The sequence below is a fragment of the Myotis nattereri genome (genome assembly GCF_964212035.1).
Source record: "Myotis nattereri genome assembly, chromosome: 2".
Lineage (NCBI taxonomy): Eukaryota > Metazoa > Chordata > Mammalia > Chiroptera > Vespertilionidae > Myotis > Myotis nattereri.
This window is the reverse complement of record NC_138076.1, coordinates 62,334,543-62,911,258: the sequence shown is the minus strand read 5'-3', so window position 1 is coordinate 62,911,258 and position 576,716 is coordinate 62,334,543. Positions and strand designations below refer to the sequence as shown.

The following is a 576,716-nucleotide window of genomic DNA, read 5'->3' as shown; positions in this document are numbered from 1 at the left end:
TATATTAGCTTTTGGAATAGAGCAGCTACAAGAAGAAAAATGCAGTGAAGATAAAATCTTTTAAGATTCAATTTGTCTATCCTGCCATATATGGCCTACTTGCTGGAGACTTAGAATTATGACTTTTAGTCTACAACTAAGAAAAGCAGCAGATACCATTGTGATTATAAGTTTTCCAGTAAAATCATTGAGAAAATATTCTAATTTTCAAGTATTACTAATAATGTAAGTATTGTGGCAATAATGTACATATTAAATTAATAATAAAAATCCATACGTACATGGATTTTTTTATTTTGCCTTCATGCAATTTCTTTCTTAAAGGTGAAGACATGGTGAAAAAAAATAAGTAAACTATTAGAACCTAAGGGATGTTTTAAGACTGAATTATTTTTCACCCTTACAGTCAGTCTTTCTTCCTACCAACATTATATATATATATATATATATATATATATATATATATATATATATATATACACCTTTTTCACACAAATAAATCAGAACTCCAAGCACTGTCTCCCTTGAAGGAGAATGCCTCCTGCTTCTAATAGTTCTGACTTCTTAATCAAATATTTCTCTGTATAAAAGCTTCTTTTTTTTGATGCTAATATATTGCAGCACTGAAAATTTTTCTTAGCTTTTTGAAAATTAAAGAATTCATGCTTCTTCATTGCCAGTGATAAAAATATTTCTGTTAATTTCTTTTAGGCAACAGGCCTTATCAACAAGTCACATTACATAACTCACCACTTACCTGTGGAAAGAAGTGTAATCATTCTAACTGAGCCATATGTAGAACCGAAAGCAGCTCAGTTGTCCTATTGTGTTCTATGTATTTATCTCATAAATAACTTATCCCTATAAGAAGGGATGATGTGCCTAAAAGATACAATGCATATTTTAAATATACCTATTTATGCATATACTAAACGCTGAAGAATATTAAATGTTGTTGAAGTAGCATTGCTTTAACAAACAATATCTCCTAGGCCACAATTTTATCTTTTTTTTTTAAGTAGCCCAAATACCTTTCCTCAGACATCAGGAGACAAGGGAAGTTCGGAGCTGAATCTAAATCCCAGCTAGATGGTAACTCCTTGAAGGCAGGCACTCTGCATGCAAGGGGCCCTGCACTCTGCTTGTTGAGTGGATGGATGAAGGACAGAACTTTCCCCAGTTATAACCACTGTGTGCAACCACTTCCCTAAGGATAACCACTTAATTTAAAAAAAAAAAAAAAAAAAAAGAGCTGCTTCTGGATAGCAGTGTTAAACAGTGAGCACTCATTAAGACCCTAGTCCGAGCAACAAGAGGCTTTGGACTTTTGGAATAGCTTCTGTTTACATGAGCTAGGATAGGATGTTAAACTCCTTGAATCAGGTTCTTTGTAAAGCCCACCAGGCCTGCTCCAGAGCTTTGTGCATAGTACATACTTGCTCAATAAACTGAATAGGATTGACTCAGTAACAGCCATGCACTGTTGATAAAAATAAATGCATTAATACACTACTCTAAATTTTACTTAGAGTCATACTGTTTTAAACTCTCCTTTCAGTTTTAAATTTTTTTTTATTAGCTCATGAGTGCAGATGGTGCACAATTCAAAAGGTATAAACGGGCACACACATAGTGAAGAGTAGGTCTCCACTACTCTGACTCCCAGGTACTCAGAACTCATTGTAGAGGGAAAATCTGACCGCTTACCTTTCATAAAAGGAAGTGTTTTGTTGTTTTGAAGTACCCTGACAACTAATGTGTGTGTGTTTTTTTCTTTAGCATTTTAATCCTCATCTTTTTTGAGTCTTTTTAGATATGGAAAATAACTTTGACTGTAAGATAAAGAAAGCTCAGTACACCAACGGAGATCTACAAACTAAGTCTGGCAGGAGCACATCTAAAAGACATCACCTGAGACCAAAGGGCCCTACTGTGCCTTCTCTGCTATCAACAAGAATCACTTTGTCAACAGCACCATCAAAGGGCAGTTCTTACCTCTAACAACCATGGTCCCTATACTAACCATCTGGGATAGAAGTTTGCATTGAAAGTTTCTTGTATTTCTGAGGTTATTCCTCAAAGATATTCAGTCAAACAGTACTTTAAGAAAGCAGTGAGTAGTCTGCTGCTTTTTTGAATCCAGTGGATAAAGATAAACCACTCAGAATAAGAATAAAGATTAAGGATTAAGATCAACAGACCAGAGCATATAACTGCAGCGCTTCCTGATGTTTCAAATCTCCTGCTCTTGTATTTTGTTTTGTTTTGTTTTGCCTTTTTAGATTACATGGGCTTTGCACCTGCATGGTATAGCCACGCAGAAACTTCACTAAAGCACAAAAGAAAACATATGTTTTTGTGTGCTAAGTAAACACAGACACACAAAAATGCATTCCGACCCTAACATTATTTAGACCATTTATGATTTTGCATTATGTTTTAGTAACTTGAGAGAAATTCTCTAGATTTCTTTATATGCTTAGCAACATTTACTCTAAAATAATTTTAAGGAAAGAAAACAAAAAGAGAAAGAGTTAACCTAAAAAATATATACATTTTGGAGACAATGACAAAGGCATCCTAGGAAGAATAATGAAACATTTCATAGTATGCCAGCCTCTTTCACACCATCCGATAACACTGGCCTGGACCAGAGATAACTATTTTCTAGGCATTAGATAAGCATTAAATTGTCTTTGGATAGTTTTTAAGCACCTGCTATTTCAAAGGTACTACTTCATGCTAAATTAAATAAGAGAATACTACAAGCAAATTGTCTTGGGCATTACAAGTTTGCAAATCAATTCCACAATGAGGGTGCTATTTTGTTCTCAGAGCAGTTGGTGTAAAGTGGTACATAATTTGAACAATCACCTACTAAAACTAGCAGGCACATGCCTAATGCTGATTTTTCCAAAATATGTGAAAATGTACACTGCATATTAGGAGGTAAGATAGAGCTCTTAACATTCCCTAGGGATGTGTCTGTCTTTTTCTTCAACAGCAATGGTCTTTGCTTCAGTTTCTCGAGCCTAAAAATGTTGTATGAATTATCTCAACTTTGAGAGAGTGAATCAGATTTAATCCGAAAAGGGAGATAGTGGCATTTACAGATTTCTGGAAGCTGGCAGCAAGATAAATCCAATGTGACAAATCTCTGCGGGCTACTAAGTGGGTTTTGCTATGGAAAGTACACATAGCCATGCCTAATGACGATGTAGGGTGCTGGTTTTGAGAAATGGGCTACTATTTTGAATACTAGGTGGCATCCAAAAGAAATACACTTAAGGATTTAAACACAGATCCCTCCAGGGCTTGGACTTTGTTCTAAGCATTACTCAACTCAGAAAACATGGTAGGTGATCCTTCAGATAACCACACATTTTATAGGGCAATCCATAAGTCTTTCAAGCCTCTGGGCTTTTCATTTTATGAAGCAAGATTCCAATCTGGAATTGCCACGGAGAAAACCTGTGTCAAGTAGAAAGAAGTAGGAGTCAGAATTTCTAGAGTCAAATCCTGCTCCAGACTCCAGTTTCTTTATCTATAAAATAGTATGATAACACCTGCCCTGCCCACTCCACCATGTCCTTGTGAAGTTCAGTGGGATAATGAATGCACTGGAAAGACATTTTGAAGTGCGAGTGCCTTAATACCTGGGAAATCATTGTGACCACTTAGGACTCCCTCTGTCAAAATTGCCTCATGGCCAGAATGTGGCCAAGCAAGCTCCTCCACCAGCGCCGATGAACTAGCCAATCCAATTTCATTGCTAAAAAGAACACAAGAACAGAACTTCCAGGAGTCATTCCCATTAATTTAGGAACTTTAATCTTTCCACCAGATGGTGTGAGACATGTAGGCCCAGATCTTGCTTTGTTCATCTCTGTGTCCCCTGCATCCAGCAAATGATTGAGAATGAAATAAAATGTGTGAGATGTTTGCTATGGGCAAAGGACTATGTTAGGCATTTTGAGAGGTATTAGAGTGAAAGTTCAAACAGAAGCAGAGCCACTAAGAAGTAGATACATACTAAGGAATTTATTATAGGAATTGATCTATTTGGTTCTTAATTGTGGCAACTGGTTGAACTGTACACAGAGGCTGTTGTTTTGGGGTTTCATGCTGAAGTCTAAAGTCAGCAGGGCAAGCAGCTGGGAAGAAAAGACAGCCGTGAAGAAGGGATGCAAGGATGAGATGCAACCTGCAAGGATGAGGGAAATCTGCAAGGAGGGACCAGATCCCATATCAGCATCTCACTGGCTCCAGGACTCCAGTTTTGAGGATGAAGGTGTCCTGCAGGTAAACCTCATGCTCTTCCTCAGAGAGCTAAGCACACACCTGGCCCAGAAGTGAGAGAACCTGAAAGAGGAGATCCAGGGGACCCAAACACTGTCCAACACCAACCAGGTGAGCTAGCAGGTTAAATGAGAGCATGCATGAGTTGCTACAGCACCTCAGGCCCTGTACAGATCTTCCAACCCAAAAGAAAATGGTGGCAGTTTCACTTCCATCTTCCAGATGTCTCTTGTGGTCCATAAACGATGGAGAGAATGGAATTCTGGGAAACAAGTGTTAAGCTTCTGCTAGTTGCCTGGCACTTTGATTACTTAGTGGAATCCTACAGCTCTGTAAACTGATTGTTTGTTTCTGTTTCATAGATGAAATCTCTAAAATCCCTTACATAACCTCCATGGGGCTTTGAATGCACCCACCTCCAGGCCTGCAGTCCTTGCCCTTTTCCTACACTTCTTCCTACAGAGCAGCTGGCGCTCTAACACAGGTTCTCATCCTGGCTTTGAGTATTCCTCGGGGGAACTCTAAGAAAAAATGACAGCACCTAAAAAGAACTTCTTTAATTTCCCCATTCTCAGCAGCAACCTGGATACAGAGCTGATGATGGGCACTCTTCCACATTGTCCCTTCAGCATCACATAAAGAAGTCCAGGAAGGAAGGAATTAAGAACTCAGAAAGCACCTTGGAGAGTGGGAAGAGGTGAAAAAAGCTGATGGAGCCATCCAAGTCTGCACCCTTAAAGCCTGGTTTAGGTTTCTTACTGCAAATGTTTCCATGTGCCCTCAACAAATATATCATGAGGATCCTACAGGTGCCTGGATGGCCTGGCTGTGTTTATACCTCAGGCTTCAGCACCTTCACAGAGTGAGCACCAAACTATCTTTACATCACAACAACCAGAAGACCCTTGTTTCCTAAGGTCTCCAGAAAACCAGCTAACATTTCTAAATAGCCTAGTCCAGTGGTCGGCAGACTCGTTAGTCAACAGAGCCAAATATCAACAGTACAACGATTGAAATTTCTTTTGAGAGCCAAATTTTTTAAACAAACTATATAGGTAGGTACATTGTTATTAGCTTAATTAGGGTACTCCTAAGGCTTAGGAAGAGCCACTCTCAAGGGGCCAAAGAGCCGCAGTTTGCCGACCACTGGCCTAGTCAGTCATGTGGGTACAGTTTACAATCCCTAGTTTCTTAAAAGACCAACTTCTCATACATCTATTTCTAGTAGTTGTGACTCTCTCAGGCACACTCCTCCAGCATCTCCTCAGGCTAGAAGTTCTCCTGGAAGTCACATTTTATTTTATCACAGAGTATTTTTATAGTTTTAGAATGAGGCAGAGAAGTCACCAGTGAGTCTGTAAATTTGAGGTTCATTACTTTTTCAAGAAAAAAATTTATATTTTTTAAATCTGTTTTATAGATTTATGGACAAATGTTATAAAGAGTGTGACGTTTGAAGTCTTTCAAATATTTAAATATAACCACTAAGAAAATCAACTAAAATGTAAGTCGTATTTTTAATGTCTCTTTTTGCTATTAATTGTGTGCATAAGTTGAGTGAGGGACAGATCAGTTCTGTTTCATTTTGGAATTAGCATGTCTTTCTTCCACCTAAGGCAGGCCTTAGGCAAATTGGGAAGTTGAATATTTCAGAGCCCTCCAAAGCTGCCTCCTGCCAGAAGGCATTGTAGAGTCCATAAGCCAGAGACTTCCAAACACAAAATTAATTTCTCTTCCCCCCATTTTCTCTGAGTCCATCTATTATATCAAAAAATTGGATTAATACATTTGTATTCCAGGGTTAACAATGATTAGAGCTGTTAGCACAATTTCTTTATACAAAGATCCTGAGCTTTAAGAAGTGACTGATAGAGGGTTTTTGTTTTTGTTTTTTCCTAAAGGGCTAATGAGATAGATGTTTTATTAAAGTGGTCAAAGAAAGTCAGCCACAGACAAAAAAAAAAACAACAACAAATTTGCATTTTTAATTATAGAAAGATGGAAATTATACAGAAAAATATTGTGATCATAAAGTAAATAAAATGCGACTCACGGCAATTTGCACTTTTATGTCATTCTCCTTTAGGGAATAAGTTATTTCCAAGCAGTAATATATTTTTAGGAGGATAGAAAGCACCTTTTCCATCTCTCTTCCTATTTTACATTAGAGTTTTTTCCCAAGGTCATTAAAATGAAAGAATGACAGTAGACTTTCTTATCAACAGCTTGTTCCAACAGATACAATACATGGATTGGGGATCAAAAAGATCATGAGAAGCATTTCTGCCAACATTGTAGAAAATATTGAACATCTGCTATATCTGGGATCCTGGGAGTTGTAATTATAATTTTTTGAAATCTGTACACAAGAGTTATAAATATTAGAACTGTAGCCTGTGAAAGCCATGAAATATTTAACTTGTTTGGCAGGCTTAAGCAAAACTCATAAACTTAATTTAAGCAAGCCAAACACTATAGTTTTACCAATTTTATATCTTTCATGTCATTAGTTAGATAAATTAAAGCAAGCTATAAAACAGCCTAGAGATTGCCAACTGGAAGTCCTGGGGAGTATACCAAAAAAAAGTGCATTTTGAAAATTAACTCATTTTACTCATTAACTCATTGTTGGTTTACCTTTCACCTTTCCCAGTTAGCTACACTTATCAAAGATTCTTTGGTTTGGGAATGGAGGTTGGGATTTGCTATTAAGAAATGACCTCAGGGTAAAGAGAAAAGCAGGCTCGAGCATCTTAAGCAGGTCCACAACAGCCACAATAAGAACCGGTGAATTCCACAGACATTGGTTTAATTTATCAAAAACCCATACGCCACCCTGGTGAAAACCTTTCACATTTGAAAACAACGGCTCGGTAAGCAGCTCTGTTCTGCTGCAGGAGGTAAACCGGGAGACTGAGAGAAACCAAGTTCCCATTTTGTTAGCTCTGTGGCCCAGCTTCATCACTGAGACTTACTGTTAGAAAGATATATGGGCTGGAATATATTTGGCTATGTCCATCGTACATGTGCCTTTTAGAATTAACCCGGGAGAGTAATAACCAAGCCAGCTGTATTGCCTATTTTTAAGATAAAAATACTATACATATCTTCATTGCTTCCACGTATCTTCGTTGACATGCTCTCCACGTCCCCTACCACTATCCCAGATCCAGGATGGTCTTCAGTAAGAAACTTAGGATGAGGATATTCACAGTATAGATTCTGAATGAGGAAAATAATTGATGATGCTACCATTTATTTCACAGCACTTTATGTACTAGTATATGAGACTCTCTGCGATTGAACCTCAAAGCAACCCTTTTTAATACTATGTGTGACTTTTACAGATTAAAAACAATAAATAGCCACAGAGAAGTTACAAGGTATACCCACTACCACACAGCTGATGGTCCCCAGCCTGGCCCTGAGGTCTTCTGAGACTTGGTGGAGCACTCCAGTCACGGGGAGTCAACAGAACATCTGGTCGACAGGAGACTGAAACAAGAACAAGTCAACAGATTCCAACCCCAGAGTTTTGCTGGTGGTGTTTCCAGGACTCAGGGTTTCCCTCCTCCTGGCCCTTTTCTACACCCTGGTGCTTTTCCGATTCAGTATCTCACTGAAAACTTCCTACTCCTCATTCCCTGCCTTGTCTCTCTCTCTTAACCCCTACAAAGGACTGAAACTGGCTGTCAGCTCGGGGGCTTGCCACAGTCATAGCAGCCTTTGTTAACAAGTTAAGAATCTACAGGAATCCCCTCTTTGCTGTCTTTACACTCTGTACATGAGAGCAGTCAAATGGATCAGCTGGGAACCCCTGGCTGCGAATGCATAAAAGAGCAAATGAATAGAAAAGTTCAAATGAGATATTTCACTGAAATATCCTGCTGATCCCGTTTCATTCTGCTTTTAGGAAAAGAATACCCGTGCCCAAACAGCCTCTGTCTCCCTGGAGCAGAGGATGGATATCACACAGACTGTTTACACAGGGGAACCAATTCAAGGCAGAACTGAAAGTTCCAATTCAATTCAGTCAGCCCATGTCATGTGTCTGGGGCCAGGCCAGCAGGGCTTAGGATGTGATCTGAAAGAAGCAATGTTAGTTGCTGGTGGCCCACACAGTCAGGAACCGATACTTCAGGTTTACTTGGATGGGCACTGAGCATGGAGGTTTTCTGAGTGTCTCCTGCGTGCCAGGCACTGTGCAAGGCTTTGTATCCATGTTTCTTAGTTCAACCTCACGATAAGGTTGTAGGATAGAGTTAGTACCAGTATGTGTCCCCCTTTCCAATAGGCATTAAGTCATTTCCTTAAGATTAAAAAGCCAGTAAGTAGAAGATATAAATATTGCATGTGAATCTTCAGCAAATGGAAAATTTAGGAAGACTACATTTGACTCACTCTTGAGAACTGTTTATTTCTGGGCTGGCCTTGACCTGGGACACAGAGCCAATATGGAAGGGAATAAGCTAATCAGGCTGTCCTGGTCCTTCCCACTTGGGACAGCTGTGGAGGTATTAAAAAACAATCCAGGTCCGTTCTAGGGGTGTCCCTATGCAGGGAGGTGAGCCTGCCTTCCCTCTCCAGCTCTTTCCTCCAGTCCCCCCCAAAATGGCCATGGTCCCTGCAGGGCATGTGGTCCCACCTCCTAGCGACCAAGGGGTGAGGAACAGGACAAACATGGCTGGAGAAGCAAGGGCCCTTGTCTTTCCTCCTGTCTTCCTTTTCCTTTTGATTTTCATCAGAGGTAAAGTAAAAACATAATAAAAAGACCAGGATCAAGACTTGAAGATTTTCCAACATGGAAACTAAAACACACAAATGCCATGATTTGGCATTACTTCTCCTTTTTGCAAAGAACAATAAACTGGACATTTCAACATCTTTGCAGTGGCATTCAACTCAGTTCCCATTTGTAGTTGAAAACTGTATTCCTGCTGCCCTGGCACTGAGTCTTCTCACCTTCAGGAGGGCATCCCCTCTGGTGACATGGGCAGACTGGAGGTCCTCGGGTCAGGCCCACCGAGTGATGCCAGGAGAAAACAAAGCCAGAGTTTTGGGTGAGACCCACAGCGTGTGAGCCACCAGGCTCCTGGGTGCAGACACCTGGCCACTCGTGCTCCGGCTGCACACAGGCAGTGCGTGCTCAGGGAACCTGTCCAGGACAGTTGTGCGAAAGGGGAAACTTACTCCTCCAAGACCGAGGAGTGACAGAGGCCACTCCGCTTGGATTTCCTCCTCAAGCCGCCACTGGTGGGAACCTCATCTTCCGTTAACATTGCTGGGCTTGTTTACATGTGTGCTATTATGAGCTACAGTAATCTGTCCACAAGAGACAGAAATCCTGGTATATCAATCCTTAAAGCCTGTTGACATTTGTCCACTTGGCAGATCATAAAAGCCCCTTGAAAATCACAGGAGTAAATGTGTAAACCGCTTACCAAAGTATATGATGTAAACGCCAAGAGAAGGCATTCTGCAGGATAAGATCGCTGAATCGTGACTGCCTTCTGAATGTAACTTCAGCTGGGTCTTGGGTTACATGTGAGGTGTTGCCAAGAACAACGGAAAGAGAGACAAAGACATATGAATTCAGCCCAAAAGCTGACTTTTAAGTTCTCTGTCTTCAAAAAAGGCTGGAGATTCTTTATGAGATGTAGTTTTACATAAACAATCTGTGCTAACAAGAGTTTTCCCCAAATATCAGTTAAGTTTTAACTAGTTCCCTGTAAACATTATATGAGTGCCAGAAATAATCTCAGAGTTTTTGGGGGGAAAAAAACTAGAACTAGAGAAACTTCATGGCATAAACACACAGATAAAATACACACTGAAATGGCTGGTAGCAGTCAGACTGCAAAGAGGCTAAGAGTTCAAGATCACTGACAGCATTTTCCCAAGAAGATCTCTGAAGAGATTCCTCAGGCGACTGAGGGGAATGTAATAGAACAATTATGCATGAAGCAATGATAAGCACTGTCTCATACAGTGCAGGTAAATCTCCACCAGAAGCTGTTATGCCTGACTTGAGGCTTAGGCCAGGCTCTTTGAGAAATCAGGTCCAAAGTCTAAAACCCTCTTTCTATAGCAGAGTAATCTCCATAGATTCCATTTTAAATCCCTTGCCTCAGTTTCTTAACAATTAATTGCTTATATTTGAATCTTCTGTAGAGACAGTACATTCGTTGTATTAACATCTCTGCACTGTTTTACACATCATACTAGGTATTCAGCTAGAAGTGAGAGATGAGACTCAAAGAGGAAAGAGAGGGAGAGAAGGGAGAGAGGCAGGGGAAAGGAGAGGGAGTGAAATGGGAATGAATGCTACTGTGAATACCTAGGTAAGGATTTCCCTTAACAGTCATGCTTCTCTTGCAAGAACGGTAAAGCTGATGATAAGTAGTAGTTTCCAGGTCTCCCAGGTGACAGGAATCCCTTCAAGTGTGGAGAGCTCCTATAGACAGGAGGGGTGGGACTTCCTCCTGTGAGAGGAGCCTGAGCAGGGTTTCTGGCACTATCCAGGGACCCCACTTGTTTACCAGGATGAGGGTTATAACTCTCTTTGCTGGCACCTAGGAAGGTTTCGCTAAGGGTTTGTCAGACCTGTGACTATTCTTCTTCAACCCATGGACTTCAGGTACGTATCACACCAGGGAATCTTACAATCCTAAGGGACCTTACAGGGCAGCCAGTTCAGCATCCTACTGAACGCACACATCCCCTCTCCAGTGTCTTCACTCATGTCTCATCTAGTGTGCACAGACAGAGACAGGGGCTGAATGCACTGTCCCCAAGGCTCAAACTCTCCAAAACCAATTTTTCTGAAATAACCAGTGCATTTTCTACCCATTGGCATTAGTTCTATTCCCTCAGGACCCTAAAGAACAAATGCAATTCCTCTTCTTCCTGAAATGTGAAGCAGAATTCAGGGCAGTCATTTGTATCATTGGCAGCCTTTTCCTCTCTGTTCTCCTCTGTTTAGGAAAAGAAGAGAGAGAGTCTAGGATGCAGGCAGCTGCCCTTGCCTGGGGCCCTTGGTTTGGGGACTCTGTGGCAATCTTGGTAGTACCATATTCCTGTGGGTCTTTATGAAAAACATCTCTTTGCCTATTTCTAGCATGTCAACTGTGCTACCTGTACTGATGGAAAAAAAATTTTAACTTAATCCAAGTGACAAACTCCACATAGCCTCGATTCACTGCACATACATTGGGTGGATGACAGTTTTGTGCCAGTTCTAGGTTTCATATTAAGTTCAGGGAAATGTATTGATAATTGAGACAAAATCTTTGCAAATCTAGACAAGTAAGCAGGCAGGTCTGCTACATCATGGTTAGGATCACAAGAGCTCAGAGAAAAGGCTCTAATCCAATCATTGATGGTCCTAGAGGAACTGGTGTCTGAGAGAAGCAAGCACTACTTGAGAGAACAGTGTGGAGTAGGAGACTTCTATTTTTGGTTTCAAAATAGAGCGAACCATAGACAAGTAAAAGGAACAATGACAGAATGCCTCCCGAAGGGAATAAGCAGGCCGGGAAAAGAGCACGATATATTCCTGGAACTTCATAGCATGTGAGGAGGGTGGGAACAAGTGCTTTTCAATATCCTGCGACTATATCCCTGCATGGAAGATGTGTGAATGATGCTGTGGTCTACACCAAAGATTTTACGTATTGAACTGTGTGCTTGTGATTGCATTACATTTGAACTTTAAGGATTAAAATAAAATTCAGACATCTAAGCACTGAGATACAAAGAAAATACCAGTAACACCTTGTTCTTGGCTTTGTGGAGCTCATAGTCTGGTGGAGGTACCATTTTTTGAACTTGCATGCTGTCCAAAACAACATTTTCAAATAGCAGCACTAGTTATTTAGTTTGGTGAAAAGTTTTTAAATTGTTTTGAGTATTTGAGTTAAGTCTTCTGAGACAGAAACCCAAAATGGAAGTCTTCTACTCCACACTGTTCTCTCTCCTCTTAATCAAAAATAGTGATAGTCATCGCAAATAGTAATTCCTATCCGTTAGTGTTAATTGAAAATCAAAATGCATTTTGGTCAGCGATTAGCTCAACCACTGTTCCTTCTATTGACCTTTGAGACTCTAAAGAGCTAACATGATAAAGAGCTAAATAGAGCTGGAGGGGAGACAGATGTGTAGAGTGTAGACATGGCAAGGAGTGGGCTGTAGGAAGAAGCTCCCTGTGAGAAAATTCTAAAACAAATGAAAACCATCACTGGCAGTTAAATAGTTACCAAGAAGAAAAGACTAGTGGACTAAGGAAGACGAATTTAACTAAAGAAAACTGTTCTGATTTCTACTTAAAACCTCTCCTTATCCCATTCAAGGAAAGTTTTCTTGAAATATTCCCATTCTAAGTGGAGGTTTCTCAACTATTGACATTTGGGGCTGGATAATTCTTTGCTGTGGGGGGCTGTCCTAGACATCGTAGGCCATTTAGCAGCATCCCTGGCCTCTGTCCACTGCATGCCAGTAGCACCTCCAAACACACATCAGTTGTGACAGACAAAAATGTCTCCAAATATTGCCTCATATCTCATGAGGAACAAAACTGACTCCCTCCAGAACCACTGATTTAAGCTCACAGGGACAAAGAGGCAGAATGATTTGGTGAGATCTTGAAAGGGACATTTATGCCAGAAATTATTCTCATTTCACTATTGTAGATTATAAATGTTCTCCAAAATTCTTAACCTGAATAATCTTTAGAGTTTGTTTGACACACATGCACATACCCGAATGCACACACACAATTGAAGTGGATTTTTCCTAACCATTTTTATATTGTGTTAGTACGCAAATAAGTTGTGCCTAATATAAAAACTAAATGGGTTTCCAATGCAGCTTCCTGGGGTTTCAGAATAATTTTATGTGACTGTATCAGTGTTGGGGAAAAATGTACATCATCAAAACTATTCCAGAAGCACCTCATTTTGATAGCAAAGTACTTTGTGATGATTACCTAATAGGCAGCATTTGTTGAAATGCTTTTAATAGACCTTTTTTATCACATGGAAAAGAATTTCAATGCTGGTTCAGTCTCCTGTTTCATTCTGTCATGAATCAATTTGTAGAGACATTTAGAAGTCAATAATCCACTGCAGCTTTGATGACAGGTGATTAATTTCTACATTTTAGAGACATAATAAGATTTAGCAATAAAAAGGCCTTGAAGTAACCTACCAAACAGCTTTAATCTCAGCCTTGGGACTGTTGCTAAATATGAATGCTTGTACACAAATGTGAATGATTTAAGTTAGTAGGTTTTATTGCAGACTCCTTGTGTTTTCATATTAATCTTGCTTTACAATCAGCCTATCTATACAATCAATTTATGGTGGATATTTTTTTCCAACACAATGCTTGGAGAGAGGAGGGGGCTAACAAATTATTTACACACAAAGGATTTGTTCTACAAAAGAAGTCATTTCACATGCTTATTGCTGAGGGGATGACTGATTTTATTGGCATAGTCAGGGAAGAAAAAAAAAGAAGTGAAGGTGGCCTTCAAAAGATTCAGACAGGGGACAGGTTCAAGAAATGGATGGTGATGAATGCTGAACAATAGCTAACATGTCCTTCCAAATAATCAGCTGCTCTTGTCTTCATCGAGCCTTTCTTTCCATCATTTTTATTTTTAAGATTAATAGAGGCCTCAGAATACTTTCTAACACTTATCAAAAGATATCTGTAAATCCAAGTGCTAATAAAAAAAAGATGAAATTAACTTAGCCTAAGAATTTGTCTTCTACTACAGAGAAATGATAAAGACCCAACTGTGGGTATTTGTTTAAAAATAAATATATAAATAAAGATCAATACATTTGCTGCTCTACATAATTTATCATTTCTGACCAACAAATGGTATGTTCTTAGAAACACTAAGTATTCCTAAGGTAGATGTTCCCAGTTCGGTCAAGTCATACATGCTTGTTAAATCTTGGTTGCTGGAAGTTCTGCTTTGTTCTGACATGTTTTTGATGTGAATGGAGGATCATTCCTGAGAGTCTTTATGGAAGAAATGTTCTTTTGCTTTGTTTTTTTCTTTCAAAAGGAAATGACTAAAAGAGAGGTGGCTGCTTGACACAAATACAAACAAAAACAGGAGACAGCATGCTTCTGGGGGAGATCCAAGAACAGGACATACTGACAAAAATAAAAGACTCTCAAGGGACCACCCAACCAACCCAAACTCACACTCACCTCCCTTCACTGTGCTCTTTCTTTTCCCCAAACACCACAATCAAGATTTTGTTTTCCTCATTATTCTTCTTGTTTTAAAGATTAGACATCTGTTATCTTCCACTTTTTCTTTTTTATCCAAACTTTGGCATGACTCCTATTAAAGTGTTTCTTAAAATAACTCCTTTATTCTCTGATTTAGGGCATCAAGCCCTTTTGACTGGGTTATTCCATACCCTCAGGAGGGCTCCACTGCCTCCAGCCTTATCCTGACCACCCCCTGCACCTCCCCAATGCTTCAGCAAGACTAACCTTCCCACAGGACTCCTTGCAAGTCCGTCTGCCTTTCTTATGTTCATTCACACATTCAAGGAGCAAGTCTGAGCAGTGAACACTTGCAGGGGAACTCTGGTAGGCACTAGGTATTTAAAGATGAAGAAGACACGGTGTCTTTATTTAAATTCCAAATCTATCCAGAGAGACAGACACATAAATAATTAGCAAAGTGCTAAGTTCTGTACTAGATCTGTGTGTATGTATTCACAAAAAGTGCTATAGGTACTCAGGTGAAATTAATACCTCCTAAGGAGAAGACATCAGGGGATGGACCCTGCCAAATCTTACCAGGAAGAGAAAGGCTATTCATACAGAGCAAGTAATAAACACACAGACTCAACCTTCCTTAAGATAGAAACATAGGTAGATGATGATGATGATGATGATGATGAAGATCGATAGATGATAGAATCTTCTCTGCCTTTCTCTCACTTTCTCTCTCTCTCTCCCTTCTCCCATCTCTTCTCATTTCTTGCAAATTTCTTGAAATACTAGTCTATGTTTGCTGCCTTCTCACTTTTTTCTCAGCCTACCACTCCACTGGCATGCTTCCCCTCACTTAAAAGATAAGTGACTTCTTAGATGCCAAATCAAATGCATGTTTTACCATCCTCATTTTACTGCACCACTCTTGCATTTTTGTGTATCCTTTTATTTGAAAACTTTATTTCCTTGGCTTTGACACACATGCAAATTTCCTTGTATCTTCCTTGTTTTCTCCTATCTCTAAGACTTTTTTATGGGCTGTGCTTATTTATCTACCTTTAAATGTTGAGTTCCTGAAAGATTTATTTTTACTATACACACCTTCATTTGGGGCAAGTCATTATTTTCATGGTTTTAGCTAGCACCTATCACCATTCCCCATCAGTCTTCAGCCCAGACCTCCCTCCTGAAGTCAGAACCATTATATCTGACTGCTAAGGTTGGCTCTAACTACCTATAGAACATCTGTCAATGGGCCACAACATGTTGCTGTTTAAGAAGAAGGGAGGAAAGACAGAAAAAAGTGAAAAAATATGCTTCATCTAGATAAACCAGAACCATTAGTCAGAGAGGTAGTCTGTAAAACAAGGCACTCATGCAGGAGTTATACCAGATGATCCAATTAGGATGAAAGGAGATCATACACTCACACATGAATCTAATAAATAGGTGGGCGGGGGGAGGGGGAGAAGGGAGAGCATCCGTGTGTGTGTGTGTGTGTGTGTGTGTGTGTGTGTGTGTGTGTGTGGTGTGTGTTTGTGTATGTGTTATACAGGCATAAGTTATAATTTTATTGATTAGGATGCATGATCCAAAAGATTTGGAGATCACTGAAATAAAGTAGAGTTCCTATCAAGACTGCTGTGAGTTCAGTCCTGTTGGGAACAATTGATTTACTCTCTAAATAATGATATCTCTGTTACTGTGAGTCTTTTCCCTTTGTTCAATAAACCAAAAATATAAATTTAAAACCTAAATAAAACAGTTATCCTATCCACATAAACTTAGTTTACATTTCATGATACCTTTTGAGTTCCAGGAACTAAATTATAGTGATGCCACCAAAATAACAATACCATGAATATTTGGTACTAAGACAAGAAGTTTGGGATGACTGTTCACTGGTCTTTCAACACTTTCCATTGGCCAAATAGAGAGCGCTAAACACATAGATACCCACAATGCATGTGCACATATGGGTTCATCTCTCTTTTGTTTAAATAGAAATATCTAGCATTTACTAAAGTTCCTGTGACAGGCTTTAAGTATTCTATATGCATTAATTTATTTAAGCTTTAGAAAAACCTGATGAGGTACATATTATTATCATATCAATTTTACAGATTTGAAAAGAAAATAAGTAATTTTCAAATTTGATAGAAGTATATACTAGTAAATTATCAAGAACTCTAAAATGTAAAATTCTTAATTTGATATGAAAAGAAAAAAATTTACTTCAACTTCTTTTTTTAATATATTTTTATTCATTTCAGAGAGGAAGGGAGAGGGAGAGAGAGATAAAACATCAATGATGAAAGAGAATCATTGATCGGCTATCTCCTGCATGCCCCCTACTGGGGATTGAGCCCACAACCTGGGCATGTGCCTTGACAGGGAATCCAATTATGACCTCCTGGTTCATAGGTCGACGCTCAACTGCTGAGCTACAACATCCAGGCTACTTCAACTTCTTACTTTTAACATCAATTATTTACCTTCATTGATTTACCATGTATAGTTGCAACATAGTGAGAGGGCAAAAAATATTATTAAAAACCATAACTAGCCTTATTATTCACTCTTTTGTAATTTTTCCTGATTTATTTTTTGTGGTCTTTGGTACCAAAAACATATATCAAAATGGAAACACTGCTAAGACAAAAGGACAATTGTTTGCTGTGTTAACCTCAGAGACCTATCGTGGTGCAGTAACATCTGTAATAAAACAGCAGCTGCCTGTTTTTTCACCAATGTCAAATCCTTATAAAATACCGAGGAGAAGGAGGAATCAAATCTTGCAGTCCTCGAAATCTGATATGAGGTCTATCACCAACCCTGTTAGAGGCAGGTAGCTTTTACAAGAGGACAAACACACTGTAAAGGAATGAATCAAAGCAAAGGATTAGATAATTGAGAAGGTGACAACACATCAGATTGCAGGTGGCAGAGTGAGGTATGGAACAGGAGTTGCCTGCCCAGTAACATACAAGAAGAGTTATGACATTTATGCATTTTCATTTCTACTGGTGGGAACCTCAAATCATTCCACAGACTAGCCTCTGAGTACCTCTAATCCAAGTCTGCCAAGGCTCAGTTGATATACTTCTGTATCGTCAAAGATGGACCCAACATATTTTCAACAATATTTTTTTGGTCCTAACAAGACACATTTTAAGTCTAAATAACCTGTAAATTCAAACCTTATTTTCTGTGTTTAAGAAATATGCCCTTATAGGTTCTATTGTACATGGCCATAGATTCAGGAAATATTATTTGACCACCTACTCTGTGCCAGGCTTGTGCAAGACCATTTTCTTATAACCACCCATTCAATCTTAATAGCCATGCTCTGTTGTGTGTGTTATTATCTTCCTTTAGTAGATAACAGAATAAGGATTAGAGTAGTAAAGTGACTTTTGAAAGATAATATATTTTAGAAGAATGCTTTCTCCCCCTGACATGGTAGGTCTGGTTGCAGCTGGAATGTTGAAGGATGGCAGGATGAGAAAGTACTTGCTTTCTACCTGAGCTCACCCTAAAGTTCAGGTTGTTTTCTCTCTCTTCTCAGGACTTCGAGTAAGAATCTCACATCCAGGAATTTATCAATCAAGCTGTTAGCTTGTGGCAACAAGTTTTCCGTTTTATTTCAAACAAATCTGTCTTTTATTAAGATAACATAAAATTGGATTGCTTTTTATTTTACTATTTGCTATATTTTACAATTTTTCAAGATTTGCTTCTCTTAGTCTTTAGCAAATGAAACAACATATGGCTAAAAGGCCTAAGGATAAGCCAGCATTCCAACAAAGGATAATTAGCCCTCAAAATAGATTCCAACCCCTCCTAACAGATCTTCATTCCAATTTTAAATTATCCTCTTGACCTTAAAGACAAGGCTCTGTGGGAGTGAAACACCTAAAACCACTGTTCTTCATAATTCAGTCGAGTCATGGATTTAAAGTTTCCCCCAAAATAGCAATAAATCCGGATCCAAAGACAGCTTAGGAAAGCTGTAGGAAAAGTGTTGCTCTCTCACCTCAAGGTCTTTTCAGTCCGTACATAATTTAATTGTTTAAAATGTAGGGTCTTGAATTTATAGGACTTTCTGAAATTAGTCCGATGTCTCAAAAAGTCTGCATTGTAACCTTAGAAGACATTAAAGAAAAGTCAGACCTGGAGACCGCTCTAGTGTGATCTTGCTGCAGATTTTATCTTGAAAACAAATTTTCTAAACTTTTGATGGGATTCTATGTAGGCAGTCATGTTGAATGAGAAGCACATACTGAAGTGAATAGGATAAAGTTAATAGTCATTCTGGCTTCAACCCTACCAATGATTCAATCTAAAACCCCGCACTCAGAGCTCTGAGCATTTTGTGGCCTCACCTGAAAAATGCAGGATCTTTGACTAAGTTATTTGGAAAGTTCATCTTACAATTTCCCATCAGGAAAAAAAAAAACACATAGTTATATATACCCATCTTGGCTTCAGAATGGAGTTATCTAATATTCAGTTCTCAACTCATTACATTCTCAAAGCCAAGTAGAAGTTGGTTGGAGTTATAAGTCCACCAAGGAAGGCCTTTAGGGTGAAGTTTGTCATACCTTCATTAGGAAAACATTTCTTTCAATAGGACAAATTTCAGAATTTTATTTAACAACCAGAACATGACTGAAATTCCAAGGTCCCTCTGGGGGAAAATAAAGGCACTATAGTGATTATATGATAAGTCAGCAATTTTCAACCAGTGTGCCCCAAGAATTTTTATAACGTACAATACCTGACTATTTAGTCAGGAGCACTGACCGCTTGTCCCTTAGATTGTCAAACAAAAAAATGACAACAGCTAATCCAATAAACATCCAGTGTGAATACCATGTCTTGAACTATAAATATATAGATCACATTAATAGGGTTGCATCTTATTGGTCATGTGGCATAATAAGGTTGTGTTTGATTGCTTAATTCTTGATACCAGAAATCCTTATATACAATTATAAGCATCTGATTTTTTTAAAAGTCACTTGGAGCAAAAAAAGGGTAGGTAATTACTAGTATTGAGATGGGGTTTTTTATATTGTAAATCAAATTACACCTATTTTTTGACAAATCAGCAAAAAATATAATATGTACTTTGGTATGCCACAAAATTTTAGTAATTATCTTATATGTACCATGAGATTTTTTTAAAAGGCTAAAACTCACTGTGATAAGTCATAATATTTTTCTATCATGTACTGGATGTGAGTGGGTGATAATAGCCAGAATGACTATTCCCTCAAAATGCTATTGGGTAGACTTGTGGTACACTGAGAAATGGGCCAGTTTTGAAGCCAGGTAGTCAATATATATCATATGCAAATTAACCAAATAGCAGAACAACTGTCCAGACGACCACACTATGACACGCACTGGCGCCAGGCCAACCAAGGCAAGTGAGATGCGATTGGTCGGGGGGGCCCCACCATCGCCCCATGATCGCCCCACACAGGAAGGCCCAGGCTACCCAGTTGGCAGTGCTGCAGTGGGTGGGCAGGGCCTCCCTCTGTGGGGCGATCGATCTGGGGGCCCCACCATTGATCACCCGACAGAGGGAGACCCAGGCCAACCAAGCAATCGCACCTCATGCCTGTTGCCAACAGAGGGAGATGACCAGTGGCCAGGGAGAGGGGGCAGCACAACACAGATGGAAAGCAGTGGCAGGGGCAGGGCCAGCTGCTGGCAGCTGGGGGAAGGAAAGCCCCGATTGGCCCTGATTGCTGGCCAGGCCTAGAGACCCTACCAGAGGGGTCCTGGATTGCAAGAGGGCCTCAGCCAGGGCTCCCCCACATCCCTCATGCACGAATTTTGTGCTCCGGGCCTCTAGTATTTGATAAATGACTAACTAAATGAACAAATGAGTGAACCTGTTTCAACCTCTTCATTTTACAAATAAGACCCAAAAACAGTTAAGGAATTTATTTTGAACTACTAGAAAATAGAAACTAAGACCCAGATTCTCTAGATTTTCCTCTGTGACTTTCCCTGTTTATAATCTGTCTGTTTGGTTTTCAAGGTTTGGAAAATTTAAGCCTGTATTGAGCAAGATATAAGTCAATTGAGGTACTGACTTCCCTCAAAATGCCATAGTACAGAGCTTCCCTAATGTGCCTAGTTATAGAAATCACCTGGTGTATTTATTAAAAATAAAGGTTCCCAGCATATCTCACCAGGCAAGTCCAGGAAACATTGGCCTAGCCAGGTCGCTGGAAAAGAAAGAGAGATCCCTTTGCTCTCCACAAGAACACCGAGTTCAAACTAAAAAGGAGACACTGTTCTGTCCATTTGGGCGGCAATAATACAGGATGCCTCCTTCATTGCTGGTAAAGCAAAGGGCACTGATGAGAGCAGTGAGGGAGGTGATTCTGAGGGCAAGCAAACACCTGAGAGAGACAGCACTCGCCTTTGATTCATTAATTAAATTTGTAGAAAGGCAGCTACCCAAGAGGTCCTGCAGCTGCACATGTTTCACTCCACCTTTTTTATGAGAAAGAAACAAATGACCTAAAGGCAGACCAATGTAGGTTTTTTTTCTTTTTTCCAGAAACTAAGTTTTAGCAACAGTGCTAAAATCAGTACTCAGCCATTTCTATGTTGCATATCACTTACTTACTAGGGCATTTTCACCATCGCTACCATTGAGCAGAAATGGTTAATATATAAATATTTGCTGAATGAATGAATGAATGATTTCCTCTTCAACCACTATCACTGGCATATGACACTTTATCTTAATAGTCCTTTTCTAGAATCAATGTAATTTCCTTTCAGGGACATCTATATATATAAAAGCCTAAGCAACAGTTACGATGGAATGACTGGAATGACTGGTCACTATGATGCACACTGACCACCAGGGGGCAGACGCTCAATGCATGAGCTACCCCCAGCCCACAGGCCCCAATCACTGATGGGAACCATTGGCCAACCTCCCAGTCCCTCCCCCGAAGCTGGCAAGCCCTGATCACCCCATAAAAGCCGGCCCCTGGGCTGGGATGGGAAACCAGGAATGGGTAGCAGCAGATACAGCCCCTTTCCCAGGGGGGCCAAAGGCCAGCTCCCTCCTCAGGGCCAGTGGCCAACCTCCCGATTTCTCCCCCCAGCTGGCAGGCCCTGGTCACCCAATCGGGGCCGGGCCCTAGCTGGGATGGAGAACCGAGGGTGGGTGGCAGTGGATGCAGGCAACGAGGGAAGGAGGAGCGGGGAGGCAGGGAGGTGGGGAACCTGATTGGCCCTTATCACCAGCCAAGCCTAAGGACCCCACCCATGCATGAATTTCGTGCACTGGGCCTCTAATGTATACTATAAAGAACATTACTATGGACTAGAGGCCCAGTGCACAAAATTCATGCACTCAGGGGGTCCCTCAGCCTGGCCTGCACCCTCTCGTAGTCCAGGGGCCCTCGGGGGATGTCCGACTGTCAGCTTAGGCCCGCTCCAGGCCTAAGCCGGCAGTTGGACATCCTTAGCACTGCGGCAGAGGTGGGAGAGGCTCCCTCACCACCACTGTGCTCGCCAGCTGTGAGCCTGGCTTCTGGTTGAGCGAGACTCCCCTATGGGAGCACACTGACCACCAGGGGGCAGCTCCTGTGTTGAGCATCTTCCCCCTGGTGGTCAATGCGTGTCATAACAACCGGTCATTCCATCATTTGGTCGATTTGCATATTAGCCTTTTATTATATAGGATATTAAAAAAGAAAATGAAGAAAGAGTCAATGACAGATTCATAGCAAATAGAGGATTTAGCAAACATGCATGCTAAAAGCCTTAAGGAAAATAAAACATGATGAGTAAACTCAAGCATTACAATTGCAGTCTGGTTGCTGTGAAGAGGAGGGCATGTAGATGTACTTAAGAAGGATTCGTGTCTTTTTGTTTGCAGTTTTAAATAGCTAAGCTAATGTAATCTTGGCAAATTTCATGAACACTGTATGTAATTGCTGCAATGTAAGTTTCACAGGGATAAAGTCAATGTCTGCTTTACCTAATATATATATATTCCTCAGAGCCTGGCACATGGTAAACAATAAATATTGAATGGATGGATGGGTAAATGGATAAATAGGTGGATTAAAGATGGATAGTTGAAGGGTGGCCATATACTAGTACATACCTAAGCCCTTTTTATTTTCAGGAGTCAAACTGTAAGGAAAAATCCATTTTGTACCTCTCACATCTTCTGGTAGTTTACTAGCAATATTTGGCATTCCTTGACTTATAGATGCATCACCCCAATCTCTATCTAAATGTTCATTTGGAATTCTGTGTGTGTGTGTGTGTGTGTGTGTGTGTGTGTGTGTGTGTCTGTCTGTCTTCACATTTCTCATTTTTATGATGCTGGACATATTGAATTAGGGCCCACCTTAATTATCTCATTTTTAGCTTGATTACCTCTGTAAAAATCCTACCTGAATTTGGGGGAGGAGGGTAAAAAATTCAACCCATAACAACCAGTTATGGAAATCAGTGGTGCCACCTAGGATGTATATTATCTGCAACAAAATAAAATTAATTGTTGTTTAAGTTCTTATTTAAGGGGAGAGGATATCCCAAAAACAAAGATATAGTAAGTAAAAATTAGTACAAACTACCCATTATTACTTAGCATTTCTAAAATGTCATTGATATTCTCCTCATTTAATTGCTATTTAATTGCTCTGTACTAGTTTAATAAGCATATTCACTTATTGTTTAAACACACAGTTATTGTGTAAAAATATTTATAAGAGAGCCTTAATAGATTTAGTTCCAATATCAATTCTCTCTCATACTCTTTTACATTTAATGGTTAAATTCCTCCAACACAGTGTTTTTAAGGAACATTTCCACCACCATTAGAAAATATCATATATAGTATTACATATCTTTTGAAAATATGTTGATCTAAAATAAATTTCAAATTCTGGCCCTTGAAAAGATAATGTCCTCAGAAAATTTGCTTACCCAAATAGCTCATTTCCTGACATTGATGAATAACTGAGATTGTGCTATTTATAGAAGTAATTTGACTGGATATATACAAATGATAAAATTCAGCTCATTTTATGTAGAACAAGTATCTTTATGATGAAGGAAAAAAGATATTTTAAAAATGTCCAACCAAAACATTAAAAGCTTAGCTATGTTGTATAAATCACATCCATTGGGAGTTTGAAAAACATTGAGAGGAAAAGATCAAATTCACTGTTATAGTAACAATCATGGTATTTGGCATTTTTGCTCTATGAAAGAGGCATCAAACATTTCCTCTGAGTATGCTAGACTCAAAAAAGAGAAAATTAAGAGGGCTAAATGTTAAGTCCCACATTCAGAAAGTTCATGAAAAATATATTTACACAGTTGTGGATTTTAACTGAGAAAATAAACTGAGTGAAGAAACTCTAAAAAATAAAACATATTTCACTATCTACCAATTATAATTAAGCTTGAAGAGGGAGAATTTTTTTTTAAATCAACAAGGCTTTGATATAACATCAAGGACCCATTGTATTTGAACTAATAATAGAGTGCTACAAAATAAGCCAGTAAAGGAAGATACCTAAAGACAGTATATTTCCACCCTGGCCAGTGCTGCCAAGTGGTAGATAATCCTCCCATGAACCAAAGGACCTCTGGTTCAATTCCCAGTCAAGAGCACATACCTGGGTTTCAGGTTCAACCCCCAGACCAGTTGGGGTGTGTGTGGGAAGCAACCAATCAACGTGTGTCTCTCTCATATCAATGTCTCTCTCGCTCTCTCATTTTCCCTCCCTCTCTTTCTCCCTTCTACTTTCTCTAAAAATTAATAGAAAAAATATCCTTAGCTGAGGATTAACACTAAATAGCACTATTCAGTTAGAAATATGAAATTTTTAAATTACAACTGCATCAAAATGTATAAAGTATTTAGGAACAAATTAAGCATCTATGTAAATAAAAATATGTAGATCTATATGCAGAAAAATGGAAAAGCATAGCTAGTTGTTGAGATGGTTTAATACTGCATAAATGTCAATTTTCTTAATCTACAAATTTAAGATTTTTCCATTGAAAACTTTAATAGAATTTTTTTTGACAAAATGAATGTAAACTTCACCTGAAAAACTAATGTGCCAGTATAACCAAGAACATTTTTAGAAAGAAAAATTTCACATGAGTTTCCCTGGCTGATATTAAATGTATTTTTATAAAGCTATTGTAAAGTTACAGTAATTATATGAGTTCAACAGACTACCTAATGATACAGCCTAATATATGGCTGGAAAAATATATAAGCTCCTATAAATTTATAAACTTAGACTTCAGTTTCCAGAGTAGGGAAAGCATTGGCAAACTAAAATGTATCTGAAGAAGGCAATGCTGCAAAGTGGATTACTCAATGGTAGAAATTTGGCCTAGAGGGCATTTCTGGTGTTCCTTCCCAATTTCACTCTATGAAAATGAAGTAGAATGTATGCAGATGACTGTGACTCCAATTCTTTTTTAAAAAAACATTTTTATCAGAGCCCTCATATTTTATCAGAGTGCTCTAGGGGTGCCTGTGGCAGCTTAGGTGGGAGAAGAAATGGGTGCGTTCAAGTTTGCATATCATGAAGACCACTTGGAAGCACTGTGATGGATTAGCAGGGGTGGGCAAACTTTTTGACTCAAGGGCCACAATGGGTTCTTAAACTGGACTGGAGGGCCGGAACAAAAGCATGGATGGAGTGTTTGTGTGAACTAATATAAATTCAAAGTAAACATCATTACATAAAAGGGTATGGTCTTTTTTTTTTAGTTTTATTAATTTCAAATGGGCCAGATCTGGCCCACGGGCAGTAGTTTACCCACAGCTGGATTAGAGAGTGAAGGACAGACAGCAGGAAGACCAACTTGATAGTTATTATAATACGAGGAGCCCAGTACACGAATTCATGCACCTTGAAAGGAACTGTGGGCCGTGAGGCTGCGGTTGGCACAGGGGCGGGTCTTGGCCCATCCTTCACAACCCCTGCCTGGCCCCTCCTGCCACGGCCCCTGGTCCCCTATCTGCCAGCAGTCCTGCTCCCACTGCTGCTGCTCCCACACACTCACAGCACCAGCCCCACTCACACCCGCTGACAGCGTGGAGCAATTGGGGCCAACACCAGCAGCAGGTGTGAGATGCGCCGGTGCCCTCAGGGGCGATCAGGGCCGGCAGCCACCACTAGCACCCACTGACGGCACTGAGCTATTGGGGCCGGTGCTGGGTGCTAGCAGTGGGTGCGAGCAGCAGCTCTGGCACCAGCAGCAGGTGCAAGCACTGGACAAGACCATGACGCGCAGGAGCAAAGAATTTTTAGTAACCACCAGAGGCTCGCCCTGATGACAGCGACCAGTGCCCTGCCTTGGTCTGGTGCCTCTGCTCACCTGCTCCACCATCCACCCACTGCTGATGCCCGCTATGTTCCATGTGCGGCCCCTGGTGGTCAGCACACATCATAGCAACCAGTTGTTCCACCATTCGGTCTATTTGCATATTAGGGTTTTATATATATATAGATAATAGTTCAAGCAAGAAGGTTGATGAAGCAGGGTAGCAGTGGAGGTAGAGAATGGCGGAAAAAGAACCAAGAGTTATTCCTAAAGTAAAATTATCTTGGTGATCAATAGTACATTATAGTAGGTATAAACAAAAGTCAAAGATAATTCACAAGTATTACGTCTTAAGCAACTAGGTAATAAGGAATAAAAAAAAGGTTGGTTTAGAGGGGAAGACAATGAGCTCAATTGCTAAGATTTTATTTTTAAGAAGGAATTGGCATTTTTACATGTTTTGTATATCTGATATATTTATTTTACATATTGGGCTCAACACATAACTTTACTTGTAAAATGATTCCATTGGTGTTTTATTTTTAAAAGATTGAAAACTGAATTCGAATGAGAGCCTTTGAATAGTTATGCCAATTCATAGTTTTAAAAGAAAAAACTAGGTATTTATAAAGTTACATGATTTCCATCCTTATACCTTATCAATGTCAAAAATTTCAGCTCTAAAACTTGTGATGCAGCCTGTGTTCAGATCACTAGACCACATGTGGTACAGAACCTCATGAACATTGAACTTCTGACCTGATAAGGACCCTAAAGTTCTCCTTTGATTGTTCAAGAATCTGAATCCCAGATGTTTGTCCTGGTTCAAACAGTGAATGTTAGAATTAGATTAGAATCCAACAGAGTAAACCCTAATTGAGCATGTGATCCATTGCCACATCCTGCCTCACCACTGGATGATAAATCAGGCAGAATTAATATCATTTGATGACATTTTGAATAAATTGTATTTTGTTAACAAAATAGGTTAAATATATTATCTTATTTAATCTTCACAACTCCATGAATTAAGAATAAGATATCTGCTGTACATATAAGGAAAAAGTTTGTAGAAAAAAATATCTTGTTCAAAGTCATGTAGCTAGTAAATGTTAAACTTGATCTCAGAGGTTGGAACTACAAGCTCATTACAAGAGAAATGAAATTAAACACAGGGGAAAGTACTATTAATTTCACACAAGTCTGTTGCAAGATGGTGACAAATAAAATATACAAAGTTTGTGTATCCTAACAAAATCAGAATCTAAAAAAAAAAACCCAAACTGCTTACCAATACATTTTACCCTGACATCATAGATTACCTTTAATACTACCGTTGCCCTGATATATTTGACCTTTATTTATAGAAAATGAAACACAGCTGGAAGGATTGATTTTTAGATCTCTTTATTCTAAGTAAAAGACGAGCCAAAATCAAATTTCAGTATGTCTAGTATTTATGTATGCAAAGGCAGTCTAGCAAGTGTCAACACTGAGTGTATATTAGCATTATGGAAGATCAGCAGGTATTGGGTGAAAAAGCCATCATCAATAGGAAAGTCTCATATAACAATAAACACAGTTTCAGAGTATTGTTTTAAAAATACACACAGCCCCTCATGTAGATTGTAGTTATTTTTAATAGTATTCCTTAAGTTTATTTTTCTAAAATGTATAAAACTAATTATTAATGCCAGATACCAGAGAACTTTCTTTCTGAACAAAAATTGAAATAATTGGTCAATATGCTAAAAAGAAAACAAGATGGAAACCAAGAGCTCTGGATTCTCGTTCTGGGCAACGTGGCAAAGTGATTAAGGGTGAAGACAACCAGCTATCTGCATTCCAATCCTGACTCTACCATGTGCTGGCTAGGTGGCAGTGGCTCTGTGCTCAACTTTATAGTGCCTCAGTTTGCTCACCTGTTACATGGGGATTATAATAATTATACCTACCTCACAGAGTTATCATCAGGATTAAATTAATACAAAGCACATAAAACAATGTCTGGGACAAAGTAAATGTTGGATAAATTTTTGCCAATGAAACAAAGTCACTAGGTGGATTTGGACAAGTCACTTAACTTGCCTGATCCTTCGCTAGCTTCTCTATAATATGAAGTGATTGCACAACCTCTAAACTCTTCTTCAGTCACCTCTTTTGGGGATAATTAGAAGAAACTACGTAATAAAATAAGAAAGATAAAGCAGAAGGAAAAATAAACATTGGACATTAAATCTTGGGAGACTGCTAGTAGGCTCATGGTACTTGGTGTTTGAATTTTGTAAGCAATTTGACCTTGGTCAAATCCTAGCTTCTCCTGAATCTGTGTGACAACTGACAGAATCCTTAGCTTGTCAGAGCCTCAAAATCCCCTTAATAGCAATCTTGACTTCATAATTAGTTGGTAATGAGAGTAAGCATACCGGGCATTAGGTTTGGCACACCGTAAGACAGTAATAACCAGTGATAAGAAGGATGATAATCATGATGTCTATAAGGAAATGTAGCAATTTTATAACTAACACTTCTATCAATTCATAAAATCATTGTAAGCTATAAAAATCATATTAAATGTGGTGTGAGGCTTAGTTCAATTTAATTCCTCCTTTTAGTTGTCAGGCCTATCACACTTAAATTATAAAAACACTAGAGGCCCAATGCACGAAATTCATGCAATAGGCTTTCCTTCCCCCCGCTGCCCGCACCGGCTTCCCTCTGGCACCTGGGACTCAGGCTTCCCTCGCAGCCCTGGCTTCATCTGGAAGGTCGTCCAGAAGGACATCTGGTCTAATTAGCATTTTACATTTTTATTATTATAGAAAATATAAAAGTAGAAAAATAATTTGCCATCACAACTTACCTCTTTCACTTAGAAGTGCTTTATTTAAGTTCTCATAACTTTAAAGTTTTCACATGGAATTTTTTAAATGATCAATTAACTATGAGATGATTTAGTTTTAAGTTTCAGGGAAGCAGAGCATTATTAATAACTCAAGCATTGATGTGTGATTGCAAAGCAGTCCTTCCGATGTGAAGATGTTTCTGTCAGTGTCATTATCAGAGTAATTGGTGAAGCTTAAGTAAACAGAATTACTAACAATTTTATAGGCTGAATAGATTTCAGTAGACCAAATAATATTTTAGACTATATTCAAAACTTCCCATAAAACATCTATATCAAATCCATAAGAATGTCTTTGGAAGAAAAAATGATGCTAAGCACTAATTTTAAGTGTTTTTTTTTTAATCCTTATAAAATTTCTAATGTTTTCTGTTTGTATTTTACTGCATTACTGTTTTGATAAAATATGGTAAATGCCATTGAAAAATTAAATAATGTACAAAAGAAGATAAAAATCATCCAAAAACTTGCCATTAAGGAATAATCTCTGTTAATACTTTGAAAAATATTATTTTTGACCTCTCTTCAAACATATATACACATATGAATTATGTACATATGGTGTTACATTAATTATATCATGCCAAATGGTATTCCTTAATATGTTTTTCTTTCAACAATATGCTGTGGTCATCCTTTTTATCTCAGTAAATGTGGATCTATATCATTACTTTCATTGCCATATTGTACTCACTAATACATATTAGCAAAATTCACTTAGTCCTTCATTGTTAAACACTTAAAACATTCTTTTGTAATTATTTTGTGGAATGTGATTATCTTCTCCCTCTGCTAATCCTTGTATCTAAATAAAAATATTATTTTAAAAAATATTTTTTAAAAATGAGATTCCCTTTTATAATCAATTTAAATATTTAGGATGTTATATATTAATATAATATATATTTAATATGTTTTTATTTACAAATATATATAAAGAAATAGATAGGTCATATAATAAGAAAACTATAAAATTACCCGAGGCCCAGTGCACAAAATTCGTGCACTTGGGAGGGTCCCTCAGCCCAGCCTGCACCCTCTCTCAGTCTAGGAGCTCACAGGAGATGTCCGACTGCCTGGGAGGCAGGAGAGGCTCCTTCCACCGCTGCTGCACTCTCCAGTCGTGAGCCTGACTCAGGGCTTCTGGGTGAGTGGTGCTCCCCATATGGGAGCACACTGACCACCAGGAGGCAGCTCCTGCATTGAGTGTCTGCCCCTGGCGGTCAGTGCACATCATAGCAACCGGTCATTCCACCATCCAATCAATTTGCATATTAGCTCTTTATTATTAGGATACTAAAGAACAAAGACAAAACTTAAATAATAGAAAGATAAACCTTGTGATAGATGTGAAGATTCAATGTTAATAAAGCTAATCTTTTCTAAATGATTGCATAAATTTAGTGCAATCTCATTTAAAAACCTTAGAGAATTTTTTAATGATTTTAAATGTTATCTAAATAATAAGTGTGCAAGAATATTAAGACTACTCAAGACACTGTTTTAAAAGGAGAATCAAGAGAACAAGAGCAAGGAGGAAGAGAAAGGTGCAGTAAAAGATGGAGTGTATTATATAGTTATCATGTTAAAACAATGCAGTACTGGCATGGGAATATGTAATGAGAACAATGAAACAATACACATTCTAGGAATACATAGGAGGTGCATAGTGATCATATGATAATGGCATCATTTCAAATCAAATCCAAACTATTCAATAAATAACACTGGGGCAAATTATCATTGTTTGTAAAAAAAAAAAAATTAAGGTCGATAACAACCTCAGTCTTTACATAGTAACAAATTCGAGATAAATAAAATATTTGAATTTCTAGAATAAGCCTATAAGCTATTAGAAGAAAACTATAATGAGCTGTAATGTAATTTTTTAAAAAGAGACATCTTTAAATATCTCACAACAAATCTTATAAAATAATCTTATATAATAAAAGGCTAATATGCAAATTGTCCCCTCAACCAGGAGTTCGACCAGGAGTTAAGCCGGGAGTTTGACCAGGGTGCAAGGCTGGCCTGCCAACCACCCATGGCCCCTCCCCCTAGCTGGCCCAGCCTGATCAGCCCTGATCAGGGCATGCCAGCTGGACCCCACCCATGCACAAATTTGTGCACCGGGCCTTTACTAGAAATCATAATGGTAATGGATGTATCTATTTGACCATATAAAATTTATATTTTCTGTAAGATTTTTTTTAAAGAAACAACATACCTAACGTTGAAAGTTAGACCACAAGCTGGTATCATTTGTATACCATTTTTTCATTTGAAACAACACTTTTAACTTAATACTATTTCCTAAAAAATGGTTTCATAATGCCTCAGAAATCCCAGACAGGCTGAATCCTATCCCCACATAGACTACTGTATATTAAAAACTGCTCGGTTCCCTCAGTTCTTTCAAATAAGCATCCACCTGATGCTTAGCAATTATTTTCTTTTTTTTTTTTGCTTTAACAATTACATCACAAGATAAACCTATTCAATTATTTAGTCTTATTTTATCATACCAGTAATTCTCACATTTGTCACTGATGTTTCAAAAAGGTATTTCTCAGCCTCTGAAGAAAAGTTGGGAAAGGGTTTCTTTCCTACCTGAGATACGCTTCTCCAAGGACAAGGGTCCCTGTGGCAGTTTAGCACTAACTGATGTGCATTTTCAACACAATGCACTTTGTGAACTGCCTCCACGCTAATGTAGGATGCACAATAGAATCATCATATTTTAGTCTAAACTAATTATTTTGTATATTTGTTCCACTGTTGCTGCCAGAAAGATAGTATATCAATAAGTTAGATGAATATATGTCTTTATAGATTGAGGATTAAATGTAAATCATTTGAAACAGTATCTTAGCACACTGTATGTGGCCAATAAATGTGAGTTATTAATAATATTATTTATAAGGATTATTTACTCCAAATTTAGTCAGAAACACCTTTGAGGCAGGAGACCATTGCCTATGCATCCCAGTGAATAAACAGAACATATATACTTATCTGATCTTGGAAGTGAAGTGAGAAACAGATAGGGGCTTTGAGTTTCAGGTAACACATCAGTAATGTCATGACGAGGGAGGGTCATGGAAGAGCAAAGTGGGAAAAGAGGGTGGGAGGACAAGGGGAGAGATAGTCCATTGGTTTAGCAAAGTGGATTAAATTGCTCCTCCCACACAAGTCATTGCCAGTCATGACAGAGGAAGAACCCAAGGAGGAGCACAAAGACACTCGAGTTGCCGAGAGGGTATGGCAGGCAGCATCACATCAGCCCAGGAACTGATCAGTCAGGCAGCTTCGACTTTTAGGGTAACTGAAAAAGATGCTGTTTTAAAGGAAAGTTTGTGTAAGTGAAACAGAAGCTGGTGCCCTGGGCAGATAGTATGAGGCAAGAGCTGTATTGAGCTCTCGGAAGGGACGCGGGGCTGGACCACAAGTGAGACTAATCCCCTTGCCATGCCAGCTATACTTGTTTTTAAAAATAGAGGGACTGACTGCTCTGTTTCCCACCTGGGCTGGTTCATCCCTCCTTACACGACCTGGTGGCCCCAGCTCCCGGGAGGTCACCGTATTAATACCAAAGTTAGTGTGGACATCGGATTACCATGGTGCACTACAGAATTGTACATCTAAAACCTATATAATTTTTATTAACTAATGTTGCCCCAATGAATTCACTTAAAAAGAAAAATATTAACAAACAAGAAATAAATTTAACAAAGTAGAGGGACTGAAAAGTGATATCAGAACCCATATTGTATATTCAGTAAAACACATGTTCTATTTTTCAGACCAGGAATTCAGTCAGTCTGAACAAATCAATAAACCCTATGATCTTTTCCAAAAATTCCTGGATTAAAGGATATATAAAGATCAAAACTCTAGTACCCAGAATGGACAAAAACAAGCATAAGAACATAGTTTCAAATAGCGTATCCACGAACAGTGCAACCTGGGTATGCTACACAGAGGACAAGGATCTCTTAAAAGTGTAAAATACCTGGAAATTCCCAGAGACTTAACAGATTTGTCTGTTCTGGGTCATACAACATTTGCTTCAAACGAGTCTTCTACACCACAGAAAGAGGAAGTTTCCAGCCACAATATTTAATTAGTACCTAATTAAGAGCATCAACAGGATAAGTGATGCAGGTTCTGGCCCCAGTATTTGTACCTGGATCTGGGCAAACAGTTTCTGGTGAGTCTTGGCCGTCTGACAGCTCTGAGCTGTCATTGGCACTACAGAGCCCAGGGAAGGTGCTGCCACTCCTTGGCAAGTGTACGCGAATAAGCATTCAAAGCAATTGGAGAAATCCAATCACGCCAGGTAACTACTGAAAAGAAAATATGGAAGTCTGTAGATAGTAACATACTCATGTGTGTGTGCTTCATATCGAGCCCAAGTTATTACTCCAGTCACCTCAAAGAGTTTATCATCTTCTACACTTATCTGAAGAACCAGCTATTTCAAGGATAACCTCAAGAACGTTGTTCACCCAGGGAGAGTCAGTACAACTGCCAAAAGCCAAATAGTCATTTGATGCAAGTGAAATCCTTGATGAACTTCAATTACTCAATTGACCTGCCTCTGGAAAGCAGCCTGTCTCATGCCAAGCCACTGAGGAAATAACATCACTATGAACCTGGAAATATCTGGGATTATGCATCTTTTTTGCCACTAAGCAACTCTTTTATAAAGGGAAATTTGGTGACTGAGCCCCTTGTACTTTGTTACACAGGAGCCAGTTATATGACCTTAGTCTAGCCATTGAACTTTCCTGGGCCTCCGTTCCTTCACCTATAAAATGAGGGGATTGGCTTGAGCGCTTTCTCTGAGCGCTTCAGTTCTAAAACGATATGACTTGGTGCTGCGTATTTATATAGCGTATTCCTTCTGCACATTTCACAATCTCTCAAGAGACTCTCATTAGTATTCTCAATATCACTGTGAGGCAGGCAAGTGGCAAGGTTTATTATCCCCCATTTTTTTAAAAAAAGAGACAATGAGACAGTTTGCTGACACAGCACTCTTGACCAAGTAGAGACTGGAAGTTAGGTGTCCTGATACTAATCAAGAACTCTGTTAAACCACTTTGCTACTAAACTAAACGGAAGGTCTCTGATGAATAAAATATTCTGTGCTCATGGGAGGAAAAATATAGTTTGATCATCTTGCAGAGATGTAATGGTTGAAAACGCTGATTTCCAAATTATAGCACATGCAATATTCCAGGTGGTGTCCTCAGTTCTCAATGACATATACATATGCATATTTTCTCTTCTCTGATACAAATATCAAAATGTGAATCCACTAAAGTAGGAGAATGCTAAATCATGCATACAGAAAAAAGGAAACGAGAGTCTGGTAGAAATAATTAAACTTGAAATGGAAATTTTTCAGAGAATAAACTATATAATCTATATTCATATAAGAAATTATATCTAAATTCTATTATACATATCAGTGAAATGAGATTACCCTCCAAGGAATAATCCAAACAGCTTTCAGTAGTATGTATGTATTAAAAATAAAGGGCCTAACTTGCTGGTGTGGCTCAGTGGGTTGGGTGTTGTCCTGTGCACCCAAGGGTTGCTGGTTTGATTCCCAGTGGGAGGTGTGCAGGAGGCATCTGATAGATGTTTCACTCTCACATCAGTGTTTCTCTCTCTCCCTCTTCCTTTCTCTCTTTCTGAAAGTTGATAAAAAAAATCTTTAAAAAGAATAAAAAAGAATGAAGGGCTTAGTATTGTACCCTTTGGTAAATTAACAAGTTAGCCTACGGTAGTTTCATGGGTGCTGGCAGAAGATACAATACTCCTAGCATAGAGAATAGAATGTCATTACTGCCAGTAACAGCAGTAGCCAGAGTATCATTACTTGCTTTGGTTTCCCAAGCCCCAGTTCCCATAGGGTGATGAAAAGAGACATTATCTGCATCTGCAGTAGGTTGCATTAAAGGAGACAAACCATGATCTTAGGGATCCTGAATCGTTTATTGTAATAACGATATAGTAAGCATTCTCAAAGGTTGTTCACTATATAAATTCTTCCTGAAAGATAGTCCAGAACAATAACAGTCAGAAACTCTGCCTGTAGAAACATATAAGACCCATGGAGAAAATCTCTCAACTATATTTTCTGATTTTATTTGATAACTTAGAGAATTGTTTTTTAACTGTATTTGTTTTATTTTATTTGACTATGTTTATCTAGTGTCCTGAGAATTCTTAAATGCTCAAAGCAAATAATGTAATAATGTTAATGAAGAATGGGACATTTTCCCCACCTTGAACCTCTACCGGATGTCTCCTTGTTTTTGTCACCATTCCAGTAGTTCAACAAATCCAAACCAGAAAAATGACTTGTTTGGTCCACACTTCCCCGCCTTACTCTCACTCCCTTATACTTATTAAAGTAGGCTAATGTCCTTTCACGGTAATAAAAAACATGAAAACCACCCTGAAATCCTTAAAATTTCACATGACCATAAAATTGGAATTCAAAATTTCTTGTCTTATTTCCAGGCACCCAGCAAATTCATAAATTTCCTTTCTTATTTCACAATCACTTGAAAATCCCTCTGTTTCTCTTCCACTCTGAACTGCAAGTCCTAGTTAAACACCAATGATGGTCAGATATCTAGAAGACAAACCAAGTCCCTGGGTATCCCCAGTCATAGATACAAGCTGACCAGCAAACATTTGTTCCTGAGTGAAAGTGCTCAGCATTCCCACAAAGTTTCTAGCAGCACTTGAGAAACCACACATGGGGTGGGTGAGCATGTCAACTGGAGAGTCAGGTGGTGGAAGTGCTCCTCACTAGCTACGGGACCTTGGTTTGGTGATTACAGTTCTCTGGGTCTCAGCTTCCCATTTGTAAGATGAAATTGACTACATTTAGCTCTTAGGGTTTGGGAGAAGATTAAATAAATCCATAGTTATATAAAACACTGTCAGGCACATGGGTGTTTGATGAAGATTTGCTGATGAGTGAACTTTTCTACCTAATGGGGGTCCATCATACCAAAGGCCACTGTTACCAGCATTATTGCTAAAATACTGACATTAACAGAAATATGTAGATAATGAATAGCACATTCCTTGTAATCTGCATATCATTCCTAGTTTGTTCTTAAAGACTGGGGTGGGCGGGGTAAAGAGATGTTAATCTATTCACCCATTAATATAGAAAATGATTGCAAGAAATTTGCTGTATTAGATATATCACATTGACTATTAAACAAGCGTTTTCTGCTGTGCTCAAGATTTAACATCAAACTGCTATTTTGTTTCCTAAAAAATTATGTATGAAATTATGACCGGTGAGCTAGGGCCTTCCACTCTGTACAGAGAAAGTTTGGTTTCATGTAAATATAAATTGTTATTGTAAGTGGAAATGCGAAGGTCTTAAAAGTGGTACAATCAAGTTTTATTTCATACAAACAAATATAGAACAAAAAGAGGTAAATAAGTGGCAATGACATTTTAGAATATTTCAAGAGACCACAAGAACAATAAGTGCATTTTGTGTGCAACTGTCTTTGAAGTTCTAATCTCAGTTCATGCCACTAAATCATCAAGGAAAGTTATTTTTAACTTGTTATGTAAAGGCTTTAGAAAAAAATCAAGGAACTCTCTCTGAATATGAAACGTCAAAGAGGAGGGTTTTGTAATTCTTAGTGTACTAAGGTGATCTATGTATGGATCAGAGAGAATTCATTTGCCCCAAATTGTCCCAAATAGCATGAAAAGATTGACAGAATGGAAATGATGTATTTTCCTAAATATCTTCTTTGAGATACTTTGTAAGTGGAACATTTGTGTGTGGCTAAACCTCAGTACAGATTTAACTAATTAACAAAATACTGTCCCTGGAAACTAGATGTGAACCTGATTATGAGGTCCCTCTTGGAGGAACACTAGCATCCTTGTAAGTCCAGAGAAGAGCTTTAATACCAGATGAAGGAAGGACTCTTCCCTGTAGGGAAAGTCCAATCAACCCGCTCCCTATGCAAGTCTTTTCCCTCCCTCTGTTCCCTTCTCTCCTCACTTTTCTCTCGTTCTCCTCCTGTCATCTCTCTCAAGTACACGTGTAGATCAATATGTTCTTACCTTTCTTAATCTAGTCTATCTCTTTATCAAAAATTAAAATTTCCATGGTGTCTTCCTTCACCTGAAATAAATGGCAATATGTATGATATGTAATGTTTTCTCAGCTAGTGAATTTTGGCAACACTGTGATTATAAACATGCTTACTTTTGTCAGCATGAGAACCCCAGGGCCACCTTGCCTGCAAGAGAGTGAATTTGCTCTTTTGGTACACTGTCCACCTTCCTTTAATGCTGTCTTGAAATTTTTATTTTGAAAATGGGAAACATAAACGGAGCCATCTCTGCAGTTGAGGAAAGAATGGAAAGATCCAAATTTCTCTCACACTTTAATGTGGATGAGCCTTGATCTACTTGTTAAAATTCTTGGATTGCTAATAAAAGTCATAATATACCGAATGGTGGTAATTTGGATGAAACAAGCATATCAATCACTGAAGAATGGGCTCATGGCTCTTTATCTGGGCAGAATCATTAAGTAGAATTTATGATATATAATGTATACTATTAAGCAGCTTCCATTAAACTTGCCTGCCAAACTCATTCTATATAGAGGGACGTTTCTAAAAGCAAGATGTATGCAAGAGCACCACCTATAGTAAAACTTCCACATTTATTTTACAATACTAAAAGACCATAAAGTTATCAGGTTTGGAAGCAGAGAATTTAGAGGGAAAAATATATCAAGGAAATAAGATATTTTGTTTAATTTATAAGTCTAAACCACCTTGAAAATAAATTATATAAAATGTATTCAAATAAAAATAAAAATATGCTAAGACAACTTTTTCTAATTAAGGAAAAGGTACTCTGATTTTACAGATAATTTAAACCACGGGGATAGCTTTTGTTCTAATTTAAATGAATAATAATTCAAACAAAATCGTTGCACTCTTTGCTATTCTTTAAACATTCCTCTATTGTTGTTTTCTGTTAATTGTACGTTTAATAATTGGCATTTTAGAGATCTGGAAACAACAGCTATTTAAAGTACAAGTAAATCAACTTCTTTCTGATGTTTAATTTTTTTAGGAAACACACTGCCCAAATACTTCAGCATTAATATAAGACAAATGAAGAATGCTAAGGAAACGGTGACTGGTTGTGAAATATCCTTGAGGAGTTGGTATCCACAGAAATTTCATCTTAAATACTTGTTACTTTGACCTAGAAGCTAATTAGGAAGGAGTTGAGCCAAAAAGTGAGATGAATAAAAGAGGTTTCACCGGTCCTACAGAGAAAGTTGCCAGAAACAGCTTACAAATTATGAATCTGGGCAGAGATGAAAAGTGGAGTCTAAATTATTATTTGACTGTGTCCTTAAATCAATGAAGAGCAAACAATGATTACAGTGGACCTTTAATTTTCAGCCATAAAAAGTCAACGTGGTGGCTTGTTCAACAGGGTTTTACTGCAGGCGTTAAGGGAATCTTTTGCTTTTGCTTTTCCAAAGAGAGTATGCTTTAAAAAAACAAACAAACAAAAACAAAAAAACCTGTAGAAGTGCAATCAATCATTGCTGCAGATCACATAGCTCCCTGACCAAAGAGTGGTTGAGCAGGAAACAAACCAGGAAAGGAGGATGCCCCGAGGTACCCCTCATTATCTTACACTGGGGCCCTTTTGCTTTCCGTGGGCCCATTGTTCATTTAAGTAGATTCAGCACTCATCAAGCAAGGTGCCAAACAGAGAGCACTACAAACTGATGTCCTGTGTTTGCAGAGCAAGAGGAGCTGGGACAGCAGCCGCCTGCCCACAGTGCCCTGCTACGGTGCCTCATCTCGGCCCTGGGAGGCCCACTTCCCAGGATGAGAGGATAATTCACTCGCGATAGCCCATTCAGTCTTCAGCCTCTCAGCTGACGCTGCCAACAGAAGTGCCAATTAATGCCAATTACAATGGTGACTTTTCTGATATGGGCACCTACTCTTATAGGCCATCAAACAGCCATCATATATTAATGACTGTCAGTCATTACCAATATGGGCGAAGTTTGAACTAGTGACCTAGAGGAGAACTGCTCTTTATGCTACTTCCAACTCCCTGGACCGTCCAATTCCCCTCCCCCTTTTCTTGGCCAATGTTCTTAATTATAGTTTTGTACCTGCATAATGAGTGCGCTACATTTTGACAGTGACAATTGCTGGAACCGTGACAGCCGAAGTGCAGCTACTGCCTGCCATTTAGCAGTCCCTGTCACAGCCTTCAGGCCAGGGAGCCCGGTGCAGACCTTCAGGGGGCACTACTGTTTCCCTTGTCATTCAGTCGGCTATTTTTTTATTTGTCTTTACCACTGCTTAGAAAGAAGAACATTTCTATGCAGATAAATGTGTCACGGACTTCTATGCAGATGCTGCCATTAGGCCTTTCTTATCTGCTCATTATTTTTCTATCGCCTTATGAGACAGAAACTCCCCATACAATTAAATATGCTGCAAATTAATCTGGAAATGCACCTTTCGGGCTCAAAAACAGAAAGCAAGTTAAACACAATAAACATTCTAAATGATAGAAAAGTCTCAGGTTCCTTTTATAAAACACCCATCTTAACCTTCCTTTCCTTACTGTCAGTAAATCCAATTTGGGGTGCAACTCCTAAATGGCCACCAGCTGTCTGCTGTCTGACTACAGAGCTATGGTGTTTTCAAAGACCCTGAGACTCACCTGACTTAACTCTCAAAATGCACTCAGTCAGCAGTAGTCGGGAATATCTGCTTCAAGTTTGTATTAGTCCTAGATTTGGGAGGGCAGGAGGACTTGAAGAGAAAGAAATTGTTACTAAGTCTCTTCACTCTACCTTTCAAGGAGCCTGAATGAAAACCCAGCAATTGCCCCACATTCCTCACCCATCAAAAGAACAAAAGAAACCAAATGGTAGGATAATGTATCAGGCTTCCAACTCCATACTCATTCTCTGAAAGTGGCACCAAAAGACAACGTGTGAAAAATATTCTGGAATTTCATTTAACTCCTCTACATACACAGTATGTCCCACCCCCACCCCCCGCAACATGGTAATTTCTGATAAACATAATTGCAACACATCAATTTAGAGATCAAGGTCAATCTGTCCTATGCACCTAATGAGGTGGTAGCAAAATTAAAGTTAAAACTCAAGCCCAAGGCTTTTTCTTCACTCTTTGTTGAGGTCATTTATGTTTGAAATCCTAGCAACCTCCTCTGGGTCCTCCATATACACATTTCTAGGCAGTTCAAAACCTGGACCGGATTTCCCGAATTCACCCCATTTTGCTGGTAAGGAAAGGGAAACTCTGGGAGGACAAGGCAAACTCCCCAAGACACCGCAGCATGTAAGTGGCAGAACCAGGATTGAAACCCAAATACTGTGGGCTCCAATGACCAATAAGGAGATTTATTCAGGTAGGTCTGGGTTCCTTAGGCCAATTCATTCTGCTTTGCAAAATCCTCAGGCAGTCTTTCCATTTTTGAGATTGCAAGTCATTCCAGGTTACCAGATTAAACCAGGCCAGCCAGCATTCTATGCTGAATAAAGGTGGCAGAAAACAGTCTGGTTTCCATTCTAGCTCCGCGATGCTAATACCATAAGGAAAAGAGACTGAGAGGCAAGAAATGCAGGATGTGTTTTTTTCATAAACACTCCAAGAATGTGAATCCCAATGGGCACCATCTAATAAGATTTTAAATAAAACACAATGATTGTATTACTATTATTAGTGATCATTCATTGAAGTCTACATTGCACAGTATTTAATCTTCACAACAGGTATTATTATCCAACTAGAGGCCCAGTGCACGAAATTCATGCACTGGGAAGGGGGGGGGTCCCTCAGTCCAGGCTGCATCCTCTCGCAGTCCAGACCCCTCGCTCCTTACCACCCACCTGCTTGCTGCTCCTTAGCACTTCCTCAAAGGTGGGAGGGGACTCCTGCCACCACTGCTGTGCTTGCCAGCTGTGAGCCTGGCTTCTGGCTGAGCAGCACTGACCACCAGGAGGCAGCTCCTACTTTGAGCATCTGCCCCCTGGTGGTCAGTGCGCATCATAGCAACCAGTCATTCTGATTGTTCCACCGTAATGGCCACTTAGGTTTTTATTATACAGATTTAACAGATGAATAAACTGAGGCTCAACCAAATTCAGCAAATTGCCCAAATGTACCAAATTCAAGCTGGGATCTGAACACAGGACTCTCAAATGCCAAAGCCAGAGGCTCTTTACCATGCGCCTCTCCTTAGTCAGATCTTTGGTCTCATAGCTTTCTGTGTTTATTTGTTTTGGGGCAGAAGAGTCCCAGAAAGGTATTCCTAAATAGGGTAATCTAAATAACTAAGACTGTCCATGCTTCAAGGGGGTAATAGGAGGAAGAGCATGTGGGAAAATTTTTTTAAAGGAATAGTTTATTGATTCTTTTTAGAGAGAGAGGGAGAGAGAGAAACATTGGTGAGAGAGTGCAACATTCATCGGCTGCCTCCTGCATGCTTCCCCACCATGGATCGAGCTGCAACCTGATCATGTGCTCTGACTGGGAATTGAACTAGCAACCTTTCAGTGCATGGTATGACACCCAAACAACTGAGCCACACCAGCCAGAGCTGGAAAAAAAAAAAACAGTTTTCTTTTTTGTTGTTGTTGTTGTTAATCCTCGCCCGAGGACATTTTTCCCCATTGATTTTTAGAGAGAGTGGAATAGAGGGAGGAAGGGAGAGGAGAGAGAGAGAGAAAGAGGGAGAGAGAGGGAGAGAGAGGAGAGAAAAGGAGAGAGAGAGAGGGGGAGAAAGATCCATGTGAGAAACACATCTGCTGATTGCCTCACACACCCCAAGGTACTGCCCTTTACCGGGAATTGAACCTAAGACCCTTCTGTGTATGGACCAGCACTCTAAACACTGGGCAACACTGACCATGGCTGGGAAATCTTTTTTTAAGCATCAACCTCAGGAAAAAATATCCTAAGATGCCCCTTTACCTCGATAGCATATTTAAAATGACAGAGATTTTTACAACTTACAAGATTGGGGGAAAAATTAGACCAGTGTACACAGTAAACAGACTATACAAGTCTAATAAAATACAACTAATAATAATAAAGGCAATCTTGCTCTCTAGCTTCACCCTGCCTTTCCAGATACTCACTACATGAGCTTGCCTACAATATGAAGAAAATGTCTCAGAAACACAAGTCACTGGCTTTTGGAAAACACATGTGGAGCCACCCTCCTACCATGCTGGATAGGCTCAGATATGGTATTTTCCTCCCATGAAATAGATTGGCTCAAGAAGCCCTCCGAGTGTTATGTAAAAATTATGTAAAATATTATAAATAATTCTGAGGATTAATTTTTCCCTAAAATTAAAATTCTAACCCCTGATGTGACAAATCTTCAAAGGGCAGCAGCACCATAGCCATATGAGGCCATTCTGGACCAAATACAAGGAAATTAGCCTGGATGATAACCAATTTTAAGGTCACAGTAAGAAAACATCTAGGATCCAGGGATAATAAATATTATGGGGGTTGAAATGCAAAGTCATGAAAGATTAAAGGAAATAATAAAATGTTTGTGACTTCAGGAAATCTGACCTTGAGGAAATGTGTCACACCCTGGGGAATTCACCAATAGAAAATCCACTACTGAAAAGTAGGCATTATTTGTTGGTGCAGCTGAAATCAAATAGCTTCTGATTCTGTGGAAAACTTACATGGGATGCTATGTCAAGAATTTCTGACAAGTTTTCTGGAGAAAAAACTGAAGATATCTTTTACAAGGACAAAAATTTTAATGTTCCACTCTTGAGGCCAAACAGAAAAATAAATATATGAAACAAGGAAAAAATAAGGATGGGAATATTTTATTTAAAAGTGTCATGAAGAAATGGGAACATCAAGAATAAAAAAAACAAAGATGAACTAAGGCACTAAATAAACTAGATAAAATTTAAGACAATGATGAAAAGGTAAAGATTGAGGTGTGTGCACGAGCCTTCTCCTTGTTCCCACTCGCAGGATCTAGCAATTTCTCATCTTTTAAGACCTTAAAGCTTTTCTCTGACTTCCAAGTCTTAGCTGACAGCATTTGTCTCCTTTACCTACATTTTTCTTTTTAAATTTAATTATAGTTTTCTTTCTCTGGCTACATTTGGAATGCCGCGATGTCAATTTTCAAACAGTTTGCATGCAAGATGTTGTTTTATGTAAAGAAGGGGTAAGATTGACAAATCGAAACCAAACAGGGAGGAATTATAAATATTTTGCTTCACTATTGCAGCTTTCTCCATATGCCTCAAATAAAACATTTTCAATCAAGCTCCACTTCTGCAGAAAGCTTACCAACAAAGTAGTCTTTATTAGTATGTAACATGTGTAAATGTAATTAGCGTTCTAAAAAGAAACAATTGAAATATGATGTTTATAGGAAGAAACTAGGTGTGTGTGTGTGTGTGTGTGTGTGTGCACGCGTGCATGCACGCAAATGAAATCAGAAACTGCAGAAGCTATTGACAGACTGATGACTGGGTCAGTTGCCAGACGGCTGGGTAGGGAAGTCAGTATGAAGGTCACTAATTTCATTCTGTCTTATTTCAACAGGACCTTGAAACAAAGAACAGAGCCTTAAATACATGGTGAGGAGGGATGGGTGATTGAACTAGGGCTTTACTAACAGGTCTGTGTGATTTTTAAAAATAGGAAGATAGCATTTAATCAAAATATATCTTCTACATTTTATCTTAAAATGACCTAGAAGAGGGTAAGGAAATTATATTCATAGCAGTGACAGATTTTTAATTTTTCCAATGCTCTTTGCATTTTTCTTTCTGTTTTCCAAAACTGCTATAATTTGAAGCATATCAGTTCAGGCTTTTTTTTTTTTTTTTTTAAGTGAATTGTCTGAGGTGTGTGGAGGGTATTCTTTGGGCAATTTCTGGACTTCCTTTATTTATTAATAGTTGTTATGCAGAACTCAGATGCAGTCTTTTGTCAACTTCATTTTTCTCATTAACAATGGAATATCTATCTATAATAATAAAGGTATAATATGCTAATTAGACCGGACGACCTTCCAGAGGAAGCCAGGGCTGTGAGGGAAGCCCGGGTCTCGGTTGCCAGAGGGAAGTCGGTGCTGGCAGCCTGGGGAAGGAAGGTCTACCCTTGCATGAATTTCATGCATTGGGCCTCTATTCTTGTTATAACAGCCACTGGTAAATTATTGTTATTTTTATTTTATTATTGATTTTAGAGAAAGAGGAAAGTTGAGGGAAAGAGAGTGAAACATCGATGAGAAAGAGTAACATCTATCAGCTGACTCCCACTGGAGATTGGGCCTGCAACCCAGGCATGTGCCCTGACCAGGAATCGAACCAGTAACCTCTCAGTGTAGGGATGATGCTCAACCACCTGAGCCATACTGGCCAGGACAAATTATTATTTTAATATAACTTGTTTAGAGAAGAGGAATAGTATCATACTTGATATAACAGCTGAACATACTTGTTTTATTTGTTTTTCATTAAAGAAATAACTCCAGGTAAACACATACATGGCCTAAACTGTGTGGTATGAATGAACTTATTATGCACACTAGAATTATTGTTTGAAGAAGTTGCCTTAAAATCTAAACACAAAACCTTACATAGTAGTCCTCATTTTTTAAAATTTGCTTTTTTTAAAACTGGGAATTTTTTTGAAATATACATTATGCTGTCTATACACATGCACACACACACACACACACACACACACAGGACTAAGGGCATACATCTAATAAATAGCATGAGAGGAAATTAACTGAAAAAATTAACTAGTCAAAAAAAAGCAGAAGACATTTTAAAATATTTTACTGGATAGACACAAATTCAACAAATAAACCAAGAATGAGGCAAAAATATCAAACAGGGCCCTCAAAGCCCTATTTGTCTCAGTTGACATGGGTTTTCTGTTGAGTCAGCACCAGATCTGAGCAGTATCAAGACACACCCTCCCTGCAAAGGTATGAGGTCAGGCCTAACCTTTTAGAGACAGTATGGCCAAGTCAGGCTCTAGAAATATGGTCCACTGAGTGTCTGTCTGCCCCAGGATAGAAAAGAGAGTGTATATGTTTCCCTTTGGCTACAGAAATTCTTCTCCATTCAGTAACTCCTCCCAAAACCACCAGTCAGAGGACAACACTGCCTGGTGCTATGAACTGAATGTCTGTGTCCTCTCAGAATTCATATGCTGTATCCCTAACCCCCATTGTAATAGTTTTGGAGAAGAAGTCTTTGGAAAGTAACCGGGTCACGAGAGTGGAGCCCTCATGATGTGATTAGTGGTCCTGTAAGAAGAGACAGAGAATTTATTCTCTCTGCCATGTGAGGACACAGCAAGAAGGTGGCTGTATGCAAGCCAGGAAGAGAGACCTCACCAGAAGTAGATCATGCTGGCACCCTGATCTCAGACTTCCAGCCTTCAGATCTGTGAGAAATAAATGTCTGTTATTTAAGCCACCCAATCTATGGCATTCTTGTTTCAGCCTCTCTGACAAAGATGCCTGATTTGATACACCAGTGATGGGCTGATTTCTTCTGTAGCTACAGTACCCACTTTACCAACATTTATTTCAACTCCTAGTTGACACTTTGCTCCTCACGGCTGCCAGTCCTGTGAGGTTTCTGGTGTTCATGGGCTGAAGGCTGAGTATCACAGTTTGCCCTTCACCTCACTAGGCTCAAGGCTCGGCTTGCTCCAAGTTGTCCCAAGTCTACAGCTCCATAGGGTGGCACCTTGCAGCAATTCCTCTGAAATAACACCACCTTCCTGCTGTGTAGCTAGCAGACATGAGGGCTCCTGGCATGACCCTTGCCACATAATAAGGGTAGATACATCTCTGTTGTGTTCATTTTTATGCTGATTCCAGTGAAATCTCATTTTCTTAACAACCTCTTTGTTCCCTGTTATTCCGATTTGCTTAAGAAGCCAGAATCCTTACTAGCCCGACCTTCTTTATGCCCATCGATGGGGTTCACCACAAGACCTGCATGGCCAAATTTCACCCTCTTACTTCTGGCTCTTAAATCTTCAGATATGGGATTTGTCAACCCACTTTAAATGACAAGACCTTCCCTGGACTATTTGTGGAGTGCCAGCTCCCTTAGGCTTTCTCCACAAGATCCCTAACTTTTCCTCACTTCTGAAGTACATTTTTGTATGATCCCCATAGTGCTCAGTCACCAACTCCCCTGATCATCTAACACGAGGTGGACAGACATACATTATAGATCTCATAGACTTCATAGTTTTGGGGTACACAAAATAATTTTGCTACTTGTTTCCTTCCAGTACTAAGTTATAACATTGCATTTTTACATAGGAACTTTAAACAGTTAATTATCCACATTGTTCTTACTTATAAAATGTCCCTACAGTGGGGGAAAATATTCATTAAAATGTTTTAAAGAAACCTAGTCTCTAGAAGTTATAACCTATTTAAAAACTTACATACACACACATGAACAGTAACTATACTAATGACTAGAATTTATAAATCGGTGTTGATAAACTCTTAAAATGTTTTATTTGAGGCATATTGACTTCACAAAATAATATTACAGTGGAACTGCTGCTTCATGAACTTCACATATGAGACATTAGTTTACTAGTATATACCTTGCTTTTCTGAATTAAAGCTTAAATGTTTTCATCTAAATGAAAAATACTACGTACTGTGGTATCTGGCCTAAAGTGTCCCTGAAGCTTCAGTTGCAACAATCACAATAAAGAATGTTCTTGTTTAATCTACAAAATAAGTACATTTGATTTTAATTACGTGGGTAATGACTAAGCAAGTTCATCAGGCACATCCCTTCCAAGAGATAATGAAAGACACAGAGGAGCAAACAATATTCCTGCGAACAGACCATCACATTCTGACTCTGAGGATGGCTCCACTAATGAAAATCTGTCTTTGCAAATGACTCATCTTCTGAAGACTGATCTGAAGATGTTGGAAATCAGAATGATGCATGTGGAAATGAAATTAATCAATATGAAGATGGGGAACAGCAGTCTATCACAGAGGGGCTGTTTGATAATAATGAAATTGAGGAAACAGTCAGTGGTAGAGAAACAAATTCAAGTACAAGAAATGTCAATGATAATAATGAATAAGTAACTAATTCTTGAAATTCAGAGGAAAATTAGCACACAAAGACAAATTATCATCCAGAAAGAAATGACAAAGACATGCACCTACAATTACTTTAAGTTTACTCCAAATTTATGAAAACACTAATATGGCAATAAATTTAACAGAAAGGCAGGGGGAGGAGAGTGAAATTTTCAGAACTTTACATCAATGGTAAAACTATAAGTTTTATGGCCCAGTTTGACTGGGACAATCAAGCATAAATAGCAGTGGGAGATAAGACAAGAAAATTCTACTGGAGTTCCAGAGAACATTTGAAAATGTCAGTATAAATCTTCTTTAATTGACTTGCCTGTTTTTTAATCACATTGTTCCAAGTCCACAATCCTAACCTAGTCCAGTTTGTCTGTCACAACAGGACAGCTCTCAGTCTCCCTGTCTTCAACTGCTCTAGGTTCAGTCTTTAAGGTGTAGATGTTTTAGGCCTCAATTTCATTCTGTTTATTAACTCCACTTCCCTTATAAATGTTGTTGCTTGTAGTACTAATGGCGAATTCACACATCAATGAAATGGCACCTGGATGGATTGTAGTTCCCCTGTGCATCGAGTGGCCAAATGCCTTTGGCTCTGTTTTGCATGCTGTCTAGGAGACTCTTTGCTATTGTCCAAATAAGCTCTTCTCCATACAAGAAATATTCCTTTTCTTCACTACCAAACTTCCCACTCCAAAAGAATCATTTGAAACCAAGATTGAGCTTATCCAAATAAGGTATTATTTACTTCTGTCAAGTCCTCTAAATATTAGGTACACTTGCAAATAGTTCATATCTGTTCATCTTTTGCTGATTTCACATAAACCTTAGGTTTCTCTTTGTATATTTGATTTGAACTTTTTTTTTACAAACTCAACACATTACTTTGGATGTTATTTCTTTTTATTTTATAACCAGTAGGCAATGTTTTTTTCAGCCTAGACTTTACTGAAGTTATCGTGGTATTTAGGTTTTTTAAATATATTTTATTGATTTTTTACAGAGAGAAAGGGAGAGGGATAGAGAGTTAGAAACATCGATGAGAGAGAAACATTGATCAGCTGCCTCCTGCACAACCCCTACTGGGGATATGCCCGCAACCAAGGTACATGCCCTTGACTGGAATCAAACCTGGGACCCTTCAGTCTGTAGGCCGATGCTCTATCCACTGAGCCGAACCGGTTAGGGCCATATACTGGTATTTAATAAGCATTATTAAAGTTAAGAAAATTACGTTGAATGGCAATCCTGAAATCTACATACAAATTGCATGTATAATTTTTTAAAAAAGGTTTTGCTCTATCTCTATATAATTCAACAAAATGTTTAATGAATGAACACCAAATATTTCTTAAATGTGTTATTTTTTTAAATTTCTTAAATATGAACATGTATTTGCATTTAAAATAGTTGTGAAGAGGAAGAAATATGATTAGAAAGTAGCATTGTCTTTTGCCTCTACTATATGCCTGATCCCCTGCCTTGCAAACATTGCAATGCCAGGTTTGCATGATCAGTTTAAAATGTCATCCTGCCCAAAAAGAAGCCGAGAGAGCCGGGTCCTCTGAAGGTTCCTCATCGTACAGACGTTTAGGGTTGCTATCTGTTACACATAGCTCAGGAACATGATTACTTAACTCTCAAAAAGTAAGACTCACTGGCCAATCAGAAGACATGGGTAAATGGTGGGAGGAAGCTCAGAGAAACAGTAAGACAGCTTTAGACTTCACAGGACACTAATTAATCATTTTGGCTAGAAAGTCCCTCTCCCCATGGAGCTTAATGGCTTCCAAGGAATGTTTGGATGAAACATTTCAGCAGATGGATCCAGTACCTACATTAAGATTCTGCCACCCACAGCCTTATGTATTCATTTATTTCTCCATAAAATATTTGATGGTGGGTTGAGGTAATAGTCTGTACTAAGAATGGACTAAAGAAAATGTATGACAACTTACCTCAATTTTTCATAGCTGACTGTAAACCGAAATGGAGATTTATAATTAATATTATGTCATCAAAAACTTAACATTTCAATTTCATACTTTTTGACTTAAGAACCAGGGTAGCAGGACAGTGGCATGCAAGGAATCCCTTATGTTTAGAGAAATAAAATGAACTGCATGGCCAAAAAAAAAACTTTATAGAACATGTTTCCTTTAGATATTATATATAAATTGCAGGTTACATAACAAGTGTCATTTTTTAAACACCTACAAGATAGATGTCATTACTCCATTGCCCAGATAAGGAAAGTGAGGCTAAAAGAAGCAAAGTCACCCAAAGTTATTTGACTTCTAATGAGCAGAGCCAGCGTTTAGACTTAGGTCTTCTATGTCCAAAGCCCTGGCTCCTTCCAGAATTTCACTTCATTATACAGCACAACACTTTATCAGTTTTTGTTAAAAGGTTATATACACATATCTTCTATATACATAAAAGCCTAAGTGACCGAACGACCGAACAACCAGTTGACGGGTCGCTATGGTGTGCACTGACCACCAGGGGCAGACATTTAATACAGGAGCTGCCCCCTGGTGGTCAGTGCACTCCCAAGGTGGGAATGCCACTCAGTTGACCAACGGGCACCAGACGCCTGGCTCACGGTTGGCGAGCGCAGCTGTAGCAGCACGAGCCTTGCCCACCTCAATGGCAGTGCCACCAAGCAGCAGTGGTGGCAGGCACAGCAGGGCCGGATTGAGCAGGAGTAGCACGGTACTCGGCCTGGGTTCACGCTCCTCCCTGGCTGCCTGCTGCTTTGCACACTACTACATCCCTGGGGGATATCAGACTGCTGGTTTTGGTCCAATCCCTGCAGGCTGAAACTGGCAGCCTGACATCCCCCGAGGGGTCCCGGATTGTGAGAGGGTGCAGGCCAGGCTGAGGGACCCCACCAGTGCATGAATCCATGCTCCGGGCCTCTAGTACATATATAAAAAACAGGTTGGACTTGTAAAGAAGACACACATAGGGAAAAAAAGATTTTAAGAACTCAACCTTCTGCCAAGAACAGGCTCTGATAAAAGAACTCAGGCACAAAATATTGGTTTTGTTTCTACCAAAAATTAATAATGATCAACTTTATTTGCAAGGCTTATTGGCAGAGGTTAAAATAAATGTTGATAAATTAAGACTATTAACACAGACTGGTAATAGTCTAAACAGCAATTTAGGACATTGCCATCTTACACTTTAATGAAATGAAAATTTGAATTGATTGTATAAGGAAAGAATCTCTTGTTTACTCTAATCTTAATATTATGGTTGATAATTTCACCAGCAGTCTTGATGAAAATCTACCTGATATAACAGCACCACAGGAAACTAATGATCATAATGAATCTACTTGTCGCTGAAGTACAAAGATAGAGCCTCATAAATCTTTTAAAAATTACTACAAGCAAGCAAGTGATCAGAACAAATTATTATTTTATCATTGTTTATATGCTCTCTACTTTACAGTTATTGTCTTATTTCCTGGGCAAAGTGGTCAAAATACCTTTTTAAATATTTAAACCTTTACTATCTTTACTCCACAGAAACCCCTGAGGATTGGATTTCAGCAACCTTTGTTTAATTTTCATTATGAGATGGCTATTCAATCTTCCCTTTGCTTCTTCATCAAAAGATAATCAGAAGTTAACTGATAAACAATATTAGTATTCAGCTCTTAATAAAACATTTTGCCTATTTTTAGGAATTTGCCACTTGATTGCAAATAATTATTCAAATTCACAGTATGCATAGATAGCCATGATTTTTTTAATCTTTTCTTCCAAAAATGTGTTTAAAAATCACAAGGTATGTTTTATTGCTTACTTTATTACTTTAAGTAAGTGAAATGAAAAGTTCAATAAATTACAAAAAAGTTCCATTATTCACATCATGTCTGAAGAAAACAAACTTAAAAATAAAACAAAAATTACCAAAGATAGTTACAATCATTTAGTTAACTGTTTCCACTGTAAACTTTCTATTTTTACTAATGGATAGTCCAGATATGACCAATATATCCTATCTAATAAAAGAAAAACATGGTAATTAACCGTAACTTCACTACCCTTCCCATTGGCTAATCAGCGAGATACGCAATTAACTGCCAACCAAGATGGCAGCCGGCAGCCAGGAAGCTGAAGCAAATAGGAGGCTTGCTTGCTCCAGTTACAGAGGAAACCAAGGTTCCCCGCCTGCCACTGCTGGGCTCTGAGCTGCAGTCTAAGAAACAATGTTGCAATTATAGAACCTAAATAAACCCCAGAAACCTGCTTTCAGCCGGCCGGCCTCAGAGCTGGAGCTGAAACAGTGTTTCAATTATAGAATCCAAACAAACCCAGATCAGCAGCCGAGGTCTCAGAGCTGGAGCCGAGCCTCAGAGCTAAAGCCAGCTCCCAGTTCCAGTGACAGCCATAAAAGGTAAATAAATCCCAGAATAAAAAAAAAGGAGAGGTTGGGAGCTTCAGTCACCCGCCAGCCTGAAAAAGGCCCTCAGCACCTCACCCAGACTGGCCAGGAACCCAGGTGGGGATCCCCATCCTGAAGAGGGTGTGACCAGCTGCAAACAGCCATCATCCCCTCATCCAGGCTGGCCAGGCACCCCAGGGGGGACCCCCACCCTGATCTAGGACACCCTTCAGGGCAAACCAGCCAGCCCCCACCCATGCACCAGGCCTCTATCCTATATAGTAAAAGGCTAATATGCCTCCCAGCGCCGGGATCAGTGGAGCCGCGAGGCCTCCCAGCACCAGGATCAGCAAAGCAGCGAGGCCTTCTAGCACAGGGATCAGCTGAGCAGTCTGGCCTATCTGCCCCGGTGTCAAGCGGAGCCACAAGGCCTCCCAGCACTGGGATCAGCGGAAGCGCGAGCCCTCCTGGCCCCTGGAGCAGCATGACAAGGGGCAGCGCCCAAACCCCCTGATCGCCCTGCGGCTCTGTGTGTGACGGGAGCGAGGCCACAACCTCCCTATCCACCCTGCTCTGTTCATGACAGGGGAAGGGGCCCCAACCCCCTGATCAGCCCTGCTCTGTGCCTGATATGGGGGAGCTCCCCAATCCCCTGATCGGCCCTGCTCTGTGTGTGACAGGGTCCGGCGCACCAACCACCTCCATGGGCCCTGCTCTGTTGTGATTGGGGGGAGTGCCCAAAACCCCTGATCTGCCCTGCTCTGTGTGTGACAGGGGGCGGTGCCCCAACTCCCCTATCGGCCCTACTCTGTGCGTGACAGGGGGGAGCTCCCCAACCCCCTGATGGGCCCTGCTCTGTGCATGACAGGGGGGAGTTCCTCAACCCCCCTGATGGGCCCTGCTCTGTGTATGACAGGGGGGAGTTCCCCAACCCCCCTGATGGGCCCTGCTCTGTGCATGACAGGGGGGAGTTCCCCAACCTCCCTGATGGGCCCTGCTCTGTGCGTGACAGGGGGCAGCTCCCCAACCCCCTGATCGGTCCTGCTCTGTGTGTGACAGGGTGGCGCCGCAACCTCCCCATCGACCCTGACTTGAGTGTGACAGGGGGCGGTGCCCCAACCCCCAATCGGCCCTACCCTGACCGTGACTGAGGGTGGCATCACAACCTCCCGATCCGCCCTGCTCTGTGCATGACAGGGGGTGGTGTTTCAACTCCCCAATCGGCCCTGCTCTGAGGCCGACCAGGGGCTGTACCGAGGGATTGGGCCTGCCCTCTGCCACCCAGGAGAGGGCCTAAGCCAACAGGTCGTTATCTCCCGAGGGGTCCGAGACTGTGAGAGGGCACAAGTGGGGCTGAGGGACACCCCCCGCCCCCCCGCCCCGCTGCCAGTGCACAAATTTTTGTTCACCGGGCCTCTAGTCCTATCTAATAAAAGAGAAACATGGTAATTAGCGTACGACCACTACCCTTCCCATTGGCTAATCAGGGCAATATGCAAATTAACTGCCAGCCAAGATGGCGGCCGGCAGCCAGGCAGCTTGAAACTAACATGAGGCTTGCTTGCTTCAGTGACGGAGGACTCCAACATTCTCCGCTTGCCGCTGCCGGCCTCTGAGCTGCAACTCTAAGCAACTATGTTACAAATATAGAAGCTAAACAAAACCCCAGACACCTGCTTTAGTCGCCAGGCTTCAGCCAGCAGGATCGCAACATTGTTTCAAATACAGAAGGTAGACAAAGGCCAGAAATCTGCTTTCAGGAGCGGAGGCCTAAGAGCTGGAGCCTCAGAGCTAAAGCTGGCCCAGAATGAAAAAAAAGAAAAAAAGGAGCGGTTGGGAGCTTCAGTCACCCGCCAGCCTGAAAACAGCCCTCAGCCCCTCACCCAGACTGGCCAGGCACCCCAGTGGGGACCCCCGCCCTGAAGGGTGTGTGACCAACTGCAAACAGTCATCATCCCCTCATCCAGGCTGGCCAGGCACCCCAGTGGAGACCCCCACCCTGATCCAGGACACCCTTCAGGGCAAACCAGCCGGCCCCCACCCGTGCACCAGGCCTCTATCTATATAGTAAAAGGGTAATATGCCTCCCAGCACCGGGATCAGTGTGACAGGGGGCAGCGCCCAAACCCTCTGATCGCCCTGTGGCTCTGTGTGTGACAGGGGGTGGGGCTACAACCTCCCTATCTGCTCTGCTCTGTTCCTGACAGGGGAAGGTGCCCCAACCCCCTGATCAGCCCTGCTCTGTGCCTGATAGGGGGGAGCTCCCCAACCCCCTGATCGCCCTGTGGCTCTGTGTGTAACAGGTTGCGGTGCCCCAACACACCCCCCCCGGGCCCTGCTCTGTGTGTGACGGGGTAGAGCCATAACCTCCCCATCGGCCCTGCCCTGAGTGTGACAGTGGCGGCGCCCCAACCCCCTGATCAGCCCTGCTCTGTGTGTGACAGGGGGCGGTGCCCCAACTCCCCTATCTGCCCTACTCTGTGAGTGACAGGGGGGAGTTCCTCAACCCCCTGATCGACCTTGCTCTGTGCATGACAGGGTACGGAACCCCAACCCCCCTGATGGGCCCTGATCTGTGAGTGACAGAGGGTGGCGCTGCAACCTCCCCATCAACCCTGACTTGAGTGTGACAGGGGACGGTGCCCCAACCCCTCAATCAGCCCTACCCTGAGCGTGACTGAGGGTGGCATCGCAACCTCCCAATCCATCCTGCTCTGTGCATGACAGGGGCGGCGCCCCAACTCCCCAATCAGCCCTGCTCTGAGCCCGACCAGGGGCTGCACCTAGGGATTGGGCCTGCCCTCTGCCTCCTGGGAGCAGGCCTAAGCCAGCAGGTCGTTATCTCCGGAGGTGTCCCAGACTGCGAGAGGGCACAGGCCGGGCTGTGCCCACCCCCCATTCCCCCCGAGTGCACAAATTTTTGTGCACCGGGCCTCCAGTATATATATAAAAGCCTAAGCAACTATTACTACTGAACAATCAGAACGACCAGTCAACTAGTAGCTATGATGCACACTGACCACCAGGGGGCAGACGCTCAATGCAGGAGCTTCCCCCTGGTGGCTAGTGTGCGCTCACAGGGGGAGCACCACTCAGCCAGAAGCTGGGCTCACGGCTGGCGAGCACAGCTGTGGCGGCAGGAGCCTCTCCCAACTCCACAGCAGCACTACTACGTGGGGAGCGGTGGCAGCAGGTGCCATGGGCCAGGATAAGCATGAGTGGTGAGGCGCCTGGCCCGGTTCGGGCTCCTCCCTGGCTGCCTGCCACTTGGTGCACTGCTATATCCCCTGAGGGGTCTCGGATTGCAGTCATAGCTTATATACTGCTACATCCCACACACAGTTAAACAAGGAAGGTGGCTTCTGCAGTATTTGAAAAAGAGACCTGTGCCTGCTTAATCCTAATTCATCAGAAGAATCTCCAAACTGTCCACATCCTGTTTATTCTAAGTGGGAGTGAACATGCATTCCTATGTATTGGGAACAGTCTCTTAGATTTAAAAATTAAAACCTGGCAAGGCTCCTCTAACACTGAAAAAACAGGATGATGCAGAGATGACATGCATGGACTATGGTTTGCACATTTTGTAGTCAGCCCTGATTCTGACATTTATAATGTGTGACAAAGCCAATTACTTAACTTTTTCTGCTTTAGCTTTTCCACCCTTAAGATGGGGAAAATGGTACTACTGCCTCAGAAGGATCATGTTATGTATTACTTTTTATAATCAGGGCAAAAAAATGTAGCTGCCCTTACAACAGCAAGATGCCTTTCACCTGTATGAAAAGTATGGTCACTGGTGCATGCAGCGTCCCAGATTGTGGTCTAACCAGCAGTCAGACATCCCCCAAGGGGTCCTGGATTGCAAGAGGGTGCAGGCCAGGCTGAGGGACACCCCCCCCCCCAATGCATTAATTTTGTGCACCGGGCCTTTAGTTTATCATAAACAGAAACTAGATCCATGCAAGTTAAGTTCAAATAGGAGGAAAGATTATCAATCTACTTTTGAATGAAAATCAGAATATTTTTATTATCTGATTACAATATTTAATTTAACATTTCTGAAATCTTAGAATGATGGTGTCATGTTTATAATCATTACTTATATGATAAAGAACATTGAAATATGCTAAGAATCCTCTCTAACTAGTCTAGTCTTGATCTAGAATGAAGTAGATTTCTTGGATAGTGTTGTAAAACAACATGACAGCAGTTCTGAGCACAGATTTGAGTGGTGGATATATATACCTTGACTAACATAAAATAACAGTTTACAGTTTGAATACTGGTATCAAATCAACTTAGGTTTGAATTCCAGCAATGGCAGTTACTAACTACATGACACAGATTAAATTCCTTAACCTCTTTGTGCCTCAGCTTCCTGGTTTGTACAATAAGAATAATTAGAATAGCAGCCTCAGACGTATGTTGTGAAGACTTAAAGAAGTTAATGCATGTAATTGAGTAGTTAGTGCAGGGACTGGTACATATGAACCAGCCAGTACAAATTGATGCTGTTGTCCTTCTTCCTAAACACACTGTGCACACTGGGGATTCCAAAGGAATTGAAGTCCATGCACATTTCCTTAATCTTAGTCATTCCCACCTGAGTCCATCAACTGAACTATTTTCACGTTCTTCTGACTGGGTCTCCAGCCCCCACTCTTGTCCAGCTCTGGTCTATTCCGCATTGACACTTAAGAGTTCATGACCTGGAGCCTCACTTTTCTCCCCTCAGAAATGGATTATAAATTTAGTCCCTCACAAGGTTATTGGAAAGATGCAATAAGTTTATTATGAAAGAACCTTAAAATATAAAATTCTGCAAATAGTACTGTTCAGAGGAATTCTGATCTTAGCCAGAAGTGACTTATTTATTTAAAAAAAACAACAACATATTGATGCTTATTAGACATGTGCAAAGTAGTATGTAAAGTGCTAGTGACAAAATATCAATGAAACATGGTCTCTAGCCTATAAGGAGCACAGAATCGATGTATTGAAACCCTTCAAAGTGTCTGTCCAGTCTTGGTAGTGGCTTTCCCTTCCCTTCCCAGAGACCGAACTGATTCACAGGGTGGATTTGTACAGACACAGATTATGTGACTATACTCTCCTGGAAATAGTGGATTGGACAGGGCTAGACAAATAAAATAAGATCAAACTACCAGGTGCACTAACTGCCTCTGCCTGCCTGATCGCCCCTAACTGCCCTTCCCTGCCGGCCAATTTGGTTCTGATTGGTCAAATACTATGCCAGTCAGCATCAAAAGCTCTGCCTCCCAGGCAGCCATTGGCTCCTCACAGTTCACCCAGATTTGATTCTGACTGGTCTATTTCTATGCCAGTCAGCATCTCCGGGCCTATCTCCAGGCCTGATCAGAGAGGTGGGGCTGATCAGCAGCCCCTGGGAAGGCCTGGAGAGAAACAGAGGCCAGGCTGCTGGTGAAGCCCAGAGAGAAAGAGAGAGGCAACAGCTGATCAATAGCTGCCAAGGAGGCTACGGATCAGACCCTGCCTCTCTCCCAACCTCTCTCCAGGCCTGATCCGAAGCCCCCTTGGCAGTCAATGCTGGGTCACCTCAGCAACCCAGCACTGACTGCAGGACTGACTTCCGGTGTTTGGTCGAGCCTTTGGTCAGTCGTTACAGACCCTGGGTTTTTATATATTAGCATAGGCGATGACATTTGGGTTTGTAAGCTATTTCCACAGCTTCTAGATTACCTGTCTTCCTGACAAAGGAGCCTTTCTCCAGCACCCTTGCTCTGCTTATGTCCCACTCTAGTTCTAGCAATCCAGTCTGAGCATGCTCTGTCACACTCTGTTTAACTGGCCCATGCTGGCTTGAACTCCAACATGCAACACTGTTGTTTTAAGAGGGAAATAAGTTCTGTTTTTCAGTTACCCGCCCAAGTTCATACAAACTTTAAGAGGTTTCAAACAATATTATGATTCAAAATCCTATGCTTTTCCCATAGTTTTGGGATGGTGCAAAGGTCCTGTGGCTAAGGGGACACAAATTGAGAAACTTTGCAGAGCCCTATTACCTATAGGCTCAAGTTCAAACAGTTTGGCATGGCATTCAAAACTCTCCACAATCTGGTTCCAGTCAGTCATTTCTACATATCTCCATATCAGACTCTAAACCAGCCCCAAACACACCACCCACTTTCATGCTTCTCATGTTGTTCTCTGGCAAGTATGGCTTTCACCCCATTTCTATCATCCACCAAGCCTTCTCATTCTATGGACGGACAGACTTTATCACCCCCTACTCTGCCTGACTTAGCACTTCAGTCATCCCTCTAAAATAGTAGCTAGACAAAAGTTCTCATTCCTCATTAGACTGTGTATGTTTGCCGAATTAGCATTTCTATAGAATAGCTACCCAGAGCCTGGTAAGAGCAGAGACAGGCTTAGAGAGAAAGTAGATATGATCAGAGGTGTGCCTAAAGACCATGCCAGCAGCAAAATTTTTCCCACCCAAGTATTACTGTGGTAGTACTTGAAGTCACTCTATTAGAAACCTATTTCTTTGGGTCTAGCATTACTTGGTCTTCTGTTAATATGAAAACGTTTAAATAACCTAGATGTAAATTAATTTGGAATACAATTCCTCGGTGACAAGAGGAAATAAGCCAGGAAAGAAGCGGGTGCGTATGAAGTGAGGTATAGAAAGAAAGGGAAGGTCAGAGCAAGGGGACATCCAGATAGAAAAATAAAAACTTGGCAGGCCTTAAAGAATCATGCATTTAATTGATTAGAAAAGGAGCAATTGACATCACTAGCACTGATACCACCAGGATTTTTGTTTCATTCTCTCAAAGAATCTGCTGCAACCGATGGTTGAAATGTTATTTCCATTGATTTTTAACACATGGCAACTTGAATTTCCTCTTGCCATCTTGCTGTTGCAATTGAGAAGCCACTTGCTAAAGCACTGGTAGATGAGAAAGTCGAGTGCATCCATTTTGTAAAAATGATTGGATAATGTAGTAGCAGTCCATTCAGATGTTGGCCAGTTGGCACAGGAGATGCTAAATACCCATGGAGTTCCCATTGGTACAAACTGCCTGGTGTTCTTTTACACAGCAGGACATGAAAAGTGGTGAGGCCTGCAGGGTGAAGGGGAGAAAGGAGCTCGACTCCATTTTTGTTGTCACTGAACCTGGAATGTAATATCAATCACAGTGTATCACCTGCATGCGGAGTTCTCCATCTGTAAAATTAGGATAATAACGCTGCTCCTCCTCAAACAGCAGAAATTGAGAAAGAGCTATTTCAGTGCATTAAACATAGGAATTGGTCGATTTTATGATAAACAAGGTAAATAAAATATGTCATTCATCACAAAATGGCCACATGATATTATTTTATAAACACGTATGTTTAATCATCTGTAATTTTCTAAACATTTAAGAGGGCATATTGAAAACAGTTTTAAAAGCAAAGACACTTTATAGCTCAGATATTTTTAAAAGGTTTGTTTTTATTTTACCCTTTTGTCTGGAATCTATGCTGTAGTCTATGGGCTTAACAGTTACAATTAATAGTCTAGTACTAGTAAATTACTTTTATGAATGTAAAGAAATCATCTCGGGCCCTGGCTGGGTATTCAGTTGGTTAGAGCATCATCCTGATAAGCCAAAATTATCCGTCAGGGCACATACAAGAATCAATCAATGAATGTATAAATAAGTGAAACTATAAATCAATGTTTCTCTCTCCCTCCACCCTTCCTCTCTCTTCTCTCTCTCTCTCTCTCTCTCTCTCTCTCTCTCTCTCTCTCTCTCTCAGAGGTGCCTAAGCCATGAGGGTGGAGTCCTCACTGATTGGATTAGTGCCTTACAAAAGAGGCTCCAGTGAGATCCTTAGCCCCTTCCACCTTGTGAGGGCACAGCAAGAAGGTACCAGCTATGAACCAGGAAAAGCACCTTCCCAAGAATGTGACCAAGCTGGTGCCTTGATCTTGGATTTCCAACCTCCAGAACTGTGAGAAATAAATTTCTGTTGTTATAAAACACCCAGTCTGTGTATCCTGTTATAGCAGTCTAAATAGACCAGTACACATCCCAGCCAACTGCATAGAGCAAGTTCTAAGAAGCAGGCACCCAGGTACAGCACATCATATCCACACCTGTCTGCATTGCACCTGTGTTCTGTTTAGTCACCTATAAGCACTGTACTGGTAGTTCTTCGATTTCAGACCCTGTTCTTTTGGTATATTTTAGGAATATAAAAGGATAATGTCTGCTGGCTGTGTGTAAATTGGACTTGGACAAGATTATAGTCATGAATATCAAATAGAATTCCATGTAAAATACACTTTAAAGTGAAAATATGCATATATTAACCATCTGTACAGAATTACAGCCCTCTTGTCTTTTACTATGTTGGCTATTATAATTGACCAGCTACATTTCAACAGTATTTAAATACTGTAACATTCTAAGAATAATCCCCTTTTCCTATTAGGTCCCTCTAATTTTTTGTTTCTGCCAGCATACTCTATGTCGGTTAACAACTATACTCTTAACATAATTCTAAAATATTGAGCTGTATGCTAAATAAGCAAAATATTTTAAGATAATGTCCTGAGGGAATAGTATTTCATATTATAACTCAATATGCCCTAAGGTAATTATTCAGATATCAATATGCAAAAGAGCAGTATGTTGTAGTACCCTATATTTCTTTTTATTTTGCTTCTTTGTAGCAAGCAATAAATTTCAAGGTGCAAAGAAAAAATATTAAAGGAAAAGTCTGCAGTTGATTTTTTTTTCCAACAAGATTGTTTGCCTAGAGAGAGAGGAATTTCACTTGGTCCTTTTCTAATTATTCATGTAAATTAAATTCTACAAGAGAAGGAAAATTCATAAAAGTCACACTTACTCATCTGAGAGGGAGATATGGCATATGAATGGTGCCCATAACCTCGGAAGGTGAAATGTAGAAAATATCACAAGCAACTCCCACATTAAGTTAAGTGAACCAAAAAAAAGGGAGATTCTTGGTGTGAAGGAGACTTCAAGGATATCCTCCCTAATCGCCTCTTAATAGTCTTGAATCTCTGACACAGGAAACAAATCAAGAATTCAGAGAACATGGAATTATTAATCAATTATATTTGATACCAAATGTAAGCACTACTAGACACATTTTAAATTTTAAGAACCTTTTAAATATAACACTTTAAAAAGCACAGAATGTGATTTACATTTTAAGACATTAATATGTGGCACATCCTAAGGAAAGTTAATTGTATATTTTTTGTATTTTTCTGAAGTCCACATTCTTTTTTCCTCTTAAACCTAATATACATTAAAATGAAATTTAACAATGAACGACTACAGACTTGTATGCCGACTGACAGTCAGTAGTCAAAGTGAACGCAAACAATTCAGCAAATATGTACTGAGTGCTGCTTGTGTGCAAGGCATTGTGCTCACAACACAGCAGCAAGTCTCATTTGATATAAACAGTTTAATCAATCCTTTCACAAAGGCTTAATCACTGAATAGGAAGTATGTCCACCAATCATTGGCATGTCTTAGTTTGAATCTCCTTAGAATAAAGTTAAAAACAGTGAAGGAAGGATAAACCAGAACTGGTGAGTGGTTGAATATGGAGAATGAAGATGGAGAAAACAAAAATAAAACCAAAGATAAAGGGAAGATAAAAACCAAGACAGTGACAGAAATTGGGAGAGATTTATTAAGACGAGGATGACAATTTAAGTAACATATGTTGAGCTAGAAGTAAGTCAGATACCCAAGAACAGATATGTATTAGAGGCAGCTGAAGGTATTTGACCAGCACCTGAGTGCTCTAAAGGATTATTTTAAAACATACAGTGAGAAAGAAAGTACCAGGAGTGGGCCATCGAACCCTGAGTTGTGTTCACTCACATCTAGTAAAGAAAAAAAACACAGGCAAAGGAGGACAAAAAGTATTTGTTGAGGAGGTTGTGATAACCTGCAGGATCAAAGCATTGACAGATGAAACTGAGCTAACGAAAAATTATTGATGCACAAATAATAGCATCAAGAAGGCTAGGAGCTGAGAAGATCACTGACAGGGCTAGTGACTTTAATAAAAGACCATCCCAAAAGATATACAAACTAGAGGCCCTGTACACGAAATTCATACACAGGAGGAGGGTCCCTCAGCCCGACCTGCACCCTCTCTCAATCCAGGACCCCTCGGGGGATGTCCAACTGGCATTTTAGGCCTCAAGTTGCAGGATCAGGCCTAAACTGGCAGTCGGACATCCCTCTCACAATCCAGGACCACTGGCTCCTAACCATTCCCCTGCCTGCCTGCCTGATTGCCCCAACCACTCTACCTGCCTGCCTGATTGCTCCTAACTGCTCACCTGCCTGCCTGATCACCCCTAACCACCTCTGCCTTAGCCCCCGCCATAACGGCTTCGTCCAGAATGTCATCCAAAAGGATGTCCAGAATGACATCCAGAAGGTCGTTCAGCTGTCCAGTCTAATTAGCATATTACACTTTTATTGTTATAGATGGTCAATAAGCATAAGAAAAGATGCTCACCTGAGTAATCATTAGGGAAATGCAAATCAAACCACAATGAAATACCACTTCATACCCATTAGAATGGCTATTATTTAAAAAAAAAAAAGGAAAAAGGTAGAGAAAAGGTGGAAGGAAGGAAGGAAGGAAGGAAGGAAGGAAGGAAGGAAGGAAGGAAGGAAAGGAGGGAGGGGGGAAAGGAGAAAGGGAGGGAGGGAGGGAGGGAAGGAGGGAGAAAGAAAGAAAGAAAGAAAGAAAGAAAGAAAGAAAGAAAGAAAGAAAGGAAGAAGGAAAGAAAGAAAGAAAGATTGGAAAGGATGTGGAGAAATCTTAACCCTTGTACATTGCTGGTAGGTATGTAAAATGGTGCAGTCACTGTGGAAAACAGTGAAGCAACTCTTCAACAAGTTAAACATATAATTGTCATATGCTCTAATAAATCCACTATCAGGTGTATACCCAAAAGAACTGAAATCAAGGATTTAAACAAGTATTTGTACACCAAGGTTCATATCAACACTATTAAAGATAGCCAGAAGGTGGAAACAACACAAACACCCACCAACAGATAAATCAGATAAATCAAGAAATAAATTGTCATATATGCATATAATGGGATATTATTCAGCCTTAGAAATAAATAAAATTCTGACACATGCTACCACATAAATGAATACTAAAGACATTATACTAACTGAAGTAAGTCAAACACATTTGTCCTCTGGACAAATGTTGCATAATTCCACTTATGTGAGATACTTAGAATAGGTAAATTCATAGAGACAGGAAGTAGAATAGAGGTTTCCAGGGCCAGGAATGTGAGTGAAGAATAAGGAATTTTGATAGGGATAGATCTCTGTTTGGAAAAAAGTTATCATGATAGATGGTGTTAATGGTAGTACAACATGGTGAATGTATTTAATGTCATAAGGTACACTGAATTGTATAATTTCCAATGTTTAAAATGATAAGTTTATGTTAAATATATTTCACAACATTTAGAAAGGTGAGGGAGAAAACAGGTCAGCAGAGCTGTGAGAGGAGAAACCAGACTACGGCATTGTGGAGCAAGTGTCCAGGCATGAAATGGAGTTTACACGTGACCCTCGTTTGAGAGGTTGGTATACCCACCAAACATCATGGTGAACGTACAAACACTGTCCTCAGACAGAGCAAATGGTAAATAATATTCTTCATAAGTAGGAAAGGAGATAATTCCTACCAGCTAAATCATTCCTTTTCAACTCTTGTAGAGTGCCAGGCTCTGGAGATACAGACAATAATTTGTGGTCTCTACATTTAAAGGTTAACTATCTGTTGGAGAATCCTGAACTGAAATCAATTTTATTTATTGATCGAATCAATTGGCATTCATTGAGCACCTACTGTATACACCAAACCCAGAGCTAGTCACTAAAATCACTGGAGGTTACGTAGAAAAGCAGGCAGCTATCAGCAAGGTGAGGCTTCAGGACAAAAAACCTCTCTCTCCTTACCCAACCCTCATGAAAGGGTACTCAACACAGCTCCAAGGCCATTAAGACTTTTATCCCAACAATCATAATAAAAATTTTAAATTTACATTTGACTCAGAAAAGTAGGACACTAACTCAAATTCCTCCTTAGTTACAAAAGTCAAGGAGAAAAAAAAGCTCATGGAAGATTCTATTTTTCACCTTTACCTAAGACTGGTAAAATGATTCAACAATGTATTTAAAAAATCTAAATTTAAATTGCTGTCAGATTAACTGAGCTAAATACTTCCTTCCTAATACCTTCTCTCATCCCTACAACAATCCTATGAAGTAGATTATGTCAAATTTTTAAAATGTTAAATCCAACAATATAATAAATAGCAATAAAGAGTAAAACTCCTCAACAAGTTAAGAGGTTTTTTTAAGAGTCTTCAGCAATTCATGGATCAGAAGAGAACAACGATCTCAGCTCTATAGTGTTAGTATGCCAATGTACTCTACTAATTACTTGTTTTCAAAAACTAATTGATCTATATTTTTAAAAATATTTCTTATAGGTGAAAATGTAGAAAAAATATACTTTTTAATTCTTTTTCTTTGCATCCTATGTTTCTTTGCATCTTATGATTTTAGTGGTAGACACTGCCTTCTAAAAAATCTTATATTCATTGACTAACTTGTTTCTGAACCATTATTATTTATGTACTCATTTCTTGAGCATCTACTATACTAAGCACTGTACTTGGTGCTTGGTAAGATTTTTAGGGGGGGGGGGTAAAAAATGGAAACAAAAAAATAAAAAACTCAGTGATTCCCTCCCCCCTCTAGTAACACCCAGTCTAGTAGAAGATATAGGCATATACAACTATTTATAATATCCTATATAATAAAAGCCTAATATGCTAAGTGTCCAACCATTAGACCAGTCGCTATGACATGCACTGTCCACCAGGGGGAGTTAGCTTGCTGCTGGGGTCTGGTCCATCGGGACTGGGCGAGATGGGCCGGACAGGCCCTGGAGCCCTCCTGTGCTCCCTCCCCAACTGACCAACCTCTCTCATCCCTCCCCGGCCCCAATAATGCACCAGTGGGGTCCTTTCGCCTGGCCTGTGCCCTCTTGCAATCCAGGACCCCTCAGGGGATGTTAATGAGCCAGTTTCATCCCGATCCCCACAGTCCAGGCCGAGGGACTGAGCCTATAGTTTATAATATAATGTGTGATAAACTGTCATATAGATTATGCAAGGGACTCTAGGAGCCCAGGGAGAAAGTAACTAATCGTCTCTCTGAGTAAGGCATCCTACTAGGTCTGAGGCTTCCAGAATATAAAAGAATTTGTCCCTGCCTTCCAATAGCTTATAATTCTAATGAAATTAAATATATACACAAAGAACTACACACCAAAGTGGTAATTATAAGCACCACTACAGTGATACAAAAATATAAGTTCCTAAAATTTCCCTCACATCTGGCTAGGACTGATAATAATACTGCCCTTTATGAAATATTTTCCAAGACTCAGGCACAGTGTAGAAGTCTTTGTATACATAATTTTCAAACTTATGGGTTGAGAGTTGTAGCAGACACATTCTAACATGGCCCTCAATGTCCCTGCCATCTGGTACTCACACTCTTCTATGATTCTCTTCCCCTTGACTGTGAACAGAGTGTGTAAAGAACAGAAGACTATGAATAGTGCATGTGTGCATAAAGAAAGATAGGTAGAGATGTAGATGTAGATACAGATATAGGTATAGATAGAAAGTATCGCTAAAGAGATAGAGATAGATATACATATAGGCATACACATGAAAAGGAAACAGAGAACACTAGGATGATGTAAGAGCAAAAGATATAAGATCAGATAGCTTTACTGGACATTATGGTTGACTCCTCAATGCTCTTTCTCTCTCAGATGATTAACCTGGAGATCACCTAAACTAATGAATTCCCCCTGGGAAGTAATATTAGTGCAGGAAATACACATTTCCCATCTTGGCCCAATCATATTAAAGGGGAGAATTTATATTCCTATATAGGGTGAGGTTTCCAAATATGTCCAAACTACCATGTAACAACATTTACCATTAGCAGCCATCATACAACCATCAGTGAAGCCAGTATGAGAACAAAGCCAACTCACGCAGGTGGGAGAGGATAAGAGTTCAAAAGAAAGTAAAGTCGATGAGAAACTAAGATGGCGGCATAGATAAACACTGGGAAATAGTCGCCTCCCACAACAATTGAGAAATATCCCAAAGGACGGAGCAAACACCGCCCAGAACAACAGGAAGGCTGGCTGAGTGTAATTTCTACAACTAGAAGAAAAGAAAAGCACGCTGAGAGCCAGAGGAGCTGCGGAGGCTGAGTGCAGAGGTACGCGCGCGCGGAAAGGGGGTGGCACCTGAGGATGCGGCTGTCTTTTTGAATCACAAGCTCCCGACTGCTCTGAACTCCGGTTCCGGGAAGTCTCTGGGGACCCAGGTCTCATACGGGGAGAGGCTGGTCTGTCAGGCGGCAGCGGGCGAACTTGGGGGCAGATTTCCCTCGGAGGTGCTTGCAGCCATTGCCGGGACACTGAGACGCGCGACTCCGGTCGCGGAGAATCAGCCATAGCTTCTTTCTCCGCCCTTTTGACTCCCTGAGACCCCGCCCCACCCAGGCTGCGGCAGAGGCTTTTGCATATGAATGTACCTAACTACAGCCCAGCCAAGCAGACCCGGAACTTCCAAGAGAAGGCCCAAGGCCCCGCAGCGGCTTGCATTGCTTCACAGCTGAGCCTCTTCGTGGCGGCTCCGGCTGTGTGGCCTCAGGCAGGGGCTGAATTAGCACCTCCTTAGATCCAGGAGCCACTATACCCTGTGGTCAGAGGGGGACCATTCTCCCACTTCAGACACAGCTGCTTCCCACAGCCAATTGGCCTGGAGGTCAATTCCTCCCAGTGATCCTACAACAACCAAGGCACCAAGAGTGCACCAAGAGTGTCCACCCCAGGTAACTGGGGAGGCTGAGCCACTGGGCCCTACAGGACACCTGGCGCGCAGGGCCACTCTATCAACACAGGGAAGCAGCCAAAATGCGGAGACAAAGAAACAGGTCACAATTGGCAGAAACGGAGGAGGGCAGACGACTGGATATAGAGTTCAAGGCCACGTTTATAAGGTTTGTCAAGAATTTTATGGAAACCGCCGATAAATTTAATGAATCCCTCAAGGAGTATAGTGAGACCATGGAGGACATGAAAAAGGACCAACTAGAAATTAAGCATACACTGACTGAAATAAAGAATAATTTACAGAGATCCAACAGCAGACAAGAGGATCCCAGGAATCAAGTCAAAGATTTGAAATACAAAGAAACAAAAAATACCCAACCGAAAAAGAAAAAAGAAAAGAGATTCAAAAAATATGAAGATAGTGTAAGGAACCTCTGGGACAACTTCAAGCGTACCAACATCAGAATTATAGGGGTACCAGAAGAAGAGAGAGGGCAAGATATTGAAAACCTTTTTGAAGAAATAATGACAGAAAACTTCCCCCACCTGGTGAAAGAAATGGACTTACAAGTCCAGGAAGCGCAGAGAACCCCAAACAAAAGGAATCCAAAGAGGACCACACCAAGACACATCATCATTAAAATGCCAAGAGCAAAAGATAAAGAGAGAATCTTAAAAGCAGCAAGAGAAAGACAGTCAGTTACCTACAAGGGAGTACCCATCCGACTGTCAGCTGATTTCTCAACAGAAACCATGCAGGCCAGAAGAGAGTGGCAAGAAATATTCAAAGAGATGAATAGCAAGAACCTGCAACCAAGATTACTTTATCCAGCAAACCTATCATTCAGAATGGAAGGTCAGATAAAGAGCTTCACGGATAAGAAAAAGCTAAAGGAGTTCATCACCACCAAACCAGCATTATATGAAATGCTGAAAGGTATTCTTTAAGAAGAGGAAGAAGAAAAAGGAACTCTTACCATTTGCCACAGCATCGATGGAACTGGAGAGCGGATAAATACCACAAGATCTCACTTATTTGTGGAATATAATGAACAACATAAACTGATGAACAAGGACTGATCCAGAGACGGAGAGGCTTTGATTGGACTGTCGGGCCTTGGAGGGAAGGTAGGGGAGGGTGGGGGCAAGGGGGAAGGATCAACCAAAGGACTTATATGCAAGCATATAGGCCTAACCAATGGACACGGACAACGGGGGGGTGAGGGGATGAGCGGGGGGGCGGGGGGGGTTAGAGGGTACACATATGTAATATCTTAATCAATAAAAAAATATTAAAAAAAAAAAGAAAGTAAAGTCACAGCCCTGACATGCTCTATCTAGATTTCACTCTCCTCTGAGCCTCTTAATACATAAAACGATATATTTTCTTGGTGTTTAAAACCATTCCTGAAGACAAAATCTTTCTGACCAATACAATTGTGTAATTAAGATAATTCGAATATTGTAGGCAAGGCAAATATGAAAAAAATAAAATGAGCTTTACTAGATGGGTAGACTTTGTAATTATTTACTCCCACCTCACATTACCTGAATGAGGATTACATATCCCTGTCCCTTGGCCTGTGACTTGCTCAGACCTCCTGTGACAGGAGTTATATATTCTCCCTTCGTGTGAGTGGGCAATGGACTATTAGTGTATATAGCCTCTGTTACATCTGAGCAGATACTTTGAGAGGAATCAAAGAATTTAAAAAGTTAAATAATACAATGATAGCACTGTAAATGGGGAGTTCATAGCATACTGCTTGTGCGCATTCTAATGTGTGTGAACTTTATAAATTTTGAGTCCAAACAGTGCAAAGAAAACGCAGTTTTTATCCAAACCTATGAAAACAATTGGTCAGCTGCTGAGTCCAAGGAGAGTCTAAAGTTTTCTACCATTTATAAGCAGTCTCCTGCCTTAAATATAAAATCATTGGCTTTACACAGTGAATCATTATAAATCTCTCACAAGCTTTTAAACCAATCAGTCAAGCTTAGAATGCAGTGATTTGGAGAATCATAGCTCTGAGGCTTCCGGGCCTCACTGTGCAAGGGTAATAAATGTAAATGATTTTGTAACTTGTAGAAACATAGGTTAGTTTGCTCTTTACCTCCCAAGGAGCAACTGGCTTTGACTAAGGAGGTTTACCTTGATTTTGAGGGGGTGGGGGGGAAGGGGAGATATCTGTTATGTCGTTTTCTTTCCTGAGTCCGAGGAGAAAGAATAACAACAACAAAAGCAGTTAATCTGTTAAGCATACAAAACATAGAAAACTGCCCCTTAGAAACCTGATTCCTTCTGTAACCTGTAGCACACTCAGTGAGAAAGAAGCTTTGCTAAGGCAATCTTCTCTAAGTGGTTTCATTTACCTAGTTTTCCCTGCGCCAAGCAAAGAAGCTTAATGACAACAATCAGAGAATATTCATTGAGTGTCACTGTCATTCTAAAAAAAAATTTATTTTGTAGTCTTACAAAATCCAAATTTGGAAATGAATCCCATGCAGAGTTCAGATGATTTTTTTTTTTCATTTCAAACTGTTTCATAGAGAAAGCAAAAGGATTTACTAAGAATAGTAACAACATTTAGAAATGAGAATATATACATATTAGCATAGTTAATTAAACCTTAATTATATACAACAAAACTATAAATGATATAAAGTGAGGTTTTGATCATACTTATAATTTATCCTCACTAGAAACCTGCTAGCATCTCTTAACCCAAACGGATTATGAAATAGTCCTGCTTTAAGTCTGATCTGGCTGTGTCATCTTGTGCTGTTCTAGTTCTATTAATGGTCTTTGTGCCCATGATATTTTTGTCCTGCTAGTGGCATCGGTAAGGTCTTGTGTCATAGTGTCAGAACATTAATTATTTAGTCTTTGTTTCCTTTCTCAATGTTCAGGTTTAAAATAAACAAATTCCTCAAACTGCTTTGCCAAATTCTTTCTACTCATCAACTTTGCTCTCTGGAGCCTAGCGTCCCCTTCCATGCCTTTTACGTTCTTCACCTTAATGTAATGCTGAAGCAAAGAAAGCAGTTTTGATATCCTTGCAGTAGGATTCTTAATTAAACTCCGACCTGGGGGAAAAAAATCTGGCTACTCCACAATGAAGAGAAATGCAGACAGCATGAAACATTCTAATATAAAATATCTTCCCACCAGCCCTTCTCAGACCCTACTATAGATATTTGAAGTGTGCTTCTATTTAACTATTTTGTGCTCAATATGATATAAGCTAAACTTATAAATACTAAAGGCTAACAACTATAGATTGATTGATTTAAGCAATGATATCTATTTTAACACTCTATTTTGAAGAACATTTTCCCTTTTTTATAAACATATTTTCTTAGAATTTTAGATTATGATATTAAACAGATATAGCATCATCATTCATGCACATCTATGAATCAAAGATACTTTTTACTTTTTCTTTATTGAGGACTCTTTCTGCACCCCTGCTTTGACTTTTATTAATCCCCTTGTCTGTATTGTATTTTACACTTTATGCTGCTTCTATTCAAATATTTGTATATCCAGCTAGCACATCACTTCCTTCATGTAATCATATATAACTAGAGGCCCAGTGCACAAAATTTGTGCATGAGGGGGGGGTGGCCCTCAGCCCAGCCTGCACCCTCTCCAATCCAGGATCCCTCTCACAACCCGGGACCACTGGCTCCTAACTGCTCACCTGCCTGTCTGATCGCCCCTAACTGACCCTCCTGCTGGCCTGGTCACCCCCAACTCCCCCCCGCTGGCCTGGTCGCCCCTAACTGCCGCTCCCCCTGCCAGCCTGGTCACCCCATGCAGCCTGCTGTTCGGTTGTCCATTCAGTTGTTTCAGTCATGTTTCGGTTGTCCATTCAGTCATGTTTCAGTTGTTTATATATTAGGATTATTTTTGTCTATACATCTCATCTTTCCTATTTAAAACACTATAGCAAACACACAATTAACACATAGGAAAAATATTGCTTATTTGTTGGTTTTGTACATATGTTATTCTAATCACTCCCAAAGACTGTATCTCTCTTACATTTGTGTATATACCACAATATTGTGGTGAATAAATAAAGATGGATTGGTTGACAAGTGGATTAAAGAGAAATAAAAAATGTATTGAACAGCCCAGCTGACATGGCTCAGTGCTTGAACATCGACCTATGACCAGGAGGTCATGGTTTGATTCCAGGTCAGGGTATATGCCTGGGTTTCAGGCTCAATCCCCATTGGGGGGCATGCAGGAGGCAGTCAATCAATGATTCTCTCAACATTGATGTTTCTATCTCTCTCCCTCTTCCTTTCTCTCTGAAGTCAATATATATATTGACTTCAATATATATATTGACTTCAATATATATTGACTTCAATATATATATATATATACATATATATATATATTCAATATATATATATATAGATCATTATGAAGGAAAGGGAAAATGCATTATGAAATGCTGATTAAAAAAATTGAAATATTTTAGACATACCTAATCAGTGGAGTTGTGATCCAAATTTATTTTTTAAATTATTAGGATGCTAAAATGAGAGAGCTCAAAGCTTGGAAAGGTACATTTAATACAAATAGAAGTAAGTTCTCACAGCAGGCACTGAACGATGAAATCCTACATTAAGAGGTGAAACAAAATGAAAACAAATGAGGTTCATGAGGAGTTTGGATCACTTAGTTCATGCAAGAAGCATAAATAGCTAATGTTTACACAATTCTTATCACAAGCCAGACTCTGAGTCTAGCATACTTATTATGCTATTTGATCCTCACAAAAAGTTAGACCTTTTATCACCCCTATTCTATAGATGAGGAACTTGATGTACAAAAGAGGTTAAAGAACTCATTCAAGGTAACCCAAAATCTATTGAATTCTTATTTTCTGCAAAGGCACTAGGCTGCAGAAACAGAAAACACAAGAGTGTGATCAGTGCAATATGAGAAGTGACCTGGGACCACCCACTCACTCAGACTGGGGAATCAAGGGCGACTTCCAAGCAAAACCGATAGCTTTTAAAAGTTGACAGTGTGTTAACCAGGCAAAAAAGGCAAGAGAAGGGCATTCTAAGAGAAATATAAGCATGAACAAAGTTAAGGCATTCCAAGAAGGCATAACATGGTATGGTAACTGCCAGTAGCTGATGGGACTACTAGAACCTCAAGTAACAGGAAATAATGCTCAAGTAGACCAGAATCCCATAATGGTGTGCGCATAATGTACTTACATATACAAAGGAGTATTTTATCATGAAGTAAAGGTCTTGGAAATGTTTTTGCTCAGCGATGTTTATATTGGTTTGGAAGGAAAAATAAATCAAATAACCAGAGAACAAAAACTGAGGTATAATCATATATCGCAAATGATGGAGAGAAAAAAATCAAGGGAGTGGTAAGAGTGGAATATGACTAGAGCAGAAGGAGACTTTTGGGAGAGGTAGGTCCTGAATTAGCTGAAAGGGGCCATTTAGGACAGTGTGTACATGAAATTTAAAAAGAGACATGCATGGTTGAGGTGCATGAATATATTTCTCTCCAATAAATAAGTTTTTCTTGATTTGCTGTTAAAACTCTAACAGAAGTTAGCATATTCAAGGCACAGAATCTAGGATGTCATACAGTAAATCTTCATTTCTGTAGAAGACACAATACCACCTATACTAAAACAGACTATTTCTTTGAAAACTTGTAATAATGGTTGCTTAACAGTGATTTTGAACAGAATACAATTAATTAAAAACAAGCAGAAATTGACTGAAAATTCATTCAAAAACAATTTAGTAGAAGCAAAAAAATTAAGATTAAGGTAAAAGATTATTTTAATCCTCATCAGATGATTTATTATTATTATTATTATTGATTTTAGAGAGAGCGGAAGGGGGAGAGAGAGAGAGAGAAAGAGAGAGAAACATCAATTGGACGATGCTCCAACCAACTGAGCCACACCAGCCATGCCAGGTAAAACATTTTTAATGGTTCTACTAATTTCACTTTATTTCCCTTTTTTTCTACAACATGAACTACAAATAAAAAATAGTTTGTATATTGGTAAAAAGTATTTATTGGTGTGTGAATAGTTGTGAATTTTATTGTTTATTGAAATCTATACTTTGAAACACATTTCTTAAATTATATAAATTATTTACATAAGTATTGCAATAATAGTAAAATGAATAACATCAGATACTGAAAAGTCTATCAACTCTGTTTCCTCAAATACATATAAAGGGAAGTGGGTTCAAATAAGATCTGATGAGAGGTTCTTGTTGAATATAAGCAAAAATGTTGGCACTGTGGTAAAATAATATGATGAGCTTATAAGGAGTTATGGAATGACTTTTTCTGAAAATCTTCTGCCAACATTATTTTTAAATTGAATAATTACTTTTCTAAACGTAAAAGTCATGATGAAATGATTGTCCAACATCCATCAGAAGTGATTCTAGTATTATCTTCTCCGTGTGTGTGTGTGTGTGTGTGTGTGTGTGTGTAAATAGACCAAATGAATTCCAGTATTTTTTAATACTGTATTTATATAATTGGTAAAAGCTATTTGTTGCTAAATATTCCACTAAAGTTTTCTTTCTGTGAATTGAGTTTTAAATCTTTTGGTCAAGTTTCAAAACATGATTATGCACAATGATCCAATTACATCGTTTATGAGATAATTTATTAACATTAATTATTGTTTATGTAAAGGTAGAAAATGGGATCTTGAAAAAACTAAGTTTAAATATAATATCACAGAGCCCAATATTTCAGCAGTAACATGAATCAGGTAATAAATAGCTCCCTTTGATCATTGTTTTAAAATCTCTTGAACCATGCTTTGATTAGTTCTATTTAATATTTAACATCTGGTTAGTCAATTTCAATCTGCAGGAAACACTGCTGGAAAAATTCTATGCTGACTAAATACATTTATAATACTACAAAGCTGACATGTAATTGATTTTAGTTCCCATAAAAGGATTATGTTAACTTTCCTAATCTATATATTTGTATTTTGTACAGTCTAGTGAATTTACACCAGAGATGCTAAGTTTTTATTTCTTATCAATATTTTATATAAAATTGATAGGATTATATTTTAGTCTAAGTACCACTTTCCAATTTTTCCTTTGAAAAGAAAATAACATACTAAAAAATATTACTGCACAGCTGTGGCACTAATACAGCAGAGGCTGACTGGCTGGCTACCGCACTTCTAGTCATTGAAAGGCATAAGGTAGTGAAACATTTTTTATAGGTTATCAGGCTCCAAAGAGAGTCTTAGATTTTTTTTAAGGATGTAGCTCTGGGTTTGCTCTTTTATTTCTAAGTATTGTCTAATTTAGGAAATTGAGAATTTTATCATCACTAAATAAAATGTGGCAATGTTTGCAAAGATTTGTTAGAGCTCATATTTTGGTTATTAGTCATTTAACATTATTTCATATTATTGTATATTAAAATACAGAAGTGTGCCATATTTATAATCAATATCCACTTCCAAGAAGGTTATGAATTTTATAAGAGAGAAATTTTGGTTTTATCTTTATAACAGTCTCAATCAACAGAGAAGTTAATTTTTTAGATAAGTAAAAATTACCTTTTCTATTTGATTTTAAACACCCATTATATTGAAAATTGGTAGGTTTTCTTTTAATTTTGAGATTCAGATTATTCTTTGTATTTGGGTTGGGGGTGGGGAGTACAGTCATAATGTGATATAAAAATTGGGAAGACAATGTCCTAATTTTCTCTACATATGGCCTGCCATTATAATTGTAATAAGTTAGAAAGGCACTACATTATGAAAAGATGCCGGAAGCTGGTCCATCCTTGCTGCTTGACACAGTCACCGCAGGAAAGAAACATCTGCACAGCATATGTTTCAAGGGACCTGGCGTATATGGCATACTGTTCTTAATATGTTTGCTCCCCTTAGGGCTATGTGTTTTAACCAAGGTCACCTCTCTGAGAAAGGTTGTTTCCCCAGGTAGGGATTTTTCCCTGAAGTTAGGGAGGGGATAAAACCCCTTAACTAAATGCCAGGCGGGTAGTTAATCACTTTAACTACGAACAATCACCCTTAAGCTACATAATCTTTACTCCCTGGAATGGAGATAAGAAACGCCCTAACTTTTGTAATAGAAATTGACAGGATTAAAATCAACTGGTATAAATACAGATGTAACAAGACAATAAAAAAACAGAACCTGGCTGGAGAACCTGGCTACAGAACCTGGCTGGAGAACCTAGCGAGAGAACATGGCAAGAGAATCTAGACAGAACTTGGCTGGAGAAACTGGCTACAGAACCTGGCTGGAGATCCTGGATAGAACCAGGCAAGAGAACCCAACCATGCTGGTCAACTGAACGCTGCCTCCGTGTCCTTCCTTCTTCGCCGACTCCATCCACACCTTTGGGAACCCCTGGACCTGCTGGGGCTGGATCCCAACAAAAAGAAGAAATATATAAAGCAAACTAGAAGAGTAATGAAACTTTTTTCTTTCTAAAGAAGAAGTCACCAAAAATTGCAACCTGCCAGTGAATATGGTAAAGAAAATAAAGATTTGTTTGCAATTGTAATGATTGGCTATCACAACTCTACCCAAGTTTTCCATAAATCTTCAATAAACCATGTCATAGGTATTCCTAGTGCTTGGACCAGTATTAAGCACATTCTTGATAAATAAATACTAATTAATTAATATTATGCTTGACAAATATATATTAACAAATAGAGTGCAATGATAGCGTGTATATAGGAAGTAATTCTTTTTTCAAATGCACATAGTACAGGCTAATTTAAAGAGGGTTAACAGGTATCAGTTGTTTAAATTCAGCACTTGCATTCTTCTAATACAATTATACAATGACCCTAATGTATAAAGAGCCAGGGTCTGTCACCACCTAAATGTCCAGACAGATGATCAAACACCAGGCTAGGGGCCTGACCAGAGCGGCAGAAGTCAGTCCTGGGTCCTGGCCGTCCCAGTGCAGTGGCAGGAGGGAGCTGTGGGCCCTGGCCACCCACTGCTCAGAGGCAGAAGGGAGCTGTGGGAACGAAGCCATGCTGCCATTGGACTGGCGTCTGGGTCCCTTTCCTCCACCTGTAGGCTCCAGGGAACCAGAGCCATGCTGTCATCGGACTGGCCTCTTGGTCCCTACCCCCAGCCCGCAGGCCCGGGGAACCAGAGCCATGCTGCGATGGGACTGGACCCTCCCCAAGGGGTCCCAGATGGTGAGAGCATGCAGGCTGGGCTGAGAGCGCGCCCCCCCCCCCCCCCAGTGCACAAATTTTCATGCATTGGGCCTCTAGTGCTAAAATAAAACTGATGATGTTGCTGAAATAAAACTGGTTTTTGCTGTAATAACTTTGGCTTTTACTCTGGATGAAATGGGAAACATTGGAGAGGTTTGAGCCACGTAATGGCATAATCTGGTGAAGCTTGAGAATACATTAATGGAAGCAAAGATGGAAGTAAAAAGACCAGTTAGGAGACTAATGCAAAAATCTGGGCATAAAGTGAGGATGAATTGGACCAGAGATCAACTGAAGGAATTAAAAAGTGATTAGATTCTGCACACATATTTTGAAGGTAGCAAAGAGAAGATATAATCCAAAACAGAGAAAGGGGTTGTAGATGACTCCAAGGACTTTGATCTGAGCACATAGGAAGGTTGGGTTTGAGATGCTTATTGGACATCGAGTAGAGATTGTCCTCAGGACATAGAGGTCTGGAGGAGAGGGAGTCACCAGCAACTGTGAAGATTATTGGACATGAAAGGTCTTCAAAGTCTCACTCTTATCACAATTTTACCTCCATGCCTGGGGAAAAGGTCATTCAAAATGGCCAAAAACCTTACAATTGGTTAAAACTTAGAGATGCAGGAGGATACTATATTCACCTTAGACCAGCGGTTCTCAACCTGTGGGTGGCGACCCCTTTGGTGGTCGAACGACCCTTTCAGAGGGGTCACCTAAGACCATCCTGCATATCAGATATTTACATTACGATTCATAACAGTAGCAACATTACAGTTATGAAGTAGCAACAAAAATAATTTTATGGTTGGGTCACAACATGAACTGTATTTAAAGGACCAGAAGGTTGAGAACCACTGCCTTAGACTCTAATGGCTATGAAACCTCAAGAGAGGACAGCAAAAGAAAGCAGGCATTTTTGTACAGTTCACTCTTCCTGACATCTTGTGGGATTTCTGGAAGTGTATAAAATGGCAAATACATTTGTTGTAATTCCATTTCATTTTAACAGTATTTATTGAGCGTTTGTGATGGGATGGTTACCAAGGGACTTACAAATTAAATAGAAATCCCATAAATTTTGAAAAATATAAAATATTATGGCTCTCAAGATACCCATAGTCTAAAGGGGAAATATACACAAAATAGGAGATATGATTTGACGGCAGTGGTTCTTAAACCTTAACGTGCTTAAAAATCTCTGCACTCAACCCCAGGGATTCTTCTGGTAAATCTGGAGAGGGGCCAAGTATATTAACAAAATTCCATGTTGTTCTATTTAGTCTGTAGCTCTAAATAATGATACTTTTAAATATACACAATGAATATTATGCTTATTTATTTATATGTTATAGGTCTAACCCAGAAGTACGGTGGGGTCCACATGTCCCTTCAGATCTAGATAAAATCTAGCCCTATGAAAGTCCGAGACCCAAAGATTCCTGTGTATTCTGAGGAAGTAAATTTTCAGTCTTAATTTCAATTGTGCTTCTCCAGTACTTGCTTTTATACCTACTGTTTCTTCTCCTCACAGTTTTCAGAGATGTGAAGCTTCCTTCCCTAGCATACCATTCTAGAGGGGCATAGGAGATAGGGAGGAGAGAGAGAGAGAGAGAGAGAGAGAGAGAGAGAGAGAGAGAGAGAGAGAGAGAGAGAATATGCTAAAGTTTTGAGGGGAAGAATTGAAACAGAAAAGACACTGTAAAATAGCATTAATGTCAAATTCAGCAGTAGGCATCCTGTGCCCCACTCTCATTAACAAGTCAGAAATTTTACTGACTCTAAGCTTTGCTAGAATTATATGATGCAATATATTTAAAACAGAAATGAATGATACTTAAAATTAGTACTTTGTGGAGACATTGAAATATCAGATCATTCTCTAGAGCTACTCCTTATGAAGTCAGTAGAAACAGGAACTAATGTGACTTCTTGGCCTTGAAAAATAGATGATATTTTAGAAACTTTTTATCCCTGAGCCTCTATAATTTTGTGAGTAGTTATTGCTGTTTGCATAGAACTTTTCTCTAAGGCTCCCTAAAACAATGTATTTACATATGATATCCGCTCAGCTCAAAACTTGCAGTAGTAAGCAGTTCATTTAAAATTTTGGGACCTAAGAGACTAAACAGGAAGTCAGAGGCACCGTATGCTATGGAACTGCTAAATCAACAAAGGATAATTTCAGAAGCTTGTCAGAGAAGTCTGTGCGTACAATGCCCATTTCAGCCTAATTTAGAGTACCCATGACAAGGGAGAAAAGGTCTCCAGGCTCCCCTCTTTGGTATGGATAATGCTTCACCCTGATTCAAAAAGCAACATAAAGTCATATTGCACATAAAAATATAAACACACCAACTACATAATCAAATTCAGTTATACATTAGTGAACTACACAATGTGCTGATGTGTTGTTATTCTTGAAGTGATTAGGCAGATCAGAAGGAAGAAATTGTTGGAAAGGGGTCCACAGAGAAACAGATTTGAAGCAGGAGAGGATGGGCATATATTTTTAAAGAGAAACGGAGAAATGAAGAGTGGAAGCTGGTGAAAATGACAGGAATATTTACTTGATGGAAGCAGCGTTCCCACCTGTGTGCTATTGACAATGAGGTTAGGTGGTTTGGATGGATACAAGTGTCTCATAAGGAATGTTAGAGGTTTCAAGTCAACCTCATGATTAGGAACCAGAAGATGATTATTTGGGGGCTTGGGGATAACTTAGAGGAAAAGGAATAACTTTAAAAGGAAGTTAAATTGTGTTGTAAATGCAGACTATCAGAAGATGCAAGGTCCCTGGTAAGTCTGATGAATAATGAATGGATATAAGATTATTGTAGTTGTCCATATAAAAAAATAGCTAAAGTTTATTGAGCTCTTACTATGTGCCAGGAACAATTATGAGGAACTGTACATGTATTATTTCTCTCTAAAACCTTTTTAGGTAGATATCACTATTGTACCCATTTTACAGATAAGAAAATTGAGGCCGGGGCAGTTAAGTAATATGCCAAAATTTGCATCTATACTAATAAAAGGGAAATATGCTAATTAGACCAGACATCTTCCAGATGACCTTCCCGACATCCTTCCAGACAAAGCCATGGTGGCGGGGACAAGGCAGAGGGAGTTAGGGGTGTTGTGATCAAGCTGGCAGGGGAGAGCAGTTAGGGGAATCAGGCCACAAGGGAGAGCAGTTAGGGGATCAGGCTGGCAGGGAAGAGCAGTTAGGGGGATCAGGCCAGCAGGGGCGAAGAGCTAGGGGAATCAGGCTGGCAGGGGAGAGCAGTTAAGGCAATCAGGCCAGCAGACAGGTGAGCGGTTAGGAGCCAGCAGTCCCGGATTGCGAGAGGGATGTCTGACTGCCTAAACTGGCAGTCAGACATCCCCCAAGGGGTCCTGGATTGGAGAGGGTGCAGGCCAGGCTGAGGGACCACCCCACCCATGCATGAATTTTATGCACCAGACTTCTAATATAATATAAAAAAACTAAGATTTGAGCCCAAGCACTGTGGCTCCTACATCTGATTTCTTAACTACTATAACTCATTGTAGAGATTTTATATATATACTAGAGGCCCGGTGCACAAAAATCTGTGCATTCGGGGGGAGGGGGGTCCTCAGCCCGGCCTGTGCCCTCTCACAGTCTGGGACCCCTCAGGGGATGACCACCTGCTGGCTTAGGCCTGCTCCCCGGGGGATTGGGCCTAAGATGGCAATCAGACATCCCTCTGGCAGCCCGGCAGCCCTCGGGGGATGTCCACTTGCCAGCGGGGAGCAGGCCTAAACTGCAGTCGGACATCCTTAGCGCTGCTGAGGAGGCAGGAGAGGCTCCCACCACCATCGCTGTACTGGCAGCCATCAGCCTGGCTTGTGGCTGAGCAGAGCTCCTCCCATGTGAGAGTGCCCTGACCACCAAAGGGCAGCTCCTGCATTGAGCGTCTGCCCCCTGGTGGTCAGTGTGTGTCATAGTGACCAGTCATCCCAGTCCTTCTGCTGTTAGGGTCAGTTTGCATATTACCCTTTTACTATATAGGATAGAAGCCTGGTGCATGGGTGGGGGTTGGCTGGTTTGCCCTGAAGGGTGTCCCGGATCAGGGTGGGGCTCCTGCTTGGGTGCCTGGCCAGCCTGGATGAAGGGATGATGGCTGTTTGCAGCTGGTCACACTCCCTTCAGGGTGGGGGTCCCCACTGGGGTGCCTGGCCAGTCTGGGTGAGGGGCTGAGGGCCATTTTCAGACTGGCAGGTGACTGAAGCTCCCAGCCTCTCCTTTTTTTCTTTTTTCTTTTTTTCTTTTTTTAAAAATATATTTTATTGATTTTTTACAGAGAGGAAGGGAGAGGGATAGAGAGTCAGAAACATCGATGAGAGAGAAACATCGACCAGCTGCCTCATGCACACCCCCCACTGGGGATGTGCCTGCAACCAAGGTACATGCCTTTGACCAGAATCGAACCTGGGACCTTTCAGTCCGCAGGCTGACGCTCTATCCACTGAGCCAAACTGGTTACAGCTCCTTTTTTTTTTTATTCTGGGATTTATTTACCTTCTATGGCTGTCACTGGAACTGAGAGCCAGCTTTAGCTCTGAGGCTCAGCTCCAGCTCTGAGGCCTCGGCTGCTGAAAACAGGTATCTGGGTTTGTTTGGGTTCTATAATCGAAACTCTGTTGCAGCTCCAGCTCTGAGGCCCAGATGGCTGAAAGCAGGTTTCTGGGGTTTGTTTAGCTTCTATAATTGCAACAATGTTTCTTAGAGTGCAGCTCAGAGGCCGGCAGTGGCAGGTGGGGAACCTTGACTTCCTCCATCACTGAAGCAAGCAAGCCTCCTATTCGCTTCAGCTGCCTGGCTGCCGGCCGCCATCTTGGTTGGCAGTTAATTTGCATATCACCCTGATTAGCCGATGGGAAGCGTGTCAGAGGTACGGTTAATTACCATGTTTGTCTATTATTAGATAGGAGAGAGAGAGAGAGAGAGAGAGAGAGAGAGAGAGAGAGAGAGAGAGAGAACAAATATTACCAAGAAAGAGCTGTAATAATTTAGGTGTCAAAAGAGAGAAAGAAACTGAAGGTGTCTCCAAAGTTTCCAGTGTAAGGAGCAGGAAGAATTGATAGTGTGTTTTAAGTTTTAAAAGTATATTAGTGACACAGTAATACAGAGACATGATGATGTATTTGCCAATCAATACATGAACATCATTTCTTTTAATGTAAGGAATTTTCCACATTGAGAAAAAATAGATTAGGAGTTCATTGTGCCTCTTAGCAGCTATACTTAAAGTATTGTAGCTATTTTTCATGCGAGATAATACTCTGTATTTATGTAGCACCTTTCTTCTAAGGAGCTTAAAGCATTTTACCACAACACATTACCTTATTCATCCTCATAACATCCCCTTTTAAGAAAGGAAGTGTGAAGTATAATGACCACAATTTTACAGATGGGAACACTAAGACAAATGGAGCTAGTGACTTGCCAAGATCATAGAAAACCCTGTAGCAAAACTAGGTGTAGAACTTATGCTTCTTTAAAATTTAAAATCCTTTCCAATCTCATATTGATGGTGTCTCAGATTTGTCTTAACTTTTGGCATTACTTTATCAATAAATTACCATGTTTAGAATCATGTTATAATCTAGTATTACCTGAGAAGTGAGCATTATGAATTTGGTAATTTATAATTGGATAAATCTATAAAATAGTAAAAAATCAGTGCTTATTCTTTTAAAGAAATAAACATTCTTTTCCTCAATATGGCATTTAGTATGCCTAGTTTTAGCCCTAAAGAAAATGTGTGTTTATTTTTATTTGGAGAAACTTTAGTAAATGGAATCCGCAAATTATTAACAAATGATAAAGAAAAATAAACACAATACACACACACACACACACACACTAAGGTGGTGGTAATATAGCAACAAACCAAGTGGTGTCTTTAAAGGAAATTGTTTTTTCTTTCCCCATTAAGAAAAAACAAACAATACCAACCTTAAATCTTGGGAAATATTTTAAAACTCAAAAATTACGTTACTACTCACTTCTATATTGAGAATTTCTAATTTTTATTTCATTTCATTACAAATGCAATGCAAAATTAATTGACAATCATATACTTTGACATGTAGGTCTTAAAAAGAGAGAGAGAAGGCCAGAAAAAAAGTGTTGACTTAATTTTTTTAAAGAAAGAGCTAATAGAATATATTCACTGTTAGAGTCCTTTAATAAAATCCTTATGTATAGTAGTGGGTGGTAAACACCATATATAGTACAAGTTGCACTTTATTCAGCAAACCAATCTAAGATCAAAGGCTCCATCATTGGCTTACACAATTTAGGGCAGGTATGCATTTTACTTTTCCTCCTTAAGTTACACATGATCTGCTCTTAAAATGTGTAAGGCCTCTTAGAAATTCTACCATGAGTTGGCAGGATATTCCAGTTCAAAAGGGACTGGAATAGCTTTTTCAATAACAATCTATGAAAAGAACAAAGATGAAAAACAAATAATATACAGCAATGTGCCAAAAATTACACAAATTAGATTCATAATTATCCCCAAAATCAAAGAACTATTTGGGGAGCTAAGTTGTATTTTATGTTTATACCATTTTCTATAATAAATAGAAGGTTTTAAAGATAAATATTAGAAGACAACCAAGATGGCGGCATAGGTAAACATCGGAGTTAGCTGCCTCGAACAACCACTTCAAAAATACAACTAAAAGATGGAACGGACATCGCCCAGAACCACAGGAAGACTGGCTGAGGGGAAATTCTTCAACTAGAAGGAAAGAGAACAGCATATGAGACTCAGAGGAGGCGCAGTGCGGAAAATACAAAGGTGTGAAGGTGCGCGGAGCGGGCTGGTGGCTGAGGGCGCAGTTGTCGTTTTCAATCGGGAGGGAGTCTCAAATTCTGAGCTCCAGTTCTGGGCGAGTCTCTAGGGACCCAGACTCAAACGGGAGAAGCGGGACTGTCTGGCATCGGTCGGAACGCAAGGGCAGCTTTCTCTCCGAGGTTTGCAGTGGTTGCTGGGACTCTGAGAGGCAGAACCTCTGGGGAAGGGACTGAGAGCAGCCATAACTGCTCCCTCCACCGGCTCTGTTGATCCCATGTGACCCGCCCCGCCCAAGCCCTGCACAGAGCCATTTGCCGGATAGCCTCAGGCAAAGGCTAGATTAGCACCTCCCTAGAGGACAGAAGTTTTCCCACTGCAGACACAGCTGATTCTCACAGCCAGTTGGCCTGGAGGTCAAATCCCCCTAGTATTAACTACAACAATCAAGGCTTAACTACAACAAGACTGCGCACAAAGACCACTAGGGGGTGTACCAAGAAAGCATAAAAAATGCGGAGACAAAGAAACAGGACAAAACTGTCAATGGAGGATATTGAGTTCAGAACCACACTTTTAAGGTCTCACAAGAACTGTCTAGAAGCCACCGATAAAGTTATTAAGTTCTACAAGAAATCTAATGAGACCCTTGATGTTATTTATGATAAAGAACCAACTAGAAATTAAGCATACACGGACTGAAATAACAAATACGATACAGACTCCCAACAGCAGACCAGAGGAGCGCAAGAATCAAGGCAAAGATGTGAAATGCGAAGAAGCAAAAAACACCCAACCAGAAAAGCAAAATGAAAAAAGAATCCGAAAATACGAAGATAGTGTAAAGAGCCTCTGGGACAGCTTCAAGCATACCAACATCCGAATTATAGGGGTTCCAGAAGATGAGAGAGAGCAAGATATTGAAAACCTATTTGAAGAAATAATGACAGAAAACTTCCCCCACCTGGTGAAAGAAATAGACTTACAAGTCCAGGAAGCGCAGAGAACCCCAAACAAAAGGAATCCAAAGAGGACCACACCAAGATACATTATAATTAAAATGCCAAGAGCAAAAGACAAAGAGAGAATCTTAAAAGCAGCAAGAGAAAGACAGTCAGTTACCTACAAGGGAGTACCCATACGACTGTCAGCTGATTTCTCAACAGAAACTTTGCAGGCCAGAAGGGAGTGGCAAGAAATATTCAAAGTGATGAATGCCAAGAACCTACAACCAAGATTACTTTATCCAACAAAGCTATCATTCAGAATTGAAGGTCAGATAAAGAGCTTCACAGATAAGGAAAATCTAAAGGAGTTCATCACCACCAAACCAGTATTATATGAAATGCTGAAAGGTATCCTTTAAGAAGAGGAAGAGGAAGAAAAAGGTAAAGATACTAATTATGAACAACAAATATGCATCTATCAACAAGTGAATCTAAGAATCAAGTGAATAAATAATCTGATGAACAGAATGAACTGGTGATTATAATAGAATCAGGGACATAGAAAGGGAATGGACTGACTATTCTTGGGGGGGAAAGGGGTGTGGTTGATGCGGGAAGAGACTGGACATAAATTGTGCACCTATGGATGAGGACAGTGGGGGGGTAAGGGCAGAGGGTGGGGTGGGAACTGGGTGGAGGGGAGCTATGGGGGGGAAAAAAGAGGAACAAATGTAATAATCTGAACAATAAAGATTTAATAAAATAAAAAATAAAAAAAGATAAATATTAAATATTTTCTGTGCTACAAGATTACCATTACTAATAACTACTATTAGCATTCATGGACAATGGTCAACCACTTCCTAAATAAAAATAAAAATTTTGTATAATTCAGTTTTCTGAAGGATTAAAATTATTATTACATTTTTAAAATGCCAAATTTAATTGCCTCAAAAATGACACTAACAAAAATTTACTTCTTTTAATGACACAATATAAGTTCTCTTATTTATTCAACAAATATTTGTTGAACAGTTGCTATGTGTCAAGCATTGTTGAGAGTAATGGGAATAAAACAATAGAAAAAAAAACAAAGCACTGCTTTCATGGTGCTCACACTCCATAAGGAGAAGATAGAATATAATTCATAATTAATTAAATAATTAAAATATGTAATATGTCTGGTGGCAATAACAGCTGAAAAGAAAAGTGCTGAAGAGTAGAGGATGAAATATGTAATAGCATTACATCTTCGTGTTGCTTAAATTAAGTCAAATTTGGAAAGTACCTAACAAAACCTAAAAAAAAGTAAAGTTGTATGTTATACCTTGCCCTATTAGAGAATTCAGAAAAATCCAATATAGTTGAAAAAACACATCTGGTTTGCTATATTGTTCATTTCTGAGATTTCTTCCACATGAAGATGATGAACATTCTATCATTTGATTCATTTCATAAAAATTTATTGAGGACCTACTATTTACAAGGCCATATGTTCAAGAGAGTGGGTGGTGAGTAAGATCCAGATTTTGTCCTCAAATAAATGAATTGTTGTAGGGAAAGGAGGCAAAAAGCTAATTTAAGCTATATAGATGACATAAATGATACAAAACTGCAAATAAAACAAATAATTAATCTCATACAATGCTTCAAGGGAAGCCTCATAGAGAAAATGGCATCTGAGTGGAACCATGGAGATTGAGAGAAGGATTTAGGCAAAGAGGAGGGGAGTGTAAGAAAGACTGTGTAGTCTCTGGGACCTAATGCACAGGAATTAGCTGGAGATGGGCTTGAAAAATAAGGTGAGGATAGATCCTGAAGGATTTGAATGAATAGGTTTAATCTTTATCCTGTAGGTAATTGTGATCCACTGAGCCAACTAAGGGCAGCATCAGATTTTGATCAGACTCCAGCAGCAAGGTAGAGGAGCAGAATACAGAAAAGTGTGGAGTTATTAGAAAGGAGTGTTAGCCTTTGTATTAGTCTCATGGGAAATAAAAAGGTTCTAACTAAGCAGAAATAGGAACTGAAAAGATGGGATGGCTGAGATGGTCCTTTTTATGGCAAACCAATTGGTGGCGCATGGAGTAGTGGAAAGTGTTTTTATACATGTCCACAAACCTTCCAAATCAGACGTGAGACAAGTAAGCACTACAAATATTTTATGAAATCAATGAAAATATAAACACCCTGCTTGCAAAGTAAAACCTTCTACTTAATAAAGTATATGTTCAGGTCATACTGAGTGTCTAACAATACTTAGTTACTGTGTGAAATAAAAATATAAAACTTTAAGACACCTCCTCCCCCCTGCCAATAAGTGATAATAAACTGCTGAAGTCAGTATATAATACAGAGTTTAATTACATTAGTACAATCTTAGACTATTACTGGGTCACAAGCAATTAACATGAGCTCTTGAGTAATTGTTAGACACTATATTAATGAATCTTAGATTTAATATCTTTGACTTTTTTGTTCATGGAAAAGGATGGAGAGTCAGATGACTTGATCAGTTTTTCCACTTGCCTGAAAACAACTATTCACCATAAAGAATCATTTCCTGTGTATTTTCAAATCTTCAGAGAGAATAATACTTTTAACTTCCTATTAGAAGAGTTTTCTAAAAACTGATGATTTTCAATGTCAAAGAGTTCTTCTACCTTAATTACTCCTGGAAAGTTACTCTTTTATATGATTTTAAATAATTCTACTCCCACCTTTTTAACTTTCAAATATTTGTAGAATCTTATAATATACCCTGTAGTCATTACTTGCCTAGTTATATATATTTGTCTACTTAAATCTTTTCTTATAAATTAATCCCTTCCTTCTCTTAATCATTACAATTGTTTTCTCTGGCCTAGCTCCAATTTTTCTTCAAATTACTGCTTCCAAAGCATCTAAAATCTAACACAGTATTCTAGGCTTTAGTTATATCTGCATATCTCTTCTTTATTTGTCATACTGCCCATGTGTGTATGATTTCCGTATATCATTGCCCCATAAACATTTGGCCAGGCAGAAATACACTTTGTACTTGAAAGGTAATCATAAGTCTCCCAAATTTTATAAAGAAAGATGTTCATTTTCATATATCACTTGTCTACTATCATAACTTTAAAGTAATCCACATCAGCATTAGTAAAGTAAGTTAGTTGAATCTATTTTTGTTTTTGATTTTTTACCTTCAATGTTTATTTTAGCATTATATGTTTCTTTCTTGGTCTTTGTAAAAATTGATTAAATTGGTATATTTTATTTCTCAGAAAATGAATCACCTATTAGAAATGCATATATTGCCATAGCCTGTTTGGCTCAGTAGATAGAGTGTCATCCCATAGACTGAAGGGTCTCTGGTTCGATCCCATCAAAAGAACGTGCCTCGGTTGCAGGCTCATACCTGAGTTGCGGGCTCAATCCCCGGCCAGAAGGCAACCAATCAATGTGTCTCACATCGATGTTTTTCTCTCTCTGTGTCTCTCCCTCTCCCTTCCACTCTTTCTAAAAATCAATGGAAAAATACCCTCAGGTGAGGATTAAATAAACAAACAAACAAATAAATAAATAGGAATGCATGTATTCTCAAATTTAGTTTCTGCATTTCTCCTTTTCTATTATAGTCCATCTAAATTAATACATGGACTAAGGAAATTTAATTAGAAGAAAGTATTGTATTAGTCTCAAATATAAAAGGGAATTGTAAAATTTTATTTAAAAATTTACATTCAAGGCTAGCCAGGTGGCTCAGTTGGCTGGAATATCCTACCATATACCAAAAGATTGAAGGTTCTATTCCTGGTCAGGGCACACGCATTGATGTCAGAACCATCGATCTGTTGCTTCCAGTACGTACCCAGACCAGGAACCGAACCCACAGCCTGGACATGTGCCCTGGCCAGGAATCTAACTGACAAACTTTCAGCGCACTGAACGACACTCAACCAACTGAGCCACACCAGCCAGAGTGACAATAGTCGTTATTTGACTGGTATTATTTTGTCCTTTATAAAGTTTTTCACATGCCGCATTATCTCACTGAATCATACTCAGGGCTTTCCCCCCCTTTTTTTCTCTAAAAATGGAAACAAACTCAGAGAGTGTCTGCATTGAAGCATCACAATGGATACCAAAGACTTCCAACTTGAAGCACAGAGTTATTTGCTCTACAGACCATTCTACTTCTTTATAATTAAAACGTACTCAAATCAATTCTTAAAAGACATTTTAAGAATTTTGTGTCATTATGGATCATTGTTTAAAAAAAATTGTTCAAATAAATGAATTTAGCCTTGTTTCTCCACACTGATAAGCATCAGACCCATCAAAACCTATCTATTCTGCTCCAGGCCAATGTACTCAGTGGTTGAGCATCGACTTCAAACAAGGAGGTCACGGTTAGATTCCTGGTCAGGGCACATGCCCAGGTTGCAGGCTTGATCCCCAGTGGGGGGTGTGCAGGCAGCAGCTGATCAATGATTCTCTCTCATCGTTGGTGTTTCTGTCTCTCTTTCCCTCTCCCTTCCTCTCTCTGAAATCAGTAAAAACATTTTTTTTAAAAAAAACACCTGTCTATCCTATCAATGCTGTATTGGACCCATCTGCTCTCCCCTGATCTCCCCTCACACTCATTTGTTGATGGCAGTGGGAACAGTACCAGCTGTTAGACTGGTGGGGTCAGACCAAACTGTGATTCAGCAACCTCAGTTCTTGAGTTCTTGAGTAGTAGTAGAAGTGGGTTTAAGAAAGAAGTTACAGGGGCAAAAGAAGGACCCTTGGAGCTTGGGAGTGAGGAAGGCAATGGTAACATGCCTGAGGGGAGGGGAGGAGGCAGAGGAAGGGAAAGGTCTGGGCTGCTCCCAGGAGGGAGAGCACTCTGCGTCCTCCATCCTAAGGATTTAAAGGGTGGAGATTTTAGGGGCGCTCCCAGAGAAAGAGCTCAATAGAACAGTCAGCAGCTTTCCAGGTGTGTCCTTTCAGGGTTGGGGTCTCTATCTCCTCTGATTGATTGGTCAGCACCTGGGCAGGGGGTCATTATCCAATGCAGCTGTTCCCCAGGACAGGCTTGGCATCTTTATCTGTTTTTCTTCTTTTCTGGGCCTGGAGCCAAAATACAACTGAAGCCTAGCAGTTATCTCTAGGGGGGAAAGGTCAGGGGGTCTAAACTGCATGACCAGCAATTTAAAGGGAGGGTCCAAACCACATGACCAGGGTTATGTTAGGGGAGAAAAGGTCACCCTGGAGGCAAAGTCCCACCCTACAAATGTCTGGGCTTCTCACCCAGAGCTTTCCACTCTGGTGCCCTTTTGTTTCTGGCCCATCTCCCCTCCTCTGCTAACGTCTGTCTAACTGTCTATCACACATCCATAGGCCCCTCCTGATCACTGCGTTATGTACAGGGATCATAAATATGTGAGGATAAAAAATATACTCAGATTCTTCATAAAATAGGATCAAAAGGAATTTGTGGGGAAATAAAATGAAAAACAGTCATTTCTCTCTATCTACAGGTTCCATAACCAAGGATTCAACCAACCATAGATCAAAAATATGTTGGACCTACTAAGGGACTTGAACATTTTCAAATTTTATATCACTGGTGATCCTGGAACCCACAGATATTGAGAAATGACTATATATTACATTGATGGTATGGACAGTTCTGATTTTTTAAAAAAATATTTTTTTACTTATTTCAGAGAGGAAGGGAGAGGGAGCAAGAGAGAAACATCAATGATGAGAGAGAATCATTCATTGGCTGCCTCCTGCACACCCCCTACTGGGGATTGAGCCCACAACCAGGCACATGCCCTTGACTAGAATCAAACCTGGGACCCTTCAGTCCACAGGCCAACACTCTATCCATGAGCCAAACTGGCGAGGGCAACACTTCTGATTTCTTATTGGCCCTAAGCGTATCTGATGGTACCCAAGTGCCTTGGAGAAATTGGGGCTGTTTTAAAGGTGATTTTTCCAGGCCACTCATACCCTTTAATTAACTATGAACTCTGGTGGCCTGAAAAGATAACTACAACTCCATACATGTCTCTCTAAGATTAATTTCCAGGGGTAGGGAATGTCTGGCCCTGAGGCCATATAAGGCCCATGAAATCATTTGGTCTGGCCCTGCCAAGACATTAAGGATGAATTAATTAAATGTTAGACCAAATATAGCAGGCTAAATTTTTTTTAAAATATATTTCATTGACCTTCCACAGAGAGGAAGAGAGAGGGATAGAGAGTTAGAAACATCGATCAGCTGCCTCCTATACACCCGCTACTGGGGATGTGCCCTCAACCAAAGTCCATGCCCTTGACGGGAATCAAACCTGAGACCCCTCAGTCTGCAGGTCGACACTCCATCCATTGAGCCAAACCGGTCAAAGTATAGCAGGCTAATTTTTAAGTTGATAATTTTGTATGGCCCACAAATGATGTTATAAATATCCAAATAGCCCTTGGCAGAAAAAAGGTTCCCCAACCCTGATTTATACCCTAGAAGATTAGGAATGAATATGTCTTTTACTCATACTTACTGATTTCCATATGCCATTCTTTAGTTTCAAAAAATATTTTCATCTCTTTCATTCAAAACTCTTCCTTGAATATTTTTTAATATATTTTATTGATTTTTTTACAAAGAGGAAGGGAGAGAGATAGAGAGTTAGAAACATCGATGAGAGAGAAACACCAATCAGCTGCCTCCTGCACACTCACTACTGGGGATGTGCCTGCAACCAAGGTACATACCCTTGACCAGAATCGAACCTGGGACCCTTCAGTCTGCAGGCCAACGCTCTGTCCACTGAGCCAAACCAGTTAGGGCTCTTCCTTGAATATTTTAACTACTACCAAATCATCCTGATACCATTGTAATTAATGTAGTTGTTATTAAACAGGAAAATAGCAAATAGAAGGAATATCAAATATTATAGGCATGTTATTTGGGCAGCTTTGCCAGAAAGCTACAACTTTACACATCCCAGGGGACTGGGCAAAGGAAGATAGATGCATGCCCAGTAAAGTTGGAGGGACTAGCAAAGATGCTTGCTTACTGACAGTCACTCCTGGAAACAGGTTCTTGGCCAGAATAGACATGACAACTGCAAGGGCATGAAATGTGGGGTATTTAATTCCCTAAACAGAGAAACTTGCACTCTCAGCCGCTTTCGGTTGCTCTTGGTTGCTCTTGGCTGCCCTTGGGACTCTTGTTGCAGACAGTGTACTCTCTTGTCTCCCTGCATTCACTCACATGGCCCATGGTCATGTGGACCCACTCACAATGGACTGTAGCTAGCCTGATACTGAACTGGAGCCAACATGAAATGGAAACTCTGGACACTGACTCTGATTTTAACTTTACTGAATCCCTAGCTATACTTCTTCTATAACTGGAGTAAGAGAAATGGGGCTTTGGAAACCCAGGGATGTAATTCAATGCAAATAAAAATCACTCATCCTCTGAGCAAGTCTCAGAAAATTTTTTTTCTCAAGATATCATAAGGACTCCACCCCTCCAGCCCTCACCCCCTACCCCCCCACCCCCCCCTCCCACACACACACACACACACTCAGTGGGGAAAGAGATACCTAAATTCCCCAATAACAATCCCAAATATTTTCTTTACTTTTGGCTCAATGCACACTAATTTCAGTAACCACAGCTATTTCAGGATGGTGCACACTTTGAAGGCAGAATTTTAAAAATGGTCTAAATGGAGTAGATTTCATTATGAAGAAAACAATTTTTTCCTCATTTTGAAGCTACTTACCAGCTAAATAGTTAAAGCTCTTTTTTTTTCTCTCCCTGAAAATGTTGACCCTGAACTGACAACAAAACCCTAGGTGGGATATTTAAATCTTAAGTGAGTGGTCAGTTAAGTGCCTGTAGAGGTAAAAGGACAGATAGCATATTTGGTATGCTAATGGACCTATTTACTTCAAGGAAAGTGACAAAAACATCAATCAAATCAGAAGAGGCTATTAAGGATTGTTAACTCCCTTTCAGATGAGCAATGATTTCCACTGGGATTTAAATAAATATTCATGAAAAGGACCAATGACAGAAATTTCACCAAAAAATCACACCAGGGTTAGGTTTCTACATAGCTAAAGAAAAAAATTTGACTATCTGGAGCAGACTCCCCTTTTAAAATATCAACAAAGATTGTCTTTGTTTTTCCCCACTTAAAACCCAAAATATATTTATTTTAAATTATTCCCTTGGGGTATCTCTAACTCTCAAAAGATTGTATGTCTTCCCCAGCCATAAAAATCACACAATTGCTGATACATTGTTGTTAATCAGAATGTACTTCAGTTAAAAAAAAAAAAAACTGGAGATGTTTAAAAAACATTTAAGGGAGCAGTATCAAATCATAATTTAAAATCATATGCAAATTATGTAAAAAGCACTTTATTTTAATTGAACAAGTGAGGCATTAGGCTGTTTTTCCATGTTTGCTACCACCTGGTAACAGCTCTGTGCAAGTTTACTACAGACATCGCAAAATAAAACCCTTCAGTAAAGTTTAGTTCAATTCAATTCAATTCAGTAAATATCTCTTGAGCTACTACTATATTTTTGGTATTGGCCTTTAGTCCATGTTAGAAACTCAAAAGTAAAGTATAGTATAAGGATTCTATCTTAAAGATGCTTACAGCTAAGATGGAAAAGCAAACAAGTCAAAAAAAGCAATTCTTATGACAATTATCAAAAAGACAAAAGACAGGTGCTGATGAAAATGTGAAGAAAAAGGAACCTTTATAAACTGTTGGTGGGAATATTGTAAAAAATAATATAAACAAAGCCACTTAAAATGAAGTCTGAGCTGAGAAACTGCCTAGCAAGCCTTACTCCTCAAATATTTGTAATGTTAAAACTAGGGAAAATAACCTTTGGACTGGGCCTAAAGCAGCACTGTATTCTAAACAACTGTTTGTTATGAATACAGGACTGTTGGGGAGCACAGGAGACTTGCTTGAAAAGTTTATAAGGAAGACATTCTGAGAAAAGGGAAGTGTGCTGAAAGTGGCCCGCTGTTTATCAGAATTCCGACTTAGGGGAGTACCGAAGTTGGCACCCCTAATTATTTCTTGACTTTCCAAACAAGTCTGTATGCGTGCGGACCCCCCCCGCCCATGGTGTTTACTGGAATCCTGATGCTTAATCTTTGGGAGTCCTTGCTTAAAGGACACTACAAACACATGTGTCCTCCCAGGATTACTTACCCTACTGATTGTATCTTAAAGATAAACTTTATCTCAAACTGCTGTTACAATAAAAGCCTAATGAGGCAGGTGCTCGAGGCTGCCTGGTTCCTTTAGCCAGGAAGTCCCTTGGCCCTCTCTTTCACAGGAAATGTGTCAGAGTAATCCATTCATCCGTCACTCAGGTTCTGCTGGTCAGCCCCAGCACAGGACTAAAATTAAAGACATTCTTTAAAATTAGCATTACTATGCTAGCTTATTTGCACCTATAGAAATGCCTTCCTCCTAGTCATGTAATTTACCCCCTTCCCCTAGTCTTTCCCTCCTAATTGGAACTGTTTGGTAGTTCTAATCTGGTAGTTCCAAACTACTGGTCTGAATCAATTCTTCCAAAATACTAGTAGCTATTTTTTTTTATCTCTAATAAACACTTCTTGCCTCTCACTTTGGCCTTTGATTTTTAGGTTAACAATGTGAATTTGTGCAGCCATTATGAAAACCAGAATAGAGGTTTCTAATAAATGATAAATAGAGGTTACTATGCTTATGGTCTAGCAATCCCACTTCTAGGTGGATGTCCAACAGAAGTGAACTCAGTATCTCAAAGAAGTGGCTGCAGTCTCATGTTTATTGCAGCATTATTAACAATAACCAAGACATGAAACAACCTAAATGTCCATTGACAGATGAGTAGATAAAGATGTGATTTACACACACACACACACACACACACACACACACACACACAATGGAATATTATTTAGCCTTAAAAAGAATGGAAATCCTGCCATTTGTGACAACATGGATGTGATACCATTGTAATTTAACCCAGATATGAATAACTGGAAAGGAGCACAGGGATGGCCAAATATTATAGGCATTCATTTGTGCAGCTTTCCCAGGAAGCTGCAGTTTTGACGTGTTGTATAGGAAATCAGTGAGTGAGATATAAGACGCCTTAATGAGCCAATTAATTAGGAGTCATTTATTGCACGTGGCCCAGAGGGAGGTGTTTCTTCCAAATCTGAGTGAAGTCACGCAGGAAGTTTCCCGTATTTATACCCTTTGAGCTTCTTTGTCTGCAGATTTTACAAAGAGTTCTGTGTGAGTTATTGTTACAGACAGTTTGTAATCTTGGATACGTAAAGAACAAACAGCTCTAACTGGTTTGGCTCAGTGGATAGAGCGTCAGCCTGTGGACTGAAAGGTCCCAGGTTCGATTCCGGTCTTGGTTGTGGGCACATTCCCCGTGGGAGGTGTGTAGGAGGCAGCTGATCGATGTTTCTAACTTTCTATCCCTCTCCCTTCCTCTCTGTAAAAAATCAATAAAATATAGTTTTAAAAAAAGAGCAAACATTTGCCATAAGAATATGGGAATTATTTTCAGCATTAGTCCATTACGTTAGATGACTAGCTTGCAAGGTCAGGCAGTTAAGTTTTTATCTTTTTCTATTATTCAAACTAAAACTGTTACTTTATAGAATGAGAGACTGTCTAAAAATGACAGAGTTTACAGAACAAGGGACTATCTAACAATAGCAGAGAATTTCAAACAGCAGTTTTTATACAGGATGGAGGTTACTATGCTTCAGACGCATGCCCAGTAAAGTCTGGATAAAATAGGGAAGGTACTTTCCTGTCAGTCACACCTGGGAAGAGGTCATAGGCCAGAATAGGCATGGCCACTGCAAGCATGGGAAAATTTAAGATATTTAATCTCCTAGCAGCAGTTCTCAACCTGTGGGTCGAGACCCCTTTGGTGGTCGAACGACCCTTTCACAGGGGTCGCCTAATGCCATCCTGCATATCAGATATTTACATTATGATTCATAACAGTAGCAACATTACAGTTATGAAGTAGCAACGAAAATAATTTTATGGTTGAGTCACAACATGAGGAACTGTATTTAAAGGGCCAGAAGGTTGAGAACCACTGTCAGGAGGTCTCTTCTGGCAACTAGCACTCTTGGGACACTTGTTGCAGGGGCATGCTCCTTTGGCTCCCCTGCATTCTCCCACGTGGCCCACAGTCATGTGGACCCCACACACAATGGACTAATGGACTGCAACTAGCCTAACGCTGTACCAGACCCAATTCCACCATGGAACGGAAGCTCTGGATTTGGGCTTTGCTTCTAGTTCTCCTGAATCACAGCTGCACATCTTCCAGGACTGGATTAAGTGAAATGGGACTTTGGAAACCCAAGGATGTAATTCCACAAAAATAAAAAAATAACTCATCCTCCCCTGAGAAAATTCTTTTTCTTGTGGTATTGTAAGTACTCCCCCCTCAGCACCCAGTAGGAAAGGGGATCTCACACTTTCACCAATAATAGATGAAATAGGAGGACATTAGGCTAGGCAAAATAAGCCAGACACAAAAAGACAAATACTGTATGATCTCAGGTAAGAGAGTAAAATGGTAGTTGCCAGGGGCTGGAGAGAGGAGAAAATGGGGAGATCTTGGTCAAAGGTACACACTTTTAGTTATGCAAAATGAGTAAATGCTGAAGATTACTGTAACTATACTTAACAATACTGTATTATATACTTGAAATTTATTAAAAGAAATAGATCTTAAGTGTTCTCATCACAAAAATAAAAATATGATAATTCAGTGAGGTGATAAAAATGTTAATTAGGTTGGTTGTGGTGATAATTACACAATGCATACATATATCAAAACATCAAGTTATATACCTTAACTTCATATGATATTTATTTGTCAATTAATAAAGCTGGAGGGAAAAAAGAAGCAATTCTTAAACAATATAGAAGGGTGTTAAATAAACACTGAACACAAAACAAAAAGAAAAAAATTAAATATAGGCCTGGATTTTCAAGCTTTTAGATGAATTTAGACTTGAAAACATGCTTAGAAAAATTGGGAGAGGCTACATTAAAAAGGAAATTGGAAATCGAGAGGATGTTAGACTTGGTGCATGAAGTATTGGGAAGCCTGGAAACTTCTTTCTTTCTTTTTTAATTCTTTATTGTTTAAAGTATTACATACTGATGTGAGAGAGAAACATTGATTGGTTGCCTCCCATACACACTCCAACCAGGGATCAAACCCACAACCTGGGTATGTGCCCGACAGGGAATCACACCTGTAACCTTTTGGTGTATGGTACAGTGCTCCAACCAAATGAGTCACACTGGCCAGAGCAAGCCTTGAAATTTCTTAATCATAGGTTTAACATACTAAAAGCAATATTTGAAGAAGACTATTCAAAGTAGAGTTTCTAGGCCTAGCCAGTTTGGCTCAATGGATAGATCATCAGCCTCTGGACCAAAGAGTCCATGGTTCCATTCCAGTCATGGGCATGTACCTTAGTTGCACGCTCCTTCCCCACCAGGGCCTGTTCAGGGCTCGTGCAGAAGGCAATCAATTGATGTGTTTTTGTTTTTCTCACATTGATATTTCTCTCTGTCTTTTCCTCTCTTTTCCACTCTCCCTAAAAATCAATGGGGAAAAAAAAATATCCTATGGTGAGGATTAACAACAACAAAACAAAACAAAACAAAACAAAAAGTAAGGTTTCTAATGCAGACAAAATCAAAGAGATTACTACATTTCAGAGGTCGTACCCTCCTATGAGTTGACAAAAACCTAGGTAGATAAATAGCAGTAGAAAGGGAGAGGAAATAACCAAAATAGACTATTTCAAGAGAAAATTGAAAGAATTCAGTGACTGATATTAGAAAGGACAAGAGGAGTCATAACTTTAAGCCTAGTTGACACCATTAGCAGAAAGGAGTAAGAGAAAAATTGTATATGGGAGCAACAGAAGTTACATTTTGGAGATGATGGTTTTCAGATGATGGTGAGGTATGTAGGTAGAAATTCCAAACTGAAATCCTGAGGTTCACTTTTCAGAAATTAGTTATCAGCTAATGATGGCATTATATAGTACTTCTCCATTTTTAGTTCTCTACCACAGAGCAAACTTTACCTCAAAGAAATCCTCCTGAAAAATTAATCTTGATAAGATTCATATTCAACTAATTGAGTCCCTTCTAAATGCCAGTCAATGCAGTAGGCACTTTCACATACATTATCACATTTAATTCTCACAGCAACTGCGTGAAGTTGTTTATCTAGAAATTCTAATTAATTATATTGTAATGAAAATGCAACTGCCAAATATTAATCAAGTATTCATTGAATTAATTAGATATATATTGTTTGATTTCTAATCCTATACTGCTCCAGTGCCCAGATTCCAATTTTCTTTTAATAGACATTAATAGCAGAAAGTAAGAAAAAGAGTAGTTCAATGTCAAGTAATGCACATGAATAAAATGCCTTAGTAAAAACAGAAACACAGTGGGAGATAGGAGATGCAAGTTATAATCTAAGCTCAACCTTAGGCAAATCACTAAGTTTTCTTGATGCCTAGTTACTTCATCCATCATATGAAAATATTGACTTTCATTCAGTCTATGTTTTGGGGTTGTGTATAGGTAAAACAAGGGATTAGTGAAAAAGCCCTTTACTAAACAAATCAAATATTTAGAAGAGGGTCAGAGGATACTTTTTTCTGGGTTCCTCTTCTTTCCTTTTCTACGTCTTTTCTTCATCTCAGTTTCTCACCCATGTCCAACATCCATCCCTTTTTCTTCTGGGTGCCTAAGTGTATGCCCTAATACACCCCTGCAACTAAGACTGTAAACTTGTTATTAATAATTGTTTATACAGTTTCACTCAATCACTGTCTTAACTCCTGACTTTAGCCTCTGATCACTAACATCCATTAATAAATTGAAAAGTACTTTGAAGAGACAGAAGGGCATAGATTGAGCGTATACCTGGATATTAATTGCAAATGTGGGTTGAGTTTATCTATAGAGTACACTTGTTGCAAAACAGAACTTGAAGAGAACACCTATAAAGTCATTTAGAACAAAAACCCACAATGAGTTTACCTAACAGTTAATTTTAAGTGTCTATATAATTACAAGCTAACTCAAGCACCACTGCAATGTGGGTTTGATGTTAGTGACCAATCCTTCATTCCTGGGGAACTAGTGAAGCACTAGCCAGCAGACACTCAGGTTGTATCTATGTCCCGGACCCGGGCCTCTTTCCCAAGTCCTGCCCTCACTTCCTTGTCTGGCACACTTCCCTTCTTCATCTCATGCTGGACAGCTCACTTCCATCTTGGGAGTGAGATGTTAACAACAAAGAGGTCTCAGTCTTTCTGTCTGCAAATGCTCATTATTTAAGCATAATTTTTTCTCTGAACCATTGAGTTACTAACTGTATTTCCTTTACTCCTTCTATGTTAATTTGAACTAATGAATCTGTGCACCTCCCTCATTCCTTCAACATAAATGCACATGAATAATCCCTAAAATAACTTTGACCCTGATATTGTTGGAGTGAGAAAATTGTAGAGAACTCTATAGCTTTAAGGAGAGTGAGGAGTATCTCATTAGAGGCTCTCAACTACCATTCAAGGTTTACATCCAAGACTGCATGTGTCTTCTCTCTTTTATAAGGATCCCCTACTCCCTCCAATTTGCTAAGAGCTACTTACCAATGAATGTTGCCTTAGTCTGGCCTAAAGCCAGGGTGAACTGTCCTACTTAACTTTGATTAAACTATATAGAGGATTTGTGTATTGGAACTGAAAAGTACACTTCTTATTTTCCTAAATTTTATTTAACCCTCATCACTATCACTATAACAAATACCATTTACCATTTATGGAGTCACCACTGGTGGCACTGTGATTAGACCTTACTAATATTAGATTGAGCCACAAATGTTATTAACTCATCCATAAATAACAATAGTACACTCTTCTTCCCCTCTAGCAAAGAGAAAACAGAAAGAAAAGGATATGGGTAATGTCAAGAAATCAACTTGAAAATAAAGAAAAATATCCTAGAAATTTAATTTTTAAATATTGAAATAACTTACTCATAAAATCAGTTGAATCGTACTTTTTTCCCCTTTAAAATGGATAATATCAAGAAACCTAAATAAAAATAAATAGCTAATGATCAAAAAAATAATAAGCAGGCTTTCAAGTATAGCTCTTAAATTTGGATAGCAGGATGGGAAAATGCAGAGAGCCAGAACCTGGTGGCATTGTTGGGGTGCCATTTTGATCCTGAGTTGCCTATCCCCAACTTCCCATAACTGAGTAGTGCAACCATGAAACAAGGGTAGAGAAGAGATTGGATAATTTAATTTTGCTATGGGAGAAAATAGAAATCAAAGTGAGGGATCTCGAGGTTAGAAAATGTGAAGAATTAGTATCTAGTAAGATTGAATAAAAGTGTAACATCTTGGTAACGTATAAAAATCAGTGAAATGCAGGGCCCGTCTTCAGTAAAAGAAAAACTGGAACATTTGACCCAGGCACCATGCTATGAAGGACACAGGAATCTCTCTCCACGCTACTACTGATACAAGGCAATTGTCATGATGTCAAGACAAACCATACACACACAGTCCTTTCTAATGCAATTAACTTTCATTCATTCACTGACCTTTCTCTTTTCTTGAAAACCATGTAGACAAAGATATTATTAGAGGGATAAGTATCCATAAACATTCTAATTTGAATTAGAATAACTATTTTCATATTTTGAATGTACCTTCTGGACTTTCTATAGCTGTGACCACTATGAACATAAATTTGTATTCTACATTTTTCTCCCTATTATTATACCATAAGTATGTTTCCATGTTGATAATTATCACTTGAAATGCTGGCATCTGCAGGGCATTCAACCAGAAATTAGGATGTATCTGAATATTCAACTGCACAATTAAAAGCAATCTTTTTAAAAAATATATATTTTTATTGATGTCAGAAAGGAAAGGAGAGGGAGAAAGATAGAAACATCAATGATGAGAGAGAATCATTGATCAGCTACTTCCTGCACATCCCCTCCTGCGGTCAAGCCCGCAACCTGGGCATGTGACATGACCAGGAATCAAACAGTGACCTCCTATTTCATAGGTAGATGCTTAACCACTGAAACACACTGGCCAGGCCATTTTTCCCCCTTTTTTAAGCTCCAAATTCTAATAAAGAGATAGGCATCTGTTGTTTTTCCCTGTCTAGCATTCATTCTCCCTTCTGCAGAGGGCTGTGGTTTAAAAAAATCTTTTCTTTTGGGAATACCATCCTGTCCCTACAGGAGTGGGATAGCAACTGGACTGAACAATCAATATATCCCATCTCATTGGACAACTAATTGGGTGAAAAATGTAAGTACAGTGAGACACAATTATGAAAGAAAAGTTCTATATCTGCCAGATTTGAAGCTGGTAGAGTAAATGATTGGATTTACCTAGGTGTCCGAAAAGCAAGAGCTGGTCTAGGACCTTAATCAACCTTAATCAGAGAAGAGAGAAATTTGGACAAGGGGTACAGTGGAGAACAAAGGGAAAAGACCAAGTCCTACTGAGCTTTTTGAGTTCCTGAATGTAGCTAAGCCTGACTTTTCAAATATTTTAACTAATAAATCCTTTTTTAGGTATAAGTCAGTTTGGCTTAGACCTCTATTACTTGGAACCAAAATAGTCTTGAGTGAATCTAAATCTAAGAAACTAAGCATTTGCAACAAAAAGAAAGAGCATATCTACTTAGGGCCTCGGATATGGAGAATTTGTAACAACTTTCTCTGTTAATAGATATATTTCATCTGGAAATAAACTAGATATGAAAAACTTTAAATTTATAAAATGCAGGGTTGTGTTATTGCAAAGTGAACCAAGTGACTGGGATGTGCCTACAGAGCTAGCACGTTGTTCCAGGGTTTGGCTGCACAATTCAGACCCAACCTCATTGGAACTGCCTTTGGCTGCTGTCTGGGAGAAGCTGTGCATTCTGCCTTACACCCTGATTCCATTCCATGTGCTCTGGCTGTTGGGAACTCCCAGGACAGGGTGCCTGTGAGTGATTCAAGGGCTCTGCTGCTTAGTTTGAAATTGGTTTTGTTGATATGATTCAAGGTGGTTGGGCTAAGAATACTGGGGATCCAGGGACCAACCCTCCCAGAACCCTTCCTGAGAACTCTTCTACCACGCCCATCCCCACTCAGCTCCACTCTCTCCCACAGAAAAAATAATTTTAGTTGAGAATAGGGGCCGGACACAGGAATATATCCAATTAGCTCTATTGCAGGGTTTTACTATTATTGAGTTTGTGAGCTCTTACTCCATTTACTCCATGACAGACACCATGTAAAACATGATAGATGATAGATAGATAGATAGATAGATAGATAGATGATAGATAGATAGATAGATAGATAATAGATAGATACACAGATAGATATGAATATGGATATAAATATATAGACAGATATAGGTAGAGATATAGATATAGATATAATCTAACTTAACCCTCAGTTTATATTCTATAAGGCAAGCATATTAGTGTGGCCATTTCATAGGTGAGGAAATGATATAATGTGCAATGGAAATGACCCTGATATATCAGTTTGAGCCCCTCATTTTACATATGAGGACTATGAGTGCTCATGGCTGGCCCCATGGCAAATCAACAAGGTCAGGGCTTGAGCTCAGCTCCCCTCTTGTTCACCTTTCTCTCCCTTAGGCTCACTTTGTTCTTTGGCTTTCTGCCCCATAGCGCTTAAGAACAAATACAGAAATTGGGCAAAACTACTTTTGACACCCACAAGTAGAGATAAAATGCCGAGCTTAAAAACCAATGAAGAGAAAATTGATAAAGTTTAGGGAACAGGCCATTTTGGCATCGGGCAAAGGGCAGAAGGGAGAATATGTAGATAACGCCTCCGAGGAGGAGGAAAAGAAGTGAACAGAAGAAACCGTTCACATTCTTATGTTTAATGGTCATACTTACAGTCTCCCCTTCCACGTATAAAAATAACCGTGATGAGTAAAATATCCATGAGAAGAAGAAAAAATCAAAAACAAAGAAATGATGAGAATAAAACAACATCCAGTAAAGCAGACGAGAGTGTGTTACTGTAAACAGTGGATAAATGAGTGGGTAGCAATCAGGCATTGTGAGATAATTCAGAAAATCAAAATAATAGAAATAGTGGGTAATTTATTCACCTAATTAAGGCCAGTTTAAAAAATCAAGTCAGTGAAGTTGGTACTTGAAACGATGTTTATGGTGAGTGGCTGGGGTCATTTCATGGGCTCTCCTAGTCCATCCCATCCTAAGGAAAAGCATTAAAAGGAAGAAAGGCCAGTTTCTCACCTTTCTTAATGTATCCCAAGGATCAGATTCAAGCACAAATCTCCCTTAAACAGCTTGGATAAACACCACAGGGTGCCAAGGAAACCTGCACAAAGAACCCCAAGGTGGCTTATTTCACTAGCTAATTGTTAACTGCTGGGAGGCGGGTGACGGCAGGGAGTGGGAATGGGCCCGCCTTCTGCATGAATGAATTCAGCACATGGAATTCATGTTCATATTTACATTTATAACTTACAGAGCTTCTATGTCATTGACCCCAAGCTGATAAACAAAATTACAAAGTTCATTTTAATTTCACAGACTTGGCCAATCTCATCAGTCTCCCCATTAGGTTTTCATATTTAAAGAATGAGGGGAGGAAAAAAAGAAAAGGCATATGTTTATAGCCAAGAATAAATATAACAATAATAAAGGAAATAAAAAAAGGAAAACTGATCTTGGCACAGTTACTTGAATTTTTCCACCTTTCTCATATGGAAAGTTTCCAAGTTCTACCATTTCAAAGAAAACACCTCATCGAAGAGCACGTAATTGCATGTTGTTTCCAGTCTTTAAATGTGGGAAATGAAGCCTTTTCACATGCACATCATCAGCTGTGCCCCAGGAAACCTTCCATTCTTTCCAAATTAGTTTTTGTATCATTAAACCAATCAGCATTAGGTGCTTACGATTATTTTCGGGAATAAACCCTGAATCATTACCTATATCATGTATGTAATAAAGGCAAATAATGACATCATTATATAGCACATGAGCACTGACCCTAACTGACCAGGACCTAGAGGAAATCAGGGCAGTCCTAATAAGAATCAGGCAGGATGCCTAATGAAAATCAAACAGCAGGCCTAATAAGAAACAATGGATTTTGCCTCTCCTTCAAACTCGCTTTTGATTTGCTTTTCCTGGGAATCCGTGTTTGAAGTGGAGCTCCCGCAGGCTGGATTTCTCAGAGCTAACTCTGAAATGAGTGATTCGCAGGTGGTTCTCTGGGCCATTTGATCTGAGACAAGAACCTCTCGCTCATGCAGCAAGTATTTGTTGGGCATTTACCATAACCATAGTCTTCAATTTGGCTGGTTTTTATTCAATAATCGTTAGTGAGTGCCTAGTATAAACATGGATGATGCTAGACTCAGAAATGGAAACAATAAATCAGAAACATCATAGACACCACTTAGAGTGTGTTTATTACAGGCCAGGCACAAATACACATGTATTAGTTATTAATAATTTAATATCCCCAGCAGTCCTCTGAGGAAATGTATGTTTTGACCCATTTTACAAGTGCAGAAAGTAAGGCTCACCCAGATGAAGAGACTTGCCCAAGGCCATGCTACTGGAGGGAAGGAAGCAAAGGTGTGGGGAAAATTCAATGTCTCCAGCTTGTTGGAAATTGCTGCTATTGGACCATTTTTTGACCTATAAAATGACAAACAGGTTTTCCCCAAGAAGAGCTCGGGGTATGGTCGGGAAGGCAGAAACATAAGCATAACCAAAGACCACAGTGGAGGAGGATAAGCAGGTGAGGCGCCTGCACACCACCTGTGAGAGTTCCCAGCTCCCTGCCAACATTCCAGCCACCATTCTAGAGCCTTCTCTGGAAGTCCACATCTCCTCACTTGCTGTCCCCACCGAAAATCCAGCACAGGTGCAATATGAGCATATCTTTCTGAATCTTATTCTGACTAAGGCCCCCAACCATTTTTGTCATAGCTTTTCTAGGTGTGGGATGGAATTGCATAAAAACATGCTGATATTTACCCTGGACGAACAGCCCCTGGACAGAGAGAACATGGGACTTGTCAAAGGAGACCAAGGCCAAGCACATGTAGGGTGTCAAGTAGAATTTTTGCAACATTCTTTTACACAGATTATTTACAAACAATTATATGACTCATGGTTCATAAAACACCTTGCCAATCTCAAAGGATGGATATAATTTAAGTACCCTTATGCTTTGAAAAATACACGTTATTTTTTAAAAGACAGGAACTTTTTATCCTCTATTGTACACATTGGATGAGCTTTAAACGCTCAGAGCATCCTTTGCACCCCAAGTTTCCTGCTAGTAACTCAACATGTATGAGCCTCCAGGGAAGATTATACATTTATTTCTCTCTAAGTATGAGATTCCCTACATACGCTCAGTATGAGAAAATGATGACATTGGTTGATTAACATAATTTTCACAGAGAATTCATCTATTGCTTTCACAACTATCAGCCTCTTGAAAGCAAGAACCACATCTTTAATTCTGAATGTTTCACAGATTAAAAAGCACACAATAAAAACATAGTCGCTTGGTTGCTTTATTTAGGTCTGATAATATTTGTAACTACCAGAGAGAGAAACCAAGTAAAAAATTGTGTTTGCAGCCTTGATGTTTATAATCAAAGAAAGGGCTGAGTTGCAGGAAACAATGTTTTATCAGTCAACCATTAAAAACATTCCACAGAGTATTAGGCCTATGCAGAGCCAAACTGACCAACATGAAATACTTCATCTCCTTGGACAACACATCCTGTAAATTATGAAAAGAAAATGATATTTTACGAGAGCCAGGCAGCCTCATTTTCTAGGCAGCACATTTCATTCATATTGCGGTTATTAATAGGTCACTTACAGGATTCATGACTGGTGCCACTGTGTGAAGGTACCCAGACATGGACAATCACTGTGGCGAAAAGTAGTATATCTCCGTTCTTTCTAGAGCAGTAACTTTATCAAAACTATAACTGGTGACCTTTGAACTCCATTCAAACATTTTCTACTTGGATGTTAGGTTGTGTTCGCCAGAGTTCTTGTAAGACTTTTTTTAACTTCAAAACTTTCAAAATCTCATTTTCACTAATGAATTTAGCCTAATGAAGTTTGCATTTCCTCCTTGGATGCCTGCATGTAAAAATGCCAGTCTGTACTTCTGTAACTCTCAGCTCAGCTAGTCTTTTGCATGAGCAAACATACTCAATATTTTTAAAATTAGAAATTGAAGAATACACAGGATGAGATGTTACCATAAAGGGAGCTAGGACAGGTAATTAAGGATTAAAATCTAAACACAAGGTAGAGCGAGAAGCAAGGACAGTTTCCATCTCCTTCGAGAAATACAAACAGTGAGCCAGAGTGGTGTTCTGTAGTTTTCATTAGAAAGTTAATATTTATCTTATAGCATTGAGTTTATCTTACCAACATATCTCATTCAGAAAAGGAAGAATCTCTTGATTTACCACATTAAAGTAAATATTGCTGTGAGATACGTGTTAAATTTTTAATAAAAAACCACCCTATCTTTGTTGGATCAAAGAGAGCTGCTTCAGCTGCCATACAAACAAAACCAAATAAAAACACGTAATTCCAAATACTGAGCGTCACTGCACATGTTGACCATCTTGCTCATGACAATTGCAGTTTTATGTGGCTGAGCACTTGAGAACTTCGACTAAATTTATTATAAATCATAATCTTAGAGCTAAAATAGACAATGAACTGTAATACTGATCCATGGGACAGCCTTTCAGAACTGCATACTGTACTTTTTGTGCCTGAACTTTGCCCCCAAAAAGGCACAAAATTAAAATTCAATTCCATTAGATTTGAAGCATCATATACCTTTCTGTGTGGGAGTGTTTTAGTATGGAAGATTTATTAGCGTGGCATGTTTTCCTTTGTAAGGATAGAGTTGGACATAAAGCTTATTTTGTTTTCACCCATCTCATATTCTTTAAGTTAGCAATAAAAATCCCATTCCTGAAGAGCAAACACAACCTGATGTAGTGATACTGACACACCACCAACCCCATTGAAGGAGAATGAGATGTCAGAAAGTTCAAGAATACTTCAAGCCCCGGTGAAATGATTCTCCAACAGCCAGCAGTTGATTGATTCTCATGGAATCTTTTTCCCATCCTGGAATAAGCTGGGTGGAGAAGAAAACATTAAGTCAAAACACACATGGAAAACAGAACTGCTTCAAGCCTTCAGGTTTATAAGGAAAAAAGAGTCAAATCCTCAAAACATAGCACAAAATTAAATATCTATATTCATGGCCATGTGCCACCTCGTCCTGCTGCTCCTTATAATAGAAAAACACCACAGTCTTAAGACCACAGATTCTGCAGCCAGACTCCCACTTGAATCCCAGCTGTGCCACTTACAAGCTGTGTGACTTCGGGGAAGTTGTATAACCTCTCTGTGTGTAGATTTCTCCATCTATAAAATGGAGATAATAATATCTGTCTCCTAGGCTTGATATGAGAATTAAATGAGTTCATATTTGTTAAGTTCTTGGAAAGAGTCTGGCACACAGTAAATGGCACGTTGTAAGTATTTCATAAACAAAGAAAAACGTCGGTTTTTGTGATGTATTTGACTGGAGAACTAGAGATAAATTTAAACCTTCCATCTTTCAATTCCATGCTTTTTCCCTTCTTCTCTGCCCCATTCATTAACCCTTTAATCATAATCAGAGATACTTTTTCTCTTAATAGCAAGGAAAGCTAACATTTAGTAAATACTCCATATGTGCTAGGTAAATTATCTCATTCAATCCTCATTAAAAAACAACAACAAAAGCAAAATAAATGTCATTGTTATCCCCATTTAACAGATGAAAAAAAAGCATTGAAAGATTAAGTAAATTGTCCAAGATAACTTAGTATGGAACAGAACCAGGATGAGAATCTGGACAGTGTTGCGGTTTGTGTCATAGAAAAAAAATATATCATACCACACAAAAAAAATTTCCTAATGAACTGACCTCTTTTCAAACTAATACTTATTTAAAAATCCCTCCTATCCTAGATAAGCTCACTCTATACCAGCTAATACCAGGCAACTAACAAATTCATGAAAATGAATGATTGTTGTTTGAAGCCACTGAATTTTGGGGTAGCTTTCTTTTAGAGCATGTTTATAGTGAAAGCTCACTGATATGGGTTTTTGTATTCTTTCAATAAATTGAAATATACCCCAATTTGAAAATGCTATAAAATAATGAAACAGGCCCTGGCCAGATAGATAGTTCAATTGGTTAGAGCATTGTCCAGATACGGCAAGGTTTGCAGGTTCGATCCCCAGTCAGGGCACATATAAGAATCAAGCAATAAATACATAAATAAGTGAAATAACAAGTTGATCTCTCTCTCTATCTCTCTCTCTCTCTCTCTCTCTCTCTCTCTCTCTCTCTCTGTCAAAAGCAATCAATAAATTTTTTAAAAACTGTGAAATAAAGAAACATTGAAATCCTATATATTTCTTTGACTACACACACACACACACACACACACACACACACACACACTGATTTTAGCCTGATTGTTTAAATAAAACAAATAAAACTTCTCCTAGAAAAAAATTTCTTTTCTCCTTAATACTAATTTCTATTCCCATATTTCAGGTTAACATGCTTTTGTAACAACAACAAAATGAAATTGTAAATCTTACCAAAAATCCACGATTCAATAAACTCAAAGGAAGTGCTGTCATCAGACTGTTCATAGGACATTAACCAAAACAAATGAAAAAGAGTTAAACTAGTTAACACTTGAAGAAAAGCAATATCAACAAGGGTAATAACACAATCAGTGTTTTCAAAAAGATTGATTCGTGTCAAAGAATTAAGAGATGACCTTGTGAAAATTCATAAAGTCCTTGAATAATTTTACAGAAATCATTTCTTTTATGATTATACTATGCTAACAAGCCAAGACAGCAACTCTTCCTCTAGGAGACAGAGCTGAACTAGCAGATGTAAGTTTGATTCTGCCCAAAAGCAAAAAAACAAAGCAAAACAATAACAACAAAAAACTTGATTCATTTTTGGGGGACACATAGTTGAAAATAAAAACTGAATTTGGTTAAATATAAGAGCAATTAAACCTTTTTTATAACTCTTAATTTTATTTTTCAAGATGAAGTCCACTCAAGCCTTTTTTTTTTTTTTAGCCCATTTTGGCCAGCATTTTTAACTGGATTCACTTGGACAAAGTTTTTTCTCCAGTACCAATTATCCTCAGATAGGAAGTTAGGAGGACTTCCTCTCCCACATTTTTCTATCAAAGAGTTTCCAAAAAGTAAACCCATCTAAATCATAGAAAGATTATAACAGGGTAATTCTGCTATCTGGTGGCAAAACACATAAACAACAAGAGCATGGAATGGGATTCTAAGTTCCAAAATGGGTCTAAGTTTTTATTACATTTTTTTAAATGACAGAATTTCTAATCTGAACTAAAAACAAACTACTTAAATTCTGTCAAAGAATCATTAACATCCAATATAATAAAAGGCTAATATGCTAATTGTCCCCTCAACCAGGAGTTCAACAGGGAGTTCGCCCAGGGGCAGGACCAGCCGGCTAACCGCCCTCGGCCCCCTCTCCTCGGCCCGATCGATAGGCCAATCGGGGTGGGCCAGCCGGACCTCACCCATGCACGAATTCGTGCACTGGGCCTCTAGTTAGAGATACAGACAAGAAAGGAAAAGAATAACTACCATTAAGTACTGTGTGCCAGGTACTATTAGGGATCTCACATTCACTTTCAGAGAAAATTTGGATCACTAAGACTTTTCTTCACACACACAAAAAAACCCTCCAGAGAAATTCAATTGCTACAAAGATAAACTGTTCAATTTGCCATTGTGATATATAAATGCCAGCTTTGACTTAATACCATACAAAATGAATTTTAGAGCAGGAAGAGATCTTAAACACCATCTAGCCTGGTATTCTCAATTTACAGATGAGGAGAAAGAATCCAGGGTATTGACTTGAACAAGATGATATAACTGGATAGAGTCAACACAAGGTCTAGATTCTAAGTCTCCTGACTTGAGAACCAATAGCATTCTCTCCTTTCTCTTTACTGAGAAATGGTAGCAGAGTTGCCAAAGACTGTCAACCAAGGCCTATTTCACCGCAGGTTTTCCTCATTGAGTCTATTTCTTCCACTTGAAAAGGAATAATAGGATACATCAACAGTGAATTTAGTATTGTTTTCCATACTGAAACACAACAAAGTCTTAAATCCTCAAAGGAGGGCTTCAGGGATTTCTTTGTGTGACTTCCAGCCTGGGTAGCTTGTATATTTCATACCCAGGCGCCCTCGTACAAAACAAAGCCTACACAATGGTTCTCAAAGTGTGGTCTCTGACATGCAGCATCAACATCAACCAAGAACCTGTTAGAAATGCACATTCTTGGGTCTTATGCCAGACCTACTGGATAAGAAGCTCTGAGAGTGGAGCCCAAAACAATGTATTTAACAAGCCATTCAGGTGATTCTGATGCATGCTAAAATTTAAGAACCACTGATCTTCACAATCAACACAATGACCACGTTAACAGACTCAGAAGTGATTCTTTATCATATTTAGAAATGCCAACTCACTTGGTGAATGCGTTTTCTTACATAACTTTGGGAGCATGGCACAAAACTTTCCTGATAGCAACATTTCAATTTGCTAGTGGGAGTCCATTCCTACCTCTATTTGAAATGTTGAGTTTTTGTTTTGTTTGCTTTTGCTTTTTTATTTATAACCAGAGGCCCGATGCACAAAGATTCGTTCAAGAATGGGCCTTCCTTCCCCTGGCTGCCAGCACCACCTTCGCTCCAGCCAGAGCCACCTTTCTGCCTTCACTCCAGCCCAGAGCTGCCTTTCTGCCTACCCACGCTGCCCAGAGGCCTGGAAAGGGTGGGGCAGTGCATAACACCTGCATCGTTGCCATGGTGATGACACAAGTGTCCCACCCCACCACTCGGCACCTGCACATGCAAATTAGCCTGCCATCCTTGTTGGGTTAATTTGCATACTCACTCCTGATTGGCATCACAAAGGTACTGTCAATTTGCATATTTCTCTTTTATTAGTGTAGATGAGTATTTCTATCAATGTGGAAATGATCAAAAGACGGGAGGAACAATTTCAAGAGCAGAGAGAGTGGACAAGAGACATCTCCATTGCCTTCTCTTCCTCTTCCTTTTGTACCTCCTCTCATTGTGCTCAGCCACAACCATCACTTCAACCACTATTGGCCTTGACTCCACTGAATGCTGCCTATATGACCCCTGTTCCTTCAGCTCCCATAACTGCCACCTCTGCTTGCTTTGCCTCCACTCTTTCTCTGCCATTAACTCCACTTTGTCTGTCAATTTGACTGCTTGGTTCCTTAGCTTCCAAAGATTGAGTTTAATTCAGTACCTATAAGAGACTTAAAGTCTAGTTAGATCCATCTAATATGAAAACAAAAAAAACAAAAAACAACTCAGGAATAGGAAAAGCTAAATAAATTATTCACTGTTCTACAGCTTTTTCAATTAGATCAATAAGATTATATTATGTCTTTTTTTAAGAAGGTTAAATTATGTATCTTTTTTTTACATGTCATAACATTTTTTTAATCTTTCTACCCCACTCACTCAGCCTCCCAACCACCCTCCCCTGACAACTGTCAGCTTGCTCACCGTGGGTATGCCTCTATTTTGCTTGATAGTTCATTTTGTTCAGTAGATTCCACATATGAGTGAAATCATATGGTATTTGTCTTTCTCTAACTGGTTTATTTCACTTAGCATAATACTCTCCAGGTCCATCCCTGCTGTTTCAAAGGGTAAGATTTCCTTCTTTTTTCTTTATGGCCAAGTAACATTCCATTGTGAAAATATACCACAGCTTTTTTATCCACTCATCTTCTGATGGACACTTGGGCTGGTTCCAAATCTTTGTTATTATAATTAATGCTGCAATGAACATAGGGGTGCATATATTCTTAGCTTTCTTGCCTGCATCCAGTTTTTAGCCTCTCAAAACTAATTTTAAATTCTTCTTAGCTTAGGTTCATCAAAACAAATTCTTAAGCCTACCTTTTATATTTTCAATGAACGATTCTTGAGAATAGTCAGAGTCCTAGGGAACTAAGTTCGCCTGAGACCTTCCTTGAAGTTATCAACATTGGTTCTGATGGTTTAATCCAAATAACATTATTATTATTTAGTCTATATTTCAATATCTTTACAAATATATTTCTTCTTTCAACATTTAGTATGTGTCATGGGCTATTCTAGGTGCTGAAGATACAGCAGGTAATAGAATCAGGTAGGGGAAGGGGTTGGGGAACCTTTTCCTCATGGAGCTTACATTCTAGTGCAGTGGTTCTCAACCTTCCTAATGCCGCGACCCTTTAATACAGTTCCTCACGTTTTGGTGACCCCCAACCATAAAATTATTTTTGTTGCTACTTCATAACTGTAATTTTGCTACTGTTATGAATCGTAATGTAAATATCTGATATGCAGGATGTATTTTCATTGTTACAAATTGAACACAATTAAAGCATAGTGATTAATCACAAAAACAACATGTAATTATATGTGTTTTCCGATGGTCTTAGGCGACCCCTGTGAAAGGGTCGTTCGACCTCCAAAGGGGTCGCCACCCACTGCTGTTCTAGTGGAATGCACAAAATAAGTTATAAAATAGTATATTAGATGACAGTAAATGCTAAGGAGAGAAACAAAGCAGGAGTAGAGAATACAAAGGCTAAATTTTAGAGAGGGTAATCAATAAAGGCTCATTAAGAAGGGAATATTTGAATATATTGGGAACTCTTATATGTTTTGCTAAAACATGTGTTTGACATGATTAACTGTTAGACGTCCTGTTGATTTCTAAGAATTACCGAAAACCATTTGTTTAACCATACATTCTATAGTTCTCTAGGAGTTAACATCAACCTTATTAAGTTTCATTTTCCTGAATTTCCTCTGTGCTTTCCCAGAATCAGTCATTTCAGAGATACCAGTAAGAAAACAGCAAATACTGGTATATATAAAAATAGATTAAAAAAAACAATGCCACATCAGACACTGGCAGAACTATTTGTTTCCCAACACACATACAAAAAATACCATGGAAGGTACTATTTAAAAAACAGATTATTTTTTCTTCTGTGCCCTTACCCACTGAAATAAAAATATCAGTGTCTGTTGTTGTTGCTGTTGTTACAGACAGCTTCACAAGCTCCTAGCACTCAGCAGCAAATGGTGAAATAGACACCTGAATAGCAAAGAAAACTTGTGGGAGGAAAAAAAAAAAAAAAGGATGAACCTTTAAAACATCCTTTGCAGAGAGCTGTAATCACCTTTTAGTCCCAGCCTGAGCTAATAAAGACATAACTTACTTACCAAAGCACCTTAAGTCAGATGCAGTGTCTGTGTTGCCTGGTGGATGTCTTTTTATGTCACTTTACACTTGGTTCACACAGGAACCAAGTAATTTAGCCAAGGTCACATGCCAAGAGTTTCTGTTCTTGTCTATTTTAAAAGTAGAAAACAATGGTTTCCCCCTTCTTACTCTACATGCCAGAATCCATTGTCCCTTTCTTAACTTCTCTCCTCAATTCTGCAGAAAACACTTAAACTGCTTTAATAAATTGTTTCATGTCCAATCTCATTAGTGACTGTAAAATGACCAGAAATATGGGGAATCCTTGTTAGAAAAAGAAGTGGGGGGAGCGGGGGATGTTGTGGGGATACTGGGTAAAACAAAACAAAATGAAAACAAACAAAAAACTTTATATGGAGTAAATAATATCTTTGAATCTGACTTCCCAGGATCATGCACAAAATCTGATGATTTATTCAGTTTTGTTTGAAGAAGATATCCAGTGATGAGACAAAAAATTGAGCTATATAAGCTCTTCCAAATAAGCTATATTAAAGAATCTATGGGTTGCTAATTAAGCTTCAAACTATGCTTTTGTGTAATAAAAAATCGTTTTTACTTTCTTTCCATTTAGCAATTTTTCAAGATGATTTCTTCTGGCTCTTAATTGTCTTACTACACCAAATTAGAACTTACCTCCTAGAATTCTTTCTCCATCCCTGAATTCTCTCCTTAATTGTTTCGTGGGTTTTAGAATCAGTTCTGGATTCAAATTCTGTCTCTTTTAATTATGTGCTAAGTGGTATATGTGAGTTGGGCCAGTTATTTACTGTGCTGAAATTCACATTATGCTCAAATAGCAACAAATAGTACAAAATCTCTTTAAATGATTATTTTGACAATTAGATAATAAGTATAATATAGTCATTGTTAAATCAATGTTAGTTTCATTTCTTTCTCAACATAAGTTTTCTGTTTGCTTAAAGTGATATTTCTTATTACAAAAGTTTTATAGGGTAATTATCTGTTGGGAAGCACAAGAGACTTGGTTGGAAAGTTGTAAGGAGGATATTCTGAGAAAAGGGAAGTGTGTGGAAGGCCGCCTGCCCTGTTGATCAGAATTCTGACTTAGGGGAGTAGTGGAGACTTAGGGGAGTGTCGAAGGTGGCGCCCCTAATTATCCCTTGACCTTTCCAAACAAGTCTGTGTACATGCAGACTCCGGGTGTTTACTGGAATCCTTATGCTTAATCCCTGGATGCCCTTGCCTAGAGGACAATGTAAACATGTGTATCTTCCCAAGATTACTCACCCTACTGATTGTATCTAAAGATAAAAATTCCAATAAAGGCTAACAAGGCAGGCAATTGAGGCTGCCTGGCCTCTTCAGCCAGGCCGTCCCTTAACCTTCTCCCCCACAGTGAAACTGTGTCAGAGTAATCTGTTCAGCCATCATTCAGGGGCTGCGGGTCAGCCCCGGCAAGGTGGTGGGTGCAACATGTGAGAAGCCCCGGCAATTATCAAAAATGTGGAAATAGAGATAACTAAAATGAAGAAAGTTTAGATTATTAATATTCCTTACAACCAAAGGTAATTAGGTTAACAGTTTGTACATATCTTTCTGATCTTTTCTTCTATAAGCACATAGAATACTTACTTTAATTAACATAACTCATTATTGAAGTGAAACATACAAAAATGCACAAATCAATGAATTTTCACAAAGTGAACACACCTAATATCATTACTCTTTGATGTGCTTTTGGACTTAACAGTAAATCAGGACCTTGACAGTGCCGGAGCCAGGCTGTGCAGACAGATCTCCGAGGGTGGGTCCAGCTCCGCGGTTTCACAGTGAGTGACCTGGGATCACCTTACCTTTCTAGGTACCAGTTATCTCATTGCCCAGTGATAACAATTTCCTCAATTATGAAGGTTAAATTAGTCAATGTAAATAATTTACTTAGAATAACGTGAGACATAGCATTCCTCCAATAAAGTATGCTATTGTTATTATACACTATGTGGGAAGCCTTTTCTCTCACAATAATTACTGATCCCCTATGTAACTGGGGGTCTTTTTTTTTTCTTGAGGAATTTGGTTAGCTCCCTTAAAGTCTTCTCTGCTTTCCTCAAATGCAGTTAGTTAAATGGAAAGTTATGGCCATTCTCAAATAAGCCACATGTTTCCATTTGAGGTCAGACTCTCTCACTGGTACCAAGACAGCCAAGTGTCCCCAAATACACCCTAACCTATCTTTCCAAACCTAAATCCGTCTGCTCACTTCTACAAGCAGTCCTATCAAGCTATACTCATTCTCATTTAAACATGTCTTGTCCATTTCTACCTCTGGCTTTGGGTTTAGGTTTCCCTGTCTTCTTGAAATGCCTTCTCCTAGCATGCTTTCAAACTTTCCCACACCCCTCCAGGTAGAGCTTGTTCTCACTTCTGAACTCACTGTCGCCCTCACTTGGCAGTCATCGTGCACTGCCTTTATCCCAGTAAAGCCCATCCCATGCATATATGGCACTTCACAGCCTACAAAACGCCTTTCAAAATGTCTTTTGATCCACACAACAATCTGATAAGATAATAAAGCTGTGACTATTATCTGCATTTTACCATCAAAGAAATTTATCATGAAAACACATCCGTTCCCTGCCTAGAATGCTAGCTCTTCCAGACAAAAGACATTGCATTCTTCTTAGTTTTCTTGTCCACAAGTCATATTTACTCTGGAATTGATCTACTGCCCAAATCATTGTTATCAATAAAACTATCAAACACTTTTGTGTGCCTTTTACATGTCTGTTGGTTAGACACATATGGTTACCATTTATGTATTTAACAGTATATTGAATGTTTGCTGTATGCCAGCACCATGGTCTATTTTGAGATCCCAAGCCAGGCGCCTCTTTGTTTACATGCTATATTAAGGTTATGTGGAAAAGCGCTGGGTTACACTCCACATGTCCTAGATTTGAGTACTGCCTCTGTAACAGACATGTAGAGTTACCTTGTGCATCTCTGAACATCAGTTTTCTCACCTACAATATGGAGATAATAATCTCTTATCTGACCACCTCACAGGACAATTATGTAGATCAAATAAGGTATGCAAGTGCTTTGTTTGCTTAATGAAAACATAACAGTATCCATGTTATGCAATTAAGAGATAGTTCTTGCCCTTGTAGTCCTACAATCCCTGTTGAGAAAACAAACACACACAAAATGTATGTAAGAAGACAAGTTACAATATAAAATGGCATGTGCTAAGTGGCAGAAAGTGCAAATGTATAATAACCTAGAGAGAACGTGAGAAGGTACATTAAGCTTTTAAGCTCAGAAGATTTAAACATTATTCCAAATCTTAGTTTGTCCCCTACTTTTTTAATGTTTAAAGTGTGAAAATATTCATTCTTCTTGCGGGAATTAACTTTTAAACAGAAATTGAATAGGCTAGTTGGATTCTTTAAAAACGTGTTAATGCCCTGTATTACTGTGGAGGTACCTTACCCAGGTTCATTTCCTTCTTCTACACCTATTCCAAAGGAGCTGCAAGAGTTATTGCCCCCTTCCCCCCCGATTTCTGAGGTAAGAAGAATAGGAGAAAATGTGAGGAAGCTGCTCTTTGATCTCCGTGCACATCAATTACAGGTAATAAATCTTCCTGCACTGGAGCTCGGACAGGATCTCCAAAGCACATGGACTTTTCCTATTAGAAAATATAAACCAAATAGTGACTATTTGTTGTTTAGATTTATTTTGTGAGTAATGTAACTGAAAAAACAACCCAGCATTGAAGGATGTATCATTTTTAATCTCAGCACTTTTAGCAACTGCCAACACCAGATAGAGTATCTTATTGCAATAATTCAAGGATTTCTCTATTAGTTTCTCTAAGCCCTTAAAGCAAATGAAGCTCTTATGATATAAAACACCTTCTTTCTCTATTTTTTTTTTCAGCTCTCATGCCTAAATGCATTTCAGGGTAGAATTTTAAATGAATGAGATAAATGAAATTCTATCTAACTGTATTAATTTTTGACACTCTTTTTATGATTCTTTTAAAAAGAACATAGAAACGAATTGCAAGTCTGGCTGCTGTACAGTCATGATGAATAGCATGCTACAAATAATATTTTTTCAAACTTTTGAAAGACCAATTTAGATGTTTAATCTCTAAGGTGGGTTTACAAACACCCTACATTGATAATTGACCAAGGAGCCTGCAAATGAGGTTTCTTAAACAAAGAAAAGCACTCGTATATGAAAGGAAGCACTTTCATACTTTTTCTCCCTATTGTTTAACCTTTTGTTCCCACCACAAATATCTACACGTAGGTCTTATCTCTGACCTTGAGGAACCGTATGGCTTTATCGAAGCTTACTTTTAGATCACAGATGACCTTCAGTTGATATCATTGAGCTCTGACCTGCCTCAGTGATCTGCTCACACAAAATACATATGCTGAACAGTGCTGGTGTGTGCAGTAGGGGTAAGTGAATTATTTACAAAAATTTGAGTTGACACCTTTTATCAAATGTGGAAAGATGAAGACAAAACAGCTGCTATTGCTGTCGTAAGCAATCTGCTGGTGATTGAATAAAAGTGTCAAGAAAATGGCTGCTTGATGGCCTTTTGTTCTCCCTCATCCAGCTTGATGTTAGTTTGAGCTGTCAGTTAGGAATCACGGCAGTGTGATTTATCAATAGACTGAGTGACCTTCTGGTTTAGCTGGTGGTAGGACTGGAAGACAGCGCCCTCTACTGCAAATACGCAGCTCTTCCTCCTAGTGTGCCATTAATCTAAGCGAGTGGCTTGCATTTGCTGGAAGCAACTCACCCTTATGATAATTACAGCTTTTTAAGTTTTGTCCTGTATCAATTGCTTCTACACATTTATTAAAAATTATTAAAATAAAAAAACTTCAAGCATATTTCTATACCTTCCAGCAAATTAATTTACAAAATCAGTATTTCAGATAAAATGCTTCCTCCTTGCTAATTAAACTGCAGAATAAGGAAACATTATCTTTGATAGCAAACTGAATCTTTAAATAGTGTTTGGATTATATTGATATTATTAATCCATCTGTATTAACTCAAATTACTTTATAGTCTCTATAAAAAGAAGGATTTAGTCTTATTTTTCTGCCTTATAATATCGCGGTCTCCTCAGGGAAAGATATTATTCTCAATCAGAGCTTTGTGGGTCCTTGAGTGATATGAAATCATTGTGGCCCAGCACCTTACAAACGAATATTCCTACTGTCATCATGTAAACATGTGCATTTTTAAAAGTAGGACTTTCTGACTTAATGGATATTTATTTGATCCCAAACACAAATAAGATGAAAGTAAATTATGAGGAAAAGGATATTCTAGCAGCTATTGAAAAGGAAATATTGAATATATTTAAAAGAATTAAAATAACATCTGATTTCCAATAACACATAATCTTTTAATGTTCAGATTAATTTGCTACAATGTGCTACAAATCCTGGTTCTTTTAAAAACTGTTAGATATACACCATTTCAAATACATTTATTTTATCTCTAAGGTATTTCATAATTTTCACTTTAAAATCTCGTCTTGTATTTTTAAATCAGACATGAACCACCATTGCGTAGGTATTATTTTGCTGGTTGTATCACAGACTTCAGGACTTAAAGATATTTTCTAAAGCTGTCTCTCCGCAGTCTCTCTTAGATGTGGTTTTCATTGCACCACAGATTAGGGCAGGCCAGGTGAGGAATATGAAAAGATGTGCTTCCCTATTTCACACCATTTCCGCTTTGGACTCCATGCTTTTCCTCCTCGGTTTAATTATTAGGTGGTTGCCTCCCTCTCACTCAGAGAGCCGAGTGTGGGCTTTGGACCTCAGTTCCTGGCATGGCTTTGACTTTTTCTCTCTCTCCTGATATACATACACACCATGACTTGTTCATAAAAGATCTGCAGCAAAGTTGAATAATATGTAAATTTTATGTTGTAATGAATTAGGTCCTAAGATCTTTAAAGGTCAGACACCTGGTATAATACATCACATTTTTTAATATCAACTGCAAAATAACTGTAATAAATTTTTCCAACGCCACATCCTCACACACTGTTACCCACAAGGAAGCACCAAAGGAAATGTGTCATTTGTCAAAACATGCAGGAAAACTGGCATGTGTACAAGTCACTTTAAAAGTAATGCTCAGGTTAGAAATAGCTTTCCAAATGAATATTTTGTGGTTAAACAAAGAAAAAACAAACTAGTGCTTGACCAAAAGCATCTCCTGGTATGTAAAAGAATAAGAAAGAAACAACTAATTCTAGGATATGTGATAAAAATAATTTTAATTAGATAAAAATAATTTTAATTACAGGATAATGTGTAATTTATAAGCAAAAGAGCCTTATTTGTTTATCTTTAAGGAAAAATTCAACTGGCATGGAAATTTAAGCATGGATGAGTGAATGGGCTGTTATAAAATTGTATAACTATCTGAGTTATAGAAATTTTATAGTTGCTATTAAAATAAAAATATTTATTTCTTTTATAATGCTATTTGCAAGTTTCAATTAAAAGTCTCTATTATAGAAACATTTCTGTCAGCAAAGGAAGGAAAAGAGATTTGCCTGGGAATAAAGCAGACTTTGGGGATTAAAATATGCAAACCCACATAAGTACTCGCTCCCATTTTCATCCACACCATGCCCCTATTCTCCAAAGGTGTATTTTTTTAACATAAGATACAGCATGGAGGGACCTAAAAAGTATTATGCAAAATGTAATAAGCCAGTCAGAGAAATACAACTATCACATGGTCTCACTCATATGTGGAATCTAATGAACAAAATAAACTGATGAACAAAATAGATCCAGTGACATGGAAACGTGGAACAGACTGACAAATATTGTAGGGGAGGGGGGGAAGAGATTAACCAAAGAACTTATATACATATAAGCATAACTCCTTGGTGAAGGCCTGGGGGGTGAATAGGGGTGTGTGGGAAGGAGACATCTGTAATACTTTCAACAATAAAGATAAATTTGAAAAAAAAAAAGATACAGTGAAATGAACAGATAGTCAGAAATGTTCACCTTTGGAGTATTTAATGTTGATCCAGACAGGTCCCTGATAGGGCAATGCTATTGAAGGCATGTCCTTACAATATTGTAAGTGGTTATTTTACCTACACCCCGTGGAGATGATATTCTGGTGGGGCAGGGCGGGGGGGGTGGGCGGAGATAGACAATGAGCAAACAAATAACTAAAAAGCTAGCATGGCAATAAATATTCAGATAGACATTGAGGCTGTATTTGAGAAATACCTGAATGAATTTATCCATGTAAGTAGTTATTGTGTTTTAAACTGGAATACGCTTAAAGAAAGACTGATCACTTAAACAACCCATTGTATTTTTTCTAACATTTTCTATAATGGTTCTGTTAGCACATACATATGGCATCAGTCAATAGTTGCAAAGTGAAGTGGCAATTTTGTCCATGTCATTAAGAGGCACCCCATGAGTAAAAAAATTAAAGCCAGCATAGTTTTAGTATTTGAAAGTTCTGGAAAATTACCAAAATCCCCCCCCCCTTTTTTTAATACATATACACAAAGTTAACCAAACTATTCATAACCTTTATAGCCAGATCTAAAGTGAACTTTCTAAGCTGAGGAGAATGAACTCCACCCCCATCCTCTCCCACCCTCCCCCACCCCAACACACACACACACACACACACACACACACACACACACACACAGCAGCTGAGCACTGTGTTTTTGATTCCAACCAATCCAATGCAGTGCTCAGTAGACAAACTGAGGAGCGTAAGGAGATCAAAAATCAACCTCTCGGTGTTTAAATTAGTTTGTTCAAAATGGGCAATGAACATGAGGAAACTATTTAAAGAAAAGAAATGTACAGTAATCTAAGGAAAACAATTTAAAGTAAATTGAACCCAAAAGAATGTTTTAGAACATAACATAATGCTCATGAAGGTGTAGTAAGAACATGCTATTGTTCTTACTACAAAAGTGTCAATTTCGTTTGTTTTCTGGAAAACAATTCCAGAAAGTAGGACTCTGGTAAACAATTTGGCAGTGTGACCCATTCATTCTTTTATTTAACCAATGTTTATTGAGTGCTTAGCTTGTGCCTGACAGTGAACAAACACAAAACATAAAAAATTCCTGCTTTCATGGAGCTGATATTCTGGTGGGGGAATATAGACAATGAGCAAGCAAATAATTAAATAGCTAGCCTGTCACATGTTGGTAAGAGTGACAGAGAAATCGTTTTAATTTGCAGGGAAGGGAGCAGCGTTATGTGGTTACTTTAGTAGAACCGTCAAGAGTAGCTTTATTGAGAAGGTAGCATTTGAGCAAAGGCCAGAAAGAAGTAAAGGTTATCAAGGGGTGGCACACAGCCATGATTCATCCCAGAATTCTACCTAGACCAAGCTCCGTGCCATCAGATTGGTTTACTGCCAGTAACGAAGTTGAGGGAAAGCCCACATCCCAATATGCTCTCTCCTATGGTGAACATGTGGCAGACCTGCTGCCTGGATAGCCCTGTACTAGAGAACCCAACCCTGTCTTGGGCAATCATGCAGGCACCCAGCAGCCAAGGATGCCCAGGGCCCCCGGGGAGCTGTCCTCTGTGCTGACAGGCTGCTGGGCCAAGGCACTAGAACACCAGCAGGACGGGGCTAGAGTCTTGCTAGCCTCTAAGCAGGGGGAGCCCAGCCCATTATAACACCCCCATGAGCACTTGGCCTGCTTCTCCCTTTCCTGTCCCAGTTCTGAGTGTTCTCTGAGGAAACTCATATTGGTACTTTTCATCTATCGTATGGAATTAGCAGAAATCAAAACCAGGTCTATATCTAAAGTTATTCGCCAGTTATTTAAAATAGAAATAGCCAGTAAAAGGCAGAACTGTAACTTATATTCACAGTAAATTAGATATATGTGTGCATAGAAAAAAGACAGGAATAAATTCATTAATGTCACAGCCATAGTTATGGAGCAGGTATCAGCAAATTATGGCCCAAGGTGCCAAATCTGACCCAAGGCTTGTTTTTGTAAAATTTTACTGGAGCACGTTCATGCACACTTGTGTAGCCTCTTTTGAAATACAACAGAGCTGAGGAGTTAAAGCAGAGATTATATGGCATACAAACCTAAACCACTGACTGTCTGATCCTTGACAGAAAAGGTTTACTTGCCCTTGGTCTACAAAGGTTTTGATTTTCTCCCTGTGTCTCTGTATATTTTATTTTTTCTAAAGATAAAAATACATGATGGTTATAGTCAGAAAAAAAGATAAACACAATCATGCATCACTTAACAAGGAGGATATGCTCTGACAAATGCATCATTAGGTACTTCTGTTTTTGTGAGGAAATCATAGAGTGCACTTACACATATATAGATGGCACAGCTCACCACACACCAGGCTACATGGTATAGTCTACTGTCTGAGGCTCCGAACCTGAATACTGTAGGCAATTATCATACAACTAGTGGTCTGGTGCACAAAATTCGTGCATGGGGAGGGGGGGCGTCCCTCAGCCCGGCCTGCACCCTCTCCCATCTGGGACCCCTCAGGGGATGTCCAACTGCCTCTCATAATCCGGGACCACTGGCTCCTAACTGCTCGCCTGCCGGCCCGCCTGTTCACCCCTAACCATCTCTGCCTACTTGATTGCCCCTAACCACCTCTGCCTTCCTGCCTGATCGTCCCTAACTGCCTGATTGCCCCTAACTGCCTCTGCCTCACCCCGCACCCAGGACCCAAGATTCCCTCTTCCAGCCAGTCACAGGCACCTGGGACCCGGGCTTCCCTCCCTCTGGCTGGCCACAAGCACTCAGAACCCAGGCCGGCTTTACCCAGGCCGGTCACAGCTTCAGGGGACTGTGGGCTTTGCCCAGGCTGTAGCCGCAGGCACCCAGGACCACAGGGCAGGTGGCTTGTCCCTCCCCTGGGCCACAGCCGCAGGCACTGGCATCCAGGACCGCGGGGCGGGCAGCTTACCCCTCTCCCAGGCCACAGCCTGGCTGGTCCCCATTCCTCTCTCATGAGCTCATTTGTGCCTGGTTGGTCCCCATTCCTCTCTCCCCAGTGTTGGGTGTGAGGGCATGAGGGCGTGATGACCATTTGCATATTAACTCTTTATTATATAAGATAATAAAAATCTTAAAAGGTATGTTATTATCCAAACAGTATTTCTCCATTTCACTGGTACAGCAATTCAGGAAGGTATCCTGAAAGCATAGTTGGGTCATCCAGGACTTCTCACTGTTTCTGTTGTACAATGCAGTGTGTGCTTATTGACATGCTGTAGACCCTGGGGCTCTCGCTGTGCCAGATCACAAAGGTTTCGATTTGTAGCCTGCGACATTGATCCCAAGCAAGACTGTTTTCCAGTCCTTAAAAGCCTTGAAGCCTGGCACTGACTTGGCCTCCTTATACATGAAAGTCCTTTTGGGCATAGTTTGCAGAATGGAGGTTTCATCCATACTCTATATTTGCTCTGCAAGTAATGTTTCTCCACAACCAGCTTATCTAGGATTTCCAAAATTTCTTCAACTGCCTTCACATCAGCACTCACAGACTCATCACTCACTTTCACATTACATAATAAATAACAATTCTTGAATTGTTTAAACCACCCAGTGCTAGCAGTAAATTCAACATCACAGGAAGGTCCAGCCTTTTCTTTCAACATCTCAATCGCTTTGCTTTCGATGTGATTGTCATGGTGCTGAGAGGTGCATACTTCTGTGTCTGGTCTTCAATCCAGGTCACTAGAAGTTTCTCCTAGCCTGACAAAGACCCTTCTCAAACTTTCACTAGTCTTGCTGCCTTCCATGAATGCCTTTAACAGCTTCCGTCACATGGTTTTTATTCTTTAAGATCATAGCTATGGTGGAATGGGACATGCCTGACTGCTGAGCAATAACCATCACTGATTTTCCACCTTCATAGTCCTTAATCACTTTTAGTTCTGTTTCCAGGTCAATTACTTGATGTAGTAACATTAACAGTAGATTTTGTACACCTAGAGACCATGATGAACAAAACAACATGGGATTAAATCAAGCACCAGAGAAAATGATGCAATCAAGAGATGCAGTAAATGAGATGTATGAGGCTTCTGCCAGTGCAATATGGCAAACTTTCTTTTTGTAAGTAGAAAGAATACACTCTAAAATAATGATGAAAAGGTATAGTATAGCCCTGACTGGTTTGGCTCACTGGATAGAGCATCGGCCTGGGGACTGAGGGGTCCCAGGTTCGATTCCGGTCAAGGGCGTGTACCTTAGTTGCAGGCACATCCCCGGTGGGGGTGTGTGCAGGAGGCAGCTGATCGATGCTTCTCTCTCATTGATGTTTCTGACTCTCTATCCCTCTCCCTTCCTCTCTGTAAAAAATCAATAAAATATATATTTTTTTAAAAAGGTATAGTATAGTAAACACATAAACCAGCAACATATTCATTGCCATTATCAACTGTTATATACTGTACATAACTGTATGTGCTAGACATCTATACCACTGCAGTGCAGTAGGTTTGTTTACACCAGCATCACCACAAACGCGCAAGCACTCCCAAATATCACAGCTACCAGTCACTAGGTGATAGGACCTTTTCAGATCCATTATAATCTTAATAGAGTCCTGGTGCAGGAAATTCGTGCACGTGGGGGTCCCTCAGCCTGGCCTGCACCCTCTCCAATCCGGGACCCCTCAGGGGATGTCCGATTGCTGGTTCAGGCCCGCACTTTTAACAGATGACAGCTTTATTGTTGTTTCTTTCTTTTCATGCTTAAACCCACTGGAATTAGTAGGTATGCAAAGTGTGCATAAATTTTGAGGGGACACCCTGTATATCTCTAGTCAGCAGTGAAAGGAACCAGCGGCGGGTTTAGAACCCCCAGACAGGGAACCTCGCTCACTCTCCACATGTCTCCCCACTCTGCTTTTCACCTTCGCAGGCAGCGGGAGAATCAGTGTTTTCTCTCATTAACTCGGAAAAGCATGTCCTGTCACCCACTGCCCAGCAGGAGTGCGCTAGGCCCCAAGCAAGCAGGGCGGTCTTTGCTCATGGGCACCGGCACCCAGAGTGCACATTCCTCCTCTGCAGTCACCCCTACTCTCACGCCATTTCACTGAGAGGACTGACCTCCTTGCCTCCTCTGGGTTCCCAACCTCAAACGCTGACCAAAGGCATCTCAGGGAGGGCCACCCGCACCCACCAGGTGTGTCTGTCTGCACCTGCTCCTGCCTTAGCACCTGCATTAGCCCCACGGAGGTGATCTCATTGCCGCACTGGCCTCCGCGGGAACAGGGCATCTCCACTCCGCCCTCTCACTGTCATCTCACAGCCCCCTACCCCAAGCACCCAGACATGCCCCAAACGACGTGAGCGTGCCAGAGGGGATGTGCACACGTCGGGGGTGGGGGGGGACATAGGCATGCCGGGGCTGACAGAAGTGTGGCGGAGGGGCGGGGGGAATGTGTGTGTGCGTCGTGGTCTAGGACTGTTGCACCTGCACGTGGTTGACAGCACACTGGGGGACATTCGCACACGAGGGAAGAGGAGAAGATGAACGTACAGGAGGCCTGCGCCTGCGCAGATCCACAAACCCATGTGGCGTGGCCAGGAGGATGTCAATCTGGTCCGCCACCATGGCTGTCCCTGTGATCACACACCTTCTGGGCCAGGAGACGGGACTAGTGCAGCTGCTCCTCAGCTCGGCCAGCAGGCTCTGTTTGGCACTGCTCACAACCGTCGCTACCATGTGAGAAGTACAGGCCACTCTCCAATGGCCCCCACCACCCCCCGCCCAGTCCCCAATGCTCCAAGTCCCTGCCCACAGGGCTGGGCCCGGGGTGGAGGCCTCTCTGCGTGCATGCGGACCCCCAGCTGGGGCCATGCCGGACAGGCCTCTCCACCATGGCCCCACCCCCATCCCTGATACTGCAAGTCCCCGCCCACCGTGCCTGCTGCACACACAACCTGCTGATCAGTTGTTACTGTGACGGTATCCCAACCAATTTGCATGTTACCCTATTATAAGTATAGATGGGACCAGCTTTATACACGTGGTTTGTTATTGACCAAAATGTCATTATGAGGGGCATTACTATATATAATTGTGCTCTTTTCTGTTGTTTAGAAATATACTTTAAAATTATGAATGGTTATTATCAAACCCAGTTTGATCCTCAACCCTTATTAAATAGCTTATAATGTGGGCTATAAAATTACCAAACATTTGTTGCTTGCACATATTACATTTCAGACACCACTGTAAGCACTTTGCAACTACTAATTCCCAATCTTCATAATAATTCTATGAGATAGGAATTATTACTATCCTTTTCACAGATGAGGAAAGTGTAAAACAAAGGAGTTAAATAATTCACCCACATCACACGTTTGTACATTGGAGCCAGAATCAAATCCAAGGTGTGTGGAGTCAGGCTTCATATTCCAAATCCTATACTGTGCTGCCTCCTTGTGATTATTTAATTCTTGTAATGCCAGCACAGAAGAAAAATGTACTTTGTCTATGGCAAAAATTAGTTCTCTCAAGTTGACACTCAAAGTTTGAAAACTTTTGCAGAGACTGAAAGAGGAAAGAGGTAGATGGGAGAGAGGAAAAAAGGGATAGATGTGGTAAGTTCAATTTTTATAGTCCAGGCTATATTAAAAAGGGCATTCATGGAAAGGGGTCTGGTGTTTTAGTCAGGGTTCTCCAGAGAAACAAAACCAATAGGGTGTGTTTGTGTGTATATGTGTGTGGGGGGAAGGATGGTGAGGTGGGGACAGATTTATTTTAAGGGATTGGCTCAAACAATTGTGGAGAATGGCAATTCTGAATTCTATGGAGCAGGCAAGCTGGCTAGAGACAGACTCAGGGAAGAACTGATGTTGCAGCTTGAGTCTGGAGGCAGAATTCCTTCTTTCTTGGGCGATCTGATTTTTTGTTCTCTTAAGGTTTTTAACTTATTGCATGAGGCCCACCTGCATTATGGAAAGTAATTTTCTTTATGCAAAGTCTATTGATTTAAATGTTAATCTCATCTTTATGCTCTAGCCAGTGTTTCCCAGTGTTTAGAGCATCGGCCTTGCACCAAATGGTTGAGGATTTGATTCCCACTAGTGGGAGAGGCAACCAATCAATGAGTCTCTCTCTTGTATGGTAATAGGGAAGCCCAGGAAGATGTAAAATCACTTACAGAGTGCCTGGCACATAGTTAGTGGCCAGCATATGTCAGTTGTCATTATTTATATAAAAAAATAAAAGAAACAAATTAATTTTCCAGAAAAAAAATTAAGTAGTTAGGCATTTAGGGACTAGATTATGAAGGGCTTCTGTGCCATCTGAGAAGTTTAAATCCTATCTAAAGGCAAGATAAAACTTCAGAGAATTTTAAGCAAAGGCATAAATCATATGAGTTATATTTTAAAGAGACTTATTTCATAGCAGTGTGAACAACAGAATAGAGTAGAATTTTGAAAAGTCAGAATAATCAAAAGGAGGTAGCCGATTGGAAACGTATTTGGGAGGTAAAATTGGCAGTTGTTAAGGAATTTAAGAAAAAGAAAACACTTCAGTGAAAGAAAATGCAGCATGAAAGAGAATTCTGGCTTAAGAGAGAATTCGTACAAATAAGTTTATAAGTGGCTCACCAGGAAAGATCATAATACCCTTTTCTGGAGGTCTTTAAGAATGGGATGGAGACATCACTGTTTGGTAGCTGAAGGCTTGAGCTTGGTCAAGACTTGATCCACTCTTTTGATACTATGATTTTAATGGAAAACCAAAAAGCAGACATTACAGTGTACAGATATAATATATAGTATTTGTAAGGCTTAAATCATGTACATCTTCTTATACTGTTTTTAGTTACTTACAGAATGTTTCCCACTCACCTTTAAATATGCTATCACTCTCTGCCCATGATTTTTTTCCAATAATGTTTTCATTATGCCCCATCACTTTATGACAAAGACATTGCTGCATAGTGACTTCATTACTGTAAAGAAACAATGTGAGTTTAGAGCTGAAAAAAAAGTATAATTAAAAGCATAAATTATGGCTGCTGTCAAGACAACAGACATTAACACTGAAACTCAGAGCATAATGCAGAAATAGGTTAGGTTTATGCTACCTGAAATCATTTTGAACCTTGAGTGTTTTCTCTACAAATAATGTACCCAAAAGTTATTATGTTTTTTTGAACAAGGAAACTAGGTGAACTATATTGCCTCCTGTCTAGGTCTTTTCTCCTCTTCATACATGCTACCCTGATATTACAAGGTGTTATGAGAATGTATTCAAGGCCACTTTAGTGTAAAGTAGATGTCATTTTTAAAAAACCAAAGAAGTTATGAAGATAGGCACTAACAGAGAACTTCAGTCTTGTACAAAATCCAAGGAAGTTTACCCAACATCTAAAAAAAATATGATGTTTCAACTACCATCTGCTAAGTAAAATCTCAGCTGTATCAATTCTTTAAAAGCCTGAGACAGTCCTAACCGGTTTGGCTCAGTGGATAGAGCATCGGCTTGCAACTGAAGGGTCCCAGGTTTGATTATGTACCTTGGTTGTGGGCATAGCTCCAGTAGGGGGTGTGCAGGAGGCAGCTGATCAATGTTTCTCTCATTGATGTTTCTAACTCTCTATCTATCTCCCCTCCTCTCTGTAAAAAATCAATAAAACATATATTTTTTAAAAAGTCTGAGACAGAGGGACATGGTTTCATTATACATTGTCCTCTCAAGCTAGCCTAATAATGAGGTTCAGAAAGCCATTCCCCCATTGCTAGCACTCAAGGACACTGTGCTTAGAGAGGAGACGTTTGAGTACAATTTTAGTCCTGGGAATTTTTACCAGACATGTTTTTATCTAGAATGGTAGGCCTCACAAACAGAGACCCACAACAGAGGACTGTGTACAAATAGAGGGCACTTAGCCACTTTATTGAGGGTATTACCGAGGAAATCTATAATTTTTTCAAGGGACTAGAATAGATGAGCTCTACAATTACCTACCACTCAGAGGTTTTCAAATCTATAGAAATGCGCGCGCGCGCGCGCGCACACACACACACACACACACACACACACACACACCCTGAAAACTTTGACACTGAAAAATAACAAACAACCCTTCTCCAAAAAACTTCTATGTTTTCCTTTGTATGTGTATCTACATATACATTTCTATATGCCTATTTAGATAGATATATGTTTTAAAATTTATTTTATTGTTGAGAGTATTATAGATGTCTCTCATCTTTCCCCCTTTGTCCTCCTCCACCTGGCTCCCACCCCCTCCCCAGGCCTTCACTGCACTATTGTCTGCATTCATATACGCATATGAACTCTTTGGTTAATCTCTTCCCTCCCCACCCCACCCCACTTCTCTCTGAAATCTGTCAGCCTGTTCCATGCTTCCATGTCTATGGTCCTTCTTCTAGATCTTTTTGTATATAGATATATATAGGTTGATATATGCACATATAGACTATATATATAGTTATGTAGATGTATATATCTATATGATTCTAAGTATTTACATATAGGTATATAAAATAAAATAACGTAGGTGGACATGGTGGCGCTGGCAATGTGGCGGCCCAGAGATGATGATGGTCCCGGACAAACAGCCCCAAACAGTACAAGGTGGCCCTGAAGAAGGAGAGATGAAGGAATCATGGGCAGGAACTCACTTGCTTCAGAGACTCAGGATCCTCACAGAAGGAGGAAAGGGAGGAAACTTTTATAGAAGGAGAAGAAGAAGAAGAAGAAGAAGAAGAAGAAGAAGAAGAAGAAGAAGAAGAAGGAGGAGGAGGAGGAGGAGGAGGAGGAGGAGGAGGAGGAGGAGAAGGAGAAAGGGAGGAGGAGAAGGAGGAGGTGGGGGAGGGGGAGAAGGAGAAGGAGAAGGAGAAGGAGAAGGAGAAAGGGAGGAGGAGAAGGAGGAGGTGGGGGAGGGGGAGAAGGAGAAGGAGAAGGAGAAAGGGAGGAGGAGAAGGAGGAGGTGGGGGAGGGGAAGGGGAAGGAGGAAGAAGAAGAACAACAACAAGAAGAACAAGAAGAAAAAGAACAAGAAGAAGGGAGGCTGTTAGAAATAGAGAGGCAACAGTTACAAGAGGAATGGTTGCTGCGGGAGCAGAAGACACAAGAAAAATGCAGAACCAAGAAGGAAAAGGAAGAGGCAGCTAGAAGTCGGCAGGAAGAACAGGGGAGCAAGCTAGAGGAAGAATGGGAAGAAGCGCAGTGAAAACAGGAAGAGGAGGAGGAGCAGAAGCTGTAGGAGAAGCTAGAACGAGAGGAGGCTGCGCAGAAGAGGCTAAAGTGGGTGGAAAATGAGCTGGAAAATAGCAGCTCTTTGCAGATCCTAGAACCAGCCACGGGCCTGAGAATGATGGGGGGAAGAGCGAGTTAACTGTCCGATCTACAGTAAAACTGGAGCTTGCAGATTCGGAGACAGGGGTTCACGGAAACACAATTTGCAAGTGTCAAGTCCCACCCTGCCTGTCAGAGGCGTGTTCAGGACGTTTGGAATGGAGCAGCGCCCAGGGGGTGCCCGCGACCCCCACGCCAGCCCTGAGCTCAGCGAGGAGGAGGCCCACCTGAGGACGTGCTCCCCAAGGTCAAGAATGCGGGGAAGGTGATCCAGTTCCCCGCAGCTGCAACATGGAGCCTCATCTGAAGGCCAATGTGTATGTTCAGTGCCTGTGGGAAGAATGCCGCCCTGTCTCTGTCTAAGGGCGGGTGGTCTGCAGGAGGGCAGCTCAGTGCGAATTCTGCCCGGTGACCCGGTGGGAAGTGGCCATGTGTGGTTTGTGTGAAATACAGCGGGGAAACACTGCAACTTTCTTCACGTGTTTGTACATCTCAACAATGAATTCGGGGAAGCCAATAGGGACCTGTCTCCAGATGCGTATGGCTCTTCCTTCCGTAAGAGCTCAGAGAGGAGGGAGGACGGGCCACCACCACCAGCTCCACGGCAGGCCCAGGGGGAAGCCCGGTCTAGCCCTTTCCTGCAAAAGGAATGGAGAAGCTGAGAGGAAAGGGAGAAGTAGACACGGGGGTCGGAAATCTCACAGACACACAGCAAAAAGTCGTGAGAGGCACAGTTCACGAAGTAGAGAAAGAAAAAGGGACCACAGCCGGTGCCCGGGCAGCGGGAGCTGGAGCTGGAGCAGGAGCCTGAGTCCCTCTGGGTCCAGGAGTCCCCATGGGAGGAGGTCAGGCAGTAGGGACAGAACTATTCATAGTCCCCAATCCAAATGAACTGATTTTGTTTTTAAATGATCGCATATGTTATTTATTATGGCTGCTCCATACTTAGAGGGCTCTGAACTTCAATGGGTTAGCAAGTCTGGCAGAACCCTATGTCATCTGGAACTCTATTTTAAATAAAATACTTGTATTTTCTGATAATTTGTGTGCTTCTTTTAAAAAACCTAAATGTATAAATAACATGAATATTACTGTAATCCTAACCCTTAAAGATAACCAGTTAACAATGGAGCATTACTTGAGTCATTTTTCTCTACTTATGGGTATATGCACATTTTTCACACAAAGAACATAGATGGTGGCAGTTGAATGTGCTTTTTCTCATAAAATATTGTCATATTTTCTTAAGGCCTATTCTTCATGTTATTTTTACTCACTACATAGTGTGGATCTATTAATTTATTCAACTATATCACTCTTGTTGGATTTTAAGTTAGCTTAAAGTAACTTAAAGAATTCTGTGCTATGCCGAAACCGGTTTGGCTCAGTGGATAGAGCGTCGGCCTGTGGACTGAGAGGTCCCAGGTTCAATTCCGGTCAAGGGCATGTGCCTGGGTTGCAGGCACATCCCCAGTGGGAGATGTGCAGGAGGCAGCTGATCGATGTTTCTCTCCCATCGATGTTTCTAACTATCTCTCTCCCTTCCTCTCTGTAAAAAATCAATAAAATATATTTAAAAAAAAAAAGAATTCTGTGCTATAAACAAGCAATAAGTAAATAAAATAAGGTAGATATATAAAATAAAATTATGCACACTGATTCTCTGGTATCTTAGAGCCTTTCTACACACATAATCATATAGAAATAATAAAATGGTATATCTTATCACAACAAGGAGTAATAATAATAAATAAGAAGAGGGGATGAAACTTTTTGACATAGATTGTGATGATGTTTTCCTGGTGATACTTATCTCTAAACTCATTGTATATATATTAAACATAGGCTTCTATATGTCAAATAAAACCGGTATTGTTTTTCACATGGTAAATTAACAAATATTCAATTGAAAACCTCTGATCTTGGATGAAATAGTTGTAAACTAGTATCTGATACACTGAGGTGGAGGCAATTTAAATGTTCAATCCTTCTGAAAGGCAATAGGCAATATATTTTGTGAGGTTTAAAAAAAAAAATCTTACAATTTGACCCAGTAAAATTATTCATTGGAATATCCTAAGAAAAAAAAAATATAAGAAAAACTTATAGGCATAAATATTTTCATTGCAGTGTTATTTACAATATAAAAATTATAATTGTATAATTTCATATATTTATAGAACTGTATGAAATATTATGTAGCCATTATAAAATTAATATAAAAATAATACAACTAGGGGAGGTTGGGAGGGGGGCTAAGAGAGCAACCAAAGGACTTGTATGCATACATATAAGCATAACCAATAGACACAGACAGTAGGAGGATGAGGGCATGTGCTGGGGGGCAGGAGCAGGCAGGGAGAGGTCAATGGGGGGAAAAGGAGACTTATGCAAGACTTTCAACAATAAAGAATTTAAATTAAAAAATAGAATAAAATATTAAAAAATAAATAATACAAATAAAATGCATCTAAGAGCATGAATTACTAAATGTATTTGAAAGCCCTAGTCTTATCTGTTCTCTGCACCCTGAGAAGTGCAGTAAACCAATGCTTCTGATGTGATCTAATATAAGAAAAATACAATACAATATATTTTCAGAAATATTTTCCATTGTTTTTATTTTATTTCTATATAATAAACTCTATTACTTGTATCATCATTAGTAAGATATTTGACAACAAGGAACTAAGAGAATTAGTCTCTTCACATACAAAGAAATATTTTCCTAATGGTGAATAGCAGAGTATTTATCCCTAAAATTCATTATTTCACCACCAAAGAATATGCATATGTATGATTAAACAGCAGACTCCTTGAAGAGCGATTTGTCATGTTTACCAAAAAGTGAAGGCAAATTTCTGTTAAAATATTTTTCAATATTTTTAATGAATTTTAATAAAGGTTTATCAGGCACTTGTTGTGGTGCAGAACTTTTATTAAATTCTGTGATCCATAAAACGTGTGGTTTTTTTTTTTTTTTGAATGACACATAGTTTAGTTTTTCATTTAGAGGCTATAAAAGTGTTCACAAAAGTTATGTTGAAAAAAAAGTGATTGAAAGTGCTAAAACACTGTACAGAATATAAAACCCTTTCATAGACTTTTTATGACACATGAAACATGAGTCTTAAAGGTTTAATGTTACTGACTTTTATACAAGGCTTTTTAATTCTTGATTCCAGTTATGGTTCTGCAAATGAACTGTGACATTAAAAGGAATCAGGCTGGAACGGCCTGGCCTCACTTTCTAGATGAGTTCCCACTGGCCATGAAAGGTTTGCTCTAGGACCCACCCCACCCACAGCTGATTAACATTCACTTGCTTTCTTAGAACAGAAGAGTGAGCCTGCTTGATAGATTCCCTCCTACTTAAATTCAGTATTAATGTTGCGGAGGGCACCTAGATTACTACTGGTATATATGAAGTATGAAGGATGACTATTCCTTAATCCTGTTTCTTTCATATTGTACACCATTTACTGCTATAATTGTAATGTTGTCTTGGTGAACGACAGAACCAATATTGCTGTCTGTCCCATTGAAACAATGGATATAAATTCACTTTGGAAAATTTTGAGTCGAGGTACTGACCTGAACCCAGTACAGAAGACCGATTCATTATTTTTTGTTAATTTCTAGTATTTGAAATTGCCAGATGAAGTTGCCATTTTTGTAAGTTAAAACTATTGAAACCTTCAATTTCATATGGCTTACATTAATTTTAATATGTTTCAAAAGCCACAGTGGTGGTTTATATGAAGAGAAGAGTAGAGCAATATGTGATAAATTAGGTAAATTATAAGAAGCCAATCTGGGTAATTTACATTAGACTTCAGAGTAATATGCTCAACTTAAATTATCTTAAGTACTTCCTCAACATTACACATTATTTTGTATGTGTAGACTCTGTTCTTATTGGTTCATTTCCTAGAGGAATCAAAGTTTCAGTTTCTATCTGTTGAAATTGTACTGTGAAATCACTTAAAAAAATACTTGAACTTATAGAAAAGAATTAAAAAATGTATGGTGTTGAATAACTATTCCACACATACGTTAGCTGCATTAGAAATCATCAATGGTACACTCTAAAAGGCTGAAATAAAATATCTGTGCCATATATGATACTCATGATTCATCTGTTTGTTTTAATTTAAAAAAATATCTTTCTTATTTCAAAATTATTTTAATATGAAAGGGATTAGACATGGGATTTCTCACCATGAGTCATAACTTAATGTGCTGGATGTAACCAAAATATAGTAAAAATGTCTACTTCCTTATAATTTGTGATGTTTCTAATATGAAACATATGGTTCTAATTTACAAAATAATTTCTTTCTCTATACATCTCAGCACTACATGTTTTAAAACAAGTCTCACAAATTTTTCAATAATTTTAGCGTACTTCAGAAATTATTGGAAGACATATTTTTGATGCATTACTATATAATGCATTAAAGACATATTGCAAGTTATAATTTTTTCTTTAACTTCCTTGATTTATGTATTATCCATTTGAAGCTAAGTTTATTGTATATATGGTGGCTGTAAGATATTAAAACTGCATTTCAGCTAGAATAGTCTGTGTTAAAACCATTCATTTAGAAAGTTTTGCTTTTCTCTTATGTATTCTAAATTAATAAACTTTTACTAAATTGCCAAATAATTTTTGTACTATCTAATCTTTGAATATTACTTGCCTATATATTACCCTAGAGATGAATACAAAATACAAAATACTTAGTCCACTAAAGCCAAGAGCTAATGAGCAAAAATTCTGCCTAACACTCAAAAAAGCATGAGATATCTGTCCAAAGGGAGAGAAGTTTTGGAGGTACATGGATAGAAATCTGAGCAAGACAGAGGGAGGGAAAGAAAAGCCTTTACAAGTATAGTCAATATTTAAGACATTTTACCTGGCCAGCATGGCTCAGGGGTTGAGCATTGACCTATAAACCAGGAGGTCACAGTTCAATTCCCAGTCAGGGCACATGCTCAGGTTTCTGCAATCCCCAGTCGGGGGCCTACAGGAGGCAGCCAACCAATGATTCTCTTCATTGATGTTTCTACCTCTCTCTCCCTTTTGCTTCCTCTCTGAAATCAGTAGAATTTAAAGATAAAAATACATAAAATAAAAAAATACTTAAGATATCTTTAGAACCAGCAAACATTGCTAATATAGGAAGAAGAATGAGTAAACTAAGAAACAGAAAACAAATCTAACCTTTTGAGAAACAAACTGTTTCCATACCAGCAATATTTTTTAAAAGCCGTATTTTAATATTTCAGTATTACATACATTCTTTTCAGGACATTTTTATATGTCTCCGGCTTTCTGTGCCACTAGACTTTAAAATTACGAATACGATGGATATGAGACATGTTACTTCACTTGGAAGTAACAGACCCAGGTATGAGATCTCCAACCTGTCCTCCTCCATCAATAGTGACTTTAGAAACCTCAGTTGATATGGCAGAGCCACCACGTGTAAAAACCCTGGATCCCTGAGTCACTACATGGATATGAGCTGCTCTGGTGCATCACCTGACCTGCCTTGGAATTTACAAGAGGAAGAAATAAACCTTGTTGTGTTCCAGTCATTACTATTTCAGGATTCCTTTGTTACTGCAGCCTAGCCTTTTTTGACAATATTTTGTCTTATATAATGCTGGATAACACAGAGCCACCCTTACCTCCCCACCCCCTTGGTCCCTCACCACCTCAAATCAGTCCACACATTGCTTTAGCCTTCCAGCCACCTCTCTGAGTTCTACTGTTCCTCTAATATCTACTACCATTCTAAGCAAAAGGATACATAAATAAATGAGATAGTTGCTTACTTTTTGTGGATGAGACCGATATAAAGACAAATTATTTGAACACAATGAGATTGGGTGTAGTAACAGAAGTTGGTACAGCAGTGCTAAAAAAAGAGACATCATAATTTCCATGAATCTGCTGAGGCAAACCAGAGCAGAAAAATGTCTAAGCAGTGTCCAAAAAGATAAATAAAAATTCATCATTCCCACAGTTCCTGCTTAGCCAGGCAATTTCTCAACCTTAAGTCTAATTAGTCTCCCTACCTTCAGACTTCTGCCCCTCACTACCCTACACGTTAATCCTCCCAAATGCCAACTAGGTTACTTCCTAAAGCTCAAAACTATACAGGCCATTCACCTGCTTAAAAGCATTCCACGGTTTCTCTTTCCATTTCATCTCCTACAACACCCGCCTTGTGCTCACCACAGAAAACTCCTCATCTTTTCTTCAACACCCCAAACTTGCACACTTCATTGTATAATGCCTGTTGTTCCCTCTTACTTGATGGCCCACCTCTCCTTCCTTTCTCTGACAGCGCAAACTCCTATGATAAAGCACTTCCTGGAGCAAATCTGGCAGAACAACTCATATCTGCCGCCTGAACTCTGCAAATCTATCTGCAATAATGACAACAAATAGTATGTATTAAGAACTGCCTTTTTGTCAGGCATTTAAGCACTTTCTACATCAATTGTTCCATTCAATTCTCACAAAAGCCTATGAAGCAGCTACCATTATCAATGTTCCTTTTGCAAATGAGGAAACTAAGGCGTGGGTGAAGTAGCTAGCCCAAGTTTTTACACAGCTTTTCAACGATAGAACCAGCATAAGAACTTGGCACAGTTGAACAGCTGTATTCCAGATTTGTATACTTACCCACTATGCTTCTTGATCCCCATTCAAGTTAAAAATTCCTTGACCCTGCACACTGCTTTAACCCCTGGCTTCTTTTCTTGTTTCCCCTATATACCAAATAACCTAGCTATATTATGCAAACATATGTTTAGCATGTTATTCCCTCATCTTGAAAGAGCCTTTCTCATTTAATTTGTCCATTTTATTCTGCTTGCTTTTCACCTGTTAGGCCTAGCATCACTCCCCTATGCGAATGACTCCCTCAGCACTCACTGCTCCCTGCACACAGTGCCCTAACAGTTGTAACTGTTAATTAGTCTCTCTCTCTCTCTCTCTCTCTATATATATATATATATATATATATATATATATATATATATAATCTCCCAAAGAGCTGCTTGAGAGCCAACTTTACTCTTATTTTCCATCTCCAGCACCTAGCATATAGTAAATGCACAACAAATGTTTTTGAATGACTGACTGAATGATTTAGGTTTTGGCATTCACATTTATCATTATTAAAAAGTTGGTCCCAAAATTAATAACTGTTTATTTTTGAATGAAGGATATTTTGTCTCTTCATAGTAACTTTCTAATAAAAGATTCAATTTGTGAGTTATGCAATCCCATTCATATTCTGTTTCTTTTTTTAATATATACTTTATTGATTTTTTACAGAGAGGAAGAGAGAGAGAGAGAGTTAGAAACATCGATGAGAGAGAAACATAGATCAGCTGCCTCCTGCACACTCCCTACTGGGTATGTGCCGACAACCAAGGTATATGCCCTTGACCGGAATTGAACCTGGGACCCTTGAGTCCACAGGCCGACGTTCTATCCCAGGGGTGGGCAACCTTTTTGTGAGTGCGTGCCAAAACCAACAAAATCTCTGACTCAAAATTCTTCTGTGTGCCAACCCTAATGTTTTGAGAACATGTTACGCCTACTTGATATCTCTTAAGGTGTATGTATATGAAGAACCTTGAAGAAATAATAAAATTCATTTGAGCGACAAAAACACAGTATATGATGATGAAAAATACATTTATTTTTAATGTATACATGTACACTGATAGTCTGACAGAAAACTTTATGACTCCATTTGATATTATCAGTGAGACTTTTGCTGCTGCATCACTGATGACAGAGATTTTACATCAGGTTTATATTTCGTGACCTTCAGAGATATGCACGAGCTTCTGCTTTCATCCGTCAGGCTACTCCTATTACGAGACTTAACAAAATTCATCACTGGGAACAAAGATTCACAAGCATATGTGGATGAAACCAAAACACTGGTTGGATCTAGGAAAGCAGGGAGAGTTAAGGCAGAGACATAGAAATTGCACTTCCCCTCTCTCGTCAATCCATGTCTATGGTCTTTAAGATAAGTTGTTATGTAAAATTATTTGTTTATCTAAGATGCACCTACACTGAATTTATCTGAAAAATAAAAAAGTCAATATTAAGAAAAAAATTGTAAATGGAAGATTATAAGAGAGGGTTTCGCATGCCAGCAAAAGTTACTGGTGTGCCATGTTTGGCACGCGTGCCAGGAGTTGCCCACCCCTGCCCCTATCCACTGAGCCAAGACAGTTAGGGCTCATATTCTGTTTCTTTTTTTTTTTTTTTAGTTATATCCTTATTGTTCAGATTATTACATTTGTTCCTCTTTTTTCCCCCCATAACTCCCTCCACCCAGTTCCCACCCCACCCTCCACCCTCACTCCCCACCCACTTTCCTCATCCATAGGTGCACGATTTTTGTCCAGTCTCTTCCCGCATCCTCTTCACCCCTTTCCCCCGCAAGAATAGTCAGTCCACTCCCTTTCTATGCCCCTGATTCTATTATAATCACCAGTTCATTCTGTTCATCAGATTATTCACTTGATTTTTAGATTCACTTGTTGATAAATTTGTATTTGTTGTTCATAATTTGTATCTTTACCTTTTTCTTCTTCTTCCTCTTCTTAAAGGATACCTTTCAGCATTTCATATAATCCTGGTTTGGTGGTGATGAACTCCTTTAGCTTTTCCTTATCTGTGAAGCTCTTTATCTGACCTTCAATTCTGAATGATAGCTTTGCTGGATAAAGTAATCTTGGTTGTAGGTTCTTGGCATTCATCACTTTGAATATTTCTTGCCACTCCCTTCTGGCCTGCAAAGTTTCTGTTGAGAAATCAGCTAACAGTCGTATGGATACTCCCTTGTAGGTAACTGACTGTCTTTCTCTTGCTGCTTTTAAGATTCTCTCTATGTCTTTTGCTCTTGGCATTTTAATGATGATGTGTCTTGGTGTGGTCCTCTTTGGATTCCTTTTGTTTGGGGTTCTCTGCGCTTCCTAGACTTGTAAGTCTATTTCTTTCACCAGGTACGGGAAGTTTTCTGTCATTATTTCTTCAAATAGGTTTTCAATATCTTGCTCTCTCTCTTCTTCTGGCACCCCTATAATTCGGATGTTGGTACGCTTGAAGCTGTCCCAGAGGCTCCTTACACTATCTTTGTATTTTTGGATTCTTTTTTCATTTTGCTTTTCCGGTTGGGTGTTTTTTGCTTCTTCATATTTCAAATCGTTCACTTGATTCTTGCGATCCTCTAGTCTGCTGTTGGGTGTCTGTATAATATTCTTTATTTCAATCAGTGTATGCTTAATTTCTAGTTGGTCCTTTATCATAACCTCGAGGGTCTCACTAGATTTCTTGAAGATCTCACTACATTTATCGGCGGTCTCATCAGTCTTTTCGAGGGTCTTACTAAATTTATCAGCGGCTTCTAGAAAGTTCTTGAAAAACCTTAAAAGTTTGGTTCTGAACTCTATATCCAGTCATTTGCTTTCTTCCATTTCTGTCATTTGTGACCTGTTTCTTTGTCTCTGCATTTTTTGTGCTTCCCTGTGTTGCTGGAGTGGCTTTGTGTGCTAGGTGTCCTATAGGGCCCAGTGGCTCAGCCTCCCAAGTTACCTGAGGTAGACACTCTTGGTGCACCCCCTTGTGGGCTTTGTGCACAGTCTTGTTGTAGTTAAGCCTTGACTGTTGTAGGTATCACTGGGAGGAATTGACCTCCAGGCCAATTGGCTGTAAGAATCAGCTGTGTCTGCAGTGGGAGAACTTCTGTGCTGGAGACACCCCACCGGGGCAAGACTTGCTTCAGTGGGGCTTTGGTGCTCACTGAGTCTGCCCCCTGAGTGTGTCCCTTATGGGTCCGAGGGGCTGCAATCTGGATGGTCCCACTCTGACCACCAGGTATCCAGGCTCCTGGATCTTTTGGGAGGTGCTAATCTAGCCTTTGCCTGAGGCTACTCAGCAGGAGCTCAGCTGTGAAGGAATGCAAGTTGCCCTGGGGCCTTGGGCCAGCTGTAAGTTTGTTAGGTAATTTTTAGATTGCAAAAGCCTCCATGCACAGCTTGGGCAGGGCAGGGTCCCAGGGGATCAATCGGGTGGAGCAAACAGCTATGGCTGATCATCAGCCCTTCCCTAAGAGGCTCCGAGTCTCAGTGTCCCGGTAATTGCTGCAAGCACCTCTGAGAGAAAGCCGCCCTCGAGATGCGAATGATGCCAGACAGTCTAGCTTCTCCCTGTATCAATCTGGGTCCCTAGAGACTAGCCCGGAACTGGAGTTCAGAGCAGTCGGGAGCTTGAGACTCCCTCCCGATTGAAAAAGCCAACCGTGTCCTCAGCAACCAGCCCTTTCCACGTCCGCCTCCGTACCTATGCACTTAACTTCCGCAACGCAGCTCCTCTGAGTCCCGGTATGCTTTTCTCTTTCCTTATAGTTGTAGTATTTCCACTCAGCCAGCCTTCCTGTGGTTCTGGAAGATGCCCATTCTGTCTTTTAGTTGTATTCTTGAAGTGGTTGTGTGAGGCAGCAATCTCCGGTGTTTACCTATGCCGCCATCTTGGTTTCTCTCCATATTCTGTTTCTTAATTCATTATTTATTTCTCTCATATGTGTATGAGCAGATATATATATATATATATATATATATATATATATATACACACACATATATATATACACATATACATATATATGAAAGTCAAAGCTCTAACATGAGAGATAAAGTGATACTTTCTTCTAAACTTTTTGTTTCAAAACTTAATCTTAAAAGGTGACATTTCAGAAACACAAATCAGAAAGAATATATGCACCCCTATGTTCATAGCAGAACAATTTATAATAGCTAAGATTTGAAAACAGCTTAAGTGCCCATCAGCAGATGAGTGGATTAAAAAACTGTGGTGCATCTACACAATGGAATACTACACTGCTGTAAAAAAGAAAGAACTCTTATCATTTACAACAGCATGGATGGACATAGAGGGCATTATGCTAAGTGAAATAAGCCAGTCAGAGAAAGATAAATATCACATTATCTCACTCATTTGTGGAATATAATGAACAACATAAACTGATGAACAAAAATAGACCCAGAGACAGAGAAGCATTGAACAGACTGTCAAACCTCAGAGGGAAGGCAGGGGAGGTGGGGGTTAAGAGATCAACCAAAGGACTTAATGCATGCATATAAGCATAACCAATGGACACAGACACTAGGGGTGTGAGGGCATGTGCTGGGCAGTGGAAGTGGCCAGGGAGGAGTCAATGGGGGAAAAGAAGACATATGTAATACTCTAATTAATAAAGAATGAAAAAAATTAGGAATTAACATATGATGAGGGTATATACAATTACTATGTACTAAGCTGTATATAATTGTATAAAATAAACATAATAAATATTGAAAAAAGTAGTTTTCTAAAATAAAGGCATATCTGTTTCTAAATTTTTTTTTAAAAAGTGACATTTCCAATCTTTCCTTTTTCTCTTGCATCCTAAGTATTCAATAGCCAACTGAGAAAACAATAATAATATAGTTTTAAAATATTAAACCCATTATAAGTTATAATCTCTGTTTTCACATTTTATATGAAATAGCTCATGTATTCTTCTCACAAATCCTATGAAGTTGACATTATTATTATTACCATTTGATAGATATGGATACTGAGATATCTTGAGATTAAATAATTTAATTAAAACTCTTATTGTAGAGTATTTTAAAGATTATGTTTTACATGTTGATGCTTATACTTTCAAACAAAATAACAAGAATGAGTAGAATATAAACAACCTATATTTAGGCTATGAGAACATTTGAGGGAGATAAGAGGTTTTCACATATTGCATTTGATCCTGATTGCATATCCCTGTGATGCCTTAGCAAAGTGTAATTTACTCAGTGAATTACATAACCTGATTTAAAAATGGGTAAAAGACCTTGTAGGGTATTAGTTCCCCTGCCAGGGACTTGACCTCCTGGGACGCCGAGTATTCGATGGAGAAGCCATGAGAAGTTGTGGGTGTATAAGAGAGTCTTTGCTGTAGCCTAAGTAGCCATTGCTATGACAGGAGCTATTAGACAAAGCAGTTCTATAAAGAAACAGCTGCACACCGGCTGGTTAACAATACATCTTTCCTACCGAGGAGCTATACAGGAGCTATCCTTAGAACTACAGCCTCCCTAAACAGCTGCCTCTGAGCTGGCTGCCTGCTGGTCAGTAACATACTTTAATACTTAGACAAAAGAGGTTTATTGCCAAATAGTAAAATCAGTCTTTTGGGTTATAGAAGGGCATGCTTGCACAGCGTACATACAGTAAGATAGCTGTATCCTTGCTTCTTGCACCTGCGTATAACAAAGTAACCTTGAACACCCTGATTAGGATTCCCATGCTCAGAGTGGCCTTGAACATCTGGCACACTCTAGACAGGGTCCCCACTGACCTGAATAAACATTTCTCCAAAGATGATTTACAAATGGCCAATAGAAACATAAAAAGGTGCTCAATATCACTAATCATCAAGAAATGCAAATCAGAAGAAACTAAGATGGCGGCATAGATAAACAACAAGAAATTGCCGCCTCCCACAACAATTGAAAAATACCGCTAAGGACAGAGCAGACATCATCCAGAACAACAGGAAGCCTGGCTGAGTGTAAATTCTACAACTAGAAGGAAAGAAAAGCATACTGAGAGCCAGAGGAGCTGAGGAGGTGAAGTGCAGAGGTACGGCGGCTCGTGCGCGCGCAGAAAGGGGGTGGCACCTGAGGACGTGGCTGTTTTTTTTGAATCACAAGCTCCCGACTGCTCTGAACTCCGGTTCCGGGAAGTCTCTGGGGACCCAGGACTCATGCAGGGAGAGGCTGGACTGTCGGGCAGCAGGCGAGCTTGAGTGCAGCTTTCCCTCAGAGGTGCTTGCAGCAATTGTCTGGTCACTGAGACGCGCGACTCCTTAGGAGAATCAGCCATAGCTGCTTTCTCCGCCCTTTGACTCCCTGAGACCCTGACCCACCCAGGCTGCAGCAGAGGCTTTTGCATGTGAATGTACCTAACTGCAGCCAAGACAGGCAGACCCGGAACTTCCAAGAGAAGGCCCAAGGCCCCGCAGCGGCTTGCATTGCTTCACAGCTGAGCCTCTTCGTGGCTCCTGCTGTGTGGCCTCAGGCAGAGGCTGAATTAGCACCTCCTTAGATCCAGGAGCCACTGTACCCAGTGGTCAGAGGGGGACCATCCAGATTGCAACTCCTCAGATCCATAAGGGACACACTCAGGGAGCAGACTCAGTGAGCACCAAAGCCCCACTGAAGCAAGTCTTGCCCCAGAAGGGTGTCTTCAGCACAGAAGTTCTCCCACTTCAGACACAGCTGATTCTCACAGCCAATTGGCCTAGAGGCCACTTCCTCCCAGTGATCCTACAACAACCAAGGCACCAAGAGTGCACCAAGAGTGTCCACCTCAGGTAACTGGGGAGGCTGAGCCACTGGGCCCTACAGGACACCTGGAGCGCAGGGCCACTCTATCAACACAGGGAAGCAGCCAAAATGCGGAGACAAAGAAACAGGTCACAAATGGCAGAAATGGAGGAAAGAAAACGACTGGATATAGAGTTCAAGGACACGTTTATAAGTTTTTTCAAGAATTTTATGGAAACTGCCGATAAATTTAATGAATCCCTCAATAAGTATAGTGAGACCATGAAGGACATGAAAAAGGACCAACTAGAAATTAAGCATACACTGACTGAAATAAAGAATAATTTACAGAGATCCAACAGCAGACAAGAGGATCCCAAGAATCAAGTCAAAGATTTGAAATACAAAGAAACAAAAAATACCCAACCGAAAAAGAAAAAAAAGAGATTCCAAAAATATGAAGATAGTGTAAGGAACCTCTGGGACAGCTTCAAGCGTACCAACATCCGAATTATAGGGGTGCCAGAAGAAGAGAGAGGGCAAGATATTGAAAACCTTTCTGAAGAAATAATGACAGAAAACTTCCCCCACCTGGTGAAAGAAATGGACTTACAAGTCCAGGAAGCGCAGAGAACCCCAAACAAAAGGAATCCAAAGAGGACCACACCAAGACACATCATAATTAAAATGCCAAGAGCAAAAGATAAAGAGAGAATCTTAAAAGCAGCAAGAGAAAGACAGTCAGTTACCTACAAGGGAGTACCCATACGACTGTCAGCTGATTTCTCAACAGAAACCATGCAGGCCAGAAGAGAGTGGCAAGAAATATTCAAAGTGATGAATAGCAAGAACCTGCAACCAAGATTACTTTATCCAGCAAAGTTATCATTCAGAATAGAAGGTCAGATAAAGAGCTTCACGGATAAGAAAAGGCTAAAGGAGTTCATCACCACCAAACCAGCATTATATGAAATGCTGAAAGGTATTCTTTAAGAAGAGGAAGAAGAAAAAGGAACTCTTACCATTTGCCACAGCATGGATGGAACTGGAGAGCGGATAAATACCACAGGATCTCACTCATTTGTGGAATATAATGAACAACATAAACTGATGAACAAGGACTGATCCAGAGACGGAGAGGCATTGATTGGACTGTCAGGCCTTGGAGGGAAGGTAGGGGAGGGGAGGGGTAAGGGGGAAAGATCAACCAAAGGACTTATATGCAAGCATATAGGCCTAACCAATGGACACGGACAACGGGGGGTGAGGGCATGAGCGGGGGGGGGGGGGGAGGGGGTAGAGGGTAACGTGGGGACAAGGACACATATGTAATATCTTAATCAATAAAAAATATATTAAAAAAAAAGAAATGCAAATCAAAATCAAAATGATGTATCACCTCACACCTGTTAGAATGGCTATTATTTGAAGGAAAAAAAAGCAAATGTTGGTGAGGGTATGGAGAAACTGAGATCTTTATACACTATTGTTGAAAATATAAATTGGTGCAACTACTATGGAAAACAGTATGAAAGTTCCTCAAAAAAATTAAAAATAGAACCACCACATTGTTCAGCAATCCCACTTCTGGATATATATCCTAAGGAATTGAAATCAAGATATTGATGACATATAACATAAGCATCTCCATATTCATTGCAGCATTATTCACAACTAGAGGCCCGGTGCATGAAATTCATGCACTAGGGGGTGGAGTTCCCTCAGCCCAGCCTGCCCCTCTCACAGTCTGGGAGCCCTCAGTGGATGGCCTACTGATGGCCACAGTCTGGCAGCAGAGGCTCAGAGCAGACGTTGTGTGTGTGTGTGTGTGTGTGTGTCTGCTGGGGGTCTGCCCCCAGCCACACCGTGGAGGCTTGGAGCAGGTGCCCCTCTCTGTTGAACTCTCAGGCTCCTGGCCTCCACTGTGTGTTGTACTCTCCCTTGAGCTGTGGCCAAGGTGGGGTGCTGCCTGCAGGCCACCCTTTCCTGCTCTGGGATCGCCATGGCAACCCAACAGTAGGCCTTGCTGGGTGCTGCCTACAGGCCACACTCTCCTGCTCACCAATTGCTGGATCGCGAGGGCACCCGGGGTCAGGCCCTGCTAGGTGCTCCTTGTGGGTGGCACTTTCCTGCTCTCTAATCGCCATGGTGTCCCAGCTGGGGGCGGGGCTTAGGCAGCACATAGGGGTTCCAGATGCAGGGAGGGCTTAGGCAACGCGGGTATTAGGCGGCACATGGGTGTCCCGGCTGGGGGTGGGGCTGTACACAGGGCCTGGATGGTGGTTTGCGCTGTCCTGCCCTGCCTGCAGTATGCAAATTAGCCGCCATATTTGTTGGAAGCTAATTTGCATATTGTGCTGATTAGCCAATGGGAGGCATAGCGAAGGTACAGTCAATTACCATCTTTGTCTATTAGATAGGATAGCCAAGATACGGAAGCAACCTAAATGCCCATGGACAAATCTGTGTGGATAAAGAAACTATGGTATCTACATGTAATGAAATGTTATTCAGTCTTAAAAAAACAAAGAGATTCTGTTATTTGCAACAACTTAGATGAATCTGGAAGACATCATGCTAAATGAAACAATTAGACAAAGGACAAATACTACATGATCACACTTATGTGAGTCATCTGAACACGTCAAACTCATAGCAGTGGAGATTAGAATGGTGGTTACTAAGGGTTGAGAGTTTGGGCAGGCCTAGGTTGGGTTGGAAGAACAAGGAAGTATTGGTCAAAGGGTACAAGTTCTAGTTATAAAGGTGAGTAAGTCCTAGAGATCTACTATACACCATAGGCCTATGGTTAATAGTACTATATTGTATACTTAAAACATTTACTTAAAGGATAGGTATTATATTGAGTATTTTTATCATAAAAATAGAGATCAGGGAGAAACTTTTGGAGGTGATAGGTATGTTTATGGCATTGATCATGTAGATGGTTTTACTTATGTGATAGTGTATACTTATCTCCAAATTCAAGTTGTATAGATTAAATATGTACAGCTTTTTGTATGTCAATCATACCTCACTAAAGTGGAGTTTTCTAAATACAAATAAAAAGGAGAGGTCTGTGCCTTTGGGGAATTCATCATCTAATTAGGGAAAGAATGTATTCATAATTAGAAAAATGAGAGACCTTTAAATAAGATTCAGACACTTTAAAGTGACAGAGATTGAATAAAAGAGAAAATGGATTTTTTAAAAATTATTATCCAAGCAGACGGATTACATTTGAGATAAAGCTGAGAATAGAGTAAAGCCCTTTTAAAAAGGGTTACTTTTTTTTGTATTCCCACCCAAGGATACATTCATTGACTTTAAAGAGAGGAGAGAGAGAGAGAGAGAGAGAGAGAGAGACATCAATGTGAGAGAGAAACACTGATAGGCTGCCTCCCACACAGACTCCAACCAGGGATCCAACTCCTACCCAGATATGTGTCCTGAACTGGAATCAAACACACAAACTTCTAGTGCACGGGACAATACTCCAACCAACTAAGCCACCCAGCCAGGGTATTAAAATGGTTACTTGAGCCAGATGAGACACACAAAATAATTTTAAAGTATGTATATGTTAGCTTGACTTAACATATTCTCATATTTTCATCATTAACAGCATAAACAATATCATGAGCTCCTACTATCATTAGAGTACTTGATATCTGAGACATAGGAACCAATTAATTAATTGAACATTGAGTTGCATGGGATCATTAAACCTAAAATATGATTTGGTAATTTAAGATCTCTATATTTAAAATATAATCCTCTGCAAATTATTTAAAGGCCCTAAGAACTAGCAATGACTGTTCTTATTATATACAATTGACCAGATTTTAGAATGTATTCATGAATCTCACATGTCCACTGAAGGTAAAAAGTAACAACTGCTAAACTATTAGGGATCCCTAATGAAAAAAACATTATAATATTAAAATAAATCGAGTCTGTAGAAATGTTTCAAACTCTCCAGACTTATTTTTGGAAAGGGTGAGAAAGTAAATTAAATGGTCAGTAAGTACATCTGGGATACAAAGTAGCAAAGCAAATAACAATTCATTTTTTATAATTAAAACTTAGCTAAACTATCATTTGGCCACAATAATAACTTTCTGTAAGAACTATAAATATCAACAGGGGATTTGTAGAGAAAATTGCCTTGTAGCATTTTTTTAAAAAAATTAATGCACATCTAATATTGATCTTGATTTGTGCATGTTAAACTATGCCTCCTCAAGTAAAATATTCTTGAAGAAGTCAATAATATGCCATAATTTCATATGACACTAATAAAATAACACAGATGACAATTCATTTTTGTTTACTTGTCTATGACTTAATGGTTGGATAAATTTTGTTAAAAGTGGAAGCAAGAACTTGGTCCATAGTAGACATACTTATACTTTCCTAAGAGAGAAAGTAAAAGAACCAATTGCTTGGAATTCTTTCCTGAAAAGTGTTTTTATAACTGTTGATATATGTTATGAATTTCATAAGACTGAAACTACATATATTATTAGGTAGTTTATTTTATTCACTAAGATAAAATAGAATAACGATGTTGCTAATAAAGCCTAAGGAAGTGAAAAATATGCAAAACAGTGCCATTATAATGACTTTATATGTAACACTACTAATTCTATTTACTCAAAATTGCTCAAATTGGTAACACGAAAGCTGTTTTCTCATACTCAAGGGACACCATTTAGGGAAAAGAATAACTCAATAGTGAGATAGTCAAGTGAAGTCTTAGACTCAAGGAGAAATACAAAGCAAGTAAGAACTATATTCCATCTAATCCAATTTTGCTATTCATTCATTATTAGAAGGCACTGAATTAAAGATTTAGGCCTATTCTGTACACCAACAAAATTTGCAGTAATTAATTTTGTAGAAGAAAATACAAAAAATATATCTTAAGAAAATAAATCTGAGTCTGATTCTTTCTGGTTATTTCCTAGCCATCATTCAAACACTTGGAAAGGCACTTGAATTCTTTCAAGCACTAGTAATCCATTTAGATCATGGTAGGAGCATTACCATAACAGTTAAGGTACCACTTTAAACCCAAAAATGTACAGCCCAGGAATGCCTTGGGCCATGAAAATTTCTCTGAGGTAGGCCTTCTCTGGAGAAAATGCTGTTTGACCACCATGTGAGTTTGGTCATGATGTGTACAGTACTGAAATGCTAAACAGAATGGTAACTTAGGTGCAAGATTAGTTGTTGAAAAAAATTCTTAAAATTGGCTTATTTATATAACAGTAGGACCTAAAAATAAAAGAAAGTTCCTGCCCTTTCTCACTTTACTGGGTCTTACAGACAAAGGGGATAATTTTAATTAATAAATTAGTTGTCCCAATTAGTAAACTTTTTATCATCATAAAAAAGTTACTCAAAATGGTTCATATATTTTTGTGCAAACTAAAACTAAAACTTCCAAAAGAAAATTTAGAAAAAAAAAAAAAAAAACACTTCATTCTTTTTAAGTTAGGCAAAAACTTTCATAGATATGACACCAAAAACATGATTTATTTTTTTAAAAAATTGATAAATTGAACTTCATCAAAATTTAAATCTGCTCTTTGAAAGACATTATTAAGAGATTGGACAAATCATAGATCTGGAGAAAATATATGCAAAGTAATATTCGATAAAGGATTTGTATCTATAATATATAGAGAATTCTTAAAACAATAATTTAGCGCTGTCTGGTTTTGTTAAGTGGTTAGAGTGTGCTGACCCACAGACTGAAGGGTCTCAGGTTCAATTCCCTGTCAAAGGTGTATACCTCCATTGCAGGCTTGCTCCCCAGCCTTGGTCCAGGTGTGAACAGAAGGCAACCAATCAATATGTCTCTCTCACATTAATGTTTCTCTCTCACAAGCCCTACCTCTCTCCCTTCCATGCTCTCTAAAAAAAATATCCTCAGGTGAGGATTAAAATATATATTTAAAAAAAACAAACACTTTTTAATGGGCAAAAGTTTTGAATAGGCACTTCACCAGAGAAGGTATATTAATTACAAATAAGCACATGAAAATGTGATAAATATTATTATGCATTAGGGAAATGCAAGCTAAAACCACAATGAGATACCATATATACCTATTCGAATGGCTAAAATTTTTAGAACTGACCATACCAAGCATTGACAGGAATATGGAGTGACCGGAACTTGCAGCCACTGCTAATAGGAGTGTGAAATGGTGCAGCCACATTAGAAAACAGGTTGGCAGTTTCTTAAAATGTTAAATAGAATACCTGGCATATGATCCAGACATTCCGTTTCTAGATATTTACCCATGATAAATAAAAAGCATATGTCCACACAAAAACTCATACATGAGTCTTCAAAGTAGCTTTATTTGTAATCGTGGAAACTCAAAACAACCCACATGCCGCTCAACAAATTGTAGTATATCCATCCATATAATGGAATACTAACCAGCGACAGAAAATACTGATACACGGAACAACATGGGTGAATCTCAAAATAATTATGGTGAGTAAAAAACGCCAACACAAAAATTAGTACATGCTGTACAATTCCATTTATATAAAACTTCAGAAAATGCAAACTAAGTTGTAGCAACAGAAGGCAGATCAGTGCTTGCCTGGGGAGGGGTGGGGACAGTGGGGAAGTTGGGAGGGAAAGTGTGAGGAGGGATTACAAAGAGGGATGAAGAAATGTTTGGGCATGATTGACATGTCCATCTTGTTTGTGGTGATCGTTTCATGGGTTAAAACGTTTCAAATAGTGCACTTTAAATATATGTAGTTTTTTGTATGTTAATCATACCTTAATATAGTTATTTATTTAAAAGAAAGTGTAACCCCGTTTTGTTTTACTGGAATCTTCTAGGCAAAGAAAAATACAAATAAGTAAAAAAATATTTTCATCATAAACTATTGAGTCCAGTCTTTTATTGGAATCTGTGTTCCCAACATCTTACTTTCAAACATTGCTGTGGCTGGGGCACTTCCATTATTGATCCCACATCCCAGGTGAATTTTACAGTCTTGCTTTGCAGTTAGGAACCTTCGCAGCCTAAACTTTAATGTGTGTGAAATATATACCAAGCACACTCCAAATACTTGATGTGCACTGTTTCATTAAATTCTCAAAATAATGCCTTAAGGTATTATGAAGGTAGATGTTATTATTATTCCCATTTTATAACAGAGGAAATTCAGGCTCAGATGGGTTAAGTAAATTGCTCAAGGTCACAATTAAGTAAGTTCTAGTCAGTATTTGAACTTAAAACAGTCAGAGACAAGAGAACCTGTGCCTAAACATATGCTATATTGTAGGAAAAAATACATATGGGAAATTTATCTGCCATTGATAAGAAGTGAAGGTATATTTGTTTTCTAGGATTGCTACAACAGAGTATCAAACACTAGGTAGCTTAAAAAACAGAAATTTATTGTCTCATAATTCTGGAAGCTAGAAGTTCAAATTTAAGATGTTGGCAGGGTCATGCTCTCTCTGATGGCTCTAGGGGAGTCCTTCCTTACCTATTCTATCTTCTGGTGTTTACCCACAATCCTTGGCATTCCTCAGCTTGCAGATGCATTATTCATGTCATACAGTGATATTGTGCCTCTTCACATCATCTTCTATGCAATGCCTCTTTCTGTGACCAAATTTCTTCATTGTAAAAGGCCACCAGTCATATTAGATAAGACCACCCTAATGATGTCATTTTAACTTGATTACCTCTGTAAAGATCCCATTTCCAAATAAGGTCACTTTCTGGTACAGAATGGTTAGGACTTTAATATTTCTATTTGGGGAACATTACATAAAACAGGAGGTAACAGGAAGTAGAGCTAAAGAGTGTAGGAAAATTATGAGATTTTCCAGATAACAATGAGCAAATCCCTTATCTTGAACATTGCTGGAGTCTCTTATGATCCACAAAACTATAAGAATGGCCTTACAACCAATCAGCTATCTGGGAATTCTTAGGAAAAGACTGCATCTTGTTCAACTTTCCTCACTTAAATCAGAGCCCTAGTTTTATTTACAGTCGCTGATTTTCACAAATTGTAAGATTACTATTTGGACATACAGTGACTTCATTCATTCATTTATTCTATAGACACTAATTGAGCCCCTAAAATATATGCGTGGAATAGTGCTGGCTACTGGAAATACAGGATCAAGGCATCACAGTTTAGACGCAACGTCCATCAAGTCTAAAAAAGGTAAAAGGGCCTTAATAGAGATTTACATAGAATGTTACTGAGTTCAAAAGATAACAATTACTACACTCAGGAAAGAGAGTGATGATCAAGGAAAGCCTGAAATGGTTTTTAAAAGACAAGTAGAAGCTTTCAAGACAACAAAAACTGAAAGAATATTTTAGAATATGCTAAATTAACATACCCCAAAATGAACTCCAGTTCTTCACTCCAAACCTGCTGCACCAGTGGCTCTTCCCAAGTCAGTCGATCTTTCCAGTTGCTCAGAGAGAAAACTTAAGACTCATTCTTGACTCCTCTCTTTCTCTCATACTCTATCCAACCCACCAGAAAAGGCTATTGTCTCTGCCTTCAAAATATATCCACAAACTGTCAACTTTTCACCCACCTCTGCTCTTTCAAACTACTGTCATCTCTCACCTGCAATAGATTCCTAGCTAGTCTTGCTGCTTCTAACTTTGCCACCCTCTACAGTTCATTCTTAACAAAGTGTTCATCCTTACTGTTTCAAAGTAAGTCAGATCATGGTAGTCCTCTACTAGTACAATGATCTCCCAGCTCACTCAGAGTAAAAGCTAGTCTTAATATGGTTAAAAGACCTTCACCATTTAGCCCCTCAACCTCTCTCTCTCCTTTACCCAGCATCATTATCTCTCTGATTCCTTCATCCTACCCACTGCTCCCCAGTTGCACTGGCCTCCTTGCTCTTCCCAGAACAGAACAGGCAAATGTTCATATCAGGGTCTTTGCACCAGTTGTTTCTTCTACTGGAACTCTCTTCTTCCAGATCTCTGAATTACTAATTCCATCACCTTTTTCAAGTCTTACTCACCGGTCACCCATCCCATGGTATTTCACCTTTCCAAGCAAACTACCACTTCACATTCTCAGTTCCCCTTACCTTGCTCTAACCTTTTCCCCATAATGCTTATCACCTTCTTTCAAGCTATAATTTATTTATCTATGATGCCTATTGCTAGCTGGTATTACTCCACTAGAAATGAAGAAGGTGAACTTCAAGTTGTAGAAAGTCCTTCCATGCCCAGTTAAAGAGTGTGGACAAATGGGGAACCACGTATTAGATTTACATGTGGAATTAACATGATTATATTTTCATATTAGATCACTCTTACAATAGTTGGATCAGCCATCTTCAACTTTCAATGTTCAACAAAATAAAATTTTAAAGGTTTTTTTATGTCGTCATAACCATGGCCCTTCCGGAGTACAATAGCAGTGTAATTGTTTAGAGCACAGACTCTGGAACAGACTGCCTGGGTTTAAATCCCATTTCCACCAATAGTTCCAGGATCTTGAGTGAATTACTCATCCTCTTTTTGCCTCATCTGTAAAATAGATAGGTTGTGGTGGGGTTTACAGAGTTGGAAAAAGTAAAACACTTTGAACAGTGGCTGGACATAGAAGCACCGTACGTGTGTTCTCACATTGTAAATTACTGTGCAGTGACCATGTGCAAAGTTTTTGTTTTCTCAATAGGTTCTTGAATAAGTAGCGTTTAATTTAATCAGGTCAGTAATACTAAAAGAATAAAAAATATTTCATAGATACTTTATTAAATTGCAAAACTATAATTTCAACTTTCCTCCAATGTTTTTGCATTTTTTAAATTGAATAAGCCTCTTATATATATTTATAGCATTTTCATATTTTTTTAAATTAGTAAAATTTAAAGACATGATCATTGAAACTAACACTTCAAAGAATAAGTGTTCTGTTGTGTTCTGACTTTAAACTGCTCCTGCCTCAGATTTCCACAAATTCCAACCTAGATGAGCAATATTCATTAAAATACCCATGGCTTGTTTTATTATTTATAGTTTCAATGTCTTTCCATTCAAACAAAGAGACAGATTGTCTTTTAGCTGAGACACCTGGAAGGTGCTTGAAGTACAAAGGCCATGATTCAAAAGTCTGCAGTGCAGTCAACAAGCAATTACTTTTGCCTGTGATAGGAGACTGTCAGCTTCAAACACAGGACATTCTTTGGGAAGATTAGTCCAAATTACATTTTATTACCTTGGCCCACTTGAATGGCCTAAACTTCATATACTTCTTATTCTAATGGAATTCCAACTGGGGCATTAATATATTGTTTATGACATGTTTGGAGTTCTTGTGTTATCAGCATGCATTCATGAGAGAAGCTTCAAACAGTATCAGATAACAGTGAGCTGGATGTTGGCTGTTGTACAGCATAGAGGATTTTATCATCTTGTTGAACCAGTGGCAGTGATTAAATTAAACTGTCTGAACAAAGCTTTTGCATGTCAGACTTTTGAATGGCAAAATGAAAGAGTGACACACTTCAAAGATCAGAGGAAAGGGGAGAGGACTAGAAAAACGGAGTTGCATAACTCCTTATTTACAACACTCAGAAACAAAATCAACAGCACAGTTTCCATATTACTTTATCTTTAAACTTTTTGGTATCATTTCCCTCATTTTCTAGGTATGCTTCTGCATTCTTTTTCATATAACATATTTAATTTAACTTGGAATGTTGACTGAATGATGAGGTAGTTTGGGTTCTTTTGTTCTGTTTCTCTGCAAAGAGGGTTTTAAAATTTGTTTTAATTTCTAATTTTTCTTTTATTATTTCCAAATGAGATATTTTAGGAAGAAAAACCCAGGAGATTAAGTTGTTTCCATAATTTACAAACACAGTTTTTATTTGGGGAGACAAACAAAAGGGCTTTTATTTTCCAACTTCAATAAACAAATCAAAATTTGAAATAAAAGTTTAATACAATAGAACTAAGCTGAAATTATTTTTATAAGCTAAAACATCATGATATATTTCAACTTATAAAAAAATATATGAACTCTCTGAAGAGGTTCATTAGCAAGAACGTTTTAAGGATCTGACTGTATCTGAGATACAAAGTAAGCATTGTAGGAATCCACATGTTTCCTATCCAATTATATTTTTAAGTCAACAAACTGTTCTAACATTTATTTATAATTATCTTTGTTAGTAAAAAAATGGTTTTGTTAGGATTAAGAAAAATGTTATTTCCTCTCAAACAAAATAAAACTGGGAAGAAATCCAATAAAAGCAAATTGAGTTTTAATGCTGTTTCCATTACAAGGTCTACATAGCTTCAGTTTTAAATCATTGTCCAGATTGGTGGTTTCCTTTTTATTTAAAACTCTAAGTCAACTATTATATACCCCCTTTCAACTTTATTGTATTTAATTGATACAGATTGTGTGTGTGTGTGTGTGTGTGTGTGTGTGTGTGTTAGAATACAGATGGTCTAATTCAGATTTTTTTAAAAAAAAAAAACAGTTGAGAAACTTCAGTGTCATGGTAGTTAGCAAAGATAAGCATTCAGATAATACTAACCTTTAAAAATTCATCAGTTTCTATCTTTACTTTAATTTTGACTTATACAATTTCCAAAACTATAAAATAATGCCCATTTTGAAATAAATGTGGTTCCTAATAATGCATCTTCACAATTTAGTTTTTCATTTTAATTTATCATGAAAGTTTAGGCCTTTTATAGAGATTCACTCTTCAGGAACATCCACTAACATTTTAAAGTACAAAAGTGTGAAATAATAGCAAAAAAGGATTAGAGCAGGAAAATGGAAGTGTATGGTTGTAAAGTTCTTATTCTATGTGAAACAGTTTGAAGGCAGATTGTAATAAGTTAAAGATATATCTTGGAAATTCTTGATCTCCCACAGCAAAAATAAAAAAAGAGATATGCTTAATTAGCATGGAGATAAAATGAATCATATAAAAACTGATTAATAAAAAAGAGAAAAGGAATAAAAATGATACAAAGAGCAGATGGGACAGACAGAGAGAAAAGAGCAAAGCTGCCAAGGTGAACCCAGCAGTACTAATTAAAAGATTAAATAAATGTAAATGGACTCATCGCCCCAATGAAGGAAATTGTCAGATTGAAAGAAAAACCAAGACCCATCTGTATGCTACCTGCAAGAAACTCATTTTCATAAACAGAAATAGTACTATACTTGTACAATTAAAAATTTAAAAAGAAAAAAAACACTTTAAATCCAATTCCACTTGAGATATTTAGTGGTGGGAGGAAAAAAGTACAGAAAAGCAAAGTCAACCGTCCTTTTAGAATATCCCACTGCCAATAACCACATTAGTCCATGTGCTTACAAATGTACTTCTTCCTTTAACCCACTAAGTATACAGAACATGCTAAGTGCAGCGAAATGTAAGAAAACCAACAGAGAACAATCGGGATTGTGTATAGATATAACAAATGGTGTATTTTGACTTACGTTATGTGGGATTCTATTTTAATTAGGTTAGAAACATTCTCATTTAGAAATCTTTGGCAGCAGCATAAAAAATTCTTAAATTTGTAAATTTCAGAGTCTTGAAATCTATATAATTAAAAATGTATTGAGTTTCATTCACAAACTGTATTTTCAAAGTATATACTTCTGCCTAAAATATAATTAGGAAGAAGTTATGTTCGGCATTTGCTAGTACATAGGATGTTAATATTTATGTTTATCAAAGATACTCTTTCATTTCTTATACATTCAAATCCTTCTAAAATATAAAAACAAAAATTATATAGAATTTAAATGATACAATGAGTTATTATGTAAACATCAATATTTTTACTCTAAAAAAAAAACAAACTTTTCCACTTCTCCCTGCACTTCACAAAAATTTTTCATGAATTAGACAATGAAGTAAATCTCTGTAAAGTCAAAGAATCAGACAAAATTTTATCTACATCTTACCTGGTAAAAATATAGTAATGTTAGAAATTAGTAACAAAATTTATATAAATGCTCAATAAGTAGAAAATTCTAAAACACTCCTTAAGTAAATTCTGTCCCAAATAAGAATATAATGAGAGCATATCCTGACATAGTTTCAAAACAGATTTTACAAAAGAAAGTCATACTGGTGGGAGTGGGATTAATGATTTTCCATAGTGTCTGTTTTGCTTTTGCTTAATTTCTTCTTTTTTTCTATAAGTATGTAATAGTTTCATAAGGGGGTGAAATTTGTGAATATTTAATGAAACTATGTTAGATGTTGAGAATAGCAACATTTGACAAGACAAAGAAGAACAAACAGAAAACAATAAGAAAACAAATGTAGAAAAAATTGGAATCAACCTAAATGTTTGTCAAAGTGAATAGAATATTGCTTAGCAGTTTAGAAATAATTATATATATATGACATGGAAAGATGGACATGGAAAGATGACCATGGTTCATCCCATGTCTAAACATAACTTACTTAACTATATGTATCTTATGGTCCTATTTTTGTGAGAAAAAAATATGTGTTTACATACACACATATTTATTTAATTATGACATATGAATAGACAAAATGGTAGGATTATAAGCACCTGGTTGTTAATACTGATTACCTCTGGGGATTGAAATTAGAGAGTACATTGTTAACTATTGCTGCCAATGTACTGGCAAGCAATTATGCTAAAGCACTGCCGCTAAAAACATTTATTATCTCAGTTTCTATGGATCAGAAATCAGAGAGCAACCTACATATGATTCTAACTCAGAGTTTCTCACAGGGTGCAACCAAGCTACTGGCTGAGTCACCTGAGGGCTCAACTTGAGGAGGACTCACTGATGGTTAGATTCAGAAAGGCTGCTTGCAAGCTCACTCTTCCTCAGAGCTGCCTCAGCTCTTCTCCCCATGGCCCCTCATCTTCTAACACCTCTCTCCCCACGTGGGCTCTACAGAAGGATAGCTGGAACTTCTTTGCATTGGGCCTAAGCCCTGAGAGACATAGCTACCAAGCATGAGAGAGCATACCCTAGAGAGATCTAGAAAGTTCCCAAACAAATGGAAGCCACCGTTTTTTTATAACCTAATCTCATGGTGACATACCAGCACTTCTGCCATAGACTATTCATTAGAATAGAGCCCACACTCAAAGGTAGGGATCTAGACACAGACCTAAATACCAGGTGGCATCATTGGGGGGCCATCTTGGAGGCTGCTACAGAGACATTGAGTTTTTACATTTACATTTCTGTATTGCTTGAAATTTTTTGCAATGACTAACTCCAATTTTTATAATGTAAAAAAAAAGTGTAGTAAAGTTTTAAAACCAGAATTAATGTAAAACATGACAGTTAATTTCTGCCTTTTCTTATTTCATAGGGCTTCATGTCAGCTATTTTCTGTTTGTCCATTGTTCTTACTTTAGTTTTTCTTTGCAAAGTTTTGAACCAATTTTCTGGAGGTTGTAAAAGGTTTCAAATTTATATTTTTTAAAAATTACTTCCTAGTAAATGGTACTATGCCATCTTTATTTGACATCAGAATTTCAACCGCTTCATGAGAGTTTATCAGAATTGGATGTATCAACTTTGATGACTCACTGAGTTGCCTTCAGAACTGGTGGCTCAGCCTGTAGGTGCACCTTACAACCTGCCACTTGTGCTGCAAAAACAGACAACAGAGCTAGGTCAGCACTGGAGAGGAGCATAGTTGTTAATGTATATGTGACTTGGTTGCGGGCACATTCCCGGTGGAGGGTGTGCAAGAGGCAGCTGATTGATGTTTCTCTTTCATTGATGTTTCTGGCTCTCTATCCCTCTCCCGTCCTCTCTGTAAAAAAATCAATAAAATATATATTTTTTAAAAAAGAGTATCCAGCATCTTATAATGCCTTATGGCATTTATAAACCACGTCCATGCACACACTGACCCTCACAATGTGGTGGTCATTATTTGTTCCATTTTACAGATGAAGAAACAAGCACAGTTACACATACCATAGTACATATTTAAAACACAAAAAGTGCCCAGCTGGCATGGCTCAGTGGTTGAGCGTCAACCCATGAACCAGGAGGTCATGGTTCAATTCCCTGTCAGGGCCCATGCCCCGATTGAGGGCTTGATCCCCAGTGTGGGGCATGCAGAAGGCAGCCAATCAATGATTCTCTCTGATCATTGAAGTTTCTCTCTCTCTCTCTCTCTCTCTCTCTCTCTCTCTCTCCCCCCCTTTCTCTCTGAAACCAATAAAAATATATTTTAAAAATAATAAAAAACAAAAAGCAAGTGATGGGCTTTTTAAAATTTTACAACAATTGGAATATATCTTATGCAAATATTTTATGTAATTCCAAAATAGATTGATAATATTTTTAGTAAGCAGTTTCCGTTATTCCAGGGCAAATTGAGAATAATGAACATCTAATAAGTAATGAATGATATATATGCATAAATCAAATCAGGAGAGATTTTTTTAATCATTTTAACTACAGCCAGAAATTTATATTATTAGTTATTAATATCAGGACTATACTAACACACAAATAGAAGTTATAATTTTTTGGAATTTAGAAATATTTAATATCTAACCCTCCCTTTTTGTACTGCAGTTTTCTTTTTGCTTGGTGTTTTTATAATATTTTATCAAATACTACTCTTTAAAATCATCTGTGATGGATTTTGGGGAGAGGTGGTTCAGTGTGGTGCTTAAGAGCATGGATTCTGACCCCCAGATTGCCTGAGTTCAAATCCCAGCCCAGCCATTTACCTTAGGCAAGTTATTATACCTCTCTGTATCAGTTTTCTCATTCATAACATGGGAGTGATTGTAACAGTATATATCCTCATAAAGTTTATGTAAGGATTAAATGATTTAACACCCACAAAACTCGGACTAATACCTTACAAGTGGTAGTCCCTCAATAGTTATCAGACATTATCAGTATAGCTATTCTTTGTATCTAACTTATGAAGAAGGTTAAGCAGATTGAACTTGAAAACAATGCAGGTTTCCAAAAATGTGTTTAAAAATCAGAATGCATTGCCTCAAAGGAACAGTACTGCCAGTGGAGGATAGGAATTCAGGGAAGTCCGCAAATGTGCCTTGATGTGATTGGTATAGTACTGGCAGTCCTTCCAACCCCTGCACTCTCTGAGCCCTTCTCAGTTCTGGGGGACAAGTTACAAAGTGTTGTAGGAATTGTGGGTGTTTCTAGCTGCAACAGAGAACACCAAGGGGTTCTGGGGGAAATGTGAAGGGGCAGGGGGTGGTGAGGGTCAGCATGACTCCAACAAGGAATGGGAGGACTCTTCCCTCTGATGCTTGCAGAAGGAAGGCTCAAGGCCCAAGATTCCAAGGATGTCAGTTGAAAGGAATGACCCCATTTTCCAAGTATAATAGCATATGTGATGATTTTTAGATGTGATTTACTAAACTGTGTGTCAGCATTATAGTTTTCAAAAGTGAGAAAAATTAAGTAACAAAAGGCCCACACTTCCATTCTGGTTGAAAGGTCGATCTGCATGAACAGGAGGAGCATTTTCTCTCTGAAGGCAGCAAGTTTTGAAACAGTGATCTGAATGGAAGAAAAAGGAAGAAGAGTCCATCAAGCTTCTGGGTTCAGCACCCTGCCTCCTTAGATCACAAGTTGAGGTGTCCTGAGCACAATAGCTGTTGGTGACACTTTGCCTTCTCAGTTTCTCTGCAGCCTTTTTCAGGAAGGAGCCTTGACAGACCAGAAAAACACACAATGCATCATGGAAGTAAAAAGGCATCTGAACTTTTACACATGCGGTTTCCTCTGCCTGAACTCTTTTTTCCAAGCAAACTGCATGTACCTGGCCAAATTGGGCTTTAAGACTTAATGAGAAATCTCGGGTTTCAGAAAACAACTTTCCTGATCTCCCTAAACTAGGCATTGTTTACCTCCATTACAGCAAGAGTACACTGAATCGAAAGAAATTGTTTGTTAGTCTTTATTAATCTGTGAGCTCCTCGTGAATAGAGAAAGTGTCCTGCTCATCTTTGCAGTGCCAATGTCATGACTTTCATGTAGGAGGTACTCAATAAATATTGGTTAAATGAATAAACAAAAGCAAGGATTTTAAGGAAGTGGGAAGACAATTTTTCAGTCCTTTCTGTTCTCTTTGTTTTGTTTTGACTTGGATCTGAGTGCACATGGACCCTTGTCCCTGCAATAGAAGATGAGATCCAGAGGAAAATGCATGCAAGAAACTGGCTGATAAGCGCCAGTTCTGGTCCAGGCTGTAAAGAAGAGGAATGATGAGAACATTGTGATTTCTGTGCTATCTAGGCAGGTGACCAGAGCATGAAGTCAGAAGTGTCCAAGCAAAATCCCTAACTGGGAAAGAGCTGACATCCAGTTACAGTAAGCTCTGCCTTCTGTGTCTTTAAGGAATGCAAGCATAACACTAGGCAGATGAATAAGTATCCATCAAATAGAGGAATGAGAACCCCAACAGGTATACACTCCAAGTTCACTTACACAGAGGGCAGATCTGTCCTCTACTGACACATTAGATAAGTGTGAATTGGGAATAAGGAACGAGCCCAATTACAGGAAGAAAACTGGATGCTCTGGGTAAATCCTCTTCTCACCTGCTAGGTGGGCCATCTGTAAAGGCTGCTTATGGAAATATGCAAGTTACTGCTGTTGTTGCTGTTAAAATAATTTTAGGTCCTTCAGCATATTAATGGGAGGAGTTGGTCTCAGAATTAGAGATAAGCAAATACACCATATTCCAATTATGGGTATCAAAGCTGAGAAGTTAAATGTCACTCAAAGAGACAATTTCCTAGCTCAATAGAACTAAGAAATTCTTAGCTTTTAAATTCAGTTTTATCAGATGTAAGGAAGTAACAACTGGAGAATCAGAAGATTAAATGTCAAGAGTAAGGCCATATCTACATATAGCAATCACATCAGCCAAAGTAGAGTGAACCCAAAATACTTAGTTGCCTCCATCATGAAGCTTTGCAGTGATCAACGATGTCAACTGTGGGGTGATCTAACTCAGTGTGTTAGGAATAACCCAATCAGTTCTGCAGCAATCCAGTGAGTTAAGTTATAATCTTAAATTGAGAGCCTCTAGTCTTCCTTTAAAATTTTATAAAGCAATACAACTCTATTAAAATAACCAAATCATCTCTCAAAGATTAAAAAAGTATTTAAAATATAGGATTTCTGCAAACCACAGATGCTTCCTGGAAATTACTGCTTATTTAAACATATTTATTATGTTCATATCTTTGTTTTAATTACTGACATTTTCCCTTGTTGTGTATTTTTTTCAAGTATATAGTTTTATCATGTTTGCCAAATTGCCTAATAAGCAAGATGTTGGGTTTTCGCTACATTTTGTCCATCTTTTATATAGCCATGACTGCATACATTTTTTACAGATAGCATAACAGTAGGAGCAAATGTCCAATGACTAATAATAATATGGGTGACCATAATAGTAAATTGTCCAATTAGATACAAACTATCCCTCTTCCTATACCCTTTTTATGAATTTATAATTCAAATTAATCTTCCTGCCTTTGATGTCAAGCCTTAATTTCTTCTCTAGTCCTCACCATCTTGCTTTTTTTCAGTTTCTTACTCCCCTACACACGTGCAAAGGAAATTAATAATAATGTTATAAGAGATAACATTTCTGGACTGTTCTTTATGTTCTAGAAACTGTGCCATTTTCTTTATAAACCATATTTGTTTTTCGTTAACCCTACAGGTAGCTGCTATTATTATCATCTCAATGTAAGACACAAGAACACTGGGGCTGATTGAGAGTAAGCTATTTATTCAAGTACAGGTAAGGTGTTTAGATTATAGTCCAGAAAATACTCTCGCCCCTTCCCACTCTGAGCAGAGTAGACTTACCTGCATTTTTAATATTGGACTTGGCCATACAACTTGCTGGGTCCATGGGATGTTAACAGACAGGATGTGAGCGGAAGTCAAGTGTGCTTCATGGGTTTAGGTTGTCTCCTGCATTCCGGTCGTCTGCCATGAGAACGCATGCTCCAGACCGATGCTGCCTTTTAGCCTGGGCCACAGAATGAAGTACTCATGACAGAACCCCTGCCCTAGGAAGCCATTAATCCCGAGAGCAGCAGCACACATAGTGTAAACCTGAGTTAAACCTGGAGCTGCAGCCCGTAACCTTACTGAGCCACTGAGAGCAAGAGAATCAGTTATTGTTTTTTGCCACTACATTTAGGGCCAGTTTGTAGCTATGAACAGAATATTTGTGCCCCCACCCCCCCAAAAAATGTATATGTTGAAATCTAAACCCCAATGAGATGGTATTTGGTAGTGGGGCCTTGGGGAGGTAATTAGGTCATGAGGGTGAAGCCCTCATGTATATGGAGTTAGTGGCCTTATAAGAAGGGATACAGAGAAAAGGCCTTTACACTCCCTCTCCCTCTGCCACGGGAGGACACAGTAAGAAGGCATCCATCTGCAAACCTGGAAAAGGGCTTTCATCGGCACCTTGATCTTGGACTTTCCAGCCTCCAGAACCGGGAGAATTTTGTTATAGCAGCCCCAGCTGACTAAGACATTTGTTGTGCAGATAATACTGGGATAATACAGATGGTAAGTTGTAGAGCTGGGATTCAAATCCATGTATAGCGGGTACTACCATTGGAGCACTCACTTCTTACTCAATACTGCCTGGCTGTGAAATAGCAGAATAGGAAACTGAACATAAGCTGTAAAACTCCAAAGTCTGAAGATTATAGGCTAAAGGGTTTAAAAAGGCAGAAGAAAGGGAAGCCAAGACAATGAATAGAGAAGATATGAGCCTCAGAAGTTCCCAAGGGAGGAAATAATCTATGTGACTAAAGCCATTTTCTTCTATCTGTTCATTCCCATACCCACACCCCTCTTTTATCCTCCTGCCCCAGCTCTCACCTCTGGACACCTCAGAGAAAATAGAATCAATAAATGTGCTAGTCCAAAGAAAGCAAACTGCTCTAGAAAACTTCTGAAGAGTCTGTTTTACACATCCTTTTCTCATCTTTCATTTTAAAGGATTAGAGAACACTTCTGCCCATATTTTCACTGGTTGTAAAGATCCAGAAAATCACTTATGAGTTAGTATTTAACAAATGCTCAAATATAAATGATTTTTTTGATAGCAATATCACTCCCTCATGGGATGGAGCCCCAGAAATTCACAATAGTGATTTTTATTTAAGAGCACCCTTGGCATTTTTTATGGCAAAAATTATTAGCGCTTGTCTTTTGGCAAAATCTCAATCCAAGCAATTCTATTATACCTGTTTGTACTCCTCCCATGATTTCAAATGTCATTCTTGCTATTTTCCTGAAACAATGTGATGTCACTCTGAGTTGCAGTAGCCAGTGAGCCACGGGTTCTCTTTTCTTAATATCAGAGCTTTCAGAGTTTCAATTAACTAATTATTATAAAGCAATTATATGAAAGGAAATATGGTGTTTACAACATTGTTATCAACTGGTTGTATAATAACATTATGAGAGATAAATTAGAAAATCTCTGATATCTTTTTCACTCCCAAAACCTCCTAGCTAGTTTTTGCAAGAATTGAGGCCCCTTTAACAATTCTTTCTGCCAAATCAATATTTCAGGTTCATTTGATAAAAGATAGAACTACTTTAGAACAAGTATAAGTGAGCCTAGATTTTATTCTACTTTAGGATTCTAAATTTATTAATATTACTTTGAACCTCGGATTTATTATAATGCTTCAAATCATTCTTTCCTATAGGTTAAAAGTGCTCCTCTAACTCCTTGTGTTAATCAGAGTTCTCCAGAGAAACACCACCAATAGAATGTGTGTGTGTGTGTGTGTGTGTGTGGTGTGTGTGTGTGTGTGTGTGTGTATATATATATATATATATATATATATATATATATATATATATCTTTACCTATATCTATCTTTGAGAGAGAGAGAGGAGAGAGAGATTCTTAAGGAATTGGATCACACAATTGAGGGGGTTTGAAAGTCTGAAATCCTCAGGGCAGGCTAGCAGGCTGGAAATTCTGGCAGGAGTTGACTTTGGAATCTTGAGTTCAAAGGCTGTCTAGGGGTAGAATTCTTTCCTCTTCAGGGGATCTCAGTCTTTTCTCTTGCGGACTTCAACTGATTGGACAAGATGCATATACATTAGGGAGGGTAAATTGCCTTACTCAAAATCTACTGATTCAAATATTTATCATATATAAAAAATACTTTCATAGCAATATCTTTACTAGTGATTGACCAAATAACTGGGTACCATAACCTAGCCCAGTTGACAAGTAAAATTAACCATCACATTCATTGATCACCAAAGTCCTAGGACTATGTATTTCAGGAGATGCTCTAAACAATCAAATGGTATGTGGGAAGAAAAACAGAACTTCTTTTCACGTTATTTTTATCAAAAAAAAAATTAATGTTCACCAGTATTTAATGCATGGATTTGCAGCAGCGCCCTCTCAGTCTATATGTTTGACTGGCAGGCCATGACTGACATTTCAGGTGTCCTCTGAGAAGAAGAGAGGGAGATCTAGGGCACAGAGCACTGACAGTGTCCCTCACAGCAGAAGCTACTTACCTGAGCCACTAAGGGAGACAGAATAAGGTTTCCTTGTCTTTATCCCTAGAACAGTGGTTCTCAACCTTGGCTGCACATTAGAATCACCTGGGAATCTTTTTAAAATCCTGATTTCTGGGCCTCATCCTCCGGAAATTCTGTTTCTTTGTTATGGGTTGGGGCCACAACATTAGTAACGAAGAAACAGAATTTCCGGAGGATGAGGCCCAGAAATCAGGATTTTAAAAAGATTCCCAGGTGATTCTAATGTGCAGCCAAGGTTGAGAACCACTGCCCTAGAACCTGTAAACATCCTACCTTACATGACTACAAGAGCTTTGTAGCTGCAAACAAGTTAAGGACTTTGGATGGGGGAATTACCCTGTATTATGCAGGTGTGCCCAATATAATCACAATTCCCCCATAAAAGGGACACAGGAGAAGGCAGAATCAGAGGAAAGGTGACGTGATGACAGAAGCAGAGACTGGAGATGCCCTTTGAAGATGGAGGAAGAGGCCACAAGCCTGAAACACAGATGCCTCTAGAAGCTTCACCCCCTGAGACATAGGGTCTCAACTTCAATGTTTATAAGAAAAATGTTGACAACTTATTAAAAATATAGAGTCCTTAGTTTATCCCCAAATTCTGATCAAGTATATGTGAATGGGCCTAAGAATCTGTATTTTCAACAGGCCACTTTTTGCATGGCCCTCAAGCCTCAAACCCATTCAGGGAAAATACTCTGCAATCTTCTCTATGTCCGTGGACTCTCAATTGTCCTCAATACAAGATAGGGCTAAAAGAGGCAAATGGATGAAAAAGAGGGAGGGAAGAAGACAATCCTTTTTCAACCAAAGTTGTGCCAAGTATTTTTTAAATATATTTTTATTGATTTCAGGTAAGAAGAGAGAGAGAGAGAGAGAAACATCAATGAAGAGAGAGAATCATTGATTGGCTGCCTCCTGCACAACCCCCACTGGGGACCCAGCCTGCAACCTGGACATGTGCCCTTGACCGGAATTGAACCTAGGACCCTTTAGTCCACAGGCCAATCCTTCATTCATTGAGCCAAACTGGCTAGGACAGCTGTACCAAGTATTTTTCCCCTCTGTATTTTTTTTTTTTTTTTTTGCCTATGCATTTTATGGTACTTTTATATGTGCCCAAAAGTTTGAAGCTGTTATATTGTCAAATTTGTCAGCCCTTATTTTTAATTTTTTTGCTTCAAGCTTTTTTTGTTTGTTTGTTTGCTCAAGGTTTTTATGAGTCACTCTAGGGCACCCTCTATTTTGATTTACCATATTTTTCCATGTATAAGACGCTATTTTTTCTAAAATCATTAGACTGGAAATTGAGGGGCATCTTATACACAGAAGTCAGCTGAGAGGGGCATCTTATACACAGAAGTCAGCTGAGGAGGGAACCTCGAGGGTACATATCTGCCCATGCCTTGTCAAACAGGCTTCTTCCAATCACAAGCCTTATTGTTACTGACGTCAGCTGATGCCATAATTGGAGGTGGAGGTGGAGAGTACACAGATGCAACAGGGACCAGAGCATTCTGAGCCCATAACGTTGTCAAAAAATAAAAAGATAAATACCAGTAAGTGATTGTCTTACTCTGCAAAATTCAAACTGAATGTTATCAGCTATGCAAAAGAGCCTGGAAACAGAGCTGCAGAGAGACAATTTGTACCTCCTCCCACTGAGTGTATGGTCAGACAGTGGAGAAAACAGGAAGAACAACTCCTTAAGATGCCAAAAAAGAAGAAAGCCTTAAGAGGAAAACCAGAAAAATGGGCAAACTTGGAGCAGAGGCTTAAGACTTGGATAATAGAACTGCCCCAGAGTTGTTTATGTGTGTCAACCAAGCTTATTCAATGTCAGGCAAGAATGTTTGCAAGCAGAATGAACATTGTTGATTTTACAGGAAAGGCAAAATAGTGCTTCAATTTCATGAGGAGAGAAGGGCTGGCCATGAGAACAGGGACAAAGTTAGTTCAGAAAATGCCACCACTTTATGAGGATGACCTCACATATATAGACAGTGACACAGAATACAGCAGTGATACAATAAAAGTTGAAGAAATTGATGTCTGAAACTAATAGTGATGAAGAAGAGAGCAGTGATGCAACAGAGGCTGAATAAAGTGATATGCTGCATAATATCATAGTACTGGTATGTAAACATAACCTGTGGTAATTACTAAATAAAAATGTGTTCTGCTTTATGTTTAAAATATTGATTTCTTAATTTTGGGTTGGAAAAGTCTTATACATGGGGGCGTCTTGTGCACAGAAAAATACGGCGTGTTATTCCTGTACTATAGGCTATAAATTTTTTATGGTGAGAATGTTATCATCTTTATAAATTTAATGAACATTTACTATACACTACTATTATTTTAGCACCTTCCAAATATTAATTCATTTCATTCTAATTTCAACCTTATGAGGTTGGTATTACTATTAAAACCCTTATACAGATGTGGAAATTAAGATAACTTAACCAAGGTAACACAATTATCACACAATAAGGTCACACAGCTAGTAATCTAGGTGGAATCCAGATTAGAATCTAGAAATTGCTCAGAACTGCTACCGCCATGCTGCCTTCTCATGTACTGAAAAGTAATGGGCACTCAACAAGTACTTGCTGAGTGAATGACATTTAATATGTAGGCAAAGTGGGTTGCTATTTCTGGGCTGTACACAGTTTCTTAGAAATCCGGTTAAGAGTGTAAGAGGTCACAACAAATGGTTGAGCAGCCATAATGCGAAATGCCAAAGACCCCAAAGCTGAGACCAAGTTAGGAAGATTTTACAGCGCACAGTCTTCACTTACCTGGTTGGCTTAAAGGGAAATCGTGGGTGATGAATGGGAGGGAGCCCCAAAAAACATGGAATTCAAAGCAATGGGCAGTTTTCCACCTCATTATAGCAGTATTTTGTAACAATTTCTTTGGCAACTGACAGCAGGCATTTAAATCAGCTATTTCCTCCTCAGAATTCCTCTCCAAAGAATAATAATGGCCTCTGCAGCTTTGAAGGAAATGTAGTTCCTACTCGGATACAATCTTATCTGGGAAATTGCCATGGCATTCGTCACAGCTGTCAGTGCGCTGAGCCCATTAGAGGCGTGCTGAGTGTAGATCCACAGGGTTGTGCTCCCTGAGAGCTCCCGCTACAGTTCTTCCTGGGTTTACGCCGGAAAACAAAAACCACTCAACATCTTGGGGCAGCAGCTCCTTAGAGCTGGGTTAGCAAGAGAGCCATTCATGCAGCCCTGAAAAGGTTCCTCTGTGGCTCAGCCTGTAGATGTATAAACACGTTTTCAGTGACACCATCAGGAAGGGCAAAATATAAGAAAGAGGGTTTATCGAGAGCCCAGATTTCTCTTTCTTTAACTGGTGAGCATGCGGGGAGCTGAAGACCCAAAAAGTTCGGGTAGGAGGTTGGCCTTGGGACCTTGGGCCAGAGTTCTTCTGTTTGTTTCCATTAAACAGTAAGCGGTTACAATATCTAATCTTCTCATTCAGAGAATGTGAGAGCTGGAAGTCTAACTCCCAGAGGATATATAAGTCAAGAAACTGGGGCCCAGAGATGAAAAATGACTGACGAGGGCAGCTGGACCCAGAGTGCCTGGATTAGGACCAAATAGAAACAGAGGCATGGCTACATGGAACAGACCGGCAGCTGTCAGAGGGCACAGGAGTGGGGGGACTGGATGAAAAAAGGTGAAGAGATTAGCCAAAGAACATATATGCCTAACCCATAGACACAGACACAGTGTGGTGACCAGCAGAGGGAAGAGGGGGGATGGGTGGGACATCTGTAATAGTGTCAACATTAAAAATAAAGTTGATAAAAGTTTGGTTCTGCAAGGGAATTCTCCTACAAACCTAATGTAAGTTTTCTTGATTTTAAAAGGAGTGCCCCAAATCATATGCTCTTTTATTTAAACTTTATTTTGTTTGTTTTTTAACCCACATTTGCCTTTATAAAGAAACAGACATAAAAAGTCTTGCTGTCAGTATACCAGGGAAGATCATTTACTCTGACAAACATTGTCTGTCTTAGAAACCAATGTATTGCACCATGTGAGTTGCTATTTCCCAGAGTCATTTACCCATTTTGACTCAAAGCAAGACCAGGCATCTTTGCCATTCATCGCACAACACAGGGTTTTCTAAGCTAGGGACTCTAGGACTGGGCATAACTTCCTTGATCCAGATAGCAGGTTGCCTGGGGGTCATTGCAGATGTGGTTCTCACCTCTGCCCGTCTCAGCCACTAGAAGACGCTGTCCAAGTTCCTGAGGACTACGGGCATCACCAGCGTGCTCCGGAGTTTGCTCTTTTTGTTGTTGTTTTGCTGGGAATGGGCAGTCGGCAAAAACTAGGAGAGAGAGTTGCGGTAACTCAATAACGCCACGGCATCTATTATGTAATCTCATCAACTCTTTTACTTCTCATTTGCTCACTAACATCTCCCTACTCTCTCTTTTATACTCTCATTTTGAAAGAAGAAACCATGTCTCTATTCCTACCCCAGTGCTGACCCAGAACAAGCTCTCAAAAGATGTCTGTGGGCTGCAACTTTTCATCACTCCTTTTCATCACCTCCAATTTTCCATCCTTTTTTCCCCCCTCCATTTTGCTGATGGTCCACTCTTCACCTTTTTGAAAATTAATTGTAAGGTAAACAGTAGCAAAAGCAATGACTGAAATAGGAACAGAATACTTCGTTTCTTTGAACTAGTTTTTATTTGAAGTTTGATATTATCCAATTATATCTGTGTTTCCTAAAACATTCTCTTTTGTAGAACTCACTTTATTAACCATTTTGCTCTTTGTAACTCATAAAATAATTTTCTCTTTGATGGGAAATGAACCGGAGCAAGGGTACAACTATCTGTGAAACTCTTCTCAACTGCGTAGTAAATTGTTCTAATTACAAATGCTCCTGAAGAATGATTGTTGATAAATGGCAATGTGACACATAAATGCGTGGTAAAAAAATTTTTTAAAAAAAGGCACATTAAAACTATTAGCACAGGAAAAGATACATACCATCTTTAACTTTTATATTATAGTTACCTAGCTAACATAGTTTATATGCTTTCTTTATAAAACAAACATATTTTGAGTTTATAACCATGAATGTACCATCAATCTTTTTACTTTTATTATCGTTGTCCATAATACATCATGATTAAGTAGATCTCAATTGTATGCCGGATTATATTTAACATAAAAATAATTTGAAACTACCTTTTATTAACAAATTTGTATTAAAAGAAAGCATGGCAGTATTCTAAGACTGATGAGATTTCATCATGGATATAGTAATTGAGAGGTATGGACATATATGTATATATATAAATACAAACTAATTTAAAGTTTTCTCTTTAATTTTAAGCTTAATATAATTAAATTGATTATAAAATAATCAGATATCTTATAATAATATTCTACTGTTCAAACTGAAATGAGATATGCCTGCTTTATTTAAAAAGTCTACAGAACTGACTGAATAGATGACAATGTGATTTCTATTACAAGTGCTTTTTCTGCCATCTAGTGGAAAAATGAAATCTATGAGAATTCAGAAATTATACTTTTAATTCTTTTGTCTTAAAATATTTAGCAAGGTCTTATTTGAAATCTCAGGAAAAAATAATGTATTATCTTTCTGGTTTTGGTATGATGTATAGGTGAACCAGATGTGGCTAATTCTGAGTATTCTCCATGTTGCCAAGGGACTACAAACAGAAAAATGAGAGAGTGCTTTGGAATCTCTAGAAAAATCACAGAAGTCAAACAAGAAACTAGCACCCATTGCTTTACATAATTGGATTGTCATTCATTGTCCGAGTATTGAAAGGTGCCTCAAACCCCTACACCCTTTTCTGGTCCTATCAATAGTTTGATTCTGTAAACTGGAGGAGGGAGGTTTAGGCATAGAGAAGGCTTGGACACTATCTAAATCAGTGGCTTTCAAACTTTCTAAACTGCAACTCACACCAAGACATGTAGCTGACCACATTGCAACTCAGTGTGTGCATGAAAAACAGAAGGCAAAGTTCCACAAATGACCTTTTTATGGGTGATGACCATGACATTTCATATTCTGTTCTGCTTTATTCTGTTTTATTTTTGACATTATTTTATAACATTTTTTATTGATTTCATGATCCACCAATGGTCCTGAAGTTTGAAAAGCACTGATAAGAGTCTGGCCGACCTGGCTCAGTGGTTGAATGTTGATCTATAACCCAGAAGGTCATGGTTCAATTCCCAGTCAGAGCACATGCCTGGGTTGTGGACTAGATCCCCAGTGTGGGTCATGCAGGAGGCAGCTGATCAATGATTCTCTCTCATCATTGATGTTTCTCTCTCTCTCTCTCTCTCTCTCTCTCTCTCTCTCTCTCTCTCTCTCTTCCTTCCTCTCTGAAACCAATAAATATATAAAATAAAGAAAAATACTGGTAAGAGTATTTCCTGAGAAGTCATAAGTGTTTGCTTCCCCTGCTTTACAGTATATGACACTAAGTATGAAATTATGACAAAATGAAAAGTTAAAGCAAAAGATATGGTACAGATTAGTTAATTAATACAAAGACCTTTGAGATCTTCCCAATTTGGGATATTTTACTAATGAATGCTCACTATGATTACTAGCATCATGCTCTCTATCTCCCAGAATAGAAGGCTTGGTTGGGTTCATCCTCATAACTATCTCTTGTTGAATCAGTCATCAAGCTGATGGATTCTAACCTCACGAGTCTTGTATTCTTGTTCTCTTTTCATCTTCATCTGGTTTAGACCCTTCCCATCTCTCCCTGGATGGTCACAGAAGCTCCCACACTGCCCTCTCGGACTCCATCTCTCACCCCTCTGAACCATCCTGCACACAGCTGCCAAAACTGCACCTCCTCCTCACAATGAGTAACGCCTGAGCACCTGAGGGTGGCATTCGAGACCCTCCCTGCTTAGTTGTCCCTGCAGGTTCTTAATGAATATTTGTGGAAAGCACTGAACAAAACTTCCTTTCTGACCTTCTGTTCTCTTTGTGCCCTACATTCCAGACATTCTACTGAGCACTCCCTGAACTCTCTTCGTAATGATTAATTCATTTATTTGTTTATTCTTTTTTTAAAGAATGTGCATTTGCTTGAGCCTTTTCCTGGGCCTGCCTTCCTCTCTGCTTTCTGCCTGTGGAAATCCTTTCCACTCTTTAAACCCCACCTCCAATGCAAGGAGCGCTCTTGGTCCCTCATAAAATGAGTACTCACAGCTTGTTAATAGTAACTGCAATTTCTATTCAGTGCTTACACTATTTCTGTCCCATTTTAGATTATGTTCCTCTATGTCTGTTTCACTTCATTGTGAACATCTTGAAGGCAGGGAATATGCCTGGTGCATCCTTCTAGTCTTTAGTGCTATCTAAGTGTTGAACGCATGTTTCTCTACTTCAACAAACTGATTGTATACATTTTTTTTAAAGTAAGTAGAACTGGCACTTGGCAATCATTTTTAGTATAGGCCAGCAGTCTTAGGTGGGCTATTTTGGAGTGTACACATAAGTCTCAGAGAAGGGATTTGACCAAACCTTCCAGTTAGAATTATCAGTCCACACATCAGCTTACTTTCAGTGTCTATTGAGCACTATATGTTGGTGAAAATATCAAGAAGTGGAAAAGCCACCTGTACCCTTATGCAACGAAGGCCCTGTTGGGTGGTCCTTCTCCATGGTCCTGTAATGATCTGGACTCTCTTCAGTCACTGGACTTCCTCCTAGTACTGTATGTATCTGTTTCCATGAACTCCTTGAAGGGCGGGAATCTCTCTTATTCATTTGTTTAATCAGCAACTAACATAACACTTGCACATAGCAGATGCTCAATAAATACTAGTATTTCTTGAATGAGAGACTAAGAGACACAAAGAATTACGATGGATAAAAAAGAAGTATTAGATACTATGTCCATGTTCAAGGAGCTTATATGATAGTTAGGAAAATAATTACCTAAGTATTTTGACCATAATGTCCTATACTTCCTAGATATTCAATACATTTTAATGAATTATACTTAACAAACTGAGAGCCAATTTCTATGTGTAGGAAAAATGTTAAATATTTATCAAGAAATATAAATGGCTGCCTCTGTCCTCTAGGAGAGCATAATCAAGTGTGAGATAATAAAAACATTCACACATATATTACTCAGCAGGTGGGTTTCCTGCCAACTGGGTCTTAGAGATGCCATTGTAAGCTGGAGTGGTTGGATAAGGTTTCCCAAAGGAAAAGTGTTTCTGTCAAGAACTGCAAAAAGTCTGAGAGTTTACCCTGTTTGCAAGCTGGAAAGTTAGTCTGCCACATTTTCACTGGCAGAGGATACAAAACTCCTGGGTCAGAGGCAAGGGATTTGAGCCCTCACAGCACAGCGGGCAGCACAGCTTTGCGCTCACAGTGTTTCTCCTTGGCCTGTAATCCCACAGGGGTGCTACAGAGCAGCCAGGGGGTGCTGCACACACTGTGGTTCTGCATCACAGCTGAGCAGCCCTGAGCTAAGGAAACCCCACTCTCTAAAGGGGCGGCCAGCAAACCTACCAATCTTTGTCTTGGAGAGAGGCTTTGTCTTATTATGCTGGTCAGAAAACAAATCTGTCCTCTCCCTGAAGGAGAGACTGTGTTACCAGCATCCTTACAAAAATAACCCAGCACAAAAGCTGTCAGTGCCCTTCCTCAGAAGATGAACAGAAGCACAAGAGACCCTTGGAAAATGTCCTTCCAACAGTCTTAATTTGGTTCTTGAAGTAGGGTTTGATTTGGCAAGCAATTGGAAAAGAACAGATGTTCTAGAAGAAAGAATTTCATGTACACATATTTGTTTCATGATAGACCTCTCTGGGCCGTAGTTTCTTTGCCTGTAAAATCAGAATAATATCTACTTCACAGGGTTGCTGTAAAAATTACTTGAGGTCATGTATGTCTGGCATTCAGCCAGGTGCCAAATTATTAGTTCTTTTCCATTCTCCCAGGAATGTATAGGATGTGACTCTCTAGACTGACCTGACATCAAGAAAGGAGGAGAAAGAGGTATTTTAGGCAATCCATTTGCAAACATTTTTATTGAGCATCTACTATGTTCCAGGTGCCAGGCTAGACACCACCATGCCCGTCCTCTTAAAGCTAATAGTCTGCCTCATGGGGAAAACAGAGGGAAGTAAAAATATCTTGCTTCCACCAAATATGTTTCTAGAAGGTACACCTCCAAAGTGTTATAGCAATGTCATCTGACCAGGGAGCCAGGAAATTATTGGGACATAAGAGGAGCATAAACCTAAAATAAGAGCAGAGAAATGTCAAAGTTCACACGCATTAGTCAACAACATGCATTTTCAGGATCATGTTGAAAAATGGATACTAATAGCCTGGCCGGTGTTGCTTAGTGGTTGCACGTTGACCCATGAACCAGGAGGTCATGGTTTAATTCCTCTTCAGGGTACATGCCTGGGTTTTGGGCCTGATCCCCAGTTGGGGACGTGCAGGCAGCAGCCAATCAATGATTCTCTCTCATCATTGATGCTTCTATATCTTTATCCCTCTCCTTTCCTCTCTGAAATCAATAAAAATATATATATATATTTTTTAAAATAATGGCAGTACTCCTGAGTGAGTTGTTCTGATTGGTTAAGAAGGTTTGTGAAAGTTGTAGAAAGGTTTGTGAAAGTTATGGAAGGGTTGTGAAAATAAATCTTAAGAAAAATTATAGGTAATCTAATTAACGAAGTTTTTTAGACAAATGAATCTAAAGCTAATACAGAATTTGTTTAGTCCTTTTCCTGTCTGTTAAAAGGGAAAAAGTTTTTCCTGTATTTTCCCAGGAAGCAAAAGTTCTATAAATTATTTTATATATTATGTTATATTAATCAGTGACACGATTACTTTTTTTAAAAAAAAAAAGCCATCTTCTTAATCATGGGAACTGAAGTTTTGCTAGCCTATGTTTGTGTTTAATAATACCCTTTTGTTGTTACTTTGAATGAATAGTCTAATACTGTTTCATAATCATAATAATATATAATCATTTGGTAAAATAAGTTCAACAACCTTCCCAGTGTTTGAATTTTAAGAAGCTTTTTCTTGACCTAGAATTGGCTTTAGGTCATTTCAATAGGCCCTGTAATGCCTCAAAGATTTTTTTTCTCTCCTTATGAAGGAAAATTTTATACTTAAGAAACATGGGAAGCTGTGTCAAATAAAGAAATAATAGCTATATTCTATTTGTATATGCATATTCTTAAAATAGATGCAAAATCTCCCAGAGTCTATAAATCCTGATACACTTTCATTTATAACTCTGATTGTTATTCTGGAATATTGTGTTTTACAGAAAGGATAGGATTCCATGTCAATTGCATTATAATAAAACCTTCTTGTCCTTTAGAGACAGTCACTGTTTTGTTATAATGTATTTGCAAAAATGTTACATCGTCCAAAGATACATGGAAAGGACTCTCGCTTATTTTAAATTACATATCTCTGAGAATGAGTGTTCAGATCACCCCTTTGAACTGGGTGAAAATTATTAGAACTCTATAGAGCATCTGGATTTATAGAAGTACTTGCAAGAAAAATCAGGAGAAATAGAAATTGATTATGGGACTGAATGAACTGAAAATAATTATATGGTTTTTGTAACTTTTGTTGAAAGTGTTGCTGATTTTTAATCTTTGCTTTTCAGACACAAGGAAGCATTTTTAAAGCAATTTGGTAAATTATAAATTTTTCTCCCTACCTTATCCCTCAATAATTTGACAATTCTTAATGAGTGAGTCATGGCCATACATTTCTTTCCATGAATTCAGTAAGACCAGTTTTCAATTATGAAGTTATTAACCAAGACTTTGACTGGAATGTCATGTCTGAGAGGGACATGCCCAAACTCTGGATGTCACCAGAGTCATTTAAGGAATGAAAACTATTTTGAAGACAGTAAGAGCCCCTTGGAGAAAATCCTGGCACCTTGTTTGGTCACATGGTTCATGGCAGTCTTTCCAGGTAAAGAAAGGAGTTTGCTTTCCTGAGAGATGGCAAGAAAGGAACCCCAAGACATTTTGGGAACCCCAAGAACAAGAGGAATTCACCTAAGTGTACAGGTACTGCAGGTAAACCTGATGGCAGCTAAGTGGCTCAGTTTCTTTGCCTAGAGGGTCTAATTAAAGCTTAATCATGAAATTCTAGTAGAGCAGATTTTTTAAAAAGCCTGTATGATCAATTGTTATTCTTACTGTGTTCATGCAAACAATCAGGCCAAATTGAAACTAGACTTAATACAATAAATAAATTGGTCTTTATTTGGCTCTTTAATAAAAAGAGGATGATTTTCAGGAAGAAAGATTGTTGTTTCAATGGGGAATTATTAGAACTGAAGTTTTTTTTTTTCTTCCCCCAGACCATTTGGCATAATTCTTGCTATTCTAACTTTTGCCCCAATAATACTAAATTTCATAACACAATTTGTCTCCGCCAGATGACAAGCCCTACTCACACTCAGGGAATACTATCTTTAGACACGATTACCACCTCCTTGCCTGCCCAGGCCTCATTGTCCCTCTGACAGAGAGCAAGGATCTCTTGGCTCTGAAAGAAAATGTTGTCCCTACTCAGCAGGAAGCAGCTACAGAAGAGACCCTGTGTCCCTTTTCTCTGAAAGAATTCAGAGCCAAGAACCTTTACGTGGGATGTGGTAGGCAGTTAGACAAGAGCAGAGCAAGGACAATGGGCCAGATCCACTACATCTTTTGAAGCAGGAGACAGAGGTCTACTCAAAACATGGAAAGCTGGATCAACAAACGATAAACTGGAGGAAAAATGGACGGGACCCTGATAAGGGGTTCCCCCTACTCCAACTGCTCTGAAGCTGGCAATGGAGGAACCTATGTAGAATTGACCTTTACATCCTGCCTAGTAGGAGTTGAAATACCTATTGCTAATATATAGAATTATTCTATTAATTTTGGGAAGAAAGTCACATATGGGGACCTTTACACATTGGGGCCCACTGTCCAGAAATAGGATGCAGGGATGCTTTCTCTAAAGGTTACTGCAGTAGCTCCCTGTGGTGAATGTCTGACTTTCACTGGGTATTCTATATTGTATTTCAGTATCTAATAACTACACTATGAATTGTTTTGATAGTTTTACCCTCTCTTATAACAATGGACTAAGCTGCCGGCTGGTTGGTTTCTGATATGTGGGGTAACTGTAATTCATGTCTCCATGCCAATAGCACCAGAGGGCCTTGTTCCTTAGGACGACTGATTGCCTTTATGTCCCAGAAACATCACAGCATCCAAAACAAAAGAGACCTTCTCACAGCCATAGCGCTAGACTGCAGAGATGATCTCCACCTGTGGAGACCTGCTGAATATATTGCTTTAACCATGTTTACTTTGATGGTAATGGTAGGTTCCCTTAATGTAGAAGGGACTGGGCTGGCTTGTAGCACGGTAAAAGCCCTGAGCCACTTCCAGGTGTGTACATGAGATAAAACAAGAGCTGAGCCAGGTCAGGGAAGCAGTTCTAGAGAATCCGGCAGCAGCAGTAGATTATCTACTGTTGCAGCATGACCATGATTGTGAGGAATTCAAAAGATTGTGTTGTTTTCATTTTTCTGACAATTCTCAATTGATAGAAAACAGCATTCAACAAATTAGGGAAACTATCTTCAAGGTAAAACAACCAGAAGGATTTTTTTATTACTATTATTTTTATTTTTATTTTTTTTGGATTTGACTTATCCAGCTGTCTGGGTTGTGGGAATTCTTCTTTTTTATTTTTCTCCTGTTTATTTTTGTCTGATTGCTTACTATTGTATTCAATGTCTTCCTCTTTTTAGATCCTGAATTTGCTGTATTCCATCCCCACCAACGGCTTTCAAAGCAGAAGTAAATGCAGTCCAGCAGGATGAGATTTTTCACCTATAACTAATCTCATAGATATGAGATGATAGAAATAGCAGTGGGGAATGTTAGGGACAAATATAGAATATTGGGGACTAGCTATAGTTATAAGAAATATTATCATGCTCTGTTAACTGTGATTGCCTTCTTCTGATTAAAGAAAGGATATTCTAACCTGGCTGGGAGTTGAACACCCCCAGGATCTAGGAGTCAACCTTGGATCTGGGAGTCAACCTTGGAATGCGGTCCATTATCATGGAAAGATGAACAGCCTTGTTGTCCAAACGATGGAGTCCCATTCACATTGCCTGTAACCTGTAACCATTATACCCATTCTTTTGCCTACTTCCCCATGTAATCTTTGCTTTACCCAATATAAGCAGCTGGCTTATGGGGGGTTGCAGAGCAGGTTTTTGTGAATGACCTGCTGCTCTCCCATACTGCTGGCATTATTGGAATAAATGCTCACATACGATTCAAAAAATATATAAATACATAATAAACAAATACTAATAATCACAGCAGGAAGACTTCGTGTGAATGTCATTGCCACCTATGCTTGATGGTTAAATCATTTACTTAATAGATATTTATTGAGCATTCCCTACATGGTATGTATAGTGGATGGTGCTAGAATTCGAGGATCAAGAGCAGGAATTTCCTTGACGGTGAGATGGCCCCCAAGAGACCAGGGGGTGATTTTTCACAAGTCAGTGTCAACATTCATTTATTTATGGAGAGAAGTGTGAGAAACTGGGAGACACTATGAATAAAGTATTCAATTTGAAGATGATTAGGTTATTGATTCATTAAATAATCTTTAATTAGAACTTGAATAGGAGAGAAAGAGTTTTTTAAATATCTTTGTTTATCTGTGAAGATGAACAATTATTTGTTATAGAATATACTAGAGGCCCAGTGCATGAATTCATGCATGGGTGGGGTTCTGCTGGCCCACCCCGATGGGGGCCAACTGGGGCCGGGCCAGCAGGGGGGAGGGGATACAGGAGGTTGGCCTCCAGCCCTGCTCCCAATCGGGGTGGTGGGGGCCAATCGGGGGCCGGGCTTGTGGTGGGGAGGGGTCACAGGAGGTTGAAGGGGGCAATTGGGGCCCCAATTGGGCAGGTTGGCCACTGCAGTTCATGACCCGGTCATTCCAGTCGTTCCATCGATCCCGTTGCTTGGCTTTTATATATATAGATACATGAAATATTTAATAGTAATAAAACAACTTTTGTGTGTGGGGGAGAGAAAAGAGTTATAAAAAAGTATTCTTACTTTGAGGGATAGCCTTGATAATTTAACCACTATGTTAAGCTTCTTCGATGCATTTTTAGAATAGTATATGAAAAGGCATCTCCAGCTGGTTTTTCTGGAAGAATTATGGTAATAGTACTTTGTTCCTGTGCAGTGCAGACTGGATTCCATTTACTTGTCTAGAATCTACGTACTGGACTAGATTGTGGGAAATGGCACATGCTATTTGACAGCTGAGTGATAGGAGGAGGAATGAATTATTTGAGATGAAAAGCTGAGGACATGGGTATGCAAGCTAAGCCAAAGGGAGTGGCGCTCCATCTTCAGTTTTTATTACTCATGGATCATGAGATGGGCTTTAGCCAAGGCTGAGAATTGGCCTTATATCGGATGGCTTAGGGAAATGTTGGGTCCAGCAGTCAAATGATTCGAAGGCACGGGACCTTCAAATCTCTGGCTGTCAATCTCAGTTTCTTCCTTGCCCCCACTGCCTTGTGCTGCTTCATTGTACTTTCAGGACTCGGCTTCCCTCCAGGGAGGGGAGACACATTATTAGTAACATCTTAGTACAGATTGCTTTGTTCTGACCTGAGTTTGTGAGAGAAATAAGAAAGCTTGCGCAAAATGTTGAAAGTGAGAGAAGAAAAGACTGGAGAAATCCCAGGTGAGAACGCATCTGCTCTCTTCCACATGTTATTTTCCCAGGGGGGCCTCTTGTTAACCAGATTTACTGCTAAATCCCAACATAGAGTCTAAACCTTTCTGAACGGATGAAAGTGACAGTGCGGGAGTCATAATAATCCATCACAACAACTCTCTTCCTATCTCAGTCCTGCTAGTGGCTGCCGCCTGAAAGGTCAGACCGACACCCGTTTTTCCTGAGACTGCGGGGCCCGAAGTCCTTGTGCAGTAGCATTTCAATGTAAGGACAGCTCAGTATATCGAGTGCTATTTTTGTGAAATCAAAGCACTTTGTCTTTGTTCCACACAAAATGCTTTTCTCTCTGAACTTGGCCCTGATTGATAAAGTCCTTTCCATGTCTATTAGGTACAGAGGTGGAAGCTAGTATGTTGTTTACCCAGGGCTGAAATTAAACCTCTCTCTCCTTGGCTGTCCCTTCTCCCCACAATTGTCTTGTCAGTAGACTTCCAAAAAAAGTGTTCCTTTAGTCAGCTGTTTGCTCCTAGTTTACATGTCAGTTCCCAGTGTTTTTAGCAGGAACAAAGATCACTGATATTCCCATTGAGTTTGTCAGAAGCAACTGAGAAAGATCTCTTTTTATGTTTAAATGGAGATTTAAAAATTGTTCATAATCTTTACTTCTTCTCCCAGCACATTCTCATCCTCCTGAGGTCCTTTCACTAATAAGCTAAGTCTTTATACTAAAAGTTAGCTACATATTAACCCTTTAGTTTTATTGGTCTTTCTTTATTTCACTTTAAAAAATATATATATTTTTTCTTTTTTTATTGAGTTTAGATAGGAAGGGAGTGGGAGAGAGAGAAAGAAACATCAATGATGAGAGAGAATCATTGATCGGCTGTCTCCCGCATGTCCCCCATTGGGGATGCAACCCATAACCTGGGCATGTGTCCTGACTGGGAATCAAACCATAACCTCCTGGTTCATAGGTTGATGCTCAACCACTGAGCAACACCAGCTAAGCTGGTTTTATTGGTCTTGATCTTTATCCCTATACAAGCACAGTATATGCTTATATTTAAATACATTTTTCCTATGTTTCCAAATGGAGAATATAAGTTTATGGGAACATGAGGTCTGATCCTATTGGTGAGAAGAAAGTACATTTTGAATTTGGCTATTCAAAATCATTGGGCCACTCCTGAAATTGAGTTGCTAGATAAATCCAATTAATATAAAATATAAAGTGAAGTTTAACATTTATGAAGGTCCTACTGTGTGCCAGATGGTACGCTATGAATTTCACATATTTCCATTTAATCTTGGCAACACTGTGAGCTATGTATTGTTCTCATCCTACAGACAAGAAAACTGAGACTTGGAGAGGGCACATGGGTTAAGACTGTTTGATCTGGAAGCCTGAGCTTTCTACTAACCTAGTACAGGTATGTGAATATTAGAGCCAAAAGGACTCTTAGGGATTATCTAGGATAGTGGTTTTCTAAAATGTAAGATGGGTACCAAAGGGGGTGGAACACAGGACATTAAATGCCACAATGAAGTTCATTTCTTCTCAATGTTCTTTTAATCCTTCTGATAACTTAATTCTGTATGTCTCTAACATTTGCTCATCTTCTTTTCCATCAAAGCAAGAGCAGGTCTTAGGATTGCCGATTTTAAATACAATATCTAGATAAGATATATGTTTGTTTATTTTTTATTGTAATTATACTTTTAACTGATTTCAGAGAGAAAGGGAGAGGAAGAAATAGAAACATCAATCTTGGCAATCATTGGTTGGCTGCCTCCTGCACGCCCCCTACTGGGGATCAAGCTCGCAGCCCAGGCATGTGCCCTGACCAGGAATCAAACTGTGACCACCTGGTTCATAGGACGACACTCAACCACTGAGCCACACCGGCCAGGCTCATTGTAATTATCTTATAGCTACTTTCTAGCTATGACAAGTGATTCTGGGTTTCCATTTTAGCAGTGCCACTTTTGTGGCATGTAAATTTTTATTTTGAAAATAAATTTATTTGGATTTTTATTTATTATTTTTCTTTATTTTATTTAATAAAATAAGTGGAACAACAAATCAATGTTTCTTTTTTAAAAATGCTTTTTATTTTGTTTTTAGAGAGAGAGGAAGAGAGAGGGAGAGAAAAACATCCATCGGTTGTCTCCTGCAAGCACCTGGGCACATGCCTTGACCAGGAACCGAACCGGCGACCTTTCAGTGCATGGGACAATGCTCAACTAACTGAGCCACACCAGCCAGGGCTTATTTTTTTTCCCATCACCATTTATTCCCCCCCACACTCTCTTCCACCTTAACCCTCTACCTCCTGCCCCACACAATCACCACACTGTTGTCTGTGTCCATGAGTTTTTTCTCAATCAATACCTCCACCTCCCTAACCCTTACACCTGAGATGTCTGCCTGCTCTCTGTCTATGAGTCTGTCTCTATTTTGTGTATTACTTCAGTTTGTTCATTCAATACCACATATAAGTGAAATGATATAGTACTTTTCTTTCTCTGACTGACTTCTTTCATTTAGCATAATATTCTCCAGGTCCATCCATGCTGTCACAAATGGTAAAATCTTCTTCCTTTTTACGGCCATATTTGGATTTTTAATATATGAGCTTATTTAAAGAAAAAGGTTTATAAATAATAGTTCAGTGTCATATACATGTGGTAAAAACCATAAAGATGTTATAGGCAGTCTAGACTTTGGGGGGCATGGATCTGGAGATTCTAGGCTAAAACTCACATGATAAAATTGAAGAAATTTATATGATGCATTTGAAGAAACAGAGGTCTAGAGAGATGTAGTTAAGTGCCCATGACATACAAGTTTTCTGATTGTTAAAACATGATCATTTACTGTTTAAAACATACAATGATCTCCCCACTGTTGTTCTTGTTTTTCCTGGTGGGGCATCAGACATCTTTTGATTAGCAAATACAGGTTAGAATTAAGGAAACGAGAAATTCTGTTTCCTTCCAAAGTAGTCAGATAGTTCTAGTTTTCTTTTGTGCTGAATGATGTGAAATAGAAAGGTGCTGTTTTAGATTAGTTTGACAAACTGAGTATTCAAATTAAATCAGAAGTTGATATTTGATATTGTTTTTATAAGATTTGCATTCGTTTATTTAGACATTTCAATGTATAGCAGTCAGCAAATTCAAGTATGAAATAGTTGTTACAATAAAAAGTCCATTTTGCTCATAAAGGAGCAGGTAGAATCTCTGAAAAGTTTTAACAAGTGAGACAGTTCCCCAACATTACCTCTTGAAAGTGTAATCATCAGAATAATCTCTTTAAAGGCTTTTATGTAACTCTCCTAGTGTACATCTGGTGATTTATTGCTAACAGCTACAGGTGATATGGGACTGCTTCCAATATAACACTCCTGCTTTCCCATCTAGCTGCTGGGAACCTACGAGATGCTCCAGTATTCTGCTCTAATGGATAGAGTATTATTTGTTAACAAATAGACTTCCTGGGGCTATCAAATGTACCATCTATTTTCTAACACTTAAAATACTTCAACCTGGTCTATATGAGCCCAACACTGAATTTCATAAAAGAAATAATATAGATCTGCAGATATCCCACAAAAATTCACCAGCATTAGCAATAGCATTCTGGTTAGGGAAAAAACGGGTAACCCTGGGAAAGACAAGCATCTGTCATTACATCTTTTGTTATATTCTCAGAATCGGCTTCCAGAGCTTTAACTATTATCTTTGGGCATGATTCCCAGGCTCTTTCAGTTCCTTCTCTGATTTTGTTTCTTCACCCCATGAAATGGTGATGTTAAATAGTGAGAGGCACTATGGTGTGGGTTTACCTGGGTTCAAATCCTGGCTGTACCACCTTCCTGATTGAGCTATTTTTTTACTCCCCTGTGCCTCAGTTTCCTTATGTGCAATGGGAAGGTGCTATCTCCTATGGTAGCTGTAAGCAATTTGATATATATAAAGCATCCAAAACAGTGTCTTGCATGTAGCAAGTTCTAAGTATGTGTTAGTTATTTTTTCAACTGGTAGATATTGTCTTGGGTGCTGAGTCTACCCATGCATTCAGCTAACATATTTTCATTGAACACTTACTATGTGCCTTTAGACACTCTTCAAGATGCCTAAGACACATCAATGAACAAACCAATAAAAATCCTTGTCTTTGTGGAGCTTTTTTTCAGATAGATGGAGACAGTTGATAGTCAATAAATATAATAACTAAGCAAATTGCATTAGAGTGATAAATGCTATGGGGAAAAATAGTTGGGTGAGGAGATTGGGAGGGTAGGCAAGGTTGATCTCTATATATAAAAGCCTAAGTGACCGTTAAGGCGGAACGACCAGAATGACCAGTCACTATGACGCGAACTGACCATCCTGATCACCTGATCAGGGCCTCCTCCTGGCTCCCAGGCACTGATCACCTGATAGGGAATGGGGAATGGGGGGGGGGGGGCAGCGGATGTGGGCGGTGCCAGGCCAAGGCGAGTGCAGGCAGGGGGTGGGGCCAGCTGCCAGCAGCCAGGGAGAGGAATGCCCTGGTAGCCAACCTCCCCGTCCCTGAATTCTTTTGAAAAACCTCTTTCTGGGGAGGCTTTTCTTTCTCTCCAGCAGCACGCAACTCAAAGGCACTAGCCGAGGAGCCACCCAATCCCTCCCCGCACCCAGTCGGATTGAGTCTGGCATGAGGCGGGGTAGAACACCCTGAGCCACTGCCCGCAGGCAGGAAGCGGGGTGGGGAGGGGGAAGATTGGGGTGTGGATGCAGGGGCCTCAGAGCTGGACCACCCAGCCCCCAGCCCGCTCTCCGCCTGGAGGCATCCAGCTGCAGACCTCCAATCCCATTAACTGGATCAGTGGTGGGGTGGAAAGTGACCCAAGAGGGTAAGGAAATGAAAGTTGGGGTGAGTACCATGGATGCAGTCCCCGTGACTTTTCCCTCCCAGGATAATGCTACACTCCCTAACCTCCCATGTGCCAAGAGATAAATGTAGATTTGCAAAGAGGCAGGCCCCCAAGGAGCTTCAGCTGGGGGGACGAGAGGATACTCACTCTGACACCCCCACCCTTTGCTTTAAGGCTGCATTCTCCGTCCCTAATACATGTTGCTTGAAGTACATGATGTTTGTGTTTAGAAATGTGATAAATGTGGGGAAAGCAAAGTTTTGTGCTTTAGAACCAAGTCTGGAGTCTTTGAGGGTCTTTCTTTCTCTTTCACACACACACACACACACACACACACACACACACACACACTCACACACACACTCCTTCCTCCCCTCTTCCCTGGCCTGGCAAATCTTCATGCAGAAAGTTAAACCTAGCTCCTCAGAACCCACCCTTGCTAAGTGGCCTCTGTTTTGTTTTGTTGTGTTTTTTTCCCTCTCACAAGGTTTTTTCCTAACCTCTAAACTGGCAGTCAGACATCCCCCAAGGGGTCCTGGATTGCAAGAGGATGCAGGCCAGATTGAGGGACAACGCCCGCCCCCACACCCCACACCCCCTGTGCATGAATTTTGTGCACCAGGCGTCTAGTATTTAATATATACATTCAATATAATGTTCCTAAAATAAAACTGATGTTTCCAGGAAAATTTGATTCCCTTCTTGATTCCCATTTACTGACAATCATTTTTTGTTTCCCAGGTTAAAAACCTCACCCACCTTAGTCTATTTTCCCCATAACCTGCCACTAAGTCTCATGTTTTTTTCTTTCATGTCTCTGAATCTACCCTGATTTGAACAAGTAGGCCTGGGCTACTGTCATAGCCTTCCTAATTAGCCTCTGCTTTCAGTCTCTCCCTGCTCCAATCCATTCTGCACTTACGGTACTTCTCTTCTGCACTTATGGTACTTCCATAACAGAGCTTGATTGTGTCTCTTCCTTGCTCTAATGCCAATGGAAAAAGATCACACTTTTTCAGAGTTGTTCACAATCTGACTTCAACCAGTCTTTCTAGCTCTCTCCCACAAACGTAAGCTTTTATTTCAGCCAGAATAATCTACTTTTGTGGATTCCTCTTCTGTACCCGTTCAATGCATTAGGTTCTTTCTTAACATTCAATTGCTAGTTTTCCCTTTTTTCTTTGTAGAAGCTTTAACCTTAATATTCCATGTGAAATTTTACATAATAATTTGAGTTATGAAAGAATCACAGGTTAAACTCATAAGGAAAATGGTGTGAAGCTGATCTCAGCAAAGTGGAGGTGCTGATGGAAGGACTCACCTGATTTCTTAGAGAATCCATAACAACTAAAATTGTTTTGATATCTTTACTGTCCTTTACTCAAGGACAGAACACCAGCTAATTAGTTTACTGCCAGAAATGTGCAAGCAAGATTTACTTTTTCTAGACTGGCTACCTTTTCTCCCCTTGCCTATAAATCCTGTCCTTGCCTTTGTTCTCTAAGTCAAGGACCCTGTTATGAGAGCAATTTGTGTAAAAATAAATACCTGTGTTGTTTTTTTTTTAACAGAAACTATTTTCTATTTACATTTAAAAATACGTTTTAATGACTGGAGATTAAAGCCTTTAGAAAAACAAATCCATTTTCTATTTGTTATATAAAATAATCTAACAGATCACTTAATGGACTTTGTGTAAAAATTCCCTTGCCATTGAATATCAAAGCATTTTTATATTAACCCATTTTCTTCTGCAAGGTCCTACTCCACAATGGGCTACTATCTCCATTTCTCACTGATACTGTCCATTTGAGACTCTTCAAGCTGTTTGCACCTAAATGATTCAACCAATTTTTATTTTTTTATATGGGTTTCCATAGCAGTGAGACACCCATTTCGGCCACATGTAATGCAGTCTTTCCCCAAGACTTCTATTAACTTAAATAGTAACCTTCAATGTGTCAGTCTTCAAGACTCCAGGGCCATGTACCTCAAAAATAAGGAATTAGTTCACAATTATCACCAACCAAAATTATATTTATTTCAGGTTTACTGCATTAGAGAAATATTTCAGATTTCAGGTGGCTGGCTGGTCTGTGGTTTATTTTCAGCTGAGTTTCTGAGAACTAAACATAGGGTGCCTATTCACCAACATGGGTTAAGGTAGCCCATCACAGCTTTAAAAAACACACACACACACACAAACCCCCCAGCCTATTTCATCTTCCCAATTTGTTTAGCTCTTGCTCACTATTCCCTGTGGACTGACTGCAAAGGTTTGTCTATAATAGGCACTTTATAAATATTTGCTAGAGTTGCCATAGCAAAGTACTACAGACTGAGTGGCTAAACCAACATTTATTTCCTCAGTTCTGCATGCTGGAAATCCAAGATCAAGGTGTTGGAAGGCTTTTCTTCTGAAGTCTTTCCTTGGCTTGTACAGTCTGGTCACCTCAGTGTGTTCTCACGTGGTCTTCCTCGTGTGCATGGATGCCTGGTGTCTGTGTCCCAAGTTTCCTCTTCTCACAAGGACAGTAGTAAGTTTGGAGTGGGACTCACACTAATGGCCTCATTTTAACTCAGTCATCTCTTTGAAGGCCCTTTCTCCAAATATAGTCACATTCTCAAGTACTAGGGTTAGGATTAAAATACTTAAAGTTTTGAGAAACACTATCCAGCCTAAGTTTCCTAACAAAGAGATCCAAACTGTCACTTATATGCCTTCAAAGATTTTGGCTCAATATTTGTGTGAAAGTGTTATAGCGTCAACAGTAAATAAAACTTATGGAGGTCACATAGGAAGAGTGAAAGTGCAGTTTGCCTAGAGCAGTGGTCGGCAAACTGCGGCCCCTTGACTGTGGCTTTTCCACAAAATGCCACGTGCGGGCGCACACGTACAGTGTGATTAAAACTTCGTGGCACACTCAAGGGGCCAAAGAGCCGCATGTGGCACGAGAGCCGCAGTTTGCTGACCACTGGCCTAGAGACCAGACATTTGATCAGAAGCACACAGTTCTTAAAAAATTTTATCTTTATTGTTAAAAGTATTATAAATGTCCCTTTTGTGGGCTTTTTTCCCCCACTGACCTCCTCCAACCCCCACTGCCCCTCCAGGCCTTCACCACATCATTGGGCACCCAGCTTTATGTATAATTCTTTTAAAAAAATATTGAAAAAATGGATGAAAAAATCAATAACTTATGTAAGAATCAAGAAGAAATGAAGAGTGATATAGCTGCAATAAAAAACACCATGGAAAGTTTCAACAGTAGACTAGGAGAAGCAGAGGGCCGAATTAGTGAATTAGAAGACAAGGAAGCAAAACACACCCAAACTGAATGCAATTGGAGAAAAGAACCAAAAGACAGGAGGAGAGCCTAAGGGAGCTATGGGACAACATGAAATGAAGCAACATACGAATAATAGGGGTGCCAGAACCACAGAAAGAGGAACAAGGGTTAGAAAACCTATTTGAAGAAATAATGTCAGAAAACTTCCCTGAGGTGGGGAAGAAAGAAGTCACACAAGCACAGAGTCCCAAACAAGATGAACCCGAAAAGACCCACACCAAGACACTTCGTAATTACCATGGCAAATGTTCAGGACAAAGAGAGAATCTTAAAGGCTGTAAGAGAGAGACACAGAAAGTTACATACTAGGGATCTCCCATTAGATTATCAAATGATTTCTCAACAGAAACACATCAGGCCAGAAAAGAATGGACGGAAATTTACAAAGTGATGCAAAGCAAGGGAATGAATCCAAGAATACTCTATCCAGCAAGGCTGTCATTCAAAACTGAAGGGGAAATAAGAAGCTTCACAGACAAAAAAAGGCTAAGGGAGTTTATCACCACCAAGCCAGCAATGCAAGAAATGCTAAAGGGACTGATGTAAAAAGAAGAAATAAAAAGCTAAGAAAGAAAACAGGCACAAAAAAATAAAAATGGCTACAAACAAGTACCTTTCAATAATAACTTTAAATGTAAATAGACTAAATGCTCCAATCAAAAGACATCGAGTGGCTGAATGGATAAAAAAACATGACCCATATATATGTTGTCTGTAAGAGACCCACCTCATTAGAAGGGACTCACACAGACTGAAAGTGAAGGGATGGAAAAATATCTTTCAGGCAAATGGAAATGAAAAAAAGCTGGGGTAGCAATACTTACATTGGACAAAATAGACCTCAAAGTGAAGTCCATAACAAGAGATAAGGAAGGCCACTTCATAATACTAAAGGGATCAATACAACAAGAGGATATAACCCTGATAAACATATATGCACCTAATGCAGGAGCACCCAAATACATAAAAAAACTCCTGGAAGATATCGAGGGAGAGATCAACAATACAATCATAATAGGGGTCTTTAATACACCACTGACATCACTGGATAAATCCTCTAGACAAAAAATCGGCAAAGAAACAGCAATCCTAAATGACTCACTAGATCAAATGAACTTAATTGACATCTTCAGAACATTTCACCCTAAAGCCACGGAATATACGTTCTTCTCAAGTTCACATGGGACATTCTCAAAAATAGACCACATATTGGGTCACAAGCAAAGTCTTCCCAAATTCAAGAAGATTGAAATCATATGAAGCATTTTCTCAGACTACGACAGCATATTAGAAATAAACTACAATAAAAACAACCCAAAATACTCAAACACTTGGAATCTGAGAAGCATGCTATTAAACAATGATTGGGTTACCAAAGAGATCAAAGAAGAAATTAAAAACATCCTGGAAACTAATGACAATAAAAACACAACAATCCAAAATCTATGGGACACAATGAAAGCAGTCGTGAGAGGAAAGTTTATAGCTCTACAGGTCTACCTCAAAAAACAAAAACAAAAAATGGTAGTCAATCATCTAACTCTACAACTCAAAGAATTAGAAAGAGAGCAACAAGAAAAGCCTACAGTATCCAGAAGGAATGAGATAATAAAGACCAGAGCAGAAATGAATGACATAGAGACCAAAAAAACAATACAGAAGATCAATGAAACGAAGAGCTGGTTCTTTGGAAGGATAAACAAGATTGATGAACCTCTAGCCAGGCTCACAAAGAAGCAAAGAGAGAGGACCCAAATAAGCAAAATCAGAAATGTAAAATAAGAGACATAAGAGGATAAATATTCTATGATTCCACTTATATGAGGTACCTAACAAATTCATAGAGAAAGAAAGCAGATGTTGAGGCTGGGGGAGAGGAGAATGGGGAGTTATTGCTTAATGCAGGGGTGGGAAAAATCTGGCCCTTGGCCGTATAAGGCCCGAATATTTGGTCTGGCCCTGCCAAGACATTAGGGGTGAGTTAATTAAATGTTTGACCAAATATAGCAGGCTAATTTTTAAGTTAATAATTTTATATGGCCCGTGAATGATGTTATAATAAATATCCAAATGGCCCTTGGCAAAAACAGGCTCCCTACCCCTGGCTTAATGGGTAGTTTCTGTTTGGATGATGAAAAAGTTCTGGGTAGTAGTGATGGTTGCACAATAATGTAACTGTTCTTAATATGACTATACAACTTAAAATGGTAAATTTTATGTTGTGTATATTTTACAATAAAAACTATGGCTAATGTGAGGAATGTTTAATTTTAATTAATTTAAATAAGTTTAAAAACTGATACTTGATTCAGTTATTGGAAAACTTTTAAGTCAGAAACATGTAAATTTTATAATATCCATTTAGAAGTATAGAAAAATATAATCTCACACATATTTGATATGCTGACTTTGTTTTCAAGCCTGGAGTAATGTTAATATAGCTATATCCTTTCCTACCAGGGCAAGTCTTTCATTTTACACCTCAAGCCTAATTTTATATTTTAAATTACACAGCCTACCTTTAGGTAGTCTTCAATCATACATAACTAATAGGCATCTAAATATTTATAGAATACCTACAGAAACACAAGTTGAATTCATGTAAGCATATATTAAATCAAAAGTACAACCAATACCACCGAAATGGTTTTATTTTTGTCACTGACAACATGCACAACACTATGATTGTATCATTACTTTGGTTTCTTTAAATATTACTTAAGTATGCATTAAAAATATATGTTTACATTTAAGAAACGTAACATAGTAAAGAAGTCCTCTGTAAACATAATTCCTCAATATTTTTTCCTGTTGTTTCATACATAAATAACTTAATCTATAAAGTCATAAACAATTTAACTATTAACTCTAATGGCCTAAAAGTATACGCAAATTTTGAAACTTGACAAGTGTTCTATAATTTTGTAAATAACAACGTGCAATAAGTATTTGTAAGCAAATAAATGACTTCTCATCACAAGTTCTTGTCTCCCAACAGACCTTCCAGTGCACTTGGGGAAGATGTCATACATTTAAAAAGTATAAATACTCGAAAGATTAGATTTTTAAAATAGTACAGAAGGTTGTCATTTAAATATTACCAAGACTTACTAAAATCACTTCAGTTTGTCTGAAGAACAAAACATGCTACCGAAGAGTAAATGCTTATTCTGCCATTTAAATGGAAGCTAATAAATTCTAAAATAAAGTCAGATTGCATTTGTATTAGTCTTGAGAAAAATATTCCATTGAGATTCTATTACAGAAACAGAATCAAAATTTATTATGAGGCAAATTTTGATTAGTTAAAACTCTATAGTAAAAACGACACGCAAAAATAATCTTAGAAAGACATTATAGAACATTAGATTATTTAGTTTTTTTTTTAATGACTGGAAATCTTTATTCCTTTAGAAAATAGTAACATATTTGTTGACAGTTCCTGTTAGTGACTAGATATCCACTGGCTATCTACTGAGTTATTAGATAACCACTCAAGATATATTAGGTAAGTACTCTATTTTTATGTAATAAACATAAAAAGAATTTTGCATGTTGAAAATGTTTTATCATTTTCAGAGAGTAAAACTAAGGGAAAAACATTCTCGATATTCTCATTAAATGATTCAATTGACAAATAAAAAGTAAAAGCTAAGTACTATCATTACTTTTAAAATCCAAGTTTCTAAAAGTTTTATTTTTCAACCAATACAAAATTGATCTGGTTCACACTATTCACTGCCAGACAAATTTTGTTTAAAAATTAAACATTCTTTGTTAAAGGGATTAGAACAAATGTTTTTGATTCTGATATATATAATGATAAATCAAAATTCACAAATGGTGGTTGAAATTCTGTCAACTTTCAGCCTAGTGCAACATAAATCCAGTTATTTTGCATAAACAATTTAAAATTAAAGTTTATAATGGAAATGTCTGCAAGTCCTAACTTCTACATTACTACTAATGGGTTCCACTATACTACAAACAGGCTCACCAGATGTGCACATCTGATAGACTGCTTAGAAAATTAAAGCTATCAGATCTATAAATAAGGAATAAATATGAACACTGTAATGCCAAAGCATTAGCACTGTTTAAAAAAGCAAGATGTGATGTAAACACATTTGACAGTCCTCTCTGTAAGCCACTTTTCATTGATTTATAAAGCTATGATTTTATAATTCTTTTAAAAAGGAAAATGTTGCTACACTGCTGCATGCAGTAATTTCATTGTACATTCTTGAGTACAATTCGATCTTCAAATCCTCTTGCAGAGTTTGACATCTCATTAGGAATTCTCCAGAAAGTCAGCTTGTCATATTTTCAGCAGCCTGTAACAAGAAAGTAAGATTCATTATAATAAAATCATGGAAAAAGAGACACCATGGAAATAAATTTGTCAATACCACACTGTCATTAACAAACAAATCCTCCCCAACATATATCAAAACAGTTTTGTCAGATAATGCAGTGGTTTTCATTTTTTGTAGTACATTAGAACTAGCTTTTAAACTGATTGCTAGGCTAACAGTAGGAAATTATTTAAACAATACAGTAAAATTATATTGCTACTTAAAAAAATTAACCTATAGAAGACCTTATCCACACAGTCTTTATTAGTTTATCCGTTTCTCCATGTTTCTTTATAATGCAAAAAGAGGATTAAGATGAAAAAAGACCTTTCTGTTATGTTGTAAACTAGAGAAAAAAAGAGAAAATAATGAACTCATGACTAATCCTGTTTCACCTATACCAAACTATTACCACCTTCCATGATTATTCTGCAGAAATTCCAAGGCACCATATAATTCCATCAATAAAAAGACTTGATATATATTTCTAAAAATAAGAATTTAGGCTCTGGCCAGCAAGCTGTTAGTTAGAGCAACGTCCAAATACACCAATGCTGCTGGTTCAATCTCCTAGGTAGAAAAACAAATGGATGTTTCTTTTTCTTTAAGTATCAATAAATAAAAGTTAAAAATAGCCCTAGCTGGTTTGGCTTAGTGGATAGAGCGTCAGCCTGCGGACTGAAGGGTCCTGGGTTCGATCCAGTCAAGAGCATATCCCCAGTAAGGGGGCTTGATTTCCAGGAGGGGGCGTGTAGGAGGCAGCTGATCAGTGATTCTCTCTCATCACTGATGTTTCTATCTTTCTCTCCACCTCCTTTCCTCTCTGAAATAGAAATATATGTAAAAATAAAGGATTAAATAAGTTATTAATGACAAATATGAAAATATTGATTTTTAAAAAGTTTAGTTTCAGATATGCATGCTGTTTTTAATTCATTTACACTTCCACTTCTTAATTAAAACTTGCTTTTAAGTTTAGTCTAATTTCAGAAGTCTGTCATGAAAATCCCTTAAGATATTAGGAATACAACAGAGATAACTCAATCTGAAACAGAACTTACCTTGTTTTTCTATATAGTTAGCTATTCTTAATTAGCCTTGCCCTTCTGTGAGTTTACTAAATTCACAATAATTAAAACCCAGTTTGAAAAAAATAGTCCCTTGTTCTAAGAATCCTTAATGGTTCTTCTACTAGCTTTAGCCACATAACCTTTAGTTACTCACTCTTTCATCTTCCTAACCCCATTCTCAGTATCATATACTTCAAAAAGGACTTGAAATAATATATACAATTTTAGGATTTTTAAAATTAAAGCACCTTAACTTTAATGCAATTTAATCTGTATTGTCCCATTCCATTTTCATACTAATGTTAGAAGTTCTCCAAGATACAGATAATGTATCAAGTATGATACACTAAAAATGAAACAACTACTTTCATTTAAACTAAGTAAGCCATCAACCATGTTGTAGCATTCATGTTAGATGAATGCAGAACTACTTTCTATTTAAATGGACAGCAATCGCATCCTAGACACCCATATAGTTACCAGACGGCCATTAAAGACTCCAAAAATTTGTAAGCATTGGGCCTTGGAAAAACCAGTGTTAGTAGCCTTCTTTTCCAAACTCTTTTCTGTGCAAGTTTATTCCTTTCTTTGGTAGGATGGATGGGACCATTGAACTTAATCCCTCGTTTCTCTCTCAACTAAAATTCTGCTCAAATGTCCTTGTGTTGCAGACCTGCCTACACAGTGAGAGATATATCACTCACCCTTAGATATTAGTGATGGTTCAGGATAGCCACAAGAGAAAGAGCAAGGCTTAAGGTATAGGAATGCATCAATGACAGTGTAATTCAAGACACCATGGCACAAAGTAGAGGTACAGAAAAGTAGGTCTTGCCTAGAATTTCTGAAATTGTAATATGTAAATGATTGCTTACCCATTAATAGTAGCATTGAGGAAGCAATACAAAAATTCAGTGTTGCCGAAGCCGGTTTGGCTCAGTGGATAGAGCGTCGGCCTGCGGACTGAAGGGTCCCAGGTTCGATTCCGGTCAAGGGCATATACCTGGGTTGCGGGCACATCCCCAGTGGGAGATGTGCAGGAGGCAGCTGATCGATGTTTCTCTCTCATCGATGTTTCTAATGTTTCTAACTCTCTCTCTCCCTTCCTCTCTGTAAAAAAATCAATAAAATATATTTAAAAAGAAAAAAAAAAATTCACTGTTAAGCAAATGTGCCCTTGACCAGGAACTGAACCCACGACCCTTCGGTGCTCAGGGTGACACTAACCACTTGTCACAGTGGCCAGGGCCAGTGCTGTTAATTCAAACGGCCCACTCTGCCCTGCCCTCTTCTCCCTCACCCAGAGTCCTCAATATACCAGTCTGTGAAAGAGAAAGATAATTCGAATCACTAGGATTTCTAGGTAAAGCTAGAATGCAGCAGGGACAGATTCTCCTTACCCTATTTTTCATACCAAATGAAGTAAAAAGTACAATAAAAAAATTCATTAGCAGCAACCACACAAAAAAGGTAGAACCTTACGCTTATAACTCTTTACCAATCCCAACTCCAACCCAATAGAAGCAGTAAATACAGGATAAACGTTAATCTAGAGAAGCAACCCGAGGAAGGGTATTTCACTCAATAAAATTACGTGTAATACTTTTATTTTTAAAGTAGCATTATACTATTTAGAATGGTGTTCACTATTATCACTGGTTATCTCTTGGATGATCTTTTTAAAAATTTTATTGATTGATTTCAGAGAGGGAGAGAGAGATAGAAACATCAATGATGAGAGAGAATAATTGATGGACTGCCTCCTGCATGTCCCCTACTGGGGATCAAGCCTAGAACCCGGGCATGTGTTGGGACTGGGAATCAACCAGTGACCTCCTGGTTCATGGGTCAATGCTCAACCACTGAGCCACAGTGGCTGGGCTGAACATTCTTTTCAGCTAGGTTACTTGCTTCTGGTTCCTTTATAGTACTCACTAACTGCATTACAATAAAAAAATCTCTACCCGGAAACAACCTAATATCCATTCACAGTAGAAAAAAATAAAGTTTAGTGTATTTGTACAATGAAACATTATTAAAGTGAAAAGGAATATATTAGTTACACACAACATAAATGAACCTCACAAACATCCTATCTAACAATAGACAAAGACTCAAATGGACCGTACCTTCGCTACACCCACCATTGGCTAATCGGAGCAATATGCAAATTAACCACCAACAAAGATGGCAGTTAATTTGCATACATAGGCGCGAAGAGGAGGAGGGAAGACTGAAGGTGGCTCTGACTGGAGCAACGAGGGGCTTGAAGGCAGCTCTGGCCAGAGCGAGGGGCTTGAAGGCGGCTGGGGCCGGAGCAGCGAGGGGCTTGAAGGCGGCTCCAGCAGGAGCAAAGGCCTGGGTCCCGGGTGCTAGAGGAAAACCGGTGCCGGCAGCCAGGGGAAGGGAAGGCCTATTGCATGAATCTTTTCGTGCAACAGGCCTCTAGTGTTAACACATTGTATGTGGGAAACATATTTATACATTTTACATATTTATACATTCTACCAGTGTAGTAGAGCGCGGGACATGTATTAATACTTTTTTATAGATTAGCGGTAGAATGCGGGTAACGTATAAGTATGTAAACTAAAGTTATCATACTTTTACTGAACGTTGCCATTTGCGCAAAAAATTAGCAAAAATGGCCCGCGCCACCTGTTAGCGCGCAACAAAAACTACCCGCAAACAATGTGTTAAATAAAAGAACCCAGTAAAAAAAAGGATTGTATTGACCAGCTGGTGTTGCTCAGTGGTTGAGTGTTGACCCATGTTGGGTTAGAGCACATGTCCAGGTTGTGGGGGCTCAATCCCTGGTAGGGGGCATGCAAGAGGCAGCGAATCAGTGTTTCTCTCTCTCCCTCTCCCTTCTTTCCTCTCTCTGAAATCAATAAAAATATATTTTTTTAAAAAGAAAAAAGATTACATTTACATCACGTTCAAAGTGTCTACCACAAAAATCAGGACAGTAGTTACTGGAGGGAAGCAGGAAAAAGAAGTCAATGATGGGGGGAACATAAGGGGACTTCTAGGGTGTTGGCAGTGAGTTGCATAGATATCCTCTTTATAAAAAATATTTGCTCTGTAAATGTTTATCTTTGAATTCTTTTAATAACCAAAAAGTTAAAAAAAAACACAAACAACCCAAATCTCTGGAACTTATTGGAGAATAACAATCTGAGATGGGTAAGCTATGTGTTTTACATAGTTCTATTTCCTCAAATAAAAGAAATAAGGCTAAAGAAAGCCACTTTGTCTTTAGAAGTTTTAAACAGGACTAACTGGAAATTTCAGTATTCTTGCATGGTGAGTTGGTGCTATATAAACATGAAAATAAAAATCACCAGAGATTTTAAATCAGAGTGTGTCTAAGCAAGAGAAGGAATGCTTTTCCTGTTCCCAATATCAACAGTTTAAAGGTGCTAAATTTGAATTTGACAAAAGGTGGTCCTTTGGGCCCATGTTGGCAGTACAGCCCAATTGCCCTCAGCAGCTCCCTGGACTCTGAGACCCCTGAGTCATTCTTCCCTTTTCTTGAATAAATTCATGTTCACAGCTGGTTAAGCTTGCTTGCCAAGTTCCTGCCTATGGAATGCCAGAAATCTGACGCCTTCCTTCATTCTGTGCTTTACAGGTCCCTTTCAGTCCAAGCTGGCAGTGTTTTGTGCTGAGGTGGCTGACTGCATCTATGAAACACACCTAATCTCTTCACCTAAAGGTTCCTCAACCACACTCCTGTCCTTCTCTCCAGAATGTGCTATCTGGGTGGGCTCAGAATTTTTCAAAGCAAGTGTCATTGCTTTTTGCTTACTGTTCCCTCCCCAATTTCTCATTCCTTTTACATTTTACTATAAGGAACAAGAAGATAATATCCAAGTTCATCACTTACAAGCTTTATTTTCCTTCCAACAGTAGAACATAATTCAGCCAGGGCTCCTTCACTTTATAGCGAAAATAGTCTTTCCTCCAGTGCCTAATAATATGCACTTCATTTCCCTCTGACACTTTACCAGAAGCCCTAATGTCCATATTCCTTGCAATATTGTGTTCATAATGTTATATGTATTCTCTAAGATGATTAAAGCTTTCTCTACAGCTCTCCTGTCTTTCTGAGCCCTCATCATAACTGTCTTTAATGTCCATCAATCTACCAACAGTCTCTTCAAGACAATCTAGGCTTTTTCTATTAAATGCATTTAAACCATCCAATCTCCATTCATTACCCAATTCCAAAGTGACTTCTACATTGGTAGGTGTTTCTTATAGAAACACTCCACTTCCCTGTAGTAAACCTGTGTTAGATTTCTAAGTCTGCCACAACAAAGTACCACAAACTGGGTAATTTAAAACAATAGAAATTTATTCTCTCACTGTTCTGGAGACAGAAGTCCAAAAATTAAGGTGTCAGCAGGGCCAGCCACTCTTCAAGGCTCTGGCAAAGGATCCTTCCTTGCTTCTTATGGCTGTCAATAATCCTTGGCCTTCTTTGCCCTGTAGATGTCATCACTCCAATCTCTACTTCTGTCATTACATGGCACTCTCCCCTCTGTGTCTGTGCCTTCACATGATACTTTGTGTATCTGGTCTAAATTGCACACATCTTATAAAGACATCAGTCATTAATCCATTAAGATCTCACCTTAACTTGATTATACCTGCAGATATACTATTTCCAAATAAGGTCATATTCACAGATATTGGACCTGAGTATATGTTACTTCAGGCAGACACAATTTTACCCACAACACAGGGAAAATTCTAAGGGAGATTACTAGGAAAGAAACAACATGGTCTATCACAGTAGCGATTTTTGTGATCTGAACATATGCTACTAAGCCTTTGCTCTTCAGAATTTCTCTTGATGATGGATAGAAGTTACTTTAATCTTGTTTAAGATCTTTCACATAACTTTATCATTAATCATTTTCTAAACAAAAGCATCTTTATTTAGAATGAAATAACAACTGGATCTCTACCTTTAGTGCTTCAGTGGCCTTGCGAAGTTCCTTAATAACTGCTGATAAAGCTTCTGGATTAATTCCTTGTTCACAAAGCCGTACACAAATAGACAGAGTCTCCATATCTAAGCCAGTATTCAAAATTCTTGAAATCTCGAGCAGAACTGAAAAAGAAAAATTTTAAAACCAAAATCTTATATTTTAAAAAATGCACATAATACTTTGTTTTTAATTTGTATATTACTATAAATACCAAAGAACTAGCATGGCATCCTTACATTTGGAAATAGATAATACTGTCTTGCCCTTACTTAGCTCTAGAAACTTCAAAATAAACTTACAATCTCCCTCCACACAACTGCTTTTTATTCCACCACCCACTTAATATCCATCTAAAATTTATGCATCATTATTCTGAACATTTCCCCACTTTTTATATTCTTTTACAATGTAATTGAGTCAGTCACATAACATTACATTTTATGGAAACATCAGACATTACTTAACCATTCCATTTTAAGAGTTAGGTAGCTCTCATGTTGTCCCCCATTAAAATAATATGGTGGTAAGCATCTGTACATACTAACTTTATTTTATTAGAATAAATACCTAGAACTGCAGCTGTTCAATCAGTAATATACATACTTAAGGCTTTAAAAATATTTCAAAACTTTTCCAATTTGACTGAGTATACATCTTTATTGAGCCTAAGAATAAAAAAAAATGAAAGCTTATGCTTTTAACTTATTTTTATAGTACTTCATTTTATTATAGTTTATAAAAGTATCTGTCTTTCAAATGACAAACATTATCATAGAGGACCGCAAGAAGTAAACACACTGGCCACATTAAACTTTCTTTTTAGGTATTTTTTAAGTCAATGGTTAATGCGTTATCTATTGCTTTCCTGTACCATTTTCCCTTGGTATTATGCTTAGAAAGATTATATAATTATTCACTAATATTCTCTTCCAGCACTTGGAAAACTTATCCCCCCCTCTCCCACCGCCATAAATATTTAAATCCCTAGAGTTTAGATGGAAAAAAAATCTCTTAACTTTTCCTTTCAGAAATAAGTCAGTTGCCCAATACTATTTATTGAACAATCTATCCTTTTACCACTCAATTACAATGTCACCATCATCATAAATTCCCATATACCTATGGATTTGTTGCATGTGTACCTTGTGTCAGAGCCACAATTTTAATTATTAACTTTATATTGCTTGTAGGTTAAAGAAACTTTTGTTACCTTTTATTATCATTAGCCCTTTCATTCTCTCCAAAAGCTTAAAAATATTGATCAATTCCAAAAACAAATTCCATTTGGATACTGACTTGAATTGCATGAAATCTACATATTATTTTGGGACAAATGGACAATATTAAATCACCTATTAATTTAAGTCCTCCTAAAAACTGTTAAGACTTCCATTCCTCTACTTAACTTCTAAACACATGGAGTACAGTTCTATCTTTGTCAGTTAATGCTAACATCTGTGGCAATTTTGGGTATGTTTCAACTGAATTTTTCTCATCGTGGGTTGTATTTTTCTGCTTTGCATACTTAATTTTTTATTGGATGGCAGACATGGTGAATTTTATCTTGTTGGCTGATGGCTATTTTTCCATTTCTATATTCTGATTTTTGTAAGGAGGTAGTTATCTGGAAAGTTTGATCCTTTTGGGTCTTTTAAGATTCATTAGTCAGGACCAGAACCCTACTTAAATGTAAGGCTAATTATTCTCCATTACTAAGGTAAGATCCACCTGAGTCCTCTACCCAATCTTGTGAATTATGAAGTTTTCCATTTTAGTTGGTAGATAAAGGCACTATTCTCAGCCCTGTGTGGGCATGGTATATTGTTCCCTCTATTTCTTTTGATTGGTTCTTGCCTCAGCTTTTGGGGTACTTTCCCTGCATACATGTGCTATTCAATGTTCTGCTGAATACTGAAGGGAGACTTTCTGCAGACCCCCAGAATTCTCTCTGGGTGCAACTTTTCTCGTAGGCACTCTGTCCTGCAAGCTCTCCCTTTTGTAGTCTCCCTGGACTCTAAGCTCCTTCTGCTAAATTCAGGGTGTCCACTGGGTTCCATCTGGATTCCTGCCTGAACCACATTGTGGTCTGGAAACTCTCTGAAGGCAGTACGCTGAGTAAATTATCTGGCTCATTTCACTTGTTTCCTGTCTCTCTGGGGTCACTGCCTTGCTGCCTGATGTCCAGTGAAATGAAAATCATTATTCTGCATGTTTTGCCTGGGAATTTTGGTTGTTTCAGGTAGGAGGGTTAATTCAGTCCGTTACTTCATCTTGGCTGAAAGCTGACAGCCCCTTCCCACTTATATTTCTCCAGTTTTGATATTCCAAAGTACTAATACTTTGCTCTTCAGTCGAAATAAGGCTATTATCCATGCTATCTGCTTAATTTATTTTATCTATTTATTAATATATTTTGTTGATTTTTACAGAGAAGAATGGAGAGGAATAGAGTTAGAAACATCGATGAGAGAGAAACATCGATCAGCTGCCTCCTACACACCCTTTACTAGGGATGTGCCCACAACCAAGGTACATGCCCTTGACCGGAATTGAACCTGGGACCCTTCAGTCTGCAGGCCGACGCTCTATCCACTGAGCCAAACCGGCTAGGGCTGCTTAATTTATTTTAATAACTCTTTTAAGATTTCTAATTTTCCACCATAATTACTTATTTCATAGCTAACTGTTTATTTATAACCAGTTCTTATTTTCTGTTGTTTCTGCTCTTATCCATTTAAGGTTATATTATTTTGGTAAATCATTTTTGAGATTTCCTCTTCTTTGAATATAAGCAAGTAGCAAAAAGAGTGGTTAAGGGTATCCTCTCCAGAGCCAGACAACCTGGGTTGAAATCCCACTTTCATTACTTAGTAGGCCAGGTAACCTCTCTGTGCCTTTATTTCGCCATTCTGTAAAATGGGGAAAATCATAATAGTTATAGAATTGTTGTGAGGATTAAAGGATAGTTAGAATGGTGTTTGGCATATGGCAGCGCTCAATAATACTTTCTTTCCCCCCTATTTTTCAAGTTAGTTGTTATGTTTTTCTTCTACCACGGGTACTTTGTGATTTTTGACTGAAAGCTCATCCTATCTAATAAAAGAGAAACATGGTAATTGGCGTACGACCGCTACCCTTCCTATTGGCTAATCAGGGCAATATGCAAATTAATTGCCAGCCAAGATGGCGGCCGGCAGCCAGGCAGCTTGAAACTAACATGAGGCTTGCTTGCTTCAGTGACTCCAATGTTCCCCCCCTGCCGCTGCAGGCCTCTGAGCTGCAACTCTAAGCAACTATGTAACAAATATAGAAGCTAAACAAAACCCCAGAAACCTGCATTAGTCCGCCGGGCTTCAGCTAGCAGGATTGCAACATTGTAAGCAAAGGCCAGAAACCTACTTTCAGCAGCAGAGGCCTAAGAGCTGGAGCCAAGCCTCAAATCTAAAGCTGGCCCAGAATAAAAAAAAAAAAAGAAAAAAAGGAGCAGTTGGGAGCTTCAGTCACCCCCAGCCTGACAACAGCCCTCAGCCCCTCACCCAGACTGGCCAGGCACCACAGTGGGGACCCCCACCCTGAAGGGTGTGTGACCAGCTGCAAACAGCCATCATCCCAGGCTGGCCAGGCACCGCAGTGGGGACCCCCACCCTGAAGGATGTGTGACCAGCTGCAAACAGCCATCATCCCCTCATCCAGGCTGGCCAGGCACCACAGTGGGGACCCCCACCCTGATCTAGGACACCCTTTGGGGCAAACCAGCCAGCCCCCACCCGTGCACCAGGCCTCTAACCTATATAGTAAAAGGGTAATATGCCTTCCAGCACCGGGATCAGCAGAGCCGAGAGGCCTCCCGGCACCAGGATCAGCGTGACGGGGCAACGCCCAAACCCCCTGATCGCCCTGCGGCTGTGTGTGACGGGGTGGGGCCACAACCTCCCTATCCACCCTGCTATGTTTGTGACAGGGGAAGGTGCCCCAACCCCCTGATCAGCCCTGCTCTGTGCCTGATAGGGGGGAGCTCCCCAACCCCGATTGCCCTGCGGCTCTGTGTGTGACAGGGTGTGGCACCCCAAACCCCTGATCGGCCCTGCTCTGTGTGTGACAGGGTGCAGCGCCCCAACCACCCTGCCCCCCACCGGCCCTGCTCTGTGTGTGTGACGGGGTAGAGCCATAACCTCTCCATCGGCCCTGCCCTGAGTGTGACAGTGGCGGCGCCCCAACCCCCTGATCGGCCCTGCTCTGCTGGTGATAAAGGGCGATGCCCCAACCACCCCCCACGGGCCCTGCTCTGTGTGTGATGGGGTAGAGCCATAACCTGCCCATCGGCCCTGCCTTGAGTGTGACAGGGTGCGGCACCCCAACCCCCTGATCCGCCCTGCTCTGTGTGTGACAGGGGGCGGTGCCCCAACTCCCCTATCAGCCCTGCTCTGAGCCTTACCAGGGGCTGCACCTAGGGATTGGGCCTGCCCTCTGCCACCCGGGAGCAGGCCTAAGCCAGCAGGTCGTTATCTCCTGAGGGGTCCCAGACTGCGAGAGGGCACAGGCCGGGCTGAGGGACCCTCCTCCCCCAAGTGCACAAATTTTTGTGCACCGGGCCTCTAGTAATATATAATAAAAGAGTAATATGCAAATTGAACGACGGGTTGCTATGACGTGCACTGACCACCAGTGGGCAGATGCTCAATGCAGGAACTGCCCCCTGGTGGTCAGTGGGCTTCCACAGGGGAAGTGTCATTCAGCCAGAAGAGGGCTCACGGCTGGCCAGCGCAGCGGCGGTGGCAGGAGCCTCTACCGCCTCCATGGCAGCGCTAAGTATGTCCGATTAACGGCTTAGGCCTACTCCCTGTAGAGAGCGGGCCTAAGCCGTCAGTCAGACATCCTCCAAAGGGTCCCAGACTGTGAGAAGGCACAGGCCAGGCCGAGGGGACCACCCTAGAGCGCCCGAATTTTCATGCACTGTGTCTTGTCTTATACAGATTTTCTTGGATGTCCTGGATTGGTGATGTGTTCTTGGATGGGCAGTATCACACTGGTCTCAACCCTCTTCATCAGGTTTTATGGAAGCATCCTGGCTCCAGACACACAAGACACATGAATGTATTTCTCAATCCCTAGCCACAGCAGATGGCATCTTTCTGGCCGGCCTCAGTTTCACTCAAACAGGGCAGTATACTTTGTAAGGTTTCATTCCCAACCCCCTACTGTAGTTCCAATGAAGGCTTCTCTTTCCTTTTTTAAAAATGGCTATACTGATAATTGTATTTTAACATCATTTCCTGTCAATTTTATATGCTTGGAGCAGAAAGTTTCAGCCAGTGCTCAGTTATCAATTTCGATAGTGAATCAACAATTTCTTTAATTTTTAGTTTTAGTTGTTTTCATAAATAGACTCTATCTCACTCTTGCATATTATATTTTCCTTTCAATGTGCACAAATCTGTGCACTGGGCCTCTAGTCTATCTATAATAATAAAAGCGTAATATGCTAATTAGACCAGACAGCCGCCATGGCTGTGAGGGCCAAGCCCCTTGCACGAATTTCATGCATTGGGCCTCTGGTATATATATAAAAGCCTAAGTGACCGTTACAACATCCTGCAGCCTGCAGGGATCGGGCTGAAACCCAACAGTCTGACATTCCCCTGAGGGGTCCCGGATTGCAAGAGGGTGCAGGCCAGGCTAAGGGACCCCACCTGTGCACAAATCCGTGCACTAGACCTCTAGTGTTTACAAAATGGAATACTATGCAGCTGTAATAAAGGATTTCTTACCCTTTGAGACAGCATGGGGACTTGGAGAGTATTATGCTAAGTGAAATAAGCCAGTCAGAGAAAGACAAGTATTACATGATCTCACTTATGCGTGGAATCCAATGAACAAAATAAACCGATGAACCACAGAAAAGATCCAGAGACATTGATGCATGCAACAGATTGACATATTTCAGAGGGAAAGGCGGGGGCGGGGAGGGAAGGTTAACTAATGAATTTATATGCATATATGCATAGCCCATAGACAGAAAATAGTGTGGAGAAGGCCTGGAGAGGGGATGGGAGCAGGGGAGAGGTGGTCCCTGGGGAGAGGGGAGAGGGGACATCTGTAATACTTTCAACAATAAAGACAGATTAAATAAATTAAATCACTCCTTGAAGGAGGGTAGTCAGATTCCAAAAGTTTTGACCACTTCAGTTTGGATCTCATGGATAGATTTAAATACAACTGAAATCCCATATTACCAGAATTACAAATAATAATGATGTTTGAGTAAGTCAGTCCAGCCTTCTGGGCAAACTAATTTTATTTCTGCGAATGTGAGCGGAAGAAGGTAAGATTATAAAATGACTGCATTTAGGACTTTTCCAGTTCATTGTATGGTCCATTATTTACAGTGTAAGTATCACTATGCTTTCCTTTGTGTCTTAATCATTATAGCTACCATGGAAAATATCTATGGAACATACGCTGTTTTACAGTGACTACAATAATTCAACTTCACATATTTTGGAACTGATTGTCTTAAACCCAATTATGGCATGATAGCAGGGATTTTATGTAAGTTTAAAGTTCTAATGGACAAGACAGTATCTGTCACTTTTTTAAAAAAAACATTAAAATACATTTGTATTGATGAGAGAAAGAGGAACAGAGATAGACAGAAACATATATGAGAGAGAAACATCCATTGGCTGCCTCCTGCATGGCCCCCACTGGGGATCGAGCCAGAAACCCCGGCATGTGCCCTGCCTGGGAATGGAACTGGTGACCTCTTGGATAACAGGTCCACGCTCAACCACTGAGGCACACCGGCCGGGCAGTGTCTGTCACATCTAACAAATGTTGATCCACTGCCAACCTGGGACCTTTCTTTTTACCTTTGGTTTGTGGACAAACCCTGTGTAGAGGAGCAGTATTCTCTAATCCACCCCTTCTCTCTTCCAATTTTTTTTTAATCTGTTTTCTTCATTTTTTTCCATGTTCTTCCAATCTCTATAATCTTCATTTTACACAAAGTTCTCCCAGTAAAAATCCTGACGTAACCAATACAAACTATCAGTTCTCATTTCTACATCAGTAGTTCCCCCACAGATAAAATGCGAGTATTCTATTCAAATGGGATCCTATGGCCATATAGTTAAGGAAACTAAACACAGCTAAAATAAGAGAATTCACTGGAAGTGAGGCCTCATTCTCTCCAACCTGTTCACAAAACACACTGGCTTCCAAGCAAAGATATTCTGATGTCAGATAGATGAAGTTTCTGCATACATAAATCCACTTACAAAATAAAACCAATCAGCTGTGACTCATGAAGAAGGATGGGAAAATAGGATGAACAAGGTGTTAAGAACAAAATTCCATTTTTCAGAAAAACAGAAAGGCAGATATTTGGTAAATAAAGCATTAGATGAAAAGGCTCTAATAATATAGGTAATTCTCTGAAAAGGAAAGCAGCAGCTGGTGCCAGAAAAGCCAGAAGTCTTATCGCAAGTCGCATAAGGAGATGTCCTGGGAAGCGGTGACCACAGGGAAGGAGCCAGAGATGTGGCCTGCAGGCTGACACTGCTTAGTAAAAATCCCATGGGGGTATGTTTTCAGAGACAGGGCTGATGTGAGGATCTCCTGGAAAATTCAAAAAGCAATGTTTAGCCCTAACCAGTTTGGCTCAGTGGCTAGCCTCAGAGTCGGCCTGCGGACTCAAGGGTCCCAGGTTCCATTCTGGTCAAGGGCATGTGCCTTGGTTGCGGGCACATCCCCAGTGGGGGGTGTGCAGGAGGCAGCTGATGGCTGTTTCTAACTCTCTATCCCCCTCCCTTCCTCTCTGTAAAAAAATCAATAAAATATATTTTTTTAAAAAAGCAATGTTTAACATCCATCAAACATTCATATTGGTGGTAGCGAATAATATGGACACAAAGACGTTTCCAAGCGGGATGACATCTTCTAATACACAAAAATAATACAGAATCAGGACATTTACCAGCAACAAATAAAGAGAACAAAATATGATTATAGCAACAGATGCCAAAAATCATTTGAGCAAATGTTACTAATAAAATTTTAAGGGAAAAAAATAACAGAAATAAAAGAAAGCTAAAAAAAAATACAGTATCTTTCAACGATCACCTTTACCTGGTTATCTTAAACATTCCCGTTATACCCCTAGGTCCTAGGCCTAGGAGGTAACCTCATTTTACAGAAAGAAGGAGGCAGGCTCCAGGGTGGCCGGTCCGAGCTCACCAGCAGGGGTAGGAAGCGGCAGCGCCCGCACCTGAGGGTAGAGAGAGGGTGACGCCAACCGCGTTTTTCGTGCTTACTACCGGGTGGCTGGAACCCGGGCGGGACGCGGAGAAGGCTGGGTGCGTGGGCGCGGCGCGCGAGGAAAAGGACCGAGGCCCCGGCGCGGGAGGGGGCGTGGCGCGCGGGGTGAGCGCGGGGAGGCCGGTGGCGCAGCGGGTCCCGCGCGGTGGGTTCCCCGCGCGCCTCGCACCGACGTAGGGGCCGAAACGCCGTGCCCGCGACCAACTACGCCGCAGCGAAGACACGTCTCCAAAGATGGGGCCACCAGCCCCGCGGCCCAGGCGGGGCCCCGGGGAGGACCTTCAAGGATGCGGTAGGGCGCAGGAAGTGGATCTAGAGGCCTCCCGGGCTCGCCGCCGCCTCGGGGCGCGGGCTTTGGGAAACGGCAGCGAGCTCAAGGGGCCGAAACGGGCACTCACCGTCCATGGTCTCCCTCACCGCATTCAGATTCGCCGTCGCCGCCGCCGCCGCCGCGGGCCCGGTACCGCTACTACCCGCCATGGCGGAGGCCGAGGGAGGCGGGGGAAGGGTCTGACCCGGAAGTGGAGCACCTTCCTTTCTGCCGGGCGATCGCGCCGCGCGGCCCCAGCTCCCGCCGGCGGCCCCGCCCCCGCGCCCGTCGCCGGCGAGAGGCCGGGTGGATTTGAATTTGGAGCGTCGTTACTCGGCGCGGAACGTGGAGCGTGGAGTTGCCATTCGAATTTACTCCGCCGCCTCGACGCGATTGGCTGGTTCGCGGACAGCGGCGCGACGCGATTGGCCGGCCGCCCGCCAGGCCCGTGCCTGGTTGGCCTGTGACAGCGCGGAAGCGGGGAGTTAAAGAGTCGGCGCCTGTGGTGGGAGCAGCCTGGCCCTCGGGAGCGCTGGAGCTGCCTTCGGGGGGCTTCCTGTTGACACGCTCCGCTAGGTACGTGCTTGGTAGTTCCTGGCCTTGCGCCTTCCTCGGGTTGGAGAGCTCGCTCTGCCCGGCTGCGGCCCCGCCTGCCCCCTCCGGGATGAATGGGAGCGGCGAGGGGAGTAGGGACTGAACCGAAGGGCACCACCGAAGAGCGGTAGCGTGGCGTGGAGGTGACAGGTGTGAGTGTCCTCCGCTCTCCACCCAGGAAGCCAGCTGCGCTTCCGCCTCCCAAGAAGTGGATTCTTCTCTCTCTCGCTTTGTAGGTCTCTTTGCCTGGAGTCATGCAGTCTCGTCTGCTGCCCTGGGGCTCTTAGCGAAAGGAGGGCGAGGAGACAGCCAAAGGCGGTTAACTTCTTGTCTCTCTCTCATCAGTGATACTTCTTGACGGGGCTGATGTGCCAGAAGGCTCACCTGCACAAGCTCTGTCGTCTGTTGCTTTGCTGTAAATAAGTGTTGTGTAGTAACTGCAGCTTGATGGGGAATTGCTGGGATATCCGAAAGATGTTCAGCGTGTTTAGAGACTTAATACCATGGTGTGAGACCTCTTAGTATAGGTGTAAGACCTCTAGTTGGAAGGAATTTTGTGCCTCTTATAACACTTAGTTGCCTCGGTGAAAGCAGACCTAAACTCATTTTCACGTTTGGTTAACTGTTAACTTAGATGCCATTTCAGTTCTCTGAGCTTAATTCATAAAATGATATCACTAATACCCGACTGTTCTGGGTTTCAAGGTTATTGGGAGGATCCCTTGAGAAAATGTATGTGATGCCTTTTGGTAAACTATATAAACTAGCTCCAACAGCGTCAGGTTTTCAGTTAATTTTGAGAATTGTTTGTTGAATACATTTTGATTATCAAAATGAATGTCTATGGAACTTTGTAGTTCTATTGTATGTCCTTCTGATTTCTTTTTTAGTTTTCTTCTCTGTGCTATGGGAGATGGCAAAGAACCAAAAATGCAAATAACACCGGAAACTCCAGGAAGGATCCCTATTTTAAATCCTTTTGAAAGTCCTGGTGATTATTGTAATCTCCATGAACAAACTGTGTCCAGTCCTGTTTTTAAAGCAACAAAATTACCAGTAAGTTGTTCTTGACTAGTGTTCACAAATAATTTTATTTATTTGTTTATTTAGAAATAAAGAATGATTTCAGAGAGGGAGAGAGAGATAGAAACATCAATGATGAGAGAGAATCATTGATCTGCTGCACGCTCTCCACTCGGGATGGAGCCGGCAACTTGGGCATGTGCCTATGACCTGAAGGGAACCCTGGACCTTTCAGTCTGCAATCTGATGCTCTATCCACTGAGCCAAACCGCCTAGGGCTACAAATAATTTTAAATAAAAATATCTTTCTTTACAAAGTAAGGGGCAATTTACCATGGAGCATATATTACTTAGAACGTACTTTTTTAATTGTAATGTTCATTATAATCTAATGTTTCAGCTAAAAACAACTTAGCTAGGAGTTTTTAAAGTTACCATTTCTCTCTCGCCCCTTTTTTTTTTTAATAGATTACATGTTAGCTTCCTGCAATGTGCTGTCTATGGTTGGTGATATATAAATATAGATACCATATTTGAGAAGAAGCTGTGTTGTCTAGTTATCCACTCTCATTTATTCAGCAAACATTATTTGAAGGCTGCTGTGTGTCAGATACAGTGCTAGGCATAGAGATTACACTGCAAACAAGTCAGGGTCATTAGACACAAATTCCAAAGGAGTTTATACTCTAATGCAGGGGTCAGCAAACTTTTTCCTACAAACTGTAAATATTTTAGGCTTTGCTGACCATCTGGTTATTGTAACAACTACTCACCTGTGCCTTGTATCACAAAAGTGGTCATAGGCAATATATAAACAATAAAGCTTTACTTATGGCCAGTGAAACTTTAATTTCATGTAATTTCCATGAAATACTAATATTCTTTGGGGTTTTGGTCAACCATTGCAAAGCTTGCAGATTGTATTATGGAATAGACACAACTACATTAGCAACTTCAAAAGAATGTATGTGCTGACTAGTGGTTAAGCACAAGGGTGATATGGAAGGGAACGTGCTCTTCTGGGGATTAGGGAATGCTTAATCACTTTAGCTTATTTTACTGTTAACCGGCTATCTGGAGAATTTCTTTTGAAGTCTGATCTTCAAATCTAGTAAATTATCTAGAAAACTGCAAATTGTGTGGCTGTTTATGCTACTTGTTCATATCAGTTTGAAGTAGATATGTAGAGGGAAGTTTTATTTATACAATGTATATTGATTCATTACTCGGACCTCATTTTAATTAAATCATATTAAATCTTAGTTTATCTGTTAGTCTTAATAAAAATAATGGAATGACTCCAACTTCATCCTAAAAGCCAGAATGTATGGTATCTCAGGTTTTTAAGCCTGAATTTGTCAAAAATATATTCTGAATTACAGTTTAGGCCCTAGCTAGGTAGCTCAGTTGTTTACAGCATCATCCCAATACGCCAGTGTTGCGGGTTCAATCCCCAGTCAGGGCACATACAAGAATCAACCAATGAATAAGTGTTTGGTTTAATTAGATAGTTGGATATAGAAAGAAGCAGTGGTTACCATTCGTAATTATTTTATGGATCAACTATTTTATGAGCTTTTGCAGGCACTTCTATAGTTAGGACTTTAATTTCAGTTCATTCTTATTGAAAATAAAGACCTTAGGTAACTAAGAGATTTTTACTTTTATTTGGACATCACTGGTGAGTGTTAATTGTAGATTTTCTATACCTCTAATATTCTACTATGAATCCTATTATGTAATTTTAAAAATCACCCAGAGGGAAGATTTGATTTTTTAAAAGAGATACAGTCGAGTCAATATATAGTGTGATTTGATTACCACTTGTCATTTATTTAGTGATATAATCAGATTTAGAAATATGAGGTGATGGAAAAAATAAATTGAAAATAAATAAATACAGTAAATATAAAGTGTAAGATATTTTTATACTGTAACCATTCTCATTATTTTTGAAGTTGACATAGGTTAGCACTTTGATGAACTATTTTAATTTGCTTTTATTCATAATCTCACTTTCTTTTATTAAGACTCCAGGGAAATTTAGATGGTCTATTGATCAACTAGCTGTAATAAATCCTGTAGAAATAGACCCAGAAGACATTCATCGTCAAGCTTTGTATTTAAGTCATTCTCGGTAAGTTTTCCCTTCTTGCACTGAAGGGTAATAACATACCCTCACGTGAAGAGAGAAGGAAATTCCAAAGTTTTATTTTTATATGTAAAAATATCGGAGGAAAAATTGTGATACAGATTTATGTTATCTAAATGAAGAGTAAGTTCAAAGAACTACATCCAGAATGCTTCTCCTGCAAACAGTTCCAAATCTAGGTAGGAGTCTTTTTCTTTTAGAGGTAACCTTCTCTCTCAGCCACTTACGGGACAACTCTGCCTCCTCAGCACTTGGAAGAGGGAAGGGCATGTCTACATGATTGTGGCTTTTGCCATGGAATTGTTGCTTTGTTTTTTTGGTGGTGTAGGGTAAAGTATATTGCTGTTTCATTGACACATGAATTTAGAGAAGCCTTACCAAGTTAAGGCACATGGACTGGACTGGAAGAGTATCTTTTATTTATTATTTATTTATTTATTTATTTATTTATTTATTATTTATTTAATTTCAGAGAGGAAGGGAGAGGGAGAGAGAGTTAGAAACATCAATGATGAGAGAGAATCATTGATTGGCTGCCTCCTGCACGCCCCCCACTGGGGATGGAGCCTACATCCCGGGCATGTGCCCTTGACTGGACTCAAACCTGGGATCCCCCAGCCTGCAGGCCGACACTCTATCTACTGAGCCAAGCCAGCCAGGGCTGGAAGAGTATCTTTTAGCAACAGAAAGAGCTTTTATAGACATCATCCAACTTTGACATAGGATATTTGGGGATCTGGATTATATTGTCTTGAATTCAAGCTAGTAATCAGAGGAGCCTTAACTTCTTTGTTGATGTATCGTGTAGGTTTCCAAGCACTAGTGTTCCTCTGACTTGAGATGCTTAACAATGACTCGTGTAATGAGAATATGCACTTCTTTGGTAGAATAGACCTAGTTTTTTATTACAAACTAGAGGCCCGGTGCACAAATTCGTGCACAGGTGGGGTCCAGCTGGCCTGCCTTGATGGGGCCCCATTGGGCCAGGCCAGTGAGGCAGGGAGGAGACGCGGGCGGTTGGCCGGCTCTGCCCCCAATCAGCGTGTTGGGGGTTGATTGGGGCCTGTATCAGGCTGGTTGGCTGCCTCAGTGTGCGTCATAGCCACCGGTCGTTATGGTTGTTTCTCCATTCCGGTCGTTGGGCTTTTATATATATAGATTGCAATAATTTGTAATAATTTGTAATTGTAATAATTTGTAATTACAAATGACAGATAACATTTCATTAAGAGTTTGAGAGACTTGTGGTCAGTTTCATAGTCTAATTTTTTTTTTACTTGAAAAATTTGAATAGTATGACCAGCTTTTAACTTTTGGTCCTAAGATTCATGTGTTGTTAGTCCAAAATAATAGGTAATTCTTTTCCAATTAAAATGCACTCACTCAAAGATGTACACATGTTGAAATGCTCTTGCAAATGTTTGTCTTGGCTTGGTAACTTGATGACCATTCATTCTTAATTAATTATGTCTATCTAAAGTGTTGTAGAAAGGAATAGAATGGGGAATGAGCATAAAAGAATTTTAACTTAAATCTAAATACCTTTGAAAGAGGTGAAAAGACTATCTTAAAGCAAGTGATTCACAAATGACTAATTTTTTATTTCACACAAACTGTATGCTTTGTTTTGCCTCTTCTCTTTATATATGCAACCATGGAAAACTGTAAACTGCCAAGAGTTATTTATTGAGCACTGAGGCACTGCGAGGAACACACTGAAGAAGTATAGTATATTATTCCTGCCCTCTAGAGTTAACAATACTGTTAACCAAAGTTATGACACAACATTTCTATACTTACTAATTAATGATGCATTGTGTGGGTAGGTTTATGGATCTTGGTGTAAACCAGTAGATACAGAATAGGGGTAAAGAGTGAGAAAACACCGTAATTTTAATTTAACTTACTAATGTAATTCCATGAATGGTTATGGCTCCTACCACAGTTAGTGAGTATACTTTTAAAACAGGCTGATTCATTCTTAGCAATGACTTTCAGTGTCTCTTCCTGTCTAATTCAAGTTCCCTAATGCATTGCTTCCTACCCTTTTCATGCCTTGCTACACATAAAAAAATAACTCTAAGGCACACTGGTGTAAACAAATGAGTCTGCCCATACAGAAGGTAAACAGTCCTGAACGCCTTCTCCTCCTCCAAGAATCCATTCAGGGCATACCTGTAACCTATATGCATCATGCCAGTGTTCTATAATATATGTACACATACTGTCAGGATACTGTACCCTATATGACTTGTTACAACCTTCCATGATCTGGCCCTACAATATTTAGCCAAACTGATAGTCTGCTTCCAGCAGTTACCTGAATATTTCAAGTCCTTAAAGTCCCTCTAATGAAACAACAAAACATTTCTGAAAGAGGCATGCTAGATCAGGGCTTACTAATACTATAAGCTATTATGTACTGTCATTTTGACCTGGTTATGTTCATGATGGGATTGAGTTATCCTCAAAATGGCTGTTGTTCAAGCTGGGATATGAGGATTATCATTGAAGTCTTTCTCATAACTCCTTTATTGAAAAATCCACTTGATTTTAGTTTCTGAAATGTATACATTATTATATAAGCTTTGTTAAGCCACAAACATATATACATGAAAAAATTTGAGAGATAAAAGTGACTTACTAATTTATTGATGGAAAGCAAATATTCTTTCCTGGAACAGATTAAAGAAGTGGTCCTACAAGGCTAACTGCTGAGTCCTTTGGCAAGTATATGCCTTGTGCTTGAGACCCGACATTTTTTGTTATATCTCAGCTGATAAATTTGTGTTACTGTAATTGCTTATTGTTTCAAAGTGAAAAAATTCATTTGGACAAAGTTTTTTGTTGATATTTTATTTCATTTTTAATATTTTTGCCTATTCAGCTGTCTAAGGGTGATAGTTTCTATTTCAGAATAAGAGTTGATTCTAAAATTATGACTATGGTAAACTTGCTATAATTGAAAAAAATGAGTTTTGACAATTTTTATATTTCTATGGAATGAAATATTAATATGTTGTGATTAAAAGATGAAGTTTATTCAGCTTACTTCCATTATGCTGTAAATAGCAACTTTTGTAAAGTATTATCAATATAAGCCTTTTAAAAGAAAATGTTCCAACTTTGAATGGAATAGAGGGAGTTAAGCCTAACAGTGCAATGCTGAATATCTAAATAATATCATTAACTAAATGTGATATGATTCCAATTTTTCTTTTAAAATGAGCTTAACATTTGCCAATTTTCAAGAGAAAGAAGTTATTTCTTTTAAAGGTTATTATTTTAAATGTTCAATCAGCTAAAGTAATGGCCTGGTTATTTTTCTTCTTTATCTTTGTATAGAATAGATAAAGATGTGGAAGAGAAAAGACAAAAAGCCATTGAAGAGGTAACTTAAAACTGTTACTGATCATTAAAGCAGTTAAGCATCAATTTCCCATGCATGTCACCTCTTTTAGGAAGACTTCCTTCAAACCCTTTACTGTCCTAGCGGCACACCAACCTGCCCATCCCCAGCTATATTAGTGCCTCTCTGTTCTCCCCTTAGACCAGTGGTTTTCAGCTATTTCAACACCTCATACTTACCTATACTATTGTGATGATTGAGATATTGCTTTTATTCCCTAGACTGAATTCTTTTTTGCCTTATATTGTGCTTCATTCATCTTTTCATTCTCAGGGTATAGCACAGTTTGTGCCTTCCTTGTGCCTTCAGAATATTGAGTAGCACAAACTTCTGTTTCAAGTTGGAGTTTATGTAGAGGAAGTTTTAGGCTATGAAAATCTAGATTGGCATTGGTAGTGGTTTTTTGTTGTTGTTAATACTTGGATTTTTAAGGCAATATATTTAATGAAGTAAAATGTCTTACTGATCAGTAGAAAAGGTGTTTTTACAAATAGGGTGTTTTAAAATAAATATAATGCGTTTTTCACTTTTGCTTATTTGCTGAACTTTTAGAGCAGGGGCCCTCAAACTACGGCCCGCGGACCACATGCGGCTCGCCGAAAACATTTATCCAGCCCGCCGGGTGTTTTTGCTGCCGCTGTGTGCATAGGAATTTGTTCATAGTTTTTTTTTAAACTATAGTCCAGCCCTCCAACGGTCTGAGGGATAGTGAACTGGCCCCCTGTTTAAAAAGTTTGAGGACCCCTGTTTTAGAGTGTAAGTAAGGGCTATTTATCTAGTTATTTCCTCAAATTCTTTATGTTTTGGCGACATCTCTTATTTTTCCTTTTCCCCTCGCTAGCCTCCTCTACCCACCTCTATTCCTTAGCTATACTTGGTTCTTCTGTACCCCAGGAGACGTCAGCTATACTTAAAAACTATTAAAACTTAAATACAATCTATTGCATGCTAAAATTAATGTGTAAGTATAAATGTTCCAGTTCTTGCATTTATTTTTGCAGTGTCAGGGTTGTCATCTTGTATTTCATATATAGCCTGTTTGTTAAAAAATAATTGCACAGGCCTTACTCCAAACAATATCTACTTTGTAATCTACCTAGTAATTCAAAATTTTCATTCTGACCCAATCACTTGACTCCTCCCCAGTTGAATATTCTCAGACTCTTTCCCATTTCCCAACATTTTGGAAAATATGCATTCTTTTTAGAACCCTCAACTTTAAAAGAAAATTCACCAGACTTAAGAAAATAAAGTCATAGTAAAGATTAGGGTCAATGTATTAAACAGCTTAAATTTTTTCATATATATAGACATATTTGAAATAGAATAAATACACGCATATTATAAAAAAAGGAAGTTCAAACTGCAAATAAAAAATACCGGATGAAAACCAGGTATTCATCCCACATCCTAAAAGTAACTACTGGAACATTTATACTTACACATTAACTTTAGCATGCAATAGATTGTAGTTTTTAAGTGTTTTACACATGTAGGATCATCCTTATATTTTTTAAATCTTTTTTTCTTAATAATTTTTATTAGTCTTTTTTTGATTATCAGCATATGCCAATTTTTAGTAATACCATAGTATTCCATTGTATGAATGTATCATAACCTAACCCGGCCTCTATTGATATTTATTTAGGTTGTGTTCAGTGTTTTTCTATTATAATGCTTCAGTGAACACCATTGGATATAAGTATTTGTGTAGTTGAAATGGACTTGCTAAGTCAGAGGCTTTGAGTTTTCACTTTCAGTATATTTTGCCATCTTGCCCTCCGAAAAGGTTGTACCAATTTTTACTCCAACTACATTATGATACTTTCTGTTTTCCCATATCTGCAATACTGGTTATTACCAACCTTTTAATTTGTGCTATTCTTACTACTTTAAAAATTTGTCATGTTATTTGGATTTGTATGTCTTTTATTTTGAGTGGTCTTATGCACAATTTTTGGGTCCTTTATTTTTTTTCTTCTGGGAATTAACTATATCATAATCTCTCCCATTCTCCCCCCACTCCCCTTTACATCTTTTCCTCATGCATTATAGGTAGTTTAGCAAACTTGTTCTTTGTTATAGGTATAGCAAAATACAAAGAGTTGCTGTAAAAACATAGAGGAAAAGGAAGAATACAGTGTTTGGCTTAATTTTATTTCTAGAATGAAAAAGGAAAGACATATATCCAAATGCTCTATCTCCATTTGATTATACTAGCCAGTGGAGTGCTGGTGTAAAAACTGGCCATTTGGTTATGGGAAGAGTATGAGTTTTAGTGGTTGCTGCTATTATGATGTAAATATTCCAACTGCGGCCAGTTTTAAGTTACTAATGTTATATCACTGAATGGGAAAAGAAGTGCAATGATATATCATTATATGTAGGAGTTCCACCAGACAGATCAAAAAACATAACCTTGGGCATAGATATTGGTAATGTAATAAAATAGTTAGCAAGTGATGATTTTGAGTATTTATTATCTTTACCTTTAATATAATTTATTTAATATAATTTATGAATTTATACCATTTTTAAAATTTGATAATATTTAATAACAAACAATTTGATTTGATTTGATTTTAGGGAAAAACACATGACAAACTCCTGAAATTACATAACAAATATTACCACCCAGAGTTAGCCAATTACGAGCATATTAACATTGGTCCTGAATTCTTTTGTAATATTTTTGAAATTAAATTTATTAGGGTGACATTGCTTAAAAGATCACATAGGTTTCAAGTGTGCATTTCTATAACTCAGATTTGCTTGCAGCTTATTTTATTTTTAATATTAACTTTGCACAAAATTCCTGAAAATTTAATAATTAGATTTTGAGAGCCAGTAGAAACTAGCTCCAGCACACCACTCATACTGGCTTACTTGTATATGACTATCTCCATTTATTTCTTTCTCTTCTTCATCCTCACTTTTGTCAACATTCTCCACCAAAAACAATTGGGGAAGAAATTAAAAATATTGTTTCTATGCTAAATACCTTAGCTTAATATGCAAGTTTCAAATTTAAGTGGTTGATTTACAGTATTAAGATTTCTCTTTATATATACTTTAAATTTCTTCCATTTCACCTTTGGTCATTTGTGCTTTTAAATCTTAATTTTTTAAATTATAACTATTAAGTCAGTATGTAATGTTTTTTATTATTTGAAAATAACATGGGTACCTTATTATATTTTGGGGGAAATTTATGTCTAATTATATGACTTTTATCTTACTAGTTTTTCACTAAGGATGTCATTGTGCCCTCTCCTTGGACTGATCATGAAGGAAAACAGGTTTCAGAGTATCATTCCAGTAAATGTGAGTGTACTAAAAATCATATGAATAAGAAGCATAAAATTATAAAAATCAGTGAATGTAAAACAACATATAGTGAAGTGCTAGTTTACCTGCTTTGGTAAGGAACTTGCTATAAATTAAATTTCTGAGGATTTAACTATTTAAGGGTTAGAATTCAAAATTTAACTAATATTTACTGAATTTGGGTTTTTGGGCCATTGTATTCTGAATTTAACTTTTTCTTCATGACCATTGTGAAAATCAGTTATATAATGATGGTCATAGATGATCTACAATGCAGAAATAGTTGGTGTTGAATATAGAGATAGTGAGTCCTTCCAGAGCAGAGTGTAGGTTTTGTGTCTTCATCTGGAGCAGGTTTGCTTGCAGCTTATTTTAAAAGAATGGGACTTCCCACAAATTGGCAGTTACAGAATAGTCATGGGGGATGTAAAGTACAGCATAGGGAATATAGTCAACAATGTTGTAGTAACTGTGTGTTGTATCAGGGGGTACTAGACTTATCAGGGGGATCACTTTGTAAGATGTATAAATGTCTAACCTAGGGGTGAGCAAACTTTTTGACTCGAGGGGCACAATGGGTTCTTAAACTGGACCGGAGGGCCGGAACAAAAGCATGGATGGAGTGTTTGTGTGAACTAATATAAATTCAAAGTAAACATCATTCCATAAAAGGGTACGGTCTTTTTTTTTTTTTAGTTTTATTCATTTCAAATGGGCCGTATCCTGCCCGCGGGCCGTAGTTTGCCCACGGGTGGTCTAACCACTGTGCTGTGCACCTGAAACTAATATACTAGTAATATTGAATGTCAGCTGTAATCTATATCTATATATATCTATGTAGATATATATATGTGTATATATATATGTATATATCTATATATATATATATGTATATATCCTCCTATCTAATAAAAGAGAAACATGGTAATTAACATACGACTGCTACCCTTCCCATTGGCTAATCAGGGCGATATGCAAATTAACTGCCAGCCAAGATGGCGGCCGGCAGCCAGGCAGCTTGAAACTAACATGAGGCTTGCTTGCTTCAGTGACGGAGGAAACCCACATTCCCCGCCCGCCTGCCTTGCCGGCCTCTGAGCCTGCAATTTGAAACATTGTAACAAATATAGAAGCTAAACAAAACCCCAGAGACCTGCTTTCAGCCAGCCAGGATCTCAGAGCTGGAGTTGTTACAGTGTTTCGATTATAGAACCGAAACAAACCAGATACCTGCTTTCAGCAGCGGAGGCCTAAGAACTGGAGCCTCAGAGCTAAAGCTGGCCCAGAATAAAAAAAAAAAGAAAAAAAGGAGCGGTTGGGAGCTTCAGTCACCCCCAGCCTGAAAACAGCCCTCAGCCCCTCACCCAGACTGGCCAGGCACCCCAGTGGGGACCCCCACCCTAAAGGGTGTGTGACCAGCTGTAAACAGCCATCATCCCCTCATCCAGGCTGGCTAGGCACCCCAGTGGGGACCCCCACCCTGATCCAGGACACCCTTCAGGGCAAACCAGCCGGCCCACACACGTGCACCAGTCCTCTAACCTATATAGTAAAAGGGTAATATGCCTCCCAGCACCGGGATCAGCGGAGCCCTGAGGCCTCCCGGCACCAGGATCAGCGTGACAGGAGGCAGCACCCAAACCCCCTGATCGCCCTGCGGCTCTGTGTGTGACGGGGTGGGGCCACAACCGCCCTATCGGCCCAGCTCTGTTCAAGACAGGGGAAGGCGCCCCAACCCCCTGATCAGCTCTGCTCTGTGCCTGATAGGGGGAGCTCCCCAACCCCCTGATGGCCCTGCGGCTCTGTGTGTGACAGGGTGCGGCGCCCCAACCCCCCAACCCCCCGGGCCCTGCTCTGTGTGTGACGGGGTGCGGCACCCCAACCCCCTGATCCGCCCTGCTCTGTGTGTGACAGGGGCCGGTGCCCCAACTCCCCTATCGGCCCTACTCTGTGAGTGACAGTGGGGAGCTCCCCAACCCCCTGATCGGCCCTGCTCTGTGCGTGACAGGGGGAGCTCCCAACCTCCTGATGGGCCCTGCTCTGTGTGTGACGGGGGAGCTCCCCACACCCCTGATCGACCCTGCTCTGTGCGTGACAGGGTATGGAGCCCCAACCCCCCTCATGGGCCCTGCTCTGTGAGTGACAGGGGGCAGCGCCCCAACCCCCTGATTGGCCCTGCTCTGTGCGTGACAGGGGGTGGCGCCGCAACCTTCCCATCGACCCTGCCTTCAGTGTGACAAGGGGCGGTGCCCCAACCCCCCAATCGGCTCTACCCTGAGTGTGACTGGGGGTGGCAGCGCAACCTCCCAATCCGCCCTGCTCTGTGCATGACAGGGGGCGGCACCCCAACTCCCCAATCGGCCCTGCTCTGAGCCCGACCAGGGGCTGCACCTAGGGATTGGGCCTGCCCTCTGCCTCCTGGGAGCAGGCCTAAGCCAGCAGGTCATTATCTCCCGAGGGGTCCCAGAATGCGAGAGGGCACAGGCCAGGCTGAGGGACCCGCCATCCCCCCCAAGTGCACTAATTTTTGTGCACCGGGCCTCTAGTACCTATATAATAGAGAAATATGCTAATTAACTGGGACACCATAACGGGTTGACCTGACAGGAGGAGGTTGCATGCATAGCGTCAGCAGCGGGGCGGCAGGGCCTCCGTGCGCCTGCGCTGGGGGAGGTCCTGATCATCAGCAGCTGCGGCTGCTTCAAGGGCTGGAGAGGGAGGCAGGGCCAGACCGGCAGTGGCTGTGGCTGCTGCTGGGCCTGGGGAGCAAGGCAGGGCCAGACCAGCGACTCGAGGGTAGGCGGCGCCGCACTATTTTAAATTGCATGCTAGGCTCCTAGTTGAAAAATAAAAACAGAATGGGATTTCCCAAATTCAGTTTTCCTCACCTGTGATGAGAATCCAGTGTGTGCCATATCCACCTTGGGTGTTTCAGTTCTCGTGCTTGGGACTTAGGGGCAAAGGGAACTGACGTGAACATGAAGCTTCTGCTGCCTGGGTGCTGGGAATAGTGAAGTTCTGTGTCTTGACGCAGAAGCCTCATGTCTTCCAGCATCCATGGAACGTTGACACGTTAACTTGTCATTGTGCAAGTAGTGTACATTCTCAGACCTTTCACAGTTCTTGACATGGTAGCCCCTAACCAAATGTGGCTTTTAAAAATTAAATACATTTAAATTAAAAATTTAGATCCCCAGTCACATTATTCACATTTCATGTTTAAGATGTTTGGTTTGTAGCCTAAAGACCAAGGACATAATAGGGTTTCCATGGAGTGCCTTGCTTATATGTGCCTTATAGAAGGTCACACAGCCTCAGTAAAGAAGGCATTTGAATCTAGGATTTACCCATTCTGATAATATTTAATCGGAGCTTTAACACTCATCCCACCCACTTACTCATTCACCCATTTATTTAGGTTTGTTAGGTTACTGGGCTTTATTCTGTTCCTGTATTTTAAGATTTTTGAGGGTTTTTTTTCTTTGTTTTTTTGGTCTCCTTGCTTTTTTCTTTTGCTTATATTAGTCATTTTTGTCATTAAATGTTTTAGTTTTTCTACCTGGTGATTTTCAGATTATGAAGCTTAATATTTAGTCATTAACTTTTAATTTTTAAAAAAATTATTTGCAGCCATATTTTTTACTTCTGTGAAAAAGACTGAGCATGGTTTTACTTATCAAATTTTAGGTTTTGTCAAGATGATCTGACATTTTAATTCAGACAATTTATCTAAACCCATTGTTCAAAAACATTAGGCAACAGAGGATCTGTTTGAGGATGACTAACACACATCCCAGCTGCTTAAGATTGACATCATGGAGAGCAACCATGTTTTCCTTAAAAAGTATTACTTGGTACCTCCTTTTTTGCTATATAGTAATAATCCTTCGAGTTTTATCCTTGTGCTCCCTCAAAATCAAAAAAGATAAACATAACAGAAAAATACCAAATTATGTACTTGTATATACAGACATTTATTTTTTTAAATGTAAAATAAAAGTTTCCATAGCCCTGTCCAGGTAGCTCAGTTGGTTAGAGCACCATCCCACTACACCAAGAATGCAGCTTCAATCTGCGGTCAGGGCACATACAAAAATCAATCAAGAATGTGTAAGTGGTGAAGTAACAAAGTGATGTTTCTCTCCTCTTTCTCTCTCTCTGAAAAATCAATGTCAAAAAAAAAATTTATTTTTATTAATTATATAGAAAGAGGAAGGGAGAAGGAGAGAGAGAAATATCCATGAGTGAATCATTGATTGGCTGCCTCCGACATGCCCCCACCAGGGATCGTGCCTTGATCCGGAATCAAATCGGTGACATCTTGGTACATGGGACGATGCTCAGCCAACTGAGCCACACCTGCTGGGCAACAAATAAAAAAAAAAATTCTTTTTTAAGTTTCTACTTTGTTCATTTTTTTTCTCCAGAAAATGTAATGCTAAGTAAATGAAGAATATAAAATGTAGGATTTTTCACTTACAATGTTTTACAGGTATTAACATAACTAATGAATCTCCAATTGGAAGAAAGCTGACCATCTATTCTGAGAAAAGCAATGGTGAGTATGAATATATTCTGAAAAGAAGTACCTTGCACATTAAGGTACATTTAATTTTAAATTCAGTTCATGTGATAACAATACGCTGGCATTGAAATGCTTACTTTTTATGAATGAGCTATATGAGAGCTGTTTTTTAAAATTATTCAAAATAGATACATTTAGTCATGTTTTAGAAATAGTAATAGTGTGTTGTTGTTTTTTTGTTCAAAGCATAGAAATTGATTTCTGATTTTGAAAATCTTTGTTTTTTTTAAATTTTTAATTGGGAAACTTATCCTCAGATATAGGCTGGCTTTTTTATTCAATTGCCAGCAGAACAACCAGGAGTTAACTTGAGCTATTAACAGGTTTATATCAGTGCTAGCAAGTATGGAAAGCCACTTACAAGAAGATGACATATTACATAGAAGAATGCAGAAATGAATTAATTGAGTTTAGCTGGAACATCATGGGGAGACGGTTGATTGGGAAGCACATTGTAAATTGTATATAATATGCTTGCATGATTTATCCACGTTTGTATTTTTGTATCTGCTTGTTTCCAGCTGCTTGTCAGACATTGCTGTCTCTTCCTGTGGATTTTAATTTAGAAAATGTATTAGGTATGTATTGTGCTTATTTAAACCTTTAGTAACTTAAAAGGTTTTGTTTTGATGGGTTATTATAAATGGAAATATGTGGCAGTGCCTCTTTCAAAAGAAGCGGGGAAATCATACTAAAATTTTTATTTTTAACCTGCCCTGAATAAGTGAACTTTACTATAGACATAAACTATTTATGGACGAATCTTATTGGTACTACTTATACTAATAACTAGTAGCCCGGTGCACAAAAATTTGTGCACTTGGGGCGCGGGGGGGTCCCTCAGTTATTAAACATCAGCACAACATGGACCACATTGGTGGTGGTGGCGTCTTGTCAGAATGTGTTATGCAGATGAAAATCTATTTAAACAGATTTGATGTAGATATTTTAAAAGATGGAGGAATTGTCCCTGTCAACTATTTTAGTTGATTCATATCTTCACTAATTGTCATCATTGCAAAGTTTTCGGTCCCCATATGGATTGCTAGATATACTAGGTCATGTGCTGTCCCTGTCCTTTGTAGCCTTTGTTACCTTAAAGACTCTAGTTTTCCATTTATATGTTTAAGTACCAACCTTACCGGCTTAAAAATGTAAGCTTTTAACACTGCTCTCCCTGTTCCGTATCCTTCTGATGAAAAGTGGAGTTGGGTTGCAGCACAGGAGAGAAATTCAGAAGGGGAATATTGAAGTAATGACTGCAGTCAGAGAAGAGGGAACCTGTTTCCCTGGCCACAGGTGCTGGCGTCCTGGACCACAGGGCTGGCAGCTTCTCCGGGTGGCTGCAGCCTGGGACCTTGGGCAGGTGGCTTGTCCATCTCCTGGGCTGCAGCCAGCCCCAGGTGCTGGTGCCTGGACCAAAGGTGGGCGGCGTCTTCTGTGCTTCCAGGGAGGGCAGTCAGTTATGTGTATATGTGTGTGCATGCAAACATAGGCGTGTACACATTTGTATGTGGAAATCTGCTGGGCAAGTCAAAACCATAGAAGAGTTGCCCCCTATCTCTTGAATCTTCCAGAGATATCCCCCACTTTTTTATTCTATCACTACTGGAGAGTCAGTATTTGCAGCCAGCCAGCCAGTGACTCTCTCTGTCTATTTCTGACTTCTTCTTTCCATGTCTGTCTTCCAACCCCTAATCATATTTCCAGCTAGATGCATCATTTTTACTCCCAATATGCTGTATAGAGAAGGAGTCAGGATGCTGTCTTCCCATGAATAGTACTCAGTAACAAACCAATTGCATTTTAGTTGGGCAATGCCCCTACCAACCCTTCAAATCCCTTCCACCATGCATTTCTGTTTCCCTTTTTGTTAGTTGGATTGTTCTGCTGCTCCTTCTCCTCACCCCACCAGCCATTGGATCGTAATGTAAAATTCTTTTACCATGTCAAGAAATTATTAAAAATACAGGTACTTTGAAAAAAAAAATACAGGTACTTCTCCGAACACTGGCCGGTCGGGGGCAGGGAATAGGCAGCTGCTGGCGGCCACCTCTTCCCCGCCCTGCCCAGCTTCTCTGATCACCAGCCGGGGGGCGGGCAAAGGTGGCCCCGGTTCTTCAGTCACTGGCCGGGAGGCAGGCTCTTGCCTGCCGCCTGGGTTTCCAATCACCATCAGCAGCAGGCGGCTTCTTCCGTCCTTCCCCTTTCACCTCCCAGCATTGCATCTATGTATGCAAATTAACCACCATCTTTGTTGGCAGTTAATTTGCATGTTGCCCTGATTAGCCAATGGGAAGCGTAGCGAAGGTACAATCAATTACCATGTTTGTCTATTATTAGATAGGATAAGCACTCAAAAAAGAAGAAATAATTTCAGATTTTAAACATCATATATGCCATTAAACTTTGTCCTATTTTTTGAAAACAATTCAAATATATAGTAGTACATGGTGGTTTTTCAAAAGTCAGATAACTGAAATCTAATTGCTCTTCAAAATAACTATAGCTTTGCCTTTTATTCTGTTAACCTTAAATGTAGGTGAATATTTTAGAGCTGATGAATTTGCAGATCAGTCTCCCGGAAACCTCAGTTCTTCATCCCTCAGAAGAAAGCTATTTTTAGATGGCAATGGGAGTATCTCTGACTGCTTACCTCCAGCTTCTCCTAGAAGTCTTCACAATAGTGCTCAAACATCACTTGAAGTTTTTTATTCAATAGATTTATCTCCTGTACAGGGTAGGAGCCCCGTGCAGACACCAAGTTCGGTAAGAAGTGTATTAAAATGTGGTTGGCTAACTTTGCTATAGATATACTTGGACCTTGGTTTGCCCGAATTGCACTTGAGAAATAGCCATTTGGGTTCTATATTTCATAAGGATTATGTTCACATTTTGTCACTAGTCAGGAATGTTTTTGGTCAGACTTTCCAATTTTGCATTTAGAGGTATACAGGATAACCAAATTTACCTTGAATCTCAGAGAATTTCAATGTAAGTTATTTCCTGAATTATGTAAGATTTTTCATATAATACAACTGGATTGGCATTAATGGATTAATTGAATTTAAATTTTTTGTAAACAGCTGCTTAGTATGAAATATAGTGGTTTGTTTGAACCCAGTGTATTTATATTTTTTGACTAGCATATTCTGTTTCAAAACTTCTCTAGCTATCTTCTTAGCTGTCCTTGCTACAAGATGCCTTGACTTTTGGCATCTGTACTTTGGGGAATGACCAGAGTTTACATGATCTACTTTATAAATGTGTAGATAAAGATGCATATGGCATAATAGAGTTGAGGAAGAGAACCATATAATTTTTTCTGTTTTATTATAGGGGCAGTTTTCTTCCAGCCCTATTCAGGGTAGTGCAAAAAAATACAGTTTGGGAAGTATAACCAGTCCTTCACCTATTTCTTCACCTACTTTCTCACCAATTACATTTCAGATAGGAAAGACATCACTTTCAGGTATGTCTCATAATATAGTACCTAATTTAAGTTTTTATATTATCAATTTTTGTTATTGTAGAGGCTTCTTTTAGCTTGTACTAACTATAGAGCTCTAAATGACCGCTAACCTTTTAAAATTTAGAAACTTTTTTTTTTTTTTTTTTTTTTTTACAAAAAGAACAATTTAACTTCCAAAACAGTGTCTCGGCAAAGTTCTACTCTAACTGATAAATACAGATAACTTGATTAATAATATTTATATCAAACATTCTTATAAAGGGAATCAAAGAAAGATGGCAGTTTTAGATATAAGTGGGTTTGATTTTGCTTCTAACCTGTAGCTCCACACTTTGGCAACTGGATATTCATATTTTGCAAACATACATTTGTTTGAGTAAGGTTTTGAAAGAAAATATAGTGTGGAAAATTTCAGAGAAAGTATTTCTCTTTGCAGTATGTCAGTTTCTCTGGAAAAGATGGTAACACTTTTGAAAAATTATTCACAATAGAAAAAAACTATTCATAGTAAAGAAAATTGGAAAGCTGAAATTGATGTATTTCGTTAGTCTTTCCATTGTGTGTGTGTCTCCACATGTCCGTACCCGCCCATGTGAAGTGTTATATATGCACAATTCTCTATCATGCTTACTTTGCAAAGCATTTTATTATGAACTAGTGGCCCGGTGCACGAAATTCGTCCACTGGGCGGGGGTGCTGTCCCTCAGCCTGGCCTGCATCCTCTCCAATCTGGGATTCCTCTCGCAATCTGGGACCGCTGGCTCCTAACCGCTCACCTGCCTGCCTGCCTGCCTACTCACCCCCAACTGCCCCCCCACCCCCCGCCGGCCTGATCACCCCTAACTGCCCTCCCCTCCTGGCCTGATCGCCCCTAACCATCTCTGCCTCGGCCCCACCACCATGGCTTTGTCCGGAAGGACATCCGGAAGGTCTCCCAGTCTAATTAGCATATTACCCTTTTATTAGTATAGTTTTTTTTTCCCCATTGGTCATTCAAGTCATTTATTATTATCTGAAACCATGAATTTGAATCACTATGTAATACTCCATTTCATGGATGTGGTATTTGTTTCAACTGTTGATAAACATTTAAATTGTTTTTAATTTTTTAACACACATAACTATTGATTATCTTTGTATATACATCATGTTGCACATATTTGTATCCTTAGTTAAATTCTTAGAAGTAGAATCATTTGGTCAAAAGGGGAGAATATTTTTAAGGCTTGATGAATTTCATCAAATTTACTTCATAAAAGGTTGCATCAGTTGAAATTTTCATCAATAGTCTGTAAGAAAGTCAGTTTCCCCCCATCTAGAAACACTGGCATTAACATTCTTTTTTTTAAAATCCTTACCCGAGGATATTTTTCCATTTATTTTTAGAGAGAGTGGAAGAGAGAGGGTAAGACAAAGAGAAATCTCAGTGTGAGAGAAACATCGATTGGTTGCCTCCTGCACAAGCCCTGACCAGGGCCTGGTTAGGGAGAAGCCTGCAACCGAGATATGTGCCCTTGACCAGAATTAAGCCCGGGACCCTTCGGGCTGATGCTCTACCCACTGACCCAAACTGGCTAGGGCTTTCTTTTTGAAGTTTGTTAATTTGGTAAATTACAGAAAGGTCCCTTACTGCTTTAATTTTTTTTATCTCTGATTATGACATTGAATTCTTTCTGAATGTTTATTGGTCATGTATTTTGGGGTGGGGGATTATTAGTATTTTAGTAAATTTCCCAGTCAATGTTTTTGGACTTTAGTTGACCACGGGTGACTGAAAGCGCAGAAAGCAAAACTGTGGATAAGAGAGGCTACTGTATTTCATTTATCAGGTTCAGCTGTTAATTTGTAGCGGTCACATGATTTGTCCAGTATCTTCTTTGTATGTGGACAATATTGTTATAATAGCAAAATGCTTGTGAGGAAATAATTCTCAGGGAGTACTGTTTAATTTAAAATGAGAGAGTGCCACAGGAAGAACCTCGTCCTATTGAGACACATTCATTTGTGCTATTGGGTTTATTTGTTTTTCAGTTACAGTTTACATTCAACATTAGTTTCAGGTATATATCATAGTGGTTAGACAGTCATATATTCTACAAAGTGTTCCCCCCAATATGGCCAGTACCCACCTGGCACCATACATGGTAATTACATTATTGAGGTATTAATTACTATATTCCCTATGTGTGCTTTATATCCCCATGACTATTTTGTTACCACAAATCTGTACTTATCAATCCCTTCACCTTTTTCACCTAGTTCCCCAAACCCCTTCTCCTCTGGCAACCATCACACTGTTCTCTATCTGTTCTTTGTTCATATTCTCTATATTCCATATATAAGTGAAATCATATGGTATTTGTCTTTCTCTGACTGACTTACTTAACTTAGCATAATACCCTCTAAGTCAGCAGTTCTCAACCTTCCTAATGCCATGACCCTTTAATACAGTTCCTCATGTTGTGATGACTCCCCAACCATAAAATTATTTCGTTGCTACTTCATAACTGTAATTATGGTACTGTTATGAATCGTAATGTAAATATCTGATATGCAGGATGTATTTAGGCGACCCCTGTGAAAGGGTCGTTTGACCCCCCAAAGGGGTCGTGACCCACAGGTTGAGAACCGCTGCTCTAAGTCCATCTATGCTGTCACAAATGGTAAGGTTTCATTCCTGTTTATGGCTGTATATATTCACTCGTCTGTTGATGGGCACTTGGGTTTCTTCTATATCTTAGCTTTGTAAATAACAAAACAAAAAGACAACCTACTGAATGGGAGAAGATATTTGCCAATGATACATCCAATAAGGGGTTAATATCCTAAATTTATGAAGAACTCATACAACTCAACACTCAAAAGATGATGTTTTTATCCAATTAATAGATGGGCAAAGGACCTGAATAGACACTTCTTCAAAGATGCCTCATAGATGGCAAATAGACATATGAAAAGATGCTCAACATAAAATTGAAACCATAGTTACAAATTAAAACCATAATGAGATATCACCTTACACCTGTTAGAATGGCTGTCAGCTATAAATCAACAAACACTGTTGCTGGGAATACAGATTGGTGCAGTGACTATGGAAAACAGTATGGAAATTCTTCAAAAAAATTAAAAATGTAACTGCGTTATGACCCAGTGATTCCAATTCTGGGTATATATCTGAAGAAACCCCGAATACTAATTTGAAAGCGTATATGCACTCCTATGTTCATTGCAGTGTTATTTACAATAGCCAAGATATGGAAGCAAGTCATGTGCTGTTTTTAACAACAAAATTTTATTTCAGTAAACAATACAACTGTTAATATAAATCTATTTTTTCTGTCATGAAACATGATTACCATTTAGGAATGGCTTTTCCATTTTTAAGATTTTATGATGTAATTTTTCCCTCCCAATCTTTTTAGAACAAAGGAAGCTTACTTTTCATTCTCCTGATGCTTTGTCTGGAATAAATTCTAATGGAATTAGTAATCCATGTATCAGAAGTCCTTATATAGATGGCTGCTCACCAATTAAAAATTGGTCTCCTATGAGACTTGAGATGTATAGAGATGGAACTCAATATCGGACCTCATTGCTTCGAATCCCTTTTACCCTTGAGGCTCACAGTGAAGATGAAGAAGACAAAGCAAATGTTCCTTCCACAGATGCCTCTTCACCTGCCATGGACACTACTGGCGTCCACCTGCGGCAGTTGGATAGTGATGTTTCTCATGGCACTCGTTTAGTAGTGACTTCCATGTCTGTTACACAAAACCAGTCCAGTGCTTCTGCGAACGTCCTGGCACTGCTGCAGGATGTTGAAAGTGAGAAGGAGAATAACACTGTGGATATGGTTGATCCTGTAGAGACAGCAGATGAGAACACTTGGATTAAGGAGCCGGTGGATAATGGGAGTTCACCCATGACTGATTCCTTGAGTATTGAAAACTCTCATATGTGTATGTCACCTCTTGCAGAAAGCAGTGTAATTCCTTGTGAAAACAGTAACATTCAGGTAAAGTGTATTCATATTTTGTAGTTTTTTTAGTTGCTCCCTTGGTGTTCTTTAAGCCTTTCTTTTCTAAGAGTATGGTAAGAAAGAAAATGCATTAAATGTGAGGACCAAAGCATTTACTTGGAGGAGGAAAAGATGAGAGTAGAGAAGAATCAAGCAGCTCTGTTTTTTTTAAAGAAGCAGGAGTCAGGCACCTTCTCAGGGTTAATCTTTCTTTCGTGTGGAACTAGTGCCAAAGGAATTAAATTTCCTATATAGCATTTTTGTATTTTGAAAATGCAGTTTTGGTTTTCCTTTGTAATATTTAGTGAGAGAAAAAATTGAGCTTAGAGTACTTTTATGTATTTTTTTTGGCACTGTTTAAAAAAAAGTGATTTCATAACCAACATTTGTAATTTTACAATATCTGGTAACAGGAAAGTATGATTCATTTGACTTCATAACCAGCACTTGCTTTCAGAAAGCCACTTGTTCCATTAATTGCCATATTCTTTGAGTTAAGAATTTTGAAAGAACTTTAAAATAATTGGAAAGGCAATTATTACCTCTCTTTTCATAGTAATAATAATGCTTAGGTAATTCTTACTATATGCCTAATATAATTCTGAGCACTTTGCATGTGTTAATTTGTTTATAATGTTCACAACAATCCTGTGAAATAGGTGTACCATTATTATCCCCATTTTACAGATGAGGAAACAGGGTCGGGGAGGTTAAGTAAATTGCCATATAGCTAGTAAGTGGTAGAGCCAATATTTGAATCCTGACACTGGCTTTAGAGTTCATATAGTTTAATCCAAGTTTATGCTGACTCATAGCAATAACTACTAACGCCGTGTTTCAGTGTGCCAGGCACTCATTTAATTTTCACAACAGCCCTATAATGCTTTAGTGCTGTCAGTTTGGCATGCTAATATTTAAAACTCATGGAGGGATTCTAAATGACCCCAAATTAAGTATAATCTTTTGCGCATATTTTTGTGCCTAAACTGTATATCCTGACTTACAGGATCATTGCTAAAAAAAATAAAATAAAATACACTAGAATTACTTTTACCAATGTAGCTTCTAAAGTTGGTTCTTAACCCTTTGAGTGCCAACTAATATCCTAGGAACTATGCTAAAATTGCCAAGGCATTTTTGCTGATTTTACAGCAGTTTAGGAAAAAAATTATGAATCGCAAGTAAATGAAGTTACATATTCAAAAACTTAAGGAAACCTTTACTACATTGACATATTTAGCAATATCATCATCACTAATAAAAGCAGACTTAGAACTGAACGCCATTTCGAAGCTTTGATAGTGCTCCCAGCACTTTTGGCGAAAGGCAGGAGGAGTGCAGTCGCGCTCACTGGCACTCAAGGGGTTAAATGAAAAAGCACATACAAACTTGTTTTAAAGGTATTGTGAGCGTATTTTTCTCACTAACTCTCTGCTTTTCACAGCATTTATAGAAGAATTATAAAATACTTTCACTGAAATACACCTTAACCATCCTAGCCATTGGAAGCCTATCTCTCTACTAAATTTTTATCCACTCTAGGAAGAGAATGAATACCTGCAGGGATACTTCAGTCCGTTTGGGGAATTCTCATCCTATATAATAAAGAGCTAATATGCAAATAGTCATCACGCCCTCATACTTTAATGGCTCAGACAACACGAGAGAGGATTGGGGACCAGCCAGGCTCAAATGAGCTTGTGAGAGAGGAATGGTGACCAGCCAGTCTGTGGCCCGGGAGAGGGACAAGCCGCCCACCACATGGTCCCCGGCTCCAGAGGCTGTGCCTGCGGCTTAGGTGACGGACAAGCTGCCTGCCCCGCAGTCCCAGACACCAGTAGCTGTGTCTGCACTTGTGGCCCAGGAGAAAGACAAGCTGCCCACCCAGCAGTTCTGGGCACCAGTGCCTGCGCCTGCAGCCCAAGAGAGGGACAAGCCACCTACCCCGTGGTCCCGGGCACCAGCCCTGCGGCCCGGGCAAAGCCACCCACCCATGGTCCCCTGCAGCTGTGGCCAGCCTGGGCAAAGCCGGCCCGGGTCCTGGGTGCCTGCGGCCAGTCGGAGGGAAGCCTGGGTTCCGGGTGCCTGCCACTAGCTGGAGGAGGGAATCCTGGGTCCTGGGTGTGGGGTGAGGCAGAGGCAGTTAGGGGTGATCAGGCCAGAAGGGGGCAGTTAGGGGCCATCAGGCCAGTAGGGAGCAGTTAGGGGCGATTAGGCAGGCAGGCAGGCTAGTGGTTAAGGGCCAGTGGTCCCAGATTGTGAGAGGCAGTCGGACATCCCCAAAGGGGTCCCGGATTGGAGAGGGTGCAGGCCGGGCTGAGGGACGCCCCCCACACACACACACCCGTGCACCGGGCCTCTAGTACCATTATAAGCCTTTTCCTATATTGAGAAAAAATATGGTTCTTTGCTAGCTAACAGTTAGTTTCAATTTTACCCTTTGTTCCATATCAATCATTTTGTAATTTAAAAATGTTCTCATACATTCTTATTTTCCTACCACAGAGGTAGCTTTCAAATTTGAAGACAGACTTATTTTCCCAGGGACTTTTGACTTGCTTTATTGTGCATGGGTTGGCGTCCATATATTGTATACTGTTACCATCTTGGAAAATTCCTTCACCATACTGGGAATTCCCCTTAATCTCTCCTGTGTTCTGTATTCTGTTTTCTATATCCCCCTCTTCTCTTTCCTGATTTATTTCTCACTTTACTGGAACACATTTTCTGGTAGCTTTCCAAAGACAAAGTACATTTTCCAAGATACTACATTGCATGGCTGATCATGTATTCTTTACATGGTTTCATTGATTCTGTTCAGTATTGCTGGTGAGAGATCTGAAACCACGGTAATACTTTTATCTTTTGGATACTATATATGTCTCTTCAAAACCCCACCCCCCAGAACATAGGATGTTTACTTTGTCCAGTGTTCTGAAATTCCAGTGATTCTTTGGTGTGGGTTTCTTTTCATCAGTTGTCCTGGGTATTCAGAGGGCTCTTAACTGTAAATTCATGCCCTTCACTTATTGGCTCTTTTCTTGTAATATCTTAAATTTCTTCTCTGTTATTGTCACTGTTCTCTCTGGCACTCCTATTGATTCTTCAATTTTTGAAAAATTTTTCACTATATTTTTTATCTCCTTTTCTAACTTTTGGGAAGTTTCCTCAATTTTATATAATTCTTCTGAATGGGGCAGGGGGCGGGGGGCGTTGTTTTGGTATTGTTTTTAAAATGTTCGGCATGGCTAGCAGAGCGGTGCATGGTCTGGCCTTGGCCTTATTTTCCAGCCTCGTTTTGTTTTCTCCAGTCTCTTTTGTTTCAGTCCCAGTGGCTTTCCAGAGTTTTGAATAGTCATGTTCCTTCTTGTTGAAGAACCTTTGCACGCAGTGTAGAATTTCTTCCTATCTCACTTTACCTACTTAACTCCTGTTTATTTTTTAGTTTACAACTTAATGGTCATGTCATCAGAATAGCCTTCCCTGATCACCCTAGCCTAGCCATGTCTCATTATGTGCTTTCCTAATTCCATGGATATTTTGCATTCTTTCCAATCAGACTATTAATACAACAATCATGTCTTTCTGTTTATCCCAGAAGTTACTAAAAAACAAACAAATTAAAAAAAAAACTTGGCATGTAATAGCTGCTCATTAAATATTTGTGGAATGAGAGCCAAATGAGTGTATATATGAGTTCAACCAGAAGGACATATGAAGTGAGAATATGGGCCAAGTTTAGAATCCTGAGAAAAAATTGAGGGAATGGATAAAGGAAGCAGAGTCCCTGAAAGGGACTGAGGACTGGCCAGAGAGTAAGTGGGGGACTCTAGAAAAGCGAAGTGTGATGGAATATTTTGAGGAAAGAATACTTAGTAGATGCTATTTCATTTTATTGTGCTTCTCAGATATTGCATTTTTACAAATTGAAGGCCAGATCCTCTATCAGCAAAAAGATGACAATGGCTTTATTGCGATACTCACTTTTATGCAGTGGTCTGGAACCAAACCTGCAATATTTCTGAGGTATATCTGTACCTTCAAAACAAAAGCAAGGGTTGTAGGGCTTGAAAAGTGGCTGTTGGATTAATAACATAAATAATTTGGTGAGTGAGCAACGTCAAGGTGAGAGGTAAAAGGTAAATGGAAGGAAGGTTAAGTAATGAAAAAATATGTGTAGATAACTTCTTTGAAGACCTTAGATTTATGATAGCTAGGGAGTACATTAAAGTCCAAAACTACATTTTTGTAGTTTTTCTTTTTTATGTCGCTTTTGCTTTAGATGAGAGAAACTAGCATATTTATATGAATGAGATGGATAAGAGAAAAAAAAGAACAAAGAAAAGTAGGAATTGGCAGGATAACTAATAATAGGTATAGGTTATGTGTCCTTTTCAAGTATTTTATGGTCAGAATCTAGTCCTCATGCTATTTACAGCAGATGTAATAGATGTCATCTGTAAAACAGTGATTCATTTTATACATGAGGGAGCTGAAGTATGCAAGATGGGATAGTATCTAGAGCTCTGGTAGCAGGATTAGCAGAGGTAACCCTTCCACTTTCATAGGAAGATGGCAGAGAGCCAGGATGGGCGTCACTGCAAGTATTTGGAGCTGGGGGCAGGGAGAGTTCACATGGTTTTAAAAAACATGGGGAACATGAGCTTGGGGAACCCAGATGGCAGATTTCAGTTTCTTTCCCAGCTATTCTATCAATTTCTGAAAGTAACTTCTTTGAGCTTGTTCCCTCTTATTTAAAAAACTAGAGACCCAGTGCACTAAATTCATGCACGGGTAGGATCTCTAGCAGCTGCTGGCTGCCGGCCAGGGCCTCCCTTCCACTGGCTGCCTGCCACCGCCACCACCACCTAGTTGAACTACCAGTTGAACTCCAGTCAAACTCCTGGTCGAGGGGACAATTTGCATATTAGGCTTTTATTATATAGGATGGGGATGGTAGTAGGATTATAGAATAATGCTGTGATCATTGTGTTTAATGTGAGCATTAGTTTTTAATAAGTAATGAGACAGAATCCTCCCTGAAAGAAAATAAGCAAGCAAGAGGGACAGTGATGACAGTGATGAGGGAAGGGCAGGAGTGCTGAGGCCAGATTTCAAGGAACACTTGGTAAACCACAACTGTTGTTAGTTATGAACCTTAAAGGTTTATAGAAAACCACATCTGATTTATGTGGGAGAAAAGTAAATTTAGTAACAATGTGTAGCATGACTGGTAGAGACACCATGTAAAGGCAGCACAGTCCAACTAGAAGAATATAAATATTACAATCAGAACTAAATTTGAATTAAAGTTATTTATGGCCGGTGTGATCTTAAGGCAGGATACACTTTCAGTGAGTAGAACATGACTTGTTAACCTTTTTGAGCACCTCATCTTCTGAGCTTTAACATGATACTGATGCCTACCTTTTGGGGGAGTAAGGAGATGATCTAGTTGACGCATAGTAGGCATGACAGTAGTAGTAGTCTTGATGAGAGCAGTGGTCAGCCACATCTTACAGGGTACCATTAATCCTTTCCTTCCTCCAGGGTGGGACAAACTCTGGTGTGCCATAGTTGCTCTCTACTGGACAATTAACTTTTTCCTTAATATATTCAGTTATGTATTCAGTTTTGAGTTTATAAGCCAATTGCTTGGCACTGGTGAATAAAAGGAAGAGTTATTGGCATAGTCTCTGGAGGCAATCTGATAATTACATTTTTAACCAAACAGTTGGCAGAATGATAGCAGAATAGGGTGTTTCCCCTGGGATATAGTACAAGATTTTTTTTATTTTACACATCACAAGGGTTTCGTTCAAATGGAACATGACTCTGTAGTGAACACATACACATCCATCCCTGAATACCGGAAACATTTTTCTTAAGATGATAGAATGCACTTTCTAAGCTAGTCTAATGCTTGTGATGGGGGCAAGAGTACACACCTTTCCCTTCCCTCTGATCCTAATTTGCAAAATCGGGCTTAAGTGCAAGGTGAATCCTTGTGGGGTTTTGTGTTGTTTGGTGCTCAGGTAAATGCAGTGTGTGTAGTAGACAGGAACTTGGGATCCTCAGTCTTTATTACCTCATTTTCCCTGACATTAAGTTAACCTTTCTGAGTCTTAGCTTTCTCATCTGTGAAGAGGGTTGTTATAAGGAGAAAATAAGAATGGTATGATATGGAGTGCCATATAAAAGGCCTTGCATTTTTTTAGGCACTCAATAAAAATATATGTACCAAAACTGAAGTTTGAATACTCATAAAGGTAGATTGTATTTAGAGATGCAACTGAGCTATTTGGATACAAGCTTGGTAAATGTGTTGGAGGTGAAATTGATTGTAATCTTCACTTTCATCTACTGAGTATAATCACAAGGTAACAGGAAAGCATGTGGCTTATTCACTGATTCTAAAGAAAATTGCAAGATAGTAAAGTGACTACTTTGAAGAACCAGTTCTATGTAGAACTACCTTTTATGTTTATACTAGATGTCCGGTGCATGAAAATTCATGCACTGGAGGGGGTCCCTCAGCCCAGCCTGCCCCCTCTCACAGTCCAGGAGCCCTCAGGGGCAAGAGGCGATCCGGCGATAGGGGAAGGCGACGCCCCATCACACCTCTGGCTGCTGCCACTGCCAGCAGCGCAAGCGTCAGTCGGCCCTGGTTACCTGTGCCTCAGGGGGGCTGAGAGGACTGGGGGACTCCAGAGGCAGATGCGTAGTGGGGGTGGGCCTGGCCTTGCTGTGTGCCTGCCTCCACGGAGGAGCTGAGGGGACTGGGCGCTGCCATCTTTGAGGGCATGGCAGCAATTAGCATATTACCTCTTTCTTGGCTGTGGGCGCTGCCATCTTCGAGGGCGGGGCAGTCAATTAGCATATTCTCTCCTTATTGACTATGGACACCACCATCTTTGCGATAGCATGAGGGTCAATTAGCATATTTCCTCTTTATTAGATAGGATATTACTTTTGGTTTCATTCAGTATGATCAACTATTAGTTATGATAGTTTAACTATTCACTTAAGTATTTTTAAATTTACTTAAACATAAAAGCTCCTCAAAATTTTATGGATAAGTGAATTAGTTTGCAATGTTATTCTTAGTGTGTTTTTCCCCCTCTTCATTTCTGTCAGATGGATAGTGGCTACAATACCCAGAATTATGGAAGCAATATTATGGATACGGTTGGGGCAGAAAGTTACTACAAAGAAAATGATGTACAAACTTTGGAAGTCGAGACCAAACCTCAAGTTTTTAATATAAAGGTATGGAAAAAAACAGAAAATTTGATGTGGTTGTAGATTCTAAGTGTTCACTAAATGTGACTTTTTTCTACTTTTTCTCCTCTATTTTGCTTAAAATTTTGTTGACTATCATGTTTATACCTAATCCTTCAGGTCATTTAATAGCAGGTGAAGATGATTTTTAAATGGAAACAACTTTGTTTTCCTAACTCTGCTTGAGAGTGTTAAAGAAGAGGTTGGAGAGGGAGAATTAGTCCTACTTTAGAATTGGTCCTTGAAATCAGTTCCTTAAAACTGGGAATAGGAGTAGAAGATGCCAAAGAGGAGGAAACTCAGAGGTTTTTGCCTCTAATATTGTCTTAAATCCATATGTAAAAAAGAATTTTGATTATGAGAGAGGGAAATATTACAATTGAGAGACTATGTATCAAATTAAGAACATGAAAGGGTAAACGCTCTTCAAATCCAAAAGCCTTCATAGATTTTGGATGCTGAATGAGAACACATATCTACATTCTAAGTACTTATAATTTATACAAAAATATTCCATTGTTGACATTGACTGAACCTTCTAGATAGGATGGTTGTAACTGTATTTCACATTTGAAAAAACCCATCATAATTTCAGGCACTATCAGGAGAATCTTTAATTTTTTGTATGCCAATTTAATAAACACAGTAAATATCAGCAAGCGTGCTACTGAAGAGATCTCCAAATGAGAGTGAAGACTTAATATGGAGCCACAACTACAATGGGATTATAGTCCATTTCAAAATAAGATACAGGAAGTACTTCTTTTTTTAAAAAAAAAAGGAAATCAAATTCATTTTTATTCCCTGCCAGCACTAACACAACAACCCATTCCTCATCACTGCGACCACCACCATCCATCCCACACCCCGGTCCAAACCCAAATTAAACATCAGATTCTTTTCTTCCTGGCCAGGATGAGAAATTGTTAAGGAAAAATCCCCTTCCGTCTTCTCCGTGTCCTTCTTCTCAGTGTCTGGCTCAGTATGGAATGGGGCTTCTGGTGCCCCAACTGAAGAATTCTACATTCCTCCCTTCTCACGCCTGCCCCCTCCTGAGCTCCCTCCCCATCATCTGAAAACACGCAAAAATACACACACATTTCCTTTATACACTTGCTGGTGTTTATTCAAGAAGACCATTAATGTTTTCATCTTCTCATAGTGCCCATTTCTGAACCAATTTTTATAGAGGGATACACATTATTAAGTGTCTTCCTCTGGGAGACCCTGGGTATCACCTGTGGTAGATGAACACTCCAGCTCTTCTTCTTCTGCATTTGTTGGCTTGCTTACTGGAGGTTTTCCCCTTCCTGTAGTAAAATACAATTTTCTGATTCTTTCTGTCTTTCTCCTTCTCTTCATTCAGCTTAAAGGCCAAATTTACCATTGTCATTATCTTGGTAATGTAGCTTGGAAACAAGTTAAACACAGAAAGACATTGGTTTGGGGGAAGAAATTGGAAAATGATTAGGAAATGGGCTTGTAATTGAATGACAATGGATTGAATGAGGAAGTGTCTGTGGCCAAACAGCACAAGGCCAGAATCTAGGGTGAGGAATTATTGGGGAAGGGGAAGCATTTGAATAAGGGATTCTGACCTTATCCATTTCTTGGTGATCCAGTTGAGAAACTGACTTCCAATTCCCTTTAGTACTTGCAGTTTCTTCATCCATCCTTGTGTTTGGAGTCTTAGTCCTTATCTCCACTAGTCCACAATATCTTCTTAGTAAGTTTGGCTTTCTTGAGGCAACAGACCCTACTCAAAGGGTCCTGGCCTCTATATATACTCTCTAGGTCAATGAGGAGCCATACACTTCAGCTCTGATTGCCCAAAACCAGTCAGGAAGTACTTTTTGATACTACATATTGATGAGTAAAAAACCCTATCTTCACTGTCCCTTTAGAATCTGCATTTGGGTTTTAAAAAGTTCTCACAATAGCTGCATCCTCTAACAGTCCTATTTAAACTGAAAATAAGGTATTTTCTTCATTCACAGCAAGACCATAAGACCCAGAGGTGTTGGATGAAAGCAGCAAATCCTCAGTGCAGCAGTCCACAGAGCACCTCTGTCAGAACCAAAGACTATCGCTGAATAGCTCCTCGCTTATTTTTTTTCTCGCTTATTATTTATGATCATTATTGGGGAAAATTGCTTCAACTAACAAGCATAGCTTTTTTTCTTTCCCTCCTCAATGTGACAAATCAAGGACTTAGTGACCTAGGAACATCAGAAAAGCACCTGGAGCTTTCAATAAGTTGCTGAAGTACAAGTTTATTTTCTGTCAATAAATATTTTTGTACTAACCTTGAGTGATGTGTTTTACAATAAAAAACTTAAGCGCGTTGACTGCTCTATCCTCTGTCATAACGGGGAGGAGGAAAGGCCTCGTTTCTCCTGGTAGCTTGTGGAAGTGGAGTTCTTGGGGTACTGCTGGAGTAAGAATTTCTGGAGGCCCCCACAGGAGGATGAGAAAGGATAGAAAGCTTTATTTCTGTGGAATTACACCCTTGGGTTTCCTAACTCCCCTTTCCTTTAGTCCAGTCATAAAAGAAGTGTAGCTGGGACTTCAGCAGAGCTAAAATCAGAACCAGTGTCAATGTCCTTCCCATGATGGAGCCAGGTGCAGCCCAGCAACTGCCTAGCTTAGCTTATTTCCCCACTGTCCATTGTATATGGGGTCCCCATGGCCCTGGGCCATAGAGGCGAAGGCAGGAAAGCCAAGAGAATGTGTCAAGAGCAAGAAGAGAGAACTCCTATTTAAGCCATTATGTATTCCCAAATTTTCAAGTACTTGCAGTGGCCACACCCATTCTGGTTAGTTTCTGTTCCCAGGTGTAATGAACAGGTAAGCACCTTCCCTATGTCACCCGGTTTTACTAGGCATGTGGCTATCTCTTTGTCCAGTCCTTTCCCCCAGTGTTTTGCAGGAAATAAGCTGGTGGTTCCCTGGGGAGTGAAAGCTGCAGCAGCTTCCTGGTGACGCTGCGCAAATGACATGCCTACAATGTCTTGACTTCCCTTGGCTCCTTTCCTATCATTAATAACTAGCTAATTATAACGGTATCACTACAGGGTTAATGAACTGCTTATTAGTAAGCCTTACTGCACTTAGCAGTCCTGAGAACATGTGGAACTGTGAAAGTACAGATGAATTTAAATTTATAACCTATGTGAAAGATGTAAATCTGATTTAGATACAAAACAAATCTATCAAAGAGGTAGGAAGGAGGTAAGGCAGGTTTCCAAAATTTTTCATTTTTGAACTCTGTTCATTTCTATGTGGAAGTTTTTAGTTCTAGTGTTAACTGGCCTAGTGACTACTTTAAAAAGTGTAAATACTAGAAAGGTAGTACTATCAGCATCTTCATATTATATATTGCTGTCCTCATTAGTGGATAAATGTGGATGCCCAGAATATTCTCCATCCTTAGGGTAAAGACATCCTTTCCAAGTCAATTTGGCTAGGGAGAGGAATAGGAACATGGTAGAACCAGGATCAACAGTGGGAACTGGGTGACAGTGGAGTTCCTGTTAGGGCTTTAGACCTAGGAATAGTTGGGCAGATATGTAACTAACTTGTAAAAAATTTGTATTTGACTGGCTATATCAGGGAAGATTCTTTACCTTTGGAGAATGTATACTCGTATTTATAAATCACCTTTTAAAAATTATCTGATTCATAAATGAGTAACAGTTCATGTGCAGCCCTAGGAAATAAAGACCTAGTAACTTTGTGTCATTTTTACCTTTTTTTTTTTTTGGACCTTTTAAGCTTATCATGAACGTCCAAGAAATATTTCTTGAGGAAATTAAAAACGGCGGCAGAGTAAATGGATGCTGCATGAACATGCTCCCAGGAACAAAAAGTGTTCTTACCGAGTACTTGGCTCCTCCTGTCCCCCAGCACACTAATCATTAAAGTCATTAGCCTCTAGGTCGGGTGGGCAACCCCTGGCACGTGTGCCAAACATGGCACGCCAGTAACTTCTGCTGGCACACGAAACCCTCTCTTATAATCTTCCATTTACAATTTTTTTCTTAATATCGACTTTTTTATTTTTCAGATAAATTCAGTGTAGGTGCATCTTAGATAAATAATTTCACATAACAAGTTATCTTAAAGACCATAGACATGGATTGATGAGAGAGGCGAAGAGCAATTTCTATGCCTCTGCCTTAACTCTCCCTGCCTTCCTAGATCCGACCAGTGTTTTGGTTTCATCCACATACGCTTGTGAATCCTTGTTCTCAGTGATGAATTTTGTTAAGTCTCATAATAGGAGTAGCCTGCCGGATGAAAGTAGTAGCTCGTGCATATCTCTGAAGGTCATGAAATATAAACCTGATGTAAAATCTCTGTCATCAGTGATGCAGCAGCAAAAGTCCCACTGATAATATCAAATGGAGTCATAAAGTTTTCTGTTGGACTATCAGTGTACATTATACATTAAAAAATAAATGTATTTTTCATCATCATATACTGTGTTTTTGTCGCTCAAATGAATTTTATTATTTCTTCAAGGTTCTTCACATATGTACACCTTAAGAGGTATCAAGTAGGCGTAACATGTTCTCAAAACATTAGGGTTGGCACGCAGAAGAATTCTGAGTCAGAGATTTTGCTGGTTTTGGCACGCACTCACAAAAAGGTTGCCCACCCCTGCTCTAGGTCCATTGCTAAAGATATTTCATTAGGAAGTTGAGTCCTTAATCACATAGGTTTTAAATTGATATCAACTTAAGACTATTGCTATACTTAAGAGTTCTAAATTCTAGGGGTAGGAGCTTCCCTGGCTATGTTGTGTGAGTTTTTTTTTTAATAGCACAGGTGAAGAAACAGTGAACAAATAGTGACTATAACGTGGATTCAAACACCACCTCTGTCACTTAACTGCTAGAATTGGGCCATGAAAACCTCAATCTTCTAATCTGTTAAAGGGATAATAGTCCTACCTAACAGAGCTTCTTAAGTAAAATATTCCAAGTAAGCTACTTAGCATAAGAACTGGCACAAGTAGCATTTTAGATACCACGGCAAAGGCTTTAAAGGGGAAAAGGTTTCTGGACATCTTGAACTAGTCAATAGGGACTGATGCTTGAATTAGGCCTTCCTCATAAATGAGACAGAAGAGAACAAACTTGGAAAGATAGACATAAGGTCAGTTATAGCCTCCTTGCTTTACCAAGAAGTCTCCCTGTTCCTCTACTGCAGGTAAACTATGGTCCATTGGCCAAGAATTTTAAAGTAGTTTGGGGAGGGAGAAATCAAATGGATAATATTTTATGACACATGAAAATTATGAAATTTAAATTTGTGTCTATAAGGTTTTGTTGGAACATAGCCATGCTCATTTGTTTACATAGTCTATGGCTGCTTCACATTGTAAGAGCAGACGAGTTGAGTACTCAGGTGGTAACAGACTGCACGCTAGCAGATCCTTAAATGTCTGGCCCTTACAAAAAGGTTGTTGACTTCTGCTCTTGTCTTTGTCCATTACTTGGACCCAAGACAACTCAAAGCTATCTTCCTTCATCTGAAACAATTTCTGCCTCAGTATGTGGGTGTTTTCCTCAAACAGGACACTGGAACAAATCATTTAATAATTTCTGAGCACCTAAAAGTACACACTGTAATTATTCCCACTTAGTGTACCTCTGACATATATGCCAATTCTCTCATTGTGCCGCAAGTTCCTTCAAGGCACAAGCAGTTTACTTAACTGGTGATATGCCTGGTACGCTGTAGGTACTTTAGAGATTGAATAAGCCAAGTAAAATGTTTTAAGGTAACTCAAAATATTTTTGAAAGCACCAATTTATCATTACTAATTTTTGTGGTTAACAAGGGAAGTAGTCACTCAGACACATCAAATTGTAAAACTTCAATTTTTTCCCTTTAATATTTATTTACACAATCCCCCTTTCCAATATAATCTGATACAAAGGCAGTTTAATATAAGTAACATGATGTGACATTTAAAATACTCTTCAGTCCTTCTTTGGGTCCTAATCCCTTATTTGGGGGAGATATTTGAGGTGAAGGTCAAGAATGATGATCACTCTTATTACCTAGTATAAAGCAACTATTTTTCCAGTCTTGCCTTCCTACAATATCCAACTCCCAAACACACACAACTGTTCAAGCATCATTTAGGAACTGCAAGAGGCTTTCTAACAGAGAGTACATAATGTAAGTTAGGTAAATTAAAGACAGCACAGATTACTGAATTCCCAACAGATGTTGTCTTGAAATCCAAACACTGCCATACTAAACAACACAGCTTTCAAGATTTAGATAGATGGTTCTTTGCTTCTAAAAACATTCTATTTTTCTCCATAGGGAAATGGTAGTTTTTTTCTATCAAATAGTCAAATCACTTTTGCAAAGTTAATCTGCTCTTCACTGAGAACATGAATGCTCCCTTTAAATGATCTTTACAGATCCCTGAATTTGCTATCCTCACTATTTAAGTGATGGATATTCAACTCAATTTTTCTGCATAAATAGCTTTGTTCAGTCCAGAAGTAAATGACGGGACAGACACAGACAACAATTCAATAAAAATGTACATTTTTAAAATTATTAAAATGCACTTTAAAATAATAAACTGTTTCATACACTTCTTAGGATTAGAAATGTCCTCTCAATTTTTTTGTTTGTTATTAATTTTATTAAAAGGAAACCAACCCTTGAAATTTTTTTGCTGGCTATAGCTATTTTTCAAGCTTCTTCTTCTTCTTCTCTGGTTCACTGATGTCCACGTTTGAAGTATTAATAGGAATACTTATTCCTGGTATCTAAAGTAATACAAATGGGGGAAAATTAGGTTAAGTATAAAATAAGGAATAAATCTCATTCTCATTTCCCCTTCCCCCACTAATACTTTCAATTTCAAAAGGATATAGGGGTAGATGGGGAAAAGGTTTACCATACAAAGTATATATCTCACACACAGGGTAACAGTGGTTCAAAATGTTAGACATGATATCAACACATGAGAAATAAGTCATTTGGGAAGTGTGTGTTTAACATGTCCAATTATCCTAGCTGAGCCACTGTGACTGTCAGCATCAGAGCAGGTGTGTTGGGGCAAAAGAGAAGTTAAGAACCAATGTCTTATCTTCAAAAATGCAACTTCAAAACTGATAAAACTGAAAACTGACTAGGCGAGAGATCTCAAAGAGCTCTGCTTTTGGTACCAATGACCTCAGAAGAAACCTAGGTAACTAGGATCCTCCGGCCTAGGGATCAGTGAGAAATAAGAATTGCTATGCAAATATCTGTCCTCCACACTTAAAGAATTCCCTCTATCACTAAACAGAAATAACTTATAACTACATCTGTCTTTCACAAAATATATTCCGTTACAACGTAAGTTTGCCTTACCTGTGGTTCTACCAGGGACATTCGAATTTTCTGATGCTGAAGATTCGACGAGTCTAACATGATTTTCACTTTAACTTTATCAAATATATGGAACACAGTATTTTCTATTTTAAGTGAAGGTATCTAAACAAGAGACATTTTGCAATGTTTAATTACTTCTACAGACTTTGGGATTTGTTCCAATTCTTCATAATTTACCTTTTATATTAATTTAAAATTTTACTTTAATAAGATGTTCAATATAACAAAACCACTAATTTAGTAACCTCACACAAATGTAAGCTACCATACTTCCTCCTCTCATTAAGATGGTCCCAATATAAATAAATAAAAAAACAAAATGGTCCCAATATATATTCATTACTCTCAGGAGTCTCACCAGCACATTGTTGTGAACAATACACAAAGGTACTGAAGGCAGAGATTATTGTTTTGCAGTTCTACTAAGGTTAGGGAAGTAGGGAGTGTGTCAGATAAGCGACATTGGAAACAAGTTAAAAAATTCCCTTCGCTGGGCTCTAAACAGTCATTTATTTATTCCTTCACTTTAATCCATCTCTGCACCTAAGGAAAGTGTAATTCAAGTTTTCCTTAGAGAGGGAAACTTTACATGGTATAAAAGAAACCATGGCCAATGTTGTATGCTGGACAATATGCTGAGAAACTGAGTATAATTGTTTGGCACAATTAAATTCTGCAGGGTACAAAAAACAATTTTACCCTTTATAGGTACCCTTTATAGGTACCATTAACCTATCAAAAAACAAAGTGCCTGCCCGCCCCCCCCCACCCCCACCAAAAGAAAACAAAAATAAAAACATTAGAAATACTATACCTCATCATCATAAATAAGCCGTGGCTTGGGTTTGTCCTTTTCTTCAAAAAAGACAGTACCTTCTAATCCATATTTTGGAATTAACACCACAATAGCATTTTTTTTCACAAAAAGAATATAGGCCTCTTCACTTACTATTCCTTTGCTTTTGAAAAATAGCTGTAAAATAACATACAACCTTAAGAATTGTCTTAAATATTTTTAAATGAACAAAACAATTCTGAACATAAATTAAAAATGAACAAAACTTCATCTCTCCTAATATTATCAAGAGAGGGCAATACCTGGGTATGAAAAGCCACTGATGCACGTTGGGCATATTGAGCCATTTTGTGCCGAAAATTAAGATTTTTACATAAATCTGCTAGCTTATGTTTGTCTGTCAACTCTGGATAAGTACAGTCAGCCCCAATAGCCACAGCCAACAGCCGATGAACAATGATGTCCGCATATCTAGATATATAAAGGTGAAACAAGAACCATGCAACATCAGCATTAAAATGTCTTGTCAAAATTAACTATTTTCTATTTCCTTTCATTTCAAAAGGAAAAAGTACCTTCTGATGGGTGAAGTAAAATGTGTGTATATTGGGGATGCTAAGCCGTAGTGATGAAAATCATTATCCATTCCAGAGCAGAAGTACACAGCTTGCATCATGCAGCGAGTGGCTAATATCCTTAACAGAGTGTTTAGATATGGGAAAGTAGCAGAATCAGCCTGATCCAAAGAGTCAGCCAAAGCCTTGGCAGTATCAGTTTTAACTTCCAAATTCTGTGAAAAGAGGAGAAAAAGAGCACTACATTTTAAAATCAGTACCACCATGTATCCAAAATATAACAAATCAAATTGAACAGATAATAAGTGTTTATTTCTGATCAGATACGTATTTATACCTTTTATCCTTCACCTAGGAGACTAAAAATAAATTTATAAAAAACGTAATATGCTAATTAGACTGGATGTCCTTCCGGACAACCTTCCAGGGGAAGCCGGGGCTGTGAGGGAAGCACGGGCCCCGGGTGCCTGCCAGTGGCCGCAGGGAAGCCCAGGTCCCGGGTGCCGGAGGAAAACCAATGCTGGCAGCCAGGGGAAGGAAGACCTACTCTTGTACAAATTTTGTGCATCGGGCCTCAGTCCTATATAATAAAGAGGTAATATACAAATTAACCCTCACGCCCTCACAAGTTGGCTGCCTACGACCAGGCTGGCAGGGGGTTAGTGAGGGACAATCAAATGACTGAACAGCAGGCTGCGTGGGGTGACCAGACCAGCAGGGGAGGGCAGTAAGAGGTGACCAGGCTGGCGGGGGGGGTGCAGTTAGGGGCGACCAGGCTGGTGGGAGGGGTTGTAGTTGGGGGTGACCAGGCCAGCAGGGGGGGCAGTTGAAGGCAATTAGGCTGGCGGGGGGAGGGGTGTGAGGGGCGACTAGGCCAGTGGGGGGGGGGCAGTTGGGGTAACCAGGCTGGCAGGGGGAGGCAGTAAGGGGTGACCAGCCTGGCAGGGAGGGGGCAGTTGGGGGCTACTTGGCTGGCAGGGGGTGCAGTTAGGGGTGATCAGGCTGGCACGCAGATGCAGTGAGGGGCGATCAGGCCGGCAGGGGGGCAATTAGGGGCAACCAGGCAGGCAGGCAGGTGAGCAATTAGGAGCCAGCGGTCCAGGATTGTGAGAGGGATGTCCGACTGCCGGTTAAGGGGATCAGGCCTAAACCGGCAGTCGGACATCCCCCAAGGGGTCCCGGATTGTAGAGGGTGCAGGCTGGACTGAAGGGACACCCCCCCCCCCCCGCCGTGCATGAATTTCATGCACCGGGCCTCTAGTAAATTTATAAAAAACAATAATTGTTCTGTGAAACATCAAAGCTTAACATTTTCTGAATGCATTTAAATACACTGAAGGATCAACATTCTCAAGAAAGGATGGTGGGCGCAGCAGTGCTGTTTCTCAAAGCCCAATTTGTGTCTTCCTAATCTTTCCTGGGTAGGAAAAAAACCATCAAAACAGATTTGCATGTCTGGATTTTCTCTGCAGACATTTTCCTTCCATTCAAATTAGAATTAAAGGCCAGAGACAAACTATATTGGTCACTGCCACTCAATGTTGTGGTACATCGAATTTAGCTGCATTATTATTCACTGGGAGATGTGGCAAACATGCTTAAACCCTCCTTCCTCTACCCAGGTTTTAGGAAGAAATAAGACAAGAATAAATCCCCCAATTTCTAGCATAAGCCTTAGAGCAGAGAAGATGGTGAATTTGTTCTGATGGCTATGATAGGGATAAGCCCACCATAATGGTCTAAAAACTCAGAAACCAACACCATCCTGTTAGAATAATTCAAAACAACTCCTTCCAGCTGTCTTCTGGACAGGAAAGATGAGACCTGAACAAGTGATACAAAGAAAATCAATGTAAGCCATAGTCACCCCAAGGGTAACGGTATTTATGCCTAAATGAAAATCTACTAACTAGAGGCAATGGGAGTATATGAGGCTGAGAAAATGCTGCCCTTTCTATATTTTTCCTTTTTCCATATGTGAAATAAGTGGACTTCCTTCTTAGGAACATGATATGAAGAGGGTTTAACTGAGTTAAAGGTAAAGAGAAAGAAATTATTTATAAGTCTCTTAGGCAGTTCAGAGGAGGCATGAAGTAACATAGGCACGAGGAACATGTATAACGGCACAGAGATATGGAAGAGCTTATTATGTTTAGGGTACTGCAAATAACTTAAGTCTACATAAATGAATCAAATTAATATGTTGTACACCTTAAATGTACACAATGTTTTTTGTGAAGTATATTTCAGTAATTAAAAACTAAGAACTACTGGCATATTTTTGCATCAAGAAACAAGAACATTTTTATGGAGATGTAAGTAGATTATTCAGTGTAATGGATAGATCACAACACAAGTATAGATTACTTTCAAACTACAGGACCTTACCTTGGATTTAGCTGCCTTAACAAGAATTTCATAATTTGATGGAGGAGGAGCAGGATGTTTTCGAAGCAGAGCATGTTCAGAAAACTCTTCATGAATTTTTTTTGCAACAGAGATATTGGCAAGTAACATAAATTCTTCAACCATGGAATTTGTTTCTCTGCCAATGGAAAAAATCACTAAATAAGGAAGGAGAATCTGAGACTTCTATATATCATATTTATTTACAGGATACCTTTTCTACCTACAAGATAATAGAAAAATTTCCTATATAAACATACATACGTGTGTGCACATGTATATTTTTATAACTTAGGGCTCTTTCATTTCTCTCCTATTATGCTAACAATCTTTCACTATGCATCTACTGTGTAAGAAAATCTCGTGCTAGAGAAGACTTTACAAATTGCATTAAAAAACAGAAGTTTTGCTAATTTTAATATATAAAATCTAAATCATAAACATTTTTACCTCCTTTTACGAGCCCAAATTAAAATAGATTTTTATTTAACTACAAATTCATAAAAATAAAGTTTACTAAGAAAAATTAAAAGTTTGTCATGCACATTTTGGTTTAAAAATTTAAACTTTCACTGATAAATCAGCCAAATGAAGAGATCATATTTATAATAACTACTCTAGATACTTACTATAGGTCAGGCATTGTGCTATAAGTGCTATATGTATTGTGTCACATATATATATGTGTATGTATATGTATGTGTGTATATGTGTATATATACACACACATATATAATTTATTCTTCTGTAGATAAGAAGACTGAGTATTTTTCTCTGCTCAAGGTCAGAGTTATTAATAGTAGCAGGATCCGCCCTAGGTGGTTTGGCTCAGTGGATAGTGTTGGCCTATAGACTAACGGGTCCCGGGTTCAATTCTGGTCAAGGGCACATACTGGGGTAGTGGGCTCAATCCCCAGTAGGAGGCGTGGAGGAGGCAGCCAATGAATGATTCTCTCTCATCACTGATGTTTCTATCTCTCTCCCTCCTCTCCCTTTCTCTCTGAAATCAATAAAAATATATTAAAAAAATAGTAACATGATCCAAGTTCACATAACTTACATCAAAACTCTTAAGCAATCTGATATTGCCTTTTAATATAGTCTATGTCCACTTAAAACTTAGTTTAATAAATTATCTGCCTTCTGTTTACATGGTTTATTTCTCCCAAGTCACTGAACATGCATTATTCATCTTTCAATCCTGTTTCCATTTTAAATAACATCTTATAACTTCTTGACAAGATTGCTAAAGTTTATTAATTTTTAAATATTACTAACATCTCCTATATCTTTAAAACTTATGGGGACAATCTCTTAGAAATGTTTTCTTCTAATTGGTAGTAAGAAATATATAGTGTTCTATTTTGGCATTAGATTCAATTTTTTCCTTCAAAAAAGCTCCTACTGTTGGGCTCACTGTTCATACTAACATTAAAACTTATTTGCACAGAAGTCCCCCCCAACTAAGGTATTTTTTAAATTTTAGTTCTAATGCTATGAGGCACATACTGATTCTAACTAACCAACAAGTATATTCTCATTTCAATTCTCAGTCATCTAAGAAAAGTATAAATGCAAAATTAATTTCAGAATTACCTTATATAAGAGGCATGGAAAAGAGGCCTAATTCTGATTTAACCAACCATTTCCTTACTTCCTAAATCTTAACTAAATCAATTCTATATAACAGTGGTTCTCAACCTTCCTAATGCCGCAACCCTTTAATACAGTTCCTCATGTTGTGGTGACCCCCAACCATAAAATTATTTTCGTTGCTACTTCCTAACTGTAATTTTGCTACTGTTAGGAATCGTAATGTAAATATCTGATATGCAGGATGTATTTTCATTGTTACAAATTGAACATAATTAAAGCATAGTGATTAATCACAAAAACAATATGTAATTATATATGTGTTTTCCGATGGTCTTAGGTGACCACTGTGAAAGGGTCATTCGACCCCCGAAGGGGTCACGACCCACAGGTTGAGAACCGCTGTTATATAATAAAAGGGTAATAGCAAATCGACCAAACAGTGGAATGACCAGTTGCTATGACGTGCACTGACCATCAGGGGGCAGACACTTAACGCAGGAGCTGCCTCGGGGTGGTCAGTGCACTCCCACAGGGGGAGTGCCGCTCAGCCAGAAGCTGGGCTGACAGCTGGCGAGCACATTGGCGGTGGCGGGAGCCTCTTCTGCCTCAGCAGCAACGCTAAGCATGTCAGACTGTCAGTTGGACATCCCCCGGGGGCTCCAGGACTGCAAAAGGCCAGGCTGAGGGACCCCCCCCTACCCCTCGAGTGCACGAATGTTGTGCACTGGGCCTCTAGTAAAACAATAACAATAGTAGCTGAGTATAACATCTGAGCCCTCTTGACAATACCTCTGAGTTATGTAGCATTATTAGTCTGAGGCACCGAGAGGTCAAATAACTTGTCCAGCGTTGTATAGGCAATAGTGGCAGAAGTGGTGTCCAAACCTCGGCAGTCTGGCTTCTAAGCCTTGTGACCACTATTCCATCCTACCACAGTACATTCTACACTAAATATTTAGGAAATTAATCAGAGCAATCCTCTTTTACTTACCATAACTATTACTAGTCAAATTCTAATTTGGCCTAAATTATGTTTTATTTACTAACAAACCAGACATTACATTTAAAATCAAAATCTTATCTAATGGCCATCAAAAAAAAATGCATACCTAAGTTCCTTGGTCTGTAGATCTATAGGATCATGAGTTTCACTGTCCATGTGAAATCGAACTTCTGGAGAAGAAAGAGTCAAAGCCCTAAATAAAAATTAAAGAGGTGAATTACTCAAGTGAACCAATAATAGACTTAATTCTGGAAGTGATTCTTTTAAAACAGAAAATGATTATAGCAACTATGCAAGTTATTCTTCTGAAGGCTTTGGACCACCTGTTAAGTTTTACAGATCTACAATGCACTTAATAAGAAAGCATAATAGCAACACAATAAAATAAGAGTCCCTGTGCTTTTGAGGTTTTCCATATCTTCTTGTCCCCAAACTATGAGATTTCAGTTACATGGGTTTGTAATCACTTTTACAAATAAAGAAGGTTATTGGCATCATATTATTTACCATGGAAAACCATATATTGGGGTGAGGGATGATAAAGAGAGGCCAAAAGGAAGCTGCTATGGGTAGATCACTGACATTAGAAGATCAACAGTTCAAAAGTATCTTCCCCATAAACTCAACCAATGGAGAAGAGACTGATAACTACAACTACTAATATGTTACAATCACTGATGGCTATTAATATTTGAGTGCTATGTGTCAGATAACATATTATGCTAAGTGCTCTACATGCTTGGTTCATTTAATGACTTGGCAATTTCTCCTTTGAAGAGTAAATTCCCACAAGCCAGGTAAGTCTAAAGTTTCTTTGCCCCTTGATGCTACTTTCACGAGGTCAGCTGTAAATCAACCTAAAACTGACAATTTTAATGAGGCTGAGTTACCTTGTACAATCATGGAAAAGGTGAAAAATAGAGATGATATCCAAATTCATTTTCTCCCTTAACTCCTCAACTTTTTAGAGGAGCTACAAAAGGAATACTACCAATGAAATCTCAACAAATATTCCTTTCTTGCCCTGCAGTATTTACAAGGTTCTTCATCAGATTTATTATGTGTTTATTAATGTATCTTTACTTAAAAAAGCAAGGTATACCAATCATATTTTGATCACTTTTTTCTTCACAGACCACTATATAAGACATAATATTTATTCTTTTAGACATAATTTAAGATAAGACAGAACTTCTCCTTTAAGGCAAAGGATGTGATTTTATTTTTTAATGATAGTTTTATCAATTCTCCCTAAGACTGAGAAGATTCAATGACAGCTTCTACCAGTAAATGACCTTCTATTTACAAAATTAAAGACCATTTATAACTTAAAAAATATCTTTTCTACCCTAATTTTAAGAAGCTATGTTACAATGCCAAGTTTACATCTTACTTTAAAACCATTAAAATAGCCCTAGCTGGTTTGGCTCAGTGGATAGAGCATCGGCCTGCGGACTGAAGAATCCTAGGTTCTATTCCGGTCAAGGGCACATGCCTGGGTTGTGGGCTTGATCCCCAGTAGGGGGCCTGCAGGAGGCAGCCAGTCAATGATTCTCTCCCATCATTGATGTTTCTCTCTCTCTCTCTCTCTCCTCTCTCTCTCTCTCTCTCTCTCTCTCTCTCTCTCTCTCTCTCTCTCTCCCTTCCTCTCTGAAATCAATCAAGATATATTTAAGAAAAATAAAAATGCCAAAAAAAAAAACCCACCATGAAAATAGCCCCACCTGATTCTCTCATCATTGATGTTTCTATCTCTCCCTTCCTCTCTGATATAAATAAAAATATATATTTTTTAAAAAGGTAGGTAGAAGTAGATGTGTCTACATCAAGCATGTCAAACTCAAAGGCTAACAGGGGTCAAATAAACGAGGCATGTGGCCATGGGCCGCCAGTTTGATATGCTTGCCAGCCGTGGGCAAACTACGGCCCGCGGGCTGGATCCGGCCCGTTTGAAATGAATAAAACTAAAAAAAAAAAAAGACCGTACCCTTTTATGTAATGATGTTCACTTTGAATTTATATTAGTTCACACAAACACTCCATCCATGCTTCTGTTCCGGCCCTCCGGTCCAGTTTAAGAACCCATTGTGGCCCTCGAGTCAAAAAGTTTGCCCACCCCTGGACTAGACCTTATTCATCCTATTAAATAAATAATTATTATCCATGATAAGACACTTTAAAGAGTTCGAAAGTTATCTTAACAAGATAAATGAATTAAGAACTATATTAATAGATAATTTTGAAATGTACCCTTTTTCGATTCTTCTTTTTTTCAAAATTTTAGCTAATTTATTTAGTCCACGGAGACTAATGGTAATGTCATCATTCATGGTTGCTGAATCAATTCTCATTTGAGCTTCAGCATATGTAAGGGAAGCCTAAAGAAGAAACCATATGTTAATATAACCCTTTCAAATTATAAAGACTAGTTTACTACATTTCTTATATTTCCAATACATAAAATCCATGCTTTTGAAAAAACTAAGTATCATTAACAAAGGAGACATTCCTAAGTGTAATATTTATATTCCACATCTGATTTCTGGTTCATTAATTTATCTGATGCATTATGCTACATAAGCAAACTTAAGTTAAAGTAATATGGCAGTATTGTTAGTATATAAATTGCTTAAACTCATCTTACTTTCATATAAATAAAGTATAAATACTCAGGTAAGGAGAAAATAAGATTTGATTATTCTCTGATAATAACTGTAGAGTGAAATACTTTCTACAAGATATTAATCCCCTACACAATGGCAAACAATTAAAGAAAACTTTATTAAGTGCATCGGGCCTCTAGTTTAAATATAAAATCTAGGAAGGTTTAAATCATAGCACTGTCAGTCTAACACAGCTTTCTTTCCAACTGCCAGTTCATCATAACAGAAAGAATGTTGTTAAAGGCAGAGAAAAAGCAGATAAATTTTAGAAATGGAACATTGGAAGGAAAGGGGTTTGGCAAACCTTAGGGGAAGACTCGGGGTAAAATAAAAATAAAGGGAATTGGGGAGAAGTACAAAAAAAGGAAAAAGATGAGGAAGACATTCTGTCTGAACACAAATCTCAGGCTAGGTCTGCTGCAACCCAACACTGATTAGTAAGATAATTTCTATGAATAAATATGAAGATAGTATACAGGCCAACTTTGAAAATGCTAACCAGTCATGAGTTGGGACTGCTTCAGATAATGAATGGGATTCCTGAGTCAGGGCAAAAACCACCTATTTGGTCTTCTTAACACATTGCAGATGGATCATGAGAATTCTCACTTCGTATTACACAGTGTTTTACAGAGTATCATACTTTAAAAAGATATTAGCTTGTAAGAACATGTAATAAGTAACTTCAAAATGCAATGGGTATTTAATTTTAAAGCGTGCCTTTAACATTTATGTAAATGTTTTTTGTACTCGTTCAATAGAAACTTATCTGGCCACTGGATAAAGCTAGCAATAAAACTACTGGCCCACAATATGTTAAGTATACAAGCTTTCAGTGACTGAATACAGGAAAATCTATATATATAAAAGGCTAATATGCAAAGTGTCCCCTTGGGAGTTCGACCAGGAGACCAGGAGTTCAACTGCTTGCTATGATGTGCACTGACTACCAGGGGGTTTTGTGGAACAAAGGGAGGCCCTGGCTGGCAGCCAGAAGGCCCTGATAGGCCCTGATTGCCAGCCAGGCCTAGGGATCCTACCTGTGCATGAATTTCATACACCGGGCCTCTAGTGGCTATATAAACTCATTTCTAAATAACATCAAGAATTAAGCAGGTAACTTCAAAAATCTAGATTTTGTTGTAACACTGGGGAAAAAATTCTTAACTATTCTTAAGCCTAAGCTTTTTCAAAACATTCTAGAACACTGTCAAAAGTATCAAAGATTTTAAACAACAAATATTAACCATGAAACTAACCTTTGAATTAATGGCACTTTTGGTAAACCTTGTTTTTAATATTTCAGCATTGTGATTCATTTCCCAAATACATGAAAATGCCAGCCTATGGGGGAAATAGACAATATTTGCTCATGGGAATCAGTTAAAATAGTAACTACTATATTCTTATGAAATAACAAGCATAAATACCTGTCAACATTACATCTTAAGGAGCATAAGTTAGAACTAAGCAACTCTGGAACCATGTCAATCCTCTGGAACAGATAAAAGAGAGTTGCAGATTACTTAGCTATTTCCATACATTTTTTTATTTGAGGTTCTATTCTCAAGTAGCATTAATTTAATAAGAAAGGAGGAATATTCTGGTCTCTGTGAATAGAATTAAGAAAACATGAAATAAAAAGTCTATTTCTAGAAAAGTACTTACAAAAAATTGTTATAAAATGAAAGCAACGAAAGGAAAGTGGACTTCATATCAGTGGATCTAAGGATAAGTCCTCTACACTAAACACCTAGTTGTCCTCTGAAAGTCTGAAATCTCTAGTCTGGATATGAAGTGTATACTAGATAACTGACACAAGACCTGCTAGCTCTATGACTGGACCTTTCTCCAAGGCTTTCCACAAACGATATGGTGTTTTTAAAATACTAAAAAAGATGACACTAAATTTTTATGTAAAAAAACTACATAGAACTTTGACAATGAATTCATAACAGACTAAGCTTAATTTTCCCCTCTACTATCACAATTTTTCTCTGTAACTTTATGAGACTATACATAAAGAAGAATAAACAGCAAACTGTGACTGAGTAAATTCATTACTTAACTTTATAAAAAACAAAAAATACATTTTAATTAGTGACCCATAAATAGTATAAGTTAAATGTTACTGAATAATTCTATCAGCTATACATACCTGATATTTGGACCACTCAATAACAAAAAACATTGCAATATTTTCATTGATTTAAGGTTAACTTATTCTATATATTATTAGTCTTTTAGCTAATTCATGTACTATTCCAAACTTCGACTATTCAAGAATTCACAAGTGCACATGGTCCCTATGAACTAACTGGACAATTACTATAATAGTTATTCATCAAATTTCACTAAATACTGAGGCTGTCTTTTCCTAAGCAAACACCTCAGATGATTTTATTATTAAGAATGAAACATGTCTGGCTGGTGCAGCTCAGTGGTTGAGCATCAACCTATGAAACAGAGGTCACAGTTTGATTCCCGGTCAGGGCACATGCCCGGTTGCAGGCTTGATCCCCAGTAGGGGATGTGCAGGAGGCAACTGATCAATGATTCTCTCTCATCATTGATGTTCCTATCTCTCTCCCTCTTTCTTCCTCCCTGAAATCAATACCAAAAAAGAAACAGATGATGTTACCTTTTCACAAAGATACACAGTTGTTCCCCTTCTGGCTGATTCCTGATCCAAAGCATTTCCTGGCCTAATAAAATGGCTAACATCAGCAATATGAACACCAACCTTAAAAAGATAAAAATAAAACGATATCAACATGTTTAATTGGATAGAGTTTTAATAAATTTAGTTAAATTGAAAAAAGACTGTCACATTCACCATTTCAATTTTTAAAACATGCCCATTAGTCTCTGCAGCTACAACCAACTATACTTGGCACTAATAATTCACAAATAAATTCTACAATGGGTGAAAAGAAAACGAACTGAAAAACAAAACTATATTTAATTAAGAATGTAATTACAAAATGAATACCTCCAAATTTCCATTTTCAAGCTCTCTACAATGCAGAGCATCATCTATATCAGTACATCCTGGTGGGTCCACACTACAAACACATAGATGTCTCAGGTCTTCTCGGTTTTTCATGTCCTACAAGATGCCACATGATTAAGAAATAAAAACTGTTTTGGTAGTACAAATGCAGCACAGCTCGTATGAAATCAACAATATACAGGGGGACACCCTGAATTTAAAACAAACAAACAAAACAACAACTTCATCTTATGACTTAATGATTACCAGACATGATTTGCAACTTGTGGTTTCCTTGCCTTTGAAAAATTTGATATAAGGTAGTGTGGGTCCTCTAGAAAAATTATCTTTTAGTAAAGCAAGTGATTTCTGTAATAGCTAAGAGACCTTTAACTAACTAAATGTGGGGGAGGGGGAAATCAGTTTCTGCATATTTAAAAACACATACAGAATTCAAACAAAATTAAACCAGATATAGTCATTTATAAAATCACTAAGAATTCTTATCAACTTACGTTTTCAGTAATGCTCCAGGGCATCTTTGGTAGAAAGCTAAGGACAGCCTGTGAAAAAGGCTGGTGGGGAACATCATGCTCAAGTAACAAAACTTCTGTTTCAGTCTCTTTATCTCCAACTTCACCTAAATTTTTCACAAAGTGTCCCTAAAACCAAAAGTTATTATTAGAAAGGTATATTTTATCACTTTTTATTAGGTAATTTATATTTTATTATCACACGGAGCTCTTGAGTATTTATATGTAACCTTAATATTTCTAAATGTACCCATAACTACTTCTTAGAAATGACTCCTTGGTAAATTAAAGCCGATAAAGATGACAATTCTCAAGTGTTTATGATGAAGACTTTAGTGACGGCCTAGATTATTTCCTATAATCATTCAAGTTTAAAATGTGCTTCAAATATAGTAGCTTTAAAATCTGTTTATTGGTATCTACTTAGGTCTTAAACACCATTTTTGTAGTCACTATCAAAAGTTATTTGTTTGAAAAATTGAGTAAAAGTAACCAAATGATTTACATTGGAATTTCATAAGATTAATTGTCAAATTGGATGCACTACTTATCAAGTAATTTTGTGAAATATCCCTAAATTTAAGTATGAAGTTTACAAACAAGCATATTCTAGTTTCACGAAGTGAATCAATTTTATTCCCAAATTTTAAATAAATTACTCTAAAATAAAATTACTAATTCAAACTTACATTCGGATATCTGGAATTTCTGGGCCATCCATCAATAGCAACGATAATTCTCCGTCCTTCCAATGCAGACGCCTGTCTGGTTTCTATCCGAATTCGAGGAATTCTCTTCTCCGCAGGTGTAAAGAGATGTCTTCTTGACTAGAGAAAATTAGAAAAAAAGTATTTCACATACACACAGAAAATCACAGGATGAAGGCTCTAAGTTCTATTAAATTATATCATTTTTTATTACATAGCAATATACTCTCTACTCACCTCCTTAATATCAGACTTGGAAAGCATGCCACAATATGGTCTCCAATTCCTTTTTATTATTCCTACAACTCTACCTGTAGGTTTTAACATTTTTTCATTTACAGCAGTCTTCAGCTGGGATTTAAAAATAAAAATCTTGTTATTTTTCTTTTAAGTACAATGATACAATTTCCCTTCATAATTAAAATACAAATGTGGATACTAATATTTTCAGGCCCTAAATTATGTCATAAAAATACAGAATCTTGATGTTTCAAAATTCTAGGCAATGGCATGCCAAACCAAAGCATGGACATTTTCCATAATAATAAGGGACTACAAAGAGATAACTGAAAAAAATTAATATAACTGAATAAGTATGTCAGAATTCAACTCTTTTTCAATTTTAATATCATGATTTACTAACACATACAGAGGTCTGGGATTTAATAGACTAGGATTTTAGTAGTAGTATGCACTAATTAGCTGTGTGGCATTTATTAAATCCTTAAAAAAAGAGATATATCTTTAATGGTTCTTTTTTTATCCAAAATAAAAATCCAAAGAATATTTATTAGAAACAGCAAGAGAACCTTACGGTACTTCACTTCTAAACACTCTTTTTTGGCCTAGACTCTACAGGCACAACGTCATAGTAAGACTCCAGAATGTAATTCATGGAAAAAGAACCACTAATGTATGAATAATTACATTATTCCTGTTAATTCTAAAATAGGGAAATAAACTGATCATATCAGGTAAACTTTGGCTCCTAAGAACAACCGAAAGTATTCTCTTTCATAATAAATATGGTAATGGAGAAGGGCTTATTAAACAGACCCAAATATAAAGGCCTAGTAGAACATCTATTATACTAAGGGAATTTTAACATTACATAAAAGCATTTCAGAAAATTTTAATTTTATTTACTTAAAACTCACTGGTTCCAGTTTCATACGCAAGTTAACAGTCTTTTTGTGCTTAAACCTGTTTACTTGAGCCAATTCAGATATTCATTTAAAAGAAGACTACTGAAATAGTTAGAGGGAAAAAAAATCAACTCTGTGTAGAACTATAATTTTGTTCAATAAATCTGAAAGCAATGAGATTTGTGTAATATTCTCCAAAAGTAACACACTGACTTAATTATACAAAAATTACACAGACAAAAATTAAAACTTGCTTGGTTTCATACAATGCGTTCTGTTTCCTCTTCTTTCTCCACATCATCTTCATTTTGACCTTCATCTTGTAAAACCACAGAAGATGGTGCTACCCACTGATTTTTGGGGAGAAGCTCCACAGCCACAATGTCTTCATGAATAGCTCGATTTAAATTTTTAAGCCCTTGTAAGATTATCTGTAAAACAGTAAATGGCATGTGTGCAGATATTCTAATGGTAATAATTGGAAGGTTACCTAAAAGAAGTTTAGATATACTCTGAATGTCGCTATGTATTTCTATTTGTCCTCCTTTATATTTTTCTTCGTTATCGTGTCCCTTTACTACACCCTCTTAATTTCTCAATATCAAGTAGAAAAAAACATGGTCAGAAAACATGGGTTGTGTTCATGGCTCTGCCATAACTCTTACATTAGTATGAAGAGACCTTAGGGAAATTTCTTAACCTCTGTAAACCTCAGGGTCCCGATTGGTGAAACACAAAGAGTACCACTTTTATAGGCTGGGTTGAAGATTAAATGAAATGCAGCATGCAAAGCAGTTAGCAGAGTATACGGCAAACAGTAAGAATCCCAAAATAATTGCTATCCACTTTACAGTATGTAGTCTTCTGAAGCAATTACATGTTATGTAAATAGTATTCCCCATAACTGATCTTAATATATAAAAAAGAGGTATCCTATTCATTAATATTTGATTGACTAAACAATAAAAGTAGGGTAATAGAAATTATTTTCTTCAATAAGTAGTTTCCTAAAAAAGTGATTAATTCTAGTATCTATACCTCCCACAAACTGCTTTCAAGCTGATAAACTGGGAGTACAAAGCAAATTTAAATTCTCATATAAAATTTTAAACACTTATAAAAGAAAATAATGAACAAAAAGTATTTTAGTATATAAGGAATATATTTACACACTTGCCTCTTTATTTTCTTCAGCATCTCCATGAACCCATACTGTAGCTTCTAAGTAATTTTCCCTGCTGGCTCTAAATGTTCCTTGAAGGTATGTACCAGATTTTATGCCTTGTTGTAACTTACTTAAGGGAAGATGCTCTGAAAATATTATTTTTCCACTTTCTATTTCATTCTGTGAAATAAGCAAACCAAAAAATGCAGTTAATATGTAAGTCTTCTGTACACTAAATATATAACTATTATCATTATCAAGTAATTTCTTTTAAATACCTTCCACATCATGGTATATACAACTCCTTGAATAAGAGAATATAATATAGCACAGTGACAGAAAAAAATGCTTTCAGTTCATAGGCAACTTACAAAATATTTCAATTTCATTACATTTAAGGCTTTTTTTAAAAAATATATTTTATTGATTTTTCACAGAGAGGAAGGGAGAGAGACAGAGAGCCAGAAACATCGATGAATAAGAAACATCGACCAGCTGCCTCCCGCACATCCCCACTGGGGACGTGCCCGCAACCCAGGCACACGCCCCCGACCGGAATCGAACCCGGGACCCCTCAGTCCGCAGGCCGACGCTCCATCCACTGAGCCAAACCGGCCTCGGCTACATTTAAGGCTTTTATCCACAGATGTAGGTCACTAAGAAACCACTGGCCAGTACAGGCCTCCCAAAACAAAGGTGTGAATACTTAAGTGGGTGGGTAGATATGTAGAGGCTAAATTGAACCCTCAATTTCATGAAATGTTTTGGCTATTAAAGCATAAGAAAAAAACTATTACACCCCAAATCCTAACTGCATGGCTCCTTTCATTTCCTTCTCTATTTCCCACAATTTTTCACCTTCCAAGGAAAATACGTTATACCTTCTCCTTTTTTGCTTACCTAACTTCCCCATCTTCCTTCCCCACTCTCAGATGGGGGACCTCAATATTAATACTGAGACTCAGAAGCAGTCAGTAGAGACCTACTTCATCTTCCTACTACTGAATCTGCCTATTTACTTGCATTAACACCAAAATCTCAGCTTTCTCTCCTGTATCAATAAATACAGTATTTCTGTTCTTTCATTTTTTAAAACATTTTTTACTGATTTTTTTCTTGAGAGAGGAAGAGAGAAACATCGATGTGAGAGCAAAACATTAATCGGCTGTCTCCTGTACGCCCCACAACCTGGCATGTGCCCTGCCTGACCAGGAGTTGAAACGGCAACCTTTTGGTGCACGGGATGACACCCAAAGAACTGAACCACACTGACTGTTTCTGTTCTTTCAATTGAACACTACAAACCATCTACTCTCTTTTTTTAAAAATATATTTTATTGATTTTTTTACAGAGAGGAAGGGAGAGGGATAGAGAGTCAGAAACATCAACGAGAGAGAAACAATTGATCAGCTGCCTCCTGCACACCCACTACTGGGGATGTGGCCGCAACCAAGATACATGCCCTTGACCAGAATCGAACCTGGGATCCTACAGTCCGCAGGACGACGCTCTATCCACTGAGCCAAACCGGTGAGAGCCCATCTACTCTCTTCTACTCAAGAACTTAGTCTTTTAATATCTTCTGCCTTTAGAATCAAACATTTTCACCATCATATAAACATAAGATAATCCATTAAAAATAAATAGCCAGGCTAGTGTGTCTCAATGGCTGAGCATCAACCTGTGAACCAGGAGGTCATGGTTCAATTCCTGATCAGAGCCAAGGCTGTGAGCTCGATCCCCAGTAGGGGGTGTGCAGGAGGCAGTTAATCAATCATTCTCATTGATGTTTCTATCTCCCTCTCACTTCCTCTCTCTGAAATCAAAAACATATTAATACATACATACATACATACATACATACATACATAAAATTTTGGTCTCCTTCCAGATACTGGCCTGATCATCTGTTCAATTCATACCAAAATACTACAACAATATTCTCTAGAATAGCTGTGTATCCACTTACTTACCTGCACTTTCTCCCAAATCCACTATAATCAAGTGTCATCCTCAGTCAACTGAAACCAAATTGCCAAGGTCACTCGTATATGATCTTAGCAATGTAAATGCTCTGTTCTCAGTCCTATGAAATTTTTTTAAAAAGATCTTTCCTTCCCCAAGACACATCAGCATCCAAATCATCATTCCTTTGGTTTCTGTCCTACTTCACTGATTCGTTTCTTCTGTCAATTCTTCTGTTCCTGATCTCTAAATGTTGTTGTATGCCAAGGCTCAGCAATAGGCCCTTTTCTTTCTTTATCTACATTTATTCCCTTATTGCCTCCCGTCTTTAAAAAAAAACCAACACAACCATAAAAGACCCCTCTTGATCCCGCTTGCTCTGCAAATACCATACTTCTCTCCTTCGATTACAGCACTAAAAGTGTTACAATACTGTTATTTCTCTTTTCCCATTTTTCCGCCTATACTAGTCAGACTTCTGCCTCCCACCCATCAAAACTACTCTGGAAAGGTCCTCCAAACTGTCATAATGCTAAATCCAATCATCAGTTCTCATTAATTTATCAGCAACATTTGACACAGATGATCACTCCCTTGTCCTTGAAACATTTTCTGTACTCAGCTTCCATGGATTTCACTCACCTGGTTTTCCTCTTATATTGCTTTTGCTGGTTTGGGTCTCATGTTTCTGACTTCTAAATATTAGAGTGCCAAAGAACTCAGTGCTTGGACCTCTTCTCTTTTCTATCCATACTTATTCCCCTAGATCAGAGCTAAGCAAACTAAGTTCATGCATCAAATAGTTTTATTGGAGCACATCAATACTCCATTATTTATCTACTAGAGGCCTGTTGCATGAAAAGATTCATGCAATAGGCCTTCCCTTCCCCTGGCTGCTGGCACTGATTTTCCTCCGGCACCCGGGACCCAGGCCTTCGCTCCGGCCGGAGCCGCCTTCAGTCTTCGCTGCTCCAGCCGGAGCCACCTTCAAGCCTTCACTGCTCTGGCCGGAGCCACCTTCAAGCCTTCACTGCTCTGGCCGGAGCCACCTTCAAGCCTTCGCTGCTCTGGCCGGAGCCACCTTCAAGCCTTTGCTGCTCTGGCCGGAGCCATCTTCAGTCTTCGCTCCACCGCTTCGCGTCTACGTATACAAATTAACCACCATCTTTGTTGGCGGTTAATTTGCATATTGCTCTGATTAACCTATTGTGGGCGTAGCTAAGGCACGGTCAATTTGCGTTTTGTCTATTATTAAATAGGATGGTTGATGGCTGTTTCTGCACTACAATAGTGTAAGTTGAGTACTTGCAACAGAGATCATTGTTTGCAAAGCTATAAAAAAAATACTATTTATCCTTTACAAAAAAAGTTTGCCTGGGAGAAAATATTTGCATATCCATGATAAGAAAATTGTACCCAAATTATGTAAAGAACCCTTACAACTCAATAAAAAGACAAATAACCCAACTATAAAATGGGCAAAGGATTTTAAAAAACATTTTCTCAAAAAGACACTCATATACACTCATGTACACATAGGCACGCCAACAAGGTCATGAAAAAATGCTCATCACCAATCATTAGGAAAATGCAAACAAAACCCAATTAGGTATCACTTCAAACCCATTAGAATGGCTATAATAAAAAAGACAATAACGTATTGGTGAGAAAATGGATAAACTGGAACCCTCATACATTGCTTTGGGAATGCACTTTGGAAAACACAAATATATCTGAAATACTTGAAAAGCAGTTTGGCAGTCCATCAGAAAGTTAAACATAAAATTATCCTATGACCCAGCAAACCCACTTGTATATATCGAAGAGAAATGAAAACACATATCCATACAAAAACTTAAATATTCATAGCAGCATCCTAAATTAATAGCCAGTGAGTGAAAACAACTAAAATACCAGTAACTATCAACTGGAAAATGGATAAATAAAATGTTATTTGGCAATAAAAATAAATTAAGTATTGATATATGCTATAACAGGAGAAAACTGAAAATATTAGGCTAAGAGAAAAAAAGCCAGTCACTAAAGACCACATACTGCATTATTTCATTTATGTGAAATGTCCAGAATAAAGTTATAGGCAGAAAAATCAGTGGTTGCTTTGGGCTGGAGCAACAGCATTTCAGGAAGAGATTGGAATAGAGTGGTAATGGGTATGGAGTTTCTTTGACAGGGGAAGAAAACATTCTAAAATTAGATTGTGGCGATGGTTACAGAATTTTGTGAATACACTTTATTTTCTGTAAAAAAAAAAAAAAGGTCTACTAATCCCTACCCTAGATAATCTCATTTGGTCTTATCACTTTATATACTACCTATATATTGATTACTTCCAAATTTGTCTAGGGTTAGGACTAGACAAATTTGGAAGTAATCAATATATAGGTAGTATATAAAGTGATATGAACTTTAGATTTGTATACCCAACTATATGTACCATAAAAGTACTTGGAGCTCTGATAGGTATCTCAAACTTAAAATGTCTAAAATTATACTTGTGATTTTCTACCTAATCCCACTTCTTCCATTTTATATAAATAAAACGATACTATTTATGTAGATGCTTAGGTGAAACACCTAAAGTCATCCATATTACCTCATAGCCCCATCTAATCCATCACCAAGTCCTAAGACACTTATCTATAAAATACACCCAATATCTCAGTACTTCTCACTACCTTAACTGCTATTACCTTGGTCCAATTTTGTCTTCTCTCCCCAAAAGTACTAAAATATTCTCCTACCTGGAAACTCTTGTTTCTAATATATTCTTAGAACAGCCGGATAAGTCATATTATTCCCCTGCTCAACAGCTATCCAACAGTAGAAGACATATTTTCCCCATGACTTTTTATATATATATGTTACTTTGCCCTATCTACAGTTCGAACTTCATTACTAATTTTCTCACTCCATCCCATTTTCTCTTTCTTAATCTTACCTACTTATTCTAATCTTTGAACTTGCTGTTTCCTCTGCTTGAAATGCTCTTCCCCTAGTTATCACCATGGCTTACTCCTTTACATAACTGAGCTAAAATGACTGCCTCAAAGCCAACTTGCTTACTTAACACTCTTCACATCTCAACTTAGATATTATTTCTATTGAGAAGCCCTGACATCCCAAATCTGGTGCCCTTGTTAAGTACAGCCCACTCTACTATACTGCTTGTTTTGAAAACACAAATTGTTCCAATGTGACTGATATATTTAGAAAATACTAGGTGAATGAACAAAACTGTACCAGGTGAACCAAGATGCATAGGAATCCACAAAACGCACACATACCTCCCCCAAACATCTTCACAATGACCTCAGATCACCATATGTTCTGAGCCCCACCATCTTCGTCTGCTGTTAACAACTTCCTGTCTGAATTTAGATAATCCTCTTCCCACCACTTCCTGAAGTTTTTGAGTATGTGCCTCTAACCACATTTTCCCATAAGCTCTGTGGTTTTTATTACATGACTAGAGGCCCGGTGCACGAAATTCATGCACTCGCATGGGGGGGAGTCCCTCAGCCCGGCCTGTGTCCTCTCACAGTCCGGGAGCCCTTGGGGGATGTCTGACTGCCAGCTTAGGCTCACTCCCTAAGCTGGCAGTCAGACATCCTTAGCACTGCCACGGAGGCATGAGAGGCTCCAGCCACCGCAGCTGTGCTCACCAGCTGTGAGCCTGGCTTCTGGCTCAGCAGCGCTCCCCCTGTGGGAGCCCACTGACCACCAGGGGGCAGCTCCTGCACTGAGTGTCTGCCCCCTGGTGGTCAGTGCGTATCACAGCAACCGGTCTTTCTGCCATTTGGTTGATTTGCATATTAGCCTTTTACTATACAGGATGTTGCATAGCACAGTGAATCTGAGGAACACACATGTTATATTACAACAAAACTCACTATAATTTCACCATACCCAACATTTAGTACCATAATACTTAATCAAATACTATGTATTACCAATGTTAGATTACTTGTTTCTTCTCCTAGATCAGTGCTATTCAAAACAACTTTGTGATGAAGGGAATATTCTTTTTGTGATGTCCAAAATGGAAGCCACTATGCACAAGTGGCTCTTGAGAATTTCAAATGGATAATGCAACTGAGAAAATGAATTTTTAACTTGAATTAAATTTAAACAGCTACATGCAACTAGGGGCTACATATTAGACAGGGCAATTCTAAATCTGTACTCCAAAAATCAAGCTCAGCTTTTATTTTCTCACATTTTGTTTTCTAAAGTAGCTGGTTGAAGGCAAACAGAAATGGGAAAAATATTGTAAAGACTGGATGTATGTATAATGCTCTATTAAAATCTATTTCTATAACAACAATAGCTACCATTTATACACTTACTCTGTGCTAGGCACTGAGATAAGAATTTTAATACTACCGTTATTCTCTCATTCAATCCTCATAACAACATTATCAAGTGACTATTGCTAAACACACTTTACATGTAAGGAAATGAGGGCTCACGAAGTTTAATGATTCCCGTAGCATGCCCTCTCACATCTGCTATTACAGTGATTCCTCTGCCTCTAATCTTGCCCGATACAGTGAATCATTTTACATATCAATATTAGAGTGTTCTTTCAAATAAATAACATTTCTGATCATTCTCCTCCATCCCTCCCAGGCATGCTCTTATATACCCTTAATTTCTTTTAGCAACCCAGTATAAGGTAGGGAGCCCAGAATCCTATATGCTATTATCCTATATAATAAAACCCTAATAAGCAAACTGACCAAATGGCAGAAAGACTGGCGGAATGACTGGTCGCTATGATGCTCTCTGACCACCCAGGGGCAGACGCTAAACGCAGGAGGCTGCAGGCCCCGACCAGCGTCGTCGATGGAGGGCAGGGTTGGCGAGTGGACGGTGCCAGGCCACCAGCCAAGGCAGGTGCCATTGGGGGCCCCTGATCGCCCTGCCGGTCACCCTGCATAGGGAGGTGACCGGTGGTGGTGGCTGTGGGTAGGGTCGGTGAGCAGGAGGCGTCAGACCAGCTAAGGCAGATGCCAGTGGACTTCCCTGCCCCCGTTCACCCTGCCAGTCACCCCACAGATAGGTCATGATTGCCGGCCAGGCCTAGGGACCCTAGCCATGCACCAGGCCTCTAGTCTCTTCATTACAGCCCTTTAGGGAGATCTTTGTAAGGCAATATAAAAATTACTGACCTACAGGGTTCTCATTATCAGACCCCTGCCCTTCCTAGTCTATCTCTTATGATTGCCTTCTCTCCTCCTTTGGGATTACCACTATAGTATGCTCTATCTTCAGTACCTGCCACTTCTTTGTCAAATAGCTACTCCTATTCACAAACCAGCCATAGATTCTTTTATTTATTCATCAAACAGTGCTACCAAGTGCCAGGCTCTTCTCAGGTTGCTGAGGATATATTGGCAAGCAATGCTATTTTAGAGTGTCATGTCTTTTAGAAATGGTATTTTCATAAGGCGATTACAGACCCTCTTACTATCTATAAGCCAACTACTATTCCAATTCCCACCAACATTCCAATTTTTATATTTCATAAAATTATATTACATTTCAAAATGGGTATTTTAATATTTTTACTTTTCAGAAACAAAATAAAACAAACTCAAACATACCCCTTCTTCAGACAAACAAGCAAGACGATCTATGAGTTCAGGGTTAGCAGTTAGGCTCTTTACATATTCTTCACCTGAAAAATAAGTTTTATAGTTCTTGATAAATTCAACTGTTTTTTGCTTATTTGTTTTTTCTTAGATATGGAAGAACATCAATCATCTTTTTGGGGGGCGAGAAGGAAGTCCATATCTGTTGATGTGATCATGCCCACATCAGTGAGTGAAGACAGTGGGTCAAGCCTATCTATGAGCTTTTATTGCTAAGCCAATTCCAAACAGTGATGGGGAAACTGGGCACCACAACACACTGAGCTTAGAAATGCAGAGAAATTTAAAAATGCAAAAATAGCCCTAACCAGTTTGGCTCAGTGGATAGAGCGTCGGCCTGCGGACTGAAGGGTCCCAGGTTCAATTCCGGTCAAGGACATGTGCCTTGGTTGCGGGCACATCCCCAGTAGGGGGTGTGCAGGAGGCAGCTGATCGATGTTTCTCTCTCATTGATGTTTCTGACTCTCTATCCCTCTCCCTTCCTCTCTGTAAAAAAATCAATAAAATATATATATTTTAAAATATGCAAAAATATCACGAGGTACTAAAAGACTATGAAAATATAATACAGCCAAGTGAATTTCTAACCATGGGCCTGATGATAACTTTTATATACATTTGAAACATGAATTAACAGTTTCTACATTTAGACTTACAAGTGAAAGCTGGTATTCCTTCTTCTATGGCTTTCTCTTTGTTTTTCCTGTCATTTGTTATTAAGATGACTTGCAGTTCATTCTCTGCTGACATTTTCTTCAAATGTTCATTGTACCATTTTGCTGCTACTCTAATGGCTCTATCATTCCTGTCATTAGAATTTTCTCCCTGTTTTTGTTCTATGTAAGTTTCTCTAAATGTAAAGGAAAGAAAAATTATTTTAAAAAAGAAATGAAAATCAATAAAAATAAGCATATGTAAAAACTATTAGGATATAAATGCTTAATAAGCACTAAACTGAAAAGTCAAGGGTATATCTTTTTCTCTTGAATGTAATTCAGATTTATAACTCAGAGAGGAAATAAATAGGATCCTTATAGTTAAGTTTCTAAGACAACAACTGCTTAGAAAAAGAAAATCATGTTATTAATGGAATGATTAAAAGGCTAATTTTATTTCACCAGAAGGAAAATCAAGATCAGAATTTATATTCAGGTTAGAACATCAAATAAGTAATGGTTTGTTGGAAAAAACTATAATAAAACTTTGCAGGTCTGATAGTGAGATTTCATTTGAACTGTAGGTTAACAGTAATTCCTAAAAGCTATAAAATAGTACAATTACTTAATTTATTATATCATTCTATAAATATATAATGAATGTAAATTATCCATGATAAACACACTAGTAATGCCAGAGGCTATCTAGAGAATAAAAGACCAGATACAGATTATGACTGAAAATTTCCTTTCTAAGACTATTTACTCTGAACTCCCAAATATTTCAGCATACCCATCATTTACTTGAATCTATTTTACAAGCCAAATTTAAGTACAATAACAAAACTCAGTACAGTAACTTCTAGTGCTTAAAAATAATAGATTCAATTAAAAAATTTTAGACTTATTTATACTAGTTTTTAGAATTATTTTATTCACCATTTACACCTACTAATGCTTTAAGTGTAACAATCAATGACACTGTTGTAAATTTCTGAATTGGTTTTAGCATGACTTGAGGAAAAGAATCTTAGATGATATTTACCTAAGTGTCCTAAGATCTAAGATTTTTCCTGTTAACCCCAGTATTGCTAAACTCTATTCACTGCACTTAAGTTAACAAAATAACCACTGATTAGGGATCTGATGACCATGCTCCACAGAAACTTGGTCTTTCTCCACTGAAAAACAACATTTCTACTTCTAGATTTCAAGCTAGGAATAAGATGGCTACAAGTGTTTTACTGATGTTCTTTTTAAAGAAAGTCTGGCTTTTTAAAATGTTTTTTTTAAATTGATTTCAGAGAGAGGATGGGAGAGGGAGAAAGGGACAGAAACATCAATAATGAAAAAGATCATTGATCGGCTGCCTCCTGCACGCCCCCTATTGGGGATTGGGCCTGCAACCGGGACTTGTGCTCTGACCGGGAATTGAACGATAACCTCCAGATTCATGAGTCTCAACCACTGAACATTGGCTGGACAGATGTTCTTTACAAGAACAATTTTTTTTTTAAGCTTGGGATATAAGAATAAAGAAAAAAATTGAGAAACTAACTTTTTAATTTGCATATTCCAATGGGATTTCATCACCAAATCTACCAGGTAATCCAGTGGTCCAAATGGGGGTGATTTTGCCCCCTGTGAACATTTGACAATGTCTGGAAACATTTGGGTTGTTACAACTCTGTGGATGAGGAGGAAGGTTGCTACTGGCTTCTAATGGGTAGAGGCCAGGGATGCTGCTAAACATCCTATAACACAGGAAGACAGCCCACCCACAGCAAAGAATTATCCAGCTCAAAATGCCAGCCGTGCCAAGGTTCAGAAGCCCTAACCTAACCTAATAAAAGCATACTAAGACGCATCACAGATTTATGTAACATACATCCTGACATCTCTTTTCGAAGATCACCCGTTATGTTCAAACACAGGTCATGAATTCGAAACATAACAAAGAATTCTATACTTGAGCCATATCTTCTTCAATGTGATCAGTTATAAGGTATTAGTTTAATTTGTAAAAGCCCATGAAGAATAAAGCTGCTTTATATTTAAAACCTCCTTCACAAACTTACACTTTTTTTAACCTATGTTGTCTATTCATATAACATGGTATTCCAGGAACCTAGGCAAATTTTACCTGCCATCATTCTATTGCTGGACTCATACTAAAATCAATTCAAAATGAAAACATTTTAGAAATAAAAGCACCTACTATAGCACAGGAGCAGGAGACCCTGGTTCTAGGTTTGATGCAATCAGTGCTTAGGGGACCTTAATTAGGTCTGCTTAGCATTACCTTCTGTACAGCTGTGTGAGAACCAAATAAAATTCCTGTGAGTACAAGCCCTATCAGAGAGCTTCTGGCATCGCACATGACTGACAGGAGCCCTCCTCCACATGTAGATAATTCTGTGGTTTTCTGATAATTATCATGATTTTCCTCCTACCTATGGTGCTCGTTGGTGAACGTGTAGAAATGCTTCTCCTGGTTACTAGTCAAATCTCGGATTCGTTTATATACCGGGGCACTGCGGTTTCTCACTTCTTGCAGAACTGTTTGTAGTACAATTACATTCCTGATGGCAGGGTCCTCAAGAACATCAATCTTAAAGAAAAGAAGCAGAAAAAAGAAAAATTAATTTTCCTATGTTCATTCGTAAATTGTTTGTCGAAAATAAAACGCCATGGGTGTAAAAAACAAAACAAAACAGTAACGATAGCCTGGCCTGGTGGCTCCGTGGTTGGAGCCTCCGGGTCCCCCAAAAGGTTGCGTTTCCGATTTCCGGTCAGGGAACATCCCTAAGGTTGCGGGTTCGATCCTGGTCATCCTGCTCGGGCGCGGGGGCGAGGCAACCGATGGATGTTTCTCTCTCACATCAATGGTTCCCTCTTTCTCTCCCTTTCTTTCTCTAAAAATAAATGACACATAACCTCCGGTGAGGACTAACACACACACACACAATGCATGTTAAGGTATGGAGAGATTTTGCTATAGAAAGCCCTTGGACATGTAAAAGCACAGGTAAACAGACTAACTCTAAAACTTCGCAGAACTAAGTCCATTAATGAAGAAATACGTCGGCCCACATATTTTCGTTAGTAGGCACTTACAAGCTGCCTGGGGGTCGCAGGCTGGAGGCCACAGAAGCCAAGTCCCGGCCTCTAGACAGTTACAATCTAAGGCAGAAGAGACACCAGGAGTTAGAAAAATAACGTATGTAAAGTCCTTATGATCCCAAGAACTCAAAAACACCACCTACAAGGACGAGAAGCTCGTCCTGGGGGTCAGGAGGCATGCGTCCCAGCGGTCTGCCTCTCCCTGAGCGCGTGAGGCTGCGCGAGACCGGCCCCCTCGGGCTCAGCTTCCCTGTCTGTCACACCCCTTTCCTGGCCGGGCCGCGCGGACCAGGCTCGCCCGCCCACGCACCTGGTGCAGCAGCACGTTGGTGTCAGGCAGCAGGTAGTGAGGCTGCGGGCAGAGGCTGCTCGCGGGGTCCAGGGGCTGCGGCTCGAGGACCGGCCCCTCGTGCGCCCCGCCGCAGGCCGCGCACCCCGGCGCCCCGCAGCCGATGTCATCCCGCAGGTAGTGCTCGCGCACGATCTTCATCACGCCGCCCGCCCGGGTCTTCTTTAAGAAAGTCTTAGACTTCAGCATCTTGCCTCGCGGCGCGGAATCCCGACGGCTACCGCGCTCTTCCGGCGACCGGAGTCAGTTCGGAGCCCTGTCGCACGACTATCCCTTACCCGGAGGTTCGCGCCTTTCCGCTCCCAGACACTAGCGGACACTTCTCGCGGGAAAACGTCGAGATTGATGCTGGTTGGCTCTCCGAGGGCTACGGGGATTGGGCAAAAGCGAGGAGCCAGAGAGGAGGGGCGGATCTCGGAGCCATTTCCGCCCACGATGTGGGCGTGGCCCTCCTCTGGACTCCAGCTCCCAGCATGCGTTGCTTCCGGCGCCTGGGCGGATCCCGGCCAAGTTCCGGCGGCTTGGGCGTTTGCAGACTGGCGCTTCCACGGTCCTCTTCTGGGCGCCCAAATGGTAGTCTTGGTTACGGATCCCAACGGTCCCCCACCTGAAATTCACTTTTGAGGTGCTGCAACCTGAGCGTCTGATTGAAGACACCTCCAGCTCCCGGCTGTGGCGGCTGGTCCAGCCTTCGACGGGGAGTAATTGAAGCTTTCGAGGTAGCTCTTGGCTATCCCATACCCGCGGGAGGGCAAGGAATCCCCCGATGCTGCCAAGTTTGGGTTTTCTTCGCCCCGCACGGGTGGGCAGTATCAGTCCCTGATCCTTTGAGACCCTGGTGGTGTTGCCCGTTTTGATTTCATCCAGTTCTTCCCCTTTGCCCTTTAAAAAGGAGGGAAGCCGATTCAGCCAAAGTGCTTGCCATTTCCCCTCCATACCCACAGCCGTGGGTTTAGAAAAACTGTTATCAGCAATACCGTAAACAATTCATTATATCGTGTAGTATTAAAATAGAGGAGTTGTTCAGTTCTTCTGGAAGGGTAAGAAGTTCGATTTAGAATTCTTGAGTGTTTCTCTGCTACCCTCTTGTTTTCATCGGCTATCTGCATGCTTTTATGTCACTGCTGCCCCTCTTTAAAAATCTTCAGTGATGCCTCATTGCCTGCAGAATAGATTTCTAACGCATTTGACATTCAAGGCCCTCCACAGCCTGGATTATTAAGGCTGTGTGTGTGTTTGGTGGGTGAAGGAGTCACTAACTACTCGGATTCACAAAGACTCGACCCCAGCCTGACCCCTCTCTCTCCCGTTGTCTTTACACTTTCACCCCCTCTCCACCAATCTTAGCACCTGCATGCTTTCCCCTTCTTCCTACTCCTCCCCAAATCCTCCAAGATTCTATCTTCTATCTTTGTATAACCTTCCCCAGACCAACTCGGAAGTGATCTCTCTAATAGTGAACATGTGCTGCTTTTATTGGTAGCATTAGAGCTCTCTATCCTTTGTCTCCTACATATTTCTTTGTCTCCTCCGACTATTCCTGCGCCCAGGAACTGGGTTTCTTATTCATCCAAGTGCCTGAGTTCATAATAGGATTTAATGAGTTTGATTTAATGTGTTCGACCTGAGCAATAATTTACTAATGTGTCCTAGATTTGGGATCCTCAGATTGCCTTGGGGAATCCTTAGGGTCTCTGTAATATGCTTTCCACAGAGAATGTTTGAGTACATTTAACTTGATATTTTTTAACCTACAGAAAACTGAAATAGAATTGGAGAAGAAAACTGATCCATAATAATGTCTCGAAAAATCGCCAAGGCATCAAAAACAGTGAATGTCTCCAGCTCTCTGGAATCTGAAGATATTAGTTTAGAAACAACAGTTCCTACAGATGACATTTCCTCATCAGAAGAAAGAGATGGTAAAATCAAAATCACCAGGCAGCTAATTGAACGAAAAGAACTACTTCATAATATTCAGTTACTGAAAATAGAGCTATCCCAAAAAAATATGATGATTGACAATTTGAAAGTAGATTATCTTACAAAGGTAAGATCAGCTGTAAAGTTTGTAGTGTTTTTAAGCTGCAGGTAAATAAGAATTAAATTTATATGTATATGCCCAGAATTTGAAATTATAAATTTATCATGTCAGGAAAGTAATTATATTTTCTTGCATAGCTTTAAAACACTGGTTTTAGAAGGGTGTGTGTGAATATTTCTGTGTATCGAAAAGTACTGAAAGAAGAGGAGACGTAAAGGTGGGCAGGGATGAATTGCTACTGTAGACTCCATTTTTTAAATCTAGCATGTGTGAGATATGTTTTCTTACGTGTTTTTTTCTAGCCAAGTTTTCTGCTTTATTGAGAACTAACCCTGATGTGACTAGTTTGATAGGGAAGAATCAAGATCATGATTATTGGATCTATATAGTTCTCTACTGTGGAGATTAGGTTTCTTCGGTATTTTTCTATTTGATAGTTACTATATTTGTCTTTTAATTTGATAGTTACTGTATTATAGCAACAAGTGTAAATTCAGTTACCATAGTCTTTAACAAGTGGTGTTTGCCAAATAAGAAGGTATGTGCCCTTGACCGGGAATCAAACCTGGGTCCCTTCAATCTGAGGGCTGACGCTCTAACCATTGAGTAAAACTGGCCAGGGCAGCAATGTCTACTTTAGATAGGAGTCACAGACCTTTTCTGTAAAGGGCCAGAATGTATATGTATATATATATAATTGTTGTTAATCCTCACCCGAGGATAGTTTTCCATTGATTTTTAGAGAGAGTGGAAGGCAGGGGGAGAGACACAGAGAGAAACATCTATATGAGAAAGACACATTGTTTGATTGCCTCCCATACACACCTTGACCAGGGCAGGGGATCAAACCTGCAACAAGACACATTCTCTTGACTGGAATTGAACCTGGGACCCTTCAGTCCAAGGGCCAACACTCTATCCACTGATCCAAACAGGCTAAGGCCAGAAATTAAATATTTCATGCTTTGCATGCCACATATGGTCTAGCACATATTTTTCTTTGTTGTTTTTTTTTAAACAACACTTTACAAATTAAAAACCCATTCTTAGCTCAAGGGCTGTACAAAAACAGGACATGGACTGGATATGAGCCCATCAGCATTGTTTAACCCTTGCTTTATTTTAGATTATGTAGTCAGAGAAGCCATTGGCAGATTTTAGGCAATTGGAGTTACATATCCTGATTTTGTATTCAAAGTAGCACTGAATTAATAAACTAAGGGCAGATAACATAGAAGCAAAAGATAGTAATTAGGCTGTTGCCTTATGTAAGACTCCTAAGTTTTTGGCTTCATCACCTGATGCCATTTACTGAGAAATCAAAGCCTGGGAGAACACAGATCTGGGAGGTAAAATATAAGTTCTGTTTTGAGCATGTTAAACTTTAGATTCCAGTTAGACTCATAATTGGAATTGTCAGTAGGAGTTTAGGAAAGAGTCCATGACTAGGAGTGTGTGTGTGCATGTATGTAATATGCATTAGTAGATAGATGGCAATTAAGGTCATGGGGTTGGATGACATTTCCTAGGGAGAGCAAAGGGCCCCAAATGCAGCAAACTTGAGAAACTTGAAAGTGCACAGAGTTAGGAGGAAAACCCAAGAGGATTACCAAGGAAGCCAAAGAGGATGGAGCAGTCAGCTCTGTCAAATCATGCTGTTGGGTACGATAAATATGTAGAAATAGTCATTGGACTGGGCATTATGGAGATGATTCATAATTTTGACAAGAATAGTTTTACTGGAATAATATGGGACAAAAACAGTGAGGGAGAACTTGCCATATCAAAGGTGGCTCATATTTTTTGCTTTGGAGATTAAGGAAATGCAAGAGGGATATAAGACTAGGTAAGGTTAATGACTAGTTTCATTTCGGTCAATTGAAGATGGGTAGTAATCAGATATCTATATCTATATATATAAATCTACATATATAAAAGGCTGAGCGACCGACTGTCCATGCATCCGACTGTCCAACTGACTGACTGGCTGGTACGTATAACACACACTGGCAATTTAAAAATAAATGTTGACTTGCGCATGTGCAATACATATAATGCTCTCACTGGCGCCAATCACACGCGTGTGTTTCGATCTGTCATTGTTGATCGTGCATTTGGTTGTTTTTGTTGACATTCTGAAGCTGAAAGAAAGCGGCATCATCGACAGAATATGTCTGAAGACCAACTATTAAAACAGCTGTCCCCATCTGACACTGGCCTCCAGTTTAAATTAATTCGAAGACAGTTTTCCGTGATGCCAGCATTTGCAATAACTATTAATAAATCACAAGGACAGACTCTAGACAGAGTAGGAACATTCTACCTGAACCCGTTTTCGGACATGGTCAGTTATATGTTGCTTTCTCTCGAGTTCGAAGAGTGTGTGACCGTAAAGTTAAAGTTGTAAATACGTCATCACAAGAGAAATTAGTCAAGCACTCTGAAAGTGTTTTTACTCTTGATGTGGTATACAGGGAGATATTAGAATAAGTTTAATCAATTTATCAGTCATTGTTTTTATCAATGTTGTTTTTATATCATGGTTTTGTTTTTATATGTTTTTTATAGCATGTCTTTGTTATATCATGTTATTGTTTATTAATCAATTACATATTATTTTCATATACATTGTACTAATTTTCTGTTATCGAGAAAGGGTGAGTAGCGATATTAAAATATTTCTTATAATTAACGTCCTTTCAATGTGCACAAATCTGTGTACTGGGCTACTAGTATGAGAATAAAGTACAAATGAAGGGTCTGGCTTGGAAATAATTATCTGGATGAGACATCAACATAAAATCCCAGTTGTCAATAGGCTTCTATTCAGAGTAGGTTAAGGGGGAAAAATAGTCTTAATAACACCTGGCAAAAAAGAACATTTATGGCAGCAGTTTTAAACCACAGTTTAAAAATAATTTGGATGAACAGACTACAGTTTGTGGACACAACTGCTGCAAAAACACCCTTTACCTCAGTGGTTCTCAACCTTCCTAGTGCCGCGACCCTTTAATACAGTTCCTCATGTTGTGGTGACCCCCAATTTCATTGATATAAATTGAACATAATTAAAGCATAGTGATTAATCACAAAAACAATATGTAATTACTAGGGGCCCAGTGCATGAAATTCGTGCACTGGGGGGGGGGGGGGGAGAGTCTCCCTCAGCCCAGCCTGCCCCCTCACACATACTGGGACCCCTCAGGCATTGACCCCCATCACCCTCCGATCGCCTGATCGGCCCCTTGCCCAGGCCTGACGCCTCCGCCAGAGGTGTCAGGCTTGGACAGGGGACCCCCATCTCCCCCCGATCACTGGCTCTGGCCCCAGCCCAGGCCTGAGGCCTCTGGCCCAGGAATCATGCCTGGGCAGGGGACCCCCATCTCCCTCTGATCGCTTGCTCCACCCCCCGCCCAAGCCTGACGCCTCTGACCCAGGCTTCAGGCCTGGGCAAGGGGAACATCATATCCCCCCAATCCCCGGCTCCGCCCCCCGCCCAGGCCTGATGCCTCAGCCAGAGGAGTTGACCCTCATCACCCTCCGATCACCAATCACCGGATCGGCCCCTTGACCAGGCCTGAGGCCTCCGGCAGAGGTGTCAGGCCTGGGCAGGGGACCCCCAGCTCCCTGCGGTTGCAGGCTCCGCCCCTGCCCAGGCCTAACGCCTCTGGCCTAGGCGTCCGGCCCAGACAGCGGAGACCTGCAGTGGCAGCGGGGGGCGCCGCGATCATGGGCTTCGCTTTAGGCCCAGGCAAGGGACCCCTAACTCCTGGGACTGCCAGCTTCGACCGTGCCCAGCTCCCATTGCTGGCTCCACCCCTACTTCCTGCTAACACTGGCCAGGGCGGCAAAGGCGCCTGATTCTCTGATCATGGCTGGGGGGCAGGGCAAAGGCGGCCCCAGGCCCCAGGGCCGCCTTTGCCCTGCCCCCCAGCTCTTAGCTCCCCCCTGGGTTTCTGATCACTGTCAGTGGCAGGGGGCTTCTTCCTGCTTTCCCTTTTGCCTCCCTGCATTGTGCCTACATATGCAAATTAGCCGCCATCTTGTTGGCATTTAACTGCCAATCTTAGTTGGCAGTTAATTTGCATATAGCCCTGATTAGCCAATGAAAACGGTATCGCCGTACACCAATTACCATTTTTCTCTTTTATTAGTGTAGATATATGTGTTTTCCGATGGTCTTAGGTGACCCCTGTGAAAGGGTCATTTGACCCCCAAAGGGGTCGTGACCCACAGGTTGAGAACCACTGCTCTATTTAAAAGTGTATTTTTTTAAGTGCTTTTTAATAATAATTTGAAAGATTACCAAATAATTTACCTTTTCTTCTTTATTAAGATTGAAGAATTGGAGGAGAAACTTAATGATGCACTTCACCAGAAGCAGGTACTAACTTTGAGATTAGACAACCAATTGACATTTCAGCAGAAGGATACCAGGTAAGTTTTTAAAATGCATCAATACCTACTTAGCAGTTAAAAGTAATGTCATTACCTGTTCATGCATGTGATTATAAGCTAAAATAAAGAAATTTTAAGTCACAGTTGATAAGTTTTACATACAGAACAACAAAAAAGTAGGTTATTTGATACAGTCCACAAAATAAAAAAAGTCAAAATTCAACATTTATTCAACAAACATTGCCAATGTAAGTGAACCATAAGTGACAATGGGAGCTCTCTAAACTGATCGCCGCTTTACCTGCTGTCTTGATTAACCTTTTTTCATTTTCTCTGCAAAACATACTGATTGATTTTCATGGCCCTTTGAACTCTTCTGGCATAAAGTGTCTCTTTTTGCCTGCATACTTTCTCCAGCTCGATTATCTGCTTACCAAGAATCCATTGTGTTTACTCACAAATATGCCTATGCCAGTTGTATTTATTATACTTGTGTAACTTAATTACAATTATGTAAACAAATATGAGTACAAAAAAAGATTTCTTTTTTATAAAAACTACGATTAATTCTGTGGAAACATTCAATAAAAAGGAGTGACTAACAAAAAATCATCAAAGAAAGAGTAAACAAAACAGATTTAGAAATTGGGAGGCAAAAATTAAATCCATAAAAAAGTATCCTCTCAATTTCTTCCCAAGTGTCTTTTAAGGTCTCTTGCCACGGTAAAGAAATTGAACTAGGAAATTATGAACAATGATTTACACACATACATACAAAAAACATACATCCATATTTTTAAAAATCTGGCATCTATGTAAAAAATTTGAAGGTGAATGTTTATTTCTATATTTTAATTAGAGGTAAATGTGTAAATTAGGTATTTTTTCCCTTTATAACATTTCACTCTCTAGCTGATATTTAAAAAAAGTTATCTGACTTAATTTATTAGCCACTATTATTAGTGGCTCTCAAACTTTAGATGCATCAGAACCATCCGGAAGTCTTGTTAGGAAACATTGTTGGGTCCCATTCTCAGGTTCTGATTTGGGTTGGCATCCAGCAAATTTCCAATTCTGCTAAGTTCCCAGGTGATGCTGCTGGTTCAGGGTAATACTTTGAAACACTTTGAAAACCACTGCATTCAGTAATAGGATTCCTATTCTAATACTTTAGAAATTTATCAGATTGAATGATGCTGAGAGTGCAGTTAGGAGGCTATTGTGATAATCCTCTTGAACACTGATGGGAGTAAAAAGTATATGGATTCTGAATATATTGAAGGGAAAGCTGATAAAATGCCTTAATGGATTAGATGTAGGATTTAAGAGAAAATGTGGAGCCAAGGATTGTGCCAACATCTTTGGCCTGAGTAAATGAAAGAATGGAGTGGCTAACGGTTTTGACCAAAAAAAAACAACAACACAGTGGAATAGGTTTGTGAATGAAAAGCAGGAGTTCATTTTGGACATAGTAAGTTAGAATTATCTAATTAAAAATCCATTGGAATTATATGAAAAGTCTGGTCTGGACATAAAAATCTGGGAGTCATTAGTGTATAAACAGTATTTTAGTCATGAGACTGGATTAATTCTCCAAGGGAGGACCAGGTACTCCAGAATTAATATAAATCAAACAAGAAGGCTGAAAAAACGCCATCAGTAAAAGGAGAAAAATTAAGAAATTAGGGAAGACAGGCAAAGAAAGTGTATAAGAAAAGAGAGATTAGTTGTATTGTGTTATCATTAGGTTAGGGATGAAAAGAACTGAAAATTGACCATTAGCAATGTAGATGTCATTGGTAACATTGAAATTTTGGAGTGAATGAAGGAGGGGGTTGAAAACCTGACGGACACGGGTTTGATAAAAGCATTGGAGACTGCCTCTTGCAAAGTGCGTGCAAACCTGACTCTAGTGGCAGCCAGTATCAGTTCACATCTTGGCCTCTCCCTGGTACCTCCAAGCCCAGCACAGGCGGCATCTCTAGATCACTTTGTAGCTCAGACCAAGTGGCCCACAGCAGAACAAAGGCAGAGGCTCTTGGTTTGCACCAGAGCGCTCCCACAAGGCTTTAGAACAGGGGTGGGCAAACTTTATGACTCGAGGGCCACAATGGGTTCTTAAACTGGACCAGAGGGCCGGAACGAAAGCATGGATGGAGTGTTTGTGTGAACTAATATAAATTCAAAGTAAACATCATTACATAAAAGGGTACGGTCTTTTTTTTTTTTTAGTTTTATTCATTTCAAACAGGCCGGATCCGGCCCTCAGGCCGTAGTTTGCCCACGGCTGCTCTAGAACTAACACACCCGTGGCCAGCTTCAGATCTTCTCATACAAGAACACCACCAAACTGCCACCACATGACACACATGAAGGGCAAACTTGGCAGGCACTAGAGTCCCGCCAAAGCAAATCCTGCTCCATGGGGTCGTCATCTGCACAACAGCTCCTCTGCTATAGTCACAGCCAGTCTTACAGCCAATCCGCCTGAAGGTCAGTCCCTCCCATTGATATGCCAACAGCAATCAAGGCTCAAGTAGAATAGGAAGGAACATACAACCCACGCAAGCGACACATCAGGAGCATCTGGCTCCCACAGGACACCTATTACATAAGGCCACTCTAACCAAGACAAGAGACATAGCAGCGCTGCCTAATACATTAAAAAAGGGAGGCAGCCAGAATAAGGAAACAAAGACACATGTTACCGAATGAAAAAATAAGATAGAATTCCAGAAAAAGAACTAAACAAAATGGAGACAAGCAATCTACCATATGCAGAGTTCAAAACACTGGTTATAAGAATGCTCAATGAACTGAATGAGAACTTTAACAAAGAGATAAGAAACAAAGAGATAGAAAACATAAAAAATATCAGGTCAGAAATGAAGAATACAGGAGAGGGAAACAACAGTAGATTAGCTGAAGCAAAGGATCAACTCAGCAATTTGGAAGATAAGGCAACAGAAAACACCCAATCAAAATAGCAGAAAAAAAAAAAAAAGAATCCAAAAAAATTAAGATAATTTAAGGGGCCTATGGAACAACATCAAGCATACCAACATTCACATCATAGGGGTATCAGAAAAAAGAGAGTGAACAAAGAATTGAAAACCTATTTGAAGAAATAATGATAGAAAGCTTCCCTAACCTGGTGAAGTAAATAGACATACAATTCCGGGAAGCACAGAGTCCCAACCATGATGAACCCAAAGTGGCCCACACCAACACACATCATAACTAAAAGGTGCGGAGGACCAAGATGGCAGTGTAGGTAAACACGAGTACTTGCTGCCTCCCACAGACACATCAAAATCACAACTAAATTACCGAAGAACCATCGTTTAGAACGACCTAAAATCTGGCTGAATGGAAGTCCTACAACTAGAGAAGTAAAGAAGAAAGCGTACCGAGACTGGTAGGAGGAGCAGAGGCACAGAGTAGGCTGGGCCAACGCCCACGTCGGGCATGTTTCTGATCAGGAGGGATATCTAGGCTGCGGCAGCCTCCTGTGAGGAACAAGGGGTCCAAGCCCCACACCAGATTCCAGCCCAGGTCCTAGTGCCGAGGAGAGAAGCCCCTGTAGCTTCAGGCTGTAAAAACCAGCAGGGATTGTGGCTGAGTGACTCGGAGGCTGCTGGAGACCCAGGCAGTTTCTCTTAAAAAGCCAGTGCATGACTTACTGGAACTAGCTCCCTCTGAGCTCCAATGCTAGGGCAACGGCTTGAGGAGGATCCAGGGACATATGGGGAGGAACTGGATTGTCTGGCATTGGGGCAAGAACTTGGGCGGCTTTCTCCCAGACGGGTGCTCGCAGAAGTCATTATTCTTATGCTGAGACCTCCACAGTCACAGAGCTGACGGGCAGCCATAGCTGAGTTTCCATCAGCCTGGCTCACACTGTTGGCTCTGCCCTGGTGCTCCCTGAGACCCTGCCCAATCCAATTTGCAGCCCTACCCCTGTTTGCAGCAGCTTTTCCATATGAATGGCCTGTCCTGGCTCAGGCTTCTTCATACTTTTCTAAAATCTCTCAAATAAACTGCAGCTGGCGTCAGCATGCCCCATACCTATCAATAGGAGGCCCAAGTCAGCTTGGCCTTGCCTGGGCACTTCTAAGCCCAACACAAGTAACAGCCATCTGCAAATCGCTCTGTAACTCTTGCACTGTGACCCCAGGCAGTGGCTGACTTTGCACCTCCCAGGAGGCCCCAGAACCAGTGCAGTTTCGAACCAACACACTCAAGGGGCAGACTCAGTGAGCACCAAAGCCCCACTGAAGCAAGTCCTGCTCCATAGAGGTGTCTTTTGCACAGCTGTTCTTCAACTGTAGACACATTTGGTCCTCACAGCCAGTTGGGTAGATGGATGAAAAGGGGGAAGGGATTAAGATATGAAAATTACCAGTTATAAAAATAGTCATGGGGATGTAAAGTACCACTTAGGGAATTTAGTGTCTCTCTCTCTCTCTCTCTCTCTCTCTCTCTCTCTCTCTCTCTCTCTCTATATATATATATATATATATATATGTATATATATATATATATATATATATATATATATATATAATATGCAAAGTGTCCCCTAGGGAGTTCAACCAGGAGACCCGGAGTTCGATCGCTCACTGTAACGTGTGCTGACCACCAGGGGGCAGTATGGGGCCGGCAGTCAGGGAAGGAAGGCCCCAGCCGGCAGCCAGAAGGCCCCGATTGGCCCTGATTGCCGGCCAGGCCTAGGGACCCTACCTGTGCATGAATTTTTTGCACCAGGCCTCTAGTATTGTAATAAGCATGTATGGCATAAGTTGGCTACTAGACTTACCAGGATGATCACTCCGTAAGTTATACAAATGTCTAATCACTATGTTGTACACCTGAAACTAATATAGTACTCAATGTCAACTGTAATTGAAAAATAAAAAAATAAAAATTTTTTAAAGAAAAAATACAGTCTAGCCAGCATTGCTCAGTGGTTGAGCATTGACCTATGAACCAGGAGGTCACAGTTTAATTCCTGGTCAGGGCACATGCCCGGGTTGTGGGCTCAATCCCCAATGTGGGCATGGAGGAGGCAGCCAAACAGTGATTTTCTCTCATTATTGATGTTTCTATTTCTCTCTCCTCCTTCCCTCTCTCTGAAATCAATAAAAATATATTTTAAAAATACAGTATGGAAAATAATAACCAGAGGCCTGCTGTTATGTGCAAGTTATAATTTTATGCTTAAAATGAAATGTAGTACAAAATGTAGTTTTGAATTTTTCCAAAATATGAACTTAATAAAATAATCTGTGATTTTAGTATGTCAAGAAAAGAAAAAGAGAAGCATCAGAGGCAGTGAGCATAGACAACTTTTGAGAAGTATTTTTCCGTGAGGGAGCAAACAAAGAGGGCATTGAAATGAGGTCAAAAGTTGTGGGGGTTTTTTGTTCATTTGTTTTAAGACAGAAATAGCAGCATATTTGAAGTTGATGGGGGTGATGTATTAGGGAGAGAAACAAATCAGATGGTCCCTTTCCTGCTCAAAATCTTTGGGTAGGCAACTAACAGTAGCAATGTCTACTACATGTATTCTTTGAGAATGATGATTATGTGCAGATTACTGTTTTCATTACCTCATAATGTTTGAAGTATTATCTTATGGTCATTCAGTGTTACCATCTTAAAGAGGTATACCTTTTAGTACCTGGACAAAGAGAAATGAAAATTACTTTGGAACCTCAGTTCTCAAACTTAACTCATTTTGAAAAACTGTTCAAGAAGCAATTCAAAATAGAATAATTTCTTCCCATTAGAAATCATGTAAATTGAATGAATTCATTCCAGACCCCCAAATGTTTCCCTGTTTTAACCTTTCGTATATACATATATGTCTAATGTACTGTTTAACCTGTAAACACTTATTAAATTTATCAAACCACCCCCTAGTAGCCTTAAATGAGTTTCTTTCAGCTCTTGTTTCAGGTCAGCATGCTTGTTCATATATCACTGCCTCTGAAATGTCTCTAGCTAACTGCTTTTTGTTTATTAACAACAATTTTTCTGCTTCTTTAGTTGCCTGTGATCATTTGTGAAAGAAACTTTACAACATTAGCACTCTTGATGGCCTCTTTATGTTTTAAAATTGTGCTAATTGTCCAACTTCCCAGCAACAAGAGCAAAGAAAAACCCCACAAAAATATTTACAGCATAATTTCTTGAGATGTTAACAACATGAGGTTTAGCAGTAAACTGATCTGAATTCTCTCCTTTGTAGCCTGAGACACTTTTTGTCATGCTGATGTCTCATGTAGGGTTGTCAGTTGCAGAACCAAAGTTTTGTTCAACAGCCAAGACATTTTTTCCAGGAACAGCTTGGTCAAGAACTGAATTATTCGAGATAGAAAACTTTCGAGAACCGAGATTTGACTATACTTTAATGAGTAGGATTCAAAACCGAGATATAAGACTTAAACCTTAAGCAGAAAAGATGTATAGTTTTATTATTTAAATTTTTGAAATTATTCTTTTATTGAAATTATTTTTTTATTGAAAAAAAATTTTTGAGAGAGAGAGGAAGGGAGAGGGAGAAAGAAAGAGAAACATCAATGTGAGAGAGAAACATTGATTCATTGCCTTGTAAGCGCCCTGACTAGAGAACGAACCTGTGACCCTTCTGTGCATGGGATGACACTAACCAGCTGAGCCACACTGGCCAAGGCTAAATTAGAATATTAGTTCTCTATTTAATCATTTATGTGGCTACACATTTTTTTTTCCTTTTTATTGAATGTCTTAGGGTGACACTGGTTAACAAAATTATACAGGTTTCAAGTGCACAATTCTACAACACATTATCTGTATGCTGTATTGTGTGTTCACCACTCTAAGTCAAGTCTCTGTCCATCACCATTTATCCTCCATACACCTCTTTCCACTCCATCTCCTCTCGGCAATGTGGCTTATCAATTTAGTAATTGATATAGAATTGTCATTTTATGTTTAACTGATTAAGTAAATAAGATTCTAGCTAGAACCAAATATACTATTTGAGCTTCTCATTTTCTAATCTTATGTCACTATAAAAAGTAAATCTTGAGTTTTTTAAGCTTGTCACAAATTATCTCTTAATAGAAAATATCAAGAACTGATGAAACAAGAAATGGAAACTATTTTATTGAGACAGAAACAACTAGAAGAGACAAATCTTCAGCTAAGAGAGAAAGCTGGAGATATTCGTCGAAACCTGCGTGACTTTGAATTGACAGAAGAACAATATATGAAACTAAAAGGTTTTCCTGAAGATCAGCTCTCTATTCCTGAATATGTATCTGTAAGTGTCTTATATCATTAAAAAAAACACCACGTGTTTTCAGACTAACATTTGCCATTTATGTTAGCCATAACTTCTGAAGTACCCAATTATTTTATGGCCCTGATCTGAAGATGGTGAATGGTGTTCATTTCAGATCACCAAATTTTAAGGGTCTTGATCATTGATCTCCAAAGGCAAGCTCTGAAGTTAACAGCTGCATCATCTATAGAAACGAATTATTTTATCATAAACTGGTGGTTTGTAACATTCCCAGCATGAAAAATTATAGACATAACAGTTATAAGTGGTTGTGGGGGTTAGGGATAGTAGAGAAGAGGGGAATTCGTGTGATTATAAAGGGATCAAATGAGGGAGAGCTTTGTGGATCTAATTCTGGATTTTGACTGTAGCATTGGTTACACAAATCTACACGTAGGATTGATCTATGGCAATAGTTTCAATGTTTTGGTGTCAGCATCCCATACACTCTAAAAATTACTGAGTACACCAATGAGCTTTTGTTTATATGGGCTATATCTGTTAATATTTACCATATTAGAAATTAAAAAAGACATTTTTTAAACACAAGACTATATAAGCACACGTTAGCCGTAAGGACGTTGATATCTTCACACATCATGTAGCCACTGGCAGATGACATTGAACAAGCATGAGAATGAACAAAACTGGCAAAAAATTTTAGTATTACTAGGAAAATAGATTTGATCTTATAAATTCCCTGAAAGGTTCTTAGAGTGGTGGGGTAAGGGCAGCGGTCCCCAGACTACACATTGAGAACTACTGGTTTATGATAGCTAGATAGATAGATATCATTTCACTGTAATAGGCTTGAATTTTTTCATTTATAAAAGGGTTAATTATAATAACACCTTTCTATTGAGGTAATTATGGAGAATAACTGTGATTATCTATATAAAATGCTTAGCTTAGTCCTTAGAACATAGTAAACAATAAAATATTACCTATTATTTTGCTGTAGTGGTGATTGCTACTCTTGGTTCTCATTTGGATAAGGCGTCTAGATTAATGATTTCCTACAAAATGTATTACTTTTCTGCCCAGCTTTTTATTGAAACAACTTAAATATAATGTTTCTGCCCAACATGTACTGTCCAAAACAAATATCTTAAGTGCTGTTCTTGAGGCCTTATTCATAATTGATGTCAGGCAAATTCTCCTCAGAGAATTATGAGTGGGAAGAGAGGTCTGAACTGAATGGAAGTAGTGATCTGTAAGATACCTTCCAGTTCATTGTGATTGTCTCTTATATTGCAGTGGTAGCAGTACATAGAGCTTCACTAAGAACCTAGATGTGGGCTTATCTTATATTTAGGCATTGGAGATAGAGCAATATCCAAAGCAGACAAATATGTCTGCCCTCATGGAGCTTACATGTTAGTGAAGCAACACAGGCAATAAATTGAAAGTAAAATATTTGGAATGTTTGTCTACATGCTATAGAGAAAAGAGCAAGAATGAAGATTAGGGACGGCTGCCAGATGGGCATACTATTTGAAATCACGTTGGGGGAACCAGGGAGAGTTTTACTGATAGGGTGACATTTGATCAGAGCCCTGAATGGAGGGAAAGCATGAGTGTTGCATTTATATATGGGGGAAAACAAAACTTTTTTGTCAGAGGAAATAGCAAGAGCAAAAGTCTTGAATACTTGATGTGTTCAGGAAATAACAAGCATATAGTGTAGCAGCAATCGCCAACTGGTGGTCCGTGAGGTTCGAAAGATTAGTGACTGCTGGTGTAGAGCAAGCATGTCAAACTTGTGGCCTGCGGGCTCCATGCCTCGTTTATTTGGCCTGTGTTAGCCTTTGAGTTTGACATGCTTGCTGTAGAGTGAGGAGTGATAGGAGATGAGGAGTAAGTAGTAACATAAGATTAGAACTGAATTGAACATTGAGATTTCAAGTATTAGTAGTCAGGTCAATTAACAACTGTCTTATTTTAGTTTTGTACAAATAAAATTTTTTTATACAGGCTCTTAATCTGAAACTCCTTAACACTTCTCTTTTATGACTTTAATATTTTACTTTTATTACTAAGGATTGAAAGTACTGTAAATTAGCACATTTTAATTTTAATTTGGATTTAAAACCTGCTTATTTAATTTTTTTAAAGATTCGGTTCTATGAACTAATGGATCCATTAAAGAAGGAAATCTCTGAACTACAAGTGAAAAAGAATTACCTATCAGAAGAATTAACTGAAAACAAAACCCAACTGAAACAACTGACAGAGGTTTGTATGATTTTGATCACTGGTGGCAAGAGGCGCCAAGTTTTTCTATAAGGAATTCCTCAAAATTTATGATAGAAATGTAAAAGTCAATGATAGAAAAATAGGACATGGGGATGCTGACTGTTGTGATTCTTCATAAATGGTGGGAGGAAGTTAAATCATTAAGAAGTAGTCATCTTAATGATTGACAAGGTAAGTCTGTGATATTGACCTGTAATCATGGTTGAACATTTTGTTGTAAACTCATTTTATTCTCAGTTCTTCATTATAGATTAGCCTTGTTTGTGATATATGAAAGGAGCTACTATCCACTTATTGGTCGCTTTGCCTCTTCATCAAATATAGTTAGCTCTCCTAATACTTGTTCAGAGCATGTGCACTGATACTAGCATTGGCCCCAGTGATGAACATGGTGCTGTGCTCGGTGCTGGCAGCAGTGAACCCAAAAGAGAATGGTTTGCCCTTTGAGAGTTCAAATTTTAGTAGATTAGAGTTAGAACCTTGGATGAGATCTTGGCACTCTCATATTCTGTGTGACCCTGAACAAATTATTTAATGTTTCCTACTCTGTCAAATGGAAAAAATAATACTGTTTATTTATTTCATTGAATTGCCAGTGTTTCTGTTTCAAAGTGAAAATGTGATTTTTAGCAAAGTTGCATATAAATATTTTTTTTGTGTTTTACTTCGAGGACAGCTTTTACCAAAGATCTATTATTCATAAGTAAATAGCTATAATTTAATTTATATTTTGATGCTGTAATTTGCTGCACTATTAGTGCTGGACAGAATAGACTTATGTCATTAATATTGAGCCAATATTACAGGCAAAATAAAGTCTTAGCTTCCTCCTCTTATAGGAGTGATGAAGTCCTCAGGAGCAATGCCTGAGAGGCAGATGTGCCTATGTGAACATGACTATAAGGTTCTATATATTGTCGTCGTTGTTTTCCTTCTGCTAATCTGCCACATTGTGCAGTAAACTATTATGTATATTTAGAAGATAGCTTTTACTTTTTTAAAAAATTTGCTTGTATAGTCAAAGTAATAATGAACAAAATTAGAAGGCCTCAGTTTGGCTAACTAATATTATAGTCTTAGACAAATCTTTTAATCTCTATTGTTCCTGTAAAATGTCCAGGATGGTGGTGGTATTTGCAGTACAGGATTTATTAGAGACAAGACAAGTTAGACAAACTTTCATACTTGGTTCTGCAACACCTTGTCGTACCTCAGCATAACAGAAGGACTTTTTAGTTTTAAAAAGCTGGAGGAGTTTTCTATTCTTTTTTATATCATATCTCTTTTTTAATCACTTGAACATTTAGGGATTCTAAAAGTGGTTTCTCTTGAACAAAGGATTCCTGGGGCCACACACACACACAAAAAGCTTAAATTCTAGAATTATCATTAGCATGTGATATCTTTTTTTTTTTTACTTTGTGGTGAAGCAAGTCTCTACTCTTAAGGTCATTAATAACATTGTATCCCAGATTTTAGTTTGTTTTAACTTTGCTAACACTTTTAGTATTTTATTGACAAGGAAAGAAAATATTATTAACACTTAGTGTTCCTGAGTGTTTTTAATGCACAAATAACTCTTGAACTTAGGAGCAGTTTTGTTTGTGAACCTGTATTAGTTAGGGTTCCCCAGAGAAACAACTAGCAGGATATCTATAGATATAGATATAGATATAGATATAGATATAGATATAGATATAGATATAGATATAGATACTGATTTTAAGGAAGTGGTTCACATTATTTTGGAGGCTTGCCAAGTACAGAATCTGACGGGATAGGCTGACAGGGTGGTGATTCAGGGAAAAGTTGTAGTTCAAATCCAAAAACAGTCTGCTGACAGAATTCCTTCTTGCTCAGGGGAGGTCAGTCTTTATTCTAGTAAGGCCCTCAGGTGATTGGGTTAGGCCCACCACATTATGGAGGATAATCTGCTTTACTCACAGTCTGCTGATTTAAATGTTAATCTCATTACAGAATACCTCACAGAAACATCTAAAATAATGTTTGACTAAATATTTGGGTACTGTGGCCTAGTCAGAGCACACTTAAAATTAACCATCAGACTTATTCCTTGTGCATGTTTATCACCTCTCAACTATAAATGTAATCCTTTTCCTAAATCCTATCTAATAAAGAGGGAATATGCTAATTGTCCCTCATGCTGTCGAAAAGATGGTGGCGCCCACAGCTTTGCGTGCCTGCCTCTGGAGACCCCCAGTACCCTCAGCCCCCTAGCTGGTGGCTGTCCAGCCGCCCAGGGCTGCCTGAGGCTCAGGTAACCGGGGCCGGCCAAGGCTTGGCTGCTGGCAGTGGCAGCAGCAGAGGTGTGATGGGGCGTTGCCTTCCCCTGATGGCCTGGTTGCCTCCCACCCCTGAGGGCTCCCGGACTGTGAGAGGGGGTAGGCCAGGCTGAAGGACCCTCCCTCCAGTGCATGAATATTCATGCACCGGGCCTCTAGTTTAATAATAATATAAACAGAATTGAATCACAATTAGCAAAAAAATAATTAAATACTATCTTATCTACTTAATAAAAGGTCTTAGAAATTCAGGGAATATGATTTAAACACAATAGAATTATTTTTATATTAAAGCCATCCCTAAAGTTTGGTTCTTATGTTCTATCAAAGCCTACTATAGGTCAACTTGCCCAACACAGAAAAAATAATTATTTTAAAATTAAAGTCTCTCGAGCGAAGACTTTTTTATAAGGATATAATAAACAATAAATATTAATATTTAATACTAAAAGAATTTTAGCTTAATCATACGTTGTGTTGATTTTATTAAATTACTGCTATATTATTTGGAGAATTAAAAGATATTCATTCCAGTTTCATTGCTGCAAGTTGATAATGGCATGATGACCTTAGATTAAAAACACAAAAAACTTAGTTTTCTCTACTCTCCTGTTCCCAAACCTTAAAACTCCCCCATCTGTAAAATTGGAATGATAATATATAACCCTGCCTCACGTGGTCATTATTATGAGAATGAAAATTATTCATTAAATAGTTATTATACATCTAGTGGCCCAGCACACAAAATCCGTGCACATTAAAAGGGAATTAATTAGAGGAAATATTTTAATACTAGGGGCCCGGTGCACGAAATTCATGCACTGGGTGTGGGGGGGGGGGAGTGTCCCTCAGCCCAGCCTGCCCCCTCTCACATACTGGGAGCCCTCAGGCGTTGACCCCCATCACCCTCCGATCGCCTGATCGGCCCCTTGCCCAGGCCTGACGCCTCCGCCAGAGGTGTCAGGCTTGGACAGGGGACCCCCATCTCCCCCCGATCACTGGCTCTGGCCCCCGCCCAGGCCTGAGGCCTCTGGCCCAGGAATCATGCCTGGGCAGGGGACCCCCATCTCCCTCTGATCGCTTGCTCCACCCCCCGCCCAAGCCTGACGCCTCTGACCCAGGCTTCAGGCCTGGGCAAGGGGACCATCATATCCCCCCAATCCCCGGCTCCGCCCCCCCACCCAGGCCTGATGCCTCAGCCAGAGGAGTTGACCCTCATCACCCTCCGATCACCAATCACCGGATCGGCCCCTTGACCAGGCCTGAGGCCTCCGGCAGAGGTGTCAGGCCTGGGCAGGGGACCCCCAGCTCCCCGCGATCTCCCGCTCTGCCCCTGCCCAGGCCTAACACCTCTGGCCTAGGCGTCTGGCCCAGGCAGTGGGGACCCGCAGTGGCAGCGGGGGGCGCCGCGATCGTGGGCTTCGCTTTAGGCCCAGGCAAGGGACCCCTAGCTCCCGGGACTGCCAGCTTTGACCGTGCCCAGCTCCCATCGCTGGCTCCACCCCTACTTCCTGCTAACACTGGCCAGGGCGGCAAAGGCGCCTGATTCTCCGATCATGGCTGGGGGGCAGGGCAAAGGCGGCCCTGGGGCCCAGCTCTTAGCTCCCCCCTGGGTTTCCGATCACTGTCAGTGGCAGGGGGCTTCTTCCTGCTTTCCCTTTCGCCTCCCTGCATTGTGCCTACATATGCAAATTAGCCGCCATCTTGTTGGCAGTTAACTGCCAATCTTAGTTGGCAGTTAATTTGCATATAGCCCTGATTAGCCAATGAAAAAGGTATCGCCGTACGCCAATTACCATTTTTCTCTTTTATTAGTGTAGATTGCTGTTTGCCCTTTCGCTATAATAGAAGTATCAGAGATGAAAGAAAATTAGTAAAATGTATATGAAAATCTCCCTCCTGTCAGAGTCTGGGTCGTGTCGTGGGACCCAGAGTCAAGTCCCTGCCCACCCACGCGCGCCTCAAAATCACACGAGACCCAGACCTGGCTGGCCCCACCCTTGTCAAGCCCGCAGGGCGGCGGGAGCAGCCTCAGATCCCCTAGCCTGGCTCCGGGTGGGGGCACAGCCTCAGGTCCCCCGTCAAGCCCTGCCATGTGGGGGGTGCAGCCTCAGGTCCCCTGGTCCTGGCATGAGGGCGCAAGGGCATGATGACCATTTGCATATTAGTTCTTTATTATATAGGATGTGGCAAGCATTGTTCTAGCTCAGGGGTGGGCAAACTTTTTGACTCAAGGGCCACAGTGGGTTCTTAAACTGGACCGGAGGGCCGGAACAAAAGCATGGATGGAGTGTTTGTGTGAACTAATATAAATTCAAAGTAAACATCATTACATAAAAGGGTACGGTCTTTTTTTTTTTTTTTTAGTTTTATTCATTTCAAACGGGCCGGATCCGGCCCGCGGGCCGTAGTTTGCCCACGGCTGTTCTAGCTGCTTGGGATACATCAGTGAACAAGACTATGATCTCTGCTCTCAGGGAGTTTATATTTTAAGAGGAGTGCAGGGAAACAAAGTGTAAATAAGCATATCACATAGTATGGTGAAAGGTGACAACTGCAAAGGAAAAAAACACAACAGCTGTAAAAAAGCAATTGAAGTTCATAAAAATTACAGTACAGATAAGGTAAGGATTGACTTGCAAGAGGATAAACTCAAGACAAATATAAGAAGGTACTACTACTATTTCATAGAACAAGTATAAATTAATAGAAACTTAAAAGAGGGCACAATAGCCAACAAATAAAGTTGCCTGAAAAATTACCTGATAATGACAGCTGTCAACCGAAAAAAAAGTTTAGGCTGTCATACAGAGTCAGAAGCATTTATCTGAATAAACGGATTTCAATCCCAGAGATGCAAACCTACGTAGCAACTACTCTGGGGAGAACAAAGACAGGCAGGGTTTATAAAGGCAAAATCACAAAAGGTAATTTTTTTCATACAAATGAAGGATTGCTGGTTATGTTAACAGAGATTGGTTAATTCCAATATCCAAATGGAGGAGGTGAAAACTACAAGGAAGGAAGTAGAGTCCATGTGTGTCCATGGAGCAGTTGTTCCAGGATGTTTTTGGCTCCCGGATGTTTTGAGCAGAGCATGGGCATCACTCCTTAGTAGCCTCCTGACTCTATTTTAAGTGATTCTCTTAGCATTGTTCATTCCATTTTATTTGCTCCACTATCACAGTTCCACAGTGGTTTACTAAGAGAAACTAAGATCTTGTTAGCTGGGTCTCTGAGTTTTGAGACTGGGGATTAGGAAAACAAATTTGCCACTTTTTCTGGATTATCTTTTTCCAAAATGATTTCAGTTGTTTTCTTTTACCACACGGTGGCAGCGTGTATCCACCTATTTCTTCAACTGCTTTCAGCTACTCAGAAAATCTTGCCACTTTTTACCTAGAGGCCAAAGTATTACGTTAGGTTACCTTATTTTTATTTAGAGCCCAAATTTCATATCAACTGTCTAAACCAAACTAATATAATTCAGTAGACTTATGACTGGGAGAAAGTATTATAAAAACTGAAACCTTTCTGGCATAACATGTACTCTTCAGATTAAACGTATCTCAATTATTACATTGAATTTATAATTATGCCTAACAAAAAAGCCCATGTATAGTTAATTCTGCTTTTGTTCATATAACCTGCTGGTTCATGGCAGATAGGAGGTGAAACTGTTTTAGAAATTTAATAGAATGTGATTTTTTAAAATATATTTTTATTGATTTCAGAGAGGAAGGGAGAGGGAGAGATAGAAACATCAATGATGAGAGAGAGTCATTGATTGGCTGCGTCCTGCACGCCCCCTACTAGGGGATCGAGCCCACAGTCATAGCATGTGCCTTTGACTGGAATCAAACCTAGGACCCTTGAGTCCACAGGCATACGCTCTATCCACTGAGCCAAACCAGGTAGTGCAAGAATGTGATTTTTGACCTTTGAAAAAGAAGTCAGTCTTCCTGAAATGCCAATGTTAGTGGATTTCTGAGATCCTCTTTCATAATTTATTCCCTCATCTTTTTTTATTTGGAAATGATAGCTAGATACTAACACTGGAAAATAGGGTTTATCTTTTACTTCAAATTTAGAGTTTGGTTGTAAGTGTCAATAATAGTCTCTAGCATGTTTTGAGCTGTATAATGTACATGTGCTTGTGTATGATACTTAGTGTTTTCATAAGTGCTATATTTTTACTTCCTAATTATGAGACCTCTTTATAACAAGTCACAATTTTGAACCAGTACATGTAGTTAAATTATGTGCAGCTGTTTTGTATTGTAGATTCACTTCATCATGCTTCTTTCATTTAAAAAAAAATATTAATACTATGTAAGGAGGGCATTGATGAGTCTGTACTTAATAAAGCTATTAAGTTTCATGAGGAAATGATGAAATCATTTTCTCTTATGAGAACTTTGGTAACTAGGAAGCAAAAAGAGTGTTTTGTTCAAGATAACTTCCTTGTTTAGAAACATAGTTACATTTACTGAGAAAAATTCTGCAAGATTACCTTGAGTCTCATCTTAAGTAGTCATATGTGAGTAATCCAGTTAATTCTTTTTGTATGAAAATGATATATTTCATTAATGATACATACTTGTTATTCAGGTTTTTATATTTCAGGGAATGTTAGCTGTTTTCTGAAGTTTCTTTTTTATCCTGCCCAACTTGTGAGAATTCTGAGGAGTGAATTCTCACTTTCCCAAAATAGTTAATCACACCATTTCTTCTCATTTACTAAACTGCTAACCACTGTAAACTAATTCTGATTTGAACCATTGACCTTAAGGTAAATGTCACTATATCTCGTTTGCAATTGTCTTAGCTGTTCTATCTCCCCACAGGCAGGAGACCACTTCATTTATCAAAGACTTATTTTGACACATAGGTTACCACTCTCTTTTCAGTTTACATAGGGTGAGACAAAAGATTTAAAGAAATGTATTATATCTAAAGTAAGTGTCTTTTGGTTTAGACAGCTGCTAACTGTTTAAAATGAGCCTGTATAATTGCATCTTTGAATAATGTTTTACATTTTGTAGAAAACATTTAGGTTTGATGTTATTTTTCCAAATGATTTTTAAATATGTATTTAAGAAATAATTGTTTTAAAAGGAGTCCAAAATCAGTATGATTTATGCATGTACCATATTTGAACCCATACAATTTGCAACTAAAGTTCTTTAACACCCTGGATTTGAGCAGTAAATAATAACATTACCACTAGTCAATTGTTTTATAATTTCCACAGAACAGATTCCTCAATAAATAGGAACTTGAAATTAAGAAAAGAAAAAACTATGTATGAACTCAAGAAAAACTAGATTCTAGTTCTATTTCTGCTTGCCCTGGAATTCTGGACAAATCATTTAACTCCTCTAGGCCTTAATGTGCTTATCTTGAAAATAAGAAGATAGTAGTAGATTATCTCCAGGGTGTCTTTGACCTCTGAAATTCTATAAATCTAAAATGCTTAGCTGCTGATGTTTAGAAACCAGAAGTTTGGGAGGGAAGGGCATCCTATATAATAAAAGCCTAATATGCAAATAGACCGAAAGGCGGAATGACCGGTGGAATGACCAGTTACTGTGACACACACTGACTACCAGGGGGCAGACACTCAACACAGGAGATGCCCCCAGCCTGCAGGCTCCAGGCCAGCTAAGGCAGGTGCCAGCAGGGACCTCCCAATTGCCCTGCCATTCACCCCACAGATTGGCCCTGATCACTGGCCAGGCCTAGGGTCCCTACCTGTGCATGAATTTCATGCACCGGGCCTCTTGTCTCATCCTGTCTAATAAAAGAATAGTATGCACATTAACCATCACTTCGCGGTAAAGATGGTGGCGCCCACAGCCAATAAAGAGGGAATATGCAAATTAATGCAACAGAGATGGAGATGCCAGCCAGAACCACGGAGCTGGCTGGAGCAGGCGAGAGGCTTGGCTTCCTTGATTGCCCCAGCCGGCTCTGTGGCCACCACCCAGACAAAGCCATAGTAGCAGGGCCGAGGCAGAGGCAGTTAGGGGCAATCAGGCCAGAAGAGGAGGGCAGTTGGGAGTGATCAGGCTGGTGGTGGGGGAAGTTGGGGGCAAGCAAGCTGGCGCAGGGGCCAATTGGGGGCAAGCAGGCCAGCAGGGGGGCAATTGGGGGTGAGCAGGCCAGCGGTGGGGGGCTGTTGGGCGTGATCAGGCCAGAGGGAGGGGCAGTTTGGAGCAAGCATGCCGGCAGGAGGGGCAGTTGGGGTGAGCAGGCTGGTAGGGGGGCAGTTGGGCCCGAGCAGGCCAGCGGGGGTGGGGGGGGGCAGTAGGGGGCGAGCAGGCCAGCGGGGTGGACAGTTGGAGGCGATCAAGCCAGCAGGGGGGTGCAGTTGACGGCTATCAGGCCAGCGGGGGACAATCAGGCCAGCAAGGGGGACAGTGGGGGTGAGAAGGCCAATGGGGGGGTGCAGTTGGGAGCAAGAAGGCCGGCAGGCAGAGTGGTTAGAGGCGATCAGGCAGGCAGGCAGGTGAGTGGTTAGGAGCCAGCGATCCTGGATTGTGAGAGGGATGTCCCAGATTGGAGAGGGTGCAGGCTGGGCTGAGGGACACCCCCCCCCCCCCCGCACGAATTTCGTGCACTGGGCCGCTAGTTATAAATACGAAAGGTCTGATAGTTGATAACCAAACACTATAATATAAAATTTTCAGTATTTTGTGTCAGCCAAACAGTAGAGACATATATCAAGTAAAAAAAGTGAGAACCTATTCACTACCCCCTTCCTGCTCCCTTTCCTCTTTGATGTGTGACTCTCACATGTCCTCCTCTCCAGGACAAATACAAGCTTCCTTTTTTTATTTATTTATTTATTTATTTTTTATTGCTTAAAGTAATACAAAGGGTATTACATATGTGTCCATTTTTTCCCCCCCGCCCTAGACAGTCCCCTAGCCTCCCCTATCCCCCAGTGTCTTATGTCCATTGGTTATGCTTATATGCATGCATACAAGTCCTTTGGTAGATCTCTTACCCCCCAACCTCCTGTCCCCCAACCCTCCCCGGCCTTCCCGCTGCAGTTTGACAATCTGTTTGAGGCAGCTCTGCCTCTGTATCTATTATTGTTCAAAAGTTTATAATGGTCTTTATTATCCATGAATGAGTGAGATCATGTGGTATTTTTCCTTCATTGACTGACTTATTTCACTTAGCATAATGCTCTCCAGTTCCATCCATGCGTTGCAAATGATAAGAGTTCCTTCCTTTTTAGAGCAGCATAGTATTCCATCGTGTAGATGTACCACAGTTTTCTAATCCATTCATCTACTGATGGGCACTTAGGCTGTTTCCAGATCTTAGCTATGGTGAATTGTGCTGCTATGAACATAGGGGTGCATATATCCTTTCTGATTGGTGTTTCTGGTTTCTTGGGATATATTCCTAGAAGAGGGATTACAGGGTCAAATGGGAGTTCCAATTTCAGTTTTTTGAGGAAACTCCATACTGTCTTCCATAGTGGTTGCACCAGTCTGCATTCCCACCAGCAGTGCACAAGTGTTCCTTTTTCTCCACATCCTCTCCAGCACCTGTCGTTTGTTGATTTGTTGATGATAGTCAGTCTACAAGCTTCCTTTAAGAACTTATTTCACTGCTTTAAAAAAGCTTGTTATATGCAAAAGAAATCTTAATTGAATTTTTACAAAGTGAATACACCCAGTTAACCACCACCCCCATCAAGAAATGGAAGTTCCTTTTATGATGTCTTTCTTGAAATATTCAAAAATTTTCTGCATATAAATATACTAGAGGCCTGATGCACAAAATTCATGCAAGAGTAGGCCTTCCTTCCCCTGGCTGCCAGCACCGGCTTCCCTCTGGCACCCAGGACCCAGGCTTCCCTCTGGCCACCAGCAGGCACCCGGGACCCAGGCTTCCCTCGCAGCTCCGGCCGGCTTCGTCCAGAAGGTCATCTGGAAGGATGTCCGGTCTAATTAGCATATTGCTCTTTTATTATTATAGATAATTATTAATTTTAAAGTCACTTTTTCTACATTTCAAGCTAGTTATTTTAAATGCACCAAGCCCATTGAAATTTTAATATTAGTTCATTCTCCAAACATTTCCAGTGTAACTACTGTGCAAGTATTACCAGATATATAAAGATAAGGCAGATCTTCAAGGAACTCCAGGTCTCAGATGAATGTAGAAAAGGTAAGGGTTATTTGCAAGTCAAGAAAACATGCAATTACAATAACAGATTTACCTTTTTAAGGCTAGAGATAGCCTGCTATTATTTTTTGTATGAATAATTTAGGAGATGAAAGATAACGTTAACCTTAGCAGTCAAAATCAGTTCCATTCTAGATATATAGAAAATTGGCGAACAATTGAAATCTTTTCTTGGACCTGGATTGTCCTTATTTTTCCTGAGTATTTTTATTTTTATTATCATAGAAGGAAAAGGAGATTTTCTGTTAACCCATTTATTATTTTATAGAAATGTTCTATTAGAAAGGGCTGGTGACTGGAAATTTTGTGTGTCCCTTTCTTAATGTTTGAAAGGTTTACTTCTTTTGTTTTAGTCTATTTAATGTCCTCTCTTGCTTCTTCTACATAATAAATTTATTGTTACATTAATAGAATAACTAATATTATTCTATTAACAAATGTATTATATAGAAGATTTGCAATTATATTAATTGAAAATCTTCTATATAATAAAAAGGTAGAGTACTAGGTACTAAGATAGAAAACTTTCTTAAAACTTATGATGTGAGAGGCAAGTAATGGTTGCTCATAGCACATGTGATACATTTTCTGACAGAAGTAAAAAACAGATACTGTGTAAAAATATAAGACAGACATCTAACTCAGATTTGGGGCTTGGAGTCTTCCCATAGAAGTTGATGTTGAGATTAAGACAGGAAAGAACACGTAGGGATAATAGAAAAATAGCCTTTTCTCCTCTCTTTAGTCTTAACTTCAAAATTCTCCACAGTCATTGGATTTGGTTCATTTTGAAGAAGGATGCTACTTTTTTTATTTTCCAATGTTATGCTTTAATCTGTTATAGTTGCTAATAGTAGGTTTTTTTTCAAAATATAAAAGCAGTAATTTTATTTAAGGAGAATTTTTTTTCACCTAATAAGTTCTAAAAGAAAGTGTTGGTAGAATATATATATACCTTCCTATACTGAATGCCTGCTTATGTTTGGTTATATGGTGTTCATATTTAAAGAAAACATGTATGTATAGTCTGTGTGTGTGTGTGTGTGTGTGTGTGTGTAGTCATACCTCCTGAAGAGTTGCTCTCTGGACCGGGATTTTATATCCCTTATTTTTCAGGACCAGATTCTGAGGTCCTTTTAGATCTTTACATTTTAGATCTTGGCACTTGCACACTTAGAAAATCCCTATTTCTTGGGCATTCATGTCCTCTAGATACCCTACCTTATAACTTTTCTCATTTGCAGACCACTGGGACATTCTTCTTTATTTAAAGTGGAAAGCTTGCTCTAGATTTAAGTCTTCCTTTTCATCTTACTCCTGCCTTGGTTACTTCTATGACTCATCCACAACCTTGGCCATGCATTTTATTGATTTTCTCAAATTTAGTGATTGCCTCTTCTCTACTTCAGCACTTAGTCTCCTGGCCCACAGTCTGTTCCTTGTCACCCAGACTGATTTACTCCTGAAGTTATCTATTCAGGTTGATCATTAAACATACTACTTTCAATATATCCATGTTTCTCAGTCATCTGCTTCCAATTTATAGTTAACAGAATAGAAACAGTCCATGTGATTTATCAGTCTCTTCCTAAATTTATTTACATCCCTCTTCATCATCTTATCAGTCTTAAACCTTTCTCTTACCAGTGTTCTCTAATTCCTCCCCAACTGTGTTTTTATCAAACCCTGCCTGATAAAACCTTATTCATCATTTTTCTGACTAAGCACCACTAGAGAGAATCAGGTAGTAACAAACACTATAAGTTTATTGTAACCAACTTCAAATGGGCCCACAAAATTGTGCTGAAATTCTTTTCTTTTTTTTCTAGTCCTCTTATTTTTCAGAGGTTGTTTTAAGTATTCACCACTTTCTCACTCAGACGACGATTTTGGTAGTATTCCATTTCATAGAGAAAATAGAAATCCTCAGATGAAACTCTCACAATTGCCGCCACAAACCTACAAACATTTTTATATCTGTACTCATTCTGTTTTGTTTGTTATAACTATTTATAGTGGGAAGAGTTTTGCTTTCAAGGAATGGAAAATCATATGCCTTTAGAAATCAAGTGGGTAGTATAAATGTGTGAAGCAGTAGGGTAATAAGTAGTTCTGTAAGTGCTAAGGGCTTTAAATTTGTTTTTAATACAGAATACTTCATTTTATTGTTCTTTGCTGTGTGCTTTGTAGATACTGTGCTTTTTGTAAATTGATTTGTGGCAACCCTGTATCGAGCAAGTCTGTTGGCACCATTTTTTCCAATAACATTTGCTCACTTTGTGTCTCTGTCACATTTTGGTAAATCTCACAATATTTCAAACTTTTTCATTATGGTATTTCTTATGGTGATCTGTGATCAGTGCTTTTTGATGTTACTATTGTAATTGTTTTTGGGTGCCATGAAAAACTCCCATATAAGACAGTGAACTTAACAGATAAACATGTATGTTCTGGCTGCTTCACCAACCTGTCTGTCTCTCTCTCTCTTCTCTCTCTCTCTCTCTTTCTCTCTCTCTCTCTCTCTCTCTCTCTCATCTCTCTCATCTCTCTCTCCATTCCTCTCATCTCTCTCTCTCCCCCCCCCCCCCGCCTCCTTTGCCTCTCTCCTATTCCCTGACACAACAATAGTGAAATTAGGCCAATTGATAATCCTACAATGGCCTTTACATTTTTAAGGAAACAAACAGTCTCACATCTCTTTAAAACAAAAGCTGAAAATGATTAAACTTAGTCAGGAAACCATGGCATGGGCCAAGAAAGCTAGGTCAAAAGCTGGACCTCTTGCATCAAACAGTTAGCCAAGTTGTAAATGCAAAGGAAAAGTTCTTGAAGGAAATTAAAAATGCCACTCACTGAATACATGAATGATGAGAAGGCAAAACAGCCTTATCACAGACATGTATAAAGTTTAAAAGATCAAACCAGCCACAACATTCCCTTAAGCCAGTGGTTCTCAACCTTCTGGCCTTTTAAATACAGTTCCTCATGTTGTGACTCAATCATAAAATTACTTTCATTGCTACTTCATAACTGTAATGTTGCTACTGTTATGAATCATAATGTAAATATCTGATATGCAGTATGGTCTTAGGCAACCCCTGTGAAAGGGTCGTTCGACCGCCAAAGGGGTCGCGACCCACAGGTTGAGAACTGCTGCTTAAGCCAAAGCCTAATCCAGAGCAAGGCCCTAAATCTCTTCAGTATGAAGGCTGAGAGAGGTGAGGAAGCTGCAGAAGAAAGTGTTTGAAGCTAGAAGAGGCTAGTTCATGAGTTTTAAGAAAAGAAGCCATCTCTATAATAAAAGTGCAATGTAAATCAGCAAGTGCTGATGTAGAAGCTGCAGCAAGATATCCAGAAGATATAGCTAAGATAATTAATGAAGGTGGCTATACTAAACAACAGATTTTCAATGTAGGAGGATCAGCATTATATTGGAAGAAGATGCCATCTGGGATTTTCATAGTTATAGAGAAGCCAGTGCCTGGCTTCAAAGCTACAAAGCAAAGGCTGACTCTCTTGTTAGGGGCTAATGCAGCTGGTGACTTTAAGTTGAAGCCAGTTCTTATTTACCATTCCAGAAATCCTAGAGCCCTTAGGAATTATGTTAAATCTACTCTGCATATGCTCTACAAATGGAAAAACAAAGCCTGGATGACAGCATATCTGTCTACAACATGGCTTACTAGTGTTGTAAGCCCATCATTGACACCTATTGCTTAGAAAAAGAAAGATTCCTTGGAAAATATTACTGCTCATTGACAATGCACTTGATCAACCAAGAGCTCTGATGGAAATGTACAACTAGATCAATGTTATTTTCATGTCTGCGAGCACAACATTCATTCTGCAGCCCATGGAACTAGGAGGAATTTCTATTTTCAAGCCTCATTTTATTTAAGATATACATTTCTTAAGGCTATAGGTGCCATAGATAGTGATTCCTGTGATAGATCTGGGCAAAGTAAATTTTAAAGCCTGGAAAGGATTCATTATTCTAGATGTTATTAAAAACATTCATGCCCAGCTGGTGTGGCTCAGTAGTTGAGCACTGACCTATGAACCAGAAGGTCATGGTTTGATTCCCAGTTAGGGCATATTCCAGGGTTGTTGGCTCAATCCCCAGGGTGGGGCATGCAGGAGGCAGCTGATCAAAGATTCTCTTATCATGGATGCTTGTATCTCTCTCTCCCTGTCCCTTCCTCTCTGAAATCAATATATATATAGATACATAGATATATATATAGACATATATATATATATATATTTAAAGAACATTTATGATTCATAGGAAGAGGTTAAAATATCAAACAATAATAGGAGTTTGGAAGAAGCTTATTCCAACCCTAAAGGATGACTTTTTGGAGGAAGACTTCAGTGGAGGAAGTAATTACAGATGTGGTGGAAATAGCAAGAGAACTAAAATTAGAAGTAAAGCCTAAAGATGTGACTGAATTGCTGCTATCTCATGAGGTATTGCTTCTCATGGATGAGCAAAGAAAGTGGTTTTTTGAGATGATGATGATAATGATGGAGTATCCTTAGCTGTGATACTATAATAAACTAGAGGCCCAATGCACAAAATTCGTGCACTGGGAGGGGGGCCCCTCAGCCCGGGATCCCTCTCGCAGTCCAGGAGGCCTTGCTCCTTACCGCCCACATGCTTGCTGCTCCTTAGTGCTTGGCTTGCTGCTCCTTAGTGCTGTCGCGGAGGTGGAGAGGCTCCTGACACCACCACTGCGCTCGCCAGCTGTGAGCCCAGCTTCTGGCTGAGCAGTGCTCCCCCTGTGGGAGCACACTGACCACCAGGGGACAGCTCCTGTTTTGAGCGTCGGACCCCTGGTGGTCAGTGCACATCATAGCAACCAGTCCTTCCACCCTAATGGTTGCTTGGGCTTTTATTATAGACTAGTGGCCCAGTGCACGAAATTTGTGCACGGGGGGGGGGTGTCCCTCAGCCCGGCCTGGACCCTCTCCAATCTGGGACCCCCACAGGGATCGGGCCTAAACCAGCAGTCAGACATCATTCTTGCAATCCAGGACCACTGGCTCCTAACCGCTCACCTGCCTGATCACCCCTAACCACTATGCCTGCCAGCCTGCTCGCCCCCAACTGCCCCCCCCTGCCGACTTGATCACCCCCAACTGCCCCCCCTGCTGGCCTCATCGCCTCCAACTGCCCCCCACTGCCGGCCTGCTCGCCCCCAACTGCCCTCCCCTCCTGGCCTGATTGCCCCTAACCACCTCTGCCTCAGCCCCGCCACCATGGCTTTGTCCGGAAGGACGTCCGGAAGGTCTCCTGGTCTAATTAGCATATTACCCTTTTATTAGTATAGATACCATGGTAAATTTCCATTCTCATGGAGAACATCAGTATAGAAGAAGATCCTAATACTACACCAAGCAAAACACATTGAATATAGTTTTTCCCTAATTACATTTTCAAACAACCCTTCAACAGAAATTTGTGGGATGACATTTTATGTTCTTTTGGAGGGGGGGCAGTTATGACATTTTAAAGTTATGTGTAAATACTTTTAAAAAGACACAGTATCTTACTCATCTTTGTATCTACAGTGTCTCGCCCAGGACCATTTGTGTAGAAACAACTCAGTCAGTATTTGTGGAATGAATGTGACCACACTTAGCTACTTAAGAAATGACTTGGGCGCTAGCTGGTTTGCCTCAGTGGATAGAGCATCAGCCGGTGGACTAAAGGGCCCTGGGTTCAATTCCACTCAAGGGCACATGTCAGGAATGCGGGCTCGATCCCTAGTAGGGGCGTGAAGGAGACAGCCGATCAGTGGTTCTCTCTCATCATTGATGTTTCTGTATCTCTCTCCCTCTCCTTCCTCTCTGAAATCAATAAAAATACATATTTTTTAAAATAAATGACTTGGGACAGGATGTGTTTAACATAACAGATTCTGGGGTAGAGTTGATGGTGGCTTGCAATCTTATAAGTTCAAAGGGGGAAAGTAAGTAGCAACTCTGTCCCCATGTCATGCTTCTCCCATTTCCATATTCATTTAATTCTTAATTAATCTGTTCAGAAGCATTTATTTCACTCTTACTGTATACCAAGTATTGTGTATAGTAATAGAGATCCAGATAGAGGCTAAGTTTCTACCCTTAAGATGTTTACATTCTGGTGAGGTATATAGAATGCTAATTTGATGTTACAGTGAGATAGGTGTTCTGTAGGAGGCAAATATTCAAGTACTATGCAGCTATTCAGACATTGAGAACACGTTAGAGCGAGCTTGGTGCATTGAAAGAACTTCAGATCTTCATTAGAGTTGAAAGATGAAGTGTGAACATGAGAAATGAGGCTCATAGTAAGCAGGGACAGGTTATGGTTTTAAGGTTTTTACTTCTGCCTTTCTCCCATAGCTCTACAGTTCATTTCTGCTGGTCTGTTGAGTGAAGGGAAGATTAGGGGAGAAATATATTCCAAAATTTCTTTTTTGCTAAGTACTGCCACTGAAACTGCATGCTAATCTCTTCAGTAACAATATTTCATTGTAGATATTTTATATTCATGTGGCTCTTCATCTCTAAATTGTGAACTTAAAAACAGGGGCTCTGTTTTATTCATTTCCATGTCTAAAGCATCTAATAGTATCTTCGTAAATTTTGAAAAATGTCATTTAACATGTATAGTCATTGTATGTATTATTCTAATAACCAAGACATAGGTGTGCTATTAAAAAGAAGAGCTGAAGTTTTAAACAGATGGACTTACAAACTACTCTGTGAGTTTAAGATTACCTGTCTTTGAGTAGAGAAAAATTACTAAATAGGAAAATTAAGGACTTTTTAAATTACAAGGACATTCACAGCTTAACAGAAGAATTCAGTACAGAATTTGGTCAACTGTGTTTAGTTTGAAATGTTTTATTATTGTTTTGGTTTATAGACTTATGAGGAAGATCGAAGAAACTACTCTGAGCTTCAAAATAGATGTCAACGTTTGGCTTTAGAATTAGCAGACACAAAACAGTTAATTCAGCAAGGTGACTACCGGCAAGAGAACTATGACAAAGTTAAGAGGTAAGGAGTTAAGAAGGGTGCAGTAGCTTTTCTCATTTTTAGCATGCACCTGAATTCAAAGTCACCTGAATTTTTTTAATTTTTTTATTTTTAAATTTTTACACGAGTTTATTTGAGCCAAACTGTCAACATGGGGAGCAAGATCTCGAGTCACCTGAATTTTTACCATTGACATTGTTAATTCTGCTTTGTATAGTCATGTGCTGCTTAACAGAGGATACGTTGTAGAGAATTGCATCACTAGGCAATTTAGTCATTGTGTGATGATCTTACAGTGTACTTACACTAGATGGTATAGCCTACTACAGTAATTATGTGTGCTCTACTTTCATACAGCTGACAGTGCAATAGGTTTTTTTACATCAGCGTCACCACAAACATGTGATGCGTTGCTCTACTAGTATGATGTATGGCTATGATGTCATTAGGCAATAGAAATTTCTCAGCTCCATTATAATCTTACGGGATCACTATCATATATGCAGTTCCTCTTTGACCAAAAGTCATTATGTGGCACATGACTATACCTTATTCTTTTTCTGTCTCCATAGTTTTGACTTTTTCAGAATGTAATATAGTTGAAATTATGCAGTACAGAGCCTTTTCAGATTGGCTTCTTATAGTAATATTAGTAGCCTGGTGCACAAAAATTTGTGTACTCAGCGGTGGGGGGGGGGGTCCCTCAGTTATTAAAATTTATCGGCACAACACTGACCACATTGGTGGTGGTGGTGGTCTTGTCAGAATGCGTTATATTATGCAGATGAAAATCTATTTAAACAGATTTGATGTAGATATTTTCAAAGATGGAAGAATTGTCCCTGTCAACTATTTTAGTTGATTCATATCTTCACCAATTGTTATCATTGCAAAGTTTTCAGTCCCCATATGGATTGCTGGATATACTAGGTCATGCGCTGTCCCTGTCCTTTGTAGCCTTTGTTACCTTAAGGACTCTAGTTTTCCATTTATATGTTTAAGTACCAACCTTACCGGCTTAAAAATGTAAGCTTTTAACACTGCTCTCTCGGTTCCGTATCCTTCCGATGAAAAGTGGAGTTGGGTTGCAGCACAGGAGAGAAGTTCAGAAGGGGAATATTGAAGTAATGACTACAGTAGGAGAAGAGGGAACCTATTTCCCTGGCCACAGGCACTGGTGCCCTGGACCACAGGGCTGGCAGCTTCTCCGGGTGGCTGCAGCCTGGGACCTCGGGCGGGTGGCTTGTCCGTCTCCTGGGCTACAGCCAGCCGCAGGCACTGGCTCCTGGACCAAAGGTGGGCGGCTTCTTCTTCTTCTGTGCTTCCAGGGAGGGCAGTCAGTTATGTGTATATGTGTGTGCATGCAAACATAGGTGTGTACACGTGTGTATGTGGACATCTGCTGGGCAAGTCAAAACTATAGAAGAGTTGCCCCCTATCTCTTGAATCTTCCAGAGATATCCCCCACTTTTTTATTCTATCACTACTGGAGAGTCAGTATTTGCAGCCAGCCAGCCAGTGACTCTCTCAGTGTCTATTTCTGACTTCTTCTTTCCCTGTCTGTCTTCCAACCCCTAATCATATTTCCATATGGATGCATCATTTTTACTCCCGATATGCTGTATAGAGAAGGAGTCAGGATGCTGTCTTCCCATGAATAGTACTCAGTAAAAAAACAATTGCATTTTAGTTGGGCAGTGCCCCTACCCACCCTTCAAATCCCTTCCACCATGCATTTCTGTTTCCCTTTTTGTTAGTTGGATTGTTCTGCTGCTCCTTCTCCTCACCCCACCACCCTTGGATCGTAATGTAAAATTCTTTTACCATGTCAAGAAATTATTAAAAATACAGGTACTTAAAAAAAAATATACAGGTATTTCTCCGAACACCGGCGGGCGGGGGGGTGGGGGGGGTCATGTGGAGGGAAGAGGCGGCTGCTGGTGGCTGCCTCTTCCCTGCCCCACCCGGCTTCTCCGAGCACCGGCCGAGGGGGCGGGCAAAGGCAGCCCCGGTTCTCCAATCATGGCCCTGGAGGCCGCCTTTGCCCTGCCACCTGGCTCTTGCCTGCCGCCTGGGTTTCCGATCACTGTCAGCGGCAGGCGGCTTCTTCCATCCTTCCCCTTTCACCTCCCAGCATTGCGCCTACGTATGCAAATTAACTGCCATCTTTGTTGATGGTTAACTTCCAGCTTTGTTGGCAGTTAATTTGCATATCACCCTGATTAGCCAATGGGAAGCATAGCGAAGGTATGGTCAATTACCATGTTTGTCTATTATTAGATAGGACTAAAGGCCTGGTGCATGAAATTTGTGCACAGGTGCAGTCCCTAGACCTGGCCAGCAATCGAAGTGCGAGTGTCTGGTGTGGAAGGGTGGGTCCCAACTGACCACTGGGCTCTGGGCAGCACCTGGGCCCCAGGCCCCCATGCACCCACCTGTGCCTGAGTCACAGCACCCGAGTCCCCACGCAGAGATGCGGTAAGCACAACTGGACGCCACAGGCTGAGGCTCAGCATGGGCCTCTGGGTTGCCAGCAGTGCCACACGGAAGCCTGGCGGGCAGTGCACTCTCTCCTGGCTGGCCTTGCAAACCGGCTCCTGCATGAACCCATGGGGAGCCAGACCAGCCCCTATGGTCCCAGTGGCTGCGGCCTGGCTCACTCGTAAGAGGCACGAGCCCTGGCGTCCCGGGGGAGAGTAGCAGGGGGAGTGAGAGTGAGCTCGGCGGATACCCTGCATTCTTACTTCACCTCCGTTCCCGTCACCCCCAACCCCTGGTAGCTGGCAAGAGGTCGCAGCACATCGCTGACGCCCGCCATGTTCCACGCCGCCCCCTGGTGATCAGCACACATCATAGCGAGCAGTCGAACTCCTGGTCTCCTAGTTGAATGACCACCCGAAGGGACAATTTGTATATTAGGCTTTCATTATATAGAATACATTTAAATTTCCTCCATATCTTTTCATGGCTTAATAGCCTATTTCCTTATACCATTGAATAATATTCCATTGTCTAGACAGCAAACATTTTACTTATCTATTCACCTACTGAAGGACATCTTGGTTGCTTCCAAGTTGTGGCAGTTGTGAAGAAGACTGCTATAAGTATCCATGAAACAGATTTTGCATGGATACAGTTTTCATCTCCTTTGGGTAAAAACCAAGGAACACTGCTGGGGTCCAACCCCAGCAGGTCCAGGGGTCCCCAAAGGTGTGGACGGAGTCGGCGAAGAAGGAATGACACGGAGACAGCATTCAGTTGATCAGCAGCCTAGCCAGGATCTCCAGCCAAGTTCTGGTCTGGATCTCCAGAGAAGTTCTGCTTTGGATCTCCAGCGAAGTTCTGGTTAGGATCTCCAGCCAGGTTCTGTGTCCATGTTCTCTTGCTAGGTTCTCCAGGTTCTCCAGCCAGGTTCTGTAGCCATGTTCCCTCGCTAAGTTCTCCAGCCAGGTTCTGTCCAGGTTCTCTAGCCAGGTTCAGTCACCAGGTTCTAGTCAGATTCTCTTGCCAATTTCTGTAGTCAGGTTCAGTCCAGGATCTTTTGCCATGTTCTCTCGCTAGGTTCTGTCTCTAGGTTCTGAGGCCAGTTTCTGTCCAGGATCTTTTGCCATGTTCTCTCCAGCGAAGTTCTTCTGTCTCTAGAGAACGTTCTGTATAGGTTCTGTGCCAATTTCTGTCTCTCTTCTGTCTTCTTACATCTGTATTTATACCAGTTGATTCCAGTCCTATCAATCTCTATTTCAAAGGTTAGGGCGTTTCTTATCTCCATTCCAGGGAGTAAAGATTATGTAGCTTAAGCATGATTGTTCGTAGTTAAAGTGATTAATTACCCACCTGGCACTTAGTTAAGAGGTTTTATTCCCTCCCTAACTTCAGGGGAAAATCTCTACCTGGGGAAACAACCTTTCTCAGAGACCTCGGTTAAAACACTTGGTGCCTAGAAGGTGAGCAAACATATTAAGAACAGTATGCCATATATGCCAGGTCCTTTGAAACAGCAAGCATGGACCAGCTCCCGGCAGAACACAATCATGTGTTTAGTTTTGTAAGAAACTTCCAGACCGTCTGTCCCAAAGTTGCTATATCATTTTGCATTTCTACGAACAATGAATGAGAATTCCTATTGCTCCACATCTTTGCCAGTATTTGGTGTTATCAGTGTTCTGGATTTTGACCATTCTAATAGGTTTTTAGGGGTTACTCATTGTTATTTTAATTTTCATTTCTCTGATGACATGATTTGAAACATCTTTTCATGTGCTTATTTGCCATGTGTATATCTTCTCTAGTGAGGTGTCTGTCAATGTCATTGGCTCATTTTTTAATTGGGTTGTTTGTTTTCAGACTGCTGAGTTTTAAGAGTTCTTTGTATATTTTGTATTACAGTTCTTTATCAGATATGTCTTTGGCAAATATTTTCTTCCAGAGTGTGGCTTATCTTTTTATTCTCCTGACATGTACCTTATTTTTCATTGCATTTTAAAAGCATGTCATTTTGGCAGTTTGATGGGTTTAAATTGTACTTTTGTATCAGTTGTTTTTATTTTGTTTAGAAGTTGCTGCTGTTTTTTTAAAATATAATGTCTTAGAACAGTGGTTCTCAACCTTCCTAATGCCGCTACCCTTTAATACAGTTCCTCATGTTGTGGTGACCCCCAACCATAAAATTATTTTCGTTGCTACTTCATAACTGTAATTTTGCCACTGTTATGAATTGTAATGTAAATATTTGATATGCAGAATGTATTTTCATTGTTACAAATTGAACATAATTAAAGCATAGTGATTAATCACAAAAACAATATGTAATTATATATGTGTTTTCCAATGATCTTAGGCGACCCCTGTGAAAGGGTCGTTTGACCCCCAAAGGGGTCGCGACCCACAGGTTGAGAACCGCTGTTTTAGAAGATAGGAACACAGTAAAATCCCATGTTTGAATTTTTACTTGATTACTTTTATTTTATGAAATCAATTTAAATACTTTATAGTTTTATTTGAAGTTTTTTCAGACAAAAGGCACTCATTCTTTCAGAAAATAATATTTTCTGTGAATATATTTTCCAATGTATTGCTACTAACTATCTTTGGCACATAATTTGCCTTTTACTGGAATATGCTTTTTCTGTTGTTTGTCCATTAATGAATCACTACTTAGCTATATGTCCCTTAGGCAAATCTCTTATCATTCTGAGCCAAAAGTTTTATCATCTCAGAGAAGATGCTAATACAAATATCTGCTAAGATCGCCCTAACCGGTTTGGCTCAGTGATAGAGCATCAGCCTGTGGACTCAAGGGTCCCAGGTTTGATTCCGGTCAAGGGCATGTACCTTGGTTGTGGGCACATCCCCAGTCGGGAGTGTCCAGGAGGCAGCTGATCTGATATATTTCTCTCTCATTGATGTTTCCAAATCTCTACCCCTCTCCCTTCCTCTCTGTAAAAAATCAATAAAATATATATTTTAAACTAAGAAGATCAAATAAAGGAATATTTATGAAAGTATCTACACTAATAAAAGAGAAAAATGGTAATTGGTGTACGGCGCTACCCTTTTCATTGGCTAATCAGGGCTATATGCAAATTAACTGCCAACTAACATTGGCAGTTAACTGCCAACAAGATGGCGGTTAATTTGCATATGTAGGCACAATGCAGGGAGGCGAAAGGGAAAGCAGGAAGAAGCCCCCTGCCACTGACAGTGATCAGAAACCCAGGGGGGAGCTAAGAGCTGGGGGGCAGGGCAAAGGCGGCCCTGGGGCCGCCTTTGCCCTGCCCCCCAGCCATGATCGGAGAATCAGGTGCCTTTTCCGCCCTGGCCAGTGATAGCAGGAAGTAGGGGTGGAGCCAGCGATGGGAGCTGGGCAAGGTCGAAGCTGGCAGTCCCAGGAGCTAGGGGTCCCTTGCCTGGGCCTAAAGCGGAGCCCACGATCGCGGGGCCGCTGCAGCTGCGGGTCCCCGCTGCCCGGGCCGGACGCCTAGGCCAGAGGCGTTAGGCCTGGGCAGGGGCGGAGCCTGCAACCGCAGGGAGCTGGGGGTCCCCTGCCCAGGCCTGACACCTCTGCCTGGTCAAGGGGCCGATCCGGTGATTGGTGATCGGAGGGTGATGAGGGTCAACTCCTCTGGCCGAGGCATCAGGCCTGGGCGGGGGCCAGAGCCAGTGATCGGGGGAGATGGGGGTCCCCTGTCCAAGCCTGACACCTCTGTCGGAGGCGTCAGGTCTGGGCAAGGGGCCGATCAGGCGATCGGAGGGTGATGGGGGTCTACGCCTCTGTCAGAGGCGTCAGGCCTGGGCAAGGGGCCGATCCTGCAATTGGAGGGTGATGGGGTCAACACCTGAGGACTCCCAGTATGTGAGAGGGGGCAGGCTGGGCTGAGGGACACTCCCCCCCACACACACACCCAGTGCATGAATTTCGTGCACCGGGCCCCTAGTTTATATATATATAAGGAGAGAGAGAGATATTTCTAATTGTTTACTATTGTATCTACCTGTAGGTAAAATAATTCTTGAAATACAGTAGTCACTCAGTGATTATTTTTTAAATGAATGAATGCTTTATAAATTGTATAGCACCATAAATAAATCTGCAAGGATTTTGGGATATGACATTGATTCTCCTTCTTCTACCATGACTACATCAGTATGTATTATTATGTAGATATTCTTATGTCAAAATATAGTAAATATTGGGACATGAAATCTGTGAGTGTTATACTCAGTCAGCTCTTGAATAAAGCTGGATTTCAAAAGAATAATTTCAAAATAAAATAGATTATGATGGTAAAATGATACTTTGAGTTGATGTTTTGATATCCTCTCTGCTATTATAAATCTAGTAGAGGCCCAATGCACGAAATTTGTGCAAGGGGCTTGGCCCTCGCAGTTGTAGTGGCTTGCTTAGGCCCTCGCAGCCCCAGCTTGGTCCGAAGGTCGTTCGGCTGTCTGTTAAGCATATTACACTTTAATTATTATAGATAGCAATAAAAATAAAATATGGAAAGAGAATATTAAAAAGAATGATAATCAGAATAATATAGTGGACATGAATGAAGGATAAGTGAACTGCATTGATAATTATTGAAGGTTGATGATGCGAGGGGGAGTCAATATATCATAAATATATGACAAAAATATGATAAATATCTTCATGTGCTAAAAATGGAACAGAAAAGCAAGCAAGAGGGCCTCAAACTGTGAATCGTTTGGTTCACTCAGTAGAAAGAATTAATTTTTAAAAATGTTTTGGTGTAAAAAATCACTTTTATGTTCTTTATAAATTCTCACAGATGTGCAAAAGGAAACAATATGTGGATGTTAATTGCATCATTACTGGAAAGAATTAAAATTCTTTTCAATAGTGGAATGGAAAATAAATTGTGATTTATTTCTAAAATGTAATTCTTTCTAGCAGTTGAAATCATTAAATAAGACCTTAATGTATCTATATGGGTAAATTAAATACAAAGTAATAAATTTTGAAAAACAAAACACATGTGCCTATCTTTTTTTAAAAAAAAGCAGTTTCCGCTCTAACCGGTTTGGCTCAGTGAATAGAGCGTCAGCCTGTGGACTGAAGGGTCCCAGGTTCGATTCCAGTCAAGGGCATGTACCTTGGTTGCGGGAACATCCCCAGTGAGGGGTGTGCAGGAGGCAGCTGATCCATGTTTCTAACTCTCTATCCCTCTCCCTTCCTCTCTGTAAAAAATCAATAATATATATGTTTTAAAGCAGTTTCCTATTTTCTGGCATAAAATAATGTTCTCAGGTTTATTTTGTAATTTTATTGCCTCAGCTCTTTCTCTAAGGAGTCCTGGTTCCTTTTATTGGGGATTACTATTCAAAAATTAAGATTTGCATGCTGGTCATTGCTACATTGGTCATTGTTTCTAGGCCCTTTCACTAAGCAGAGGCGATGGAGAGGGAATAGGAAGGATGGCTTAATACACTATGGAAAGATCTTACTGATATTTCTAATTCCAATTCAACACCACAGTAGCTAGTTTGAAGGGGCTCTAACTGGTCAAATATTAAATATCAAAATGAATATTAGCAACATTCATTGAATAGAATAAGAATCCCTGAGTACATGCTAATAATGAAGAGGATCTTACAGTTGAGTGTTAAACAATAAATATATATGTGTATTAGAATTACCATTTTCTAGCTTCATAATACTACTATGAAGTATTGGAAGCTAAAACTATTGGGTAAAAGTATGTTAGGGAACAGAATATACAATTTCAAAGTATGTTCCCACAGATTACTTATTCATTGCAAAGGGCAAAAAGGTACCTTTATATTTAGGACTTTGGCAGATACCATCTTGGGCAAATGATCAAAGCTACTATCACCAATCAATGGATAGAGTAACATCATGTGCCTCTTTATGTGATCTACTGAAAACACAGTATCTATCACTTACATAGTATTCCTGCCCAAAGTGCTTAATGTGAATCTAATCAATGTTGTAAAAGGCAAAGATGGGCTAAGGAACTGGTCAAGGTTAAGGAAACTAAAGGCCGATGGCACCTAAATGGAATGCATGATAATATTTTGGATCCTGGACCAGGGAGAGATTGCCCTAGAGCAGTGGTTCTCAACCTGTGGGTCGCGACCCCTTTGGGGGTCGAATGACCCTTTCACAGGGGTCGCCTAAGACCATTGGAAAACACATATATAATTACATACTGTTTTTGTGATTAATCACTATGCTTTAATTATGTTCAATTTGTAACAATGAAAATACATCCTGCATATCAGATATTTACATTAAGATTCATAACAGTGGCAAAATTACAGTTATGAAGTAGCAACGAAAATAACTTTATGGTAGGGGGTCACCACAACATGAGGAACTGTATTAAAGGGTCGCGGCATTAGGAAGGTTGAGAACCACTGCCTTAGAGGATATATTTTGGGACAAGTGACAGATTTGAAACTGGATTGTATATTTACATAATTATGTTAGTGCTAAATCTCCTGAATTTGATATGGTATTCTGATTATATAAGAGAATATTGTTAATCTTAGGTAATTCAAAGTGAATTATTTAGGGATAAAGGGACTAACGTCTGCATTTAACTCTTAAATAGTTGAGGGGGATGCACATCTATGTATTCGTATGTAGATGTATATATTTGTGTTTGTATCACATAGTATTCGTTTGTATATATGTTTATTCATATATATGAACAACAGAGAGAGAATAAGTATGACAAATATTTAGTAAATAATACAAAATAAATGACAAAATGTTACCAATTATTGAGTAAAAGTATGTAAAAAACATAGGGTGAGGGTTGTAGGGGGACTGGATAAAAGAAGGTGAAGAGATTAGCCAAAGAACATAATGCATAGCCCATGGACACAAACAACAGTGTGGTGAAGGGGAGGGGGTGTGGTCAAAGGGGGAGAAAATGGGGGACATCTCTAATAGTGTCAACAATAAAAAGAAGTTATCTATAAAGTAATTAAAGCTGTATTTTGTTTTATCATATTAGCGCATTAAGAAAAAAACAAAGAAATACTAAATTCATCATTGTATCTAGGGAATGATATAAGAACAGTGACGAAAATATAGGTAACTTCAAGTTTACTCATAGTGTTCTATCTTTTAAAGAAAACAAAACTTAACTGCCCAGTGGGTGTGGCTCAGTGGTCGAGCGTTGACCTATGAACTAGGAGGTTGAGGTTCGATTCCCAGTTGGGGCACATGCCCAGGTTTCAGGCTTGACCCCCAGTGTGGGGCTTGCAGGAGGCAGCCAATGATTCTCTCTCATCATTGATGATTCTATCTCTCTCTCTCCCTCTCCCTTCCTCTCTGAAATCAACAAAAAATTTTATTTAAAAAAAACTTTAATCCAAATATAGACAGATATTAACTGTTGTCAACTGTGGATAGCAAGTTCATGGGTGTTTTACTATATCATGATTTTATAATTGTGCATAAAAAAAAAAAAAAACCATAGCAAAGGAAGCATGCTTAATACCTTGTGACATTTATGTATAAAATCACAAAATACTTAAAGTAATATGTACCAAAATATAATAATGATAGCCATCTCTAGTTAGTGGGTTTATGGATGATTGTTATTTTTTAACTTGTGCTTTGCTCACTTTTCTCAATAAACATAATACTTCATTAACTAGAAGAAAAAAATCTTTCTAAATGAGTTATTGAAAATCGAGTGAAAAATAAAACAATTCTTAATAGCCCTCTTCATGAAAACACCAGGTGGGTAGATGAAATAAAGTGTAAAGGAACTGTTTCTGACTGGAGAAGGTAAGTTAAAAATACAAAATTTATTTCTCTGCTCATTTTTTAAAAATATATTTTTATTGATTTCAGAGAGGAAGGGAGAGGGATAGAGAGATAGAAACATCAATGATGAGAGAGAATTATTGATCAGCTACCTCCTGCACACCCCCTATTAGAGATTGAGCCTGCAACCTGGGCATGTGCCCTTGGGTGGAATCGAACCTGGGACCCTTTGGTCCACAGGCTAATGCTCTATCCACTGAGTCAAACTGGCTAGGGCTCTGCTCATTTTTTTTAAACCTATTATAGGTGTGGTTCAATTTTTGCTCTTACTGTTGGTGGGAAAGAGGTGGTCTGAATATGAAAATTAAAACCTCTGGGTAGTTATAAAGAACACTAGAGGGCCGGTGCTCAAAAATTTGTGCAGTTGAGGGGGTCCCTTAGCCTGGCCTGTGCCCTCTTGTAGTCTGGGACCCCTCCGGGATGTCCATCTGCTGGCTTAGGCCCCCCGGGGATCGGGCCTAAGCTGGCAGTCAGACATCCCTCTAGCAGTCCGGGAGCCCTTCGGGGATAGCCACTTGCCAGCGGGGAGCAGCCACTAACCCAGGCTTGCCAGGCACCCCAGCAGAACCCCCCTCCCTGAAGTGGGTGTGGCCAACCTGAAAACGGCCCTCAGCCCCTCACCCAGGCTGGCCAGGCACTCCAGTGGGACCCCCTCCCTGATCCAGGATACCCTTCAGGGCAAACCAGCCAGCCCCCACCCATGCACCAGGCATATAATAAAAGAGTAATATGCAAATTGACCCTAACAGCAGAACGACTGGGAATGACTGGTCACTATGACACACACTGACCACCAGGGGGCAGACGCTCAATGCAGGAGCTGCCCCCTGGTGGTCAGTGTGCTCCCATGGGGGAGCTCTGCTCAGCCACAAACCAGGCTGATGGCTGCCAGCACAGCAGTGATGGCAGGAGCCTCTCCTGCCTCCTCAGCAGTCCTAAGGATGTTCGACTGCAGCTTAGGCCTGGTCCCTGCTGACAAGTGGACATCTCCCGAGGGCTCCTGGGCTGCCAGAGGGATGTCTGACTACCAGCTTAGGCCCAATCCCCCGGGAAGCAGGCCTAAGCCAGCAGGTCAGCTTCCCCCGAGGGGTCCCAGACTGCAAGAGGGCACAGGCCAGGCTGAAGGACCCCCTCAAGTGCACAAATTTTTGTGCACCGGGCCTCTAGTCCTATCTAATAAAAGAGTAATATGCAAATTAACCATCACTCCATCACAAAAATGGCGGCGTCCATAGCTGCAAGATGGTGGTGCCTAGTCCCCTCAGCCCAGCCGCTGGAGTGTCTGGTCCTGTCAGCCCCATTGGGGGTAGCGGCATGGTTGGATCTGCCCCCTCAGGCGGATCCAGTCTGGTCCTGTCAGCCCTGCCTGCCCCTCGCCGAGAGCAGACACCAGGGCCCTGCTTGCCCCTGGCCACAGCGGTGAGCCAGAGAGTGGACAGAAGGGCCCCCGCAGAGAGCAGACAGCAGGGCCCTGCTTGTCCCTGGCTGTGGCGGTGAGCCAGAGAGCAGACAGCAGGCAGGTCTGCAGAGAGCAAAGAACCATGGGGAGCGGGCCTAAGCTCTCAGTAGGACATTCTCTGAGGGCTCCCAGATTGGAGAGGGTGCAGATCTCACTGAGGGACGCCCCTGTGCACGAATTTCTTGCACCAGGCGTCTAGTATTCATTATAAAAGGTGATGTAAAATTTATATGTGTATTTGAATTTTTCAGTGAACGTGATGCACTTGAACAGGAAGTAATTGAAATAAGGAGAAAACATGAAATACTTGAAGCCTCTCATATAATTCAAGCTAAAGAAAGAAGTGAATTATCGAAAGAGGTAAGCTTGTAGAGTCATTTGTATTTATTGTACAGTGATGGGGCATAGGGCAGAATTGTGGGAGGGACATTTTTCCTTTTTGATGTAGTTGCCAGAAAGAAGGGACTTTAGTAGCTGTGTTTGGATGAAAAGTGGCAAGGCAAGAATTAGTCCTTTTTATGTGATTAGTGAAAGCACAAATGAATGAAAATAACAGTAAACCTTGAAAAGCAAGACATTGCTCTGAACCAGGGGTGGGCAAACTTTTTGACTCGAGGGCCACAGTGGGTTCTTAAACTGGACCGGAGGGCCGGAACAAAAGCATGGATGGAGTGTGTGTGTGAACTAATATAAATTCAAAGTAAACATCATTACGTAAGAGGGTACGGTCTTTTTTTTTTTTTTTTAGTTTTATTCATTTCAAACGGGCCGGATCCGGCCCGCGGGCCGTAGTTTGCCCACGGCTGCTCTGAACACTGTCTGTCTCTGCGTATGTGTAGGTAGCCACCTTGCAGCAGACTGTTACTTTACTGCAGAAGGATAAAGAATATCTCAACCGCCAAAACATGGAGCTCAGTGTTCGCCGTGCCCATGAAGAGGACCGCCTTGAAAGACTTCAAGCTCAACTCGAAGAAACCAAAAAAGCAAGAGAAGAGATGTATGAAAAATATGTAGCATCCAGGCAAGATTTACATTACTTCACATATAAATAGATATAAAGTAACACCAGCTTCTTGGAGGGAACTCTTGCCTTAGGGAAGAATAGTGATCTTTTTTAAGGTCTATAGGATGATGTTAAGATAATAGTTCATTTTGTATCCTTATAAGGTGTTCTCTATTCTGATTTTTTTTCTTAAGACATTTTGGCTTTTTCAACAACCAAATTTCTTTTATGTAGGGGTGTATACATATACTGTAGCCATTTTTATTTAATTTTTTACAACATAACCTTTCTGATTCCCTATGACTAAGATATCTATATAAGTATTTTTGAAAGAAAGCACATAAGTATCTCTACCGAGGTATCTTTTTGAAGAAAATCTAACTAAGCTGACCTTTCCTAACTGAAACAAAAAGAAGAACGAGAAGACAGCACTGCATACTGTTTGAAGATACAGGCTCTGGATTCAGACCCCCTGTATTTCAATTCTGTCCTCCCTCTTCAACTAGATGTACAAGCTATTAGAGTTCCCTTTATACCAATAGCCCTTATAATCCTTGAGTTATTTGTTTTTAGCACATCAAAAACTAAAATAATTCTCCATTTTATCCTTTAAGACTTCACACATTCATACCTTTTCCCCGAGCCCAGTGGTTCTCAACCTTCCGGCCCTTTAAATACAGTTCCTCATGTTGTGACCCAACCATAAAATTATTTTCGTTGCTACTTCATAACTGTAATGTTGCTACTGTTATGAATCGTAATGTAAATATCTGATATGCAGGATGGTCTTAGGCGACCCCTGTGAAAGGGTCGTTTGACCGCCAAAGGGGTCGCAACCCACAGGTTGAGAACTGCTGCCCTAGCCTGTACTATTTTTCATGTGTGTGCTCCTGCTAATCTCCTATGTAATGCTTTGTGACTTTGCTAAGAGATCACAGTGGCTATAGTTGTGCTTTGAAGGAAAAGTTTTCTAAAGAGTCAGAGTCATTTTGTTTATATGTTTTTTTAATACAGGGTGGGGCAAAAGTAGATTTATAGTTCTTATGGAAAATAATATAATAATAATTCAGCAATAAACTGTGCTTCACAACTGTAAACCTACTTTTGCCCCACACTGTTATTTATTTGTCTGTCAGCCTGTACCATGCCAGTTTATATTTCTAAATGAAGGACATTCCATATGCGTCCATTTTCAAATCTCTAGCCATGCACATTAAAAACTATTAGTAAAATACTCTTTAAGATGAATAATTATTCAAAATGAGTTAACTGACATTTTATGTAGTAACTAATCCTTAAAGACAAAATGTTTAAAAGGAAATCTTAGATGGAACTAGTTGAAACAATATTGTTAGGAATTACAAAACTTTATATGTGACAGCTATGTTTTTCAAGCAACATTATATTTAGACCATATTTAACTTATTAAAATCTTACATGAAGGGTAAATACCTATTTCTATATATATATATAAAATTGATTTCAGAGAGGAAGGAAGAGGGAGAGAGGAAACATCAGTGATGAGAGAGAATCATTGATCGGCTGCCTCCTGCACGCCCCCTACTGGGGATCGAGCCCCCAACCCAAGCATGTGCCCTTGACTGGAATCAAACCTGGGACCCTTCAGTCTGCAGGCCGGCACTCTATCCACTGAGCCAAACCAGCTAGGGCAATACCTGTTTCTTTTACAAAAGTAAATTCATGGATATTCCTTTGATTTCTTGCAGAGACCATTATAAAGCCGAATATGAAAATAAACTACATGATGAACTAGAACAAATTAAATTGAAAACGAATCAAGAAATTGATCACCTTCGAAATGCCTCTAAAGAAATGTATGAACGGGAAAACAGGTAAAAAAAAAAAGTAGGAAATTTCTGTGACGTTTTTTTCTCTTTATTTGAAACTTATAGATTTATTGAAATTAAGCTTTTATTTCTATGACATAATGTCTTTTTAAATGCATTAATAAAGTATAAGTATAAATATATTGGAACATTAAAGTTCTAAGAGCTTTGATAACTAGTTTAGAACATGATTTATCAGACCTTAGGCCTCCTTACTCTGGTATTCCCTTTATCCCTTTATTACCCTGGTAACTTTTCTTTTTGCCCTTCCCTCAGTTCAGATTGAGGACAGGAAAGGAAGGAAATTAGAGCATACTAACAGATGCTAGTAGTTCTTCTTATAACCATGCCTAAAATCTTCAGGAACTATTAAAAAACTAGAATAATAATATGAAATATTGCATATGCCTCATTTAACTACTAGTCCTGAAAGACATCATCCTAATATATAAAAACCCAGGGTCTGTAACGTCCAAAATGACTGAAGGCTCAACCGACTAGAAGTCAGTCCTGCAGTCAGTGCTGGGTTGCCGTGGCGACCCAGCACTGACTGCTGAGAGGGCTGTGGATCAGGCCCGGAGAGAGGCCTGGAGAGAGAAGCAGGGTCTGATCCGTAGCCTCCGTGGCAGCTGTTGATAAGCCCTTGTCTCTCTCTCTCTCTCCAAGCCTGGCCAACAGCTGTGCCACTCTTTCTCTCCGGACCTCCGTGGGGGCTGCTGATCAGGTCCACCTCTCTGATCAGGCCCAGAGATAGGCCCGGAGACTGACTGGCACAGAAACCAACCAATCAGAACGAAATCTGGGTGAAGTGTGAGGAGCCAGTGGCTGCCTAGGAGGTGGAGTTTTTGGTGCTGACTGGCATAGAAACCGACCAATCAGAACCTAATCTGGGTGAATTGTGAAGGCAGAACCTAAGGAGGGGTTTGAGGAGGGGTTTTAAGGGCAACAAGCTGTTTGAGGTAAGGTGTAAGAAAGCGGTTCAGTTTTTTAATGACCGGTTTGGCAGTATAGTGCATATGGCTGGCTATCGGTCCAGATATAGGGATTATGTATTTTTGTCTGCCAAGAGCATTTCCTCCTGCTGAAAAAGGCATCCCCATACCCCCACCCCCATTTAAGTAACCTATCCGAAATAATCTATCTATACTACTAAAAGGGTAATATGCTAATTACACCAGGTCAACCGGCCATCTTCCGGATGTTCGACTTCCTTCTGGACAAAGCCATGGTGGTGGGGGCCGAGGCAGAGGCAGTTAGGGGCGATCAGGCCAGCAGGAGAGGTCAGTTGGGGAAGAGATCAGGCCGGCAGGGGAGGGCAGTTAGGGGTGATCAGGCAGGCAGGCAGAGGCAGTTAGGGGCAATCAGGCAGGCAGGCAGAGAGGTTAGGGGCGATCAGGCAGGCAGGCAGTGGGGTTAGGGGCAATCATGCAGGCAGAGGCAGTTAGAGGTGATCAGGTAGGCAGGCAGAGGGGTTAGGGGGAGCCAGGCCTGCAGGGGAGGGCAGTTGGCAACCAGGCTGGCAAAGGAGGGCAGTTGGGGGCCATCAGGCAGGCAGGGGAGGGCAGTTGGGGGTGACCAGGCCTGCAGGAGAGGGCAGTTAGGAGAGATCAGGCAGCAGGGGAGGGCAGTTGGGGGTGATTGGGCTGGCAGGGGAGGGCATTTGGGGGCGATTGGGCCCACAGGGGAGGGCAGTTGGGGGTGATCAGGCTGGCAGGGAAGCAGTTAGGCATCAGTCAGGCCAGCAGGGGAGCAGTTAGGGGGCAATCAGGCTGGCAGGCAGAAGCGGTTAGGAGCAATCAGGCAGGCAGGCAGGCGAGTGGTTAGGAGCCAGCAGTCCCGGACAGTGAGAGGGGGTCCCCAATTGGAAAGGGTGCAGGCTGGGCTGAGGGAACCACCCCAACCCTCATGTACAAATTTTGTGCACCAGGCCACTAATATAAAATAATCTTGAAGAAGGATTTTTATTCATCAGTTACTTTCAGATCAGTATACAGTAGGTTCCTTAGTGATTGGCAGTATTAGGAGAAAATAAATGCTTCTTATTTCAATGACAGTTGTTGTTACATACCATCATTATAGTTCATATCGCTTTTGAAAGTTTATATTATAGTGGGAAAATTATTTTGAAATTGACTTAATTGTTATACTAGTTTATCAGCACAATGTGAGTGTATGATATTTTGAGCTTTGCCAACAAACAAGACTTTAAATCAGACTAAGGTTGATGTTAGGAAAGTTTACATTCAAGCTCTCAGAGCAACACGTTTATTTACTTAGCAATATTTATTGAGACCCACCATATGCCAGGTACATGCTAGATACCATAGATTCAGTGGTGGCTCTGCCTTCACAAAGCTGGTCATCTAATGCAGGAGTAAGACAAATAAAGAAAAAAGTGATGAGTACGATGATTACGGAGAAAACAGCAGGATATGCAGGATGAGACCACATGCATTTAAGGTGTATCTAACCTGGCCTTGGCAGGAATGGGGAAGACTTTGTGGAGGGAGAAATACCAGGCTAACACCTACATGAAGACAAGAAGAGTAAGACTGTACAGGGAAAGAAATTGGGGAGATGAATGTATAGCATGTATAAAAACCTGGAGGCAAGACAAACATGAAACTCTTTGAGCAAACAATATAATTCAGTAGGGCTAGAACATAGAATGAGAAGCAGGGAGTTTCAAGTGATGAAATAGGAGAGGGAACCAGTGGGGAACTACTGAGAAATTTTAAGAATATATGTGATATGATCTGATTTCATATTAAAAGATCATTCTGTAATGTGGAGAATAGACGTGTTATATAAGGCTGTAGACAGAGAGGTCACTTTTAGTGGTGGTTTTCATTATCAAGATGAGAAATGATAACAGAATTGGATTAGTAGCAGCAAGGATGGAGAGAAATGGGCCACATTGGAAAAATGTTCAGGAGGTGGAACTAACAAAATTCAGTGTCTGGCTTGGATTGGAGAGTGATAAGAAGTTAAGGTTATCACCGGTTTCTTGCTTGCTTGCTTCCTTTTTTAAATTATTTTTATTATTATTTACTTTTTATCATTTAAAGTATTACAAATAGTAGTATATATGTTATATATGTCTCCTTTTTCCCCCATTGACGTCCCCCCAGCCTCCCCTACCCCTCGGCACATGCCTCACCCCCCACCCCCAGTGTCTGTGTGAATTGGTTATACTTAATATGCATGCATACAAGTCCTTCAGTTGATCTCTTATCCCCCCCCCCAACCCTCCCCTGCCTTCCTGTTGTAGTTTGACAATCTGTTCGATGCTTCTTTGTCTCTGTATCTGTTTTTGTTCACCAGTTTATGATGTTCTTTGTATTCTACAAATGAGTGAGATCATGTGATATTTATCTTTCTCTGACTGGCATATTTTGCTTAGCATAATGCCCTCCAGTTCCTTTCTTATATTTATACTAGAAGCCTGGTGCAAAAAATTCATGCATGGGGGTGGTGTCCCTCAGCCCAGCCTGCATCCTCTCCAATCTGGGACCCCTTGCTCCTTACTGCCCGCCTGCTTGCTGCTCCTTAGCACTGCCACGGAAGTGGGAGAGGCTCCTGCCACCACCACTGCATTCGCCAGCCATGAGCCCAGCTTCTGGCTGAGTGGCTCTCCCCTTGTGGGAGCGGACTGACCACCAGGGGGCAGCTCCTGCATTGATCATCTGCCCTCTGGTGGTCAGTACACATCATAGTGACCAGTAGTTCTGGTTGTTCTGCCATAACAGTCACTTAGGCTTTTATTATATAGACTAGAGGCCCGGTACACAAAAATTTGTGCATTCAGGGGGAGCGGGGGTCCCTCAGCCTGGCCTGTGCCCTCTCGTAGTCGGGGACCCCTCGGGAGATAACGACCTGCTGGCTTAGGCCTGCTCCCGGGTGGCAGAGGGCAGGCCCAATCCCTAGGTGCAGCCCCTGGTCAGGCTCAGAGCAGGGCCATTTGGGGAGTTGGGGCGCTGCCCCCTGTCATGCACAGAGCAGGGCGGATTGGGGGGTTGGGGCACCGCCCCCTGTCACACTCAAGGCAGGGTCGATGGGGAGGTTGCGGCGCCACCCCCTGTCACACACAGAGTAGGGCCCATCAGGGGGGTTGGGGCTCCGTACCCTGTCACGCACAGAGCAGGGTAAATCAGGGGTTTGGGGAGCTCCCCCCTGTCACGTACAGAGCAGGGCCGATCAGGGGGTTGGGGAGCTCCCCCTGTCACGCACAGAGCAGAGCTGATCAGGGGGTTGAGGAGCTCCCCCCTGTCACTCACAGAGTAGGGCCGATAGGGGAGTTGGGGCACTGCCCCCTGTCACACACAGAGCAGGGCGGATCAGGGGGTTGGGGCGCTGCATCCTGTCACACTCAGGGCAGGGCCAATGGGGAGGTTATGGCTCTGCCCCGTCACACACAGAGCAGGGCCCATGGGGGGGGCGGGTTGGGGTGCCGCACCCTGTCACACACAGAGCAGGGCCGATCAGGGGGTTGGGGCGCTGTACCCTTTCACACACAGAGCCGCAGGGCGATCAGGGGGTTGGGAAGCTCCCCCCTATCAGGCACAGAGCAGGGCCAATCAGGGGGTTGGGGCGCCTACCCCTGTCACAAATAGAGCAGGGTGGATAGGGAAGTTGTGGCCCCGCCCCCTGTCACACACACAGCCGCAGGGCGATCAGGGGGTTTGGGCGCTGCCCCCAGTCACGCTGATCCCAGTCCCGGGAGGCCTCACTGCTCCGCTGATTCCGGTGCTGGGTGGCATATTACCCTTTTACTATATAGGACAGAGCCCTGGTGCATGGGTGGGGGCCGGCTGGTTTGCCCTGAAGGGTGTCCTGGATCAGGGTGGGGGTCCCGCTTGGGTGCCTGGCCAGTCTGGGTGAGGGGCTAAGGGCTGTTTTCAGGCTGGCGGGTGACTGAAGCTCCCAACAACTCCTTTTTTTCTTTTTCTTTTTATTCTGGGCCAGCTTTAGCTTTGGGTTCTATAATCGAAACACTGTTTCAACTCTAGCTCTGAGATCCTAGCTGGCTGAAAGCAGGTTTCTGGGGCTTTGTTTAGCTTCTATATTTGTAACAATGTTTCAAACTGCAAGCTCAGAGGCCAGCAGCAGCAGGCGGGGAATGTTGGAGTCCTCCCTCACTGAAGCAAACAAGCCTCATGTTCGCTTCAAGCTGCCTGGCTGCCAGCCGCCATCTTGGCTGGCAGTTAATTTGCATATCACCCTGATTAGTCAATGGGAAGGGTAGCGGAGGTACGGCTAATTACCATGTTTCTCTTTTATTAGATAGGATAGGCTTTTATTGACCAACTTACTAACCTTAAAATTTATGTAATTATTTCGATGATAACATGCATAATTATTTCCAAACAATCCACATAAACTTTGATATGTAATCATTTTGAGAATTTTCTGATTTCTTAGTTTTTGTTCTTTTTTTTTTAATTCTTTTCTTTATTGATAAAGGTATTACATATGTGTCCTTATCCCCCATTGCCCCCCCAACCCCCACTCATGCCCTCACTCCCCAGGTGTCTGTGTCCATTGGTTAGGCTTATATGCATGCATACAAGTCCTTTGGTTAATCTCTCTCCCTTACCCCCACCCTTCCCTGCCTTCCCTCTGAGGTTTGACAGTCTGATCGATGCTTCTCTGTCTCTGGATCTGTTTTTGTTCATCAGTTTATGTTGTTCATTATATTCCATAAATGAGTGAGATCATGTGATATTTATCTTTCTCTGACTGGCTTATTTCACTTAGCACAGCAGTTCTTAACCTTTGGGGCGCGACCCCTTTGGCGGTCGAACGACCCTTTCACAGGGGTCGCCTAAGACCATCCTGCATATCAGATATTTACATTACGATTCATAACAGTAGCAACATTACAGTTATGAAGTAGCAACGAAAATAATTTATTGTTGGGTCACAACATGAGGAACTGTATTTAAAGGGCCAGAAGGTTGAGAACCACTGGCTTAGTATAATGCTCTCCAGTTCCATCCATGCTGTTGCAAATGGTAAGAATTCCTTCTTTTTTAGTTTTGTTGGTTTTTAAAAATCCTTTAAAATGCATCCCATGGTGATACAAGTTTAGAAAAATTAACCCCTGTTCTCTAAGATAATTGGTAGAGGTAGTTGTGAAATAGCTGACAGAACCTTTTCTGGAAGCTGGGAGGTTTCCCTTTCCCCACTGTTTTGACTCCATATCTACATCTAAATGGTCACCACCCAGTCAGGAGGTTGCTGGGACTGGGGCTGCTGTCCTGGAAACCCTAGTCAGCCACAGGAACCAGTGACCCATGGATTTCATAAAAACTGCTATAGACGGTTGCCACCAGGTGGGGCTAAACTATAACCTGGTCCAAATGGCTTTGAATTGCACAGGGACTCCTAGCCAGCTATAAGCTCACCTTTATCATTTTATTAATGCCACAATAATCCAACCCACTATTTTATGTAACTGAATCTTTTTGAATCAGTTTTTTATCATTTTGGCAGGATTTAACTATAGTTAGATTTTAGGTCTCACCAGTCTTTTACAAGGTTAAAATTGTAAATTATTCCTTTTGAAATCTTACAACTTACAAATCATTAAGGAAAGGATCTTAGTATTCCTTGTTTATAAAACATAAGATTTAGAAAACACAGTTAATGCATTTAGATATTTTCATGTCTGAACAAATTAATTACTTGCTTTGGACTTCGATATATAATTGTGTCAATTGTCTTTTCTCAAAGTGTGCTATTACAATATGAATTAAATGCATGAAATATTTACCTTGCATATTTATACTTACTCTCCTTACCTTTCCCCCAATAAATATCTTTAGAAGAAAGTTAAATGATGAGATTAGAGCACTATGTTTTGCCTTTGGTTTGCTATCTATACATTGAGGGATATTAAGAGAGAGCCTTTCATTTTATCTTACATGTTGAAAGGAAAGATAAAATTCATGCCATCCAATCTTGGTATTTGCCCCTGCAGCCGATCATACTTATGAAATTAGGGGATTGAGAGGGAAGAGGAGGAAAGTAGAAGAGATAAAAACTTAGAGAGGGCAGAGATAAGCCAAGAAAAAACTTGGGTATTTGTGTATGGCAAATATACTATACAGTAGTCCTCTCTTATCCAAAGGGAATATGTTCCATGACCTCCAGGATCTACTGAAACCGTGAATAGTACCAAACCCTATATATACATGGTTTTTTTTTATACATACATATATTTTCACTTAAAGGAAGCACTTTACAGCTTTTCTTTGGTATATTCAAATTGCCAGCATCACTACTCTTGTGCTTTGAGGCCATGAGTCAGTAAAATAAGGGTTACTTGAACACAAGCACTGTTATACTATAACAGTGAATCTGATAACCAAGAGGGCTAGTAAGTGACTAATGGGCAGGGAGCATAGATGGTGTCAATACACTGGACAAAGGGATGATTTACATCCCTGGCCAGATAGAGAAAGACAGCATGAGATTTCATTTTGCTACTCAGAGTGGCAGGCAATTAATTTATGAACAGTTTATTTCTGAAATTTTTCATTTAGTATTTTCAGACCATGGTTGACTGTGAATAACTGAACCATGGATAAGGAAGGACTGCTGTCATTGAGATTATAGCGTGTATGTATGCTTTGGCTCAATCTGTGAATTAGATTTCTTGTCTTTTTCTGTACGTTATAGTTGATTTAAAATGCCAGTTTGAAGCTGTGGGAAAAAATGAGTGAAAGTCACTCTGATGGTGAGATATATTATATCAATAACTTCTTGCTTAATTGGTATTATATAATGAGAACATACAGACCCTCTTACATATTTGGAGGGAAATAATTATTCCTTGAATGGGAGTATATTATGAAAGAGATTTGGAGCAAAAGATTAAACTTAAATTCTGCCTCTACCACCTACTAGCTGAATGAATATATCACTTAATATCCCTGAAGTTTAATTTCCTCTTATATGAAACTAGAGGCCTGGTGCATGAATTAATGTGTGTGGGGGAAAGGGTTCCTCAGCCTGGCCTGCACCCTCTTGGAATCTGAGACTCTTCAGGGGATGTAGTAGTTCACCAAGCGGCAGGCGGCCAGGGAGGAGCCCACGCCAGGGCCGGGACTGGGCACTGCACTGCTCGTGCTCATCCCAGCCCACTGCACCTGCTGCTGCTGCTCGGTAGTGCTGCTGTGGAGTTGGGAGAGGCTACCACTGCCGCAGCTACACTCTCCAGCCATGACCCCAGCTTCTGGCTGAGCAGCGCTCCCCCTGTGGGAGTGCACTGAATTTTTCATTTAGTATTTTCAGACCATGGTTGACTGTGAGTAACTGAACCATGGATAAGGAAGGACTGCTGTCATTGAGATTATAGTGTGTCCTCTGGTGGTCAGTGCGTGTCATAGCGACTGGTCGACCAGTCGTTCTGGTTGTTCTGGTCATAACGATTGCTTAGGCTTTTATATATATACTAGAAGCCCAGTGCATGAAATTTGTGCACGGGTTGGGGGGTCCCTCAGCCCAACCTGCAACGACACCAGCGTCCCTCGCCCTGGCCTCCGGCCCGAGGCACTTCCCCTCCTGCTGTGCAGCCAGGGTGCAGACACTGGGCTTGCATTGCTGGGGCAACGCTGCCAGCGTCCCGCCCCGGCCACTATGGGCGCCACCATCTTTGTTGTAGAGTGATGGTTAATTTGCATATTACTCTTTCATTACCTTGGATTAGAGGTCAAATGCACAAAATTCGTGCAAGGGGCTCAGCCTCTGCTACCACCACAACTGCCTCTGCTTTAGCCCTCCCTACTCCTCCAACCCCCCCACAGCTTTGTCCGGAAGGACATCCAGTCTAATTAGCATATTACGCTTTTATTATTATAGATATAGATGAGCTAATAATATTATTTCACAGGGTGACCTATAAGGTCTAAATGAGATGTGAAAAGTACATTTTACATTATAAAGCTATATATAAATGGTAGTTGTTTTGATACTTTTTGCCTATGTGCAATACTTAAAAATTCTTTTATTATTATGTTGACAATTCAACTAAAATGAGAATTATAAAGGCCAACTTATAGCATTATGGAACCAGTTATCATCATTAGAAGGTACTGTTACAAGATATATATTTATTCTTAAGTATTGCTCTCCACAGCATTTAAATCATTTTTAATGACACAGCATAGACATAGAGGGTCTGCATGCCATTTTTTAAATCTAAAATTCTGCGTAAAATATCCAACTATCTGTTCCTAATGAATATTGTGAGATAATAAAGTAAGGGGAGATAAATTCAGCTGATTATTTAAGTTTTTCCAGAAAGTAAAACTACCTTTAACTAAGGTAGCCTCATTGTTGTAAACACAGAACTATTCTCATAGTGGTGCTGTAAAAATGGCAATGATGAATTTGTTAGAGGTATTCATTATGTTCTTGATGCTGCACAGAATATGAAAATTCACATTGCTCTACAATTATTTGTAAGGGGGAGAAGCAGTAAGGAAAATGAGATAGAAAATATGCTTTTAAGTGTAATTGGTATTGCTTTAGTGATTTTTATTTTCCACCATTTCAATAGAAACCATCTTGATCACAATTTATCATTGTACTCAAAAGAAACTTTAGTGGCATAAGCATGAAATTTGTGTAGAATCTGGGAGTGATATTAAACACCTTTGATTCATAAATCTCAGTTTATTTACAAAGGTTAGTTGAGTATAAGTAATTACAATAGGTGAATTGGAACTCTAGTGTACAGAGGCTCCATTCATCATTTAAAAAGTATATGTCCTCATTAGTGCTTACACAAACTTCTTTCATTCATGTCTTACCAGATACCTTTATAATTTTTAATAAACTTAAGAATATTGTACTTTGTCTTTTCAGTTAGACTGTTCTGAAAGTATAACTCTTTCAATATCTTAAGTTGTCAAATAATTGTAAATCAAACTTTGTTGGCTATCTTTTATTGTTAACTGTATTATTTTATAAGTGATTACCACATATGTTTATTCCTTAATTAATAATATTTTATTATTTCAAGATTTATAGGGTGTTCCAGATATGAAGCAAGTTGAGTGCAGGTTATGTAAGAACTTGGAATTAACTGTATTGTATAGTTCATAGAGAGTAGTGGGGGGGCTGGTAAAGTAGGAAAGGGTCAGATTTTTTTTTTTTAATATATTTTATTGATTTTTCACAGAGAGGAAGGGAGAGAGATAGAGAGTTAGAAACATCGATGAGAGAGAAACATCGATCAGCTGCCTCCTGCACATCTCCCACTCGGGATGTGCCCGCAACCCAGGTACATGCCCTTGACCAGAATCGAACCTGGGACCTCTCAGTCCGCAGGCCGACGCTCTATCCACCGAGCCAAACCGGTTTCGGCGAAAGGGTCAGATTTTAATATATTTTTATTTTTATTGATTTCAGAGAGGAAGAGAGAGATACAAACATCACTGATGAGAGAGAATCATTGATTGACTGCCTCCTGCACACCCCACATTGGGGATTGAGCCTACAACCTGGGCATGTGCCCTGACTGGGAATTGAACTGTGACCTCTTGGTTCATAGGTTGAAGCTCAACCACTGAGCCACGCTGGCTGGGCAAGGATTTGATTTTTAAAAGGCCCTATTGTCAGTTGGGGATTTGGGGAGGTGTTATATATATTTTTTTAATTGTGGTTTTAATGTGGGGTAGATTATTGATGAAAAGGGAATGAGGCAAGGTTAGAAGACAATTGGATAGATTAAGTGAAGATGAGAAATAGAAAGGAGAAGAGCTCAATTTAAAGAAAAGGTAGTAGAATTGGGAAGACCTAGAGATTGACAGGAAGTATACATCAGGAACAACTCCAACTTCTCTAATTAACTAATCTCTGAGACATGGATGATCAGGCATGGCCATTAACTCAAGGCTACAGACAAGATTTAGAAAGGAAGATAACAATTTCTGATCTTTTACAGGTTTGGCAGCTATGACCAAGTCCAAAAGTACTTGTCTAACATTACATAGTTTATTACTGGAAATTTTTCTCCACTATGCCCTAGACATTACTCCCCTAAGTCCTCAGAGTACCAGCAGCCTTCCCTGTTTTTCCCAGGTAGAACTCTTACAAATATCATTTTCTTTTTATACAATAAGAAATCTTGGGAAGCATTGCCCTAATTATTATTCTCTAAATGAATACCTTTACATTTTTTTAGGTTTTCATATTTAGGTAGCATACTAGCAATAACTACTATTTAGTACCCAATGAATACCTATTGTGCATTGTGTTGTACTCAATATTTAACATACATGTAGAAAGGATTAAATGGGACATTTTATGAGGTTGTAGGTATTAGCATCCCCATTTTATAAATGAGGAAACTGAAAAATTGTGATTTGCCTATGATTACAGACATTTTGCTTGGCTAAACTATATACATCTCATTCTACAATGCAATGCAGTCTCCCATTTTACTAGTCAAGGCTATGAAAACTGACAAAAAATTTCTTATCAAAACTGTAATTAAGCCGAAACCGGTTTGGCTCAGTGGATAGAGCGTCGGCCTGCGGACTGAAAGGTCCCAGGTTCGATTCCGGTCAAGGGCATGTACCTTGGTTGCGGGCACATCTCCCAGTGGGAGATGTGCAGGAGGCAGCTGATCGATGTTTCTCGCTCATCGATGTTTCTAACTCTCTATCTCTCTCCCTTCCTCTCTGTAAAAAATCAATAAAATATATTTTAAAAAAAACTGTAATTAATTTTGTTGGTAATTATTTAGAATTCCTGAGAAAGGTCTCTTAAGAGAGTTTGCAAACTATCTTTTTCACTTGAGGGCTGAGTGTGGATCATCAGAACTTTATAAAAGTATTTATAAAATTTTGAAAATTAGTGAAAAGGCCTTTATTTTTGTATAAAATGGTATAATTTTTTGATAGGACTTAGCTCTCTGACCATGCTCTTCTAAGGCCCAGACTCTCTACTTGTAACTAGAGCCGTCCCCTCTCTCCTGCTCAAGGACACAACTCCAGCAGTCCTCTCCTTTGTCTTCTATATGAGCAGTTTTCCCCTTTCTACCTTATAATTTCAACTATGTACAAACATGTTATTTCTTCATCGTTAAAAAGCCTTTTTTTATTTCCACTTTCAACTCCGGTTTCTGCCCCATTTCTTTGCTCCTCTTTGTAGCCAAATTCCTGCAAAAAGTTTTATATATTCACTCTTTACTACCACTCCCCATTTTTAAAAATTTTCTATCAAGCTTTTGCCCCACTGCCACTCTCATACCTCTCCAACAAAGCTGTTCTTATAAGCACCCAGAGACCTTCATGTTGCCAAAAAATCTAATGGTCAGGTTCTCAGTTCTCATCTTACTTGACCTATCAGCAATATTTAATACAGCTGATCGCTTCCTACTCCTAAAAACACATATCTCCTTGGCATCTTTTGCAGCCCCTTTACCTTATTTCCACGTGTGTATCTAATAAGTATCTTACATTTAATATGTCCGGACGCGATGGACTTCTGTTCATCCAGCCCTGCTCTGCCATTCGTCCGGCCACCTCACTTATAACCTCTCTAGTGTATGTCATCTTAAAAACAACAGCATCGGATATGAAAATGAGCAGTTTCATATTTCATTCAGGAAGAAAAATCTGAAGGTAGAAGTGACTAATTAAATGTTTTTCCTATAAATAATCTCATATAAGCAGCCTGTTTCAATTCTTTTTTGTTCCAACTGGAAAAACCTCATATTTATTAACCAAAAATATTTTACCTGTACTTGAAGACAGAAGGAGAAGAATGGGTTACTTAGTTGTGCCGGCTGAGTTCTTCTGACAACCATACTTTTTTCACTATTATTCTTGGTAAATTTCAAATTCTGAGGCATTTGTGATTATTTATTCAAGCTAAGACATACTCTTTCCTGGCATTGCCAAACTCTGATTTGTTCCTGTTAGAATTTCAGTGGTTCCTAAAGTTTTTTTCAGTCTTCTAACACTTTTCTTACCATTTTTCCAGTGTAAATTTAGATTTGGTATATTGGCACCTTGAAATTTATTCTCTAGTAGGAAAGAAAATGCATTCCATCCTGTACAGAAGTCTGGTGTATGTGTCATACTGAGGTTTTCAGGCTCTGGTTTTAACATACTTCTGGATAAACTTAGATGTATGAAGTCATCTCTGCATAAATATACTAGATTACATATGAAACACATAGATTTTATTACAATATTAAAATCCTCTTTTGGAGAAATAATTATAACATGCTTGTTTGAATGTTATAATTTGAGTGACGCTATCTCTCAGTTGTTTATCCAAGAAAGTTCTGGTTTATGCCTGTTTCTTTGGCATTATTATTAAGAGCACCCTCTTTTACTCTAAAAAATGCCTCAAATTGAAAAGTAAATTATTTGGATACTAGTTATAATACTAGCATATTCGCCTTCTTTTTGCATTTTACATAAGATTGATAAGTTTTCGTTTCCCTTTTCTGTCATCTCTCCTCACAGTCCACCTCCCACACACAAATATAGGATGGGTGGGAGAGATAAGTATGTGTATGGCAGGTGGAGTTTTTAGGAAACAACGTGAAAGAATTATGAAAAACAGTTTTAGAATTAAATGGTATCTTTCTAAAAGCATTTTTAAGGCTGAAATATTTGAAGTTTTGTATTTTAAAACATTTGATATAATGTTAACCAATTGACCAACTCCCAACATCTTTCTTCATTATTATAATTATACTTAATTATATATGTATATATACATTTGATTACATACATAGTTTATATATATTGATTATATAATTACTTTGATTACATATAATATATATGTTTAGTTTGTGGACCTTTCAAACTTTAGCTTCTATAGCTCATACATGACACAGATAGTTTCTATCAATTTTTCAACTTTGTCTTTTGAAAAACATTTGAATTCTTGATATTCTTTAACTGTATTTTGTTATATTTTCTAATTCATTTTACATTTAAAAATAGATTATTAGTTGTATAGCAGTTATGGTTTTATCTATGGCCAGAATACAGTCCATCATTTAACATCTATCTGTGCTATGAGATGATCATAGCATATAAATCTCATAATGACAGAATTTCCCAAGGAGAAAACTTCTGTGAAACAAAGGAAATGTTAGTATGATGAAGAGCATAACTCTAGAACCGGACAGTTTGGGTTCACATTTGGGTTCCATAGCTTCTGTGTGGACCAGAGGCAAATACGTACTTAACTGCTCTGTATTTCAGTCTTTTCCTTTGTAAAATGGAGGTAATAACACAACCTACACTTTGTGGGGTTGTTGTGAAGTTTAAATTATAACATTATCATAACATATAATATACACCGAGTGGCCAGATTATTATGACCACCCCATCAGTACTTCATCAACATTTCCAAAATACTGAATATTGAAAAATTCCTAAGCAAATACTCTCAAGGTTTTATTATTATTATTATTATTTGCATAAGTAATTCACTTCATTGTACTGATGGGGTGGTCATAATAATCTGGCCAATCATAATAATCTAGCCACTCAGTGTATTATTACAAAGAGTTATTATATGTAAAGTACCTAGAATAGCTCCTAGAACATGGTAAGCACTGTATGTTTATTATTACTACTGGAGACCTGGTGCACGAAATTCGTGCATGGGGGGAGGGTTTCCCTCAGCCCAGCCTGCACCCCCTCCAATCTGGGATCCCTCTCACAATCCAGGACTGCTGGCTCCCAACCGCTCACCTGCCTGATTGCCCCTAACCATTCTGCCTGCCAGCCAGATCACCCCCTAACTGCCCTCCCTGCTGGCCTGGTCACCCCTAACTGCCCTCCCCTGCAGGCCTGGTTGTCCCCAACTGCCCTCCCTTGCAGGCCTGGTCCCCCCCAACTACCCTCCCGTGCAGACCTGGTCCCTCCCAACTTCCCTCCCCTTCCAGCCGTCTTGTGGCAGCCATCTTGTGTGTTGGAGTGATGGTCAATTTGCATATTACCTCTTAATTATATAGGATTATTGTCAGTAGAAAAGTAGTTCAGCTTACCTCTCTCAGGCATGATTTGAAACATTAAAGTCAATTGATAATATTAATGGAAGTAACTCAGTATCAGAGGTGGGGAACCTTTTTTCTACCAAGGGCCATTTGTTTATTTATAACATCATTCTAGGATCATACAAAATTATCAACTTAAAAATTAGCCTGTTTTCCCAGTTGTTGTGGTTCAGTGTTTGAACATCAACATATGAACCAGGAGGTCTCGGTTTGATTCCCAGTCAGGGCACATGCCCGAGTTGTGGCTCGATCTCCAGTGGGGGGTGTGCAGGAGGCAGCCAATCCATGAGACAGATTCTCATCATTGATCTTTCTTTCTATCTGCCTCCCCCTTCCTCTCGGAAATCAATAAAAATATATATTAAAAAAAATTAGCCTGCTATGTTTGGCCAGACATTTAATTAACTCACCCCTAATGCTTTGGCAGGGCCAGACCAAATGATTTCATGAGCCTTATACAGCCTGAGCTCTATATGTTAAAAGGAATTATGTCACTTCTTATTGGTATATGCAGGTTGTGGGCAGGGCTATTGAAGGTGCAGAGCCTGATTAGTAGGAGAATGGGTTTACACGGAGATCTTACCTGCAATCATTTAAGGGGGACTTAGTGGTAGAAGCTTCAGCTTTTAGCACTTTCATTCATTTCAGTTTTCTTTTTTTGAATTGCCTTTACTTATTTGTCCTTCTATTTCCAATTTACATGTCTTCCCTTAATTCACTTACCTCTCTTCCTCCAATGAAAAATAATAATCTCCTCCTCTTTTTTGGCCATAGGATGTTATTTATACCTTTATATAGCACAAATTCTAGGTGGCTGGTTGGTACAGATTGTGGTATGGCGAGGGCTCTAGGACCCTCTGTATCTCCTCTCGTAAGCCCTACTGTTAGTTTAGTCTGGGTTTTATTTCATTCCCTGTGGCTTGCTTTTATTTTTAATGCCCATTATTACAGGAAAGGTAATATAGCTAGGGACTGAAGCTTCTGTACCTACCAGCTAAGCATTCATGAGTAATCAGTACTGTAAATGTGATCTACTTGAAATTTTGCTACTGAAATAACTTATAGAATAATGAGACTATTTGAAAAATGAAAATTACAATCAAGTTATGATGATTTACTGACTAAAATGTATAGATCATCTAGGAATGAAAAATATATAAATGTCTAATACACTTTGAGAATTTTATTCTGTCTATAAAAAGTACATTTTCATGTTTCAGTTAGATAATAGAATATGTTTGAAGGTCATTGCAATCCAGATGATATCAACAAATGACATGCCATTTTATGATCACTACTTTAAATACTTATCTTCTTTTTAATGAGAGTTATCTGTACTCCAGTTCCTTTTAAATTATTTTCTTTCTGGCTCATAAACTGTTTGTTTGATGAATCTCTATTGTTTGACATGTTTTAAATTTTAAATTCATTGAATGTTTTGCACCATGCAAAAGATGACATTGAGTACTGGCACAGCACATATGACCACTATGAATTTCTAACCATTATTAGATAGATTTATTCAAATTGTGTGGGTTTTCATGACTCCCTACTGACATTCTCTATGAATAATAAAAACCAAATTTTAATATCCGGCCAGTTCTTTGTGGGAGATAGGGTGATATGATGTAAAAAAAATACTCACTTGAGAACCAAGATGGCGGCATAAGGTACAGACCTGTAAGTGCTCCCTCCCACAACAACATTGAAAGTACCAACTATAAGACAAACAGCTATCATTCAGAACCATGGGAAAGCAGGCCCAGTGGAGGCTCTACAACTGGAAGGAAAGAAAGAAGAGCATTGAGACTGAGTAGGATGTACAGTGGCAGGCTGCAACTGGATGCATGGTTTTTTTTCAATCAGAAGGGGCTACAAACTCTCGAATCCACTGAGCTTGTTTGGGGTGGGATTCTGAGGTCCCAGACCCCTATGGGGAGAGGCGGGACGGCCTTGCAGCAGGTCGGAGAGCGAGAGTGGCTTTCTCGTGGAACTGCTCGCCGGCACTGGGGGACGCGGAGACATGGAGTCGCAGAGAGGCGAGGAGTCGTGGGGACACCATTGCTCTTTGCTCTGCCTTGGTGATTCCCGGAGACCCCACCCTACTCAATTTACATCCCCACCCAAACTGTACCAGAGGCGCAAAAGGAACCACATGGGCTTTTACAGCATAACCCAACAAACTGCAGATTTTCAACTCGCATCCATAAGGGACACACTCAAGAAGCGTTTTTGTTTTTCAATCGGAAGGGGTTACAAACTGTCGAATTCACTGAGCTTGTTTGGGGCGGGATTCTGAGGTCCCAGACCCCTATGGGGAGAGGCGGGACGGCCTTGCAGCGGGTCGGAGAGTGAGGGTGGCTTTCTCGCGGAGCTGTTCGCTGGCACTCGGAGACGTGGGGTCGCGGAGAGGTGAGGAGTCTTGGAGATGTCATTGATCTTTGCTCTGCCCTGGTGATTCCCGGACCCCGCCCTACTCAATTAACATCCCCGCCCAAGCTGTGCCAGTGGCACAAAAGGAACCACCTGTGCTTTTGCAGCCTAACCCAACAAACTGTAGATTTCAACTCCTCGCATACATAAGGGACACACTCAAGAAGCAGAATCAGGTTCGGAGGAAGCCAGAGCCGGACCCGGCTGGGCCGGCGACATGGAACCGCTGTACCAGCAAACGCACAAGCAGGTCCACCAGATCCAGTCTCACATGGGACGCTGGGAGACAGCAGACAAGCAGTCTGTGCACTTAGTAGAAAACGAAATCCAAGCAAGCATACCAGATCTTCAGCCACCAAGAACGCCTGGAGATTTTGTCCAGCAAGGAGCCGCCCAACAAAAGAGAGAATGCCAAACTTCGTGTGGACCAGTTAAAGTATGATGTCCAGCACCTGCAGACTGCTCTCAGAAACTTCCAGCATCAGCAATACACAAGGGAGCAGCAGGAGAGACAGCGAGAGGAGCTTCTGACTCACAGCTTCACCCCCAACGTGGGATGCGGCGCCCCCTGCAAGGCTGCAACGGCCCCTGCGAGGCTGAGACGGCCCCTGTGAGGCTGCAACGGCCCCTGTGAGGCTGAGACAGCCCCTGAGAGGCTGTGACGGCCCCTGTGAGGCTGAGACGGCCCCTGCGAGGCTGAGACGGCCCCTGTGAGGCTGAGACGGTCCCTGCGAGGCTGCACTGGCCCCTGGGAAGCTTAGAAAAATACCACATGATCTCACTCATTTATGGATAATAAAGACCATTATAAACTGATGAACAAAGATAGATACAGAGGCAAAGCAGCATTGAACAGACTGTCAAACTACAGTGGGAAGCCTGGGGAGGGTTGGGGGAGGGGGGGAGGTAAGAGATCAACCGAAGGACTTGTATGCATGCATATAAGAATAACCAATGGACACAAGACACTGGGGGGTAGGGGAGGCTGGAGGAATGTCAAGGGTGGGGAAAAAAGGAGACATATGTAATACTCTTTGTAATACTTTAAGAAATAAAACAAAATTAAATTAAAAAAAAATACTCACTTTATGGCAAGACATTGCCAGGCTCAAATCTTGGCTTTAACACTTGGACTGTGTGATGGGGCTAGGTGCTTTAACTCTCTAAATTTCAGGTTACTCAGCTATAAAATAGGTTAGAAAACACAATATAAGGGATTTTTAAGGATTAAGTGAACAAAATCATTTATGTTACACTCTATCTTTATTTCAGGATTTTTGAAAAAAATTGACTCTGAAAGAAGCTTACTGTTGGTATTTTTATTTTTGATCCAAAATTCTGTAATAAAAAATAAAAACAAGTTTGGATGTTTAAAGGCTCATGTCTGACTGTATCATCTCCTAATTACTCACTGTTGTAACCTTCTACTTTTGTTTTTTGCGTTTTTTAAAATATATTTTATTGATTTTTTTTACAGAGAGGAAGGGAGAGGGATAGGGAGTTAGAAACATCGATGAGAGAGAAACATCAATCAGCTGTCTCCTGCAAACCCCTTCCTGGGGATGTGCCCGTAACCAAGATACATGCCCTTGACCGGAATTGAACCTGGGACTGTTCAGTCAACAGGCTAATGCTCTATCAACTGAGCCAAACCGGTTAGGGTGTAACCTTCTACTTTTGGACATTTCCCTTAATTATCACTAAATGTATCTTTCTGTCAAGTTCAATATCAATTACAGTACTATCATCAATACTGCCAGTGGATGTTTTAGTGTATGTGCTTCTGAAGCGAGCACACCAGTGGATGTTTTATCTAATATTCTGGCACAGCAGTTTTCAACTTTTTCCATCTCATGGTACACATAAACTATTTACTGAAATTCTGTGGCATCCAAAAAAATACCTTTTTTGCCAATCTGACAAAAAACAAATAGGTATAATTTTGATTCATTCATACCAGACAACTATTGTTGTGTTGGCTGTTTCCTTTTTAAAAATATATATGTTTTTATTGATTTCAGAGAGGAAGGGAGAGGGAGAGAGAAATAGAAGCATCAATGATGAGAGAGAATCATTGATCGGCTGCCTCATGCATGCCCCCCCACGCAACCTGGGCATGTGCCTTAACCAGCAATCGGACCATGACCTCCTGGTTCATAGGTCGATCCTCAATCAGTGAGCCACACCAGCAGGGTGACTATTGTCATTTTTTATTTGACAATCTAAGGGAAAAGGGGGCAGTGCCCCTGACTGTATAGTCAGGTATTACATGTTTCAAAATTCTTGTAGCACACTAGTTGAAAATTGATGCTCTGACCTCAGACATCCTTGAGCCCTACATGAATATTGACCTTCATCTCAGCTCCACTTCATTTAGCTACTCCAGTGGTCACAGCTAAAATTCTGTCACTGGAAGTACTATTCTATCTCCAAATCACCATTCTCCAACAACAATCTCTAGTCTTCCATCTTGCTTGTACAACTACTTTCACTTTAATCTGTTTGTCACCTCATCAGTATTTCATGTCCTTTGTCCCTTCTGCTTTCGCCTCATCTATCAGCTCCCCTATGTTCCATGAGATCCCAAGGTCTATCATCACTTCAGTTGTTCTCTTGCTCATATCCCAAACTTCATTTCCATTTTGATTCTGTGACCTCTATATTATGTCTTTTACTTAAAATATTTTATAGAATATTTATTAACATCTCAAAACCTCAGTTGTCTAATGTAAGTAATTATACCTGCCTCATTACACTATGGTATTAAACAAGTTACTGTCTACTCTACCTTCAACCCATGTGGAGAAAAGTTGTGAAGAAAGATAACATGACATTTAGAGATAGACCATGTTTGCATCTACACTGCTGCTGCCAGACCAGGAAATAAATAAACCAGACCAGGAAAATTTTAGATAATATACAGTTTGGTTTGCCATCCTTTAGGGGCTCCTTAAGATTGTCAGATTGTCCAGCTCCACAGAAGCTCATTTATGAATCTTTAAAAGATGGATACTTATGTATTTAGAATAACTGAATGTATGTTTAAATTTTAGAAATCTCCGAGAAGCAAGGGATAATGCTTTGGCTGAAAAGGACCGAGCAGTGATGGCTGAAAAGGATGCTTTAGAAAAACATAATCAGCTCTTAGACAGGTAAGCATCCTGAAAATAGAAATATTAAAACTCTTCAATTTTGTTCTTGCTATTTTTCTCTTAGAAAGTACATTTTTAATAAAGTATGATTTTCATTTCAATTGAAATATAATATACATGTAAACATTATTTTTGTAATGTATAACTTTTTCATACATTAAAACAAGACACAGAGTGATTCAGTCACCGTACAGAGTTTCCTATTACCTTTTTGTCCATCTCAATCACTATTCCTCAAGAAACAAACACTGATTTCTATCTTCCTGGACTAAATGCAATCCGGCAGTATGTACTCTTTTGTGTCTAGCCTTTCACTCAGCCTTTTATGTTTCATCCATTGGTTTTGTTATCAGTAGTTCATTCCTTATTATTGCTGAGTATGAATATACCACAGTTTGTGTATTCACTCACCTGTTGGACATTTATGTTATTTCAAGTTTGGAGCTATCATGAATAAAGCTGCTATGAACATTTTTTATACACTTCTTTTTGTGGACATATGTTTTTATTTCTCTTGGATAAATACCTAGAAGTGGACTTGCTAGTGATAGAGTAGATGAATGTTTTACTGTAAGAGAAGCTGCCAAAGTTAACTCCAAAGTAGCTGTATCATTGTATACCCCCTAATTCATTTTTTAAAAATCTTTTTTTAAATTGTTTATTTTATTTTTAAAATATTTTTATTCATTTCAGAGAGGAAGAGAGAGGGGGAGCGAGATAGAAACATCAGTGATGAGAGAGAATCATTGATTGGCTGCCTCCTACACGCCCCCTGTTGTGGATCGAGTCCACCAGCCAGGAACATGCCCTGACCAGAATCAAACCGTGACCTCCTGGTTCATAGGTAGTTGCTTAACCACTGAGCCACGCCAGCTGGGCATTTTTTTTTTTTAATCTTTATGTTCTGATTCATGTGTAGGAGGGAGGAGAAGAGCGAATCTTTCATTTATCACCTGTGAAGGATATTTAGTAGCCTTGCTCAGTGGTCGGCAAACTCATTAGTCAACAGAGCCAAATATCAACAGTACTATTGAAATTTCTTTTGAGAGCCAAATTTTTTAAACTTAAACTATATAGGTAGGTACATTGTCATTAACTTCATTAGGGTACTCCTAAGGTGGCCTTTGATAAAAACGTCCTCAATCTGGGGGGTCGACCTCAGCAAACGTACCCCCACTTCTTCTAATGCCACTTCTTCAAAATAGACTCGCCAAGGCCAAAAACCGACTTCTGCGCATGGGCCACGAAGTTTGAATCGCACTGTACGTGTGCGCCCACATGTGGTATTTTGTGGAAGAGCCACACTCAAGGGGCCAAAGAGCTGCATGTGGCCTAGCTAAAAAGAAAATCACTAATGAATGTTAGGTAAACACTGAACACAGAATTGTCAATGGTTTGACTATATGTAAACAGTGCTTAACCTTTTCATAAAACTTTTTATTTGGAAATAACTTCAGACAAAAAGTTGCTAAGATAGTATAGGGTGGGAATGGCCGGGGGTGGGGGGGCCAATCAGGGAAAAAGGAGACACATGTAATACTTTAAACAATAAAAAAAAAAGATAGTACAAAAAGTTTCCATTATCCTTCACATACCGATAAACTTTGAAAATAAGCTGAATGGATCTTTTAATTATTAAATGTACACTTGCAGTTTTATTTGTGGTTTAGCAATACATCAAACTAAAAATTGGGGGCAAGTCTTCATATAATTAACCTACCTTTAATTCTTTAGAATGTCAAAATCTTTTACAATGACTCAAATTGTTATACTTGTGAATACACATCAGCTTTATAAACTTGACCCATAGAGGAATTTTAATAAACATAAGGTTGAACAAATCTTTCCTATAATGTGAAAGTATGTCTAATTCCAAAAATCTTAATATAAAACAAATTTATAAATCAACTGTTTTTGTTATAGTGCTATTACAACCTATCTTTAAACTATGTTTTATTATGTATAATCTTCTATTTATAAATCATTTTGATATCTACTAAAGATTTACTTGGCTTTTTTGTTGTTTTTTAACGTGATAAATTTAGTAATGGCTCTAGAATAATATTTATGAACAAACTGAAAGAAAGTGTAAGATTTTAGCTAGTAAACCAAGCAGGATTTCATAACTTGCTAGTTTGGGTATGTTTTTATGAATTTGGAGAGGAGAGAATAGTAAATCAATCCTCAGAATGAGCTACTTTATATTTATACCAAACTCTGTATCTTCTAAACTCTTGATATCTAAAATTCTTCTTGTCCTACTTATCCAAAGACAGGTATTTATCCTAAAGGCCATGGTATATTTTCATATCTAAAAATATCTTCTGAATTACAATAATTCAATTATTTAATGTTTATAAAGCACATAGAACCGTGTCTTGCACCTAAGTAGTACTATAGAAATATATTTTTTAATATTTTTATTGATTTCAGGGATGAAGGGAGAGGTAGAGAGAGATAGAAACATCACTGATGAGAGAGAATCATTGATTGGCTGCCTTCCGCATTCTCCACACTAAGTATCCAGCCTGCATCCCAGGCATGTGCCCCAACCAAGAATCAAACTGTGACCTCCTGGTTCATAGGTCGACTCTCAACCACTGAGCCATACTAGCCGGGCTAGAAATCTTTGCTAATATTATAGAAATGTCAACTATTTTTTTATTAAATTTTACTAACTGAATTTTTACTATTCAAAAGTTGATATATTTCCAAATCATATTCTACTAGAATCCTATATAATAAAGGGCTAATATGCAAATGACCAAACAGCAAAACAACTGGTCGCTATGACTCACACTGACCACCAGGGGGCAGACACTCAACGCAGGAGCTGCCCCCTAGTGGTCAGTGCACTCCCCCAAGGGAGCACCACTCAGCTAGAAGCCAGGCTCACAGCTGGCTAGCGCAGCGGCAGTGGCAGAAGCCTCTCCTACCTCCACAGCAGTACTAAGGGTGTCCGACTGCCGGCTTAGGCCCGCTCTCCATGGGAACTGGGCCTCAGCCATCAGTCAGACATCTCCTGAGGACTCCCGGACTGTGAGAGGACGTAGGCCTGGCTGAGGGACCCCCTCACAAGTGCACAAATTTCGTGCACCAGGCCTCTAGTATTGAATAAAGTGGCACAGCTCATTTTTAAATTGACAGAATAAAAGGAACTTTATTCTTTTTTAAATATATTTTTATTGATTTCAGAGAGGAACAGAGGGAGAGAGAGACAGAAACATCATGATGAGAGAGAATCATTGACCGGCTGCCTCTTACACACCCTCTACTGGGGATCAAGCTCACAACCCAAGCATGTGCCCTGACTGGGAATTGAACCCAGGACCTCTTGGTCCATGGGACTGCTCTCAATCCACTGAGCCACACTAGTTGGGCAGGAACTTTATTCTGAATTCCTTGAAGATATAGTAAAAACCTTGCTTATTCAGAGCCTGATTTTCAACCAGCCTTAAATACTTATGATAGGTTTAAGTCAAGACAAATAGGAGAAAAAGAAAGTGTTTCTAGACACACTAGAGATAACCTATGAGCAGCAAATAGCATCCATGCTCACACCTGTAAAGGACATTATAGGACCAAACATTTATTGAGCGACTGAATGAGAGTAGTATCCGGAAATCTAAAACTCAGAGTAAATGTGGGCTTTAACAAAATCCTTAAAACAGCTAAAAGTACTTTCCTATTTTTTTTAGCTATAATATCAACAGTTTTCTACTTTAAGTCTATAATATTGCTAGATGATTTCAAAAAAGTAAGATGCTAGATGTCTCCACAATTTAATTCTTCCTTAATTAATCTATAAATTCAATAAAATTCATGTCAAAAATTTCAAATTTTACTGAAACTTGAGAACTGACTAAAATTCTTTTTCAGAATTGCTATGGCTATTCTTGTGCATATAGTACCTTCACTCTTCCATGAGTTTTTATAGTTATTCTAGGGGCCCAATGCACGAAATTCATGCACGGGGGTGGGGGTCCCTCAGCCTGGCCTGGGCCCTCTCACAATCCGAACCCCTCATTCCTAACCGCCCACCTGCTCGCTCCTTACCACCCTCCTGTTCATTCCTTACTGTCCACCTGCTCGCTCCTTACCATCCTCCTGCTCGCTCCTAACCGCTTGGCTCGCCACTCCATAGCGCTGCTGCGGAGGCAGGAGAGGCTCCCACCACTGCTGCTGCGCTCACCAGCTGTGAGCCCTGCTTCTGGCTGAGCGGTGTTCCCACTGTGGGAGTGCCCTGACCACCAGGGGGCAGCTCCTTCATTGAGCATCTGCCCCCTGGTGGTCAGTATGGGTCACAGTGACTGGTTGTTCTGGTCGTTCCTGTCTTCCCACTATAATGGTCGCTGGGCTTTTATATAAAGAAATTTTTCACATTATGCCTACCATCCATCCAAAGTTCATTTTGGAGAATGGTGTACATAGAGAATGGTATACTTTATAATGAAAATGTCAGTTTTTTTTAACTTAAACTATACAATTAATGGGATCCATATGAATATACCAGCAAGATTTATTTTATTTTTTTAAGTTTGCACTATAATTTCCTCTTGTGTTGGGTGGTACAGTACAGGCCTTTTTGGAAGAGGGGATGAGTTAGGGATGCATTTGGATTAAATGGTTTGTAGTCATTTCTGTTTTATTGCTAAATTATTGCTAGCCTTTTCTGAGTACCAGTGGCTTCCATGAATGCTCTTATTATCTACTGTGCCTGGTCACCATGTGTGGTGAGAGATAAGAATGTGTTGCAGGCGCCCATTACTGGAACCAAGCATTGTTGACCAAGCATTGTGTGTGTGTGTGTGTGTGTGTGTGTGTGTGTGTGTGTGTGTGTAGGTAATACGAAATTTATTAGATATAGGATACAAAATAAAATCCATTTAGAGCTCCCTTTCTTCCTACAGACTTTCCCACCCAAACCCTCCTAAAATCATTTCACGCCACAAAATGGCTAACAAAGAATTAAAAGGTGTAAAGCTTCCAAAAGGGACAGATGCTCAGCTTGAGGGTGCTGACTGGGTTTGATGAGCCAATTTTTGGAGGAGGCCACTGTTTTTTCTCTGTTACAACAGCAGGTCAATACTACAGCCTTCGGGACCTGAGGCTTATGTCAAGGACACCCTGAGCATGTGATTGGCTGGAGCTACTGGTTGAGAGAGAGATCACTTGCTCCCTCTATGCATCCTTCAGTTGCTTCACTGCCAAATCCTGCTATTGCTTTGCTAGTGCCTGAGAGAACCAATGTGTGGTGACTTCTAAGCAGAGGGGCTTCTCTAAAATGAAGCAATGGAGCTAGCCAGGCTCCTTACACATGTAGGACTTGCTAGGAGGCAGTATCAGCTCTTTGTCCAGGAAGCAGCAATAAAGGAGCAGCTCTTTCTCAAATGTGCTTGTCCAGGTACTCTCAGGTTGATCCAGACTTAGATGCCAGAGCCACAATTGAGAAAAGGGATCTTCAACACAATCAACCTGTTAATGTTGTACCTGGGAGCTGAGAGTGATTAGTGGGCAGGTACACACTGTCAGTCCATTCTCTGTCATGGAGCAGCCAACATAGCTTGTGCTGGGTGATGCCAGAAATGCTGTGGAGAAAGCCAAAAGCACTCACAGCAGAGGCCACCTCCGTGTTGCGAGTGTACAGAGCACCAAAATGGAAGCCAGAGATCCCAAAATCCTTATCAGTGTCCCAGATCACATGTGTCCTATTGGGGTCAGGCCAACTTTCCATGCTCAGAACACTGGAGAATGTGATAGACTCATCAAACTCAGACAGCATGTAAATCTCATCTGTAATCACGTGTAGGTTGTACCTCTTGGCAAATTCCAGGTATTCCTTCAGTGAGTCCCTGGAGTAGATGTCTCCCTTGATGAGCACCAGCCCTATGACTTTTCTCCCCTGAAGCCTAGCCTCAAGCATGGCTTTCTCCACCTTGTCCAGTCAGTTAGAACAGATGGGTGTTCACCTCAGTGATCTCAATGACCAGGTGGTTGTGAATCAGCTCAACTTTCACATAAAGGCAGGAAGTATAGGCGAAACCAGCATAGAAGGGGATGGGGTCGGAAAGGCCTCAGCTGTATCACACAGAACCAAGGTCAATGCAGAAAAGACAGAGCAGCAGCCACTTAGAACAGTCTTATTTCTGCATCAGGCTGGGCAGGTATTTTGCTGTAGTAGGTCAGGAACTGGGCCACTTCTTCTTGCAGGAATGCTTGTCCTCTCTGGTTAAAATATTGCAAAAGGGCATTTCCATGCAGTTCCCGGCGCTTTCAGTCATCAGGTCAATGCAGAGCCTGTTCTCACTGATACCAAGATTAATGAAGCCCAAGATGCTCTTGTCCTTGTGGTATTTGTGTCCTTGGTAGGTCATGTAGTCCTGGAAGCTGGAGTGGTATCAGGCAGAGATGTCAATCCCATGATTGCACAGGTCATGATTGATGAATGCAGCTTCCGAATCACTCAGTTGATGACTTAGTGGTCAGGCGGCCTTCATTGAGCCTGCTGCGCACTCCAACATCACCCCTAGAGTCCGGTGGAGCTCCAGACTTTGTGGCCCCAGACTGTAAGAGGTTCACCACGGCACATTAAGTGGACGAGGATGGCTTTCTGCTCCCTGGTGGTCTGCCTGCAGCTGCTTCTCCGGCTCCAGGTCCTGCTGCAGGCACCTGGTCTCCAGCTGCATGGTGTAGTCCTCTGTGGTCTGCTGCAAGCACAGCGTCAGCTCCATCAGCTGCGTGTGGGCACTCTGGTTTCTGAGGCCCTGGCCCCTCATCTGGCCACAGGGCCTGTGGAAGATGTCTGATTGGGGACTCAAGAGTCTGGGTCTTTGTTTTGACCTCACCAGGCTGGCCTGAAAGCAGGGGGATAAAGTGAGAATGTTATGAAAAATGACCTCTTGAGACTAACATGTAGATCATATTGGGCTGTAAAGCTTCTCTGAGTGCCTATAGCTTTTTCCCTGGTGATAAAAGGGTAGGACTGCCACAATCAGGCCTGTATCTCCTGTGAGATTGACTGTGCTCCTGAAGCTTCTGTCTGGATTAGGTTTGGCCTTTTTTTTTTAATCCTCACCTGAGGAGTGAGGATATTTTTTCCATTGATTTTTTTAGAGAAAGTGGAAGAGAAAGGGGTGGGGGAGAGAGAGAAATATCTATGTGAGAGAAACACATCAATTTGTTGCTTCCCACTCACGCCCTAAACCTATGCCAGTGATTGAAACTGCAACTGAGGTATGAGCCCTTGACCTGGAATCGAACCCGTGACCCTTCAGAACAAGGGCCAACACTCTAACAACCACTGAGAGGTTTGTGTGTATTGGCTTATGTATATACAAACACTTATTGCTTGTGGAGCAAAAAATTGGGTGGCTGGGGACAGATGTTGGATATAGATTTTTTTTTATAATATGTTCTTTTGTCCTATTTAAATATTGAAACTTATGACACTTCCAGCTTTTCTTTCAGCATTGTTTCAGGCTTAGATATAATAAAATATTGTAAGTACAAGACTTAACAAGAGGGGAATATATGGGCACAATTCAAGGTTAAGTAAATGGATTAGTAACTCTTTAAGGGTTTGACCCAGATGATTTTGGACAATCATTAATAATCAAAAGGTAGGTTTATAATGGCCATCAGTAATACTCTGTAGTGTTATATTACTACATTTTAGTGCATTTAGAAAGGTATATTTCTACATTTTTGTCAGTGATTTGACTAAAAATGATAACACCTTATATTACAAATTTGATGTAAAATAAAACAGAGAAGAATAAAGAAATTGATTTGTGGAATGAGGATCCAAATAGATCTTTTCAGGCAGAATTAATAGCTGAATGAAATTTAATGAATAAATATAAGATCATACACTTGGTTCCACAAAACCTGCATTATTAATATAATGGAGTTGAAATGGAATTGAAATCCTATATTACAAAAGGCTAATATGCAAATTGTCCCCTTGACCAGGAGTTCAACCAGGGGGCAGGGCCGTCCAGCCAACTGCCCGCGGCTCCTCCCTCTGGCTGGCCCACCCAATCGGTAGCCTATCGGGGCCCTCCGGCCGGACCCCACCCCTTCACGGATTCGTGCACCGGGTCTCTAGTGTGAAAATAAATGCTTAGAATTTAAATGTGAAAAGAACTTGGAAAATTTCAATATGGAGATATTATCCTACAGTAATAGAAGTTATATCTCGGCCGGAACCGGTTTGGCTCAGTGGATAGAGCGTCGGCCTGCGGACTGAAGGGTCCCAGGTTCGATTCCGGTCAAGGGCATGTACCTGGGTTGCGGGCACATCCCCAGTGGGAGATGTGCAGGAGGCAGCTGATCGATGTTTCTAACTCTCTATCTCTCTCCCTTCCTCTCTGTAAAAAAACAATAAAATATATTTTAAAAAATAAAGTTATATCTAGAATGTGGTTGTTAATTCCCTTATCTATAGAATTATGCTGGGATCTGGGCACCCAAGCTTTAAACCCAAGGTCTTAAAAGGAAAATGACCTAAACTGTGGAAAGATTCCAAAATATTCTAACAGTGCTAGATTGTAACTGTCAACAAATATTTGGAGAACTGTTCTTGTTCTATATGAATGTACTGTTTTTCTCATTTGGCAAGACTTTGAAGTAGTAGAACTGGGATCGCTGAGTAAACATTACAAGACAGAGTAAAGATAAACTTTCTAATGGGGCTTTCCAATGGGAATGCCTTGTCATCTAGCATTCTCCATCGGAAGTATCTGGGCATTAGCTGGCCAAATGTTCAGTAGTAATGTGCTTGTAAGGATTGAAGCATCAAGTGGGTAGCTTGGTGCATCTGAAGTCCCTTTTAATCCTGAAATAATCTGTGACAACAGCTCAAAAGACTTAATACACTAAGGTATCATGTAAAATGAATGGTGAACCCAAGCTATTTTTAGTGTATTATTTTTTAAATCTCTGCAGTTCACTTTTCCTATGTTTTCAAAGTAAAAACTTAGTGCTTAGGACTCTTTGAAAAAGACACTATATTTTTTTAATATCCACTGAAATTCTTTTGAGTTTAAATTGCCTAGAAATATTTGAACTCATATATTTTTGGAATATCATCTGTACTTTTGTATATAGTGAAACCCAAGGAAAAATATTTTTATTTTTTAGAGGTTGAGTTTTTAATACTCACATATGTGATTCTGCTTCCTTGGTATCAAAATCAGAATAAACAAATATGTTTGAATCTTTACATGAATTACGATTTCCCTGAATCATGCGTTAAGTAAATACAGCCTCAGACATGCCCATACACAATTTTCTAATCAGGTGTAATTAGCCTCAACTTTTTCATTGATGTTGTTTTTCTTTATCATATGCCTCATTTAATGATTAAACAACCAGTATTATTTTAAAGAGAAATGTAAGGAAGTAATAGTCAACTTTTATATATGAATGGAAAAGGCTTTTTACTCAAGGACTTTACTTTTTAAATTAAGTTTATTGGGGTGACATTGGTTGATAGGATCATATAGGTTTCAAGTGTACATTTCTGTGATGCATGATCTGTATATTGCATTGTGTGCCCATCACCCAAAGTCAAATCAAATTATTTTCTATAAAGTATGAATTTTTCTCAGGCATATAAAAAGTCTACATAGGGCCCTAACAGATTTGGCTCAGTGGATAGAGCATCGGCCTGCGGACTGAAGGGTCCCAGGTTCGATTCCGGCTAAGGGCACGTACCTTGGTTGCGGGCATATCCCCAGTAGGGGGTGTGCAGGAGGCAGCTGATCGGTGTTTTTCTCTCTCATCGATATTTCTAACTAACTCTCTATCCCTCTCCCTTCCTCTCTGTAAAAAAATCAATAAAATATATTTTTTTAAGAAGTCTACGTAGGTTCAAGTGCAATAATTTATCTAATAATAAGTAACAAATACAGCTTTCATGAATATGAACCTCATGTTCTGTTGCTTTGAGTCTCTGCACGCACTCTGAGGATTCTGTCAAATGGGAAAATTTTAAACTTGATCAGTGTGAATAATAGAATGAGGTAAATACACTGTTACATCTGTGGGAGCCTACATGAGAGGCCTATATATGAATCTAAAGTATGCTTACCATCTAGAATAACTTTTAATAGTATTTTTTCAGTTATGATTGTTTTAACTGCTTTCAAATATATATTCCATATTTTGAAATGTATTTAGAATAGTTTTCAGTCTGTAAGTATTTTTAAATAATTATTTTATGTTATGTTTTCAATCCCTACAAATTTTCTGATTATAGTAGGATTTTGTCCTCATTTTTACATGTAGAAGACAAAAGTAAGAAGTCATTTTTTTCATACTCTTACATTGCTTTATCTTTATCTTTCTCAATCTGCTCCTGGCTACTTCAGCTGGCAGGTCAATGTTTGCATCATTTTCAGTGTTATATTACTACATTTACAACATTTAGAAAGGTATATTTCTACATTTCTACAAACTTAATGGAATAAGGATATTAAGATTTAAAACAAAAGCTACAGTGTTGTACTTAAACTTTATTTTACTTAACTCTGTGATAATTTTTTCATAGCATTCCTAAATTTCATGGTTACAGAATGTAATTTACATCGTAATTGTTATTTCAGTGCATAAATTCCTAATTCTCAATCCCAATATTAAGTTACTATTCTGTCATACTTCTTTGTGAAAGAAAGAATATACAATAAATTTATACTTTTTAGATGAAATCTTTAGGTATCTGAATTTTTTGTTTGATAAAATACTCTTATTAATGGGCTACTCTAATGAATGTTCACAGTTTATAAAATTATAGTTTCTTTGTTATTTGATTTCTCTTATTCCTTGCAATGTCCTATTTTTCCATAAGTTTACTTTGTTTATATTGAAATAGTCTAACCCCATATTCTAAAATTTTTTCTTGGCTTTTAAACTACTGCTCCATCTGACGTAAATGTGTTCACTTGTGTAGGATTATATCTCACGCTGTACTCATTACTTACTAAATTACCCACAAGTAATTCTGTTCCTTTCTCCAATAAAAGCTTTGGAATTAGTAGTAATGTAATGTACATGAAAGCATTAAGAAATGCGTCGCTGAGATGAAAAATATCTGTTCATTTAAAGTTTAGACATAAGACTATGAAAGGAACCAATAAGAAACTCCGATATTCAGATCACAGCTTATAGATTTTATTTTATGCCACCTCTCATCAACCCTCCTTTTTTAAAAAAAATTGTTAATATATTTTTATTAATTTCAGAGAGGAAGAGAAAGGAAGAGAGAGATAGAAACATGATGAGAGAGAATCATTGATTGGCTGCCTCCTGCATGCCCCCCACTGGGGATCCAGCCTACAACCCAGGCATGTGCCCCAACGAGAATTGAACCATGACTTCCTGGTTCATAGGTTGACACTTAACCATTGAATCACTATGGTCGAGCTCTCCTTTTTCTTTATTAAGTACTAGTGGCCCGGTGCATGAAATTCGTGCACATTAAAAGGGAATTAATTAGAGGAAATATTTTAATATTGCTATTTGCCCTTTCTCTATAGTAGAAGTGTCAGAGATGAAAGAAAATTAGTAAAATGTATATGAAAATCTTCCTCCTGTCAGAGTCTGAGGCATGCCGCGGGACCCAGAGTCAAGTCCCCGCCCACCCATTTGCACCTTGAAATTGCACAAGACCTAGACATGGCCAGTCCCACCCCCATTGGGAGAGATTCAGACCCAGCTGGCCCCACCCCTGTCAAGTCCCACTGGGTGGGCGGGGGGCGTGGCCTGAGGTCCTCCGGTGCCGGGGTGGGGGCACAGCCTCAGGTCCCCCACCCCAGCCAGGCGCCACGCAGCCTCAGGTCCCTGCTGATCACTCATTATGGCTCATTACGGGAACCCTGCCTCCGCTGTGGGCACAGCCATCTTGTGACAGGATGACAGTGTGAGGGTCAATTTCCATATTACCTCTTTATTATATAGGATTGGTCTGATCTGAAATTCCTTGTCCCACCAGGAACAAGGGCCCAGTGAGTCCTTTAACTATTCATGGATAATGTATTCCTTATAATTGGGCTTAAGTGATACTGGTTCTAAAATAATACACCTACACCTATTCTCCACCTCAAAAGAACAGACATGGAGCCCTGGTTGGGTGGCTCAGTTGGTTGGAGCATTGTCCCATGCATCAAAAGGTTGCGGATTTGATTCCGGTCAGGGCATATAACCTACATTGTGGGTTTGATCGATGGGGGCAACTGATTGATATTTCTCTCTCATATCGATGTTTCACTTTCACATCGATCTTTCTTTCTCTCCCTCCACCCCTCCCTCACTCTTCCTCACACGCACACATTCTCTCTCTGTCTCTCCCCCTTCCTGTCTCCCTAAAAGCAATAAACATATCCCCAGGTGAGGATTAAAAAAACAAGAATAGTAATGGACTAACATTATCAGCATATGTTGTGCATATTATGTTGTGTAAACGGAACAAATGGTGTGGAAAAGTGCTCTTTGCATCTTTGCATACTTACTGATATAAACCTCTTCACTCCTCAATCCCAAACTACTATGAATGTTCATCACTCTCAAGGGATTAATTCAGTTTTACCTTCTAAAGGGTGTCCCAAAATTCACGCAAGAAGTAATTTTGATAGAAAACGCAGGTTTATAATTAAAAATTGTAAATTTATTGATTCATAAAGTATACAGTATAGGGTTATGTATGGAATAGCATATCGGGTAAATGGCCTCCACGGCTTTGCTGGCACATACGCACTCTTCTGTTGAAATTTTCCATGACCGTTTTGCATAAATGTGGCTGAATTTCGATGAGGCTCATTTTCATCCTGATAGCTTGGTTAATCAACAAAATTGTCGCATTTGGGCTTCAGAAAATCCACGAGTGATTGTTGAGAAACAAGTGCATCCACAATGTGTCACTGTTTGGTGCAGATTTTGGGCTGGTGGCATCATTGGACCATTCTCTGAAAATGCGGCTGCTCAGGCAATAACAAAAGTGCATATGTGCCAGCAAAGCCCGATATGCTATTCCATACATAACCCTATACTGTATACTTTATGAGTCAATAAAAAATTTACAATTTTTAATTATAAACCTGTGCTTTCTATCAAAGTTACTTCTTACGTGAATTTTGGGACACCCTTTAACACCAAAGCTGTGCTCTTTCATTCTATCTTGGTCCACATTATTTTTTAAGTGATTTCAAATATGTGCACAAGAACTACAAGAATGGTTCAAAGAAGTACTATATATCTTTTACCAAATTCATCCCTTTTTAAAAAGATTTTTTTATTGCTTTTTAGAGAGAGGAAGGGAGAGGGAAAGAGAGAGAGAGAAAAAAAATTTATGTGAAAGTGAAATATCTATTGGTGGCCTCTTGAATGCCCAGACAGGATGGAGCCAGTAACTCGGGCATGTGCCCTGACCAGGAATTGAACCAGCAACCTTTTAGTGTATAGGATGACGCCCAACAAACTGAGTCATACCAGCCAGAGCTAGATTCACCCCTTTTTTTTTAACATTTTGCTTCATTTGTTTTGTTATTCTTATTGTCTCCCTTCCTTCCTCACTCATATACACATACATGTTTTTTTTTTGAGTAAGTATAATACATTGAATGCACCATACTTTTACCTCTTAACAGTTTATTTCCTAGGAATAAGAATATTCTCTTATGTAACCACAGTGCACTTTAAACTAGGACAACATTGATAGAAGTGCCTTTACTCATTTTGTCATTTGTCCCAGTATCTTTTTATAACAGTTTTTCTTCTGGCACAAGATCCAGTTCAGAATCGTGCATTACTTTTAGTTCTTATGCCTCTTCAGTCTCTTTCAATCTGAAACAGTTCTTCCATTTTTCTTTTCTATTTTGTTTTCGTGACATTTGGTCCTGTGTGTGTGTGTGTGTTCATCTTCCCCCTGGGACCTTCTCTTCTACTAAGCTTCCACTGTTACTTTAGGACAGTAGTTCTCAACCTTCTGGCCCTTTAAATACAGTTCCTCATGTTGTGACCCAACCATAAAATTATTTTCGTTGCTACTTCATAACTGTAATGTTGCTACTGTTATGAATCGTAATGTAAATATCTGATATGCAGGATGGTCTTAGGCGACCCCTGTGAAAGGGTCATTCGACCGCCAAGGGGGTCGCGACCCACAGGTTGAGAACCGCTGCTTTAGGAGATGACCAACAGTGTTCGTAAACTCAAGCCAGACCTTTTCTTATGTCTTATAAACTGAGATTTCTAGCTACCAGATTAATATTTTTGTGTGGATGTCTTTCTGGAACTTTAAACTCAGTATTTCTAAAACGAAAGTTATTTCCTGCTATAATCATCCCTCCCCAAACAAAGTTGCTTCAACTGATTTCACTTCTATAAACTTATACTACCATTTTAAAGCTATTTCTGTTTGAATTTTTAGAATAATAATCCTTTCCTGTTGTTCCTATGTGCAATCACTTTCAAATTGTATACATTCTACCCCAATAATATCTCTAAAGTCCACTTCGCTCCTGTTGCCATCATCCTGGATCAGCTTTTCCTTATTTTTTGACTGGGATCATGTTGTAATTGTGTACAATACCTCTTAATTGGTTGTTCCATCTCTCCCCACTCAGTTAATCCTCTTGCCCAGACCTGTTCTTCCTCCCATAGTTTTGCATTCTGACTAACATCATTTACCCAGGCACTTAAACAAGAAATGTGATTCACAACTATCTTTTCCTCCTCTCCCCTCTTTCCCATTTATTCAACCAACAAATAATTATTGACACCTACCATGTGCCAATCACTGTGCTGGGTGCTAATATCTATTAGTAAATAAACTTGGGGGGGTGGTCACCTGCTGAGAGTCAGTTGAGGGAGACAAAATAAACAAACATATATAATTATTATAATTATATGTTTTGATGATTGTTATGAACTAGGTTGTGTAAAGAAGAATAATGGCTTAGGCAGGATTAACCTTGATAAATAGTCAAGAAAAGCCTCTCTGACTGACTGTGTGTGTGTGTGTGTGTGTAAAAAGAAATACTTTTTACATTTGGGACAAAAATAATTCTATATTCTTTTCACATCAATAAGTGACTCAGGATGTTTTAAGATGAAAAATACAAAAAGGCTAAAATAAAATTCAAAACTGTTCTGCAATAAATAGTTTATTAAAAATTGTTTTAAAATAATAATTCAGGCCCTTGCCAGTTTGGCTCAGACCCTTGGATTGAAGGGTCCCAGGTTCAACTGCAGTTGAGGTCATGTACCTCACTTGCAGGCTCGATCCCTGGCCATGTGCGGGAGGCAACCAATCGATGTGTCTCTCTCATATCGATGTTTCTCTCTCTGTATCTCTTCCCCTCCCTTCCACTTGCTCTAAAAATAAATGGAAAATCCTCCAGTGAGGATTAACAAAAAATATATAATAATAATTCAGAATCTTGAGACTGCCTCTGTAATAACTATGGGTACATGATGAAGAGATGCTAAAGGAGAAGAGGAGTAGGGGAGTACGAAGAGGGTAAAGGGGGTCAAGTATATGGTGATGAAAGAAGACTAGACTTCAGGTGATGAGCACACAATGGAGTATATAAATGTTGTATTATAAAGTTGTACACCTGAAACTTATAACCATTGTTACCACAATAAATGTAATCTACACTAATAAAAGAGAAACATGGTAATTGGCGTACGACCGCTACCCTTCCCATTGGCTAATCCCCCTGTCACTCACAGAGTAGGGACGAGATATGCAAATTAACTGGCAGCCAAGATGGCGGCCGGCAGCCAGGCAGCTGATGCGAACAGGGAGGCTTGCTTGCTTCAGTGACGGAGAACTCCAACGTTCCCCACCTGACTTGCCGGCCTCTCAGCTGCAACTCTCAGCAACTATGTTGCGAATAAAGAAGCTAAAAAAAACCCCAGAAACCTGCTTTACTCAGCGGAGCTTCAGCCAGCCGGACCGCAACATTGTATCAAATACAGACGGTAAACAAAGGCCAGAAACCTGTTTTCAGCATCCGAGGCCTCAGAGCTAAAGCTGGCCCAGAATAAAAAAAAAAAGAAAAAGAAAAAGAGCGGTTGGGAGCTTTAGTCCCAGCCTGAAAACAGCCCTCAGCCCCTCACCCAGACTGGCCAGGCACCCCAGTGGGGACCCCCACCCTGATCCAGGACACCCTTCAGGGCAAACCAGCCAGCCCCACCCATGCACCAGGCCTCTATTCTATATAGTAAAAGGGTAATATGCCTCCCAGCACTGGGATCAGCGGAGCCTCGAGGCCTCCCGGCACCAGGATCAGCGTGACAGGGAGCAGCGCCCAAACCCCCTGATCCCCCTGCGGCTCTGTGTGTGACAGGGGGCGGGGCCCCAACCCCCCAGCCCCCCACGGGCCCTGCTCTGTGTGTGACGGGGTAGAGCCATAACCTCCCCATTGGCCCTGCCCTGAGTATGAGAGTGGCGGCGCCCCAACCACCTGATCGGCCCTACTCTGTGGGTGATAGAGGGCAGCGCCCCAACCCCCTCCCCCCACGGGCCCTGCTCTGTGTGTGATGGAGTAGAGTCATGACCTCCCCATCTGCCCTGCCCTGAGTGTGAGAGTGGCGGCGCCCCAACCCCCTGATCGGCCCTGCTCTGTGGGTGATAGAGGGCAGCGCCCCAACCCCCTGTTCCGCCCTGCCCTGAGTGTGACAAGGGCGGTGCCCCAACTCCCCTATCGGCCTTACTCTGTGAGTGACAGGGGGGAGCTCCTCAACCCCCTGATCGGCCCTGCTCTGTGCATGACCGGGGGGAGCTCCCCAACCCCCTGATTGACCCTGCTCTGTGTGTGACAGGGTATGGAGCCCCAACCCCCCTGATGGGCCCTGCCCTGTGCGTGACAGGGGGTGGCGCCGCAACCTCCCCATCGACCCTGCCTTGAGTGTGACCAGGGGCGGTGCCCCAACCCCCCAATCAGCCCTACCTTGAGCGTGACTGAGGGTGGCATCACAACCTCCCGATCCGCCCTGCTCTGTGCATGACAGGGGAAGGCGCCCCAACTCCCCAATCGGCCCTGCTCTGAGTCCGACCAGGGGCTGCACCTAGGCATTGGGCCTGCCCTCTGCCTCCCGGGAGCAGGCCTAAGCCAGCAGGTCGTTATCTCCCGAGGGGTCCCAGACTGTGAGAGGGCACAGACCGGGCTGAGGGACGCCCCCCTCCCCCCGAGTGCACAAATTTTTGTGCACCGGGCCTCTAGTACATATATATGTATGTGTGTGTGTATATAGATATATATATATATATACACATATACATACACACACACACACACATTTTTAAGAGGATTTGCTCAAGAGCCTTTCTGTATCAAATTTTTGAGACAGAAAGTTCTATTGTCCTATTTTGGATTACAAGCCCACACCCACACTGCTCAATTGTTGTCAGAGGCAATGGTCACGTTTATAAAATACAGTTTGGGGTTAGGGATAGTTTCTAGATAAAATTTCATTTTGTGTAGTGGACACACAATGCAAAAAAAATTCTATGTAAAGAGGAGCAGAACAGATACTTCAATGAATTGTTTACTGCAGTTCCTGATCAACAAATAATTGATGAAATAAGAAAACAAAGTTCAAAAATGTTAAGCAAACTAGAATTTGAAAGCACTTTTTGATTGATTCCAGCTTAAGGCCACATTAAAGTTAAGATCCAAGATATATTTAAGTGTGTGGCTCACTTAACTAGTTTGGAGAGAATGTTGGCAGTAACACTAAGGTTTCAGGTTCATTCATCTTATAGACCTCCTTAGGAGATTGCGGGGGGATGGGACAGGTGAGTTCCATGGTCTTTTCTCAGTCTAGCCAGCTGCCTCACAAGTGTGTAATTTTGGGTCACAAGGTGGAGGGAGTAGATAGAATCAGTACAAATTTGTAGTATTCCTAGAAAAAACACTCAAGTACATGCCCTCCTGGTGACTTCTCAGTAACATCATGTTTGTAAATGGAGGAGAGCATATTATATGTCTACACACTTTTTAGGATACTTTCTTAGAAATCTAGAGTCATCATTGGATGGTTTGCATGTGAATTGAATCAGAGAAAGAGAGGGAGAGAGACGATATGTGTGTGTGTTTATATAGCTTTTTTAATAAACCGTTGCTCTGTTGCTTTGGGGGAAATTTTCATAGATTTACATTTGGTAAATATATCCATGTCCAAAAAAAGATATGTATAAAAAATTGGAATGCCAGCTGACTAAGTCAACTCATAAAAATTTCAGTTAAAAGTAAGATATTTTCCACGATCATTTTAAAATATGATGTTTACTGGAAGAAAAGTCCAGAGAATTACCACAGATGAAGTGTGAGTGTATTTCTCCCACTTGTAAATGAGCTCTTATTTCCTACAGTGTATATTCTGGTCCACAATGAGTCATTTTCAGCATGTTTCAATTTAACTCCTAATACATTTTTAAATTTGGCAGGCATATTTAGATGAACATTACTTCTAGTTTTAGAGACTGCTTCTAAATTATACTTCAGTATTACAGTCTCCATGAAAAGTTCTTTCAGTAAAAAGGAAACAGGATTGATTGGAAGTGTATATTTTAGTGGAGCAAAAAAATGGTTACCACTGAATAAAAATCAGATAGTTACACTTTTTAAAGTTTTGTTACTAAATAATCCTCTTAACATTAACTTTTAAAAAGCTATAGTTATGAACTATTTTTTACTGATATTTAAAAGAAGAAAAGATGATTTATCTCAGCTAATAAAGTTAGTATTTATTAATCTTGTACTACGCTTAGCAATATTTAAACTATTTATATGCATTAACTTTTTTAATGCCCATGTAATAGGTAGTAGTTTATTTTCTATAAATCACACAGCCTTTGTTTCTATTATAAAACATGAAGCCTCGCACATTTCTGGACATAAAATTAGAGCTACATGGGTGTTTTTAAAAGCTACTGACTTTATGCAGAATTTTACATATTGCCAATTCTTGAATTTTCTGGAAGATTTCAGTTGGCCAACCTGTCCATTGCTAATATTTTAATATTCCTTATTTTTATTATGATTTTTACACTGCTTCATTATTTTTAACACTTTAAAAGTTTAGAGTTGGGAGGAACTTAAATATCACTGAAAACATTCTGCTCATATTGCAAATGAGAAAACAAATCTAAAGAGGTTATATGACTTTCCTCAGTTATCCTCTTATTAGGAACAGAGCTAGAAGTAGACATCTGTTCTCTTCACTCCCATCCCAGTTGTTCATTGTGCCACCAATTATATCACACTATTAGTAAACAGTAGATGAAGCACAATATGTGTGGTGTTATGTTAACACCAATAAGTACAGTTTTGCTCTCCAATATACATATTAAAAACAGCAACAAAATTCAGAATGGCACTATGTTAATTTCCTATAGTAGCCATAATAAATTATCACAACCTTTGATGGCTTAAAGCAGTGGTTCGAAACCTTGGCTGCACATTAGAATCACCTGGGAATCTTTTTAAAATCCTGATTTCTGGGCCTCATCCTCTGGAAATTCTGTTTCTTTGTTATGAGGTGGGGCCACAACATTAGTAACAAAGAAACAGAATTTCCGGAGGATGAGGCCCAGAAATCAGGATTTTAAAAAGATTCCCAGCTGATTCTAATGTGCAGCCAAGGTTGAGAACCACTGGCTTAAAGCAAAAGAAATTTATATTGTCTCACAGTTCTAAAGGCCAGAAGTATGAAACCACAGTGTCTGTAGGGCAACACACCCTTTAAAAGTTCTAGGACCAGTCTGTTCCTTGCTTCCTTCCATAGGGGATCCAGGTGTTGCTTGTCTTGTCTTGTGGCCACATCACTGTCTCTTCTTCACTCTCCAGACCAGTCTCTGCCTGTCTTCACATTGCCTTCTCCTCTGTCTGGCTCTTATAAGGGTGCCCGTGATTGCATTTAAGGCCCACCCAAATAATCCAGGAAAGGCTCTTCCTCTAGAGATGTTTAATTTAACTACATCTGCAAAAGACCCTTTTTAAATTAGGTAGTATTCACAGGTTCTAGGGATTTAGGATGTGGAAAAGTATTTTGGGGAAGGGCCTTTTAAGTCATTTGAATTGATATTTCTTCAGGTCCTTCAATAAGAGTAGCATTTTATTTTTAAATTTTCCAACCTGAATTTTATAAGGTGTCATCTATTTTAGGAGTGATTAAAATTCTATAAAGTTGGATTATTTCAACCTACTAATATGACATTTAGCACATTACTAATTCTTGAACAAATGACACCTTAGAGATTCTAAACTCTGTATCATATGACATATGACATTTATTATGAACTAAAACTCATCCTACATGACTTTTAGTAATAAGAACATCATAAAAGTGACATGAAGGTTAAAGAAATAGAGTTGGACATTTTTAAGACACTAAAAATTTAAAGTAAGCTATATTAGATTCATCCAGTGGTTTTCAACCTTCCTAATGCCGCGACCCTTTAATACAGTTCCTCATGTTGTGGTGACTCCCAACCATAAAATTATTTTCGTTGCTACTTCATAACTGTAATTTTGCTACTGTTATGAATTGTAATGTAAATATCTGATATGCAGGATGTATTTTCCGATGGTCACGACCCACAGGTTGAGAACCGCTGATAGACCATTTAGTTACTCTTTTCTACATACAATAAATTTTTCCTTACTGCAATTGAGATTCATTAAATAAGATCTTGAATGCTTCAGTAATGACTATTTTATGTATTATTTTTGTTCTACTTTTTCTTTTCATTGAGCAAACTTTTAGCCCTTCCTGGCTTAATAAATGTTTCTGTGTAACCTGTATGAATATTTGCCACAAAGGTGTTCATTTAGTTTCTCCTTTGGTAGAAGTCATTATCACCAGATGTGAAGATATTCTCAATTCCTTTTAGCCATTAAAGTGTGTTACTCTAAATGAAAGAAGAAACATAGCCAATGTATATAATTATGTTATTCACTGTTATATAATTCACTGTTATAAAGTGCTCTAAAACAGTCCCTTTCCTCAACCTACTATTTATTTTCATTGATAATAATTTATATTTTTGGGATTCCCCTTGCATTTTTTATAATTTTTAAAAATATTTATACATGTGTTTTCATTTTACAAGTGAAAAGTCTATGTATTTGTAAGAAGTAGGAAATGAGTTAGTGTGCCTTTAGTCAGCAAAACTTAAGTGACACCACATATCTATTATTACAATTCAGATGTTTTCTTTTAATTCATTGGGACCCCAAATATGAATTTTTATTAGCTAGATTATTTATAGATACTCTACATGTAATGATGCCTAGTGTTTCTAAAATTCTTTTTGTCCAAAATCACAGAGTTAGAATATACCCAAAAGAATATATCTCCCTGCCTCAGGGCAAATGGGCACCGAGATTATTCTAGTCAGCTAGGCAGTCCATATATGAACTTGTAAAGTAACTCATGTACCTGTAAATGACAATGAAATGTTAGCTTTGAAATAGTTTTTCAAAGTAGTTTACAGGAAAATCAAGGAATGGTTAATAGCCTGTCATCTATGAGAATGGAATGTTCTGTATGTTGATGCCACAAAACATGTCTATTCTTATTCGTCGTTTGCCAATACTTAAACTCTGCATTTGATCCAAAAATAAGTCAACAGATGTTTAAACGAGAAATGTATGTTGTGAAATTCTGTCCTTTGTATATAGTAAACATAGATATTTTTTAATGCAAAGTAATAGCACTTATGAAATCTAAGGTGGTTTTTTAACGAAGTGCTGATCTCTGATTTTTGAAAATTAGAACGATGAACTGAATGTTTCTAAAAACAAATGATTTATTAGCCAGTTTTCCATGTTGCTAACTGCTGTAAGCTTCCACTCAGTCTCCAATATAGCCAATACTGCCTCTTTTTATTATAACAACTACCTATTCCCCGTTACTATCAATAGCTCCCATAAATATTAAGCATTTATATATAAGAAATTTGTGAGCTCTGACTGATTTTGTGCAGGCTTATGTACCAGCTTTCATTCCCCAAATTTTAGGTAATACTGTATTTACAAACAATAAGTTAAACCAAGGCATAGCAAAAGTTTATGGCTCCTTAAACCATACATATATCTTTGATGATAGAGAGCCCAATTCTAGAGCAGTTTTGAATTAAATGACTCAAATTTTTCATGAACTTATTTTTTAAATATATTTTTATTGATTTCAGAGAAGAAGGGAGAGGGAGAGAGAGCTAGAAACATCAATGATGAGAATCATTGATCGGCTGCCTCCTGCATGCCCCCTACTGGGGATTGAGCTTGCAACCCGGGCATGTGCCCTTGACCGGAATCGAACCTGGGACTTTTCAGTCCACAGGCCAACGCTCTGTCTACTAAGCCAAACCAGCTAGGGCTTCATAACTTTCAATACAAAGATTAGCAATAGTAATTTAGGGGGTTCATTTGGATAGAACTATAAAAAGAAATCTAGCTTTTTCTCTTTTTATGAAATTTATAAAAATTAACACATTGTATGCGGGAAACGTATTTATACGTTTTACTTATACGTTTTACGTTGACTGGTAGTAGAGCGCGGGACACGTATTAATACGTTTTTTATAGACTAGCGGTAGAATGCGGGTAACGATAAATACGTAAACTAAAGTTATCGTAATTTTACTGAACATTGCTATTTGCGCAAAAAATTAGCAAAAATGGCCCGTGCCACCTTTTAGCGCGCGATAAAAACTACCCGCAAACAATGTGTTAAATGATTTCACCCAGCCAGTGTGACTCAGTGGCTTAGCATCAACCAATGAACCAGGTCGATTCCTTGTCAGGGCACATGCTCGGGTTGCAGACTCAGTTCCCAGTAGGGGGTGTGCAGGAGGCAGCCAAGTGATGATTCTTTCTCATCGTTGATGTTTCTATCTCTCTTTATCCTTCTCCCTTCCTCTCTGAAATCAATAAAAATCTATTTTAAAAAATAAATGATTTCATTTTATACACACTTTTATGAATTTTTAATTGCCGATACCATCAAATAAATGCTATAAATTTGTACCTACATAATCTCTGTATATAAAAGCCTAAGCAACCATTATGGTGGAACAACTGGTCACTATGACACTCATTGAGCAGGCAGGCAGGTGAGCAGTTAAGGGCGGGCAGGCAGGCAGGCAGGCAAGCGGTTAGGAGTGAGCACGCAGGCAGACAGGTGAGTGGTTAGGAGAGAGCAGGCAGGCAGGCGAGCGGTTAGGGGTCCTGGATTGCAAGAGGGATGTCCAACTGCCGGATGTCCAACTGCAGGGACCAGGCCTAAACCAGCAGTCAAACATCCCCCAAGGGGTCCCAGATTACGAGAGAGCGCAGCCAGGACCCCCCCTCCCCCGTTCATGAATTTTGTGCACCGGGCCTCTAGTTTTACATAAAGTAAAATTCTATATAGCTAAACTCATTTTACTTTACCATTGTATAATAGAACCTAATGGAAATTGACCACCCTGAGTGCTTCTTCCCTGTGGGAATAGAATCTTCATAGCCCAATTCTGTAAACTGTTTTCTGCTTCCCTTAATTCTTTAACATGTGGATGAACCTAGGGTTGTTTGTTTTTTCCCTGTCAATTCCAAATGTTTAACATTGCTTGTCTTTTTTTTTTATATTTTAAATGAGAACCAGTATTATGAATTCTGTGTACATTGAAAGGCAAAAGTAAAACCTGTCTCTCCACCTGGTTTCAGGGGAGAGGGTGGAGAAAAATATGTATGTTTTGCTCATATTTCTTTTTGGTAGAATGTGGACTAATAAAAAGCTAAAATATCTGTAAAATTTTTCCTATGGTGGGCTAGAAATTATTCAGCTCAATATTCATTGAACCTTTGTGCATGACTCTATAGAAGAATTTTTAAAATGTAAAACTATTTCTGTTTCCAAAGAGCAAAAAGGATAAATATGTATGCATATTTATATTTTAAAGCAGATTGTTACATATCTTAAGGATTCTATAGTGGTTTATAAATGTCCATGTTTCTTTTAAAGAATTGAGAATGACCTTTTACGGGAGGTTGTATATGAATCATGCATTTATTTGAAGTGTGTATTTGGATTGCAGCTATGAGAGAAGGGCATTACAAATATTTCACAAGCCTTTCTAAATATAGAAGCGGAAAAAGTTTAAGGATTGTCAGGAAAACTAGATAATTCAGTCAGATTTGGAGTGTACAGGTAGTAGGAGATAGTTTCATATTTTGGTAGGCATTGAATCCTATATAATAAAAGCCTAATATGCTAAGTGTCTGTTCGTCCAGTCAGCCATTCAACCAATCAAAGCATAATATGCTAACGATATGCTAAAGCCACTCAACCACTTGCTATGATGTACACTAACCTCCAGGGGACAGATGCTCCGATGGTAGGTTAGCTTGCTGCTGGGGTCCAGCCAATCGGGACTGAGTGAGATAGGCCGGAGAAGCCCTGGAGTCCTCCTGCGGTCCCTCCCCGGCTGGCCCACCTCCTGCACCTTTACCTAGCCCTAATAATGCACCCATGAGGTCCCTCAGCATGGCCTGCACCCTCTTGCAATCCGGGACCCCTGGGGGGATGTCGGAGAGCCAGTTTCAGCTTGACAGTGGAATGACCGGTCGCTATAACACACACTGACCACCAGGGGGCAGATGCTTAAAGCAGGAGCTGCCCCCTGTTGGTCAGTGAGCTCCCACAGTGGGAGCGCCGCTTAGCCAGAAGCTGGGCTCACAGCTGGCGAGCACAGCGGCGGTGGTTGGAGCCTCTCCTGCCTCTGTGGCAGCGCTAAGGACATCTGACTGCCGGCTTAGGCCTGCATCCCCCGAGGGCTCCCGGACTGTGAGAGAGCACAAGCCAGGCTGAGGGGACCCACCTCACCATGCATAATTTTGTGCACCGGGCCTCTAGTGTCAGAATAGAGCTTATGTTTACTTCAGTGTGCAATGTGGGGTGGCATGATGAAACCACATTTCAGGTAATTAACTTGGCAGTAATATCTAGACTAATAAAAGGGTAATATGCTAATTAGATGGATAGACCGGACATCTTTTGGACGCGGCCCCTTGCCCACCCACGGCCCCTCACCCAGGCCGGCTCCACCCCAATCAGGGACATGGCTGGCCTGCAAACTGCCTGCAACCCCTTGCCCAGGCCAGCCCTGCCCCCAGTGGGGACTCCCCACCCCAATCCGGGGCCCCCTTCAGGGCAGGCCAGCTGGCCTTCACCCCTGCACCAGGCCTCTATCCTGTATAATAAAAGGGTAATATACAAATTGACCCTAACGGCAGAATGACTGCTGGACCAGTCACTATGAGGCGCACTGACTACCTCAGCCGGCAGGCTCCAATCACCTGATGGCCTCCAGTGGCAGGGGCGGGGCCAGTGAGCAGGCAGGAACAGCCGACCTCTCGGTCCCTTCCCCTGGTCATCAGGCACTGATCACCCTATGGAGAATGGGGAACCGGGGGTGGGTGGTGGCAGGGGGCAGGGCCGGCTTTGGGTTGCTGGGGAAGATGGCCCTGATAGCAGGCCAGGCCTAGGGACTGTACCTGTGCCCGAATTTCATGCACCGGGCCTCTAGTATATATATTCAGGGTAACTCAAGATACCCTGAATAGGCGTGCTTGAAGTCTAGGTACGAGGTAACCGTGGCTGAAAATGGTATAATGGCATAGGGAATAGATGGAGAAATTGCTTTTAGAAATAACAATGGAGCCCTAGCTGGTTTGGCGCAGTGGATAGAGCATCAGCCTGTGGACTGAAGGGTGCCAGATTCGATTCCGGTCAAGGGCACGTACCTTGATTGTAGGCTTGATCCCCAGCCCTGGTCAGGGCATGTGCGGGAAGCAATCAATTGATGTGTTTCTCTCACATCACTGTTTATCTCCCTCTAAAACTCAAAGGAAAATATTCTCGGGTGAGGTTTAACCCGCCCAAAAAAGAAAGAAGTAATGGAGGCAGTCTAGTGGTTGGTGGATATTTTTGTACCATGCTCTCTACTCATCACTCCCCCCTCCCCAGAAAAGAAATGTCTAATGTGTTTGGATCATATTCTAAGACATAGTTTAGGCTTATAGTTAGGTGGTCTCTAGCTAAAAAGTCATAGTCATGAATACAGCTTGGTCTTCCACTTCCTCTTTTCCTGTGACTGAGAAAACACATGGTTAGAGCTCACTTATACCTCTTTTCAGTCTGATGAACTGTAAACACTCTAATATGTTTAGTCTCTGAGAGTCAGCCAGTGGGTTGGGGTTTAACGGCTTCTTTTAAACCTTAAACCTATCACATTCTTCATCCCTCTCTATCAGAGACCTGTGAATCGAGTTGTTCAATATTATCTCAGCTAATAACAAAATCATAATTTTATTTGTCATTTTCCACTGGCCTCTCTGCACCTATTGTTTTCAAGAATATCATAGGGTGGGATGTTTATTTTAATGGAACATTAGACATTTCTTGGGTTCCCCACATATCATCTAATAGCATCCAGTGCTACACTCTCCACAATTAAGTGGATCCTACAGTCTGCACACATTAGAGACAATATAATTTATGTTTAAGAGTACTGTTTCCAGAAGTAGGTTGCCTTGGTTATGATATTGTTACTGTTGAGGAAAGTTATATAACTTCTGTCTCAGTTTCCTCATCTATAAAATAAAGACAATAGTAACTTACAGAATTGTGAGGATTAAGTGTTTGACATAGTGTTTGTCACAAAGTAAGTGTTAAATATTAGCTACTGTGTTTATTACAAGTTTCAGTAACTGACTAGATTTGAAAGTATCTTGGAAAGTTATCAGTGATTCTTACAAAATATTATCATTTGATTTAGGATTTGTACTTGAATTTCTAAAGTACCAGTCACATCACTTTGTAAGATAAGTAAATGTCTAATCACTATGTTGTATACCTGAAACTAATATAATATTGTATGTTAACTATAATTGGAAAATAAATTAATTTTAAATAAATAAAGTACCAATCATGTGTAAAATATCCTACATAATAATAAGAGCTGATATGCTAATTAGAACGGAAGGTGGCGAATGACAGAGGCAGCTGGGGCTGCGAGGGCCGAGCCCCTTTCACTAAATGGGAATAAGGATCTCAAGCCTAGAAGAAAGGTCAGGCCTAGAGGTAAAGATTTGGGACACATCAACATTGCTGAAACTTATACTAAAATCTCTGAAATCTGCGAAGGGATTTAATAAGTGCTGCAGGTCAGACACTATGCTAAATGTTATGAGGATTTCTTTCCTCTCATTAATTGATTTATCATTTTTTATTTCTTACAAATGCTATTGAATTTTTATTTAAGAATAGTTGGTATACATCAGGTGTACAATGAAACTAAAACTAGTGATTTGAAACTTTCATACCTTACAATTTGATCACCCCACTAATTCTAGTAATCATCTGTCACCATGCAAACTTATCACAGTATTATTGACTGTATTCCCCTTCCTCTTTTCACCCATCTCCCACCCCCTCCCTTCTGAATGTAGAGCAGTGGTTCTCAACCTTCCTAATGCCATGACCCTTTAATATAGTTCCTCATGTTGTGGTGATCCCCAACCATAAAATTATTTTCGTTGCTACTTCATAACTTTAATTTTGCTACTGTTATGAATCGTAATGTAGATATCTGATATGCAGGATGTATTTTCATTGTTACAAATTGAACATAATTAAAGCTTAGTGATTAATCACAAAAACAATATGTAATTATATATTGTAAAATATTTATTTCTAATTACAAATAAATGAAAGTTTGTCTAGAAGCATGGTGTAGCATGGGTAACAGTCTTAATATAACAACAGTAAACTACATTGCTACATTTTACGATAGTATGCGTAAAAAGCCAACGTCAGTGCGAAGGTTGAGATTGCTTCTTTCTCACCAGATCAGAAATTCTCCGGGCAGTCTTTGCAAGAGCACAACGAAGATCATCTTCCACAAGTCTACTTCTGTATTTAGACTTGATAACCAACAAGCTGGAAAACCCTGTTTCACAAAGATATGTTGTTGGAAATGGAAGAAGAAGGCTCGGGAGAACCAAGATGGCGGCATAGGTTAACGCCGGAGTTTGCTGCTTTGAACAACTACTTCAAAAGTGAAACCAAAAAACGGAAGGGACATCACCCAGAACCACAGGAACGCTGGCTGAGTGGAAGTCCTACAACTAGGAGGAAAGAGAAACGCATACGGACACTCAGAGGAGGCGCAGTGCTGAAGTCAAATTCTGAGGTGCGGAGTGCGTGGAGCTGGCTGGCGGCGGAGGGCGCGGTTGGCGTTTTCAATCGGGAGGGAGTCACAGACTGAGCTCCAGATCCAGGCGAGTCTTTAGGGACCCAGACTCAAACGGGAGAAGCGGGACTGTCTGGCTTCGGTCAGAGCGAGTGCAGCTTTCTCTCCGAGGTTTGCAGCTATTGCTGGGTCTCAGAGAGGCAGAGCCCCTGGGGACAGGACTGAGAGCCGCCATAACTGCTCTCTCGGGCCCACCCTGTTGATCCTGTGCGGCCCGCCCCGCCCAAGTCCTGCACAGAGGCATTTGCCGGATAGCCTCAGGCAAAGGCTAGATTAGCACCTCCCTAGAGGACAGAAGTTCTCTCACTGCAGACACAGCTGATTCTCATAGCCACTTGGCCTGGAGGTCAAACCCTCCCTGGTATTAACTATAAGACTGCGCACAAAGACCACTAGGGGGTGCACCAAGGAAGCATAACAAAATGCGGAGACAAAGAAACAGGACAAAATTGTCAATGGAAGATATAGAGTTCAGAACCACACTTTTAAGGTCTCTCAAGAACTGTTTAGAAGCCGCCGATAAACTTAATGAGATCTACAAGAAAACTAATGAGACCCTCGATCTTATATTGGGGAACCAACTAGAAATTAAGCATACATGGACTGAAATAACGAATATTATACAGACTCCCGACAGCAGACCAGAGGAGTGCAAGAATCAAGTCAATGATTTGAAATGCGAGGAAGCAAAAAACACCCAACCGGAAAAGCAAAATGAAAAAAGAATCCAAAAATGCGAGGATAGTGTAAGGAACCTCTGGGACAGCTTCAAGCGTACCAACATCAGAATTATAGGGGTGCCAGAAGATGAGAGAGAGCAAGATATTGAAAACCTATTTGAAGAAATAATGACAGAAAACTTCCCCCACCTGGTGAAAGAAATGGACTTACAGGTCCAAGAAGCGCGGAGAACCCCAAACAAAAGGAATCCAAAGAGGACCACACCAAGACACATCATCATTAAAATGCCAAGAGCAAAAGATAAAGAGAGAATCTTAAAAACAGCAAGAGAAAGAAACTCAGTTACCTACAAGGGAATACCCATACGACTGTCAGCTGATTTCTCAACAGAAACTTTGCAGGCCAGAAGGGAGTGGCAAGAAATATTCAAAGTGATGAATACCAAGAACCTACAACCAAGATTACTTTATCCAGCAAAGCTATCATTCAGAATTGAAGGTCAGATAAAGAGCTTCATAGATAAGGGAAGGCTAAAGGAGTTCATCACCACCAAACCAGGATTATATGAAATGCTGAAAGGTATCCTTTAAGAAGGAAGAAGAGGAAGAAAAAGGTAAAGATACAAATTATGAACAACAAATATGCATCTATCAACAAGTGAATCTAAGAATCAAGTGAATAAATAATCTGATGAACAGAATGAACTGTTGATTATAATAGAATCAGGGACATAGAAAGGGAATGGACTGACTATTCTTGGGGGGGAAAGGGGTGTGGGAGATGCGGGAAGAGACTGGACAAAAATCGTGCACCTATGGATGAGGACAGTGGGTGGGGAGTGAGGGCGGAGGGTGGGGCAGGAACTGGGAGGAGGGGAGTTATGGGGGGGAAAAAAGAGGAACAAATGTAATAATCTGAACAATAAAGATTTAATTAAAAAAAATAAAGATTGAATGAATGGAATTGGGGAAGCTTCAAAAAAAATAAAATAAAATCAATGGAAGAAAAAAAAAAAAAAAAGAAGAAGGCTCAACACAGTCTCAGAACAGGAAATGACTGCAAACACTTGATCCAGAATTTTGTAACTGACATTGTAGAGAAATCAGTTCTCACTGCATTGTTGTTAATAAGTTCAGTGAACTCCTCTTGTGCTGTCTCAGGAACATCTTCAACTTTGATTGTGAATGGGCTTCTGGCAAGTGCAAATGGCGTGTCAGGTAGATTTGGAAAGTACAATGAAATTTCGTCTGCAAGCATGTGCAAGTGTTCTTTCACAGAAATTATTATCATAATCCTTTTGTCTGGTTCAATGTCATGTTCCTCAAAGAAAGCAGATAAGGTAGACAACATGTAAATTTTATTTTCATCCAATTTTTTTTTTTGCCAAAGGTGAAGTTTCATTTGGAATGATCGAATCTTTTCAGACGAATCGAGGCATGTTGCATTTGGTCCTTGCAGTGATAAATTTAACTCATTCAAGATGGCAAAGATGTCAGCCAAGTAAGCTATTTTCTGCAGTTCACTTTTATCGCCGAAAAGTGCTTCGAACTGCGGTGTTGCTTTCTGATTAAAAAACGTTTTGAGTTCATCACAAAGCTCAAAAACACGTTTTAAAATTTTCCCTCTCGACAACCATCTCACTTCAGTGTGAAATAGCAGAGCATTGTTCGGCGCATCCATCTCATTGCACAGTTGCGAAAACAGTCGACTGTTTAAAGTGCTCACCTTTACAAAATTGACACAATTTATGACGCTTTTTATTACCCCTTGTAACTCTTGTGGCAGCGTCTTCATTGCTAATATTTGCCGATGAATCATACAGTGAGTTCTGATGACTTTTTGTGACTCATTCAGCACCAAACGTTGAAATCCAGATCAACATCCTAGCATAGCTGGAGCACCATCTGTTGAAACACCACAACCTTTTCCCAAGAGATCTTATGCTCTTTCAGAAATGAACCAACTGTGTCAAATACATCACGTGCAGTAGTTGTCGTTTCAAGAGCTTTGCAAAAAAGAAACTCATCTTTAAAGTCGCCATCATTAATATACCTCACATAAACCAGAACTGTGAACAGTTTGAAACGCCTGTAGATTCATCAAGCTGGATACTAAATATTGGAAGTGGAGCAGATTTAATTTCCTGGATTACCTGATCAAGAATATCAGTAGACATGTCATCTATTCTTCTGCGGACAGTGTCGTTAGATAAGGAAATTGCACTCAATTTCGTAACAAATTCGTCTCTGATCATAACTCGAACAATGTCTTTGGCTGCTGGCAACAGTAATTCCTCAGCAATGGTGTGAGGTTTCATAGCTCTGGCGATTCTGAGTGCCACCAAATATGAAGCTTCAATGGCTGCTACGTTTTGTTTGTGGTACTTGCCACCAGTGTCAAGTCTGGCTTTTTTGAGTCCATCAGCTTTGCTTCTAAAATAGTTGGTATCCTTGCCAGCAAAGCTCGGATGCTTGCTATCAAAATGGCGTTTTAGATTGTTCGGCTTCATAGATTCGGCTGATAGAACTTCACAACAAATAACACATTGCGGTTTCTCAATTCCTGCTGTAATTATTGAGGTAAAACCATACTGTAAAAAGTCCTCACTATATTTTCTTTCCTTAACATTCTTCTCTACACGATCCATTGTCATGGGATGGTTTGCTATTGAAAATAATATATAACAGTAGCTTTAAGAATACAAAAGATGATACATGGCATAGTTCAGTTAATACAGTTCATTAAAGTTTCCTATGATTTATCATTCTCTGTGTTGTTTATTTTACATACCTGTTACTATCACAAGGGGGCAGTATTCACATCAACCACAGCTGAATATAAAAAGACCAATCAGCATCCAGATTAAGTTCCCATGGTACAGATTTTTTTTTTTTTTTGCAGTAGTTGATGATTTTACAGTACATGATTTTACATTTACCCAGTAATTATAATTCATGAAGTGTCGTTTTACCTCCAGTACTGCTGCTTTCAACACAGTAGCTGCTTTTAGCAGAGTAGCTGCTTTCAACACAGCAGCTGATTTCTACACAGTAGCTGTTCTCTACACATGTGTGCTGGTCCGCATAAGTACATTATGGCCCCAACCCTGTCACATACACCTGTATTTGTACCGGGTGTATGTGATGGGGTTGTCGTGATGATGTCATCACGCTGGGTACTCATATGTGGGCGTATCTGCATGTGGGCGGACCCGCCTGGAGATGGATAGAGGAGCAGTGTCTCAGTTCCTAAGACCATCAAAAATATGTATTTTCTGATGGTCTTAGGCGACCCCTTGTAACTCTTGTGGGGGGGTCACCACCCACAGGTCGAGAACCGCTGATCTGGAGGGTATTAAGCTAAATGAAATAAGTCAGTCAGACAAAGACAAGTGCCGTATGGTTTCATTTATATGTGGAATATACAAAGAAAACAAAGCAACAGCAGACTCATAGAAACAGACTAAAGGTGGTAACAAATGCTGTTTATTTAAACGAGGATATAAAGGCTGAAGGAGGTTGTTTTCTAAAAATGTCAGAGCTGGAATCTAAACGACCTAATAAAACTAATAAGTGACTTTCACAAGATTGCAGAATACAGGGGCAGTCAATTGTATTTCTATGTGTCAGATATAAGCAGTTGAAAAATTGGAAATTAAATGTTTTTAAAATACTGTTTGTAATAGCTTGGCCAAGAAAATGAAGTATCCTACTATTTTTCCCATGACAGGCTTAAAAAAAAAAAATAAGGCTTTGCCTTGAATGTGTAATCTTATTCAGCAAACACTTACATAGTGCTTACTGTACCAGCACAATTTTAAACATTTTAATAGCATTTTCTTTAGTCCTCATAATATGATTAGCTTGTTACCATTATTTTTTTTATTTTTTTTATTGTTTTATTGCTTAAAGTATTACAAAGGTTATTACATATGTTTGTTACCATTATTAATCCCATTTTATAGATATGGAAACTGAGACACAAATAGTAAGGAGTAAGTATGGAATTTGAGCCCACTTAGTCTGACTTCAGAATCTTTGCCTAATTTATATGTAAATATTTTAAATTACATTATGTTAAAGAATACTTTAGTCTCATCACATGAACCTTCAAGGTCGGTTGAGGCACTTATTTTTTTTTTAATGTTCTTACTGATTTCAGAGAGAGGAAGGGAAAGAGATAGAGATACAGAAACATCGATGAGAGAGAATCATTGGTCAGCTGCCTCCTGCACACCCCCTTCTGGGTATTGAGCCTGCAACCCAGGCCTGTGCTCTGACCATGAACTCCTGGTTCATGGGTCATTGCTCAACCACACCAGCTAAGCCAGTTGAGGCACTTTTTGACTCATCTAACACAGTTTTCCAAATCATATTACCATCCTGATAAATATACAAATTTTTGTTTTATTTTATTTTTTTACTGTTTGAATCCCTACGTGACATTGTCATTGTATTTTCATCTTTAGTCACAAGTTCCTTCCATTACAATTTAAAAAAATTTTTTTTTCCATTTGTACTTCTGGTGTGTTTTTGATCTTCAAAATGTGATTAATTATATTTCTTATTAAAATAATCTGTAAAACCTGTTTTCAGTGTAGTTGTGTGGCTGCGTTCCAGAAATCATTATAAATCTGTATTAAATGTCTTTGCTTCCCTGTTTGTTTTCTTCCAGTGAACAATAACAATATTCAAAATTTTCATTGATTATAGTCTTTCTAAGCCAGTGTGTCTTCCTGAACAGTATTATACAGTTTAAAGTAAAGTGATTGAGAGGATACTCAATGGGAGAGATTTCATAAGTACTCAGAAGTACCCAGGCCTTATCTTACAGTCACACCGATACTCTTAAGTATTGGTAAGACACAGAGCCAGCTTAATCGAAAACAAAATACCTTTTCTCTAGACTTCTTTCTAGGACATCCGTTAACAACCTCTAATGACCTGAACCTCCTTAACCTCTGACCCAAAACACAGGTTTCCTCTACCCTTGCCGCACCTTTGTGTGTTTGACTCTTTTCGTGCAGACCCCTCACCTGTTCTCTTTGTTCACCTTTCAGTCGTGACCTTTGTCTGTACTGCCTTCTTCCTTTAGTTGTGTCTGTACACTCTTACCTGCCAGTGGTGTGTTGATAGAGATTGTGTGTGTGTTTTTAATACATGCTTTGAATATTTTTAATATTTTTTTCTCTCTTGGATATAGGATGTTACAATGTAAGAGCCCAGAAACTTGAGGCAGTCATGGGTACAAATTCCAGCTTTTCTACTTAATTGCTAACTTTTCTGAGTTTCGGGTTTTTTTTACCTCTAAAAAGAGAACAATCCAATATTCTTTGGTAGAGTTTTAGAGATGGTTAAATGAAGAATACAAACACAAACACAGAAAGCAAATATAAAGATAAAGTGCTGAAATGTTAGGCTCCTTTTTTTTGTATTGATCTCTACACATACTGACAAAGAGTCATGCCAATTCAGATTTTCTCTGAGAAAATGCCTTTACGATTCATCTCTGACTTTTGGTCACAAGTCTCTCAGAACCCACTGCGTTGGGTCTTGTTTGCAGTAGCAAGTGAATGAAAAGGAGGAGGAAGCAGGGCATTAACCAAAGTGCCAACTTTCCACCAGCCTAGAGGAGGATGAGAAGGCTTGGGAAAGTGTGGGAAGAAAAGTGAGGCCCAAGAAAGTATTTAAGAAGAGAAGGCATTTCTTCTAAATAATAATGTAGGATGTTTAAATGTTTAAAATTTTTATTCAATGTTTATTGAGTTTTTTATTATATTAGGTACTTTATTATTTCATTTGTATACTGTCATGTTTATTGCCATAAAAATATGGTTAAATAGATACCTAGGTATGTAGATATCTTCTGGAATTTTATAAGCTTTCTCATTTGATAAATGGCTATAGAAATAAAAATATGATCATAATATGTGTTATCTCACTGTGCTACCAGCCTAATATTATATTTTATATCCACTTGTTTAAAATCCTAAAATAATATTTTATAGAAAACCTAATAAACAGTTACTTAGTCTGTTAAGTCTAATGAGAAAAATTTAGAGATAGGGGAGTAGACCTAACAAAGTGATTTAGTTCTTCTCATAGTTTTTCTTCTTTGCTTGTGTTTTACATACCCTCATGATAGAATTTATTATAGTTTTATAGGTAGGCTAGTGAGTTGCACTTATATTCTTATAATTGTTTATATATTTTGCAATAACTTTAACTCATTATAGAACTTAGATATATCTAAGATATATCTAACTTTGCTCCCTCTTTTGTGTTTCTATTTTTAAAATGTATTTAGAATGTTGTCATGTCTGCTTCTTTCATCTTAGCCATTAGCCAAACTGCACATTTTTAGAAACTTTAATCTTTCTAGTAGTTCTGTCATACCTATCCTATAATCATTTCGGTTTCTTTCTTTTATATTTTTTATTCCATTCCCTGTAATTAGTTTTCATCTTAAACTGACAACTGAACCTGGAAATAATCATCTTAATGCACTGATTTTTTTCATTTTTCAGAAAAGAGTGTTCCTTATCAGATCAGTTTATAAGATTTTAATGTTTTCTATCTTAGCTTGAAATATTTAGTAATTTTAATTTTATAATACCATAAATGGTTAATATGACTCCAGTCATCTCATTCAGTAAAGATTTATTAAGGGACTAGAGGCCCAGTGCACAAAAATTTGTGCACTTGGGGGGGGGGGTGTCCCATTCACAGTCCAGGACCCCTTGGGGGATGTCCACCTGTCGACTTAGGCCCACTTCCCGTGGGATCAGGCCTAAGCTTGCAGTCAGACATCCTTCTGGCAGCCAGGGAGCCCTCGGGGGATGTCCAACTAAAGGCTTAGGTCCCCAAGGGATCGGGTCTAAACCGTTAGTTGGACATTCTCAGTGCTGCCACGTAGGTGGGAGAGGCTCCTGCCACCACCTCTGTGCTGGCCAGCCATGAGCCAGCTTCTGGCTCATATGGAAGTGCACTGACCACCAGGGGGCAGCTCCTGCATTGAGTGTCTGCCCCCTGGTGGCCAGTGCGCATCATAGTAACCGGTCATTCTGCCGTTCAGTCAATGTGCATATTAGCCTTTTATTATTATTATATAGGATGTCCCTATTTCCTTCCTTTTGCCCCCTCTACCCAGCTCTTGCCCCCCACTTCTCTCTGGTCATCACCATACTGTTGTCTGTGTCCATGGGTTGTGCATATATTTTCTTTGGCTAATCCCTTCTTTAAATTCACTTCTTTAACTTTTTATTTTCAGATAAGTGCTTCTTATAACTGCACTATATATATTTTCTTTTATATCATTTAGAATTAAGATATTTTTTAATTGAACCCTTGTAAATTTTAGCACAATTTAATAAATTATGCTAGAAGCAATTAGGAGATTTTTCATGTAATGCAGATACATTTCAATTAATATTCTATTAATTTTTAATTTTTTAATATTTTAATTTGAAATAATCTCATACATGTAAAAAAACTATAAAATACTGCAGCATATTATATGGACCCTTCACCCAGTTTCTTAGGTGTTAATAATTTAAACATAACCATTATACAACTAACAAAATTTGGAATATTTTTTTCTTATAATCTCTTTAATGTTACTTAATCCATTTACTTTGTTTTTGTTAATCTTCACTCAAGGATATTTTTCCATTGAATTTTAGAGAGAGTGAAGGGAAAGGGAGAGACACATTGATTGGTTGCCTCCTGCACATGCTTTGATAGGGACTGGGGATCACGCCAGCAACTGAGGTACGTGCCCTTGACTGGAATCGAACCTGGGACCCTTCAGTCCATGGGCTAATGCTCTTTCCACTGAGCAAAACAGACTGCAGCTTAATTCATTTACTTTTAATTTATATGTGTCTTTATATTTAAAGTGGGTTTTGTTTGTGATTCACCCTCAGAATCTGTCTTTTAATTGGTGCATTTATGCCACTGACTTTCAGAGTGCTTACTGATAGAGTTACTACCATATCAGGTGGCTTCTGGGGCTTCTGGGGTCGGGCTGCCTTGCCGCCGGGGACCAGATTGGGTCCCCGGCGGCAAGGCAGGCCGGCTTCTGGGGCCAGCCTGTTGGACCAGCCTGCCCTTGATGGCGGGCGCGCTGGCGGATCGCGCTGTCCCGCCCTGCCTGCAGTATGCAAATTAGCCGCCATCTTTGTTGGTGGTTAATTTGCATATCATGCTGATTAGCCAATGGGAGGCGTAGCGAAGGTATGGTCATTTACCATGTTTGGTTATTATTAGATAGGATTATAATGTATCAAGTAAAACACTAGGTTCTAGAATCCAAAGAGGCATTAAGCAAGATTCTTGCACTTGAGTAACTTATGTTTTACTTATGGAAGAAACTCTTGTAAGCATTTTACTTACGTTAGCTCATTTAATCACCCAGAATTCAACATTTCCAAGAATATCTTTTACGATTTCAATTCAGTAGATCTAAGGTGGAGCCATGGCATCTGTACTTCTCATAAGCTCCACAAACGCTCCTGATGGTCGTTCCTGGTTAGGCTAGATAAAATCAAGCTCAGGAATCATCCTCCCCCTTGCCAAAGAAAAGAAGTCTTGCTCTACTACAACCGTGGGCAAACTACGGCCCGCGGGCCGGATCCGGCCCGTTTGAAATGAATAAAACTAAAAAAAAAAAAAAAAAAGACCGTACCCTTTTATGTAATGATGTTTACTTTGAATTTATATTAGTTCACACAAACACTCCATCCATGCTTTTGTTCCAGTCCTCCGGTCCAGTTTAAGAACCCATTGTGGCCCTCGAGTCAAAAAGTTTGCCCACCCCTGCTCTGCTACCAGACAGTCATGGATTTGAACTCAGGACTCTGGTTTCTATATTCCTATTTAGGAGTTTCCTAGAGTTATGGAATTTTTAAACTCACTTTCAGAACACTGATTTGTATAAGTTAAGATTTATAGTGTTTGTCTGTTAATAGGAGTTGGTCTAAATAAATGACTTTTACATCCTTTTTGGCCTTTACAGTATTTTGTGTGTGTAGCAAATTGACTGTTTTAAAATCTATGTAATATAGGAAAATAGGCCAAAACCATGATTATTCTTCATTCTGCATCCTCCCCCCACCCCCCAAAAAAAAACTTTTTCTTATGACTTTTTTAAAGACTTCATTTTTCTTACAGTAGTTTTAGGTTCACAGCAAAACTGAAAGGAAAACAAAGGTCTTATGACTTTTTCAGAAATATATATATATGTGTATGTATATACACACATATGTATATATATATACATATACATATATATATTAATTTTTTTCTTTAATGTAGACCAACACTCTGAGGTATATATTAAAAGCAGCATGAAATAGTTTTGAGTTCTGTGAAGCACTGATATAATAAATACTCTTGGTTCAAAGGATAGTTCAAGCTGAATTTTAAGTGTTGTCATGTTGCCACAAAAGGGAAAAGAGCTACTCATTCAAGAACCGTCAAAATATTTTACTCTAATTTTATCTCATGCATACTTTGATTTATTTTAAGGCAACATTCCTTTCATTATATTTGTTTCATTTAAGTAATTTTATATTCACATACCTGCAGTATGTATTTTTTGCCTTTATAGGCAGGCCAAATATCACTACATATTATTTATTTTATTAATAATAATATATATTTTATTTGATCATGATATGATAGATGCATTGAATTACTCTAAATACATGCTTGAAATTCTTATAAATCCACGGTACAGTTGTTAAGCATACGCAGCGTTTTTAACTCTACAAAAAAAGATCTCTCACATTCATTTAAGAATTCATTTGTAAGCCAAAAATGACAGATGTAGTATTACAGCTGAGAAGTGAACTGGTTGAAGGAATCATCTAAATGGCTGAAACATTTGGACAAATAACCAAATGCCTTTTAAATTCCTTTTGCTTGTCCTATAGTAATCATTGTTGTAACACTGATCATAGTTTTACAAGTTTCTCTACCTCCTTTCTTTTCAGTTTAGAAAATTTCACAATTGAAAGAGAAAGACTAGTTACTAGAACTCTTTCTGTCAATGAAAGGAAAGCAATTTTACGTGTCTTTTCTAACATACAACAACTATTCTTAACGTGTTTTCTACCTTTAGAACTTTCACATGTTCAACATACACCTACCAGTTTCTTTCATTACATCCAGTGCTTCTCTATTAGAAAAGAAAACAAATACATCCCACTAGATGGGTATATTACAACATACAAAGCTGGTATGTTATCTGGATAACAGGAGGTTCTGATCTACTCTCCTTTCCAACTGATAAATACTAGTAAATTGATATAATTGAAGAATATTACCATCATATTTATTTATTTTTAATTTTTATTTAATTTTATTAAAATTTTTTTCTCTTTAATATTTTTTTTTACATTTTTCCCTTTATTGATGATTAAGATATTACAAATGTGTCCTTATCCCCCCCCATGTCCCCTCATCCCCCCAATCCTGCCCTCACCCTCACCCCCTATTGTCCACATCCATTGCTTATGCTTATATGCATGTATACAAGTCCTTTGGTTGGTCTCTCTCCCTCACCCCCATCCTCCCCTACCTTGCCTCTGAGTTTTGAGCATCTGATTGATGCTTCTCTGTCTCTACATATGTTTTTGTTCATAAGTTTATGTTGTTCATTATAATCCACAAATGAGTGAGAGCATGTGATATTTATCTTTCCCTGACTGACTTATTTCACTTAGCATAATGCTCTCCAGCTCCATCCATGCTGTTGCAAATGGTAGGAGTTCCTTCCTTTTTACAGCAGCATAGTATTCCATTGTGTAAATGTGCCAACGTTTTTTAATCCATTCATCTGCTGATGGGCACTTAGGCAGATTCCAAATCTTAGCTATGGTAAATTGTGCTGCTATAAACATAGGGATGCATATCCTTTCTGATTGGTGTTTCTGGTTTCTTGGGATATATTCCTAGAAGTGGGATCACTGTGTCAAATGGAAGCTCTATCACATTTAAATATTAAAGATACAGTATAGTGATATGAAAAGTTCTTTTTAAAGAAATAGATTTTCACAAATCTACCTTTCAAAATTCAGTTGTAAATTATATTTATATAAATGTACTTTAATTTGATACTTTATGAAATATATTAAAACTACATAAAAAATTGTTTGCTCTTTTAAAGTAACAGATTAGAAATTATAACTTGGGTATGGTAGAGCAGGGGTGCTTATTTCTGGGTTCAGAGATCCTTTTTAAAATGTTTTCAGGATATTAAAAAAGTAATCAACCAAAGACTTAATTTACTAGACATTGATGATGTCATAAATACTTCATCTCTTACTTGGCTAATAACTGTGTTGTAAGAAGGAAAATAGATCTCAGCCAAAATTATTTAAGTGGGAACTACTTAATTTTTCATTTTTTAAAATTCCTCATATCAAAAATATTAGTTGCCTTTACTAAAATTAGTGTTTTAAGTTAAACTGTGTAATGTAAAAACAACTAACTTCTTTTTCCAACCTCCCTTCTCCCAGATATTTTTACCTATAGTGATATCATTTCTTCAAGAATGATCTTCTTTTTCTTTTTATATAACTGAAAATATCCTTATATGGTTTTGATGTATCCATGATACATGTCTAAATATGTATGTAAGTAATGAGTCAAGTTTATTTTTTTTTAAAGAAACACATCAGAATATATGGATCCAAATGATAATATCTTTCAACAAAATAGGCACGGTTGGGCTTCTGTGTTTTTCCACACACATCCCAGCAATGCTCAGTATGGTTACTTTATCTCAGTCCTTAGAGCAGCCTTTAATTATAATGGTCTTCTTCCTTCAAAGATGTATTTTGTTTTTGGAAATTCTGACATTATTAAGAATGTCATCATTCTTAGCATCAGATAGGTACTGATATTTAGTGTGGGAAATTGGGGAGAAGCTAAATGTATTACTATAGTGGAATAATTAAGAATGAAAAATTAGCCCTAACTGGTTTGGCTCAATGTATAGAGCATCAGCCTGCGGACTCAAGGGTCCCAGGTTCGATTCTGGTCAACGGCATGTGCCTTGGTTGCGGGCACATGCCCAGTGGAGAGTGTGCAGGAGGCAGCTGATCGATGTTTCTAACTCTCTATCTCTCTCCCTTCCTCTCTGTAAAAAATCAATAAAATATTAAAAAAAAAAAAGAATGAAAAATTATGGTGACAGTAAACTAATAGTTATGAAAGGGGTTTAAGAGCATAGGAAAAATTTTAAGTTATAATATCAGGGCAAAAGGGTAGAAAATCTATTTCGAGGGATGGTTCACATATAATGTACGTAGCAAACATTTTTATATATGATAACATGTTGGTGAGGATGTGGGGAACCATATTTTATACGAATCGGGTAAGATTTTTTATTGAGAGTATCACAGATGTCACCCTTTCCCCTCCCCCTTACCGCCTTCCAACCGGTTCCCGCCCCAAGGCCTTCACCACCCTATTGTCTGTGTCCATAGTTGCATATAAGGCCTTTGTTTAATCTCTTACCACCCCCTCCCACTCCCCTTCCCTCTGAGACTCATCAGTCTGTTCCATGTTTCCATGCCTCTGATTATATTTTATTAATCAGCTTATTTTGTTCATTAGATTTCTTGTTTGTTTATTTTGATTTTTAGAATCAATTGTAGATAGATATGTATTTATTGTCATTTTATTGTTCATATATTCTATTTCTTCTTCCCCTCCTCATCCTCCTCTTCTTTCTCCGGCTCCTCCATCTTCTTCGTCTTCTTTTTTCTTCTCCTTCTCCTTCTTCTTCTCCTTCTTCTTTCTTCTTTCTTCTTCTCCTCCCTTCAATATTTCATGTAATACTGGTTTGGTAGTTATAAACTCCTTTAGCTTTGTCTTGATTGAGAAGCTCTTTATCTGACCTTCAATTCTAAATGATAGCTCTGCTGGGTTGAGTAATCTTGGTTTTAGGTTCTCACTATTCATCACTTTGAGTATTTCTTGCCACTCCCTTCTGCCCTGCAAAGTTTCTGTTGACAGTCATATGGGTGCTCCCTTTGTGGTAACTAACTGCTTTTCTCTTGCTGGACCAGTAGTTTTATTGCTAGCTTTACCCAGTAGCCAGATAAGTTTCTATTGAACAAGTACAAAAAACATTTTACATAAATGTTGAAGGCACACTTTAAAATTAAATACCATTGTTTAAAGTTATTTATTACATGTTCTTGCAAGCTAATATCTTTTTAGAGTATGATACTTTGTAAAACAGTGTGTAATATGAAGCAAGAATTCTCATGATCTGTCCGCAGTGTGTTACGATTCTCTCATGGTCTTTAACCCTTGGCACTTTGATTATGATGTGTCTTGATGTGGGCCTATTGGGCTTCCTCTTGTTTGGGACTCTCTGCACTTCCTGGACTTGTAAGTCTATTTCTTTCATTAGGTAGGGAACGTTTTCTGTCATTATTTCTTCAAATAGATTTTCAATATCTTGCACTCTCTCTTCTCCTTCTGCCACCCCCATAATGCAAATGTTGGTATCCTTGAAGTTGTCCCAGAGGCTCCTTGCACTATCTTTATATTTTTTTATTCATTTTCTTTTTGCTCTTCTGATTGAGTGGTTTTTGCTTCCTCATATTCCAAATCATTGATTTCTCAAAATCTTGTACCCTACTGTTGAATTCCTATAAATTATTCTTTATTTCCGTTGTTGTATGCTTAAATTCTGACTGGTCCTTTTTCATGTCTTTGATATTCTCACTAAGATCCTTGAAAGGCTCATTAAGTCCATTGAAGCTCTCATGAAGATCTTGATTAACCTTATAACTATGGTTTTGAACTCTGTATCCAGTAATTTGCTTGGTTTTGTTTCTTTCATTTGAGATGTTTCTTTGTCTCTACATATTTGGATGCTTCCCTGTATTTGTTTCCACATATTAGGTAGAGCTGCTATGTCTCCTGGAATTGGTAGAGTGGCCTTGTGTAGTAGGTATCCTGTAGGGCCCAGTGGCTCAGCCTCTCCCGTCACCTGAGCTGGGAACTCTAGGTGGGCCCATGTAGGCTGTGTGCACAGTCTTGTAGTTGGGCCTTGATTGCTATTAGTGTCTCTAGGAGGAATTGACCTCCCGGCCAAATTGTCTGTGAAGAGGACCCACTGCAACTACAGTGGGAGAGCTGTTGTGCAGAAAACATCTTTATGGAACAGGACTTGCTTCAGTGGGGCTTTGGTGCCCACTGAGTCTGCTCCTTGCATATGTCGCTTGTAGATGTGTAGAGTTGTAATCTGCTATGGTCTGAAGCTGTCCACCAGGTACACTGGTTGTGAGGGCTCCATAAAGGTATACAGTCAGCCACAGCCTGGGGCTACCCTGCAGGAGCTATTTGTATTGAGTTTAGAAGTACCCAGGCATGGCCCAGCTGTGAAGCAAAGCAGGCTGGTGCTAATGCCAGGTCTTGGTACTTTTATTGATAGGTTTGGAGCACACTGACATCAGTTGCAGCTTGTTTGAGAGATTTTAGCAAAGTCTGAAGCCTGAGGCAGGACAGGCCATTCATATGGAGAAGTTGCTGCAGAATGCTTGGGTGGGCTGCAGATTGGGTGGGGTGGGGTTTCAGGGAGTCACCAGGGCAGAGCAAACAGTGTGGGCCAAGTTGATGGAAATTCAGATATGGGTACCAGTCAGCCCTGCAACAAGCTAGGTCCCACAATAGGAACAGTGATCCTTGCAAACACCCCAGTCTGGGAGAACCTGCCCCCGAGTTCCTGCCCCAGTGCCAGACAATCCAGTTCCTCCTGGTATGTGTCTGGGTCCCCCAACATCTTCTGGTGCTGGAGCTCAGAGGAAGCAGGACCTTATAATTTTAGTTCATTTGCCAGCCCTTCAAAGGGACACTTGGGCTGTTGGCAGCCTCTGGGTCACTAAGCTCCAGTATTTTTACAGCCCGTAGTTGTGGGGACTTCCCTTCCAAGCTCTGGGAGCTTGGAATGGTTGTCTGGTGTAGGGTTGGAACCTCTTGCTCCTCACGGAAGCCTCCACAGAGATAATTTCCCTCGTGATTAAAAAAGAGGTACATGTGGGTGCCGGTCCAGCCCATTCTATGCCTCCACCCCTCCTATCAGTCTCAATGTGCTTTCTTCTTTATTTCTCTAGTCATAGGACTTCCATTCAGCCAGCTTTTAGGCGGTTCTGGATGATGGTTGTTCTGTGTTTTAGATAGATAGATATAGATGTACTATTGAGAACAAGAAAAAAACTTTAGAGACACTTGAAAAGTCAGTGGTTTAGCATTTTAACCTAAGACCATTGGCTTTCCTCAGCCACAGGAGCAGAAAATTCAAACAAACAGTTTTTTGCTCAGTTCTTAATTGGAGTAAGTGAATCTTAGGATTTGGTTAACTATCATTCCATTACTCATCTTGAGGCATTTCAAATATGTGGTACAGGTCTAGAAATACAACCAAAATTTTGTAAACAGAATGAAAATGAGTGTATCCCCCTGAAATTGAAATAGCAGGTACAAAGTAGTTAAGGTGTGGATTCGTTATTAGCTCAACCAAAATGAATAATTTAGGGGAATTGGATATCAAACTCAGGGAGGCCTCATTAAAAAAATAAGGTAAAAGAGGAGTCTAAAACACCTGTCAGAAAGATTGATTCTCAGTGGATTAGAGATGTCAGCCTCTGCCCTTGTTAACTCCAATGTCCCACAGCAAAATCCACCATCCCCCTAAGGTATTCAATCTGGAGATTCAGGCCCAACTCTGTTTCAAAGCATTCTTTTTACATGTTGAAAGTTTATCAGCAGTCTCTGTCCCATATGCTTCAGAATTTAGAATTAAATTACCTCCACATAAAGGATTTAGTGGTTCGGCCATGACTACCTCCTCCCATGTATTCTTCTAAACCACAGTATTTTCTCTGTATTGACCCACTGCCACCCAAGGAGCAGCCCCTGTACGACTCAACATTTAGATATGTCGGTGAGATCAAACATGGGTAGACAAAGAAACCCCCAAAGGAAAGAAAAAGAGGACTCGCCAGAAGAGCAGCTAAGTGAAACAGAAGCATTCAGCATGACAGAAAAACAATTCAGATTAAGAGTCCTAGAATTCATAAACCAGATGGAAGAAAAAAATCAACAACTTATGTAAGAAGCAAGAGGAAACAGATGAAAAAACAACAACTTATGTAAGAAACAAAAAGAAATGGATGAAAAAAAAATCAACAAATTATGTAAGAACCAAGAAGAAATGAAGAGTGATATAGCTGCAATAAAAAACACCATGGAAAGTTTCAACAGTAGACTAGGAGAAGTGGAGGACTGAGTTAGCAAATTAGAAGACAGGGAAGCAAAACACACCCAAACTGAACTACAATTGGAGAAAAAAATTAAAAGACAGGAGAAGAGCCAAAGGGAGTTATAGGACACCATGAAACAAAACAACGTACAAATAATAGGGGTGCCAGAACAACAGAAAGAGGAACAAGGGTTAGAAAACCTATATGAAGAAATAATATCAGAAAACTTCCCTGAGGTGGGGAAGAAAAAAGCCACACAAGCACAGAGAGTCCCAAACAAGGTGAACCCGAAAAGACCCACACCAAGACACATCATAATTACCATGGCAAATGTTCAGGACAAAGAGAGAATCTTACAGGCTGCAAGAGAGAGACGGAAAGTTACATACTAGGGATCTCCCATTAGATTATCAAATGATTTCTCAACAGAAACACATCAGGCCAGAAAAGAATGGACGGAAATTTACAAAGTGATGCAAAGCAAAGGACTGAATCCAAGAATACTCTATCCAGCAAGGCTATCATTCAAACTTGAAGGGGAAACAAGAAGCTTCACAGACAAAAAAAAGGCTAGGGGAGTTTATCACCACCAAGCCAGCAATGCACAAAATGCTAAAGGGACTGGTGTAAAAAGAAGAAATAAAAAGCTAAGAAAGAAAACAAGCACAAAAAATAGAAATGGCTACAAACAAGTACCTTTCAATAATAACTTTAAACGTAAATGGACTAAATCCTCCAATCAAAAGACATCGAGTGGCTGAATGGATAAATAAAAACTCACAGCAAGGTGGGAATAGAAGGATCATACCTCAACATAATAAAAGCCATATATGACAAACCCACAGCCAGCATCATACTCAATGGGACAAAAACTAACACCATTTCCCCTAAGAACAGGAACAAGACAGGGATGCCCACTCTCACCACTCCTGTTCAACATAGTACTGGAAGTATTAGCCATTGCAATTAGACAAGAAGAAGAAATAAAAGGCATCCAAATTGGAAAAGAAGAAGTAAAACTGTCCTTATTTGCAGATAACATGATATTATACATAAAAAACCCTAAAGACTCCATCAAAAAACTATTAGACTTAATAAATGAATTTGGCAATGTAGCAGGATACAAAATTAACGCCAAGAAATCTATGGCATGTCTATACACCAATAGTGAACTTACAGAAAGAGAGACTAAAAAAAACAATCCCATTTACCATCGCACCAAAAAAAAATTAAGATACCTAGGAATAAACTTAACTAAAGAGGTAAAAGACCTCTACTCAGAAAACTACAGGACGTTGAAAAAAGAGGTAGAGGAAGACATAAACAGATGGAAGAACATACCATGTTCTTGGATTGGTAGAATCAACATCATTAAAATGTCCATAGTACCCAAAGCTTCAACGCACTTCCCATTAAAATACCAACAACATATTTCACAGACCTAGAACGAACTCTCCAAAAATTCATCTGGAATAAAAAAAGACCCCGGATAGCTTCAGCGATCCTGAGAAAGAACAAAGTAGGTGGGATCTCAGTACCAGATGTCAAGCTGTATTACAAAGCCACTGTTCTCAAAACTGCCTGATACTGGCACAAGAACAGACATATAGATCAATGGAATAGAATAGGGAGCCCAGAAATCGACCCGAACCAATATGCTCAATTAATATTTGACGAAGGAGGCAAGAACATACAATGGAGTCAAGATAGTCTCTTCAATAAATGGTGTTGGGAAAATTGAACAGATACATGCAAAAAAATGCAGCTAGACCACCAACTTACACCATACACAAAAATAAACTCAAAATGGATAAAGGACTTAACTGTACAACAGGAAACCAAAGAAATACTAGAAGAATCCAAAGGCAACAAAATCTCAGACATATGCCGAAGCAATTTCTTCACTGATACAGCTCCTAGGGCATTGGAAACTAAAGAGAAAATAAACAAATGGGTCTACATCAAAATAAAAAGCTTCTGCACAGCAAAAGAAACCATCAATAAAACAACAAGAAAGCCAACTGCATGGGAGAACATATTTGCCAATGTTATCACCGATAAGCGTTTAATCTCCAACATTTATAGGGAACTCATACAACTTAACAAAAGGAAGATAAACAATCCAATAAAAAAAAAAATGGGCAAAGGACCTATATAGACACTTTTCAAAAGAGGACATTCAGAAAGCCAAGAGACATATGAAAACATGCTCAAAGTCACTAATCATCTGAGAGATGCAAATCAAAGCAACAATGAGGTACCATCTCACACCTGTCAGAATGGCTATCACCAACAAATCAACAAATGACAAGTGCTGGAGAGGATGTGGAGAAAAAGGAACACTCATGCACTGATGGTGGGAATGCAGACTGGTGCAGCCACTGTGGAAGACAGTATGGAGTTTCCTCAAAACACTAAAAATGGAACTCCCATTTGACCCCGTGATCCCACTTCTAGGAATATACTCCAAGAAAACAGAAACACCATTCAGAAAGGATATATGCACCCCTATGTTCATAGCAGCACAATTCACCATAGCTAAGATCTGGAAACAGCCTAAGTGCCCATCAGTAGATGAATGGATTAGAAAACTGTGGTACATCTACACGATGGAATACTATGCTGCTCTAAAAAGGAAGGAACTCTTATCATTTGCAACGCATGGATGGAACTGGAGAGCATTATGCTAAGTGAAATAAGCCAGTCAGTGAAGGAAAAATACCACATGATCTCACTCATTCATGGGTAATAAAGACCATTATAAACTTATGAACAAAAATAGATACAGAGGCAGAGCAGCCTCGAACAGACTGTCAAACTACAGCGGGAAGGCCGGGGAGGGTTGGGGGGCAGGAGGGGAGTGTAAAAGATCAACCAAAGGACTTGTATGCATGCATATAAGCATAACCAATGGACATAAGACACTGGGGGGTAGGGGAGGCCAGGGGATTGTCAAGGGTGGGAAAAAAAGGATACATATGTAATACTCTTTGTAATACTTTAAGCAATAAAACTATTTAAAAAAAAGAAGAAGTTTGTTCACGGGTAAGGTCCCTAGGCCTGGCTGGCGATCAGGGCTGATCAGGGCCTTCCAGCTGCCAGCTGGGGCCTTCCTTTTCCCGCTGCTGGCCGTGGGCCAGGGCTTCATTCCGTGCCAGCCCCTTGTAGTCAGCACAGGTCATAGCAAGCAATCAAACTCCCGTTCAAACTCCCAAGGGGACACTTTGCATATTAGCCTTTTATATATATAGATTTTTTCCGGTAGTATGTGATATATGAGTGAGTCATAAGAAAACTAGAAGTACCCAGTTCCAAATGTAGCATAAAGAATTATCTAGCCAAATTTGGGGCCTGGGATTAGATGCTTGTGAGGATAATTAGAGATTCTGATTATAATGTAACTTTATAGGAAATTTGACCTCTTACAATATCAAACATAAAGTTGTTAACATATAAATAATATTGACTTAATTTAAATAAGACGTTCACATTAAGAGGATAAAGTGAGAAGATGAGTCAACACAGTAAATTGTGGTTATATTTGGTTATATTTGCAAAACAAGTCAGAGGGAGTTACCTTAAACTCTCAAGTTATGTTATGCTATTGTTGGCCACTCCTCGCTGCTGGAACTGTTTTTGCAGCTCTAATGTTTCTTCAGCATTTTCACTGTTCAATTTAACAAATTAAAATGATAATTAGTACAAAGGCATAATTATTTGAGGGAGATTTTTCGTGGTATAAACAATGTGGGAATAGGTTAATCATTTAGAATTATCATTTAATTTATATAATTGTCATTTGTTTTGTCAGTTTATTAAACTTAGTATTTTCAAATTTCATTTGATCTATAGAATTAACATTAGGCTTTTCAGTTTATTAAACTTAGTATTCTGAGATTTCTAGATGATGACTTTGTAAGTTAACTTTTTAATATAAGGAAAGAATAGTGCTAAAAGTGACTTTCAAGTGCCATGTAATGAATAAAACTAGATGGAATCTAAAAGCTAAATCTTTAATTTCTTACTTGGAGTTTGCATTGATCTCAGAATTATTCACAATGTCCTGAATCCATAAGAAGGCAAACTTTGCAGTTTAATCTTTTCAAAACAAATTATTTTAAAGGTCAATATCACATTCTAAATTACTTATCCAGAATTTATTTTAGTAATGTGTCTAGTGTTTTCTATAGCTTAGCATACAAATTAGGTATTGATTTCACATGTTTTATACATTTATAAAACAACTTATTCTCAGAGTACAGGGACATTTTCATGTCAGTTAAAATATGGAATTAACATACTTTTTGAGTGAAATAATTTTTACTGCTTCTCGCCCATGGGACAATGAGTTTTCAGTTTGGGCCTCCAGAGAGATGGCTATGGTGCAAGGGCCTAAGGTGAATGTGGACAGCAGTGAGCCAAAAATGAGCTAAAGAGATGCCTGAAAGCTCAGAAGAAAGCGGAGGAGGCCAAGCAGAAGAAGCTCAGTGAGAAACAACTAAGCCAGGCCAGTGCTGCTGCCACCAACCACACCACTGACAAAGATGTGAGTGCTGAGGAGGAGAGCCCAGACCCAGATCAATACTACAAGATCTACAGCCTAGCAGTTCACCAACTAAAGGTCAATGGGGAGACACATGAAAACATGCTCAAAGTCACTAATCATCTGAGAGATGCAAATCAAAACAACAATGAGGTACCATCTCACGCCTGTCAGAATGGCTATCATCAACAAATCAACAAACGACAAGTGCTGGCAAGGATGCAAAGAAAAAGGAACCCTCGTGCACTGCTGGTGGGAATGCAGACTGTTGCGGCCCCTGTGGAGAACAGTATGGAGTTTCCTCAAAAAACTAAAAATACAACTCCCATTTGACCTAGTGATCCCACTTCTAGGAATATATCCTAAGAAACTAGAACACCAATCAGAAAGGATATATGCTCTCCTGTGTTCATAGCAGCACAATTTACCATAGCTAAGATTTGGAAACAGCCTAAGTGCCCATTAGCAGATGAGTGGATTAAAAAATGGTGGAACATCTACACAATGGAATACTATGCTGCAGTAAAAAAAAAAAAAAAAAAAAAAAAAAAGAAGAAGAAGAAAGAAAAGAAAAGAAAAAGAAAAAGAAATTCTTACCATTTGCAACAGCATGGATGGACCTGGAGAGCATTCTTTGAAACTGAGGAAACTCATGACCAAAATTACAAATAAACCACAGAATAGTCATCATTCAGAACTGCCTAAAATCTGGCTGAAGGGAAGTCCTACAACTAGAGATTTAAAGAAGAAGCCACATCGAAACTGGCAGGAGGGGTGAAGGTGTAGAAAAAGCTGGTCCAATACCCACATATGGCATTTTCTTAATCAGGAGGGATAGCTTGGCTGCAGAGGTCTCTTGGAACAAGAGGTCCCAGCTCCACACCAGGCCCCCCAACCCAGGCTTCCAGTACCGGAAAGAGAAGTCCCATAGCTTCGGGCTGTAAAAACCAGTAGGGATTGTGGCTGAGTGACACAGAGGCTGCAGGAGTCCCAAGTGTTCCTCTGAAAGGGCTGGTGCACGGACTTACTTGGATTCATTCCCTCTGAGCTCCAATGCTTGGGCAGCATCTTGAAAGTATTCAGGAACATTCAGGGTGGAACTAAATTCTCTGGCATCAGGGCAAGAACTGGGAGGCAGCTTTCTCCCAGACACAAGTTCTGGCAGAAGTCATTGTTCCTATGCTGAGACCTCCCCTGCCACAGAGCAGGCGCCATATCTGAGTTTCCATCAACCTGCCTCACACTGTTCACTTGGCTCTGATGACTCCAATTTGCATCCCCACTCAAGCTATTTGCAGTGGTCTTTCCATATGAATAGCCTGTCCTTGCTCAGGCTTCAGACTTTTCTGAAATCTTTCAAACAAGCAGCAGCGGGCCTCAGCATGCCCCATACCTTTCAGTAAGAGGATCCAGGCCCAGCACTAGCAGAAGCCTGCCTTGGTTCACAGCTTGGCCTCTCCTGGGCATCTCTAAGCCCAACACAAGTAGCAGTCATCTGCAGATCACTCTGTGGGGGTGGCCCCAAGCAGGGCACAGGAAGTAAGTGGCTTTGCACCTCCCTGGAGGCCCCAGAGCCAGTGCACCCTGTGGTCAGCTTCAGACCATGCCAGATTACAACCCTACCACATCCACGAGTAGCACACTCAAGGGGCAGACTCAGAGAGCACTAAAGCAAGTCCTGCCGCATAGGGGTATCTCCTGCACAACAGCTCTTCCACTGTAGTCACAGTTGGTCCTCACAGCCATTGGCCTGGGGGTCAATCGTTCCAAGTGATGCCAATAGCAAGCCAGGCTCAGCTACAACAGGACAGTGCACACAGCCCACACAGGCACACTTAGAATGCCCAGCTCAGGTGACTGGAGAGGCTGAGCCACTGGTTCCTACAGGACACCAACTACAAAAAGACACTCTACCAATTCCAGGAGACATCCACAGCTCTACCTAATCATAGAAACAAACACAGGGAAGCAGCCAAATATTTGGAGACAAAGAAACATCACAAATGAAAGAACAGAAGAAATCTCCAGGAAAAGAACGAAATGAAATGGAAGCAAGCAAACTACTGGATACTAAGTTCAAAACCATGGTTATAAGGGTGCTCAAGGATTTTAATGAGAGCTTCAAAGGACATAATGAGAGCTTCAAGGGAATTAATGAGAGCTTCAAGGGACCTAGTGAGAACTTCAGGAACCTTAATGAGAACATCAAAGATATGAAAAAGGACCAGTCAGAAATGAAGCATACACTAACTGAAATAAAAAATAATTTACAGGGATTCATCAGTAGAGTCAAGGATTCTGAGAATCAAATCAACAATATGGAATATGAGGAAGCAAAAAACACACAATCAGAAGAGAAAAAAGAAGAAAGAATCCAAAAATATGAAGATAGTGTAAGAAGCCTCTGGGCTAGAAGGGGTCAATGGGGGGAACAGGGGGACATATGTAATATTTTCAAAAATAAATTTTTTAAAAAATATATTATGTAATAGTGGAAAGGTCATTGCTGTAGAGTCAAATATAGCTGGATTTGAAACCTAACCTAAAATATACCAGCAGTTTCTTCCTGTTAAAGAAATATTTTATATCTCTGAGCCTTGGGTTCCTCATCTGCAAAACCTAATATGGTTGCTCTAAGGCAGTGGTCCTCAACCTGTGGGTCGCAACCCCTTTGGGGGTCGAATGACCCTTTCACAGGGGTCGCCTAAGACCATCGAAAAACACATATATAATTACATAGTTTTTGTGATTAATCACTATGCTTTAATTATGTTCAATTTGTAACAATGAAAATACATCCTTTTTATCAGATATTTACATTACGATTCATAACAGTAGCAAAATTACAGTTATGAAGTAGCAACGAAAATAATTTTATGGTTGGGGGTCACCACAACATGAGTAACTGTATTAAAGGGTCATGGCATTAGGAAGGTTGAGAACCGCTGCTCTAAAGATTTAGCGAGATACCATGAATTAAACAGTATGCTCTCTGCTTCCCTACCATACCCATATTCTTCTTTCTTCTTCCTAGAATACTTCCCACCCCGTACCTCCTCCTGACTTACACACACATGCACACGCACACCTATACAAACCAATTTAGGCCTCCTTCCTATATGTTCCCAGTGAAATCAGGAATTACCCTCATGAAGCACTTAATATATTCTGTCGAATTTTCATGTTTTTTTGCCTGTCTTCCCAAACAAACTAGATTCTTTAAGGGGGGAAAATTTTTGTCTACCATTATATACATATTTACTTGGCATATGGACTAGCTCAATAAACATTTGAATAAATGAATTTTAGTAACATATTTTACCTTATCCTGGGTTCAGAATAGCTCTAAAAAGGTATAATGTGTCTGTGTTTTGCTTTCTGTTAGAACATAATCCACCTAAGGCATTTTTAAATTTATAATGTGCAGTGATTTATATTGTAAAGTGCAAATATTTTTATTACTAATTATATCTATGAAATGAAGAATGTTCCTTATCTGTATTGTAGTAGACTACTTGTACTTATATATTTATCTTTGTAATTTGTACATTATGTTTTCTTGTAATATCCAAGTATATATATATATATATATATATATATATATATATATGCTTTGCTGATCTAAAATTTTATTTCATAAGTGTCTCAAGAATTTGCAATTCAGTATACATATTTTATGCCATTCTTCTCCATCTGTGATTAGACTTAGAATGAAATAGCAAGCTTGGAGGCAATGCTGTAAATTTAAGAGGGTCTGTAAAATATATAGAAATTAAATCATTTTAAGCAATATAACTGAAACTTGCTCTTACCATTTTTTATTTTAAAAATCTTACAAAATAATAATAATAAACAGGCAATATTACTTTTCGATGGAAGGAATGAAAATAAGGTGCATTAGAGGAAGTTTTTAATTGGTATATTTTATTATCTGGATTTAGCATATTTTCATACATATGCCTGTCTAAATTATTTACAAGAGCTTTGCTGAATAAATGTTATTAACTGCATAATAAAATGAAGGTGTGGAAAAATAGAAGTAAGGTTTATGTTTATATAAATCATCAAGATTTCTTTAAAATCTCATAGCCATCCTTCTTCTTTCAGGTACAGAGAACTACAACTTAGTACAGAAAGCAAAGTAACAGAATTTCTCCATCAAAGTAAATTAAAGTCTTTTGAAAGTGAGCGTGTTCAGCTTATACAAGAGGAAACTGCAAGGAATCTCACACAGTGTCAGTTGGAATGTGAAAAATATCAAAAAAAACTGGAGGTATATGTACAAACTTATCTTTCAGTAGCATAGCAGGTGAGCTCCATAAGTAAAGGTCTATATCATATTAGGCTTTATAAATAATATTTGTGTTATGTAGGAGAAAGGGCCTGTCCTTATTTTTATTTTTTTTCTTTATTGATTAAGGTATTACATATGTGTACTTATCCCCCCATTGCCCTCCAAACACCCCCTACCCCCCCCCCTCATGCCCTCACCCCCCTAGTGTCTTTGTCCATTGGTTAGGCTTATATGCATGCATGCAAGTCCTTTGGTTGATCTCTCTCTCCCCCTTACCCCCACGCTCCCCTGCCTTCCCTCTGAGGTTTGACGGTCTGATCGATGCTTCTCTGTCTCTGGATCTGTTTTTGTTCATCAGTTTATGTTGTTCATTATAGTCCACAAATGAGTGATTGTAGATTGTGTCCACTGCTAAAGCAAACCAGTGTTCAGCATTTTCAGATACCTTCTTCAGGAAAATGCCACAGTCATAATCTACTATGAAGATTCTTCCATACATTTTCGATGAGACTGTATTAGACAAACTGATTTGGAATTCGTCTTTTGCAAGTTATGTTTTCCATGCTTTAAATTTCTTAATTTCTTTTCCTTTTCATATTGCATGACTGTACTTAAGGATGTGTCTTGGAGCAGGGTGTATAGGAAAATAGAGAAACACTTCCTTTCTCTAAATACTTCTGAAACAAACATTTCACTAAACAACACTTTACAATATACAATGCTATGTTTTCTAAACCATTGTATTTTGTTATTTTTAGCTGGTTGCAATCCAAATTGATTTCATGACCCTGTAAAGGCCAACTGCTCTCCCATAGATATACCCACTTGCTCTGTGGGTGCAGCTGAATAGTAATTATGGTGTTTCTTTGTGTAAATGTCTCGTGGAAAAACACCTTTGTAAGAAATATTGTGATCCTGAAAACTCTGGTTGATAAAAACTGAGGTTTTAGGGGAATTTCTGTGCATTTTCTCCTCTGTTAAACTAGAAGCCTTGAGAGGACAGGGACTGCTCAATAAATACTTTATGAGTGAATGAGTGGTTTGGTGAATGCTAATATAGTACCATTGTTTGAATCTTTTGTTGTTGTTCTGAAATACTAGAAGGTGTTTCTAATTTAAAATGAATTTACAGAAAAATATTTTGTGAAGGGTGAAGAGTACCTTCATATTACAATTATTATGTACTTTTTTGTGGCTTTTACCCAACACTGTCATGAACTTACAACTTTTGGGCAATTTATTTGTCTTAGTTATCAATTGGTAAAGGCTCTCAAAACACTGGCTTTTTATATTTTATCTTTTTAAAAGTAATTTTTGGCCTTTAATTGTGTATTACATATTTACATATATATATAAATATAATTTTATGTAATTTTTTATTATCATTAAGTTATTTAAAGAGAGGAATGATCCACTGAGAGTTTGGTATTTAATGGAGTCCTAAAAGCAATTGGCCTATTTTATATACTAATGTTTAAGCTCAAATGTGTATATATTGTTTTTTCCTGAAGAAACTTTAATAGAAAAGCCTTTCATAGGTCTAATAATAAAGTTCTTTGGCTTTTCAGAAACAGTTGTGAATTTGTTTAGAGCAGTCACTCAGACAAATCCATACTGAAAGGGAATTCTCCCCCATGGGGTACAGAGGTATTGGAAGATATCTCTGATCAGTAGTTTCTGCGGATTTCTCCTCTATGTCATGGAGAGTTTTAAATCATATCTCTCAATTGAATACTATTTTTAAAATCTCATCTTAAAATAATATTTTATGGAATATCCTATTTTCAACTTTTTTATTCTTTATCTCTTTAGATATTTATTTCTGCAGCTTTTCTTTGTGTGTGCTTTTTGTTGTTTTGGTTGGGGGAAGTGGGATACGGGTGAAAAATATCAGCTGTTTTGTGGGGACAGTCATTTAACACTGTCTTTACTAATCCTCTCATTTATCAGTAGAGTTAGTGCCATCAGCAACCAGATTCTTAATGAATTACATCCCAATAGAATGAACTATGTGAAAGCCCCAGATTGTTTCATTATATCGTGATTTCTTTATCTATATATATAAAAGGCTAAGGCAACCAGCCAACTGGCTGATCGGCCTGTAGGTATGATGTGCACTGATCACCAGGGGGCAGACACTCAATGCAGGAGTTGTCAAGTGACAGCAACTTTGCAGAGTGCCCTCTCGTACTCTGGGACCCTTCGGGGGATGTTGCACTCCAGGTTTCAGCCCGATCCCCGTAGGCCAGGCCCAGGGACCCCACCTGCCGCAGGGACCCTGCTCACTGCAGATGCCCTTCGAGCCCTGGCACCGCCCTAGGTGCTGCTGGCCGGGGAGGGACTGCAGGAGGTTGGCTCCAGGGCATGTCCACCTCATTTCACCCAGTCCCGTCCCACTGGCCACCTTCTCTAAAAAAACAAATTCCTAGCAAGCAAGAAGAAATAATGCTAAAACTGAATTTTCTTTTGCTGACCCAATCAGGGACATTAGAAATCATCTTTAAAAATATTATTCCCATGTTATTCTTTCTCCACTCTCCCGAGGAATATATTTGGAGGATAGGGGATAATGTTTAATTTATTTTGGGGAGAAGTTTTAATGGAAATCATTGAAGGAAATGAGATAGAATAGATTAAGGAAAATTAAGTTGTAATTTCTACTTGTTAGAAACTGTAAATGGGTCTTCTGCATATTCTTTTTCCACTCCATAGATAGCAATCAATCACATACATTTGTTAGGGTGAACTTTATGTCAATAGAGAAAATACGTTTTCTTCCAAATTGTTTTAATTACAGAGAATTCAGGGTAATTAAATTCATACACCTCTATTTCTGTGAGCCATTTAATACAAGTTATTATAATTGTACTTCTTACAATAATAATAGTATTTTTCAACACTTACTGTGTTCTCTGCTAAGCTCTGTGAATTTACCCTCTCCTTTAATACTCCAACCATATTTATGGTAAACCAAGAAAGAATAAGTAATTGCCTAAGATCACAACTAATAAGTGCCAAAGCTAGGATTGAAATCCTATTATATTGCTTCTCAGGAAATACATCTGATTCTGTGTAAGGAAGCAAGTGTAATACCACTTCATAATTTAGTTTGTACTAGTCTGTAAATTTTCTAGATAATTGGAATTTAATTTAAGCATTAAAACATCCCTTTGTCACTAGAAATGTCTCCTTTTTTTGGTGAACTCATTATAATCATCATAGTGATTCTTTCAATGAATTATTACTGAAGAATACTGGATTTTTGTTCTTAAACAAAATAACTTCATTTCCATGCCTTTTGTGTTGTTTTGTTTGTTTTTTTATCATTTTTATCCTTTTTGTAAAAAGATATTTTCTGATATTGCCCCAAGTAGCACTTCACATTTACATTTTGATTTGCTGTTTTCAAGTTATGATTGTTCAAGAAACCAAAATCTTACTGAAAGTATGGCATGGGTAGATAAATGAGCTCTGATGGAAAACTAAAGGGCTCATTATGAGTGTATCACTTTGCACATGGCTTTTTAAGCCTTTCCCAAATGGCTGCGATCTCCAGATAAATGACCTCCAAGTAAGTATGGCATTACTGCATTTTTTAATCCTAACAAGCAAATGCTAGCCTTACTCTTATAACTATTTCAGTTTTTAAATTTGTTTTTTATTCAATTATATAAAGTGCTTTGTAATTTTCAGTTAAAAACAGCTGAATTATTTTCTGTAGAAATAATTGTACTTAGTCATCTCAATTGAGCTACTTTCACTTCATATCTGAATCATTACTAGTAAAAAGAGGGAAAAATACTAATAATATTTTTGTATCACGTTTTTGTCTTAACTGTTATTTAATCTGCCTTTGCAAATTTTTTTTCTTTCACTAATAGGTTTTAACTAAAGAATTTTATAGTCTCCAGTCCTCTTCTGAAAAACGCATTACTGAACTCCAAGCACAGAACTCTGAGCATCAGGCGAGGCTAGACATTTATGAGAAACTGGAAAAAGAGCTTGATGAAATAATAATGCAAACTGCAGAAAGTAAGCCTCCCACAACCCTCCTCCTCCCCCACCCCCCCACCCCCACCCCACACACACAGCTTTTTTGTTTTTGTTTTGTTGTTGGCAGCATAAGGAACCTAGTATTGTTTCTAAAACTGTTTTATTTCTTTCAAATATAATTGGTGGCTTTTTTAAAGAATATTTTACATTTTAGAAATTAGTCTTAATTCTAGTAGTTGAGATTTAAACAGTAAGTTAACTGTGGTAGATTTTATCTCTTCATTTATTTAGTTTACCATTCAGTGATTATTAAGTGCTTTACATATGCCTGGATTTGGGGAAATGGAGTTCATACAATACGCTTGCTTATTAGGTGTTCCTTGTTTAGTCTACTGGGAGAGACAAACATATTAACAGATAATAAAGTGGTGAGCTAAGTGCTATTAGCAAGAGATAGGCAGTCCTTGGTGAAAGTACAGAAGAGATCCTGAGTTAATTCTGTCTTTGTGGAGAGGAATACCTGAGAGGAGGCAACATTTGAAAGAGTCTTGAACAACAGAAATTCTTTGAATCTACTATGTTATAATCTTTGACCCTAATTTCTAATTTATTTTCCCTGTGTAGTCCCTGACTCTGAGGAAATATTTTAAATTAACATTTCACATTGACAATGATGTGTACTACAGTACATTATTTTTGTTCAAAAATGAGAAATAATAGTGGCTTTCTTTTTTTAAAAAATTAAATCTTTATTGTTCAGATTATTACATTTGTTCCTCTTTTTTCCCCCCATAACTCCCCTCCTCCCAGTTCCCGCCCCACCCTACGCCCTCACTCCCCACCCACTGTCCTCTTCCATAGGTGCACGATTTTTGTCCAGTCTAATAGTGGCTTTCTTAAAATGGGTTTAAACTTCAATTGAAGTTGACATTAAATTTTAATCTATTTGGGGAACATTTATTGTAAAGACTATAATATTTATAGGCAAATTTAAGACAAACTGTTATTTCATTCCATTCATTGTCTGTTTTCCATTTCCAAGGTCTGATAATTGCAATAGTTTTCAAATTTATCTTCAGTTTCTTCACTGGAGTCCAAGTAATCTTTTTTTCTTTAATATATTTTTATTGACTTCAGAGAAGAAGGGAGAGGGAGAGAGAAATAGAAACATCAGTGATGAGAAAGAATAGTTGATCAGCTGCCTCCTGCACACCCCACACTGGGGATGGAGCCCATAACCCAGGCATGTGCCTGACCAGGAATTGAACTGTGACCTCCTGGTTCATAGGTCAATGCCCAACCACTGAGCTACGCTGACCAGACTGTCCAAGTAATCTTTATAAAATACAGGTTTGATCATACCATGCATCAGCTTTAATGCCTTTATCACCTTAATACAATCTAAAGTATAATTCCTCAGCATGACTTTTGTATGATTAGACTCATTTATTTTTCTACTTTTCATGCCTTACCATTTTATAGCATAGCGTATCATCTTGAAAGTTCCATACTTTCTTAGCTCTATAACTTTGCATATGTCCTTCTGTGGAAACAAATTAGGAATAAAAGGAACTTCCTCAATCCAATAAAGAATATATATATATATATATATATATATATATATATATATATATACACATTTATGTATATATATTTATATATATATAAATATATATAAATAGATAATATGCAAATTAGCCAGGATGCCATAACAGTCATGACTGCTCAGGAGGAGGCTGCATGCGCAGGTGGGCGGGAGGGGACTGCTGCGCAGTGAGGCAAGCCACGGATGGCTCAGGCCTGCAGAGGCCTGCGCGTGAGCTACAGAGGGAACACCTTTTCTGACTCTCACTGTCTAAGTTCCTGGTACGCCACTCACAGTGTTCTTGGTAACTTGTGTAATAAGAATCCAAGAAGGTGATCTAGGGTTTTTCCACCTCACTCCTGGAGGAAAAAACCAAGGTCCACTACTGGAGGGGCTAAGAAATGTCATATCCTGCCCTAGCTGGTTTGGCTCAGTGGATAGAGCCTTGGCCTGCCGACCGCAGGGTCCAGGTTCGATTCTGGTCAAGGGCATGTACCTAGGTTGCAGGCTTCTCTCTGGTCGGGGCCCAGGTCAAGGCTCATGCAAGAGGCAATCAGTGGAAGTGTCCCTCTCACATTGATGTTTCTCTCTTTCTTTCCCTCTCTTTTCCACACTCTCTAAAAATCAATGGAAAAATATCCTCAGGTGAGGATAAAAAAAAAAGAAAGAAAGAAATGTCATATCCTATGAAAGACACATCTTGAAAATGCCTAAAGAAAGTTGTCATTTTTTTGTGGTGAAATGACTGGAGTCCGTGTTGATGAAAACACCTTGTGGCTGTGGTGGCTGGCAGTGGCAGCAGCAGCAGGGTGATAGGGGCAGTGCCTTCCCCTGATCAGCCCGGTTGCCTCCTGCAGAGGGAGGCCAGACTGTGGCTTAGGCCTGCTCCTCAGGGAGAGCAGGCCTAAGCTGTCAGTAGGACATCCTCTGAGGGCTCCTGGATTGGAGAGGGTGCAGGTCAGGCTGAAGGACCCTCCCTCACCCTTGCACAAATTTCATGCACCAGGCCTCTATTCTATAAATAAACCTATAGCTAATATCATACCTAATGATTAAATATTAAATATTAAACCTTCCTTTAAAGAAGACATCAGGGCAAGAATTTATATTTTATAACTTATATTAAACATTGTAATTGAGCTCCTACACAGTAATATAAGACAAGAAAGAAAGAAGTATAAAGATCAGAAAGAGTAAAACTGTTTTCAAATTCCAAAGCAATCACAGTATACCGATAAGTAAATTTCATAGGTATACTTAAGATTTGTACCTTTTGCTATATGTAAATTTTATTTTTTACAAAAGAACTATAATAATCTTGGTGAGGATTAACAACAACAAAAAAGAATTAGTGAGCTCTTTACAAAAGAACTATACATAAATATTAAAGTGTAATTGATGATTTGCATGTGGAACTGTTGATGTTTGAAGAGCAGATGTCTGCAACATACTTTGAAATGCACCCAAAAAATAAGATAGATTTTTGGGTCGATATGGGAATGAAAAGATGTATGATAAATATAGTACAGTTTTTAATTTAGAATCCAGATATTGCATATATGGGTGTATACTGTACACCTTTTTCAACTTTTCTGTGTAAATATTTTAAATAAAATCTTTAGCCGAAACCGGTTTGGCTCAGTGGATAGAGCGTCGGCCTGCAGACTGAAAGGTCCCAGGTTCGATTCCGGTCAAGGGCATGTACCTGGGTTGCAGGCACATCCCCAGTAGGAGATGTGCAGGAGGCAGCTGATCAATATTTCTCTCTCATTGATGTGTCTAACTATCTCTCTCCCTTCCTCTCTGTAAAAAAATCAATAAAAATATATTTAAAAATAAAATCTTTAGAAGAAATATAGAAATTATTTTTTTGCTATGATACTGTATAAGCCAATTTAAAACCATCTTAGAATAAAATATATTTACCTGTACTTGGAAGATCAAGAAACTGGGCTCTTCTCTATCCATTCATATTGGAAGTTAGAATATTTTTATCCTTGTTTAATACTTATTGATTAACCAAATTTTCAAAGATGTAAGCAAAACATCCTTTTAGTACAACAATGTGTACAATATTCAAGGGCTTACCATCTAATTCAGCTAATTTCAGTTGACATAATGATGGTTAGACTTTATTTATTAAGGTGTAACCATGGCAAATTACAGTATCCTATTTACACTTAAATTGCTTTTTATAATCAAATAAATGTGTTATTTGGATATTTGAGTTTAGTTTTCAACTCTCATCAAGTTATTAGAAATACAAATATTGCCTAGAAACTAAGTAAATTCAAAAATAAAACAAAAATCAGATTTCTAATTGTCAAATTCAGGGCCATTCTACCCATTTTTGTCCTACTTGAAACCTTTGCTAGGCATTTGTCACATTTCTCAGAACCCTTTCTTGCTTCTTGATTCACTTGCCTCTGATTGTTTCTACTCCATCGCTTTTATTGCCTCTTCTATCTAATTGTAATAGTTCTCAGGGGTTTTCCCCCTCATCCTCTTCAGTTCTGGATTATCTTACCTCTTTCCACAATTTCAGTTACTGTCTATAGGCTAGGGATTCCCCAGTTCTGTATGGAGTTCCTTCAGTCGTTAAATATATTATTTCTATTTTCTCTTTCCTCCTTGAGCCTTACTAATTTTCTTGTATTGTTATTCTATTAATAATGTTAAAGCCTGTCTAAGTTTCCAACTAGTTTTTGTCAGTCTTGATTCCTCCCTTATTCTATCTACTGACTCATCTCACTTTCACACGTGTTCAGTTGTCTAGAAACCAAGTTCTTTTTTCTATCCTCCATTGCTATTATGGACCATGTCTCAACTGGTTACTAGTATAAATTATGAGGAGTTCTTTGTGCTACCAATCTAGGTCACCTTTTTCTCCATTATTGGAATTTTTCTTCTACAATGTTAGCATCAACAACAAAAATCTATTGGTCATATAACCCACCTGTATTAATTTCTTATTGACTGTAAAATAAGTTCTGGACTCCTTAGCCTAGCAAACAAATCCTATTCACAGTTAGAACTAAGCCTACCTTTGTACTCGAGACTAACTCCAGCCACTTTTCTCACAATTACTAAAACTTGACAGCTCTGACTTTACACATGTAATTCCCTCCTGCACTTTCTCTATGAATGTTAGTCTCCCCACACCTTTCTAATTCCTTTAGCATGGGGAAAATGGTGGTACTGAGCTCCTAAGACACTTATAACTCTTTTTAAAAATATGTTTTTAGCCTAGCCGGCTTGACTCAGTGGATAGAGTACTGGCCTGCAGACCAAAGGGTCCCGGGTTCGATTCTGGTCAAGGGCATATACTTTGGTTACAGGCTCCTTCCCAACCTGGACCCTTGCAGGGTGAGGATTAATAACAACAAATATATATATATATATACATATATACATATATATATATATATATATATACACACACACACACACACGCATATATATAGTTTTTATTCTAACTTCCAATGTGAATGGATAGAGAAGAGCCTAGTTTCTTGATCTTCATATGTATGTATGTATATACATATATATATGTATGTATATACATACATATATATATGTATATATATGTATGTATATACATATATATATATATATATATATATATATATATATAAGTTTTTATTGACTTTAGAGAGAGTGGAAGGGAGAGGGAGAGAGAGAAAAACATCGATCAGCTGCCTCATGCACACCCTTCACTGGGGATTGAGCCAGTAACTCAGACATGTACCCTGATTAGGAATTGAACCAGTGACTTCTTGGTGCATGGGACGACACTCAACCACTGACCCACACCAGCCAGGCTATAGCCATAACTTTTTAACTACCATTCACCATGTTGTATAGTACATTGTTTTTGTAATTAAATCATCACTAAAATAGTTATCCCAGGAGTTATTAATTCAGTAAGTATTAAAATCCAATTTAAGATGTCCATTAGTATCTAGCTGATAGGTTTTTTAAGATGTTAACTAAATTTACCCTTTCCCTTCTGGATTTAGAACTGCATATTTAGAAGAGACAAGAATAAGATAGATATCTAACTGCCAACTTTAATTCCTATAGAGCTGAATTAGAGAACTCAAATTTTTAAAAAATATATTGTTATTGATTTTGAGAGATAGAGGGAAAGAGAAGAGAGAGAGAAACATCGATGAGAGAGCAACCTTGGCACTGCTCTGACCAGGAATCAAACCAGTGACTTCTTAGTTCCTGGTTGATGCTCAGTTGTTGACCACACTGGCTAGGCATAGAGCTCAATTTTTATCTGAAGCCATGATAGCTGATATATTGCCAATGGCATATATCATTTCTTGCTTCCACATGTCCCTCACAACTAATAATCCTACCTCTGAAAACTAATCTTGGTTCACCTTGAAAAATAGGGACAAAATTGAAGGAAAACACTTGGGACTATTCCTGAAATTTTTACTGTACTACAGAAGGACAAATCAACAAATAAGTGCATATTGAATTTGTAATGCCAATTTACAGTAAAATTGTCATTACATTTAAACTTTTTAGCTATAAAATATTAACCTATTAGTTAAAATTCCTTTTGGGAAGTGGTGTGACAATAGCAGAATTTAGAAGAAAATGGTTTTGCTGAAACTTTTTTATAATTAAAAAGAAAAGTCCATCAATACATTCTTAGTGCTGCACATTTTCTTCACAGAGTATTCTATTTAAGTGCTGAATTTCATTGTTACAAGTTAAGGTAAAGTTGTTCTACTGATAAAATAATGAACATCTTTTCTAATTAAAAATAGTCATTTCTTTTTAAAGAAGGGAAGTAATAAGATTGATGTTATTACTTTTTTATAATTACACTAGAGGCCTGATGCACGAAATTCACGTCAGGGTCCCTCAGCCCACCCTGCACCCTCTCCAATCCAGGACCCCTCGGGGGATGTCTGACTGGGATCGGGCCTAAACCGGCAGTCGGACATCCCTCTCGCAGTCCAGGAATGCTGGCTCCTATCTGCTTGCCTCCCTGCCTGCCTGATCGCCCCTAACTGCCTCTGCTTGCCGGCCTGATTGGCGCTAACTGCTCCCCGGCCTACCGGCCTGATCGCACCTAACCGCCTATGCCTGCTGCCCTGATTGCCCCCTAACTGCTCTCCCCTGCTGGCCTGATCACCCACTAACTGCTCTGTTCTGCTGGCCTGATCGCCCACCCCCTAACTGCTCTCCCCTGCTGGCCTGATCACCCTTTAACTGTTCTCCCCTGCTGGCCTGATCGCCCGCCCCTAACTGCTCTCCCCTGCCAGCCTGATCACCCCTAACTGCCTCTGCCTCGGCCCCGCTACCATGGCTTTGTCCAGAAGGATGTCCGGAAGACATCCAATCTAATTAGCATATTACCCTTTTATTAGTATAGATAACATTTTCACGCAAAAAGGCTTTGAATCATTTAGAATAAAACATCTGTATTATTATGTTTTACAACAAGAAAACTTAACATGGCCTATGGTGTAATCCCTTATACCTTTTAAAAATAAATGGAACAAACCCAAGCAAATATATACTTTAGGAAATATGCTTCTGCTTACAAATGGCCTGTTTGAGATTACACATTAGCCCTTTTTTAATGTTCTTATGTTTCCTAAGTCATTATTATGACCTCTTTTATTTTGCCATCCTTCTTAAGGGAAAAAAACTATTTCACATTATACACTTTTAATATTTTCCAGTTGAAAATGAAGATGAGGCTGAAAGGGTTCTTTTTTCCTATGGCTATGGTGCTAATGTTCCCACAACAGCCAAAAGACGACTAAAACAAAGGTAAAATCAATATATATTTGTTTTACTTACCTATTTGAGCTAAATGTAATTACATTATGCTTTTTGATAGTGTGCTGAGTTGTATGACAAAATAGTTACTTTCTTCTTAGTATGCATAAATATTCAATTCCTCACAAAATAAAACACAGTAGGTAATGCTCTTGTCTGCTTGGCTCAGTGGATAGAGGGTCAGCCTGCAAACGAAGGGTCCTGGGTTCCATTTCAGTCTGGGGCACATGCCAGGATTGTGGGCTCGATCCCCAGTAGGGGGCATGCAGGAGGCAGCTATCAATGATTCTATCTCATCATTGGTATTTCTATCTCTCTCCCCCTCTCCCTTCCTCTCTGAAATCAATAAAAATATATTTTAAAAAAAAAAAAAACCAGTAATAATGATGTATTTTATGTATTTATAAGTGAGTTTAATGGTCAGTAGAGTAGAAGCATACTAGAGCCCTAACCGGTTTGGCTCAGTGGATTGAGCGTCAGCCTGCAGACTGAAAAGGTCCCAGGTTCGATTCCGATCAAGGGCATGTACCTTGGTTGTGGGCACATCCTCAGTAGGGGGTGTGCAGGAGGCAGCTGATCGATGTTCCTCTTTCATCGATGTTTCTAACTCTATCCCTCTCCCTTCCTCTCTGTAAAAAATGAATGAAATATATATTTTTTTTAAAGCATACTAGAATTTCTCTAAAATTAGATTCATGATGACTCCATTTTAATTTTTTTTCAGATTAATTTCAAGTGAATTACAAATGGTTTTGTACTAATAATTTTCAGTTAAAATTAATTATGCTTTATGCTTTATTTTCCCCTCTTTTTTTTTAATTCACCTGCTTACATTCCTTAACATATACTTAAGAGAATAAAAGAGGGCGATCAAGATAGATGGAGATAATACAAATGTTGTAGATTAAAAGTATAAAAGACTTTGTAAAGACCAAGAAAATTTTTGAAAGATACATTAGTTATCTTGTGAGATATTACTTAAAGTACACTGAGAGAAAATTGTACCTATATTAATCAGTTTTCTAGTTGACCTAATACCTACCTCCTTTAGCTCGCCTGAATTCATCCTGCTTTACAAGAACATCTCACTCCCCCTTTCACTACCATTATCAAGTCTAATTGTTTCTACCAGACTTCTAAGCCCTTCCAAGTAGCCCACCTCTCCAGCCTTTTCTGCCTCTTTACACAGAATGAGAGTAGTATGTATCTCTGCCTTTAAACATCTGATTTCCTCATATTGTATACAAAAGAGCATTTCTCTTATCTCAGTAGCACTCATTTTTCCTATTATTTCTTCAGCTGGATGGAAAGTTCCACAAGGTCAGCAACTACATCTTGTTCTTGTTTATTCCCCACTGTCTCTGCCTTGGAGATACCTAATAGAATTGTCTCTTCATCTGACTATTTGAGGACTCAAAGCTGCTTGTTTATCTTTTATTTTAGTATGAATTGATTTAAACCTTTAGAGACATTACATATTAAGAAAAACAATCCATCTTAACATCAGTACTTTTGTAGAAACTTTGAAAATGGCTCAGAGAATGAAATGTCTTTATGGCTATCTAATAAGATATAGACCATTTTATGAGAAGAGTTGCTTAAACTAAATACCTGAAAAATTTAGATCAAGTATAGATTACTAACAAGTATCAATTAGTAGTTGGACTGGTTCATTTTGTCTGATAAAGATACAAGTATTTCTGAATTATGTATTATTTGAAAAATGGGTTATAGTCCCATCACATTCCCTTTCTTTCCCAAGTCCCTCCAGAGATCACTAAAGATAACCTAGTATATTTTGTAATTTCCAGCATATCTCTCTTTTTTGAGTATTTTGTTACCTAGGGAGAAATAAAAACATACATTTGTGGACAAGTGATTTCTTTATCAGTGGTAAATGATCGCTAAAATACTAAATATTGAAATTTGAAGGAAAAATTCCATTTTCTTCTCTATTTTAGCATCTGAATCCTTCAAAAGAAGCTTGTCACAGAAAAAAGAAAATGTTACTATTGTAAGCTTTCTTTCTTTAGCCCAAATACTGAGTTCCTCCAAAATTGAAAGCAAGTATTGCTTATTTTCTTAAAAATTTCCAAAACAGATATTAACTTCTTAAAATTTAGAGTGAAGATTTAAGGAACCACAACTGATTCATATTCCAATAATCTTAACTGTCCAAATATTTCTAAAGATTTTATCACTGAGCTATCTATGTGCCTTGAACAAGTGCCTAATGTGCATGCTATTAATATCTCCTACCAGCTGGTGCCAGACATTCTTCTAATGGTGAACCAGAGGGTTATTTTGAGGAAGTGCTTCTCAGGTCATCTAAACTGAGTGAAGGAAAAGTAAGTCTAGATATGCAAGGAGGACATTTATGCATTCCTTTGCCCATTCATTCAACAACTTTTATTGAGTGCCTACTGTATGCATAAAATTGACCAATGGCACAGAAGATCCCTGTTTAGGGTCTGGTGCATTTTTTAAGTTTACAAAGTCCATATTTGATTTCTTATCGGATATTTGTAAAGAAGTCCATAGCTTTGTGCTCTGTTTAAATTAAGGTAAAAGCAATATATCCTTTGAGAAAATCTATATTTGGGATTAAAGCAATAGAAACTTGAGGTATATTATAAAACAGCTTAGTTAGAATAGCAAATGAAATACTTACATAATAAGGTTTTCATTATACCTCAGTTTATACCAAAATATATTAAAATTTCAAAAGAACTTATTTCCTGACTAGTACACAATATATTCTATTCATACTAAATTGGATTTGCATCTCATATATTCAACAACCAATTTAGGTATTTTAGTATCATACCTAATTGGAGGGGATTACTTATTATAAAAATAATACATATTTATTTTAAAAAATTAGGAAAATCCTGGTAATTCTACTGTCTAAAGATATTATTCAAAAATGTATACAGATATATATTTTTTCCTACATACAGTGTAGAATTTTATTTTTTTCTTATAATTCTACCTTGAACATTTTATGTCATTGAATAGTCTTTAATAAGATAAATTTTATTGGTTATCCAAAACTTTAATTATTTAGGCCTTCTGTATTTGAGTGCCATATGCTGTTAATAAATTGGATAGCCATTGAAATTTTTCATTAGTTGCCTATTGCTACCCAAGCTATATTATGAAATTAAAATGAGAAAATGGATGCAAAGTTCACAGAGTGCCTGGCATAGAGTTCAGTAAATGTTAGTTTGTTATGCCAATTAATGTTTCTTAAAGTAAATTGCATAGTTGATTTTTGAGCCAGTGTACAAAAATGTTAACTAGGCACAATTTGAGTTTTTATTTATAACAATTTTGTTTTAAATGTTAATGAGACTTCTTGAAATAATTAGTAGAGACACGCCCTGGACAGGAAACTAGTTTTGAGTTTTGAGATTCACTTTCTTTGTTATCAGTCAGTTTCTTCCTTCCTTCCTTCCTTCCTTCCTTCCTTCCTTCCTTCCTTCCTTCCTTTCTTTCTCTCTCTCTCTCTCTCTCTCTCCCTCTCTCTCTCTCTCTCTTTCTTTTTATTGTTTAAAGTATTACAAATAGTAGTACATATGTCTCCTTTTATTACCCATTGACCTTCCCCCGGCCTCCCCTACCGCCTGCACATGCCCTCCCCCCCCCCGCCCCCCCCCCCCCAGTGTCTTGCATCCATTGGTTATGCTTATATGAATGCATCCAAGTCCTTCGGTTGATCTCTTACCTCCCACCCCCCCAACTTAAGACATACTGTAATGCCAATCTCCAATAAAGAAGTGGCAAAATTTGCTTTTCAGAATTCGTTTGCAAAATAATGCCCCAAAATGTCTGTTAAGCACATCATAATTAGTAAATAAGGTTAATCACATTTTGAAGTTTCAATAGAGATTGAACAATAAATATTATGTTAAACTCTTCTGAACAAGGTTGTGGAAAGTTGAAAGAGCTTACACAATTACAGAAGATTAAAATAAAATGGGCACTTCTTGACTTGACTAAACTTGAAAATCTGAAGTAATGTTTTTGTTTCGGTCATGATTACTTTGAAAACAGCAAACAAGATTTTCTGGTTACATGTTTTGGTTATGCTCTTTAACCTGGGTAACACCCAGGCACTAACATGGTCTTAGTATGTGCTTCACTATTTGTTTTCACAGATCTGAATGTGGAGACTTCTCTTCAGGTTTTTAAACCTTTCAATTTGCAAGATTAATACATACTGTAGACCTTTTATTTGGGTTTCTAGCTAATTTTATAAAGAGCTTTAAGTTGAAATTTTCACAGTTGCCTGAGCTTCACAACAAAGGAAAAAATAAAGCCGGGGAAACTTTTATTTCCTCTGGGAAACTTATTTCCTCTAGCAAATTTTTGTGCATAACAAATATTTGTTTTCTTCGCCTTTGTTCTCATATGTACGAATTTTCATTTTTATCTTTAGGGAAAGCTGCACTTATTTCATATGAGTTGGTTTTAGGGCTAATCCTTTAAAAAGTTGATGCTGGTCTATTCATGATCAACTTGAAAGTTCAAACCTACAGAAGAAACTAGGGAAAGTCTCATATAACATAGATAATCAGCTTGTGACCTCCTGGCTCATAGGCTGATGCTCAACCACTGACCCACACCGGCCAGACAGATGCACCCTTTTTATGAATCTTTATTCATGCCAAGCTTATAGGGATAGAACTCTTACCTGCTAAAACTGAAAAATATATAAAGCCAAGTGTTCTTTCAGACCACATAACTAATTAGCAAGCATATAAATAAGTGTACTTGTTTATTTGGAGTTCTGATAATAGTAAGAACCATAGAAGGACTTGAGACAGACCATCAGTCCTCCATTATGCTTTGGCATCTGAGATATAAATAGAGGTCTGCCATGTTCACATTGGCTGGGCTAATTTTTATGAAATTGGATGTACTGACTGTTATTGACAGATCCAAGAGAATAACTTACATAAGAAGTAATGAGAGTGCTAAGAGTTAACACTTAGCAGAATAATTTTACCAGATAACAGGTGAAATTTTGGTTTCATATTTAAATACAAAACCATACTCTGTTGTACTAGATTCAGTTTATGTGAATCTTAATCTTTACAGGTAAAAATCACATGGTAATTAATAGAAGTGCAAAGAAGAATTGTGTGTTGTACCTACTTAATTGTCTCAGTAGATAGCCTGTAAAAGCAGTGGTTTCTTGAGGAGTTCAATAGTTCTATACAAAAAGATAAGTAAATAACCTTTACTTATTTTCCCTGACTGTATCCATAGTTACTCATTATAAAGAATTTGGAAAGGATTTGTTTTTATTATATGTGAATTGTAGTTAAGGAGACATAAACTCCAATTGAGCAATTCATTTGTCTTGCTTTGAATTTCAATTAAACTAAACTCCTCCTCCTCGCTTCCAACTTCTAATATCTAAACAATTTCTAAACAGAATCCACCAAATCCCTGACCACAACAATATGCCACATTTAAAGATTTTGAAAGTTGGAACATGGAAGAGGTGAATTGGTATCTGTGACATTTGCCTTCTTCCCTTATTAACTTTGGGTATTTATTACTAGTTCAATGCTTAGATGCTGAGCATTAGTTGTACTTTAATATTGATACTCTGTAACCTTGGAATATGCTTTCTAGAAATATGTTCATCTGAACAAAATTTACTTAAAACAAATTCAATTAGAAAATATGTATTGAGTGTCCACTTTGTTCAATACACACTACAGGAGATCAGACCCTTCTCTTCACATAAGTTGCATCTATTGGGGGAGCAAAGATGAACACACATGAAAAAAATATCAAGAAACGTCCAAAAATATGTCATTTAGTGCTACACTGTGTTGGAGATGAATAGAGATCAGTGGATGCTAGTCAGAAATTGAAGAAGTGAACTTAAAGGGAGTCTTTAAGAAAAGGTGGGCTCTCAAGTAGTCGAATAACCTATCTTCTTTCAGACTGAGGAAAGCAGAAGTATAGTGGAAGAAGCATACAAAACATATTTGTGGGACATTAAGTAAAGTAGACATTAGTGGAAAATAAGGTTGGCTCAGTTGAGATTATAGGAGGTCTAGATATTTTTAAATAATTTAGATGGAGAGTAGAATTAACCATGTAGGTAAGATTTGAAGTGGGTGGGGGAAGGATATAAATATCAACTCATTAAATAAGAATTACAAATATGTGACAAACATATATGAAGATGTTTAACCTCATGAATAAAGAACTTCAATAATATTCTATTGTTTATTTATAGGGTTAAAGATTGATGATGTCCAGTGTTGGTTAGGGTATGAAGAAAACAGAGGTCTTATATAAAGTTCACTCATTCAATAGTTTATTACTGAATTATTGTACCAAGTATTATTCAAGGCATTTAGAATACATTAGAGAACAGAATAAGTAAAAATTGCTGTACTTGGAGAATTGTATTCTAGTTCATGAGAATTTAAACTTGTACAATCTTTCAAGAGGAATGTTTGAAAAATTATAATTTATATGTGTTTTAACTCAGTCATAATGCTTTCTGAGGAAATAACAGTATAAGGAGTGGAAAGTTGTATATATGCATTTATTTAGAACTTTCCATAGGCAAGTTCACTGTTGTGAATGCTCTAATTTGTCTTTTCATTGATGAGTTCTTTATATTTTATGCGTACAAATCCCTTATTAAGATATATATTTTGAATTTTTTTCTCCCATTCTATGGGTTGTCTTTTCACTTTCTTGATGGTGACTTTTGAAGCACAAAACTTTAATTTTGATGCAATCCAGTGTATTTAATTTTTCTTTTGTTGCTTGTGCTTTTAGTGCCATATCTGAGAATCCTCTAACAAATGCAAGTTAATGAGGATTTATTTCTCTGTTTTAGCTCTTATATTTAGGTCTTTGATTTACTTTTGAGTTAATTTTTTATATCGTGTGAAATAAGGGCTTTGTACTACTTTTAATGTTGCTACTAGAAAATTTTTTATTCTGTGTGTGGCTTATATTATACTAGAGGCCTGGTGCACAAAAATTTGTGCACTCGGTGGGGGGGGGTGGTGCCTCAGCCCGGCCTATGCCCTCTTGCAGTGTGGAACCCCTTAGAGGATGTCCACCTGCTGGCTTAGGCCTGCTCCCTGGGGAATCAGGCCCAAGCTGGCAGTCAGACATCCCTCTGGCAGCCCGGCAGCCCTCAGGGGATGGCCACTTGCCAGTGGGGAGCAGACCTAAGCTGCAGTCAAACATCCTTAGCACTGCTGAGGAGGCAGGAGAGGCTCCCACCACCACCGCTGAACTGGCAGCCATCAGCCTGGCTTGTGGCTGAGCAGAGCTCCCCCTGTGGGAGCACACTGACCACCAGGGGGCAGCTCCTGCATTGAGCGTCTGCCCCCTGGTGGTCAGTGTGTGTCATAGTGACCAGTCATTCCCAGTCATTCTGCTGTTAGGGTCAGTTTGCATATTACCCTTTTATTATATAGGCTAGAGGCCTGGTGCACAGGTGGGGGCCGGCTGGTTTGCCCTGAAGGGTGTCCCGGATCAGGGTGGGGGTCCTGCTGTGGTGCCTGGCCAGCCTGGGTGAAGGGCTGATGGGTGTTTTCAGGCTGGTCACACCCCCTTCAGGGTGGGGGTCCCCAATGGGGTGCCTGGCCAGTGTGGGTGAGGGGCTGATGGCTGTTTGCAGGCTGGACAAGCCCCCCACATTGGGGACCCTCAGCCTGTTTAATTTTTGTTACAATTAAACAAAAATGATAAAAATGAGCAATTTTTTTCTTGATTATGTATATCAATGACTGCAGAAAGGCAGGTTGAATCAGAAGAAACATAGTCATTAATTCAATAAGATATTCACAAACACTTCCTTTTACAAACATTTACTAAAAGCATATAATCTATACAAGTACTAAGAATACACAATTTCGATCTGGAGGACCTAACATTCTATTGAGGAAGGTGGGCAAATAAAAAATTATTGTAGTGTGCTAAATGGTTTGAAAGGGCACACAGAAATAAATACCAATGCCCTTGGGTGAGGGACTGATGGCTGTTTTCAGGCTGGCCACACCCCCTTTAGGGTAGGGGGTCCCCAATGGGGTGCCTAGCCAGTCTGGGTGAGGGGCTGAGGGACATTTTCAGGCTGGCCAAGCCCCCAGGCAATGGAAGCTCCCAGCCTCTCCTTTTTTTCTTTTTCTTTTTATTCTGGGGTTTATTTACCTTCTATAATTGAAACTTTGTTGCTTTTGAGTGGAGCTCAGAGCCTGCGGCAAGCTGGCTTCCTCCATCACTGGAGCAAGCAAGCCTTAATTTGCATATAGTCGCTCTGATTGTCTGGTGGGCGTGGCTTAAGGCATAGCGAAAGTACAGTCAATATGCATGTTTGTTTATTAATAGGTAAGATTCCTATTGGACAAAATTGGCCTAGACCAGTGATCTCCAAACTTTTTTATGTGAATCCCTATTGGGGAAAAAAATTGAGCATGCACCCACCAATAAATATATATTTATAGATTACATACTTAATATAATTATTAACATATTATAATTAACATATTGTGTACATTATAATATGAAACCTACACAGAAAATTAAAACTTAGAGATACATAATAGTAAAGTAAATGTAAACAATATTTTCCACACTTCAATGGATTATTTCTGCCATAACTACTTTTGGAGACCACTGGTCTAGATTATAACCTTAACCTTATCTAACTGCTTCAATTCTTCTTCCTTCTCTAAACCATCATCCATAATATTGATAAAGGACTCTCTCAAGTGCAGAGATGATCATGTCATGCCTAACAAACTGAAGGATATAATTTAAACAACTTGTCATTCAAGGCCTTTCATCATATATCCCTCACTACGTGCCATATGTTTTATCCATCACTACCATACTGCTTACAGTTTTCTCCAGCATATCATTCTTATGCTTTTCCCTCTACCCAAGATGCTATTTCTCTGCTTCTTCACCAGATTAATGAGCATTGGTATTTATTTCTGTGTGCCCTTTCAAACCATTTAGCACACTACAATAATTTTTTATTTGTCCACCTTACTCAATAGAATATTAGATCCTCCAGATTGAAATTGTGTATTCTTAGTACTTGTATAGATTATAGGCTTTTAGTAAATGTTTGTAAAAGGAAGTGTTTGTGAATATCTTATTGAATTAATGACTATGTTTCTTCTGATTCAACCTGCCTTTCTGCAGTCATTGATATACATGATCAAGAAAAAAATTGCTTATTTTGCTCATTTTTATCATTTTTGTTTAATTGTAAGTATTACAATGATCAAAAATTGTACTTCTTGTTTTTCCTGTGTGTTCTATATGCATAAATACATAATTTTTAAAGAAAAATCTTTACAATATTAATTTTTATTCTTGTTTTCTTTTTCTTTCTCTTTTTTTGTTTTCCTTTTTGGTCCCCCATCAAGCATTAAGGGCTAAATGGGTTATTTAGAGCAACCTGAGACCTTAATATCATTTTTGATATATCTATAAGATGTGTTTTGCTAGTCTTAAACTGACTTGGAAGTGAATTTTTAAAACATGATCAATGGAACAGTTGGAGACCAATTGTACCAGTGTCTTTCACATTATAACCATTATGCATCATAAATAACATCAACATTCATAACAATAGGCACAGTCAAAAGTCATCCCTGCCCTAGCTGGCTTGGCTCAGTGGATGGAGCGTCGGCCTGCGGACTGAAGGGTCCCAGGTTCGATTCCGGCCGAGGCCACATGCCTGGGTTGCGGGCTTGTTCCCCTGTGGTGGGTGTGCAGGAGGCAGCCCATCGATGATTCTCTCTCATCATTGATGTTTCTGTCTCTCTTTCCTTCTCCCTTCCTCTCTGAAATCAATAAAGAAATAAAGTCATTCCCATCAACACCAGTTCCTAGAAAATTTTTTCTCAATAAAATAATACTATAAGCTAGTAATCAGAACACTGTGGAACACATATAAGCCATTTTTAAAATCACCAGCTATCTTCCTGCTATTTAGTTAATTTTTCTCATTCAGAATCTCCAACCAAAATCAGGGAAATTCTTAGTAGAAGGAGGTAGCCCTGATGTTAGGACTTAAGTACCAACATACCAAGAATTTCTTGAATTCAATGGTTTATAGCACATGATATTTTGCATTGATAAGTGGTATCACACCATATTTGCATAAGAACATTATGCAGTTTCCAAACAAAACAAAAAGCACCTAAACCCTATGAGTTACTTAATATTTTTAAACTTGATGCCTCCAAGTTATTGAAGAAGTTCAGAAGGTTGGTAATGAATGACCTTTGCATCTCATTATTTTCTTGCATCCCCTTTCTTCCATTTCATCTTGTCAGGGCCAGCCTGACAGGGTTGAGCCGGGCTGAGGCAGGGAGGTGGGAATTGAGAAAAGAAAGAAAGACAGGAAAGCGGGGTCGGGAGGACCCCAGTTCTCTCGATGAACTGAAGCGAGTTTATTAGCTATACAATCCTATTTATACACAACACACTGAATCGGAGGTCTGTCAAGAGGAATGTATTCTTTGTTCCTCTTAATCTCTAAGGGAGAGACACAGCAGAAGGACAAGTTCTCAGTACAGCATATCTCAATAAATAGTTACAGACTTCTTGGTAAGCCATGAAAGACTATTCTTATTCTACAAATGTTGCTCTCATTCTACTGATAATCGCCATCCAAACAAGTCTGGGAAAACTGTGTGGGTAAGGGTCCCAGCCTTGCTAGCCCCTTCAGGTACAAGGACCTTGCCAGCTTACATCTGGCCCCCAACACATCTGTAACTGATTCTATGCAAGAACATTTGACTATGTTCATTTTTCTGTACTGAACATTACAAAAATGTGGTCTAGCCCTAGCCAGTTTTGCTCAGTGGATAGAGCATTGGCCACAGACTGAAGGGCCCTGGGTTCAATTCCGATCAAAGGCATGTACCTCAGTTGTAGGCTCGATCCCTGGCCCTGGGAGGCAAACAATTGATGTATCTCTCTCATATCAATGTTTTTCTTTTATGTCTCTCCCCCTCCTTTCCACTCTCTCTAAAACTCAATGGAAAAATATCCTCAGGTGAGGATTAACCAAAAAAAAAAAAATATATATATATATATACACATACACACACACACACACACTAGAGGCCCGGTGCACAAAGATTCATGCACTGGGTGGGCGGGGGCAGGGAGGTCCCCTCAGCTCGACCTGCACCCTCTCCAATCTGGGAGCCCTCTCCAATCCGGGAGTTTCTGTCTGTCTTTGCAATCATATGAGCGAATTGTCTGAGACCCCAACCCAGTTTGGTTTGTTGCTCACAGAATAATAGAGGCTTTTTTTTTTCTTTGCTCCATTAGTGGAGATTTTCTTGAAGTTTTAGGATATCTTCCCTTTAATTTTTCCTCGACACTCTGATTTAATTTATATATCTCACCTTTGCTTTCCCTTCATCCCCAACTGCAACAGTAACTTGCTCCAGGCTCGCTTTGCTCTGGTGTCTAGGACAGTGATGGCGAACCTATGACACGCGTGTCAGAGGTGACATGCAAACTCATTTTTCTGGTTGATTTTTCTTTGTTAAATGGCATTTAAATATATAAAATAAATATCAAAAATATAAATCTTTGTTTTACTATGGTTGCAAATATCAAAAAATTTCTATATGTGACACGGCACCAGAGTTAAGTTAGGGTTTTTCAAAATGCTGACACGCCGAGCTCAAAAGGTTCGCCATCACTGGTCTAGGAGATCCGTCTGCCACCAGAACTACAATTCCCAGCATTGCTGGTGCTCCCCGCACTCTGGGCTTCCACTTCCAGTCCTGGGGCTGCCACCAAAACTACTATTCCCAGAATTTCTGGTGCTCCCCATGCTCTGGGTTTTCCCTGAGAGAGCCACATCCCCACAATCCTCTGGCTCTCCTGCTGTGCTCTCTGTCTGGTGACCGAGGGAGCTACGTCCCCCCAAGGAAGCAACCGAGGGAGCCATGTCCCCCCAAGCTGCCAGCTCTCCCACTGTGCTCTGTGTATGCAAATTAACCCACCATCTTTGTGGGTTAATTTGCTTACTCCTCATTGGCTGGTGGGCATGGCTTGAGCATAGCAGATGGACGGTTAATTTGCATGTTTCTCTTTCATTATATAGGACTAGAGGCCCAGTGCACAAAAATTTGTGCACTGGCGGGGGGGAGGGGGGTATCCCTCAGCCTCACAGTCTGGGACCCCTTGGGAGATAATGACCTGCTGGCTTAGGCCCGCTCCCAGGTGGCAGAGGGCAGGCCCAATCCCTAGGTGCCTGCCCCGCAGCCCCTGGTCAGTCTCAGAGCAGGGCCGATTGGGGAGTTGGGGCGCCAGCCCCTATCATGCACAGAGCAGGACGGATCAGGAGGTTGCGATGCCACCCTCAGTCACGCTCAGGGTAGGGCCGATTGGCGGGTTGGGGTGCCACCCCCTGTCACACTCAAGGCAGGGTTGATGGGGAGGTTGTGGCGCCACCCCTGTCACAGACAGAGCCGGCCGATCAGGGGGTTGGGGTGCTGCCCCCTGTCACGCACAGAGCAGGGCCAATCAGGGTGGTTGGGGCTCCGTACACTATCACACACAGCAGGGTCGATCAAGGGGTTGGGGAGCTCCCCCCTGTCACCCACAGAGCAGGGCCGATCAGGGGGTTGGGGAGATCCCCCTGCCATGCACAAAGCAGGGCGGATCAGGAAGTTGCGATGCCACCCTAAGTCACGCTCAGGGTAGGGCCGATTGGGGGGTTGGGGCTCCAACCCCTGTCACACTCAATGCAGGGCCGATGAGGGGGTTGTGGCTCCACCCTGTCACACACAGAGCAGGGCTGATCAGGGGGTTGGGGAGCTCCCCCCTATCAGGCACAGAGCAGGGCTGATCAGGGGGTTGGGGCGCCTTCCCCTGTCATGAACAGAGCAGGGCGGATAGGGAGGTTGTGACCCCGCCCTCTGTCACACACGGAGCCGCAGGGCGATCAGGGGGTTTGGGCGCTGCCCCCTGTCATGCTGCTCCAGGGGCCAGGAGGTCTCACGGCTCCGCTGATCCCAGTGCTGGGAGGCCTCGCAGCTCCGCTTGACACCAGGGCAGTGAGGCTTCTCTGCTCCCCTGATCCCGGTGCTGGAAGGCCTCACAGCTCTGCTGATTCCGGTGCCAGGAGGCCTCACAGCTCCGCTGATCCCAGGTTTGGGAGGCCTCGGGGCTCTGCTTATCCCAGACTGGGAGGTCTCGCAGCTCCACTGATCCCGGTGCCGGGAGGCCTCACGGCTCCGATGATCCTGGTGCTGGGAGGCATATTACCCTTTCACTATATAGGATAGAGGCCTGGTGCACGTGTGGGGGCCGGCTGGTTTGCCCTGAAGGGTGTCCCGGATCAGGGTGGGGATCCCCACTGGGTGCCTGGCCAGCCTGGGTGAGGGGATGATGGCTGTTTTCAGCTGGTCACAGCCCTTTTGGGAGGGGGTCCCCACTGGGGTGCCTGGCCGGTCTGGGTGAGGGGCTGAGGGCCGTTTTGAGGCTGACAGGTGACTGAAGCTCCCAACCTCTCTTTTATTTATTTTTTCTTTTTTATTCTGGGATTTTATTTACCTTCTATGCCTGTCACTGGAGCTGAGAGCCGTCTTTAGCTCTGAGGCTCAACTCCAGCTCTGAGACCTCAGCTGCTGAAAGCAGGTTTCTGGACTTTGTTTACCTTCTGTATTTGAAACTTTGTTGCAACTCCAGCTCTGAGATCCCGGCTGACTGAAAGCAGGTTTCTGGGGTTTTGTTTAAATTCTATATTTGTAACAATGTTTCTTAGAGAGCAGCTCAGAACCCAGCAGGCAGGCAGGGAACCTGGCTTCCTCCATCACTGGAGCAAGGAAGCCTCCATGTTCGCATCAGCTGCCTGGCTGCTGGCCGCCATCTTGGTTGGCAGTTAATTGCATATCTCGCTGATTAGCCAATGGGAAGCGTGTCGGAGGTCTCTCTTTTATTAGATAGAACTAGAGGCCCGGTGCACAAAAATTTGTGCACTCGGCGGGGGGAGGAGGTCCCTCAGCCCAGCCTGTGCCCTCTCGCAGTCTGGGACCCCTCGGGAGATAACGACCTGCTGGCAGAGGGCAGGCCCAATCCCTAGGTGCAGCCCCTGGTCGGGCTCAGAGCAGGGCCGATTGGGGAGTTGGGGCGCCTTCCCCTGTCATGCACAGAGCAGGGCGGATCGGGAGGTTGAGATTCCACCCTCAGTAATGCTCAGGGTAGGGCCGATTGGGGGATTGGGGCCCCGCCCCCTGTCACACTCAAGGCAGGGTCGATGGGGAGGTTGCGGTGCCACCCCATCACGCACAGAGCAGGGCCAATCAGGGGGTTGGGGCTCTGCCCCCTGTCACACACAGGGGAGGCCCCATCAGGGGATTGGGGCGCTCCCCCCTGTCACGAACAGAACAGGGCGGATCAGGGGGTTGGGGGGTCACCCTCTATCACCCACAGAGCAGAGCCGATCAGGGGGTTGGGGCGCTGCCACTGTCACACACAGAGCAGGGCCGATCAGGGGGTTGTGGCACCGCACCCTGTCACACAGCACCACAGGGCGATCAGGGGTTTGGGGAGCTCCCCCCTATCAGGCACAGAGCAGGGCCAATCAGGGGATTGTGGCCCCGCCCCCTGTCACACACAGAGCCGCAGGGCGATGTGGGGGTTTGAGCGCTGCCCCCTGTCACACTGATCCCGGTGCCGGGAGGCCTCTCAGCTCCGCTGATCCCCGTGCTGGGAGGCCTTGCGGCTCCGCTGATCCCGGTGATGGGAGGCATATTACCCTTTTATTATATAGGATAGTGGCCTGGTGCATGGGTGGGGGCCAGCTGGTTTGCCCTGAAAAATGTGCTGGATCAGGATGGGGGTCCCTACTGGGGTGCCTGGCCAGCCTGGGTGAGTGGATGATGGCTGTTTGCAGCTGGTCACATACCCTTCAGGGTGGGGGTCCCCACTGGGGTGCCTGGCCAGTCTGGGTGAGGGGCTGAGGGCTGTTTTCAGGCTGGCGGGTGACTGAAGCTCCCAACTGCTCCTTTTTTTCTTTTTTCTTTTTTATTCTGGGCCAGCTTTAGCTCTGGCTCCTGCTCTGAGGCCTCTGCTGCTGAAAGCAGGTATCTGGTTTGTTTGGGTATTTTGGTCGAAACACTGTATCAACTCCAGCTCTGAGATCCCTGCGGCCGAAAACAGATTTCTGGGATTTTGTTTAGCTTCTGTATTTGTAACTATGTTTCAAACTGCAAGCTCAGAGGCCGGCAAGGCAGGCGGGGAACGTTGGTTTCCTCCGTCACTGGAAGCAAGCAAGCCTCATGTTACCTTCAAGCTGCCGGGCTGCCGGCCGCCATCTTGGCTGGCAGTTAATTTGCATATCACCCTGATTAGCCAATGGGAAGGGTACCGGATGTACGCTAATTACCATGTTTCTCTTTTATTAGATAGGATGGTCTATCCCAGGGGTGGGAAAACTTTTTGACTCAAGGGCCACAATGGGTTCTTAAACTGGACCGGAGGGCCGGAACAAAAGCATGGATGGAGTGTTTGTGTGAACTAATATAAATTCAAAGTAAACATCATTTCATAAATAGGTACTGTCTTTTTTTTTTTTAGTTTTATTCATTTCAAACGGGCCAGATCCGGCCCCCAGGCCGTAGTTTGCCCACGGCTGGTCTATACCTTCAAGATAACGTCATTGAGAAATTACTATGAACAGAAAGACCCTAATGCTGAGCTTTGTGGGAGACAAAGATGAAAAGACTTATTCCTAACACTTGTGAAGGATGAGAGATAATCCTATCTAATAAAAGAGAAACATGGTAATTAGCGTACGTCCGCTACCCTTCCCATTGGCTAATCAGGGTGATATGCAAATTAACTGCCAGCCAAGATGGCAGCCGGCAGCCAGGCAACTTGAAACTAACATGAGGCTTGCTTGCTTCAGTGACGGAGGAAACCAACATTCCCCACCTGCTTTGCCGGCCTCTGAGCTTGCAGTTTGAAACATAGTTACAAATATAGAAGCTAAATAAAACCTCAAAAACCTGCTTTCAGCAAGCTGGGATCTCAGAGCTGGAGTTGATACAGTGTTTCGATTATAGAACCCAAACAAACCAGATACCTGCTTTCAGCAGCAGAGGCCTCAGAGCTGGAGTCAGAGCTAAAACTGGCCCAGAATAAAAAAGAAAAAGAAAAAAAGGAGCAGTTGGGAGCTTCAGTCACTTGCCAGCCTGAGAACGGCCCTCAGCCCTCACCCAGACTTGCCAGGCACCCCAGTGGGGACCCCCACCCTGAAGGGTGTATGACCAGCTGCAAACAGCCATCATCCCCTCACCCAGGCTGGCCAGGCACCCAGTGGGGACCCCCACCCTGATCCAGGACACCCTTCTGGGCAAACCAGCTGGCCCCCACTCGTGTACCAGGTCTCTATCCTATATAGTAAAAGGGTAATAGGCCTCCCAGAACCAGGGTCAGTGGAGCCGCAAGGCCTCCTGGCATGGGGATCAGCGTGACAGGGGGCAGCACCCAAACCCCCTGATCGCCCTGCGGCTCTGTGTGTGACAGGGGGCAGGGCCACAATCTCCCTATCCGCCCTGCTCTGTTTGTGACTGGGGACGGCGCCCCAACCCCCTGATCAGCCCTGCTCTTTGCCTGATAGTGGGGAGCTCCCCAACCCCTTGATCACCCTGCAGCTCTGTGTGTGACAGGTTACGGCACCCCAACCCCCTGATCGGCCCTGCTCTGTGTGTGACACGGTGCGGCGCCCCAACCCTCCCACCCCCACGGGCCCTGCTCTGTGTGTGACGGGCTAGTTCCATAACCTCCCCATCTGCCCTGCCCTGCGTGTGAGAGTGGCGGCACCCCAACCCCCTGATAGGCCCTGCTCTGTGGGTGATAGAGGGCGGCGCCCCAACCCCCTGATCCGCCCTGCTCTGTGTTCAACAGGGGGCGGTGCCCCAACTCCCCTATCGGCCCTACACTGTGAGTGACAGGGGGAGCTCCCCAAACCCCTGATTGACCCTGCTCTGTGCGTGATAGGGTACAGAGCCCCAACCCTCCTGATGGGCTTTGCTCTGTGCATGACGGGGTGGCACCGCAACCTCCCCATCGACCCTGCCTTGAGTGTGACAGGGGGTCCCAATTCCCCAATCGGCCCTGCTCTGAACCCGACCAGGGGCTGCACCTAGGGATTGGGCCTGCCCTCTGCCACCCGGGAGCAGGCCTAAGCCAGCAGGTCGTTATCTCCCTAGGGGTCCCAGACTGTGAGAGAGCACAGGCTGGGCTGAGGGACCCCCTCTCCCCCGAGTGCACAAATTTTTGTGCACTGGGCCTCTAGTAAAAATATAAGATACCATCAAGGTTTTAAATTAGCCAAAAACCCCCACAAAGCTTATGATAGAAAATACAGATGTGCAAACACATAATCTAATCAACAGATTTAAAATGTTGATGTGATATAAAATTAGAATTAAGACTCATTTTGCTTGTAGAGATCTTATTTTAGATCGAATTTTAGAGAAATTGGTATATTTTTTGTTGGTGGTGGTAATGTTGTTAATCCTCACCCAGTGTTATTTTCCATTGACTTTTAGAGAAAGTGGAAGGGAGGAGAGAGACAGAGAGAGAAACATTGATGTGAGAGAGACACATTGATTGGTTGCCTCCGGCACTCTCCCCTACCTGGGGCTGGGATCAAGCCTGCAACTGAGGTACGTGCCCTTGACCAGAATTTCACCAAAGACCTTCCAGTCAGCAGGCCGATGCTCTCTAACTACTGAGCAAACCAGTGGTGGCAGAATTCAGTATATATATATATATTTTTTTTCTTTTTTTTTTAATTAAATCTTTATTCAGATTATTACAGTAGTTCCTCTTTTTTCTCCCAATAGCTTTCCTCCACTCGGTTTCCACCCCACCCTCTGCCTTTACCCCACCTCCCCCACTGTCCTCATCCATAGGTGTACAATTTTTGTCCAGTCTCTTCCCGCACCCCCCACACTCCTTTCCTCCCCGAGAATGGTCAGTCCACTCCTTTTCTATGCCCCTGATTCTATTATATTCACCAGTTTATTCTGTGCATCAGATTATTTATTCACTTGATTTTTAAATTCACTTGTTGATAGATGTGTATTTGTTGTTCATAATTTGTATCTTTACCTTTTTCTTCTTCTTCCTCTTCTTAAAGGATACCTTTCAGCATTTCATATAATACTGGTTTGGTGGTGATGAATCCCTTTAGCTTTTTCTTATCTGTGAAGCTCTTTATGTGACCTTCAATTCTGAATGATAGCTTTGCTGGGTAAAGTAATCTTGGTTGTAGGTTCTTGGCATTCATCACTTTGAATATTTCTTGCCCCTCCCTTCTGGCCTGCATAGTTTCTGTTGAGAAATCAGCTGACAGTCTTATGGGTACTCCTTTGTAGGTAACTGACTGTTTTTCTCTTGCTGCTTTTCAGATTCTTTGTCTTTTGCTCTTGGCATTTTAATTATGATGTGTCTTGGTGTGGTCCTCTTTGGATTCCTTTTGTTTGGGGTTCTCTGTGCTTCCTGGACTTGTAAGTCTATTTCTTTGACCAGGTAGGGGAAGTTTTCTGTCATTATTTCTTCAAATAGGTTTTCAATATCTTTCTCTCTCTCTTCTTCTGGCACCCCTATAATTCGGATGTTGGTACACTTGAAGCTGTCCCAGAGGGTCCTTACACTATCTTTGTATTTTTGTATTCTTTTTTCTTTTTGTTTTTCCAGTTGGGTGATTTTTGCTTCTTCGTATTTCAAATCTTTGACTTGATTCTTGTGATCCTCTAGTCTGCTGTTGGATCTCTGTATAATATTCTTTATTTCAGTCAGTGTATGCTTAATTTCTAGTTGGTCCTTTTTCATAACCTCGAGGGTCTCACTAGATTTCTTGAGGGTCTCACTAAATTTATCGGCGGTTTCTAGAAAATTCTTGAAAAACCTTATAATCGTGGTTTTGAACTCTATATCCAGTAGCTTGCTTTCCTCCATTTCTGTCATTTGTGACCTGTTTCTTTGTCTCCACCTTTTTATGCTTCCCTGTGTTGATAGAGTGACTTTCTGTGCTAGGTGTCCTATAGGGCCCAGTGACTCAGCCTCCCCAATTACCTGAGGTGGACACTTTTGTTGCACCCTTTGTGGGCTTTTTGCACAGTCTTTTTGTAGTTAAGCCTTGATTGTTGTAGATATCACTGGGAGGAATTGACCTCCAGGCCAATTGGCTGTGACAATCAGCTGTGTCTACAGTGGGAGAAATTCTGTGCTGGAGACACCCTTATGGGGCAGGACTTGTTTCAATGGGGCTTTGGTGCTCACTGAGCCTGCCCCCTAAGTGTGTCCTTTATGGATCTGAGGAGTTGTAATCTGGATGGTCCCACTCTGACCACTGGGTACACTGGCTCTTGGATCTCTAAGGAGGTGCTAATTTAGCCTCTGCCTGAGGCTACCCAGCAGGAGCTATGGAGAGATCTGCAGATTCCTCTTCTTTGTTTGGGGTTTGGAGGTGCCCAGATGAGGCCCAGCTGTGAAGCAATGCAAGCTGCTGTGGGGCCTTGGGCCTTCTTTTGGATGTTCTGGGTCTCTCTGACCCAGCTGCAGGTAGTTAGGTAATTTTAGATTGTAAAGGGCCAGGCCATTCATATCCAAAATCCTCTGCACACAGCTTGGCGGGGGCAGCGTCTCAGGGAATCAACAAGGCGGAGAAAACAGCTATGGCTGATCCTCAGTCCTGCCCTAAGAGGCCCCTGGTCTCAGTGTCCTAGTAATCGCTGCAAGCACCTCTGAGAGAAAGCCGCCCTCGAGTTCCAACCGATGCCAGACAGTCCAGTTTCTCCCCGTATGTCCTTATAGACTCGCCCGGAGCTCGAGTTCAGAGCAGTCAGGAGCTTGTGTCTCCCTCCCGATTGAAAGAGACAACCCTGTCCTCGGTTGCCAGCCCTTTCCGTGTGCACCTCCGTACCTCTGCACTTTACTTCTGCACCTCCTCTGAGTCTCAGTGTGTTTTTCTCTTTCCTTCTAGTTGTAGAATTTCCACTCAGCCAGCTTTCCTGTGGTTCTGGGTAATGTCTGTTTTGTCTTTTAGTTGTATTTTTGAAGTGGTTGTGCGAGGCAGCAGTTTCTGGTGTTTACCTATGCCACCATCTTGGCTTTTCCCCAGAATTTCATATATTTTATATTGGGGCATAGAAAATGGGTATCCAAAAACTGTAAATACCTTAAAAATCTGTAAAGGAAAAAAGTAGATTAGTGGTTCCGTAGGTCTGGGCAGGGAGGATGGGGAGTGACGCTAATGGGTACAAATAATCTTGGGGGCTAATAAAAATGTTCTAAAGTTATAGTGATAGTTGAACAATTTTAAATATACTAAATACCACTGAACTGTACACTTTATTTTTTTAATATATTTTATTGATTTTTTACAGAGAGGAAGGGAGAGGGATAGTTAGAAACATCAATGAAAGAGAAACATCAATCAGCTGCCTCCTGCACACCCCCTACTGGGATGTGCCCACAACCAAGGTACATGCTCTTGACCGGAATCAAACCTGGGACTCTTCAGTCCACAGGCTGACGCTCTAGCCACTGAGCCAAACTGGTCAGGTGAACTGTACACTTTAAATGGTTTGACTTCATGATATATAAATTACATATCAATAAAACTTTATATCAATAAAGCTATTTTTTATAAAAAAGTGATTTTTTTAAAAAAAAACAGGGACTATGTCTTTTTCATCTCTAACTTTAGCTAATTACTAAGACAAAATCATATGCCAGTTGAAAAGATAGAAACTTAGATGTGAGCATATCTAAATATGTACCTAATTTACTATATGAATTTTTACCAGACCTCATCTTTTTTATTTGGAAAAACAAGAACAAGTTCTTAGAAATAGGTGTGTAAGATGATACTTAGCATTATTTTAGAGTTTTGTCTGCATTTCTTTATCTGATGTTAGAAAATACTAGACTTACATCTCAAAGGGAAGATGGGGATAGGGGTGGGAGGTGGGGAGGGATTAACCAAAGAATTTATATGAATACTAGAGGTCTGATGCACAAAATTCATGTAAGAGTAGGCCTTCCTTCCCCCGGCTGCTGGCACCAGCTTCCCATCTGGCACCCAGGAGCCAGGCTTCCCTCGCAGCCCCGGCTTAGTCTGGAAGGTCATCCGGAAGGACGTCTGGTCTAATTAGCATATTATGCTTTTATTATTATAGATATGCATACATAACTCCATGGGCACAGACTATAGTGTGGTGAAGGCCTGGGGAGGGGGCAGGGATAAGTAGAGAGGATCAATGGTGGGGGAAGGCAAATGTAATACTTTTAACAATTAAGATAATTTTTTAAAAATACAATGACCCTGACCGATTTGGCTCAGCGGATGGGGCGTTGGCCTGGGGACTCAAGGGTCCCAGATTCGATTCCGGTCAAGGGCATGTACCTTGGTTGCGGGCACATCCCCAGTGGGGAGTGTTCAGGAGGCAGCTGATCAATGTTTCTCTCTTTATCGATGTTTCTAACTCTCTATCCCTCACCCTTTCTCTCTGTAAAAAATCAGTAAAATATATTTTTTAAAAAAACTAAAGGTAACATAACTTTAAAGGTTACACTCAGTACAATAGACATTTTTCACTTTTTTTTAAAATATATTTTATTGATTTTTTATAGAGAGGAAGAGAGAGGGATAGAGAGTTAGAAACATTGATGAGAGAAACATCGATCAGCTAGCTGCCTCCTGCACACCTCCTACTGGGGATGTGCCCGCAAGCAAGGTACATGCCCTTGGCCAGACTCGAACCTGGGACCCTTCAGTCTGCAGGCCGATGCTCTATCCACTGAGCCAAACCGGTCAGGGCCATTTTTCACTTTTTACACTTCTTTTCTACCTCTACTTTCAATAGAAAATCTATTTAGTTGTGTTTTGTATTATAAAATGCATCATGTTGTCTGAGGTAACACCAATTTTTTTTCAAAGTGCAAGCTTATTCTTTCAACTAATTGCCTAATTTGTTTGTAAATGGGGAATTTTTATAAAAATGGATAAAGCTGTAAATTGCTATCTTGTGGTCTTTTCAAGTAAGCATCGTAATGTAGCAACGGTACAATCCATCTCTGTTCTAATCAATATATCAAAGTTACGTTATTAAGGAGATTTTAATGTTACTTTCAAAATTCTGCATTGGAATATTGCTCTTTACTGTTGACATCTGAAAATATTTGACTACATATTTTTTCTGTTAATATTTTAGTGTTATTAGGAAATGGTAAGTCAGTTTTCAAGCACACAAACACTTTGTGAATATTTTAGATAGCATTCCCCTTTTCTAAGCATTATTTTTTTATTTCATTTGCCTAGTGTCCACTTGGCAAGAAGAGTACTTCAGTTAGAAAAACAAAACTCGTTGGTTTTAAAAGACCTGGAACATCGAAAGGACCAAGTAACACAGCTTTCACAAGAGGTAAGTAACTTAAAAGAAACACATATATAAAGAATCACAGTGTTCGTTTTAAGTCCTTGTTTTTCCTTTGTGTATTTTCTGAGAAGTTTAAAAAAAAAAGTCTGATAGTAGAAACTGATTTTACAATTTATGAAACTAACTTTTAATGTTAAAGCCTTAGAAAACAACTTACTGTATATGACAAAATTAAGATCAAAAGAGAGATTAAATGCCCAGACTAAATATAAATGCAGACTAGACAGACAGAGCTCTGATTTCTGGAAATATCAACTGGCAAAACAAGTTTGACAAATTTTAGTGGCATTTTAAGTTTTTAACTAAAGCCTCATTTTTAAAATAGATTTGCTTTTTTGCTTCTTTAATTGATTGAAAAAGTCACTTAACTACTAAACATACTTAACTTGGTATAACCTTAAGTTCTCACATTCTTTGGCATATGATAGTTCCCAAACTATTTATTTTTAAAATCAGATTTTTTGAATTTTCCTTAGCCTTCTATTGTGTTATTTAAAGAATATATAGTTGAAATAGATGAACCTTGAGCAGTGCAGAGGTTAGGGTCACAGATACACTCCCCCTCCCCCTACCCCAGTTGAAAATCCCCGTGTAACTTTTGACTTCCCCAGAACTTTTCTATAGATAGTTGTCCCTCCGTAGCTGCTGGGGATTGTTCCAGGACACACACACACACACACACACACACACACACACACCAAATCCCCAGGTGCTCAAGTCCCCTATATGAAATGACGTAGAACAATGCATATAGTTGCCCCTTGGAACCGCAAATTCCCAATCTGGAATGTGAAACCCAGGGAAACGGAGGGCTGACTGTATAATTATTGAAAAAAAATCCTCATATAAGTGAACCGGCACATCAAACCCATGTTGTTCAAGGGTCAGATATATGTTTTACATACTATTTTCAATCCTCTTGTTACTTAAATCAACATCTAATTACATTTTTCTGTAATTTTGAAATTCAACTAATAAAATAAAGCCATAGAAGCCACTTCACTAGTGTTCCTTTTAAAGTAGTATATTAAAAAGTATTAAAACAAAGCACAGCTGGCGTGGCTCAGTGGTTGAGGGTTGACCTGTGAACCAGGAGGTCACGTAATAGTGCAGTGCCTGACACATAGTTAATGCTCAGGTGGAAGCAGTGCTGTGCTGGCAAATGTTAACAGCCAGCTCTCCAGAGAGAGGTGTGAGGTAGGGATGGCTCTGATTTGTAGCGTTTGGTTATATCTGTGGTATAAATATGCTTACCATGACTAACTTCAAGCTGCCAACATGTTACTGAACATGGATGGAGAGGAGAAGAGATGCTCAGTAGCACACCATTACATAATACTTCCACCATGCAAATACAGTGGACATACATAAGTGCAAGAGCAGAGATAATAGTAAAAAATAGTAAAATAATTAAACATTGATCAATTTTTAAGTATATATTTCTTATTTAAATAAAATTTATTTTGTTTGAAATCTAAATGAAGTTTTAATAATGGTGGCATTCAACAACCAGCTCACAAAATTCCTCAAAATTTACCAATCAGCTCTTAGAAACTACAAGCCAGCTGCAGCACATTGCAGGGTCAAACCATGGAAGTCTATGTAAATAAATGACTAAAATACTGAATGAATCTCTGCTCGCTAATATGGTGTAGATCCCTCGTCTTTGTTTTTTTTTTGTTTTTTGTTTTGTTTTTTCAGAATAACCTATCAAAAACACTTCTTAAAAAAATAAAATATTAAAATTCATATAAGCTTGTATGTATTTATGTCATTATATTATTTTTCTTAAGTAATATTAACACCTTGGAGCAACATTAAATTGTTTTTTAATTTAAAAAACTACCTTGCAGCACTTCATTTCATTTAAATAGGAATTTCTAAATGGATACACACTCCTATACAAATTGTAAGGGGAAAATATAGGAAATTAAATTAAGTAATGAAATTAAATTTCAATGAAATATAATTAACTTTACATGAAGCAATTTTTTAAAAACTTATCTAATATTGAGAAAAATATTGAAATATTTGTGATTTGAAATGCTATGGTGTGTGCAATTTGCTTTAAAATATTCCAGAAGGCCCAGATGGTGTGGCTCAGTGGTTGAGTGTCGACCTATAAATCAGAAGGTCTTGGTTCAATTCCTAGGCACATGCCCAGGTTGCAGTCCCAGTCCCCAGTGTGGGGCATGCTGGAGGCAGCCAATCAATGATTCTTCTGTCATCACAAATGTTTCTGTCTCTCTCTCTCCCTCTTCCTTCCTCTCTGAAATCAATAATATATATATTGATATTATATAATATATATATTGATAAAATATATATATATATTCCATAAGGAAGAGTGGGGAAGGGTTCAGTAGATTTAAAAAATAAAAAGCCACAGCCCTAGCAGGTTTGGCCCAGAGAATAGAACGTCAGCCCAAGGACTGAAGGGTCCATGGTTTAATTCTGGTCAAAGACATACACCTTTACTAGAGGCCTGGTGCATGAAAATTCATGCACTGGAGGGGAGTTCCTCAGCCCAGCCTGCCCCCTCTCATAGTCCGGGAGCCCTCAGGGGCGGGAGGTGACCCAGCGATCAGGGGAAGGTGACGCCCCCATCATACCTCTGTTGCTGCCACTACTGGCAGCACAAGCCTCAACCGGCCCTGGTTACCTGTACTCGGGTGCCTGCTCCTTGGGCCGGCCCTGGGGGGCTCCAGAGGCAGACGCACAGTGGGGCTGAGGGGACTGGGCGCTGCCATCTTGTGGCTGTGGGTGCCGCATCTTTGAGGGCATGGCAGTCAATTAGCATACTCCCTTCTTATTGGCTGTGGGTGCTGCCATCTTTGATGGTGGGGCAGCAGTTAGCATATTCCCTATTATTGGCTGTGGGTGCCACCATCTTTGAGGGTGGGGCAGTCAGTTAGCATATTCCCTCCTTATTGCCTGTGGGTGCCACCATCTTTGCGATGGCGTGAGGGTCAATTAGCATATTCCATCTTTATTAGATAGGATTGCAGGTTTGATCCCCATTGGGGTGCATGTAGGAGGCAACCAATCGATGTGCCTCACATCGATGTTTCTCTCTCTCTGTCTCTCCCCCTCCCTTCCACTCTTTCTAAAAATCAATGGAAAAATATCCTTGGGTGAGGATTAACAAAAAAAATGACACAAAAAAACTCAAATTGTGGATAATGTTTAAAGCTGAGTGATGAGTACATATACTTCATTATTCAATTTCGTACTTTTGTGAAATATTTTTTGTAAGACATATGGAGAAAGAATCAGTAAACCTATATTAAAAGGTTTATGCAGAGTGTATAACTTACCTTAAGATTTAAAATAAAGTATTATAACTTTAAATAGTCCATAAATTTTACTCTTTTCCAACCCACAAAAATGTTACAGACATAGCTCTTTTTGCACTTTTTTTACAAATAAAAGGTTTATAACAACCCTGCATTGAGCAAGTTTGTTGGCACCATTTTTTCAGCATTTGCTCACTTTATGTCTCCGTGACATTTTGGCAATTTTGAAATATTTCTTTTTTTAAATATATTTTTATTTTTACTGATTTCAGAGAGGAAGGGAGAGGGAGAGAGAGATAGAACTATTAATGATGAGAGAGAATCATTGATTGGCTGCCTCCTGCACATCCCTACTGGGGATCGAGCCTGCAACCCCGGGCATGTGCCCTTGAGTGGAATTGAACCCAGGACCCTTTAGTCCACAGTCTGATGCTCTATCCACTGAGCCAAACCAGTTAGGGCTTGAAATATTTCAAAATTTTTTATTGTTATATCTGTTATGGTGATCTGTCATCAGTGATCTTTGATGTTACTATTGTAACTGTTTTGGACCTCCGTGAACCGTGCCCATGTGAGACAGTAAGCTTCATTGATAAATCTTTGTACTCTGACTGCTCCACCTACTGACAGTTCCCCGTATCCCCGAGCCGCCCAGTTCACTCCAGTGTTGAAATTAGGCCAATTAGTAACCCTACAATTGCCTCTAAATGTTCAAGTGAAAGAAGGAGTCGCATGTCTCTCACTTTAAATCAAAAAACAGTAATTAAGCTTACTAGTAGTCAGAAAGGCATGTCATAAGCCCAGAAAGCTAGATTGGAAGCTAGGCTTCTTGTGTCAAAGTTTGCCAGGTTGTGAGTTCAAAGGAAAAGTTCTTGAAGGAAATTAAAAATGCCACTCAGTGAACACACAAATGATAAGAAAGTGAACAGCCTTATTGCTGATATGGATAGTTTTAGTAATCTGGATAGACACAGCGGCCACAACATTCCCTTAAACCAAAGCCTAATGCAGAGCAAGGCCCTAATTCTCTTCAGTTCTCTGAAGGCTAAGAGAGGTGAGGAAGCTGCAGAAGAAAAGTTTGAAGCTAGCAAAGGTTGGTTCATTAGGTGTAAGAAAAGAAGCCATCTCCATGACATAAAAGTGCAAGGTGAAGCAGCAAGTGCTGATGTAGAAGTTACAGCAAGTTATATAGAAGATCTAGCTAAGGTCACTAAGGAAGGTGGCTACACTAAACAACAGATTTTCAATGTAGATGAAACAGCAATACAAGATACCATCTAGGACTTTTCATAGCTAGAAAGAAGTCATTGCCTGGCTTCAAAGGACAAGCTGACTCTCTTGTTAGGGGCTAATGTACCTGGTGTCTTTAGGTTGAAGCCAGTGCTCATTTACCATTCCAGAAATCCTAGGGCCCTTGGGAATTCTGCTGAATCTCCTCTGTCTGTGTTCTATAAATAGAACATCAAAGCCTACATGATAGCACATCTGTCTACAACATGGTTGACTGAATATTTTAAGCCCATTGTTGAGACTGGCTGCTCAGAAAAAAAGATTCATTTCAAACTATTACCGCTATTGACAATGCGCACCTAGTCACCCAAGTGCTCTGATGGAGATGTACAACTAGATCAATGTGTTTTCATGCCTGCAAACACAACATTACTTCTGCAACCCATGGAACACAGAGTAATTTCGACTTTCAAGTCTTAATATTCAAGAAATACATTTCATAAGGCTGTAACTGCCATAGCTAGTGATTCCTATGATGATCTGGGCAAAGTAAATTGAAAACCTTCTGGAAAGGAGTCACCTTCTAGCTACCATTAAGAACATTTGTGATTCTTGGGAAGAAGTCAAAATATCAACATTAACAGCAATTTGGAAGAAATTGATTCCACCTCTCATGGATCACTTAGATGGGTTTCAAGAATTCATTGGAGGAAGTAACTGCAGATGTTGTGGAAATTAGCAAGAGAACTAGAATTAGAAGTGGAACCTGAAGATGTGGCTGAATGATCAAACTTGAACAGATGAGGAGTTGCTGTTGGGGATAAGAAAGGAAAGTGGTTTCTTGAGATGGAATCTACTTCTGATGAAGATGCTGTGAAGATTGTTGAAATGACAAAGGAATTTAAAATATTATATAAACTTTGTTGATGAAAAAGTGGCAAGCTTTGAAAGGATTGACTCCAATTTTAAAAGTTCTGCTGTGGGTAAAAGGCTATCAAACAGCATCACAAGCTACAGAAAAATTTTTTGTGAAAGGAAGAGTCTATTGATACGGCAACTTTAATTGGTGTCTTATTTTAAGAAATCATTATAGTTACCCCAATCTTCAGTAGCCACCACCTGGAGGAGTGAGCAGCCACCAAAGTTGAGGCATGACCCTCCACCAACAAAAGGATTATGACTCAGATGATGGTTGGCATTGTTTTAAAATATGTTTTTATTGACTTCAGAGAGAGAAACATCAAAGATAAGAGAGAATTATCTATCAGCTGCCTCCGGCACACCCCTTACTGGGGATCGAGCTTGCAACCTGGGCATGTGCCCTGACTGTGAATCGAACTCTGACCTCCTGGTCCATGGGTTGATGCTCAACCACTAAGCCACACTGGCCAGGCATGGTTAGCATTTTTTAGCAATAAAGTATTTTTTTAAGTATATTTTTATTGATTTCAGAGAAGAAGGGAAAGGAGAGATAAAAACATCAGTGATGAGAGAGAATCATTGATTGGCTGCCTCCTGAATGCCCCACACTGGGGATCGAGCTCACAATCCGAACATGTGCCTCGACTGGGAATTGAACCATAACCTAGTTCATAGGGTGACACTCAACCACTGAGCTACGCCAGCTGGCTGGTCATAATAAAGTATTTTTAATTAAGATTTGCGCGTTGTATTTTTTAGACATATTGCTGTCACACACTTAATAGAGTACAATATAGTGTAAGCATAACTTTTATGTGCACTAAGAAACCAAAAAATTGTGTAACTTGCTTTATTGCAATAACTGCTTTATTGTGGTGATCTGGAACCAAACTCAAAATATCTCTGAGGTATGCCTGTATTAGATTGCTTCTATAACAATAGACTATTCATGATACATGGTAAAAAAAAAAAAAATCAAGGGAATTCTCTCTGGATCTGTATTCTTCAGAGCAGGTTAATATTTAAACCAGTGTAGAGTTTTTAAGAATAAAATAGAGGTAAAACTTAACTTTGGTTAGAATTATCATTAGGTTATATGCTATTCAGAATATGCCTGAGATTATAAATAATTGACTAGCCAAAATGAAAATATTAAAAAATACTCAAAATGAAAACAAATATTCCCTTTATAATAGCTTTATTGAGGCATAATGGGCATACACTAAACTGAACATATTTAAATTGTATATGCTAACATTTGACACATGTATACCCATGAAGCCATCACCAAAATGAAGATAATGAACACATGTATCTCCCCCAAAGTTTTTTCTGGTACTCCTTTAGACTCTCCTCCTCCCAACTGTCCCCACCCACATACTGATCTCCAAGTAACCACTGATTTCCATTCTGTCATTGAAGATCTTTTTACATTTCTTAAACTTTTCTATAAATGGTATCACTGTATGCTTTTTACAAACACACACACACACACACACACATTTTATGTCTTCTTTTATTCTGTATAATTACTTCAGGATTTGTCCATAGTTTATCCTTTTACATTGCTGAGTAACATTCCATTGTGTAGATATACCATAGTTTTTTATCCATTCACCTGTTGATAGACATTTGGGTTATTTCCAATATTTGCTTATTATGAACTAAAGGCCCAGTGCATGAATTCATGCACCATTGGGGTCCCTCGGCCTGGCCTGCAGGGATCAGGCCTAAACCGACAGTCAGACATCCCCCTCTCAATACAGAACTGCTGGCTCCTAACCGCTCACCTGCCTGCCTGCCTGATCGCCCCTAACCGCCTCTGCCTGCTGGCCTGATCGCCACCTAACTGCCCTCCCCTGCCGGCCTGATTGCCCTCTAACTGCCCTCCCCTACTGGCCTGATCGCCCCCTCACTGCCCTCCCCTGGTGGCCTGATCACCCCCTAACTGCTCTCCCCTGCCGGCCAGATTGCCCCTAACCACCTCTGCCTCGGCCCCTACCACTGTGGCTTTGTCCGGAAGGACATCCAGAAGATGTCTGGTCTAATTAGCATATTAGGCTTTTATTAGTATAGATAATAATAAAAGCCTAATATGCTAATTAGACTGGACTTCCTTCCAGGTGAAGCTGGGGCTGCAAGGGAAGTCTGGGTCCTGGGTGCCTGCCAGCGGCTAGAGGGAAGCCTGGGTCCCAGGTGCCTGCTTGCAGCCGAGGGAAGGAAGGCCTACTCTTGCATGAATTTCGTGCATCAGGCCTCTAGTATAGGATAAAGCTGATATGATCATCCTTTTACAAGTCTTTGTATGAATATATGCTTTTGTTTCTTTTGAATAAATAATCTGTGAGTAGAATAGCTGGGTTATGTAGTACATGCATGTTTAATGTTTTAAGAAATTTCCAAACTTTTTACCAAATGTTTGTAGCATTTTACATTTCCACCATCAGCATATGAAAGTTCTAGTTCTTCTACATCATGGGTGGGGAATGTCTGGCCTGAGGGCCATATAAGGCCTGCAAAATCATTTGGCCTAGCCCTGCAAAGGCATTAGGGGTGAGTTAATTAAATGTTTGACCAAATAGCAGGCTAATTATTAAGATCATAATTTTGTATGGCCCAAAAATGCTGTTATAAATATCCAAATGGCCCCTGGCAGAAAAAAAGGTTCCCCACCCCTGATCTACATCATCACAAAGACTTGATCTGGTCAGTCTTTTCCATTTTAGATATTCTGATGGGTGTGTACGAGTATCTTGTGGTTTTAATTCTTATTTCCCTAATGGCTCATGATATTGAGCACTTTTTCAAGGTTTTATATGCCCTCCATTCTTATTCACAGAAATGTTTGTTCAAGTTTTTTGCACATTTTTATCAGTTTCTTATTTTTGAGTTTAGAGCATTATGCATTTTAGATACAAGTCTCTTATCAGATACATGATTTGCAAATATTTTCTCCCACTAATCAGTTTGTGTCTTGTGTTTTGAGTGTTGTATCTAAAATATGTTTTTTAATTCGGGATTGAAAGGTTTTTGTCTATGTTTTCATCTAAATCTCATAGTTTTAAGCCTGTGGTTCATTTTTAGTTAATTTTTGTATACTGTGCAAGATATAAATTGAAATTCGTTTATTTGCATATTAAAAACGAAATTATTCTAGCATCATTTGCTGGAAAGACCCTTGTTGAATATTAGTTACTAGGGGCCCAGTGCATGAATTCATGCAACTTGAAAGGAACTGTGGGCTGCGAGGCTGTGGTGGGCACAGGAGCGGGAATCGTCCCATCCTCTGCACCCCCACCTGGCACCTCCTGCCACAACCCCCAATCCCCTGTATGCTGGAAGCCCCACTCCCGCCACTGCAGCTCCCACGCACTGACGGCACTGTCCCTGCTTGCACCCACTGATGGCACAGAGCGATTGGGGCCAGCACCAGCAGCGTGTGCGAGCGGCGGCTGCTGCCCTGATCGCCCCTCAGTATCAGGGGGAGGTGAAGAAGCCTTCAGGGGTGATCGGGACCAGCAGCCACTGCTCACACCCACTGATGGCACCGAGTGATCGAAGCCGGCTGCAGGTGCTAGCAGGGCCAGCACTGGCAGCAGGAGTGAGCTCTGGGCGGGACCATGGCACGCGAGAGCAAAGAATTTTCAATAACCACCAGAGGCTCACCCTGATAACAGCGACCAGTGCCCTGCTATGGGCTGGTGCCCCCACTCACCTGCTCCACCATCCCGCCGTGGCCGACTCCCGCCATATTTCGTGTGTGCCCCCTGGTGGTCAGCATACGTCATAGTGACCGGTTGTTCCGCTGTTTGGTCTATTTGCATATTAGGGTTTTATATACATAGATATATGTGAAAGGCTGTTTCTAAACTCTCTTTTATACTAGTTACCTCTGTCTGTCTTTATGTCAATATTTCATAATGTCTTGAAATTAGATAGTACTGGTTATCCATCTCTGTTCAAGTTCAAAGCTTTTTGGCTATTCTGTGTCTTTTTTACATTTCCACGTTAATTCTATAATTGTTTCTACTCAAAAAAAAAAAAGAACTGGCTTTGATTTGATTGCAGTTCCATTGGATTTGTCGATGAAATGAGGATAATCAACATCTTAATAATATTGAATATTCTGACCCATAAACCTAGTATATCTTTCCAGTTATTTAGATGTTAATTCCTCTTAGCAGTGTTATTTATTTAATTTTTAGTTTTTAGTGTAGAGGCTTCACATCTTTTGACTAGTGTTACATGCTATGATTTTCCACCCTTTCTTCTTTTAACCTATTTATGACAAATTGTCTTATAGGTAACATATACAGTTAAATCTTGCTTTTTTATTTATTCTAACAAAATGGGACTTTTACTTTGGGTTTTCAGAAAATTTACATTTTAATGTGTTCACTGATATGATTCTTTTTAAATCTATCTTGCTATTTGTTTTTTACTTATTCTGTCTCTCCTTTTTTTTTCTTTTTTCTTTCTCCTGCCTTCTTTTGGATTAATTGAATATTTTTTACCATTCTATTTTATCTCATTGTTGACTTATTGGCTATAACCCATTATACAGTGATTACTTTGAATTATAGGTGTAGAGATATAGATATAGATTAGATGTAGATACAATTTGTGAACATTCAAGTACAGGATATGTTTGACTACCTATTTGTGTGACTTTTTACTATATACTGTGTACTATCTACACTAATAAAAGACAAACATGCAAATTGACCATACCTTCACTATGCCTTAAGCCATGCCCACCAGCCAATTGGAGTGACTATATACAAATTAACCCAACCAAGATGGCGGCCGGCAGCCACAGAGCTGGAGAAAGCAGGAGGCTTGGTTGCCCCAGTGATGGAGGAAGCCAAGCTTCCCGCCTGCCGCGGCCGGCTCTGAGCTCCATTCAAAGCAACAAAGTTTCAATTATAGAAGGTAAATAAATCCCTTAATAAAAAAAAAAAAAAGAAGAAAGAAAGAAAAAAAGGAGAGGCTGGGAGCTTCCGTCGCCGGGGGAGCTTGGCCAGCCTGAAAACGGCCTTCAGCCCCTTACCCAGACTGGCCAGGCACCCCAGTGGGTACCCCCCACCCTAAAAGGGGTGTGGCCAGCCTGCAAACACCCATCAGCCCCCACACCCAGGCTGTCCAGGCACCCCAGCAGGACCCCACCCTGATCCAGGACACCCTTCAGGGCAAACCAGCTGGCCCCCACCCGTGCACCAGGCCTCTATCCTATATAATAAAAGGGTAATATGCAAACTGACCCTAACAGCAGAATGACTGGGAATGACTGGTCACTATGACACACACTGACCACCAGGGGGCAGACGCTCAATGCAGGAGCTGCCCTCTGGTGGTCAGTGCGCTCCCACAGGGGGAGCTCTGCTCAGCCACAAACCAGGCTGATGACTGCCAGTACAGCGGTGGTGGTGGGAGCCTCTCCCACCTCCTCAGCAGCGCTAAGGATGTTTGACTACAGCTTAGGCCTGCTCCCTGCTGGCAAGTAGACATCCCCCGAGGGCTGCCGGGCTGCCAGAGGGATGTCTGACTGCCAGCTTGGGCCCGATCCCCCCAGGGAGCGGGCCTAAGCCAACAGGTGGACATCCTCCGAGGGGTCCCACACTGCAAGAGAGCATAGGCCGGGCTGAGGCCCCCCCCTCCCCCAACAAGTGCACAAATTTTTGTATACCGGGCCTCTAGTAAAAACCTTACAGTAGTATCCTTCCATTTACTTCTCCCAGTCTTTGTGCTCCTGTTGTCATATATTTTACTTACACATGAATAAAACTCACACTGCATTGCCATTGTTTTTACTTTAAACAGTTGATAATCTTTTAAAGAGATATAATAATATGAGGTGAAGCTATTATATATAACCAAATAGTTACCATGCTTGGTGTTCTCAATACCATATCATATTGCTTCCGGTTGATCTACTTCCTTTAACAATACTTATGGAGCAGGTCTGCTGGTGATACATTCATTTCACATCAGTATGTTACAAAAAGTCATTTCACCTTTTTTGTGTGGTTTTTTTTATTTCTATATTTCTGAATATTCTTAACAAAAGTCAAGATTACAATGTATTTTTCAGTTATATCCCTAAGGCCAAATAAATTGTATGTGTTTGAAGGTTCACCATTTAAAAAAATTTTTAATAGTCAGTGGCCTTTGGTATGTTTTTAATGTACAATCATTATCACTGTCAAGTTATAGAACATTTTAATCACCCATAAGGAAACCCTATTCCCTAAGAATTCACTTCTCATTCTCTCCTCCTTCTAGCCCTTGGCAACCGTGCTATCTGTCTCTGGATTTTTTATATAAACGGAATTATGCAATATGTGAACTTTTGTGTCTTGCCTTTTTCACTTAATATAACATTTTCAAAGTTCATTCATGTTCCACCGTCTATCAGTATTTAATTACTTTTTATTACTGAATAGTATTCTATTGTCCAGTTATATCACATTTTGTTTATCTACTCATCAGCTGATGGATGTTTAGGTTATTTCCATCATTTGGCTATTGTGAATAGTGCTGCTATGAACACTTGTGTACAAGTTTTTTGTCTGAACACCTATTTTCAATTCTTACGGATGTGTACCTAAGAAGTAGAATTGCTAAGTAACATGGTAATTCAGTATTTAACTTTTTGAGGAACCACAGAACTGTTCTCTACAGCCACTTCACCATTTTACATTCACACCAGCAATGTCAAGTGTTTCAATTTCTTATATCCTCACCAAAGCTTATTTTTTGTTTTTGTTTATTTTTTAATGTTTTTAATTAATTTATTTTGCCCATCACCATTTATCAACCCTATACCCTCTTCTACCTCCACCTCCCCAACCCTTCCCCACAGTTACTACAATGTTAAATTCTATTTTTTTCTTTTTTGTTCAATCCCTCCACCCCACCCCATAACCTTCTCTCCCCGAGTCCCGCCACCAGAGCTGCCTGCCTGCTCTCTATCTATGAGTCTGTCTCTATTTTGCTTCTTAGTTCAGTTTGTTCATTAAATTCTACATATGAGTGAAAACATATGGTACTTGTCTTTCTCTGACACTTAGCATAAGGGAGGAGGAGAAAGAGAGAATCATTGATCACTTGCCTTCCCAAACATGCTCCAACCTGGTATCAAACCCATAACCAGGGTATATGCCGTTACTGGGAATCAAACCCGACACCTCTTGGTATACAGGACGATGCTCCAACTAACACCAGCTAGGGCTGTTTTTTGTTTTTGTTTTTTCATTTTAACCACTCTAGTGGGTTTGAAATAGTATCTCATTGTAATTTTTATTTGCATTAACTTTGTAACTGATGATGTTGAACATTGTTTTGTGTGCTTATTGGCCATTTGTTTATCTTTGGAGAAATGTCTATTCATGTCATCTGTCCTTTTTTTAATTAGGGCATCTGTCTTTTTGTTGTTGAGTTGTAAGAGTTCTTTATTCTGAATATAGACCCTTATCAGATATATGATATGCAAATATTTTTCCCATTCTATGGGTTGTCTTTTGCTTTCTTGTTAATGTCCTTTGATCACAAAAGTTAATTTTGATGAAGTCCAAGTTATCTTTCTTTTTCTTATGTTTCTTGTGCTTTGCCTTTGAGGGCCTTTGTGTTATAGTTTGAATTTTATTTTTTGCTATTTTATTTATTTTTTTAATAAATGTATATAAAGTGATAACATGAAGATTTGATAGATATTTATCACAGTGAAATGATTGCTGCAGTCAAGCTAATCAACGTATCTCTCACATAGAATTTAACCTTTTGTGTGTAAGTGTGGTGAGAGCACCTGAAATCTACTCGCTTAGCAGATTTCCAGATATATTACCTTTAGCTCATGCATTCACTGATGGACAGTTAGGTTATTTCCACCTTTTTTTTTTTTTTTTTTTTAAAGTCACCATTTTTTTATATATGTATTTTATTGATTTTTTACAGAGAGGAAGGGAGAGGGATAGAGAGTTAGAAACATCGATGAGAGAGGAACATCGATCAGCTGCCTCGTGCACACCCCCTACTGGGGATGTGTCCGCAACCAAGGTACATGCCCTTGACTGGAATCGAACCTGGGACCTCTCAGTCCGCAGACCGACGCTCTATCCACTGAGCCAAACCAGTCAGGGCTATTTCCACCTTTTGACTGTTGTGATAACGCTGCTGTGAACATTCAAGTACAGGATATGTTTGACTACCTATTTTAATACTTTTAAATATACATCTAGGGGCTGAGTTAATCTTTCTTGTTGTTTTTTGGTAATCCTCACCCGAGAACATTTTTCCATTGATTTTTAGAGAGAGTGAAAGTGGAGGGGAAAGAGAAACATCTATGTGAGACACATCAGTCAGTTGCCTCCCACACATGCCCCAACCCAGGTGGGGATCGAACCTACAACCCAAGTATGTGACCTTGACTGGGAATTGGGCCCATGACCTTCTGGGGCTGATGTTCTTAACCACTGAGCAACACTGGCCAGGGCTCACCTTTGTCCTTGAAATATATTTTCCCTGTGTAAAGAATTCTTTAGTATTTGAAAGATGTTACTTCTCTTTTAGTTTGCATTGTTTCTGACAAGAAATATGCTGTCATCTTTCTTTTTTCCTCTATAAGTAATGTCTTATTTCTCTAGCTGCTTTTAAGATTTTTTTCACTAGCTTTAAGCAATTTTATTATGATGTGACTTGGTGTGGTTTTCTTGATGTTTCCTGTGCTTCATTTCTGTCAAACTTATTGTATATGTGATATCATCAAATTTAGAAAATTTTCATTCGTTATTTCTTCAACTGTTTGGGGGTTTTTTTTTTAAGTCTCTCTCTCTCTCTCTCTCTCTCTCTCTCTCTCTCTCTCTCTCTCTCTCTCTCTCTCACTTTCTTTTGCATAAATTCTTCTAAGTTTTCAAGCCCACTAACCTTTTCTTTTCCAATCCTATATAATGAAGAGTTAATATGCAAATTAACCCTCATGCCCTCACAAGATGGCTGCCTACAACCAGGCCAGCAGGGGGGGGGGAGGGGGGGGAGGGGGTTAGTGAGAGACAACCAAACGACTGAATAGCAGGCTGCATGGGGCAACCAGGCCAGCGGGGGGGGGGGGGGGAACAGTTGGGGTGACCAGGCTGGCAGGGGGGATGCAGGTGGGGATGACCAAGCCAGCAGGGGTGGGGCAGTTGGGACGACCAGGCTGACGGGGGGAGGGCAGTAAGGGGTGACCAGGCCGGCACACAGAGGCAGTGAGGGGCAATCAGGCCAGCGGGGGCGGGGGGGGGGGCAGTTAGGGGTGACCAGGCCAGCAGGGGGCAGCAGTTGGGGGTGACCAGGCAAGTAGGGGGGGCAGTTAGGGGCAACCAGGCTGGTATGGGGGGACAGTTAGGGGCGATCAGGCCAGCACGCAGAGGCAGTGAGGGGTGATCAGGCCAGCGGGGGGGGGGGGGCAGTTAGGGGTGACCAGGCAGGCAGGCAGGCAGGTGAGCGATTAGGAGCCAGCAGTCCAGGATTGTGAGAGGGATGTCCTGGATTGGAGAGGGTACAGTCTGGGCTGAGGGGAGCCCCCCCCACCACCCCCATGCACAAATTTCATGCACTGGGCCTCTAGTGTATAATATAATCTTTATTCAATTCAGTATGTTTTTCATCTCAGATATTATAATTTTCATTTCTAGAAGTTCATTTTGGGTCTTTTTGATATTTTCCAGGTCTCTACTTAACCTTTTCAAACTTGCTTTTCTTGAGCAAATGAAATAGAGTTTCAACAACTGCTTTGATATCCTTGTTACTACTTCTATTATTTTGTCATTTCGTAATTGCTTTCTATTAAATTGACTTCATTATGTATCATATTGTCATGCTTCTTTGCATGCCTACTGATTTATTTACTGGGTGCCAGACATTGTGAATTTTATCTTAGAACTAAATAATTTTTGGATTTTTATACATCTGTGTGAGTTTTGTTTTCAAGCATGGCTAAGTTTCTTGGAAAAAGTTTGGTCATTTCAAGTCTTGCTTTTAAGCTTATATAAGCAAATAAGGGTTTATCGTAAGGCTAATTTTTCCACTACTACTGAGACCAAAGCCCTTTAAGTATTACCTCATGTCATATGAATTAGTAGATTTTATACATTGTCTGTTGGGAATAGGTACTATTCCTGGCCTATGTGATCATTAGGGATTGTTCAGTCATTCTATCTCAGCCTCTGGTAGTTTCTTTACACATATACCCTGTTCAATGCCTAGATGAATACTCAAGGGGGCTATCTATAAATTTTAGAGTTTTCTCTTCTTGCAGCTCCTTTTCTTCAGCATTCTGCCACATGAACCGTGTTTTAGGGGTCATTGTCCTTCATTCCTTTTATGTCCAGTGTCTTAAGATCATTGCTTCATTATTAGTCGGTCCAGTATAAAAGAGAAAAAAATTAATTGGCTTTTTTTGTGTGTGTGCCAACCTTATTTTCAAGAAGCCACCAAGTTAGTTAAGAATGTTGATGTGGCCCTAGCTGGTTTGGCTCAGTGGATAGAGCATTGGCCTGCAGACTGAAGGGTTCTGGGTTCGATTCCGGTCAAGGGCACATGCCCAGGTTGTGGGCTCGATCCCTAGTAGGGGGCCTGCAAGAGGCAGCAATCAGTGATTCTCTCTCATCATTAATGTTTCTATCTCTCTCTCTCTCTCTCTCTCTCCTCTCCCTTCTTCTCTGAAATCAATAAAAAATATATATATTTTTTTTAAAAAATAGTTTCTTTGTATAGGCCAAGGATGCCGGAGATAGTTTAAAAATAAAAGAATGTTGATGTGGGTTTTATTACCAGTAAACAGCAGAAAATCTAGACTAAAGCATAAAGCATGCCACATTACTGCCAGCATGAATTGGTCTTCCTTAGCCTTATTAAACCTTGATTCTTGCTCTTGCTCTTTCCAGTCATTTAGTAAACATTTATCAAACTTGCACTGTATTCAACCACTGATAGCAAAATAGGCATGGACTTGCCCTCCTAACATGTACAGCCTTGTTCACAAAGGCCTTGTCTTCTAGTGTAAGCACTTGCAGATTTATCTGTTACAGCTAACTCACTTTAAAACCTTATCTAGAAAATGGCATATGCACAGTCTCAACTGACCAAATGGCAAGGTTTAGTTGCCTGGGATTTTTTACATAGAAGGCACTTAATGGAATCCAGGTGATTTGTTACAAATGTAAAGTTGCTAGATTTAAGAAAAACTTCAAGATGCATAGTTACAAAAAAGTACATCTGTATGTGCTAACTTTAAAAGGGGTTCATGCCATATTGATAATTTTTCAAAAAAAGGAAAGTTACAGAAAAATATATTGTGTTTCTCTATTTTGTTTTAATATATATTTGTGTGTGTGAGTGTCCTCCAAATGCCAACCACCACTGAAGTAGGTACAACAATGACTTATTTATAAATCATATTCTGTTTACATGTCAAACAAATAAAATCATTTTTAAACTTTTTACCTAATTGTGCCTTAATAATGCATCAGTGTCTAAAATTTTTTCATTTAGGAGCTATTATAAATCACACTGCAAATTCCACTCCCCACCCCATCAGCATTGTTATACAATTGAATCACATTAAGATGAATTTCTCAAGAGTTGCTTTGAGGGGGAGAAAAATTTAAAACACTAGTACTCGAAAATTATATTCTTGACTCTTTATCTCCTGTCCTTCTAGCTTTCTCAGTCCTTCCAGCTCTCCCAGTTCTTTCATTCCCACTAACCTTGTGCTTTATTAGGGCTCATTACAAGCCCTAGACTCAAACTGTTGGTATTTTTCTCCTCTGTCAAGCCCCTCTTCTTCCTGCCCAGTCTGAGTCTTATCTTTCTGAGCACTGTCACTAGCACTCTAGATTGCTTTGTTACCAGATTCATCCATCAGGCTTTTTTTGACAATCCTCACCTTTAGCATAGCATCTTAAAGCCTGGTAGTTACTCTATAAATATTTAATGGAAGGAAGGAAAGAGGGAGAGAAAAATTTTGAGTTTGCTAGTAATGTGCTAAAAATTCTTATGGAAATCTGCTACTTTTGCTGGTTGGAAGCATTACAGATCCATGTTGTTGAACATTAACAAGGTGCTCATTCCTGTTGCCCAGTGTTTTTATTTTTATTTACCTATTTCCCATTTTCATATTGCAGAACACTTCCACACCCCAAAATCATCAATCCATCATCTATATCTTGCCTTTATTATAATACTAGAGGCCCAGTGTACAAAAATCGTGCACTGACGGGGGGGGGGGGGGGGGAGGTGATCCCTCAGCCCAGCCTTCACCCTCTCCAATCTGGGACCCCTCGGGGGATGTCCGACTGCTGGTTTAGGCCCGATCCCTGTGAGGGGACATCCCTGTCACAATCCGGGACTGCTGGCTCCCAACAGCTCACCTGCCTGCCAGCCTGATCACCCCCTAACACCTCCCCTGCCAGCCTGATCAACGCCTGACTGCTCCCCTGCCAGCCCGATTGCCCCCAACTGCCCTCCCCTGTGGGCCTGATCACCCCCAACTGCCCTCTCCTGCTGGCCTGGTCACCCCCAACTGCCCTTCCCTGCTGGCCTGATTGCCCACAACTGCCCTCACCTGCCGGCCATCTTTGGCCACATGGGGGCAGCCATCTTGTGCAAGGGTGTGATGGTCAATTTGCATATTACCTCTTTATTATACAGGACTAGAGGCCCGGCGCATGAAATTCGTGCACGGGAGGGGGGTCCCTCAGCCCAGCCTACACCCTCTCCAATCCGGGACTCCTCGGGGGATGTCCAACTGCCTCTCGTAATCCGGGACCACTGGCTCCTAACCGCTCACCTGCCTGCCTGCCTGATCGCCCCTAACTCCTCTGCTTGCCTGATAGCCCCTAACAACTTCTGCCTGCCTGATTGCCCCTAACTGCTCCCCTGCTGGCCTGATCTCCCCTAACTGCCTCTGTCTTTCCCCACACTCAGGACCCAGGATTCCCTCCTCTGGCCAGTTGCAGGCACCCAGGACCCAGGCTTCCCTCCCTCTGGCTGGCCTCAGCCACCCAGGACATGGGCCAGCTTTGCCCAGGCTGACTGCAGCTGCAAGGGACCGCTGCAGGCGGCTTGTCCCTTTCCTAGGCCACAGCCACAGGCACTGGCACCCAGGACCATGGGGCGGTGGCTTGTCCCTCTCCCGGGCCACAGGTGCAGCCACTGGCACCCGGGACCGTGGGGTGGGTGGCTTGTCCCTCTCCTGGGTTGCAGCCCCAACTGCTGGCGCTCAGGACCGCAGGGCAGGCGGCTTGTCCCTCTCCCAGGACACAGCCTGGCTGGTCCCCATTCCTCTCTCGCAAGCTCATTTGTGCCTGGCTGGTCCCCCTTCCTCTCTCCCCAGTGTCGAGTGTCTGAGCCGTTACAGCGTGATAGCATGAGGGCATGCCAACCATTTGCATATTAGCTCTGTATTATATAGGATGTCATCTAAATGTATTTCCCTTCATCTTTTTCACCCAACGATTTTTTTAAGAATGTTCACCCTCCCACCCCCCACTTTTTGGTTCCTCTTAAAAAAAAAAGTGGGGTGTGTGTGTGTGTGTGTGTATGTATTGGGAAGGATGTGGAGAAAAGGGACCCCTCATGCACTGTTGCTGGGAATGCAGATTGGTGCAACCACTGTGGAAAACAGTATGGCGTTTCCTCAAAAACTTAAAAGTCGAATTGCAATTCCATTTCTGGGAATATATCCAAAGAACCCCAAAACACTGATTCAAAAGAATATATGCACCCCTATGTTCATTGCAGCATTATTCATAATAGCCAAAATCTGGGAACAGACCAAGTGCCCATCAGTAGATGATTGGATTAAAAAGCTGTGGTACATTTATACAATGGAATACTACTCAGTTGTGGGGGAAAAAAGAAGAAAGAGGAGGAGGGGGGGAGGGGGAGAAGGAGGAGAGGGAGGGGGAGGAGGAGGAGGGGAGGAGGGGGAGGGGGCGGAGGAGGAGGAAATCATACCTTTTGTGACAGCATGGATGGACCTGGACTTAGGCTAAGTGAACTAAGCCAGTCAGAGAAAGACAAATACCATATGATCTCACATATATGTGGAATCTAATGAACAAAATAAACTATCAAAACAGAAACAGGCTCATGGATTCCAAGAAGACACTGACAGCTATCAGCGGGGAGAGGGAATTAGGGGGGGCTGGCTGAAAAGGTGAAAGGATTAAGAAAGAAAAAAAAAACAGAAAACTCAGACACAAGCAACAGTATGGTGATTGCCAGAGTGAAAGGGGGGAACAGGGTATAGGCGGAATAAATGGTGATGGAAGGAGGCTCGACTTTAGGTGGTAAACACATGGTGCATTATACAAATGATGTGTTATGGAGTTGTACACTTGAAACCTGTATAATTTTATAACCAGTGTCACCCTAGTAAATTCAATTGTAAAAGTCTGTGTGTGTATTGACATAAGTAACTTTTCAGAAGTTAACCCCTCTCTTTTTACTTAATTCCTTCTGCTCTCTTCCCCATCATTTGTCCACTGTTCCCTTCTCAGTGGTCACTGATGACTTCCTAATTGCCAATATTCTCTTCATAGTCCCCTAATCTATCCATCGCATGGCATTATAGATATTCTAGAAATGCTTTCTTCTCTTTGCTTTGTGACCCCCATTCTTTCTCAGATGTCTCTTTAACCCTCAAGTGTAGATATATCTCTCATGTCTATTCCTTACACTTCAGTAGTAATTCTCAAATGTTAGTATGATAATTACCTAAGATTCTTGTAAGTTACTACAAGATGTAGGTTACTAGATCCAGCTCACAGAGATTGCAATTAAGTAGGTCTAAAAGAAAGCCCAGGAATCTGCATTTTTATCAAGCTCTAATGAAAGTGATCTAGGGCCACATTTAAAAAAAAAATTACGTTCTACAGATATATCTATCCATCACTGCCATGCTGATTCCTTTTAATTATCTTAGCATACTAGTTTCATGAATTTCTCATTATCTGGACCAGGGGTCCTCAAACTACGGCCCACGGGCCACATGCAGCCCGCCGAAAACATTTATCCGGCCCGCCAGGTGTTTTTGCCGCCGCTGCCTGTTGCTTAGCAGCCGACTAGTTTTTTTTTAAACTATAGTCCGGCCCTCCAACAGTCTGAGGGACAGTGAACTGGCCTCCTATTTAAAAAGTTTAGGACCCCTGATCTGGACCATTACTGTGGGAATCTGAGGCCCAGAGCAGGGCTGATAATAACGTAGTATGCACTTGCTTCTGGTAATTAATAAAACATTTGCAAAAATAGTGGTAAAAAGCTGCTGCTCTAAGCCCCTAAGTGTCATCATCCCACCACAGTCCTGTCTGTCCTGGTCCCTCTTCTGAAAATACCTGGACCTCCCCACCATCCAGCAACAAAGAAGTAACACCTGACACCACAGTTTCTCAGGGTCCTGCTCCAGTGCAAAGATTGGCTTCCTAATTGGTTAAATTGTATCAGTTAAGTATTACCCCTGTTAAAGATAAAGATATTAACCATACGGGACACAAGAAACCAGTTTCATTGCAAGGATGGTCAACTCAGAGTATAAGATGGTCTATGTGCAGTGTTATCAAACTTAATAAAATGGTTGGAGTGGCCTGCAGCAAGTCCAAGATCACAAAAGCTGTGTTTCCCAAGTTTGATTGGTCATCAGAACCTAAGAAAGCTGAGAAATGTCTCAGTAGGACTGGGATGGCGTCCCAGAAATCACTGTTGTTGTTTTTTAACATTTTCCGTAGTGGTTCTCATGATTAGCTAGGTCTGAGAACTAGTGCTTTAGATTGGGAACAGAGTAGCACCAAAGTGTTGCCCCATATTGGATCTCAGTAGGTGTTTGACATTTCATGGCACAATCACAAAGATTAGGCAAGGATATCTGGATTTTGCAGCACAAACTACCACCACTACTAGAAAATGTCACATGTATATATTTATACACAGAAAGCAACTCAGTGTTAAATTCCATTCTAGAGAATGTATTTTGTCCCTGGCAAGAAAGAATTCTATTTCTAGGAGTTTCTTTCAAAATAAACTCCAGAAGAAAAAAATGTCACAACAAAATATAGTCACCATTATGTTTTTTAGATTTTAAGAGAAAGCATACAATAAGTTAAATTAGTATTTGAATCAAAATGCATAATCCTATATAATAAAGAGCTAATATGCTAATTAGACCAGATGGTGGAACAACCTTCCGGAACAACCAATGGGCGGGGCTGTGGGGCTGCAAGGCAGCTGGGGCCGCAAGGGCTGAGCCCCTTTCACCAATTTCATGCATTGGGCCTCTAGTTTTGTTATAATCAGGCATTGCTTTTCTCTGAATCATAGGTACAGGTTATTGAAACAAAGGAGGAATAACAATTCTATAAAATGTGACATGAGTCATTTATTACGTATATGATTTCTGAGTCACTAATTACTAAAACTTTCCTATAAGGAAGGATTACTAACAATAAGCAAAGTGAGTAATTACAAAACTTTTTTAATACTAATTAGTATAGTTACAGAAAGACTTTAAAACCATATTTGGAGGAATTAAATTATTCAAATATATTTATTTCAAAAATAGAAATTATCACTTTTTATTAAGAAACATGAACATATTTTTAATTTCCTGAGGAATTAATATAAATTTGGGGGATTTAGAAGCCTACAAACAAGTTTATAAAGAAACATATCCTTAAAACTGACAGCACTACAGTAGTTTCTGTTATCCAGAGAGGGAGGTGATTGTAGGTTGTGTATTAAAGACACCTTTTTAAAATACAGCTAATATATATAATTGCTATAATGAAAAAAAATTGAACTAAAATAATTAAGGCTAACGCCTGCTTTTTTATTTTTATGCAATTGAAATTAGACTTGATAAACTTTAAACATAGCTCATTCTAGACCACAGCTAACTACAGTCTGTAAATGCCCTGTCTTCTCCTCCCCTGCCTCCCTCTGCCCCCTACACACACACACACACACACACACACACACACACACACTGTCTATTCTGCACTTTGAAATACAAAGCAACTTGTCAGTTCAGTTTATTCAGTTAGGGTCAGTTCTGTGAAAACAACGTCAGGGCAATTGTTTGATTTAATTGACTAGTGAAACTGGTCATACAGGTAAGTGGAACCTAGTTTTATTTTTTTCCAGCTGCATACTTGAATGTTCATAAAGTAACTTAGTAGAGTAATAAAATTCCAGTGACATTGTAATAGATTTTACAGAATGTTTACCAAAGCAAGTAAAAAGACACTAAAACCCAAACTATAGAAAATATTCATGGTATTTTTTTCTTTATGGCTCCGCTTTCAGGATAATGAATTGTGTCCAAAAAAGAAGTCTTCTTTCACTATTCATTTCCTTTTCTTTGAGGTATCTTTTCCTGGCCTGTACTTAATGTAACCAAAAGAAAATATGCTAATATAATGCAGATGAATAATTTAAATAACTTTTACAAAATAGTTCCCAAACTGCAAGCACATTTCCTCTTAGCAGTTGGTCTGTCCCTCATGGCTTCACTTTTCTACTTACCCGCCTGGACCTCATGATTGATCATTTTAAAAATAATTATTTCTGCCCCTCCCCACCTCCACCCCCCATTCTCTGCTTTTTGCTGTACCTTCCACTCTACACACCCTGCTATTCTCTACATTTTTAGGTCCTAGGCTGCTAGTCACTCTTTTTTTTTTTTTTTTTTTTGGTGGGCAGAAAACCAAAAATTTCAATGCTAAAATAAATATGTTTAGATATTAATTTTTTTAAATGTTGATCTTATAAATGTACTTTATTTGAGAGGAATGTATAAATCATTCCTTGTTCCAGAAAAGCAGCAAGTCTCTTGCCTCAATTGAACTTCTTAAGGGTTATGAAGTAAAGAAGAAAAAATGTTTAAACATATGAAATGCTAGAGTTTTATTGTCAAATAACATTTTATGGTCATAGTAGTTTGGAAATTTTTTTTCTGTATAATAGAATACTCCCTTCCCCATACCCACCAGTTTTGTTGTGATTGTTTAGTTTTTGCATACCCACCTTTCAAATATGGTTTTTGAGACTCATTGTGTACCAAAGTAGGGTCCTGCTAATACTGACAGTGCTATGTTTAGCCCTATGTTTACATTTGCTTAGGGAAAAGATCAAATACGAATTAGGAGAAAAACTAAGGTTGATTTTGGTGTATAATTTGATAAGATCCTTTAGAAAAGAACTTTGGTCTATATGTCAAGATCATTAAATAGTCGTACCCCTTAACCTAGTACATTCTGAGAAAAAAATGAACAAAGAAAATATTAATTTTTTAAAAAATCTATAATATAAAAAATTTGTTGTAGCATTTTTTGTACTAGTCAAAATTTGATAACATCCCAAATATTTATTACTATAAGTAGTGTAACTAAATTATGGCACATTAGTTTACTAGACCTTTTTGCAGCCATTAGAAGAGGTCAGTGGGGGGAAAGGAGGGATATATGTAATACTTTCAACAATAAAGATTTTTTAAAAGATAGGTAGATGATAGGTAGGTAGATAGATAAAAATTAATAACCCAACAAGGAAATTAAGAAAACAATTCCCTTTGCAATAGCCTCAAAAAGAGTAAAAATAAAGTATATTTAATCAAATAGGAGAAAGATTTGTACATGGAAAATTACAAAACATTAATGCAATGAAGAAGACCTGATAAATGGACAGACATCCTATGTTCATGGAAGACAATATTGTTAAAATGATAATACTGCCCAAAGTGATTTACAGATTCAGTTCAAAATCCCAATGACAATTTTTACAGATATAGAAAATCCATTCTAAAATTTATATGAAATTTCAAGGGACCCTGAATGACCGAAACAATCTTAAAAAGGAAAAACAAAGTTGGACGACTCTATCTATAATAATAAAAGCATAATATGCTAATTAGACCAGACAGCTGAACGACCTTCTGGATGTCATTCCAGACATCCTTCCAGACGAAGCCCCTGTAAGGGCCCAGGCAGAGGCGGTTAGGGATGATCAGGCAGGCAGGCGAGCAGTTAGGGATGATCAGGCAGGCAGGCAAGCAGTTAGGGGTGATCAGACAAGCAGGTAAGCAGTTAGGGGTGATCAGGCAGGCAGGCAAGTGGTTAGGGGCAATCGGGCAGGCAGGCAAGTGGTTAGGGGTGATCAAGCAGGCAGGCAAGCAGTTAGGGGTGATCAGGCAGGCAAGCAAGCAGTTAGGGGCATCAGGCAGGCAGGCAGAGAGGTTAGGGGCCATCAGGCAGGCAAGCAGGTAAGCCGTTAGGAGCCAGCAGTCCTGGATTATGAGAGGGATGTCCAACTGCCTAAATCAGCAGTCAGACATCCCCCGGGGGGTCCCAGATTATGAAAGGGTAGAGGCCGGGCTGAGGGATCCTTCCCCCCACCCCATCCCCCACCCCATGTATGAATATTGTGCACCCGACCTCTAGTCTGATTATAAAACTTACTACAAAGCTACAGTGATTAAAACAATGTTGTACTATCATAGGATAGACATAGACCAGTGATAGCAAACCTTTTTTTTTAATTAAATCTTTATTGTTCAGATTATTACAGTTGTTCCTCTTTTTTCACCCCATAGCTCCCCTCCACCCAGTTCCCACCCCACCCTCTGCCATTACCCCCGCCACCCACTGTCCTCATCCATAGGTGTACAATTTTTGTCCAGTCTCTTCCCGCACCCCCCACACCCCTTCCCCCCCTGAGAATAGTCAGTCCACCCCCTTTCTGTGTCCCTGATTCTTTTATATTCACCAGTTTATTCTGTGCATCAGATTATTTATTCACTTGATTTTTAGATTCACTTGTTGATAGATGTGTATTTGTTGTTCATAATTTGTATCTTTACCTTTTTCTTCTTCTTCCTCTTCTTAAAGGATACCTTTCAGCATTTCATATAATACTGGTTTGGTGGTGATGAACTACCTTTAGCTTTTTCTTATCTGTGAAGCTCTTTATCTGACCTTCAATTCTGAATGATAGCTTTGCTGGATAAAGTAATCTAGGTTGTAGATTCTTGCTATTCATCACTTTGAATATTTCTTGCCACTCCCTTCTGGCCTGCAAAGTTTCTGTTGAGAAATCAGCTGACAGTCTTATGGGTACTCCCTTGTAGGTAACTGATTGTTTTTCTCTTGCTGCTTTTAAGATTCTCTCTTTGTCTTTTGCTCTTGGCATTTTAATTATGATGTGTCTTGGTGTGGTCCTCTTTGGATTCCTTTTGTATGGGGCTCTCTGTGCTTCCTGGACTTGTAAGTCTATTTCTTTCACCAGGTAAGGGAAGTTTCCTGTCATTATTTCTTCAAATAGGTTTTCAATATCTTGCTCTCTCTCTTTTCCTGGCACCCCCATAATTTGGATGTTGGTACGCTTGAAGTTGTCCCAGAGGGTCCTTACACTATCTTCGTATTTTTGGATTCTTTTTTCTTTTTGTTTTTCCAGTTGGGTGATTTTTGCTTCTTCGTATTTCAAATCTTTGACTTGATTCTTGCGATCCTCTAGTCTGTTGTTGGAACTCTGCATAATATCCTTTATTTCAGTCAGTGTATGCTTAATTTCTAGTGGTCCTTTTTCATAACCTTGAGGGTCTCACTAGATTTCTTGAGGGTCTCACTAAATTTATCGGTGGTCTCACTAGATTTCTTGAGGTTCTCGCTAAATTTATCGGCGGTTTCCATAAAATTCTTGAAAAACCTTATAAACGTGGTTTTGAACTCTATATCCAGTAGTTTGCTTTCCTCCATTTTTGTCATTTGTGACTTGTTTGTCTCCGCATTTTTTATGCTTCCCTGTGTTGATAGAGTGGCTTTCTGTGTTAGGTGTCCTATAGGGCCCAGTGGCTCAGCCTCCCCAATTACCTGAGGTAGATACTCTTGGTGACCCCTTTGTGGGCTTTGTGCACAGTCTTGTTCTAGTTAAGTCTTGATTGTTGTAGGTATCACTGGGAGGAATTGACCTCCAGACCAATTGGCTGTGAGAATCAGCTGTGCCTGCAGTGGGAGAACTTCTGAGCTGGAGACACCCTTAGGGGCAAGAGTTGCTTCAGTGGGGCTTTGGTGCTCACTGAGTCTGCCCCCTGAATGTGTCACTTATGGATCTGAGGAGTTATAATCTGGATGGTCCCACTCTGACCACTGGGTACACTGGCTCTTGGATCTCTAAGGAGGTGCTAATTTAGCGTCTGCCTGAGGCTACCCAGCAGGAGCTATGGAGAGATCTTTATGGATTCTTGTTCTTTTTGGGGGGTTTGGAGGTGCCCAGATGAGGCCCAGCTGTGAAGCAATGCAAGCTGTTGTGGGGCCTTGGACCTTCTTTTGGAAGTTCTGGGTCTTTCTGCAGTTTGTTAGGTAATTTTCAGGTTGCAAAGGGCCAAGCCTTTCATATGCAAAATCCCCTGTGCACAGCTTGGATGGGGCGGGGTCTCAGGGAATCAACAGGGCAGAGCAAACAGCTATGGCTGCTCCCCAGTCCTACCCTAAGAGGCTCCACGTCTCAGTGTCCCGGTAATCACTGCAAGCACCTCTGAGAGAAAGCCGCCCTTGAGTTTTGCCCGATGCCAGACAGTCCAGTTTCTCCCCATATGAGTCTGGGTCCCCAGAGACTCACCCGGAACTGGAGTTCAGAGCAGTCAGGAGCTTGAGACTCCTTCCTAATTGAAAAAGACAACCGCGTCCTCAGCTGCCAGCCCTTTTGGCTTGCGCCTCCATACCTCTGCACTTTACTTCCACACCTCCTCTGAGTCTCAGTGCTTTTCTCTTTCCTTCTGGGTGTAGAATTTTCACTCAGCCAGCCTTCCTGTGGTTCTGGCTGATGTCCGTTTTATCTTTTAGTTGTATTTTTGAAGTGGTTGTGCGAGGCAGCAATTTCCAGTGTTTACCTATGCCGCCATCTTCCTTTTTTTTTGGCGAACCTTTTGAGCTTGGTGTGTTAGCATTTTGAAAAACCCTAACTTAACTCTGGTGCCGTGTCACAAATATTGATATTTGCAACCATAGTAAAACAAAGATTTATATTTTTGATATTTATTTTATATATTTAAATGCCATTTAACAAAGAAAAATCAACCAAAAAAATGAGTTCATGTGTCACCTCTGACACGCGTGTCATAGGTTCTCCATCACTAACATAGACTGATGGAATAGCATAGAGAGCCCAGAAATAAACCCTTACACATGGTTAGTGGTTTCTCCACAAGGTTGCCAAGACCATTCAATGGAGAAAAGATAGTCTTGTCAACAAATGATGCTGGTAAAACTGCATATCTACATGTAAAAGAATGAAATTGGAACCATATTGCATACTGTATATAAAAATTAAGTCAAAATGAACTGAAGACCTAAATATCAGAGCTAAGGATATAAAACCCATACAAGAAAACATAGGAGCAAATCTTCATGACCTTGGATTTGGCAATTGTTTTTTTTAAATGACACCAAAAGTACAAGCACCAAAAGAAAAACAGTGAAAAAGACATCGCAGAAACAGAGAAATATTTGCAAATAATATATCTAATAAGGATTCAATATCCAGAATATATAAAGAAAACCTACAACTCAAAAAAAAAACCTACTCGAAAAATGAGCAAAAGACATTTCTCCAAAGAGGACATACAAATAGCCAATAAGCACGTGAAATAGCAATTTCGGCAAGGAAGTCAAGAAATCGGAACCAAGCACATTGTTGGTAGGATGCATCCACTGTGGAAAACAATTGGCAGTTCCTGAAAAAGTTAAATATAGAATTACCATATGACCCAGCAGTTCCACTTCACTCCTACCTAGATCCAAAGGAATTGAAGATAGGTACTCAAACAGATACTTATATACCACTATTCATAGCAGCATTAGTCACAATATCCAGAAAGTGGAAACAATTGAAATATCCATCAATAGATAAATTAATAAAGAAAATGTGCTATAAGCATGCAATGGAATATTATCCTATACTAGAGGCCCGGTGCATGAAAATTCATGCACTGCAGGGGGGTCCCTCAGCCCGGCCTGCCCCCTCTCACAGTCCGGGAGCCCTCAAGGGGCGGGAGGCAACCCGGTGATCAGGGGAAGGCAATGCCCCCATCATACCTCTGCTGCTGCCACTGCTGGCAGCGCAAGCCTCGGCCTTCTCAGCTGACAGATGGTAAGAAAATATAGTTAGCCCTTCCCCAAAGTTGGAAATAATATTTTATATTTTATTTAAATTTTTCTTCCCTTTTACATAGTCATTATTGTTGTTGAGAATAGCTATATTGATTAATTTTTTAAACTTTCCAATTTACACAGGGAAAGCTTTTCAGAGTAATTATTATAAGGGAGAGTAGGTATACTGTATCTGTGCTAGAGCATTTTGAATACTTTTAGTTTCTTGTAAAATTTTCTAGGTTTTAATGAAATCTGTTTTTCTTTAGCTTGACAGGGCTAACTCTCTGTTAAATCAAGCTCAACAACCTTACAGATATCTAATTGAATCGGTGCGTCAGAGAGATTCTAAGATTGATTCACTAAAGGAGTGTATTACACGGCTTGAGAAAGATGTCAGGTAAATCATCTACAAATCTTTTATTTGAGTAATAACGTAATACTGCTGTAGAGGAATTTGGTTTGTATATTATGGAGAAAAAATTAACTAATGATAGTGGTCTTAAAATGTAATGAGTATTAAATTTCTCTTAGAAAAACTAGGTCACATCACATTAGGTGTTCATATTCCACTTTATGGTCAGAAGTTTTAGCCTGACATAACAATGCTACACATTTAACAAAGCACTTTACTAGCATGACAACTATCTGGTCCTCAATCCCTAGATACTGTCTCTATTGGATTGACCAAAGAGAGAAGGGGAACACAACCAGATGCCATTTATGAAGTCAAAATTACTTTTTAAACATAAAATGTATACATTTACTTAGATTCCTGTTGACTTTGCCAAGGAATTTTTAGGCCTTTTTTCCTCTGAATCTTTAAGTAACCCATGAATTATCTAAATGTACATAAAATTATTTCACTTCCTTATATTGAAGTTGTTTTCTTATATAACACCTTATCCAAAAGACTTGCTCCATTTAATAATTACCCAAATTCTTTACATGTTCATCTATATGATCATTTTAGTCTTTTTAAATTGCAATAAAACAATGATGCTATACATAAAGAAAAAGGTTTTAATTTGTGAATGGTTGGCTAATTGACCTGTTGTTAGATTTTAAGCTTATTAGAATAAATTATTCTAATATACAAATTATTAACCTATTAATAAATACTAAAGCAGAGAATAAGATGGAAATTGTTAAATTAAGGAATTGGAAAACAGTAAGGAGAAAATAGTTTTTAAATCCAGGTTTCCTAAGTTTGGTTTTATATAACCAAAAATAAAAAACTCTGGGTTATTAACTCCAAAGGATGAGTGTTTTGTTGTTGTTGTTGAATCACATAATTATCTTCTCTTGTTTCTACCCCAACCAAAATAATTGGTCCAGAACTTTACTCCTGATGTAATTTTTGATGATTTAATTAAATAATTTAAAATCACATTTATGCTTTAAACATCAACATAAATAATTTCTTTCTAGATTAAACTTAGTTAAAATTATATTTAGAATATATATAAGCCAGCATTAATAAATCAAATTAATTAAACAATTATTCTATACATAGCTACTTGGGGCAATAGATTCTGTTTTATCATTTACAGAGTACCTGGTTATCTTAGGGAAATTGAGAAAAGAACCCCTAATAAAATTTTTTCTTCCTATATTATGTTTCTGTTATAGTTGAAATTTTGTATTGAGTCATTTTACCTTTGTAATCTTGGAGGAGGATATATAAAAGGCCTGTGGAAAAAATATTGCCTCTTTCACAATAAATTGCCTCTTTCACAAATTATTTTACATTCAAATAATTTTATTTGAATTTTTATCTTAGATAAAAATTTAAGAATTAAAATAGCTGAAAATGTTGACTATAGAGAAAAATAATAGATGGCTGTAGGAGAAAATTATAAAGATGAGCAAATTCAGCCCTAGGAAAATGAAGCAACTTTTCTTCCAAGAACATAACAACTTTGTTGTAGGGCCAAAATTTGAATCCAGATCTGTCTGCTTTCTAATTCTGTAGTCTTAATCATTATGTTATACTGCCTCCTTATGTTCTATTCTGAATAAGGGATAATTTTTCATTGATTAGTATAATTAAAGAAGAAAAGCCAAAAAATAATGTAGAAAAATGGTTAAAAGTAGGGCTTAAGTAAATTGATAATTGTGATAAGCACAATGGATATGTTGGGTTATATTTTTCTCTCTTATTTCAAAATATTTCATAATGAAGTTAAAAGAAAACAGATTTTAAAGAAGTAAATTACATGAGCTCAACTCCAGTACTTAGTTTTAAATTGGAACAAGTCAACTGAACTCTCCCAGTGGTCGGCAAACTGCAGCTCGGCAAACCGAGGCTCGCAAGCCACATGCGGCTCTTTGGCCCCTTGAGTGTGGCTCTTTCACAAAATACCGACTTCTGCACATGGGCCACGAAGTTTCAATCGCACTGTACATGCGCACCCGCACGTGGTATTTTGTGGAAGAGCCACACTCAAGAGGCCAAAGAGCCACATGTGGCTCGCGAGCCGCGGTTTGCCAACCACGTCTCTAAACCGTTGTTCAGTAGAACTTTGTGTAATGATAAAAACATATCACATCTATGCTGTACAGTATGATATCCACTATCTGTTCAGCATTTGAAATGTGGCTAGCGTTACTGAAAAACTAAATTTTTTATTTTATTTAAATTAATTTTAATTTCCACTTGTAGCTAATAGCTATGGTATTGGACTGTATACCCATTTTTTTATTTGTAAAATGAGGTAGGCACTGACAGCACCTAACTTATATGATTCTGAAGATTAAATGATGTAATGTTTGTAATACCACTGTGCCTATACATACACAAATGTATGATATTGTTAGTATTTATCTTATATTTAACAAATTTTTATATGTGCATTACCCACTTTTTTCTTTTTTTTAAAAGTCTTTATTATTGAGAGTATTACAGATGTCCTCCACTTTCCCCCTTGCCCGGTCTCTGTTTATATTTTATTCATTTTATTGTGTTTATTAGTTTTACAATAAGATCATATGATATTTGTCTTGCTCTGACTGGCTTATTTCCAAATTTTCATGTTGAAATTATCTTAAAATTGAAAAATAGCCCAGCTTTTGTGGCTCAGTGGTTGAGCATTGACCCATGAACCAGGAGGTCATGGTTCAATTCCCAATCAGGGCATATCCCGGGTTGTGGGCTCGATCCCCAGTAGGGGGCGTGCAGGAGGCAACCAATCTATGATTCTCTCTCATCATTGATATTTCTATCTCTCTCCCTCACCCTTCCTCTCTCTCTGAAATCAATAAAATAAAAAAATAAAGTGAGAAATAACATTTCTCAAAATATGTTGATAAGACTCCTTTAATAACAGCAAGAGTAATCATAAAATCTATGCCAATTATGTAATTTAGTACTACAAAAAAAAATTTGTGCTAAACATCTGATTCCTTTAAAGCTATCTGTGTTTCATAAATTTCCTATATAATAAAGAGGTAATATGCAAGTTAACCCTCACACCCTCACAAGATGGCTGCCTATGACCAGGCCGACCAAACAACTGAACAAGCAGGCTGCATGGGACGACCAGGCCGGCAGGGGGGTTAGTGAGGGACGACCAAATGACTGAACAGCAGGCTGCGTGGGGCGACCAGGCTAGTGGGGGGGGGGGGGGGCAGGGTGCAGTTGGAGGTGACCAGGCCAGCGGGGGGGGGCAGTTGTGGGCAACCAGGCCGGTGGGGGGGGGGCAGTTAGGGACAACCAGGTCAGCAGTTGGGGGTGACCAGGCCGGCCGGGGGGGGGGGGCAGGGAGGGGTGACCAGGCTGTCAGGGAGGGGGCAGTTGGGGAGACCTGGCTGGCAGCGGGGGGCAGTTAGGGGCAATCAGGCCAGCAGGGGTGGGGGGGGCAGTTAGGGTGACCAGGCAGGCAGACAGGTGAGCGATTAGGAACCAGTGGTCCAGGATTGTGAGAGGGATGTCCAGCTGCCGATCCCAGGGATCGGGCCTAAACTGGCAGTTGGACATCCCCCAAGGGGTCCCGGATTGGAGAGGGTGCAGGCTGGGCTGAGAGGACACCACCTCTCCCGTGCACGAATTTCATGCACAAGGCCTCTAGTATTGCATAATATTTTAGTACATTCTGAAATAATATTTCACAGGATACAAAAGCTTGCTTTTAACCAAAGCAACTATCTTCTGAAGTGAAAAATCAAGTTAATTTCGATAGTTTAATTATGGCCTTTGAGATGCTGTATATGTACTTGATGACATGAATGTGAAATGATGTCATGCCATAAAAAAGCCCAGTCAACAAGTCAGATACAGCAAGATAGGTCCTAGTGCTATCTGATCACCCTTCTCTGAGCTGATGACATTTCAAATGTAATGTAATTATCTTGGGCTTTTAATGTACATCAACCTGGTTTCTTTTCTCAGGGTAAATGTGTCTGTAAAATATAGATATTAATGTGAACATCAAGGGATAGTTGTGAAAATTAAACGAAGTAACAAATATAAAGCATCTGGCACATGAAAGAAATTCAGTAAATGTTACTTCCATTTGTCCTTCATTAATTCAAAATTTAAACATTAGCTAGCCCATCAAAAAATAAATAAATAAAAGGACTACTAAGAGATGATGTTCCTTGAAAATTCCTGTTCCTTTTTTGCTGGGTGTTGATTGTAATAATAAAGAATATTTATATTAATTGATTGTTTTTAGAAATGTTTCTCTAGCTTATACAATAAAACTCTTTTTAAAGAAATGAATAATGTTATCATTTTCATAGAAAATAAAATAATACCACTATACCACATCCACAACTTGCAAGTTTAGCTAATTATACAATATATTCAACGTCTGGGAAGGTTAGAGTAAATACACACTAAAATGAATCATTATAAGCATGTCAAAAGCTAACATTTAACTACTTTAAATTCCTCATCACTAACATAATAATTTGTTCTAAAGGTAACAGTGTTTATTCTCCTCCACCAAACTACAAGAGACAGTCTGCATTATGTAGTTTGATTTGTAGTTCAAAACTGAAGAAAGCATGGAAACAACAATTAGCATAAATTTTGTTTCCTGTCGTCAGTTTTTGGTTTATTCATAGCTAGCAGTTTAAGGAAGAAAAGAGTACATTGTCAACTTCTTTTGTATGGCTAAGCCAGGGTATATTGATCCAGGAAGTTAAGGAGCAAGATAGCAGGAATATGTTTTCATATAGCAGGTGAAATAGAGCCATAAACATGAATTCCTGAGTAATAATTAACAGTGAATTGAACAATTATGGGTGTAATATACCATTCATGATAGATGTGCTTACAAGGATATTTGTTTTGTAGTTGCTTTATGAGTCACGCATAGAAGCTTTATATTTGTAAAGGTTAGTTGCCACTGTTATAAAATGTGTCTTATAGAGACCGAACTTCTATTTGAGTAATTACATACATACTGAAAGAACACAGTGTAATAATCATCATATTTAGTTTTAGAAACCCACATGTGGAAGATGGTCTCCCTTGTGGTTCAAGGGCAAGAGAAGGCTAAGACTTTAAAAATACATATTCAAGTATTGTCTGTGGACTTCATACTATTTGTGATAAAACTGGTGTCCTACAGATAGAACACAGTTACTCTGTAAATCAATTCATCCACCCACCTTTTGTTCCATGTTACATGGTTACTTTGCTATTTAAATAAGGAATATTTATTCTGGAAAAAATTAAAGTTTACATATAAAGCATTTCTAATGAATTATCCAGTTAAAATTCTTTAATTACATCAACATTCTATTCCTGTTACACTACATTTTATTTAATGGACTTGTTGGTATTTGAGAGTGTGTGCATGTGTGTATGTATGAACTACATGTGAGTGTACTAGTATATATACATGTACTGTGTGTGTGTGTGTGTGTGTATACATGTATATGAACATTAGCATATATCTGTTCCTTGGAAAATCCTATTTCTGTTTACTGGATTATTTTAATTCTGAAAAATATTTTCTAAAGGAAAAGAAATGTTTTACTTGGCCATAGAAAATAATTACTAGGCCATAAAAAAAGTGATTCTAGCCCTAGCTGGTTTGTCTCAGTGGATAGAGTGTCAGCCTGCGGACTGAAAGGTACCAGGTTTGATTCTGGTCAAGGGCACATAAAGGTTACAGGCTCGATCCCTGGCGCTGGTCAGGGTGCGTACGGGAGGCAACCAATTGATGTGTCTCTCTCATATCAATGTTTTTCTCTCTCTGTCTCTTCCCCTCCCTTCCACTCTCTCTAAAAATCAATGGAAAAATATCCTCAGGTGAGGATTAACAACAACAACAAAAATTTTTTTTAAGTGATTCTAGCCCAGCCAGTATTGACCTATAAACCAGGAGGTCATGGTTCGATTTCCCAATCAGGGCACATGCCAGAGTTGTAGGCTCAGTCCCCCAGTGGGGGGTGTGCAGGAGGCAGCAGATCAGTGATTCTCTCTCTCATTATTGATATTTCTATTCCTCTCTCTTCCTGTCTGAAATCAATAAAAAAATATATTTTTTAAAGTGATTCTAGCTAAAAATAGATTAGAATTCCAGAGTTATAGAAATAGCTGATCTTTACCATACTTTGAGGAACTCTCTAGAACATGTCACTCAGTTTCCTTCATATCATTTAGTTCTTTTCAGTTCTGTGGCTCAGTAGGATTTCTGACGCCTAACTCCAAAAGTCAGTTTGTTTTTCCACTGAGCCACATTTACCTTTATTGGCATTTAATTACTGTTTTCCTCCGATGCCTGTTTTTTTCATCTAAACTAGTAACACTGTATAGCATTTATATAGAGTTTTATGTGTTTAATGCTTTATATAATTATTCATTAGAGAATTCACGTGTCCGTTTGACATGCACCAGTATTATTTTCCACTTGACAGATGTAAAAACTGAGGTTTGGTGGGAAGCGGACTGTGCTTTATGGACAGCACGCAGTTGGGTCCGTGGCACACGCAGTTGGGTCAGTGGCACACGCAGTTGGGTCCGTGGCACACGCAGTTGGGTCTGTGGCACACGCAGTTGGGTCCGTGGCACACGCAGTTGGGTCCGTGGCACACGCAGTTGGGTCCGTGGCACACGCAGTTGGGTCCGTGGCACACGCAGTTGGGTCCGTGGCACACGCAGTTGGGTCAGTGGCACACGCAGTTGGGTCCGTGGCACACGCAGTTGGGTCTGTGGCACACGCAGTTGGGTCCGTGGCACACGCAGTTGGAGACACAATTGTATCTAGTCTTTCTTCTCAGAGGGGAAGTTCTCAATTACTAGGAAGGAGGAGAATGTGAGTTTTCCCCCTTAAGTCCTTGGAATTACCAGTTTTTCCAGAATATCTACTATAATGCCTTGGGTTTTAAGAACAACTTCCTGCCTGGCATTATAAAAATTTGTAGCTTTCCATTTTCTTAAACTTAAAACATCTAACCTGTTCAGCAAAACAATTCTCATTAATTTTACCTTCATGGAATTGTTTTGACATTTAAGGAATTATTAGTATGTAGCTTAACTTCATTATTGCTTTTCTTAATTCTTTCGTACTGCTGGCTGAGTAGATTCATTCCCGTGGCTTTCAAACTATGTTTTATTTAATGATTCTAATTAACTTTTATATGTTGAATAATTAAACTCCAGACAGTGTAAGATAAGCCCCAAATATTTATCTTTTAAAATAGTATATCCTTAACAATTAGGCTCCTCACCCTTTCCTATCAGAAAATAGGCACATCAAATGGAAATGCACAATGCAGACTTAGAAATTAAAGTTTGAACTAAGAATTTGGAGACAAAAATTGTTTTCCCAAGTTTACCACAGACCAAATATCTGATTCAATTCTCTAGCTCAGTTATATACTTAGTAATTTAGTATGCGGTAAATTATAAAATACATACTACTTCTGTTTTAAGGAGAAGTGTTTTAATTTGATTTCCAGTGTCTATAGAGGTTTTTTTTATATTTTAAAGTATGTATTTTTTATTTCAGAGAGGAAGAAAGAGATAGAAACATCAGTGATGAAAATTATTGATTGGCTGCCTTCTGCCCACCCCCTACTGAGGATCGCGCCTGCAACCTGGGCGTGTACCCTGAATAGGAATCAAACCATGACCTCCTGGTTCAGAGGTCGATGTTCAACCGCTGAGCCACTCCAGCTGGGCATATAGAGTGTTACTATTTTGTCCATACATACTTTCTTTTTTTTTTTTTAATATATTTTATTGATTTTTTACAGTGAGTAAGGGAGAGAGATAGAGAGTTAGAAATATCGATGAGAGAGAAACATTGATTAGCTGCCTCCTGCACATCTCCCACTGGGGATGTGCCCGCAACCCAGGTACATGCCCTTGACCGGAATCGAAACCGGGACCCTTGAGTCCGCAGGCCGATGCTCTATCCACTGAGCCAAACCGGTTTCGGCCATACATACTTTCTTTTTACCTTTTCTATACGTCATACTTCATCTTTTTATATTTTGTGAGTAAATAGTCATCTTTGAAAATATTAATTTCATGTCCAGCCGGTGTGGCTCAGTGGTTGAACATTTACCTATGAACCAGGAGATCATGGTTGGAGTCCCAGTCAGGGCACATGCCCAGGTTGCAGGCTCAGTCCTCAGTAGGGGGTGGGCAGGAGGCAGCAGATCAATGATTCTCTCTCATCATTGATGCTTCCATCTCCTTCTCCCTTCCTCTCTAAAATCAATGAAATATATTTATAAAAGAAAATGTCTTCATACAAAGTTACTAGGTATTTGATTAGATCAAACATTACAGTGGCTGGTCTGATATCTTTATGGGCTATAAATTTATCTTTGAGGGGTGGATACAGGGATTGACCAAAAAGAAAAAAGAGAGAGAAAAAAAAAATCATGGTCACAGATAACAGTGTGGTGATTGGGGTGGGGGGGGGGGGGGGGCGGGGCCGGTTAGTAAAGTGGGGGGTAAATGCTGTTGGAAGGAGACTTGACTTGGGGTGGTGTACAGATGATGTGTTGTGAAATGGAGCACCTGAAATCTGTATAATTTTGTAAACCAGTATCACCCCCAATAAATTGAATAAAAAGGATAAAATAAATAATTTTTAAATAAACATATTTTTAATTTAAAATTTTTTATTTTAATTCAAAACAGATTTATTTTTAGTATTTTGTTATTTACAATTTGTTAATTAAATGTAAACCAATACTCACTTTAAACCTTGGTGTGTGTTTTTTTCAGCAATTTAAATAAAGAAAAGTCAGCTTTACTACAGATGAAAAATCAAATGGCGTTAGATTTAGAGCAACTTCTAAATCATCGTGAGGTACGTTTTCCATTTTGTTATAATTTTTACCACTTTAGGATTTTTTTAAGGTCCATGTTGGGTTAAGAGTATTGAATCCCAGTTCATTAATGAATTCTCACATTTGCATCTCACTGTGATCTGGCCCTTTATATTTAACTTGGGATAGTTCTTTCTTTATGACTTAATTTGTATTTTATTTTTTTATGTGTTAAGTTTTATTCTTGGGATGCCCCTTCTTCTTAATCCCTTATTGCCTTATTCATATTTGTCATTACATTTCCACATTATTTAATAATTATTTATCTCACTAAATTGTAAATTTTTTTATTGTACGTCTTATTCATCATTGTATGCCTAGAGCCTAGTGCACAATATTTGTGTGCGTTTTAAATTTTATAAAGTTTTTTCTTTCATATGTTCCTCACCAAAAATCTTTTAGAGTTAATAAAATCCCCATTTTATAAAAGGAGAAATGAGTTTTAGGTGGCTTGCTCAAAGCCAGTTAGTAACTAAGAGAAAACCCCAGTTTTTTAAGCCAGATTTATTGCAGAATAATATACATACAATAAAATTTACTCTTTTAAGCATTCATTTCTATAATTTTTTACTAACTCTCACAGTTGTTGTGTAGCCAGTATCACAATTGGTATGTGAAATAATTCCATCACCCCAGAAAGTTCCCTTATGCTCCTTTGTAGTTACCCTTTTCCCCAAATAGAATCCTAGTAACCACTGATCTGTTTTAGTCATTTGTTCCTTTTCCTTACTGAGTAGTATTCCAATGTATGGATGTACCAAAGTTTTTAAATCATTCACCAGTTGATGGACATTGGAGGGCATCTGTAAATAAAGCTGTTGTAAACATTTATGTGTGTGTTTGTGTAAAAATAAGTTTTTATTTCTCTTGGTAAATACCCAGGAGCAGGATTACGGGCTCATATGAAAACTGTATGTTTACCTTTATAAGGAAATGCCAAACTATTTTCCAAAGTGACTGTACCTTTTGCATTCCCACCAGCAGTGAATGAGAGTTCCAGTTTCTCAGCATTCTCCCCAGCAGTTGGTATTAAATACATTTAATCCAATGTATTTTTTCCACTGAGCTATCACTGCCTTTTGTTAGCCATGTTTTTACCATTTTGTTATCCTAAGAGAGGAGTGCGCAAAACAGATCATTGGTGTATGAGTGTCCGGAAGACATTTTTCCATTCTGGGAAAGACATACCAGATATTTGAGAAAAAATTATTGGAAGGATATTATTGAGAGAAATGAAATTGGGAATATTACTGGAAGCACTTCAAAGGTGCATATCCTAGAAATTGTGTCAGGGAATTGGGGGATTGTCTCTATATTAGAAATGGCCTTTGAAGTGAGTTCTCTTAGAGGTATATTTTATATAATGGGTAAAAGAGATAAGAAGGTGTCCCTGGTTTGGCCAGTACGGCTCGGTGGTTGAGCATCAACCTATGAACCAGGAGGTCACAGTTCAATTCCAGATCAGGGCTCATGTCTGGGTTGTGGGCTCATTCCCAGGAGGGGACATGCAGGAGGCAGTGGGTCAGTGATTCTCCCTTCCTCTCTGATAGCAATAAAAAAAATGTATATTTAAAAAGGTGTCTCTGGACTAGATTTTAGAGATGACTTTTAGGTAGATAAGTAGATCTGAATACAGGTTACAGATTAGGAAAAGCTCCTTTGAAGATGTTTATACGTTTTTCTGACTCCAGCATACCAGGCCTTATCTACCGTCACTTACGGTATGTCCTAGAATTCTGCCTTCAAATAATTGTTCCTTCATTGTGGAAACCTGACTCACTCACTCACTATGTGCATTTGCACAAATGTGTTTAAATTGAGTATTTAAGAGATAATAACTACAGGTTTCATTCAGTCATACCAACTTTTTTTTTTCATTAAGTTTGCACAGGAAGTATGTTTTTCAGAATGGCAATTCTCATGTGATTTTTTTTTAAATATATTTTATTGATTTTTTTACAGAGAGGAAGGGAGAGAGATAGAGAGTTAGAAACATCGATGAGAGAGACACATTGATCAGCTGCCTCCTGCACATCTCTTACTGGGGATGTGCCCGCAACCCAGGTACATGCCCTTGACCGGAATCGAATCTGGGACCTTTCAGTCCACAGGCCGACGCTCTATCCACTGAGCCAAACCGGTTTCGGCTCTCATGTGATTTTTAGAGAATTAGGCTAGACTCTGAAAAATAGATGAGCAGCTTTAATTTATAAATTTTGTACATCACACTTGAAATCACATTATTCATGAGCCCAAACAAAAGCTAAAAGTTTTACTCACTGCCAGGGCTGGCCAGCAGCCCCTGAACAGCGGATGAACAGATTACTCCAACATAGTTTCACTATGAAGGAGAGGGCTAAGGGACGGTCTGGCCAAAGGAGCCAGGCAGCCTCGATTGCCTGCCTCGTTAGCCTTTATTGGAATTTTTAGCTTTGGATGCAATCAGTAGGGTGAGTAATCTTGGGAAGACACATGTGTTTACATTGTCCTCTAGGCAGGGGCATCCAGAGATTAAGCATAAGGATTCCAGTAAACACCTGGGGGTCTGCATGTGCACAGACTTGTTTGGAAAGGTCAAGGAATAATTAGGGGCGCCACCTTCGACACTCCCCTAAGACTCCCCTAAGTCGGAATTCAAAAAAACAGGGCAGGCGGCCTTCCACACACTTCCCTTTCATCAGAATGTTCTCCTTATAACTTTCCAACCAAGTCTCCTATGCTCCCCAACAAGTCACTGGGTGAAAATTGAGTGGTATAGAACAAAATGTTTTAACATGAAAATTAAATAATAGCAAGATGAAACTACTCACATAAACTGCCTACTATGGCATGGAATCAGTGCAATTCACATGAATATATATCTAATTAATAATTGTCAGTTAATATTCATGCATTTAGTAATAGCTTCATTTTGGCAATTATATTTTAATAATCCAACTTTATGACTTTTCTTAATGCCAAACCTCTAAAGAAAAGTAGCTTTTTTCTTTATAAAGCAAATAAAAGTTTAAAAAAACAAGTCTGAGACAAGTTTTCAGTCTTTTTTTCTGAGAAAGAGTTTAAATACCAGCGTGCATAGTGTGTGCAGATGCAAAAAGCAAGTACATACTGCTTTTATGGAAACAACAGCCATTGACCCAGGGAAGTGCTTGACTATTCACTTGACCATTTACTTGAAACAGAACCTACAGGATTGATTTTTTCATCTCATAGCTCTTGAGGGCCAAGTGCTCAGAATAGCCAGTAGGTATAGTTGGATAAGAATAACTCAGATACCTTCACATTGTATTTCCGGTAATTTTGTCTTGTCAGTAAGTATTCTAAATTAGTGTGTGTTTCTGGACCTTGTTACAGCCTTAAAAATTATTGAGTACCCCAAAGAGGTTTTGTTTATGTTATTCCTATTGATATTAACGATATTAGAAATTAAAATGGAGAAATTTAAAATAAAAAATAAATAAAATTTAAAAATAAAGAAGAACTCCGATAAATATAATGTTTGAAAGTGAAAAGCAGGGCTGAGACTAAATTGAGGCAAGCAGGGCAAACAGGGCCCCAGAGAGAGGAGATGTCCAGTCTCAGAGGTGTGCACAATGTAGAGTTGGCACCTGACAGCTTCCTTCCCTTACTCCAAACATGTCAAACTCACGGCCCGCAGGCTACATGGGCCAGATATTTTTGTGGCCAGCCAATATAACGGTATGTAAGAAATGTTTTAATAAAAATGTCTAACTTAATTTTTACAATATCCTGTTATATATAATTATTAATAACGAACTACAGTGTTCACCAATGACTGATTGCTATAATCGTGTTGCATTCATTTCCCTTACGTACCTTACTCGGCGCACCATTTCTCTCCGCTAATACTAGCAGTGAATATTTTAGCAGCCGATGGCCACGTCATTAGTCTTGGATTGACTTGTTTGGTGTGCACAACAGGAAATATTTCGCTTTTGGAAACCAAGAAAAATAGGTTTATTTGTGTTACACTTATTAATTTGTGCAGTTATTCAGTGTCTGGTAAATTAATGTTCAAGAAAAAATATCAATTTTTATTAAAATGCTCTATTATTTTATGTTAACATTTATTTCAGCCATTTGTATTCAGCATGTCTCTATCGAAATAAACATACATTTCTATGAAAAGTGAAGCTTTTGTTTTTTTGTGACCCGCATAAACTTAAACCTTGTTTATTTGGCCTGTGTTAGCCTTTGAGTTTGGCATGCTTGCCCTAGTCAAGATCCTGGAAAAATTATCTGAGTCATTGTTTTAATCAGCTAAATTTTCTCTGTTTCAATTAATGATTCATAAAGAGACCAAATGAACATTTTAAAATTATTGTCCTCTTTTGCACTGGACAGCTCTAATTTTTTAACCAGTATCATTTAGTTCATATAAGACTATATGTGGTCATGTAATATAATCACTAGCTCATTTACATAGCTTTTAAGTATGTATTAAAAAAGAAAACTGGTGGGATAATTCTAGATTGACAATGTTAGGACATTTGGGACATGGGCACAGAGGGTTTTTATTTTTTTTTATTAATAGTAGCTCAAAATTATTAGTTTCAAAGTAACTCCTCTCATGTTAGGTTCAATTGTGATCTAAAGATTTCTAAAAATGATAAAATTATCGGCCTCCTATTCTACAAATTATTTAGCATTTACTCATTCAAAAAATGGTTGTGGGTGTTTGGAATTATGAGTAGTGTATTAGGTGATTTTTGCTCTCAACTTTTCCTTAGAGAAAAATGTATCTATCCTATCTAATAACAGACAAGCATTAAAATTCACTCTGATAACTGATATTTTAACTGACAAATTAAAGAAGCTCTTCTACAGCAAAGAACAATTTTAGAGAACTATCTGAAAGCAGTAATAGGAAGTCATATCAGAAAAGTTTACCTAGAATACAGCTGTTCCTAAAACCCTGGACGTGGTAGTTGTAGCCATAGCAACCTCTATGTGTGTCGGGCCTCTAAGGAATAATATATATTTGTGAAATATAAGATGTTTCTAGCCCAGCTGGTGTGGCCCAGTGGTTGAACGTCGACCTATGAACCAGGAAGTCACGGTTTGATTCCCAGTCAAGGCACATTCCCAGGTTGTGGCCTCGATCCCCAGTAAAGGTTGTGCAAGAGGCAGCTGATCAATGATTTTCATCAGTGATAGTTTTCCCTCTCCCTCTCTCTTTCTCTCTGAAATCAATTAAAATATATTTTAAAAAATAAATAAAGATGTTTCTAAGTCCTGGGACTCTTTTACCCTTTTATTCAGTACTCCCGCCAATAACATCTCTCAGGGTCCACACAGGCATAATAACCAACCACTGCTTGCTAAGTGCCTAGCATGGGCAAGACCCCACACTTGCCTGCATGTTGGACTAACTTCCATTATCCCAGATGACTTGCCTCTTACTGCAGTGTGTGTCCCTTAACAAAAAGAAAATAAACCCTGCAGTTAGCCAGGTTTCTTAAAAGTGAAGTCACAGTATAATTATCATTCTTTTATGGTATGTTTATGTTCCAGGATTCTAACTGACATGTTCTTTGTGATTTCTCGGAAAGTTTCAAGAACATTTCAGCATCACAAGTGTCCTTAGGCAATGCACTTCATAAATGGTTCAAACAAATTACATTTTTCCATATGTGTGTCATTCTTTTTGGTTCATACTTAACAGTTCTGAGATTTTCTTAAGAATACCTTTTAACATGTTTTTCTCATACACCTATGTAGTTAAATTTTATAGTCAGCATGACTAGGAAAAAAAACAACTCCACTAAGTGGGTAAGTTAATTTTGTTTTAATGAGGATATAATTATTTTTCAGATTCATACATTTCTCATCATAATGGTGCTCTTCAAATTAAAATTTATTTCTAATTGAAAATAAATGAGTATTTTAAAGAAAGACAGTTGTTACAGTGAAACCCAAAGCACACATATAGTATAAGTCATATTTTCCCTATAGTGTTTTAGAATGCTTTATTTTTTTTCATCCAAGGGTATATGTATTCAGGTCTGAGGAAAGTAAGGGAGAAAACTGTTGCAGAAAATACTCTTTGCAAATGTTGACTTTATATATACTTTAAGACAGAACCAAACCTATTGTATAACTTCTTTTTACCAAAATGTTGAAAACACTTTTAGATCAGTGTGTTATGCTACCATACACATTTAAGGGTCAGTTATAGATTGCTTTCAATCAAATATGTCTGGGAATGAGCAATCAGACAGAGAAAGGAAAAGTTTTACGTTATCCTTCGTAATGAGAGAGGTGGCCCTTGGCCTATGCCTTCTAGAAGTCAAAAGGGCATTAAGCTTGTCCCTAACATAGGTATTCTTCAGCTCATAATAAGAATATTTGTATATTTCTTTGTAGTTCTTTGTATATTCATTTGTTCCAAACCTCACGAGAGCCTTGTGATGGTCTTACACTCGTTTCACAGAAGCAGCGATGGGATCTCAGTTGTCCATTCTGTGGAATGTTAATTCCTCAATTTTTTTAAAATATATTTTTATTGATTTCAGAGAGGAAGAAAGAGGGAAAGAGATAGAAACATCAATGATGAGAGAGAATTATTGATCGGCTGCCTCCTGCATGTCCCACACTGGCGATCAAGCCTGCAACCCGGGCATGTGCCCTGACTTGGGAATCAAACTGTGACCTCCTGGTTCATAGATCGACGCTCAACCACTGAGCCATGCCAGTCGGGCATACCTCCTCAATTTTGAGTGGCATAAAAAACTCTTGAATTTCTTTTAGATTGTACTCTGTGGACCTGTATGTTTGTGTGGACTTGTACAGAGAACTTAGTAGAACTAGGTCATATTATTTTAAGTTTCATAAGTGTCTTGGCTCTTTAATCTTTTCATCATCTTCTTTACAAATATCTTTGTTGTATCCTGTAAGTAACACACTGTGTTGTGTGAAGCAATATAATATCTCATCATAAAAATATTTTATCTGTGTATATATGCCCTTTTAACTTCTTTCACATCTATTATGTATTGTACAGACCTGTCCTTTTCTTTTTTTTAAAGAATGAAATGTGTATTTTTCCCACTACATTTTAGAAGTTTAGTATGTTTTCTTTTACAAAGTTAAATACACTTCTTTTTGTTTTATCAGTAAAGAACAAGTAAATGACCTCTTGCTATCATTTCTAACCCTGTGTTTTTATGACTCTTAGTATAGTAGCAGTTATAACAAACCAAACAATTCTAAGACATAAGGAGACACAAAACAAACTGCAGAGCTATAAAATGAGTCTCTGGAACTTGTGGTGGCCAGGAGAGAATATTGACAATGATATGAGATAATTATGGTCATAATTCTGTTAGGTACCATATTGGCATGTTTTGATATGTGATTATATCAAGGAGATTTCGCTGAGAGAAGACTGGGGAGTAACGTGGAGAAAGTATAGGCCCTGGAGTGAGTCACACTCTGGAAACCGGTGCTCAAAACAGAGGATAGAGTTCAAAACCTACCAGATTATATTGAAATAGTGAAGGCCAGAAAATAGCGAGCATGTAGATGAATACTGTTACAGAAGGGAAAGCCAGGCACTAAAAGGACATGAATACCAGCAGACAAAGCAGTCAGACGTCTGAGGCGCTGTTCAGTGAGCAGGTGATCTAAAGGGTCCACACAGACCAATCAGAACAGAATCAAGGTGCCCACACTCTCTTTTAATCCGCAGTGGCAGTAGGTTTCAACTCAGGGGCCTACTTCAGCATGTTAATGCAGCTTCCTCTACCTGGGTCACGGTTGAGAATGACCTTAAGATAATGTCCAAGTTCAGGGAAGAATGTTTCAGGTGATTAATTAAGTCTTCTAAGCTATGACAGCACAATCATTTCTCATTTGTTTAAACACTTGAGCTCTCGCTAAGCTTTCAGTCATAGGGTATGTCTCCAAAAATGTTGATGTCATCGGAAATGTTTCAGACTAAGGAGTAGATTGGCCTTATTCCACTTTGCTCTACCCAGGACTTCTTTCTTTATTCTGTTCAAGGCCCCAAATTTTTATCACTAGCAGGTAATCTGAGGAAAACAATTTAGATGATGAAAGGATTCTTTTCAGTCACAAGAGAGATGAATGAACTGGGGGTGTTGAGAGAAGACTTAGATATAAGAAATTCAAAATAAGCATATGAACGAGGCAATAATAGACTTGTTATCCATGTCTCCAAAGGTTGGGATTAAAACCTAATGGTAGGCTGGCATCATTTTGGGGCTCAGCCATCTGGTTTTCCAGATGACCTATTAAATTTATAATTCTTTGGGCCTCCCCCCCCCACCCCCAAAAAAGCCAACTAATGGTAAACATTATAAGGAGAGCTGTTTTGTTTTTGTTGTTTTTTTGCTTCGTTTTGTTATTATTGTCACTGTTGTTATATTGCCTTGTTTTTTATAGATGCTAGGTTAAATAACTTGAAGAACCCTTCCAAACCTAAAATTGTGTACGTCAAAAGCCTTGATAGAAGGTATCTGCATTGTGTAAATAACAGATCTGAACCCAAAGAGACCTGCATTTGAATCCTAGTTTCACTTCTTAGTAGCTAATGAACTTGGCTAAATTTCTAAAAATCTTCTAAACCTTAGTTTCCTCATCTTCAAACTTCAGTTAATATCTACCTGCTGGGTATTTAGGAGAGTTTTAAATTATTATGTAAAATAAAGCTTGGATAGTAGATACTCAGTGAATGTTGATTCTTGTCCTTTCTCTTCCTCTCTTCACACCTAAAAACTTTATATCCTCCCCTTGAGGTAAAGAGACATCCTAGCATGAGGTTAGCCTACATGCTGGGAGAGGTATTTAGATGGAAAGACAGAGGGACTGTGGAAAGCAGTGTGCAGCTCTGGGTACTCAGGCTATTCTCTAACAGTTTTGCCATGTAAAATCTATTTTGTCTAGTATTTAGACTATAGTGCATTGGCATTCAAGGTATAATTTTAATTTCATCAAAAATCATACATTAAACACTGTGCTGAAATTTGCTTTGATAATGTAAAATTCTTATTGAGCACTCTATAGAATAGATGATTGAATTAAATTTACATTTTCTTTTAAACTGAATTGTGTTAGATATGATAATGGTATCTTGGCATTATTTTAAAACTTTATCTCTCAAAAATCTCTACTAAAGTGTTTATAAGTGAAGTGATCTGAGATCTGAAATCTGCTTTAAAATATTTTCCAAAATACTGGTAAAGAAACAGATTTAACAATGTTGACAAAACAATCTGCCAGTTCCTCAAACAGTTAAATATGGAGTTGCCATGTGACCCAGCAATTCCACTCTGAAGTGTACACCCAAGAGAAATGACAACATCCACACAAAAATTTGGGCATGAATGTTTAAAGCAGCATTATTCACAATAGCCAAAAGGTAGATACAACCCAAATAGCCATCCGTTGATGAATGGAAAACAAAATGTGTGATAGCCATACAGTAGAATGTTACTCGACCATAAAGATGGAATGAAATGCTGATATATGTTACCACATAGATGAACTTTGGGAAAATATTATGCAAAGTGAACAAAGCCGGTCACAAAAGACCACATATTATATGATTCCATTCATATGAGGTGTCTACAACAGAGAAGTCTACAGGGACAGAAAGTAGATTAGTGGTTACTTAGGGGATAGAAGTTGGGGGCAAGGTGGAATAGAGGAGTGATAGCTAAAGGAATCAGGATTTCTTTTTGAGGAGATAACATATTTTAAAATGACTACAGTAATGGTTGCACATGCCTGTGAACATACTAAAAACCATGGATTGATATACTTTAAATGGATGGCTGTATGGTATGTTAACTATATCTCAATAAAGCTGTTTTAAAAATTAGAAAAATGTTGATAATTGTCAAAGTTGAACAATAGAACTAAAGATTCAACATGCTAGGCTCTCTTCTTTTTGATTCTTTAAAAATGTTCATAATAAAATGTTTATCAAATACCCTTTTTAGGTGAAGTTTAAATGTTATATGTATTGTTTTAAATATGGTAAGTTTTGCCCTTCCGGCATGGCTCAATGGTTGAGCATTCCTCGACCTATGAACCAGAAGGGCACATTCGATTCCTGGTCAGGGCACATGCCCAGGTTGTGGGCTTGATCCCCAGTGTGGGTCATGTAGGAGGCAGCTGATCAATGATTCGCTCTCATCGTTGATGTTTCTATCTCTCTCTCCCTCTCCCTTCCTCTCTGAAATCAATAAAAAAATATATTTTTTTAAAAATATATTTTATTGAGTTTTTACAGAGAGGAAAGGAGAGAGATAGTTAGAAACATCGATGAGAGAGAAACATCGACCAGCTGCCTCCTGCACACTCCCCACTGGGGATGTGCCCGCAACCCAGGTACATGCCCTTGACCAGAATCGAACCTGGGACCTTTCAGTCCGCAGGCCGACGCTCTATCCACTGAGCCAAACCGGTTTCAGCAATAAAAATATATTTTTTAAAAAATAAAAAGAATTAAATATGGTAAGTTTTCACCTTGCATTGCCTCAAGTAGAAGTGCTACATAGAATTACCTGACTTGTAGCCGAAACCGGTTTGGCTCAGTGGATAGAGCGTCGGCCTGCGGACTGAAGGGTCCCAGGTTCGATTCCGGTCAAGGGCATGTACCTGGGTTGCGGGCATATCCCCAGTGGGGCATGTGCAGGAGGCAGCTGATCGATGTTTCTCTCTCATCGATGTTTCTAACTCTCTATCTCTCTCCCTTCCTCTCTGTAAAAAATCAATAAAATATATTAAAAAAAAAAAAAAAAGAATTACCTGACTTGTTAGTCATGAAACTTTGGTATTGCTATATAAAAGCACTTACATTTAACCTGCAGTGGAGCACATAGTTTGCATTATACTTGTCAGAGCTATTTTCATCAAGAAATGCCATCTATGTGTCCCCTTGCCAACATCTTTGCAGAGTTTACAACTTTCAGCAATTTATTGGCATGAACTATGCAATACTGTTAAGCAGCTGCTCTGCAGTTGAGCTGTTTTAATAAGCACCACTCTATGCAAATAGTTTATATAAATGGCCAAGCCATGTGCTTTTGGATTCAAGACAGCAATATATCTCTTTCATGGAGATTATTTGTACAACAATCATCATCATCATTATCATCATCTGAAAGTTTCATAAGAAAGTTCTTGCCCTCGACTTCTTCAAGTTTGAAGAGTAATTATTTTACTACAGTGTTTCTTGTTTTGTTTTGTTTCAGTTTTAGCCTAAGTTTCAATTATATGATTAAAATTAAGTCTACAATTATTAATTTTAATGAGTGGTTCATTAATTATTGAAGTTACTGTAATTTTCCTATGTATTTGATATGCTAGAATTATAACACATATACTATTAGCTTTTTCAAAATGAGTATAAAGGCATGTCAGAATTAATGAATATTATTGTTTTTAAATCACACACTTAGTATACCATTTGTGCTTAAACTATTCATATGCGTAAGAAGCTTAAATAAAACACCTCTGTACATGATGATGAAAAGGAAGTAATAAATTTTTTTTGACATTTCACTGTATTTAAGTCATTAGGGGCCCAGTGCACAAATTCATGCACCTTGAAAGAACTGTGGGCCATGAGGCTGCTGTGGGCACAGGGATGAGTCATGGCTCACCCTCCATGCCCCTGCCCGGTCCCTCCCATTGCAGCCCCCAGTCCCCTGTCTGCTGGTAGCCCCACTCCCGCTGCCACCGCTCCCATACACTGACAGCCCCCTCACACCCACTGATGGCACAGAGCGATTGGGGCTAGCCATCAGTGGTGCAAGTGGAGCCATTGCCAGCAATGGGTACGAGAGGCAGCTGCTGGCCCCAGTCACCCCTCAGGAGAAGGGGGAGGTGGAGAAGCCCTCAGGGGCAATTGGGGCCAGCAGCCACTGCTCACCCCCGCTGATGACGCTGAGCAATCAGGGCCGGCACCAGGCACCAGCAGCGAGTGCAAATGGCGGCTCCAGCGCCAGCAGCGGGTGTGAGCGGGGCCAACGCCAGCAGCAGCTGTGAGTGCATGGGAGCAAAGAATTTTCAGTAACCACCAGAGGCTCGCCCCATGACAGTGACCAGCACCCGCCTTTGGTTGGGCACCCCTGCTCACCTGCTCCACCATCCCTCCATGGCCAATGCCCGCCATGTTCCACACTCTGCCGCCTGCTGCCAATGCTTACCATGTTCCACACGCACCCTGGTGGTCAGCGCACATCATAGCAACCAGTTGTTTGGTTGTTCTGCTGTTCGGTCTCTTTGCATATTAGGGTTTTATACATATAGATGTTTCTAAAGCCAGACCCTCCTTGGCAGCTGGCAGTCTCTCAGGTCTAATTGGCAATCAGAACATAGCATAACACTATTGGTCTTGTAGGTTTTATTAATTTCAGTTATGTGTGTTATACCAGACAGATCTGTATAGGCATCTTATTTTTTTAAAGAGCTGCTTCATATATAAGTGTCTATAATAGCCCAGCCCTTCAGAGTGTAATTTGAATAAATATTATCTATTTTCTGTGAGTTATCCTAAAAGTTTTAAACAGACAGACCTCATAGTTTTAAAAAAGATTATTATTTACCTAAAATGTGCTAGCAGCATTTTGGCCACCCATAAAGCAATATACTTCTCAATAATCTTAATTTTGACATTTGAATAACTAATGGGAACTTTCTACTGTAAGGGCAAGTGTCCCATCAATCAGAATTCGTACCTTAAAAAAAAAGGCAGGTCTTCAATGGAATTGATAGTGATATAAAATGTTTGATATAAGCACTACTTTTATAAAATAAGGTTATCTGAAAATCATGCCCTGTAATTTTTTAAAATAAAAGGTCAATTATGGTATAAAAAAAGAATAAATGAATATTATTGTAAATCAGACTTTGTTATAGAATAGTATTTAAAGGTGTCTAACAAGTGATAAAAAGAAAAAGAGGATTGGGCATGGTGCTTTTTCAGTATTTGAATTTTACAATGAACAAGTAATGCTTTATAATTTAAAAAAAAAAAAACAGGAATTTTAAAATGTATTTGGAGAAATGGCTTCAAACCTGCTGAGTGATTTGCTGGGGATAGGCTAGAACTGTCCAAATGAAGAGGCTCCGGATTAAGACATTCCACATTTTTCCTTTTGGAGAAGAAAACCTGTATTCTGCCTGAGGACCCTAGAGTAAAGTCTACTAGACAGATTTTCTTGTACACACGTACAGATATTGTACTCTTTCATTCGGATGAATGGCCCATAACAGCAGAAAGAAAACATTTAATCTGCTCATTCATTCATAAGTTGGAAGACACAACCAAAGACCATCAGAAAATGCAAGAAAATTAGAATAAGAAAAAAATCAGAATAAGCAGGGAAACTCCCCAGAGGAAACTAAAGAAAATTCTGGAGCAGGAAAGAACTTACAAAGTATTGTAATTAGTTTCTTCAGAAAGATTTGAGAAAGTAGTCTTTTCATAAAACAAGAAACAGTGGGAGACTCAAATGGCACTAGGCACTTTGGGTTCCATCTAGTGGGGTTGGAGGGGGGTGTTATATCTCAGGACCCAACCCTGATGTACCACCACAGGGGTGTGGGTTGGGTTGGGCAACCTCCCCTTTGAGGAACCTCAGGGTTGGTTTAGTGGCTGTATCAAAGTTGGTACGGCCTCATGCTCACTCTGGCTTCAGGCTTCTTCAGGAGGTTTAGGCTTGGCTGGGTGCAGAGATGGGGGAGAAACTAGTGGTGATTTCCCCTTTTACAAAGCCTTGGGATTATAGAGAGTCTGCTTTACCCCAGAGGAGCCTCAAGTTCATGGAGATGCTGATTGTATCTGTTGCTGCAGTCTTTTCATTCAACCCTATCTGGAGAAGTGCTCAGAGCCCTGGGTCAAGTCAGAAAAAGGCCTGCATTATCAGCCCCCAAAAGATAACCAAACAAGATTAAAACACAATTCATGTAAAAAGAAATCAATAAATAAACAAACAAACTAATAGTGGGGGTAAAAATTTGTGATATTTTAAAATTTTGCTAAAATCATAACATACAATGAAAATCATGAAGTTACTGTATTAAGTAAAATGCCAATAGAAGGATGTGAGCAAAAGTCAGTGAATTCTCCTAAGACTTAGAAAAGGTAAAAAGATGGAAGTTAAGGAATAGCTAAACAATATAGAAGATTCCAGAGAGAAAAAAAAATACGTTGAAAGATACAGGAATCAGCTTGACATCAGAGTTCTCAGAAATTTGACTTTAGAACAGAGAAGTAATCCCATCCAAGTTCTGAAAGAAAGCACAATACTTCCTTCCACAGTACCCTCTCTTGAAAACATGCTAGACTGTATGCCATCAAATAACAAAAAGAGAGAGGCATGAAATAATGGAACTTGCCAAGATGTGCAATAAAAATAAATTTCAGAATTACAACTGTGCAGCAGCCTTAAAAACAGTCAAAATTGATTCCTGTAAACATTATGATTAAGAAGCTAGATAGTCTTAGGTAATATTTTTTAAAGAGCATATATTATTTCATCCATTAAGGGGGAAAAGGCAGAACTCAAAGAAGAAAGGGGAATAACTATAAGAAAGTCAAGATTGAAATAGGGACTAAAATAAATGGCATGATTTTGAGCCCCTATCTCTAAGAATATAGCCAGAAAACACTTCAATCATAAAATATTAAAATACTAGAACATTGGTGCATGAATGAATAAAAAGACCATTGGAATAGAGTTTAAAAGTCCAGAAATAAACGATACATTTATGGTTGTTTAGTATATGGTAAAGTTAGCATCTCAAATCAGTGAGGAAAAATTTGTCTATGCAGTACCTAATGTTGTTATTACAGAATAGCCATGGGGGAAAAGATGTTCAATCCACCACACTTATCACCAGAGCCCAGGATAAACTTGAAACAGATCAAAGATCTAAATTTTTGAAAAAGAAAAGAAAAAGAAACCATAAAAATAACTTGAGGAAAATTGAAGAAGAACCATGGAAAAGGATATAAAGTTGGAAACTGACATATTCAGCTACATCAGAATCAGAAAGTGCATAGCAAAAACAAAAAAAGTGTAAATAAAGTCAAATAAAAATTAATTGAAAAAAAGTGCCATTCATGTTACAAAGGGCTGATATCTCTAACATATAAAGAACTCCTTGAAAAGTGTAAGAAAATGACCAATCACCCAGTAGGAAAGGAAATATCCTTATATATATGAAAAGCTGTTCAACCTCACAGTAGAAGAAATGCAAAACAAACATATACAAAAACTTATCAGTCTGGCAAAAATCCAAAAAGGTAACACAAGCATACATTTTATCAATTAGGAAACTGAAGCTCATTGAACCAGAGTAGATTGTCTGTATTTACACAATTAATAATAGAGTCAGGAATGGCTGTGTCTTTGACTTCTCACCCAGTACTAACATATTTCCACTACATGTGCTTGGCTTTCTGTGTGTTCAGTAGATGATGGTATTTTGGATACTGTTTGATCTATTTGATGTTAAAGTGGAATTTTCTGTTCTCAAATTTACCATTAATATGAAAGGGATGATCTATATGATCAAACATAGTAAAACTGAACAAGATTGTTCTACATTTTATTTTCGTACCCATTGTATTACCCGAACAGGAATCTTACAGAAACTTGTTGCTTTTGAAATGTTCCTTACCTGGGTTTCACAAACCATGCTAGCGCTGTTTAATACTATCAGTGAACAAAAGTAGTGCCTTGAGCCTGGCTAGGGTGGCTCAGTGGTTCAGCATAGACCCATGAACCAGGAGGTCAGGGTTCGATACCCAGTCAGGGCACATGCCCAGGTTGCTGGCTCAATCCCCAGTGGGTGACATGCGGAAGGTAGCCAATCGAAGATTCTCTCTCATCATTAATGTTTATATCTCTCTCTCCCTCTCCCTTCCTCTCTGAAATCAATAAAAATATATTCAAAAAAGAAAAAACAGTGCTTTGACAGCACCCTAAGTTTGGGTGATCCTCGTCTGGATAAAGCAAAGACATTTGATTTCTCTTCTGTCTCCTACTTCAGGGACCATCTCTTTCCTATAACTGTTCCTATACCAGTAGCAGAGGGAAGCCAAAGAGAAACAAAAGATGGTCTTCTCTAGAGCACTTAGGGGTCAAACCCTTTGCCTAGCACACATGCAACTTCTTCCTTTTCTTCTTCCTTGTGCTCATTGCCTCCCCTCTCCCCCCTGCAAGTATGATCCCCTTTTCCTTATTTATCTGTAGACTAGAGGTAGGTAGAGGGGAAATAATCTTTTCCTTTTTTAAAACTTTCATACCAAGATAAAAAAAAAAAAAAAAGTTATGGCCACTAAAGGGAGGTTGTTTCAGGTAGAAATTTTCTTTGGATGTGCCGAGAGACTGTCATCTCCCTTTCCCTTCTACTTCTTGTAGTAAGTAGAACAGGAGCTGAAAGCTGCCATAATACCAGGGCTGTTTAACATTACTGGAAATCAGTGATCATTCACTTCACTCTAGGGGAGCATATAAATGAAATAACATACTCTTGAAAGCAAAAAGAGCCTTCAAAAGGCTCAAATATTGGCCAAGTCTGAGATGTAGCCATCCTCATTTGCACTGGCCTAGCCAACCCCAGTACTGCAAAAGGAGAAAGAAGATTCCAGTGCCATTTCTTCCAGCTCCTCGCTTGGCCCTAAGATTTATTAAGCTCCGTGGCTTAAACTCAACAGCTCTGTTTTTAAATACCCACTCAAGCTAGATGGTTCTAAATAGAACTAATGACAGCCAGAAAGAAAAAAAGGCCTGTGGGAACTTGCTCTGACACAGAGCTGATGTCTATAAACAGATTAGTAAAAGGGAGCAGAACATCTTTCTATCACCGTAAGTTTGTGTCTTGGCATGAAGATGAAATAAACAGCCTCCCCCTGTTCTACATATAATAAAGGAGAGTTTATTCTGTCCTCTGTCCATATGCTTGTGTTTGATTGGATCAATTTAGTGATTAATCATAAATATCCACTAAGTAATGTTAGGTGCTAAAAGTTCGACTATAGAGAAAAATAAAAGACAAAATAGACTTGGAAGAGGGAATGAGTGAAAATTTTTTACCTGAGTTCCTTAACAAGTTCAGATAATAATTCTTAGTCCAAACAGCAACTGGGTAAAGCTACCTCCATTTTTCATTTGGAAGACAATAGGGAATAACATGGTTACATTCTGAAGATGTTTTCAACTTATTATTTGGGCTGCTGATTAGTAAGCAAGAAAAAAAATTTGGCCGAAACTGGTTTGGCTCAGTGGATAGAGCGTCGGCCTGCGGACTGAAAAGTCCCAGGTTTGATTCCTGTCAAGGGCATGTACCTGGGTTGCGGGCATATCCCCAGTAGGAGATGTGCAGGAGGCAGCTGATCGATGTTTCTCTCTCATCGATGTTTCTAACTCTCTATCTCTCTCCCTTCCTCTCTGTAAAAAATCAATAAAATATATTAAAAAAAAAATTTGGACTCTTTTATTCCCTCCCATCTTCATATAAGATTTCAGAAGGAAATTGTATAGTTTACTAGTAGAAAAAGTTAAATGCCTAAATAATTTACTCAACAAACATGTAGAAAAATTATAGTGGAATGTAACTATGCCAATGGTTCCCAAATTAATCTGTCCTTAGAATCACCTAGAGATCTTTTAAAATGTTCAATGCTGAGGTCACTCCCCAACCCAATTATTTTACAATCTCTGGGAGTGAGACACAGGCTTCAGTCGTTTTTGAAGCTCCATGGGTGACTCCAATGAGCAGAAAAATGTAGCAACCATTGGACTATGGGATGACATTTATTGTTTATCATACTAAAACTATCAGTGACCATGTGTGTCATGTATCCTATTGTTCATTAATATGCTATTTTATACTATCTAATAAAAGAGAAAGATGGTAATTAGCGTAAGTCCGCTACCCTTCCCATTGGCTAATCAGGGCGATATGCAAATTAACTGCCAGCCAAGATGGTGGCCGGCAGCCAGGCTACTGACACGAACAGGAGGCTTGCTTGCTTCAGTGATGGAGGACTCCAGTGTTCCCCAGACTCCAACATTCCCCGCCTGCCGCTGCTTGGCTCTGAGCCGCTAAGAAACATTGTTACAAATATAGAAGCTAAACAAAACCCCAGAAACCTGTTTTCAGTCAGCCGGGATCTCAGAGCTGGAGTCGCAACAAAGTTTCAAATACAGAAAGTAAACAAAGCCAGAAACCTGCTTTCAGCAGTGAGGTCTCACAGCTAAAGCGGGCTCTCAGCTCCAGTGACAGCCATAAATCCAAGAATAAAAAAAAAAAAGGGAAAAAAGGAGCGATTGGGAGCTTCAGTCACCCACCAGCCTGAAAACAGCCCTCAGCCCCTCACCCAGACTGGCCAGGCACCCCAGTGGGGACTCCTACCCTAAACGGGGTGTGACCAGATGCAAACAGCCATCATCGCCTCATCCAGGCTGGCCAGGCACCCAAGCGGGACCCCCACCCTAATGCAGGACACCCTTCAGGGCAAACCAGCTGGCCCCCACCCGTGCACCAGGCCTCTATCCTATATAGTAAAAGGGTAGTATGCCTCCCAGCACCGGGATCAGCGGAGCCACGAGGCCTCCTGGCCCCTGGAGCAGCGTGACAGGGGGCAGCGTCCAAACCCCCTGATCGCCCTGCGGCTCTGTGTGTGACAGGGGTCGGGGCCACAACCTCCCCATCAGCCCTGTTCTGTTTGTGACAGGGGAAGGCGCCCCAACCCCCTGATCGGCCCTGCCCTGAGTGTGACAGTGGTGGCGCCCCAACCCCCTGATCGGCCCTGCTCTGTGGGTGATAGAGAGCTGAGCCCCAACCGCCCCCCATGGGCCCTGCTCTGTGTGTGATGGGGTAGAGCCATAACCTCCCCATCGGCCCTGCCCTGAGTGTGACAGGGTGCGGCGTCCCAACCCCCTAATCCGCCCTACTTTGTGTGTGACGGTACAGAGCCCCAACCCGCCTGATGGGCCCTGCTCTGTGAGTGACAGGGGGCAGCGCCCCAACCCCCTGATTGGCCCTGCTCTGTGCATGACAGGGGGTGGCGCCGCAACCTCCCCATCGACCCTGCCTTGAGTGTGACAGGGGGCGGTGCCCCAACCCCCCAATCGGCCCTACCCTGAGCGTGACTGAGGGTGACACCGCAACCTCCCGATCCGCCCTGCTCTGTGCATGACAGGCAGCGGCGCCCCAACTCCCCAATCGGCCCTGCTCTGAGCCTGACCAGGGGCTGCACCTAGGGATTGGGCCTGCCCTCTGCCACCCGGGAGCAGGCCTAAGCCAGCAGGTCATTATCTCCCGAGGGGTCCCAGACTGCGAGAGGGCACAGGCTGGGCTGAGGGCCCCCCTCCCCCCCGAGTGTACAAATTTTTGTGCACCGGGCCTCTAGTATAGTATAATTGTTTCAACTGTTTCTACTCCAAGAATAAAAATAAGTGTTTTGTTGGGGGGAGGCGTTGGGGTTTGTTTTTTTTTTCAATCTTTAATTTATTGATTAAGGTATTACATATGTGTAAAAATAAGTTTTAATGTCCATCCTTATTAGTCTACTAGAGGCCCAATGCATGAAATTCGTGCAAGAGTAGGCCTTCCTTCCCATGGCTGCTGGCACCGGCTTTCCTCTGACACCTGGGACCCGGGCTTCCCTCGCAGCCCCAGCTTTGTCCAGAAGGTTGTCTGGAAAGGTGTCCAGAAGGACGTCTGGTCTAATTAGCATATTACGCTTTTATTATTATAGATGTGCTGAAATCATACTTGCTGTTTTCTTCTATTTTCATATATCAACAGGAATTGGCGGCAATGAAGCAGATTCTCACTAATATGCGCAGTCAGTGTTCTGAGGACAGGTTACTTCTTACTAAAACGGAATCAAAAAATGTGACAGAAAATCAAAAATCAAAGATTTTGAATGTGCCTAGAGAACATGAAGATAATATATTTATACCCAAACCAACACTCTTTGTAAGTACAAAAAGAAAAAACAACTTAAAATTTTAATCTCTATTTTTCACTAAATACATTTTACTTAAATCTCTTTGCCTCTTGTTCATATTGGTTTTAAACTAATTTTAGTAGTTTAATGAAAGGGCCTAGAAATATCTGTATAACTGGTATACATATTCAGAAAAGGGAAGCTTTAATAGGATATTTATATATCCTATCTTATAGCTAGTAATTAGGTTTTATAGTTCTAGTTAATATGTTGGACTTGCCCAGAAATTAACCTTAATCTCAAATTTACCTCTTTAAGTCTCCAGGGACTAATTATAGGGGAATCAGGAAGACATGTTTATAAATGTTTATTTTATATAAGAATTGCCCAGCCAGTGTGGGCCAGTGGTTGAGCATTGACCTATGAACCAAGAGGTCAGAGTTCGATTCCCAGTCAGGGCACATGGCCCGGTTGTGGGCTCCATCCACAGTGTGGGGCATGCAAGAGGCAGCCGATCGATGATTCTCTCTTGTCATTGATGTTTCTGTCTCTCTCTCTCTCTTACTCTCTGAAATTAATTTTTAAAAAATACATTTTTTTAAAGAATAAAAGGGATGCAAAGTATCATCCAGCACCTTTTATTTGTAAAACAGTATATCTTTCTGTTTCCTCATAAAGTATGAAAACAATCATATTAACATTAAATGGAATGCTTATATTAGGTAGAAATGTATATGCCCAGAAATTAGTTAAAGAATAAGAAATTAGAACAATTTGAAAGTGATGTTTTAACAAATAGTAGGAATAATGACAGAAAGGCAATAGAATCAAAATAGTAACATTATTAAATATTACACTGTACTTTAGCATGGTTTCCCATGCATGCTTTAATTTCTCAGAAGAAATATATTTGCCATCTGAACATAGAGACTTGAAACCAGATTTTAACTGTGATATTCTGATTTAGTGAGTCCTCAGATCTTATTCTTTTTAAACTCCCTAGATGATTATAATAATCAGTCAAGTATGGGAGCTTCTGATCTAAGCTCTTTCATTATACATTCAGATAATGCTACTCAAGATCAATGAGGTGATTACATAGTTCAAACTTTTAAAGTAAAAAAGAAGTGGCCAGCCGCAGTGGCTCAATGGTTGAGTATAGACCTATGAACCAAGAGGTCATGGTTCGATTCCCTGTCAGGGCATATGCCTGGGTTGTGGGCTTGATCCCTGTAGGGCAAGCATGTCAAACTCAAAGGCTAACACGGGCCAATAAACAAGGTTTAAGTTTATATGTGCTGCAAAAAACAAAAGCTTCAATTTTCAAAGATACATAGGTTTATTTTGATAGAGACATGCTGACTACAAAGGGCTGAAATAAATGAGTAATTGTTAACATAAAATAATAGAACATTTTAATAAAAATTGATATTTTTTTCTTGAACATTAACTTACCAGACACTGAATAGCTACACAAATTAATAAACATAACGCAAAAATACCTATTTTTCTTGTTCTCCGAAAGCGAAATATTTCCTGTTGCACACACCAAACACGTCAGTCCAAGACTAATGGCGTGGCAATCGGCTGCTAAAATATTCGCTGCTAGTATTAGTGGTGAGAAACGGTGCGCCTGCACGTAGGGCGCATAAGGAAAATGAATGCAACATGATTATAGTAAGCAGTCATTAACGAACATTGTAGTTCCTTATTTTGTTTTAATATATATTTTATTGATTTTTTCACAGAGAGGAAGGGAGAGGGATAGAGAGTTAGAAACATTGATGAGAGAGAAACATCAATCAGCTGCCTCCTGCACACTCCCCACTGGGGATGTGCCCACAACCAAGGTACATGCCCTTGACCAGAACTGAACCTGGGACCCCTTGGTTCGCAGGCTGATGCTCTATCCACTGAGCCAAACCAGTTAGGCTGTAGTTCCTTATTAATTATTATGTATAACAAGATATTGTAAAACTCAAGTTATGAAATTTTATCAAAACGCCTCTTACATACCGTTATATTGGCTGGGCCGCAAAAATATTCATTGTGGGCCGCATGGGCCGCTAGTTTGACATGCTTGCTGTAGGGGGCATACAGGAGGCAGCCAATCAGTGATTCTCTCTCAACATTGATGTTTCTATCTCTCTCTCCCTCTCTGAAATCAATAAAAAAAATTTTTTTAAGTTTTTATTTTTAAATATATTTCATTGGTATTTTACAGAGAGGAAGGGAGAGGGATAGAGAGTTAGAAACATCGATGAGAGAGAAACATCAATCAGCTGCCTCCTGCACACCTCCTACTGGGGATGCGCCCACAACCAAGGTACATGCCCTTGACCAGAATCGAACCTGGGACCCTTCAGTCCGCAAGCCGATGCTCTAGTCACTGAGCCAAACCGGTTCGGCAATAAAAATGTTTTTTAATTAAAATTTTTAAAAGGACAGAGTTACAATCTAGAGTAAATAAGGGTAACTGTTGTACGAATCTATATGACAATAATGGAGACCAAGCTGACAGGATGGAGAAAACAGGCAGCCTCAGTTTACCAGCCTGGATACAAGGCAGCTATACGAATTTCTGCAGCTGCGTCTGTGGATCTTTTCCTCTAGTGATGCATCAGCTTCTTTTTGTTTCTCTCTCAGTTTCTGGTTATTTGTATTTTCCACTTCCTCATTAACTTGCTCATGGCTCCTTCCCCTGAGACGTTTCTGTGTACCTTCCCACATCTACTCTTAACACGTAGTCCTCCCTGTATTTTCCTGGAGCAAGAATCTAATTGGCACAGCTCACCCTTGTTGGGTGATATACTTTGTGGCCAGACTTGTGACGGGTATTAGCCAGCCTACTGAATGGCTGCCATTATAGTGAGCAGGGGTCACATGGCACCAAATAAAGCTGCCCAGGGCTGTTTATTCACAAGGATCATTGCCAGGCAAGATTTTCTTAGAAAGTTGGCTGTGATTGTGACAGACACTCTGATGTGTCCCTTATATTACAATCTATAGGAAGAAAGCAGATGGAAGACGTAGGTGTTAATGGGAAACATGGGGTCGGATGAAAACCACAAGATACAGCCAGAGACCTAGCCTATCACCCTCTGGGATCTGCTTTGCTGATCCTTCTCTGTTTTAAGCAATGAACTATTTCTTCTGACCCTGACCTCCCATATTTCTGACCTTAGGTTGTAACTTGATTCTGATATCCTGAAATCCTGACTCTAACTGGTACATAAGTCGTAGTAAGATTTCACCAGTACCTCAAGATAAGGTTATGCAGTGAGAATGAAATGAAGAAGAATCAAAATATTAAGTATTAATTGGGTAGTTTTATTTCCTTCTTTGCGCTTATCTATTTTTCTACAATAAACTTTATTTCTTTTATAAGAGAAAATGTTTTAAAAGAGGTACGAGTTCAGCTATGTCCTTATGAAAACTGAGAGATAATACTGTAAAATGGTCAAATCAAGACTATGTGGTGATAATGCAAAATTAGCCCAGCCAGTATGGCCCAGCGATTGAGCTTCGACCCAGAAACCAAGAGGTCACAGGTTCGATTCCCCAGTCAGGGCACATGCCCAGGTTGCGGGCTCGATCCCCAGTAAGGGGCGTGCAGGAGGCAGCTGATCAATGATTCTCTCTCATCATTAATGTTTCTATCTCTCCTATCCCTCTCCCTTCCCTCTCTAAAAAAATAAAAAATAACTGAAGAAGAATAACAAAATTGTTACATGAAGTGTCAGCTTATGGGTGTGAAGGATAATCTTTTTAATATGCTAATATTAAAGAAACACTACTGTTTAAATAGGTTAAAGAGTGGAATTACCAAGATAAAAACCAGTTAATTGTGTACATGAATTGATTTATTATGCCCAATTAATTAAACAGTCATCTATTAGGAGTCGGCAAATTTTTCTTTAAAGATCTAGACGGGCCGAAACCGGTTTGGCTCAGTGGATAGAGCGTCGGCCTGCGGACTGAGAGGTCCCAGGTTCGATTCCGGTCAAGGGCATGTACCTGGGTTGCGGGCATATCCCCAGTAGGAGATGTGCAGGAGGCAGCTGATCGATGTTTCTCTCTCATCGATGTTTCTAACTCTCTACCTCTCTCCCTTCCTCTCTGTAAAAAATCAATAAAATATATTTTAAAAAATAAATAAAAAATAAAGATCTAGACAGTAACTATTTAGGCTTGTAGCTACATACAATCTCTGTTGCATATCCTGTTTGTTTCTTTGTTTTTGTTTTTTTTAAATGTCAAATCCATTCTTAGCAGGCAATCCAAACACAGACAGACCAGGGGCCATAATTTGCCAAGCAGTGATCTCACTTACGCTCCTTGCTCAGCACTAATCAAGAGCTGGTAGAGGCTGAGAAGCTTCCAGTGTCTGAAACTTAGGATAGATAGTACCGTACTGATAAAATATTTAGAAATGAGGAATATGCATCTCATGAGAATAAGAAATCAACTTTCCAAAATCACTGTTATCTGCGTTGGAATTTATTTGAATTTAGCAGTGATTAAACGTAGGTACTGATGTAAATGAGAAACCACTGTGACATAGTCTATTAACAGGTCACCTGAATTTCAGACAGTCATATGACTGAAGGCAGAAGTTTATCTAGAAAGATTGAGCAGATCAGTGAACTTTAATTCATACAACAGACTATACTGCTTCCCTGTTTTACTGGTTATTGTGACTACCACTGAATAATCCCAGTGTTACTGAGAATGATAAACACTGCCCGCCATGGAGGGTGGTGGTTGTCCGATTATTGGAACCATATTGTTGTGTTACTGTAGAAACATTTTCTTTCACATTATGTAGGGGAAACTCTTGAATGAAGACTCTCATGAGACTTTATGTCCAAACTTCTATAGAACTGTGAGGCTTCTGTCATAGCAGACCAAAACAGCATTCATTCATTTATTTATTCAAAAAATGTTTATCGAGCACCTCCTTTGTGCCAAGCACTGTTCTGGGCAACAAGGATATAAAGATTTTTGCCACATTCTCACATTCTTGTATGGCTAAGAATTACTAAATATTCAAAAATCTAATTGTACTCAGTGTCAAAATTATGGCTATTATAGGGATCTGCCACTAAAGACTTTATTATTGTATGTCATTAATATATAAAGCACTTAGATTTTAAAATGACAGTAAAAATAAATCTATTCATTTAACTAACATTTATTGAACAATATGTTATGACTCTAAGGAATACACAGTTTATTGAGTGACTGATTCAAGTAAACAATTGTAAGAATGACATAACAAGTTAAGTATTGAAGGCTTTAAGTTCTTAAAAGGAACACCAAAAGAAGCCTGGATGTATCAGGGCAAGCTTCTTAGAGGAGGCGATTTTTGAGCTGAGTCCTGAAAAACAAATAGGAGCGAGCTCTTCAGGCAGAGAGAACATTAAGTGGGAAATACTGTTCATAGTTAGCACTTAGGGACTAAGTGCTTTCTGCATACATTTGCTCATTTTATTCCCTCGACACCCTCTGATGTAGGTTACTGTATCAGACAAGTCCTCGTACCAAATAAATGTCACATTCTGAAGGGACTGTTGACAAGCATCTGGAAACCACGTGAGGGGGAACATTTCAGGACTAGTAGCTGACGCTATTGTCACTCCTAGGCCTCAAGGTGCAAGGCGAGGGATCGGAGCCTTCTTATGGAAACTTTGGTCTCCTGTAAACGAATTTAGCCACTGCTAAACATGGCCAGGCAAAGAAGGAGCTCGGGAGTAAACATCACAGTTTCTTTCTCCTCCCACCTACAAGCCCATTGACTAAACCTATTTCAGAAACTAGAAGACACCACTGACAGCCTCCTGGGCACAAGAGCGGGTGGACAAGGATGGAGAATAGATCTGAGGGTACCCAGAATATCCAGCACAATTATTTTTTATTATCTCCATACTAGAGGCCCGATGCACGACATTTGTGCAAGAGTAGGCCTTCCTTCCCCCAGCTGCCGGCACCGGCTTCCCTTTGGTACCCAGGACCCAGGCTTCTCTCACAGTCCTGGCTTCGTCTGGAAGGTACTCCGGAAGGACATCTGGTCTAATTAGCATATTATGCTTTTATTATTATAGATTACACAAGAGATAACTGAGAAGTCATCAACTTTCCCAGGTTTGCAAATGAATGGATGAAGCCCGTTTCATCCCAGAACTTGTTCTTTAACCACTGTGCTGAACTGTGCTCAAGCCACAAACATCAAAGGAAGTGTGGCATTCGGGTACTTGCTGGGGCCAGACACTTTCCTGAGTGCTAAGATAAACATGAAACAAAATAAACCCTAACTTTTTAAAGGTTAAGTGTCAATATCCAGGAATTGTTTTCCACTGCTAGTTCAGTGGCTTAAGCAAATTGTTCAGTCTCCCAGATAAGCATTAAAGGCCTAATATGTGGCCCTTTGGAGTCATCAGGGAACTAAGTTACTTCTGCCTTTCTCTTCAACCATCCTTGGTGTGTGGCTTCTGTCCTCAGATTCACAATATGCTTGCTGTAGCCTCAGCCATCACATCTGCATTATAAGCAGGAAGCAGAAATGGGGACTATACCATCTCCCTCCTAAAAGCGTTTCCATAAGTTCTAACCAACATCCTATTGGCCAGAACTTAGTCACATGGCCATACTTAGTAGCAAAGGAGGTTGATTAATGTAGTTTTTACTTGGGTGAGCCCTTTACTCTTGTAATAAAATTAGAATTCTCTTATTAAGAAGGGGAAAGTAGATATAGGCCAGGCAGCCAGCAGATTTTGTCACAAAGTCTTAATTCATTTTTATATCCCCATCACTTGAAACAAGGAACTGGCACATAGTAGGTGCTCAATTGAGTGCTGTTAAACCAATCTCAACTACAAATAATTTAGTTGATGTAGGATAGTGTCAAGAGACAGGATTAGAGAAGTGTGGGCCAGATGCTAAGGGGCCCTGTATTCTAAATTGAAGTAATTAAAACATGACAGTGAAAGTGAGGTGCCCCCACAGTAACCTAGGGATAGGAACAAGCATTAGTCCTGTGGGAGCAGGCTATAAAATTAATTTTAATCAAAGATCTGAAAAGTCCATTTAGGAAGTAGAAATGCAGTTAATCCTCAGAACAGAGGTACACTTGTGGCAAATCTACTTCATTAACACATCTGAAGAAGAATGCACTGGAGGGAGGGTGGTCTGCAAGGGACCAACACAGATAAAAGGAATAGAAGAACTATCTGCCATTGAATTCTTGTACTGTCCTTTGGAGTTTTAAGGTTCCTTTTTAATATACAAAGTTTTATTTAGCTTCTTCCCAAACACACATAGTAGTAATACAACTTTTAGTATCAGTTGACTGAGAAAGTAGAGATGTACAAATTCTGTATACCCTTTGCTGTAAGCTGGACGATCTGTAACTTGGTGTGTAGAAGTGGCTTTTAGGTGTTGTTTTTTTTGTCCAGGAGCCACAATTAAGAAAACCATTTCACATCATGACTTAGTGAAGATCACAGTTTCTCAGAGCACAATTTAACCCCTACAATGGCAAGATACTCTGATATTTTGTATTCTAGTCTGTGTGGTGTTTTTTCTTTCTCAAATCTGGTCTTAAATTGATTTCCTTACCCATGGATTGAGAAGCTACAGTTTTCTTTCCTTCCAGTTTTATTGAGGTATAATTCAAGAGACCTACAATTTCACAAACACTGGTCTTTCTGTGACTGTGATTGTGAGAATCTTAGATTATTGTTGACTCACCTTTCTTCAGTCACCCAAACCTCTCAATCTGATTATAAGAGAAGTACGCAACTCCCCAATTTTACTCTGATTTTTCTTTATGGTCTGTGACTTAGTTTAAAATTTTTTTAAATAAGACTGGCAAAAGTAACAGGCATTCCTGGCCAAAGGACAATTACATTTCTCATCACCCAGTAATAAACTAGCATTCAGCTCAGCTACCTTTGAATTAATTCTCTTGGTAGACCGCACCTGGCCTTTCCCTATCATGGAAATTTCTTTCTCCTTTAATACTAAGGACTTTGGACTTTTCTTTCCAAGAAAGAACTCTGAAGTGTTCTAATGCAGTTTTGCATTTTAGAAAGATAAGCTTGGACAGATCGTGGACTATGAGTTGAACAGAGTAGAAGAGAAAGCCAAATCAGAGTTAGGAAACTCTGGCAGGAAGTAAGCCAGAAATGATAAGAGCCCAAGGTAAGCCAATGGGGTCAAGATAGGAACAGAATGAGGAGTTTAAAGGATATTCAGTAAAAGGTAGGGACTATTTAAAATGGATGTAGCAAGTGAAAAGAAGGAGAAATCTAAGATGAAAAAGAAAAGAACATTTCTGGTTGAAGTGACTGAGCAAAGTCTAGTACCATTTACCAAGAAAGAATATGGATGATTGAGGGTTCGTTTTGACATACTGAATTTTAGTTGCCTGTGGGGAACACCATGTAAAAGCATTTGTAGCTCAGATTAGAACTATGGTATAAAGGTGGCAATACGAGGAAGAGGGGAGGTATTTGGTGGTAACTGAAGCTGGCTTATTTGGTGGTCATTGAAGCTGGCCAAGAGCGTGGATAGGCCAAGAGGAGCTGACCACTGATGTCACTTCCAACATTTTATGTATCAACTATGGCATAAAATTATAAAAAACATAAACTTATAAGTATCATACTTACCTATGTGCCTACATACATATATGTATATATATTTAGGAATGTAGTCCTTTATAATTTTAAACAGATGGAAGTGGAAAAGCAGTAAGCTTCATATGTAACATATTGTCATATATAAACGAATGCTACACGATTATAGTAAGCTGTTTTGACTGCCTATGTAGTGCCCTGTATAAGGAGTTCTGGACACTTTGTTCTGTAAGTCTACCTCCTTTGCCTTTTTGTTACTACTCTGTACAGCCAAGCTCTTTGTACACTGGGATGATTGAGCAGTGAACCCCAGAAGTACTGTGGTAAATACTTAGCAATTCAGGAGATCCAAAGCACAGTGATTTGGATCTAGTCATTATTTAATAAATATTTATTGAACGAATGAATGAATGTCCATATATATAGATAGATGAGACATAAAAAAAAAGCTGTGTCCTTGATTTTTTTTTTTATAATTCTCTTTGAAAATAGAAACAATTCATTTGATACTCACTTCCGTAAAATATGTTAAATACAGGCTTTGAGCCAGAAATCACAGATGTGTATTTTTTCTACAGACATACCAGGTGGGAGATTATTTCTTACAAAACATAAAACCTTTGTCCCTAAAGTATCCTTCTGAATTAGGAAAAGTGATTATTTACTGTAATCTTACATAAAAAGCCCCAATGCATATTGGTACAGAGTTCTATGAATTGCCTTTCTTGCCCTCCTAGTAAACATTTTACTTAATTTTCTCTCTTTCTTTTTAACAGACCAAAAAGGAAGCACCCGAGTGGTCCAAGAAACAGAAGATGAAGACCTAGGTTTTGAATGGATTTGCTATACCGTTACCTACTCCCAAAGTTCTTTTTCTGATGAACAGAAAGTTTATCTTAATCATGTGCTTGCCATTTTTAAAACAATTAATATAAAATTTATTTTCACTGAATGTTAAATTACCAGATTTCAGCATAATAATCAATATGTATAAAATGCAAACAATAGGATACTTTAATACTTGGTTTTATCTATTTTGTTACAAAATAAATATACTATAGACTGATTAATTTGTAGCTTTCATCATTTTTAAGGTTTTTTAAATTGTGTGGCTCATAAATGTACAGCTGTTATATTGGTGAATATATTTTCTAACAATATAAATTTCAAGTTTAAATATCATAACACAAATACCAAAACACCTTCCATTTTTTTAAATTAAGACTTGCTTATGAAATCTATTAGGAAGCCCTTCAAGTGCTCAGTAATGGTGGTCAGATATCATGTATTTGATATTATATTAACCAATAAAATCTGGTAGAAACTTTGTTATTTCCCCTGTCCAGGTCAGGTAGCTCAGCTGGTTAGAGAATGTCCCAATACACCAAGGTTGCGATTTGATCTCCAGTCAGGGCACACACAGAATCAACCAATGAATGCACAAATAAGTGGAACAAAAAATCGATGTTTCTCCGTCTCCCTCTCTTCCTCTAAAATGAATTTTTTTTTTAAAATATATTTTATTGATTTTTTACAGAGAGGAAGGGAGAGAGAGAGTTAGAAACATCGATCAGCTGCCTCCTGCACATCTCCTACTGGGGATATGCCCGCAACCCAGGTACATGCCCCCGACAGGAATCGAACCTGGGACCCTTCAGTCCGCAGACTGACGCTCTATCCACTGAGCCAAACCAGTTTTGGCTAAAATGAATTTTTAAAAAAATTTTAAAGAAAGAAAAAGTTTGTTATTTCATTGGTCAAATTAAAATTTGGTGGAAAGGTCCTGGCTGGGTGGCCCAGTTGCTTGAACCATCATCAGTACACCAAAGATTGTGGGTTCGATTCTCAGTCAGGGCCCATACCTAGGTTGCCAGTTAGATCCCCAGTGGAGGCACATACGCAAGGCAGCCGACCAATTGATGTTTCTCTCTCACATCTCAGTACGATTTTCTCTCTTGTCATAAAACATACTCCATTTCTCATTCAAGAGATACAATTTAAAGGAAAAGAGGGCTGGAGGACGAGGGAGAGATTTATCAGGTTTTTCTCAATTACTACTAACATAGTGGCTGGATAATTCTTTATTCAGGTGGGAGTAAGGGGCAGTCCTTTGAATTGTGGGATAGGTAGCAGCATCTCTGCCCTCCACCACTAGATGACAGTAGCACCCCCTCCTCAGTTGTGATAACTAAAAATGTCTTTTGTCCCCTGGGGACAAAACACCCCCACCTAGTGAAGAGCCACTGGTATGCATCAATTATTATCTTAGTAGATTTGAATAGAGAATACTATCTGTTCAATGTGTTCTTTGAAAGTCACATTAGCATAGGCTATTAGTGAATGTGAGAGAACAGAAAAAGCCTTTGATAATGAATACTTGTAAATCTGTTTGTGGCCTAAAAACCCAAATCTCCTTCCCCTGGTTTCATTTGGGTATATCTTCTAACACTATATATGACTTTCTGCAACACAGGTTTGTTAAAATGGTCTTTCTCCAGCATGCATCTTAAATACAGGATACCCTGATTATTTCATTAAAACTAAATTAACTTGCCCTGGCTGGTGTAGCTCAGTTGGTTGGGCATTCCTCCTGTGCACCAAAAGGTTGCTGGTTCAATTCCTAGTCAGGACACATGCCTGGGTTTCGGGCTCAATCCCAAATTGGGTACGTGCTAGAAGCAGTCGATCGATGTTTCTCCCTCTCCCTGTCTAAAGAGCAATAAAAAATCTTTAAAAAAAAATTTAATTGGCAGACATAATTTATTTCCTCCTAAGATGCCAGAAGAAAAACATTTTTTCAACTCTACTAATCTAAAAGCATTTCATAAGTTAATTCAATCAATCCCATTTGTCATATCTATATATTTTAATACAAGGGAATAATGATTGAATATCCAGGTTAGAATATTTGTGTGGATAGGCATAGATGTAGGAAAATATAGAGCTAATTTAATAAATAAAAAGTACAGTGATAAAGAAATTAAGGAAGTCTTCCTCCAAATCCTTAATTTTTTTCCCTCTTTCCTTTTATTTCTAGAAATACTCTTCAAAAAAGTTTATTTTATTATTTCTTACCATAATAACTATTAATAAATCTCAGGGTTAGATTATGATATGAAAGCTTTTCATGATCCAGAGAATAAAAGCATAGAACAAACTATGGAATCTCAGAGGGAAGGCAGGGGTGAGAGGGTGGGAAGAGATCAACCAAGGAATTTGTATGCATATACAGTGGGGCCTTGACTTACGAGTGTCCCGACTAACGAGTTTTTCGAGAGCCGTCTCACGGCCGATTTTTTGCTTTGAGTTGCGAGCTAAAATTCGGGTTACGAGCCAGCTTCAGATACCCCACCGCTAGTTGGCGCAGCGAACATCACAGTGAACGCCACAACATCAGCCCAGCATCATGTGTCTCACTGGTTCACTTTAAGATTTGACATACGAGTAATTTGAGTTACAAGCTCCGTCATAGAATAAATTAAACTTGTAAGTCAAGTCCCCACTTATGCCTAACCCCTGGACGCAGACAATTGTGTGGTGAAGGCCTGGAGGAGGAGGTGGGGCTCTAGGAGTCAATGGGGGGGGGGGGGGGGCGGGGAGGGAAGGGGACATATGTAATACTTTCAACAATAAAGATTTTTTATTTAAAAATAAAGCTAGCTTTTCAGAAGACATTGTGAATTTTCAATTCAGATGCCCCTCATTCCAAAAAGTTTTCGCTGTTCCATCATAATAATCTGAACTATGTACTCTGTACTCCAAGCATGTCAAATTCCTGGCCCACAATGAATATTTTTGCAGCCCAGCCAATATAACGATATATAAGAGACGATTTAATAACAATTTCATAACTTAATTTTTACAATATCCTGTTATACATCATTTTTTAAAAATATACTTTTATTGATTTCAGAGAGGAAGGGAGAGGGAGAGAGATAGAAACATCAATGATGAGAGAGAATCATGGATCAGCTGCCTCCTGCACACCTCTCACTGGGGATGAAGCCCACAACCTGGGCATGGGCCTCTGACGGGAACCGAACTCGGGACCCCTCAGTCCCCAGGCCAATGCTCTGTCCACTGAGCCAAACCGGCCAGGGCTGTTATACATAATTATTAATAACAAACTACAATGTTCAATAATGACTGATTACTATAATCATGTAGCATTCATTTCCCTTATGTGCCTTATGCGCAGGCGCACCATTTCTCTCCACTAATACCAGCAGCCGATGGGCCACGTCATTAGTCTCCGACTGACTTGTTTGGTGTGCGCAACAGGAAATTTTTCGCTTTCGGAAAACATGGAAAATAGGCTTATTTGCGTTACGCTTATTAATTTGTGCAGTTACTCAGTGTCTGGTATATTAATGTTCAAGAAAAATACTAATTTTGGGCCGAAACCGGTTTGGCTCAGTGGATAGAGCGTCGGCCTGCGGACTGAAGAGTCCCGGGTTCGATTCCGGTCGAGGGCATGTACCTGGGTTGCGGGCACTTCCCCAGTGGGGAGTGTTCAGGAGGCAGCTGATCAATGTTTCTCTCTCATCGATGTTTCTAGCTGTCTATCTCTCTCCCTTCCTCTCTGTAAAAAATCAATAAAATATATTTTTTTAAAAAAGAAAAATACTAATTTTAATTAAAATGTTCTATTATTTTATGTTAATGATTACTCATTTATTTCAGCCATTTGTATTCAGCATGTCTTTATCGGAATAAACCTACATTTCCATGAAAATTTAAGCTTTTGGGTTTTTTCAGGCCACATAAACTTAAACCTTGTTTATTTGGCTCATGTTAGCCTTTGAGTTTGGCATGCTTGCTGTACTCTCTCTTTAATTCTGCATACCATATTTTATAATAATCGTTTACTTTCCTTTTCTTTTAGGAAAAGAATTCTTATGCTTTTTTTGGCCCTTTGGTTTTTTAGCACCCTGCCTTGAACTTAAAAAAAAAGTGTTTATTTGATGAATTTGGGCAGAAAAGATATAACAATGTCACTTTTTCTTATGTCTTTAAATTAAAGAGCTTTTTAGTATCTTACATAGAATCTATTCTAGCTGATTTTTTAAAATACATTTTTATTGATTTCAGAGAGGAAGGGAGAGAGAGAGATAGAAACATCAATGGCCCTAACCAGTTTGGCTTAGTGGATAGAGAGTGGCCTGCGGACTGAAGGGTCCCAGGTTCGATTCTGGTCAAGGGCATGTACCTTGGTTGCGGGCATATCTCCAGTGGGGGTGTGCAGGAGGCGGCTGATCAATGTTTCTCTCTCATTGATGTTTCTAACTCTCTATCCTTCTCCCTTCCTCTCTGTAAAAAAAAAAAAAAAAAAAAAAAAAAAAAAAAAATCAATAAGATATATTTTAAAAAAAGAAAGAAAGAAAGAAACATCAATGATGGGAGAGAATCACTGATTGGCTGCCTCCTGCACGCCCCCTACTGGGAATCGAGCCCACAACCCCCAGCATGTGCCCTTGACTGGAATCGAACCTGCGACCTTTGGTCCACAGGCCGATGCTCTACCCACTGAGCCAAACCAGCTAGGGCAAGCTCATTTCTTAATATCACTACAACCCTTGCCTTTCCTCCAAATTTTCAGACCTTCCTTTTTTCACTTTTATTTTCTCCTTTCTTTTTTGAACACTGTAAAAAAAAAAATACAACATAAAATTTACCTTCTTTCCGTTTTTAAGTTTACAGTACAATAGTGTATTCACATTGTTGTACAACATACCTCCAGAACTTTGTCATCTTTCAAATATGAAACTCTATACCCATTAAACAATTATTTTCCCCTTCTCCATTCTCTGGCGTCCCAACTTTCTGTTTCTATCTCATATAAATGGAATATTTGTTTTTTTGTGACTGGCTTATTTCACTTAGCATAATGAAATGAAACGTCCTCAAGGTTCATCAATGTTATAGCATGTGTCAGAATTTCCTTCCTGTTTGAAGTTGAATAATATTGTATGTATATGCCATATTTTGTTTATTCATTTATCCCTCAATGGGCATCTTGGCTATTGTGAATCACCTTACTTATCTATTACTGCATCCTCTCCTGGCCTTTCTTATTTAAAAATAAATAAATATCCCTAGCCGGTTTGGCTCGGTGGATACAGCGTCGGCCTTTTAGACTGAAGGGTCCCAGGTTCGATTCTGGTCATGGACACATGCCCAGGTTGCGGCTCGATCCCCAGCGGGGGCGTGCAGGAGGCAGCCAACCAATGATTCTCTCTCATCATTGATGTTTCTATCTCTCTCTCCTTCTTCCTTCCTCTCTGAAATCAGTAAAAATATACTTACTAAATAAATAAATAAATACAAACAAAATTAACATAACTTTTTTTCTTGCTAAATGTCAAAAATAAAAATGCCCAAATGTAAGAGTAATAGCTAGGATTATCAGGTTAATTCTCTGCAGTTGCTCTTACATGCTTTCTACTCCTTAATTAATCTTTACAGTAACTTTGCCAATTAAGCATTATCTTCATTTTTAAAAACTCGAAGAGTAACTTAATGGGCCAAGATCAGTCATATGATAAATAGCAGAAATGGATGTGACCCCTTCAGGTGGTTTGATTTGCAATGGCCATGCTCTTTGCAGGACACTACACGCTTCTCATACTGTGCACCGTATCCCCACCTCCCACTTCCGTGGGGTGGAAAGAAAAAGGGAAAAATCTTGCTCTATTAGCTTTTCTTGGGGGCGGGGGGGAGGACTTATTATAATTTAATTTTTGTCCAACATAAGTTCATAAATATCAAATCTATTCCTAAAGATTTTAATATTACAGTGATAAAAGATTATAAAGGTAAAGAGTTCTTGACTCTAGTAGTTCTTCCCATGCCAATTGGATATGGTTAATTTTTCAGAACCAGCTAAATGGCATCTATGTGTTTTATTGATTCATACATTCCTTCATTAAACAAACATTTTTTAAAAAACCTAAAATGTGTAAGATATTTAAACTGTAAATTAGTTGTCCTCGTCCTTTTCTTAAAGGGCCCTGAAAAAGAATCTATGATGTCTCAAATACAAGAGGAGAGATTTTATTCTTATCATTCTCAATACAGGAATTTCTAAGAAGTGCCATCCCATAGTGATCCAGAGTACCCTAAATTCACTGTGTTGTATAAGCAGTGCTTGGAGAATCATTCACCAGGAAGTCTAAGGTAAAATTGCCACACTTAGGGGAGGTTGAAGTTGTTTAGAGCCAGATTTTCTCTTTTATTCTAAGCCCCCGAGAGGCTGATGATATGCAAAAAAAAAGAAACTAGTTTATCTTAATATAACTTATTTTAAAATGTAGTAAGTACTGGAAATGCTTCAAAGATAGACTTTCTGAGGCTTAGAGGTCACCAGACAAAGCTAGCCAGTTACTGTTCACTTTCATTGATTTACAGGGGCCATAACTTTATTAATGTACTAAAGGTGATATCTTTCAAGAGTATGCCCACACTGGTTTATAAATGATAATGTATTAATTTTGAGTGAAAATAAGATTATACAGAATATGGCTTACTGAGATCAGCACAAATGGGACACTCTCTTCCTATTTTCCCTTGCCTTCTGCAATCCTCTACTCACTCATCCTTTGCCTTCTTCCTCCTCTCCTAATTGATCATAAAATATTCAAACTTCTCAGTTTCTTTTCCCCCTTAAATCCTTTTTCTATTCTGTACTTATTCTCTTGATAATTTCTACTCCCTGGCTTCAGTTACTATATGCCGATACTCCCAAGTTTATATTAGTCCAAACTGTTCCTTTTAACACCTACCTACTTGACATCCATACTTGGATGTCCCATTGTGAACTGAAAATGTACGAGTTCATTCATCAACTTTCCGCTCCAGGTTCTCAGTTTCAACAAATGGTACCCCACCTACTTAGTGGCTCCTAGTACAAACCTAGGAGTCATCCCAGACCCTTCTCTCATTAACCTCCATACATTCAATCATCAAGCCCAACTGATTTGCTTCATGAACATTTTCCAAAGTTAAAACTTTTGGCTATGAAAAGTTCTAAATAAATGAAAGGGCAGAATGTCTTGGGATGATGTTCTATCTTGATGATGGTGATATTCTCATGGGTGCATACATACATCAATGTTTATCAAACTGCACATTTTTTTAATGTCCAGTTTATTGTATGTCAATTTTACCTCAATAAAGATGTTTAAAAATTAGAAAGAGAAAATAACCCCTGTGAAATCAATGATCCCAGGCATCAATCACCAGTAAACGCCAAAGCAATTAGATACAAGGAATAATATGGAACTTTATAACAGGACATAACCGCCTATATTCCCTAGTCAACCTTAGCTCTCTCTTAAGAGCGGGACAACCAGCAATCATGTGCCTCTTGACATGATGTAACCTGAAGTATAAAACAACACCTATATGGTATCCTTGCCCCCAAAAATGTTAACTTTAATCAAATCAAGTTTTCAGATCTAACATCCAGTCTACAAGCAAAATAAGAACTAGATCAAGCTGAATGACACCATGAAGAAGGAATCAACTAAATCCAGAATGTAGAACATTCTAATTTAAGATTTTAAAAAGATTTCTACTTCTTTGCTTTTAAACTTTATATTTTATTCCCTGTATGTGAATTTCTATCACCAACTTAGTTCAAGCCCTCAGGTCCTCTTCCCTAAATTATGTCAATAGTCTCTTCACTGATCTCCCTTTTAAATCATCTCATGCCTCTCTCCAAACCTTTGTCCAAAGCTAATAACAGTCTTTTCTTTTTTACACTATAATTTTTAATTTGAAATTTAATCTCCAATTTATACAAGGTAGTTATAAGACATGAACTTAGAAAACAGATCACAATGCAATCCTATATAATAAAGAGCTAATATGCTAATTAGACTGGATGGCAGAATGAACTTCCAGAATGACCAGTGGGCGGGGTTGCAAGGCAGCCAGGGCTCAAGGGCCGAGCCCCTTGCATGAATTTTGTGCATCAGGCCTCTAGTTGAGATATAAGCTAAGAGTGCCAGTATATTATGTTTCAACAAATTTAACTCAAACATTTTTTTAAAAATTTTATATTGATTTGAGAGAGAAACATCAATTTGTTGTTCCACTTGTTTATGCATTCATTGGTTGATTCTTTTTTAAAAAAACATTTTATTGATATTTAGAGAAAGAAGATGGGAGAGGAAGAGAGAAACATTAATTTGAGTGCAACATCAATGGTCTGCCTCTTGCATGCCCATTACTGGGAATCAAGCCCACAACCCAGGCATGTGCCCTAACTGGGAATCAAACCAGCAACCTTCCCTTGCATGGGATGATGCCCAACCAACTAAGCCACACTGGCTAGGACTTTGTTGATTCTTGTATGTGCTCTGACGGGAGATCAATCCCACAACCTTGGCGTATCGGGATAACACTCTAACCAAGTGAGCTCCCTGGCCAGGGTGATTCAAACATTTGAAATGAAGAATAGATGAGTCTTGCTTTTTACTAAAGTGAGGTAAAAAGAATTATTTCTTTCATGTTAGGTAGACAACAGTTTTATTTTTTATGTAATGCAGTTGTGGCAGCTTTAATAAAAAGTTGTACATCATTGGCAAATTTTTAAATTATTGACTATATTGATTATAATTTAAAATGTTAGTGCAATAGTTGCAGAAAGGTATTTTACTTGCTGCTTTCATAGACTATAAATTCAGAATTACCTTAAACTTTGAAAAGGCTGCTATGTTAGCATAATATTGTCAAGATAAATGTATCTAAATAGATGGATAACAACATAGTTTATTCCCCCATAGATTTCAAAGGTATCCTAAATTTAACCATTTTTTAGTTCTTGTACTAGAAGTATGCTGTGCTTTCTTTATATTCAAGGAAGGTATCTATAGTTCAGAAAAATCTTCATAAATTTCTTTTAAATTAAACTGCCTTTAGATACTTTATTTTGTCTTTGGGCTTTTTTATTTTTATTTTATAGGTGAGCACTTTCTAATTCAAATATATAACACTACCTAATGCATTTAATTCTGTGGCTAATAAAATAAGTTCTAAACTATACTAAGCAATTCAAAATCTAACATATTGCCCCAAATAGAATGGAATGGAATGGAATAAAAATGGCCATCCTCTTAACCCAGATGCTGTATAAAATATTTCTTTTTTTGATAATGGAAATGCTTATGTATGACTTGTTAGGAAAAAAAGTTTTAAGCTCTACACATTTAAATTATTCAATTCCACAGTATATAATACAGCAGTTGTGTCCTCTATTGCTGACCACTTCCAAAAAACTAACAAGTAGTTTCAAGCACAGAAAAAAGTACAACAAAAGTACAATGTTAATTTTCTAAAATGTTCTGGCTGGTGGATTAATGGATTGAGAGCCAAAAAAAAAAATTAATTGTAGTTTCTTCCTTCAAATAATCAAAACATAAGCCCAGTAAATGAGAAGAAATGTCGGAAGTTGATTTAAAAACTTGAGCATCAGCTTTGCCATTTTAAGGAAGTGCACTGAACACCTTTCAGTTAATTTATCATTATAGTTTCCTTCAAAGTAAAGCCAAGAATGAAGGTGGCAAGGGAAGACTGTCAAGTCTTCTAAATGTTTACAAACCCTTTTTATTATATTTTTACACTATTACTATTTTATTCTTTTACCATAATCTATATATATAAAAGCCTAAGTGACTATTCCAGCCGAATGGCCGGAATGACCGGTTGACCAGTCGCTATGATGCACACTGACCACCAGGGGGCGACACTCAATGTAGGAGTTGCCCCCTGGTGGTCAGTGTGCTCCCACAGCCAACCTCCTGAGGCTGGCTGACCTCCCTCGGCCCATCAACCTCCCTTGGCCCCTCCCTCCAGCTGGCTGTCCCGATTGCCCTGACCTGAACCTCTTGTGGCCCCTCCCCCACTGGCCAACCTCCTGTGGCCCCTCCCCCTATCTGGTCAGTTCTGATCGCCCCGATCAGAACCTCCCTTCCCTCCCTCCCCCTCCCCACCAGCCCCAATTAGGACTAGGTGAGATGCCCCAATTGGCCCAGAATGCCAGCCAGACCAAGGGACCCACCCATGAACAAATCTGTGCACCAGGCCTCTAGTTATACTATAATTCACCCTGTAATTAGCATGCTGATTTCTTAAAAACTTAGCCAGGTCTTTGACAGTTTCATTTGTATATGGTAAAAACACCTAAGTTTACCCACTTCATTTTTAAGTGTCCATTACAGTATCGAGTGGTATGCTTATAAATGGTTAACAACTGGCTCCCAGGAAAAATGACCCAGATTTAGTGGGACCCAGATTTTTAAGGTGCCATGGAATAAACATTCCCTCTATGATTAGCATCACTGACTACTTACTCAGTGGCCTTTTTTCAGTTCCTTAAATTTCCCAGCTCTTTGCTCTCTCGGTATCTTCATCACATGCTGCTTCCTTTGCCTCGAATTCTGCATCCTCCTCCCCTGGCCACTTCTCATCCTTCAGGTCTCAGGCTCCTGCTGTACACACACACTGGAGAGAACACAGATGCTGATATAAAATGTAGTTCTTTAAAAAGGTTTTTAAAACTATTGCCATAGACAATACTAGAACGGGCATTGCTAGCCAGACTCTTATTTTATAGGTTTCAGATGGGCAGTCTTGATCCCATCCGTGCCATTACTACATTGTCTTTACCTGTGCGATTACTTCTTATTATTTTCTTTCAATCTTTCTAGTATTGGTTTCAGGTGTACAGCTAGTGGTTAGACAACCACACGGGCACCAGACACAGTTATCGCAATATTACTGACTATCTTCCCTATTTTGTACTTACATTCCCATTACTGTGTAGTAACCATCACTTTCACCCAGTGCCCCAACCTTCCCTCTCCTCTGGAAACCACCACTTCATTCTCTGTGTCTATTAGTCTGTTTTAATTGTTCATTTATTTTGTTCTTTAGATTCCACATATAAGTGAAATGATATGGTATTTGTTTTCTCTGACTGACTTATGTCACTGAGCATAATATTATCTATGTCCAGTCATGCTGTGGAAAAAGGTAAGATTTCATTCTTTTTTATGGCTAATACTCTATGGTATATTTGTACCACAGCTTTTTTATCCACTCATCTATTGATGGGCGTTTGGGTTGTTTCCACAGCTTAGTTGTTGTAAATAACACTGCAAATTAGAGTTTTGGGTTTCTTCAGGTAAATCTCCAGACTTGGAATTGCTGGATCATAAGGCAGATTCATTTTTAGTTTTTTGAGGAAACTCCATATTGTTTTCCATAGTGGCTGCGCCAGTCTGCATTCCCACCAACAGCGCACAAGAGTTCCCTTTACACCACATCCTCACCAACACTGGTCATTTGTAGATGTATTGATAACAGCCATTCTGACAGGTGTGAGGTGATATCTCATTGTGGTTTTAATTTGCATTTCTGGCAGTTAGTGATTTTGAGCATTTTCTTTTTTTAAAAAATATATTTTATTGATTTTTTTACAGAGAGGAAGGGAGAGGAATAGAGAGTTAGAAACATCAATGAGAGAGAACATCAATCACCTGCCTCCTGCACAGCCCCCATTGGGGATGTGCCCGCAGCCAAGGTACATGCCCTTGACTGGAATCGAACCCGGGGCCCTTCTGTCTGTAGGCCGACGCTCTATCCTCTGAGCCAAACTGGCTTAGGCTGAGCAGTTTCTTATATGTCTATTGACCTTCTGTATGTCCTCTTTAAAGAAGTGTCAATTCAGGTTCTCTGCCCATTTTTAAACTGGATTGTTTTGTTTTGTTTTTTGGTGTTGAGTAGTATGAGTTGTTTATAAGTTTTGGATAGTAATCCCTTATCAGATGTATCATTGGTAAAAATGTTCTCCCATTTAAGAGGTTGTTGCTCTGTTTTGTTAATGGTTTCCTTTGCTGTGAAAAACCTTTTTCCTTTAATATAGTCCCATTTGTTTATTTTTTCTTTGTTTCCCTTGCTGGAGGAGGTATGTCAGAAAAAAATGTTGCTAAGAGAAATGTTAGTGATGTGTGTGTGTGTGTGTGTGTGTGTTATAGAATTATACACCTGAAACCTATATTAACCAACTAGAGGCCTGGTGCATGAAATTCATGCACGGAGGGAGGGGGGGTGTCCCTTAGCCTGGCCTGCACCCCTTTGCAATCCGGGACCCCTCTGGGGATGTCCTAAACCTGCGGGATCAGGCCTAAACCAGCAGTCGGACATCCCTCTCGCAATCTGGGACCACTGGCTCCTAACTGCTCACCTGCCTACCTGCCTATTCACCCCTAACCACTCGCCTGCCTGATCACCTCTAACTGCTCCCATGCCTGCCTGGTCACCCCTAACCACTCACCTGCCTGCCTGGTCGCCCCTAACCACTCTGCCTGCTTGCCTGATCACCCCTAACTGCCTCTGCCTCAGTCCTTGCTGCCGCGGCTTAGTCCAGAAAGACGTCTGGAATGACATCCAGAAGGTTGTTCAGCTGTCTGGTCTAATTAGCATACTATACTTTGTTATTATAGATGTCACCCCAATACATTCAATATAAAAAGACATACAATAAATAAAACATTATGAAAGACAAAAAAAAAAAATGGTTGAAGGGAGAAGATAAAATCATGAAAGACTGAAAAAAAGAAAAAAACGCACCGCCAGCTGCTGACCCCAGCATCCAGACCCAGGAAGACAGGTAAACACACAAGAGTCACTTTGTGTAGAATCCCTATCTCTCCCTTTCACACAAACACACATTGGCCCAGACATCCCAGAAATAGGCTGATGAACACACAGATGTGAAGACACACCAGTCTCCAGTCTAGCCACCCTGGGATAAAGACAGGCAGACAGACCCCTCCACAGCCTCATGGGTGTCTCAAAGCTGGTGATAAGGAGGCTCACCCAGCAGCAGACATAACATGTCCAAAGCCACCAACATCTTGGCAGTGGAAGAGTGTGGCAGCAAATGGGACAGGACTAATCTGTGCGGGTTCCTCAGCCACAGGCACTGGTAACCAGATCACCATATTGGGCAAGGCCTGTTAACACCCTGTGTGGTAAATTTATCAGCTGGGGTGGGGGGTGCACCCACCTGGACTGGCATTAGAGCTCTGGAGTCCCGGGGAGCCAACCGGGGAAGAGGCAGGCTGAGGTAGTGAAGACCACATGGGCAGGGGCAGGGTCCCTTTGCGGGTTGATATTTAGACGGCCAAGAGGAAGAGGCTTTCCCATGGAAGGGTCGGGCTGGGGAAACTGAGGCCTCTCTTTCTCCATTAGCTAGGAGGCTCAAAATGTTAGTGATTTAACTGCCTATATTTTCTTTTGGGGTTTTTATGGTTTTGAGACATGTAAGTCTTTAATCCATTGTGAGTTTTTTATTATGCATGGTGTAAGTAAGTGGTTTAGTTGCATGAGGGTCAATTAGCATATTCCCTCTTTATTAGATAGGATGGGTGCTCGATTTTATCAAATGCTTTTTCTGCATATGCCTCGACCAGGAATTGAATTGGTGACCTCTTGGTTCAAGGGTCAGTGCTCAACCACTGAGCCACACCAGCCAGGTTGATCATTTGGTTTTTATCCTTCATTTTGTTTATGTGGTGTATCATGTTTATTGATTTGAGAATATTGTACCAACCTTGCATCCCCAGAATAAATCCCATTTGATCTTTTAATGTATTGCTAGATCTGGTTTGCTAATATTTTATTGAGGATTTTAGCTTCTATGTTCACAAGGGATATTGGCTTATACTTTTATTTCTTTGTAGTGTCTTTATCTGGTTTTGGAATTAGGGTAATGCTGGCCTCATAAAAAGAGCTTGGGAGTGTTTCTTTCTCTTGAAATTTTTGGTATAGTTTGAGGAGGGTAGGTGTTAGTTCTTTGAATGTTTGGTAAAATTCATCTGTGAAGCCATCTGGTCCAGGACTTTTTCTTGCTGGAGCCTTTTGATGACTGCTTCGATTTCATTAGTTATAAGCAGGTTGTTCAGATTTTCTGATTCTTCCTGACTGAGTTTTGGAAAAGTGTATGTTTCTAGGAATTTATCCAGTTTGTCCAGATTGTCCAGTTTGTTGGCATATCGTTGTTCATAATATTTTCTTACAATTCTTTGTATATCTGTGGTGTTGGTTGTTATTTCTCCTCTTTCATTTCTGATTTTATTTATTTGAGTCCTCTCTCTTTGTTTCTAGATGAATCTGGGTCAAGGTCCATTAATCTTGTTTATCTTTTTTAAAGAATGAGCTCTTTGTTTCATTGATTTCTTTGTATTATTTTTTTTAGTCTCTATGTCCTTTATTTCTGCTCTAATCTTTATTATTTCCTTCCTTCTACTCACTTTAAGCTTTGTTTATTGTTCTTTTTCTAGTTTCTTTAGGTGTAAGGGTAGATTGTTTATTTGAGTTTTTCTTGCTTCTTGAGGTAGACCTCTATTGCCATGAATTTTCTCTTAGGACTTCTTTCATTGTGTCCCATAGATTTGGGGTTTCATGTGTTCCATTTTCATTTGTCTCAAGGTAAATTTTGATTCTCTCCTTGATTTCATTGTTGACCCATTTATTATTTATTACCATGTTATTTAACTTCTATGTGTTTGTTTTTCAGTGTTATTTTTTTCTTGTATTTAGTTTCTAGTTTCATACCATTCATTGTGGTAGGAGAAGTTGCTTGATATGATTTCAGTCTTCTTAAATTTATTGATACTTGTTTTGTTTCCTATCATGAGGTGTATCCTAGAAAATGTTCCATGTGCATTTGAAAAGAATGTATATTCTGCTGCTTTGGGATGCAATGCTCTGAAAACATCAACTAAATCCTGTAATTTTTTTTCAATAGGGTTACATTCTAGTCCTATTCTGGAAACCAGTGAACCTGCCTTTTAGGTGACTTTGCACATCTCTGCTCTAACGCAGTATATGGTGATTTTCATTTCACTGGCAGAGGACTACTTTATTCTTTTGTGTCACAATGCCCTAACCCATATCATCTAGACAAATTATATTTTATTTGTTTCCATTGTTGCTTATAATGTAACAGACTTCTAATGTTGCAACATCCCTCTTTAAAAGATTGTACCTTTTATTTTACCTAAGCCATTTAAATATAATTAAAATGTAAAAAAAAATCATTTTAATTACCTTATAAGTAATGTCTTTCAAGAATAGGATTTATATAGATTTTTATATTATTTTCTTTGACCTCATATATAGCCTTGAAACTTTTATTTATTTATTTATTTATTTTTTTATTTTTTTTTTTTTTACTCCTCATCCGAGGACATTTTCCCATTGATTTTCAGAGACAGTGGAAGAGAGAGAGAAATATCAAAGTGAGAGAAACATATAGGCTGGTTGCCTCCTGCATGAGCCCCGAACCAAGATCCAGGCCAGGTAGGAGCCTGTAACTGAGGTACATGCCCTTGACCAGAATTGAACCCATTGGTCCACAGGCCAACACTCTATCCACTGAGCCAAACTGGCTAGGGCGAATCTATTTCTTAAATACCTGGATTTTGCCTTGGCTGGATAGCTCAGTTGGTTAGAGCGTTTTTTAGATATTCCAAAGATTTGAGTTTGATCCCAATCAACATACAAACAAGAATCAAGCTACGCATGCACACATTAATGGAACAACAAACCAATGCTTCTCTCTCTCTCCCTTCCTCTCTCTCTCTAAAATCAATTGTAAAAAATCAAATTTGGGGAGAAACATTCAATCTATAAAAGAAGACATTTTCATGACTAATTAGATAAGCCTTTCTCCCATGTTAACCAGAAAAAACAAGGTTATTTTTCATCTCTGCATCTTAACATCATTCCTCCCTCCGCCCCGCGCCCCCTCCCCCCCCCCCCCCCCCCGCCCAGCCCGCCATCTCAAAAAAGGAGGTATTTATCCCTTCCAAGATTAACCCCATTAGACATGTACTCATTACCTTTATATGGAAATCCACGGTGGACAATCAACAATCCAGTAAGACTGGAGAGTGAGGAATGCAGGGCCAGAGACAAAATCCCAACAAATACCAACATTTGTAGGAAGGACAAAGGAAGAAAAACAACAAGCAAAAACGACAGCCTCTGCCACTCATTTATCCCAATCTGGCTTGTGCCTAAAACCACCAAATTAAAATTCTTCTCCCAAATGGCACTTGTTGTACCCTCTAGTACTGAACATCTAAGCCTCCATTTCTCATTACTTCCTGTCTGTAAATACCCTTCACTCTCTAGCCCCTTGCAAAAAGTCACTCCTCAATGTTCAATCATTTGCCCCATGTTTGGTTTTCTCTCTTTTTCTTTTTTTTAAAACACATTTTTATTCATTTCAGAAAGGAAGAGAGAGGGAGAGATAGAAACATCAATGATAAGAATCATTGATCAGCTGCCTCCTGCACGCCTTCTACCAGGAATCAAGCCCACAACCCGGGTATGTGCCCTGACTGGGAATCGAACTGTGACCTCCTGTTTTATAGGTTGACGCTCAACCATTGAGCAACACCGGCTGGGCTCTCTATTTTTCTTTAAGCATAGTAGGGGACATCTGGTCTAATTAGCATATTATACTTTTATTATTATAGATGTCTTTCAATATTGCATTTACTAATAAGGACAGTATTTTAAATCTCTACCCACCAATTTTGCCTTCCTGATCTAGCTGTTCAGGACTTGCCTGGGAAGAAAGATACTATTTATTGAGACCCTCACATCTCCAGAACAGTAAGAATTTTTTTTTTTAAGAGATCTGTGTACTCATATAATGATATAGTGTAACATGCCTTTTTACCCTTTCTCTTCTTGAGATACCTTCTGTTCTCTGTTCAAACATACAGCCCTGTTCCACCCAAAAGAGTCAGTGAAGACTAATTTATTTCACCAAAAAGTCCTCATCACTTTGGGGAGAAAAAAGTGTCGTAAAATCTAATAGTTAATACAACTGGATTTTTCTAAAGTTCTAAGTGATGAAAAAATACTTTTTTCTGAGTAAATGAATGAAAGGAATGAGTCAACCAATTACTCTTATCCATTTCACATAAGACTTTCAAATCTTCCTTTGTGGCCCTTACAATCTCTAGTCTTTTCTATATCCAATCCTATGTTACCAATTGCCTCCAGAATTGTGTATTCTTTCTTAAATTTTATTTTTAATTGTCCCACATATTTTTAAATTATTTGCAACTTTTTTTTAACTTTTTTTAAAAAATATATATTTTATTGATTTTTTTACAGAGAGGAAGGGAGAAGGATAGAGAGTTAAAAACATCGATCAGCTGCCTCCTGTACACCTCCCACTGGAGCTGTGCCCGCAACCAAGGTACATGCCCTTGACCAGAATCAAACCTGGGACCTTTCAGTCCACAGGCCGATGCTCTATCCACTGAACCAAACCAGTTAGGGCTATTTGCAACTTTTTATTTTGACACAATTGCAGGCTTACAGAGAAGTGGCAATAATAATGCAAATAATTCTCATTTAGCCTTTACCCAGATTCTCCAAATGTTCACATTTTATTACATTTGCTTTATCCTTTTCCCTGCCTCTCTTTTTGTCTTGTTGTTCTGACCCTTTTGAGAGTAGTGAGGCCTTGTCTTACAAGTGTCCCGACTAACGATAGATACCCCACAGCTAGTTGGCGCAGCGAACATCCCAGTGAACACCACAACATCAGCCCAGCATCACATGTCTCACTCATTCACTGTTGATTTGACATACGAGTAATTTGAGTTACGAGCTCCGTCACGGAACGAATTAAACTCGTAAGTCAAGGCCCCACTGTACTTTGAAGATATGATTTTCTTCTACGGCCAAACTTGAGTGAGCATTTCCTAAGAACAAGTACATTCTCTTGCATAAGCACAGTTCAATGATCAAAGTCAGGAAATGAACATTGACACAATACTATTATCTAATCTAAAATTCCTTTTTAGATATCACCAGTTGTCCCGATAATTCCCTTCATGCCAAGAAATCTCCAGATTCTTCATTCAATCTGTTGGAATGAGCCTTTTAACTCTCCTTTAATCCAGAGTAGTTCCTCAATCATTCTGTCTTTTATGACATTGATATTTTTGAAGAGTACATGTCAGTTATTTTGTAGACTTTAGTTAAATATTCCATTTGCAGTAATTTGTCCCTTGGAGCAAGAATGAATAAAAGCAATCCATTTTCAATCTATGTCATATTCTAGTTACATATTCTAGCACCACCTCTTACTAGATGTATGACCACTTAAACTCTCTCAGCCTTAGTTCTTCGTCTTTAAAACTAGGATAATTTTACCTACCTAAGAAGTTATAGAGAGGATTAAAAGAAGTGATATATTTTAAAAGAATTTACCCTCCAAATTCATCAAGTTGTGTACATTAAATATACACAGCGTTTTGTAGGTCAACCACACCTCAATGAAGTGGTGTGTGTGTGTGTGTGTGTGTGTGTGTGTGTGTGTGTGTGTGTGTGTTTAGGGGGGAAAAGGGGCATTTACCCAACACATGTCAGTCGTTTGCTTTTCAAGTGATTTTGTTTCTCAACTCTTCTTCACCATCTGGCCACTCTTACATAAATGCATTCTAGTTTGTGCATGTGTCTGTAAAAATGGAGTTCCAGCCCTGGCCTAGTAGGTCAGTTGGTTAGAGTGTCGCCCAATACACTAAGGTTGCAGGTTTGATCCCTGGTCAGGGCACATACAAGAATCAGCCAATACATTTCATGGTAAAATTAACAGTCAATAGAATTACTTTTTATTTGTAAAAAAACAACGAAGAATCAACCAATGAATGCATAAATAAGTGGAACAACAAATCCATGTCTCCCTCTCTCTCTCTCTCCCCCTACCTCTCTTTCTAAAAGCAATAAATAAAATAAAAATGAAAATAAAAATCAGGTTCTAGAACTACTTACAATTCACCAAAATAATTATCAGTCTCATCAGCCTCATTGAACCTGTAATCAGTTAAAACTTTTTTTAAAATATATTTTTATTGATTTCAGAGAGGAAGGGAGAGGGAGAGAAGATAGACAGAATCATGAATGATGAGAATCATTGATTGGCTGCCTCCTGCATGCCCCACACTGGGGATCAAGCCCACAACCCAGGCATATGCCCTGACTGGGAATCGAACTGTGACCTCCTGGTTCATAGTTCAATGCTCAACCACTGAGCCACGCAGGCCAGGCCCAGTTAAAGGTCCTAAAGCTTTCTCTGCATAACCGTTTTTATTAGTGGTAGTGGCATAATTATTACTGGTTCTAGTAATTATTGACCTGACCAACTATATGTGCCACGCTCTGCATTCAGTACTTCCTTGGATGGTCCCTTTATACTAATATTATGTAATTCTCCCACCTTCATGAGCTAGTCATTATTTGCATTTTGAGATGACAAAACAGATTCAAAGCAGAACTTATATAAGTGAAAGAGCTGGAATTTAGTCTTAAGCTGAAGTTTCACAACATAAATAAAAGTCTTTTTTTCTCCCTTAAATTCCTGTTCATCATTGTAGCCTATTGGATTCCTGACTTTGCCACTAGCATTTTCTCCCAACTTGGATCTTTTATGACTCCATATCTTCCTCCAAGTCATTGGTTACAATGTTGTTCAAGAGAGAATCCTGTGATAAATGCTAAACCTTTCCTTGGAGGTTGAAATCTATCACTCTCTTTATTTCCCCCCAAATAGTGACAAATAAATCTTGCTGGATTATGAGCTAATTAACCTAGAACCATCTTTTCCACAAGAACAACTAAAGATATCTTTTTCTCTTGCCTCTGGCATGTCCCTTGGCTACAGATCTGATAGCACGATGGGTGTGGGGAATGCTTGTTTTAGTTTAGCTAAATTTATTCATTTTGAAATAGTGGTCCATAGGAATTATTACTTTTCTTCCTACAAATCCTCTCTACTAATCTGTTCTAGAATTTTGATAGATGTGAATTCAAACCACAGTAGTTACCAATATTCCATCCAGTCCCTTTCTAACAATGCCACGGAGTTGCCATGTGACCTAGAGAAGGTCACTCCTTTAACCTAGACATTTCCAAAAAAAAACATGTAAGATTGAATCTACCATTTATTAAGCTCACTGTGCTAACTACATTTATTTTATTTTGGCCATAACCTATGCAGTAAATATTATCTCTGTTTTACAGATGGGAATGCTGAGACCTGGCACTTACCTAATGTCACTCGGGTTATAAGTGATGAAGCTGCTACAAGAGACAAATTTTGCAAATTATTTATTTTAGAACACCGCTGCCAATAACTGTTCATTTGTACCAAATAGTATCGACTAAAAAGTACAGTTGCTTGAGCATCTAAATGCTCTCTACCCAACCAAATCACTAACACAGCAGAGAGCAACAATTCCCAACTTTTTCACAACACTAGTCCCCCAGCAGCCTCAGGGGAAAGCAGCTCTACAGTCAAATAGGTTTCACAGATTTCATGCTGCCCTGCTTCTCTTGGCGAGTCAACTGGTTCAGAGGAGCCTGTAGAAAAGAAACTCATTTAACTTTCTCCAACCACAGAGCTAGTTTCTCAGGCACATTTGGCATAAGCTGTTGTTATAGGTGTTACAGGGAGGTTTTTTCTTTTTACTCCTTGGGACCACCAAGGACATTTAACCAGAGATACAGTGAGGTTTAAAAAAAACATATTCTTATTTAAATGAACGTTCCTTGTGATTGCTTTCTGTCCTGAGGTGAATTTGGCCTCCACTCCACCTGGTTTAGGGATGTGCTGCTATTCTTATCTTACATAAGCAGAGAAAGGTCTATAGTGTTTAAGGAATTTGCTTAATGCCTTACAGTAAGAGAAAGGTCAAACTCAAATTCAGATTTTTCTTGGTGTTTTTTTTTTTGTTACACTTTTATTTTATTTTTTTATTTAAAAAATATATTTTTTTCAGCACCACTTATCCCCTCCCATACCCTCCTCCACCTCCACCCACACCCCTCCCACCACAATCACCACACTGTTGTCCATGTCCATGAGTTTTTCTCAAATTCAGATTTTCTTAAATCCAATCAGTACCCTTTCACTTAACAAAAATCGTTGTATTTTTTTTGCCTTTGATCATTGAAAAACTTGTTGATCTTTTTTTAATTTATTTTATTGTTTTATAACCTGATTCTTTTTAAAAAAAATCTTTATTGTTGAGAGTATTACAGATGTCCTCCCCCCTATCCCCCCATTGCCCCCCTCCACCCAGTTCCCAATCTGCCCCAGGCCTTCACCATCTTACTGTCTGTGTCCATAGGTAAGATCTTTGGTTAATCTCTTCCCGGTCCTCCCCCCCCCTTCCCCCCCCCCCCACCCCCGCCGCCCGCTTCCCTTTGAGATTCATTTGTCTGTTCCGTGCTTCCATGCCTCTGATTCTATTTTATTCACCAGTTTATTTTGTTCATTAGATTTCCTGTGTGTTTATTTTGACTTTTAGATTTCATTGATAGATATGTATTTGTTGCCATTTTATTGTTCATATTTTAAATCTCTTCTTCTTCTTCTTCTTCTTCTTCTTCTTCTTCTTCTTCTTCTTCTTCTCCTTCAAGAAGACCCTTTAACATTTCATGTAATATTGGTTTGGTGGTGTGAGCTCCTTTAGCTTTTTCTTGTTTGTGAAGCTCTTTATCAGACCTTCAATTCTAAATGAGCGCTTTTCTGCTTAGAATAATCTTGGTTGTAGCTCCTTGCTATTTATCACTTTGAATAGAAGGAAGTGGCAAGAAGAGATATTCAAAAAGCTCGTTGATCTTTTCAAAAGCAAGCAACTTTGGTAAATGAATAAGGTTATGTTAAAAATGTAACAGTTTTAATACTAAAGATGATATTTGAAATTTTTTCCTTTTAAAAAGTTTTTGTTCTTGCCATGGCCAGTGTAGTGCAGATGGTTGGATTGTCGGCCTGTACACTGAAAGGTCTCAGGTTAGATTCTTGTTCAGGGCACATACCCAGGTTGTGGGTTCAATCTCCAGACTGGGGGTGGCACACGAGTGGCAACCAATGGATGTTTCTCTCTCACATAAATATGTTTTTCTCTCTCTCTCCCTCTCCCTTCCCCTCTCTCTAAAATCAATTAAATAAATAATAAAAAAATAAAAATAAATAAATATTCCTTAGCATCAGCAGGTTGGGGTTTGGAATGGAAACCAGTGTATGCCATACTAAGTTTGAACCCTGTGGGAAAATGATGGGATCCTGGAAACAGCAAATTAGCCCACAGCTATACCTGTTTACATAGTCAATGTGTGTTTGTCCTATTTGAAGATACTTCAAAAATAACAATTGTAAACAAGATTACTGCTTTGATCCAAGAATCTGGATCTCCTTTGTTTGACCATGCATAATTGGTCTTTGTAATGTTAATGCCTTTTTAAAGGAATATCAGATCTGTAAATGCACCTTAATTACAGGCAAGCGGTTTTGGAGGGAATTCGTGACAGCATTTCATTGAAGCTTTTTTCTAGTTCCTCTTCTAATCTAATTATAGTAGAAAAATTACTTAAGGCCAAGCAGCAAAAAGCTATAATTACTTGTGTTTTCATTAATGTTCACATGACTCCAAATAACTATCTCATTGAGGAATAAGATTTCAATCTTTAAGATGTCATAGTTTCCCTCTGAAAGCCTGGGACAAAAGGGAAAGCCCTGAGATGTATCTGCTAATCTGTTAACCATAATGCTCCTGGCAGCTCAGAAATCTGTTTTCCCCACACTGTGCTGTTGGAAGCACCACTGGGAATCCACAATGTAAACAATGGTTGGGTCCTAAAGCTTGTTTTTAAATTTGAAACCAACTGATCCAATTAGAGTTTATGAGTACAGTGTGGAAAGACGGAAATTCTTTTTATTTCCTCCTATTTTAATTGTGTGATATTCGGCTGAGGTGGTAAGAATATCTATGCTACTGTAGAATGTTCGATGTTGCTGAAGACATGAGGAAATGCGATTGCTAAACTGCAGATCGGGTGATTTAGTTAGATACGAGGAACTTTCTCAACAGCAGAGTGAAATCTCCTTATGTGGAGGTGACTTGGAAGTTGCGCATTTTATGAAATGGTGTGGGGCAAAGCTTGTGTGCCAAGCAAGGCCTGCTCTAGGAAGGGGAACCTTTCAATTGATTGCGCGTTGTTATACATTGCATTAAATCTCCAAGTGGGATTTTCTCCTCCCCTCGCCAGAATGCTAGTGACCATTAAGCATTTATACCTGGCACTGGCTGCTACCTTCCAACTTGTAAGGATGTTTTTCAATGTTATGTTAACATTTAAACGTATCGCTAAAAAGGTATGAATAGAGCTCGTCACACCTGTATACAGGGGAAATATCTCTGAGGTTTAAACCATACTGAATTAGCACATTCTGAGTCATTTCGTGTGTTTTCCCCCCTAATTACGGGGGCAATTAACTTTGTGGCATTGCATTCATTCCAAACAGCAGGGATGGAGAACAATAATCTTGTTTACCCTGAGCTGGAGAGAGTGTACCTAGCTTTGTTCTCTCCACAGCCTAATCTAAACGCTTTGCTGGTGCCATCCCACACAATAGAGTGTGATGGGACCCCCTCAATGAAACTCCCTCACTGGTTAACTCCGTTGTCACTGAAAACCTCTACACGGTCAAGGAAAAACAGGTCGCAGGCCATTTCAGACTTCCCATCGTGGCACATTTTTATCTACATTTATTTCAAAGAAAGAGCCCTCAGATGTAGGAATACCTCTTAAGTTGTTTAATTTGTTAAATTATCATAGGGAAAATAAGAGGTTGTTCATAACAACTACTGGCATTGAGGGGTAGCAAACTACGAAATGGACAAGTTATTTACGTTTGAAAATAAACTGCTTCTCACACGGGGAAATGAGCTTACAGATGATTCCGCTTTACAACAGGAACATGTCATTAGTTTTAATTTTCCATAACATAGGTTTTAGGGTAATTTGCCTTCGTTAGAATGGAATAGTTTCACTTCCACATACATAATCATTCAACAACTCTCTTGTCACTATATGGGCTGTTCCCCCTTTTTCTTACTGTATAAGAAGAATGTCCTTGATTTTTCTAAGTACCTAAATATTGTGACAAACGTTTTATTGTGTTCAGGAGGAACTGAAGTGGTGGGTGAGCACCATGCAGACATGTCCTAACCAGTGTACAATGCCAAATGCAATAATACTATGAAAGTCTACTGCCAACATTTGACATGTTTTAGTGTTTTAGGGTGACTAGTGTACACAATGTATTTCTCTACTGTAAAATGTGGACTACTAGAGGAAGAACAATAATCAGTTACACATTAACCATGAGAGGCCATTTCTTGTGGCAAATGCAAGGACTATTGATCAAGTAATATTTGTCAGATGAAATGAGTCTCATTACTGAATGAAGCTCGTGAAGGAAACCATTGTCTGCTGGGACAACCTGATACGTGCAAATCATCCATTTGCTTAGGGTGGTTTGAATATCATCAAATGTTTATCTTCACTTTTATAATGTGATTTACTGGCTTTTCAGCTAATCAATCCCCAAAGCTGCATTCTTTTGTGAACTTACTATCCTGCACATTCAAGCAATGATTAATTGCCTAATGTTAACCAGGAGATAAGGGGAAAAATTAAAAGAAAAGGAATGACGTATTCGCTTGTTACAAAATTGGCTATAAACTAGTTTCTCAGCATGAGCTGTGGTTTACTTTCAAACTTAAATAACTTGTCTGTGTAACTTTATCTTTCAGGTACTTCCTGCAAACTTCGTATATTATGCAATCAAGCCCATAAATATAAGTAGAAGTTAACCTGAGTGGCTGAAACAGAGTTAACCACACACATGTACTTAAAGCTTTATCACTGTTTCTGTCATAAACCTCTCCCTTTTCTTTAAGAGATTTACCAAGCTATCATAAAAATGGCTGTATCTTTGCAAAACATGAGCTCCTAAGAAGTGACTTGCCTCCTTAAACATACTGGAATTGGGCTTAAAATCCCATAAAGTGCGACATGTCCTGACGGTGTGTTTGTATGTTAAATGTAACGGGGTTGAGGTGGCACTGCCATTCATTATTCCCTCTGTATTTTTTGTAAATTCCTTAAAAATTAACACAGTATAACTCCAACGATGACACATTACTAGAGGCATATAATTAAATAATTTAAACCAATTTACCAAATAAACAAGGACAAGTGTAAAATATAATGTTTTACATGGGGGGGGGGAGTGATTATACACGATCAAATATCTGTAATAAGAGGGAAAAGAGATTTTCCAGGGATATAACCAACCTAAAATAATTGGGCAGGAACATTGAAAGATCGGCTCCACTAAACTGACTTAGTAAAAGGTTATATAGCAAGCGCCATGCTGATGATTCTGCTGATTTCTATCCAGGAGCCACTGCCAATAGCATTATATCTTACAGTACGTTGAGAAACTAAACTCAGTCATAAGTTCCTAATATTGTTTTTAATGTATTTTTATTGATTTGAGAGAGGAAGGGAGAGGGAGAGAGAGAGAGAAACATCAATGATGAGAATCATTGACTGGCTGATTCCTGTATGCCCCACACTGGGGATAGAGCCTGCAACCTGGGTATGTGCCCTCGGCCAGAATCGAATCTGGGACCCTTCAGTCTGCAGGCCAACGCTGTATCCACTGAGCCAAACCGTGTAGGGCAGTTTCAAATATTTGTTATAACCGGTAGGCACAAGGCTTTTCTTTCTGTGAATGACTTCCCTCCAGGAATATGAAATTATTTTTAATTACCTCTTACTTTCTCTGTTTCTGTCATAGAAACTTGAGGGCTGTGTGTGGGAAATTACTGGACTTGAGTCCAAAAACTGAATTCAAATTCTTCAGGGCCTTTCTCAGGGATCTTCCTCCCAGGAAACCTTCCTTGACGAGCTGACACAGATAATGCTGTATCTCCTGGGTTTTCGTAGTATTTTATGCTTAACCTTTAATAATACTTTTAGTCGACTCTGAATCCTTGCAGCATTGTTCATGTCACTTAGGCTCTCGGTAAATGTGTATTGAGTAGTGGATTTTCATCTCTTCTAAAATGGAAAGGACTCTATTAGAATAAATGAATTCTTTGGTTCTTTTCAGACCAACAAATTCCATGAATGCCAGCTTCCCTCCCCAGTGGTAGACACTTGTGAAAGTAGGCCACTTTGCGCGTAGAATTGCCAAATGCTTAAGAATGTGTGTTACCTGCCGTTTAGTCAGCTCCAAATCCTGGTGACTCTATGAATGAGGGATGTCCACAAAGTCCTGTCTTCAACAGCCCTGCTCAGCTCCTGTCGACGCATGCCTATGACTTCTGTATTGAAGTCAACCCGTCTCATGTTTGGTCTTCCTCTTTTCCTGCTGCCCTCTATTTTTCCCAGTATCATTGTGTTTTCCAAAGAACCCTGCCTTCTCCTGATGTACCTGAGGTAGAACAGCTCCAGTTTTATTGTGTTTGCCTCCAGCGATGTTTCAGACTTGATTTTCTCTAGGACCCATTTGTTCATCTTTCTGATGGTCCAGGGCATTAACAGAGCTCTCCTCCAAGTCCATATTTCAAATGAATCTTTTTTTTTTTTCTTTCCTATCAGCCTTCTTCACTGCTCATCTTCCTCATCTGTACTTAGTAATTGGGAATTCAAGGGTGTGGATGATCTTAAACTTGGTCTCTAATGAGACATCTTTGCTCTTGATAATCTTTTCCTAGTCTTTGCTGCCCTTCTGAGTCTCAGCCTTCCCTTGATGTTTTTGGCTGTGTTTCAATTTGACTTGATGACTGAACCAAGGTAAGCAAAGTAGTTAACAATTTCAGTGTCTCTACTGGCCTGGTAGCTCAGTTGGTTAGAGCATATCGTCCCGTACACCAAAAGGTTGTGGGCTCAATTCCCAGTCAGGGCACATACAGGAGGCGGCCAATTGATATTTCTCCCTTTCTCTCTCTAAAATCAATAAAAAAAATATCCTTGGGCAAGGATTTTTTAAAAACTCAATAGCAATTCTGATAGGTTAATTACTCTTGAGCAGGGGTCCTCAAACTTTTTAAACAGGGAGCCAGTTCACTGTCCCTCAGACCGTTGGAGGGCTGGACTATAGTTTAAAAAAAAAACTATGAACAAATTCCTAAGCACACTGCACATATCTTATTTTGAAGTAAAAAAACAAAACTTCAAAAAAGAAGGCTCTCCTAACTTCAAAAAAAAGGCCCTACTAACTGCAAAATAAAAAAAAGTAGACCTCCTAACTTAAAAAAAAAAAATCCTAACTTGTTCTTACCTCAGTCCTCAGGCAGCAGCAGGCTCTGCACAGGCAAGCTCGTGACTCGTCCGATCACACCCAAGGCTGAGAGGAGGAGTCGAGAGACAGAGAGAAGGAGGGGAGTCAGAGAGTGCGGCGTACATTCCACACATGCTCACTGCGGGCCAGGACGACTCAGCTGCTAAGCAACAAGCAGCAGCGGCAAAAACCCCCGGATAAATGTTTTCAGCTGGCAGCATGTGGCCCCCCAGTCGTAGTTTGAGGGCCCCTGCTCTTGAGATTACTAGTAAGTAGCAACCTCCCTCCCTGCCTGCCGTTTGTAAACCTCCCATCTCTCTTTCCTCAGCAGAGTAAACTATTAACAGTTTTAGATTATGTATATTTCATATAAATATATTTACTTAAATTCATGCATTAACCAGTGACATTTTTTTCACTTACCGCACCTTGAGAAATCATTTTATGTTAGTATAGATAGATCTACTGTACTTCATTCTGTTACAAATATATAAATATTTTTAATATATTTTATTGATTTTTCCACAGAGAGGAAGGGAGAGGAATAGAGAGTCAGAAACATCAATGAGAGAGATACATCGATCAGCTGCCTCCTGCACACCCCCCCACCGGGGATGCGCCTGCAACCAAGGTACATGCCCCTGACGGGAATCCAACCTGGGACCCTTCAGTCCGCAGGCCAATGCTCTATCCACTGAGCCAAACCGGTCAGGGCCATGATGTGGATATACTAGAATCTATTTATTTACTTGATCATTACATTAATTATTGATGGATATTTAGATAGTTCCTAATTTTTCATTATTACAAATAACCCTGCAATAAACATTCTGGTACATCTATCTTTGTTCACATTTAAGTGATTCTGAGGAATGAATTCCTAGAAGTGGAATTTCAAAGTGTATGAAAATTTTACCTTTCCATAGCTGCTATAGATTGCCCTCTGTACAAATACGTATTTTTCAAAGTCCATACAAAGTTATATATTTACTAATGTTATGAGACTTCCAGTTTCCCCACAGCTTTGCTGAATCTTTTTCATTTTTGTACATCAGTTGAGCAAACGGTATTCCATTGCCGTTTTGATTTGCACTTTCCTGATAGTAGTGAGGTTGAGAATCTTTTCGTGTGTTTATCAGCCACTTTATCTTCTTTTGTGAGTTGCCTATTTACCGCCATTGCCTTGTTTTCTGTTGGTTTCTCTTTGTCTTACAGGTTTTTTTAAAAAGATCTCTTTTACGATTGTGATGATATGATTGTGGATATTAATACTTTGTTGCAAATATTTCTCCCAGATAGTTACTTACCCATTTGTTGTGTCAGGGGTGAGGGGTCCCCTGTCTTTTAACTTTATGGTCACACTGATTTATGAGACTCTCTGTGTTAAACTGGACTGTGTTAAATAAATTATTCACATGCACATAAAAATGGATTTGATCAATCCATGGACCAAGTGCCTTCACCAATTCATTCATTAGTGAGTGATTTGGATAAATCACTAAGCACTATGCCAGTTCTTGACTGGAATTTCCTCCTCTTCCTTGCTATCTACTGTTTTGAAGAATCTAGTGTTTTCTTAAGGGTCAATTTAAGAATCAAAGTCCACAGTGATCTCTCTTCCTTGTTCTCGTTCGTTTGCATATGATCAAGGTAGTTAGTATTTTATGTGTGCATATATTGTAACTTCAACCAGATGGGAAGCCACTCCACTGAAGGACCTTGCTATTGCCATACCTCCCAGTGTTTTACACACAGTAGGAATCTAGTAAATATTTGTTAATTGCTTTAAAAATTATTTTTTATAGGGAAGTTTTTAGCTTTCCCCCTCCTCACATACATACCCACAATGGGCAATTTGCCTTTGCATATCTTCAATCATCTTTTCTGTGTAATTTGTCATTAGTTCACACCTGCTAATAATGTCAGGGGTTCTAAACCTGAAAAATAAAGTTGTGAATGGTGTAAATGATCTGATTTCTCAAAAGTATCTTTCAGCTCAAAGAAGAATCTGGTATTTTTCAAATTTGAAAGACACATCTCTACAGTTCAACTTGTTCCCTGACACCGGTCTTTACTTCATGCTCCCTGAAGTCTCTTCTGAGACACAGTCACAGAGCTGCTTGGTGTTGTCATGTAACACAGGCCTACTGAAGATGGACTGTGGCTTTATAGCAGCTTTTTGGTTATTCATTTGTTTTTCAGGACTGAAAGTCAAAACCTAATCTAAGCTGCAGTAAAATAAAATTGATATTTCATTGATTGTTCAAGTTGTGCTTGTTATTACTTCTGCTTCTATTGTCCTTTCCTCAAAACATTTTTTTTAAGTATAGGTCATTTCAAAAAGATACAAAAATAGCCAGAATGAACCCTCATGTACTCATGATCCAGCTTCAACCACTATGAAATCATGGCAATGTGATTGTTTATACCTTCACTCAGTGCTCACCCTCTCTGGGTTATGTTGATGCAAATCTCAAAACAACAACATCATTTTATACTTAAACATTTCCCTAACACCTTTGAAAGACATTGCTAAAATAATGTCCTTTCTGACATTTAGTTCAAAGCTCTGGAGTCTAGAGGTCCTTGATATGTGTGTGTATGTTCTTTTTTTAAACATATATTTTCATTTAGTATTCTGCGCTGGGAAAGCAAAGATGAATGCAACATAGAATATAATAAAAATAAATGTGGTAAGTGCAGTAATGGTAGTGATACCCAGGGCATCAGGGGCCATCATGACAGAGAAATGATAGGTTCATGAGGCTAAAGAAAGGGATGTCTTTTAGTTGAGATGGAATTGCTTTTGTTGGTTTGTGATGGGTTCTCCTCAGTTTAGTTCTGCCTTAGATAAATATTCACCTTTTTTTTTAGAATATTCACCTTTTTTTAAAAAACAAAAATGGTTTTTAGAGACAGAGAAACATCTATTTGTTGTTCCACTTATTTTTACATTTATTGGTTGATTCTTGTATGTACCCTGACCAGAGATCAAACCTGTGGGAGATTTACCCTCAATCTTGACAAATGAGGATGACACTCTAACCAACTGAGCTACCCAGCCAGGGCTGGGATCTCATCTTTTGAAGTAAATCAGATGGGTCCCAACTTTTGCTTTTATTCTTTCTTTTTTTAAAAATAATTTCAAACTTACACAAAAAGTAGCAAGAATAAATACAGAATTTCCATACACTTTTTAAAAACACACAGTTTATTAACAAGCATACTTCATATATACATGGGAGAGATCCAGGGGGAAAATAATTAACTTCTCAAGTGTAGGTCCATTTCATCCACTGTTATGTCCTCAGGGAACCCTCTCAATCTTTTGAGAGGGTTTAAAAACATTTTAAAAACATTATTTATTTGGAAATATTTTCTGCCCTATTTTCACAGTTCATTTGTTCTGGTAGTTCATCACTTGAGTTTGAGTTCCCCTAGAAGCAAACATTCAAACCTTGTGTGTGAATTTCCATAGGCTAGAGGTCTAGAAGAATTGCTGGGTCCGAGATGGGCAAATCTGCTTCCCTTCATATCTGATTTTTGTGTGTGTGTTGAGGTGGAGGGTCGAGTGTGGGCAGAAAATTACACACCCGTGGGGGCATCAGGAGCCATCTCTTTTCCATGTTGGGGAATCTTCAGTCTCCTTGTCCTGGGCCAGCTCGAATAAGCAATTTTCTCTATACACTTTTTACCCAGATTCACCAATCATCAGCATTTTGCCATGTCTTTTTTTCTCTGTCTCTCCACACACGCTCACACGAGCACACACTTGTTTGGCCTTGATTAATTCTAGAATTAGTTGCAAACATCGTGACCCTTTATCTATAAATATTGTTTAGGATATACATCTTAGGAACAAGGATATTCTCTTATGTAACCACAGCTACATTATTAAATTCAGAAATGTAGCATTGTCCATACTCAAATTTTGCTAACTACCCCAATAATGTTCATTACAAACAATGTTACCATAAACGTTGTTGCACATCTGTCTATCTTTGTGCACATTTAAGTGATTTTGAGAAATAAATTCCTAAAAGTGGAATTTCAAAGTGTCTGAAAATTTTATTTACAGTCCATACTCAGATTTTGCTAATTTACAGTCCATACTTAAATTTTGCTGATTAATGTTCATTATAGTAATCTTTCTCCCCACCCCCACCCCCACCCCCCATCCCTCATGTAGATCAAGCCAGGATTATTTGTTTCTTGAAAAAGAAACAATTGCTTAGCCTTTCTTTGTCTTTCATGGCATTTACATTTTGAAGAGTGCAAGCTAGTTGTTTGTAGAAACTTCCTCAATTTGAATTGGTCGGATCTTTCTTCAAGATTGGATTTAGGTTATGCATTTTTGGTAGAACTACATGATAATGTCGATTCTTTCTCAGTTCATCGCATCAGAAAGGAGGATACAATGTCAGTTTGTCCCATTTATGATGATGTTAATTTTGATCATTTGCATAGTGTCTGCCAAGTTCTTTCATTGGTAAGTTACCATTTTCCGATTATAATTAATCCCTCAACTGTAGGGTAATACTTTGAGACTGTAAATATTCTGTTTCGCATTCAAATTTTATCCAATCATTTTAGCTTCCATTGATTCTTACCTGAAACAAGTAATAACATGATGATTATAAAATGGGGATTTTTCTAACTCTTATTTCTTCTACATTTTTAGATGGCATTCTATCAAACTTTTATTCTTAATTTTACCTTTATGTCTATAATGAATAAAATTGAGTTCACCAAACATCAATTGCCTACTGTGTGCCAGGATGGGCTTAAAGCCGATGGTAAGAAGGGCTTTCCTGGGAATCCAAAGCTAATGTGAAGGGGAAGAAACCGAGAGGGTAATTCTTACTGGGAGGTATGGTGTGGCCTTGGGAGAGAGGTAGGATTTTAGTTGGGCTTGTGACATATGGTATGTATGGTCAAAGAAAGACCATTTTGGAGGGAACAGCAGGGGCATTTGGGAAATAACAAATAATCCCAATGGATAGAGCCAAAATTCCTGAGGGAAGTGGCAGGAGGCACAGTGAGATTTCAGGTTGGAAAGATTGGTTGGAGTCAGACAAAGTCCCAGGTGAGAGTGTGGATTCCAGGCTACTTACTGAGGGAAGCAATGAAACGTATTTGAGGATTGGGCTACCTATCAGACAATGCTTAGGGCAGGAACTGTATCTTATTCATTTTTGTATTTCTTTTTTCAAATATATTTTTATTGATTTCAGAGAGGAAGGGATAGGGAAGGAGAGAGTGATAGAAACATCAATGATGAGAAAGAATCATTGAGTGGCTGCCTCCTGCACACCCCACACTGGGGGTCGAGTCCGCAACCTGGGAATCAAACCATGACCTTCTTTCTGGCTCATAGATCGATGCTCAACCACTGAGCCACACTGCCTGGGCCATTTTTGTATTTCTAAGGCAACAGTGCTCAGCACATAAATGTTTGGAGCCACCAATGTACTGGGTGATTTAGAATAGTAACGTGAGTGTGTGTGTGTGCTAGTCATGATGGGGTGAGGATCAGGGGTAGAGAAAACATTTTAAATATCAAGTTCCTAGACCAACCCAACTCCCAACTTTATTTTCAATCCCCAGTAAGCAAGTTTGGGAATTTTGAACAATTTTGGGTGCCAGAAGAACAAGTTTCTTAGAAGGAAAATAGTGTGGACATCTCATTAGAAACTATTTCATTGTATACCTTCTCTGTGAATATTTATAATTAAAAAAACAAACAATGCAAATAGCTCTTTAGAGATGCATATAAACTTTATCTAGCTTTAAGAGTCTATGCATTGCCCTAGCTGGTTTGGCTCAGTGGATAGAGCGTCGACCTGTGGACTGAAGGGTCCCGGTTTTGATTCCAGTCAAGGGCATATGCCTGGGTTGTGGGCTCGATCCCCAGTAGGGGCGAGCAGGAGGCAACCGATCAATGATTCTCTCTCATCATTGATGGTTCTATCTCTCTCTCCCTCTTCCTTTCTCTTTGAAATCAGTAAAAAAATATATATGTTTAAAAGTATATGCATTTTGTCAAAACACTGTAAATAACCTATCACTTAGTAGAGAAAAACAAAGCAACAAAGTAAAGTGAAGTGCCCAAAATAACTAAGAAAAAAAATCATTGTAGAAGAAGTCTCACTGATTACTTGGGAAGTGAATTAAGGCATATTTATGTTTATATTGAAAACATTCGCCAGATTGTCTTTTCCAGCTTCATTCAAATTTTGTATTCTCTCTTCTACTTGTTTACTATGCAGTAAATCCTGAAAATCTAGTGGCTAGATTAAGAAAGTTTACAAGTCCTGGCAGGATAGCTCAGTTGTTTAGAGCATCATCCCAATGTGCTAAGATTGTAGGTTTGATCCCCAGTCATGGCACATACAAGAATCAACTAATGGATGCATAAATAAATGAAACAACAAATCTATGTTTTTCTCTCTCTCTCTAAAAATCAATAAATAGCTCAGCCAGCATGGCTCGGTGGCATCAACCTATGAACCAGGAGGTCATGGGTTCAATTCCAGGTCAGGGCACATGCCCAGGTTGCAGGCTCGATCCCTAATAAGGGGGCGTGCAGGATATAGCCAATCAATGATTCTCTCTCATCATGGTGTTTTCCTCTCTCTCTCCCTCTTCCTTTTTTTGAAAATATTTAAGAAATAGAATAACATAAAATTCAATAAATACAAATTTTAAAAATTAATAAAAGAAAATTTACAAATTTACCCACAACAGGTGTTGACAAATTGTGGTTATACTTGCTGGTTTCAAATAGAAAATCATTTGATCATCACCTACAATTCCAATGAACCTTTAACTGTATACAGGTAACATCTATTTGTTTTTATTAAAAAACATTTACAATCGGCCCTCCGTATCTGCAGGTCTCTCATCTGCATTCAACCAACCACGGATCAAAAATATTGAGGGGAAGAGGGAGGAAACCTTCAGAAAGTTCCAAAAAGCAAAACTTGAATTTGCCACATTCCCAAGTACTATGCAGAATCCATGCTCCATGTGAATGAAGTGATGTGTGGTACCCTGTTGTAGCCTGTATACAAATGTAGGTTATATGCAAAAGTACCATATGTCATTTTACATAAGGGACTTAAAGTATCCTTGGATCAGGTACCCACAGGAACCAATCCCCCTCTGATACTGAGGAGCAACTCTATTGTGATTGCAAATGGCAATTGTGGAAAATTGAGAAAATATTGAAAAGTATAAAGCAATATAAAAACTACCCATCACATGTCTATCCAGTGATAGCCACCAAAATATATACGTTTTGTATTTTCTTTATCTTTATTTCTATGTGTTTATAAAACCTAAATTTTTTTTTACTTAACATACCATGAGGCCTAGCTGGCATGCTAAGTGGTTGAGCATCGACCTATGAACCAGGAGGTCATGGTTCAATTCCCAGTCAGGGCATATGCCTGGGTTGTGGGCTCGATCCCCAGTAGGGGTTGTGCAGGAAGCAGTTTATCAATGATTCTCTCTCATCATTGATGTTTCTCTTTATCATCCTCCCTTCCTCTCTGAAATCAATAAAAATATATTTTTAGAAAACATACCATGAATTTTCCCATGTGACTAGATATTCTTTAATAATATCATTTTTGGTAGTGAAACAGCATCCATTGCATAGATGTATTATTTAACTACTTTTCTATTATTGAACACTTGAGTTATTTCCAATTTATATATATATATCAAATATATATATTTCCTAGAGGGAAAACTATCTATTGCTATAAAGGTTGTTTACATTTTCAGTCTTCTTCATACTTATTGTCAAATTGTCCTCCTCAAATGTTATACAACTGTACACAACCCTCACCAGTGAATAGAAATTAAGGCATGGAGAAGTCAGCATTGGTATTAGCACTATTTGTTACACATTTCATTTGCAAATCAACCTCCAAAAGGGTATTCCCTTTTTCATTTGAGCATTCACTGCGCTTGCTCCACAGCCAGTGGTCGGCAAACTCATTAGTCAACAGAGCCAAATATCAACAGTACAACGATTGAAATTTCTTTTGAGTGCCAAATTTTTTAAACTTAAACTATATAGGTAGGTACATTGTTATTAACTTAATTAGGGTACCCCTAAGGCTTAGGAAGAGCCACACTCAAGGGGCCAAAGAGCCGCATGTGGCTCGCGAACCGCAGTTTGCCGACCACTGGCTAGTGCTTTTGCCATCAAACGAACAGCAATTGCCTCTTCATATGATGACATAGCTCATTGTGATGCTGTTGATGTGCACACCTTAATGTTCTAAAAGATTGTTTGGTATAATAAGTTCAGGATTTTTCTCTTAACCTTTCCCTTGATGTTTAGAGTCAGAATTCAAATACTGTACAGTTTAAGCTACAGTATGTCTGACCTATAAACTTGGCTCAAGGCATTTATATTTATATCATTTTTGTCTGCTTATTATACCAGCAAGGTGGAAAAAAGCAATCCAACTTCCACTGAAAGGTAAAATTCTACTTTTGGGGGGTATATTACTAGAGTTTTAAAAATATGTTAGGGCCTTAGCCGGTTTGGCTCAATGGATGAACATCAGCCTGCAGACTGAAGGGTCCCGGTTCGATTCAGGTCAAGGGCACATGCCCACGTTATGGGCTCGATCCCCAGCAGGGGGCGTGCAGGAGGCAGATGATTAATGATTCTCTCTCATCATTGAAGTTTCTATCTCTCTTTTCCTCTCCCTTCCTCTCTGAAATCAATAAAAATATATCTAAAAAAATGAAAGTTAGGTGAATTCCAGTACATGTAGGAATAAGTGCAGATTGGGAGTTTTATGAGATAGTTCATGAGCACATTTAAATCCAAACTTAAATATAAAATTTACTCTAAGAACTGGGGTGGAAGATAGTAAAAAAATAGGTACTTTCCCCTTCAGATATTAACTTAATGTATAACAAAAAGAAGTATATAATCCTAGTTATTTACATATTTTTCATCACAAAAAGGAATGAACAGAGCATCTTTCCTCACATCTCAATCTTTTGATTCAAAATGGTTTAAATTTTTATTCATCTCATTGAAGCCTCTATTGTGTTCTTTTCTCGATGACTTTTTTTGGATGTGTGACTTAATGTAGTTGCCATTAATAACAAAATAAACAGATTAAAATGTGAAGTATTTTAGTGAACAATAATTTCATGTTTTTATTGATACAGATTCTAACACTAGATGGACAAGTAATAAATACCATAAAAGTCACTTTATTTTTCCTTTTTTTATTAAATGTATTGGAGTGACATTGGTTAAAAAGTCACTTTAAATTGAAAAATCTACGCCCCTATAAATTATTTTTTCCCCCCTTTCTTGTGTTTTTCCTGTGGCCCAAAATCACTCAGTAATTTGATTGTGATATTACATAACTGGGATATTCCATTAATATTTTCAAATCAAAGTGAATAAAATGTTATCTAAAACGCTCTAGATTCCTTATTTCAAACTCTCCCTGGCATTTTGGCCAAACAACTGAACACAGATATTTCTTTTGCCCTTGTCCTCCTGTGAACATTGCCCTAGTGATAGCTCCATATTTTTCTCGTCTCATCATTCAGAAGCTATTTACCCCTTTTTTTTTTCCCACAGCCTCCTTCAAACTCCCCCCACCCCCATCGCTGAATGCCTGTTCAGCCCCCACACATTCAGGCGTACTTATTCCCGTAAAGATAGTGACACTTATGGTTTATTCTAAGACTAAATCTGTGTTGCCCAGTGACTAAGGACTTAAGTATGCACGCTGCTTCTATGCTTACCCTCCTACCTAACTTAACTACTCAACTTTTTTTTATTTCTTTTCCTCAGCATTCTCTGTTTTGGCACAGTTCAGTTAACACACCACTGCCAGGCCACTAATTGATTTCTGAAACCTGACATTTGTTTTTTGTTTTCTCCTATCTTCCTTAATGGCACAGCACTACTAAGCAGGAAGGAATGCAAAGAACTAGAAAGTTCAAAGTAATTGAGGATCTGTCCATTCACACTGTCTGGCATCAGGCCAGTGTAGAACCTGGAACATTTGAAAAATATTTATCAAGTTTTAACCCTTTTTGCTAAGTCGATGAAGAAGGTTTGCAGCTGTAGCATTTGTGTTAACAGCAACAGCAAGTAAGCTTCGTTGAACATGTTCTTTATATGTTCAGAATCACATGGCAAATGTCACAAAAAAAAGGATTACTTTCCAATTTCCGTACTATTGTACAGTGTAAACTAGTTATTTTCTGTGAGATTGCAGAGCTGGGCAATTCAGAGAAACCATTACTTAAAAGTGGCAGCCCTATTTCATGAATCCTTATGTCAAAAATGAAATTTAAATAAATGCTACTGTATTCGAGCAAAAAAAAAATTGTAGTTAGCTTTTCTGTTGTAAATGTGCTGCAAGCTCAACCATAGCTAGGTTCAAATATCTATATTCTTTAATGAAAGTGGAAATGTGGTGGTGGTGGGGGGGAATGAACAGGACTATAAAAATATCTTATTAAAGATTTATCAAATAGCTGGGGTTTTTTTGTTGCTGTTTTTGTTTGCATTGGGGAAGCTTTTGTAAATAAAATCATGTTTTAAAATGGTGTAAGATGTAGAAACATTTCTAGTTTAATACCTCGATTTTATTGCAGTGAAAACTTAGGTTGAAATAACAGGCCACTGACATTGTTAAAAAGAAAGACAAAAGGAAAGGTCTAGATAGGCTTAAATGAAAATTAAAAATATAAATGGATACCAAAGTGTATTAATTCTAAGTTAGATTTAGATTAAAGTTAAAAAGAATACAGAAATTCTATTCAGAGTTATCTATATCACACTCAGGCTTGATCATGTCATCAGCATTAGATAACTAAAAATCTTTCAAAGATCGTTTTTTACAGTTATATTAAATCCCATACCAATTCTATAAACTTTTAAAGTTATGTAATTACATAATTGGAATCAATATTAGAGAAAATCAGGATAGCTTTTATTAGGTGAAGGTGAGTAATACGGGATTGTTTTCTTAGAAAAATGTTTGCAAAAACACATAAAGTAATACTTTGGTAACATGAAAATAGTCGTCCAGCATTCTCTGAAAGCAATGGTCACAGCTATATTAAAAGAGACTGAAAAGGGAAAAAGTTCACAGCATATTGTTTTTTAATAATAAATAAATACCTCTAATACTTAATGTGTATATTAACTTTTAAAATCTACACACTTCAGTGAGAGCCATACCTTTGATAGATTTACTCTTTGAAGTTAACATTTTTCTACAAATTGTTTTTTTTAAGCTGTTTTACTGTGAAGTGATGAGTAGTATATGTAAAATTGTATATATAAAATTGTCTACTGGTACAATGTGCTGTCAACATATATGCATATGTAGTAATATTCCAGGCATTTTTATTGCAGTTTATTGTTCGGGCTTCCAAATAAGCTAGATAAAATCATGTACAAGAACATTAAGGATTAAGGGAAGTGGTTTTCTTAGTTGATTGATGGCAAAAATTCACCTTCCCATTATAACAGTAAACGGACAGTAATATATTTGGCTACTACTTTCCTACAAATTTGGATTCCCAGTTTTCAGAGCTGCTGTCTAATGTTTGTGGCTTCTTTGGTTGTCTTTTTTCGTAGGAAAAGGTGCCACGGTGTTGGGTAAATGAGCTACGTTTCTTCTTTGTAAACATTAAACTCCATTTTTTGAACATACAGGTCTAGCAAAAATAAGTCAAAGATGTAATGTCTATTTAAACACATTTGATCTAGTCGTTAGTGCTTAAATTAGATTCCATGCTAAGCTGGAATCAACAGCGTATTAAAAACTTAAAAATTTATATGGGCCATCCTCCCCTTCATACACAGATACGAGATAGAAATGTGTGTGAAAACTTCTTCTTACCACTTCAATACTGTAAGAAAAAAACAAGCTTTTTATGCATGGGCTTAAAAAAAAAAATACCTGCCATTAAACCTTTTATCCAGGACACGTCTAATTGGCTTTGCTAAATGGATATACTCACTGATAAAGAAACACAGAGACAAGATCTGCTTTTTAATTTGTTTATCACACCGTCCCTAGTTTTCCGCTAAAGAAAAGTACATTTTGTATATTTAAAAATATACACTCATTAAACAAGTCTTTCAAAACCTTAGCGCCCCCTCCCAGCTGCCTCCTGGGTTTCAACTTTTCTGAATTTCAGGTCCTTGCACAACACCTAAGACGTGCAAAACTGTCTTTCTTCCTATTCCTGGCAGAGAACAGTCCTGAGAGCTCGCCCTCCACGTCTCCACCCTAATTCCCTCTCTTCCGAGGCTCCGCCGGCTTCTCCCCTTCCCTCCGCCCCGGCTCCGCCAGCCCCCGCTCTGGGAACTTGTGTACAAACTGCGCGGCCGCCCTGAGCGCGAAGCTCGTGGCTCCAGAGGGGTGCGGTCAGCGCGGCGGAGGCGGGGCTCGGGGGGAACTTCTTCCTTCTCATAGGCTAGCCGTTCCGGCCCGGCCGGCCTCGGGGCCTCCGGATTCGCCCTCGCGCTGCCAGTCTGGCTGGCGGGCCACGCCCACCAGGAGTTGGGTAAAATAGACGCGGGCGTCAAGTGTCAGTAGTCGCGGGGCAGGTACGCGCGTTCGTCGTTCGCTCGCGGAGGCCGGCGGTGGCGGGAGCGGGCTCCAGCGAGAGAGAGAGCGCGGCGGGGCGGGGCGGGAGAAAGTGGCCGCCCGGAGGACACCGGCGTTTACGCGTGGCGGAGCGGAAGAGTTGTGCTTTGCGTGCGCGCCTTCGAACACCGTGCCGACCGTAGACGGAGGGGTCCGCCCGGTGCCCCCCCTCCTCCGCCCGCGGCCCCGCGCGGAGCTCGCCGGCCCGAGCCAGCGTGCGCGAAGTGGGCAGCGCTCTCGACCCGCGCCCAGCGACCGGAGCCGCCCCCCCGAGTGCCCATGGCTACGCGGGTGCTATCCTTGAGCGCCCGCCTGGGACCCGTGCCCCAGCCACCGGCCCCGCAGGACGAGCCCGTGTTCGCGCAGCTCAAACCCGTGCTGGGCGCCGCGAACCCGGCCCGCGACGCGGCGCTCTTTGGCGAGGAGCTGAAGCACCCGCACCACCACCCGCAGGCGCAGCCCGCGCACCCGCAGCCCCCGCAGCCCGCGCCGCCGCCCGCGCCGGGCCCGCGGCTGCCCCCCGAGGAGCTGGTCCAGGTAGGAAGAGCGGCTCCCCTCCCGCCCTCCCTCCCTCCCGGGGTTCGGGCGTGTCCCGCCGCTGCGACGCGCGGGCGACAGGGGCCGCTCCAGGCTGGGGCGTGCGTCGGGGCTCCCCGGGAGCCGGAGCGGGGTGGGCAGCCCCGCCCTGCCCTCCTGGCCAGGGCACCCCATTTCGCAGGGAGAAAGTCGATCTGAAGGGTAGGGGGTGGGGGTGGGGTCCCCTAGATGAATCTGCCCTGGCCGGTCCGTCAGGGAAAGGTCAAAGGGAAGTGGGTGCTCACGGGCACCTTCGGTTTTTTCTTACATTTGGAGGATCAGACCTCGTACCTCTCGCCCTAATTGAATTGCGCCCTGCGCCTTCATCCCCCACTCCTTCCCGTGCAATGGCCTTGGAAGTGCCCCCCTGTCGCACGTCGTCTGGTGTTGAGTGGAAACGCAAAAAGGGGTGCTGGGAGGGGCCCTCCTCGGGGTCCTATTTTCATATCTGTTGGCTCACCCCGCTCTAGACGCGATCGGGGAGCTGCTTTGGGGAGGCCGGAAAAGCAAAGGTTGTATTGGAGTGTTTATTTATTTTAATTTAATTTTATTTTTTTTTTACCTAAAAAGAAAGCCGGGGTGTTGTTTTCTTCGTGTGCGCGTAAATTTCCTCCCGGAGCCGCGCTGAAAGCTGGCAGTTGGCTCTTACACTTGCCCGGCAGCCGAATTAGAGCAACCGCCTGTTTCTGTCGCCCACGCAGGGGAGTCATATAGCCCAGAAAAAACTTCCCGGGACTTTTAGCCTGTCCCAAGGAAAAAAAAATTGGAAACATACCCACACTCAAACAGCTGGAAGAGCTAAAATCAGAAACCACTAACCGCCACGGGAGCGAAGTGCACGAAAGGGTTTACTTGGGTTTATTTCGAGGCGCTTCATGTAATAGCCCCTTGGTACATGGTATATTTGCTGCTCGGCTCCTACGGGGGGGGGGGGGGGGGCTGCGAGCGTCGCCGTGCTGTGAATGGGCAGTGGCATTTGTCAGAGATGTGACTCACATGACCAGAGCGTTAATTTTATTTTTAAATCGTGTTTATCCGGGAAACCGAGTCTGCATCCTCACCGAAATGATACGAGGGCCGATATGAAATGCTTTTGAGCTTAAGTAGTAGCCAAAAAATAGGACTGTATTATTCACCGATTAAGATGTCACGGCTAATCACTTTGTGAGCCATCTAGTTAGGATGTACTTTTTAAATTTCCTTTTCGGTGTTAAAAGAGGAGATGAGTTTATATGTTATACTAGGAGAGAAGATAGCCGTTAAAAGGCGTAAGGCTTGTTACAAATTGGATTATCTACTTTTAAAAAAAGCACCATTTGAAAACGATTTGGTTCATTCAGGTTATCAATTTGTTTTGCATAGGAGACACCAAGAGTATAAGGCTTGACTGAGCTTTTTACAGAGCAAGGGGGAATGTAGCATTGTCCCACCGAGAAGGACATGATAAATGCTTTGCTGATGACTGTGCTGGCCATACAGCAGCCTGTCCCCACCCACGGGCGCCTTAGCACCACTCTACCAAGGGAGTGATTTTCCCCTAGGTAATTAAAGATCTGTTTCAGATAGGGATATGAATAGGAACATTTCATTATCATATTAACCAATTACAGAATCTGCTGATTAAAATCAACATTTAGAACAAATGTTGAATGTGAACTTGTTCTTTCAGTGGATACTATGTTTTGATCCAAACATTGTATTTAGGCTTCTATTGAATTGTAAACCAAAAGAAAGGCACCGAAATAGCTAAGGAATACATTTTATATTAGATATTTAAGCAATATCCAAGCCAAAAACAAAACAAAAAACAAACTCCACACAACCTCACAACTTTGCAATATTATATTTAAGGTTTGTTTAGTTAAAAAACACACACACTCTAAAGCGCTGTATGATATGAACGTAGTAGTTTGGCAGTATTACAATACTGTACTATAGTTGCAAACTTCATTGTGTGATGGGCAGGGAATTCTGCTTGTATGTGAGTGATAAGGTCTACCATATTCTTGCATCAGAAAGGAGTATGCTCTCTGTTTGCTTCCTTTTTTTCTTGATTTGCCTCATTCACTTTTTGTCCGCAGTTGATTGTGGGAGCGATTTTACCAAATACATGTTTTACAGAGTTTCGTAAGGTTTGATGAACCAGTTATTACACAATTGACAAATAAACCTGATATGTTTATAAGCAACATTAGAAGGAGTTTGCCTAAGTACTTTTCACAAGGATTGTTGGGGAATTTTTAGTGAGCACCGTTTGTTTATCCTTCCTGAGATGATGAATTAGGTGGATTATGTATGTTTGTATCTCTTTTTTTTTTTTCCAGACGAGATGTGAAATGGAGAAGTATCTGACACCTCAGCTTCCTCCAGTTTCTATAATTCCAGAGCATAAAAAGTATAGACGAGACAGTGCCTCAGTCGTAGACCAGTTCTTCACTGACAGTGAAGGGTTACCTTACAGTATCAACATGAACGTCTTCCTCCCTGACATCACTCACCTGAGAACTGGCCTCTACAAATCCCAGAGACCGTGCGTAACACACATCAAGACAGAACCTGTTACCATTTTCAGCCACCAGAGTGAAACGACGGCCCCTCCTCCGGCCCCAACCCAGGCCCTCCCTGAGTTCACCAGTATATTCAGCTCACACCAGGCCGCAGCTCCAGAGGTGAACAATATTTTCATCAAACAAGAACTTCCTACACCAGATCTTCATCTCTCTGTCCCCCCACAGGGCCACCTGTACCAGCTGCTGAATACACCGGATCTAGATATGCCCAGTTCTACAAACCAGACAGCAGTCATGGACACTCTTAATGTTTCTATGTCAGCCGCCATGGCAGGCCTTAACACACACACCTCTGCCGTTCCGCAGACTACGATGAAACAATTCCAGGGCATGCCCCCTTGCACATACACAATGCCAAGTCAGTTTCTTCCACAGCAGGCCACTTACTTTCCCCCGTCACCACCAAGCTCAGAGCCTGGAAGTCCAGATAGACAAGCAGAGATGCTCCAGAATTTAACCCCACCTCCATCCTATGCTGCGACAATTGCTTCTAAACTGGCAATTCACAATCCAAATTTACCTGCCACCCTACCAGTTAATTCGCAAAACATCCAACCTGTCAGATACAACAGAAGGAGTAACCCCGATTTGGAGAAACGACGCATCCACTACTGCGATTACCCTGGTATGTGGTCTTACCTGGTTGAAGCATCATCGATTTAATGTTTGTGTCTTTGTGCTTTTTTCCAAACTCGGGTTTTAAAATTACATAGGACAGTAGTGCTTGACAATAAAAATCACCTACTTTGTTCTTTTCATATCCCAGTCTCTGTGCCTTTCCCTGGTTGTTCCGTTTAGTCGTCTATTGCTTATTTGAGGTTTTTTTTGTTTTTTTTTTTAAGGCTAGACTAAATTCTGGAAAAAAGTTATTTAGACTTTTTTCTTTAATATTAAATAAAAATTAGAATTTTTAGTTATGCCAGAGTTATTTTATTTAACATAATCTTCAATCATAAATTGGAGCTTTTAATTCTAAATTAAGTACCCTGAAAAAAGATTACTTAAGTAAGGTAGGAGAAAATATGGTGTGGTAATTAAGTGGGGATTGAGTAAGGCTGCTATAAGATAAGACTGTCTATCCAATAGATTTAAGGGTAGTTCATGTATGCTCATCCTTGAATGACATACATGACCCAAAATATGAATTGATGACAGTAATGAATATATTTGCAAGTTGCTGGCATAATCTAGTTTATATAAAGCAGGGTACAATTTATTGGCTATGGTACATGATATGGCATGCCATACTAAATGAAAAAACAAGAAACGTTAGGGATACAGAAAATGGCAGTCATCTTGGATAATGATTAACATTGTCAGCTCTGAAGCCATTAAAATTTTTAAATCACTGAAGTATATGTTACTACTTACTATAAAGCACCTACTGGAATATAAACACATTTCCCATTTGTAGCTTGGCTCATTATCCTCTTTCTGCTAAAGTGATACATACATAAAGCAAATCACTTTAATAAGGTAATAGGGGAGTGCTTTTTAAAGCTGAAGCTTCAGCTATCTAGCATGAGAGATTTCTTCTTTAAAGCCAGATTTTAAACACTGAATCATCAAATGTAAAGATTTCAAAGGATCTCTAAAATGACAAGCTGTTCCTCTCCTGCTTTATTTTAGGCTGCACAAAAGTTTATACGAAGTCTTCTCATTTAAAAGCTCACCTGAGGACTCATACTGGTATGTAATTTTCTTGTTAATTCTCTGAGTTGTGTAAATAGTGTAAGTGGTGTTCATCCTTTTAAAAGCCAACACTTGTTTGATCTCTTCTTTCTTCTGTCAACTTTTATTTTTTAATGGCCTACCTTTTCAGCCCTGGCTTGGCTCAAAATTCAGCTCAGTGAAAAAGTCTGGTTCCAGGAAGGCTGATGTTCCCTTGCTAAGGCCTTGCCCTGTCACCTCACATAGAATTAATTACCCAAAAATGTAAACAATGATGTTTACTAGTGGATTTTAAAGCTTGTAATGGCACTGCTATTTCTTATAAAGGGAAAAAATGGAACTAATTTTTTTCTTTAACAAATCAAGTTGGCTTCTACAAAGCTATATTAAACATTAAAAACTTGCCCATTTAGCATGTAAAGCATAACTGCTTAATACATTATCTTTAGTTTTACCATTAGCCTAAAATATCAGTGTTGAGCATGTTTTATGTGCTTGATGAAAGGAAGGGCGGAAATTACAGAGTATTAAAATCAAACAGAGATGGGATCGTGGTTTAGAAGTTTGTCTACACCCTACCCCAGCCCACATGTGATGCATTTGAAAGACTTGATTCTAGCTTATATTTCATCCTTTTTCAAAATGTGCTTTTAAATTTTATAAACATTTTATTTTGTCAGATGTATACAATCAAATGCTTTTTAATTGTAAAACTTTGTATCAGAACCCATTTTAGGTTGAAATCAGGTGGCATGCTTTCAAACCATCCAAATACCCAAAATATTTTCAAACATAAAGGTGGTTAGTATTTGTGATTTTGGTTAAAAGGATAGCACTAAAGGAAAGAACTTATATAAAGTGATTATGTTTTATTTTCTCTCATTAAACAAAGCCTAACATAAAGTTCAAAGGATAAGTTTGCTAATAAAAGCAATGACCTAGCAAAATGTTTTATTCCATCATTGCTATGGAAACCAAAGTATTCAACAGTTCCTTTGAATGGGTTGTTGGATTAGTGTAAGGACTTGAATCTCCCCAGGCTAGATGTTACTATGGAAATTGAGTTTTGATAAATGAAGTAGTTATCTCTAACTGCTGCATTAAAAGTAAAAGCCTTTGAATGAAGGTCAGTTCTGAGACTTAGCACTGAGAGGAATATGACTGCAGACATTTTGTATGCCTGTTAGGTATTGCTTGCTACTTATTAAAACCTACATAGTGTTGGCAACAACGTGGTAGATTCCAGGGCTTTCTGAGAAACTGCTTTTAAAGAAAAGACATTTCTTTTATGAATCAATGAAGTGGATTGTTTGGGTTTTTCATTTTCAGATATAGACAAATAGATTGTATAAAGGAAAAGATCCTATGTAATCAGCCCAAAGTAGAAATTACATTTATAGTTGGACAAACTCCCATTAAATGTAGAATAAACTCAATCTAAAGTTTTCAAAATACAAATGACAAGGCCAAGAACACATTCCATATAGAAATACTGAAATATCCTTTTGTGTACAATCTATGTTAAGGAAGGAAACATTGAAAAATGGGTTTTACCTGAATTTTTATTAAGGAAGTAGAAGTAACTGAAATATTCATTGTGTTGTGGGGGTTTTTTTGTGTTTTTTTTTTTTAAGTCCTTGAAAGGAGAGATAGGAGGGGAACATGTTTTTCATGAGGTTAAAGTCTGCTAATAAAAGAGGGGTGCAATTGCATATAGCGATGTAATCAAGTGCTATTGGCAGGGATGTAGTCAGAGCATATCTAAATGGCCTTGCAACCCCTGCAAGTCAGGGTTTAGTGCTCTGAATGCTTATACCTGCAATTCTGGAACTTGACCTGCTGGCAAAGAAATTTAATAGTGGGTTGTCTTAACAAAGCTTGTACTAATAAAAACAAACCGAAAAGAGGACTGAAGCCTAATTTGGGTCCCATGCATCAACTTTTTTTTTCCACGTGATCGTAAACAGTGTAGCCATGGACATCTAATGAGTGAAACCATTTAATCCAGTTTAATAAAGTTTTGTTTGATAGTCTTTCAGATGCCTTGGGGAGGGTTTGTAACAGACTTGTTCATCTGGCTAAACCCGTTCTTGGGTAATCATAGAGCATTGAGGTTGTTTTCTCCTCATTTCTAGTTTCTAGACAATGCCTTTTAAAATTACCTCTCTCATTGCATCCTCCCTACCCTGCCTGTTGTTTTTTAATGAATGTATCTGAAGCCAGCAAAGGCTTGGGTTTTTTGCTTTTTTCCCCCCCTCCTTTTTAAGGCTCAGGCATTTCTAAAGTACGTCTCTCATTTAATAGCTTTTCTTGTTTTCTCTCTGTCCTCCCTTGCCCAATCTATATGGAAATGTTGATCTTCTATTTGACAATATAAAAGTTATTTTTTAAATGATTGCCATTTTGCAGGCAGAATATGAAGCACCCTAGCATTTCTTTGGAATGAAATTGTAAATGCTTTAAAATGTCAAGTTACCTTATGCTTTAAAAATGATTTAAGCAATTAAAACAACCTACATCTGAGTTCTATTGCTTTTTCCGAATTTTCAGATTGCAAATGCTTCTTAACTTGACTTGCAAATTGAACATAAGGAAATAGTCTTTTCAAAACAAGACTTTTCAAAAACAATTTTGGATGAAAGAGTAGATATTTTCTTGAACCAGAAGTCTCATAGCATTCAAGTTTTTTCTAAGTTCATACCCTTTGGGGTTTTTTTATTCAGAAAGAATAGACAAATAATACAAAATTCTATCTTCGTATGGTTAGACAAAATATCTGACTCTGTTTTAGGAAATAATGATATTTCGCTTTTCAAAGCATGTTACGTCTTTATGTACATGATGGCGGACATACAGACTTATAGAGGTACCCCTTATACAGGGGTGTGTGGGTGGTTGTGTGTGTGGTACTTGGAACGCCATGTCATGCCTCTGGTTAGACATAATCGTGGCTGCTTCTAGGTAAGTGTCAAGAAGTGGTAAATTTCCAAATCAAAATATTTGTACTTATAACAACACTTAAATGTGAATATTACTGAAATTTGTGTATGCCTCATGATGTATTCAAGGGGCTATACTCATTGCCACGGTTTAAAAGTTGCTCCCAAGCACCTTGCTTTTTCTAAAAACTCATATACCCTTTTGACCTTGCAGATCACTGTGCCCATGAAACCAATTCATGAATCAGATTAAAAATCTACTGCAACCGGTGATATAGTTGTTTTTGTTCATATACCTATCTTTAATTTCATAATGAACATTTAAAATAACTCAGTATAAGTACAAAGAAAAATTTGGAAGAAATTGAAAAGTTGTTCTTACCACTCATACTGTTTTGTTTTTGTTTTTTTGTATGCTTATGAGTACCATAAGTTAAAATACTTTTTTTTACATTGAATGTGGAAATTTCTCCAAAACTTGTGCTCACACGTTAGGAAAAAAGTACTTTGCAAAGATAAAATTCTGAAAAAGTAAATAGTGAACTCAATACAGATGTTTGAAATCTAGTGGTTTTAGTCATGTGTGTGAATATGTACTTAACCCTAGGGACTATGCTAAAGCAGTTGGGAAATTAGGGTCTAGTAACATTTTTAGATCACTTATCAGTCTCGGCTATCTGGAACAGGGCAGAAAATGAGCACTTGTACAGAAAAAGTCTTTGAGCAGCATGCACACTTGGCTCAAGCACACGAGCTGTTAAGGTGCACTGATCCCAAAATGGCTTGCTAAGGGTTGACAGGAAAAGGACAATTGGAAACAACCCCACAAAAGAAAATGGAAACCTACAAATACCATAGGAACACAAAATGGACTCACTGGTAGTGCTGCATTGCACAGTGAGCTGTGTTCGGGATTCCATAGGAAGTCTTAGAAAGATTTTTAGCCTAAGCCTGGTTGTGGGAAGGGGTAAATTCCCGTGTTCTGCCTTACTTGATGATTATGTAGGACACTATTTCCTAATGACATTTATATTAAAATGTTGCTATGTGTGTTTTAAAATGCATAATCTCTGCTTGAGATTTGTTGCTAAGCATTGATTTGGGTACTAAAAAATCCTTAGGTATAAATTTCTGTATAATTATTTGCTCTACATTATTACCTATTAAACATGCTAGGTATAACTTTTTACTTTAAAATATTGACAGTGTTGACAATATTTTTATTTCTGTCATTTTCCCACTAAAAGAAATATTAAAAATGTTCTGAAAATGAGTTTTTTTGTGTGGAAATGTGGAAAAGAGTGTGAACGGCTTTTAAAAGTATAAAGGATTTCACTTTCTTAGAAAATTATTTAGAACTAAAATCAGCATAAGGATATATATTATATCTGGACTTAATGGAGATGAATGATACAGTTTGGATCTAGGGATCAATATTGGTTAAATGTGTAATTTGTGTTACTTTTTAGAGGTTATAAAAGGTTTCCAGATTGAAATTTAATGCCCAATGAGTTTTTGAGTCTATATTTCAAAACTATGCAGGAAAAAACATCATATTTAGCCTATAGTGTTAGATGTTACTACATAAATATTCTTAAATTATTGTCATTTGTAGCTTTATTTTATATATTGACAGTTTCAAGCTTATGTAAAAAAGTAGTGGTTAAGAGACTTGCTGGTCTCAGACCTCTGGAAAGGTATTTATGAGTTTGAAAGCTTAGAAACAATTTCTTTTTAATGACTCTCACTAGGAAGATTAAACTTTGCTTCTAGGACTTGTTCTTTCATCTGAAAAACATTTACATAGGAAATTTTTGTTCTGCAATGATATAGCTTGTCAAAGGTTAAGAAGTTTAATTTGATTGCATTTTTTACCGATCTTGCAGAGAATTTCTTCTTATAAACTAGTGGGAGAAGATCACTTCTAAGTAGATAAAATAGAATTGCTGAAGTTGAGATAGAAACAATCAGCTGTAAAGGTAGTTTAATCACCCAAGGTGATTTTACTTTGCCAGATATTCTTAGTTCTATAGAATGTAGTAGCTGTTTGCTTGACGACCTACATCTTTTCTGGTGAAAGCTTAGAAACAAAGTAATGTCCTACTTTAGTAAAAGTATCTCTGTAGCAGCATTCTTATTCTGTCAGCCTGTGTTATTTATATTCAAGGATCTCCAACAATTCTGATTAAGGGTAGCGTATTGTTTTAGAAGTACCCTGTCACTAACTTCCATTAAAAAACATCTAGGCAGAAGAATAAATTTCTTTTTTAATAACTTTATGAATGCAAACCTTAGAGTTGGGAGGAATCCTGTTCAATCCAAATTAAGAGAAAGGAATAAACCAGAGAGAGACAAGTACCATATGCGTTCACTCATATGTGGACTCTAATGAACAAACGGAACTAACAAGCAAAATAAAAAGATTCATAGATAGAGAGCAGGCAGACAGCTCTGCTGGGTGGGGCCGGGGGGCAGGGGAGAGATTGAACAAAAAAGAAAAAGAAAAAAAAAAGATGCTCATGGACATGGACAACAGTGTGGTGATTGGGGAGAGAGAGAGGTAGATGGAGGTGGAGGAGGGGATGGGGAGATAAATGGTGATAGAAAAAATAAAACAAGAATATTTAGTACTCATTCAGTGCTGGGAAAATGAAAACATGGAATTTTTCTATTTTGTCAAAAAAGTAAAGGTAAAATATTTCGATACTTTAAAAAAATTTTAGTTTGGACCCTTATTATGAGAAAGTGAATCTGAATGTTGTCTTTAGACTCAACAATTGGTATTTCATTCCACTGTTAACGACAGCGGATGTTTTCTATTGTTTTTGTTGAGAACCCTCAGAATAGCAGTAGCTTAGGAGCCTAGAGATTCATTCTGCTGGGATGTAGACGGACCTTTGACCGCTTAGCCCCGGATCCAGCCCCCTTTAGGTTTGGCAGATTACTGTTCTTTGTTCCCAGGAGGAGTCCCCTCACTCCCTCTGACCATCAGTAGGGCCTCCAGAACGTCCTAGTTTCCATCAAATGTATCTAATACTGTAAAAGAAAAGTTGTTTATGTAGAGTTTATCTATTCCTGTACAACTATAGTATGAATAATAACTGATTGTGAACATGGCCTCCAAAGAGGCAAAAGGCAGGATTCTCACATAAACACACATTTAGTCAGATTATCCTCAGTGGTCTGAGGCAGTATAGAAAATGCCTTATTGCAGGTGGGTCCATAAAGAAAGGATAGTCCAATAGACTCACACTAGATGCTATCCTGTCTCTTACACTTTCCCTTCTTTTCATTAATGAAAATAACAGAGTTGGTCAGACTTCGGCCAAATATGTGGTTGTTCTAAAGAAGTATTAGGAGAAGTGTGGCATTTACAGCCAGGATAGAAGCCAGTGTTTGTCCTTGAGGAACTTTCAAAGCCAGTTGAGGCAAAATATAGCTATTTGAAGCCTTCATACAGCAGTATAGATGCAAATGAAATCAGTCATTCAGAGGGAATTTAACTGATGCTGGGAGCCAGAAATCTGTCCTAGACTGTTCAGAGGTTTTCTGAAGAGGCAAAGGAGAATCAGATTTTAAAGAAAGAAGTTAAATACAAATTGACCAACAGGGAGAAAGAAGGGATTTTCTTATTTAATATACCTTTTAAAGTAATCAGTTTAAAGTTGGGGACATTATTGATAGGGATACTCTATTAAATATTAGATGCATTTTATAAATACTAATAATACTAATCTTTAAAATGAACTGCCTACCCGTCTGTTCCAAGTATAGATGCATTACATTGAGCATTACTAAAGAGATTTTTTAAATTACTGGCACTGACATATAAAATTAGGAATTAATGAGCCTAAATCATCCTACTTTATCCTATTTTAGATATTTAATATCTAATATTTATGAATTTCTTTAATTTGGGGATTAATGTTTCTTATTTCTTTACCTTTTATTTAAATATATAAAGACTTTTAGAATCTAAAATTCCTTAAGTCTCTAATTATTGAAAAAATCTAATTATTAAATCGCATGAAAATATTTTCCTTCTGAAATATGAGCTTGTTTTGAGTTTAAAGACTCAAATTTTAAGAATTAAGTACTAATTATTAAAATGATTTATTCCACTTCCTATTTACTAAACATTGGCTTTAATTCTGATGGTTTTAGCCTTTATCAGATGTCATTGATTTGGATAATCTTTTAGCTTTCAGAAAAAAAACCAGATACGTAGCTTTGCTGTAATAAACTTAAAAAACAACAACATGCTATTGATTTCAGAGAGGAAGGGAGATGGAGAGAGAGATAGAAACATCAATGATGAGAGATAATCATGGATCGACTGCCTTGTGTATGCCTCACACTGGGGGTGGAGCCCACAACCCAGGCACATGCTCTGACTGGGAATCGAACCTATGACTTGGTTCATAGGTCAATGGTCAACCACTGAGCTATGCCGGCTGGGCTGCTATAATAAACCTTTAAAAACTCACAAAATAACTAAAAATATTTTCACCTATGATATTTTTCTTTTGTTAGAAGAATTTATGTAGAACATTCTAGGCAAAGGCCTTGGTATGAGTCTATTGAATATGTTCAGCAGAGCAGAGAAACCTCCCATTCTATTATGCTAGTTTCAGAAGTCATTTTTTACCTGTTCATCAGAGGGGGGGGCGGGGGGGGGAATAAGAATTTTTTTTAGCTCATCATTAAAGATTTTTCGAATACTTCACAAACATATTGCGTGGCTAACCCACTGAAGTTCACTTAGCCTGGGATAAAGGGGAACCATTGCTAGATAATATTGGGATTGTCAATGCCAGCACAGGCTTCAGATAGTCTGGGTTAAGGCCTACTCCGAGTCCCTTCAACTGTTCCTCAACCGACCTTCAGCAGTGGCTTTGAAATCTTGAAGTAAACTTGAACACTGTGTAGGTGTTCTCTAAATCATTCGTATAGAGCGTATTAATGTTTGCTAATGGAGGGTTTAAGAAGGACATTAGGGGTAAGTGGCAGGCGAGGATTCTTAATGTGGAGCTCTCATCATTTTGCTTCTAACTCAAACTATTGTGAGGACTAAGTGACACTATGAGAAGTGCCTAACTCTGGAATATGTGCTCAACGGATATGTTTGTGCCTGTGCCTGGAATTGTTTTTGCTTAACATTTTTCATAGAATATATTGATTGACTTTATCAGTATGAATAGTGTATATGTTTAACTTGGACTTTAAAAAAAATATATTAGGGATTCCTAGCAAAAATAGTCCTGGTAATTTTAAAATAGAATGAGGAAATGCATACTTTATTTGAGAGATAAAGTGGAAGCTTGTTTTCCAGTCTGTACAAACTTGTCACTTTTTTCTCTTTGCCTTTGGAAAGTTTCACATTAACAACATGAGAACTTAAAAATAAAGTTGATGTTGAAAGAGCTTAACTAAATATTTTAAATTGGTGGTATTGGAAAAGGATTCTGTAAAAATCCAATTAAGCTTTTGAAAGTTCTATCCTGTTGAAATAACTTAAAGGAAGTCAGTTTGGTTTCCCAGAAGTACTGTGCATAGTGTTTCTGGCTGAGGAAGAAAGGCACAAATTGGCTATTTGGCCAGAAATTGGGTACCAGCTTCCTCTACAGTGTTTTACTTGAGCAGTGTTGACACTTGAACAAATCCCATAGAAACTGCCCCAAGTGGGGAACAGTTGTCCTTGCTTTTATAGTCAAGACTTGGTCCCATAACTAATGTCCCAGACACTAGTAGTATTCTTGGCTGAACAACCTATAGATGTGCATAAATTGGAAGCAAAATCCCAAGTGTTTTAGGAAGTTTAATAGCTCCCGTTTTCTAACCGATCAGTAAACTTTAAAAGTACTGGTACAGGTTATTGCTTGATAGCCAATGAAAACAGCGAGCAAAAAGAGCCTAGTGTCCCTCGTTTCTTAAACTCTGAAAAATCAGAATGAGTTTTAAAACTGGGGCACTTCAGGAATTTTTTCCCTTGCCTCAGACAGCAGCAATCACTTTTGCCATTAAATGTCAGTAAGGTATTTTAACCAACATGTTTGTTTTGTGACTTTATTTTTCATGAGAAACAAAAACACGTGTGCAAAAATAATTTTTTTTGGTATTTGATTTACATCTGCAAGAGTGATGGCTCCCTTTCCTGCTAGTACTAAAACATATCTATGAATTAAACAGATTAAGTGTGATTATAAGTGAAAGAAAAGTAGTTTATTTCTTACGTTACTTAACAGGTTTGAGTGTATTAGCTTAAAATCTTAGAATTTACTATGAGAAGAAAAAACCAGGAATTGTGATGTCTATTTTACAAATAGAGTGATAGGAACCAAAAAGAATTTAAAAAATAAAAATAGGTGTGTCTTGGTTCAGAGCCAGAGGAGAGGAGACAGGAAAGGTGGCTTGGGGGTGCATACCATAAGGAGTTGAAAGAAATCTCATGGGAAATAATTGGCCATCCTGGCTCTGTGAAATTTGTACCTTTTCTTCTTATCCTTATGGAATTTTGTTTGAGAATCAAACTGGTTATCAGAATAGCAAAACCGTATTAAGCACAAGCTGTAGTAGAAATCTCAGTTGATGTGGGCAATGTCTTTTAAAATTTGGACACAGTTGAGTAATCTTACAACTTCCTGAATATGATACTGCTAAATCAGGCAGAAAGGTGGTTGAGTTTCATGGTGATAGTGTTCAAGGCAACCCTGAGGTTCTTCTCTTTTAGAAGAAAACATTTTAAAAGGAATTTCAGACCTTAGCTAGTCAGAGTTTTTAAATGCATCCATATACAACTCAGCTATAAACCAACAGTACTTTAATATGTAAATTTATCTCAAGCTCTCATCTTAAACTAACATTCATAGGAAATTATAATAAAGCAATACTATATAGGAGCTACTAGTTAATGTTCAGTGGGAGATTCTTAGATTTTAGGATTTATTTAGGGGACTACATAATCTCAAATAGGATTAACTAATTCTAAAACAGGGAGTTGCCGAAACCGGTTTGGCTCAGTGGATAGAGCGTCGGCCTGCGGACTGAAAGGTCCCAGGTTCGATTCCGGTCAAGGGCATGTACCTGGGTTGCGGGCACATCCCCAGTGGGAGATGTGCAGGAGGCGGCTGATCGATGTTTCTCTCCCATCGATGTTTCTAACTCTCTATCTCTCTCCCTTCCTCTCTGTATAAAATCAATAAAATATATTAAAAAAAATAAAAAAAAATAAAACAGGGAGTTAAGACTGCATTATAAATACTAAGTAGTTTTGAAAGATTAGCAACTTTAGATAACGATAAGAATAATACAAATTGCCATGGGACAGCAGCTCAGTTATCAATTAAAGTGAGGAGAGCTGTGAAAGAATAGGTAGATTGAATGAGTAGTAGGAACTTTTAAAAGTATATATTACACATGTAAGCTCCATGAAGCCAGGCATTTTTGTTTTGCTGGCTGTGGTATTCCAAGCATTCAGGGCAGTGCCAACCATATAGTAGAAACTTGGCAAATCATGTATAAGAATGGGCAGTGCTTTACAAAGAAAAAAGAATGCATGAGTCAGCAAGTATTAGAATTATTATGGTTGTTTCATGACTACCTAAGTGAAATAAATGATCAGAACAGGACTTTCTGATCCGGTTGAGGAATTTATTAAATATCAAATGCTGCATAAAACTTTAACACCATTGAACTTGAAACTTTATCTTTATTCTGCTTGAATGTGCATGTGCCACTGTGAATTTCTAAGAGCAAGTGCCCCAAATACTCCATTTTGGAGGCTGTGTGTTCAAGGGAACTGTCGTATGTGCTGACAGTTTTAGTCTGGCTAATCAAGAAACATCGAGGACCAATTTGTGAAGTAAAGGGTGTAAAGGGTTGCAGTTGTGTGACCTTAAATTCATTGTATTGGTGATCTGAGAAGTACCCTCCCTCCTAAGTACCATCTTTAATTTTTTCCTCTCTTGGCCAACTTACAGCCATTAGTCCTATACTCAATGTGGGTTTGTAGACATTGTGTTCCCATAGTAACGATAAAGGCACCCAAGCTGTCTAGCCATTTTTATGGATTTACTTATACAGGAGCACTGATTCAACTTGCACATTTAAAATTGCAAGTTTTTGATTCTTTAGTAGTGTACAGAATACTTTTTCTTTATATAATCACGTGAAGTAGCTTTCTATGAGACACTGACACTGTTGACTAGATGACTTTGAGGGAAGTAATTCCATAACAAAATTCATGAACTTCTTTTTGGACCATGATTTTTTTAAGAAAATTTCTTTTCAGGCAGTATCTATGGTGTTTGACTTAACAAGCAGGGCACCTCATCTCTTCCTTTGTTCATTGTCACAGGTGAGAAGCCATACAAATGCACCTGGGAAGGCTGTGACTGGAGGTTCGCACGCTCTGATGAGCTGACGCGCCACTACCGGAAGCATACCGGGGCCAAGCCATTCCAGTGCGGGGTGTGCAACCGCAGCTTCTCCCGCTCCGACCACCTGGCCTTGCACATGAAGAGGCACCAAAACTGAGCTGCTGCGAGGGCCTGCGTGCCTATGCATTCATGCTGATGGTCTGCAGTTCACTTGGCAAAATTTTAACTACAAACTTAACTATATATATATAAAAAGAAAAAGCAAAAAACTGGAAATGTATATTTTGTATATTTGAGAAAACAGGGAGTACATTGTATTAATGCCAAAGTGTTTGGTCCTTTTAGGAATCTGGAATGCTTGCTGTAATGTATATGGCTTTACTCAAGCAGATTTCATCTCATGACAGGCAGCGCATCTCAGCGTGGGTAGGGGGGTGGGGGTGCAATGTGTGTTTGCAGCGTTTTTACCTAAGCACCATCTTTTAATGTGACCGTGTTTAGTAAACAAGTCAGTTGGCAGGCTAAAGGAAGAAGGCTGGATTGTATGTCAAGATTTTACTTGACATCAAGTTGTTTTCAATAATAGAATAATTCCTTAGAGGTGTACACAGTGTACCTGGCAATTCACAAATAGCCATTGAACAAATAAGTGTTTGTTTTGTTTTGTTTTTTTATGAGTTGCCTATATTTGCTATTCAAAATTTTGTAAATATGCAAATCAGCTTTATAGGTTTATTACAAGTTTCCTAAGATTCTTTGGGGGAGAAATCATAAGTAAATTGAAAATAACCATGAATACATTTACAGTTAAATTTTGTTGTAAGATACCTCTTAAAACCCTATTAAATTCATTTCTTTAGGGGGAAAGATAATCATCATTCAAATGAACTTAAAAAGCAGATTTAATGCACTGATTAAAATGGGATTTATTTTAAATATGAAAGAGTTTTATATGAATTGTGAACTCAAGAGCTTAAAGATAGTTACAATATATGAAAGTTAAACCTCTTAAAATAAGCTAAACAGTATCATTTTACAGGCGGAGGACTTACATAGTTTTCACATGGCAATGTTGAATTTATGATGCAGTTTTCATGTATGAAAACGTTGAATTTATCATGCAGTTATTTGTTCATGCAGTACTGTTGGTTAAATGCCAGTTTAAGTGGATTTTGCATGTAATATACAGTGACACAGTAATTTTACCTAAATTACAGTGCAGTTTAGTGTATCTATTGTTCATATTGACTCAGTGTCTACCTTTAATTACAAATGACATGTTGAAAACTTAAGGAAGCAAGTACTGCATATATGCAATATAAAATAGTAATGTGATGCTGATGCTATTAACCAAAGGGCAGAATAAATAAGCAAAATGCCAAAAGGGGTCTTAATTGAAATGAAATTTTAATTTTGTTTTTAAAATATTGTTTATTTATTTTGTGCTAATATAGTAAGTTTTTTTAGAAAATTTTCATAACTTGATAAATTATAGTTTTGTTTGTTAGAAAAGTTGCTCTTAAAACGTGTAAATAGATGACAAGTGGTGTAAATATTTTGTAAGCGGCTTCGAAATGTTTATACGTGGAACTTATCTACATGAAAAGCTAAAATCGGTTGCTGTTTTGCTTCTTTTTCCCCTCTTATTTTTGTATTGTGGTCATTTCCTATGCAAATAATGGAGCAAACAGCTGTATAGTTGTAGAATTTTTTTGAAAGAATGAGATGTTTATATATTAATGACAATTTTTTTTGGAAAATAAAAAGTGCCTAAAAGATTCATGTTGTGCCTTCTTCACCTACAATAGCAAACCTGGCAAATTTCGAAAAACAAAAATACCAAATTACATTTCCAAAACTTTAAAGCAGCTGTCGCCAACCAATGGTCCCGCGGACCACTGGTGGTCTGTGAGGTCCGAAAGGTTGGCGGCTGCTGGTTTAAAGGGTCTATCAGGGCAGTTAATAAAAAAAAGTTTCTGCATTGAACAAATACCTACCTTTGTTTAAGACAAAAGAGAGGAATTTGTTTTTAAACTATGATTAGAGGTATAAAGGGAGGCATAATTCATGAATGCTGATTTTTTTTCTGGTTAGTACCTTTGATTTGATGTGATGAAAACAGAACTTTGGTCTTCCTCCTAAAAACTTGTAATCCCAGTTAAATGATGAGAATCACACAAGACAAATCCCAATTAAGGGACATGCTACAAAATACCTACCCAGTCTCTGGCCAGTGTGGTTTAGATGGTTTCAGCTCAGTTCGCATGAGCCGAAATGTCTGGTTCTATTCCCAATCAGAGCAAATGCCTGGATTGCAGGCTCGATCTCCAGGGTGCTCCCCTCCTCCACTGACGTCTCCTCTCTAATAAAAACAAAACCTACGCAGTACTCAACTGTGCATATCATGAAAAACGGAAAATCAGAGAAGCTGTCAACAGAAGCTTAAGGAAACATGACAACTAAGTGTAATGTAAATTATATGGGATTCTGGCAGAAAACACTTTAGGGAAAAATAGGAAATGTGAATAAAATAAGGAATTTATTGTTTGTTTATTTTTAATAAATTTTTTTTGTTGTTGTTAATCACCTGAGAATATTTTTCCATTGATTTTTAAAGAGTGGAAGGGAGGGGGAGAGGCAGACACATTGGTTACCTCCTGCATGTGCCTGACCAGGGCCAGGACCTGAGGTACACACCTTAACTGGAATTGAACCCATGACCCTTCTGTATGTGAGCCAATGTTCTATCCACTGAGCAACTGGCCAGGGCTGGAATTTAATGTTTTAATATTGGTTTGTTGCTTTCGACAAATGTGTCACACTAATATAAACTACTAGAGGCCTGGTGCATGAAATTTGTGCGGGGGGGGGGTGGGGGGGTGGGGGGAGGGGAGGGTCCCTCACCTGGCCTGCACCCTCTGGCAATCTGGGACCCCTTGGGGGCTGTCCAACTGCTGGCAGTCAGACTTCCCTCTCGCAATCCAGGACCACTGGCTCCTAACCGCTCAACTGCCTGCCTGCCTCATTGCCCCCAACCCTTCTGCCTGCCTGCCTTATCGCCCCTAACCGCTTGCCTGATTGCCCCTAACTGCTCACCTGCCTGCCTGATCTCCCCTAACCACCTCTGCCTCGGCCCCTGCTGCTGCAGCTTTATCCGGAAGGATATCCGAGGTGATGTCAGGAAGGTTGTTTGGCTTTCCAGTCTAATTAGCCTGTTACCCTTTTATTTATATACTAATAAAAGGGTAATATGTTAATTAGACCAGACATATTCCAGACATCCTTCCAAGCATTCTTCTGGACAAAGCCATGGTGGTGGGGGCCAAGGCAGAGGCAATTAGGGGTGATCAGGCAGGCAGGGGAGAGTGGTTAGGGGCGATTAGGCAGGCAGGCATTTGAGCAGTTAGGAGCCAGTGGTCCCGGATTGCAAGAGGGATGTCCAATGCACTGGGCCTCTAGTTATAGAGAATAGAGAATAGGGAGGGATATAACAGGAATTCCATTTTATCGTTATAGTAATTCTATAAATCTAAACTTTATTTAGAATAAACTTTTTATTGTTTTTTTAAATTTATTAACATTAGAGAGGAAGGGAGAGGGAGAGAGAGATAGAAACATCAGTGATAAGAGAGAATCATTGATCGGCTGCCTCCTGCATGGCCCCTACTAGGGATCGAGCCTGAAACCTAGGCATGTGCCCTTGACTGGAATTGAACCCAGGACCCTTCAGTCCACAGGCCGACGCTCTATCCATTGAGCCAAAACCAGCTAGGGCAAGAACTATTTTTAGAAAAGCAAAGAATCAGTATGATTATTATGTATTTTATATATTTTCAATAAATGGGAAAACCTCTGATGTTAGAGCTGAAGTGAAAATTTCAGTTATATAATATGGCATCATAAGTTTATCCAGCCTCTTTTTGTTTGTTTGTTTTAACTTAAATTCTTTATTGTTTAAAGTAGTACATATGTCTTCTTTCCCCCCATTGACCTCTCCCTGGCTACTTCCACCCCCAAGCACCTATCCTCACCCCCCTACTCTCTGTGTCCATCGGTTATGCTCATAGGCATGCACACAAGTCCTTTGGTTGATCTCTTACACCCCCATCCCCCACCCTCAATCCCCACCGCCACCCTCCCTCTTAGGTTGGAAGGTGTGTTGGATGCTTCTATGTCTCTGGCTCTATTTTTGTTCAACAGTTTGTTGTTCATTATATTCCACAAATGAGTGAGATCATGTGATATTTATCTTTCTCCAACTGGCTTATTCTGCTTAGCATAATGATCTTCAGGACCATCCATGCTGTTGCAAATGGTAAGAGTTCCTTCTTTTTTACAGCAGCATTGTATTCCATTGTGTAGATGTACCACAGTTTTTTAATCCATCTGCTGATGGGCACTTACACTGTTTCCAAATCTTAGCTATTGTATATCTAGCCTCTTGAGTCCTCATTCTTCCCTGTCATTCAAGTTAATATCCAGCTTGAGAATATAATACAAATCACTCCCTAACCAGAATTTCTCATTGGGAGAAAAACTTTTCTAATTTTTTTTTTTTTGGCTTAAATTTATTTCTAGAAATTGAAATAGGGAGGCTATAGTTTTTTTTGAGCAACTCCTTATATATGTCCAGTAACAAATCAGGGGTGTATCAGTATTCAGTTGTAATTGATAATTCTCTGAATTATGAAATTTTCTTGTGAGTAGAAACTTTCACTCTTATTTTGGTTCCCAGCACTTAATTGTATTAATCTTCCTAAAACTTAAATATTATTTTACCCCAGGTTACAGAGCACAAATGTTTCGAGTCCTCTTTCCCTCTCTTCTGTGGGCTTCCCTAACTCCTTTCTTGTCTGCTACCTGCTCAAATCCTTCTCTGCTAAAACTCATTTCAGACTCTCCATCTTTTTTTTTTTTTTTTATGGTTAAATGATTATTTATTTATTTATTTATTTTTATGCTAAAAGTATTACAAAGGGTATTACATACGTGTCCTTTTTTCCCCCCCACCCTTAACAATCTCCTGGCCACCCCTACCCTCCAGTGTCTTATGTCCATTGGTTATGCTTATGTGCATGCATACAAGTCTTTCGGTTGATCTCTTACCCCCATCCCTCCTGCCCCCCAACCCTCCCCGGCCTTCCCGCTCCATCTTTATTAACCACACTCATTGGAACTTCTTTTGTATTTGGAGACATGATAATTTAGCATTTGAATTATTTTCTACCATAAGTGTTTTTCTTGTGTTTTTTTTTCTTTTTAATTTATCTTTATTGTTTAAAGTATTACAGATGTCCCCTCTCCCTCCCCCCCCATTGACCCTCTCCACTCTGCACCTGCCCCACCCCCTACCTTCACCACATTATTGTCTGTGTCCATGGGTTATGAATATATGTGTTTTTTTCCTCCTCAGATTGTCAACTCCTTGGAAGAAACATCACTTCTTAGATTGTCTTTGTATTTCTTGCTCTTATTGGTAAAGTAGATGTCAAAAATAACTATGGTGCTGTATGAAATGGCTTAAGCCCTGCAGGAATGGAATCAATCTAATTATCGCCAACTTTCCTCTTCGCTATAGCAACACTATAGCATTGTTGCTATAATGTTGGTGTTAGATTGTTGATAAGGTGTGTGACTATGAAACAGATTATAAGGTGAGCAAACAGGTAATGCCTTGTGACTTTTTAAACATTATTAGGGTGTTTTCAAGGGAAAATTATTTTAGACAACTATGACTAATACCCTTCAACTCTGCAAATAATTTAATTGCTGATTATTAGTGCATCCATTAAATGAATATTTGGTTTCAAACGTAGTCTGACCAACCTCGTGATAAACAAGCTATTCCAACTAAATGAAAATTGATAATATATCAGGTTCCAATTGACCAGAAGGCAATCTTGTGGCTTGATTTCAGGTAAGTAATGCTCTGAGTTTCGTTCAATTAAGTTCTCATCTCCACTTCCCAGTTATCTTGTTTTTTGTTTTGCTTCATTTTGTCATTTAAATTCTGCTGTTGCAGCTTGTGGTAAGTGCATCATTTCATGGCATTCAATTAGAGAATCCTAGATAAGCATGACTTGGCCTGCCTACATAAAAATGTTCCTCAAAATCTAGTTTGAGTCCTTTCCTATCTGCAACTAAGCCCACCAGAGCTTCCTGGATTAACTTGTGGGCCATAACATAACAAAGAAGGGCTTTACTCTCCATTACTAAATCTGGTCTCTACTTTGAAGTTAACTAAATTCTGTCTTTGGTTAGATTCTTCACTGCAGTGTTAAACTAATCAACATGAAACTTTATTTTTTTTTACCATACCAGTGTTCAGGTGACAAAACCTGACAATTATCTTCACGGTGACTATTAAAAAAATATATGTATATATGTTTATATATATATATATATAATCATGAGAGCTATGTGTGATTGAAAGAATTTGTTACATGAAAACTCAGCATTTTTTTGTAAACCAGCAATCTTTATCTATTCCTCTTAGTGCATATCACCCATGAAAGCATCTGGAGCTATAGAAATGGTAATATTCTTGAATATAAAGGTAAAAAGGTTAATGCTATTTAAAAATCAAAGACATTTGAATGATGATATATATGAAAGGAATGGAAAACTAAGAAGCACATATAAACTTCTAGGTAAAAATGTTAGATTACATGCATCTAATTTTGTAGCTTCCTAAAACCGAACTGAAATGAAAGGGTTTCCCAACCACTGCCACTTACAAGGCATAAACCTGTGAGGAGCACAGAAAAATAGAAACACCAGCAGATTTGTGGGACCTGGAAAGAGCTAGATGGAAGAGGCAAAAACTGAGCGGACTGAAAAAGCAGAATCCTAGAATAGTAGTGGAGAAAACCAGGAAATAACCTAATTCGAACTCCCACAGCTATCCCGAAAGATCTCAAGAATTTGTAGCATCAGGTACTTCTAGGAGTGGAGACAAACTACAATTTTTTAGAACAACTTGTCTAAGAAGTTTTTAATACCTTAGTTTTCCTCCCTCTTCCCCCTCCCTGCCACCTATCCCACCAACACACTCCAACACATACACACTGTGACGAGGGAATCATCAACTAGTCTCCACTCCAACAGAAGAATAAAAATTGATGTGCCTATTCTTTGGAAAGGGTAAAGACGGAGGGTCTCTAAATTAGCAGATGACAGGTTCAACTGAAGGCAGGAGTGCCAAACAGAAAACAGGATTGAATGAATGTGCATATTAGTTGCTGGAACCCATTTCTCTAATTTTCCGCATTTAGTTCCTCGGATGCTGAAACAAAGCCTTTATCTTCCTGGTAGGAGGCTGGAAAAGTCTTCAGAATGGACCATTCCAAGAGGAAAGATCTAATTAGACTGAAAATCCCAAGTCCTCCAATAATATGGCCCAGTCAGAACACTCATAGAAACTCACTGATGATTAGTCTCACGCATATGTTCTGAGCTTCCAATCTGTGATCACTAAATATTAAATTTTAACAGATATCCAAGAATTACCAGATATCCGAGGGAACCATCTAAAATGAAATAGGAAACAGAGAAAAGCAACTTGGAGAACAAAGACTACGCAAGGTGGTTAACATGTTTTTTAAAGCTAGTAATAGCTTCAGAGATAGAGGAAAGGTATTACAGCTATGAAACAAACAGGATGCTTTAAATATGCAGAAAACAAATTAAAATTGAAAATATGAGCAGCAATGAAAGAATCAAAGGTAACAGAGAAGTGCAAAAGAAAAGAAAATTAGCATTCCAGTTGAAGAGGTCCATTATTTAAACAGAAGTTCCAGAAAGGAGAATAGAAAAAAAAAAATGAGAGTATAAAAAGAAATTAAGAAAATAATTTATAGAATTCTTTCAAACCAAAGGACATGAATTTCAAAGAAGGTTTTGGGATGTCCTAACAAACCAATGTAAATAGACCAACATCAGTATGAAGTTTCAAATCCTGGGACCTGAAAGAAGTTCAAATAATTCCCAGAGAGAAAAAATAGTCATACATAACGGAAGCTCAATTGCTTCAGACTTTTCAATAGTGACACCGAGATCTAGAAGACAGTGGAGAAATACCTATAGAATTCTCTAGAAAAATGATGTTTAATCTGTAATTTTATACCCAGCCACATTATGTCAACCAAGTGTGAGGAAAGAATAAGACTTTTTTTTTTTTTTTTCATGCAAGGTCTCAAAATTTTTACTTTTTTACCTCTCACAAAGCTACTGAAGCCTGCACTTCACCAGAATGAGGGAATAAATCAAGAAAGAGAAAGACATTGGTTAATGGAGATGGAACCCTGCACAGATGAGAGGTGAAGCTGAATCTTCAGGATAATGGTCAGAGCAGAATAAAGAAGACTGTGTACTCTCAGAATCAAGGGCAACCAGTTCAGGCTAGAAAAAGTTAAAAACCTCTAGAAGAATCTTGCCTGGCCGGTTGCTCAGTGGTTGAGCATAGACCCATGAATCAAGAGGTCATGGTTCAATTCCCCATCAGGGCACATGCCTGTGTTGCCGGCTCAATCCCCAGTACAGGTCATGCAGGAGGCAACTGACCAATGATTCTCTCTAATCACTGATGTTTCTATCTCTCTCTCCTTCTCCCTTCCTCTGTGAAATAATAAATAAAAATTTTTTTAATCTGTAGAAGAATCTTCTTTAAGATTATGAAATTGATGGAATACCTGATACATCTGAATGTCTTTCAGGACGATTTAGACTGCAGTTGGCAAACTGTAGCCCAAAGTCCAGAACTAACCCAAGGCCTGAAACTTCCTGCCTGTGAGTTATGAGAGGCTTTTACATTTTCAAAAAGTTGGAAAAAAATATGCAGCAGAAACTGTATGTGACCCACAAAGCCTAAAATATTCACAATCGGTCTCTTTTATAAAAAAAAGTGTCTGACCCCTGATTTAGACAACTGGTGAATATTTGGGATGTTATAAATTTATGTATGGAAATCCAACCAAAACAAAAAAAAATCACTCACACACGTACACACACAAACTCGAAATTATTCCATGTAAAACAAAAAGTTGTATAACTGAAGAGATGACAATGCTAGGTGTTATGTAGAAATATGGAGGTAAACACTGAAGAAAGACTACAATAGTTGAATGTGGATGTCTCTAGGGATAGAGTAATAGTAGAAGGAAGGCGGGATTATTGATTATATATTAAAAAGCCTTGTAGAGGTATTTACCTTTTTAAACCACATGCGTTTATAATTTTAATAAGAACAAACAGAAGGAGGAAGAGGAGGGGAAGAAGGACAATAAGCCCATAAAGAGTTAAATGCAAACCCCATAGTTCTCTTGAAAACTGCTGGATAATTTGCCACGGTCAACTCTGTACCTCCCCTGGCATCTTATCACCTTTGACAGTTTGTATAAGAGCAGGCTCAGTTTCTAACATGAAGATCAGCATACAGCACAAGTGAAAACTGGAGAAGTGTAGGTTTAGGAGTCAGGTACAATGATATTTAGGGTTTAAAAGCAATGTGCTTTGGGAACTAATACAGTAAGTCCTCAGTGTTATAGTTCTCTATAGACTTTAAGCGAAATGAGGTACAACGAAACCAATTTTTCCCGAGGCCAATTGATAAAAAATAGAGGTAAGTTCCTGCAGCATATGTCTGTTCACAAAATTGTCACCAAACTTCTAATAAGGGCCCCAAACACTGCTAATAGGAAACATTGAAATAAATGTGGGCTATGAAATACTCTATAAATGTGTCGACATTAAAGACAGAGAAGATCCTTATTTTCCAACCTGCTTATCCCAGTTCATTGTTGTGAGTGGCCAAAGCCTATTCCAGCAACTCAGGGCACAAGGTGGGCACCCACCTTGGAAAGGACGCCCTTCCATCTCAGGGTGCACCTCACCCACACCCACAATCAGCCTGGGACAAGTTAGACCGCCATTTCACTTATCGTGCACATCTTTCGGATATGGGAGTAAACGGAAGGAGCCAGAGGAAACCCAGCAAACCTGGGAGGAATGTGCAAACAGACAGTGGCCCTGGCCTTGGGAATCAATTCTCTGCCCCCTGCCCCATCAACATTATAATGAAACAGCATTGAACAAAACAACTTTATTCACTGGCCGGCTGTATTGAGGTCTATGGTTTATAAAGTACAGAAATATACAAGATGTTATCTTTTAAAAAGGCACAAATGAACCACTTTTCTCTGTTTCTAAATTTTGGGCTTGGCACATAGTAAATGCTCCATAAATATGTGTTGACTAAATAAAGAACTATGTAAAACTACCTCATAAAGATAGAAGAAATCGTAGGTATGATCTAACTCTGATTAAAAAATAAAAACACTGGTCATGAGTTCTCACCAGAAATTATTAAAAATCTGCTGTTTTGTGTTATAGTAGGAAAATTCTTGAAAGCAGAATAAGAGCATTTTAAAGTGTGACTATTATAAATTGCAGGATTTTACAATATTGACCATTGCAATATTACAAATTGCAATATTTGAGAGTATCACTCTGCTAGAAAGAAAGATGGATATACTGGGATCAGCATAATAGGATTCAAGGCCACCTTCGAAATCTTTTGGATTTAAATGAACTTACTTTGCTAAGTACATCAATTTCTTATGTTTTTTGAAAAATACAAAGATTAAAAAAATGTAAAGTGATATTTATTTCTTTTTCACCCTAAAATGAGCAAAGGAAATAATACACTTGGTGTTTACATAGAAAATGTTATCTAAGAAGGCACAACTCTTTGAAAATAATCAATAATTCATCATCACTGTACTACTGTGAATTAGATTAGTATCTTGTCCTATGTCTACTGCAGAGACACTGAAATAAAAACATGATATGTATTGCTAATTTTCTGTGTGTCTAAAGGGATAGGGAAATTTGCTTTTAAAGAAAAGCATGCTCAATTGAATTGCAAACAAAAAAAAAATACCTTTTGCTTAAAAACACTGTTCAAACCTTAAGGTTTAAAATAAAAAAATGACTTTCACAAATATAAAGCATGATAACTAATATTGTAAATTCTTGGAGGTGTGTGTAGATGTAATTCAGCGGTTCTCAACCTGTGGGTCACGACCCCTTTAGCGGTCGAACGACCCTTTCACAGAGGTCGCCTAAGACCATCCTGCATATCAGATATTTACATTACGATTCATAACAGTAGCAACATTTTAGTTATGAAGTAGCAACGAAAATAATTTTATGGTTGGGTCACAACATGAGGAACTGTATTTAAAGGGCCAGAAGGTTGAGAACCACTGATGTAATTTATCTGTCTTTGTTTTATTTTCTATGGCTTATAGAGCTCTCTTAAAAATGACACAAAACAATAAACGAAAAACTAGCACAACCACAATGATTTCCTGTTAAGCACAAAAGGCTTTGCAAAGGTAAATATTGTTGCACATGTAAGTATTGTTGAAAATGTTAGCGATTCCTCTTTGAGTTTTAATTGCCTCTGGGTTCTGAATTCCTTGCACTTAACCTTCTCCCGGTGAATTAGCCAGGAGTGCCTCAGCGACCTGTCTTCTTTCGCCTTTCACAAGGCGTATAGGAGGTGGTGGACAGCCAGAGGTTTTATAGGATTGCAGTACCAGATTACCTTGGTCATCACTGTAATAGCGACTCAGGAAAGTCTCTAGTTGCCTAACCTGCTTCCCCCACAATACTTCACAAATTCTACAGAAACAGAAATAGAAGTTTTAATTACCTACATTTATAACTGTAGCATCCTTGGAGATTCATGCTGGATGTCTTAAATGCTGTTTTGGTCACTGTAAAAATATCTACCAAATGAGCAGGTTATTACAAAATGGAAAGGGCCAATAGAACCACAGAGATCGTCTCCCATACTGTTATAATGTTATGGTCATAAGGAAACCCCTCTAATGTGTGAAATGTTTGCTGTGTGGAGACCCCAATACTCTGTAACTTCCAAAATGTAATAAACATGGTGAACGTCCCAATATCTTGATGTAAACTCCCTAAGCCCCTAAAGTGTAAACGCCCTGCTCCTAGCATAAGGCACACCGTCTGGCCCATACCGATAAGACACAAGTTGTTTACTACCGGCTATATAAGCACCCGACCGTCTTCAGTCGAGGTCTCCTGCCTGATGAGAGGAGGACTCCATGTCGCTCCATGAGGTGAGCCCCTGACTGACTGCTCTGCTGTGCGAGCCTGAACCAACTGCGGCCACAGGTCTGTCCCTGTCTTCCTGTGTGCATCGCGGGTGGCCTTTGCTGGAGCCTAGGACCCACTAGGAATAGGTAAATAAACCTTGTGTGATTGCGTACTAATTCTGTCTTGTGTGTTCATGTGTTCCGGTTCGGCTCAACAGTCCCAGCCGTGGGCAAATGAATAAAACTAAAAAAAAAAAAAAGACCATACCCTTTTATGTAATGATGTTTACTTTGAATTTATATTAGTTCACACAAACACTCCATCCATGCTTTTGTTCCGGCCCTCCGGTCCAGTTTAAGAACCCACTGTGCCCAACCCTGGTAGACTCTAGACCAGTGGTTCTCAACCTTGGCTGCACATTAGAATCACCTGGGAATCTTTTTAAAATCCTGATTCCTGGGCCTCATCCTCCGGAAATTGTTTCTTTGTTATGGGGTGGGGCCACAACATTAGTAACAAAGAAGCAGAATTTCCGGAGAAACCAAGATAGCGACATAGGTTAACTCTGGAGTTTGCTGCCTCGAACAACCACTTCATAAAAACAACTAAAAGACAGAACGGACATCATCCAGAACCACAGGAAGGCTGGCTAAGTGGAAGTTCTACAACTAGGAGGAAAGAGAATAGCATACCAACTCAGAGGAGGCACAGTGCTGAAGTGAAATACTAAGGTGCGGAGTGCATGCGGAGTGGGCTGGCGGCTGAGGGCGCGGTTGTTGTTTTCAATCGGGAGGGAGTTTCAGACTCTGAGCTCCAGATCCAGGCGAGTCTCTAGGGACCCAGACTCAAATGGAAGAAGCGGGACTGTCTGGCTTCGGTTGGAACTCAAAGGCAGCTTTCTCTCCGAGGTTTGCAGTGGTTGCTGGGACTCTGAGAGGCAGAGCTCCTGGGGATGGAACTGAGAGCAGCCATAACTGCTCACTTAGCCCACCCTGTAGATCCCCAGGGACCCGCCCCGCCCAAGCCCTGCACAGAGGCATTTGCTGGATAGCCTTAGGCAAACCCTAGATTAGCACCGCCCTAGAGATCCAGCACAGAAGTTCTCCCACTGCAGACACAGCTGACTCTCATAGCCAGTTGGCCTGGAGGTCAAATCACCCCCAGTATTGCCAACAACAATCAAGGCTTAACTACAACAAGACTGCGCACAAAGACCACAAGGGGGTGCACCAAGAAAGCATAAAAAATGCGGAGACAAAGAAACAGGACAGAAATGGAGGATATAAAGCTAAAAACCGCACTTTTAAGGTCTTTCAATAATTTTCTAGAAACTGCCGATAAATGTAGTGAGATCCTCAAGAAATCTAATGAGACCCTTGATGTTGCGATAAAGAACCAACTAGAAATTAAGCATACACTGACTGAAATAAAGAATATTATACAGACTCCCGACAGCAGACCAGAGGAGCGCAAGAATCAAGTCAAAGATTTGAAATGCGAAGAAGCAAAAAACATCCAACCGGAAAAGCAAAATGAAAAAAGAATCCGAAAATACGAAGATAGTGTAAGGAGCCTCTGGGACAGCTTCAAGCGTACCAACATCAGAATTATAGGGGTGCCAGAAGATGAGAGAGACCAAGATATTGAAAACCTATTTGAAGAAATAATGACAGAAAACTTTCCCCACCTGGTGAAAGAAATGGACTTACAGGTCCAGGAAGCACAGAGAACCCCAAACAAAAGGAATCCAAAGAGGATCACACCAAGACACATCATAATTAAAATGCCAAGAGCAAAAGATAAAGAGAGAATCTTAAAAGCAGCAAGAGAAAGAAACTCAGTTACCTACAAGAAAATACCCATACGACTATCAGCTGATTTCTCAACAGAAACTTTGCAGGCCAGAAGGGAGTGCCAAGAAATATTCAAAGTGATGAATGCCAAGAACCTACAACCAAGATTACTTTATCCAGCAAAGCTATCATTCAGAATTGAAGGTCAGATAAAGAGCTTCACAGATAAGGAAAAGCTAAAGGAGTTCATCACCACCAAACCAGGATTATATGAAATGCTGAAAGGTATCCTTTAAGAAGAGGAAGAGGAAGAAAAAGGTAAAGATACAAATTATGAACAGCAAACATGCATCTATCAACAAGTGAATCTAAGAATCAAGTGAATAAATAATCTGATGATGATAATAGAATCAGGGACATAGAAAGGGAATGGACTGACTATTCTTGGGGGGGAAAGGGGTGTGGGAGATGCGGGAAGAGACTGGACAAAAATCGTGCACCTATGGATGAGGACAGTGGGTGGGGAGTGAGGGCGGAGGGTGGGGCGGGAACTGGGTGGAGGGGAGTTATGGGGGGAAAAAAGAGGAACAAATGTAATAATCTGAACAATAAAGATTTAATAATTAAAAAAAAGGAATGAAAAAAAAGAATTTACGGAGGATGAGGCCCAGAAATCAGGATTTTAAAAAGATTCGCAGGTGATTCTAATGTGCAGCCAAGGTTGAGAACCACTGGTCTAAACATTGAAGTACCAGGGGATAGGCCGTTATTGCTGACCCCTGGTCACCTGCATATGTCCCACTAAATCTAGGCAGATAACTAATTAATTGGGGCATAATTGGGACACATACCTATCAGAATGTAAGGTATTTATTTGTTGAAAGATGTGTTAGTTTCTTGCCTTGACAATGTGATTCTTATGAAATTAGTGGCAATGCTAATGTTTTGGCCCAAAGTTAAACAAATGGAAAGATTTTGTTTAATACTATGTTTTTAAAAACTGCTTATAATTCTGGAATGGCTTCAGATAAGCTAGGTTCGAAAATGAAAAATGAGCCAAATGAAAAGTAAAGCCACTTTCTTGGAAAATTAAGAAGGAACTGAATATTATAATGTTAGGTATAAAGTGCTTAGATCTTCTAGGCAATTTATTAAGGAGATTTTCTTTTAAGAAAATTAGAGGTATTTTGCAAATGTAATCTTTTCCCTGCTAATTTCTTTAAATTTCATGTATTTAGAGCAAAAATGATTTCATGATCTTATGGAACTTGTAACAGAGATTCAATACATTTCGCAATTATAGCAAAAAGGACTTATATGATTACAGAGTTTCTGCATTTTACATGAAGTAGTACAATATTAACTCTGGATTGTGAAGAGTTAAAGATGTATACTCTAATCCCTAAAGTAACCAGTAAGAAAATAGAGATATAGCTAAAAAACAAACAAACAAACCAAAAATGGTAGGTAAATTAAATTAGAGTTCTAAACATTTTTTCTCAAATAATTAAAAAGAAGGCAGGAAAGTAGGAACAGAGGAACAACAACAACAAACAGTGGGGACAGAAAAATAGCAAAATGGTGGATCTAAATCTACTTTGTCAACTGTTACATCAAATGTTAACAGACTGAGAAGCTACAAGGAGATATTTCCCCCTTTTTTTGTTGTTGTTAATCCTCACCCAAGGATATTTTTCCATTGATTTTTTTAAAGAGAAAGTAGAAGAGAGAGAGAGAAAGAGAGAGAGAGAGAGAGAGAGAGAGAGAGAGAGAGAGAGAGAGAGAGAGAAAAGCATCCATGTGAGAGAAAAACATCGATTGATTGCCTCCCTCACATGCCCTGACTGAATCGGGATTGAACCTGCAACCCAGGTACGTGCCCTTGACTGGGAATCAAACCCAAATTAATCTGGGGTCAGTTGATTAGACACAATATTGTAAGCCTGATGGTTACAGCCATAGCCAGGGAATGTGTTGAAAACCAGGCAGTTTGTCATACATAACCAAGATATATTATGCGCCAGGGTACTGCCCTCGGTCCTTTAACACACATTAATCCTATAATGTGCTTATTATTATACCAGTTTTGTACATGAGGAAAATGAAGGTTAACTGACTTGTTTTTCCTCATAGAAACATAGCAAGACACAGGGATGGGTGTTCTGATTTCACCTTCTGGACTCCACAATAGCATACCTGTCTCAAGTCAGGAGACACTCTAAGCATAGGGTAGCCTATCAGAGTTGAGGAATTAGGGAAACTGGACATGAGGTAACTGTCAGCTCTTCTAGAGGGCTTCCCACCCTCCCCTTGGGGCAGGAGTCAGTGGTTTCGGGTGCAGCATGCCTGGGCCTGCTGAGAGTAGCAGGTGAGCCCTGATAAGAAGCTGGTAAGTGGATTCATCTGTTTAGAGAGAAGCGCGGATCCTGACTGTGCCTTGGAAAAAACTGTGGAGGATCAGAGGTGTCCTGTGTAGGAACAGACCCCAGAGCTTGGGTGGGCCCCAAAGGAGTGCTTTGTCTGCTGACTTTAAAAAAAAAAATCTCATCCAAGCAGGAGAATACGGGCCGCTGTAGGAACAGAACGACAAGTGCATTCCTTGAGATTATATCTAAAAGGAGACAAGAATAACGGGGAGGTGGGGGATGTTCCCGGCCTTTGATCTTGTCTACCTGGCTGTCCACTCCTCCTCTTGGAGACGTCCTGCGGCAGGAAATGGTGACATCACCATGTGTTCGTCAGCACTCTCTAGTTCTGAGTCACCAAGGCTGTGAGCATAGCTACCCATCTGATTTCCAGGTAGATACTGCTCCCTTTTTAGGGGCTTAGCACCGTGCTCAGCGGCTCTCACTCAGGGAACTGCCAGACTTCCATTCAGTCGGGATTTCCTCCTTGGAATGTCATTCAGGGTCCTTGGAAGTAGGATCTTCTTTTATTAACATTACCCGATATTAACTAACTCTACATTGGGGGAAGAGGGCATAAAAACAGACAGTGGAATAAATTACAGTTCATTTTAACCATTCCTCATTGTTGAACAAGAATGCAGTTTCCAATGATTTGCTACTCCAAACAGTGTCAAAGGAAACAACTTTCCACATAAATGCGTGCATGTGGACGAGTGTTTCTTGTAGGATAGATCTGTGGATGTGGAACTGAAGAGTCATTTCATTTAATGCTTCTGTTTGTGTCATTTTAATTTATCAAATTAAAAACCTTTTTATTATGGAAATTTTCCAACAAATAGAAAAGTGGAGAGAACAATGTAATGAACACTCCCTCACCCCTCTTTCTAGTTTTCACAATTATCAGCTCCCAGCCAACCTTAATTTACCTATACTCCCACCCTTTCCCTGTCTTCCTCCCTTTGAAAGAATAATCCCCTTGATTATTTCAAAGCAAATGAGAGATGTATCATTTCATTTGTAACTACTTCAGTATGTAGCACTTAACGGTTATTAAAAAAAACAACCACGCACTGTCATTTCATACATCAAAATTAATAATTTCTTAATATCATCCAGATAGCATTTTAAATCTGAGTAGCTTTTCAAAAATTGCCCTTAAAAATATAAAATTTATACACACACACACACACACACACACACATCTATATATGTGAATTTACTCTTCCACCAACAGTATTGCTCTTAGGAGCAGAATTCTGGAGGGAAAGGCAAGGTACAAGGGAAGGAACTTGCATTAGCCGATGTTGAAACATAAAGAACCACACCAAGAAATGGCACTGTAGTAAGAGAGGAAGCTGAACCCACCAGTGGTCTATGAGCGCTCATCCATTTAATTCCTCTGAAGAACAGTCTTGAATAACAGACATCAAAAGGCAGCTGTGCTTTTCTCAGAATAAAACAGCTGAGCTAAACAACCACAACCAAACAGCTGTACTGCCTTTGGATTTAGTGTTACATTAAAATTAGATGTTTTCTTCCTCCAGCCTTTTTTTCCCCCCCAGTAAAACAATTGAAGAGTTTTATTTCAGACATAAATGTTATGTTCACATCATTTGCACACAGCCCACAGTAAAATGTTAGTTATTATGGAAATTTGACTGATAGCGTTGTCACTCGTAAGTATAGCCTCTCTCTCTATTGTTTTCATTATTTAATACTACTTAATTATTTAGAATTTGCCTGTGTACAATGAACACCATTTATGACCCAGAAGTGGAGGTTCTGCTGCTAATTTTTCAGATATTTTATTTGTAAAATATATGAAAATATTCTGTTACATTAAAAAAAAACTTAAACGTGATTTTTAAAATATGTTATTCCTTTCCTTATGGAAAAGTTAATGATGATCTAATAATCTAAACTGAATGGAATAATGCAGACAAAGAACAAAACATGGGCTTAATTCTTCCTTACAATAAGCCTATAACCTCCCCTACCCCCAAAGAAAAAGTGATACTATTCATTAAATTTTCACATTTCAAAATATTACATGTTCATTGTAGAAAATGTAGTTAAGCTGAAAGAATAAAATAAATTCATATTGTTCTAACATGTACTTTTCAGAGATTAAACTAGTACTCTCCTACCCTAGGCACCATTCAGAGATAAACTATGTACTGCCATTCAAAAATCCATTTTGGAAACTCAGGGGCTATGCTTTACATTCTCTTCTGTATTCTTCTTTTTTTTTTTCTACTTAGGTCATAATTTTTTCACACCATTAACCATTTTTCATGATGTAGTTTATTCTTATATTATTGATTATTTATCATTGTATTATTTTTCACATGAGCAACTGTAAACCTACTTTTGTTCCACACTGTATTGTAGAGTGATATTTAAAAAAAATATGACAAAAATGAGAGGACTGGAATATTAATAAAAAAAGTTTTCAAGAAAATGTTAAATATTTAATAGAAAAATGAAATAAAGGTATATGAAGTAACAGCCAAAAATTTTTACTATTAGATGTGATAGATATAAAATTACTCTGTGAAATTTTTATATAAATTTCTGAGTGTTTATTCTGAATATTTGCATTGGTATTATCACACACCAGTGCAATTCCATGGACTACACTCTTTAAAAAATTGAATTTATTGGTATGACATAGGTTAATACAAATTTCAAGTGTAAACTCAGTAGCACATCATTGCACACTGCATAGTGCGCTCACTGCTCAAAGTCAAGTCTCTTTGCCACTATTTATCCCATTTTGCCTTCTTCCCCCTCACACCCCACTTTCCCTCTGGCAATCATCATACTGTTGTCTGTGTCTGTTTTGTTTTTTTTCTTAATCCCTTCACCTTTTTCACCCAGTCCCCCAAGCCCTCTCCCCTCTAAGAGCTATCTGTCTATTCTTTGTATCTATGAGTTTGTTTTTATTTTGTTTGTTAGTTCCCCTTAAGATCAAGAACAAGACAGGAATGTCTGCTTTCACTACTCTTATTCAACACTAGAGGTCTGGTGCACAAAATTCTTGCACTGGGGGAGGGCGGCGAGGGTCCCTCAGCCCAGCCTGTGCCCTCTCACAATCTGGGAGCCCCGCAGAGGGAGGCCCCGCTCACCCACCACAGTGCTGCCACAGGGTAGCGTGGGCCTCTCTCTTTGGGGCCATCGATCGCCCCAAAGAGGTAGGCCCTGCCCACCCAGTGCAGCCCACTGGTCAGTGGCCTGGACCTCTCTGTTTGGGGCAATTGTGGAGCCCCCGATTGATCACCCCACCTTACTCTGGGCTTTGTTTGTTATTCTTTTTCTTTTCTTTTTAAAATTTTGTTTAAATTGATTTCAGGGAGGAAAGGAGAGGGAGAGAAAGAAACATCAATGATGAGAGAGAATCATTGATCAGCTGCCTCCTACACACCCACACTGGGGATGGAGCCCATAACCCCGGCATGTGCCCTGACCAGGAATTGAACCATGACCTCCTGGTTCATAGGTCAATGCTCAACCACTGAGCAGTTCCAGCCAGGGTGTTATTCTTTTTCTAGTTCTGTTAGGTGGAAGGTCAGATTGTTTATTTGAGACTTTTGCTTCTTGAGGTAGGCCTGTAATGCTATGAATTTCCCTCTCGGAACTGCTTTCATTGTGTCCCATACATTTGGGGTTCATTTTTATTGGTTAATAACATGTTGTTTAGCCTCCATGTATTTGGAGTGTTTTCATTTTTTTAAAATTGTAATTGATTTCTAGCTTTATACTATTGTGGTCAGAGAAGATGCTTGATATGATTTCAATCTTCTTGAATTTATTAAGACTTGTTTTGTTTCCTAACATGTGGTCTACCCTAAAGAATGTTCCATTGCCGAAACCGGTTTGGCTCAGTGGATAGAGCGTCGGCTTGCGGACTGAAAGGTCCCAGGTTCGATTCCGGTCAAGGGCATGTACCCTGGTTGCGGGCACATCCCCAGTAGGAGATGTGCAGGAGGCAGCTGATCGATGTTTCTCTCTCATCGATGTTTCTAACTCTCTATCTCTCTCCCTTCCTCTCTGTAAAAAATCAATAAAATATATTAAAAAAAAAAAAAAAGAATGTTCCATATGCACTTGAAAAGAATATATATTCTGCTGATTTGGGATGAAATATTCTCTAAATACCAACGAAATCCATCGGGTCCAGTGTGTTGTGTAAGATTGCTGTTGCCTTGTTGATTTTTTTGTCTGGAAGATCTATCCATTGATTTCAGTGGGGTGTCAAGATTTCCTACTATGACTGTATTACTGTTGATCTCTCCTTTTATATTCACCAGGATTTTCTATATATACTTAGGTCATTGGTTCTCAACCTGTGGGTCATGACCCCTTTAGCGGTCGAACAACCCTTTTACAGGAGTCGCGTAAGACCATCCTGCATATCAGATATTTACATTACGATTCATAACAGTAGCAACATTACAGTAATGAAGTAGCAATAAAAATAATTTTATGGTTGGGTCACAACATGAGGAACTATATTAAAAGGGCCAGAAGGTTGAGAATCACTGACTTAGGCACTCCTGATTTGGTACATATACATTTCCAAGGGTTATATCCTCTTGTTGGATTGATCCCTTTAGTATTATGTAATGTCCTCCTTTGTCTCTTATGGCCTTTGTTTTGAAGTCTCTTTTGTCTGATATAAGTATTGCTACCCCAGATTTTTTTTTTCCATTGCCATTTGCATAAAATATCTTTTCCTATCCTTTTACTTTCAGTCTATGTGTATCTTTTGTTCTGAGATAGGCCTGCTGTAGACAGCATATATGTGGGTTATGTTTTCTTTTCTTTCTTTACTTTTTAAGTTTACATACTGCTTTTTTATTTTATTGACTAGAGGCCTGATGCATGAAATTTGTGCAAGGGGCTCAGCCCTTGCAGCCATAGTGGCTGCCTCAGCCCTTGAAGCCCTGGTTTCATCAGGAAGGTTGTCTGGTCTAATTAGCATATTATGCTTTTATTATTATAGATTTTGAGAGAGAGAGATCAATTCATTATTTATTCATTCATTGGTTCCTGTATGTACCCTGGCGTGGGAATGAACCCCAACTTTGGTGTATTGGGAGGATGCTCTAACCAACTGAGCTACCTGGCTAGGGCTGCGTGTTTTTATCCATTCAGCTACACTATGTCTTTTGATTGGAGCATTTAATCCATTTACATTTAAAGTTATTATGATAGGCACTTATTTATTGCCATTTTATTATATCTATGTTCCTCTCGCTCTTTTTTTTTTTTTTTTTTTTTTTTAAATGAAGACCCCCCTTAACTTCTTGCAATTCTGTTTTGGTGGTAATGAACTTCTTTAATTTAATTTTATTATTATTATTATTATTATTATTATTATTATTATTGCATGGACTACACATTGGTTACACTGCTTTAAACCTTACCAAGAATATTGAATAGATGTTTGTGTTTATAGACAATCAAGGGTAGAAATGTTAAATAATAATTTTAATTTGCTATTTGAGAGTTGAGCCAACAACCTTTTACTCTTCCTCACTTTCCATACACAAGAAGGCCCAGAAGAGACCTTGGGATGAGTCACTGTTAGTGGTCACAGTTGTGTCATTCCTTGAGCTTCCCTTACCAACAGTCTTGGCTCCACATTAATGAGACAGTGTGTGCCAAAAAGTTATCTTTCTATCTCTGCTCTACTACAGACTCCTTCTAGAATGATTTTAGGCTGTTCTCTGGATGAACCAACTAATAAGGAGGTCCCACATGTATCCTGTTTTTGCTGTGATAGATTCTTTTAAGCAGCTTTATTGAGGTATAATGGATACACAAAAAACTGCACCTATTTATTTTTTTTTATTTATTTTTTTAAAAAATATATTTTATTGATTTCTTACAGAGAGGAAGGGAGAGAGATAGTCAGAAACATCGATGAGAGAGAAACATTGATCAGCTGCCTCCTGCACACCCCCTACCGGGGATATGCCCAAAACCAAGGTACATGCCCTTGACTGGAATCGAACCTGGGACTTTTCAGTCCTCAGGGCGATGCTCTATCCACTGAGCCAAACCAGTCAGGGCAAAACTGCACCTATTTAAAGCATACAATATGATAAATTTTGACATATGTATATACCTGTAAAACTGTTTCCACAATCAAGATAGTGAACATGCTTATCACCCCAAAAGTCTCATGTTCCCTTAACATTCCTTCCTCTGACCCTCTTGTCCCATCTCCTCTCCCAAGCAACCACAGATCTGCTGTCACTGCAATTTATTTCGCGTTTTTAAGAATTTTATTATAAATAAAATTATACTATTTGTACTCATTGTGTCTAGCTTCTTTTAATTATTTTGAATATATACTATATAACTTTTCTGATATTTCCTGTATCAATATTTCATTGCTTTCATTGCTGAGTAGTATCCCATTATATGGATAGAGCAGTTTGTTTATTCATGCACCTGTTGATAGACATTTGGTTGGTTCTAGTTTTGGTCTATTATAAATAAAGCTGCTATGAACATTTGAGTAAAAGTCTTTGCATCAACATAAGCTTTCTTTTCTCTTGGGTAAATATGTAGGTATGAAATGGCTGAATCATGTGGTAAACGCATTGTAAACTTTTTGTTGTTGTTAATACTCACTCCAGGATATATATATATATATATATATATATATATATATATATATATACACACACATACTATGTTTTATTGCTTTTTAGAGAGAGAGGAAGGGGGATGGCTAGAGAGATAGAAATATCAGTGATGAGACAGAATCATCGATTGGCTGCCTCCTACATGCCCTCCCACCAGCGATCGAGTCTAAAACCTGGGCATGTGACCTGACTGGGAATCAGCCATGACTTCCCAGTTCTTAGGTTGATGCTCAACCACTGAGCAACACTGGCCCGGCATCAAAGATATTTTTTCTATTGATTTTTAGTGTGGGAAACCGCCTATTGTCTTCACTAGCAGAGAGGTGTGGACAAGGAACTACATCAGGCTGGTGACCCTTGAAACCCTAGCAAAGGTCAGAGCCCTGCACCCACTGTTAATCCAGACAATGGTAGCTGAAGCAACTTCCCCACCAGACAGTGGCGTAAATCCTTATTGATAAGATAGTTTGCCTATTACTGGAAATTGCCCGCCTAAGGGCTATGCTATGGGTGTATCCTAGATCAATAAAAGCTTGGTGAGGCCTGAGCACCAGTGGAAGTCCTTCCTCTTGAGTTGGACTTACCCGCCTGGCCCCCCAATATTTCCAAATTATCTCTTGTCTCTTCTCTTTCATTTGTGTGCGGCTCCTCTTCCAGATCCTAAACCCTGAACCACGCGGGACGTGGAGGGAAACATTTACAACATTTTAGAGAGAGTGGAAGGGAGGGAAGATAGAGGAGGAGGAGGGGGGGGGAGGAGAGAAACATTGATGTGAGAAAGACACATTGATTTGTTGCCTCTCACTCACACCTCGACGAGGACCAAGGATCGAATCTGCAACCCAGGTACATGATCTTGACTGGGAATGAAACACTCAACCTTTTGGTGCACAGGCTGATGCTCTAACCAGGGACTTATCTTAAACTTTTTATGAAATTGCTAAACTGTTTTTCAAAGTGGTTATATCATTTTATAATCTCACCAACAGTGAATGAGAATTTCAGTTACTCCATGTCCTTGTCAACACTTGTTTGGTCAGTCTTTCAAATTTTAGCCATTCTGTTAGATGTGAACTGGTATCTCATTGTGATTTTAATTTACATTTCCCGAATGGTTAGTGATGTTAGCATCTTTCCTGTGCTTGTTTGCATCAGTACATCTTCATTGGTGAAGTGTCTGTTCAAATCTTTTGCCTATTTTTTTTAAAAAAAATGGATTGTTCTTATTAGTATTGGGTTCAATTCTTTTTTTTTTTTTTTGGGGGGGGGGTTCAATTCTTAATATAGTCTAGATACAAGTCCTTTATCAGATATATACTTTGCTAATTTTTCTCTCAATTAGTGCTTTTTCATTTCATTCTTCTAACATGTCTTTCTTTTTTAAATTTTTATTGATTTCAGAGAAAAAGGGAGAGGGAGATAGAAACATCAATGATGAGAGAGAATCATTGATTAGCTGCCTCCTGCAGGCCGCCCACTGGGGACTGAGCCTGCAACCCGGGCATGTGCCCTTGACTGGAATCAAACCCAGGACCCTTCAGTCCACAGGCTGGTGTTCTACCCACTGAGCAAAACTGGCTAGGGCATAACATGTCTTTCAAAGAGTAGAAAATTTTAATTTTGATGATGAATTTTGAAAGTCATAACTGGTTCTAGAGGCTAGCCACCACTAGAAGAGAAGCCAGTTTCTGAATGAAAAAATCAGAACAAAATAATTCAGGAAGTATCTGGTGTGGTGAAGTCTCACCACCAACCACAGATCAGGGAACAGGTAGCATAGCTGTTTTTATGGAAGAGGGAACATATAAAATCTGTGTCAAGACCAGAGACCACAACCCCAACCCTCATCAGCTGTCTCATATTGTTTGGTGTTAACCTTGGTAGATAAGTTATGAGAAATTAGAGAATTTACATGCTTAAAACAGCGGTTTAGAAATTTAAAATGTCTGAAA

General features: G+C 39.4%; 5 protein-coding genes and 2 pseudogenes across 8 annotated transcripts; 4 read left to right on the top strand and 3 right to left on the bottom strand.

Annotated features, from left to right (window-relative positions):
- Positions 1-129,179: 129,179 nt before the first annotated feature.
- On the top strand, positions 129,180-130,423 carry LOC308513733 (U2 small nuclear ribonucleoprotein auxiliary factor 35 kDa subunit-related protein 2-like; annotated as a pseudogene). The gene has a single exon. The product of its transcript is annotated as a U2 small nuclear ribonucleoprotein auxiliary factor 35 kDa subunit-related protein 2-like (transcript).
- A 59,897-nt stretch (positions 130,424-190,320) lies between these two features.
- Positions 190,321-207,158, bottom strand: MZT1 (mitotic spindle organizing protein 1). The gene is made up of 3 exons (XM_081083105.1): positions 206,861-207,158; positions 198,123-198,268; positions 190,321-192,055 (listed from the first exon to the last, which is right to left on the bottom strand). The coding sequence occupies exons 1-3, from the start codon at positions 206,940-206,942 to the stop codon at positions 192,032-192,034; spliced, it is 252 nt and encodes an 83-aa protein (XP_080939231.1). The 5' UTR covers positions 206,943-207,158; the 3' UTR covers positions 190,321-192,031.
- Positions 207,159-208,262: 1,104 nt separating this feature from the next.
- On the top strand, positions 208,263-238,979 carry BORA (BORA aurora kinase A activator). The gene is made up of 11 exons (XM_081083104.1): positions 208,263-208,422; positions 210,420-210,526; positions 213,887-213,932; positions 217,193-217,274; positions 221,770-221,835; positions 222,384-222,440; positions 224,405-224,631; positions 225,202-225,334; positions 228,757-229,349; positions 236,490-236,621; positions 238,631-238,979. The coding sequence occupies exons 1-11, from the start codon at positions 208,273-208,275 to the stop codon at positions 238,724-238,726; spliced, it is 1,689 nt and encodes a 562-aa protein (XP_080939230.1). The 5' UTR covers positions 208,263-208,272; the 3' UTR covers positions 238,727-238,979.
- DIS3 (DIS3 homolog, exosome endoribonuclease and 3'-5' exoribonuclease) lies at positions 228,615-271,720 on the bottom strand. 2 transcript variants are annotated; one of them, XM_081083103.1, is made up of 22 exons: positions 271,355-271,720; positions 270,375-270,532; positions 267,922-268,115; positions 267,218-267,291; positions 259,637-259,804; positions 258,726-258,890; positions 257,552-257,665; positions 257,297-257,434; positions 256,590-256,736; positions 256,075-256,191; positions 255,724-255,825; positions 254,513-254,577; positions 254,342-254,426; positions 252,670-252,797; positions 250,526-250,612; positions 247,803-247,959; positions 245,415-245,629; positions 245,142-245,310; positions 244,858-245,016; positions 244,023-244,145; positions 243,324-243,433; positions 228,615-229,194 (listed from the first exon to the last, which is right to left on the bottom strand). In XM_081083103.1, the coding sequence occupies exons 1-21, from the start codon at positions 271,580-271,582 to the stop codon at positions 243,350-243,352; spliced, it is 2,877 nt and encodes a 958-aa protein (XP_080939229.1). In that variant the 5' UTR covers positions 271,583-271,720; the 3' UTR covers positions 228,615-229,194; positions 243,324-243,349. The 2 variants fall into 2 exon arrangements, with proteins under 2 accessions (XP_080939229.1, XP_080939228.1); XM_081083102.1 differs by lacking the exon at positions 228,615-229,194 and having other exon boundaries at positions 242,510-243,433.
- A 166-nt stretch (positions 271,721-271,886) lies between these two features.
- On the top strand, positions 271,887-495,804 carry PIBF1 (progesterone immunomodulatory binding factor 1). Its single transcript, XM_081084193.1, has 18 exons — positions 271,887-272,112; positions 273,151-273,443; positions 277,774-277,874; positions 284,946-285,144; positions 287,281-287,400; positions 304,849-304,982; positions 316,996-317,104; positions 317,584-317,765; positions 319,475-319,600; positions 340,121-340,219; positions 394,142-394,307; positions 398,210-398,360; positions 405,618-405,708; positions 428,093-428,195; positions 457,101-457,231; positions 466,031-466,115; positions 485,953-486,126; positions 495,513-495,804. The coding sequence occupies exons 2-18, from the start codon at positions 273,192-273,194 to the stop codon at positions 495,561-495,563; spliced, it is 2,274 nt and encodes a 757-aa protein (XP_080940319.1). The 5' UTR covers positions 271,887-272,112; positions 273,151-273,191; the 3' UTR covers positions 495,564-495,804.
- On the bottom strand, positions 345,518-346,995 carry LOC308511688 (putative inactive 1-aminocyclopropane-1-carboxylate synthase-like protein 2; annotated as a pseudogene). Its single transcript has 2 exons — positions 346,799-346,995; positions 345,518-346,693 (listed from the first exon to the last, which is right to left on the bottom strand). The product of its transcript is annotated as a putative inactive 1-aminocyclopropane-1-carboxylate synthase-like protein 2 (transcript).
- Positions 495,805-535,591: 39,787 nt separating the features above from the next.
- Positions 535,592-553,555, top strand: KLF5 (KLF transcription factor 5). Its single transcript, XM_081084260.1, has 4 exons — positions 535,592-536,178; positions 538,542-539,412; positions 540,417-540,476; positions 551,754-553,555. The coding sequence occupies exons 1-4, from the start codon at positions 535,921-535,923 to the stop codon at positions 551,930-551,932; spliced, it is 1,368 nt and encodes a 455-aa protein (XP_080940386.1). The 5' UTR covers positions 535,592-535,920; the 3' UTR covers positions 551,933-553,555.
- The last annotated feature ends 23,161 nt before the right edge of the window (positions 553,556-576,716 follow it).

Excerpts from the sequence above, each read along its gene's own strand:
- MZT1 (XM_081083105.1), bottom strand. The coding sequence starts at position 206,942 with ATGGCGGGTAGTAGCGGTACCGGGCCCGCGGCGGCGGCGGCGGCGACG. Across the intron at positions 198,269-206,860 it reads GGTGAGGGAGACCATGGACG|TTCTGCTCGAGATTTCAAGA; the intron begins GTGAGTGCCCGT and ends TTTCTTTTTCAG. Across the intron at positions 192,056-198,122 it reads AGGCCACTGAAGCACTAAAG|GCTGCTGAAAATATGACAAG; the intron begins GTAGAGATCCAG and ends TTCTTGTTACAG.
- BORA (XM_081083104.1), top strand. The coding sequence starts at position 208,273 with ATGGGAGATGGCAAAGAACCAAAAATGCAAATAACACCGGAAACTCCA. Across the intron at positions 210,527-213,886 it reads TTGTATTTAAGTCATTCTCG|AATAGATAAAGATGTGGAAG; the intron begins GTAAGTTTTCCC and ends ATCTTTGTATAG. Across the intron at positions 213,933-217,192 it reads GACAAAAAGCCATTGAAGAG|TTTTTCACTAAGGATGTCAT; the intron begins GTAACTTAAAAC and ends TTATCTTACTAG.
- DIS3 (XM_081083103.1), bottom strand. The coding sequence starts at position 271,582 with ATGCTGAAGTCTAAGACTTTCTTAAAGAAGACCCGGGCGGGCGGCGTG. Across the intron at positions 252,798-254,341 it reads AAAGTGCCATTAATTCAAAG|GCTTCCCTTACATATGCTGA; the intron begins GTTAGTTTCATG and ends TTTCTTCTTTAG. Across the intron at positions 243,434-244,022 it reads TGTCCCTGGTAGAACCACAG|ATACCAGGAATAAGTATTCC; the intron begins GTAAGGCAAACT and ends GTATTACTTTAG.
- PIBF1 (XM_081084193.1), top strand. The coding sequence starts at position 273,192 with ATGTCTCGAAAAATCGCCAAGGCATCAAAAACAGTGAATGTCTCCAGC. Across the intron at positions 317,766-319,474 it reads GAAAAATATGTAGCATCCAG|AGACCATTATAAAGCCGAAT; the intron begins GCAAGATTTACA and ends GATTTCTTGCAG. Across the intron at positions 466,116-485,952 it reads AACTTCTAAATCATCGTGAG|GAATTGGCGGCAATGAAGCA; the intron begins GTACGTTTTCCA and ends ATATATCAACAG.
- KLF5 (XM_081084260.1), top strand. The coding sequence starts at position 535,921 with ATGGCTACGCGGGTGCTATCCTTGAGCGCCCGCCTGGGACCCGTGCCC. Across the intron at positions 536,179-538,541 it reads CCCCCGAGGAGCTGGTCCAG|ACGAGATGTGAAATGGAGAA; the intron begins GTAGGAAGAGCG and ends TTTTTTTTCCAG. Across the intron at positions 539,413-540,416 it reads CCACTACTGCGATTACCCTG|GCTGCACAAAAGTTTATACG; the intron begins GTATGTGGTCTT and ends GCTTTATTTTAG.